The sequence below is a fragment of the Falco peregrinus genome, chromosome 11 (assembly GCF_023634155.1).
Source record: "Falco peregrinus isolate bFalPer1 chromosome 11, bFalPer1.pri, whole genome shotgun sequence".
Classification (NCBI taxonomy): domain Eukaryota; kingdom Metazoa; phylum Chordata; class Aves; order Falconiformes; family Falconidae; genus Falco; species Falco peregrinus.
This window is the reverse complement of record NC_073731.1, coordinates 18409829-18916030: the sequence shown is the minus strand read 5'-3', so window position 1 is coordinate 18916030 and position 506202 is coordinate 18409829. Positions and strand designations below refer to the sequence as shown.

The 506202-nt window shown below is 39.1% G+C and overlaps 8 protein-coding genes across 24 annotated transcripts; 3 read left to right on the top strand and 5 right to left on the bottom strand.

Annotated features, from left to right (window-relative positions):
• Window positions 1-48817: 48817 nt before the first annotated feature.
• ZFP36L2 (ZFP36 ring finger protein like 2) lies at window positions 48818-51947 on the bottom strand. Its single transcript, XM_055815971.1, has 2 exons — window positions 51813-51947; window positions 48818-51240 (listed from the first exon to the last, which is right to left on the bottom strand). Exons 1-2 carry the CDS (start codon window positions 51861-51863, stop codon window positions 49840-49842), a joined length of 1452 nt encoding a protein of 483 aa, XP_055671946.1. The 5' UTR covers window positions 51864-51947; the 3' UTR covers window positions 48818-49839.
• LOC129785326 (translation initiation factor IF-2-like) lies at window positions 51943-53151 on the bottom strand (the record flags this gene model as incomplete). The annotated part of the gene is made up of 1 exon (XM_055816475.1): window positions 51943-53151. A coding segment is annotated over one exon (1209 nt), but the record flags the coding sequence as incomplete, so codon positions are not given.
• A 3062-nt stretch (window positions 53152-56213) lies between these two features.
• Window positions 56214-217910, bottom strand: THADA (THADA armadillo repeat containing). 7 transcript variants are annotated; one of them, XM_055815966.1, is made up of 38 exons: window positions 217884-217910; window positions 216532-216626; window positions 215016-215110; window positions 214463-214593; window positions 213604-213752; window positions 213417-213449; window positions 212544-212596; window positions 211391-211577; window positions 210632-210726; window positions 210109-210329; window positions 208451-209142; window positions 207926-208077; window positions 207634-207789; window positions 206373-206495; window positions 205320-205443; window positions 203737-203885; window positions 202656-202866; window positions 201151-201286; window positions 200629-200765; window positions 200065-200223; window positions 198726-198883; window positions 193275-193384; window positions 184916-185048; window positions 181934-182044; window positions 180644-180766; window positions 179874-179965; window positions 160529-160618; window positions 159044-159175; window positions 143692-143860; window positions 117288-117403; window positions 102964-103049; window positions 92511-92923; window positions 92060-92181; window positions 90597-90669; window positions 87586-87730; window positions 84323-84454; window positions 57881-58047; window positions 56214-56707 (listed from the first exon to the last, which is right to left on the bottom strand). In XM_055815966.1, exons 2-38 carry the CDS (start codon window positions 216605-216607, stop codon window positions 56369-56371), a joined length of 5790 nt encoding a protein of 1929 aa, XP_055671941.1. In that variant the 5' UTR covers window positions 216608-216626; window positions 217884-217910; the 3' UTR covers window positions 56214-56368. The 7 variants fall into 7 exon arrangements, 6 of the variants coding, with proteins under 6 accessions (XP_055671941.1, XP_055671940.1, XP_055671942.1 ...); XM_055815965.1 differs by having other exon boundaries at window positions 217868-217901; XM_055815967.1 differs by having other exon boundaries at window positions 216532-216623; window positions 217868-217890.
• A 5047-nt stretch (window positions 217911-222957) lies between these two features.
• Window positions 222958-279987, top strand: PLEKHH2 (pleckstrin homology, MyTH4 and FERM domain containing H2). Of its 3 annotated transcripts, XM_055816383.1 has the most exons (31): window positions 222958-223097; window positions 223443-225555; window positions 227602-227731; window positions 243317-243379; window positions 244414-244563; window positions 245018-245101; window positions 246587-246668; window positions 248444-248626; window positions 250342-251330; window positions 252316-252391; window positions 252872-252966; window positions 253598-253742; window positions 255960-256096; window positions 257187-257297; window positions 257558-257644; window positions 258149-258307; window positions 258985-259065; window positions 262180-262359; window positions 263181-263289; window positions 263389-263501; window positions 265729-265908; window positions 267704-267801; window positions 268263-268440; window positions 270245-270400; window positions 271778-271875; window positions 272287-272428; window positions 273167-273312; window positions 274874-275003; window positions 275885-275971; window positions 277715-277852; window positions 278921-279987. In XM_055816383.1, the coding sequence occupies exons 3-31, from the start codon at window positions 227609-227611 to the stop codon at window positions 279101-279103; spliced, it is 4503 nt and encodes a 1500-aa protein (XP_055672358.1). In that variant the 5' UTR covers window positions 222958-223097; window positions 223443-225555; window positions 227602-227608; the 3' UTR covers window positions 279104-279987. The 3 variants fall into 3 exon arrangements, with proteins under 3 accessions (XP_055672358.1, XP_055672359.1, XP_027644393.2); XM_055816384.1 differs by lacking the exon at window positions 223443-225555 and having other exon boundaries at window positions 222965-223097; XM_027788592.2 differs by lacking the exons at window positions 222958-223097; window positions 272287-272428; window positions 274874-275003; ... (1 more) ...; window positions 277715-277852; window positions 278921-279987 and having other exon boundaries at window positions 223330-225555; window positions 273167-273277.
• Window positions 279988-284851: 4864 nt separating this feature from the next.
• DYNC2LI1 (dynein cytoplasmic 2 light intermediate chain 1) lies at window positions 284852-306740 on the top strand. 5 transcript variants are annotated; one of them, XR_008749147.1, is made up of 14 exons: window positions 284852-284956; window positions 285682-285799; window positions 286318-286352; window positions 286761-286830; window positions 287845-287933; window positions 290110-290296; window positions 292716-292784; window positions 294142-294219; window positions 295711-295787; window positions 296138-296208; window positions 296681-296778; window positions 298472-298564; window positions 301875-302024; window positions 305038-306740. XR_008749147.1 is itself a non-coding variant. In XM_055815995.1 (13 exons), the coding sequence occupies exons 1-13, from the start codon at window positions 284943-284945 to the stop codon at window positions 301616-301618; spliced, it is 1125 nt and encodes a 374-aa protein (XP_055671970.1). In that variant the 5' UTR covers window positions 284852-284942; the 3' UTR covers window positions 301619-301868. The 5 variants fall into 5 exon arrangements, 4 of the variants coding, with proteins under 4 accessions (XP_055671970.1, XP_055671969.1, XP_055671971.1 ...); XM_055815995.1 differs by lacking the exons at window positions 301875-302024; window positions 305038-306740 and adding an exon at window positions 301445-301868 and having other exon boundaries at window positions 285682-285751; XM_055815994.1 differs by lacking the exons at window positions 301875-302024; window positions 305038-306740 and adding an exon at window positions 301445-301868.
• On the bottom strand, window positions 296424-324814 carry ABCG5 (ATP binding cassette subfamily G member 5). Of its 3 annotated transcripts, none has more exons than XM_027788499.2 (13): window positions 324366-324623; window positions 323584-323705; window positions 323025-323161; window positions 322708-322806; window positions 321614-321746; window positions 320114-320253; window positions 318849-318978; window positions 315360-315573; window positions 314875-315080; window positions 313884-314022; window positions 310224-310409; window positions 308540-308652; window positions 296424-296569 (listed from the first exon to the last, which is right to left on the bottom strand). In XM_027788499.2, the coding sequence occupies exons 1-13, from the start codon at window positions 324485-324487 to the stop codon at window positions 296559-296561; spliced, it is 1752 nt and encodes a 583-aa protein (XP_027644300.1). In that variant the 5' UTR covers window positions 324488-324623; the 3' UTR covers window positions 296424-296558. The 3 variants fall into 3 exon arrangements, with proteins under 3 accessions (XP_027644300.1, XP_027644301.1, XP_027644299.1); XM_027788500.2 differs by lacking the exons at window positions 296424-296569; window positions 324366-324623 and adding exons at window positions 307205-307426; window positions 324727-324814; XM_027788498.2 differs by lacking the exon at window positions 296424-296569 and adding an exon at window positions 307205-307426 and having other exon boundaries at window positions 324366-324624.
• A 108-nt stretch (window positions 324815-324922) lies between these two features.
• Window positions 324923-339687, top strand: ABCG8 (ATP binding cassette subfamily G member 8). 2 transcript variants are annotated; one of them, XR_008749146.1, is made up of 13 exons: window positions 324923-325007; window positions 326397-326501; window positions 327254-327410; window positions 329385-329623; window positions 330036-330168; window positions 331833-332102; window positions 333950-334115; window positions 334203-334295; window positions 335192-335391; window positions 335512-335588; window positions 336954-337221; window positions 337796-337889; window positions 338375-338492. XR_008749146.1 is itself a non-coding variant. In XM_027788496.2 (13 exons), exons 1-13 carry the CDS (start codon window positions 324936-324938, stop codon window positions 338510-338512), a joined length of 2046 nt encoding a protein of 681 aa, XP_027644297.1. In that variant the 5' UTR covers window positions 324923-324935; the 3' UTR covers window positions 338513-339687. The 2 variants fall into 2 exon arrangements, 1 of the variants encoding a protein (XP_027644297.1); XM_027788496.2 differs by having other exon boundaries at window positions 337762-337889; window positions 338375-339687.
• A 10695-nt stretch (window positions 339688-350382) lies between these two features.
• On the bottom strand, window positions 350383-442939 carry LRPPRC (leucine rich pentatricopeptide repeat containing). 2 transcript variants are annotated; one of them, XM_055816207.1, is made up of 38 exons: window positions 442126-442939; window positions 431109-431314; window positions 427880-428002; window positions 427108-427229; window positions 426961-427019; window positions 426141-426227; window positions 425552-425678; window positions 424489-424633; window positions 423589-423731; window positions 423207-423312; window positions 423020-423127; window positions 417049-417167; window positions 416325-416418; window positions 413039-413108; window positions 409963-409990; window positions 407659-407716; window positions 406434-406540; window positions 406144-406221; window positions 405754-405807; window positions 404928-405041; window positions 403584-403714; window positions 402069-402154; window positions 400233-400437; window positions 391975-392099; window positions 391255-391361; window positions 378755-378823; window positions 378400-378490; window positions 375848-375990; window positions 375648-375735; window positions 370892-371015; window positions 367099-367187; window positions 363561-363765; window positions 361230-361369; window positions 360952-361067; window positions 357956-358027; window positions 356403-356487; window positions 352198-352340; window positions 350383-350889 (listed from the first exon to the last, which is right to left on the bottom strand). In XM_055816207.1, exons 1-38 carry the CDS (start codon window positions 442242-442244, stop codon window positions 350833-350835), a joined length of 4143 nt encoding a protein of 1380 aa, XP_055672182.1. In that variant the 5' UTR covers window positions 442245-442939; the 3' UTR covers window positions 350383-350832. The 2 variants fall into 2 exon arrangements, with proteins under 2 accessions (XP_055672182.1, XP_055672184.1); XM_055816209.1 differs by having other exon boundaries at window positions 431109-431311.
• Between the last annotated feature and the right edge of the window lie 63263 nt (window positions 442940-506202).

Here is a 506202-nt window from a genome sequence, read left to right as displayed (position 1 = left end):
AAAAGGCTTGAGGACAGTCAGCAAAACCAGTATGAATTTATGAAATATCCTGTATTTAATATTCTCCATGATGATTTAATTAAAATATGTAAAACAAGAAAGATCGTTCAGGAAAAAAACCCCAACTCTCATTTAACTGTAGCCAATACTTCAGAGCTCAGAAGCACTTTCTCGATTGTCGTTATCTGGTTAGAAAATAGTTTCCTAACTATAGCTTATTTCACATTTCACTGAAGTCCTTTGATTGCTAAATAACTTTTCTGGATTTCAGAAGGGAAAATGAGGGGTGATTGACCAAGATTAAAGTTCTGAAGCTTTTTGCTCATTGAAATCGGCCTCTCATTTTCCCAGGAGTAAGTGAACTCAGAGTTAAATTTCCAATGACCGGTCCTTCCTGCCAGCAAAATGAAGCCGTTTGCCAGCCTGTCTTTGGAACATCAGCAACACCACCACGATCAAACATTTCGGAAGGAAATTGGCCCATCTATAAAGGATTTGGCCAGGACACAGCAAGCTCGACTTTGCAAATGGACGTGCTCCTCCTCTTTACGATAGCAGCAAGGTGTGAAGCAGATACAGAGGAGTTCACAGCTCCATGAAGCGTAATGGTTCTCACACTACCAGATCTGATGCTAACGCTACGTGCATCTATTAGCAGATTTTTGACTGCATAGTAGTAACACGGAAGTCACAATGCTATGACAGAAGGGAAACAGTCCTTACATTTTCTGAAGATGTTTGGAATACAAGCCCTGTCATACTGTTACAGAAAAATACCGCACTGAATAATTCCACCACAGTGTGGTGAAAACTGCATTCTCTAGTGTAGTATTGGCCAAATGTCTTCTATCAGAGTAGCAATTAGGCAACTTTTATACTGGTTTAACAGTAGTATTAAGCCTGGGGCTCCCATGATACCAAAAATGTGACTTTTTGAAATAGAGTTGTTAAATTTTCCCCTAAAAGATGCAAAGAGACAGATTTTCATCTGCCACTAAGCATGTAGCTCCTGCACAAAGCCACACCAATTTATACCATGGAAGAATGTATCCCAGTGTCTTCAGGTTAGCAAGGTACACCTTTTTTCAAAAGGAATTAAATTATATCACCACAAAAGTGAGAAAACCCTCTCACAGTGTAACCAACAACTTCCCTAACAATTAAAACACTGCAAGCTTTCCCCTTTCTTCCTTTTCAAACCAAAAATATCCCTTGACGTTTTTGCTGTCACAAACATCTTCAGATCTGTTTTACTGCACTGCCATTCTGCCTTTTTACTGCCTTTTTGTTTGAAGGGATGAGCCCTGTGCTGATGGATGCCCACGATCAGATTACCATTGACTGCAGCAGAATTTAGGCCAGATCTCTCTCAGCCTAGATTACCCACTAGCCTCTTGGAAGTCTTCAGATCTTGTACCCAAAAAAAAAAATAAAAAAAAAATCACATAAATTGGAAGAAATTGCAGATGTCTTAGGTAAGTATGAAGGTAGGTTACATAGAGACTATCGATGCCCATGTATGAATTTAATTGTGATACTCAAGTCTAGCATGCGTAAAAGCTTTAAAATAAGACAACAGTGATGGTAACTTCAATCCAGTATACCACGAGTTATGTTGCTTAATTTCACCATAGTCTGGCCCTCTCTTTCTGTTGAACTTCCACAAGAGCGCCTTTGGTGAAGTGGCCACTGGCTGTGGCAGTTAAACTGATGGGTGCAACCACCATCTCCCATTCAGGGACAGTGTTAAAAGTAGTATTGAAGCTGCTCCATAAGATAGATAAGCAAAACTAGAGAAGTCACCACCCAAAACATAGGCCACGTGCAGGGCTGAAGTGAGTGCAGAGCTGTGTTGTGGTGTTCTCAGGGGTTTCTGGAGGGCTTGAGAGTTATTGCTTGGGGCTGCGTGCGTGTAAGAGATAAGCAGCAAAAAACACCACACGAGCACGGAAAGAAGGCAGCAAGGACACATCAGATACAGCCAGAAAGGCACTTGCCCAGGAATACGGAGATGGAAGCAATGTTTCTGCTAGAAAGTGGGCAGGAACTGTGAGAAAAGTCACTTTCCCTGAACACAGTGGGGCTCACACAGCAGGAGAAACTGGACTTCATGTACATCCTCTACAAAAATAAACAGACCTCAAAGATACTTAAGTCATCGACAGACACAACCCACAGAAGACCTAATACTAGTTAAACAGAAAGTGTGACTAATTTTTTTTTTCTTTCTTTCTTTTTTTTTTTTTTTTTTAAATCAGGTTTGTTGCTCCAATAAACATGAACCTTGGCTGGGAAAGAGCAGAGTCCAGGCTGGCAGGGACAGTTGGGGTTAGATTGTGGTTGGCAGCCTCACAGCTATCTTTGTTCTCCAGCCTCCTGAAAAGCACTTCCAAAAGTCTACGTGGTTACATTTGTCCATCACCACAGCCACAGGTCATACTGGCATGCACAGTTCTGGGCACGAGTGCCTAATTCCTCTGTAGATCAAGTTGTTAGAAGAAACCTTCCTCGTGGAAAGACACTTGTAATGAGATTCCCTCATACAAGCCAGTACCTACAGGGAAACAGGAGCCAAGGCACCACGTTAGGACCATCACCCAGAAATGTATTTCACTAAGAGTCTTTGCTTAGGCAATGGGATAACAGTGACAGGCCAGAAAGTTGCCAGATTTAGGGCAAAGTGTCTTTTACGAGGAACTGTTGCTCCCACAAAAGGAAAGCAGTTCCTTTCAGCAGCACCCAGAATAACAATTTGGAAGTTCAGGGCACCTTCATCATCACAGGGACCCAGAGAAAGTGAGAAACCACAGGCAGGAGCCAGGCTTACCTAGAGCCTGACATGTTGTCTGGTGCACCCTTTGCCCACCTGCACCCCCGAGCTGCCTTTCAACTTCTCCTCTTCACATCTTGCTGCTTCAGCTCCCGTTTTATAAAATCGAAAGCTTAGTTGTACTATTTAGGCTCCCCATCGCAGATCACAGCCGTAGCCTGCCTTTGCTCCAAGGCACGCTCTCCCTTTCTCTGTAAAAGGGGACACTACTTGAAGCAGGAGGACAAGTTACTTCTGAGAATGAAAAGCAGTTATCCTGCTGTACTGTAATACCAACAACAAATTCCAGTAACTCCAGTCAGCCTGTGCTAGTGTTAAAGTTGGTAACAAAGCAAAGCCTGGATCAGCAGACTCTCTGAGCACATTTATTAAACATGTATTTAAGCATTCAGCTAAAACAGGGACAGAGGAGCCATAGTATCATCTAAGGAAGCTGGGTTTTTTCCCCTCTTTTTGGCCTTTGGAAAAAGCATAGTCATAGCTAGATCTCATATGTTGCACAATATTTGAAATTTTCATAGAGAATTCCAGAGTAAATTGTTAGCAGACTGTACCGCCACAAGCTTGTCAGCATTTTTTTTTCCTAAATTCGATTTAAATTTGTGTCCCATCATTTTCTTGTTTCATAATTTTTGTTCACAGACTCTGGTCATCTTGTGACCCTCTGATTTGAGAAAATTAAAAAAAAAAAAAAAAAAAAAAGAAGTTATTTCTGAAGTAAACAGGATTTTCCTCCTTCACTATTCCAGGAAACAGAAATTCTTCCCAAACCCATAATTAAGGAAAAGTCAGAAAGAGTTCAGATTTTATGAGTGAAGCAAATAAGCTGTTACACTATTAAAAACATTGTGGAATTCAGCTTACGAAGTTCTAGATCTAGATCTTTCTAGAATAGAAAACTGACTGACAGTGTTTCCTTCTCATGCAAATATATTGCACTCAAAGCACGTCAAATAGCTTTTAAGTAGATTTACGGTTCAAGGTATGGAATATAAGTGTTTAGTGCTTGACTTTGCTCTTCCATCTGCTATCTAGAATCATCTTATCTGAAGGCAGATGCCTGTCTCGACAGTTTTGGTTCTTGCCCACTCAAAGCAGAGCCATAATCTCCCCACCTTTTGGCTCTACTGACCCTTCACATTGCCATGGTTCATTTGCTTATTTTGTTTGTGGATTGATGCTCAGGCGAGGTCTTCTAAGGAAAATTTGGAGGAGGATTGAGAGCCAGCAGAGGGAGCATCACAATAGCTCCCATGTGGGATCATTTCTTGCAGAAGAATCCAGAGACTTCAGCTAGTCTCAGGACCCTATTGTGTTAAGAAATATACATGCCTACAGTAAGCACGCTTACATTGTTTTACTACATTTTCCATGCAGGCAATGGATTTTTTTGCAAAGGTCATTGGATCCAAGCCAGTCACCACTGGGAATATAAATCGTGTATTCTTCACGTTGAATCACGGGGCGGGGAGGGGGAGTGGAAGAGACAGATTGGCAACTGTCGTCTTTTTCTTATTTACAAATAATACGGCTATTTTTCTTTACAACATCAATACTCCTGGCTATTCTATAATAATATGTTTTGAGATTGCTGGATGTCAAGTAGAACAGAGTACTACTGTCCTAGAAGAAATCCAAGCCCAGAAAAGTAAAACAACGTGCATGTGCCCCAACACATCAAATATATACCAGGAAGAAGAAAAATTATTTCAAGAACAAGTGCTTGATATACCCCCAAACACCTGAAAACAGCTTTTGCCCTCCAATACAACTTAGGATGCCCTAGTGAGAATTCCAGACCTCCACCACTGGGAACCTGACTTCAGCAGAGTCACCGTTTCATAACGGAGGGGACTACTTTTCCCGTCTGCCTCAGTAACAAGCTTTTTTTCAGTAGTCCCATCTATTTTTTTTGAGTTTCACCTGCCCACAGAGGTTTACAGGCACTAACTCCCATTCGATTTCCCTCCCGCTGCAGCGAGTTAACAGCTCTAACTCCAAGACCAAGTCTGCCACTGAGAGGAATTTGTCCCCAAGAAGCGTTGCCACGAAGGAGCCCAGCCTGCAACAGGACGCATAATGGCGATGCCACTGCCCATTCAACAAGCTGAAAGCCCAGCTCTTATACATCCATCAAAGTCCATTTTAATTGGGAGCCTAAAGCTATTTTACTCATCAGTAATAAAGGAGCAATTAAGTTCATAGCCAAAAATGAATTAATGAGATACTGCAAACAAGCTAATTAACTCCTTCATGGGTATTCAGATAGAAACCACACAAAAAAGCCACAGGGTGTGCTAATTACTTCAGGGGTCTGACTAAAATGAAACAAAAAATAGAAAACCACAACATTTGGAGCAAAGGCTAGAAGTCTGTCATTAAGCAGTCTTCCCTCATGTACAGTAAGCATAGGAAGCCGTATATGACACGTGACACTGCACATGGAAATGCCTGCTGTCCCCACGTACAATGGATCAAGTACAGCATCAAATTTAGTAATGCCGAAATTGGACCCATTTGCTCCATCTCCCTTGGCAGATGCTCTGGGTGGCACTCTCCTCGCTGCAAGCAGAAGAGCTTGGCAAAACAGTTGGTCTGTTTAAACACATTCCGAGGGAAAGTAGAGGTTTTGCAGGGAGAGCTGGCAAAAGCTGGCGTGAGGTATGTGCCGTCGGACCATGCCTGACGGAGGCTGGCTTATGTGGCACAGTTTGAGGAAGAACAAGAGGGTCTCTCTGTATATGTTAAGGAGGTTTAAACTGTCATCCTTGACAATTTACATTAACTGCACAATATTTCATTGCCACTAGCTTAGAGATCCGTAAAACCATTGGGCCCAATTTGCTCATCCCCATGCTTTGGTCATTTATGGCCATGCAAAGGATGGGTAAAATCCTACTGTTTGGATGGAGAGGAGTTTTACTGAGGTTTTTCAGTTTGGGTTTGTTTTTTTCTCTTCTCCGATACAAACATTACATTTCAAATTTAGAGAAGCAGAGAAACAAACCCTTTCCACAAAGTTGTGTGGTGGCAAAATACAGCTGCTTTTCAAATCTCCAAACCTGTGCTATTTTTAAGGGAAAAGCCAGAGGTTCCCAGTGCTCACAGTGGAGTCTCAGCCTGCAGAATTCAACAACCAATCCAGGAAACCCATTTCAACATCGAGTTTCAAAGAGGTTATTGTAAACAAAGAGTCAGTCCACGGAACAATATGATTCTTGATCCCCATTTAAGTAGTAGGAACACAGAAAAGCCTCAGAAGTGGAGACATCTGTATTTATGTAGACTGTTTTCCCTGCCTGTTTGTACTCCATTAAACTGCAAATGGTGAAATGGAATTTCTTTTTTGTGTAGATTAGCCCTTACGTCTTGAACCACCCCAGCTACAACACCACCACTAAAATATGAGCAGGATACTTTCTAAAAGCTGCAGAAGCATTACAGTATTTGCTTATAATTAATATCATGGTAATTAAGCCTGACCTCATGGCAGTTCACAGCAGCCACCACCAGCTTTATTGGAGTTTGTCTGAAGTTACAGAGGAATGAGATCAGAATCAGGCCCTGAGGACAGCATTTATATTTGACAGCTTGTCCGGAACCTGACCTTGTGAGTAGTTTTCTCTATTTGGATTCAGTCTGCAGCAAGACTTTTGCTTCTCATTCATATACACATACAATTTTTACTTTTTCCTGTTAAGGCAAGCTAGGGCTAGAGGCCATCGCACAAAGCCGGGCATAATAAGCAATCGGACAATGAGTTCTTATTGACAGGATTACAAAAAAAATGTTTTCTTTTTTCTCTCTGTACATGCTTAGCTAAACAAAGGTTACCAAGCCTATAAAAGATTATGTTGCAAGAAACAGCTTGGGATTCATCTTGTCAAGATGATGGCTAAGTCTTCTATCTGCCTGTCAGCACAAGTATTACCCATAGACTGACAGAAAGCATTTTTTAATTAACCTGGTTTAGTATAACCAAAATATTTATCGCATGCAACGTGCTTTTCTGCAGTAAATATGTTAATGCTTATTGTGGCCACTAAACCAATCTAACTCCAAGTAGGTTGCACTTAGGAACAAAGATACACGATATTTAATGCTGAAATCACCTTCATTCCTAGCTCAAAGTTATTCTGCTTGCATCCACTTATTTTTCTTTCTAGTTTATTCTGGCTGATTTAAGAGGGAGGCTCATGAAGTCACCAGCACACCCAAAGCTTATATGTGTTTTGAATACCAGACTGTGACCCTACTGTTTGCACATGTGCGTTATTTGCAGTGTCCCAATGAGTAGTTTGCTGCAGTTTGCCCAGGGAAAGATAAGCCAGAGCATAATCTATGCATCCCACAGGTCTTGAGATTGTTGAAATGCATATGCTGTCTTGGGGAAAAAAACCCAAGAACAAAACCCACCAAACCCCAAAACACCCCAAAACCACAGGGCTCCAAACTGACCTTCAGCTATATCAAAACACAAGTGAGACAAAATAACTATTGACTTCTGGTTTTATTATTCTCAGTTTCTTATTCAGTGTTGCAAGAGAAAAAAAAAAAAAGGTGTGTCTTCCTGGCTCATATCAAAAGAACACGGATTATTATTCATTTATTTATCAAGACAAAAGCCCATCTAATGAGAGTATCAAACTTATTACTATTTTCCTTTGAAGCAGGACAGAGGAGTAAGAAGTCTTCCCATCTGCTGAGATAAATATCCATGTGGCTTCCATCTCTGCCACTCAAGGAGATGCAGTTATAAAAATATAACATCACAGTCATACTAAATACAGCTCACTGGAAAAACTGGAAGTGGAAGAACCAGATTCAGGGACACCTGGATTTTATTCCGGTTTGGTCACTGACTTTAGCAGGATGAACTGACTGCCTCTTTGTCTGCTCCCCTCCTCCTCCCTCTGGTAAATAAATTATAGTCATAACTTATTATAAATAGCATTTATACTGCAAGAATATTACACTAACCTGCAAGCTTACTGTCAGGTCTAACTAATATTTAAAGTGCACACTGAGCAGGGAAAAGTACTATTAAGAGTTGTAAAGTGCTGCGTTTTGAGCTGTACTGATACAAAACTGAGATCGAAGCACTGCTGTATTTTACAGCCGCACTCTCCTGCTCTTATCAAAACGTGGTAACTAACTGCCAGCCTGGAGGAGTTCCTGCACCCAAGCTTATGCCACATTCCCCACACAGCATTTTCTCCTGGGCTTTGGCTCTGTACGCAGTAGATGGTGTTGACCTTGACAAAGGAAATGTTAAGGATTATTAAGTCTGCAAAAACACTTTCTTGGCAGCTCCTTTGGGCCAAATGTCACTTGCTTTACCTAAAAGCAGCAAAGACATTTTTCTGAAATTAGCTCCTCCTACTTCTCTAATAAATATGTGTATTTTCAGATGAGTTTGTGTTTTTCTTAAGAAAAGGAATCTAAAATCTACACAGGAGGTATAGAGTGTGCTTATCAGTTGTCAGGGAGAACAGGTCTGCTTTCCTCTTGAAGATGTAGTATGTCAATATTAACAAAACATAATTACTGGAGCAGACCTTCCCCGCATAAGGGTGAAAAAACCCCCAGACTTAAAAAATTAGTAACAGAGGCCAAAGCCCAAGAAATCTGCATTTTTCAGTGCCAAACAAAGCTTAAAAAAAAACAACCACAACCCACACACATAATTCTGGATTTTTCACTCCTATGGAAGAACTGAAGATTTTTAAACAAAACTGTTGTTCCAATGTATCAACATTAAATATCCTCTTAATTTTCACTGCTATACGTGCTGATCTTAGGCCAGGAGAATTAGGACCTGCACCTACTGGTATTTCAGTTGTTTCTGGGGGCAAGCATCTGGACAGACAGAGAACAAAACAGTTATGTGAAAACTTAGTTAAGCTGGCTTATTCAGCATTTTGTTTTCCTGCATCATCTCACTTTATCTGTTGCAAAAAAAAAAAAAATCCATTTCAGCACCATCCGAGTGTGACCTGTTACTGCGCAGGACGCTGGGGTCTGACAGCTCCTCGGAGTATTTCTCACGCTGCAGCAGAGATGCCGTAAATCGATGATCCCCGCGCTCCCCCAGCCCTCTCTTGCTTAGAGCAGCCTCAGCAAGGCCAATCTTTCCTTGCCTCCCCTACAGTAAAGGTTTGTTTACATTGACTGTCTGACACTATTTAGACTGGATTACACCACTGTACAACCACATCTCAAATTGACTTACACCCCTACGCACTCCCACTCCTTCCACGGCTGGCACGCTCCTGACCATACATAGAGCTGCATCAGGCAGCCTCGCCAGCAGAAAGGTAATGCTCGAAATAAAAAAAAAGCAGACAGCTTTCAGCTGGCTGAGCAAGCTAAATCAGCTCCACACGAGGTCCTGGGGCAAGGAAGGAGTAACTGGGGAAGAGGCCATGTCAGCCCGGAGTCAGACCAGCTCGAACTGAGATGGCTCTGTATCCCTAGATTATTTTGAAAATGGGACTATGGATTCAAGTGCCATTGCCAGGAGTGGCCAGGGGCACAGACACAAGCCAGGTGCTTCCACCTAATGAATTATGCTGCTGGATCATTCACTGAGGCCTCTGCCTGTGTGCTTTTAGCCCACAGCAAGCACAGAGTAACCAGAGCCATCCTAACCTTTGGGTTCAGGCTTAACCCTGAGGTCTACATGGCATGAGTTTAACCCTTCAGCCCCTGTAACTTAACTGGAGATACCTCCCATTTGCTAATGCCATGAAAAGAGACCAGCTGACATGGTGGCCCATCACGTAACATCTCAGATTTAAGGAATACCAATTATTAAGTTTTTTCTCAATAGGCAACTGAGACTCATTCCTTGGAGCCTCCCTAGCGGGGCCGCAGAGACACCGTACTGGTATAGCAGAAGCAAGTTGTCAGGTGAGACACATACCCAGAGACAAAGCAGTCTGGTTAATTATATTTTTTAAGCTGAATTCAAACCTTAGTAAGTATAGAAATTTACTTAGAATTATTCCCTTAAAAAAATTATTTAATTTTGAGCCATTTGACACAATTCCGCATGAAAGTTTATAAAAACCTTGGTCTAAATGTTCCCAAACACAGCATTATAAGCAGGAGCTGAACTATTTTAATCATTGAAAGCAGCAGTAGAAAAAGTAACAGAGGAATAACAGGTTCCACTTGTCATTCCAGAACGAGCCTCTCTGCAGTTTAATAAACTAAACCTGAAATACTTTTTTTTTTTTCAAAACCATTTTGTGATCTCACTAAAGAAACAGACAGTTGAAATTCAACATGTCACTAAAAAAACAGACATGTATTGCTCTCATGCACTATCAGAGTTACATGTGAAATTCACTTATATCCTCCAGAGAAGAAAGGAAAAAAACTTAAGATTATACAAGCTGGTACATTGCACCACCCTGTAATTTTAAAGACTTAAAAAAAAAAAAAAAAAATAGATCCATCCTTGAGCTCAAGGTGTCAGAGCTGCCCTTTTCAACAGTTCCCTCACAGTGGTTTGCAGCAAGAAAAAAAATACATCTTAAACAAAACAAAAATCCATATAGCAGCCAACAGATGGAAGGAAGAAAAAGATGGAGAAATGTGGAAAGAAAAAAACACATATCCCAGAGAGCATTACATCAGTTCTCCTCCTAGTTTTATTTAAAACACACGTGCCATCACTCACAGCTCTGTGGTTAGTGGAAAATATGACTGTAACTTCCATGGTGTGTGGGTTGTATTAAAAAAAAAAAAACAACAAAAAAAAAAAAACAAAAAAAAGGACCTTTCTTTGGCACAGCTGAGTTTGGCTACTGATGGGAGGAAAAAGGGTGGCATCCTTGTATAAAATCCTTGTGTTTTGGCAGGAAGGATAGTCCTGGGTGAGCCATCTAGCTGTGTTTTGTTCTTTAGCAGAAGCATACTCACCATTTCACTTCAGCATAGAGGATAATACAGAAAGAGCACAGGGTAAAGCACAACACGGTATGTTTCCACCCCTATGCAAACGCTAATTCAATCTGATTAATCAATGAAAAAGCAGCCCTTATAAAATAAGTTATTTAGGTCAACAAGTATTTCAGTTTGACTACCAAAGCAAGGATGGTAGCGTAAAACATTCATCCTGAAAGGAAAATACTACCTGGGTTTATGATTTAAAGGTAAGTCAGCAAACACCCCTCAGACTGCTATGGTACAGACAAGTTGTTCAAAATCAGAGCCAAAAAACAAAGCAGCATTCAGAACTCCAGCAAGGCTTAAGTGTTACCCATTCATCAAGGACTGGATTTTGCGTGTGCATGTGCAAGAGGAGCAAAAATAGAAATTGAAAGACATCTAGATGATTTTCTGAGTTTCTGAATAGCTCTGTGCTATCTGACACTGAGCAGTCACCACGTCAGTTGAAGTTTGACTTACAGAGAAGTTTCAGAAGGGCCCAGTTATCATTCAAGTCATTAGCCAGCTATGTTGAGAACTCAAAAATATCATCTTAATACTTCAAAAATAGGATACAGTGATATTCTTTTGTCTGTCTGGTAGGTGTTTAGGGCTTGCATTTCCAACTTCTTCTCCAAAGTAATGGCTTTTAATCAAAAGGTGAATTTTTCCAAGTTTCCAGGGGATCTTCTTAAGAAAAGCACCGGACAGTAAGAAAAAGCAGTAAACTTGGCAGCTCTGGGACTCCCAGACTCCGGCTTGGAAGCCCAGTACGCTATCACTGCCCGCGCAGGTTCCCAGGCACCCTCTGCATCAGCTCTAGGCCAGCTCCGACACATGGATAAAATCACACCCACCAACAGCAGCAGCACTTCTGGCCTCTGCTCACTGCAGGCTGAGTCACTGTGGCCCACGGAGCATCCCGCGTTTGCGTTCCCAACACCGGGACTGCATGACACACAGAACAAGGACAAGAAGCATCTGACTGATGCAGCAGGGCATGAGGGTGGACTTTTTTTCCCCAAAGGTTGCTCCCTCCTGGGGGCCCACGGCCAACATGGGGGGCTACCTAGATGCACCACTGGGGAGAATGGTGGGGCAGGTCTCAACTGGCCATCTTCCAGTAACGACCCTCCATCTCTGCAGCCGTGCTTTGTTCTTTTTCATTCTTTTTGCAGGCCACAAATTAGGTGTTGTAAGCATGCAGCAAGAGCTGCAGCCTGTGATTATCATTTTTCCTCAGTGAATGGGTAGCAATGAAGTCTAATTAAAAGAACAGCAACAGCAATGAAGAGCAAGGCATAGTGAAGCCACCCCTCAACCTCCAACCTCATAACGCTCTGCACGCTCAAAAAAACCCCCAATGGAGAGATCACACCAAAGTGACCTTGGCAAAAGGTGCCTCAAGACAAGTCAACAGTTGTGACTGTGAAAGCTAGGTGCAGGTGTTATCTTCAGTCCAAGCCAACTCCTAAATAACTCACCTAGACACCAATTGCTGGATGAGAAATCAAACCTGTACATTAAATCTGCAAACATCACGTTAAGCATCAGCAAAGCATCAGTAATAAAATGCTGCAGCTGCTTGGAAACTGCCTGTCTACACCAGAGGCCATAAAAATATTTAACTACATTAGACCTATGAGTGAAGTTGTCCTGGTGACGAACTCTGGATCTGAAAAAAAACAACAGTGGTGCAGGAAAGCCTCATTTGGTTTTTATTTTGTATAGATCTAGCATGTCAATTGATGTCACTCAACTCTATTGCCACTTCCTTTATTATTATGCAAGGACATCATATAACAACAGACAAGACACATGCATGTTTACAATTTTTTTTTAAATGTGGTTGTAAAAGCCCCTAAAAACTTACCAAGATGTAAAGACACATGAAGTACCAGATCACACACAGCTTTTAGTGTTTGTAAATAAGATCAGATTTCAAGTCAAGACGACCCATTAATTACAACTGAGCACATAATCTGAGTTTTAAAACAACTAATGAAAAATATAAAGTTCCAAGATGCAAGGAGGTTTTCCTGGTTTGGGTTTGTTTTTTGGTTGTGGTTTTTGGTTGTGGTTTTTGTTTTTTTTTTTTTTTTGTAACTTCCCCCCCCCCAAAAAAATAAGCCTGTTCACTTGAGGCATTCACAATCAGACACTAAACCTTTGATGAGCGTCAAGAGGGCAATTATCTCTAAAAAAGACTTTTGTATATCATGGATCCCACATTCTAAATTCAGTCTGAGAAGCAGGAGGAAAAAACGATTCAGACGTCAACAGTGAATCGGCCAAAGGTTCCTGCGTTACAGATATACCACTGTTACATTTTACATGGCATTAGGAAGCGTGGCAGTCATTTGACCTACCGAACAGCAAGCACTTTTGATGCAAAGCCTAATTGTCACTTATACTTTGTCACGCCATTTAGTTTCAATGATTTCCTGAACTCTTCAAGGAACTATGCTAATGTTCCAATTTTACTTTTGTCAGTATCAATGTGATCCTCATTAAAACGAAGCTGTGAAAATTGTTTTGATGCCACTTTCCTTGACAACATCTGCTCAGTTTCCCCTGTTGTCACCTTGACTGTGGGAAATAAGATTAAAAAAAAATCCTCACAAAAACATCACAACTACATTTTATCTATAAGAGACATTATGCAGTGGTGGGAACTGAGGTTTAAAGTCTGTTCTCCAAGAGCACAGTTTTTTAATGAGGATGAATGTTATTCCATAAAAAGCCCTACTAGCTCTAAACTAGATTTCCTCCATCTCCATGCCAGTCATAAGAATGGGAGATAATTATCAGGGTAAGAGTTTATAAATCATATCCTTATTCACCTTGCTTTAGGGACCCAGAGTACTGTACTTTATGTTGTTCTTCCCACTTTCCCCAAGCAGTTCTGGGAAACGGAAAATTGACCACACAAACTACTGCCAAATGCAGTAGAAGTTAACATGCGTGGAAGGAAATTGTTGAGGACTGGCAGCACGTCTCAGTCAGCATACCATGGACACAGCAACCTCAATGACAGAGACACAGCCCATTGGGAGGGATAACAGCTTCAGCTGCTCCGGCTAAATCCACTAGCAAACATGAGTTGAGCTCCTAAGAATGTGCAACTAGGAATAAGGTTTTAGGTATAGTTTGCTTTTCTGGTAATGACACTCACCACTACTTGTAAGCTTCTACCATCTCTTAACATTGTCTTAAGCTGGGTAAATTTAAGAACAATACTAAATTTCTCTATATCTCTCAAATGAAACCAGAAATAATTTTTTTTACAATATTTGACTAATAGAACTGAAAAAAATTAAGTCCATACAGCAGGAAAGCTTGTACAGGATCACCGCAACCTTTCCTTATTGTAACACCCATGAACTCCAAAACTTGGAGGTGGGAAGATTACGAAATTTGGTGTATGCCAAGTCCCAAGTTTCTGTATGAAGTGTCAAACAAAATTCTGTGCTAAATTGAAGGAGAAAAAAAAAAAAAATATTTACTGCTCAGCCAACAGAATTTTAAGCAAGGTTCAGTCACTCATGGATTCAATTTGAAGTCACTTTGTCTAACTGTGAAACAATATCGGCTCCAAGACGACATCCTGTTCTGCAAGTATTTGGCAGATTTACAACAGAGGGGAGCCTAAACAGTGCAGCTCTAATAAATTTGGTAGAAAGTTTGGATTAAATGGTTAAGTCACCGGGGGGGGGGGGGGGTGGGGGGGGTGGGGGCCACACACTGCAACTGCCTTTTGTTAAAATCTATTCGCATAAGTGTTACCGGAAAGGTTTTCTGGTTTCGAGGGTGTTCTCTAGTGCCAGGTACACCAGTGCCCAGCCTGACACATCGCCTAGTTTTTGGTTCTGGGTTTCTTTTCTAATGGACCTGGAGCTGCTGGTACTTTTCTATTCAAGTTCCAGCTTCTGTATTTTTGTTATTTGAGAATCTCAGCTTTCATTTAAGATGTAGGCAACGTGAGCATACTAATGTATTTAAGACTTCCAGATAAAACCCAGAAAATTCCAAACAGGCCAGACATCAATACCACAATGTCAAACTACTGAATTTTATAATACAGCATCACGATGTCTGAATGGATGAAATGAGCAATACCAACTACTACAGTCAGAAGTCAATCCTAGTCCTCAACCTGATGATACTGCAATGCCAAGCATTTGTGAATCACAAGCCAGCACCAGCAGAAGTTTTTTCTCCATATTTTACAACTCCCTTAATTCTTAATTTATATTGTATAAGACTAATACACTTATGGCTCCAAACTTACCGCTTTCTACACTATTTTTTGCCAAACACAATTCAATTTCTATGCAAGTTGAACAAATAGTTCTTGAATAAAACTAAAAAGGGCTCTCATAATGGCAATGCACCGTTACATCCAGGCATACGTCTTCAATCATCTCACCAGCAGCCTCCAGAGGCTGAGGGGTAACACGGGTACAGTCCAGGGAGAGGGTGAGCCAGTGTGTGGGAGATGACCGAGGGCAGATTTAAGATACAGCAGCTTCTGAGCTGGGCTCACACAGCGATGCGGAACAGCCCCGAGACTCACAGCAGTACGTGTTACGAGGATACCAGTCAGGACAAGTCTTACAGGGAGCAGCACGGGGCTGCTAGTGACAGTGCTAGTGTCACGTTTACACTGTGGAAATCCACCTGATCGTAGGGCTTTTATGGTCCCAGTATGCTGTTGCATTGGTATGTGGATTACACCAGAGGAAGGTTTCCTCCTGCTGAATGTGAACAAACTATTATTACACTTAAAACCTTAGGGCTTTGCTACCTACCTATGCACAGTCCCAGGTGAAATAATTCTGCCTTGAGGTGGCCTTAAGGGTGAACGCTTTTGGAAGAACAGACTACTATTAAAATAAAAAGGGAGATGAATACATATCTACATGTCACCCGGTCACACAAACATTTCACACACTTCGCAGACAGAATGGCCTATAATTAAAGTCACTCAAGGCTCGGCATCATGAAACTCTGCCGATAAACAACTTTGTTAAATTCATATTGTTTAGGCAGAAATGCTCCATACCAGGTATCTACCTTTGGTTGATATTTCTCTTTTTAACAGAAAACTTAAACTATAACAGCTTAGCCCTTTCTGCAAATGGGATTAACAGAAAATTCATTATTTCTTTCTTCAGCCTGTCATAATTCCTATAGCTTCCTTCTTCAAATAGTCTTAGACATCTACCAGCTCTGAAGAAATGAAACCTGCCATTGCCTCTTAACTGACTTAACTTGAGCAGTTAAATCAGCTCAAGAAAACAGAACAAACTATATTCACAAAAAACAAACCAAACTACCCTGCAGTCATTAAAGGCATATCCTGATGTCCTGGGTGAACAATTTGACACCACCATGAGCTTTGCAAAACTGCTGAGCATTCACAGTAACAACTAACATCAACAGGTAACAGGCTTTGACAATAGCCTAGGCTTACAAAACACCAACACAGCACAACTTCAGTCCGTACATTTGATCTACCCAACCAGTACAATTTATCCTTCTCTTTGCTTTCCCCACGTTAATCTCTTTTCTAAGCAGGCTACCATGGCCCCTTGTGACAGATGCATCTAATCCAGCAGCAGACATGAGGCCGAGACGTAGCAATAGCCTCACCGGGGTCAAGTTCTGTTACCAGTTATGCATTGGCATGGCCAGTTCTAGCAAACAGATAGCACAGACCTAAGGCAGCAAACCCCCTGCTGCAGGTGTTATCATCTCAGGTAAGAGAAAGAGCAGGTAGACAAGTCACCCAACTTAGAGGGGCTACAACATCCATCTATTCACTTTACCCTCTGCTTCATCTTGTCACCCATAGCAGAAGCAAAGAACAAGACCTTGCTTCCACTACACAATTGAGGCAACTTACCTGCTCTGGTACAATTCACTGCCTCCATCTACCTACACCACCTTGCCACCCAACATTTCTGCTACCATGCAGCTAGGGGAGCATATTCACCTTCTACCATTGAATAAAGATGGTAATCTGTGACCTGCAAACTGCTGGAGGCAGCTAAAATTTGGCCACATGCCACCTTCTTGCCACCTTTACTAGAGGGCAGCAAGCCATGGCAAAGGATCAGTTCAGACTGCCAGCAGCGATGCTGGTGGTGCCCTCTCTTATCTAGGCAGCAATTTTGTACCTGCCTGGGGCAGTGGAAGAACCTTGCTCTGGCCCTGTAAATATGCACTGTAACAAGGTGATATACTGTGGTGGTGACATCAATTATTTTCGCTGCTCTGAGCGGAAGCGTAAACTTTTGCCATGGCCTCTAGTGACAAGGGGATTATTTTGCTACAAAAAAACAGCGGCAGTCAGAACTAACTGCAAAATGTAGCCATCCTACTCCCTATGAAAGGGAGCATGCCACTGAAAGTGTACCTATATTGGGTATATAGAGAGGTTATAGACACAGTCCCATTAGTATCTCCCCCTGGCATTTCTAAATTCTTTCTTCTCAGTACCATCCTGCTGATTAGAAAATATTTATCATAAGAAGCTAAGAAAGAGATAAATAGGCCCTTTGAAAACACTCTCAGGATTAATTTATCTGCACCTTTTTAAAAATTAGTAAAGCTGTACTTTTGCCCATATTGGAAGCGCTTACATCAGGGATAGGTCAGACACTAAGTCAGTACTTGCTCCCTCCGCAATAATAATAATAATAAAAAAAATAATAAATGAACCCTGGTTGAAGGTAACAGCCCCACAGAAAGGAAAGCACCTTCTGCAAAGAGGACTATGCACACATATAGCCAGTATCGTTCACAGTCAAGACAGGAACGAGGGCTGGCCAAGAGAGCACACAGGGACAGTAAGCAACGTACCACCTACATACTTGCACCCAAGGCTTTCCTGCAGACTGGCACAGATGAAATGCAAATGCATGCACTGTTATGTACACATTATACACCACAACATCAAGGTGCCCCTGCTCAGGCAAGTTTAAAAAAAAAAAAAAAAAAAACACACACCACAAAACTCACTATATTATTTGCCTGAAAACACTTGCCTGGCCATTGAGAGGAAGAAGGCAAGGTTTATGCTCAGCATTTCCCAGCTGCACCATATTGCATGGGAGCCCCCCCTGTGAGGGGAACACAAAAACAGGACTTCTTGCACCATCACACTGTACGGTGCCTGCTTATGCACCACAGCAGGGGAGCCACGCTGGGGGCAAGGGGAAGGTACGGTGTTAGTCCATGTGCAGACAAGTACTCAGAATACACAGGGCAAAAGAACCACGCAAGAGTACACTTGCTTTGCAGCTTTCATTGGTGATGAGACACTTGTGATAGGAGGGACACCCAATACTCCCTTATAGTCTTGCAGGAGGACATAGAGAAAGAACCCTTGGAGGGGAAAAAAAAAAAAAAAAAAGAAAAAAAAAAGAAAAAGAATCAGTATCCAGGTAAAAGTCTATTCTGCCTGACACATTCAGTATCTTTAATACAAATTGCTTTCTGGTGGAAGAGACTGATTGATGAGGAAACAAAGGGAGAAGTTTTAGGCACATAAAAAGAGATAGACACAGAAAGCCTCGCTTTCCATTTTCCTATTTACTTGAAGATTTACAGTGGGGGCCAGTGTATAAATACCATATTTTGAATGTTTTGGCTGATCTAGTTCTAATCTTCACTCCTATATGAAATGCACTTGCAAGCAAATGACGTTTGATTTCTAGAGGGAATATAGACCTCCCTAATGGTTCAATTTTCTAAACATTTCTCATCGGATAATGCAGGCTGGAAAGGACCCCAATAAGGTTCCTTGTCTAACCCCCCTGCTCCAAACAAGCTCAGCTGTTAGGTCAGACCAAGCTGCTCAGAGTTTTATCTAGTCTAGCCTTTACAGCCTCCAAGGACAGAGAGTGCACAGCCACGCAGGGCACCTGCTCTGCTGCCCGACTGCCTTCACGGGGGAAAAGGCTTCTCCTTAAGCCCAGTCTGAACCTCTCATTTCAATTTACGCCCACTGTGGCTCACCCTCTCGCCTGCGGTGCTGTGCACAGCCTGACTCCCTCCCCCCAGGCACTGAGGGGCTGCTGTTTCATCACCCTACAAAGCCACCTCTTCTCCAGGCTGAGCAAGCCCAAATCCCTCACCCCATCCTCATAGGGCAAGTAGCAGCCTCTGCTGAAATCACTCTGGTTTCTCATACCAGGGAGCCCAAGGCAGAATGTAGTTCTTGGGTGTGCCCTAGCAAGCCCTGAATAGCAGCCAGCCCCTTGATCTACTGATGATGTGCCCGGTGATACAGCGCAGGATGCTGCTGGCCTCCTTTGCTGCCAGGGTGCCCTTCTGGCTCACATGCCCCCTCAGACCCCCAAGGCCCTTCCCACAGAGCTGCTTCCCCCAGCCCCTCCATCCCCCAGCCTGCATCCCTGCCAGGGGCTTTTCCTTCTCACAAATAGGACTTTGCATTTGTCCCTGCTGAACTCTGTAAGGTTCCGGTAGGGCCATCCCTTCAGCCTGCCCATGTCCTGCCCTCAAGTGCACTGTCTGGTCCTCCCAGTCTAGAGTCATCCACAGAGCTGATAAGAGCGTACTTTGTCACTTGCTCCAGGTCACTAATAAGAATGTTAAACAGAACCAGAGCAGACCCTTACTGTGTAGCGCTTATCACTGGCATCCTGGCAGAGTACGACCCATTAACCATGACCTTCTGAGCCTGATCATCCAGACAGTTACCCATCCAGACATCCACCCTTGCTTGGATACAACACTGCAAGACAGGGCTGTAAGCCTTGCTAGAGTTGATATTATTGACTGCTCTCCTCTCATCCACAAATCCAGCCATTTCCAAGAAATTGAGTTGATCAGTCATGATTTACCACAGGTACATCCAGACAGACTGGTCCCAGCTGCCTTCTCTGTATACCCAGAAGCTTGCCCCAAGAGCTGGAGGACCACTGCAGCCTCACCTGGATGGGAGCCCCTGCAGTGTCAGGGCAGGTGCCCTGGCCAGCGCCGGGTGCAAAGCCCAGGGGAACCGCTGATGAGCCTCACGCAGTCTTTGGCAGTATCCTGCATCCCTTCCCTGTATGCAAACATCTACGTAAACTCCTGCTTCCGAGAGCTACACCCACGCTCTGGGCCAAGCACTAGTGAAACAGGTACATGACCCTCCCTAACCAGAGGCCAGCCTTCCCCAGCAGTACCTGCACCCAGAGATACCAGACGACCTCAAAGCAGAGCTGGGCACTGCAAGACCAACAGGGAAGGGCAGCATCCCAGCCCCATGCACAGCCCTTGCCCTGCTTGCCACCCAGCCTCTCTTTGCTGCAATCTTAAGGAGCACTCGGTACCAAAAGTTTACTCAGTTCTAAAACCTTATCATCTGCTGGGGACACAGTGCTGCAACCTGCACTGGGACCCGCTTCCACCAGAGTGGAGGACATGGACCTGCAGGGGACAGCTCTGCACCACACCGCTGTCTGAGCAAGGGGGACACACTGACCCCCACAGCTATAGCAGCCACCAGCTGTTGCAGGGACAGCCTATCCCAAGTGGCATTTTGACTCTTTTCGGGGCTTTTTTGTGATCCTGGGACCATCTCAGGTGGTGCTGCAACCACCAGTCTGCCCAAACCAAGCCTAAATCTTCTGTTCCCAGTCCCACACTGCATTATGGGAGACCTGTTCCCACTATGACTATTGCCATTCTTAAGAAGTTTCTGGGTCATCACCAAGACCTCACTAAAACCAAGACCCTTAGTGGAAGGACCACCAGTTTTCTCTTTGTGGAACACCTCTCAGAGCACTGGTTGAGGACGGGGCTGCCAACACCCTGCTGTAAGGCAAGCAAACACCTGGGACTCAGGGAGAAGTCTCATCAGACATGATCCATTCAAGCAGCAGGCAGGAAGACACAGTGAAAAGGGAGAGGGGGAAACCGTTCATCACCTGGCTGTGCCAAGTTGAATAAAAACAATAAAAGGAGGGGAAAAAAAGCTTTAATTGCCCTAGAACTTTGTAAACAAGCAGTTGAATCTGGGAGTTAATGCCAACACAACAGCTGGCTCTCAGAAGGGATTTACTAATACTGCAACTTGTAATTAACGCAAGGTCATCACTAAAAATTACTAGGCCAATTTGCTGTTAAATACCTTCCTCCAGGGGACGTATCCCTGTTGAAGTATGAGCTACTGCGTTGTGTCCATGAAGACAGACAGCCCGGGCAAAAGCATTTCCCTGGGGAGACAGGGTCACCATGCAGGGTTCCCTGTGACCCCACATCTATTCATGCCCAGGTCCCACTCTCCCCTCACTGCCCTGCAGATCAAAGCAGCCTGTTCCCTTGCAGGCAACACGCTACAATACCCACAGCATCCAAGCCTGCCAGAGGTATGTGTTGAGGTTGACAGCAATGAGCCACACTTGTAGAATAAAGTTGTGCAACAGTCTTTGGGCTGGCTCCACCTGCATACACTTACCCAGGCATCACAGCATATAAAGTGATGGAGACCATAACAGCTGTATCCCTCAAAGTTCCCTCTGCAAGGCACTTCTTGCTGGAGACCGAGGTCTTGCCAAACAATCTGGTCCATAAGTCACTGTCCTGGAAACCTTCCTCTGGGATGAAGTCTACGTAAATGGAAGTTTCAAGTAGACTGTGGAGGGAAGCATTTAATTTCTTAGGCAGCAGTTTCTCCGCTTCCTTCAAATAAACAAATTTCTGCACCTAATTTTATGCAGAGAGCTGGGATGGCATGTCTAGGTGAGTGCTACCACTTACCACACTTGCCCCTGCTCTTCTTTTGGTTGGGAGAACATGCTTCGCTGCCTACATCCTGGCTGCCTGCTTAAACCCCCCCAGCCTCACCCCTGGTTTCAATCCACAGATTAAAACACCTGATTTGTCACTTATTTTCCAGAATTTAGAAGAACCCTCTCATGGAGTGAACCAGCAAAACCACTGCTTCATCTGCCCCAAGGACAGAGGCAGGTTGTGCTGGTAAGTGCCCTTTGTCTTTCACTGTCATGCTTCCATGCTTTGCCCGGTGAGATTCCCAGCCCTCACTGCAGTGGTAGGCAGCCTTCATACGAAGGCAATTGCAGAGGCTGTCCTAGTACCAAGAGTTAGGTGGATGCTGAGATACCTGATCGCCATTCCCTTTGTGCTGCATCAGTATGGAAGCAGGGTAAAAAAGCTTGCACAGGTAGTTGCTAGATGACTTCTGCTCCTGCTGGAAGACGCGGCAAGACTAGTCCACGCTGCTCCGCCTGACCAAGCAATCTGCCCGATGGCAGGGTGGCAACAGAGGGAAGGCAGGGAGAGAGACAGGGCACTGTGGAGACAACTGGAGGGGTTTCATCCCACCATTTGGGAGTAACTCCTACCTCCGCAGTCCTACCAAGACCTTCACAATAGGAATGAACACATTAACACAGCTATATAGCTAAACAAAACCAAGAGGAGAAATACCAGATGAGAGGAAATCCAGAGTCCACCTATTAGTGCCATATGCCAGCAGTAACTGGCCTAGTAACCTTCTTCTCAGCCTTGCCCCACCATCTACCAGTACAGCCACATATCAAAGTACAGGCTCATTACCTCCATACCCCCTTATGCACAACAGAACAAATAACAGATAATTTCACACAACTTAAACACCAGCTTCACTCTTATCTAACTTCTTTCCCTGCGCTTCACTTAAAGGTATTCAAAAAAGGAACAGGATTAACAGTTCAAAAGATAAAGTTTAAAGACTTTTATGGTAAAATAATTAATATATAAACTGGGGGTAGGCATGAGGAACTAGGCTACTCAAGTCCAAATCCTGCCTTGTACCTTTTCTTAGGCAATTTAGCAGACTTGCCAAGGCCTTTGACTAGGGCAGCAGTTATGTATTTTCCAGTTTTACAACATACTTCACTTCAGGGGTAAATAAGCTCCTTTTCAGTCTTCATTCAACATGCAAAACACCTCACAGTGATCTTGCTAAACAGTTCTTCATAGGGCAAGCAAATAAGTGATTCTTTTTATCCTTTCTGAAAATTTCATATTCTTGAAGCTCTTACAAGTCTGAGGAAGGTGGAACTCGTTCGTAAATAAGGTCCTGGGAAACACACATGGCCACGGCTTGGCAGGACTGCAGCCCTGAATGAGCTCTTTCATTTTCAGTGTGTTTGGTAACTTGGGTTAAAGAGCAAATAGTGGTTTTGATAGAATATTTCAAGCACAGAGCAACTAGAGTGCTACAGTTACCTTTACCTAAAAGAAACTCATAAAATAATAGTAATTTTTCAAAGCATTCCTCTGCAATACCTCCTAAAGTAAGCAACGGTGCTTCAAAAACCACTAGGAGCAGTGGTGTAATTTAGTCTGGCTAAGCACAAAGTTGAAAACAAGTTTTGGGGAGCACCGAGAAAGAAAAAGGTTTGCAGCAGTTAAGCAGAACAAAATTCACACAGGCAGCTGCAAGTGGAAAGGTGCATTCATAGCTGCTGTGCCCAAACCGATGCACCTACTCATGATCTGCACCAGACCTACACAAGGCCATAGATTTATGACCTTTATATTGAGCCCCCTGTATGTTCAGAGATAAAAAGCAGCCTGATCTCATCCTGTGAGTGTGCTGACAGCAAGCCCACAGAAGGAAGCAACAGATTCAGGGCAGTTTAGGACATAACATACTCATCGCCACCTACAAGTGTCAAAGGCCCAATGAAAGATTTGCAGATGCAAACTGGTGACTGATCCTTCAAGGAACATCTTGGAACACTGTTTGGAGAACTGAGTCTCATTAATTTAATGATGGACAAAATAAAATCTGACCTTAAAGAATGTGGAAGTGAAGCACTCACACTCTGAGCTGCAAGCCAACCCACCTGTCCTGTAATTTAACAGAAAGAAATAGTATTTTTCGAATCTGAAAATTCTTAGCACAAGCTGCAGCAAGAAGTTGTTAAAAATATCATCATTAAGTTAGTGGCTGGTTTGCAGATTCTGTTCCTTGTAGGATCATGTTATATACTCCTCTTCAGGAAATACTGTTATCCTAGCCTCAACTGTATTTCCACCTTTTTTTTTTAAATTATGATTATTATTATTGCATAGTGTATTTCAGGTCAGCTGTTTAAACTGCCATATATCTAACTGAAGATTAAAAATGAAGGGGGATGGGGGGAGAAAAACATTGAGGTGAATGTAACTTTTCCTGGCTATCTCAGGTAGTTTTTCCCAGAATGTCAAAGCTAGAGAAGACAACTAATAAATTTACCACCAATATCCTGTCATAACTGTTTATTCTGGCCAGATAAAACCACATTCGGTGGAAAAACATTGATTTCCTTTCAGCATCGTAGTCTGGAACAGCAAAGGCTTTGTTTATAAAAAAACCAAATAGCTTTTTCTCTCCAACCTGCCCAGCTGGCTTACGTATAACAGCTCTTGCTGTAGAGGACAGAATGACCATTTACACTCCGAATTGCAGACCATCCAATTTTTACAACCAAGCTACACCCCAAAAAGCTTGACTTATGCTGGATAAACGTTATCAAGGCTTCTGTGTCCTTCTTCCTTCTAACATGAACTCAGTAGATTGACTTTTAAAAAAATATTTACTGTATTTATGGGAAGATGCTTTCATGAGATAGAGCAGAAAAACATTATTTATTTTTTTCATTCAAAAGGCAATCTATATACAAGAGAGCCATTGGAGTTGGGGCAAGACCAGCTGCCAGGCATCTGGCGGGTTTGTCAGCATTGGCACACATGCTGGATATCTGGCAGTTAGCTTTTGCATCTGTTAGTTTCAGCAACAGCCATAGCTACATCAAAAGCCACAGTTACATCAAAAGCCACAAAGGCATGTCCTGGTTATTTTTCACGGTGTCTGCATTGATCTAACACATTCTAGGTTCACTGCCCAGGTTTTTTTTTATTGTTGTTGGTTTTGGGGGTTGTCCCTCCCTCCTCCACACACAAAAAACAAGTGTGAAATAAGAGGGCAAGTGCTGGGTGACAACCGAAGAGACACACCATTAATATCCACAGCTTTGTATGCATATACATCTATAGGCATATACATCTATACGTTTATCAAGGTCCTCTAGACACTAGAATGGCTTTCTCACACAGGCAGCGTGCCATACCACCTTTTCTTGCTGCATTGTCCACCAACAATATATAATCCATATTAAAAACCAAGAGGATCAATTTCTTTTAATGTAATCCCACGTGTTTTAGCTTGTTGGCTTTTTAATTGATTTTGGGCAATGTTACCCTCTATTGGTGTTTAATAAACCTGTAGGCTCAGTGCTGCAGTGAACATTGCTGGCTAGCCTAGGGCCAGCCACTCATGTTTTTCCCTGAAAACTGAAGAAGGAAGCGAACGCTTCACTAAAACAGGAAGCCACACTTTAGCAAATCCAAGGTCTAGTTTCGTGGGTATCTCGAGGGCAGGATAAGGCTATATTGATCCTGAATGCACAGTCTGACCTCGTCCGCCTGCTCACCCCACATTGAGACCAGCACAACCATGAGGCCACACAGCAAACCAGAATTGGGAAGCTAATTTCAGGAGAAGCTATGTATTTGGAGTGTATTTGCTGAGCTGGTTTCATTTGGATGAGTTTCCCATGCTGGCTTCCAGGTACACCTGTGCGGGCACACACCGGGCATGTGTTTGGGGCAGGGAGAGGCTGGCGCAGCATCTGGCAGTGGGTGCAGCAGACACAGAACAGAACAACCCGATGCTGCAAGGGGGACATTTAGCCCTGTGGGCTTTTCAGAGGTGCCAGGGACCCCAGCCCTGCCAGTACCTCCCCACTAGCACTGGCCGTTAGCTTTAAGTTGTGCAGCACCCCTACTTGCATCTCAGTCCAACAGGAAAGTAGTGCAATGGCTGAAGCCACGCCAGCTGCACCTCTCGGCAACTGGTGGCTGTCCAGTTTCACCAGTGCAAATCCCAAATTCACCACTTGTCTGCTGTTTGTGCTTGGGCACTCTCAGACTGGACAGTCCTCACACTGCAAAGGGTGCCGCAGCTCAAGCGGACCAGGTGAAATCAGGTAGGCTGCAGATTAGCCAAGGCTGAGATTTACCTTCATGCCAAGGCAAAGTTTTGCACTGTTTATCTCATGCACAAGTCTTGCCTGCAGAAGAGAGGCTGCCAGGAGATCTGAGCAGAAATTGTCCCTCCATCCATACCAGGCATTTAAAATGCATGCAAATTTTACCTTCCAGTTAAAGGCTGCTTTCAGAAATACAGACCTTGTTAACAATACTGCCTCAGCATATGTCATCTGTTGAAGTGATGTTCTGGGAATTTTTAAATCTCTATCAATGTAGCCTCGCCACTTATTTTACAAGTTCTGCAGTCTTTTACATTTACCCATTACAGGCAACTATCTTTGGTATCTAAATATTTGATTATCATAATACTGCAAGGAAGTACTCATGGTCAAATGTACGCTAAGAGAAGTTTTCTTTGCTGTTGCACCAGTAGGAAAAATAACACATTTAATATTTATGTAGAACATGGAAGTCATTTGGGAGGGAAAAGCAGAAGTATACCATCCTTGGTAACACCACAGGATGAATATAGGTAGGGGGGAAAGAGCTAGGTAGTTCTTTCTCTTAAAAAGAAAAACAACAAAAAACCCACACGCACACCAAAAAGCAAACATGTACACACACAAAAAACCAACCATCCATCCACACCAAAACACAAACTCACTGCAAAGTAAGCCAAGAGATCCAGAGGAACAGTAGATATTCTATATATTTCTCACCTGCTCTGTCTTTTTTTAGCACACTTCACACAGCTCCTTACTCAGTGATCTCTGCCACTTCACTCTTGGTGGGACACTAAGAAACCCATTTTCTACTTCTCTCCGCTGGGAATCTGAGGCCCTTCAGTCTATGGATGCCTCGCCCATTTCTCCCTCTTTACAACCACCTGCCTGAGAGTTTGGATCATGGTGATACTCTCTCCAACGGCCTCAACCTACTAACGTGCCTGAGCAAGAAGGGATGTTTTTGTCTCATCCTGGTGGTTCTGCCATACATCTTCACCACCCCCCAACTTTGGCAGCCTGGGAACTGGGGAAAAGAAGCCGAAACCTTAAGTCAGACAACAGATAGCATTCAGGGATAGCTGTTTGTACTAGCTAGAGCCTTACAGCTGCAAGGGAACAAGACTCGGGCAAGAAAATAAGGCTTTTAACACCAAACCACAGTAAGATCACGCTCAGCAGCTAGCGTTTCAAAACCTGCTCCTGCAAAATTGTGTGCACAGGCATCCACTGCAGGTGTCCCACCATGTAGCACCCAAAGCAGTGCTGCTGGTATCCCCTCAAAGACAACCACCACGTTCATTTTACGCTCAAGCCTGGGGGGGGGATTTTCTCTATTCCTTAAGACATATCTCCAAAATCCTAGGTATACCTCCACAGTCCACCAATGAAAGCTTACACAACATGAGTTTTCCAGAAACTGTGGGTTTGGTGTCATGGGCCATTGTACACAAGCGGTGGCAAACAACAAAAGTAGCTGAGAGAGAGTTCATTTACATTTTGCCACTTTTCATCTGTCTCTTCAGTGGTCTATAGTTAATCAAACCAACACCCCTTCTTTCTGTGTCACAGGCACAAGAAAGAAGTCGGACGCTGTACATCCTTCCTGCTATTCTCTTGCAAATGGAGCCACAGCAGAATTCAAAAGTAGCGCACAGAGGCAGACTGAATTATGCATTTGGCTCCTCTCAAAAGCCAAGGAACAGCTCAAATGCCAGATTTTCTTAAAAGCAAAGCATCCCATCACAAAATGACACTGACTGTCTGTACTGGGGGCAGTGGGCTTTTTCTTTTCAGAAAGAGCATCCATTCATCCGTTTTGTTTTGGTTTTTTTTTTTTTTAATTAGAAAAACTGATAAACACAAAACCAATGAGGGAAAACAAATACAAAAATAATGAAGACACATTTATCTGCCAAAAGGAATTGGCAAAGAGCAGCTGTCCTTTAATGATCATCAGGCACGTGAAATTAATCCATACCTTTATTACAAATTTAAACCAACAAAATAAATTAAAACTCAAGTCAAACCAGGAACCCAGGTGGGGAAGGAATAAGCAAAGCACAGTTTACCCTCAGCCTGGCCAGTCATCTCTGCAAAAATAAATACCTTTGTCTGCTCCCACCACAATTATTATCTCATCACCATTGCTGAAGATGAGATAGGAAACCCACTGCCCCGTTCCGAACAACAGGCGCTTTACGCCACTGCAGTAAATGAATAGCTCCAATTATTCATAGGGGCTATGGATACATGTGGTGTAGAAGTTTAATTTTTAAACTTCCATGAAATGCACACGTTTAAATATAGCATAGGGAACAATAGTGCATTGATCTAGTCCTTCCCCCAAGTAAGCCTTTTCCATTAGTGGGATCCAATCTTGCATTGGCAAAATTCCCATCGAGTCCAGGGAGCTTTGCACAAGGGAATATCGCATTGTTTGGCTACTTGTCCCTCCGCTAGAGCCGCAGGCTGAGGAGCCAGCAAGGGGACAAGGCGTTAAACATGGTTGAAAGCAAAGGAGTCGCTGCTGGGATTGAGTGAAGGAAGGGAGGAATAACCTCCTCCTTGCTCCTAGTAGCCCCATCCTGCAGATGGGGATCCCCCCCCCAATACTGGTTTAGGGCTAGAGCTGCTTCCACAATTTGTTCTCCAGGCTGTATTTATGATCCAGCCTCCCCTCCCGCAAGCACTCATACATCTAGGATCAGTATTTTTTCCCACTGACCAATGACACATTGAATTCATGCTTAGCAAGAGTATGGGCTGTTTGAACACCATCCTGTGAAGGCTACCACATGATTTTATTACTTATCAGTTCCTTAGTTTTCAGACATTGCCAAAAGAAGCTTACCAGAGTTTTTACTCCAGATTCCACCTGTGCATAGAAATCAGCAGAACATTTAAAAATGCACAATATATACATCAATTCAGAATCAGCTGTGGTGGGGAAAGGAACAGGATTAGCTTTATTTTGTGAAAAATTCTAGCAGAGATTCATGCACCCAGATGCTTTCGTTCTTTGCAAAAAAATAGTACGGTCACTTGTTCCTGTAAAATGGCCTTTATTAAAACACAAAATGTAACAGGCACAAGGGTCAGTTCTATAGATGAGTGATTTTAATACTTTACCAAAGAAAACACAACCAAGCAGTAGAAAACTCCTAAAGGCTTTTCTTTTTTTAATTTTCTCAAGACTTAAGAATCAAGCTCAGGAATTCATTCCATTACAAAAGCCTTGAATTTTGTTGCAGTACAAGCGGTATTTGTAACTTCCATGTCATTTTTTGCATAAGCACAGTTCAAGGCAGAGGGACATGTTTGCATATGTAGAGTGAATGAGGCAATGAGAGGTAGTAGTTAGCATCAACGAAGACTGAGACAGAATAGCATATGGTCCATGTGAATGGAAAATATCCACTCCCCACAGTGTACATTTTTTTTTTTTTTCCCCTGTAGTGGTGCCCCCAGCTCCTAATCAAAATCAGGGCATTTTATGCTCAGCACAGTAGAAGCACAAAAGAAGAAGAAAACAACAATTAGAAGCTAATCCCTGTTCTGGTGGGGTTGCAATCTTAACTGAAGTTAGAACATAATGCCATTACTTCATTTTACAGAAGCAGAGCTGAAAAACAGAGAGATTAAGTGTTTGTATTCGCCAAGACATTTCACAGTTTTGCTTTCTTCCATGCTTTGTGTAGCTTGTTTATTTAGATTGCAACTCATCAAAACAGGATTCTCTCTCATTTGTTTATACACTAACACAAAGCAGCCGTGAATAACTACAGAAGAATTGCTTTTCAGATGGTAATAGGTACAGGTGATTAATAATGGTGCAGCTCCAAGCATGTAGCTGGCAATACTGTGTTTTCTTTCCTGGATTACAGAGATTAGTACTTCAAGCGATGATCCACTGATACTTATGTAAACAACCTGCACAGAGGAGGAAGAGAAATGGTACATCTCTGCTCCTGGGAGCGGTGGGAGAACTCAACTACCTGGCATACCTTTTTTTGAGAAAATAAAGTAATAACTCAGATAAAATCCCTTCCCAGAAAGATGTGTCCACCAACCCTTGTTTCTAGACCGATTCATCGGAGATATTAGAAAAGGAAAGAGAGAGGAGAAACAGAAAGCAAGCTAATACCAAGTTGACTAGCACAGATTAGCCAAGAAGCAGAGAAGACTGCTGATACCACAACACATACTTATATTGCCATCACCAGGGGCTCTTAGCCCCTGGCTGCTACAGATATCACACATTACCTACACAAATGCCAAAATGTAGGCACTTGCTGTCAGTCAAGCTGCCCTGACAAGCTTCAGGACGTTTGCACAGGGATGGCAGACACACCATGAGAGCAGCAGAAGACCCCAGCCCTTCCAGAGCAGCAGCTGTAGACCAGCCTTGCTAGGTCCGGCTGTCCTTACCCCAAGACAGGTAAGTGGCATAAAATGTCTGCATTTAGGAAGCTGTGTTGTTTTAGCTGTGCAGCGTGTGCCAAGAGATGCAGTCTCGGGAAGCAAGTCCATGGAAAAAGAAAGAGCCAACTGCCAGGATGGTCCACCCAGCCTCAGCCCTGTCCACCCGGTGGGGGTCCCGAGGATGGGGTCTGTAGCAAGCAGGGAGCACGCTGGGGCAATGCTTCTGCCAGCCTGGACCCAGCCCACAGGCCATACAGTCCCCACCACAACTGCTGCTCGCGAGCCCTGCAATGATTCAAAAGCCTTTGTCCCACTGAAAATGCACAAAGTGAAGCCTTAGAATGAGAGGGATCCCTTCTGCGAAGCTCCTGGAGTGCAAGGAAGGGGGAGCTTAATGGGGGAAGTTGTATGAAATGCAGATATTGATCAGATTTGAATGGGTATCTACTCAGGGCACAGAAACACATATTACACTCCCTTATGTAGCTGAACTTGAAAACACTGTAGCATCATCTCTGTTAAGATTTGTGGCTCAAACTCCCAGTCTTTCCATGCAGAACACTTTCAGAGGAGTGATTTATATAAGAATTGAGATTACAGACAAAGGGAATATATTAAAGAAAGCTATTTCTTATTTATGACTGAGAGATCATTTACTTTGAAATCAGGACTCGGGGCAGACACTTCACCATGAGCACAGCCCTGAGGAATGTGAAAAGAGTTATTGATGGCTGATTTCAGCAAGACAAGCTCCCTGAGGGCAGGAGGATAATACCAAGCTGGGTGGTAGTTTTTAAGCAGCTGGACACAAATTGGGACTTGTCGGTTGTTGTTCCCAGGCACTGCATGTCAAATTGGAATAACCTGTTGTGCTCTCTCATTTTTTTTCCATGACTGGCTGCAGAATGTAGAAGAGGCACCTGTTGACTCCTGGATTAGCTTCTCTGTGATGAACAGCCCTTATCAATCATCACTCAACAAGAGATTTCAAAATAATAGTTTCTTCTCATTTTCCCCACAGCGAGAGCCATTCAGTGCAAATGGCAACCAAGCTGCAACCTGCTTTTCTGACATCTGAGATCTCCTGAGAAAGTTTCTTTGCCAGCTGGTTTTGGAGGCTTCTTGCCATTCCAGGAACCAAGCTCAAGAGACTTCCTAGAAGGAGCACAGCAGCCCAAGGCACACTGACATTGGAAACATCCATGGCACGCCTAGCCTCCCAGTAGCATTCGGCTGCATAGGGGGGCCAGTACTTGAGCTAGCTTTATGGTAGCTCATAACCTGTAGCAGAGAAGATGCATCTGCCCGGAAAAGCAGTGGGAAGCTCAGAACACCACTAAAGCAGTCTATGGAGAGTTCTGTGCTCCACCTTGTGTGACAGGGCATAGGCTGCCTTAGCCAAAAGCTCAGTCGACTCACCATATATTCAGTGACACCTTCCATCCAGCCTTTTTGTAGCTAAAAGCTCCTTAGGACAGATGGGGAGTAGACAACACCTTGAGCTCCAGCGCTGTCGACGTGAGCTAAACTAAAGCTACCCAAAACACACTCCAGCAGTCATGTTTCTAGTTGATCTGTGTACCCATCAGCAACGTAACCACTAAAAGGCAGCAGAAACCAAGCCTAGCATCTTCCTCTGCTTAACACATTGAGGGTCTTTTATCTAGGAACGAAGAATGGATGTTTCCTTCCCTCTTTGCAACCCAGATCTGCTTTCAACTTGATCCGTCTCTTGGCAAGCACCTCCAGAACTCCTTCACTGAGAACAGGCTCACCACCTTCTCCATCTGCTTGGATCTCCCAGCTGTCTCTGTGGAGATCCAAGATGGATCAATAGACAACTGCCAAGATGATTTTCTCATGTCCACAGTTAGCAGTTTCTCACTGCTGTGTCATACATTTGGCGAGATAAACATCTTAAGAAATCTTACAGAGTAAGTTTCCACAGTAATTTGTGAAGTTGCTTTTAACAACCACCTTACAAGCAAGGGGAGCTTTTGCAGTAGACAACCCTCCTTTGCTTCAGCCCCGGGTTGTTAGAAGCAGCTTCGGCTGTACAATTTTCTCATTTGAAAACATTATTTTTGTTATTCTGGTTGCTGGCTGCTAAGCAATATTGACTGTAGACTGGCTTCAATGGGAGGCAAATCAGATTATTGCTGGTCTTCCAAGTTTAGTAAACAACTATTGTCAAGACAGCAAGAAATAGCAGAAAATGCGACGCAGGTTTTAACATTCTATCCATCCCAAAGTATATTATAGAATACATCTCCAAAAGGCCAGAAGAAAACTCTCCATTGAAAGTGAAATTTAAAAAGATCCACTCTCGACCGCAAAACACCCCTAAGAACGTGGATCCCTCATATTTACACATCTACTAAGCAGATGTTTCTCCTAAGCTGAAAACTTCTCTCTAGTGACAAATTAGGAAGCTCTGCACAATCACATAACTCCAGCTCAAAGACAGTAAAGTCGTTGTATGAGGAGCCAACATGTAGTTTGGCAGATAGTTTTTTCAGAGTCAGTTTAAGCAGCCTCCTCCCACAACCACCCTCCACTGCAACCCCTCATATGCAGGGCTGTGCACCACGTCACATAACCCCCTGCGGGCCAAAGGGGTTCATGTGGTTTACTACTTTTTTCTTTTTTTTTCTTTTGTAGGGGATGGGGAAGCTGTTGCAAAAATGATGGGGGAAACTGGTATTTCTCTTAGCAGATCTTCCCCAAACATCCCAAGAGCTCCTGTACCTCTGGACAAGTTTAGGTGGAAGAGCTGTGCCAGGGACATGTGGCTGTTGAGCAGGAGGTCTCCAGCATCGTGGGTTCCCACTCCAGGTTTGGCTTGGTCTGACATGTCACTGCCTGCTGCACCTCACCTCTACTTCCTCGAGATGCAGGCATGGCAACTTATTCCAGTATTACATACTTTAAAACTGAATTTACACTCCTTTGAAAGCAAAGCTGGAGAAACTCTTAGAGTATTCAAAGGAAAAGTTTTGCTGCAGAAACAACCCACAGACAGAAACTGCCCAGCAAGATGGAGAACATGTACTGCCAACTACTGATGGATCCCACTAATCAATCTCTTAGCATGAGCAAATACACCTATTATTTGCAGAGGTGCAATCTATACCTCCCTGACATTAGAGTAAGCCCTGTCAGACAAATGTGAGCTCAAATGAGATCAGGCTAAACAGCCCCTGTGGGTTTAGCAAATAGGAGGAGAACAGCCACTCCCTTTCTTAAGCCTCCAAAATATCACATAAAAAATATAAGCTTTAATTTAAAAAAAAAAAAAAGCAAGGAAGACAAAATATTATTTGCAGCTTTAAAAAGGCCCAATCACTAAATGCAGCTTGCAGTTTAAGTACAGTTATTCTGGGTGGTCTGCAAAGCACCAAGCTTGCTGTGCAGAAAGGAGTATTTTAAGAACAAATCAGTGGGGTACCAGAGTGTTAAAAAAGACAGATTCATGTTAGAAAAACACTTTGCGAAGTCATACACAGAATGCAAATGTTGAAAAAATAAATAACAGCTTCCCGTACCTGTTTATTTTCATTTCTTATGCCAAGGTCATAATTCCTTTTTATGTATTTTGAGGATAAATATTAAGATTAATAGATTATCAACATTACGAAGGCTTAGTCTCTGGGACACGAGGTCATTGGGAAGCAGTGATCTACAGTCACTAAAACACACTGGTAACAAAAGCCAAGAACTCAACAAGTCACTTTCATTTCAGACACAAACAAAATGGTTTTGCATCCCAAATGTGCATGACACAGCTTGATCCCTGCCCTAGAGTCCCCAGAGGTTTGAAAGACTCTTGCCAAGGTTTTGCAGAGTAGACCAGCCTTACTTTCTGCATTGGCTGGCACACAAGCAGACCAATTTAGCAAAGCTGAGTGCAAAAAAATAAATTAAAAAACCCAACAACCGTTTAAAGGGAATTTTCTACATCGTTGCCAAGGGAGTGCAGTCGCTGCAGGTCTAGGTAAGGCGCTCTCTCCCAAAACTACACTACATGCCCTTTCTCTCTCTCTCAGAGTTGTGGCACAGCCCCCAGTAGCAGCAGCTGGCTCCTGCTACCTGGGAATGCTGTCCACAAGGCTCAGTCAGGTAAAACGCTGCTGGGGACATAGGCCTTTCAGAGCTGTGCAAGTGAACATGCCAAACACAGAAGAGTGATTTCCCATGCCAAAACTGTTCCTTTTGTCTGTAGCTTTCCGAATGCTTGGCAAAGCAGGTATGCATCGGTCCATCTATGCTGAAGGGAAATAAACACAAGGAAGGGCAAGTCCGTGCAAGGTGACAAAAAAAATATATAAAAAAAATCAGGAGCCTAGAGTCAGGCAACCTGGGTTTTAGCACCACTATCCTCTGAACTAGACAGAGTATAAATTCTGAGAAAGCACAAATTCTCATCAGAAATACTGAGGCAACAAATGAAAACATAAGCTATTGTTTTCCCTAATCTCACATTAAATGACATCCGCTGCTTTTTAAAACAAGGCCCATTTCTAATGCAGCCCATCTCAGGCGATGCCCCTCATAACTACAAACCAAAGGCAACTCCTGGTGCAATTCTAACGTGGAAATACACCTTGCCTATGCTACGGCCCAATTTACATCCATGAGAGCTCAAAGCACCCTGCATACACTAATTGCCTCTGGAAGCAGTAAGGCGAGATGCAAATTGTTGGAGGTGGGGGGAACAACCAAAAAAACCCACACAACAAAGATTCTTCCTTCAGGTCACCAGAACAAAGTTCTGCACCCAACACAAGTCAAGTCATCCAGCTCAGCCCAAGACACTGACCCACAGACTGCAGATGGGATGGAAACAGAAAGCCAGGCTCCCTCTTGCAGCAGGTTCCAAGTTCCCAATAGCTGCAGAGAAGAGGCAGGTATAATGGTCTTCTGGTTCCTCCCGACATCTGTCGATCCTAATAAAAGGCTGCTCTCCCAAAACATATACCAACTGAATGACCCCTTATTAGAACTGGTATCGATAATTACATCTGTAAGTCACTCCGTAACCAAGTAAATAATCGTTGACAAACCATGCACCAATTACAACCACCGAGTGTTACGTATATAAGAGACACTAACCATCCTCAGAGGCCAGAGATGAGTCATTTTGGGTGGACTGAAGGGGAAGGAAAGAGGGGAAACAGCGTAATGTTTTCTTAAAAACTAACCTTGTTTTCCATATAGCACTTCTGACCAATAGGTCAGTATTGTAACCCCGCCGTGGATACTGGATCCTCACATCCATCTAGGAACTGCCATACAAGAGGCGCTACAATGTCACCTCATCTCAATATACACAGGAGTGATTGAATATTAACCACATCAACCACCGCAGCTTGTCCAAATACAAACACAACAAAATCTAAGCCTACACCCAGTCTTTCCATTTCCTTCAGTACAGGTCAGTGAAAAACAGAGATATAGCCTACCTGGGCTCTAATAGGAAGAAAACCTGCTGTTAAAACTGCCCTAATATAAACCGATATAGGAAGCAGCCTTCTTCTCCAGGAAGCCCCCCTGTTTGTACAGGGTAGTTTTCAGCTTCCTGTACTGATGGAGGAAAGAAGAAAGTCAGGACCAAAACCCTTGGACTGTGCTGACCCCAGCCAGAACAGCAAGACAGAAAACCAATTCCTTGAGAGCTGTACGACGCCAAGCAAAACCCAACACCCCAGGTTAAGTAATTAGGAGGTCAGGAAATTAATCATTTTGGGGCACGGCATACATAAGTTGAACTAGCCTAGGAATAAATTACCTCAAGTATGCCAGAGCTGCCACTCTAAATGACATCTAGACAGACAGATACAGTTCTATGGAGCAGAATCAGATGCCTGGTGATTCCCACATGATTAATATATATTCCCTTCTGTATGCAAATCCAGAACAGACAAGGCAGGTACACACTATAACGCTTTTCAGTTGTGGAAACTTTGCCTTGGAACTGCAGAAACTCTTCACAATTGATACAAGTTCACCTCAAACAGTGCCCCAGCAACTGCTGGAAATTCTGTCAGCAGAATAGGATAGAATACAGTCAAGTGCTGAACATCACTCGCTGTATTGGTGACAACTTTAAAGAGGGTGCATTTGTAGACCTGCCACATGTTGCATGTCACTTGTCAGCAACATACACAGCATGATAGAAGATCATCACACAGCAAAAGTAAAATGCTCTATTAGAAAAAACCCAATGATTTTACATTAATTTTTTCAGGAAACAGAGCCAAGGGCTCAGGTAAATGAAACAGCCTCCACAATTAACTGACTTGTGTAAGTATTCATAGAATGGTTTGGGTTGGAAGGGACCTTCAAGATCATCTAGTTCCAACCCCCCTGCCATGGGCAGGGACACCTTCCACTAAACCAGGTTGCTCAAAGCCCCATCCAGCCTGGCCCTGAACGCTTCAAGGTATTATTAAACAGCATCACGAGTGACCAATCAATCTATCCTCACACAAGAAATTTTACCTCCATAAGCATCTTGCACATCATGACCAACCAAGATATTTTCCCAGACTGAAGCCAAACGGATGGCAGGATTCCCATGTTGCTATTATTAAATCCATATGTATTATAAATACACATTAAATAAATATGCACCTATATTTATTTAAATATATAAACTATAAATAAAACACACATGCATGTGTAAATGTATACAGCCACACATACCACACACCAGCCCAGCTAACACACAGGCAACTCCTTCATTTCTACAATCTCAAGATCAATAACCAGCTTTGCACAACTTGACACAGGGCGCAGCTCGCCCACAACCAAAACCTGCTGTTCCCATGACTGACACCAGGCTGCATGTTTTCCATGGGGGAATACGCAGACAGACAAAAGGTAAGGTTAACGCTAAGAATAACATGTTGAGGAAGTTGATAAATTTTAAATGGGAGGCCAGACCAATAACCCTACAAACTGCAGCAACTGCACTGGTTTTTAGCAATGAAATCCAAGTCTGGCATGGGAAAGTTCAGTCAATATGTGCAAAAACATACAGCAAGTAAGTATCAGTGCTCTTACACATCTCTTTGGTCAAATAAAGAGGGGGGGGGGGGGGGGGGGGCGGGGAAGAAATACACTCCTGCCTTGGTCCTTCAGACATCAGAAAATCATTTTTGACTAGCTACACAAGCAGGCCTCTGCTATAGCCATTAGCCACCTAAAAATCATTAAAGCAGTTTCACTGTAATGCAGAGTGATTTATAAGGTCCTTTGGAGACCACGTATTTGGAAATATGAAGGTCACAGTTCAACGTAGCCAGTGATAGTTTAGAAATGACCACTGAAGTTGCAGAACACCCAGTTGAAGATACAATTAATCTGTTCCCATGACCATGCCTAAATCAGAGCTGGCAAGACAACAACACTAGGCAGGAACAGAGCATACTGGCACACACAAACGAAGGGAACCAGCCGGCACGCAATGCCGTTAGGGTGTGGGACCCGAGGACACCGGCAGGCTGTGCACTTGGTTGGAAGACCACCACGTGGGACTGCTGGCAAGCCATGAGAAGCAGCAGCCGGAGACTGTACTCCCTACTGGGAGATGGGCTGCACGAGAGAGAGGGGGAGATTCACGTTTCTCCATATTGCTTTCTTCTTTGGTGCTACCAGCTTGACACAACCCCTGCAGAACAGGGGGTTTCTTCCCAGGCCCACCAGAATGTACAGCCTCCTGAGCTACCACCAGCACAGGCATGTGACGATGGCTTAGGTAGGCCTGGAATTTTCCCTGGATTGACAATCTCTGAGCACAGGTAGCGTCACAGGGATGTTACCAATAACCGGGGTGGGCGAGGACAGCAAATGCAACTAAGGAGTTTGCCTGCTCAAGGGAATTTACTACTTGAAATTACAAATCACCCTTCCCCTCCACTTCATATTCAGAAAGAGAGGTTCTTTAAATAGTCCAGTGATGCTAGAGAGAAATAGGAGCCCCAACACATGTGGAGAAAATGGTACCTCTGCCAACAGAGCAGGATCTAGCACAACCGAACACACGGAGACAGCAAGCGGCGTGCGCAGGGACAGACGGCACGGGCAGCACCCGCAGCCCGAGGCGGGCAGGGAGAGGCGAGCTGCACGGAATCAGGGGGTCCCCTTAGGCAGAAGTTGACTCCTTACCCAGCCTTTCCCATTTGCTTTGACTAGGGAGGGAGGGTGGGGGGCACAGGATGACACACAACACAAAAAAACCCAAAACCTCACAAGGATCACATTTCTCCAAGATTTCCAGAATCTTCCAGTTCCCAAATCACCACAGCCCACCCAGGTCCCTCCCATACAGGTACATGGCAAATGAGAAACTAATTTCATTTTAGAAAAGCTAACCAGATTTGGAGGGAGGGGTGGAAAAGGCTGAACTTCAAAGGTCTGGGCTCTCCCAGGGCCAGGTCCAAGTCCCCGTCAGCGCTCCCAAGGCAGTGCCAGCAGCATGCCTGGGACTCCAACACAGCTCCTAGCTCTCCCCTCAAGAGCTCACCCTTCGAAAGCAGTTTTTCCTCTTGTTTTACTGAAGCACTTATATTTATCAGGTGTCATGATATTTACCAAATAAATTAAGACTTCTCTTTCTTACTTTTCTCAGCCCTTTCCAAATACCAGCCGCATACCTTTCATGCTGAGTGAAGGCAGAGAGCCCTTCACAAGAGAACTGCAGGCTGAAGGAGAAAGCATTCCTGTAAACTCAAATCCACCACTGCAGCATGGCTTTGGCCACCCTCCATCTTACACACCAGAATTCAAACACTAGCTCAAGAAGCCAGCTATACAGGTAGCATTATGAAACAATAACGGTGGGATAAGAGAACTCCATCATCACAGGTACCAGCATTCCCCTAAACTCCCCATTCCTCTCAATTACTACAAATAAGCACTAAAAAAACCCCCCACAATTTCCATTCCTCAAAATTCATAAAATTACTTAGAAAGAAATACCAAGAAACCACACACTTACGTACTTTGTTGAAAATCACAGCATGGCAGCACCTGGGGCTCACAGACACAGGGGTTACGGAATGGGCTTCAGGAAGAACCTGACCTTCCTTTCACCCAGAGCTCACTCGAGCTGCTGGGGCTCTGCGAGTCATTTTGAAGCACAAGCATTTCCACCTGGACTTAATTGGGCTTATCAAGAGAACTGAGAACAAACAAATTCAACGAGATTGGGTTCTGCTGGAACATTTTACTCCCTGGGAATTGTCCAAGTCATAAAATGATGGAGCATTTGCATCATAAAAGTTAACTATACTAAGCGGTTGTGGGATATTGAATGCTTTAGTGAATTATTTCTTTTATGTTGGCTGCAGTACCAGGGGAAGGGGAAGTTGCATACAACAGTATTTACAATTTCTTTTGCTTTTCTCCCTGCAGCTAAGGCAACAAGGCTGCTTACATGCTGTGGTTTCTAACTTACAAGATACTGTCCTTTGCTTGCATAATACCAGTACAATCACGAGATATTAACTTCTGCCTCTTTCTATGTCACTGTAATCCTAACTGGCTGATTTTCACACTCCTTCTTTTTCCTTTCCTACTACTAATTCTGGAGTTACAGAAAGTACATTTCCTGTAATGTCAAGGAAAATTTTCCAAGGTGCTTGGCATTTGCTTTGCCGTCTGGATAACGCTATCTGCTCAATTTCCATGAATTCCACACCACTTGAACAATTGCTCTTTCCAATCAGTTTTTGGAGTTGTAAGGGGAAAACACTCCATGTTATAAAGTGCCAGTTAACAAAAACGCAAAGAAACCCAGACAGGTCCTTGCCCCTTCATGTCTCCTGCATTAGTAGAGGACCAAGAGCTTCACCTCATTGAGGTTTTTGCTTGTTTTGTCAATACACATGCCCCTGCTTAGGTACCAAATTGCAGCCCCAGGAAACAGCTTGACACAAGGGGAGCATCACACCTGGAACCAATGATCCCCTGTTTCAGGGCAGAGGGGTAAAGACAGCCACCTGCACCTGGCAGGGTACCAGCTGTTCCAGGCTTTAAGACACTCACTGGGGACTCCTGCTGTGTATCATGGTAAAAACTATGGCCAGCTGGGCTCCTGGAGCCCCTGCTAAACAGCTGAGGCGTTTTATAACAAAATATTAAGTATGGCATTAAGATCCCTACATCAATGACTGCAGAAGCACTCTCTGCAAGGCTAAATAGTATTTCTGAATAAAACAATTAAAATCAGTGAAACCAGGAGCAGGTATGTCTCTGATATGCTAGAGTAACACTCACATGTCTCCTGCAAAGGACTGAACAGGATCATGCCCCTTTTAGCTTTACTGTCCCAAAAGAGGTTTCCTCCAGATTAAATCCTAGCTATATTCTTGAGTCAAACTTTTCCCAGTGTCGGGTGGCGAAAGCAAGCTGGGAGCACAGACCCATCCTCCTGCCTACCACAGCTCTTCAGCAAGGGCCGTGGTCTCTGACAGGCTGTACCTCTGTGCAAGCAAGGGCTTCCTGAGCGCACACTGACACACACCTAAACACTGGGTTTTGGGGTGTAAAACATATGCAGATATTTCCATGTTCTGGAAAGTTTTGGTAACACGCATTTTGAGAAATAAATCTGTAAATCTCCTCTAAACTGACCATCTTTACAATTATTAACCACGAATCCATTTTTTAATAATTCATTATCACATTTTATTTGTTCCTATCAGCCTAACAGTGCCTATTTTATATTAAACTACAAGTGACTGCTCCTTAGATCAGAAGTTTAGTATTGTGTAATGTATATACCATCGTATACACATTATATATACCATTGTCTATGGTATTGATGTTACCTCTTTGAGAGCTGGTATTTGCCAGTGGTTTGAAAAAACGCTTTCTAAATCTCATGCCATCAGTCTTGCAACAGTAGACTGTACCCACCAGCCAGGCTGCATTTCTGTAATTACTTTAGGTGCTGAACTTTTGGGACATAGTTCTTTTAGTCATACTAATCCAATCCACTGTTGTCCCTGGTTGTGTGTCTGCATCTACTACTAGATGGGAAAATGGAGAGAAAGTTTTATCTTCTTTGTGTCATATTCTTTGGTAGAGCTGGAGATTTCAGGTGTGTCATCGCTTCGGTTTCCTATGATTGGTCCTTTGTGAAAGTCAGAGTTGTGTTATCGGAAACACTTCACTGGCCCCACACTTTGTTCACAGTCATCAAAAAGCACCTGTTGCAAATGTGACAGCCATTAAATGACAGCCTTACATTTTGGCTTGCCTTGTATTTGTAATGGAGATAGACTCCATAAAATGAGATGCTTATTACTTGCTTTGCAATGCTCTTCCAGCAAACAGTTTAGGATTAGCCTTTGTGCTATGAATTCTAAACTCCATCTTGGATTCCATTTTAAGATGCAGGTTACCATAGGAAATATTTTGAGTAGACAGGAGAGGTCATGACTTGGTGTTCATGTCGACACTAGCCCGGAGCTGTGTGCCACTTCCAGGGAAAACAGCTTTTCCAGGCTTCCAGGCTTCCCCTTCCCTGACATCAACTCCCCAGCCTCCCCAGCTGCACTTCCCCAAGCGCAAAACAGTCAAACTGAAGCAAAATGTCCAGGTTCAGCTCTAGAAAGCTGAACACAGTTTGCTTCATGAGCCTTTGCCTCCCCCTGTCCCCTAGACATCATTTAATACATCCTAGAATTTCAACTGCTTATGCAAAGAAAAACCCACAGAACATAACTGAGGCTGCGGTTTCACAGGCAGCTCAAGTCAATATAAAGTTGCACTGATGCTGAAAGCAGAGGTCCGAGCCTTACGTTACTCACATACTCCTGCTCTTGCTCGTGCTTTTGTTCTACAGCCACGAGGCCATGGGATGAGTCCAGATCAGAGCACTAATCTAGCAGAAAACAAATTCCTGTCTTTTTTAGAGTTAGTGTTCATTTGGGTTGGCAAATCGCTGCATTCCTCATCTAATCTGACCTTTAAAAAAGTATTTGTTAACACTGAATTCATCTCCTAAGATTTACGGCATGCTGCCTAGCCCTCTTAACATGGCAGCAGCGCTCTGCATCAAACCCTCCTCATCCATTCTGCTGTGCCACTTCTGCAACACAGCCAAATGGTGTCCCACATGAGAAACAGTTCGCCCTCATCCCAGTGCAGGTGCCCGACAGGCACAGGCTGACCCAGGGCTCAGGGGCCCTAGAAGGGGATATCCAGGCCTCCCCTTCGACACACGTCCCTGTTTCCACCGCACTGCCCGGCGGCAGCAAGGCATCAGCCCGGTGCACAGACCCTCCCAGGGCAGGCAGCCGGAGGGGCCAGATCCCCCTTCTCCCTTCCCCATCCTCGCTCACCCATGGGAGGAGTAAACCACCACCCAATGCCATTAGCCAGATTATGGCTTCTACTAAGAAGTCCAGCTTCACACTTGACATTATTTAGGAAATTCAGAGCTGCATGTGCACCCCCCCAGCCAGCAAAGAGCCAGCTCCGAGACCACTTTGGAGCCAGAGCTACCTACCATCCACAGCCAGCAAAGCTGGAATTCTAAAGCAATTAATAATAAGGGTGAAAAATGTTCGTCCGTGGCAGAGTTAGAAGGTTCACATATATATACGTGGATACAAGAAAGCCTTAATAATCACAAAAGCCAGTTGTTAGTCGTCCTCTGCAATGAGAGAACAGTTTCACACTGCTATTCAGCTCCCTTTGCATACAGTACAGGGAATCCTTTTCCAACATTTAGGCACAGTTGAAGGCTAATCAAGATCTCATAAGTTACCAGGCCCCTTACTGTTATTGAATTTCCCTCCATTTCTTATCTTGAGTAGCTATTACGATTCCAGGTATTCAAGTGAACGTCATTCAGAAAAGATAAGGTAATAATCCATTGATATAGGACCCTCGTATTTAGATTTCAGCATGTCCAGCTCCCTGTTTATGTTATTAACCATGGCAGAAAAAAGGGGGCTTAAATTACCCTGTATTTCCTTCTCAGATGGTGTACAGAATAGAAATTGCTTAGCAGATGTCATCTATCCTTCTTCAGCAATAGAGAGGAGGTTTGTCAGGGTAATTTTGCCTGCTTTCTTCAGGAATGCAAATCTGGGGGGAGTGGGGGGGTTCACCCCAAGATGCCTCCATTAACACATCTATTATACCCCTTTGAAAGGAGAGACGAAATGACTTATAGCTGCTTGACTAAGCTTTGAGATACAAAATTCTCTTTAGAGACAAGGTCCTCTAGACCTGAAGGGAGGAATCTTATTCCTCCACCCTCCTCTCCAATATTCAATGCTTAATATTAATAAAGGAATTTGACCTACAAATCAAGGTACTTCAGTACATGTGCTGCAAAAATTACACAACCTGCTAAACAAGTGTTTCTTTCCACATTCAGAACTTCTCAGAAGATGCAGAACTTTGCCACATAACCATTATTTGATTTCCAGCGAACCAGACAAAATAACTGTTCAGGGATACGTTCACATTAATTAAGCCCTATCTTGATGTGAGCCTTTCCTTAAATGTCATTATCTTTTCATAGAGTACAAGAAATACTCAAGGTCCATGTGAGTCATTTGTAACCACCAATACAGAAAAGCACTTTTTAAATGGGCAAACCAAGCGTTTCCCATAGAACTGTGGAGGAGACGATGTTTTTTCAAGCTGAGCAAAACCCACACAGGAGGGATGAGCCAATCTAGCAGCTTGGTGGGGAGACTGTCCTCCATCCCGTCACTCCTGCCTCCTCTCTGGGCTGCGGAGCTCCACCTCCTCCCTTGCACCCTGAAACTCATCAGGCTCCTTACTGACCCACTTCAATTCTACCCCAGCAGAAAACACCATTTTTCCTGGTCAGTAAAATGCAAAACCCCCAGGCAGATGCGGCAAGCACCAGGGTAAGCTGGGGGCGAGTGGACCGTTTGGTGGCAGCGGACCAAGCGCCCACCCAGGCCACGTGGCACACGGCGAGCAGGGTGCCAGGGTGCTCTGCCCGACCGGTGACTTGAACCGGCTCCAGGAGCGGGTTAGAGCACCAGGGAGGAGCAAGAGTGGAGAAACTGCTCTCTTCTGGCAGAGGCAACCTGCAACATCACCTGGAGTATATCATTTTCATCCCAACCCTCCACTTACTTCTTTTGCAGATGAGCACTTACAGGTCTGGCTGTGGTCGTTCAGGACATTCCTGTCCCTCCCTGGGCAGGCTCCAGCCAGCTGCAGGGCTGGCAGAAGGGGCCGTGTAACTGTACTTCAGATGCAATGAAGTGGTAAGCCCTGTACCTTCCCCTTTAACCACTGAGGAACTGAGTTTAAACTGAAGAGTCAGAAAGTGAAGTTTTGGTTTCCAGAGCTAACGTGTGCCAAGGTCTGTAGGCTCAGCACACAAAACCTGAAATGTCCTACCTTATCAATGACAGAGCATCACCGCCTGGAGCTCTGTCAAGTAAGATTCACGCTCAAGGGCAGCAAGGAAAGACAGAGCACACAATTAAAAATATATAGTACAAGCTCTTTAGCTTTAATGCTATACTAGCAAAATGAAAAAATAAAAGTCTCGGTCATAAACAAAAATAAAATCATGTGCCTTCTTTGAAAATGAGGTTGTCAGATGCATCCTTTTTTAAAAAAGAAATCCAAGCTGCCCACCTAACGATGGATGGAATGGGATGGGATGGGATGGGATGGGATGGGATGGGATGAGGGCAGAAACCAGGAAGAGGGAAATAATTTCTTTTTCAAAGCAGCGGTAAGAGCTGCATTGGACATTTAAACATTGGACATTAAAAAAAATATTCTGGCAAAGGGCTCAATCCCTGCCTATGTATTTAACCACCGAGGTATGGGTTTGCTGCGTTCTGCATTCAGCAATACAGCAGAGAGAGGAGCCAGCAGCCTACCAGCTCCTCTGGTGGCCATGTGCCCTCTTCCCCAAGCGACACAGGCTGTGCTGTAATTCTACGTTCTACACTTGAACCGGGGGTAAATCTGGGGGTACAGCAAAACCAGCTCGTGCTTCAGCCACGATGCTCTAAATGAAAAGCAGCATTGCTGTGCTTGGTGGCACACTGCTGGCAGTATTTTCGGTGGTGCACAACCCATCCAGCTGTGTGCTGGGTTAATTTTTGTAGTAACTTGGGGTCAGGCAGCAAACCCCACAGCCCACAGAAAGCAAAAGCACCGGACTTACAGCACACTCACACCACCTGAGGAAGGCAAACTGAGAAACACCAAACAAATAAAAAGCCCCCGAGAAACTGAGAGGACTAGGGAGTAAAAATCAAAACTGCTGATTCAATACATTTGAACCCCCCCCCATGATCATACCCAGCCACATTAAATCAATTCCTATTTGAAGATCTATACCATTACACCTATTTCTACAAATGTCTTTGCTGCCATTTCTTTCAAATTATCAACTGAAGCAAGCACGCAAGACTCAGTCATAACCAATGATTAGTAAAACCCCCATTCTCCAGATCCTCAAAGTCATTTTAAGTACCCCAACTATGAAGAGAAATACCACATCTCTAATGGACAACAGCAGAGACCTTAAGAGTTCCTTCTCAACCCAAAGCTCTTGAAGAAAAGGTTTATTTTTATGCAGAGTTTACAGATTTATTGCAAGGTATCAGGAAATTTCTGAATGGTCTGACCAGCTTACATGGCTTCGCTGAATTTTGAAATGAAAGCAAGAGAACATTTGCTTAAATCAACAACCATAAGTCACCAGTTTAAAGGTTAACACTTGATTGTGCAGCGCAAGAAACAGACACTTATCTTCCCAGTTCAAGGACTTCTGGTTTGCTGAGCAGCAGCACATAATGCTGCAACAGACAGTTTTTGCAGCACACTTTTGCAGAGATACAACCACCACTGGGTGCAGGACGGGTGGCCTCGGAGCATCGCTGGCTCGGGGCAGGGCTCAGGGCCTGCTCTCCCCACATACTGGCATGCCACTAGCCCACTGGGAGACACTCGTGGGCCATCACCCATGCTGCTCTGGCAGCCTTTTCAACAAAACGCTGGCGTTGGCACTGGCGCAGTTGTGTTTCACGTGGGGCAGCTGCTGTAAAGCTTCCAGAGCTCTTCTTCCAGCCAGGAGACACCAAAGCCAACCCCAAACACCCTCACCCAGATCCTGCTCAACCAACAGAAAACCGCAGGGAAGATGAAAGCCCTGCGCTGATGGAGTACAGCTGTCCTAGATAAGCAAAATATAGCAATAAATAAGGTCCTTATCTACTGTGGCAAGAAAAAGGCAGGCTCAGGGGAAACGGCGGGCAAGGGAGAGAAGTGAAAAACGTACCTAGGAAAGAAAGAAAACCTGGAACTGCGACACTCACTCCTAATTAATGCACTTTGACAATTAGTTTCAAAATCCTCAAAGTCAGTCAAGACATCAGCTTGGACACCAGCCAAACCGACAGCTACCCGCTGCTCCTGCAAAATACTGGTGGATGCCGCCTCCTTGCAGCCATGGTACCTGTACCAGGGATGCCCGGGGAAGGACCCAGCGCCGCTCGGTGCTGCTGTGCAGGCAACACTAGGAAGTTTCTTCAGCAATTAGCCTGGGAATAGAAGGGAGCAATTCCGAGCTGAAACATCAGACCCACCCATTAAAAACAAAAAGAAAAAAAATAAGGGCAATTGCTGTAGCTGGGCTGTGTTGTCATATGTTGCTTATGTTTGTTTTAATTTTAAACTGAGAGTCAGTCCAGGGTTTGTTACACAAACATATGGCACTGGTATTACATTCTACCTTGTATTTATAGAAAGTACTGTGGCGGTCCAGGCAGCGCACAGATGCCATAATGTTAACAACATTTATTATTAGTATGACAAAAGACCAAAAATAAGCCAGTAGAAATTGTGATTTAAAAGTTTAAGGGACTGACTGCAAAGAGGGATTCAACTGTGAAGTTATTAACTGAAATTCCTCCAGTGGCAACGAACACACAGCCCCCAGGCCGCCAAGTATTATGTGATATAAATACACCCTCAGAAAGGTAATTTGTTTAAAACCGGAGCGCTGAAAACTGATTTAACACGTCTAATGCTAGCCCGATTAACACCAGCGTGCCCTCGGCTGGTGATGGGAGCACTGAGGCAGAAGTCCGCATTCCTGCAAGTGAAGAGGAACAAAGCTTTTGGGACAAAGGGGAAACCTTAATTGTGCCCTTTTATGACCCAAACTGTGATTTCCTCCTCACCCCAAAGGACTGGGAAGGCTAACGGCACGCTCATGTATCCCCATAAGCGAGGCTATTGATAAATGCCATTACTAGAGTTTTCCACTCCAGCTGTTGAGCTACAAGCAGCAAAGGTTTGATCCTTCACCCCTTAAAAAAATTTTCAAACAACAAAAAAAAAATAAATAAAAAACCAACAACCACCACCCAGGCTACAGTACACCACTAACGCTATACTCCTGAACCTTCTGGAAGCATTTATTAGCTTTGGCCGCCGACCAGTGATTGCTGTAGGAGTGGACTAGAGCTGCAGTGCAAACTGGTTAATCTGTAGCTAGACATTATTTGTGACTGGGGCGGGGGGGGGGGGGGGGTGGCGGTGTTCAGCAAGAAATAGTCACTGCCTGGCAGACCGGGCTCCAAGAGTGTAAAGGGTTGTTTGGGTTGTTTGGTTGGTTTTGTTTGTTTGTTTTTTTTTCCAAAAAAATTTTATTGGGAGAACTACAAAACATTTACAGTACAAAGTTTACAGTCTCACACAATTTGTAGTGAACTGACTCCCGAAAAATATATTACAACTCAAGTTGACTTATCCTTTAGTTACATTCAAAACATACTTCTGTTAAAGTAGTCCAAAAGAGTACATAGTGCTCAATCTGTACCTATGTACAAACAAAACTAAGCTACTGCTCATTCATCCACCGTCCAGGAAAGTTTTGGAAAACTCCCGACTTTCTACATAAGGAAAAAAAGTACAAGTTTTGGAATTCAATTAAACAAGATATGTTCATGTACTGTATAAAGTTTTCAGATCCAAACACAGCCTCCATTCTTATAAAAGAGTGGCAAAAAATTTTGCTGTAGTTAAAACCCATCCCTACATTCAAATTATCTCAAGCATTAAGAAAAATACTTATTTGGTTTGAGAGATATTTAAGGCAAGCATGGACCCTCAAGAAGGCACTGTGAGACATAATACTGGGACCCCCAATTATTGCTACATACTTTTGAGACTATATCACAGTGTGATTGGTGGAGTTAGGCAACAAAAAATACTTTTTGGTTACTTTAAACAAGTCTGAATTAGATTTGCCACTGTGAAGTCTGATTGCTAAGTCAAGTCTTTTTTTTGTGTTGGGTTTTTTTTTTTTTTGGTTTTTTTGGGGTTTTTTTTGTTTTTCTCTCATTTGTTTTTCAACTCGGACGGGCTACAACCATTTACATTCTAAAAAAAAAAAAAAAACCAACCCATAGAAATTCCTCAAACTACTTCCACAGCATCGAGACCGATTTCTATAAAGAAACCATGCAATCTTTCAGATTTACGTAAACAAGGAAAGAAATTAATGAAATAAATATTACATACAATCTCTTAAATTAAGAATTTTACTCATTTACAATAAAATAACCAAGTGAAGTTACAAAAAGGCATATATTACTGTGAAAAGAACACACTCCACATTTCGCCGATTAATAATGGCAATCATAATTTAAACATAATAAAAGAATATATATCTATTGCTTTTCATCATACCCGATAAATACAGTATGAACAAATTACCAATGTATACTTTTCACAAGATAATAAATAAGTTAAATAGTTTCATATTGAGTTGTGTGCAGTGACTCATTCACGCAATCAACTCAAACAGCTAAAAAAAATTAAAAAAAAAATCAGCAGTTATTCTCCAACAATTACAAACTAAACTCAGTTGAGTGCTTCCAAATAAAGCAACAACAACCAAAAAAATTGTTCTAAGCCAAACATCCACTAAGTGGTGGCAATGGAACCAATATTAAAACTTTGGAATGAAGGTTTTAGCATTTGTTATAATAATAATATATAGATATATAAAAAAAGTTGTTATCAAGGCATATTCTTGGCAGGATGTTGGATTTTTCTTTTTTTTAAAAAAAGCTTATAGGTTTAGTACGTTCTGTGTTTTTATTTGAACTGGATTGAGAGACAAAGTAGTTTGTAACTTTTTTGTGTGTGTCTGAAGGTTTGGAGGAGCTGGACAGGCAGGATGCGCGCTCCCCGGATTGTTTGTTGCTTTCTGGTGGTGCCTTTGCTAATGCTTTTTTTTTTTTCTGAACACAGATGGAATGGCTGCTGCTGGTGCATATCATAACTTGTCTCCAAAGAACAACAAAAAAAAAAACCCCAAAACGAAAATCCCCTTCTTCCAAGGTCTCTCTATAAAAATAGGTTTGTTCATGTCATTTGCCCTTTTGCAAAATGCTTTTTTTTTTTTGTTTTGTTCAGCTCTCGGTGTATATATAGATAGATAAGTATATATAAAAAAAAAAAAAAGAAAAGGATTCACTTTCTTCGCTCGGTAACTTACTTGGTGGGCAGCCGCGGGGCCGGGCGCGGCAGCCCGCCCCCCCCCTAGTCGTCGGAGATGGAGAGGCGGCTGAAGATGGGCAGGCGGCGGCCCGAGTCCAGGCTGGGCGACTCGGAGCCGCTGAGGGAGCCGGAGCTGAGCGAGCCGCTCAGGTAGCTCTCCCGGTCGGAGAGGGAGTCCGGGGGGCTGGGCGGCGCGTCGAAGACGGGCGACTCGGAGAGGCGGCGGAGGGGCTGGAAGCTGAAGGGCGGCGAGGCGGGGGGCGGCGGGCAGCCCCCTCCGGGCGGCGGCGGCTGCTGCTGGCAGCGGTAGTAGGCGGCGGCGGCGGCGGCTGCGGCGGCGGCCGCGGCGAAGTTCTGGGTGTGCAGGGCGAGCGGGGCGATGAGGCTGCCCAGCTCCTGCCCCGAGAAGGCGAAGGCGTTGTTGGCGCAGGGCGGCGAGAGCAGCTCCTCGCAGTACGAGGCGGAGGCGGGCGGCGGCGGCGTGCGCGACCCGCCGGGGCTCTCCAGCAGCGCGGCGTCCAGGCGGCCGCCGGGCGGCGGCGGGGCGGCGCCGTGGGGGTGCGGGTGGTGGTGGTGGTGGTGGGCGGAGAAGCCGGAGAAGCTCAGGCTGTGGTGCAGCTTGGGCCGCTCGCCGCCGCCGCCGCGCGGGTGCCCGAAGCCGCCGCCGCCCAGCGGGTGGTCGCGGGGGGCGAAGGCGCGGAGGTCGCCGGTGCTGCCGGCGGGGTGCGGGGGCGGGTGGTGCGGGTGGTGGTGCGGCCCCGCGGCGGCGGCGGCGGGGGGGGCGGCCGTGCCCCCGCCGGGCGCCGGGCGGCGCTCGTCGGCGTTGTGGATGAAGTGGCAGCGCGGCCCGTAGGGGCAGAAGCCGATGGTGTGGAAGGTGCGGCAGAGCTCGGTCTTGTACTTGGGGTGGCGGGTGAGGCTGCGCAGCTCGTGGAAGCCGTGGGCGAACTGGCACTTCTCGCCGTACTTGCAGGCGCCGCTCTCCTCGAAGGGGCGGCACAGCTCCGTCTTGTAGCGCGTCGAGTTGATGGGGGCCCCGCCGCCGCCGCCGGAGCCGCCCCCCTTGCCGGCCGCCGCCTGCTGCTGCTGCTGCAGCTGCTGCATGAGGTGCTGGCTGCGCTCGCCGTTCTCGCTGAAGGAGCGGTCCCGGAACTTGTTCTCCTTGTTGAGCAAGGCCGTGGGGCTGCTGCTGCCGCCGCCTCCGCCGGAGCTCGTCTCCTTCAGGCTGCCGAACGAGGAGGAGGAGGAGGACGAGGAGGAGGTGGAGGAAGAGCTGGAGCCGGTGGGACTGGGGAACTTGGAGCCGCCGGCCAGCGCCGGCAGGTTGCTGGTGGAGTGCCGCCGCAGGAAGCCCGGTGCGAAGCTGGAGCTGGGGGGGGTCACCGGGGTCCCCACGGCCTTCTTGTCCAGCATGCTGCTGAGGTTGGTCAGGGACTTCTCCGTCTGCCGGGGCGGGGGGGGGGGGAGGGGAGGAAGGGGGCGGGGGAGACACGGGGAGAGAGAGAGGGTGTTGCAGGGTGACCGCCAGCCCACCGCCACGGCTCCCCGAGCGCCCGGCGCCCCCTCCGCGGCACCGCGGGGGTCGGGGCGGGGGTCCCGCCGCCCAGCTGCTCCCGACTGCGTGTCTGCTGCGGGCGCGGGCGGGCGGGGGCGAACCCCGCGCAGGCTTTGCTGCGTGCGCAACTTTTGAAAAGTTCCTCGCGGCAGCAGCGCAACACTTGCGGGCGAGCGGCTGCGGGGCGGCTTCAGCGGGTGAACCCCGCAGCCAGCCTGCGACGCGCCTCTCCCGCAGCCTGGCGCCAGCCGCCCCGCAGCCGCTCCGCGCTGCTCGAGCACAGCCGGCCGTCAGGCGGCCCCCGCCCGCGCAGCCGCCGCACCGCTCCGCACGGCGCAGTCCGGCGGGCACCGGCCTCCCGCCCCGCCGGGTCCGTGCCCCGGCCCGAGCGGCCCCGCAGCGCCGTCGTGCAGAGCGCGGTCCCGGCCCGGCGCTGGCAGCGCAGCGCGCTCCTTCCTACCTTGCACAAGAAGTCAATGTCGTAGAAGGCAGATAAAAGCGTCGTCGACATTTCTAGATCCTGTAATGGTCGGAAATACAGGAAGGACCGAAAGATCCCGCTCTCCTCGGAGGGTTTGGAAAAGCCACGACTAGATAGGAGGGGGCCGTTTGCTTGAGATCCGAAATGGTCCCGTCTCCTTCCCGGCGGGACGGCGGGTGCCGGGCCGAGGCGGCGACGGCGGCTGCACAGCAGCGGGCGAACTGCGGGAACTCCGCGGCGCCCCGCGCCGCCCCCATATAAACGCCGCCGACCGCGGCCCGGGGGCGGTGCCCCGCTCGGCCCGCCCCGCCCCCACCGGCCGGGCCGCCCCGCCCTCCGCTGGGGCCGGGAGGCGGCGGCGCTCGGGGCGGGCGGGGGAGCGGGGCCCCGCCGTGCCGACCGCCATCAGCCCCCGGTGCACCCGCGGCGCGGGCGGGACGGAGCGGGGCGGGGGCCGCGGGGCCGGCGGCGGGAGCAGCGCGGGGCCCTGCGAAGTGCCTCCGCGCCCCTCCCCGGGCCCCGCCGCTGCTGCGGCCCCGGCCCCGGCCCGGGGAGTGCCCGCGGTGCCTCGGCGGGCGGGCGGCGGGTGCCGGGGGAGAGGCGGCAGCGCCGGGGACACCGTTTCCTCCCGCCACCGAAAAGAAACTTTTGCCACGCAATTGGTTTGGAACAAAGGTCGGGCCCGCGCTGCCCCGGTGCGACCGGCGGGACGGCGGCTGAGCGCGGGCTGCGCCGCTCCCCTGCTCGGGGGGGCGGGGGGGGGGGTCGGTCGGGTTTCCTGCTGGTCCGTGTTCGGGAGCGGCGGGCGGGGAGCCGGGGGGCGCCGCCGCTGCACCGGCCGGGCTGACACGCGGCCCGCCCCGCCACGACGCACCCCTGGCCCCGCACCCCGTCCCACGCCCGCCCCCCGCACACCCCGCCCCCGCCGCGGCCCGGCACCCGCCAAGGTCGCGCCAGCCCCTCGCCGAGCCCCGCCGCGCCCCTCCCCCCCTTCCCCTTCCCGCCGCCCCGGGGCCCTCCCGCCGGGCTGCCCCCCGCCGGAGGCACGGTCCCCCGGCGGCGTGGAGCGGGCAGCCGCCCAAGGTGGGCCGGGAGCCGTCGTGCAAAACACCCCCGCCCGCCCCGCGCCGATAAGGCTGCGCAAACACGTCGTGGGAAAGGCGGCAGCGGCCCCGCGGCCCCGTCCCCTCCGCCTTCGCTGGGCTGCGGGACAAATGGGAAGGGGAAGACGGACGGACGGACGGACGGACGTGTGAAGTTTTATTGCTGCTAAAGCCAGCAGAGGCGTTTGATCCTCTTCGGCTTCCGAGCCGCGCGGTCAGGCCCTGGGGATCCAAGGGTGCAAATCTGACCACGTCAGCAGGAACCCTGCACTTTGAAAACACATTTGCAAAGGAAAGCAACTTGGGGGAGGGGGGGAGATACGATTACTAGAGCGCCTCACGTCGGGTTTTCACAGTCGCCCCCCGCCGCCTTGCGGCTCACGGGTCCATTTGGTTCTCTCCTCCCCCCCGCCCCCCCCCCCCCCAAGGCTGGGGGGGCGCAGCAGGGACCCGCCAGGCGCACCCCCGGCACCCGCGGGGGGAACGAGCCCAGCCTGCGACGCCAGGGCTGAGCTTAGTAACAGAAACCGAAAAAACACCCGGGGAAGGCGAGAGCTGGGGGACAAAAGCCCAAACCTCGGTTCCCCCCTCTGCCGGCGCTTCCCAGCCGCAAGCGCCCCCCCCGGCGGCGCCGCTTCCCGCCCGTCCCTGCGCCCCGGCGCGGCTGCGCGGGGATGTGCCACCCCCTAGTGCCCGCACCCGCCGGCCCTGCTCCTCTGGGGGGTCCCAAACCGAAATTCAGGTTCCTCCTGCCTTCCCCTGCAGCGGGAGGGCTGCAGCTCCCGTTCGAGCAGCGAGGCGCTGCCCTCCGACAGCGGGACTAACGCGGCCGCGCAGCACAGCGCGCACCGGTGCCCGCTGCCCCGTACCTTCCCCAGTGCCTCCTCCCCGGCCCGCTGAACCCCCGGCCCACTCGGATTCCCGACCCGAGTTCAAACCTCCTCCTCCCAACCGTCTCTGTGATGAAAACATCACCTTCAGAGCGGGTCCTGCCCGCTGGCGAGCACTTTATGATGGTGACGGTGCAAGGAGCAATGTACCACCGCCATGTGGGGGAACGCGTTGATCAGTTTGATCAAACGCATAGCAGATAACTACGGCGGTGGAAGATTTTGCTAACCCTCTCCGGCAACTGCTGCTTATGGTTTAAAGGTTCTTGATTAAGTAGTTACAGAGTAACTCAAGTCACCAGCAGTGTGTGGTGAAACGTAGGGCTGCTGATACCATTTTTTTTATTTGCTCTCTATAAACTCGGGTGGGAGGACAGCAGTTTCAGTTGCATTTTAAAACCATGATAAGGAAGACCGAGTTTTCTAGTTACCTGGTTTACCGATTAACCAAGTCCTCAAGGTTCCGCAAAGTTACTTAAGTTTGATGGTGGTCACTGTGGATCTGCTACTATGCTGTCTGCATTCATCCAGTTGTTGATATTGTTGATAAAATCCATATATGCCTATCCATCTTAAATTTTATCCAATTAAAAAAAAAAAGCCAATGTAACTAGATAGCGTTATGCTAACCACTGACGTGAGCAAGGTCGCACAACTGCACTGTGATTTTGATACTATACAAAGTTCTGTTTGTTTTCTGCTGTAAAAGCTGTTGCTACACTGGTTCAAAAACGTTGGAGAGGTGTGGCAAAACCAGCAGCTGTTAATTAATTGTACAGGTCTTGTCTATTTTTAAGAGTGGCTTCCAGACATAATCTGGGCTGTTCTTTCCCCAGGAGTTCAGAACAGATGCAAATTATTATTTTTTTTTTTTTTTTTAGCACAACTCACAGCGTGGCTCCTTAACTTGGGTAGTGTGCGTTCTGTGGAACATCTTTTCATCTCAGATTATTCCCACATTTCGGTTTTGCCTACCGAAGCCTCAAATTTCACTGTAAATTACTTTTATGTCAGCATCCCCGAATCCTGGAAACGTACAGAAAGTATTTAAACTGTTGTTCCTAATTTTTTTTTTTTTTCCAAAGCAGCGACCTCACCTTGCTCAGTTTTCAGATGTCCCCTAAACCTGATGCAGAAGCGTATCCGGATTCCGTTTAACCCGGGAAGCGCTGGGCGCTCGGGCACGGCAGCGCCCCCCGGCCCCTGCGCGTACGGCGGTGCTACAGCGCCACCTGCTGGCCGCGCCCCGCAACACGCCGCGGTACCGGCCGCGAGAGGCACTGCCAACGGCCTGCATCACCATCACCATCATCATCATCCTCCTCAAGATTTACTGCTAAACTGTACTGATACCCAGCTACGTGAAGGGCCTGAACGCAAACAGTGGTCTACGGGGCACGTTTTTCTCCCAAGGGGACTAAACCAACAACATACACCGACGTCCGTCGCCATTCTGGCTGTGCCCAGCCATGTGGCTGCCAAATGTAACGTCACCCCGGCTAAAGGAACCTAACATCCTTCTAAAATAAGTGTTTCTTTTCCAGGTTTCATTTTCATATGGAAATCCAATTTCAGTTGCCAGAAAAAGACATCTGCAACGCACAACAGACACTGCTGCGTTGCGGGCAGCGGCACCCCCACACCGCTCACAGCATCCCCACCGGTACGCTCCTGGGGGGCTCGCTCCTGGGGGGGCTCGCTCCACCGAGCAGGGCCTTACTTTCCAAGACTGCCTGCAGAACAAGGTGTTTGGAAGTAAAACCAAAACCTGTTTTGTTCGCAATGGAACAGCTGCTCTGTTTTGAATACAGCAGACTTTATTTCACAGCAATTTTACAAAAGTAGTTAATTTGATTTACAGGAAAATGAGAGGTGTGCAGAAGTCTAACTAATGTTGTTTCCATGCACAAAACAAGGCTACTACCAAAGTGAGAATCCTTGCCTTTCTCCAGAGGAAAATGCATTAAAATTGAAAATGTAGTCTAAAAGTTGTCATTGACAAAAAAAGCTAAGGTTTGTTTCTTTTCTTTTTGAAACACTTAAAAATAAAATGAAGAAAATACCATATTAATTTAATAATTACCATTCTACATCTTGAAAGGAGACAAAAAGAAAAATCAACTTTTTCTTGGTATAAAAATACAGGAGATAAAAATGTGGGATGAAACGTCACACAACTACAGGTGGCCTGCACCTGGATGAATGGAAAATAGTAGGTTTAGCTGCTTTACTTCCTACAGTAGCTATAATAAACCATGCTTAAGTGAATGAAATTAGCAAATGCATTTAAAAGGAACAGGCTCCTACAGCACACCTGACAAAAAAACCCCAACCAAACAACATCCCTCCGCCCCAAAACCAAAAAACACCCCAAAACCAACCAATTGACTCATATATAAAAAATACGTGTTTGTGACTAGTTTGTTGCAGGTTTACCGGTGTCATCACAGCAATCCCTTATTCCTCGAACATTGTTGGAATTAAGTCCCCCTGCCCAACCAGTAACATGTGTGCAGCTCCCTGAGGATGAATGTTTAGCAATTTACTTTTCCAGATTTTCATTTTTGCAAGTATCATCAGACCTCAGCAGGTTTAGTATTTTAAGGCAGACCGATATTCTCTCATTTTGAATAGCCAATCTTGTGAATTCTGCAGTTTTGGAAAATTCTGGAGTCAGAGGCAGTGCTCTAAGAAGGTGTCCAATGAGCTGGGCTTGGTCCAGTGCTATTCTTGACAGGCGACTCAGTTCTCCATGATTTGGTAAAGTTAGATGAGTCATTGATATAAGCTGTAAAAGGTGCTTACTAAGCTGTCTGACATGAGTCAACTTCTCTGCCCAAAAATTCACTTCCCCTTTATCAAACAGGTAATCATCTTCTTCCTTAAAAAAACAAAACCAGCAATGATTAGAAAATTACTTGAAGTCTTGTTAACAATGAGAAAATTATAAAAGATATGAAAGAAGATACAGAGAAATAATGACAACAGAGGCCATTACAAAAGTTTCTTAATGTTAAAAAAAAAAAGGTAGAAATTCATATGCATCATTTTTGAAATGTTTGATAAAATGCAGTAAAAAGGTTCCTACTTTGCCAAAGATATTTTACCTTTAAAAATCAGGCAGTTATGGTATAAGTCTTGGGAAACAGTGGAAGTAAATAGTAGTCCTAATCCTTAACATGTGCTTGCCTTCCCCTGTGAAACTGTGTTGTATTTCACAGAGACCTCTCTGTAACCAGTATGTTAATTTGCTATATACCATGGAGCTTTTTGACTGGATTAAATAAAAAAGGAAAACTCTATCAGTCAGTGAAACATCAGAAAGGCATACCTAAACCACAGGCTTAAGAAAAGATTCATAATATATTTCATGGGTCATATTGTCAACAAACTTCTCAAAAATGTAGCCACTCCTGCTCCTTCCGGTTTTACCATCCAGCATTATTTTGATTTTTACAGTCTTTTCAAGACAAAGAGAGCACAGTGTATTATACAGCATTAGGTTTTGCAGAACCAGTGTGGCAAAGTTTTTCTTTACATCAGTGATCCTTCTGAAGACAATGACTGATGTGACCATGTGCTGTGCAGAACCAGTCATATGGAAGATAGCACAAATTTACCAAATATCTAAATGACATCTCTGGTAAAGCCAGCAGAGCACTGTTCTTTAATGCCAGATGTGCCTGGCACCCATGGCATCAGTTTAAATTCAAGGCAAGCCATCATCCGCAATGATACTGAATGCACTTAGTTACAGCCTCAAAAATGTTTCAGGCAGCAATGACTTGTTAAGTAACTCTTGATTTATTTCAGTGTTTGCTTATTGGTGTCTCTAATTTTATGCTGATATTGCCAGGAAGCAGACACCAAACTCTTATTTTTATTCTACTGTCCGTGTGATTTTTTTTTTTTTTTTTTTAAAGTTGTACATCAGTTAATACTGGAATAGCGAGTATCAGGCTTCTTCAGATGACATTTCCCATTCTATTCCTACCACAAGACTGCAGAAACTTAGTGATCCCAACATGAGATAACAACTGGTTGTTAAAATTACCGGGGCTGAAGTCTCTGAGTCTCTTTTCAGATCACCATCTCCCAGCAGCCACTCCAGCAGGATCGGTACACCGGCACGGACGGCTCCCCACCGCCGGAGCAGCTCACACAGCATGCCAAACGCTAAATCCAAGGACATCGGAGCATTCACTATCCTGAGTGCAAACTCTGTTGAGAGAAAGTATGTCGGACAACGTATAGCAGGACCACAAACATTTTCAAATACAATCAGCACAAAAATAATTTCTTGAAAACAGATGCTGAATTTACACAAACACATTTAGAATGATGAATTATACTGAAAATAAGTAGTTAGATGAATAATTACTTCTGTGCCACTTGGGAGCTTTTCTCAATTCCAAAATAATACATGAAGCAACTGAAAATGCTGACGCTTAATATTTTTTTCCTGCCCACGTAGCGACATTAATTTGGGTTTAGATATACAAAGATGTCTGTCAGAAATGTCTCCGGAGACAGTCCTGACACTATGACATGGTCACTATTTCTGCAAATCTGCAGTTACGCCTTAGATCTGATTTAATTTTTTGCTGGAATTCAAAACCTACAGCACACTATATGTTTTTAAAGGGCTGGGATGTAAAATGAGTCATTATTTGGTGTGTAATCTCGTTATATATAGTAAGAAATATCTATATACATACACATATACACACACATATAAGAGATCAAGCATGCAAGACAGGCTCAGAGAAGATGTTGAAGGGAAAGGCAGACACCGTTTACAGTACCATCACAGAGCTGTATTTATACAGGTTTTGCTATCATGCCAGCGCCGTACACAAAAGCCATCGCCCACACCATATTCACACTTCCCTACACCTCCCCAGCGCTGTCATTCGGGCAGATGCTGTTTTAACTGTGTGGTTCCTAGGGCTGCCCTCAGTAATGGAGTACAGAAAATGCCAGAAGCCCCATTTGCATGAGAACTCCAACAACTGCATTCACAGGCACGAGTCTCACTGCTGGTAGCATTAAGGCTTTTTTTTTTTTTTTTTTTTTTTTTAAGGGGATATGGGAAGAAGACCGGAGGAGGAGATCTAATAAACAAGCCCCTGTAAAATCCCTATTACTTTAAAATGGATTTTGGCAGAATTCATCCTTGTTCATAGTCACGAGCAAATTAACAGCCTGTCTTCTAAGTAGTGATATCATAAAGACACGTCATTCTAAAAGGCTTTTGCGAGCAGACAACAGCGCAGAGTCACAATTACTTGGTGAAAATCCAGACACACCTGGAAGCCAGACCTTACTTTTTGTGTTTGAGTGTATCTAAGCATTTCTCGTGAAGGAAACAACTGACATGAAAGGGGCACAGCAGTGCAGCCAAGACCTGTCCTTCACAACTCACACTCACAGAGCTGCAGCACGTGCCAGCTGCAGGTTTTCCTAGAGTTCGCTGGCACAGCAGCGTAACGCACGCTGACACACCGGGACTAAGCAAATATGCGTGCCTATGAACAGGGAAGCACGGGAAACAACTTCAGGGCAAAACAGACCGAAGGGAAGATGGGTACGTGGTATTTGACAGACCAGGCAATGTACCGAGGACACTGGGGAGGATGAATTAGTATTTGAGACCATGAGAACAAAGGACCATAATAAGGAAGGGAGTGAAGGAGAAAGAACAGATGGTCCCTTCTTTATCTTGGAGTTAGATGAGGGTAAATGGAAATCTTCTTGAACAAGCAACAGGAAGGCAGGCAGTCAATCTCTTGGGGACACTAATAATGTTACGTAGGCAGTTTGTCTCTGCTAGACGGTAAAATCAAATGTTCAAATCTGTCTTCTTGGTGTCAGGACTTACCGCTGTACCAGGACATTCCTCAGCTTTGCCCATGAGGGAGAGCTTGCAGGGGTGCAGTGCCACATCCCGACACCATGTATTTTAGGTATTGAGGGGTTTAGATACTGGTTTTGCTGACATTTCTTTCCAAGACTTCATTATTATTATTACTATTTTTGCAATATGCTTTCTCTGTTGCTGTGCCCTACTTGGTACCAGTCTGATACCCTGAAGAATAGGTACAATGGTTGACCTCTGTTTTGATTTGCTTAGGCTCAGGCAGAAAACACATTTCATTCCAGTGCCATGGGGACCTCAGAAATACTGGCAATCCTTAGAGCTGGAAAAATAGACATGAAAATGGAGTGTGGGGTTCTGAGCCTGAAACAAACATCCCAATTACAAACACTTAAAAAACACAACATTTTAATTGTCAGTATTTATATAATGTCTCTTGCTTGTGTCACTTCATTTGTATTTGAATATTTAGCGAATTAAGTGATGCTGCGAGCTAAACCCACAACTTGTTATTTCCCACTGCTGCCTTCCTGAAGTTAGCTGTTGCTTTGGAGGACTGATTATAGATACAACTGCAGATACTTAAAATACCTGCCATTTTCTGGGGCCTTTTTTCCCTCCTAAGATTTAGATTCCTTAAGTACAAATATGGTGATGCTCTCTTTGTGAATGAAAACACTGTACTACTGAGAAAAGCACCAAAACATTTATTGGGGCCTCTAATTCTGTTGTTATGTGAACATGCTGAAAACTACCAAGGGGTAGCAAAACAAGTAATGCTGAGGTACTGCTTACACTGAACTTGCTTACTAGCAGTTTTTCCAACAGTGTAACACAGAAGAAAAGGCAGTTTTGTGCTCACACAGAATGGCAATCTTGCAGGGAATCCTTGTGTCACAACAAAGGAAATGGTAAGTTGTTTTTGGTTTTGGTGTGGGTTTTTTTTTTTTTTTCCGAAGAGAAGAGAAAAACATTACAAGAAAAACATATAAAGGAGGTCTCACACACAGGAAAAACATGAAGACCCTGGACACAGCACCGACCCAAAAGATGCTGAGCACCCTTCTGTGAACCGCAGACACCATTTAACTGATCAACCAAACTCATGCATCAGTTCTGACGTCGTGACCAGAGAAAAACAAAGCAACATCACTTTGATAATGCTGAAACTCAGGCTTCAAAAATTTGGGTAGAAGCCTGCCTGCCTTGGGTTTTGCGCTAGGGAAGCTAGTGCAGCAGCCTCCTGGTATTTCAGGTGTTGACACAGATTCAACAACAGATCAGACTCTAGCAGATGAAGGATTTTCGCTTCCACCTGCCCATCTCACCCTGTCCCATCCTGTCCCACCCCTCTACTGCAGAGCATTAGGAATGGCTCCATTGTTTCAGCAATGTTTCCTCAGCTCCTGTTACACACAGAGTGCACTGACGTTAACGTCTTTGATACCAGTTCACACAAATTTGATGCTAGAATAGTTCAAGATCAGATTTGTGGGCTACCACTGCCACAAGGACAACAAAGAGATGGACCAAGTATCAAAAAAAGGTATAGCAACTCCCTAAGCTTGGAGTGCTGAAGTAATGCAGGTAAGTAGCAGCAAGCAAAGTTACAGGCATACCCATGATTTAGTAGGTCAAAAACACTTTCAGAGGGAAAAACGTTCTATCGCTTTGATAACCCCCAGCTCTAAAAGTAACAGCAATGCATGCTGTAAGCATGTTCAGAATCCTTTAAGATACCCACAAAAGGTGTATGCCTTCTAAAAATAAAAGTACGTGTCTTCACTGACATGTGAACTGCTCCTCACATCACCATTTGCCTGCAAAACAAGGCTATTTTCAAGACGCCACATATTACACCCGATGCTGTGTTCATGACTCACGCTATGACTTCAGAAAGTAGCCTGAGCAAGCTGGAAGTTCACCAGGGGCAAAAGAGGCAGGTGGCTCTCCTCTCCCTGCAGCCCCCTCAGGCCATGGGCTCCTGATGCTTACCTCTAGCCAGCTCAGGTACTCTGCTGATCACCTGGTAAATTAAAACTCAGAACAGCAGAATATGCATTTGGCACGCAACTTGGCATGTGGATTCTTCTGCTCAGCTGGCGAGCAGAGCTGGTTACCCTGCAGTCAGAATTGGTGCAGCTGGGAGCCAGGGAAGGGAAGATCACAGGGAAGTGGAGGGAAGGGAAGAGGCCAAAGGGAGAGCAAGACCTCCTGGTTCAGCCAGCTGTTAGCTCAGGTCAGCTACAATCCAAAACTTCCCCATCACAGCCATGTAAATAAAATACTAGCAAAGATAATTCAAATGGCTGAGTTATTAATAGCCTTTCATAATGTAAACATTTAAAGTAACAATAAAAAATTTCAAATGACAGATTTCTAGAAGCCGCTCACAGCTGAGTACTGCCACAGGAACTAAACCAGCAGAAATCAAACCTGGAGCCGCAGCTGTAACCCAACACTGAAAATACAGTAATGCTCCTAGACGCTGTAGAACTGTTGTTGTACAGACTATAGAAACTGTGTTAAAATTACCAGTTTTTAAAATTCTAAACCATGTGTATGTTCTAACATGCAAAAACATCACAAGCAAGATAAGCATCTTACTAAATAAGCCACTACAGGGGCTGAAATACAAAAAATTCTCTATGCCTTAAAACAAGTAGTTACAAGCAGAAAAATTAATATTACTCCTTGAAATGAAAAACAAAAGATAAGAATCAGGTACTACATGCTTTTTTCATTTTGAGGAATTGAATTTTCATAAAGGGAAAGGAGTTAAGTACTGCAGTGTTTTCGTCTTTGTGAATCCACCCACATAAAAATCAGACCTCCCACATACACATTCATATACTCCAAAAGCTTTGATCATGCCAGATGTAAATATTTCTTCTAGTAGCCTATTACGTGTCCTCCAACTGTACAATTGTTCTCTTTTAAAGCCTCGGTGGTATTATGGGGAACTGAGAGGACATATTAAGAGCATATATACACAGATTTTAAGGACAACCACAGGCAAAACAGAAAAGCAGCACATATTCCTTGCCTAACAAAGCATTTCCTAATTGGTTTTATACTGGAAATTGTTAACTGAAGTGAATTTTAAATCAAAGAGTAATGCAATTTTTGTAACTGTACACTGTGTTTGGAAGAACCGTAAAGAGAAGTAAAACTGCAAGGAAGCTTAGTGTAACCCTGAGAGAAGTCTCACAAAGAACAGTGTACCAACACCGAGGATGTTTTCAAGGAAAACATATAGGGTAAGTTCTTCAAGTGAAATTACAGAAAGTATTTTAGGTAGAGCAGGTATACTCTAAATCAGTAAAATATTTTCTAATTTTTTGCACAAAGTGCTGCCTACCTAGCCATAAACATGATTACATCACTACCAATAAAGTACCTCGTAACACCCTGGCAAAACAAGGTAGTATTCTTGCTTCACAGACAAGAGCAGACATTTAAATAAACAAAGCTCACTGAATGATTGCTTGACAAAACCGGAGATTTATCACAGGTTTTCTGATACATCACCTTAACAAGATGATGAATATCAGCCAAGAGATCAGATTCCCATCCAAATGATGGCAGATCCAGCATCACAGTCACTAATACCTGTAATATTAGATTTGCAAGTGGAACTCTTCACCTATTGAATCACTAAGCACTTTTTGTTGCACTGAAGGTTTTCTTTTTGATCTTGAATAATAATCAAGTTTGTTCCTATTCTCTACATATGAAATATAGGAGAACAGAGTGCGGCATTGCTGCAGATATATTTGTTACTTGAAATACTGTGTTTCTGTACGCACAGGCTTCACAAAGCTTAAAGCACCTTCAAATTTAAAAAAGAAAAAATCCCACTGGCCCAGCCTTAGAGTTACATAAGCTGTCAACAAAGTGAGGTTAGAAACTGAATTTCTCATGTTGAAATAACCTTCTTATAGGTTCCACTTTGAGCTAGACAGGAATTGTGCAACTCTGCAGCAAGGTGACACACAGGTGTCTTGCCACCAGAGGAATAACGAGACAGTCAATAAGCAGTAGCAGTAGATAGAGGATAAAGGGGTGTTCGTACCCACTCAGTCTCCACAAATGATGTTACACTGCTATTGTCCTGGGCACTAAGATTAAAAGAGGACAACAGAGAAGTAAAACAAGAAAAAAAAAAAGAAAATAAAAAAAGAAAATGCAGAAATGGTAACTTGCATCCAGATACTTGGCAGATGGCTCTTGAAAGGGTGCCTGTTCATCGCACTGTGTCAATTTTGGTTACAAACATCAAACTTTCCACTTTTTAAAATGACCATTTATGTAAAACCTAATATATAAGCAGATGCCTTTTTACAGTGTTTCATAAAATCAAAGGCGATTAGATCATTTCTATCCTCCTGAGAGATATCACTCCCTAGGTGACGTACAACTACGTCATCTGTTTTCCATTTCTCTGCCTGAGCCTTTTTTATAAGTGTGCTTTTTCAGGATGACTTTTAAAAAGAGGCCCTTCCTGACATCATGCAACACGATGTCAAAACACAACACTATTACAAAACAAACCAATCAAAACTAATTTCTTAATAGTTGCAGTCTCCAAGTAGAGTGGCAGTGACGCTGCTCTCAGCTTTGACTTTGATTATAAACAGATCTGAGTTAATAACATGCCTGATTATGACGGAAACATACAGCTCAGGACTGAGCAGAAAATTAAAGCTCCTGCTTGAACAAAAAAGCACACACATATTCATCATCTTTTCAAGCCCTTTTTGGGAATGTGAACAGAACGGTATTTTCAACTCAGTCACTAGCTGTTTTTTCCCCCTTTTAAAATAGATATATGTATACTTAAGTTTTTCCCATGCAAGCCGTGACTCCTGTACACGGAGGGGTTTATTACAAAACAGCCACAGCTCACAGATCTGTCAGAGGAAATGAGCATTTGCACTTTACCACTTGCATTACCACTTTTGTAGAACTTCCCCCCCACAAGCCATGTTCTAATTTAAAACAGCAAAAAACCCAATACCCCCTGCATAAACATACCGAACTCATGCTTTTCCTTTCAAAAAGGTAAAAAAAAAAAAATCACCTAATTGTTTAGAACACTACCAATGAGAATGCAAGTATGTTTTTTAACTCAAATTACATATTTATTGGAAGAATACTCGCAGTTTCAAAATCAGTATCGCTAGAACTAAATATATGACTGAAGACAGTTGTTATTGGCATGTTCCAACTACAGAACTTTTTGCTTAGCAGTGATGAAGATTACTGAGTGTGAACGAGATGTATGTTCCAGCTGTGTAGGAACACAGGAGACAATCTCTACCATTTTACAATTTTAGAATAGTATCTGGAGAATGGTGGTGTAAAAGTTTGTTATTTAAGGGATAAAGGAATAAGGAAAAGGTGGGTAATCAATAGAGAAGACCGTACATAAAATTCTTCTTCTGCAGTACTTGAAAACAAATATAATTTGGGCAGAACACTTAAATATGTAAAAGCTATTTTAAAAGCCATAATATAAAGGCAGGCTTTCCCTCATTGCTATGGAGTCATGGCCACAACTACCACCACTTGCCTAAGGAGCCTATCAAGATCTGTAAGCTGCCATCCTGTTTACTCGCAATTAAAACACCGATAAGAAAAAAAACTTCAGTAGATACTCGCATGAACACTCCATTTACCATTTACCACTTTCAGACTCTAGCGCTGAGCACATACCATTATTTTCATGTGTTCTTTCTTAATTTTCAAGGGTATAACAACTCATAACCTTTACATAGCAGTGCCACTGTGTAATTAATACAGCTAAATGAAGCACTGTCAGTAAATAACAAGTAGCCAGTGTTTGATGGATGAGCTGATTCTAATTCAGTCCATTCACTTTCAACTTTAATTAGTGGCATTGTATTCTACAAAGCAAATGGTTCCTTTATCCATGTGATAATCTAATGATGTATAAGTGGGCTGAGAACAACTTGTAAGGTGTTGAAATAAATTTGGTAGTACAAAGTTAAGAAGTCACAATGATTACACATTCTTATATAATGTAATTCTTTAAAAAGGAGTAAGTAATACAAAGTTCCCACTGCAAAAGCCAATGATTGTAACAAGTACCATACACACCAATAAATCTTGCTAAAACAATTACAAGTTTCAGTGCAGTAGTCCTCTCTCCTTTTTCTTTAATTAAACCAATTAATCTGAATTACTACGTGTTTGTTGATGGAATTTTTTGAAAGACACAAATACAGGCATAAAAATGCTATGTGTTTCTACATGAGTACTGATGCAACACTAAATTTTTAGGTACTATAACTCTTGTTCTAGATGCATGCTTGTTACAGCTGGTGACAACTGCTAAGCAAACTTCACTTTTGAATTACTGGAATTTAGAGTAATTTTAGATTATTGGAAAATTTTCTAATAAACATATAGAAATTTGAACTATTCAAGGCCACTTACGTTACAATATGTTTTGATCTTGTTCTACATTTTCTCCTCAATGTTGGTTTACATTGGTACGTCTCATCCTTCTTACAGCAGCTCGGCTCTAAAGGGTGGAACAACGCTGAGTTGCAGACTTGCAGACTGTGGCTTTTGAGCACATCTGAGTAGAGAAGGCACTTGCTGATTTACTACAAAACCTCTGATTCATGTGTATGTGTGACTTACTGAATGCAGGTATTTTTGAGCAGAATAGGAAAAAGCGACTTGGGAACCTCAGCAACTCAGTCTTCCTGTTTGTTCTGATCCTTACAATGACATAGTATGGGGAGAGACTGTTTTTAAGATGATTTATATTTGATTTCTATCTTTGTTTCATAATACTTATTAAAAAAGGGTGACATCAAATGAAGCGACTATAAAACTGTTCTTATGGAAAGTGCTATAAATCTGTTGTATAATAATTTATGTCAAAAAGGTTCATAATAAATTCTCAGCTTCTTTACTGGTCGATTACCTAAACCCATTTCCTCAGCATGTAAGAGCATATACTTACAAAGCCAGACCCCACAGAAACCGTTCACTATATGAATACTTGATGAAAAAATCCCCTTACATCTAAAGCTTCCAATACAGTCCAGATTGTCCGTTTTATTCAGATGTTGTCTAAGAGATGAAACTTGCGTCTAAAGCATGACTCACATTATTTTTGTCTTTTTGCTGACACACATGTATACAGATACACAATGCTGTACATGTATCATTAAGTTTGCAAACACACTGTAATGTTAAAAACTACCAGAACAAAACATCCACACTGCAAGTGCATCAGTAACAAGTGACCCAGAGGATGTTCACCCCTTTTTTTTTTTTCTTTCCCTGCCAAGATCCAAAAGGCTTCCAATGCCTGTTAAAAATTGCTAAGTTGCTTTCAATGTGATGTAGCATGATCTGTTCTTTGCATTGAAAAACAGCAGCCTACTCTCAAGCTGCGGTCTACAGGCAGGCTGGTGCTGCCAGGGACCTCCTGTTCAACAGTTCAGTGATCCTAGATCACTTTGGGGCAGTTTTCCTGCAGATGCCTAACAGATAAATAAAGTACAGCCACAAGTCTTGATCCTGAATGGAACGTATCCATGTTAGAAATATTTTTCAAGAGCATTTTCAGTCCATGAGAGAACCATTTGCTCTTCACAATGGAAAGATGATGCACAAATTATTTCACTTGAGAGTGAGTCAGTTTCTGGACTTCCTTTCAGAAACGCTCTGAAATGAGATTAAGCATACATACTCCTCACTCTACTACTATGTTTTGGTCAACATAAAGGCTTGCTGATCCTCATCTCTCTAGTGTGGCTGAGGCTTTTCCAGTATCAGGACTCAACGTTTCTTCCCAAGATTATATTCACATTCCATACTAAAGCAAGGAACACACCTGTTTTTTTCTTTCACACAGTTCTTGTCTCCTAGATGACTTCTGGATTTTGCACCTTTAGTGACCCAAGACATTTCCCTTTACGTGGGCAGGTCCACACCTCTTTGGAAATCCTCCGGCTCATTTACTCCTCTTACTAAAATACCAAAGGCTTTGGCATTCCCATAAACTAATTTTATCTAAATGTGTTAACAGCTGGGTCAAGACTTGCTAGGAAACTTCTAGCTGTCATCAGGGCATCTTCTAGCAGGGTCCAAGTGACTCGGAGGGCATGTCTCTATCCCAGACATCTGTGGGGTGGCTGCCTGCAACTTCATCTGCATCTTCATCAGGCACAACACCATTTTGGAGACTTTGGCATGGTCAGGTGGATCAGTAAATCATAATACGATTTGTAAGAATTACTTTTGAGGAGAGACTGGCTGGAAGAGAAGCCAGGAGAAGAGACACAGCAGAGGCAAGAAGCAGGGTGAACTGGCCTGAAGAGGATGAAGAACCAGCACGGACAGTAGATGAACTGTTGCAGCCTTGTGGGGGATTGGTGGCTGTGCTGGAACAAGGCGTGAGAACTACGTATTAAAGTTAACCTGGTATGGGATGGTGAAAGCCTTGTTGCAGCCAGCTGGTTTTGAGAGTGCTGTGACATACTTTGAGGCCTTCTTCCAAGTTAATTTATGTGAGGAGTAGGAGCTGCTTAGTCTTGCATATAATGTGACTCTTTGACTGATAAATAGTATTTAATCAGTAATCGGAGTTTGCAATAGAAAGTCTAACACAGATAAGATACACTCATCCAATAGAGATTTTACATTTGTCTTTTCCATTTCCTTCACAGTCCTTTGAGGAACTCAGAGGGAACTAAGATAGTGCTGTGAGTGCTCTCCCCAATATACTGATGTGCTGAATGCAAGTGCTCATTGCACAAGATACCACAAAAATGAACACATTTGTGTCTCAGACATTAATGCAGACATGAACCATGCAGCACCAGCAGCTTCCCGGTCACTGGGAAGAAACCACTCTTTCTATTCTCTCCGCATCTAATACGTGGCTTTGAAGTTTTCCTATTCCAAATACTCCAAAATATTCTAAATAGGCAAGGAAGACAGAATGGCTAAGCAACCTATGCCTCTCAGTTGTTCATCATGATATGAAGTGCTTTACAAATCACTTGTATTTATAACCATGTCCACAGAAAGAAGAAATGGCACTATCTGTAGCGCAGGCAGAGCTGACAGCCATGAAGATTAAATAATCTTGACTGATTTTAGATGTCTGATCTGACACATTATGACCTCTTTCACTGAGGAGTCAGCACCCTGTAATGCTTTAATATTCAAAATGCATTCCCCTCTGGCTTCAGCTGTATGTGCTCTGAACTCCTGCAAATCGTGCCTCCAAGGTACCTAGCTAGGCACTCGGCAAACTAGTGACCTCCTTTTCAAACTCTGGTTGGAGTGACTTGCTTACCTGCACAAAACAGCTCTCTGGGAGAGGCAGGGATAAATGCAAATCACAAAAGCAACACTAAATGGCTTTGGCATGTCCCTTCTTATGATCTTGGCCTTACTTCACCACTTTCAATTTTGTAACTGAGGTAGCAGTACTGTTGGAGATGATAGTTTCCTATACTGTATGTTCCTGTTCCATCATCAGAGCAAATCTGCCCTGTCTATTGAAGAACAACTGTAAAAAACCCCAAACAGTGATAGCATGGTTTATCTTTGCTTCTTAACACATGCAGCACAAGCCTGAATTAAAGTTGCACTTCCTACGTTTTGGACACTTGGTCTTGCCATCTTACAAATACTCTTAGTGTGGGGAAAGGGTGGAGGGCAAAGATGGCAATGTCTATATGTAATTTTTCAAGTTCCAAAAAAGAAGAAGAACCTCTACCTCATCCAAAGTAGGTGACATTATATTGGAGCTCATGAGTCAGAGAAACAGTGGAGCCACAAGGCTGACCGCTCAGGCATCTGCTGCTTGAAACTAATGGAGCACTAGGAAACAGTAGCAACACTGGAGATCGGAGGTGTACCCATAGCACTGCTCCAGTGTCTTCTACCTAGCCCCAGCCACCGGAGTCCACAGTATCACAATACAGGTCTAATTACCTTGACAAGTTAAGCCATGGGTTTGACACTCAGCCTCACAACTACCTCCAGTCACACTGTGTCCCAAAATGCAGGAAAGTGTTCCCTGTTTATCTGCTTTGTCCGTTCTACTTCTTTCAGACTCAGTTCATTCTCCGTCTTGCCGTGACTTTCACCAAAGGTCTTTCTGCTCCTGTATGCCCTCCTCTCACATTGGCAAGAGCAAGTCTTCTCCCCTAAACAGACTGAGCATCACCTCCCCTTCCCACATTCTCACTGGTTCAGCTTGACTCTTTCAGCAGTCAACTGAATTTTTCTGATTACTTTTTTCCCCCATCTCTAACCAGAAGTGATGGCTCGTTCCTCCCCATTTTGCTGACCACCTGCAGGTATTGAAAAACACAAGAGTTTTCATTTCAAGTGCCTAAACACAGCCTGGCCCAGAGCTACACATGGCCACAGAGTCCTTCTGAGGCACAGTGTTCCTGGCACAGAGCATCCTCAGAGCCCTGCTGGGAACGCAGGTAAGCATTTCAGGAGCAGAGAAATTTAAGCTGCTTAGTGAACACAAAAATCTGTGGAGGTTTTAGCTTTTAGGCTCTACTAAATATATATCAAGTAAAGCGTTTTATAGTCCTATTTCTCAGCCAAATTTGTACATATTTTACCAAAAATTTCTTGCTCCAAAGCATACATGTGTAAGAGCATTTGAAGAAAAGGCCTTCAATTTTTTTCATAGCTTGAATAAAGATAACATTTCCCTCTAATTTCTTATGCAGAATCATGTCTGCTCTAATAAAGCCAAATAATTAAAGTAAAAAACCCCTAATATTCACGGTATGGAAAAATCTCAGTACCAACTAGTAAGGGTAAGTGTGAGGCAACCCTAACAACAGAACATCAACCCTCCTCAGAAAGATATACAGTTCACACCATTGATCTAATTTACAAAACAAATTATAAAGACAAGAAGGAGACAGAAAAGCAGAAGGCAGTAAGTTCACACCAGTCAATTCAAGGTCTGTTGAAAATGTGCAAGAAACAGAAGATGACGTGGGAGGGGAGGTAGAGATGAAGGGAGCACTTAGTGCACAGAAAAGAATAACAGCTCTGATGTATTTTATTCAATTGGACTGGCAAGCTACAAGAATAAGCAACATCAAAGGGATTTTTTCCCCCGTTTTTTAACAAAATAAGGAAATCAGCAGGCGTGCTTCTGTGTACGTGTTTCCCACCACAACTTCTGAACCAGCTGTACAATTTCAATCCAGTCTGACAAAAAGGATAAGGGAATTCATAATATGAAGTGTTGTTTCTACGAAACTAGCCAGCTGGGTAAAGAAAAGAGACCCTGTTGCTGTCCTGCCTAGTGAAGGGCTGAAACTTCAGGCATTAGACATGAGAAGATCCACTTACCTGCAAAACGAATCCACAAAAAAAACAAACGACAAACCAAGCTCCCTTCATTTCACTGCTCAAGGAACCTTTTTCCATTCCTTTTTCTTTTGTTTCAAATAATACCATTTGAAATTACAGTCAGCATTGGCATACGTCTTCATCATAGACATACGTCTTTAACATACTCTTTCTGTCTTTAAAATCTTATTTTTCCACCTGCATGCTTCAAATGAGTTTGCTTCAGAAAAGGCCATATTCTACTTCACCTTGACATGGACCGTACTAATTGAGCCTTCACCACTAACTGTGAGATTCGTAATTTGGAGAATTTACCTTTACTCTGTGACAGCCTTCCACAGTGCTGCCCAGATGATCATGCCAAAAACGAAAACACATTGCAGAAGGCAGCTGACAAGCAAGGGCTGCCTGTATTGCCTCTGGTACTTCCATGAATCTGAAATTAAACCACTGATGTGTTCTACAGACCAGCACAGAAAACAATTCAGTTCACCTCTATAAGTACTATTTCACCCTAGGAACCCTTTAACCCTAGGTTCTCCTTACAGCCCATCGTATTTGCCCTCCAAAGACTGTGCCAACCTTGCGTCAGGGGAGCATGAAGTCGCTGGCTCCAAAGAATCCAGTCCTCTGTACTTTGGCATATAACCTGAGAGGCTATTTCACACCTCAGTATGACCTTGCCTAATCAAACTAATCTACGCAACACACATTGCTTTAGGAGAAGGAAACCAATGTTGGGAACATCTTTTCTGAAAGACCCTTGACTTGTTCATTAACACAGTTTATGAGATCCTAATGCTACTAGGCTTCAGCGAACATGGCACGTGCCTGTTTTCCTGACGTTTCTGAGAGGTGGTGGTAATGGGATACGGGATGCTAGTATACTATATTGCAATATGGTGATTTACTGGAATAATTTACATTTGGGGAATTTGAATTAATGAGGAAAGATCTTCTGGAAATTTAATTCTTAGTTGTGCTTCTTAATGCCTTTCAGTATGAAAGGAAAAAAATAATCTATCTACTGCTGTTTATAGCAAAAGTAGGTTGAGTTGAGCACCTACATGTAATGATCTACATTCTTGAAGTTCTAGTAGTACAATATACAAATTCTGGAATTAGGGAAGGTTGGTTTGTTTGGGTATGAACTTGAAAGTACAGCAAGGAGAAATCTACAAAGTGTAAGTGGTCTTCAACAGAAACATGAAATCAGCTTGTGTGTGTCTGCACATGAGGGAAAGTAAAAGGATAATTAACACAGTACACAAAAAAACAAATGGGTTTTATTAGTCCTGGTAACAAGATATGGTAAGTCTAACCTCCACTGTGATCAAGCCAAGTGTATAAGTTAATCAAGACCTTCACTGAAGTATTTCTGTTAACACTTTCATCTTACCAGTGGGAATTATTTATAAAACCATTTTCCACTGCTAGCATGACAAGGTGATCATTAACACAGCACAGACCATGTGAAGGAAGAAAATTAAAAACATGCGAAAGTGGCATTACACTGGTACTGTAAGCAACTGCCATAAATAATTCTGCTCCTCAAGGTGATTTCAACAGTCTTGCTCTAAATCTAACAAATCAAAAGCCCTTTATAAAAAGTCTAATTCTTAAAATTTAAATTTCTAGGCTTCCCACAGATGCTTAACTTGACTTTCTCATGCATGAGAAATCAATTTGTTCAACCAAGCCAGTTCCGAGTTCCCCTTGTAAGAGCTCATTTGGAACTGATTATAGGAAAAAAAAGACATTGAGATTTACACATTTAGGTTTTGAAGTAAGAGTCCACGGTGTCCCACAGCTGCTCCCCAACCCCCATCAACACAACAGGAATTAAAGCAACCAAATCAGTGGGAAGGCTATGACTCAGGGAATCAGTAATACAATAAAAGCACCTTTCATTCTAGGGTGCCACTTTGATTCTGGCACAGGTAAGTACTATCTTGGTCATTAAAAATGCTGAATGCTGACTTTCGTGAAAACAAGCTGGTGGTTTTGGTTAGTTTGCAAAGGTATTTATATTCCCTACCTCACTTCTACCCACACATACAGAGATGAAATTCTGTGTGCAAAAATCTGCTCGCAGAAATGCATCATCTCCTCATTCTTGGTGAAATACCTCTCAGTGCAAAATGACATTACAAATAACAATATCCTACATGGACGCCTTGAACTGGGGCAAGGGCCTTGCATGGGACAAATACTTTGCATAGGGCTCTGCACAGGTTTTCAGTATGATTCTTGCAGATGTGATATCTTATGAGGAAATTTGCACCACAGATAATCTGTCCAGTCTCTGCTGCTGAAAGAAGAGAACTTCATTCTCCACAGCTGTTGATCAGAGTTTTCCATAAGCAAAACATTTACAGAAAATAAATATATTGTTTCCCACAGCATTATACATGCAATTGTTAGCATACATTTCTGTATTCTATGTATAATATTGGTATTTAAATTAGCATTTCATATATTTACCTGAAATATGAACAGTTTACAAACTAGATGCCTACAGTACTGAGACAGACTTCTAGAGTTTTGAGCATTTAGGGCTATGAGGTAATAAGGGTATGGAAATAATTCATTGAAAACTTCTAAAATTTAGCAAGCTCTCCAGCCCATCACAGGATTTCAGCAGGTATCCCATCTCAGCCTTTATAAAGAATGCTATGTGTATATGGGTGTGCCTACCCAGGGCTCTCCCAAATCTTTCAGATCAGAACTTCTAGAATATGGTTCTCAACTGCACCATACGTGAAGTTGATATTCAGGATACCGAGAAACATCAGAGATGCTGGGCCATATTCACTTGGACCTCTGCATCTTAAGCAGTAAGAGGAGGAGGAGGGCGGCTGCAGGTAACTAAAGCCTTTTTGTGCACAGTCCCCATTAGAATAGTACCCTACTTGTTCCAGCTTTCACCTGTGCTGGGTAACAAGAATGAAAAGTTACCACCAACTTCCATATCCTGATTTTCAACTGTGTCTGACACCTGGTTGGATGCACTGAGAAAATGAGATCCCCATAAAGGGAAATTATTTTCTTTGAAATTGTAGGTAACTGTCTTTCATTCCTCCAATGTTGTTCTTTCCCTTATTCCCTTTTCCCAATTCCTAATCATTAAACATTTTTTCTTGAAGTAACAGGATTTTTTTTCCTCTTGTTGTTTGGCTATTTTATAACACAGTCTATCTTAAAAACTCGGGGGGTTTAGTAACTGTCTTCTCTATCAAATTGCTTAGGTCTGTAGCCATTGGTCTTTCAAAAAGAAATCTCCTGGGACAGCTTTACCCTCCAATAGCAGCAGCAACACAGAAGGAGCAGTATTAAAAAAATCAGAGAACTGCAGCAAGTGGTCAGCAAAACAATGCCATTTGTACCCAGACTTCATTTTTACAGATGGGTGACAAGCTACAACATTGTTATTGCAACTTTCACTTCAGTTTTTCAAACCAATAAAATTGAAATCCATTTATTCAAATACTACATTTGAACCTTGGCCTAACAAGAGCTGAATATGGTAGCAAAATGTTATATAGATTGTAAGCCAGGTCCTGCAATCTTCACACATCATGGAACCTCTATTATGTCTCTAAATAAATCTATTAAAATTGTATTTCAGAGGTCTAGATATGATTAAAAAGCCGAACATTTTTGCTGAATCTTACCATGCCCACAATTACAAACACAGAATGCCAAATACAAAAAGCAAACAAGAAACCAAACCAACAAAAATCCACAATAACTCTTGTTGACCTACCTGTAAAAACTAGTCAATGTAGGTGGACAATACAATTTATCTTCACCTGGCGTTCCTTAACATTCTTTCACACTCTTGGGAACAGAGTACTTCTGTTCCAGAGCACTAGCTCTTCTGCACTTCCAGCTCACTCAGAGAAAGCAGAAAATAGCTCTGTTCAGAAGAACGTGATCAGTCCTTCCATTTTTTTGTTTACTCCTGGTGAGGCTGATTTTGCATAGTTGACTGGCCTGGCTTGCAAAACTATTTTTTCAGTGAAGATAATTAACATCACTACTTACTCTTTCTACAGTTAATCAGGGAACAAAAAGCAAACTAACAAAAGAAGTGCATGCAGATTATTTTTTAAAACACTAATATACCATCGATATCTCTCAGAACCGAAGTGCCATGTCTTAAAAGCAGAGCATGATCAACCATGGCGCTATTTCGCTTATATCAAAAGGACACACACTTGCTAAGCTAACAGGGACAATACTTTCACAGCATATATCAGAAAACCCGGTTTCATAAGCATAGGAAGTTTCATAAAAAACTGCAGGAGGGTGTGAATTTACTTTGGCTTCACGTAAATGGTTCTTCATTAATATTTTACTCAAACACAAAGACTCCAAGTTTATTATGTAAGCTGTGGATAGCAAACAGCCTTCCTTTACACTGGCTCTGTGACTAAAGAGAAAAGAACTGCATTAGAAAGAAAAAAAAAAGAAGGCAGTCGACATAGTGATGGGTCCCTGAGCGCAAAGGTAATTACCAAAAAGCTTTCTGAACAAAAATATTTAAGCCCATTTTCTGTCTTTTTCAGCCAACTTTTCCTCTGTTTCTAAGGGCAACAGCTAAACATTATTCAATAGTCAGCATTAAACCAGGAAACAATCATATTAAAAATGCAATCTAAGAGACTTCAATTATTTCCCAATTGGATCTTCCAAAAGTTTTCCTAACAACAGGAGGTATTTTTAGGGTATAAAACTAGAATGTCAGGTAAAAGAAATATTATTACAAAGGCCAAAAATATACCTATTAGCATAAAAATATGATGCAACGAGGCTACAGGTCAAATCTGCTCCTGAAACAGCCCTAAATTTATTCTAGCAGAGGCCAGATGAATTCATTTATGCTGCTAGACCTCAATTCTTTCATCCTTGCAACTGACCTGTAATTGTTACCTTCTTAGAACTATTATAGCAGATGTAAAAAAACCCCAAATTATAGCTTGTAGCCGCAGCAAGTATTTCATAATCTCTACCACGTGTCATTTTGCTTTCTGGAACAAACTCTTAAACATAAGGTCCCCACAGTCATCAGGTAGTCACCAACTAGCACAGCTATTAACCATTTATTTAGTTTGCCAGAATTTAAATGGTCATCGTTACACATTTTGTCTCCATGCATAAATCCTACTCTATGAGCATGCATAAGGAAGTATTTGCCATTAAAAGCCCAGAAAAGAAAAAAACTATGCAGCCAGAGGTATGGTCCCTTAAGCAGAAGGCTGAAAACTCAGCATTTTAAGGAATATGTTGTCCTTTTTCTCTGTGAACCCTATTCTATTTACGATCCTACAATTACAGAGCACAGAAGCACATTATCAGCGATGTTACCTTCCACGGTTTACAGTGCTTTTCAGTAACATCTAGTACACTTCACCATGTAGAGTGTTCTAGTAATTCTCAGCAGCACACCCGCTGCCTCCCTCGCTAGGACCCGCTCCAGAGGATTCCCAGAATACATACACAGCTGTTTGACCTTTCCTCCTGTCCTCAACACACCTTATCTAATACAACCTAAGAGATGTCATCACCTTACAGTGTTTCTGAATACAAAGTTCTATACTTCCAGTTTGAATATAATACTGCAAACTGCTGCCACAACTCTGTATGTATCTCTCCAGGGGCTGCAAGAAGTATTGCTTTTAACGTAGGACATTACATAGACTCCATGCACAATCTTTTGAAAATAAATTTCATTTGTAGAAAATCACCTCGTTCTGCAACAGGAGTAGCTCTGCTTTACTGTGATTTTTTTTCTGCTTTTGACTGTATCACATCTTTATCATACTCTCTTCTGCTTCTGCCTGGATGAGTCTTGTCTACTGCTTAAAGGCCATTTGGATAAATGCCACCTCCCATATAAATCCTAACATCGAGCTCAAAAGACTCCTCTTTGATAGCAGGCTTAGAAATCCAGTTCTGTTTAGCGAGCTGTGCATCTAGTTAACAGAATGTAGTTATCAAGACGACTGTCAAAGCAGAAGAAATTCTGGAGCTGATCCCAGAAAAAAATTTCATTAACCTTCCTTCCACTTGTCCCTAATACAAGGAACACATACGTATTGTGGCTAACATGATTAGCAGTTTTTCATTAGTAACCCAGACGAGGCTGTGAGAACTTCTGGACCATTCCCAAGTACCCGAGGCATATCACAAGATCTGACTGGGAGATTTTTCTGACCAAAAGATGCCAAAATTATAAGAGACTTTCAAGGTAGCTTGAAAATCATGGATGACAAGAAGGACTTTTTATATGCTTTTCCCAATTTGCTGTTTTTTCCTAACAGGGGCAGTAGGAAGGACCTGAAATTGATTCTGTTGTGGGAACCTCTTAACTTTCTACACCATAGCAGTTGATGTCATGTATCTAGAATGAAGATGTTCAATCTTCTCTATGCAGCTTATAACCACCCACAGCACTACCAACCAAGCTCCACTTTCAGGCTGTCTAGTGGTAGAGCTCCAGACAGCAGCTTCAACACAGCTCAGAACAGACAAGTTCTGACTTTGTGCTTTTTGCAAGCCCTCCATCAACCTCTACATCGAGAAGAAATCCAAACCTCAGAATAGAGAAGAAAATGCACAAGTTTGACTTAAATCAAGACAAGGAAATCTACCACCTACAATCCTGCCACAGACTCCTGTTAATGCGTCCCCAAACCAGTTTGCATGCATGCAGTTCCCAAGTGTATGTTCAGGTAATTACCACTTATTCCTCAAAGCCAGGCAGCTGCCAGAACTGGTTTTAAGAGCCACAGCTAAAGGAGCTGGCTGGGGCCTCAGAGGTCTATTAGCCTAACCTGAACATCAGGGCAAGTCATCCAGTGCACGAGAAAGGTTGAGCCCTACACATTATTCTTTGTTCAGGATCAGAGTAACCCAACACTTGTTTTATTCACCACAGACCTCCCATTTGCCTCACTGGAAGGCTACACCAGCACAGAAGTAGAGCAAAAAGTGGTGAATCTGTCCGCGAATTTGGCGAGAGGATGAAACCATTAGTCATATGAAAAGGAGAGTTCTGTAACATCTCTCTTCTGTATGCTTCATCAAGACACAGAGACTTAAAACGTGCATACTGCACACAGCAATGGCACACAGGTTCTGACCCCCAGTTATTTTCCATCTCCAATCCCACAGCACAGACTTAGCACTTTGCAAGTAAAGAGGTATGAGGAAAGGAGGGTTAACTCCACATGCTGATGAACTAAAGCTGTAAGAAATCTATTTTGCACATTTTACCCAATGCTAAGCATGTGGAAGAAAAGCTCCATTCGCTATGGCCAAAGTTTGCACTTTAAGGAATAGTTTGAAAACACAAGCAGCTGAGGCAACAGTTAAATTTATCTCTCTTAACTGTTTCCCATGCACTATGTGGGATGTTCTTATCACGCAGCTCAGCACTACCAATGACAATGGTATTTTTAGCATTTTAGGTTTGCCCAGCATTTAACGTTAGCTGTTTCACTAGCAACTGGAGCAGATTAAATCTGAGTCGCTTGTCCTGAAATACTTCATGGATCAGTTGTAAAGGCCATTTGGGGTACAAGTTTTGGGAACATGCCAGTCACCCATGATTTGCCGATAATCACCTGTGGTGCTGCTGAAGAATGCCAGACCACTGTGCTGTATTAACATCACACAGACTGTGTTATCTTTTATCTTTTGCTCAAGTGATTTAGTAGATCTTAGGGCAGATATGTATGAAAACTTCTGCGCAGCTTTAGGTTCATCGAGGTACCTAATTCTCATTTTTAGAGAACAGGAACAAGAAACATAAATCTGAGTAGGATTTATTCTCTCCTCGTCTCTTTCAAATGTCAATATAGTTAGCCCGATCTTCTCTTACCTTCTCCTTTCCTACCTCTGCTAAGGCTTATTTACACCACCCCCACCCCACCCCCATACAAATAAGCCTTCTTACACACACCTTCATGATAGACACACCTACTCTAGATTCATGAATAAGTTTATTTTGAATTTACATTCTATATTCACAATGTGTGAAAAAAATAGAGGTGCAAGAAACATGCAGCTTTGTTTTCCTTCATGCCAAGGGAGACAGCACAGGTCACTGTGAGAAAGGTTCTACTCAATCAAATGCTAAAGTCTAGAAAAGTCACCTTGAAAATGTTTTAATTCTTTAATCTAATTAAATTATATTCCCCCACACCACCCCGCAGCACATTGTAACTTCTTTCTTTACTCACATTTATACTCTCTAGTCAATAAGTAAAATAAAAGTTGCCCAAAAGCTCCCTCATGCATGTAGTCTGATATAGTAAGCCAGGGCTGAGATACTATGGGCCACTAAACCGCAGGTCAGTAGCCAGCAATGAAGACTTCCACAACAATTGTAGAACCAAGCTGCTCTTAGAACAGTGCCACCCCCTCCCCGAGACGATGTCCCTCAGAAAGGGGGAGTCAGCATCTTTAAGCCAATACTGGTGAATTAGAAAATAAGACTTTTTTTTTTTCACTGATTATTTTTTCTGAAGCTAAAAAAGTAGAATCTATGAGGAAGGGAACAACCATCAAGAGAAGAAAAAGAGTTTTGCTTTGCCTTCTGTTCAGAAACTCCCGGCACAAGTCTCATCTACTGCCTATTTCTTAAGCAAGTGAAATGGGAACAGAAGGAAAAAAATTCATACACCTGAATTTTTGTCCAATGGATTAAATCAGCAATATGTTCAAAACTGGCTAGATCATCTATGGCCCCAATCTTATTCTCAGAATTACTCAAGAAGTAAGCAACAACACTGGACTAAGATCCTACAACACACCCAGTGATGGTGGTGCTCAGCGTGGGCCACCTACCCAGCCTGTGCTGAACTCCCCTCTGCCACAGCCACGCAGCCTCCAGCCCCTGCGCCAACTTGCTCACCTCTATGCAATACTGCTATTTCACTCTAAATGTGGCAGAAGGTTTCTGAAGGCCTGAATTATATTTGAGAAAAATATTTAGGCTGCTAAATCACTCGGGCACTTTCAAAAGATTTACTCAAATTCCCGAATCTAACTGCTCATCTAAGCTTGATTCAGCAAAATTTTAAAATTCTAATTCTAAAATTCTAGCTAAATTGGTGCTAATGCTGACAACACTAAAAATGCTCTTAAACTCATTTAAGGTTAATTTGGTAAGTCACCAACATAAAGGTTTAGCTGACTAAATGTCTTTTATTATATACAGAATTTTACAGAATGGCACTGGCTTAGCTATAATAGTAAAACCCAGTTTATTCAAACTTCTCTAATACTGACAAGCTCGTAACTTTACTTAAGGTAACACTTCTCTAGATAAAAAAAAAGACACAGAGGAAAATGACACTGAGGAATACAGTTTTTGTTCTAGCACTGAGTTACTTGAATTTTTGAGGATATTCAGAAAAGCGATCATCAGCAGAGAAAGAAAACTCCTATTTCCCTGACTTAATGATCTTCTTTCTTGTAAGGAGTAAACCCTCTTGGATAAGAAATGCTGCTGTGAATAGGTCTAGACTTTACACAGCCATGGGTCACTAATTTAATTAGATTTCAAAGCAGCTATTCTACATTTACGCTGAACACAATACTTCCTGTACCCTCCCTCATACTAAAAGGAATAAAACAATCCCCCAGAAGTTTACACCTCAATGCATGAGGAAACAACAACAAAGTGTGTATATATAATACCTTGAGTTACAGATGGGGTTTATATTGTTCAAGATACTAGGAAAACCTTAACTACCTGCTAAGTTGGTGTTTTTAGCAAGGAAAACAAAAGGTTTTCTCCTTTCTAGTGAGACAGGATTCTGTTTGACCTGCTCTGCTCAGAAAATGACTGCCGTCAGCCAACCTCACTAACTTCCCCTCCTAATTATGAGCTTTTACACGTATTAGAAAAGTAAATCAAGCTTCTCTGTGTGAACAAAAGAAATTTAAAAAAATGGACTCTACTGGTAACAGTGGAAGTCGTTGCCTTCTACAAAAAATAGTAGGTTTTGTAGGGGTTTTCTTGGGGGGTGAAGGGCAGGGTAGAGCGAGCATAGGAGCCCTGCTGTGTATCAGTGTTGGGTCTTGTGAGCTTTTTTCCTCTCAAACAAAAATGGGAGCTGCAGTTTTCACAGGGTTCTTGTATCACATTTGTAACCCTGCATTTCAGATTCTGCAAGGTTACTGATCTCATAATCAGAGCGATCCAAAGCTGCATGGATTAGTTACTTGAGGAAATTGGGGGGTTTGCCCTCACTAAAGGCCATGAGGGAATAACAAGAAACCAAGTTCCTACTCTGTTCCAGCAGCTCATGTAACATTTCAAAGCGTTACAAAAGAGAGGAGCTGTTACTGAAAGTGAAACTATGCTAACAGGATCATTTGCCTCCAGTTTCACCATCTATAAATGACCTGAAAGTACCTATTATTTGACACTATCATACTGCTACACATTTGCACTGTTATTCAGCAACATGTACCTGAAGGAAAAATGCCCTATAACAACTATATGAACAATCTATGCAAATAACTTTGTTTTTATTAACAACAGTCCAACTTCACCCATCTTACTCTGCTGAAGCAGAATACAAATTCAGCCTCGGTCCGGCTGTTACACACAAGCGTACACCCTTTCAAACCCCGTTCCACAGGAAAACCAGATGCCAGCTTGTATCATGCATGAAGGTCAGGGGCAGCTGTCAGGCTACAATCAGGGATTCCTTTGGATCCCACCTATAAATGAAACACTTAAGGTGTTGATTCCCTAAACCCACAATACAGTTCCTCTATAGGCAGCCTTACAGGCTGTCTGCACAGCGAGAGAGAGGATTTTGTGGAGCGGATATAATGATGCCAGTGCCAAAATTTCTGGCAAGTCCAGTGTTTGGATTTTGTGAGCAGTGTTCCAGTTACAGCAGTAAAAGGTGAAACACACCATGATCTATTTCTACAGTGCAGTATTTCTAGAAATGTAAAGGCTACTAGGACATAAAAAATTTTGATGCACAAGTGAAGCTGAAATTATAATAGTCTCTTTACTCTCTCATGTTAGCTAGTGGTAATGGCAATGAAATAAAACTGAAACAACTACAGAATGCATAAAAACATCCATTCCTCTTCCTGATCTCGAGTCGTATTTTTTTCTGATCTTATGATAAAACTGCTGGATCACAGTACTTATTTGTCATCCTATAATGGACATGAAAAGTCAGTGTAAGATATCCAGCAATTTGTCATCAAATAAAATGTTTAAATAGAGCTGGTTTATAGCTTCTGATGAATTTCAGTGTATCAGCTTAGATATTTTAAAATCAGTGCAGTAATGAAAAAGCAGACTTTCATGATATGAAAACAGAAAAAAAGTAGTAGATATTTGAATATAATTTAAAAATTGTCAGGACAGAGAGCACTCATGATGCCCAAAATGTCTAAACTCCAGACCCAAACACATTGCACACTCTCTTGTACACACTAGAAGAAAGGGGATAAATGGAAGTAACAACATTCAAAGGTAAGCTTATTTTAATCTGGTTGTAAACGAAAGCCACAGGGGCAAAATTCCTTGCCCTGCTCCCCCAAAAGCTAGAAATCAAAGCACAGAAAGCGAAAGGAGTTTAGTGGGGAAAAAAGAGATCACAGGAGGGAACAATAGTAATGTAAAATGGAGGTGGAAAGAAACTAGATTCCATCTTTCCAAAATCAGAGTTTTTGCTAGTCACAGATGAAAGACACTGATGTCATTAAAAGCCATTTAAGTGAAAGAACAGGAAGGCACAGCTAAGTATAACTAAGGGGTTGACGTAAGTTTGGGGATGGGGTCCCTATCCTATTAGGAACATAGCAAATAAAAAACAATCATGATGTTATTTCCTCAATTATGGCCACTTCTACTGTACAAACTGGTAAGTTGTATGCAACAGCAAGCACCGATGTAACCTTAGTATTAATTAGTAGGACAGAGCCTTCATCCAGTTAACAGGGCAGTATCCCTTGGTACAGGGATATGGCAAGGAAGAAGGGAAAAGATACAAGAAGCCAGAGAAAAAACCCAGCATTGTATTATTTCCAAAGAAAGTACCATCTTGAGACATTTGAGGAAGCCCCCCAAAAGAGCAGCACTGGGGACCTGAAGCACACACATGCAGAGCCTCTTGATACTCAAGTGAGCTGTAGCTGGGACTAGATAAATTGCCAGAGCTGTGATGACAGTGCTGGAGTCAGAGCTGTGGGATTTAACAGGCAGATGAAAGCCATCCATAACACATCCCTCCTTTTACCTACCCCTATCCCACAGCACTGTGCCTGAACAGTGCCAGCTCAAAAACACATCCACCACATGAGCGCATTCCTGGCTACTTCTATCTACAGTAGTGGCAAACACATATTTTTACTGCCTTTTCTGACTTTTTTTTTTTAACCACAGAGCTGCGTTATCTCCAGTCTAGCAAAATTCACATGGAGGTGGCTAACTAATTTGAACTGACTGCAGACAAATCGGTACAGGCATTACTGAGTAGCATGGACCAATAGGGACCACCAGAGAGAGGTGAATTTGGTAGCAAATTCTAGTTTGTTCACAACGTATGGAAGGATGCATCAGCAAAGACTCTCAAAATGAAGCAAGTTAATTAATTAAGCCTACTCAAGTTTTGTGGCTATTTTAAAAATTAATAGGGTTGAGTAAATTAGGGCATGCAGACAAAAAGGCCCACATCCTCGAAAGCACATTGTGGGTATGCTGAGGATTGTCTTTGTTGATCCGGATCTAAATGGATTTCAAAGTCTAATAATGAATCAATGAGCTGAATCCTGTTTTCCAGATTCCTATCTCTCTCTGGGATCTGGCAATTATAATGACCGGGATTCAAAGAGCGTCTTCCACTGCATTATATTAGACCACAGCTCATATTAAAGAACTTCCAACATGTGAAATTATGAGATAGTTGACTCATCACAGCAAGAACCATAAAGCTGAATACTGCTGTTGTCTTTTTTACATACCTATGTTAACAATATGCAAATTACAGCATGAACAGAAAAAGCAAAATAATAAAGCATGGTGGGTGTCAAACTTCATAACCTGCTGTTACCTTCCATCGTATGTCTTTATAAGAGATGCATGGATCACTTTACAGTCAGCAAGAAGTTTGTGATGAACAGAGAAATACTTCTGTCTCCCAAATATCCAATATACTTAAAAGTAAAAAAAAGCTCACACACCTGTTCCTTTACTGCTCCATTCTTCAGACTGTGCCACTTGTATAACCTCAGCTGCAGCATCCCGTACTACCGAATCTTCATTCTGCAGCAGCAGAACCACACATTTCCACATAGCAAGGGTATCAGACAGTCCTATGTTTTTTTATGGAGAAAAATTAGAATTCTATTTCTTACATGCATTCACAGAGCTCTGTTTCCACACCTAAACGCAACAAATGCAGTGAAGCACTGAAACATGGGGCAGGAGAAATGCATTGGCAAGCCACTGGGAAGACAGCTGGCAATATGGTCAAAACATTTTCAACATGTGTGAACTTTATCTAGGTAGTTGACTCAGCTTGGTTTAAACAGTGGGCAACATACAAAAGAACAGATCTCTCTTCATCCAGGTTCAACTTTAAGTCATAGGTGTTCAGAATTTTCTACCATTTCTAAGAATGCAGAATTCCTGTTTGGCAACTGCAAAAGTTTTGCCCCTGGAGATCAACCAACACACTGTGATCATGGATTTGCTGTTGCAATCTGCCTGGAGCTGGGGCTGCCAAACCAAGGTTTGTACAGATACTGCCAGTAGTGCTGGCCACATATGCTACTCCCTGCAGAAATGGCAAACAATCCCACCTCCCAGGGACCTACCCATCATCTACTTCTCCCATATCCACCTCACCCCACCACTCACCCACATGCCCTGCCACGCTTATACCCACTCTCTGTTGGAAGTAAGTCAGGTTTAATTCATGGCATAACTATCTGCACACAGGTAAGGCTAATCAGAGATAACTGCCAAGAGGGAGGTGTTCATCTGGTAAACCCCAAACAGGCAGAATCCACGTACCACCCCAGTGGCACTTCACATCTCACAAGCCATACTCCACTTGCAAACCCTTGTGCCATTTAGTGGTGGCACACTCGGGATGACTAGCTGAAGGCCCAAGGCTGTACTCATAGGTTTGCTGCAGTACTTTTCAGCTCTTAGACACCTTCATTAAAGCAATTCACTGGAAGGTCTCTTTTAGAGGCAGCCAGCTGTTAAGATATTACTTTCTGCTGATTACAGAGAACAACGGAGTCAGTGCTTCATTGCTGTGCTGGTTTTCTTCAAGCATGTTATCAACAGGTCTATCAGAGGTTGCACTACAAGGCTAGCCAGACAATTAATTGTATTTCACTGCTTGGCCAAAATTAGTTGCTTGAGGCTTTACTACACAGGCAGAAGAAGCATTCCTGTATTTCATATAATTTCCCTATGTGGGAAAACCATGGACTATAATCATTTCAGAAAGAAGTTGCTTTTTTCTAGCATGACACACACAATAATGTTATACTGGCACAGCTTTGGCAGAATTATTCCCTTCTAGACACAACGGCCAGCTTTCCCACCTAGACAAGTTTCTGCTGTACCTATGAGAGAGATGGAAGTCTTCCAATGGATTTTCCAGAGAGATTTTTTCTGAACCCTCAAACAATATGATGGAGAGATAATGGGGTCATCCAGAATGTACTGGATGGCATTTACCTTCTTCCTCTTAAGAACGTACTTAATGGAAGCTTATGGGAATAACTACAACTCCATTTCATACAACCACAATTTTCTTTAACCTCTACTTGCCACTGTATGTGGTTAAGCAAACTGATGCAGAACAAGGCATGAAAGTCAAAACTGTTTATATGTGCATAATCCCTTTAACTTTAAGGGAATGATTCTGGGTTTATATCACCACAGCTACACACCAGCTCACACCCTTGACTTGCTGAACTTCTCACTGCAATACTGACAGTTTCACAGTTGTGAAGAACCCCACATTGACAATTCTAGGTAGTATGGAGAGTTGGCTCTGCATCTTTCCTCCCTGGTGCAATTTCCAGAGCAAAGAGCTAATTCAGATGGTTTGCCCAGTGAGGCCTTGGGACTTTCATTTCTGGGCTGTTTGGGGAGGATTTGGGTTTTGTTTGTTAGTTTTTCTTTGCTTTGTTAAGATTTTATGCAGGATGCAAACTGCTGTATTTTATTTCAGACCTCCACATCTGCCCAATTGGAAAGCATGGAAACCAGCAACTGTCCTGACAAGATCAAAGAGTTTCCTCTGCTCTCCATCAGCTATGGACCAGATCCAAACCAGGGATGGATGAGAAGCACAGCGTTTGGGAGTTTTTCACTCAAATACCTCTACTGTTTTCATTGGATATAAAACTGTAATGTCTGTCCTATGAAGAGCTTTAACTACGTGGTAGAACTCAAGATTCCCAGAGTTGATACTATGAACATTTAATAGTACTATGTCGACTTCATATAATAGATTTAGCATTGATAAATGTTGCCAACATCTCTTAAAAGACACATCTCAAAATAAATGGCTGACTTTTTAAAAACACCACTATCTACAGTTTAAGAAATACACCATTCTTCTCATCTAAAAAAAATCTGTATCTAGTCCATATATATGGACTTAAGCTACTCAAACTAAAAACATGTGAATAACTATATTGGAATAAAATACAGAAACTAGAAGTATTTAGAGCTGCCTGTCTTTTTCAGGATGCAAAATATTTTATCGTCTATCACTACCTACTTTTGCATATCTCTTGGCCCTTTAGTCACAAAATCCCCTTATTCTCTGTACACAGAAGGCAAGGAAAAAAAATCTAAAAGAAAAAAACCCAATGTCTCCTGCACAACAGACCACAGAATTTCATTTAGCTTTTCCTCTCAGTCAGTAACGTATTGTTAAATAAGGCTGTGTGGGGTTTTGTTTGTTTGTTTTCTAAAGAGACAGTTTAATGTTAAAAAAATATTATATCTGGGAGGTACAATGTGATCCAATTATTAATTATTCTCATAGTAGAATGTGTCCCTCATTTCTAGACTGAACCCTTTAATGTCAACATTCAGCCACCACAGCTTATTTACACTCACAATGTTAAACTATAAGTATGTCCACATCACCAATAGAGTATTTTAGAAAAGTTCAAGTCAGAGAGCAATGGCAAGCCAGTAAATCAGCAATGTATAGTGGCCTGGAGACATAACAGCATCTCATGTCCCCCTTCTGCAGAGTTATTGCAAGAGGCTCTGCACATGTACTTTTTGTACGAGAGTTTAAGTAAGTCTGTTTTGTAATTAATTCCTATTAAAATTTTTACAAAATCCTGTTTGATGTAATTACATGTTTTGACTGTGGGTACATATATATGTACATGATACATTTTAAGTCATGTATTAATGGGTTTCATCTAAAAAAATCCAGAAAATTCAAACTACTCACCAAGAATGAGCTTCTCGTTGATCAGAAGGAATGACGTTATACTTCTTAGAACTTCAGCTGCTGCTAACAGCATCTCTGTCTGTTGCTCGTCTCCACAAAAATAAACTACCAGCTGAACCCATTTTTTCAGGACTACTGCTGAAATCTGAAGGAACAGAACCTGTGAGAAGTATGCTGTACAATCTGGTGTTACCACTTACCATCACATCAAACTATGGGCTGCCAAAGGGATACTACACATCAGTAATTGCAGGTTATTTTTAAAAGGCAGCAAACTCCACGTGTCCATGCAAAAGTTGGCTTACTATGTCACAGATAGTTAAGATGGGAGATTTTCTTTTAGTCAGAGCAGTACTCATAGGCAATTCTCTTGTTCTGTCCCTTCACACCAGGCTCACCAATGATCACACAAGTCAAAGCATATCTTTGTGTCCTCAGTCATTCTAAACACGCAAGCCAAAGACAAATATACTGGACTATAACAAAAAGAAGCATTTATCAGAAGCATCCTACACGTAGACACATACACGTATCTGGAAAAGAGCATATGAACTGTAGTTCAGTCTTAGGTTTTTGTAATGATACAATGCTTGGTAAAGGGGTGAATGCAGCTCCATCTGTCTCTTCTGCAGACACTGGGGATGGAAATTTTTTTTAATAAGACTGCTGAGGTACCTTGGGTTCTGATAGCACATGCATGCAGAGCATGGAAGGAACCTCCATGTTAGCTGATAAACAGAAAAGCTCACTGTCCTAAACCATGAAGAATTAGAAAAAAGAACAGCCAAGAGAAATTTCCTGGTTCAAATAAAATCTTTTGGATTTTAGATGCCATCTTTTGGAAAATATTTAGTCCTCAGATGTATGCTATGAAAACTATTACTTAGTGATAATGGGACAAAGCTTCGACTGTTTCTAATGTGTAGTGACAGCTACTAGATTTTTTTGTGTGGAAAAAAGTAATGTGCATTTTATCCATAACTCAAGTAACAATTCCAAGACGTCTGTTGGGAAAGCTGGGCCATAACTGGAAAAAGTCCTAACTTCCATAAGTGACCAAGAAAGACCTGAGATCCCCTGCAAATACCACACTCAGGAGGGTGGCTGGTCAGTCAAGGTGCAGGAACCCCATGCGCGGATTTGATAACAGAAGATGCAAATTGCAGGAGGTGGCACCCAGGCACAGCCAAAAGCAAGTGTGTGCTACAGCTATAAGAAGGAAGCTCCAGAGGAAAAAACAACAAAATAACCCACCAACAAACAGACTGGGACCTCATGCACAGGTCAACAGGAAAAGCAGCACCAGCTCGACCTGGAGATGCTTGAGGTATGTGCAACTGATTTATTTTTTTCTCTCCTTTCTTTCCTTTTTTACTTATTTTTAATTAAATTACTAAATTAATTAAAGGAAGTGAAAAGCAGAACAACAAATAAGGTAAAGAAGAGAACCAATGAAAAAGTGGGTTGAGCTAAAGGGCAGAGAAGCGCAGGAGGACTCACCGAGGGATAAATGAAACCTCGGTCACACTCTGCCTCATTCTGCATGGTACGTGGCCATGTACCTGCACTGCACAAAGGGACAGCACCAGAACATGTCCTACAGATTCTGTAATGGGTTAAAAAAATACGTATCTCCCAAGATATTACAAATTACTCAAAATTTTAACAGACACACGGACAGTCTAGCAAGACAGAACTGGACTTTTACCTTATGGAAAAGAAACAATCCCTTCTACAGAGGCAAATACTGATTGCAAACCCAAATAAAGAATTTAGAAAGAAAACTGATGTACTTGCTCTTTTACAAAGCAGAAAGCACTCTCTGTACTGTTGTCTTAGATCTCCCATGACTTACATGATTAGAGAAAGCTGGTTTAGCATTACTGCAGTTAAGATTATTACAGCATTTTTCATTAATTCCTCTTTGTAAATTAATACAAAACTTCAGAACAATAACATGTTTCACATCTATTTGCGAAACCAGGTTTATATGGTTATTTCAGTGTTTAAAGCTTGAAGTCTTTGCATTTTGCCTTTTTAAATAAAAAGTTAACATCATATTTCATGTTCCCAAGTCTTGTGTGTGAATCTGTAGCTTCCTTTTTTATAATGATACAAGATTATTAGTATACAATACACATAAATTCTGCTGCATATTCTAAAAAACATAACAGCTACATAAGTAAAAAAATCTTCATTTTAAAACATGTCAAGAGAATTTAGTCTATTGTAAAATAACCATTAAGTGCTTTTTGTCTGAAAATGTAAAAAGAAGTAAAATTGTCTAGGACTAAAAGCTGCCTTAACACTGCTCTACACATGCATATGTGACATGACAGACTGACAGTTTCAAATCAAAAGAAACCTGACCCAGTAATTTGTGCTGCTATAAATCTAAATTAAATAGTCTATAAACAGGAATGGAGAACACAGAACCTTGAATTTTACAAGGGTTATTATATTTACACTAGCGTTTGAAAAACAAATTTCAAGAGGAAATTCAATGAGAAACTCCACGCAGAGAACAGGCTGGTGTGCTTAGGCAGTGATTTCAGGCTGAGACTTGGCAAGGTCACACTGTGAGGAAGGGAACTGCACCCAACCACTGCTTCAGCTTCGTGCCTCCCCCTCGGACCCGCTCCCCTGCTGGCTGCCCAGCAATCACAAACCACAACAAAGCTGCGCCGCAGTAAATGGACCGGATTCAGTACATGTGTTAATCACTGTAGGCACTTCTCTTCCTGCATTACAGTGACTGTTCTGGATGCTCTCAGAAGTTGAAATTACTTAGGTATTTAACTTGAAATGACTTTGAGAGGGATATACTGAGATGATATTCATGGCCATTGCATCGCAGAATGTGGCAGCGTATTCAGCCAGGAAGATATAATGCCAGAAAAGGTGCAATGACACAAGAAAACAGAAGCTTGGGGCTTCCATCTAAAAGAAGCAACGTTACTCAATCACCAAAACTCTGTAATTACAAACTGTTAAGCAGCTGCTTCCCTTACCTGTTGATGCTTCTGCAAAAGGTGGATAACCAACTTGGAGCCAAATTTCAGAGCTATGCTTTGAACTTCAGAGCTGAGAAAACAAGGTAAAGGACATATAAAAAAAAGCAGCTATTTCTGCCATCATTCCCCTTTTAGAAAAAAGAACAGCTAGGTCTTAATTTCCAATTATTACCAATGGGTATTTTGCAAGCTGAGCAGTCAGTCTTTACATTAGAGATCTTGATGTTAGTTAAGCTTTTAGTTGATACACAAATGAAATATGCTCTTCCACCTCTCGTGGTTTTTTTCCATCTACATACTTCCCATAGAAAAACATATTTGAAAATGAAACCCAAGTCAACCCAGACAGATATTACTTTAAATGATAAACAAAGGCATCTCTTCAAGCTGGTGTTAAGCTCCCGGAACATCTCTTCTGCAGCTGCTAGAAAACTTACTAGTGCAGAATATGCCAACTGCTGGCTCCTGAGCCTCCATGCTACCCAGCAGGGTCTAAGGACACAGAGCTAGGCACTGTGGCTCCTGAAGGGCTGGTCTTACCGGCAGGAATGGCAACACCTGAGCAGTAAGGTCTGCTATTTCAGCTATTTCCCTCTAACAGCACTAGTCAGTGTTACTTTAATACTAGTATCTCATTTCATTCCAGAAATAAACACTCCACATCATCATTTAAACTTGGAAAATTTAGTGCAAATCAGCAGCAAATATGCACAGCTATAAAACACTGTTCTACACTCTATACCCTAAATATTCTGCATTAGTAACTCTGGGGTGCAATGTTTATATAGCTTAAAAAAAAAAAAAAAAAAAAGAGACTATTAGAAACAGGATGGTCTTGCCCTTAGAGACTGGACACTTCAAACCTGTTTGTCCATTCCATTACGAATGGATGGACACAGTTTCTAATTCAGTTCAAACTACAGACTGGCTCCAAATTTTCAGCACTTTCTGCTGACTTTACAGTCTGATTAAGGAGCACAAACTGTAAGGATTAGGGTTAACCATTTCTGCCAAACCAATGAGGGAAATCAGATCTGTCATTCTTACTAGAGATCGTCTGCAGATAAACCAGGATAGGACGGATGACAGATTCACAGTGAATGACCTATGTCTGGATCATCAATTCTATATGTTAAGGTGTTTCCCAATTACCATTCAGGAAGAGCTACGCTCGCTGGCTATCATCTGACAGCCAGAGTATCTTCTTATTCAGGGACTGTATTACTGGACATTTACAGGGTGCTTGCCAGTACGACTTGTGGGCCTTTTCAGTAATTCAGATGCATGCCTAACTGCTCTGAAAAATTCTCATCAAGACCTCTCTTTACTCAAATCAGCCATACTCACTTTTCTGAAACATGGATTTTTACATCAAAACATAGTCCAAACGCAATAAATTAATGCTTCAACATTTAAAGTTTTTAACATGTAAGCATTTTAACGTGCATGATGGACCATACCTGTCGGAGGTATCTACAATGTTTAAACTCCAGGTTAAGAGCTCATTTGGATTCATTTTTATAGAGTGTTCAGTCTCAGGAAGCACATTTCTGAGGTCCATATTATAAAGAATTTCCAGCACCTGCACACACAATTCACAAACAAAGAACTTACAAACAATCTCAACATGAATGTGTACATTTGAGATCAATAAAACAGTGACTCAAACCCCAGTTCAAGAACACAAAGGTCCTCTACTGACAGTGCTCAGAAAGGAAAGAGGAAGTTCTTGCTTTTACACAAGAACATCTGTTACAGAATTATAGCACCGCTCCTATTCAGTGTGAAAAAAACCAAACCACTCATGTACTATTTGAAAAACATCATGCATGTTCAAAATATATTTTCAAAAAATAAGAATATCATTTACTGAAAACATACCAAATGTCAATAAAAAAAGCACCCTCCTACCTTGCAAAAACACTGGAGATTCTTTTCCTCCAGAGCCATTGTAAGCAGAGTACCTTCCAAATCAATGAGTAAACACATTACACCTCCTCCTCCTTCTGCGATCTGCTTGGAATTTATTTGTTTCAGCCACAGCAGTATTGCTTCCAATGCAAGCAGACGTACTTCATGAAACTCACAGTGAAGGAGATGAACTATTGACAGTGATGGTTTGACTGTTTTCTTTGCAACAGGCGAACTGCTGCTCTGGACATCAGGACCTGCAGTTACTGACAGCACTGATATTACAAGTTTGGTGATGCTCTGAAGATACTGTATCAGTCCTGGTACTGCAGATGAGTAGGGGATACCAGATACCAATTCAGAATCTGAAATAATTCCATTCATCTCCGCCCAAAATCCAAACATTTGCATGCCTGAAATGAGAATAAAACTAAGTAGTGACAAACAGATGATGTTATCATCTGCTCCAGACGATGAAGTGATTCTGAAGTTGAAAAACATCAGGTATGCAAAAGGTATCACAAGGTAAAATCAGGCATGAAATGAAAACATAGTTCTCCTCCATTTTAAAGTGATTCTGAATTATAAAACAGCTTTCCTATATATCACGTGTATTCATATTTCCATAGAACGAAATAAGGACACAAACTTTACAAAAACTATAAACTGCTCAACACACAGGATGGAAGCTTCAAACAATTTAAAAAATGCTGCACTACTTTGTAGATTGCCTGTCATCTCTTCCAATTACAGCTGTTTGATAAGTATTTCTTTTAATCAAGCTACTAATACAGTCTTGCAAATTGTAATGCTTTGCACTACCATTGTAGAAAGTGATTAACACAAATAAACTATATTGTATTAAATATATTTTGAAAAAAAAAAAAAAAGCAAGTGGTTTGGAAACCTCAAAAAGTACCAAAGACAATCATGCAATCATATTATCCTTGACAGAATAGCTCTAAAATCAGAGGTCAGACTGAAGAAAGTGCTGTCTGTCAGACTACCCAGCTGCAATTGAAACCAGGAGAAATGTTACTATTACGCCCCTCCTACATAAATAGATCTGTCATGTGTGTATCAATCTAAAGAATTTACTGATTAAGAAATCCAGTATGCTTTTCCTATGCCTATTACCTTTGGACAGTTAACACAGCTAAGACAAAAAGAAGCTGCACTTTAATTCCTCTTACGTATCAGCACAGGAACATTTCAGCCCTTTACAATGGTGCAACCTGCCCACATGGCACAGCAGAGCCCAAGAATCTTCTTTAGTGCTTGGCTACCTCCTGGAGTGAACAAAAAGGTCACTGCTATCTGTGATGCCAGAGGATTTCAGGCTTTAGCAAAATTGGCAATGTTAACACAAAGTGAAAGGAAAAAAAAAAAAATCAATAGTCCTCACACACACACAGACATTCTCCTCACAAGCCCCCAGCTCAACCTTGTCCTCCATTGTCAGTTGGAATGAATTGTTTTATAATATGGAAACAAAGATTTTTGCCCAGTTCAGATGTTTGTATAGCTTGTACTGCAAGGAAATTAATATGCTATATCCCACAAAATTCAAATACAAGTAAGGGAAAAATCATGAAGAAGCACAGAACAGAAGAACACTGCCACTGGTGTTAAGGGATGCTGAAAGTTTAGGGAGTTTAAAATGTCAGAATGCATTAAAAGTAAATACAAAGATCAAAGGAAGCTTCCTCAGATTTCTTCAGTATCTGCAAGAAGACAATTCACTGCCGTGTAACTTTGCAATTTATAATTAAATAAGCACTAAGTACTACTAAAAGCCTGTCCAAATATTACTATTAAGTTGCTGAATTTGACATGAAACTGCAACAGAAACATGGATTCATTCTGTTGCCCATTAAGACATTCCCCCAAGCTTTCTATTTACAGTTAAACATCCTGCCCTTTCATATTCAAATTCTTCCAAAGCCACCTTAATTTGTTTGACATTTACACAGAAACTTGACATGGTTGTACACTGTCTAGCATGTAAGACAGAAGCGTGCTCTCAGTAATGCTGGAAAAGCTTCAAAGAAATTTGGTATTTTTAAAAGATTGTCAGACATATTACCTAACCATTAGTTCTGTCATTCATATTTTCACTCCAGTTTCTTTTCTGAACGGGCTTGTTGTAGTCAAAGAAACTGCAATATCACTGCAAACCTATGTAACATCATAACCCTCTAGATGACAGAGATGGCTTACATCTCGTAACGTGCAAACTTGTATATTTTATTTGCTACGTTTTCTAAAACCCCTCCAAACAGACTGGCATTACATACCGGCGTCATAGCATAAACTAGCATTAATGCCTATGTCACACGACAAGTATCCAACTGCCAGAATTCCTTAAGTTCTGAACCATTTGGTTGCCTTGGAGAGGGATTAGGCCTTTGTCCCAGTTACTACACAGCCTGACTCCATAGACACCAGTTTAACAACAGAAATAATCCCAAGCAGTTGAAAGAAAAAGGTTCAAGTTCAAGCACCTCAGTTCGACAAGAGAAAGAGCTTCAGTCTGGGAGCCCTGCACCCTCTCAGATTTCCACGCACCCCCGTCAGCTGCACTGCAGCAATACGGGAGGTGACTGGCTCAGCTGTTCAAACCAAGTATATTTTTCTAAAGTATATGGCAAGAGAAGTGCGTTGCCTTCCTATCAGCATTTCTTTACGTCGGGGTATACCTATCATATGTGCAAGCAGTAACATGATAACCATCAGGATGGAAGGGTTAAAGCTCTGGGGCAAGGCAAGGGAGAGCAGTATTAGGCAAACAGAAAGAGACAGGGATAAATATTACGGGAAGAGGGGGAAGGTGTCTTCCATTTCGTTGGTGTCAACACTGCCAACTTTGTTAGAGCAACCTAACGTTGGAGAGAGGGGTGACCCCTCTGTTGACCCCAGGAGCTGGCAGCTTCAGATCCACTTCAGCAAACCTTCATTTGAATTTTGCAAGGCCACCATAACTTCACTCCGTGTCTTCATCTTTGAAGGGGAAAATTATTTTCATATAAAAAAATCATGGCAGAGCTACTCCTAGAATTACTAGTTTGCAGAGACTGCAATACAAGAGTCCTCTGCCACAGATCCTCTTTTTTCTGTATTTATCAGATACTTCTGCTGGTTTGGAAGCCTTCTGGATGACTTTTGTTTTTCCCAAGTAATTGTGAAAGACTGGACACCGTGGCTCATCTATTTTACAGAAAGTCTCTCTAAAACTGGATGTCTCAACAGCAAGGCTGTCAGCAAAACAAGACTGTCTGCATATTTGCTTAGCCTCAGCACACCATAGAGCAAATCCTTCCGCATTCATCTTGTGCTCCACATGCTCTCCGACACTCTTTTTCACACAAATATGTACAGAAGGAAAGAAAGCCCCCGTCTTATTACAATGCAGTGGAAATATTCCTGCTTTCAGCTTCATCACTAAGAAATCTTTCTTGCGTTTCATGTAAATGTTTTCTCTTCTGCTTAACTTTAAGTAAACTTTTCTTTGGCTTACATCAAAATACCTGACTAAACAAAAAACTACACTGGTTCCCAAAGTAAATGTCTGCCTCTGTTGTTAAGATACAGTAAAGACATACTTTTATTTACAAACAAAAATCACCATACAGTTTGAATGACCAGCTGCTGTGAGAAGGAAAAACAAATTTTGGTTGACCAAACAAGCAAACTGGCGAACAGCAGTCTTGTCCAGGATGCTGACAGATGCAAAAGGCCCCCCAAGAATTAAGTGGATTAACTCCCCCCCTCCCAAGGATTGCTTCATTTGTGGGATAGGAAGAATTTTGGTTCTCTTCTAGGAAGGGATCATCTACCTGGACTTGTGCAAAGCATTTGACACTGTCCCACGTGACATCTTTGTCCCTAGACTGAAGAGACATGGATTTGACAGATGGACCACTCAGTGGATAAAGATCTGGCTGGATGGTCACATTCAAAGAGTTGCAGTCAATGGCTTGATGTCCAAGCGGAGACCAGCGATGATGGTATTCCTCAGGGGCTGGGACTGCCACCATTTAGCATCTTTGCCTGTGACATGGACACTGGGATCGAGTGCACGCTCAGCAAGTTTGCCGACACCACCAAGCTGGGTGGTGCGGTCGACACGCAGAAGGGAAGGGATGCCATCCAGGGGGGCCTCGACAGGTGTGAGAAGTGGGCCCATGCGAACCTCAAGAAGTTCAACAAGGCCAAGTGCAAGGTCCTGCATGTGGGTCATGGCAATCCCAAGCACAGATACATGCTGGGTGGAGAATTGCTTGAGAGGCAGCCCTGAGGAGAAGGACTTGGGGGTGTTGGTGGGTGAGAAGCTCAACACAACCCAACTGTGTCCTGGGCTGCATCAAAAGAAGCATGGCCAGCAGGTGGAGGGAGCCGATTCTGCCACTCTACTCCATTCCCATGAGACCCTACTAGAGTACTGCATTCAGCTCTGGGGACCCCAGCATAAGAAGGACACAGACCTGTTGGAGCAAGCCCAGAGGAGGCCATGAAGATGCTCAGAGGGCTGGAGCACCTCTCCTCTGAAGACAGGCTGAGAGAGTTGGGGTTGTTCAGCCTGGAGAAGAGAAGGCTCCGGGGACACCTTACTGCAGCCTTCCAGTGCCTAAAGGGGCCTGCAGGAAAGTGGGGAGGGACTTTGTACAAGGGCATGTGGTGACAGGACAAGGGGTGATGGCTTTGAACTGGAAGAGGGCAGATTTGCGTTAGGTATTAGGAAGACATTCTTTACCCTGAGGGTGGTGAGGCACTGGCACAGGCTGCCCAGAGAAGCTGTGGATGCCCCATCCCTGGAAGCGTTCCTGGCCAGGTTGGATGGGGCTTTGAGCAACCTGGTCTGGTGGAAGGTGTCCCCAACCATACTTCCTTCTGACTTGCCTACTTTAATGTCAGTAGGCATAGGCCATTTAGATGATTCTATAAACACGTTTTAAATCTTTACCTTCCTTGAGTCAAAACACCACCACAGTCAATATACTGGCACACAAAGTTTATATAATTTCTGACATAACAAACAAAAATTGCTTTCAATTTGTTCAGATGGAATTTCTTCTGTTTCAGCTAATTAGACCAAATAATCAAAACATGCATTAACAAGCTGCCAGTCACAGTTTGGCCACAGGTCTTAGGGATTTAGGAAAAGAAAGTTAAAGTATGGCTAAAATAACCAACCTGGTTATTCCTGGTTGGTTTTGTTTTGGTTTTTTATTTACTGTTTAAACATTATCAGTTTTTATGTTAGCCTGCAGAAAAACTTGAGCTAACATTCTTTGCAAAATAAGAAAAAGAAAGAAGTACAATATTGAAAAAAAAGTGGGCAAAGCCTTCAAACACTATTTAAAAGTCCTATATATTGAATCATTTGGGCAAAATGTTTAAGAGTTTCCTACTTGAAAAACCATTTGTGCTTTCATTGCAAAGCATCTAGAAGTTTGATAATGCATACCATTTCTACCAATACATTTTATAACTTCTCATTAAGAAGGACAAATATAACTAAGAGAACGGTATTTGCAATACATGTAAGTTAAAACACAGTATTTTGTCATATTTGAGGGCACAAAAAAGGACTAAACCAGCAAACAGTTGAACACAGTTGCTCATGTTTCTGATCTCAAACACACATGTGCAAAGCACAGTATTTTTTGCAATTGTTTCTTTTCGTTCATGAGCAGAATTTAAGAATCTTAACTCAGCTACATCTACAAAAAGTTTAGCTGTTTGGAAGATAGTAAGAAAATGAAAGTCTTGTTGCAAAACTCAAGGAAAGAATATATTAGTGACAGTAGAATGCTGGCTGCTCCATTTTGATATCAAAACAATCTAATTATGAACAGAATCAGTTATGTAAATACAGAGTAACTGTTTCCACTGATGACAACAACAGTAGAATATGGTTAATCTCCAGAACTTTTATAAATTCTTCCACCTCAAATGTAGAAAGGAAGAATGCTTAGTTAAACTTCAAGTGGCAGTTTCTCCTAAACCACAGGTTCACCCTATTTGACATCCTGTTTAAATGTTTTCTCTTTCTCAGCGAACTTGATTTTTAAGACACTATACTTGATAATAGGCCAAACCAGACAGGAGACTGACAGCAAATATGCAGGATAAAAGAACGACTTGGAAGGCTTATCTTTAGCAAATTTTTCTTTCACCTTTTCCCTGACTTCCGTTCTCATCCTATTTCACATACGTTGATGGACTCAATACAATACTTTATCAACAAGTACCTTTCTTTGAACACACCATAACATATGCTTTTATTAGTCAAGTGCATTTTAGCGAGTTGCATCCATTTTTTCCTTAACAAATTGACAAAATACTATCAAAAAAATGTTCTGAGATGTGAGCAAGAAAGAAAGTGTGACCACTTTGCTTTGTGGCATTCTTCATCTGTTACAGAGAGACAGAGCATCCCAGATCCGAGCTTTCACTGGAAGACACTGCTCTGACTCCTGTGTTACCAGCACTGCAGGGTTGCGGTAATACTCTCATCTTATTGTTTAGCTTCCACCAACTTCCAGGAGAAGATCTGAAAGCAGGAATGTCTAACGACAGGCCCTGTCAGAAGTCCACATATGCAACAAAGGAATCTTATCTACTGAAACGCTACATCACAGCATAGCCTGTCCATAGTCTGGTTTTCTCTCCCTCCAAAAGCCCATCCGAGTGCAGAGAAAAGTGCATAACCTCAGACACACACATGGATCCGTGGCACCAAAGCTTGACAGACCTCTCCTCCCAACGCCTGCTGATAAAGACTTGTGAATTACAAATTATTATAACCACAGCTAAGGTTGGACACGTTGCCACCCAGACCTGGGGCCATTTTTAACTTCCAAAAATGCCTGCAAGTGTCACCGGCTTCCTCCAGTAGGAACTTCCCCCTATTCCTACATCACCCACTCTGGTGCTGGTTTACTTCTAGAGGAGTAACTTGACTGGATTTTAGCAGGGTACGAGGGCCAGAAAATCCTGAAATTGTTCTCCCCATTAAGACTGCAAAGGCCCTGGACATCTGGTGCTTCCAAGTCTATAAAACAGTTACTGTGGAGACAATATATCAGAGATCTGCAAGAAAAAACTCACTGGATATTATTAATAACTACTGGATATTATTAAGAATTATTAATACTGACAATAGACATTAGCTCATCAAATAATTAATACCTAGATCTGGTAAAAACTTTTTTTTGCTCTCAATGAAGACAAAAATAGTATTTTTATTTATATATTTAACTTACTTTTTTTTAAAAAGGCTTGCTTCAGATTTTTTTCTGAGTTCCAACCACAATTCACAACTGAACACAAAAAATATGTAAGTTTACATAGTCTTGGCATTATGTATTGTCTCTGCACATCAGAAGACACTCAGGCGTATCAGGAGCTGGAAAAAATGCTCTAAATTTTGCCTATCGACTCAAGAGAGCTGTATTTTCCCAATGACATGAATCCGGCAACATTTCCATCCAAACCAGCAGATCAGAATAACTACAGGGAGGGTTTTTTGTTTGTTTTAAGATAAATAATCATCATTTGGCCAGCAATAAATTTTTAGCTGGACAAGATGCTTTTGGTATCCATTACTCCCTGCCTTCCTTATCCGACATTTTAAATTGTTTTGAATTTGTGAAGTAAATTCCCTAAGGGCTGTCCTGCACTTTAAGAGACAGATTTTATTAATTGAAGACAACAAATCACTTACAGAAAATAATCGTAATGTAGGAAAGGCCTAGGCAGGGTTGTACTCTGAAAATCTCTTTGTAATTGTAGCCCCTTTAGACAGGCATAATCAATTAGAAGTGGTCTGACTTTAACCAGTTGCAGGCTCATTACATTGCATTCCCATTTCTGTTGATGAAAATCAGTTTCAGCCCATGGCCTGGAACTCATACACAGCACTTCCTGGGGCCTCTTAGATAAACACATCAAGAAACAGTTTTATTTGGATTTGTCCTTCACCCTTTATTCATTGAAACAACTTTACAAATCAAGATTAAAACAGAGAAAAATTGGCTCATAACCAGAGATACACATATATGAGTAAGATATTTAATCTCAGAAAAGCATAAAGCTTCAGCTAATAATTATTCCTTACAGAACATTTAAATGCAAGACTCAAAACATTCATTTCTAACTGCTGAGTTTAGTCTTTCTCTTACTGTGTCATGGGACACTCTGGTTCTATTTAATATAAACATGTTACTCCTTCATTTCAGAAGGGCTTCTGCCTGTGATATATAAAATTGTCCCTAACGTATCTTCAAGTTTTCAAAACCGTATTTCCAGTCTAAGTTTCTACTCTCTGTAGATACTGCCTGCAATATATAATTTTAAACCTATATTGGAATGAAGCGTTTAAGCAAGACAATACTAATGAACTCTCCCTGAGCAGAGTCCACAAAAATAATTGCTTTCCTTCTACAGAAATTGTACCTTACAACACCCAGGTTTGGAACAGTCCACACGAGCTTTGAAAAATAAATGAATCCACCACAATCAGTAATCCAGCCACAGCACGGAGCAGTCCCTCATGCTCAAAGGGCTATTCACAAGTCAGGGGCATTAAAAAAAAAATAAAAAAAAAAAATAAAAAAGAGCATTTCCTGGTGTGGAGAAGTCAATAAAAGCTTTTGCAAATGTGCAGCAATTGTTTAAAAAACAAAACAGAGGAAAAACCCAAAGATAACCGAAATAGGAAAGATACTGATAAAGGAAATGTAATGCCCACTAAGCAAATGAGGAGCCCTCACCTGCAATACTGGCTGCTCTTTCATAAAAGAAAATAGAAAAATAACAGTTGAAGGGTGAATAATGAGAACAGTCATAAACAGAGGAAAAATAATTCATATGAACAGAATACAGAAAGGCTAGGATGATGACTCCTACAAAGAAGATGAACAGAGATAGCGGATCATGATTAAAAAGTGTAACAATTAATATTCCAAAGAGGATCTATCTTTAAGAAAGGAGTACACAAATTAAAAAAAGGGTGATGAGGCCAAATATGGTAGATGTAACTTACCTAAAACAAACATTAAAGAGCCAGGAAAAAACTTATCCCTAGAGACATGGTATATTGGAACTGCTTTATATAGGGTGGTGCATTCCTCCCTATAAAGCATGCAGGCCTAGTCACAAACAGGGCTCAGTACCCCACAGAATGAGACCTACAGTGCAACGTCATCTGGAAATTCCCTTTATTGAATTTTGACATCTGGGACCCATGAGAGAGTAATGACTTTTCAGAGGACATGAAAGATCAGACCCATGTCCTAGAGTCCCAGATAACCCTAACTGTCTTCCTCCAGTATAGTGGAACCCACTTGTCATATATTTTCTGTATGTCTATGCTTCTGCTATAACGACTAGATTCTGCATCAACCTGTCCGAAGAAGTTAATTTCAGATACGTTCATCACCAACTCCTTTTCCTGACAACTATCACTATTTTAACTGTGTATTCACAAGAAATCACAGAAACAGCACTTAGGGAATTAAAATAGAACTACTTCTGCCAAAGGTCTAAGCAACAAAGCAAAAGGAATTGGTTTTAAAAATTAAGGACAGCCCCCAAAACAAGACTATCTGAAATAAGGAACAGTTCCAATGACTTAAACGCAGTGTTCAGATCAGTCATTAAGAGCTTTAATAAAATGAAAGAACTACTCTTTAATTGCCTTCCTGGACTGACAAGGTAATTTATTATTCACTTGATCATAAGGAATGAACAAAACAGGCCCACAAAGAAGCTAGTTACAGCTGACCAAACGTGGCCTATACACAGGCACACCTGAAAGGCTATCCCTTCCTCTATACCTTTGTTTTCCTTATTGTTTACAGTATGTTTTGTGTTGTAGCAAACACCACCCTGCATCACTAAAACCACTGACAGTTCTGACAGGTCCCTCAAAGACTTCACAGTGATAAAGAATGAATATAAAAAAAAAAGAGATTTAAAGAAGCTCTCAGAGTTGTTTCTTACAAAATGTCTAAACATGAGAAAACAGTTTCTCTGAAATGCTTTCAGGTGTCTCACGAAGGAACATCTCTGTGGCTTTCAGGAAAGGTTAAAGTAGCAATATTCAGGGGTTTGGATTTTGTTTGTATTTACAATCTTGGACCAGAAAACCATTTTGGAACACTGGAGGGGATCTTTTTTGTTATACCATTCTAGAATTAGGAATACCGCAACATCATTGCTCAAGCTTTGACATGGAGCTGTAGCTCATTCTTCCCAACAGTCCCCAGCACTGGCTCTACAGGAGGCAGAGCAAAGGGCCCTTTTACGCAAAGCAGCGAAGGGACTCCAGCATTCAGCAGATACCACGACTACAATTAATATATTATTGTTTCTCTGGATTCAAGAGAGCTCAGGAATTTCCTCACAGATATTCCATTTGATTTATAGAACAGTATATTTGACTTACCTTGCTTTTGAAACTTCCCCAAGTGAGTACTCAGCATCACAAGGACATCAAGATAGGCAGCTCTGGTCACCAAACAAGGATTTGGCCTAGAAAAATCAGATTACTGAAAATTAAAACCTTATAACATCCACACTCAGAAACAGCAGTGAAACACACGAGCTTGCTGTGTTTATTTTACTTGTGTCTATTTTACTTAATTAATGAAGATCAACTACTGATCAAATGAGACTGCGTTTACAAAATAATTAAGCCAAGTTATGTAAACTTCATTTCCCGTCCACTCTGAATAACGGTCTCCCTAGCAGAATGGCAACACCCTTCCTCCATCCATTCCACCAAATCACAGTTTATATATTTTATCATTATTGGATGAAGCAGCTTGCCATGGCAACTAGCATGTCTTTGTTTTGTTTACAGATAATATAACTAAATGCATTAACAAAATTAAGTTTTTAGGTTGTATTGTTACAGCTCATAAAAGAAAATTCCCCGTGAATGGTTACCTAATACACCTTTTTAAAGGCCACAGCACACACTGTTCTGACAAAGACCACAGAGGCATGCATGTTTTTAAGATTAGATTTTTTACTTCCAGGCAAGAATATTGGGGATTTTGTATGTACAATGCAAATTTGTAATAAGTTACTTTCTGCTCTACCTCTTCAAGTCACTAGTGATAGGCATTTTCTTTCCAATTAGAAAAGTAAAATTTGGTTAACATCTTTATTTTTCATTATAATGTTATCACAGTATGTTTTATCCAGGAAAACTTTTCTTAAAATATAACTTAATATGTGAACAAACAGGACATCCAGTTCAAAACATAGACATTATTCTGATGAGTCCAATGTGACTTGCACCAAAACAAAAACTTTTAGAATCAAGCAGCACAAGCCTCAAGTATGACTAATTCTGTTCAGTATTTCATTTTTATTTTATCTGGCACTTTCTTTGTATGCTTATCTTGATGACCGAAACTCTTTAAAAATACTGTGAATTAAAAATGTTCCAACAAACATTTTCAACTCCATAACATCTTTAAAATTCAACAAAAAAAAACCTTTTTTAAATAAGATATGTGATCATGACATTAAAATGAAAGGTCTGAGCTTCTTCCGTAGACATTTGGCAGCTGTATTTGCCTATGGAGAATTAGCCTTATGATCCTGTTAAGAGACAACTTTTACCAGAAATGCTGCTCTCACCCTTCAGTCAAACTAATAAGCCTAAATTACTTATGCCTTCTTTTATCACCTACAATAATAGACATCCGTGTAACATATAGCAGACTGTATGCTACCAGGACTCCTCTTTTGAAAAAGTTTCTTCGCCTTTTGCACAAACAGACTTTTTAGATACTAACTAGTGAAGGAGTCACAAATCTCTGGAGACTCCATGCTTGCCTCTTACCTCTTGCCTTAAAGCACAAGAGCTAAAAGCCTGCCTGCAGAGAAGATGCACATCAGAGTGGATACCACAAGAAGCCAAAGCAATTTTAATATGGCCTATTTTTGAAAAGCTGTATTAGGAAGGCTTAATTTTTACCCACTCTAACTAAGCAAATGTCTCTCCCGTATCTTGGGCATCCAGTTGTTGCCCAAGCTGGTCTTCACAAGTCTGTGCAAAAACACCACCAAGGAACACCGACAGGGTTAGAAGCTCAACCCACAACAAAACAGAGCCAAAGGCTTAGAAGAAAAGAAACCAAGAGGTCTTTCACATGTACTCATAAAATGGACGAAAGCAGCCTTGACAGATTTCAGTTAAGATGATGAACGTAACGGGCCTACTGCACTTCAGCTCCTTTGAAAAATGGAAGACTCGCTTATTATTCAGTCATTTCACTGGAAAGAAAGTTTCCAATGTACAAATTGTGCTTTGGGAAAAACATGGCTGACGCAACCTTTACTGAAGAAGTGACAACAGCAATACTGACATGTTTTTTTATTCTGGTCCAGTTTTTAAGCATTTACCACTTCATTTTGAGTATGCACATATGCATGTTTTGATTTTGAAATGAGGCTTTTCTACGATAAAACATGCCAAACGTTTGTTCTTGGCTGACTCCATTGCTCTGGTGATGCTAGTGAATTCTCAGCCATATGTGCCAGACGGACACAACAGGAAATTCAGTTTTCCAAAACCAAGAAATTTCAGTGTTGTTCAGACTGTAGCTGAAAGCTCAGTCTTGAACACAATCAAACTGTGATTTGCATAACAGACCTGACAGCCAAGAATCGCATGCTGAACATTTCAAATGATGCACGGCACAGTATTTAAGATGACCTGTGCGTGCCGAGCTTCAACAACCAGAGTGGGAAGAGTACAAGATGTTTCTTTTTTAAGACAGATACCCAAATAAAGTGGTGTTCTCATAAACAAGCTTTGAGGAAATCTGTCTCCAACAAGAAAGTCACAGCAGTAGCAAGGGTGGGAGCTCCAGGCATCTGGAACAGCATTCTCTTTTTTGTCCAAAACCCAAAAATTAGTTCATTTCCCTTCCAACCTGGATATTAATGGAAAAAAATACATCGTGTGCTAACTCCAGATGATAAACTGTATGTGACTCTGAATAGGATAGAGCTAGAGATTGTTAGGACTCTTATATCTAAGGGTATGCCCTCACAGAAACACAAAGTCGATACTGAAACAATATTGATGCTACTACACAAATATACTAATAGCAGGCTGGTGATGTCAGTGCAGCGATCCAGACCTCAGTAACATAACGCTTGGTCTACATTAGCAACTACGTTGGTTTAACAACAGTTGGTGTAACGGTGAAGTTAAACAGCTGGTATCAAAGACCCAATGACCAACCTACTTACTGTGCCCAGATGCATTAAAACAATTTTGAGGAGTTCGTCTTGTGGCTTTTTGTTTTCCTTTGGATACAGAGTTTATAGCCAGCCTGCTCCAGATATCTCATTGCACTTGGAAGCTTATCCCACAGCTTCTAGCACTACTTCATGATGATGTACTTCGAGGCGGACTGTCCAGGGGGAAGTAAAAATCATCTCACAGACAACCACAGAGTTAAATTTCACCGACAGCCAATATTGCAAAATCTTTCAGCACATCTGACAGAAGAGAGGTCAAAGGCTGTCTCCCACAAGTAACATGTAAAAGGCAAGCATCATCACAGACTTGACCTGCCAGGCAGATGGGAAGAAGACACCTGCAACCTTCAGAAGCACAGGCAGGGATGGAAAGGATTACTGCTCAGAAAGAACATGGCCCAGAAGAAACTAATTTTAATTTATTCAAGAATGAAATAATGACAGGAGGAGCTGCTGTGTCCCTAGCAGATCATCACAAAACTCCATACAAGATAAGATGACTGAAAGAACGCAAGTCAAAAAAGTTAAAGGGACCAAAGGTTTTAGTGGGTCTACAGATACTTGTTTTAACTGCCTAAAGCTCCAGCCTAACAATATTTTTAGTATGGGGGAGGAAATGTGCCTTTTTTCATGGCTGAAGAGTAGACAAATCTGAACACACAGGTGTCAGTTTCCATACTATTAATCTTGATACATTATAGCAGATTTCTGGATTAGATCCTGAAAATGAAGTCTTCCAAACATACTCAATTTCTTATCATTAATGCTGAACAAGTAATTGGGGATGGGGTAGTCCAACTTTGTAATTTCATTCTCAATTCTGGTATGTGAATATAAAATTAGAAAAGAGTTGAAGTCACTGGCAGGAGGAAACCTTCTGTAGCCATTAAAAGAGTGCGGGTTTTTTTTTTAAGAGAAGAAGGTTAATGAAACTAAATAGTGCTTTTAAATTCACAGGCTCCTGTTCAAACGCCTTTGAAGAGGTCCAGGTTAAGCACTTACCAAATATTATATGCCCAGAGTAACAATAAGCTATTTGTTTTCAACCAGGAACTGCCTGGTAGGTGAATCAGGAAGCATACCCTTCCGGAGATATTCCCGCTCTGCAGATGTAAATGACTGGGCAGGTTCAGAAGCTCCACATGCAATACTGCATTTTGCTCCAGCTGGCTTCAGCTACCTACAGTAGCACTGGGACCGCTTTGATTTCTGTTCTTCCTTTAACTGCCTTTAAGTACCACTGCCTGCAGCTTAGGTCTAGGTAACGTGAAACCAATCCTAGACTCCCACAGTTTGGAGCTCTGCAAATATTTTTTTTTAAAAGTTTGATTCACCTTTTATAGCTAAGTCATGCTGAATTTAAGGTAGTCATCAGTTTGCTTATTTTGGATGGCAGATCTGATGCAAACCAAACTGGCATCTATTGAAGAAATAAGCAATATGTGGTCACAGACCTCCTGCTCACACACACAGTTTCAACTCTATCAGGAACACATGGCTTAACTTCTGAAATTCAGCTTCTCTTGTATTACTGTTTATTTTAAAGAAGATCAACATTAATGAATTATGGAGCAAACCACCTCCTCTTCCAAGGGAAATAACAAGGAGCAAAGAACATGGAAAGCTCACACATTTGGCCTCGATTCTGTCAGAACACTGGGAAAAAGATTTAAATAAACTAAATATATAACCTCTTGCTCCTCTAACCACTAAGGTCTGCAGAGGCCCTTAAACATCATTTCTACTCATTACAGGACACCATTTATAACCATTCAGACTTCTATATATAAACAAGGATGCCAACCACACCTTTATGTAGAGCAAATACCAAAGAATTTTGATGCACATATTCTCATTCTCTTCTCAAACCCCCAATTTCCAATGACACAGTCAGATGACTTAAAAAGATGACAACTATTTTCTCCTAGATCATTCTTCTTTTTCCAAAGGCGCACCATCTCATTTAGAGATGAACAACAGTAACATTAATATATTGTGCTTGTTACATAAATCAGAGATACAACTCACTGATTATGAAATCAAAGCTATTTGTGTTAATGTTTATAACACCAGGTTTTGGTTACTCTAGTCAACAGAAATTCAATATCTTCCAAAGAGGTAGTTTATTTTGCTCATATTTTTCCTCATTAGGAAACAGATGTTGCAAAACTATTAGCAGAACACGATATTTACTAGCTGTTTAACAACATAAAAATCAAAGCATATTTGCTCAAACTTGCAATAAGCACTTAACAAATTTGAAATGCAATCTGCCAATCAATGTCTACCAAATAAAACCCCACACCATCTCTCTCATGAATCAATTAGGTACAGATATCTTAGTGCCGTTAGCTATCTTAGGGATATCTAAAACAAAACTTTTGTAAAAGGTCCTAGAAAAGCTCTGTGTTTCGCAGTATCCAAACTCTTAGAAGAGAGAGTCTGAAAGACTTCAAATCTTTCATCCTGTGCTCCTTTATGAATACAAGCTTATCTTGTTTGTCAAACTGGAATATAACTTCATTAAATAACTAACAGAATTTTTTCCTAATAATACGCACCATGTACATCACAGTTTTGGTCACAGTAAAACAATACATAACTACACAGAGTGTCAGCCAACATTTTCTTCAAAGTACAGTTTTTAAATGACTGTTAGCTACTTCTAATCTACACACTCAAATTGGTCACTTTCAGCCCCAGTCTTTAAAAACTGATGACAAGAGTTGGCTCATGAATCAAGCTAATGTAGAAATCCAGTCAAAATTATACAACTTACAAAGCTGCCTACAAATCCCTGTATTTTGTCCAAAATGTTCACAGCACACTCTTACGTGTCAGGGTAAAGAAACCAGCACTGGCAAGATTGCAAGGGCAACTCTTTCAAAGGCCAATTCATAGTTGCCTTGCGAACAAGAAGAGAACCATCCTTATGACTTGCGTGACTGCTTTCATTTCAATTTCCAAAGTGATCAATTAATTAAATGAATAGCCTATTCCTTCTCAGGTCCTTAATGGAAAAGTCACTCTTACTGTAATGCTGTATGTTTCTGGAAAGGCTGAAAAAAGCCTAAAATTCCTGGAAGATCTTTTCACAGGATTAAATTTATTGGTAGTATTTTAGGAAAAGCCCCATATTAAAAGAAAAAGAAAACTGTAATTTCTAAACACCACCCCATTCTTCTGTTTAAATAACATATTATTGTCAAAAAAATCCCTCAGCAACACCTATTGAATTTTGTATTTTAGCTGGCAGAAAATAAATCAGCTTGCTGGTATTGAATTTAAACACTGAATTCTCCTACTTTCCAACCACCAATATATGTACAGGTTTTGCTTCCAACAGATGTATCAAATTGGTTTCCTAAACATCATATTCCAACTAACACAGGATGCTATCGCAAAAGCCTTTGTACAAATCCTTATATTTCTGAACTTTAAAAACATTTCTTATGAGTCAACATTTTACACAAAATTGAGGCTAGAATTTGACCTCTATCTCTAGCATAAATGCAGGGAAGAATGTGGATTAAATCCAACATGTCCTAATGCCAGCTGGTGCTTGGGGACAGGATCTATGCAACCTCCTGTTCTGAGTTTCCCAGTCTGCCTTTGTCTTCCATAACCTCAGCTCTTCAGGTGGGCGCACCGGCAACTAAATTTTAGGTTTACAGCGTATCTTTCCCTCCCTATCAACTTCCAGCTTATTCCTTCCTGAAGTATGGCAAATCCCTGCAAAGTAGTCTTTCTTCTGGTGGACAGATTCTTCTGATACATGACCTGTAATTGTATCAGCTAAACAATCTTCTAAATGCACCCAGAAATGCATTTTCTGTGATGTTTGAGTCTTGATACAGTTAACTCTACATAATCCTTAGGGGGCTATCCATAGGGAGTTTTATCCTTGGAGGGATGATGATGACCCAGGCCAAGCTGGCCTTGTACTGACCACATTTTACCTGCAGAGAGATCTGGAAAATGACTATTTGTCACTCATGGAGGCAACAAAGCTTATGGAAATCACACCTACACATACAATGAACAGCTGATTAAATCTCCCATTTTGGTTATTAGCTTTCAAATCCTGCAGTGTTCGAAAGACTGAGGGGTTTTTGGGGGTGTATTTGTTTTGAAGGCAGACTTCATATTTTAATCTATTTTCTCTCAGAGTGCACATCTGTAGCGCTAATCAACGTGCACAGCCTTCCTCTTCTCTTCTTAAGACATTAATAATGGATTTAATTACTAAACTTTGTCCGTAGCATTTTTAACTATGTAATACAAAACCAGCACATCAGTGAACATCATACCCAACAGACCTACATTTAATGGAAAGTATTAAAAAAAAAATAAAAAAAATGAAGCCTACACTATCAAGTAATCCTTGCTGAGTTCCTGGAAGCACAGGAACACCCGCACAGAAATACAAACATCTAGTAAGAGTGCATCTGCTTGCCTACTTGGTGCTGTTGAGATCTTCTTGGAGTAATTACCATGTGCACAGCCTTTTTGACTTGCCTATTCTATAAGACCAGCTCATCCTGCACTATAGCAGGCATTTTCTCCCAAAGTAAAGTTGCTGGCCTGGTGATTTAAGTTTTTCTAACACCACAAAAGCCAGACTATTATATTGCTATTAGCTTCCCTGGTAAAGGCAGAGAGTTTATTGCTTTAAAAAGAAGCTACACTACTTATTTTTTCATTGTGATACCACCAAGAATATCCTGAGTTTCAGCTATTAAGAAAAAGCAATTTGTGCTCCAGCTGTCCTTGGTGAATGATACTGAAAGGTTGTGTTTGGTTGGTGTTGTTTTTAGCATACCTGATTGATAAAATAATCCCGTCTGTTCACTTTTTTGTTCTCTTAATGAGAACCGCATGTGATCCCTTAGCAGCATCCTATAAAACTTAGAGGTCAAAGTAATCCCATGTGTAAATTTAATGAATTTTACACTATTAACAGCAGGGTTTTGCCTATTAAGAGGAAAGCTACTAAAACGCTTTTATTTATTTACTGGAAAGCATTTTCAGATATGAGTGAGGATTTCTGTCCAAAACTTGTAATGCTACATGGTTTGTGCCTACTCTGAATGTTGCACTGGTGGAGAGAACACATCTTAAACAACCTTATTCAATTCTTAATATTCCCTGAACATTCATATTTAAGTTAAGAGTATACCTATGAACCAGAGTCAAAGAATTTTTTATCTGTGCAAAGTGCACGTTAAACTTCAGTCTGAAGTTTAAACATTTCTACTGATACCCAAAGCAAGCGTTCCAAAACAAGCAATCACCAACTGCCTAAACAAACAATTTGTAGCTGTGTTAAGGATACTCTTATAAAACCTGATGAAAGGGTGGACTTGGAGCAGCACAGAAACCTGAAATAGCCTGCTAAAAGCACGTAAGGTTTAAATGAGTGCCTCCATTGACACGTTCATGAACAATGACATAACAGTTATGAGACTGCTCTCAAAAGCAAAACCAAACCAGGCTAAATTAGGTTCCTGGGTCAGAAAGTGTAGATTAATAAATTACCACTGTGCACCTGATGTGTAGTCACTGTTCATACTGGTACACTTTGCTCTCAACTGGAACAGGACAACAAAAATTTCCCTTGATGTTTTGTGCACGTAGGAGCGCACACGTGAATTACTGCTCCAGCCCAGCTGACAGAAGGTTAACTAGGCTTCCATCGAGCCAGACTCAGTCATTAAAAGTATTTTCAATTTTTGAACACAGCTGTTTACAGCATACAGACCACTAACGAACAAAGGTAATTAACTGCACTTCTCAACGTGTAGGATTTAAAGACAGAAATGGAAAAGTTGGAAAACAGGAAGATACCAAAGGCAGACATGGCCTTGGAAGGACAAGAAGGTTCGTCTTGATGCAGCGAAGGAGGAAGAGGCAAGGGAATTACCTGAAGATAATCACCCTCTGCCAAGGACGATGACCTTACATTCTCCTTAGCTGTTGCCTTCTTGTTGTTCTGGAAGTACAAAAAGCCCCCCCCCCCCTCCAGCTCCAAATAATGCCGCCCTTCCAAAAATCACACAGAGGCTGCTTGAAATCCTGCAGAGTGCCATGGATATCTTGCACCTGCATCTCCATAGGCCTGTATGTGCCACTGTCTTGTCTTTAATAGCTTGCTCACTACAAATTAACGCTGTCTCTCCTAAGGGGCAATGAGAAAAATAAGGTCATATTTAGGTTACACTCTCTGAGCCACAAAGTCCTGAAACCCCAGCGAAGCCATGTTCCTGCTTTCCACGCAGATGGCCTAAACACACCTCAGATGAAGCTCCTTCTAGGAAGGACCTAAGACTGGTTGTCTGCCTGTTTTCACTCACATGGCACTGCCAAAAGCAGAGGGGGGAAAGGGGATGGATGAAACTACAAGCCTGATGGAGTGCCACGGGCATCCACATGCCAAGTTACCATACTCCGTAGCACTAGGAAGTACCTGTGAGATTTCCCTCATTCAAAGCAGTTACAGATGGCACATCCTAGAGTCAGCCTGGGAAAAACCGAGCAGCAAGCATCTCAGTGGACAGCGAACCTGGTTTTGAGCACAAGCATGAAGTAACTTTTGCATTTATTTGTCGTGTGAGCTTGAACATCGTTTCCCTACATCAGGACCCTTTTTTAACTGCCCCATCCATAAAGCAGAGAGCTAAGCAGCAGCACCACAGAGCACGGGATATTTGGGTTATAAAGCTAAGTGTACACACCACAGGTGGGCCATTCCAGATGAACTAGTGACTCTTTGCAAAATGCCAAGCCAGTTGGTTTCAGACAAGGCTGTTCCACACAAGTTAGTTTCAAGAAAGCAGCCTTCTTAGAAGTGAAATTTCCCAGTGCAGACAAGCTCTCAGCTAAGAAATGGCATATGGCTAGATGTTAGTAGAATATGTTATTTGACTTCTGGCAGAACCTCAAAGTCTTTTCACCCTCCTGCAGTCTCCAGTAAGGAGGAAAAAAAATAATAATCAAACTAAAAGCACTGGAAGGCAGCATCCTACAGCAAAGCTGTGCAACGACATGATTTCACAAATTTTCCAATACCAATACTTTGCTATGCCAAAGGCTACAAATGAAACAAGACAGATATTTCCGGGACTTCTGTACAACAAATTACCAGCTCCAAGGCTGCTCTTTTAACTTTCTGTATTTACAAAGCAGAAGGCATCTAGAGTTAGCCTTGTAACTTCTTGGTATGCAGTTGAGCTAAAAACTACCCCCCCCCCCCTTTTTTTTTTTAATTCATATGAAAGAGCTTTGAACTCTTTCAAAGGCTTAGCTTGATGTATTGATTATTTTTTTAAGCTTTCACCAGACTAATTTCAATCACTTCATTCCATCACCTCAGTTCTCCAACAAAGCAGGTTTTATGTACTTTTAAAATTTCTATTCTTCTCAAACAGCCTGCATCTCCCATATGCAAAAAATGGTGTGGGAGGAAACAATAACGTGACTAAACCACTTTAGACTAACAAGCTATTCTAAAACAAAATACAAAAACACCAAATGAAGTATAAACCTGCAAGTAAAGTGAAAAGTTTCAAAAATCACCTTGAGAAGTGATGGAAGGCAGGTCTCATTCGCCAAAACATCAAAAAAGGAAATAATACTTTTGAATACTCAAAAAGTAAGTATTTTGAAGGTGTAAAAAAATACACCAAACAAGGAAGGTGGAAGAAATTATTTTTTTCTTCTAATATTCTAATATATGCTACAAAGGAGAAAAAGCAACCCTGTCCAAGCATTTAACATGAGAAGCCTGCTTTCACAGAAAATATCAGTTGAAAATGTGAATGTTTTATGCAATTCATTTTGGAGAATGTGAGTCATTATTTTGTTCTCTAGAGTAAAGTCAGGTTGAGGGGTGGAGGAAGAAGAGATTAGTATGTTACAGGGAATGTGCAGTAACTTCTTGAGCTATTCTACACCAATACATTCTGATGAAAGAAAATTACATTCTGGCCCTGAAAAGGTAAAAGAAAAAAAAAAGCAAACCAAAACCCAAACAAAAAACACCACCCAGTTCAAACAACAGCTGAAGAATGATCATCTTTTCTTCAAATATATATATGCATGACAACTGGGCCTCATTTTTAAGAGCTAATGTAATTTAATGCAATCCAAAATTTCCTAATTTAGGTTTTCTCAGAGAAGTTTGTTCCACAGTACAAAGCAAGTACGTAGTTGAAAGAACACCAGTAAGAACTTTACAGAACTAGCACAGAAACGTGAATGAAGACTGGTATTTGGAAACAATTCCCCATTTTCACAAATTCGCAAACACTTTCTCCTGTTATTTTAACTTTTTTTACCTGTTTAAGATTCATAATGAGTGTCTCTAGTGCCCTCTTTTCAAACAATTGCTGCACTACAGTATCCACGACATGGTAAGTTACCTCCTTATGAAAAAGGGACAAGAAGCAGATGGAGATTCATTAACTTTTCTCTCTCTGTGGTACTTAGTCTCTTTGCCTGAACAGAGAGAAGTTAAGAATGATTGTACATGGACCAAGGGTCCAGCCAGCCACCAACCCCTCTGACAGTGACCAGCAGCAGATGCACACCAAGTCGTCTAACAACAGGGCACAAAGTGCTGGTTCCCTGACCTGCTTTCCCAACATCCAGAAAACTGCACAGAGGGACTTCCGAGTTTGACATCTCCGCTGCCAAGCAACCTCCCAAAACTGAAAAAACAAGAAAAAAAGAGAAAACAACAAAACCCCCCAAACCAACTGTTCATCACAGAACAGTTGTTCACTTCCACACAGCCAAATATAAACAGCAGAACTGCACACTGAATGTGGGAGACAAACTACCACAAAATACCATCTATTTCAATATCTTTGTTTGCGTTGTTTGTTGGGGTTTTTTTGTCTATTTTGTTTTTTAATCACACCACACTGAACACATCTATCTCAAGCAGAAATCAAGAGGCAAGCAAATCTTTTCACCTTTATCATTTATTGTAGGCTTATATTTAAAGACATATTTGGAAGCAAATTAGGTTAGCAAACATTTAATGGATATTTTACTTGCTTTTTTTAGTTTAAAAAAAAAAAACAAAAACAAAAAAAAAACCAGAAGAAAGTAAAAAGAAAACACATCTTAGCTCAATGTGCCTAAGGATGTATGGCTGTTCGGAACCAGAGAAAATTATAAAGTACATTAGAAACCTGCAAAAAGAGTTTCTGTCTGTAAAAACCCCAATACCTTAACTTAGTGTTGTGAACCTGTATGCTCATAATATAAAATTTTACTATCTTGGGAGAAAGGCATTTAAAAAACTATGCACAGCATTAACTGCCTAACTGAGAATACAAGAACATGAAAAGGAGGCTACAACAAACTGACAAAATGGAAACATGCTTCTGACAGGGTGTTAATATTAGCACAAAAAGCTATAGATCTCTTCAGGCAAATACCTATACTATGTACCAGGATTTCTTAGAGATAGCCTGAAAATATTTCCTTTCTGGAGATAATAATGATAATAAAAAAAAGTCAGCACTGATGTATTAAATAGGCCAGTTCTGAAAAAATACTTTGAAAGCATAGAATTTATTTAAAATCTGTAATCAACAGAGCCCGGCCCTTACATATCTGCTGCAAGAAAAAGAGGGTTTAATTATTTAGCACCAGTATCTTTCTACTGAATTTAGTCTCCAGTGTTTGGGGCTTTCTTTCTTTATAACAATATCAATGGATTTGGACTTAATTTAATTACATGAATTACCATCCTCATTTAAAGACTTAAGAATGCTTACACTGAGTCAAGCCAAAAGGTCCACCAAATCCACCATGGTGTCTCCAACTGGGGCAGAGAGCAGGTGCACAGGTAAGGGAAGTATAAGAACAGTGACACCTGCCAAAACCTTCAAGGTTGCTGAACAATTTTTTCGGCCAACTGTGACTTCTACATGCTCAATAACCTCACTGGGCTGTCTTTCCTCAACACTATTCAATCATGTTACAACTTCATATACGTTTAAACCCAATACTATCTTGTATCATGGAGTTCCATAGCTAAACTGAAATTACATTAAAAACTTCATTATTTTGTTTCTTTTAAATCTGCCACTGATTGGAAGGGATGCTAATTACCCATCCTCTTTTCATATGACTCATAACAGTTAATTTTTTTTATTGTGTCATCCCTCAATTGTCCCTTCTCCAGGCTAAAACAATCTCAGCCTATTTAGTCATTCCCCATCTAGAAGCTATTCTATACTTGCTTTCAGTCTCTTTACTGCTTGTCATTTCTACCACATCTTCTTTGGGATTTACACAATACTCAAATATACAACACAAATTAATGTGCAAACAAACATGTGACTTCTTTTTTTTTGTTTTGTTCTGCATTATTTTTATGATATTTGCCCCCTCCCCTCTTTGGCTCTACCAAGAATCAGAGTGATTTTTTTTCAAACAAAAAATGTGCTTGGGCAACCACTCTTTCCCCAAGTGAAGTCCAAACTACTTTACTCATGTACATAATTTCACAATTATTTACACCAAGTTTTACCTTCATTATTATCACTCTCACACTCTCAGGAGACACTTCTGTAACTCTCAAAGATCAACTGTATCTTGATTACCCCAACTCAGTTAACACTGGCAGAAGAATTCCTCAACCCACTAGTCCCATCCTTCAAATCCTTACAATTTTGCTTTTGATGATCGCAAAGCAACATAGGTTTTATCAAACATCCACTCTAGACTGCATTGTGACCTCCCTCAACTGTGCAAACTGTACTACGGAATATTTCACCCAGTTATTTATTTACACAAGGACTTGTGCTCTCTCTCCACAACTGAGACCTTTAAGGTTTTTGGTGGGAGTTTTCAAAAGCAATTGATGAGATCAAGTTAAAGAAGAGAAAAAAAGTGTTTCTTGATTGCCTTATGTAGGTCATCTGAAGTTCCTTTACAGAAACCTAAGGAAAATATTTCCAAAATTGTCTTGGATTGTTTGTGGGCAGGAAAATACTTTTGACAGTTTCAACAATTGTCATGACATTTTGTTACTACTTTTTGTAAATGTGAAAGTCAAAGAAAATAGTAATATAAAACCCTCATATATGTAGCATATTTTTCTTAGACCAGAAGCAACAGTGATCCTCAAACAGGCTGCTTCTGTAGGCATTCTCATTCACGCTTTTTTTTTTTTTTTTTAAATGACTGGACTATAAAATTAGCTGAGAAGAACTAAGGTGACTGAAAAACATAAATACACACAGGTAAAGCATACTTATGTTTCTTCATCTTTGCTTTTTTTAGGGGAAAAAAGATCACCTTGACTAAAAAACAGTAAGCCAATAAGGTATCCAAATTTTACACGTTTCTAGAGAAATAAATCTCTCCACCTTGCCAAAATAAAAAATTATTATAAAAAATGAGTCAAGTCTTCCATACGTTAGTAACCTATGCGTGTAAACATAGATACCTTGTGGTTCACCTTACCTTTTAGCCAACCATAACTTGGTTCCTACACAGGTAATGATCTCACCCAGTCCCTGCTGAAAGTCCGAACTAATGAGCGGTTTTGATTCTAAGTACGACTGCAGCAAGTAAAAAACCTAAAAAAAAAATTAAAAAAAAAAATAAAATTAAAGAATTGAAGCTAGAGTTTCTAGCCACTACTTTTCCTTCAAGTAGCTCCAAGATGAAACAGCCACCTACAAAATGAACAATTACTGCTCAAGGAAAAATGTGTATTCATTTGGCATAACAAAAGATAGAATCCCAAAACTGCCTGCTTTGTAAAATTCACTTTTTGCAGTAATTGAACAACAAAACACAGAAAGTGCTGGAAGATGTTAACCTCCATGAAGTGAGTAGAGGACAGTCAGATGAACAGCACTCCTACTGATCCTTGCCAAATTAAGCATCCCTCCACTTTCAGCCTTCTTGCAGTGCCATCGGCCCACCAGTGCCAGCACAACTGTCTCTTAAGCACACTGGCAGCTTGGCCCACTGGATAAAGCAGGCTGGCTGCATCATACAAGTGCAACCAAGGAGGCAGGAAAGGGTCTTTAAAATCCATACACTGAGCAAAAAGCTTTTTAAAGGCAATAGGGTTATCATCTATAACTACTCTGAAATGCTGACAGAAAAGTACCTTTATTCCTGCTCCTGAGATCCTTCACTCGGGTTCCAAGCAAACACAGTGGGCAGCTGAGTTTGACAGAGGAGGGAGATGCTCACACCTTTCCCTTCCAAGGACAGAGAAGACTGAGCTCCTGCACTGGGGCTGCGCACTGACTGTGCTATCTCCCCCCGACCTTCAGAGAAAAGCCTAGCAGACGTGTCCTAGCTACCATGAAGGAAAGAATTCAAGACACCAAAATAGAAAGCGTATTAACAAAGCAAATAATTCCTGTTCTTAGAGACCTTCCTTTGCTATTTAGAAACAGATTTTCCAAGTAGTATTGACTATATAGAAAAGTATTAAGAAAAAATGGAGTTAATAAGATGTACAGTCATCTAGATTGTAAGCATGAAAAGGAAACACTGGATAACATATGAAAGCTGACACCAACTGCACAGGGAAGAGAGACCCTCCAAGCCCAGCCCCTGTAGTACCCACCCTCCCTGCGTGTGGGAGAGGGTGCCTGACACATTGACACCAGCGACAATGCCCATATCATCCCACTTAGTTTTCACATTTCTCATTCACACACAAGTGAACAGGCAACACCTGGGTGAGTTAATTTCTAAATAGAAAAACACGGAGATACATAGCGCAGGACTAAAGCCTAATGGGAAAGCTCTTGCTCAGGTTAAGGAGTTTTAAACATATACACAATCTGGAAGCTGGAATAGGAGGAACATGGTGCTAAGCCTCCCCGTGTCTTTAACTTGCATTACAGCCTCCAAATTTGAAAGTCCATTTGCCTACACAGGTAAGTTACATTGACTGACATGACAGGGTTTCCATGCAAATTGAAGAAGTACATTCCCCATTATTTGTTGAGACTACCAACGTGCAGAATTTTGGAAGCTTTAGAGGTCTTATCAGACCATTTCTGAAAATGCATACATGAGCATTTTATATGAAAACACTCTTTATGTGTGAAAGTATTAGCACTTCATACTTGCAAAGGGACAATTTTATGACTAACAGATCAAGCTGGGGCCTTCACCTCACTTTGGGAAAAGAAAAACCTTTATATCCAGATTTTTACATCTCAGATCTTGGCTTCCCACATTCCAGCTGTCACTTGCTCCCGGGGTTATATTTTTTTTTGTTTGTTTGCTTGTTTTGGAAACACAAGCAATGCCGCATAGCATTAACTTGACACAATTTCATCTGGGTTATTTTTTGTGAAATTATTCAAGTGGAAAAACAGCTGCAGCGGTTTCAAATAAGCACAGAAACATAACAGATGTCAAAAGACTATCTAATCCATACAAACACTGAGGCAGGGTCTAAACATTCTCTGATGAAACAAACGCCTGACCGTCCTAAACCTGAAAACAGCCAAGAAAGCAGATTCTAAAATACTTGTATGCAACCTCTTCTAGTGTTTCACCCTCAAAATCCAAGCTCTTGAGGTAAGGTGTTCCTCTCCACTCCCACACCCTCCCTCACCATAAACAACTGTTCTCTGGACTCCAGTCAGTCAGTCCAGATTTTTTCCTGGTGAGGTACTTATTAAACACAGAGATCCCACTGGGGCCCCTTTGACAGGAACAATGAAATAAACTCTCATCTCCTTGTGTTAGCAGGTGCTCCGTAGGCAAGAGACACCCTGGGAAGATAGTTATCATCTTGTCTTTCTTTTTTTAAAATCTTCTGAAGTCCTCTGTACTGAACACCATTTTGTTGACAGCAAACCATATTTCTAAGATGGTTTTCCCAAGCTCTCTTTGAATTTTGATCTTTTTCTACAAAGTGCAGAAATGCAAGCTTGCGAACATTTAAGAGTGTCACCACAGATCTCTACCTTGATTCCTCTTCTTTAGCCTGCTCTTGCCCATGCAGCTGCCTGCTTATTAAAACGGTTTACATAAGTATCTAGTCAAACTAACTTCTTCATGAAAACCAATGCACAAAGTTGCCACTGCTAGTAGTTTCTCTGTATCTTCTGTGACTTGCCCTTAATCTCTGTTAAGTAACGGACACTACAGAAGAAAAGCGATGAAAAAGGAAAATAACATATACCCAGAAGCTTTTCTTACTGCCTTTTATATCCTTTGTTAATTGAAAACCATCTTGTGCTTTAACCTTTCTGATTTTACTCTTCTGTGTTTGCGTTCATTTCCAGGAATGAGAAGGGATTTACCTCTAAGCAGTAATATAAAAATCTGTTTCACAATTATGAAACTACTATCATATTTTTTCCTAGAAGCTTAAATTAATCTCTTCAGCTTCGAAAACAACTTTCAGAATGCCTCCCTCCTAAATACACAGGACACCTAAGTAGTTTGATAGTTCAAGAAAAAGGTCTTCAGAGCAGGAGAACTGTGCATGCTAAGTAGGTCAAATGTGTGGATTTAAATTAGTCCAGGCAGGAAACTGAACGCTGAAAACACAATCAAAACTCCTCTGCAGTTCAGTTTCTAGAGGAAACATAACCTTTCAATGCTATTCAGATGGTAAAAATCAGAGTACATGAGCTATATTTAAGCAGTTGAATTAGAAGGTGCAACTCATGGAAGAGTTCGATTCACTTTTGAAAAATGTTGGCATTCATCAAAGGCAATGTTCCACTACTACAGTTTACCCTCTTGTGACTTTTGACCTATGCAAAATCCTGTTTTTCTCATTAATTTAGTGCAAGCCCTCTATCATTTATTCAGATCCCCTCACCAAATTTTAGAGACCTAGAAAGCTTTCCCCACAAAGAAAATATTTTTTTCAGCATAAGATTTTATAATGCCTAAACTAAATCTGAAATTGTAATTAATGTTGGCATGTTCTGTTCAAAACCTTATTTTATGTAAGCTAAAACTGGAGGCAACCAAACAAGCAATCTGTGAAAGTTAACCTCAACAGCTCTTCACTTCCATCACGTGTGACATGTCACTTTCTTTGGCTTATAGTAATACTGCAGTAGCTTCCACGATCTAAGACTACAAGCCAGGCAATGTGCTGCCTAGCAAGTTTCATGATACTGCTAGAAATAGATAATAAAATAGACACACTCGTGCACATGGCTCTCCTCAAGTCCACAATACTACTCAATTGAAGATCCTCTGCTAATTTCATCACACATAAATACAATGAGGTCACGGTGTTCCCTTTGTATGTGGGATTGGATTTTTATTACACTAAGACAATATATTAATGATTTTTTTCTTTAAAAAAAGGTAGTTTTACAAAAAAATTTGCACTGCCTATAGAGGAAGGTTTATGAAGACCCACAGGATGACATCAATTATCTTTAAATATGACATGAATAAACACCAAAGAAAGCAGTCTGAAAGCATCTTTGCTATGTTGGGAGTCTTTTTAATAGGACTGAAGAGACAGCACCCAAGGGCGTGTGGAACCTTGCATTAAAGATGGTGACTTGCTGGATGCTCAAATGCCTTTTCTTTCCCTGAGCAGGCTGTTCAGGGGTCAGACTAATACACCAGCAGGACAGTACAAACTGCTTGTCAACCTGGGCAAGAGTTGTTAAAACAGTGCAAGCCATGGGAAGTCCAGATACTTGGATACATACCGGGCAACAGTGTCCAGTGACTGACCATTCTGAGACCCTCTGGCCTACGAGGTTATACTTACTCTGAGCCAGCATGTCCTAACCTGCTGCATGTAAAACCACCAGCATGGGAGGACTTCTTAGTGCAGAGTAACACAGCAAAAAAAAGGTACCAAGCCAGCCCAGGTGTGACACTACAGTCTAATTAGCTAAAGCCAAGGATCTAGCATGCCAACGAATGGAAGCCGTGTTCTGCTATCTAGCCATTCCCAACTTCCAGTACCTTCCCTTTCTTCCTTGGCACCGTTGATGCTTTATCCTTATTCCCCAGCTCTAGGAGCCTCGAGAAAAGAGGAAAAAGCAGGGCAGGGCAGGGAAGGGAAGAGGCAAAAAATGAAAGAGCCAGCTTGGATCCCTGCTCCTCAATCAGCACACACATCCTTCTATCCTGTTCACATCCATCCCCCACCAAACAGCATGCTTTCAGATGCAACACAGAGATTTCTGTCTCCCTGTCGTGGCATGAGAAAGTTGGGTGTTTTCTTTGTACCCAAGCAGACCTTAAGACATAACATCTGCTGTTTTCCAAGTGTTCATTTTGGATCATTGAGGGTGGGGGTGGGTGGGGGGGGAGCACGTTACTTTTTAAAAAAATTAATACTTAAACGATTAAACATCAGCTAAGTCAAAAATATAAATCATAAGAAGCACGAAGAGACATTTTTCACCCCTAGATCAACCTTGATATGATAGGAAGTTGATCATAATCTTTAGCAGCTTTCATATCAGCGCAAATTGCTGTATTAACGTTGTGAAATACACTATTAGAATAATAAAGCAATGCAACAGTGGATGAATACTTGTATAAACCACAAAATTTAGCAAGTGCCTTTAAAGTTTTTTTGATGCCAAGAGTTCTCCTGTGTATAGAGACACTGCAACTATAATACAACCTTTTAATAGCCACAAAGTTGATGTACTGTAACACACTTTGTCTAACAATGAAAATTAACATTTTGTAGCATTAGAATTGATTTTTATAGGAGGAACTAAAGTTTCTGAAATTTACAATGAACTCAACTTCAGACATGAAATAATGATTAGGGGATAGTTGGCGTGGGCACGCACATGTTCATATTTAAAAGAAAACAGTTTTCAACATGTTGCTGCACTAAGTGCCTTTTTTAAACAATCAGATTTTCCAAAACCATGTTGAAGGTTGTATAATTGCACGCTTCTCAGTGAAGTAGCAAAGTTAAAGTTCTCTCCCCTTAAGCTGATCTAAAGCAATAAAAACTTCTGCATGCATGCCCTCAGCTATGTTTGGATGAAATTAAGTATACAGTACAAATATCCACATTCCTAAGTGCAAGACTGAAACAATGCTCCCAGTGTTCATTTCATTCATTGCTTATTGGAAAAAAAAAAAAAAAAAAGGCAAACTGACATCACCCTAAACTGTACATTCTCAGCATAGATCATTTAACTCTCTAAAAAGAACACAAAGAATACAGATGTTTCACCAGCTGAAAAAAACCTACTGTGTAAATACTAAGCTTGGAAAAAAATGCCACTCACCAAGCTATGGAGGTTGAAGGAACAAGGAAAGCCAAAAAAGGGTGTTTGCAAAATAGCAGCAGTAAGGAGATTACTACACTAAGCTAAATGTGGTTTTTTCAGAATTGTTCCATCAAAAGCTTTTGCCCGAGTATTAACAGGCTAGTGAGAAAACCTCAAACATGATTTTTCTTTTTTCTCTCATTTAAAGGCAGATAAAATTATATTCTTCTTCTATGATAAATATGACTGCCAAGATATCTCTGTATTCTGAAAGTGGGGCCAAATTTTTCTTTTTTTATTTTATTACAACCATGTAGATAAAAACTGGCAAGCTGCTGTGACAGGTGAAGACATTTTTATTAGAATAATAAAAAGTTCAAAGTTACAATAATTATCTCTAGGGAAAAACAAGCCCTAAAAATCCCTTTTTTCTAAAAGATGAAAAGTGGCAGTGTGGTAATTACAACAAGACTAAAAACCTCAACTACCTTCCCCCAGTTTTCTAAGAAGATATCTGTACAAAAATAAATGGGAGAGTTCATAACTATCTGGTTAGCTTCTGATATCATCCTGGTCTATAAAAAAATTACATTTGTGGAAAACAAATGTAATACTTTATCGCCAGCAAGTACAGTATGAACACAGTTCCTGCAGCTCATGCTACTCCTGCAAACACAAGCTAGAAAAGTTGCAGGGTAATTGTTTAAAATAAGTACAGAACCACAGCGCACAGACACGCTGCACCAGACAGTGCTGGTGGCACCCCTCTCCCCCGTGTTCCCATGGCATGTGGTCCATCCTCTGCCACACTGATGTTTAGCAACTGTGTGGATAGATCAATTCTATTACAACCATCAAGGCTTTCCTTCATCTGAAGTATTTAATTACAAGGAAAAACAGAGAGAGGGTGATATCTGGGGAGGGGCAGAGTAAGTTCCCTGAATTTCTTTCCACATTTAAATGACAATATATTGAAAAGTAATTTCAAATATTTATTAGTTCTTCTACCCCCAACCAATGTGTTTGAAAAGCCATCATTTATTATATTGTTCTTAGTTCTGGATCATTTATATATTCCAGATTATTACAGGAATCACCCTTTGTTTCTACCACCTCCTTTTTTTGAAGTCTTTAATTTGATGATTGTAATTTCACATCTAACAGATCAGATTATTATCTCTACCAAACATAAACTGTATGATTGTCATATGATTACTACATATAAATATTGCTTCCTCAAATGTGTTTTTGTAGGAATTAATAAATTCAGTCTGAAGTTGAAATATTTCCCTTTGCAAATATTTCTATGAACACTGTATAAAATTTCTTTTCTTCCTTTAAACCAACAGCTGGTTCACAATTCAAATTTTCCATAATTTCCGCTGTGTTTTGTCAGCACATTTCATCACCTAATTACACAATTTTGGTTTATTATTCATGAGAGTGTAGAGCTTTTAAATCCTTCTTCCAAATATATCCATCAAAATTCATAAAGCCAGGTTTATAAAAGAATCAAGTTGTTTTAATTAAAATGCAGGCAAGCATGTTTTGATTGAATTAAGAAGTTGTAAAATAAGGTATGAAAGCATCTAAATTTATGAACAAAAATACAATACTAGTTAACTCCATATAACTGAGCAAGAATAACACAGCTGTTTAATAATGTGAGAATTATGGATGTGTCATAACTAATGAAACGTACAAAATACTGAAAAATAGCAAAGTAGCTTTCTTCTCAGTGATAGATCTATATCACAAAGCATCCATTACTAAAAACGTGTCCTTAAAATTGAAGATAAACTGCTTTTGTCCAAAACAAGCCAACAAATGTGAAATTCACAGACCAAAGGTCTTGCAATACCATTTGCAATACCATTTTTATTAGGTTTTTCTTCCCATTTTAGTCAAGGTGAAATTGAATTCCAGCTTAAAATTTGCATATGCAACTCAAATGCTGTATTAGGCGGAAACAAAACAATGAGAAGTTTGCTGTCAGCTATCACATTCATCAATATTATTTATTTGAAAGTCCTAGCTGAATTTTCTTTTAAAATTACACGGTTTGCCTGTTTGCACAGAAACCTGATAATACCAGGGCTGACTTCATAACTATTAGGACTGTTTTACCATTAGGATTTAAGGTATTTTTTAAGATATCATTCATCTTGTAGTTAAAGGTACATGTGCTGGGCAGAGAAGCCAAACCAAAAGACTACAGACAGACTGGCTGATGAGCAAACAGAAAACCCCACTAAGTCGATGGCACTAAGAAAAGGCAAAGCTGACCGATGAGTTAAGGGTGTCTCACACATCCTCCTAACCAGCCACCTTAGCTGGCGGCACTTCCACTCTCTGGAAGTGTATCTATTATCTTCCCAGCAGAATGCCACCAAAACCTGGAAGTCTAGAGAAATGAACACACCAGACTGTGTTGGAAGCAGTTAAAAATTGTGCTCAGCCTGTATTTCTGATCAGAACAAACAACAGTAAGGGTGCAGTGAAGTCTCCTCTTCCAAGCCCATACCCTACTATCATAAAAATCCACCCACCACTGTTTTAGTCGAAGCACCTCAAAGGACATAAAGCTTTCCCCTCTTTTAAACAGCGTTTTTTTCTTTTTTTGTGTGTGTTGGGTTTTTTGTTTTTGTTTTTTTTTTTTTTTTTTTGGGGGGGGGGGGCAGTAGTGAAAAAATTTGAAATTATTCTTCCCCAGACCATGTCCTCACAACAGTTCATCTGCACACATCCACATAAAGGAGACAAAATGCAAATAAAAGACCAAGGTACACACACTTATTTACTGAGGGTTATTTACAATTAGGAAGAATATTAAAGGCTACAGCTACCCCACTGACACTAAGGAGCGGACATGTAAGGGAAACATGTTTCTAGAGTGCTCAGAAGTGCTCTGCTACTTGACCCTGCAGCTTTGCTTGTTTCAGCAGAGGCGACCTTCTGTCTCAGGAATGTCTGCATGAACACACAAGCTGAGAAAATAATCAGAAGTACGCTATATTGATTTGATGCTTTTACTTCCTAGATTCACACTATAGAATAAAGTGAAGTAAAATTTGCAGCTGTAGAAAACAAATTTCTTCTCTCAGCTAATGACTTTAAACATACAGAGGTGTCTCAAACAAAAGAAAAGCATTCAGTATTTTTAAAGTCTGAGGAACAATTTTCCACATTAGATGTCCAAGTGAAGGTAGCTATAACCATGAATTAAAAAAAAACAAACACAGTGCTTTTACTGTGACTTTTTTCAAGGTCGTATTACATCTTCCTAAAGCTTTTTCCCATTTATATACTGTCAAGTCATAACCTGTTGCTGTACATGCCTGTGTGTATGAGGATCAACTTCCCCTTCGATTGCTGCGTGCTTACAAGCACACTGTGACTTTTAATGGCTCCATTTACATCTGAGGAACTAAATATTACCCATTGCACTCATGTCTGAAATCTTAAGCCAACTTTGTAAAGCCTGCTGAACTTAGTGTAAGATAGCTCTGTCTTGGATCGAAAGCTGTGATTGCTGCACCTCTCTTGAAGCGCAAATAATGTCCCTCCATTAAGGAAAATTTTTACACAATTACTGGTAACAACAGGGTCATTAGGGAGTACAGCTATACAGATACATCAAACACCATCCATATTGGCGCCTGGACCTTGACCTCAAATGCCATACTCCTGGGCGAGAGAGTAACACTGAACTCAGAAAAATTTTCCTTTGTCAAAATTATCCCTATAAAAAGGAACATGCAACTGAAACACGCTATAAAAGCAACCTTTTGTCTGGACAAGATAGCTAATGCGTGGGCTTAACTTGTACATAAATCAAACTGAATTCCAAGTGTAAACATTAATAAGTAGTTCAGCTTTACAAAGGCAGTATATAGGACAACAGCTCAAAGGAAGGTACATGTAATGCAAACTTTTTTTTTGTTTAATTACAGTAACGTCTCGAAAATAATTCATGTAAGAGGATCCCACTGAGCTGTACCATGAGAGGGAAAAGACCATTCTCAGCCGAACAGCCCTCCTGTATTTTTAGTCTCATTGTGCTACAAGGCAGCAATAGTATTCAGCACAGGAGGATGTGGATACAGCCACTTTCCAACAAGGAAGATCACCTGAGAAAAAGAGAGGAGAGGACTGTCTTCTTGAAACAGACATCATCCTTTTACTTCTTTCCCATGAATGATGAAGAAATGAAGCTTTCACTTATGTAATGGCACACCGCTGCTTAATTTTTGTGGTCTCCCTCACCCCCAATATTCCAAAAGGATTATTACAGAAGTCTTGCAGGCAAGGAAACAGAGCAATTAAGTGATTTATTTTAAATCTACAGGGGATGCATCCCAGAGACAGACTTAGCTCAGATCCTTTAAGTTCCAGTTCACAGATAGCAGGCATGTGCATGAGAACTTATATGGGGAGAAAATCTGACTAAATTATGGTTTAGGTATACTTTTTCGAAAGCACTCTGCTCTCTAGAGAAAACAGTGAGAAGGATACATATGTGCCAGTAAGAAGTAGACTGCAACATGAAAAATACACAGAAAATACAGACAGTATTTCCCCAGAGCTCATCAGGTTTTGGCCCACTGATCTTCCTGAAGTTTTCTACTGGTATTATATATTTTTTTGAAACTACTAAGTTCATAGAAACATAGATAACTTATGATGAAACTTCAGCTACAGCAAATACATGAATCATGCTACTGCTGAAACTCAGCAGATTTTTGCCTTATGTATATGGACAAGTTATTTATAGATTTTTACTGCCCATCAGGCTCAACATGATGTCAGCTTACAATAACAAGTTAATGTTAATGTTTTCCAGTAATTTTCACAGTGCCATTTAACTGCAAGTGCCCTAGCCAAGGTAAACTTAAGGGCAAGGAGAGAGCTAACTGCATAATCAGAGAACAACGTTAATGAATTTTGCATCTCCACTTTGAACACTTGGAATTCTATCTGCAATACATTTGTCTTTTGTTCCCAGAATTTAAGCTCACTAGCCAGCTGATTACGTCTCCCCGAAACAGCTCAAATATTCCTTCTGATTTTAATTAGCCACAAAGCTTCATCACCTTGTGGATTTCTTTTTTCCCCCCCAGACAAACAAGCATCCTACGCTATCACAGAAAGTGCCAAACTCAAAGCCATCACACATTTCTTGAACTCTAGTAAGCCCACGCACTTTGTTTTACAATCAGCAGCATCATGGCAGATGAGCACTGTCTCTGCAAAATCATCAGTTGACAAACAATGTTCCAAAGAAAAATGATGAAATTTGCTGGGGCTCTTCAGAGGCATTACAAACTGTTCAGGAAGATCTGTTCCTTATTATTATCTTTCCCCTTCTCTCTTCCACTTACATGCAATGGGTAAGATGCATTTTTGACAACAGGGAATGTCAACAACCACAGTTCTTACAGCAGAAAGGTTTTTTTGAAAAGCAAGTTCTTCCAACACGTTTCCTTACTCAAGACCACCTTCTCCAACATTTGCACATACTTACATTTGATCTTTTTATCCCAGAGGAGTACTGCTGTCTCACTGTCTGTAAAAACAGTTCTAAGAACATTTTTTTAAAGCTGCTGTATCTTAACCCTCCACTTGCTTTGGATATTGAACTGCATAGAGGTTGCCTTCTGCACACAGCAGTGCCGATGGTAGATGATACTATGCCCACACTTGTTCAACGCTGCATCCTGCTGAACTTTGACAACTTTACAGTTCCCAGCCAGGCTTCTAACGAAAGCACACTCTCCATCCCCTTCCGTCACAAGACTTAGGTTAGCAGAGGCCTGCTATGTACATTGAGGAAATCTTACTCCTTTTTATTGAAACAGCTCAGGGAGGACCACCAGCTGATCTGTGGCAGCTGCAACACCCACCAGATGGCTAGTGATGGTCAGCTGGATGTGGGCTGCTGCGCACAAGCTGTTTGCAGAGCACAAGCCTACAGAAATCCTCTGGCATTAAAGCCTCAAAACTGGCAACAAGAGCAACAACTAGGCAACGCACCCATTTCACTGCATGCCAATTTGCTCAAGGCAGTTGAAAACCATTCTGCATCAGTGATGCCGGGAACTATCAGGATGCTTCATATCCTTTTTCTTGCAAATAAACAACAAACACAAGGTGGTCAGAGTATCTCAATGGGTTCTTCAGTGTCTTTCCCCTTCACAATCAGTACCAATGTGGTCTTGCCCGTAATCACCTCCACCCACCACTCCACAGGCAGGATCCTGTTACTTTTGTATTCTACCAGTGCCGCAATTGCAACAGCACCTACTGAAATAGTTTCTTTAGTAAACAGATTAAACACTTTCTGTTCACTACCTTTAGATAAACTAAACCAGAACCCAGGGAAACCTTGCAGTTTGAAGTCACTTCACAGTCTGAATTCAGCAGAATAGAAATGAGTGGAACCCACCACTACCCTCCCTCCTATGTTCCCATTACTCTGTTCGTAACTGCTGATAAACCATAAACGAAAAAATGCACCACACAGAATGTCTCTTCATCACATAGATCTTAAGTGTATCTCCATTATCAGTGTTGCAACCTTCTACAGCCCTAGAGGAGCCTGTGCCACACACTGTCCTAAATCCTGATCACAAAGTATCCATGATCTTGGTCATCAGCAGATTTTTCTGGGGATTGATGGTTTATGTTGAAGGATCATCACATAACACAGCATATATATATTTTTAAGCAGTAAAATTTACCATAGAAATAGAACTACAATAAAGCACATGCAACAGTATGAAGCATGGTTTCTTCAAACTCAAATGCTAAAAATACTTCCATTTAGCAAAAACGACAACAAAATGAATTAGCAAGATGATGTTGTCAGAAGTTACTGAATCCATGGAGGTAGCTTAGGAGTTTACTTAAATTCCACAGAATTCCACAAGTTACATGCACTTGGAAAAACAAGAGAACTTTATGTGAAACCAAGTTCCCTTTTTCCCTCTCCAAACACTGTTAAGCCTTTTCTGCGCACCTTATCAGTCCTGTTGGCTTCACAATATATTAAAAATTACCAACTAGCTGCAAAAGGGGCGTCCACCTATTTATTTATTTACTTAACGTTAAGGAGGATGAGTTCTCTCCTAGTAAGCTACTTACAACATTATAGTAAAAGCTTCTTTTTGAAAGGGTTAAAAGGTCAAAACAAAATACTTGAAAAAGACCCAAATCAAGCTTCTCCAGGAATTCAGTTAAGAGACTGTGAAAATAAATGCCTCCTGCCCATGACATAACACCAAAATTAGGTGGTATCATCCATGACCCAGGAACACCTCTGTAGTGTTTTATGCTTGTATAATTGCAACACTGCAATTGTTTTGAGGGTTTTCATGGCTAATCATGGTACTCTAATTCTATTCAACAAAGTTGCCTCTGTAAAACCCCAGGGATCATCCAGGTAGATAAAGCCATTATAAGCCTCATTCGTATACTGACTGAATAAAAAAAAAAAATAAATAAATGACTGACTCCCAACCTCTGAGCCTTTCTTCCTGTTCTATGTAGTTTTTATAAATATCACTGAAATAAAACTGAATTAAAAGATAAAACTCAGAACATAAATTCCTCTGAAAGGAAAAGGCTACTGGGAAAACATTAGCAAAACTGAACTAGTCCAAACAGTTGATGGGAAGTGTCAAAGGTTGCAGTGGTTTATCAATACCTTTCTCTCTGAAGAAATCTGTTAATATCAAATCTTATCCCACTCAGAGTAAAAAACTCAAGAAGTCACTGCAGTAAGAATTTGAGAGCTGGATATGACAGATTTAACAACCACCACAACTTAACTTAGGAAATATTTAGGATGAGATCATTTATTTGGACCATGTGATCATGGAAGTTCATAAATTAAAGTTCATATGAAATTAACTTCTTGTTCAACTGTTCAAAAGTACCACATTATACAATACTGAAAATAACTTTGTGTCATTAGAACTATTAATTCTTATGCCAGATTAGATTAAAATTACAATGCTGTATATTCAATGTATCTGTCTGAAAGGTCTTTAACTTAAAAATAATCTTTTACCTACCTAGAAGTGCACTATGGCTTTTCAGAAAAATGAAGAATAAAGAACATGAAACAACTCCCTAAGGGATACATTACTTTGCAATTCTATTTCTTTCTTTAATACCACATATCTACCACTGTTACCAACAGTTCATATTTTTTTAGGGAAAAGTATTATGCTTTTATTGCTAAAGGCAGCATGAGGTTACAAAGATAGCTTTTTTTTCCTCCCCAGTGATCACTGAGTGCCAAGATGCCATATTTTATACATTTTAAAACTAGTTAAACATAAAATGCTCATTTTGGCTTATATAACCTCTTTTTTTCACTTCTGACAACAGAAGATGCCTGATGCTGTAATCAAATTATTACATGTCTCAGAGTACAGCCATCCAAGATAAATAACTACAGTCATAGGAGTATTACCTCATCGGTTCCTAATATCTACAGAATCTACTTTAGTTTGAGTAATTTTGAAGTAATTTCTTATAACATGATAATTCAGAAGTATAAATAATTGACTCAAAACAGCAAACAAAAGAAAGCATTTCTATTGCTGGAAGCACTTCATGCACTTCTTTCTTTTCAAGGTCACTTTTAATTAATACAAACAACACCAGTACCACCACAGAGGTTTGAAATCCTGCCTGCTCAACAAGTGTCCTATGAGAGAGTAGTACCCCAAGGTGATTACACCACGTCCTGCCCTTTTGAAATGCTTCCGGACTATCTGCGGGCTGCAGTTTTATGCTGCAACACAAGATACACACAGCGTATGTTTCTCATTAGATGTTACATCAGGGAAATAACTATTAACAACAACTATCTGGCAACAACATGCATATGTAAAGTCTTTTACAGTGTTACTATGTCCATCTCCACATCTTCCTTAGGCTTCTTTGGAAGCGGGCAGTATTTACTAGATGGGACAACAGCAGCATCACCATGGCACACATATTTCCATGATGGTATTAATTAATTTTGTATTACCTTAATGATCTAAGAAGTATGAGGTATGTAGGATGCTTCACATAAGATACTGACATTATGATTTAAAATTTATTTTTCTTGAGTTGGTCAGGGTTCAAAAGTGACTATTCCAAAGAGCAAAGGCTCTAACTGGTATTTCTTACAGCACAAAATGATTCAATAGGTAAAAAAATTAGAATGAAAAGAAACAAGCCAAAACCACACTCAATAACTGTTCCATTTATATTTTCTTTGCAAAAAAAAGTCATCATTGGTGTGTCTATGGTTTCCTGTTTAAGTGCCAGTGGTGTCTGTTTCACAAATGAAACAAGACTGTTAGAAAATCAGAAGAATAAATGAAAGAATTCTTGCAATTTACAAATGTGAGACAAGTACATAATAGGTATTTTTGTTTGCTATAAAAGTGTTTTGTGGGTAACGAGAAGTTTTAAGTTGGCTTTTCCAACATTAAGCTATTTTTTTCCTTAAAGAATAGCAACTTAATATTATAAAGCTAAACAAATGCACGCATGTGGACTGTGGAAAGGAAGAAATGGTGCTAAGCAACTTCAACTATACTGAAGTACTGAATTCCTAAGGGATTTCTCATAGTAAAACCCGAAGTTTTCATCTCATTGTTTGGTGCATTTGCACCAAAAAAGGACACAACTGATTGCCAAGGTTTAAAGCTTTCCCAACACCCACTTCTGACACAATGACCTTTTTGCATCTATGGAAATACCTGTGTATATTTGAGGAAAAAAATCTGTAACCATTGCTTATTTTCCACAATAAAAGCTGCCCAGATTGAACTAGTACAATCTGGAGAGGTCTCCTACCAAAATCAGCTCAAGACATTCATTATAGATGTGAAGACATACTGAATCTGAAGTGTATACTTTTGAATAAAAGGAATATAGAGATACATTTGACATGCACTTCTGACAGCAAGGTAATAACCCTACTGCAATAAACAACAACATACTAAGACAGCGGCTACTCTTTAAGAGATGATGTGGTCCAAACCAGAGATAAGGAGGAGTAAGCACTTGAAACAAGAGCTGGCAGGAGGGAGCTGACAGTGAGGATGCCAGGGGAAACATGGAGAGATAACCGAGGTGCAAGCCAGTGAAGGCATGAGGGAGTACAGACTAGAAGCACCTGCTGCTTATCATGCCTTCAGAAGCCTCATTCATTCTTCACTTGCATGAAGCTGTGGGGGAGGTTTCCACACTCCCCAACACCAAGCAGACTCTGATGATCCAGAGACGGCTGGCACCTTTTATGACCTGTCAAGACCATAAATTTATAAGCATCCCCATCACCCTCTCTGCATCCCACTTGCCCTCTTCTGCAGTTAGGCCGCACCTAGGCTGTTCCCAGGATCTGACGAAAGGTTTGCAGGGTACTTCAAGTCTAAGAGCTGCCCATAGCTCCAGTGGAAGCCACATTTTTGATGATCCAACTCAGAATCCACACTATTTATTCAGGGGTTTAGCAGCAGTGCCCCAGAAATAGGAGCATGTCACACTATACCGTTGAAAACATTCTCTTTCAGTGCAGCATCACTCCCCACATACCCCCTGACCAAAAAAACAAAACACAAAAACCCACAGTTAGGCCGTTGTAGTAAGACATCACCCCTACCTCTCCAAAAAATACCCCTTCAGCACTAGATCCAAGTATAATACAGCTTCTAGTTAGTCCTGTCTCCACACAAGCTTCCTGTCCTGTATAGGTTTTTTGTATCAGTTAAATTTCTGTACAATCCTTCCTCAGCCTGGATATCCATTTCCCATTCTCTTCTGGCCCATGAATAAACAGCATCAGAGGGACACATTTCCAGAGTATGCCATCAGTTCAGATTCAGAGTTGCTTAGAGCCCGAGTAAAAAAGCCAAACACTAAGTCAAACAGCCATGTGGAGACCATTCCTAGAAAATTGTAGCGCCATAGCAATAACTACCTTCAGAAATGCAGATATTCTAAAATAATTAAAACCCAAGAAAGAATAGTGGTAAAAAAAACACTAATGGAAGAAATGCCTACGACATATAAACAGAAAAAAAAAAAAGTGAAGCAAGTAACATGTTTTAAACTCATGAACGCTCTGAAAATGATTTTAACACCTTGGAAAAGTGTCTTATTCTTGTTTTGTGTTTACTTTGTTTCATTTTCTTCGCTTTCCAGGTTTTTCCTCCTCTCCACCTTTCAATTTTTTGTTCCACTATTTGAGATACCTATGTTGAAGGCCAGCATGCAAGTAAGTCTTTACTGAGTAGCTATCCACTTAAACCTACTCATTCCTTTTCATTCACTTCTCCCATCCAGCATTCTTTTAAATGCCAGTTTTTCCAGCATTCTCCTCCTTTCATGAAGGGTATTCTTCTCCTTTGTAAACAGCCTGAAAAAGCTTCCAAAGACGGCACCTTCCCACATTTCTCACTATAGCCTTAACCTCTGAAAACACAGAGCACTGTAAAAAACCCTCACTGTTCATAAATATTTTTCATACATCCTTAAGCAGTCAGAACTTATCATGGACGGGTATTTTAAAAAGTATATCCAGGAATTGTATCCAGGATTATCTTTTTTTTGGCTCTGAAAGTTTTAAAGACATGGTTTCTAGATAAAAAGGAAGACGGAAAAGAAAATCCTATGCGGGTGGGATTTAAAACATGTTTTTGGAGATGAAAAATGAACTCTGTAGAGTACTAAATTAATCCACTCCACCACCTAGGAGAATATTGTATCTTCGGCACCCTTTACAAGTTTCAACTTTTCCCTTACCAACTGTAAAAACATCCTCTGCCTGCGACAGTGATAGGATTGCTTTCCTGACTAATCATGAGGGATAGTTAAAGATTCATAATACAAAACAGGTGCAAGAAATATGCGTAGAATTGAACATTTTAAAAATTTAGACTTCACAAGAGTTCAACTGCTGTTCTGGGAGGTCTAAATCAAGTTAACCAGCCAGTGCCTAAAACAGTTCAACTCTCTTCAGAAAGATGTAAGTAGTAAAAAGTAGAAAACTGTGCCAACAGTATTTGTTTCTAGTATCTCCATAATCTAAAAAGAAAATAATCTATCCATCGTGAAAACTGTACCTACAGGAGGATTTCTCTTTCCTTAGTTTAATCTTAACACCTAATAAAAGTTGTTGTATATAACCACATCCGTACATAGTGTTTTCAATCACTGCCCATTTATCCAAGACGTAGCTAGAGAAGCTAGCTGAACACTAGTGAAGCTTTATGGCTGTAACTGAACACCAGGCAGGGTACCTTAAAGGGCCACACACACAGCCACCTCAAAATCTCTGCTGGCAACATGGGTTGCAGGAGCTTTTATTCATTAAGGAGTGGTACCTGGTGCACCGGATTGGGGCGGCCAAAATATCTGCACAGCAACTGCTTGCCATACCCCACAGTAATAAGCTCCAAAATCTAGGGCGTGGGAGAGAAGGAAGCAGTGCATCCAGCAGGTCATCCATTCCACTTTACAGAGGGGGCAACTGGCACACCATCCCCTGTACAACCTAGAGTAGTCCTTATTATAGTTACCTCTCAATTAAAAACAGCAGTAGCCTTGTTTTCACTAATTGATGAATATTGCTTATTCTCTACCAAAAACACACTTTTTTTTTTTTTTAAACTTCAAAGATGTGAACACAAGGTTTACAACAATAACATCTCTGCATATCCTTAGTTGCTATAGAAAGGAATTCAATAACGATGCAGAAACTGAATAAAAAGACCTAATAGAGTTGTAAGAGCTGTCTAAATCTAAGCCCTTTTGAAAACTAGTGACACGTCTTAGGAAGTCAGAGACACAATATTTGTGAGCATTACTAATTGCAGTTAAAGCAACTTCAAAGTGATGTCCAACTATCAGATCTGCCCAGTCAATTAGCAGTACCACAAGAGGGTTGTGTGTGTTTGCTTGTTTGTTTTTTTTAAAAAAAAACAAAACCACACACCAAAAAGCAGCTAGAAGAAAACGTCTGGCAAAATCTCATCAATGACTTTCTTTCAGAGACTGCCTCCTCCCATTCTTGGAACTCAGCTGCATTTCTGTTGTATTCATAAATATAAATCTTGTTCTCAAATGCTCACTGCCTCCTTCTATCAGTGCACCCCTATGTAACAGTTAATATGAATTTACAACATGAAGAAATGAGACAACTGTTCTGTTATTGCAGCTACATATAAGTGAATGCGTTTTCAACTTGACATCAGTATTTCTTTTTTCTTTGTGCTAATCTTAAAAGCAAGGCTTATCTGGAATGCTAAAAACTGAGCTTAGAAAAGAAACAGCTGGAAGGAAGTTTCATTGGAAAACATTTAATTATAGCAGGTTTATTTCTTTGATCTGTAGATAATGTAACATTGTTTACTATATTGAGGTTTTATAAGCCAACGTTGAACTGCTACACTTCAAACTTTCCTGCCAAGACAAATAAAATGTAATTTACCATAGTCAATGTTTCTGTGCTACTGAATAAAGCCAAATAAACAATATGCTACTTCCCCATTCATTCCCTCAGACCCTGGAGATCCTTTGTCTTCAAAACAAAACAGGGGAAAAAAAATTAATCATCACTGACACCCCTGCTGGTAATTCACATTAAGAATTTTTAGGTCAAGCTAATGAGTAGTATACCTCTCTCTTCCAATCAGCCACAAAGACCAACATCCAAAAATGACCTTCAAAATATATTTGCCTAATTTGTCTCCTGTTATATTCTCACACCCTAGCCACTGGAGTCTGTGGGTTTTTACTACCTACACAGTCCTGTAATAAAGAAGATCCCATGACTGCTTGCTAGCTCTTCTTCATGCATCATTCCTCTTTGCTTTATTTTCAAATGCTCATATTTATTTAAATTGTTTTATTCCTCTGAGCAAGTGCCCAAGTAGTAAACTCATAAAACATGGGAGTGATTATAATCTCAAATACCTGAAGCTTGATCTTCCTTTGTAGCAACTTAAGGTAAAATTCTCCTCTCAAAAGAAGGAAAAAGGCATCTACAGCCATTAGGCAGGCTCCACTTTCATCTGCAACGTCTTAACACAACTCTCTCAGATAATTAACTACCTAACATATTGATGTTTTCATCATAAACTGCTTTTTTCATCAGTACAACTAAGTACTTAATTTTTATCTTCAACAAAGTCACATGCATACATTTCTGGCTCAGGAGTACGCTAAGCTAAGACAGTACACGCAGATGTTTCTCCAGCTGCTTGGTCAGCCTTACTCTTCTTCCTAGGCTTGTGCTATCAGTCCTTGCTGGAAGCAGCACACTGACTCACTGACTCATTATGGCTATTTTCAGGTTATGATCTTGTCCTGGTCTTCTTGCTGCTTTAATGAAGCCTCTAACCATCATTTAAATCAATTCTTCCACCTTTAAATCACATTCCCCAGCTCTCCATTAATATTTAAAACATCAGCATATCCAAAGAGTAGATACAGATAATCTGAAGTTCTACCATCGTGCAAACCTTGCCATATTCAATAATTCAATAAACTTTACAAAGAAGAAAGGGAAACAGTAGATCACTTTCATAAAAGCCCTGTGCACATGGCAAAAAAATCTGCCATGCAACCATGCTGGATTTTTAATTGTATTATTATTTTTTAATATAAGGATCCTAGATTCTTTTATGGTAAATATTTTCAGAAAGATGAGTCTAGTTCTACAGGATCCTGCCATTCCCTGAAAAATGGTAACTGTTAATTTCTTGTCCCACTAAAGTCAGTGGGAAATTTAACCTTTAATATAATGTTAATTAATGTAAAGAGTTATGAAGCCCTCTATCTTCTATTAAGTCTAATTTTTGTCACATGCAACTGACTAAGTTGATGTGACTCAGTCTGTTCTTTAGATTTGAGAGAGATGTAACAGTGCTCCTGGTTTCAAATGCAAAAAAGAAAAAAGTTTCAAAAACTCAAAGCAACATTCCTTTGAAGCACAAGACTTCACATTCATATGCCAAACAGAACAGTTTGAATTAGTGAGCATAAAAATCCAAGCAAAAAAAAACCAACAAAAACCCAAGACACTTCTCTGAACTAGCCTACTGTTATAACATCAATTTGATGAATTGAAACTACAGAATTTTGTGGGAAAACTCAAAGTGTAGAGAAAATTTGAACATTAAGAGTAACAATTTGTAAGAGTAACTGGCTGCTGATTGATAACACTCCAAGCAACATTAAATAAGTGTATTTCCATTTTTATCTTTCTGAAGTTCTAACCCTGCATCAAAGCATAACAAATTCTCTATTTCATCTGTCTCTTGCAATTTAGTTTGTATTCTTTTAAGAACAGGTCATGTGCACCCCCCAGATATGAGATATGGTTCTTCTCTTGTGATGCAAAACACTGCCACATGCTCAGGGGACAAATTTCAGGGTAAATCAGTAGGAATGACAAAGCAATAGCAGTAACTAGTGGGAAGACTACAGTGAGGAGAAGAGAAGCTACCACCCAGACTTCAGCTGAGAAGATGGTAGAACGGAGAGAAGTCTTCCTAGGGACCACAGCAGACCAGGCAGAATTTCTGTGACTGAGTTACAGCAGTGACCAAAACCAGTCATGACAGGAAGGATCTACCTGCAGGGACATGACGGGCCAGCAATAATTTTTTTTATTTTATTCTGTGCAGTTGTCTCATTGCTTGTACAAATTACCACCAAAAAATGTGAATGATCCTCACAAACAAAGCAGCTTCCAGCCAGAAATTACTCATCAATATTAGGTGCAGCTAGGAATTTCTGCATGCACACTTAAAGTCACGTAGCTCCCTCTCTTCATATACAAGCAGCAAACAACGAGGGAGAAGTCACTGAAACCTTCTTTCTTCTAATCTGTGCCCAAGAGATGCCAAAGGGAATGCAAAATGCTCTCCAAAAAGAAGGGATGAAGTGAACAGGACAGATAAGAGAAGCAATGTTTTTATACTGTTCTGTATCCAAGTCTCAAGCTAGACACTGTCAGTGTTTAGTTATAAATCCACGCAAGACCTCTAGGAAGTAGGTTAGCATTTCCAACACTGCAGAAGTGTCCAAAACAAGGCACAGAAAAGTTAAATGAGAACAACACTTCTTTTGATAAGTTTCATTTATCTGATTACATATGTTCTAAAAATACAGAATTGTAGGCTGAACAAAGTGAGCGGTGAGGAAGATCAAACTGATAACGTACAAGATAATGACCCAGTTGATGTGCAGATTCTTTCATTTGAAAAAGAAATAAACCCTGTGACTGAAAGCTCCAGCCATACTGCTGCTATTCTACCGTACTAACAACAACTAGATTCTATAGGTTTATGCACATCACACAGCCTTGGAAATCCAGCATCAATCATGTTAACCGATTCACACAAGATAAAACCAAAAGTCCAACATCTGCTTTCCTTGGCAAACCAATCTGGAAGTTAATGCATTTGGGAGTTCCTTTTAATCATCATAAATAATCTACAACCAGATGAATTAAAGGTGCTGCTTTGTTTTCTGGGCAAACCATGCTTGGGGTCCCTGTTAAAGCACCCAAAGAGGCTCAAGTGAGGAATTGAGTCCGGGTGCAGATGCAGGGCTGTGATCTTGTTGGGATCATGGAGACAGGATAGGATAGCTGACATGTTTGGAGTGCTGCAATGGAGGGGTATAGGCTCTTTAGGAAAGACAGGTGGGGAAGACAACAAGATGGAGTTGCCCTTTATGTGAGAGAACAGCTGGAATGCATGGAGCTCTGCCTGGGATGGATGATAAGCCAGCTGGGAGCTTGTGGGTAATAACTGAAGAGCAGACCAGTATGGGTGACAACATAGTGGGTGTCTGCTATAGGCCAACAAACCAGGAAGAAGAGGATGAGGCCTTCTACAGCAGCTGCAAGCAGCCTTGTGTTTTTCAGGCCCTGGTCCTCACAGAGGACAGACTTCAACTACCCTGGTGTGTGCTGGAGGACCAACACAGCACAGCATAAGCAATCCAGAGGGTTCCTGGAGAGCACTGTTGACAAGTACTGGACAAAAGCAATAGAGGAGACAACAAAGAAAGGTGCTCTGCTGGACCTCACACTTATGAAAAAGAATGACTCATTGAGGATGAGAAGGTCAAAGGCAGCCTTGGCTGCAGCAACAACGAGACAGCAGAGCTCAGGATCCTGAGAGGAGGGAGCAGGGCAAAAAGCAAGATCACAACCCTGGACTTCACGAGAGCAGATTTTGGCTGTTTCCTGGATCTGTCTGGTAGAGTCCTGTAGGATAAGGCACTGGAGGGAGTGGGGTCTAAGAAAGCTGGTTGATATTCAATGACCACTTTCTCCAAGCTCAAGAGCAGTCCACCCCAACAAGCTACCAGTTCATCAAATGTGCCAGGAGGTCTGTATGGATGAACAAGGAGCTCATGGCAAAACTCAAACACAGAAAGGGAGTATACAGAAGGTAGAAGCAGGGATAAGTAACCTGGGAGGAAAAGAGAGAAAGAGTGTCCAAGCATGCAGAGATGCATTCAGGGAAGCAAGAGCCCACCTGGAGATTAATCTGGCCAAGGTAAGGCTGAGGTACTGAATGTTGTCTTCATCTCAGTCTTTACTAGTAAGGCCCATGGTCAGGAACAACCCAGGACCAAACTTTCTTTCCCTAGTATACCCAGAAAGTTACCTTCTTGGACTTTGTTCAGTATAAAGAATAAGTTCCTTATCAATTGCAAAAAATCAAGAGTTTCACAAACATAAAGGCTTCCCTAGTCATAAATTTGGATACACTTCCAGAAGTGTCTACATAAAGCTCTGGACAAGCTCTTCCCTTCATCTGATCAACTAAAAGTGCTAGATCTTAAAACAAAAGAAGCCATAAAGATTTCATCATTCAAGAAGGCCTGTAGAAAATTTCCACATTTTCTTGTGGGCTACAAACTTGACTCCCTCCCCCCTGCCATCCTCATGCCAGTTTGGATTATGGAGCAAGTAGAAACTGCAGTCATAAAGCAAGCACTAAGTCACAGAAAAGACTTTTGTCTTACTCAAGTCAATGCATTTACTTATGATGCAGAACTACTCCTTGAAGAGTATCATCAGTTCTGTACAAGTACAGAACAGCAGTATTCCTTCTAGACAATTCCTGAAAAGAATTCTTATGTAAAACATGTAAACCGGAAGATTATTTTATCTTCATGCACATTCAGATCCCTATGTAAATTGAGCCACAGTTACCACACTCGTAAGGAAAAGCCATGTTTCACGTAATGCAAAGGTCTAAAGTTAAACACAGCACGTTTGTAACCACTGTCAAAAAACACTCCTTGTCAATCTCAGCGTTTGGAAAACCAGGCCATGTTTGGACAAACACTCCATGCTGAACTCTTTCTGAAAGATCTTTCTATAAATTAACATTTGGCTTGCAACAGATGAAATGATTACATAACTCTGAAACATAACTGAAATATACCGTCAAGATTCCTGCATTTGGCACTGCCACATAAGCTTTAAAGTCTTGAGTAATTCCAACTTTCCTGTTCAAGGCCTGACAACATATGAACACTGAAATAAAAATTCAGGCAATGAATTCAGCCAGCAACTGACTAATGCGATTCAACAAAAGAAACAGATTTATTAAATCCATTTTCATAAGCTACTGGTCTTTTATTGCTGGCAAAATCTAAACTTTATTGAGTTTTGTATGAAAGAGGAAGTTAAATTCTCTACTGTGTCATAGAAGTGCAGTGCAAACAGTTTCAAAAACTGCCAGATCACTGTCTCTTCAGGTAAGCCTTCAGAGAGACAGTGCTTTAACAAACAGTCCCATAACATAATTTTCTGCAGTTTAATAAGCTCTAGCAGCAGCTTTGCAAGTCCCATATTACCTTGATAAAAAGGAAACTGAAACCATGTGTCCAACAACCCCTGAAAGTCACAGTACTTTGCTCTTAGTACTATTTACAGGAGGTACATGCTAACTTTGTGTTGAACTACCTGGCATTAGTGGTTTAGAGGTACAACATCAAACACCACCGCCTCCCCTCTTGCACATCTTTATCAACCCACAGTATTTCTTCTGAATGTTTTGTTATTTTTAACTAGCAACAGATAGCTCAGTTTCAGTCATACACTAAATCTGATTAAGTGCTAAATGAAGACTTTGCATAACTGATTCAGATGTCCTTTTTTTTTTTTTTTTTTTTTTAAAGAATGTCATTCCCTGAACAGAACTTGTCTCTCCCTGCTACAGTACCAATTGCAGTAGTAGTTCCTAGTAGCTGACCAAAACTGATCAAAAATTACATTAAAGCCCTGAGAATATCTCCTGCCTTACAGGTATGGAAAAGAAAACTCCCTACACCTATGCATAAGATTGTCTTAACATGAACGAATTAAAGACAAAGAATTCAGAACAACCCACCATTACTTTTTCCAGATCACTAAAAAGAAGGCAGTAGCGTTATAACACTACAGCCAGTCCCTATTCTCACAACCAGGTTTATAACAACTTTGGACCAAGAAAGTACTTAATTCTCTTTGTTGGAACAACCCTCTCTTTCTAACATTTCAGGAGGTTCAGGAGTTTTGTGACACACTGGCAATCTCCACCTTCCCATGCAGATGCAACAGCTCACAGGTCTAAGACAGGTGCACCAGCTGCTTTTCAGAGCAGATCATCCCACACCCCATGAAAACCTTCACTGTAATGATGAACAACCAAATCCAGATTCACTTGGCTGAAACCCTTTACAGGTAAAGTGGACGGTTACGGCTCTAGAGGGACTTCACTCATTTCCCTGTCCCAGGTCTCCTGCAAGGTCATAATTTTAAAGGGAAATAATATGCTGGAAAAGATACACTAACAAACCCAAACAAACCCATACAAACCCCACCACACAGTTTACAGTGGCAATGTGTACCTAGATAGCTTGCCAACTACGGCAAACTAACAGAGCTGATCACGTACAATATGGCTTTGTTGAAAGGTTGCTCATGAAAAACAGGCAATAAAAATGGGTAACTTATTACCATGATAGCTTAAAAATCAAACACAGTGAACCGACTGCCATAAACCAAAGGAACGATATATGGGGAATGAAGAAATTTCTGATTCCAAACCGACAGCAAGCCGTTCTCCAGAGTGTTTTCAGAATACAGTATAAAGCTTATCACAACTTGTACAGCAAACTGACAGGAAGCTGCCGGTATAGCAGGAAAAGTAAATGAAGCAATATATAAATATGTAGGTAAGTAGCAAGTCTCAGTATCTGCAATACTATTGGTGCTTGGAGTTCAGCTTTGTCTCACATTTGCTCTGTGATTTTGGGCTACTCACATAGATCTCTCTGTAGATAAGTTTACATAAATATATTTGCTCTCAAAGCATTTCAGTCTCCAGAGATGAAGCATTATATGAAAGCTAAATGTTGGTATTTACAGCCTACAGCTGTTTAATGATGGTTGAAATGTGAATTCCACATTTATCATCTGATAGAATTAATTCAAAAGCAGTCCTCATACATGTTTTGACAATGTGTGAACGTTCAGCACAACTCACTGCATGTTATCTGGCTGTGAAGTATGACCAAAAAAGTCCAACAAAACCTAAAACAAACAAAACGACAAATCACCCCCAAGAACTTACTTGCAGAAGTGTTCCATGAATAGTATTCTGTCGTAGGCAAGGACTGGTAGACTCTGGAAGCCCCTCCAACAAGGACAGCACTGTATGTGGTACTTCATTTACCATAATAAATGGAACAAGGGCCCGACCTGACATCTCACGTAAACGGTACACAGGAGAGTGCCCACACCTAGAAAAAGAAGAAATACCTATTTTTTGTTACCCAGCTGCAATCCACTGCTGTAGCTAAAACAAAACAAAGGATAATGCAATGAAAAATAGAACACATTTCTTAGAAATCAAATAGACAGTTCTTCTTCTCAGTAGCAAGAGTATTTGCCTAGAAACATAAGTCATACTAGAGCCATGCTGGAGGCTTCAGAAACGCATACAGTTTAAAAAAAAAAAAGACCTAAGAAAACAAAAAGACGCAGTTATTCCATGAAGCAAGTAAGTATATGGTCTCATTCCATCTTACTTGATGTTTCTCTTACATTTGAATATGATTGCTGTAGAGTAAGTATTCTGAGTTTCACTTAACTGAAATATTGAAATATGTCCTTAATCAGATGTTTCCATAGAACACAACATGGTGTCTACTGGAATTTTAGGCCATAACTCCCACTGTATTTTAAAACATATTTAAAGGCAGGAAATAAGACACATTGGAAAATATTTTTCTATTATTTATAATTAGTATCTCAAAAATAAGTATTTTTTGTTTATTAAAAATTAACTGACAAGACTCAAGACTGCATATAAAACGGGCCAAAAAGAACCTTTTTTCTTTTAATATTATTATAGTTTTAACTGGCTGTAGATTTATGAATATACATAGAATTAACTGTTCAGCTATATTAACACATTAACCAGCTATATACTACTTGAGTAGCACGTATACTGAGTTGCAGTGAATAAAAATTTTTTTTTTTGGTTCTTGGGTTAGGCTAAGCCTTTCAAAGCCAGGAATTCTTGCATGTGTTAATTTCTGGAAGGCAGGTACAACTCAGCCACCCGCAGTCCCAGACAACTGAGAAAGCTACCCCAGGGTTTAGAAATGAATGGCCAAATGACTTGGATGATGTCAAATGCAGTATGGCAGAAGATACGCTCTGATACCTGATTGTGATGACCCAGAGAGATGGCCTTCCCTCCTCCTACCCTCTCATCCTTTTCCTGAATCGCTTCTTACATATTTTCAGCTTACAAAATCACATGTAGTTGAGATTCTCCCCTGCCAAAATGGGTGAACCACTTTTGAGTTCTCCCAAACAAGCCCTGCAGCACCATGCGTATGTATTTAAAAAATGAAGTGAAATTAAAAGGCATTCTAAGGTTTCAAATATCTCTAGCAAATTTAAATCAATCTCAAAATAGTAGTTTACTTTAGCTCACATCAAAGAAAAACAGAAAGTAATTTCCACCTTGAACCAGCAACTGAATTAATTGGGTTTTGAACACAAGACAGTAAATAGACTTAATTGAAATAGCATAAGAGTTCTGACATTTTAGTCATGTTAGGCCACGGTATGCCTGAAATACACAGACCTTGTTTAGAGAAAGTAGAGAGCTATGCTGCCCTTGAATGACAAGCTTTTGTGGGAATTCTCATCCTTGCAGTATGGCAAAATGTTCTATCCTCCACCTCCCCATGTCTACCCTTGTAGGGAATGATTTTTTGAAGAATCATCTTTGCATTTCCTTTTCAAAGATTGGCTTGTCCTTCACAACAGAATGCAAAAGCAGAGCAGTCACAACTGGAGGCTCTTCCATATGGAAAAGTTTTAATTCTGTATTGATAGGGTGCAAAAAGTCACCTTAGCTCTTAATAAAAAACTAGCATGTTTTTTTTTTTAAACAAAACATTTTTTTTAAATGTTTTTAAACAAAACAAAACAAACAAAAACATTTTAATTCTACTGCACAGTAAACAAACCTGGGAAGCGATTTGTTTGCAACGTTTTCTTTATTTCTGCTAAACCATGTTTTCTTAACCAAGAGATTCTCACATGTAGATGTCCTTTCCAAACACAAGCAACACTGATACTGTAATGAATGCCTAGTTTTTAATTAGCTATAACTGTATATTCAGGAATGTTCTTTATTTTGTTCATGACCTTTTACAAATTCCAAGGAATCTGACATCCTTAACAGGAAGCGTGGAAAAATGGGTAAAATGCCAGGGTTTCCTCTAACTTGTGCAAGGGTACTTTCCATCACTACATGCTTCAGAGGGGGTTTTCTCCTCAAGCACAATGCAATGAGTTAGAGTGGAATTTTGTGGGGGATTTCCTAGTAACAAAAAAAGGAGTTGAGAACAATTATTAGATAACCTGACTTTAAACTTGGCTGTCCTACAAAAAATGACAGTAAAGACTTGTAACACATGCACATATCTATAAGGAGATACAGGATTTTACATATCAAACTTTGTTCCACGCTGTTATCTTATCAAATTTATTATGGAAATAGAAATGACAGTTCTACAATTAAAAAGAAGAAAATAATTTCATGTAATGGGCAAAATTGTCTCAGCTGCCAAAAGTCTGGGTCCTCAACAAAGACTGCCACCTCAGCATTTATACTGAATGTGTAAGGCAAAACTGCAATTCTCAAAACTAGAGGTGACTCTGATCTTCACCTCTCCTCATGCCCCAAAATTTTTTGTTCTCTGTAAGAACCTCAGAAGCCAAGGGCTTCAAGAAGCCTAACTGGGACCCTCAGATTCAGTTCTGTGTTGCACTTTGAGGATCTTAAATCAGGAGGCAATAACTTTGTCCTCCTCCTCCTGCTGAGCAAACACACAGGTGTGCCCAGTGCCTGAGGAACTTGCCCAGGACACAGGGGACCCAGTTCTGCAACTTTCTGTGCCTAAGGGAAATGCACACCCACAGCTACTACTTGCCCAGAGGGCAACCTAGCCACCAACCTGCCACTGTACATTAGTGCTAACTTCACATACTACAGATTGCTACACAGGGTGCAGTGTAGTCACAGCAACTGACATCTTGGTGGAAATCCCCGTAAGAGCACTCCTGCAAAGTCACTACTAAGGAACAAAAGCATCACAAAGCTGAAGAACAATAAAGCATTTGCTTTATAGGAAAACATATGGGAACATAAGGAAGGTATTTCACACGGGCAAATAGCTTCCCAAATCTGAGAGGGGTTAACATTCCTACTGTTTCTTCTTCTTCTTTTTTTTTTTTTTTTAATAGTTTTATTTTTTTAAATCTAATACTCAAAGAAAATTGGCAAGAAACTGGCTGATAACATTTCAAAAACACTCCATTCACATACCCGTGCAAGGTATCATGCCAAGTCACCACTAGTGACCTATCCCTGAACTTCTGCATACCCTGAAGGCACTTATATGTGCATCTCTCATGTTTTGAAGGCATTTGGCTTCATTCCTGAATCATGCAAAGAGTTTGCCAGAAGAATGTCAAAATATACAATACTTTTTCCATAACCTGTAACAGCACCCTAAATTAAGAACAGGCAGTTTTGATTTTTCCTGGATCCCACTTAGATATAGTCTCTTACCTGTTAATAAAACTAAACAGAATCAATTCTCAAAAAGTGAAAGGAGTGAATGCAGATACAACTGAGTAACAAAACCCAACAATCTAACCTAATGTAGCAATTTTCTGTTTATTGTTATACCAGCCTCTAAGATCAGCTACACACCTTAACACTGAGTCTACCACCTGTGTTCTTAAATATTCATTTTATCTAGGATTTAGCAATAACTACGTGAATCAATCTCTTAAGCTGTATCAAGACAAACCGTTACACAATTACGGTAATCACTGTAACTCAGTTTGTACCTGCAGCAAAACCCAGCAGCTTAAAGAAAGAAATATTTTAAGTCTATTAAACTATTCCGGTTGCTCCTCTTGCAGCAGCTTAACACACTACCATCCCCGAGATCAGTGGTGGCAGTTGCCTTGCCAGGACATTGCAGAAAGGAACAGGACCTCCAACCTTGGCCCCTTCACCATCCAGACTCTGAGCTTCACCTGCCAACAACATGACTAAAATCCGTTGCAGGCTGCCTCTTCTCATCATCTCTGCAGGCAAGTACAAGCAAAGGAGTCTGGCATCTGTTAGGGCATATGTGTGTGCAAACCTGTATTTAAAACTGTTTCATTGTCTTTGATTTGAAAACTACTTGGGGGGGGGGGTGGGGGGGAAGTGTTTTCAGTATGCGACACTTACTTTACATGCACATCATGTACAGACTTTAAAAACTAAGAAATATCAAAAATGTCATTATGTAAAAACATCCAGTATGCTAACTGGATTTTATTGTATCTCAAGGTAGCAACAAGCAATGAAACGTTCAAAATCCTCATGTGATACATTCCTATTAAATCCTGAGGGCTGTTAACAACTATTGAAGCTGTACTCCACGCTGAACTCAGTACTGTTTATCTAGGTGCACGAGGTACTGGATGTAAACATGTTTACTTCAAACAGGCCATGATCAAGAACAAAAAGTCAATAAATCTGAGAAGGTTTCACTTTGTTTAACTGTGGATTCAATGCATTTCCACTCCTCCGCTCCGGCTTTAACACTTAGATCCTGAACAATCTTCCTAACTGACAAGATTTATGACCAACTCTTATAAAGCACAAAGATTCCATACTCCTCTGCACACATCAAAGTATCTAATTTATTACTCTGGCTACAAACAACAGAACACTAGCTGTAAATAAATATATCTTAAACTTTTTTGGGGGAAGAAAATCCCCCAAAACCAAAAAACTGCAGGTGTTTCCTATGTGCTTATTTTTCTTCCTTTCTTATTACTCCCCCTCAACAGACCTTCTGTTACCCAACTCAACAAACCAAGTAAGGATTACCTTTTATATGAAGGTTACAGAAACAAATGAATAGATCTAATTTGAACATAATCACATCTGTACCTGAAAATATGTCCATTATATTAATACCTACAGTTGTTAGAAGGATTAACAAGGAGAAAATATCTCCAAGTTTACTTGATGTTGTCACAGTGATCTCTGCATCACTAATTATGTCACTGCTTATTAACAGTACTTTATGCAGTCCTACAGATAGTATCGCAGCATCACCATTTTGTTCTCAGCTGAAATACATTCACATCCATTGCCTCCACAAAGTGTTGGAAGAGGGAACAGCAGCCATGAAAACAGAACTGAAACAATGGGAGAACAGCCTGAACAACAAGGAATGGAATTTCTGCAGAAGGAGCCTCTAATCTTGTAAGTCAAATCAAGTATCCCACCACCATCACAAAAAGAGTTTGGGAGAAGAGGGCAGCATGAGGCATGAAAGGCAGACTGGCAGTTCAAACAAACCAACTCTGCCTGCTAGTTAAAGCATTTTAACAGCCTCTAGGTTTTTAAAAGATAAAACTGATTAAAAAAATTGAATAAATAAAATTCAAATAGATAGTATCCTTTAAACCCTGGAGCTAATTATTCCACCAGGTCCTAACATATGCACTGGAAAGAAAAAATTGTAATAAAGCTTCTGCCTGATTCTATGTAGACACAGTAAGTTGTATGAGAAACAGGTTTCCTCTTTCTTGCACCATGCAGCTATACAGTTATTTTATCAGCTCTAAAGCAAGAATTAAAACCATGACGTTACATTAGGGGAAAACATGGATGGGGATCACAAAGACAAGTATTTAGCAACCGATTCAGTTCCTATTAGAAAGAGTTTGGTTATTAAGATTCAAGAGCATTGTGCTGTCTGTATTAAGTGAAATAACTCAAAAAAATACACTTTTTTTAGACAACAATTCCTCATGATTACATACTGGTTCACTTTCTTCCCTTCAGGTTCTCTCCTTAAAGACTAATTTTAGCAACTTTCAAATTCAATATTACAAGTTTCCAAGCAAACAGAGGTCCAAAAATAGCATTTAAAAAATACTCATTCTTCCACACAATTAACATAAATTGGACTCCTATACTGGGGACAAATCACCAGGATAGTACTTATTCATTAATGCAAGAGTAAGGTTTTCTAGAATCTGAACAATAATTTGCTATACATGTACCTATTTTTTTCATTCATTTATTGATTTCCTTGGTTTGTATTTACTTCTAAAGAAACACAACTCTCTCCCATTTTGTTAGAGTTCTGTGTCCCTTAGCAATTAAAGTATCCAGAGAATTTAGTTTTTAAAATTTATTCCACTGTGGATACCTGTATTGTAATTGACCTGAACACAATTTTTTGTTCTTTAATCTGAAATTAAGAACCAAAAAGAACCCAGAACAATCTGGGTTTTGATATAGCATCTCAATATTTACCTGAGAAGCAGAAAAACATTACAAAAGTATCAACAGTTTGCCGGAGGTTTTAGATCTACAATCAACACATGAATGTCTGAATGTATCCAGGGACAGAAACAGATCAAGTTTAATTTTAGGTTATTTATGCAGTACTAAACCTCTACATTACTAAACCTCTACATTCTTATCTATTTTCTTTAAAGTGAAGTTAATGGTTGCCCAAACATAATGTATATAGAGGCTAGAAGTATTTTATTCTTCCAACTTGGGCAATTAAGATAAAACTTTATGTTTTTGTAAGGGCAATGTTTTCCACACAAGCACTCTAATGAATCAAGAGTAGCTGTAAATACTGCAGGAACTATGCAGGCAAAGTACACAGCCTTTTATTTGTGAAAGCTGTCCACAGGCTATGCCAGGAGCTGTTTCTCCATATGTTTCCAAGGGCTTTCTAGGAAGAAACTACAGACACTTCTCTCTTCTAGTCACCAAGACCTAGGTTATTGTAAGAAGTGGCCAACTGATACCAAGCAGAACCAACAACAGAAACTTGAATTGCTCTGGTTCAGCCAGCCAACAAACTAAGATCTCTGAGGTATAAGCCTATGAAAACTGGTTTGATTTTTTTCAACTATTAAGTTTACTTATGTATAAACTATAGACCAACTGAAATATGTTATCTTCAAATGGAGATTTGCTATAGAACATGCTGACACAATTTAAAATAACATCTCTTTTCTTGCATTATTATCATCAAGAAATCTTAAACATTATCTCCAGGTAGCTAACCTCTACATTTACTTAACTATTTGTTTAGAGCTCCTTCCATTAGTTTTTCATGCACAGCATTCTAGAGAAAATACAATTGCTCTTAACTCAAGGTCATGTAAAAGAAAAATATTAATTCACAACCATATTTCAACTTTGTTATTTGTGAATTGTTATTATGATGTTTCACAACTACAGAATAACTAAAACAAACACATACCACTTACTACCAAAACAGGAAAAAAGACAACAAAAACGTAGACAAATTATCTTCTGTCTTTGCAACTGTATCATTATTTTTAACTCTGTGAAAGGGAAGCTGAATGTATAAATCAAATCTCAGCACACCATGATAATTTGGAAAGCTTCAGGTAACTGTAAACAGGAATGTAACAAGAGCAATTTTCAAAACTTACTATCAGACCCATGAAAACAACCAAAGGATCTTGGTTTTCAAAGACGCTTTTCTTCCAGCCATACCACCAAAAGCAGCTAGCCCACTGCCAGAAAGCTCTCCCGATATTGACTCCTCTTAGGCTGGTTTTCGTTAAAAATACTGGCTTTTCAAAATATCATTGTACTTGGTTTTCCTTGACACACCTACCATCCTCTGCACAGTTAATGCATTATTTGTCTCCATTTTCATGTTCCTTCCCGCAAACACATTTGCAGAACAAGCTAAATGTTAATATTTGGCTACTTATCCTGACCAGCAAAGTACTTACTGACTGGGTAATTTTAAGTATGTAAATTAATAATACAACAACTTTGCCAATCATGTGTTGACAGTTGAGCAACCCATACATTTTACTGAATCATATTTCAAAAGAGAAGTAGTATACACCAAATTTCAACTTAGGATCCCAGCCATCGGCCCTCTTCTTCAGGAATCTGCAACACTGGAGAAAGACAGTTCCTCTCAGTGGTCATGAACACTTCTCTGCTAGACATCACTTTCTACTTCCCGTGAATCTGACAGGTCCCTACAGTTTGTGAATATTTCCTAAATTGCTTCAGATGATAATCTGCCAATGAAAAATAAACAGATGAACACAGTGAAATCTGGAATATATAAGGAATCAGTAATATATAAAGGAATATATACATAAGGAATCAATGATGAGTATCTAGGGGTTGTAATATTCCCCATCAGCATCACTTGAGCATGAAAGGAATAACTGCCCACAGTTTAAGAGAAAAGGCTGAGGAATACAGCAAAGAACATAAAAAATGTACAATGATTTTTTCACTTGATCAGAAGGTCTTGAACAGCCTACTGCCAATCAAGCACATTGTAGTACTAGAGAGGACTGCAATTTGAACTTAATCAAAACCGAGAAAGCGACACACTCTTTACCATTTCTTATTTAAATATGCTAAAAAAAAGCCTAAAGCCTTCTTATTAATAAATACTTACAGTGACCCATAAATACTTTTACAGATCAGTGCTATTCACTATGCAATCACGATTGCACAGAAAATAGACTAAGTAGAAATGGAAGAGTTCCAAGCCAGTTCCAGCTAACAAGAGGAGTTATGCTCAAAGGGTAAATGCATTCCTCTCCCTCCCCTGTCCCCCAGCCATGCAAAACTTCCATCTCAGATGTCAAACAAGAGATTAACACTGCAAAATACAGAAAGAATCTAAAAACAATGTATGTTTTAGAGGTGTACATTGCTCTTTTTTCCAATGCCTATGCCAGTTCATGTACTTTGAGAACCTTGCCTATAATCAAAAGGCTATCTGTCTTCATCTTGCAATGATTGGTCAGCCCCACAAGCTTCCCCAGCAAGGACAGGGAATTCCAATGGGTCAGAGCCTGCTCCTAGTAGTATCACAGGGATTCCAAAAAATAAGTTATTGCAGACAGTTATAATACTAAGAAGTTATACTGATCAGACACTAGATTAAGGAAGAAAAAAAACCAGAAACCAAAGACTGAGAAGATATGCATATGATACAGAAAGCCAGAAATGCTTTTATAAACAACTGTAATCAAGAGCAACCATTTTAATACAACAATGCTGCAATAAACATATATAGTTCTTTTAATCTAATATGAAAAGGCATTCCCACAAGATGTCTTTGCTTATCAGATCCCTGATAAGACTCCAAGTCTTACAGAAATGACAGTTGAAAATGGGCAAGTGTTAATATTAATTCTCCTGCTGGTGCAATAAAGGAAATAGAGGAGAAAGGCAGACGAAGCACAGTGAGCACAACTGTTCAGCTATCTTGCTTGGCCACTTACCAAAGGATAGCAGTGTTTAGCCTACAGAAAGTCAGATGGCTGCTTTCAAGTCAGATACAGGATAATATACTAGACCTACATATGCAATTGTACATGTGTGAAACAAAACAAAAATCAGGGAAATTGAATTCAAACAACTTACAAACAGCAATTTTAATGAGGTATACATGACTGACTTCAATCAAGCTCTTCCAAAACAAACTGAAGAGATCTTTTATCAGAAGTACCTCACTCCCCCATCTTGTGCTCTTTATTCAGTGTAAGGTTTTAAACTTATTTCAAAGTCTCACAGACACTCTTGGTTTTACATTTGAATTTTGTTTCTTTATTACTCCATCTTAGCCCAGACCCAATTCCTGTGAAGCCTACACAAGCTTTGTCACAGGGATACAATGGAACTGAACTGGGCACATGACAGATACAACTTAACATAATTAAACACAACACAGAGCAATAAAACTAATAGGTACAGGTTAACAAAGAATATTCTTTTCAAAACAGCAACCCACATGCAAGTAACATTATTAATCAGTGAATATTTAAATTCACACCACCTTCTAAAATATTAATACTACTATACTTGGGTCCTTTTCCTTAAAACATTTCTTTAAAAAGCAAGCTCTCTCAGATTTGTAAGATAATAAGACAAATCTGTGACTCCTAGAGAGCCCCAGAATTCACGGTCAAGTGCTCCGCTTCCTAAGAAGCTAAAATAAACCTGGATCAATCTCAATTATTTAATACACATTTTTCACACTGCCTAAAACACAGAACTCTGTGATTTGCAACGTTGGTATACACAGGTTACAATAGTAAGATCATAATTTTATGTATGCCTCTCTATATAAGTGGGTTTATTGTTCAAAAGCAAAAGATGTGAACTATGGCAATAATATTGCCCCCCTTATCTGAAGTAAACTGAGCAATGAAGACTGAAAGGAATATGCAAGGAATTTGTAAACGTAAGTAGAAAATAATGGGGAGAGAAAAAAAACAGGCAAGGCTGCATCAGAACGACATTTTGCATCTTAGTAGGAAAGCATCAAAGAACAAGATATAAATCAGTCAATGGCAAAACACAGCACAATAACATAAATATATTAAATGTATCAGGCAATTGAAAACCGTATTTGGGTGATACAGTACTATGCAACATCATGAGGTTGCTTCATTACAAGGGAAAGATCATTGAGCTGTTAAAAACTTGTCCTTTGTACTAGGCTCAGGCAGAGTGCAACTGAAGGCCTATTTTTAAATTTCCAACAAACATTTTTAAAAGATGGACCGTGATCCACTTGGGCCAATAAAAACTGCAGAACAAAATTAATTGTAAGAAATCAAAACTTAAGTTCCTACTTCTATTAGAAATCTGTATTTCAGGTAACAGCATTTTTAAAATAGCTTTCTAAGCTTGTTGGTATCTGACAAAAGCTCTGAATAGCATTTCGTACAGAACAATTTATGGAATAATCTCAGTGTTATTAACTAAACCTCTTGGACTTCAATAAAGGAGTCTGATCTCACATTTCACTCTTAAATTTTAAGAAAAATCTTCTGTAACCTGCACATTATCTGGATTGATTTTAAAAAGATTTAACTGTAAGTCAACAAAACTTAAGTGTATTTATCCACTCAATAAAACCAAGAGTACTGCATTACACGCATGGGCTAAAGACTCAGGTGGAATTGTGGCCCCTAGGATTTTTCTTTGCTCCCGCCACCCCCCTCCCCGCAACTTCAAAAGAAATTGGGGCCAACAGTCCGCATCACTTCTTGCGGAGGGCAGACTCACAGCTGTAAATCTCCACTAAAAAACATAATAAGTGAGACTCACTTAATGCATCCAGAAACAGTACACCAAATCCCTAGGGTAACAGATTTTTAGAGTTGAAGACTTTGGCCTAACCCCTTCAAAAAGCCCAAGAAAATAGAGTTTACTGAAGGAGCGCCATCTTGGCCCCACAGCAGGCAACCAGCATGGCTGGACGCAGGCTCTGCAAGCACTGCACAAGGACATGCTTCACAGGAACCCCTTGGGACACTGCATTGGTACTTGTGGGGGGCTCCCATGCAGCAGGTGGGCACCACCAGCACCACAGCAGTGCACAGGGGGCACTCCTGACAGCTCCCACCATGTTAGCCAAGTCATCTTTTAAGAAATTTAGAGTTGACTTTGCCAACAGCCTATATAGGGGGTTTCAAAGAGTCTGTTCTGACAAGCAAGCTGTGAATGTTGTAGCTTCAGCCCCCGCCCCCCCCCCCCAAAAAAAAAAGGCAAACAGAAGAAAAAGTGTACCAATAAGAGAAATCATACCATCTTCAGCTGTTTCCTCTGCCTTTCCAAGGCATGGGATAATTAGACCAATGTAAATCCACATTCCCTCCAGCAGATGCATCCAGCCCACTTAAGTAACAGATTTATTTGAGCTTTCCTATCATAGCCACTATGGCAGCAACTGAGCTGCCAGTTTGCTCACAGCTGACATGGACTTCCCCTCTTCTTCTCCAAGCGCTTTTAGGAATGACTTACAGTAACTGAGCAGCTGACAACACTCCATCCTACAGAAAATTTTTCCTCGCCACACACAATTATTTTCCTTGCATCTTTGTGTCCGTCATTAACTAACAGTCACAGTAATTATCCTTGTATATTAACTCCAAGCCCACTTGAATGCAAAACCAAAACAGCACTATACCAGTTCGGGGTGGTGGATGGAGGGGGGCAGGAGGGGGAAAAGAACAGCTGTAAAGGACTAGTGCTTCCCACTGCCACCTACCCCAATCCCAGACTAAAAACAGCATCAGGGGATTTTGTATTTTAGCTCCTCCATTTTACATAAAGATGCAAGTTATAAAATTCTACACAAGAAAACAGCATCTATTTCATAGCTGTGTTAATTTTATGGAAAGATGTTCACATTTCTATTTAAATTGCTCTCAGACTGAATTTCTTCAATGACTTGCAACACAACCTACCTAGAAGCAATGCTGTTTTGAAATCTGTCCATCTGACAAAATTTTGAAGTGGAAATTGCACTGGGAATTAAAAACAGTTTTGTCAAGTGGAAAACAAGGCACATACACCCAAAGATTTTACAAAATTTTACATTGTTTATCCTTTTAAGACTAATTTTTTAAAAGCTTCGCAAAGGATTAAACACTCACACTCCTAAATAGGGCTAGACTTCAATTATTGAAAAGTATCCAAGTCAATACAGCGATACCCATTTTACTCCTTCAGAGCATTCAGCACAGAACATTTAACACTAAACAAACACTCTGTCAATGCCATGGTACAAGAGGACATAAGGTAACTCAAATTTAGATCAGTCTAAAGAGATTACAGGTCTTTGGAAGGGGGAGGCGAAAGGGAGGTTATGTTTTTGTTTCATACTTAAAACATTACCTCCCGATTACCTCCCTTGTTAATCGAAAACATTCTGTACATTCCTTCATCTCAGAAAGTAACCATTAAAGCAGACCTATCTAGCTATTAAAAAAAAAAAGATGAGGTCATAAGTTGTGAATCAAAGTGTTCCCTTCCAAATAAAACATCTGCAAAAGGAAAGGGGAAAAAATAACTTTTAACAGAACTGCAGATAGGTAATCAAATGCCCTAGTTCAACAGGGAGTAACGAGTATGCATGCATACAGAGATTGAGATTTGTCCTTGTAGCATTTAATCCTACTCATATTGTGCAATTCGTCTCAGCACGGTCAGAGCAACCACAGCAATACTCCCACTAGATGGAAAATTCCACTCAGACGTAAGTGAAACTCTTCAGAAGCCCAATTTGAATTCTTCCTGCTAAACCCAGTTTTGTTCACAGAACTGCTCATTTGCTTGCAAACACAGAAAGTACTCTGTCCAGAGCCACAAATGAATGCCTCTTCATTGCGCGCCGAGCCTCGGAAAGAGCCTGAAGATCCGTTATGGGTTATATTCACCCCTCCTCTCTCCCTACCACATAAGCAGTATCTTTCCTTGACAGTGACACAAATATAAAAATCTCACAGTAAAAATATGGCAATTAAATGTTGTAATTGCACTGGGCTACATGTAATTATATTTATATGTAGAAATTATGTAATGCAGTACTATATTGAGCAATTCAAAGGGACAGTCAATATATACAATTTAATGTCCTGATGCATAAGGCCTTCAGCAGCAGGCTTCCTCTTTGATTCCAAGTGGTTACTTCACAACAATCTTCATTGCTACCTTCTAAAGAACAACTAAACTAATAGGAAAGATTTTTAATTTCGTTTATCTACTCCTGTAGAACAGAAAATAGGAAGGGAAACAGAAGGGAAAACAGCAGCATATTTATCTTACCCAGGTAATCACCCATATGTATTTCAACTAATGCAGTCAAGAGTGAACTGAAAACAATCGTGGTATTCACAGAACAAGGGTGTTAAGAGCTGTTCACAGAAACAGAGCCAGAAACAGCACACTGAGCTATATTATAAACTCACACATTTCCCCCTGCAGAATCCTTGGTATTGTCCCCTGGCAACCATAAAAAATGCTAATGCTTTGCTAAGTAACCTGACAGAAAACGCATGTCTACACACCCAGATAAAATTTTCTGTCTGAAATACGCAAGAATTTTACTGTAGTCTTAAACCTGTATTCACAACACTTACTGCTAAATTCAATGGAAAGGAAATGCAGAAAGCATCATCTTTATCTGCCGCACCACTCTCTTTAGGAGCATAGTTAAAGGAAGGTAGATGCAATGATATAGGTCTCTTAAATGCTTCAGGGTCTTCTTTTACAGATTTTTATTGGGTTTTTCTCCCCACATCTTCTGAATGGATTTAAATGACCTCAAGAGAATAAGCTAATTAAGTGTGAAGAGTTATTTTGCGGGTATATGCACCTTGCCAAAAGCAGCAGTCATAATATAAAGACAAAACTCAAAAGCTGTAATCAGAAGCTTATCAAAAGTTAATCTATTACAGATATCAGAAAATATGCTGAAACATTATATTAAAAAAAATAATATAAATAAGCAAGCATTCTCTGGTGTATTGGCATAAAAACAGAGCTAATCAATGATGTAACTAACAAATCCAGTTTTAAACATTTCCCCTAAATGCATTTAATATTCAAACACAGAAGAAAACCAATAATTTTTAATTGTTAAACACATTGCATTTAAAACCTTTTTTTAACTACAAGGGGTTTTCCTCTTAAGAAAAAATGGTAGGTTGTTATTTATTCTTGAAAATTCAAAAACTTTTTAAGAAGCAAGAGTTACATCACACTTGCTGTGAAGAATAAGCAGAGCTATTATTATTTTTTAACATAAAGAGTAGTTTAAAATAAAAATTGGAAGATCTTAGGATAACAACTTTATCTTGTTTCACTACTAAAGGAGCAACATTAAGTACAGAACTTTCTCCTCCTATTGCTCCGAAGCTTTCACACGGACAGCAAGATTCCTCTCAAATACAGATTATGCTTATTTCTCTTCACTTGCCACAGCCCTGTTCCTTTTTCTACCCATCTCACACCAGGGGCATAGAGAATAGCAGTAATATCTGCTGAATATCTTGATGTAACCACCATAAGTGAAATTTACACTGTATAAAAACTTAAAGATATGGATATATCCTTTGAGATGACTTTTCATCTAGCTATATATACATGGATCGAAATGGATATATAACACACACACATCTACAAATCTATGTATTAGTCATTACATTTATGTAATGTTACAAACAATCACTCCGCAGGACTGAAAAACCCATCAGATGTTTGCATAGCAAATTGCATTGCCAAAGTCAGTCAAGGTCATCAGTTTTCCTTTACTCTCCCTCTCTGTGGCCACAGCCATGCTGTACAGCGTTTACAGATGGAAGGTTTAAAAACAAGTCATACAATGGCTTGGATGAGCTGAAAAGCTGTCTCACCCCTCAAAACAAGCATTAATAATAATTTAATAATAATTAACACTGAAGAGAGCTTAAAAGGGCATTTTAGAAAAAAGTTCAAAGATGTAAGAAAGAGCGCACATCACATAAAAACCACCACAAAATCACCTTACCTTATAATAAATGGGACAAATGGTGCCATGCTGAGTGCTGAGTAAGTACCATCCATTGGAGATGGATAAAGCCTTCCGAGGATTAAAAGCAAAAGGAACAGGCTTGGATGGATTTTCAGCTCTTCAGCTTCACTAAATAAAAAAATGGTAAGAAGCATTTGGTGAAAAAAGCATCCTCCTCCATGCTAGTCTTGAGACCTTTCCACACACAATACCTTCTGTGTTTCTGGTTCAAGGAGGTACACTAGGCTGATCATTACAAGAATGTGCAAACCCTGCTGGGATCAAACATGGCATCCAGTTCTCCTACAGCACCACTGGGGACCCCTGTATGAAGGCACGTAAGGCTGTGCCGCCTTTGCTTTCCTACATTAACCCAGGCCTCCTTTATTCCTAATACAGTGACCTGTCTTCGCTTTTAAGTAATATTAAAAACCATCGTAGATAACGTCACTCTAGAAACTCAGAAACTGAGAAAGCTGAATTAGAAAAAGATGGTTTTAAAAAAGTGTCTCTTTTTTAGTCTGGAAGGGAATGCGTATTTATTAAATAGCAGGCTTTATTAAAGAATAGTTCTTGTCATTGACACCAAGTGGCTACTAGTCATACTGTAAAAACAATCAGAAATCCAAGTCAAAATCAACACTTCTTGATTTAGTTAATGATTAATGGTAACATACAAGCCTTAATATGCATGGAAAAAAGCATTCAAGGCCAGTATCTCAGGCAGCAGCTTTCCATCTTTTTCAGTTAAAAGAATTCCCAAAATTTTCCAGTGACGACACTGGCACCTTTCAAAATGTCAAGTAAAGCAGACTGCTGTGTGGAATATATACACCCTCTTTTCTCAGAGCAGCAACTGCAAAACATGCAACAACTGGTGAAACTTCTGCTCCCAAGTATCCACCTCAGGCCCGCTGCCCATAAATCAGCTGCTGAACTTCCGCTGTTTATACCACAGCATTTTAAGAAGAAACAAAGCCAGCACTGGTTTACTTTACAAGTTCATGAACCTGGGGGTAACAGCATCAGTGTCATCCCAAACGATATCATCTGCATTGATCAAATTGGAGTTCTAAGCCACCATTTGTGGAGTCCTTAAGAAGAGCTCAAGGACCTTCCTCAGAGTCAGTGTTCATTTAGGTTTATATTAGGCCTACGACCCCGTTATCACTTTAAAATGTTAGGAAGTCTCATTGTTAAACATGAGACAGTCAAACACCCGGTTTCTGTCTTTCCCTGAAAAAATACACATTCTTTAACATATGATCCTAGGAATGTGGCAACTACTAATTACTCAACAGTAGCTCATACTCCACAGACTTACTGTAATGTGCAAAAGTTATAGGAAAAATAACTCAGCAGCAGACACTAGTAGAACTGTATTGTTTCAAGAAGCACTGATGAAAAGAACAGCATTAGGGTGTATGTGACAAGTCAGTTTAACCTTTTCACTGCACTTTATATTTCTAAGCTTTCTCTTACCTGTTCAAAGTATTGGTTACAGCCTCCAACTGCTTGAGAAGGAAAGGATAAAGACTTGGAAACCAAGAGAAAAACTCCCTTCCTGTCATTCTGCAGAAGGGAACGAAGAAGAGTTACAATTCACATTCTACAGTAATTAGTTGCACTCAAATTACCAGTTTACTTGTTGGATATCTGATGCTACAGTGATGTCAGAGAGCTGGAAAAACCATCACACATGATGCATTCCTTTTAAAGAAGGCACAATGTTTTCATCAAAAAAGATGATACAGAGTCATTTACACAAGTAACTCTGTACGTGTGCATACTAACACTTTGTCAGCTAAACTGGTCAGGCCTTTTTGGGGAAAAAGGATTGTAGCCCTTTAATCACACACACAAAAGAGATACAGCAGCTTAAATTCTGGCACCATTTTAACAACATTCTGCTTTAACAAGGGAAGACTACACTTGCTTTAGTATGGCTTGTACTAAATAGCTAATAAAGTATATTTAATAGGCATGTACTAACAGATGCTCATATTTTACTGACACTGCAAAGCATCTCAGAATAGTAATTCACAGACCTGTAAAACAGAGTGACGGAAGCATTTGACCTTCTGTTAGCCCTCTACACAGTGCTGCCTCCAGCACATGGCAGTGGTGGCACTTCCAGGCCATGTTTTCAATTGTGTAGATGGAGCAACCACATTTAAAACAGAGCAATCTACCAATACCTACTGAACTCATCCCTAGCCAGAGTTAATAAGGCAGCATAGTTCAAACCACAAGAGAAAATCAATCCAAGCTAAAAAGAGGTAAGTAGAAATCTTCTGTATTTGTTTGTTTTATAATCTTCTGATCAGATAAAGGATGGCTTCCTGGTTTATAGGAAACCATTTAGCATTGTCTAATCAAGAACCACTTAAATGTTACAGTGGAGAGGTTCTAATTAGACATACGTGGTATGCAGATAAAACAGACTTCCTTCAAAAAAAAAAAAAAAAACAAACAAAAAAACAGGCTACCCATTTAGAAGAAGAAAGCCAACTGAACAATTTGCTTGCCACATGATCAACCAAGATAAATAAGTACATATTAGCACGACTCCAATGCAGAGCTTCCAACAAGCAGACAGATCCAGGTCTAGAAACATAACAATGAGACTGCAAGTTTGAAAGCATGTAAAAATAAGCATACAAAACCCCCAAATCATGCAAGAGTAAATCAGCACATGGGAAGCATCAGCAGAGCTTCTTCCAGCACTCAGCTAACATAACATGCTTTAGCCACAGGCCACAGAATAAACACAGCAAAACCAGATTGCTAGATGGAAACAAATGTTCCAAGAGGTAGGGCAAGCTTCCCTTAGGCACATAAGAACAGTACAGTGAACTGCTGTAACTAAGGGCATGACCAAGGACTTTGCAGTAGCTGTTCTATCTGCAAAAAAAATTTCAGTTAAAAAAAGCATTCAAACTGTGAGTGAATATAAATTGAAGCACAAACGAGGATGGTTTAAAAACATCAGTGCTGATAACCACTGGTTATTTAAGCAGAAAACACCCATGTAATTTCTTTTAACAGCTTCTTCAAAACAACTTCAATTTTTTTTCCACATACATTATACAGCAAACTGAAGATGCAAAGCCAGAGACAGCACAAAACGTAAGCTCTAAGTGTATCAAATGAAATAGCCTGTCTTGCTGTTGAGTTTTCATACATAAACATCAAGAACTCTATATTAAAAAAAAAAAAAAATCAATGAAAAATGCTGTGACACCATCACCTCTCGTGCCACACTGTGCATCAAGCAAAAGCAGAATTGAGGTTAAGTATCCTATGGAATGGACAGCCATTGGTTAGAGGCTTGAAAGGACCATATGCAACTAGCGTTTCACACAAGTATTTTTAAGACGCCCATTTTTAATGTATTAAAAATTCAGTGGCCAAGTTTGAATCGGTATTAAATAATGGAAATTAACATCCTTACAATGCCTAGAAATTCTTTGAAATTAGTGTGGTTTTAGGAATCTTTTTGATAGGGAAACAAAATGCTAACTACCAAAGTGGGTAACTTACACAATCTCCCACTTGGTTTACTGCTCCATAAGCTACATGAGGTGAAAGAGCAGTCTAATCAAAACCATTAATCAGCAGTACCTGCAGAAAAGATGTCCAAAGGCACTTTCAGGGAAGAAAAAAGAAAGAAAAGAAAAAAAAAAAAAAAAAAAGGTGACACAACGGTCTGAGCTGACTGGTTGTCAAGGGATGATTTTCTTCCAGTTCAGAGAGGAAACAAGAAACAGTACAAATTAGCACAAGTGCTGCAAAATGAAAAGGTGTTCTCAAAAACACAGAGCACAGACTTAACTGTGAATCCGCTACCTGGGGATGTCAAGGCAGGGAGATGTGCAACTGCAGAACGAGCAGAAAGCAAAACAGCCAGATTGAGTACAACAGAGGTATTTAGTTATTTTGTTTTTGATTACTGACCATGCTTGTTGCTCCTGGAAACATGTATGTACTATTAGGCACACACAAGTATTTGTGTACAGGAACTGTGACTGGAACACCAAAAAAATGCAATGGTTCTGCTTTTCAAAAATGTTCATGACACTAAGCCACATATTTTCTATGAATTTCATCAAAAACTACACTGCTTTGAAAAATAGATTTTAAGATTTGGCTAATGCATGTTAGTGATAGAAACACACTTACGCACGTGCACACACACACAAATGTGAGTTAGGCTTTGTAAGTAATAAACTATCCATATCTTTAAAAGAAGATAAGTCCTTAACATACCTATAAAGGAACAGATCAACTAAGTGTGAGCTAAAACAATCAAAAAAATACTGCTGACACTTTCGTGGAACAAACTTCTCCCTGCTTTTCTAAAACATCTGACATGGAATTATAGGTTTAAATTAAAAATATAAATAACTGTCTTCTCATTAGTCACTGACACATTCAAACAGAGGCTTTTCACTATGTAGCTACCATAATTAAATCCTTAAAACCAACATTTTTCAGATCACAGGATTTTACATCTACTCACCCTAAAACAAGTTTATAAGAGAAGTAACTGGGAAGAGCCTTAAGACACCAGTATTTTTCCCCACATCCTGCTGAAATTATTTTTATATTGTTTCAGAGCTCATCGTTGACAGTACATTCAAGCACAGGCTCTATAACAGTATTTTCTTTTTTCCTGTTAGTAACCCAAAGTAGGAGAATTTCACAATCCAGAATTTCAAATGGGATTACTGAGACCTAAACAATGGACTAGTGGAAGGTTATTTACTGAAATAGGGAGCATGGTAATGAAATACAAAAGTTATCAGTGGGCTTGTGATGCTTACAATAAAATCCCTCTCCCCAGTGTAAAATGACATTTAAGTATATCATTTAAATGATGTTTGATATCAAAAAGTTGAGAGATAAACCAACAGAAGTACTTACATCCTCCTAAATTAACTTGTAAAAATAGTTTGCAAAACTGTATACACACAGAATGCTGTGGTACATAAAAAGGAAGACACAATATTTACAACTCACTCTACAGTTTAACAATGTTCATGCGTTGTCATAGGTAAGTAACTCTGCAGAAAAGCCAGACTAAATTTGAGTACAACCCATTCCCAAAAGGTTCCATTTTGATGGCTAGAGACTGCAGTCATGTTTAGCATTTTTCAGAAGACAGACTGACAAAGAGTGTTTACATAGAAGGGGAGACACACGTGAGTTTCTTTCCCATTTTAACTCAGGTTTCCTACCTGAAGAGATGTTCCATTAACAAAACACAGACATACAGAGGTATGTATGTACCATGCTATACAGAATCAAGCTACACCCAGCACTCCTAACTATTCTCTGCATGACCTTGAATCAAACAAACTCTTTCCTATTTTTGTCTGCCCCAGACAGGGGGAAGAAGGTTGGGATGACAGCAAGAAAGATACTTCACAGAATAAAGAGTTCATATAAATAGACAAGAAGTTATTCTGAAGGCATGTGATGCTACAAAGGATAGAATTTAATTCTTAGCAGTAAGCATTTGGAAGACAACAGTGAATCACAGCTAAGTTACCAAAAAAAAAAATAATCAGCAACTGTAGTAGTAAAACTTAATTTAAAAAAAAAAAGACATAACAAAAGAGGACTGTAAATCTATAAAACTAAGGGAAGCAAACTGCAAATCTCTATAAAATTTAAGGAAATGTCTAATTTAATTTATTTTAAGCATGAACAGCAATCTAGTTTGTAATGCTTCTTTCAGAAAAAAGCAAAAACCAGTTTTACTTTCCTCTGAAATTACCTAAATCTGCCTAAATAACCTAAATAACCACCCTTATTATACTCTTGATTGTCAGTAGTTCTACCATTCATTTAGCACTGCTTTTTGGCTTTATCACTTTTCTGAGTAGAACTTGGGGTTGAAGACATTCAGTATCATCAAACTTCTAAAACCAAATTCATAAATGCCACTGAAATCTGTGACACCTCTGGTCACGATACATTATGTTTGTCTGAGTAGCAACTTGATGCTACATAATGCAAGGGTAAGTATCTATGTTTAAACAGCTAGCATCTTTATAAATAACTATTCCACCTTTATGCATAATGAGTGTGAATTATTCAACTTCATTTAAAGAAATACATTTAAGAATAAAACTATGGATGTTACAGTGTTCTTTTTTTAAGCTGTGTTGTGCACTTAAGAGAATATTGTAGATTAAAACCATGCTGTGACACTAGGGCGTATGTATCATTTTACTGCAACATGTGTCAAAGATTACCTGTTTCTGTTCTTTCATTTATTTTTCAGAACTGAAGGCTTTATAACCTTGTATGCTGCTTTTAGTAACTGACAAGTTAAAGAACATTTGCAGTAAACATGCTCATATTTGAGTATAGCATAGGTGGGATATAGAAACAATGAATCTGAGGGCACTAAGGGTATCTAGTGCTTTTTTTGAACATAAATACTGCTAACAGATCATCTGACAAATAAATGTCAGACTGGTGACAGGAGAAATAAGAATACTATTTTAAAAATGGAAAAACAGATTTGGAATGTGAAAAAAAACCAATATAGACTGATGTATTTTGAAAGACCAAGACCAAGAATGTAGTTTTTCATGAAGCCCTCTTCATTTAAAACATTTAAAAACCAGGACTGAATTTGGCAAGACTGTCACTCAAAATGACAGACATATAAAGATAATCCACATTTTACATATTTGTTTCTTTTGCCTTCATTAAACTATGAAAAAACCCCACCGTGCAGCTCAACTAACCTAACTTGACTAGGTTTTAACTGCCCATTTTGACATTCATATTCTTTCCCCAGCCCTTATCACCTGTTAAGTGGTTAGATTCTGTATCAAAACATATGAAATTTATTTCCCTATTAACAAAGATAAACTTCAGAAGCATAAACTTAAAATAAGTAGAAAATATTTTTTTCAACTATACGAAAAAGACCAAGGAAAAAAAATGTATGACATGCTTTTATACTGAGGTTATGATAAAGACCAAAACTAATTCAGAAATGCTTTAAGAATTAAATGATTTCTTTTTTTCCCTTAAACAGCACTAAAGATTATGAGTCAACTGCATTTCATGCAGGACGGCTAACAACAATAAAGGTACAAAATCCAGAAATTTTACTAACTAAAGGGGAATCAAAACTCAAAAGAATTTAACACATTCAACTCAAAGGATAATTTCTTATCTTGGATTTTCGAACATAGCAAGACAGCATAATATACAACTAGGGAAACAAATATTTAACAATTTAAATTATACAAAAGTGCTGGTAGGGAGAACAATTCAGAAAACTACAGACCTTTATTCTGGCCTCAAGAATATATAGAAACTTAGGGAAAAAAAAAACTTGTAAAAGACAACAGTTACAGATAAAGGTGTAAGATAAAATGGAACGAAGTGCAATGTGCAAAACTATTAGAAACTACATCATGCCAACCTAACCCCTACCTCATCCAAGAATGGTAAAGGTATTTCTAGACAAAGGAAATAACATTCAAGAGATCTGTTTGACTAGAACTTATCTCAACAAACAAAATGTTTGAAATCTACACTTTTTTTACTCAAAATTTACTTCAAAGTAAAAAGCAGGGCAGCGGCTCTGAGGAAAAAGCTCAGAGCAGAGATAAACCCCATGGGCTTCCTGTGAGACACAGAAAACAGCAGGAAGCAGACAACATCCCGCATGGTAGTCTGAGGAAACACCTACACGAGGTCCACAGCGAAACTACAGTTTCAGTTAAACAGACGAAACCCTACTGTAATCTCCATGAGCGACAGTAAAATACTTGATACACTGCAACGAGGGTATGCTATTACATAAAATGGGTAAGCTAGAGAAGGAACAGGACTTCACAAAGACCCAGAAAGAACACGTCAAGTCAGTTATTGGTGGACCGATATTGTTGGGACCAATATTATTATTATTATTAGTTTAATTGAAGACCACAGTAAAAGAAGTTATGAGTGTGACAATGAAAATCCATCTATGAAACAAAAGTTACAAGATGCTGTCTGTAGGGAGGGAAGATTCAAACACTATGGAACAAAACTGGGTATCTTGAAGACCCGAATACTAGAAGAAAATCAAATTAATAGCAGATAAAAAAACTGCATATATGAGGACTAATGAAAAAATGTGTTACAGCTTAGAAGGTCTCCAGCTGGAAACTGCAAAAGGATCCAAGCATATGAGTTGGTACTTTGGATCCCTCATCAAGAGGACAAAGTGCAGATGTGGTTCTGTCACACATCAGCCCTGATACAGTCAGTACGGACAAGGAAGTACTAAAGCCACCCTCCAACAATCAAGACAGACATAAACTGGAATAACTCACAGCTAGCTCCCAGTTAAAAGAGACACTTAAAAAAAGCTGCTCGTATGACTAAGGGAATAGAAAGCAAATTTGCTGAGAGGAGATTTAAAACCTCAACTTGTTTTGTCTGGCAAAATTAACACAGAGGGGACATATGACTGGCATCCACAACTACCTCAAGGGAAGAATCAGGAGGGAAAATAATTATTTAAAATAAAGGACAATGCTGGCATAAGAACAAATGAGCATTAAATGGCCATAAACAAATACACATTGCAAGTTCAGTTTCTAATGATCAAAGCAGCAAGATTCTTGAGAAGTTTTACTTGAGAAGGTGGCATTCAGGGAGTCTTCCTGCAGAAATAATGGGGAAAAGCAAACTTTTTAAGATGCACCAGCAGGACCACTACTACCATGTGCTCCCGTGATTCTGTGACAGGCTGATCTGCATGGAAAATCCAACCCTTTCTTCAACACATGCAGTTCAACTGGTGCTTAACTGTTGCTGATAAGAATTATATAAAGATTAGCGACCTGTAATTTTCAAATCTCACCCCTGACATCAACCAGACTAAGACTATGTGCTAGCAGATTCCAAAATGCATGCTAGATTAGTATGAAAAACTTTCTAGAACTTCCTTTCTGAAGTTCCAGGCACTCAGTGATCACCCTTAAGAACTTGCCTGTATTTTTAAACAAAACTGAAGTCTGCAGTGTGTTTCTGAAAGGGTGAACAGGTGGCTCACACCTTCTTAAAAAAAAAAAAAAAACAACTCCAAAAAAATTGCAGTTTTCACTTGACTTGAAGTTAGAGGAGGAGAACCTTAAATTTATCCTAAAGTGACCCCATTATGGTCAGGTCAAGGAGGTAATCTGCAAATTCCAAGGCAAGCACCATAACTGGCATTTGGGAAGAGAGTGTACATGCTACTTGAAAGGCTCCAAACTTGCCAGGTTTCAGTTTCACATCCATAAAGAAGTAATTGACAGCAAAACCAACATAAAGGAACTTGTCCCTAAATGCACAAAGAATCCAAAAATGGCGAACATTCCAATAGACGAAACTCAAACAGATTTTTGACGATTGATAAAACAATTCTCACAGTTCTAAAACTATTCTTGGAATCTGCTCGTTCTTATTTTTTAGGGAAAGCAGTTAAGCTACATTTCTATTAAGGCAAACAACTTTAAAATGGACTAGAAAAATGCTGTACTCAAACAGGTTCAGCTTCACTCGGCTTTCAAAGCTGGGAAGCTGAGAGAGTACAACTTGGATAAAGGAAGCATTTGGGCTGGACCACCAGGCCCAAAGGGTATCAGTGGTGCCGCATTTGGTTGTTGGCTGGTAACCAGTGGAATCCTCCACATCCCCTGACATCCCTCAACATTTTTATCAACTAGGTTGACGAGATAGAAAGCAACCTCTGCAGATCTGCAGGCATCACTGAATTAGGGGGAGTAGCTGAAACACCAGACAGCAGAAGTTCAGTCCAGACAAACCTTGAGAAACTTGAGTCTTGGGCCAACAGAAACCTCATGCTGTTCAACAAAGAGAATGCAAAAGTTTGCACCTGGGCTGAATAACCCTGAGCATCAGTACAGGCTGAAAGCCATCTGGCTCAGTCACAGCCCCATGGGATAGGACCTGGGGGTTGCAGTGGATGCCAAGCTCTGTTTGGGCCAACGGCACATCCTCACTGTAAACCAGGCAAACGACATACAGGACTATGTCCATTAGGATAAATGCGGCAGCAGATCAAGGGAAGTTCCTAGCCTCCTCTACCTCGCACAGTGAATCCTCGATCCAGTTTTGGGTTACCAGGTTCAGAAGAGGTTAGAAGAACCAGGAGAGGGTCCAGCAAACCGCTGCTCAGATGGACATGGCCTAGAGTACATGCACTGTGAGAACAAACTGAAGGAGCCAGGTTTGTTGTGTTTGACAAAGAGGAGGTCCAGGGAAGATCCAACTGCAGCCTACAACGACTTGAAGGAATCAAAGATTAGAGAGCTAAACTTCTTGTAGTAGTTGCAGATGGTACAAATCATAGCTTGGGAGTTTTAAATTGGCCAATAGGAAAAAAGGGAATGAAGCACTGAAACATGTTACTCAGAGGCTCCATCTCTGGAGGATTTTAACTCATCCAAAGTCACTGCTGACCTGATCAAGTGTTGCTAACGATCATGCTTTGAAAAAGAATCAAGGAAACAGGATCAAGAAATCCTTTTACAGTTTCTATGATTCCATTTAGCTACCTCCCACTCCATCACCATGGTTCTAACCTTGTCTTCTTAACAGATCAGTGGTTTTCTGGTCTTCCTGTATTTGTTTGCCATTACTACCTACTGCAATTACACTAAGCAATAGCTGCTACTAAGAACAACAAAATTCTTGAGATTTACCTGGTCTTTGATCATGAAATAAAAATAACTGCTTACATATATTTTTTAAAAATTCAGAAATAGTATATATTTATAAAAGCTCTTGATTAGCAGTCCCTCTGGACGTCAACCAGAGAATCATCTCCATTCTGACTAAGAGATAGAGACAACAGCAACAGAAAAGGTTTTTTAGAAATGTAAATATATATAAATTTTAAGAGTTTGCTTCAGATAATTTTGTTTTAAAGAACATACCTAAAAAATTCCTGAATCCTGTCCCAGCACTCACGATAAGCTCCTTTCAAACATTTCACATGCAGAAGAGAATTTTGGTGCTCCCACAAAAGAAAAAGAAATGGCCATGTAATTTTGGGGCGAGGCTTGAAAAACCACAATGAAACCTGGAAAAAACAATTAGAAAACAACTGGTGCAATACATCAGCTAATGAGCCCAAGAGCAAGGGTATAAAAGATGATTGCATACTTGTTTTTCTAACATGATACAGGACACCTCTTCAGTGACAAGGGACAACTTTTCTATAACCACATCAAGTTAGTTACAAAAAACAATTCAGATTTCTTTTTTACCCCAAATGAAATGCAAAGCACTATGAAGGGGAAAGAAGAATCATTATAAAGTGGTGGGATCTGCACCTTCAATAAAGAGGTGGTGACTCTGCATCTTCAATAAATCTAACATTTGTTTTGTTAAGAATTAGAAAATACTTAAATCCTAGAACAGTAAGCAAAATAGTTTAAGTTCACTGACTTGAAAAAACATTCTTTTATGCTACACAGCCCTAAAACAAATACTTAAAAGGAACTAAGAATATGCCACTCTATCTTGGTTATCATTTTCTTTCGGATAGAAGTGCTAGAATAAACATTCTTACTAGTTTACATTGCTGTGTTTTTATGAGGTTAATAACTGAACTGTCAATCAAGGCCTGTATAAATACAGTAGTTAAATACCTTCTGCTTTAGAAGCACTTTTATTTACAAGAAAGCTAGCCAAGATTTCCAAAGGACTGCATGGTCTGGTTTGCTTTGATCTCTTTTAAGTACAAGTCTCTTTATACCTCTTGTTTTGCTATTTATTATACCCTTTGTATAATCAGGTACGGAAAGAGCACCTGTGTAGAACAAATACTTCAGGAAAAGTGTGACTTAGAGGAAAAATTATGCAACACACAGTTCACTAAAATAACTTGTGAAGTCCTCTTCCAAGAGTACTTTTGTTGCTATACTAGCAAGAAAAGTAAGTGTACAAGGGGCTCAGAATAAAAACAGGGGAATATCACTTAAACCCAACATCACAGATACAACCTGATAGCTGTATCAACACATTAATCAACACTCAACTTCTATATACATGCACAAACATGTTAGTATATATGCATGTATATAAAAGTATATATAAAACAAGTATTTTTACCTTTTTTAGAAAGTTAACTGTGTATATGCATGAGTGTGCATATGCGCATACACATGCATGTATACACACACATATAAAGAGATATGTATGTATCTCTAGAGAGCCACCAAGAACTCTGTTTAACCACTACCTATATAACTAGTATCTGTAATCTCTTGCCACAAAAAAAAAAAAAAAAAAAAAAATAATCTTGCCCCAAACAACCCACATACTTTCTGTCTGGAATCATTCTGTGAAAAGTAACTGCTTTTTTACTTAGTATGGTGAAGCTAATGAATAAGGGATGTGTACATTATGCATGGAATTGCATGCCAGAAAAAAATTACATCAAAAAAACCCCAGAAAAATTACATCAATTCATTTTAATGAAAACTTTTATAACTACAACAGCAACTAAATTATCTGCTCATATGGTTAGGTTTACAGTAATTTTTCTTTTATTGAACGTATTTCACTCACTCAATAGAAACAAACATTAACATTATGCCCCTAATTTATTTAAAACAAAGGAATGGACTGAAGTCACCTCAGGCCAGCACATACAATGTTAGGATGTTTCACTTTGGGTCAACTTTCATTCAGGTCAGTTTACCACGTTCATCTTCCTATTTTCTAGCTTTGACTTAAGACAGCAGGTTATGAAGATCCTCCCTGTCCAGGAGAGCACAGATACACATTTGCACACAAGGGCTTCAAATATGTGTTTAGGCCCCAGAGATTTAACTGGGATTTCTGTGAGTTAATATTTTTCTGACTCTGTACATACAAGATAGAATCTTGAAGTAAAAATGGTGCTGTAGATTTTTTAGCAGAAATCATATAGACATAAAGCATCCTCAACCTCAAGAACAGTCCACATTTTCTGCTACAGAGGATTTTAGATAGTTTTACATTACACATGTAAAACAAACAGAATAACTAAAGTAGTTAACACAGAGGGAGACTTGTTTTCAATTTGTCTGTTTGTCAAGGAGCTTGTTTTCAATTTGTCTGTTTCTGCACAAAGCTTTCATAAATTTTACCTTCAATTTACAAGTTAATAGAACCTTATCATCATTATTCCTATTATAAAGGCACTTAGAAGCAGGAAGCCTGTTCAAAATTATGTTTAAACAAGCATACTGTTATTGAACTATTAATCAGTAAAAGCCGTAACAGTTATCTGAGTCAGCCTGAACTTTTGCATGTTTTCTTGAGACAGTTCTGAGATTAAGTCTTCTAAATCTGTCAAAGTTAAAAAAAAAAAAAAAAAAAAAAAAAAAAGAGCCAGAGCACTAAAAACAAGAAGTTGAGCAAAATACACGTGGCCCATTTTTGGCAGATAGAACGAGGAGGAATTTCTTTTTAACAAAAACAACCCCCTCACAAGACAATGCACTGCACTAAAAGCTTAATAACTACTTTGCAAGCATTCACTGGAACTAAGGTGGCACAGACGGAACAGCTTGCAAAACGTGGCACAGAAGAAGCTGGAGAAAAAGGACCAGAGGCATTCAAACGGCTCAGTCACCGCGTGAAACCTCACTGTCACTGACCCAGTATTTCAGCTGAAAAGCTGCAACATACCAAGGTTGCCAGAGAAAATCCACTAGGGAATCACCAATAAGAACCAGAATAAAGCGATCCCAATCTTTCCCTCCACAGCATGCGGTCCAAGAGGTACAAAGCTCAGAGGACAGCTTTGTGAATCAAGCCATACTTGCATTTCCCTGCTGGAGCAACACATGAGGCTCAGCACTCTGCTGCCTCACCATGCCCTTCTTGAGGACCCATTGCTGCAGTCAGCATCCTCTCACGTGCAGCTATACCTCAGGTGGCACACAGGACTTCTGCCAGCGGTGTGCCTCCAAATCAGCACGGAGTGTTCATAGGCTACAGTCAATCCGAGTATCACCTCTAGTGAAACCCTCCTAAGGGCTATCCAATTTTATGACACTGATGTGCCATTACAGCTTGACCATATTAGTGCCACCAAAGTTTCTTTCAGCTTATCCCAAAACAGTACTGGCCACTCCTCTGCAGGCAATGCAGACCCATCTCATAAGTCCTACCAGAGTCCAATATGATGCACTGCAAATGTCTAAAACAGTTGCTGTTAAGACTGACAAAAACATCATTGATGTAAGACAGATTTTTCAGCTGTTAAGAAATATTGGAAGTGTGAACCTGCCAGATGTGGAACATTCAACAGGAATTGTGTGCTTACAAAGTATTTTATGTACTTAAACCTACACCTCTAGAGTGGCTTAGTGAAAAGGAAGATATTTCAGATTCATTTAATTTAAGGTTAATATTATGAGAAGAGAGGTTTGCATTAGAACATTCAATTTGTTTTCCTCTAACCCATTGTAGTGTAAAACACAATTTTTTACCAAAAAACTTAGTATTTATACAAAACCTTAATGTTAAGAAAAACTACATACCAATTTAGGAGAAACAAAATCCAACTCAGTGTTACTGAAAGTTGAATATGAACTTTTTCATTTGGTTTTACTCAGTGACTTTGAAGTGTGCAAGCGACCACTTACTGAGAAGTGCTGAACAATCAACCTGCAATAGAACAAAGCAAGCAAAGGGTCGCTGTGCAAGTTGACTGTCTCACAGCCACTAGTGCACCATCAAAACCTGTTCATATCTACATAGTTTTCATCTTAATATAAGTTTCTCCTTTTCAAGTGCTTGACATTGTTGATAGTCATCAACATTTACTGACAGCTACAAATGAAAATAAAAATTTCAAGTAGTACCATCTAGCTCACAATTAAAGTTTCTTTCTTTCCAAATATGTTTAACCAACACTAAGAACATGGCAGCGTTCATATTCAATTTTCTAGCAGCATGAATATTTACTCCACAGAAAATGTGTGTTAAGTTGACAGCTAAGTATTTTCTGCATATGCATTTTCCCTTCACTACTGTAAATAGGAGCTTCCGCCCTCCCTAAATGCAAATATACATACACACCAGTTACTTCATGTAAAAATCACCAGGTTACACTGTACCATTTCAGTCTTGCTTAAGAAACTGCTTGTTAATCAACGAGTTGAAGCTTTTCCTTCCTGGAACCTCCTCCACCAAGTGAGAAGCCAAGGGAATTCTCCCCACTCCCTATTCTTTCATTTAACCCCAGCCTGTACCTGAGGCCAATGGCTGTTCTTTCTGAGGACTTTGCAACATTTATATTCCAACTAAAAAACCTCCATTTTCAGAGAAGTCAGGGCAATCCTTTTTTATTATTCTAAAGACTAAAGCCTGTTCCAAGTCAAATGGCAAACTGCCTCAAAGGCAATTTCTGATCATGCTCATCCTTTAAAAAAAAAAAAAAAAAAAAAAAAAAAAGATAAAAGCCAGAAATGCCAGGTATTTGATGAGAAGAGTCTTGCCCAGTAACAAGCAATAGCAGCTTTTAATTAGCATTGGACTACAGACCAGAAAGGTCTCTGATATATATGCACATGTGTGTGTACAGCACTGGACTAGACCACTGGTCCAGCCTCCAGTATTATATATACACATATACATAGCCCATATATAGACAAGATATATATATAGATATTTGTGTGTGTGTGTAAGAATGTAGGTGAAAGTGTCACTATTGCCACTGTAACTCATTTGGGCAGAAGAGAATTTCTCTATGATGAGAAATGTAATTACATTTCAAAATTAATTTCAGTTAACTTTATATGTAAGTTATTTTGACTTTCATATACAGATCTGCATTAACTATCACAATATATATTCCATTTTATTTTTAGAATCTCTTTACCTCAAGACATCCTAATTTTTTCACGTGATGAATACTGGAGCCTACAATCAACTAGAGCAAACATTTACTTTAGATGATTTGCAATCTGTAGCAACACTAACAGGAAAAAAATATCCATGAAAAAAACAGAATTATTAAGCATACGCCAGACCCCAGCTTCTTCAAAAGTGCATGGAATCAGCAAATCTACATTGTAAACGGACTGCACAAGAGGATGGGAAACAGCTATGTAATGAAAACATGAGAGACCATTTAATCAAAACACGAGAGACTAAACTCGTTGCCCTACAGAACTCACTGCATTCAAAGCCCTGCTTCGATTAATTTACTTTAAACCAAGCGTAGTACTCGGGTCTGCAGCATGCCCCTGAGTGGTGCTCCCAGAGCAGCCCGAGGGAGGCTGTGCCTGGTGGCCAGGGCCATGGCAGCCCCCTCCAGAGCCACTGCTCGGGCTGAGGGCAGCCCCCAGCGCAGCCCCACACCCACAGCACAGGAGTGGGCACGGAAGGGCAGCGGGACTGGGGCACAGGCCGCAGCCGCCAGCATGGTAGCTAGGCAAACTGGGATACAGACCCCGCATCCACCCAGTGTGAAGTGACTGGCTAAACTAACATAAATACCACCTGTGCTGTGAAGGGCTTGCAGAAGGGGCAATTATTTGCTCTAAAACACGTGGTGACGTATCTTTGCAGAGCACGCTTTCTGTCACCAGATTTAAATGGAGTAACTGCAAAGACTCTTTTCCAACCCTTCCTCATTACTTTGTATTTATGCGGCTAGAATTTCATTACAAGTCTTTTAGATCTGAAATCATCGTAACATTTAAGATTATAGTCCCAAATCAAGTATATAAAAACTAAACTAACCCTCCCCTACAGGTAAGAGTTAACAGGACCATTTTAAAAACCCGTTATCTGGATTTCAAAGTATCATTTAGCCAAACACACCCACACATATATATACAAAAGCACACACAGCAGCATTGGAAGTTTTGATACAGAAAGAGAGAACCCAGAGAAAATGTTTTTGTTTCTAGCTTTCTTTTCACTAGAAAGAGAAAGCTCAACCTGTATAGTTGCATGGACCACTGTAAACAATCTGCACACAACTTCTATCTATTCTACTTGCAAGAGTTGTTATTCTTCAAGTATTAATTTTCCAATTCATTATTTCCTTGTCCATGCTATAAATTAAAGACACATCCATATTTAACGAAAACAGAACATGACTGCATCTTCTGAAAAGCATGATGTACAAGTAGTCCCTTCAAGTTTCCAGTGAACCCTTAAGAGCAAAGTTTGGCATGAGCCCAGAGTTCTGCTCAAGAAATCCTCCTCCTTCACAGCCCCAGTTCCCCACTCCCCAGTTGTACCAATCCGGCTTTGACGTAAACACTCTGCAGATGACCCACTGCAGAGCCCCAATGACAACTGAACCAACACAACTGAGCAGCGGGAACCATGGTACATAGCTGGTAGTTTCTTCAACCCTCAAACTGCAGACCAAGTTTTCAGAGAATGGACCTTCTCTAGCATAATATAGTATTGCCTCAGACAGAGTTTTGGCTGACCTTTCAAATGCCCTTTCAATGATCACAAAGCCCAGTTCAACATGCCTTCTTGCCTCTGCTCTCCAGCAGGGATGCCCACTGCAGATGTAATTTAAAATGTCTGTCAGCAGAGTTAGGCATCCCCCCACTGTCTTTGTCACTGAGGAGGCCCTTTCACACAGCTGTTCTACTGGAAACACCCAAAATGACACAGGAATGTTTGGAGGTAAAAAAATAACAAACAAAAAAAAGAACCTAAGAACCACAGAAATCAAAACAAAACCCAAACCCATCATTCTTTTACATATGCCTGGGGAAAAAAACAAAAACAAAAACAAAACAAAAAAACCAAACAAATTAAATGCAGTTACTGATCAGACATAGGTTATAGTTCATTCGGTCGTTCAGTCCAATGCTTCACAACTGATCCAAGACCATCAAATAACAGACCCCTGCTGTGTTGTCACTATGCAAACATCCTAGCTGCATAGAAATTATAATGTACAAAATTAACATAAATAGGGAATGTAACATAACATCAGCAGATTAAAAGCAGTAAGAGGCACGATAGACCTATAACTTTTGTATAAAAGATGATATATGTGATTTTTTAGTGCCAATAGGAGAAAAAAAAAAGGGAAAAGTTACACTAAGTAAGTTAAAGAAACATGGCAGTGGAGTTAAGTTGCCAGTACTGTTTCAACAAAGCTTTCTTCTGGAAGTCTACACAAACTCTCCACCACCCCAATTGTACCAATTTCACAGGAGCTCTTCTTGAGAAAACAACCAGAAAATCCATCGTTTTTTAGACAGATGCTGAGAACATCTGATGTTTTAGACAGATGCTGAGATTTGAGAACAACAAAGTAATGCTCCCTGGCACAGAAAAGAGATTTAAACCCCTAATCTAAAATCAGGCAAACTGGAAACCTATGCAAGGTCCTAACGGTGGCATCAGAAAGTTGGTGTCTTTCTCTGCCCACAAATAGACTGCCCCTTAATGCAAACAGGCCATCCTGCAGGCAACAGAACAAGCAGCTCAAAAAGAGATGACTTTCACACAAGTTCATATAGACGCAAGTTGCTAGAATGCTAGTGCTTTTGCAGTAAACCGACAGATTTAAAATCGGTGGGGGAGGAGAACAAATTATTCTTAATATACGAATTCTGTTCTGGCAAAACACTACACAAAACAAGTTTAGCGCTCCCAAAGAGAAGTGCTCAAGCACAGCTGCTCTCCACCGGTGTGGCTGCAGGGAGCTGTGCAGCAACGGTGACACCTCGTGGTGCCAAACCACTGCAACACAGCCCTCTTCCCAAACACAACCTACCTTAAACTCACCGGCTGGGTTCGGAAGAAGAAGCTTTACAAAAAAAACAGCCAACAACCTCTGCATCATTCTTCTAAACCTGCATCTTCTGTAGACACACTTTCAAGTCACAAACCTGAAAAATCTCTGCTTCTGTTTTCATATCTCCTGTCCCTCCCTGACCAGTCTTTAGTAGTTTTTCCCATTCCCCATTTCATGGTATTGACTCTACATGGGGGCAACAATAAGACTGATGTATACATACAATGTTTAACACAAAACTGTTAAATAAATAAAGGAAGAAAAAGAAGCCAGCCCTGCCTTAACCTCTTTTAGTCAAAATGACTACAAAGAAAAAAAGTCAACGGTGCCAGTTACATAAAAATTAACATAGTTTTTAATGAATTCAATTTAACCATATAAAAGTTTACTTTCCTTCATTCTGGTATCTCCCACCCCCAACAGACGCTCAGATGCACTACTTTCTATACCTTCACAAACAGAAATCTCAGATTACACATATCTCATCACACTGTACGTATTTGAGAAGTCAGTTTGCCTTCCCACTGTAGAAGTTCATGTCAAAGTTTTTCCCTAGGATGGATACAAGCTTAAAAAAAGCTGAGGTATACCTCTCTTCCAGTAAGCAAACAATATCAACATTTAAAAACCCAACTATAAATGCTGCTACAAAACCAAAGTAAGAAGTCAAGAAATAAGAAACCTTTTTATTGCCCTGCTTGGCTGAAACCCAGTGGTATGGGAATGAAATCCATGTTTGGGTGAGAAGTGATTTGGGTTTATGACAAAGCAGGGATAATTTCATGCAGTAGGGGAAATGACATTTCAAATCTGTTTTGGGGGAAGAGTAATGTTCTAAAGGTAATTTCTCTCCAATTTCCCACCTGTATTTCTTCCTCACATTCATACATGCATAATAACTAATTTTTTCAAGTGACACCTGAAATTAATTGTTTCTAACAGCTAAAATGGCACCTACTGTCTATAAGATGAAAGACTAGTATCATCCAAGGACATTTAGCTTCTCGTAACGTGCATGAAAGTTTTATTAGCTACATAGATCAACAGTAAGGAACCACTGTATAATGAGTAAAAGAGAGTGGAATTTTTGAAGGTAAATTGTAACAATTGCCTCCTTTCAGAAACTGCATACCTTGTCCATGATCTGAAAATCCATTAGGAATTTCTGAAATGGTTACCATAATATCCATAGTGTGACCACTCTACGGCCCTGCAGGCTCACCCAGGAGTATTTTTTAATGAGTTTATTCTGTGTTCAAGATTATTTCCACATCCCTACTAGAGCAGCAACCTCAGCTACAGAGCACAGGGCATAGACATCCTTCATTCGCTGCAGAAGGAAGGGGCTGAAGGCCAACAAAAACATTGGGGTGCTTATGTGCTAACTGGAGGGCCTAGAGAAACAGGAATGCTCAGGACTGGAGAGTTTTAAGAGTCCGAGAATAGGTTTTAGATTAATAAGGCCAAACAGTAGAAGATTTGGAGCAGGACTAGAGTTCAAAGGCAGAACCCCTTGGAAGAGAAGCAGCTTCACAAGCTGCAATTTTTGGACCTTGGAGGAAAGAGACACATAAGAAGAAGAGGGTGTTCTAGAGTAGGAAGGCTAGAGGGAAAAATCTCCAATTAGTAAGGGTGAGTTTACCTCCAGGCATGCTCTAGAGGTAAGGGAACACACGTGACCATTGCTCCTCTTCTCCTTCACTGCCTGCTCTCTGCTGTCAAGAGCAACAGGGCTAGTTTGTGACCACGAGAGAGACTGGGCATTTGGAAGAGCCACTGGTACCAAAACCTCTCAGCAACACTCCCCTTCTGTGAAATCGCACGAGTAAAATTTACTCTCAGTGCTTAACAGCAGATATTTTTGGCCACTTATTTCTTGGCAGCACAATTTAAGCAAGGCTACGTGTTTTTGTAACATTATGATTCAATATATCCATAAAAAAAGCAACATTTTCAAATTGTTGTTGGCTAAGGTCATGTTTTGCAAACTTACAGTTGATACCAAGTGATGCTTACCTATTTTTTTTTGAATTTTCATCTTTCCCTCTTTTAACCCCAAAAATTCTTGTAATCAGAGCACTAAAAAGAAGTGTAGATGAATTTCTTACCTAAAGGAAAAAGAAAAGAACATGAACTATGTTTTAAAAACTCCTTTAAATGTACTAATGTTTCTTTAAATACAGCCACTAATGTACAGTCAAAAAGAAAAACAGCTGAGTGAAGGACAGAGCATGCCTACTGTTCAGAGGTCAGCACGTGGAAGCAATTAATTCAGAGCATTTTTCCTCTTAAAACGGTACTAATAGAAAGCTCAGAGGTTTTGGAGATGTCCATCTTTAATATAAGGGGATACATCCAGATTTCTAGTAGTTCAAAGCATTCACCCTTATGCATGGCAGATGATGAAATGTTCTACCTTAATGTACCATATGGAATGTCATTTTTTACTGAAAAGCAAAGTAACAGTGAGAATGACTGTAAATGCACTCCTTACTAGCTAGCTGCACTGACTCAAAATTTAACAGCTAGATATATTGTTATCATGAGGTAAGCTTTGCCCTACTTTTTGTCAGCACTTCACATTACAGAAAAAAACAAACCAAAAAATGTGACCAAAACTATGACTTTTTTGCAAGTCTACATTATTCTTTGCTGTACACTGAAATACTGCACTACATAACATTCCAGAAACCGCACTGTCATTTATAAACATGACCAAAGCTTCACTGAACAGCACTACTCTATATCCTGTTAAATTAGAGAAGCAAAATTAAGAATTAACTTACTGCCCAGACAGGTGACATAAAACCTAGAACTGCTGCTTGTATTCCATCAGCAACATAAGGCATGATGTTTTCACCTAAACGTGTATCCCTAAACAGTGCCCGAAGGATATTTAAAGCATGAACCTATGGGGGTAGAAGAAAAATAGATATTCATTGGAAAATATCTTGAATTTAAAGTATGTTAATTACGGCAGTGAACATGCAAAACAAAAACAATCCATACGCACATTTATAGGACTTCATTTCCATAATAAATACAAGAACACTGCTATTAAAAAATACATTAAAACGGTGCTGCAGTGAACATTGTTAAAAATAATTAGTTTCAAAATATATTCTTCCAACAACTACAGTCCAAGCATTGCAAGTAAAGGCCAACATTCTTTCTTCCTTAGCTTATCATGGCTGTAAAAATAACTTTCGAAGTTTAGAATCATCTTTTCCAACATTCTTGACGTGCTGTAGATACTGTGAGAAAAAATAAACTACAACTCACAGGAGGACAATATTAAGCTAAAACTGACAGCCAGGCTTGCTTCACCATATGGAACATTTTCTGATATTTCTCTACCCTCTGTAAAGGAAGGTGGTAATCTATGTAGCTTCATAGACTTTGACAAAGCTACATAAATTCATATCGACAGAAGATCTGGCAGATCCATTAGAACATCATTCTATGTATTGTCAACAAATTACGGCTTGCACTTAAAACCAGAAATACTAAGTATTTGATAACATTTTGAAGATAAAGATCTAAATGATAATATGATCTTTAAAATAAACATAAAAAAAAGAAAAAACATAATAAAATTAAGATAAAGATTTTAAATATTTTTTATGCATTCTGAATGTATATATTTACATTTTAGAAGTTACTAAGGTTGCATAAAATCACTTTTCATCTAATATTTTACTGCATACAGTATGATTTATGAAACTCATTTATTTACTCTAAATGTAAACAAATGCTTGCTTGTTAATTTCCTTGTAAAAAGGAAATTACTCATCTATGTTTAGAAACGTACCAATCAGTAAACCGATCACATAAATTCAAAATGAATGTGACTGCATTCGATGTACTAGAAAAAAAAACATGAAATTATGTCCAATCCATTTTCCACTATTTTATGCACTTGCAAATTCCAGTGAACTTCGTAACCTCTGCACCCCTAGCTATAGATAATAAACCCAAAATATCTTTATTAAAAACACACACAAATTTCCTTAACTGTCTGAAGTAACACAAACATTTTTTTGACATTTGCCTTCTGATGAGAAGCTGTATTTTACCTGTGGAATTACACTTGATTCATTCAAAGGTGCAGCCAAAGGTATCAGCTCTTTCATTGTCATTTTCAGCAAATCTGTTTTGCTCTTCTTGGGTTCTGAAGCTAACAAAGCCTACAGACAGTCAAAAAAAAAAATCAGCTGTTCTTAGCCATTTTTCTTTACTACCAGTTCTGCTCCACATTCCTGTATTTATCATATTATAGCCTAGCTTCTGATCATATACAAGGACTAAAGAAAGATTTGCAAAAAGTAAGTTTCAGTTCTAATTCTTAGTTTTGTTCAAAGCCTCTTAGCATGCCATGTTTCAGTATGAAAACTTTACTAATGCACTACCCATCTGCCTAAGAAAAAGCTGCTTGCATGTAACCGCTAGTAATTTATCACACCCAAAAAAATCATAGTATTTATTACAGTGAAAGTATCTGCCATGTAATAGATACTTACATTTTCTAGTATGGATTTTTTTTTTAGTTTAATAACATACATATTAGATTACACAGGCTGACCAAAGAATGAATCCTGGTTTGCGAAACAGGATAAAAAAGGCAGCACATTTTTAAAAGGAGGGAAGAGATACATCCATCTCCAAATAGTAGTTCAATGCGTAGGACATCCAGCTGAGATGAAAACACTCCTTTAAAATTCAGGACTGGAGTTAAAACAGTCTTTCTCCATCTAGTAGCTCTTGTTGAATTTGTCCAACTTAGTACAAATGGACAATCATAAATCACTTATTTCTAATAAAAAATTATTATGCATTTGTGTTTTGGGTCCCAGAGTCTGTTCAGCATCAGTTCAAATGATATTTAATAGTACTTTACATCATACAAGAACAATCAAATGGATCAACTGCAAGCCAAATGAAGTATAGATATTAGGCAGAAACCCAGAAGTAGCCATCGTCAGTTTATCATTATCTCCAACAATGGGAGAAACAGAAGGATAGGGAAAAAAGTATTAGTGAAGTATGAAATAAAAGAGAATGAACTGGAGACTAAAATTTCATACCCTAAAAATGTTAAAGCCGTAATATTTTCCCACCATTTCCTCATCCACTAATAGGAGCTGCACCTTTGTACTATTAGATAATATTTTTTTTAAATAGGTCATATAAAATGTTCGTAACCTAAAAAGTACACATTATCATTAAAACAGATGTGTTTTACTAAAACAAGAATAAATGTCACAGGAAGTAGATAGCAAAGAGACCACACTGAGCCTCAATTTCATGCATTAATAAAATAACCTTGTTACAGTACTGTTAGGCTATGCATTACAACTTGTATATTTATTATTTAAATGCAACATGCTATTTAAGGCTTAATCCATTTTATTGAGGGCTACGGGCACATTCAGTAGTTGAACCCTATCACCTCTTTTTACAATAAAGTTACAATTTGAAAATAGATTATTTCAGGATAAGCCAAATGTTCATTTCAAACCTTCTCATTGATGTACTAGAGTAACTTCGTACTCTTCCAGAGCTGTCAAAATAGAAGCATCTGACTTTTTTATCCAAACAGCTATGGCACAGCACAAGCTTTGCCATGTGGACTCAGTAATGTAGGCCAACTGCAGACTACGCACGTTTTCTGCAAAGGGGTACCCTTGGGTCCACGTAGTCCTTACATTAGACAGTGTAAATTTTACGTGAACAATTGATTCAAACATGTTTGTTTTTTCACATTCTCAGGATTAATGCTAGCTAATGCCCAGGGGATTCAAACTCTGTGGTGTGAATGGGGAAACCAGAAGACATGAAATCACCAAATTCATTTTGCAGACAACTTACAGACATAAAACGGAAAGATCTTTTAACTGCTGAAATTGAAAAAGAAAAATGTCTTTAAAACCAATGCCCTCCTTCTGATCTCTGCTGCCTAGCACACACATACCTAGCAAAGCCAGGAGCAGGCTGTGACTGACATAAGAGAGGTCAGACAGAAGCAGGCTGCCTCAACCTTCTCAGGGCAAACTCGGAGTGAAAAACAAGCAAGATGAATTATTCTGGCAGGAGGAACTTGCTCCCAGCAGTCCCTCAGATTCTTGGAATGTGCTTGAAACTAACTTCAGCAAGCGGAGAAAGTTACAAATCATGTAGTTAATCTTGGACTCCTATCTTAGAAAACTGGTTGAAAATTAAAACAATGCAGATTAACTTAGGAGAAAGCAATCATGGCCACTTTAAGGAGGAAAGGAATGGAAACAGGTGAAGTGTAATCTGCAGGACCAACTCTGCAGTGACTGAACCCACAAGAATCAGATGAGCTGCATACTACTGCAAGGCACTCAGCAGGAGGTGGTGCTTTGAGCAGAGACAAAACACTGCCCACAAGCTGATCAGCCATCAGTTCTGAACTTGGCAGAAGCTAGAGGGTGGAATGTGTGGAGCTGATGATAACATGGGGAGCGGGAAGACTGCAGGAGCATGGCCCCACACTCACGGATATGTCTTCAGTAACCTACTCATTCATCACACTCAAGACTGTCAGTCCACGCCAGTCAGCGTGACCGTTACTTGATTCCGCCTTATTACTGTTGAGTGGACTACCCAAATTCTTTGTGGTATTTTCTGGGCCACCATTTTACAATTCTACGATGGTCTGTTCAGATTTTACCACCCTCCCACTTCACATGGAAGCAGCACAGTTATACAGTTAACAGAGTCTCACTTAATCTGTGAATTAAATTATGGATTTGCTAGGATTATTACAGTGGTCACACAGAGCCTAAGATCAGTCTTTTTAAGCACTATTTAAATCTACCTCAAGCATCAACAGAACTGCAGTGCTAAACAGCATCAAACACGGTTTAATTACATGCGGCTTCTTGGTTGCACAAAGGCAATCAAGGCCTGTATAAAAAAAAGTAACACTTTCACTAAAAGGGGTTGACATAAGAAAAACAAATATGTAAGTGTATTCACCAGAAAGGACATGAAAAAAATAAAATTAAAGCGATTGTAATTACATTAGTTGGTACCTGTATGTAGAATGGAATTCCTGCACTACGTCTGGTTGCACATAGCGTAGATGAAGGATCACAAGATTTGATTTCTTCTAACACATAGCTTAGCCACTGCTCCGGCATCTTGCGCAGACTCTCGCTGTCACATCTACATGAAACAAATACATAAAAAACTAGGACAGTCTCAAAGAAGGTCATTTAGTGACCCTGCAGAAATACTTCTTATTATATGTGAACATCTCCAAGCATATAAAGATTTTGCTAAGGAACAGGACAGAAATTAGAAAAGGAATTGTATGTTTTTCCAATATTGGTACAAATTGTATTAACCCTAATTATTAAATGCCACTAGGAAAAGATATCTCACTGAACAGAAACCAGGATTCTGTGCTTCAGCACTGCAACTGTTCGTTTCTGCCAGGAACTTTGTTCTGGAGAAGAAAACAAAGACATACACACATCAGTTACTGTGTAGGAAGTGACAGTCACAAATTTACATCTTTGTTGTCACACACAGTAGCTGATGCTTGATCCTTACATTAGCTAACATATACAATTAAGTTTATAACCATACAAAAAACAAAACTGAAGCCCCTCACAGTAAATGCCTATTATATAAATACCCCTGCAAACCTCAGAGCAGCAGAAGGAATGACATACAAGACATACTGCTCTTTCCAAAATACTGTTAGTCAAACTTCTGGTAAGGCTCCTAAATTGCTCTCCTATCACCAAACACTCCCCCCTCTGCAGGTAAAAATCTCAGCATTGCCTGAAAGCAAAGGACTTCCAAGGACAAGGAGAACTGAATTCTACTTCAATTGCTGGTGCTGATCAGTTCAATGCAATTCATACTCAGGGTGCAAGACCAGTCCATTAGTCTTATGTCAATGTTCCAAAAGGATCATTTATTGTTACAAAAATTTCTATTAATGGGACACTGTTTCTAAAACCTGTCATACTGGTTTGACATGTGATTCAGAGTAGAAAAAAAGAATTAATCACTGTGGGCAATAAAATTGCAATTAGCTCAATCATGCAGGACTTGTCTTACCTAAAAATATAAACTATAATTAAATCCATCATTAAGTAGTGACACCTTACAGTAAGACTACAATCAAGTTTTCTACGTAAGTGACTCAAAGAATTTAAAAGAAAAGCTAAAAGGTAGGAGGTACTGATGTGAAAACCAAAATCTAATGGAAGATCTAAATCTACTCTCTCCTTCTTTACCTTCCTCTTATTAAAGCAAGAATTTAGGTAGGCTAAAAATGTGATACTCAACAACAAATTAAGTTTTAATCTGTAGTGAAACCCTCCTTACCCTCTTTTACAAAATAAACAGAAAATCAGTAAGAGAACATAGGTCACAGGAAGTGCAAGACAGGTCTGCAGAAGACACAGCACACTTCTCACTCTTCAGTAATTCCCCTACAATTTCTACCACAGGTTTCCTACACAGCTGCCAGGCCTTCTACCCATTTTTTAAGGGCAGCATCTCTTCAACACAGTGGCCAGCACACAAACCATCCATCCAGAATGCAAGAAAAACATGGCTTCGCAAAGGGTATGTCACCTCACACCACAGCATAAAAGAAAGGCACTTCCTGGCCCATGCCTGTGATGGAAGCAATCAAAACAATCTGCAAACTAACAGTGAGTTCTCTTTTCTTTGACTTTCTCTTTCTGTTGCTGATAATTAGCTTCCCCTGCTTACTTTCAGGACATGTTCCTTCGCTCACTTGTGGGTACACAAGGAGGATGCAATTTTAGGGTTGAGACCACGCAAAACTTCTCATGGATCTCCTCCATGGGTCCCTGCAGCTAAACTCCACTTTGCAGTTCTCTTCATCCAATGCGTCAACGCATACTGCAAAAGCTACTACTTCCAATCGTGTCTGCGGCTGGTCTTAACCTCCCTAGCTAAGCAGAATTTAAATGTCTTAGTTTAGTCATGCAAAGAACAGTGCTCATCTCTCTTCAGTATGTTATCTTAGCATTGAACCAGACATCCCATGAGGTGTTCACATCTGCTGTGATGCAGAAGAACACAAAAGTAAAGCATTAAGGAAAAATCTAAAAGTTGCTACACAGCATACTGAATATTTTATTCTTAAGTACACTGAGGGTTTTTTTCCCCTTTCAGTAGTAATACAGAAATGTACTGAAACCCAGTAAACCTCAGACTCCCTTAAAACTGTATTGCTTTGATCTCGCCACAAGTAATTCTACCTAGTTCAGTCACCCACCAAAGCACTTTTTTTTTTTTTTTTTTTAAAAAAAAAAAAAAGGTGAAGGAGTTATTGCATTAAAGTTAGAAACCCTAGAGGCTATTGACTTTGCAATGGAGATGACTACTCCCTTAAATCTGGCAGCTCCATCTCCTTATGGTCTGGCAAGAAGAATATTGTCTTAAGAAACAGGTGGCCCTACATTTTAAGAATAATGAAGCTTTACAATGTAAAAAATGGTGGTCTGAAGCTCAAATGTCATTTTTGAGAATGAAATAGTAATTATTTTCACCAGATCAAACAAATAGTATTGATAATTAAAATGTAAACATAGCAACTTGATACACAAATTACATAAGATGAAGTACAGTAAATGTTATTCCACAAACTTCTGTCTGTCCATCTGCCAGTTACAATTTCATACATGCCCAGAACCCTTTCTGTGGTCAGTATCAACGACTACAAAAAGCCTAGCAATCCAAAGTTAAAGCTAAACCCCTCACCCTAACTCATATGGCTGGATTTGCTCCTGTCCAAAATTAATGGTGTGTTAAGAACGAAAGACTGATCTTGGGGCTTTGGCCTTCCTGGATATCAGTGGTTTGTGGCATCAATTTCACATGACCAGAAGCATTTTTTCACATGAGTATATCCAGAATTCAGTGTTTCCAATTGCTGTAATCAGTCCCTATCTGGGGAAAAAGGGGGTTTCTTTCACCATCTCCCCTCTCTCAATAGACCTGTAGTACTACTACTCCTTTTCACGTAAGTAATGTGATTCCTATTCTTTATAAAGTTAAGTCTCCATACTGCCCCAGCACTTCTCAGACAAATAAGGAGACAAGAATCTATAGCCTCAGAAACACACTACTATTCAAGGCACAAGTCAAGCTAGAAAACGTCTACTTTTAAGTACAGCTCCTCTGAAACCATTAAGTCCTTTCACTTGCAGCCTTCGTTTCACAGCATCTGCTCTAAATGAAGCAACATTTTCCATATTTTATAGGTGCATTGAGAAAGGTGCTATTTTGAGGTTTCCTTAGCAGTAAAGCAGAGCAGAACAAACTTTGGGTGGCCTCAACATTTCAGAGAGACAACAGTATTACCCCTATCTCTCTCTTTCACCAGGCAGGAAAAGAAATGAGGGGAAATATGAACAGTTAAAATTATCAACATGTCTTCACACTGAGCAGTGCCTTAACATTGTATCTTTTATTTCATTATATAGTGTACTTCCCCACCTTACAAGCACCACAATACATAAAAACAGGTTTTTCCCGCTAATTTATTTCTCTCCATTTTAGACTTTCGTTCACATCTGTGATTAAACTTTTGCTGAAAAGTTAGTGACAATTCTAGCACATTTCACTAGAAAGTCCATTAACGATGTTTACATTTTACAAGTCTTCCTAACAGACCACAGAGGCCTGAGAAGGCAAAGCATTACAGTCACTTCAGAGCAACAAAATGAGTCAGAAGCAGCATTTACTGCAAAGGGTCCTGCCAAGAATCCCGGTTCCCCAACAGAAGAAAGATCAGACACTGACTAGGTACAGATGAATGATTTCCACTGGTACTGGATTAAACATCTATAAAATCAAAGCAGGGTTTTTCTTTACCATTACAGTTTTCCAGAAAACTGTAATGGATATGGTCCTAACATGTTGCATATACATAAAATTGTGTTCACCAAGTTTAATTTAAGCTCCAAATTCAACATTTAAAAGTGCTCAAAATACATTCTTCCTAAATAACAACATTGCACTGCATGACATAACTTCCCAAACCTTCCCCTTGCGTTCTGCAACTCTGAGGCAAAGCACTAGTGCCATAACTATGCAACACCATGATTCTGAGATTTCTGGAAATGTTTATGTTCTCCACTTGGTCTCTCAGAAAAGCTCCACTAAATAAAAGTGAAACAGGCAAACGACCATTTGGAACAAAGAAATTGTTTGGGTATTTGTAAGGATTACAGGATACTCAAGTTTAAGACCAATGCTGCCCAGAGGCTTCCAGGTACTTTCTCTAAACCAGCACATTATCAGACCAAAGGGGCATTTGTAATTTCTCAGGGCCTATGAAAAGAAAATATTTTTTTTAAAAAAACATTACTTAGTTCATTGATATGAACATCTCTTGTAACTAACTGTATGGTTATACCTGCAGCTGCAGACAATATTAAGCAGGCACAACAAAGTGAGCATTACACCCCCAGAAGGAGTATGAACAGGGAAAAGGAAGAATGGTAACTTGCCTACTTAATAGCACACTCAGCAATTTATATCCAAATGTCAAGACAGAGATCAAATTTCACCAGGTTCATAAGAAATCTCCATGGAAGAAAGATTTTTCTTTCACCACTAACTCAGACAGTTCTGAATACCATTGCTCTGTCTCGAAAGAAGCCTACCCTTGGTTCTTATAAAGACTGGTATTTAAGAGCTGTACAGCTAAAAGCGAGATCAGATGGTAAATATTCCAGCATATAGTTTATAGGCAAACATTTTCTTAAAAAGAGAAGGATGTTCAACTGGAGTCATTCATAAAAGCATGGGAAAGGGATTTGGCACAGCCTTGGTGACAGATTTTTTTACTGGGTCTTAGAGAAAGATTGCGTTAAAGTGGCAAGGATGCTTTTGTAGGTCTTGAGTTCAATTCTGTTCAACAAAGTATTGTCTTATTATTATACATATACATTATTATAAGCTGCCCCAGATACAGCTGTAATAATATATTATTATTACAGCTGGTAATCTCCTCTGGTATTTGTGGAGGCAGCAGTAAATTAACATAGATTCTGGTACACATATTTCAAGACTGTCTGTGAGACTAGCAGTTATGGAGAGTGCTAGGCCAGTTTGGATTTACCTGCAGAACGGAGCCCTTCAGCTGCAGCCAGATAAATGGAAAAACTCCGGGACACTCAGACCTGCAGCACGACTGCATTTGCTGAGAGACTCAACTGGCCCATTTTGCATAAGAGTCCCAAGACACTCCTCTTACCCCAGGAGTACCAGACCAAAGAGTCACTGGGTATTCTGTTATCAGTCTCCTTCCTCCTTCATTTTAAATACAAATATTAGCATTGAGACCCGTACCTCCTGGCAAATACCTTCCTTCACTGAAACAAATCTATTTCCACAGAGCTGCTCTCTTGTTCTTGTAAACTGTTTTTTTGCAAAGGAATACTTGCAACACCTTCACTTTAAATATGCATCGTCAAAAAACTGTTTTGGAGAACTGTTAATTCAGAAGAGGAAAATTACTTATACTCAAGTGCACTTTTTTTCTCTCTAAATGATACATACATACTTCCTAATTTTTTTAGTAACTTCCAGAAAAGCAGAGTTCTCTTAAGCTTGGCTCTTCATTTGTAAAATGAATATAAAGATGCTCTTAAGTAGGTTGTGCTCCATTAAATACAATAGCAGAAAAAGGGAGAGGGAACAAACATACGAGGAACTTCTCTGAAGTCTGGGTAGATTTTTTTGCCTCAGCTTTTAAAAGAAATTTAAAAACTGAAAATCAAAGAAAAACAGCTTGTCTGCCATGTAGAAGGTCCACTATAAGCTGACAGAGTGTTTTATATGTTTTCCAGTATTTCACGCTTTTTAGTTTGCCTTTCCTACGAAGTTTTTTCTAGATAGTCCTACATATTGACTGAGATCAGATTAGTGGGGCTGTAACTGTTTGGATCACCTCCATTCTCCTCTCAAAAAGGTGGATGGAAATAAAAGATCTTTTGACTTTTTTGGGGGGGGGGGGGGGGTGTGTGTTGTTTTTTTAAACAGTATTACTCTGCTGGCCAGACTCTTCAATCTGATGGGAGGAATAAACCTTTTGAAACTGAAGTAGATCATACAACTCAACCATGGAATTTTTAATTTTTTTTTTTACATCAACACATTTATCTTCACACCCAAAGTACTCAGGGATATTATCCTTCAATATTTAGCAATTGTTTCTATACATTCTATACTGTTAACAGCTTATTTTATTTTGAATACTGTATTAATTTAATGAACATTCAAAGAAATGCTGCTGACATTAAAATATACTAGCTATTGGCACAACATTTTTTAACTTGTCACTGTTTGTCTCAAAAGAGCACCAGTGCCTTAACTTGTTAATACTTTGTTATTTGCCTTTGAAAAAAACCCAGTTTCACATACAAAACTAAGTTTAGATAACAATACAGAAAGTCTGAAGTTATGATGTCAGAGATCTGCAAGAGAAGCACTAAAAAGAATGAAGGATTTTGCTGCTGGAGTAGGGGTTACTTTTTTTTTTTTTAATTAAAACCCCCCAGTATTACAAGTGCAACATCAAATTCAGGAGACTAAATGAAAGTGCACACTGTGCTAAAGCATCTATAAATAGCAGCCATAAGTATGCAGCAGACAGCAGAATAATGTTTTGTACTTGACTTGGAAAAAATCAAAAGTATAAAATGACTGCTCTGTAATCCATTCAAATTAGATCACTAACTGAAGTGACAGTATAACCACTTCTCTAGAAAGCTGCCTAAATAAGTGAGATCACTTCAACTCCTATCCATGATAGTATGTTTCCAGTCATTAATCTTGGCAAGCTTTTTCTCACTCACTGCAGGAGCTGCTCTGCCGATACAGCACTGGAAACAGAAAAGATCTAGCCCAGCAGGGAACTTAAAAAGCCAGCATAAAGGGTGCCACTGGGCGATCATCTGATAGATCACCTTAAAACGTCCTGAACCAAGTTTTCATAATACAGAAAAAGAACACAACATTTACACAAATGTATATAACTTATATAGACAAGCAAAAAGATAAGCAAGAACAGTACCACACATCAGCGTCTTTTTCCTTTTAAAGTAAATAATCAAGTGTAAAGTAAGGTCATGCAAGCTCCCAACAAACTACTCAAGGCAATTTAAAATGCCTCAGATTGCCAGCACATAAAAGGAAATAACGTACCTTCTACAGATACATCACCAACAGAATCGTGGCTTTATAGCTTAGCATCTCACTGGCATACAGAATGAAGGTTGTAATGTGCCGAGTACCAATTTCTGTAGCAGTGCTGGTACCTACCCCACCAACATCCCATACCAGAGACCAGCCCCTCAGGTCTGCTAGGAAAATTGTCTGAGGGGACACTCAGTAAACCTGGTTAGCAGCTGGTCTGTACTTAGAGCAACAAAAGTGTTTCCATCACCGGATTTATTTTTACTTTAAGAAAACGCAGCATCGCTACCGCCACCACCACAAACAAAACTAACCCCTCTTCCTTCCTCCACAACCCCCAAAATAAACAAGAAACAGAGCAGTGCCTCAGACAGGCCCACACGGAGCAAAAGGGGAACACTGGTTACTTAACCTGGCATTGGTGTGAAAATACATGTACTTCAAATTGAAAATTGGACTGGTCTTTCAAGAAACCATATTAAAAAAAAAAACAGCAAAAGCCACAAAGTCAGTAGATGTTTTGATTTGTCTTATTAAAAACTGGGTAAGATATAATTACTATATATCACAAAGAAACATTAACAACACTTTAAATAGGTAACTAAGCATGTAATGGAAATTCTAATGCTCTGGCCCAGACCTCAGGATAATTCTGCTCATTTAATTCTTCTAGGAAAGTATAAACTTATAAGAGGAAAGAAAAAAAAAAATCAAAAAGATTGCATATCACATCTTGTGATGCACTGCCAGGTAGTCTTCCAAATGTCAGAATACACAACTCTGTGACAAGTAATGAAAGTTTCCAGGAAAACATCCTGGCTGAAACAAAAAGTCTGGCATTCATTCTCATGAAACGCCAGAGAACAGGGGGGTGGAGGGAAGAATTCTACACTCTTACTTTGCCCAAGCACTTTTAAGAGCTGTTCAGTAAACTAATACACCAGAAATGGAGAAAAATGCAGCAAACATTAAATGTCTGTATTGTCTTTTGATGCCCAAGCACCATCTCTAACCATAAAGTGTTACAGTCCAATGCACAGATGTCATGTAACTAATGTCATAATCATGCCTACACCAAACTAGAAATAAAATCCACAGGAAATCAAGGATCTGCTTGTACAGCCAGTTTCAGGATCAGTGCCACAGTTTGGTAAAAGTATATTAAAAACACAGTAAGTTGCCCATCTTCTCTACCTGGAAAGCATTTCCGTAAGTTGCACAAAGCCAGCGTATGCCAATTCAAATGCACCCCTGTGCCTTGATTGTAGCAGATGGTGTTTAAAGTAATCCCCAATATTTTTAACCTAAAAAAAAAAAAAAAAGAGAAAAAGAAAAAAGCTATTTGAAATTATATGTAGACAATTAATTTATATGTAGACAATTAATTTATATATGCAAGATACTTCTGCTACTAAAAGCAGCAATCCTACTCCTGGCTGGAAAGGCCACTGGCAAAAGCAAAAAGCAACTAGAAGTACTATCTTTAAAAAAGCCCCGAACACATTTACCTTAAGGATAACAAATAATACACTCTACTTTTTGAACTAAAAGGATAGGGCTATGTTTTTTCTTAAAAAGAAAAAAAAATAATAAAAGGACATAAAAATTAGCTATTTGTCTAAGAGGAACACACATTTTAAGAGAAGAAAGGGACAACTCTGATTTTCAGAGGAAACAAACTTAATCCTTCCTGTTTGCCTTCACTCTTACCTAAAAACCCAAGGAAAGTATCTACTAAATCATATCAGCAGAAACAAAAACCTACAGAATTATTTGAGAAAGATTAAAAAAAAAAAAATAATCAAACTTCAAAAAATGTCCCATAGAAAAACAAACCTACTTTAGCTATTTTAAGACTCTAGGTTTCTGCATAACTGCCTTTGATTACTAGAAACAAATATAAATATGAATACATTTTTTTAAAAAGTTGTATTTATGTAGTGCTGAAAGCTACATTTGTCTCAAAAAGTTAAATGCTATGATTTTTTTAATATATATTAAATATATATATATATATAAAACTTTCACTAATAGTTACTTTCTAGACTTCAACCAGGATACTAAGTTTTTAAAGTGTTTGGAAGTTTTGATTTCCACACAATATCATTCTACAGAAAGATACATTATTTTTTTTCTCTAATTCACATCAACTTTCAAGGTCTACATCAAACTTCCAATATAGTTTGCTTAAAACACATAGCACATAGTTAGTTCATGCAAAATGTTCTTCAGGACTATTCCCTAACAGTTCTTCAGCAAAATGTTCTTCAAAGCTTTCATATAAAACCAAGGATAAAATCATGTCAAGCTGCTTATAGAATTCTGCTTATTCTGTTATTTATAAAATAATTAATAGTAATAGGCTGACAAGTAATTAAGATGTCAGAGAAGTTAATGTTGCATCTAACTATATGGTTTTCAACCCTACCATTAAGTAATTCATATTACCCAAGCAATGAGATTGCAGTAATTGAAAAGAAAAGGAGACAGTCTACCACTTACTTCCTGCAGCTAAAACCCACCTAATGTGAAACAAACAGTAACTGGAGATATTTGAGCTAAAACAGTTATTTCTCTGCGTGGGTTTTTAAGATACCTACACTGTTTCAGGTTTTTTAGCCCAAAAGCAGGAGTAAGTGTCCTTTTTTCAGCATGAACTGACCCACAGACAGACCAGCTCTCCAGGTGTGTAAACAAAACCAAACCAAGAAAACCATACACATGCAAATCAAATTACTGTCTTGTTCCACCACCACCCTTCTGTTTTTAGAATCATTCCTATGGAGATTTTTTTTGGGGGGTCACTTAACTTTCAACTTTACTATTTATATTTCTGAGTTTTTTGCAACAGCCACGTTGACTAGAACCTTACTTCAAACTGAACTGTGATATATCCATTTCCACTCATAAGCTACAGTTTGAAGAAAAAGCACTGCCATAACTCAGTTCTCGTAAATGACATAGGTCTGATCCTGAGGCAAGTGGATAAGCATGGATTCTTATCTAACAGCATCACGCCACCCATGTCCATCCAGCTTCCCTGTGTCATAAAAAACAGCGCTTCATATATCAGGATGGAGAATAAGTCAAGGAATTCACATTTTCTACAACATCACAAAGATCCACAGCAACCGTAAAAAAAGGCGATCCAACTAACTTTGCTTGCACAGGAAAGAACACCGTTGTTCAAGCTAAAATATTCAAATACGGAGTAGGGAGCAAATATCTTGAATACATTTGATAATCTTGGTCAAAAACCTAGAGTACAACAGGTTAGTCTTAGTAATGCAACACCCAACAATTTATAGGGCCATGCTTGCTGCCAAGATCAAGAATCTCAGTATTCAATACACAAAAATCTGTACAAAAGGTTCTGAAAGTGCTCTGAGAAAGTGTTGGTACATTTATGCCTCCGTATCTCATTTTCCTGGCAATAAGATGCCACCAAAGTAGGGTCCCACATTCTAGAGAGTATTGTTCCAAACCATAAGGAGAAGATGGCTTTAAACCCACAAAGGACTGCAAAAGCACCTGTTAGAAACAACTAATAGCCAGTGAACTATTGCCAACGTTACTGAACTCCAGAGGAGATAGACTGATTACATTAAGAACCAGGGAAAGGTGTTTTTTTGGTGGGTTTGGGGGTTTTCTTTGTTTTACATTCTTCCATGAATAGAACAAAGTCCAAAGCAGCAAGGGGAGCCACACTTTTGCACTGATGGCACAGATAAGCAACAAGTACTGAGGGCTGTCAGGACTTTAAAGTCTTCTGCGTACTTCAAAGCTCCACCACAAGGGCTCAGATCAGCTCTCTCCAGTTAACGTTAAGTTAAGTGTCCAGTTAACGCAAGCAGAACCCCTGGCATCAGGACAGTACCAAGTCTTCTACTGCCTGTTTCTTTTCACTTTAGTACACAGTTCTGGCAAGCTAATCTCCCAAAATTGTCTTCAGACTTCACAGGTGAGACAAAAAGGAGTTTGAGGAAGAGTTACAAGTTACTCCAGGCTTGGAGTACTGTCTTACGATTTGCAGGTCATATGACAAAATTGAAACAATCTTCATTAGGTATCATGTTGTTGATTACATGGTGGTTACTAGGACATGACACTGATTGTATTGATTGTCTTAACAGGCAAAGCTCTTGGCCTGCCACCTCTGGACTTTAAGGGTCAGATGGAGAACGAAAGATAGAATATATATTTGAATATTCTTCCAGATATACTAGGCACTTCCTATGTGTATTTTTAAAGGCAAAGCAGTCATTGCAAACGGCTTAGGCTTTGAAGACTGACAATTCAAATACAGTATTCTAAGGCTCCTCAATACATGCATCTCTAAAGCAAGGAGATGAAGATGTGTATAATGGCATTTGAATGCCATGGAGACCCAATCTCTTACTCAAAAAACAAGGAAAGTGCAAATCTGATATTGTCCCAACTTCCTAGTAACAAAAAAAGCTTCAAACCAAAACAAAAATCAAACAAGACATGCCTCTCTGTAAACTTCTCCTATATAGGTACATATCACAACAGACAGCATTTAGAGCTACAAAAAGAAATGAGAATTAGTGCCACAAGAAGCTGGCTACCACCACACTGCCTACCAAGAAGCACAGTTCTGTTGTGTCATTTCTTACTGTGGACAGAAAGACACTGTCTTTTCGTTTGGATGCTCAACTAAAAAGGGGGGCAAAAAAATAATCAAAAGACTATGCACAAATTCAACACTCAGTATCGTTCTTTTGTGTGAATGAATTGCAATATTAACACTGATCCAGTAAGATACAATTTAACAGTTACTGACCTAGACACCAATCAGGTACCAAACAAGGAAGGCTTTGCAACAGGATGACAGAATGGCCAAATGGTGCTACCAGATTTTTCTCAACTATTACATAGCCCTGACTTGAGGCAGTATGATCAAGGTTTCTCTCAAGTTTTCTCCCTCTGTATTCTTAAATCTTTTTTAATACTTACAGAATAAAAGAAAAAAACGGACAATTTTAAGGGAAAGCTCTACACGCGTAAGATAGCAAAATCCAATTCTCTTATTCAACAACACTGAAAAATGTTTAATAAAAGCCTGAAGCCACAGCAGTTCTGGTATTGATGCTTTAGTTCATTTATGATCAAATCCCCCGCAGCCTCTTTCTCTGTTTTGTTTTTTTTTAACAACAGATTAAGTCAGTTACAAAAAATGCAGAGAAAATGCCCACGCTTTTTCCTATTAATATTTGTTACACATTCAGTCAAATTGGATTTCCTTGTGTGGTCCCCCACAATCCTGAGGAAAATTAGGATTTCAAACTGATTTCTTATCAATTAGCATCCTTCATATTAGAATGCAGACATTCTGTTTTACAGGAAGACATCAGAAGTATGAAGAACTTAATGAGACATCTATAGGAAAAGAAGGTATGTTGCTTAACAACATAGTGTTTCTGAAAGGGCAGCTACTAATGTCTGCTTTCTAAATAAAGACAGAGATGCTACAGCTCGAGCTGACTCATTCTAAAATACCAATTCATTTTTCACTCGGAGCAGATTAAGGAACATAATGGTGGAAACACATATCTGTTCTCTCATCTACCCTCCAGATCTCTGCAACAATACAAGCACAGCTGTTAACCAGATGAAAATGTGAAGGCTAGAGACAATGCAATAATAAAGATATTAACATTATTTCCATGGTACCACAACATTAGATAACATAAGAACTAAGATCTGCAGTACATTATACTATGATTTATTTTAAGATGGAAAGTTCTAACACCTTAGGAAAAACTAAATCAGTATTTTCTGTTGGAAAGAGATTAAAAAGTAGTATGTCTTGCATACTTCAACATTCCATGTAGAGATTGGTTGTGTTGAAGCCATATGGAAATGAAAAGGTCATCAATTAAGAACAGAAATTTAATAAACACAAAATATTTCCCAAATAAATGCCTGTGGTAATCTAATTTATTGTAAACACTGCATTCAACATCCTACAGGAGACCCAGATGGCTTATTAACATTTCTGATCTCTTAAGTCAAAAAAATTGGAGGAAAAAGCAAGTCACATTACATACAAATTATTCATAATTCAGCCTCCTGCGGAGGACAAGAGTACAACTAGTCAGCATGTTTGTTTGACTTTCAGAATTATTGATCATGAAGTTCAGTTAATGAAGAGTTTCAAGCCAAATTCCAACATCTCGAGTTCAAAATGGAACAAACCACACTTAGAAGAGGAAGTCAGTACAGAGGATTTTTAGCAACTCTGTTAACGCCTAATATATACCAAGAGACACAGAGGGCAAGGGAGGAGGGCAGGCAGGCATTGGTACCCCTAAACACAGCATATATCTTATAAATAACCAAATACAATTAGAATTAAGATTCCCTGAGTTTGTTAGCTATGTAATAATTTCTGTTACTACTACAGTTATGCCTTCCAAATACCACTTTATCAAAAAGTAGACTGTTAACCAAGTATTAAAAAAAAAAAAAGAAAACTATAAGAACATGGCAATAAATAAAACCACACCAAACTTTTCCCATACATAAAGTACATTTAAGAAAAAAGTTTTCTGAAAATTGCCTTTCCCCTGCCCACCACCCCAAAATAAAGCAAAGGTTTTATAATAAAAATTACATCCCTACCTGTTCTACAGTAATCAACCCATCTGAAGGTTCAGAAGTAGCCTGTGAAGGCAGAAGTTTACACAGTGTCCCTAAGAGCAGAGATACTTCCTTCATGCTTCTCCAGCAACATACAAGAACCATTTGAGCTGTGACGTCACACGTTTGCCTTTCTTCACCTTAAAAATAAAAATCAACAAATGTAATAGTATCACTCAAGGTTCTCAGATGTAGACTTGTAATTTAAACTTCATTTAGCTTGATCTTCTTACAAAACACAATTAACTACGAAAAAAATGTCTAGACTAGCTAACCCAAAAGATAATTTGGTTTTGCTGACCCTAATTGCTTCCACTCCTGAACATTCCACTTGGGAAAGGCACCAATATACCACTTCACAAGGAAACTGCTATTTTTAAAGAGTAGAAGAGGTCTTCTGGTCACAGTTGCTATTCACCTGCACACTGAACTACACAAACACAAAACTATACAAACTTTAGAGCCAGGCTCCAACAAACTCCACGTCAATCACCAACCCAGCCTCACTGGAGGTGACCAGAGTTTTAAGCCAGGAGCCCGCACAGGAAGAGGCCTGGCAACGGCCTCCCGTGTCTAACGCAACAGCCCCACCTGGCGGCCACGGGGCCACCAGAACAGAGCGGCAGACCCGCCCTCATGAAACAAACCCTCCGGCCCAACCAGAACGATTTTAAACACAGGAAAAAAGCCAGGTAAGGAAAAAAAGTTCAAATATTTAAGACTTGAAAAGCTTGGAAAAAACAATTAAATTTAAAGATTTACAGATACTCTATTAATTTCTTCTGACATACACTAAATACACTGACGTTTACAATTTCTTTATCACTGTAAGGCTCGATTTCATAGCTGTTATTCATTGAAGTAGACAAATACTAACATTTTACTACTGGAATCTTTCAAACAGAAGCTTCTGCTTATGTAATTTCATGCAACAAGTTTTACTGCATTAACGTATTCCCCCCACTAGCCTTGTGTACACTGGAGAGGGAAATCACACCAACACCTTTCAACAAGAAATCAAAAGCACTGCGCGACAGAAAAGGTGTTAAAGATTACCTGGCCAGGGCAGTTAAGGCAATAGAGGCTAGGCCAGTATCAAAACAACTCATTTTCACTTGCGCTCTAAGAGAGATTAACCACAATCTTCCAGAAACACAGTGAATAGTCTTTAAAACCATGCCCATGAATGAGCTTCTGACAGATTTATTGAAGAAATGAAACATTATACAATGCAACTAAGTTCCAATTTTGATCACCCACTTAAAATGCCTGCTGTATAAAGAATATCTTGATTTAATTAGTAATACAGCATTGGATTTACCTCTTATTTCTGTGGAAATACTTTCCATTGGCCTGCAGTCAGCCAGCTTTTCAGACTGTACTTTGCAGTGTTCTTTCAAAATTTTTGCTTGCATAAAATAATCATTCGTGTCCTGTGGTTGTATCTCATGCAGAATCATCTGCAGGCGACCTGCACTTTCTACACATTAAACAAGAGGAATATTTAGGATAATTTTGTTTTTCACTTCCAGCTCTTTATACAAATGTAATTCCTTTTGGGTATCTAAATACAAAAGAAAGCTATTAGCACTAAAAAAAAATAAATATGAAACTATGGTGATTACAAGGATTAAGGAAGAAAGAAAACTGGACTTAGCAGTCATCTGTTTTGAAAGAGATGCAACATAATCTGCAATTTTATTTTATTTTTAGTGCAGAAGTTAAGACAACCTCTATCAGAAGTTAAGAGTGGCTTAAGATTATGACACAGAATGAGAAATTGAAAGGGAGGGGCGCTAGCTCTAGTTCTGAATTGCTGTAAGACAAACAGAACTTCAGAAGGTTCAGATTTTAACAGAATTCTTTTGGGGTTTTGTTTGTTTACCTGAATCACTATCCATTGGAATAAGACCCTCTGGTGATGAGCTCTGCACTACTGGTGATACTACAGCAGAAAGTCTGTATGACATCAGAATGAGCCTGGCCACCATTTCCTTCCATTCAGCTACCAACACCAAGTTACTTTAAAAAAAAAACCAAAACCAAACAACAAAATCACAAACAAAAAGCAATACAACGTGAATTAAAAATAACTTTACATTTAAAAGAAAGAACTGACATTACAAACAATTCCTCAACACTATTTATGAAAACTATAAAAAGGGTACAGTTTTAGAAGTCCTAAGACTTTTTATACTCATATATATATATATATGAGTTTAATACACACAAAGGAAGTATCCAACAGCTGGCTAAACAGTGCAACAGCCAGTAAGAGTTCTGAGACACACAGATACTGGATTTCATTACAAATACTACAGTGTATTTTTGTGCTCTCCTGAGTAGCTTTTCCACTGTGCTTAAATACAGAGTTACAACTTACTATTCAGCACTATGTTTTACTTACTTAAAAGGCAATTGCCGCAAAGCTCCAGTTATACAGTGCACTCTGCCATACATTGGGAATGATGCTGCTGCTTGAAGCAGAGACTTCCTAGCTCGGAATATTTCTTCTTCAACATTTGCCAACAAAAGCTTGATCACTAAAATTTTTAAAAATACAGATTTACATTACATATACGTATACTGTATCTTCTAGGAAACAAGTCTGTGTTAAAGAAACAGGAATAAAGGCTGTTTACACAACAACTCAATAGAAAATACACAGTAATTTCGTTGCACTCTTTACACTTCTGTCATTTAAATAAAAGTTATTGATTTTGTGTTACGTAAACTCCAGCAATACTTGGTATAGCCAATTTAGTCTGTCCAAATCGAAACAGTAGATGTGAAAAGCACAGCCCAGATCCTATGGTCAGGGACAATTCCACAGCTCATCAAGTCAAAAGTAGTCACCTGCCATATACTGAAAGTCAAACCTCACCCTTAGAGCCAGGTTAATACAACCAACAGTTCAGCACAATATTAAAGATAGGAAGTTTACTGTTAAGTATTTGAATCTTACATTAGCCACTAAAGAACCTGCTATTTTTCAAAGATACATGTGCCTATTATTTTTATATTTATACCACGTGGCATCTCAAGGTCAGAATCAGAATGAATTGCAGACTCAGGTAATGAACTACAGATAACCAACAACAGGAAATGATCTGTAACAATGAGACATGAGGTTACCCATGCATTTGCTTCATTTAGGGCAACCACTACTATGCCTCAAAATCATGATTTCACTGCATATGAAGAGTATTAATAGGCACCTGTAGAGAAGACAATAATGGCACAAAAAAGTATACAATAGTGAGTCTACTAAAAATTACATCCAATGCTTTATTACAAATAATGAATTTAAATATTTTAGTTTTATTGCAAGTTACAAAAGGTGGAGGAAGTCTGTTTAACAAATTTGCCAAATCTGCCATCTCTAAAGCCTCTCACCTTTCAATCCAGAGGCACTAAACCAAAGAAAAATATTCCACATGTGAACAAAGCCTAATTACCGCAGAAACATTTGTGTAGGACTGCAAACCACTCAGAAAAATGGTTCCAAGTGAACAGAGCTCCAAGGGGCAGCACTGCAAACATCAAGTACTGGAACACGACACATACCAACTATGGCTGCCTTCACTCTGGGTGAGCAAGCTCTTAAGAGGAAGCAGAGGTACCCTTCCTGCACCTTATGTGCACAGTTTTATCAGGCTAGCTACCAGGGCCTCAATGTTACTTTTCCTCTGATCAAAATAATAATAAAACCCATGTTCTAAGAACATTAAGATAGCCTCAACATCAACAGAAGGCACCTGGCTTCTTAACAGCAAAACAAACTATACTTAAAATCCTATCAGAAATAAGCATGTCTTACTCATTATACCTCCTACCACAAGCCTTAAGGAAAAGCAGTAAAGTTTCAAACAAATATAAAAAACATGGGGGTTCATTTCCCCAAAAGCTTACCTGCTAGAGTGTTCACCTCCACTGTACTTACTGATGTGTTTTCATCCATCTGGGCATTATGCTCAACCCATTGTTCTAAACAAATATGCTGTAGTCCTTTATGATGTACTAAGAAGTTCAACAGATATGAGGCAGTGACACAGTCGTATGGCTTCGTACTTGTGCTAAGATCCACTGCTGCTTGGAACAGGAGACCTAGATTTTCAGAATCCTGAAAAAATCCAGTATTGCTTATTTTACTGAGCTTCCATATTGATTTAATTACGCTACTTAGCACCCTGGAATCTGCTGCTTTTCAGTAAGTTTGCTGCTACCTATTTAAGAAACACTTTGTACACTGATCACCTTACACTCAAAACATGCCTATGGGTGTATCTAGCAAAGATACAATTACATACTGAGGATGGGGATAGTCATTAATAAAGCAGCATTCAAACACACCACACTTCACAGGAGGATGGGTTTTGGTGGTTTGCTTTGGTTTGGTTTTTTTTGGGGGGGTGGGGGGGGGTGTCCCCCCCAAAAAATACTGTGTTTTATCTGCTAACAGATATCACAGAGAAGCACGGTTTATCAGGAAGCAGTATTTGTCCACCAGTAGTTATTAATTTATAATTAGTTTTTTATGAAGTCATAAACAGAAAAATCAGTATCAAGTCAAAGGGCAAAAACTGGCAGACATCAAAAAAGACAATTCGATAATGAAATCTAAGTCCAATCAGAAAAGAAAAGAAACACAGAGCTGAACTGCTTAAAATACAAAAGTAACCAAGTCAAAATGCCTCAATCATTTACAAATGGAAGTCACAGCTAAGCAAGGAGCTTGCAGTAATTAATTATCTGATAGTTCACAGCTATACCCAATGAACTTCCCAAACTCATTCGTCCATTAGTGAAACAAGCCTCCTTAGGTAAGGGCAGAAGCTGTGTAAAAATATATAGAAGATGCTACTGATTAACCCTACTGCAGGCAACTTGGAATGACTTCTAATTTTCAGGAATTACACTTTATACCTAACCCAAATATGGAACATTCATCTTTCATGAAATTACTCTCTTTAAACCATTTTTAATTACATACCTGTAATTTAAATGCAACATCACGTAGTTTCATCAAAAGCTTGAATGCCAGAGCTTTTACTTCCTCAAAAGTACTGGCAAAACACTGGATCAAAGTTTGGACACGAGTAGAATCAATCTCCTGATCCAAGTGAAAAATTCTTACCTGGCCTGTTCAAAGAAATCAATGTCTTACACATTTTTTTCTGTAACTTTCTCCACAATGTGCACTGTATTCACATTTTCCTTAGCTATACTAAAAAAAGCATTAAAATAAAATTTTAGCTAAAGCATTATGATAATACAGTTTACTTCTCTTATAGGTCTTAAAATGCCATGTTTACTGTTGAAAAAAACCACAGTTACCATATAAAAAAAAGTTACTCTCAGTAACACAGAAAGTAACTTGTCGCCAAAACCAGAATCCCAGTTATTCACATTAAATTTAGCATTGAAAATAACCTTTACTTTAGCTTTAATTATTTTCCTGGAAGTATGTAATTTTAGAAAATATTTCCCCTCAAAGAAGGTTTATAAATTCAGTGTTTTGGGATTTGGTTTTTGGGGTTCATTCTTTCACAGGAATAATCCTCTAAAATGGAAGCCATGACAATTTTTTGCTTTTAATTTTGATTCAAAGGAGTCATGACTTCATGCAACTGACTTGTGCTGTAATGAAGCCAGAAATTTTAACATGTAAACAAGCACACCACATTCCAGCACAGAACACAACATCAGCTAAATCTCCTTTACAGAAGTTATGTCAGGCTTCTGAAATCCTAAAGCTGCTATTACAAACAACTCTCAATACAACTTTATTTTGTTTAAAAAAAGGCAGTAACATACTACAAACTCAAAACAACAACATTAATGTGTTCATGATTTATCAAGATTTTTGAGAAAATGTCTACCAAGACGACACTTTTTTCTTCCCTCTTAAAAATCAACTTTTATCTTAACTGTATAATTTCTCTAAAAAAAAAAAAAATAGTTACAATTTAAGACTGAAAACACTTACATCAGCCATGTGATACAGAGACAAGATTTTGCAAGACCATCAATACTCCAGGGCTCTAACTCATACTTCGGGAATTGGAGTTGCCATAACATTGTGAAGAAAATTTAAAATAACCACAGCACATCATCATAAACTGTCTAAGTTGTTCCTTATTTAGTATAATAATATTACAAGGATATGCAAGCCTTTTCAGTCAGGAGTTTTTATGGTCTCAATGTTTTAAATTACATGTTACCAAGATGTCCGCACAGGAAAAGGGGGTAAAGTTATCAAACATATTGAAACCTGTCCAAAAGGGGTTTTTTACAATAACAAAAATTAATCGAAACACCTTGCTAAAAAAAAAAAGACTATGCAAGAAAATCCCAATTTATGGAAGATATTCAACAGGTCACAAATATTTGCGTTTACTTCAATATTCCATTTTCCAATAAAGCTTACTATCCTTCTTTAGGTAAAATGAAAGCGATAAAAGAAATGCCACAGAAATTAAGGACCATAAAAACCATTTTACTTTGGCTTGACTAGCTGGCATAAAAGAAACTTCTTCAATACCTCCCATTCCAACAGCCTTATAGGCTTCTCACCTTCTGGAACAGAAAATATTTCTGCTACTGATCCTAAAACAGTTAGTGAAGAAAATCTGGTTGGGTGTGATGAACCAGGAAACAGTGCCTCAAAAAGTCTGTCACACACAGATGACATGAATTCCTGAAAAATCACAAGAAAAGAAGTTTAAGACAGCTCACTTGCTGCCCTACAAACAAAAGTAATTGAATTCAGGACATCCTGCTTTACATGTTACCCCAAAAATTATGATCTTACAGTTAATTCTGGAAGAATGGAAGGCCTACATTTATAGTACTGACAAATTTCTTGTTTCTTGGAGTACTGTGAAGGTTGGACAATCTTTTTTTTCTTAAAAAAAACCCAAAAAACAACTTTCCCTTCTTCACTCCCACAAAAAGATGGCCCTTGTATCAAAACCTTGAAAATTAGTTGAACAAGAAAAGCAGAACTCAAGACAAGAAACAGTTTAACACAAAGAAACTGATTACATGAGGCTTCAAATAGGAAAAAGGACAAAGATAAAAAAGCCTTCATACTGAAGTCTTCGTGCTGAAGCTGTCATTCATTCTCTCACTGATCATTCTGGAGAGCTAGACAAAGGCTGAAGCTCAACAGGTATCTATTTCAAGCCCAAGTAATGCACATCATTTAAAATTTGCTAGTAAACTGCCAGCAGCTGACAGCACATTTACCTGAAATTTTTTGTTTGGACTGGGGGTACATCTCCAGTCATCCCCACTTACTGCTCTTTCAGTCCACATCACGAAGCAATCCCTCAGAAAATAACCTTTTTTGCTTTCAGAAAAAACTAACCCTAAAGATATCCTCTAAATATTAATGGGCACACAGTTCATGATCTAACAGCACATTTACCAGTCAAAATCAACTTGTGTAAGTGCATACAGAGTGAACAAGGTCCTCAGCACTTTTTCGCTTTACAGGTTTCTTCCTCCTGCACGGCACTATTTCCTAACAGACACAGCCTAACTCCCCCAGAAGTGCTCAAGAACAATGACCTTTCAGAAATGTTATCCACCTCTTACATCTGTATCTCTAGCAGTCTAACTTACTTTGTACTGCTGCAAAATCCCCAAAGGATGCCTTTTAGTTGAGTTTTCAAGTAATTCTTCCTTGGTTTTATTTTGCTCCAATTTATAAAGCACCTGGGAACTTTCCTGTATCCTACAAAATAACTTTTAAAACAAAAGCAAAACATAGGTAAGGCAAGTATCACTGACAGTTAAATAAGGGAAAGGGGGATTTTCAGCTTATTTTCCAGATCATATTGCTTGTAATTTTTAAGAAGTATGCATAGTCTAACACAGAACAGATCCTTCTCTCTCCACTCCAAAGCCAAGTTTTGTTTGCTCCCCATCTCTCTTGTGACCAGCTTTTTTCCTCCTTCATCTGTAGGTCCCAACACCTTCTTCCATCTTTCTCAAATTCATGCTCACTCTTCTTCTCCCACCTCCCCATTTTCTGTGGAATATACATTCCTCTGTAAAAGAAGCTTCAGTATCTCTTACAAGGGAGTTTGACTCGGCTCAGGAGTGCTTCCCCCACCCCTTTTATGACCTACTAGTATTATTTTCCTTTTTTATTACTCCCTCTAACACAATTTTCCCATCTCATATTCCTCAGTCTGCACCAGGCAAGAATGGAAAGAGATGGACTTCTCTTGTTTCCACCAAGTCTATTCTCTCATTTTTCTCCCATGTCAAATGAACTATTTTCTCTTTCACACTGCTTTCTTTTGCCATTAACATCTTCCAAAAACATTCTTTATACATACATGGTTTCCTCATTTCATCCATATCCTTTTACCGTGACCTACATGTGACTTCAGCAACTTCCACACTCAGTCCCTGCAGACTGTAACAGCAGAGCCACATGTCTTGCTGTTCCCTTAATCTTCCTCTACCTTGCCTTCCAAGTCAGGTTGCTGAGGCTGATCAAGTGACTGAATTTGCCTGAGGGCTGGCAAGTCAACATAACTACACTCAGCCTACAACAATGGCACCACAATGTTCATTGCTTACTCTATGGCACGCTGCTTTGCTCTTGGTAAAGTATGCAAACGCTGACAGGATAAGTAACGCTCCCTATCATTCATGATCAAGTTACTGTGCCTATCGCTTAAATTTTTGTTTAAGCCATCCTTGCTTGCAATGACTTATCACCATTCAGTTAATAATACATATGACATAGTCCTGGTCTTAGAGCTTCTACTCTTTCAGATGAGCAACTTAAAAAAAAAAATCTACTGTGTTATTAAATTCTATAGAACTAACATAATAGGTACATAACACATTATTTATAGCTTGAAATTACCTTCCTCAGTAAAGAGCATATCTGTTGCCTTACTGAAGGAGACTGGCTGTTCAAGTTGTACATCATGAAAAACTGAATTAGTTGCATTTCTTCCATAGACACAATTTCCGTGCTACGATGGGTTTCACAAAGTAAACCTAAAGCATCAATGCAAACCTGAAAGATATTTAGATGTTAACCATAAGAGTTACAAGCACCTATGACGATATTTTTGTTTTAAAACAATGTGACAGTATTTAGGATCTAAGCAATTCTTCTAATTTAAAGACACAAAAAAAAGTTGTCCTTTTACCTGATTGTGCTGATGAACTAGACCCTGTTTTATACATTCAGTGGATATAAGACCATTGCTCATGATATTCGAAAGTTCCAGGTGTCCGTGAGCCCTGGCTGTTCTTAGGCATGCCATTAATGCTCCAAGAGCTCCTCTAGCACTGCAAGAGCCTGACAAAAATGAAAGCCAGTAATAATTACAGGTTGATTAACACAATGTACTAATTGCAATGCTTGTTAGAAACCCCCAATACTTCCAACACATGTCCCCTATCCCTTTTATTTTTTTTACCCTATAAACACCAAAAGACAGTGTCTGTCATAGATTAAACGAACTCTAAATCACTTGGTTCCCAAAATGCTTTGTCTTGGTCATACAGAAACCCTGTGAGGTCTGACAAGGCCTTATTTCAGAATTAGACTAAGTTATATCAAAAACTACAAAAGAGTTACTTTCAATAACAGTAACAATTCAGAATTCACATTTCTGAGATATATTTTTTTTAAAAAATCATAATTACGTATATAAGATTTATTTTCTTACCTAGATTAGCATCTGCAGAAGCCTGAAGAATTCTAATCATGTAGCCCAGACTGTCAGGGTTACATTTGAGCAGTTTTGGTAAATAGTAATCTATAATATAAGTAGTTTGGTCATGGTTCCCTTCACACAGTATTACTAGAAGAGGAGAAACCCAGATGTCATGCCACTGGTCAATCCAGGTGCTTTCTTGAAAACTCAAAGTAAAATGGGCTTTGTGATTTGTAAACATGGTTTCCAACAGATCACTAGCATAGGGTGCAAGAGACTGATCACTCATCACATCCAAGATTTGTATTGGAATTGTTCTGTCCAATTGTAGTATATTTTCAGTGCCCACACACTCTACTAGACAGCCAAGACAACCGTATTTCCCTTTTATGTGCCATTCCAAGCTTAGCAAACGCTTTACCAGCCTTGCAAAGAATGGGTCTGATTTTTCATTGGATCCAGTAATGGTGGTTCGGTGTATCTGAAGAAGATTCTTGAATATCAGTTTGGTTTGGTGTCTAACAGCATCCAGAGGGTGTTCCCAGTGTGTATAAATGTATTCCAGCAGCTTCCCAATTAAGTCAGAGTTCCCATTAAGTTTGATTTTTAGATTTGGGGAACCCGAAATGAGGGCGGCCAGTGCTGAATTAGTCCAAATAGCAAGGATTCTAGACAAAGATGCTGCCATACTGGATTCTTTTAACCTTTAAAATAAAAAACCAAACAAAAAAGTTTGTTATTTGTATTTGCCAATGTTTTCAAAAAATATTTCTTTTAGTTTCAAAATAATTACTCATCACATTACTTTAACTTGCACTAAAACAGGTAAAAGGAACTAACACAAAAAGGAGGTGATGAATTGGATGTTGTGACGTGTATGCTTTGTTACCTGACAAGCTGTTAAGTGGTCACCACTAAAACCCCTAAATATGGATAAAAGAAACCTGACAATCCACTCCACTTACTATTTTAAAAACAAAAATTAAAATTAATATCCACATGCTAATATTTGAGCTGCAATATGTTATTGCATGCTTCTTGAAAATATAAGGAAAACCTTTTCATTGGCATATAAAAACACAAAAACTGAGTACCTTAATTGCAAAAACAAAATCACAAAACTGACCTCCAAGGCAGGAACAAAGGTTGAACTGAATACACATTTTTATCTCCTATCCAATAGCACTGGTGGTCCATTAGACGCAAGCAGTCAATGCTTGCAAAAGAAAAATAAATTTTAAACTCATCTTACTTCAAGCATTCCACTCATTGGCACACTTTGTTTTCTTCTGTACTTTTAAAAGTATAGGAAGTGATATCCTGAAACTAAGCTTTATCTGTCTATATAACAACTGATTCTGCCACACCTTACCATCAAGTAGTTGGTAAACTAAACCCACTTACATTGGAAAAACAAGATTTCATTTTAGCATACAAGAGAAAATTGTAACTTAGAACTATCTATGCAACATCAAGACGTATTTTCAAACTTACAGAGTTATTCTGAATATATTAAAAAGATGACACAATCTGTGGCAGAAACTGGTATCATTACACAGAAAACTTCAGAGATATTCCACCAGGACCGTAGGAGCCATGCAAAAATACAAGTGAAAAAATCAGCCCCCGCGCCCAAACATGAAACAATATAAATTGAAACACAGGCTTACTCTGAACTCAAAGACAACAAGACTGATGCAATATCTAGTAACAGTTTCTCTCCATTTTCACCCATGCTGCCATTCTTCCACTCCAGCATAGCCAGTGCACCATGGCAGAGAAAGAGAAGGACTGAGTCGGGGAGTTCTTCCATACACAGAGTCCCACAGTTACTCACAAACCACGCTGGCACGTCCGTGTGTTTCACTGACCCAAGGAGCAAATCACTGACCTGCAACAGCAAAATAACACCCATTAGAAGTATCTTAGCACAGGAGAAAAGCAATTTTGTGCATAACTGAGAATCTTAGAAGATATGATGAGACTTCTTGTACACTGTTTTTCTCAAATTCAAAACCCTAACCTTATTACGTCACATGGCAAGGACAGAATAAAGGATTTACACTCCAGCAAAAGACTGATACAAAGTTTGGCAAGCCCTGCTATCCACATCAGCAAAGCCCCTGAACAACACTGGTAGCACTGATTAATGACACTATGAAATTTCAGTCTTTAGCGAAGAAATACACTTACCAAGGAAGGCAATCCTTCAACTGGCTCATACATAGCTTTAGTAAAGAGAATAACAGCCAGTCCTGAGGTAGTCTGAACAGTTTGCAGGAGAGTTGCTACACGGCAAAAAAAGATATTTTACATTAGAGTGCAGCAAACATCGAGTGCTACAGCTGTGTATCAAAATTATAAAGACGGTATTGAATTCTTCTAGACCGTCTGGACTTGTATAATCACAAATCTGTAGTGTCCATCTGAATAGCAAGTATTAATGAATTTGTACTCTAGTGTAATAGGAATCTATTAATACCTTTAAACACACAGAAAATATAAACTGTCCAGTAAGACAAGGAGGACTGTGGCAGAACTTACTGACGTTTATATAAAATTCTACTGTACAAAAAAATCTGTAAACACTAGTAAACTATTAGTTATAGTGCACCAATAAATGGTTCTGACAGCATAATTCATAGAGATACAAAATTTTTGGTAGGCACAGACATTCAGTCAGTCTCAAAAGTATTTCTGTTAGTTCTAAATTATTAGTAATATTACCTTGATTTTTTTGTAGTAGGACAAGTTAAACTGTACACTCCAAAATTACTATCTATAGATTACAGCTCGCTGAAAGACCTACTACTGCTCCCAGTCCCATTAATCTTAGCAGTTCAATTTTCATTCAAGCTAAATCAAGTTTTTATAAGTACAGGCTTTGTTTACTACAAAACCAACAAGACTGGTTTAATAAAAATATTTAGGTTTGAATGTTACTAAACTTACCATCCATTAGGAAGTCTGTGGAGCTTTTCAGTAAGCTACACATGCTTTGCCAAACAAAAGACTCATGGTGTTTCCAAAGACTGCCCTGGATATTTTCTTGTAATTTCTGTACAAGCATCATTGAAACTTTAATGGCTACCAGTAAATCATGCATCAACTGAGTCTGAACAATACGATTTCCATGATTCTTTCTGTGGAAGGAAAAAAAAAAAAAAAAAGGTCACGCACACAAAAAGGAAATAAAAACCATTCTTCCCATCCCCAGAAAACTACACTCTGCCAACTTCAGATAGAATTAATGGTAAAAACTGGTTTACTGAGTTAACCAGATACACAACTACAGGAAAACAAGAAGTAGATTCAAGGGCAGTGTTTTAAAATGAAGTTAACAAACATAATGACAATTCTACTACAGTTTCTGCAGGTTCCTGTGATAAACTTTCACTCATTTGATCCTGTCTGAGCAGAGCTGAACTTCTCCAGCAGCTTTCCAAAAAGAACCATTGAACACAGTGCTGCTCCTTTGTCATTTTTCAAGGAGTTCCTGCACATGCAAAGTATGTTTCTATGATTTAACTTTCTTATAACATGAAGACAGACAACATGCAAACTTTTAATGTACAAAACACTCCATTAAGCACCCTTATTCTCTGGGTATACAATGAAAGACCACAGTGAAAAGGCTTCACTTTATGCAATGCTTGAAAATATCAAGATATTAAATGATGATTGCTGTGACAGACTAAAAGGAATATCAATACTGAATTAAACACTCACACAGAGTATTACTCTACCTGAATTTTAATAAGTGTACCTATTACTTACAGGGTTCAGTCACGATTCAGATACCAAAACCACAACTCAAATGCCTCCCTTAAGAGTAGTAGCTCTAACACAGCATCAGTGCCTTAAATGTCATGACTTTTAATTTTCTTCCTTTTCTCTCTTATTTTATATCATTGTATTGCCACAAAAAAAAAACAAAAACCCAAACAGAAAACTCATCAGCTGCTTTTTTAAAAAGCGGGTATTATTGTAAAATGACATTCCCCTCTTTCGTCAATGTATGGCTACCAAATATTCCAAACCATACCAGACTATCTTGCAAGAGTGAAATAAAAACAGATAAAAAAAGAGCTTATATTGAGTTCACTTGCCTGTTTTCTTCCTGTATGTCAAGCAGTGACTTCACCAGAAACTGAAGAACTAGTGAAAACAATTATGGTAAGAATTTATTTAAAAGAGAAATAAAACAGGAAAAGTTCCAGCAAAGCAATCACACATACACCTCACACCCAGACACAACGAACAGCTATCAATGTAGTGGTGTTTCTTCTACCTCATAAACAAATTAAGCTGACATTTCAGTGCAAACCCAAAGAAGTAACGCTAAAGCAAAATCTCCAGCTGGCTTGCAACAACCTGGTACAAAACAAGAGTTTCCAACCCAGTTGGCCTAATCCTAATCCATTTTCTTCAATGAAAAGCTGAAATTATCAAGAGCTAAAGGCAAAGCAGCAATAACAGGTCCACAGGAAGCTGTGAACATTATCTGCATGCTGAGGGCACAGGATATCAAGTTATGCCATATTACCAGCAGATCAGACTACTGCCAAATTATTGGCAAACAAAATTTTTGGCGCAGCAGGCCTGGGCTTGCTATAGTCAAGACTGGCTGTTAACAGCTCACTGTTACCACATTCAACTCCATCACGAGGCGCAAGACAGAGAATACTTCACTTAAAGTGGCATCAACTCCCCCAGCCCTTTATGAATCATTCACTGGTACTTTTCAGGTTTATATCTAGGACTGCTCAATAAAGCAAGACTGACCCCTGCAAACTGTTGGTACAAATCAAGGGAAAGCCTTTGACAAAGCACCACCATGTGAGGTTAGCTATCAAAAACCAACAGGAGGAAATCAGAACTGATAGATCTTTATGCCTACCTCATGCTACTTCTTCACACACAACCCTCCCCCCAATAACCTACAGTGAAACTTATTTTAGTACAAATATAGCTTTACCTTCTTCAAACAGGTTCTTCATACTTGCTCTACCTAAAAGAAAGAAAATACATTTTAACTACTGAATACTAGCCAATATATTCCATTTTACATAGATAAAGTGTAAGCATTACTACTAGGTGCAGTACCAAGATGCAAACCAATGCTGAGCAAGATAAAACAGAAAACAATATATTCAATATCATACCTAAGTTGAAGTCCTCCATACAGGAAGCAAGGTTGTCCAGTACTTTTCTGTACAGATATATGTCTGTGGTTTTCAGTTCTTCCCTAAGGCAGCATACAAAGCTTTGTACAGCTAATGTCATAAACTGTTCAGGAAGACCGTTTAGCAAACTGCAACAGTACGAAACAGCATAATCAGTTAGCTCATGCTGAGGAGTTAAATATCCACATGACCAAAGTCAATGTCACCTAAAACTCCAATAATAGATAGATGTTTCCTCCTGCATGAAAACGTAATTCTGTTTTAAAATAAACACACATGTTCCAATTTTGCAGCTACAAAACGTGTCAAAGGGGTATAAAACTCCGGCATGTGACCAAATACAGTACAGAAACCCTGCACCTCTCAGCGGCAAAAAATGTTTTCAGACATAGAAATGAAACAAGCTAAGCACTGGCTCTTAAAAACGGTAAGTCTGTAATAAATATACTGAAGAAATACAGTAATTTTACAACAAAAAATTTAATTGCCATAAAAACAGGCACATGAAACCACAGTTTAGTTACGATTCCTCTGAACAACCTTCTCTTGACACTGTCAAAGTTGAGATATTTCTTTTAAAATATCTACTCTAATATGGTATTTTAAAATTCGAAGTGCTAATTACACACTATGTTGTCTTTCCAGTAATGAAAGTAGTACTTCACTTTGCAGTTATTTATCCAATGATATAAGAAAGGAAAACAGTACATATTCACATATTAGTACCACAGATTTTCAGTAATTAAACTACAGCAATTTGTAGTGCATGATAAATTACTGACTCCTAGGTAAGGAGAGCATTTTTACAAAAATAAAGGTTTACTATTCAATTTTTTACCTTGCTAACACTTTTTTCAAGGGATTCTTTATACTCAGTGAAAAATACGTCTCTCCCAAAATATCCAAACAAGTTTTAACCATGGGATCACATGCAGAGTTTGGATCCATCTTCTTCATCAATGGCATAATCTATAAACAGAACATATGATCAACAAAACCCCAGGATATACCCTGATCATTAACAGAGGCAGAATTTCCTGTTATCCAAGTATATGGTGCAAAACTGCCCCCTCTTTACCATACCCTGTTGAGCTTCAGGTATTGAACAAGGTTCCAAGAACACCTCTAATACCAAAGATACATACATACAAAATAGGAAACTTGGTATCACTTGCCTTCCACCATTTTCAGTAACTGTAGCCCTTGATAATTTACATACTAGAACTACATTTCTACCTCATGCACATACAGCAGTAACAACTGCTTTTCACCGGTTCCCAGGAATGTTAAAAATATTACAAAGTTTATTTCAGAATTGTTGTTTCCCATTACCAATGCACATGACACACCATCAGTTACCAAGAACCACACCAATAATGGTGAAGTCTTACTTGTTTAATACACTGGATCTGCTGGATGCCATTGCTCAACTGTGCGCAGTGCAGAAGCAGAGATGCCAAGTTTTGCTCTTCAGCCTTTGAAAACCCTACATTTAGAAAAAAAGTCTCTATTTAGAAAGGAACTACAGTAAGCATTATAAACACCACATAATTTATAGTAAGAAATCACTGCTTAATTCTTGGGCTTTTTTCCTGTTCCAGTAAACCTACTGGCGCTACATTCTCTTAAGCCACAACACTTTAACACCAATTTTTTTTCTAACAAAAACAAAAGATAAATACAAGTTTCACTGTAACATACAGTAGGCCTCATCTGGTATGAAGACCAGTTTCACAAAATCACAGTATGGTTGAAGTTGGAAGGAACCTCCAGAGGTTACCTGGTCCAACCACACCGTTCAAAGCCGGGTCTCCTGGAGCAGGCTGCCCGGGACAACGGCCAGATGGCTTCTGAATACCTCCATGGATAACGACTCCCCAGATTCCCTGGGAAACCTGTGCCCGTGCTCAGTCACCCTCACATTAAAGAAGTGTTTCCTGATGCTCAGAGGGAACCTCCTGTGTTTCAGTTTGCGCTCATGCTTGCTGTCCCATCACTGTTCAATACAGGAAAAAGCCTTTTTTATGCTCTCCCTTCAGATATATTTTACACATCGGAACACACCAGGACCCTCATGAGCCTTCTCTTCTGCAGGCTGAAGAGTCCCAGCTCTCTCAGTCTTTCTGCACAGGAGGGATGTTCCAGGCCCTTCATTATCTTAGTGTCCCTTCACTGGACTGTCTCTAGTATGTCCATACCTCTCTTGTACTGAGGAGCCTGGAAACAGATGCAGCACTCCAAGTGTCACCACTGCTAAAAGGCAAGGAGCACCTCATAGCAACTTCAGTGTACAAATCTTGATTTACTTGGGTTTGGGTTTGTTTTTATTTGAAGAAAAGATCAATGGAAGATTCTCTCATCAAAGAAACAAAAAAAACACACCACAAAATAAAACAGCATTTGAACAGTATCTTTAAATCAAGTTAACTACAGAAAATACAAAGGCTGGGAAAATACTCTCAAGATGACCTCCAGAGATCCCTTCCAACCTCAACCATTCTGTGATTCTTTGAAATTTGGTGTTATCCTACATATTAAAGCTCGTACTTCAGGCAGCACTGAATTACAGGCCTGCAAGTGGGATGACAAGTAGGCCGTTCTACCAACTTCACACCAATGATAAAAAAAGCAAAGAGCTTTCCAACCAAAGAAAGAGTGTTCTAGAGGATTCTTTTTAACTTTGCCAAGGTAAGAAGTCATTGTCATTAAAAAATAAAAACAAACCTAAAAAAAGCAAACATACCTAAAATTTACAAAACAAAACTGACCAAGTAAAACATAACAATAAACAAACCCCACCAAAACAAATCAATTTCAGTTTTGAAACTGAAGTTTTCAATACTCAAACGCATTCTACTACTAGGAAAAAAAATTCCGCGTAAACTCAGGAAAAAACACCTCACTTACTCTGAAGTTTTTCAAGCTTCTGATGATCAAGAAGGAATGCATCTACCTGAACTTCTTTCTTCTTCTTTAAAACCATTTTAACTGATAGATACCTGCTAAAAAAAAACCTACAAACATTTTTTAAAATTACAGGTCACATTATTTTAAAAGTGTAATTACAAACACTTCCTGTGATAATGGTCTTTTCACTTCCTGACGCAATTTTTACTGTATTATCTGTGCAAATTATTTTTCCAAGATCTATTACAACTATTTCAAGCATTTTGTCCAAAATTCATACAGACTTTATGCAACAAAAGTAATAGAAAACAGGATTTGCTGAATGAATGACAAACTGTCTCACCAGTGTTTTTACTGCACTCGTTATGTAGTCTGTGGCATGCCCCTGGATCACAGTTCAAAAATATCATGCAGAAGTAGGGGAATAACACCACAAAACTTCTGTTGCTCCGTTTTACTGTTTCACTGGCTTACAAGCTTGTTACCACTGAACAGCTGAGGATGGAAAGGACCTCTGGGGAGCACCTGGTCCTACCCCCTGCTCAAGCAGGGCCACCTGGGGCCATTACCCAGCACCATGTTCAGGTGGCTTTCAAATGTTTCTAAGGATGGAGACTCCCCAGCCTTACTGGACAACCTGTGCCGGTGCTCCAGCAGCCTCACACCACATCTGGATGCTTCCTGATGCCCTGAGGGACCCTTCTGTGTTTCAGTCCGTGCCCACGGCCTGGCACTGGGCACCACTGAAAAGCACCTCGCTCCATCTTTGTACCCTCCCTCCACGCATTTATATACATTGAAAAGATCCCCCGACCTATTATCTAGTGCCAGCTGATAGCGGTCAGGAAAGCGTAACTCCTTTTATTTTCTTTCAGGATCAGGTAGCCGGCACGGCAACAGCGGGCACACCGGCGGGGCTGGGGGCACACCGGCGGGGCTGGGGGCACACCGGCGGGGCTGGGGGCACACCGGCGGGGCTGGGGGCACACCGGCGGGGCGGCGGCGGCCACCCCCCGGGCAACCGGCGCCACAGCCCCGGAGCCCGCCATAACGCCTCACAGGAAGGCGCCGCCGCGCCCCGCCGCCGTGCGATCGCCACACGCTCTCCCTGACCGACCGAAACGGCCCCAGCAGCCCCGCGCCCCACAGCGGCTCCCAGCGCGCTGCCGGGCCAGGCCGCACCGGCCGAGAGCCCAGCAGAGCCGGCGGTGGGCCGTAACCGGGCCCGGCTCGCAGCGGTACCCGCCACGGGAAGCGACAGCGCCGCGGAGCCGCCGCCATGGAAGCGGCGGAGCGCCGTAGCAAAGGAGAAAGGAGCCGCAGAAAAAAACCCGACCTGAGGGGAGACTCACCCGCCGGCGCCGCTTCCCTTCCCGGTACCGCCGCCCCGCCCGCCGCCAACCAGGACGCGAGGGCCGCCCCCGGCCCGCCCCGCCGCCCGCCCCGGGCAGGTGCTCCCCCCCCGGGGCCCGCCCGGGCTCCTGCAGCGCCACGGCCGTGGCGCTGCAGGAGCCCGGGCGGGCCCCGGGGGGGGGGAGCACCTGCCTGGGACCCAGCTGTAGGTGGCGGGGCTGCTTTGTAAAAGACTTCCCTCATTTTAAATGTAGTCTCGGGGAAATGCACTGCGGGAAAATTTGTCCTCTTCCTACAGGTTCCCCAGCTTCAGGGGAACCGTTTTCAGGGTTCCAGCTCTATGTATTCCAGCTCGTTTTCTGTAACATTAGGGATTATCTTCCCAGCAACTTTCTGCTTTCCAAAAGAGCTTTACTCTCCACGAGTTTTAACAAGTAGAGGAAGCATCCATGCCAGGGAGCTGTCAGGTAACACCAGAAGAATCCACGCTTCGTAGTGCAATGCATAGCGAAGAGGCATCTTGAGAAATGAAATGCCAACATGCAAGACCCACACGCTTCAATTGCTCTGTTCCCCAAGAGCACCAAGTTTATGGTATTCACAATAACTTATTTAGAAGTAGCTCGCATAATACCTCTGAGCAGCTCACCAGGCATGGGCTCTTCAAGGCTTAACCACCTTGGAAAGGTAAGCCATTCTGTTTTCGTAATTTCTGTTCTGCTCATAAGGAGCACAGATGCTTGAAATACTGGTGTCATGGCTATGTTGTGCCCTGCCATGAGCCGGAGATCCTGCAGGGACCAAAAAAGCGACCACAGTGTTAGAAATTGCTACGGAGAGAATTAAAAAACTAGAAAACATCCCTATGGCACTGTATAAATACACCTACACCTTGAGCGCTGCGTGCAGTGTTCATCCCTACCCAAAAAGAAGGTAGTAGCACTGCCAGAGGTGTAAGGTAGGGTAAGAAGGATGGCCAAAGGTAGATGGGGGCTTCCCTCTATGAAACCATTAAGAGGTAACTTCAGTCTCAAAGAAACTACTGAAATGGAATATGACAGAAACTTCTAAAATCATTTTTCACCGTCTCTACAAAAATTAAGGGGCATCAAATGAAACAAACAGATGGCACGTCCGAAACTAAATAAATTATTTACACCACAGAGCTCATAATCCTAGGACATTTACATTTGTTCAAAAGCAGCTGGACTAACTCATGGAAGAAAAAAACCCCAAACAGACACACACCCCCAAAAAAAAAAAACAAAACCCAAACCAAAAAACCAAAACCACCCACCAAAACCAAAACCAAAATCAGACAAAGCTTCAAAACACAAAACTTCTGTCTCACAAAGTCCCTGAACCTCAAGGCAACTGGAAACTGGGACGATATTGTGGGGTATTCTGGACATTTAACTTCCTGGGAACTGGCTGAGGATGACAGTCGAGTGACTGGATACCAGGCTCGATGGTCCCCTGCTCTGGCCAAGTACAGTGACTTTTACTGCAATGTTTCTGCAGTTCATCAGAAGGTGGTGTTTGGTTTGGTTTTTTTTTCTAAGCACTGGATTTATGTTCACAAACTTTACAGTTTTGACAAATCAACATCCACCAGTGGAAAGCCCTCTCAAAGGAAATATTCTAATCCACACTGTTGGGAGCTGTAAATTCTAGTCTTCTTGAGTAATGCCTATAGCCAGAAAGTAGAATATTTTACATTTTAAGTTTCTTTCACTGGGAGATGGTATCATTTGAAAACTCTCAGAAATTGATTATTTAGAGCAATATATAATTTTACCACTCCGTGGCGCCAAACAATTAAAAAGAGGTTGTGCTCTTACAGGGAAGCCATGGACCTACTCATAGGCTGTATTTCTCTTACACAGGAAAAGCCTTCATTAGTAACTGAATTAACCACAGGTTGTTCCATTCAAAGGTACTGAAGCACAAATACTACAGGCTATTTAGATAAGATGCCGTTTTTCCATCACTGAAAGACAAGCCATAGCCTTGAAAGAGCAACATTTTAAGATATGTCATGGTAACAGCATGAATTGAACAGGAATGATCTTTCTTCCTTCCCCTTCTCCACTTAAATAAAACCTTTAAAGCTGTTTTTTTGTCAAGAAAAATCAATATACTTTTTAATTAATTTGAACAGCCCCTGAAGATGATCTATCTATGTACATCACAGTTTTGTAATTGCAACTTGTATAATCAATATCAGGGGAACTTTTTCTCTATTGCAAGTCTCAAATATATACATTATCCTTCCAAAGAATCCACATAGAAATGAATGTACAGGAGACATTGTATAATCTAAGATTTTGGAATCACAAGATGTTTTCTGGAATATATTTTCCAGTTGTAGACACACATACTGGTCTGAAATACCTAAACTTAAATGGTTGCAATGCTTATCTTTGTGAAAGAGGACCAGAAAAATCTCTGTTTGTCATGATGGGGGTAAGGTTGTGTCCCAGCATGTCAGAATGATGTTCTACATTCTCAGGAAAGTCTCATAAACCCCAAATTTTACATTCGAGTTGCAGGCTTGATAACCACTTGATAATCTCTGAAATGGTGGGGTTTTTTTATTATTAGCTTCCACACTCTGGAGTAGATGTTTTGCAATACAGTGTTCATAATATTCAAAATGAATGAGGTTACTGTTTAATAAGATAACCAGAAACTTAGCACTTACTTTCTTGCATCACAGTCAATTACGGACAGTAAAAGCCACACAACACACACACCTTCAGCCACATCTAGAGGCTAGTATTTAGAGCCCACATTAGAGAGGCAAGTATTTAATGGTATTTTGACTTTGGTTTACTTCTGTAGTGAGCCAGCTAACAGATGATCGTTCCAAGATCCAAATACCTGGTCTTGCAGGTTGCTCCTGCAGCATACTATGTACCAGTTCTTTGCATTCTTCTGCACACATTTGCAAGACTCCACTTCAGATTTATTACTGCTTGTACGTAACTTCCATCAGCGACAAGGGAAAGGAGAAACTCTCTTCCTGAGACCACAATTATGTGTACAATAGTTTTCTATCTTTGCCTGGAAGATACATGGCTTTCCCCCTTACATGCTAATTATAAAACAAAGTTGTATTTTGTTCTGTGTGTCCCAGTTGTTCTACTGGTAATTTTATTCCCTTCAGTACCTGAACACAGATTCTAGGTACCTCTACATACTTTACAGATAAGGACAATTGAAAGAAAATCCTGAATATCCCTACTTCTTCCAGAATATTTTCTCATGCCTCTTTACGTATGAGTATTGAGACCTCTGTGGCTGCAAAGCATTTTTATTACCTGAGGCCAGAGAAAATGTCAATCCACAGAATAAACTGTAAGAAAGAGTCATTTAGTGACCAGGCTTTGCTCTCCCTTCTGCTGTCTGAGCGTGCCATTCATGTCACCTTTGTTTTTCCTTGCCTCACTGCGCTCTGAACTCAAATGCTCTCCACGCTCCTGGTGTATCTAAAGAGAACATGTCGCTATTTGAGGAAATGATACGGCCAAAGTTTTCATTAAACATCAATGATAGATTATTTTGTACAGTGTTTGCTAGGAACCCAATGACAATTTTTAGTCTTTGGCTAAATCTTTTAATCTAAACCCCCCTTTTTTTCAGTTAATTTGTTTTTAGTGTAGGTTGAAGACGCTAGACAGAAGGTATCAGGTAGAAAACAATTCACATCTTGCTATACCAGCAAGCATGTTTTTAGTATGTTTTTCAGTAATGAGTGCTTAAAAAATACATGAGGCACTTAGAAAAGTACCAACAAATGAAGCAGTTTCAGCAAATTGTTTGGATACTTTAAGGTCACTGCAAGGGAGTGGAAAATTGGAGGCTGTACCAAACTGAACAGGAAAAAATGAAATTGTGTGTATAACCAGATGGGGAATACTTGAGCTTTTAAGACTGCTCTTTTTTTTTTTTTCTTCAGACCAAAAAATTGCACTTTCACTGAGTCACCAATGATTGTGAAAGAGCATTTTACACAACACAACGCTGCACATCTACATTAGAAATAAACACCAGAAGGGTAAAGCAGGGTTTGTTTGTGCACCAGAAGAACCTGCAAAACATTTTGCCTCCCTAAACCATAATCCCAATGAAATACAATCCCTAAATCTCAGTCCCAATCAACATGTGGATGAGGAAGATCCCTGTACATGGCAGACAAGCAACACAGCAATCACTTTTTCCAAATTATTTTTAATGCTTCAGGCACTCAAGTCTTCCAGAGGAGACTGTGGCAGCTGGTTGCCCGAGACGTACTGCAGCTCCTGCCAGCCGGTGGGGACACGAAGACCCCGCTGCCAGCATGACGCATCCGCACGTGCACCTGCCGCTCTACTGCGGTGCAAAGCGTGCCTCACCTGTTGGACACGGCAGCTCTGCAAGGCCCATTCATCCCATAATATCCCCACCATTGCCCCGGTGACTGCACAGTTCCAACCCTCCGGTTTACACTTGGCAAATGACCTTCCACAGAAGGTGGAATGTGAATTACTGTAAACTCCAGTGTTGGAGCTGACGGACTTCAGGGCAGGTGGATGCTGGTTCCTAACACAGTCTCCCCTTCAGGAATTCGCGCAAGGTCAGAGCAAAAAACCCCAATTCACAGGGACTAGAAGCAGCGGGACGGGGCAGGGGCGCTGGCTGCCCGGCCCATCTGCCGGGGGCGGCGTGCGGCCCGCTGCCTGCAGCGCCCTCCCGGCTGCTCCCGCCGCCCATCCCCGCACCGACCAGGCCGCGCCGCGCCCCGGGCGGGCAGCCCGGCGGCTCCGGCCAGCGCCCCCTCCGCGCTCCGACGGGCGCTCCCTGCCCGCCGCGCCGTCGGGGCCGCAGCGCCCGGGCGAGGCCGTCTGGGTTAGAAGCGGCGCGGCAGAGGCCCCCCGAGCGCGCCCCCCGCCCCAACACCCGGGCCAGGCCGGGCGTCCCGGCACGGGCCCCCCGGCGCCGACCGGCCCCCGCCGCGGCCGCCGCCGAGCCGCGCAGGCCCCGCCCGGACGCCCCGCCGGGGGCGGCCCCCCGCTCCTCAGTGGCCGTGGCGGCCGTCGCTCAGGCGCCCGCGCCGCTCGCCGCGGGGATGGTGGGGCGGGCGCCGAGGGGCGCGGGCGGGCGCGGGCAGCTGCGGCCCCGCAGCGCCCACAGCCCGGACGGCGCCCGGCGCGGCGAGCCACGGCCGCCAGGTTTGACCTCCCTTTCGTTGCCCCCTTCCCTCCCTTCGCGAGCGGGGCCGCGCCGGGCGGGCGGCAGCGCCCGGGCCGGCCCCCGGCTGCTCCCCGGCGGGGCGGCCCCGGGGGTGCCGCCGCGGGGTGTCGCGCCCCGGCGGCGGGGCGGGGCGGGCGCGGCGGGACAGCCGGCGCGGGCTCCCGGGGGGCTCCGTCGGGCGGTGCCAGGCGGCGCCGGCACGGTGGAGGGTGACGTTGTGTCAGGTCACGGCGGTGGCGTTGAGGGCAGCGCTCCGCGGGTGCGCCGAGCCGTGTCCCCGCGGCACGAGGCTGAGGAGCTTGAGGTCCCGTTCGGTCCCGTAGGGTCCGGGCTCCTCTCCTCGTGCTGGCGGTGCCACTGCTGTATCCCTGCCGTCCCCCGGAAAAGAAGAGCGAGAAGAACACAACCGCCAAGCAACCACGCAGAATTAAGATACTTTTTTACATATCCGTGCCGTCAGCTTTTGGAATTTCACTTAAAAATTCAACGTCCGCCCCTAGTGCGATGCCACACTGCAGCCTTTAAAGTTGCGGTCGCCAGGACAAGGATGTAAAATGGTCTTGTGTGCTTTAAGGCTTTGCTCCAGGCGTGTGACAGCGCCCTGTGGTGCGAAGCAGCTGGGCCACGGCCCTGCGGAGCCCGGAGCCCGGCAGGCAGCGGCTGGGTCATGGGCTGGGAGGGGGCAGCCTGGCCCCTGGAACCAGGGGGTCTGCACCCAGTGCTGCCGTGGGGGACCCCAGGCTGATGTGTTGGGAAGCAACACCCTCATTGCAGCTAGGAAGCAGCAGAAAAACCATTCATAAATCAGATTTTGAAGGAGGTTTTCAATAGCTTAGGCTACAGTTTGTCTGAGCGCAGAATTATGCAAAATGAGTCAAGTGGAAAATAAAGTTACCAGTGTTCCAGCATAAGGAAGGGCCCTGGCGGGCAACAAACCTGAGAATGACTTCCTTGATTCCTAAACAGGTCCACATTGTGTCTCATCATTTCCCTTCTCCAGTCCAACCTTTATGGCTCCAAAAATATTTGCAAGTGCCGAGTTTGGGCAAAATGGGTGGGAGAAAGGGGCCTGAAATTAAAGAGGTATGGTCCAAATGCATTTGGGCTGGTGAACATTTTAGGATGGTGTAGGGAGCCCACCATGTACTGTGCAGACCCACTCCTATGGAAACAGAAGGACTGATCAAGCTTTCTCCAGCAGAGAAAGGACATACGGAACATATGGACAGAGTGTGAAGTGTTTAGTTAAACACAGCGTTTTGTTAAAAACAGAAGAAAACACTGACAATGTGATAAGGAATATGTAAATTTTTTAACATGCTTCAAAAAGCTAGAACATTGTTCCCTCCTTCCCCCTGAAATGTATTTTGATAATTTCCAAGCAGACAGCAAAGAAAAGGAAATTGTATCAATCCCTTTGGGGAGAATATGACATTCTGACTTCTTGAAGCCTATGAAGAGATTTATAAACTTAAAAAATGAAAAAGATGAATTTAATCTTTCCAGACTTGTCAGACTTGTCTCAATTAATTTTTGATGACATAATTAGAACTTACCGCTTTAATGTGCGCTTTTTTAGTTTACTTTTCAAAAGATTTAATTTGTAAAGACTGAGGGAAAACGGAGGGCTTTGCAGTGGGAATTGGAGCAGGAAGAAGGGGCGGACTCTGCGTAGGTTTGAGTGCTGATTCAGAGGACTCTATAAGCCAAGAGAGATGAACTCATTTTTTTCCTCCCTTGGGGAATCAAACAAGAAACAGGAAGTCATTGATTCAAAATAAGATCATTCACTCCGCAATTGTAAACAGTGTATTATGTGCCTGTAAATATTTCCAGAACCCATTGGCTTGTTGGAAAATATGAAGTAAATTATTATAATCTCTAACAAACAAACCACAATAAAAAGAGTTATTTTCAAACTTTTTATCTGTAATGTTTATGCAGTGGAATATTAATTAGCTTGGACATTGAGAAACTACTTGTCTGGAGGCATTATTCAGTGCCAGAAATCCCATCTACTCAAATGTTTTGTCTGTTGAAAGATGGAACATTTTTAACTCCACCCTGTAATATTGTGCCCTACCAAAAAGCGAAAATTCTTTCACTACTTGATCTGTTTGTGTTTTCACTACCACAAACACTGAAAGATCCTACTGTTAACCAGATGTTAGCTGAGTTCATCTCTGTCTTATGTAGCTGTGATTAGTCAAAAGGAAGACATTATTAAAAATCCTAAATAGACAGTCTAATAGGAAATTGCCATTCCTCGTTACTTAGGAGAGCAGAATCCAGGCTGTCTGTCCAGATTAATCTGGATGGAACTTCTGCTTCCTCTGCAAAGTAGGAGAAGCTGCTGCTTGGAAGTGCCACCTTCCCTCCTTGATCGTGGGGACTCTGCACACGGAGAGAGGAGCGAGGATTAGGGACAGGACATCGGTGAGCAACCTGGTTCTCTGACAGCCAGGGGAGTTTTCTGCCAAGCTTAAAAGACAGGAGAAGTGGTAAAGAAGTGGTAAAAGACACCACTCACCTACGAGTGTTGCAGTTGAAATGCTTGTGTGCTTAAAGTTTAGAATTCAGCTATTGTAGGCTCGGCTCAGGAAACTGTTTTAATCATGTGCTTAAATCCTGGCAATTCCATGGGGATTCCTGAGTAGGGGATTCCTGAATAGGGATGGTTGTAACCTCAGGCTTAACAGCTTGAATGATAGCCTGCTAGGACCAAGAGGAAGAGGGAATCAAGAATGGAGCAGTTTCTTTCAGACGAGTGCTTGTGGTGAAAAACTGGCAAACCTTAGTCAGTTCTTTCCTTGTTTTCCTTCTAACGTAAGATACGGAATGGAGGAGACAAGGAAATTAGGATATGTGAAAGGAAAGAAAGTTTTGAGACAGAGTTTTTTACCTGTTTGGCTATGATGAACTTCAGAATAATCTGAGACACGGGAAATTTAGAAGATAACTGGAAAATATTAATGTATCGGAAAAGTTAAGCACTTTTTGGAATCCTGCTCGTGACTTTGATCTGTCTTGTGATGCTTTGCCTTTTCCTTTTTTCTTCCTGGTGCCAGGAACAGTGGAAAAGATAAATCCATAGGTTCTTTGCCACCAGCTGAGGAGTTCCCCCCTCTTTGGGGAAGGAGGGAAACTGGGGCTGCCTCCTCTGACTTTGGGAGGAAGGGGAGTGCTGGAACAAAGGCTTCTGGAGAACTGGAGTAGTCATGGGGAGAGGGACTCTCAAAGACATTGCTTATTAATCCATGCTGCGTCAGGACTTGCGGTAGAGAGTTCTATATTACGCACAATTGTCCAGTGCCAGCCTCTTTCATTATACTGAAAAGAGTGGCTACTTGCCTGCCCTTGTCAGTGTCCCGTTCTCCATGACATAGGTGACAAGCATGCAGCAGATCCCTTTGACTGGTATTTTTTTGGTTTCTGTGATCTTCCAGCTGCCTTTCACTGAATGGTGTTTTGACGTTTGTCTGTTATTTCAGAGATAAATTGAATACTCTGAGGGTATTCAAGCTTTATTTCCCAAGCCCATCATAGGTGTTCAGAGCTCTGCAAAGGCCAGGACCTTGGCTCTCAAGGGAACTTCCTGGCCTGAATGGTTACATTCAGCATCCACTTACTCTTTATTAAGCTGTCTACAAATAGTTGGAATATAACAAAGCCCAGTCCTTCTGCTTACACACAGATGATTTTCTTGGCTTCTCAGACTCAAACCATGATGAGCCAGCTCTCATCCTGAATAATTTTTCCAGCAGTGCTTGTCCAAAAGGGCACTGAGATTAGTTTCAATGAGCCGTTACATGTAGATAAAAGCACAGATTTGAACCTGAAACATGCATGGACCAGGATGTCCTGAGATCTGCCACAGCTAATGTAAAGGGGTTGTTTTTCACATGGGGTATCCATTAGGGACCATTTGCTCACCTGCCTTTGCATTTGGAACCATAAACTCCCCCTTGCATCTCATTAAAGATATTAAATTGTGAAGGCAATTTGATTAAGCATAAGGATTTTAGAACACTTTTTAAAGACTCATCTGCCAAACATTAAGCTTACATAAAACCAAATGTGCTACTCACAAATAGTTACACCTATAGAAGGCATTTTCTTAGCAAAAGCTCAGTTCTTCACAAGCGTCTTCTATGTAAGCAAGGATATATACAGAAACTGAAGATTAAAATGCGTGATGTATCTCTGCTTATCAAGGAAAACATATTGCAGCTCCAAAGTGATTGAAGAAATTAAATTATGATAAACCTAAATATTATCAACACAGATTTCAGAAATCTCCCAGTTATGATAGGGGCCTTGATAGACTGATGCACTTTTACTAAGTTTTATGAAGCTGTACATGTACAAAATTGGGGAGCATTGTTGACATTTGTCTAAAATAAGTTAGCATGTATATTAAAAAACTCGGGCATTAAATACAGACTCACTTTGACATGGGGATTTTCCCCTTTCTTTTTCCAGCATAAATATGGCTGAACTTTCAGAGCCAGAGGATACTGTAAACTGGAAGGAAAGATGTTTAACTCTGGAGTCACAGTTAATGAAATTTCGTCTCCAGGCAAGCAAGATCAGAGAATTGTTAGCAGAAAAGGTAGGTCTCGTGGTATTAATTTTAATGCCATCTAAATTATTTTATTTGATGATGGGGCCTGATCACGTCATGTTTTGAGATTACAAGTACTGGGATTTTTTCAGGAGGGGGGAAAAAAAGAATTTTAAAACAAAATATGTGGAAAACAGGTATGTTTTAATGCTGTGAAAGAAATTCACACATTAGATTGCCAGCAAGAAATGTTCATTTTCAAATAAGAACACACTGGCAGCTCTCCTGCAGAGAAAAATATATATCCAGTAATCACTTTTACAACATTGAAGTTAATATTTAACACATTTTCCTAAGTATTTAAGATCTGATTTAAGACACAGAAATCATTGGGGAGAAAATCCAGAAGTATTATTTTCCCCAGTATTCCTTACCAAATCATGTAATTTACCAGACTTGCTTTTCCTGTAATAAGACATCTCCAACTATGGCTCATCATCTGAGTCTAGGGAAGTTGAAAAGTATTATATAATTTAATTTGAAGAATATTGTTTAAATATATACTTTATTTTGCAATAGAGAAACATTTGCCTTGGCATGTTCAAATATGTGAATCCCAACAGTCACTCGTAATTGAGCCCATATCTGAAATACCAGAAAAACACCATTGTATTTACCTGGTAACTTTTTGAGAGAGTAAGGCAATTAAAAGAGTGCAAGTGACAAAACATTTTAGAGAATCACTGGAACTATGTCATCATTAATATTCACCTCAATGAATTTCTAGTTAAAATGTTATTTTGTCAAAATGTCTCTATTCTTCTTAGAGCTAAATTTTCCATCAGTTGCTCCCCCTCAAAAAAACAAAATCATATCATTTTGTAGCATGTTAGAGTGGCAATACTTTTATTTTAGACATTTATATTGATGCTTCTCTTTTGTCAATTTATCCATTCTCCTTTTGGAAACATAAATACATCTAACATCCACATTTAACCCTCTCCCAGTCGTTCCCATTTTATTGTATTTTGGTGGGAACAAGAACTAGTTATTAAAGTTGGAAGAAGCACATATCTATGCATTTGTGAAGAACCATGGGTGATGTACAAAGTTATGTGCCCTGGTCCTTTTCTAATAATGCTTAATATTTTGTTTTCTTTGACAGCCAAATTAACATCAAGTTATGTTTTCTTGGCAATATCTATCTTAATTCCAGGATCTTACTCAAAGTCCTTTAGATTTCTATGTTATGTGTCATTTGTTATTTTTAGTGAGTGGTCACTAGATCTTGTAAGGACCTTCTTGTAGATCTTGTGAGAAGGCTTCTGTTATCCTGGATAACAAAGTACCATCAAAAACCTTTGTTGCTTCACTGCCCAGCGCCTGTTACCAAAAGGCTGCATTGAACAGCATGCACCCTGAACAAATCTCTGCAGATCTCCACTGGTAGCTGCCAGTCACTGTGTAGTCAATAACCTACTATTTTATTGAGCCAATTTTTTAATTCATGCAGGGACACTCCCTTTTACCCTGTGGCTGATTGTTTCTTTAAACATTAAAATTTCCACAATCCAAATAACTATATAAAACAGATCCCCTCTGTCTGCAGCCTTGGTGATCCCTTCAAAGATCTTCAGTAGCTTTGTGAGCCAACACCCTTCTTTATAAAGGCCACTTTGACTCTTCCCTTGTCTGTCATACTATCCACATGCCTCCTAGTTCTGCGCTTACGGTTCCCACTAATTTCCTTACTACAGACATCGGTCTTACAGATCAATAATTGGTTCAACTATATCATCTGGTTCTTGACTGAATATCAGTTGCCAATGTGTTACTATTCATTTTATCCATTTGTGCCCTTATCTCTTCTACGAAGGTGCAAAGTGTTGATTTGAGATGGAAAAAGAAATGGAATAAAGAAATCTAGTGTTTTCTGGATTAGGCTTTTTTCATTATCGGCATTTTTTACTAAAGTGAACATGAAAATTTACAACAATATAAAACCATTGTTTAATAATACTGAGTTCTGCTGGAATTGTGTCTTTACATTTAGTACTCCAAATAGCTCTTCTTTGACATGACTAAAAATATTGCTGTTAGAAAGCAGTACACTTGAAAACTCTTAATTGTTTACACAATCCTGCAATTCTTCTGTATGGCAAACTCTCAGTGAACAGGTATTGCAGATTATTGGGTTTTGAAAGAGCAACCAGCTGTACAAATGTCATCCTTTGACACGTCATTTAACATTTAAAGAAAAGTAGAACAACTTGTGTCCTTCATTCCAGTTAGCAAGGCCCACAGATGAGTTAATAAATCATTATGATCAGTCTTGGAGGAGAATATCCATCAGAGGGTACAATACTGTCTGCTGTAACACTCAACAGATTATTGGATGCTTACACAGTTGGAGCTGTTAGATGTCATGTATTTCTTGTCTCTTTACCCCATTTGGATCACTACATGGATGGAAGTCAAGTGGCTGAACACGGGACATGACTTTTGTAGGGACTTTCCAGCAGCTGTTACAACCATGCTTTATGCAGCTGCTGCTGATTATAGTTTTGGCAACCAAAAAGTTAAGATTCATGAACAGCACTTCGCGAAACTGAGTTTAAAAGAAAAAAAAGAATTTAGAAGCTTGAATTCTTTCTGTGTGACTTTTCACTTTGTTCCTTTACAGTTTGTATTTACAGGCTCTTAAGTGCTAGAAATAGCCTCTTAAATTAATAGAAATGTATGCATAATCGTATAATTTCAGAAATTGACATTTAAAAAAAAACCAAGAGGGATAAAATCACAAATCTTTAGCACTGTGCCTGAAACAAAGCAATCAAAGGAAAATTATTCTTCCTTATCTGTGGGAAACATGACTCCAAAATAAATTAAAAAATCTTAAGAACATGTCATATTATGTCCTCTTCTTTTAATTTGCCTTAGCTTTCTCAGAAACTTTAGAAAAAGAGAAGTATTTACAGGAGGTAAATGTGGGCAAATATTTTATATTGAAGACCACAGGCTCAACAAGTGTTCAGTTGGGATAATTTGATGTATTACTCTACAGAGCAGAGCATTAGCAGACAATGAAAAATAATCTTTCTCCTCACTTTGTCACTTTTGACTTTTTAATATGAACCTTTCATTCATAAACTGGAATATAGTTAGGACAGGTATCAAAGACTGGTCAGAGCTCAACAAAGTTAGACCATATGCATGTGCAAATTTATCAGTCTTGCACAGGTCAAACCCTATAATTTTAAAAATGGGCACTAACGTTTTAGCTGTATTTATTTCTATGTTGGTTTCATTTGTAAAAATCCAGTGGTTATTTTTCACATATTTGTAAAATTTTAATGATACAAACAGTTCTCAGTTTTTGTAAAAGGAAAGATGCACTCGTACTAGTTTGAAATTAAACTGCATGGGATTGTTACTCAAAAATATGTTTGAGAAATAGTAAAGTGAATAATGAAGACCTAATTGGTCTGTACTTGGTGGGCATCCTGATACTAATGATGAGAGGAGAATACAGCTGATGTCAGCTGTTATAGGTGCTTTCTAGATTGGTCACCTGTTATAGAACGAAACAAATTCTCACTCTTACTTTAATTAGCACAGGCCTTATTTGTGGTTTTGTTCACAATCATCTCTGTGTTGTGAAATGTGTGCTAAAACTTTGAACAATAGCACTGGAGAGTGTTCTACTTCAAAATAGCAACAGAAATCACAGTACTATGGCATGACAGATGTAGAACCCCCATGGGTGTTGAACTGTGTAATTGTTGTAGAAAACAGAGTGATACTGTGACAAAGCAGGTGGTCTCTACAGGAAAGTTAGAGAAATAACTTGGTGGTAATTCTCCATCCTTCCTCCTCTGTGTATTTGAGAGGTATCTCTTCAAGACAGTGAATTAGGAAAAGGAGTTTATAACCTATCACACTATGTGTATGACTTCTCAGAAAAAGCCATTGGGTTTTTCCCCTTACATTTGTTCCATAACTTAGTCTAAAACGAGATTTTAATAAGGTTTTGCTTGAATCTACCCTTTTTCAATATTCGTGTCTGTGACCTATGTGCTTCTGTCAATATATTTGGGCAGTGGATTGATTGAAATACTTTTCTTATACACTGGAAGTCAAGTAACTTTGCAAAGTGATTTCATTTACTGTTGTCCCTGTAAATAAATGAATGATCCACATGGGAAGTCGTCAGTATATTCTTCTAATGGAAGTGTTCTAGTTAAGAAAAACAAGCTATTTACTGGGTTTTTTTAAGTATAGCAAGTAGTCCTCCTTGAACCTCAGTGGTTGAGGAGTTTGAGAAATTTGCATTGGAAGTGTGTTTCAGTTGTATGACTACCAGAATTTAAAGTTTTTAGTGAACCTGGGGAGAAGAAGAGAGAGGAGCAAAGGTACATACGATGTTTTAAAAAAACTAATCCATTCACTGTTTATTTTTTTATTTGTTTTCATTTTGCCAAGTAAAAAGTCTATATTTATAAATCCAACATGCAAAGAAAGAGACCTTGTTGGAGTTTCAAGCAGAAGCTGCTGCTGTAAGTGGGAGAGGTCTTTACAGGAATTTAAGGAATGATGTAGAAAGTATCCCTAGTCTGCCAAATTTAGGATGGCTGTGGAACTGAGTTTGAAGTAGAAGCCTTTAAATGCAGCTTGAGTCTTATGTATGTGAAGGGTTTACTAAAAAAATCTTTGCTGAATGAAAGATTACAGTATCCCACTGCGAGTTTGGCTCCTAGCTAAAATGTCATAGGAAAAGTTGGTGACCCTCATTCTTTTTGTAGTACATTTTTCACCTAAAATATGTGTGCAACATCAGGTATAAAGTAGAGGAACTACATAGCTGTATTAAATTTCCACTTGGGCAGCCTCCACTGAGTTCCTTTTCCATCAGACCCCATAAGGACTGAATATGGCACTATCCCAACTGTTGCATTATGGGCTGTGCAGGAATACTCAGCATTCACAAGAACATCTCCAAGTTTGTTTCCTGCAGTGTTGATGGTCATTATTTTATGCTTTGAGTGATTTTTAACAAATATAAGTGATTAAGAGGGAGGATTATTTTCATGTATGTATTGATTTGTTTGCTTTTAACCTTCCATTTGAATATTCTCTGTACACATGCTCAGCTGGCAACCGAGTGTGTAAATGACAAATGCAATAATATTTATGCTTTCTGTACGGATTATGAATGTTGAATGATAACTGATTTTTTGACCAAATACTATTTCCAATATATTCCAAAGCATAACACATTCCTGACTTTGTCTGACAAACCAATAGTTAAATCCATGTCCCACTGTATTTTTATTAATTTTGCAGTCATATTTATGGTATGTCATTTGACATTTCAGAATGAAGCAGATGCAGTGTGTTTTGTTGTCTGTGGCATGAAAATCTCAAGATTAATGTTTTTGGAGGAAAAGTCCATAATACATTTGACTTGTGCAGTGATTGCCAATATAAAAAATGTGACAAAGCACAATGAGTATTTCCATTTGCATTCAAAAGATTATGAAGGATAAAGTAAAAGGAAGAAAAGTACCATAGTACTAAAATTATTCAAATGAAGGTTATTTTTCAGTATTTCAGTTGCTTTTAAAAAATCTCTTATAATGGAAAATAATTCAGGTGCAATTAGGAAGATACAAATATGAGAAAGCAAGAAAAGTTAAAAGTTTATATGGTTAGAGTGTTAGGTTTGTTTACACCTTTTTAATACCTATACCTTTTTTCCTGTAGCTGCATTTTTATTGCTTGTCTGTTACCAAGTATATGCCATGCCTTTTTGTAACAGTGGTGGTGGGTGGGGGGGTTGTTTCATTGTTTTTGTATATTTTAAATCGACATTCTTTCTAAATAGGCTGAAGATGGGGGGCGGAGTGGGAAAAAGAGAACTCAGGAAGCAATAAATTAGCTATTCTTGTAGAGGCCAGGCTGGGTAGTGGCAGGAAGAGCACAGCCCTTGCGGTGAGGCTGGAGGATGAGTATCGTCCCTCTGGTGGTACAGAGAAGAGGGCATCAGCTCTGTTCCAGCCCACCTGAGATGGGGAAGTTGATGGAGGCTGTGGAAGCTGTGATAGTGGGCAGCCACCTGTGCACATCCTTAGCCGATCTAATATTTGCTTAGCATTTCACTTGTAGGAGCTACAAGATGTTTTTTCTCCATTTTTCGTGGAGGGAACTCTTTTTGCTCTTAGAAATTACGCATTTTAATTTTCATTCCCTCAGAGAGTATTTTTCAGGCTTTAAATATTTGTTGTCATGTCCTCAAACTCCATCATGCTGCCTTACATATATTTCTGGAATCTCTTGCTCCCTTACCATCTGTGTTTCCTAGGTGTCCTGTACCCTTTTAATTTCATGAGTAAATTCAGTTTCAGTCAAGTTTTCAATTTTTTAAGCTTTGGCAGTGCCTTTGATTCTTAAGCCAGCACCTCTCAGGCAGTGGCAGGGAAAAAAGGCTTCCTATTCCAGATGTTCATGTTGTGATTCTAATCAGAATTCACAATTCAGCGAGACAGAAGTAGCAGAATTTCCCCAATCACAGTACAATGATAAAAACAAAACAAAGCAGGCAGCTGCCTTTTAATACAGATGAGCAACCAATACATTCCACTTTTAATTTCAAGCACTGTGTGAGACTTCTTTTTCCTTACCTGCCAAAGTGCTTTGGTACATTCTTTCATCTTGCTAACAGTATTTTCACTTTTTTTCAAGATTTTGAATGTTATTATCATGCCTGTTTGTGCTGGAGTGGCGGTCTACCTAATTTGTATTTGATTGTATCTGTGCAATTTAACAATCAAGACAAGATCTGAGTTGGAAAAGACGACAGCCAGAAAGAGGGAATGGTCCTAATATTTTACCAGGTTCAAGAAAATCCTATGACTGATGTTGGGAAAAGCACAGATATTCAGCTAACATTACATGCTGCTCATTTGTCCTTCAGTACGCTGCCTCTCTAAATCCCACTGCTGAATTTAGCTTTTTAAAATCTGTATATTTACTGGCAGTTGTCCTAGGCTACTAATTCTGGAAGAGTTCCCTCCCTGGGCTTTTCTGCTCTATATTTTTAATTTATATAGTTTCCAGAAGAAATCACTAATTTTACTACAATGAGCTCAGCTGAAATGTGAAAGATTGTTTTTTCATATGGACTCTCACTCATTTAATGAGCACTAGGAAAACCTTTTGAGCTAAATAGTTATTCTTAATATGTTGTTTAAATATTGAAAAGACCTTGAAAGAAGTAAAAAAACTCAGCGGTAAGACTGGTTTCAGTCATGGAGACTGATAAAAATGTTGAGCCTCGTCGTTTTTACTTTACTGTGAGGGTCATGAGACACTGGGTGCCCCATCCCTGGAAGTGTTCCTGGCCAGGTTGGATGGGGGTTTGAGCAACCTGGGCTAGTGGAAGGTTCCCTGGCCATGGCAGGGGGAGTGGAACTAGGTGATGTATAAGGTCCCTTCCAACCCAAACCATTCTATGATTCTGTGATTTTGGAAACTGATCAAATGGAGACTCATATTTTTTGTTGGTTTCATTTTGTTCCAAGGAAAGGCTTTTGTGCTAAACATAGTTCATGTGAATGAGCAGAAGTACTAAAAAGGACAGTTAAGAGAGACTTGCAATTAAGAAGTTCCTTTTACCTAACTAGGAGAGCAGGGCCTGAAGTTGCTGTAGGTAGAAGCAGACAGGATTGTGATTCTGCACATCAAGACTGCAGAACTACTAGCCATCTTCAGAAGAAGCTGGAGTTTATATACATGTGCATGTGTGTGTGTGTGTATACCTACATACATAGGTATATAAAGTTGGCATCAAAGGCCCAAATTGCTTTCACACTTCATATTTCTGACCACAGTTGAGGTAGAGAAAAGAGAGAATCCCTGTGGTGAAGTCTGACTAGAGAAAGAGGTGAAATAGGAGGAGTTGGTTAGATGGCACATTTGCAGAGGAACAGTTGACACTGCTTTGTTCATGAGAATTGTAGCCCTTTACCTTTTGATTGGTATTGAAAATGGAGAAGACAGGAGAAGGAAAAAATGGGAGTGCACTGAAAAGTGGCAGCTTGCGGGCTGCCATGTTGTGAGCACTAAGCTAATTTTTGCAGTAGTCATAACCTAGGTGGGCATTCAGGTGGGATTTGAAGGAAAAATAAGGCTGTAGCTGTTGGGGTTTAAGCCAGATAACAAATTCTTTCATCTAAAGATTTTTCTTTTAATATAGGAAATAATAACAAACAGTAAAATTCAATATACTCTGAACCAGTAAAATAGTGAAGAAAATTCACCATGCTTGATCTGTGAGTAGCCAAAGGAACACTTGAGCCCCATTAAGACATAGCCTTTAGCATTAGCCCTTTTGGGGAGATCTGTGACAAAAGGAAGACTGGGTTCAGAAAGCAGTTCTTCATTTTGATGACTAAATCCACACCACTGAGAAATATTTTTACAGGTTTCATCCTGCTCTAGTGAAAAGCTTTTGTGCCAAAGAATTCAATTTCATTTCTTATTGAAGGCGTATTTAATTTTATAAATACAGGTAGGTCTGAAGTATCACTTCTACATTTATGAGATGAGATGGATTTCTATTAATTAGTTTAAATGCAAAGCTGCTCTATAAAAGATAAGTCTTTCTAATTATTGTGTTGCCTATGGGATAAAAATTCGTCCAGTAAAGAGCAAAGTATATCTTAGGCAAGGCATGTGCTAATTCCTTCTTTACAAATTATCTTCTTTATTATTCTTCCTGTAAAATATTATTATCTTGATTTTACATCTCTATTCTTTAGGTGTTATGTCTATGTGGCTTAAATGGTGAGGTCATATTTTAAAGTTTGTTGTAGCTTATAAAGATTTAGCACTGTCCCTATGGAAGATAGATAATACAGAAAAGAGAAATCAGTTTCAAGACAGAAGGAATAATGCTTGAAAATAAGGATGGAACATACCCAGTCAGCTTTTTAATAAATGAGTTACAGAAGTAGGAGGAATATTACTGTTTTTTCCTAAGCTAAACCACCAGAAGAGAGACCTTTTTTGTAAAGAGTAAGTCATGCTTCTAAAACAGTTTTACCATTGCCTTTAACTAACAAATGCATGTAAGGCTTTATACATGTATAGATTGGGCATAGCCTATTTTAAAACATGAAAACTGGTGGTCGTCAAAGCCACTGACAAACAGATGACTTGCTTTTAAGCAGTACAGGCTTGTTTTAAGAAAATGCAAGTATTTGTTTAAATATTTGGGTTTAAATATAGGAATATAGAACCCAAAGGGAAATCGGGGTCACATGCAGTGCTCTGGAATAGCTGGCAGGCATATTCTTCAAACCATTTATTAACTTATCAGGCACCACATAAAAAGTCAGATCTTTTGCCTTTCTAGCTTCTATTAGGAGGGAGTTCCAAAATCTTTTTCAGTCAATGTGGAAAATGAGAGTCTTCTAATTTCCAGGCTACATTTATTAATCACCTGTTCATATCTGCTTGCACCTTTGAAAGAGAGTTGTAGGTGTGTGTATCCCTCACTTGCTTCTCCTATTTGTTTATTTATAGAAGCAACCATGTATGCATGTTTCTTTGGTTTTGGCAAGTCCCGTGTGGTGTGAGGACTGATAGTTCACTAAATCTAAAAATGGACAGATTTACTACTTTTCTTTTTATGTGGAACATTATTTTTCAACTGCAGATGGTTTAGGCCTTTTTTCAGATGAGGAAGAATTGAAAAATTGAAATGCAAGGAAGAAAGCAGACTCTAAACATATCATCCTCAAGTCACTGGAAGTTCTGCACTTAATCAATAGACAGACTGTATTTCTGCTTGAGAAACATCAGGTTTTAACTCATTGTTCGTTTTTGAAAACTCAGACCTATTATCAGCATGCTTTGAAAGGCTTACAGAGAAGTGGTGCTTTTTATTCATTAATGGTTATATTTTTTCCTGTATTGATTTCAAAATTATTTCCAAAGTCTACATGATACAACTGTGTTGTTTATAATATTAAAAATGAAAAGACTTCATTTGAAGTCTTCATTAAAAATGAAGAGACACAAGAGAAGTATAATGTACTGATTATAATGTAAATTTTAAGTGGGAATAGGACAAGTTACTATGTTGAAAACTGACTTGGCTAAAAAATTAGGGGTTTGTTCTTATAAATAACATACATTTTCAGATCTCAAAAAGGAAAGGATTCCAACATATTTTTTTGAAATTAAAATATTTCCTTTAACATTAATAACTATTAACTATTTCAAATACCAGGAAAATTATCAATTTGTTGCATTAACTTCTTTCTAACGCACATTACAGGAACTATGATCTGTGTGTATATGTGTATGTGAATGAAAGAATATACATATACATACGTGCATAGAAAAGGAGTATTTTTGAAATCTATGAGTGATGACTTTTGAGTTCATACCTTCTGATGTTTTCCTGCAATACATGTTTTAATGACATGAAAATTTCTTTACTTGCACAAAAATGTATTGTGAACATTGCTAAATACAGTCAAGATTAACTTCTAGGTGACCTTCGAAGAAGAATCACTTTATGATTTGCTTTTGTATTGCAAAAAATTTCCAGTGACTGTGTGTTGTGCTTCAGTGTCGACCTCCAAGGCAGTACACGTCTTTGTTTTTATTGCTGCCATGTTTCTTCAAAGCATTCAGTATTTATTCACATGTGGCATTTCTCTGTTCATTGTTTGAACAAAAATAGCTCAGTTTGATGAGTGTCATATGTAGAGTGGTTATTTCCTTACTAAGTTTAAAACCGAATCTGTTTCTAACAATAGATGCCATTTTCCATAAATGAGATAATTGATGCAGTGTGCACAAACACATTTTCTGAAAATTGTAAGAGGATTTGTACACTTAAAAACAGAAGAAGAAAGTGCAGCTGAAAGTAGCAGTCTGTTCTTTGGTACTGGTGTTGATATTGTTCTTTAGTTAGTATGCATGTATTTTTTTGTCCATGGGTCTAAAACATTTATTCTTTGTATTTAAGACTGTAAAATCAAAACCAGTATTGATTATGACAGGATAATTCTGAATCCTTAATGAATTTTGGAAAGAGCCTGCACTAGTCAGATGTGTGTGGCAAGAGTATTTCTTACAAGAGGGCTGTTGAAATGGGATGTTATTTCAAGTTATCTCATTCAGGACATGATAGAAAATTAAGCTTAAATATACGTCACATGCCAGCTGTTATCAGTGACATGCTGGCCCTTCATGTTTCTCCTGGGAAGCCAACTTTATGTCTGTTGATACTTTACAGACACTAATTCATTCAAGGAGTGTCTAAGCCTAACAGCTGATATACACCATTTAATTCCAGTAATACTGGCAATTTGCATAGATGTATATAGAAAGAAGCTGGTGGGACGGAGGTCTAATTCAACAGAATTTTCTGTTTTTCAAATAACTTTTCTGTATAAAGTCGGAGTTGGTCATCAGTATTCAAGTTGCAGTCATAGGTAAGAATCATAGAGTCATAGAATCACTTAGGTTGGAAAAGACCTTTAAGACCATCAAGTCCAACTGTTAACCCAGGACTGCCAAGTCCACCACTAAGCCATGTACCTAAGTGCCACATCTATGCCCTTTTTAAACACTTCCAGGGGTGCTTAATCCAACCACATCCCTGGGCAGCCTGTTCCAATGCTTGACAACCCTTTCAGTGTAGAAATTTTTCCTAATATCCCCTCTAAACCTCCCCTGGCATAACTTGAGGCCGTTTTCTCTTGTCCTGTTGCTTGTTATCTGGGAAAAGAGACCGACCCCCACCCATCTACAGCCTCCTTTCAGGGAGCTGTAGAGAGCGATAAGGTCCCCCCTGCACCTCTTTCTTCTCCAGCCTAAACACCCCCAGTTCCCTCAGCTGCTCCTCACAGGACTTGTTCTCCAGCCCCTTCCCCAGCCCCTGCCCGGCTCTGGACACGCTCCAGCCCCTCCTTGTCTGTCTTGCAGTGAGGGGCCCAAAACTGAACCCAGCCCCAGCCTGTAGCTGCGTGGGGCTGGTGTGACCCAGGGGCAGGACCCGGCACTGAGCCGCGCTGAGCCTCATACGACCGGCCTGGGCCCATCGGCCCGGCCTGCCCAGACCCTCTGCAGAGCCTCCTGCCCTCAGGCAGATCAACGCTCCCCACTGCTTGGTGTCACCTGCACACTGACCGAGGGTGCGCTCGATCCCCTCATCCAGATCATCAAGTTCTTCTGCATCTGTAAAGCACACTGACCTTTTCCTCCAAAGCTCGACATCACTACAGTTACCTGCCTCTTCCATCATGAGGTTAAGATCCATCATGAGGATCTTAAGCTATCTGCGTGTGGTCTGAAATTGTCTTCATAGTCACTGGGTAAAGAGAATTTACCACTGCATTTTATTCTGGACAAGTTCAAAGCATGACTTGATTTAAACAATTAGCTATTAGTCCAGTCACATATTTTCACCTCTCTCCTCTCCCTCTCTCAGTAATGATGTGATCATTGTTATGAAACTTCTTACTAACTTAAGGTTTAAGGTTATGTTTTCTTTGTGAAGAGACATCGTTCCCTTGGAACTAGTTCCAATCTTCTGCCCAACAAGTTTGATAACCTTCAGAGTATCCTAAAGCAATCATTTTTTCTCTTTAATTTTACAGGCCTAAAAGGTAGCAAAGCAGTCAGAGTATAGATGGAAATCTCATTTTTCAGGCAAAACTATTATGTGGATTTGTTAGAGATTATTTATGCAAATGGGAAAAATACATATGTTTAAAGTTACATTATTGTTACAATAGACAGTGCAAAACAAACCTCTATAAACTGTAAATAAAGAGAAAATCGGGACTTAATAAATGTTATGTAGCATCAAATTATTGAAATGCTGGCCCATTTAACCGTAATAGAAGTGGTCATGTTTGTTAACTATGGTATTTCATTCTTGCTGAATATTACAGATTGCTTGGGGTTTTTTTTAACAGGAGCCTTCTAAAATAAATTGAAGACCTTTAGAAATTTTCCAAATAAAATGTCACATTTAGTTGTTGCCAGGAAGCTGATTGACGTATCCATATTGTGAGACTGTGCAAAGCTTCTTAGCGTACCTTTTTGAAATTGTTAACTCTTAATGAAGCAAAAATAAACCTTGTTCTTCCATTTTTAATCTCTGAATGCTATTTTTCTTGGTAATTACTCTCTCAGCTTCTTTACATTCATCTTGGCAACAGCTTTATTCAAATCATATTCTTTGTTCCAGTAGTCTACAGTAATATATTACTATGTTCCTGGTCCTGTGCAACAGCATGTATTCCTAGCAAGGGGTGCATTGTGCAGTTTCAGTGCAGAAACGTGGAAAGAATTTAGGTCTTTAGTGCACTGTATTATCCAGAACTCAAATAGTGTAGAATACCAGCACTACTGCTTAATCCTTGTGCAGTGGTTCAGTGATGATTAGATACTGCTGAAGAGACTAGCTGTTTTCAGGTTTAAGCTGAGTCAGAGCCAGTTCAGCTGCAGTGGCAGCTGGGTGGACCTGGCAAGCAACATTTTTAGGGGTTTTTCCATTTATTGAATCTTCCATGTTTCTGATATGACTCTACAGCTGAAATGAATTTTACTTACGGGACGTAAATAAATTGCCAATTACTGCCGTGGCAATCAGGTGCATTTACAAATTGTTTGACTGTGAAGATTGATGAACAACTTGCTACTCATCAACAATGAATTTCACATTATAAATATCTGAAGGAGTTTTCTGTCATAATATTATAGGGTATTAACTATGTTCATTATTGATATAGTAGCTGCACTTTGATTTAGCATAGTGCTTTTACTACAGTGGAATGTTAGCTGACCGTATATATTCAGAAATAACCTCAATTTCTGAATCCTCAGCTCACTAAACAAGAAATGTCTTAAAAACAGTATTAAAGTGAGTATTGTAAAACTAACTTCTATTTGAACATAAACCCCAAAAGACCTTAGAAAAACACTTAAAATTCAAAATTCTAAAAATTAAACTCAAAATCTCAATATGAAGTCATATAGATACAAAATTAAATACGTGTGACCAGAGAGGAGCAAAGAAGGCTCATCTCCCTGTTGTCTGGCCGGACTGTTAGTACATGAATGACTGGGACAATCATATCCTTAGAAGTGTTCTTGCGAAAGAACTCGCTGGGGACCAGACCATAACCACGCATGTTGTGCAATGTTTGTTGCTCTTGTATCAATGGTGTGTTGAGGTACTAAGATGTAGACTTTGGAGGTTTGTGTTTATGAGAAAGTACTAAAAGGTCAGTCACAGGTTTTTTTTTTATGTTAGTGAAGACTCATTTTCTCCACTTTCAGTTTCTGATTGATAGAAAATGATGACTCTCTGTCCTTGTCTGGATGAGGTGCTAAAAGTACACAACACTATTTCATGCAGTTGACAACATAATTGGGAAGAGAAAAAAACAGACGAAAAGTGAAAAAGAAACTGCAAGATGCCAGAAATCACATACAAACAGGACAGAATGAAACTGATTATTTTATAACCAAGCAGTAAACTGGAGAAGGAATAAATGGTTTTAATTTGCATTATATGTGTCATATGCTTTTCTATGAACAATTTGAAGCTGAATACCGAGTATCACAATTTTAATTATTTGGTGTTTTATCCTCTTCAGATGAACTGGGGTCTTAGCTAGGTATTTCCTGAAAACGTGAAAAAAAAAGTCATTAAGTCATGGAATACCTTACGTACTTCCTAGTGTTATTTCATAAAATCGTAAGAAGTCATAATTGTTTTGTTCACCAAACTCAGGCGAGAGAGCTCTTAACAAAATGTAACAAAATGTAAATATTTTTTTTTTGCCTCTTCTGTTCCATATTGTTGGAAAAGCCTTCAAAATAATCCCTGTAAAACGCATTTCCAAGGCCCAGGGCAAAGCTTGAGCCTATGGTTTATCATGCATCGTTATAAAGTAATGGATCAGGGTCTCTCACTGCTCAAAACGGGCCAGCACTCCTCCGTGTTGTGATGGTCTCTGTCTTCGTCCATCTCTACTGTGGCTTTTCACATTTTTGTCTGTGGAGAACCTGAATCCACCGTGTCCCTTCTGCCACATTCTTTCATGCAGGGGGTGGAGGAGTGTGGGACAGGCCTCATAGCATGATTCTTCCCAAAAGCTAAATTTGTTGACTTCAGAAGAATTAGTGGCCAAATGGTATATGCCAGGTACCCTTTACTGTTGCCAGTTTTGGAAGGAGATGAAGGAGCTTAGCACTTTCTAAGACTATGAACCTGCATGAGGAAAGCTTCAGGGCTATTGTCAAAGGAATTTCTGCTCCTGGTAGCAGGGAAAAAAAAGCAGTATGTCATATAGCAGCCACAGAATCATACTATGAAGAACAGTATGTAGAAGAATGTTAACAATGTTTTAATACAATCGTAATGATGAATTTCCTTCCCAGTGTGACACACTCTTTATCCTTTTATTTATTTTTATGCTTTTGTGCACAACCTGTCTTTTCCTTTTTGGAAAGTGACCATGGAAATATGTTTCACTATGGTGTTTCTGGCAATGGGCAGAAGGCATGGCAATTTTACTGTATATTTTCATATATCTACAGATGCAGCAGCTTGAGAAACAAGTTATAGATGCTGATCGTCAAGCGGAGAGAGCTTTTCAGCAGGTATATATATAAATTGAAAAATACCTCCCTTAGATATGTGCATGTTACTGTAATGAAGGGAAATTCAGAAAAAGGTCTGTTTTTCCTAAGTATTGCTCAAAAGTGAGAAGACAGTTTCTTTTTACATCTGCTGATTTGTCTTACCAGAGATGTTCTAACACCTTTCTCTGCTCGCTATCCAGTTCTGTTCAGTAAAGTCAAAGCTAACAGCACAAATAAAAAATAGATACATATAATGAGCTTCTTTGTTGATGCATCATGAGTCTTGAATATATGATGCACCTGGAAACAAAAGGGAGAGGAAATGGTGACCTATTTTAGTAAATCTGCAAGAAGATAAAATGAGGCTCTCCAATACAGTCTCTAAATAGGATTGGTTTATGTTGTTAGTTTTTGTAGAAGTTATATATCATCTAAAGAATGAGATCGTGGCTAAGTATTTAACCAAAGTTGCCTTTTGATTCCAAATGGCACATACAGCTACTTGCAAACATTTTATGAACATATCTCTGGTATTCCTTAAAAATTCTTCATATCTTACTGTGAGACAGATAGAAACTGAAAATTGTAAGATAAAAATGTTCATGTACTAATTTGGAGTTAGAAAACATTCCTGACTACAAGCCAAGTACTTTTAAGCCATTTTTCAGAATGCTTCTGAGAATTTGTTGGGGTTTTTTACACTGTGCAATTGTTTATTAAAACGTTTATTTAGCCTAACAACAGCTCCCTATACATAAATTGCATTCTTCCCTTATTGGCATTTCAGCTTGTGTGTTACAGGCCTAGAAGCCTCACGGATACTAACAAAATCTGTACAAGGTCTTTCAGTGTTTTGCCAGTCCTATTGGTATTAGATGCATAGGGAGACATAACAAACTGTGGAACTTCTTCTCAAATAGGCTTCAGAATTTTACAGGGTTATCTTGAATCTTAAATGTGGGAGCAATTTTAACAGTCCATTTTGTGATTAAATTACTACCTTTAACTTAGAGTGTTATGTTTCTTAACATCTTATGTGACCTTCCAAATAGGTGCAGGTCATGGAAGAAAAATTAAAAGCAGCTAATGTTCAAACGAGCGAATCAGAAGCCAGGTTGTATAAGAGATGTCAAGATCTGGAAATCCTGGTACAAGATAAAAATGACTTAATACAAAAATTGGAGCAACAACTTGAAGAACAGGTTAGAAATAATGGTGTTATAAAAGATGAGCATCAGTTCAGTTCTTAATTATACAAAAGGAAAATAAAAATTAAGATCAATAGAGAACAGAAAAGTTTAGCACTATTTCTGTTGTTTAGATTAAAGAGGTTCCCATTAGAAGTATGTAATCTAAATAAGGTTTAATCACTTGCAAATTATGCTCTGGCTTTCTTTGAAAGGCATCTGACTTCTAATAGGGGAAAGGTGTTCTTCCTTTTCACTGTGTCCTCTGAAGAGTTTTCATTTTTCGTGGAGGAAAGAGGAACAGCAGCCTCTGTGAAGGGTCTATTCATAATTTTTTTTTAAAAAACACCATGTATTGCCCAAGAGACTGAATTACTTAAAGCAGTATTAGGATTTGTGTCTGAAAGATACTAGGCAGGCAGACTATAACGCTCAGTGAAAAATACACTTATGTCAATTTTTTTTCCAGAAGCAAATAAGACTGCAAGAAGCGAAAATCATAGAAGAAAAAGCAGCTAAAATAAAAGAATGGGTGACAGTCAAGCTCCATGAGGTATAACTCTTGCTACGATACTTACGAAGAAAATCGAGTGGTGTGACTGGATATCCCTTAGGCTTTTTGGCTGTTAAAGGGCTTTGTGCCATAGTAAAAAAAAATGCTTCCCAGTGTCATTGATGTGTATAGTTATTTGCTTGAAAGAGAAAAAATGAAAGCAGCACAGAGGGCAGAGTATCCATATCACTTAAATTCTGATGTTTAATTTGGTCAGCTAATATATCAGGGTTGTTTTTACGGAGAAAGGGCCCAGAACTGCTCTCTGGAAGGTCTGCTTGTCTCCACTAAGATTAGCTGGCAAACAGCTTGCTCAACCAGATGCCTGAAGTGTGAATAATCCCCAGAAAGCTGACCAAGTCTGCTGGGGCCTGGCACAAAAAAGGACTTGATCATTTTTATTTTCCAGTGCCCACAGTACTCTTAGTCGTGAATAGCTTCAGAGGCACCAACTCTGTTCTCAAAAGAGACCAGGTGTCTCCATTATTTCTCTGCTGTGGTGAGATAACCATGTCTTTGCCCTGCCTAAAGGTGCCAGTTTCTGGTGTGCAGCTGTGCTTTCTCCTCCTTGTGTGTATAGAATTTAAAGTTACCTGTAAAAAAAAAACACTCTGTTGTGGTTAACTGGAAATTATACTCACTCCAGTTGAAAAATAATTAAATTATTATTTTTAAAATGGGAAACTAGAAGTAACATTTACCGTTAGTCTGTGAGCGAGTGTTTGAAATCAATTAATAAAAATGCAATTAAGTTTAGCTAAAATTATCTTGAAAAACTTGGGACAAAATCAAATGACTCAAATTATTTACTTAGTTTGAAACATAGAGATTCTCAAGCTAGTTTCACAGAGGTCGTTAGGTGTCACCCAGTGGGAAGCTGAGTTGCTGGCTCTCCTGCGTGTGATGTGGGAGAGTCAGATTCCAGCGTTCTCTTTGCCTGATTTGGAGCAGGAGTTTGAACCAACATCTTTCACCTCCTGGTAGTGGGCTACAGCAATGGGTTGTTGAGTATTTTTCTTCCTGTAGAAGGTCTTCTGCTCTCTGTAAAGTTTTTAGGTACCTGTTTTTTTAACTTTTGCTGTGGGATGGTAAGAGGCATTAGCACCATCACTCCCTCCAATTCCTCTGCTTGCTTTTGGGTTTGCCAGGTGGCACAGAAATTTGTAATTCTGCCCTCTGCTTTTATTAAAAAACCCAATGCAGATTTCTTTTTTCTCTAATAGTAAGGCTTTTTAGAGCAGTCTTGGGTTTGCTTGGTTGGAGGAATGGTTTTAACAGAAGCTGAGCAAATAATCATTGCAAGGAATTTTGTTCTTCAGAATAAACAAATGCCTAGACTTGGCATTAAGAGAAGTAGCAGAGAGAAGCTTACCGTTTGAACTAGCTTTATCTTTAGATAGGCAGAAGTTCTGAGAAAATCTAAATGATGTAACGATTTTAAAAATTATTTCACCAGTGGATGAGATTACATTTATATGCTTTTAGTTAGAGGTGGAAAATCAGAACCTTCGCTTGATCAACCAAAAGCAAACCAAAGAGATGAAAACGGTACAGTCTAAACTGCAAGGTAAAGTACAGATCTTTTAAGTTAAAACTTCTATATATATGGCATACTTCTTTCTGTTCCCTATGAATTTGTGCATCCACAGATTTCAGTTAGTATGAATTGACATCAGAGTGACTGTGCATAAGGTGTTAGGCAAGCAATAATTAAATTTTTATTTAAAAGACGCACAGACAAACCACAGCTGTTTTTTGTTGGGTGAATGGTTATCTCTGTTATTTAAGAGTTCTGCAAGTAGTAAGATTTGACTGGATTTATGTCAGATCTTTGCCTTCACTTCTTTATAGAATAGGTGGTCCTAGCACTGTTAAGGAATAGATGAGTGTCAGTCTGCACCTGCTTCTTCTAGCAAATGGTCAGCTGGGAATCAGAATTCTGATAAGATTTTTTTAATTAATACATTGACTACAATAATCCAAAATGTCAATTCAGCCACAGTACCATCAAGTTCCTCTCCAAGTAGAGATAGTTAATTTAAAATTCATAAAATGTAAATATGGGAAAGAGGAATATTCCTTCTAAAGAGCATTATTTTGCATTAATCAAAGTTGCATTTTACTTGCCACCGTGTGCCTGCTCATCAACTTTCTTAAGTCTTTCTGAAGGTTCCCACAACCCTCTCCATACATAGTTGACCTGACAATGTACTATCGTCTGAAGTTAGTATGCTACCTTGCCCTCATTTCTTGATAATCTCTCTCATGTATATATATACTTACACAGACATTTAGAAATGTGTATATATCTGTATGTACACATGTAATACGCATAATATGTGAAAAATATAAATAGCTTTTAAACTAAGATGTACCTCTCTGTTAATGAGGGAACTGCATTGTTTGTTTCTTTGCTGGTTTTTGATCAGTAGCAATTCGATATACTTTGGCACTTAACAGCTTTAGTCATCCTATTCTGAGAGATCTATTCAAAGGCTTTTTGAGACACTTAAGCATTTGTCAGCTGGTTTTCAACACACATTTACTGATATGCTTAAAAATATTAAGAAATTTATTACTATTTGCAGTGTCCGTGCTGGTAACAGGCTAAAAATTATGATCATGCGGTACTGTTAAAACAGTTTACAGGTATGGATAAGGGCCTCTTCTTCCTTGATTTGCCACAGAATTTCTTATAAACAGGGATGAACAGCATTGTTTCGTATCAGTTTCTGGCAGAATAGCTGTCCCTAAGGACAGATGTCATTTTCTGGAAGCACTTAATCATTTTATGCTTTCGTCTTCTCTTGAAGTCCTCCATATATACCCTTCTAAGCCTGGTAACTTCTTTATGTTTGCTGTAGCACCTATTACAGATTTTCTTAATATTTTTATCTGAAGGGAAGTCCACTACATATTTTAATACTATTGTTCTACAGTCTTTCCCATTATATATCCTAGACCAATCCATAAGATTTTGCTTCAGTCACAGCAGAATAAAATCTGGTATTTCCACTAGGTTTTCATTCTGTCTTAAGTACATGTTTTGTATCTTACTGCTGTTAAATTGTTAAAAGAGATTACAGGTTTTGTTTCTATACTAAAAAAAATAATAATCAATCTTTAAGAACCAGAAGTGTAGCTCTGGGTTTATTTTGATATGGGGAGATACCAGATAGATTTTTACTCCTATAATAATTTTTTAATTGTCTTTTTGCTAGATTTTAGTTGTCTTAAAAAACAAGTTTACACTGCAGAGGGAGAGAGAGAGAGATACTAGAGACCAGTAGGGTAATGTGCTGTATCTTTTTAACACAGTATTTCTGAATTACTGTTCTTCAGAAGCTACGGGTAAGAAGTCTGCTACTTCAACACAAAAGCCTGGGGAGTGTCAGCGACTAAGCAGTTTGACTTTCGGATGCTTTTCAAATCGAGCAAGAAGTCCTCAACCATCTCCTAAGTTTGAAGAAATAAGCAAGTCTTCATCTAAAGTGTCAGACTACACTGAAGGCAAAAACATGCCAGGTACTTAGTCACCAATATTGCCATTTTATTCTGACACAGATTGAAAACTAAGATCGGCAACTATGTCAGTGTATCCGAACCAGCTGTTTTCAAAGTACATAGCAGGACTCTCTCCCTCTGTAATGCTCGTCTCTGTTACTAGGAGGAAAACCTGTTGAGCAGTAGTCTCCATAATACCGCTAATACACTGTCTGGCAGCATGCAGCGGCTGATGGGTGCTTTGGCTGCAAAGGAAACAATTTGTTGTGGCCCAGGTTTGCTCCACAGTAGCATAAAGAGCTTATGGCTGCCAGTCCCTCAGGGAAGGCTGTTATGTTTTTATGCCTGTGTAGTCTCACCTGAGTCCAGTTTCTGTGTTTTATCTATGCTATCACTGGTATCCCAGTGTTACTTTTATGCCTAACTCAACAAGATCAACTCAGTAACCTTTCATTAGTATGATCAGGGTCAGAAAAAACAGAAGAGAGTCTTAGGCATGTTTTCACATCTTTTCCTATCTGAAGAAGGAGAATGCTCCTTGATCAGGTCATTGATCAAGCCTTGAAGTCTTGTAGTGCCAGCAGATTGGCCTGGCATGCTGTTAGGCTCTTATAAGCATAAGCAAGTCCATTGCAGTTTGCTACTTCCCTTAAGCAATGAAAAGCTCAGGAAGGAGACTTGCTCTGGTCCTTCGTTTGAGTCCCACAGTACTGTTCATGACCTTAGCGTTTTCACCACAGTTAGTCATGGTACCCAAAATTGCAAGTTGAGGTCTGTAGAAAATCAGAAACCGAAATAGGTCCTATTAATATTTTGTATATTTGTATTACACCAAGTTCATTATAAAGGTGGGTATGTATTATTATTTCTGTTTTTATAGATGAGGGAATTGAAATGAGAATCCTTTTTCAAGGGAAAGGATAAGAAACAGACCCTTAGGCTTGCCTAGACAGAAGCAGATCAACTTTTGTTATATCATTACATGGAGTAAATTAAAATCTTTGGCTTATCCAATCCACTTCATACAGCTATTAAACATCAACTTTACCAAGTGTCTGTGTAGAAAAGCCCTAGTTCTTGGATCTGTTTTTACTTGAGGGGAGCACATAGGCATCACTGACACACTGCGACCTATAGTGCTCTTTTGCAAAACCAGGTAAAAGGGAACAGCAGAAGCGAAGTTGTTTTTAATACAGCATTTCCTAGGCATTTTCCATGAGCCTGTCTTGTATATCTTAAGCATTCACCACTAGGAATACAATAATAGCTTACAGAAGAAATTTCTGTGTATAAACACTGTAGAAATTCTCAGAATATTTAATTTGTTAATGTAAATACTTTCTGATGATCTGTTATTTAACTTTAATTTTCCTTAGATTTAATAAAGCAGCTAAATTTATATGCCCTCTTACATCTTTGGGTTTTTTTGGTGGTTTGTTTGTTTGTCTTCATACATATGTGGTTTACTTTCAGATATGGCTCCACTCTGCTTTTCTTTACATTTACTGCCATTTTTAGTTGGGCTAAAACTTGGAGTGATGTCTGTTACCATTGTTTGGCAAACATCATTGCAACTTCAGTTGCATTCATAAATTACAGTATTTTTCTTAAGTTTTATTATTTACAACAGTGAAAAACTTAAATGTGCTTACACATTTGCAGACATGATGACAAAATCCTTTAGCAGTCAGGTTTGCTAAAGTAATACTGTCATGTTCATTGTATTTCTCCTCTAGAGAAGGATATCCTGGAAACTACCTTTGCAGTTCCTGCACACCAGACCAGTAAAGGTCAGAAGTCATTGCAACAAAGTTCCTCTGGATCAGAGCAGAACAAAAATGTGCGAACTAGCTGTTCATCCAAAGATATAGACAGTGACATGTCAAAGAACTCCTGCACTACCGGGAGTGACTGGAGCTCAGACGAGGATGGAGGAGACACTAAAGGACTGAAATCCAGGTGTGCATCGACTCTTTCAAGCCACACATCTGAAGAGAATGCAAGGTACGGTAGAGTGGGAAGTGAAATGTATTTGACAGCATCTGATGACAGTAGTTCTTTATTTGAAGAAGAGACTTTTGGTGTTCAGAGGGCTCAGGACAAGAAGTTATACTCCTGGCAGCAAGGGTCCCAAAGAAAAGGTCAGAACAATCCAGGTAGAAAGTGCAACTCTGACTTCACAAGTAAAAAGAAAGACCAAGACAGTTCTTCAGATGAACTGAATAAGAAATTTCAGTCTCAGAGGCTAGATTATTCATCCTCATCCAGTGAGGCAAATACCCCAAGTCCAATTTTAACACCTGCTCTGACACCCAAACATCAAATTCTAGCAACTTCTGCTGGTTCCCAATGCACAACACAATCAGATTCTCCCTCAAATTTGCCACCGCCAAAGCTACGGACTCCTAATGTGTTTAATATAAATTCAGCGTTAGCAAAGAAACATCTAAGCCAGCCCCAGCTGAGTTCTGACAGAATGTTTGGTAAAAATAGAAATGCCATAAGCATGATACGTCCGTGGAGACCTCAGGAAACAGACATTGATCTGGTGGATGGAGAAGATACAGATATCTTAGAGAAAATGGAGATTGGCTGTGATGAAGGAGTGTTTACCTATGACTGCACTGAAGCACAAAATGCTGAAGCCCAAGAACCCTGTGATATGACAAAGAAGGGTGCTAGCAACAAACCTCCAACCCCTCCATTACATCGATTTCCTTCTTGGGTAATTATAGATATTTTTCTGTTTGGTGAAACTAACTCATTTTCATGCCTCTCTTCTATGATATTTGTTGCCTCTACCTTTCTTATTTTCTGTTTGATGACAGGGTGTTACTTTAATTGGAACTAAGACAGCACACTCCGAAGCAAGTTTGATTTGAAGCAGAGTATTTCTGCCACTTAAAAACATTGTCACTACTTTTGTAGATAAGACCAATATTTTTCATGACACATCTAAGTTACATATATCCTTTTGAGTGTATCAAAGGAGGTAATGCTTGTGAAAATGCATTTTTTTATTTATCTTAACACCAACAGAGCTTAAGAGGGCTAGTGTCAATGCCTTTGCTATAATCATTGTACCGCTCACAGTCTAGGCAATGAAGTCAATAGAAGACAACTACAGATTACAGAAGTTATTGATCACATTTCCAAGTAAAATTTTAAACCCATCAACCAGGGAATTAAAATAGATATTAATATGTCTTACACAAAATCCAAAATTAACTGTGTCAAGACTGATTCTTCAGTTCCAAAGTCACGAGATCTATTAATGATTCAGAGATGAATAATGCATTAATGTAACACCTTCTCTCTGTATGTATTTTAGTGCATATTTTTTCACTATAGATTTTCTTATGGTGGCCTTTTAACAGAAAACAGTTAAAAAGTTGCCTCCTAATGGCATTTCTCTGTTCTTAACATACAGTCTTCCATTAAAAAATACCTTCTTTGGCCCCTGATAATAGCTTTTAAAAATGTTGCCTACAGGGCAAGCATTGTGTGAAAAAAGGGTTCAGACTGGTCATGGATATGATGGGTATGGCATATAAAACAAGGATGCATTTTTCAGCTGCTATTGATGATGCCATTTTATAAACCATTTTATCATATTGTTCCACTAACACAAAGACTAGGAGGCTATGGGGAGATAAACTGAAATTGCTGTGTTTTAATTATCTACCATCAAATCCATTCTGCTTGTATAGGAAAGCAGAATTTATGCCGTAGCCAAATCTGGTTTAAGGATGTCTGAAGCTTTCACCACGGACTCTCTTAACAAAAGTAAGTGCTTTAGCTGTTCATTGTTTCATCCACAAAAATTATATTCTTACGGTGATCTGTGAGCAAGGACGAAATGTCCCTGTTCCTCTCAGATATACTTATGAAGATTCAGTTACCTGCTATTTAAAACCTAGAAGATCATTGATTATCTTTCCATTGTCTTCTGTTACATTGCTTTATGACTTTGTGCTGAATTTGTACTTTATTCACTCCAGTTTTCTTTGCAATTCATTTTGAAGATTCTATACCAAGTACCAAGGTAGATTATACATCCAATTTAGAAAGTGGTAGTGGTCATGACTACAATTTATTTATACTCCTTAAAACCATTGTAAATTTCAAAAAGCTATAAATCTCACATCCAAAACAGTTCTGGAGTTATTTTTTTATAGCAGCTATACAATGAAACAAATTATGTTTGAATTTGGTTAATTGAGGCATAATTAGGAAGGTAATTTATAAAATATGTTGCTTTTTTAGGTGCTGTTTCACTAACTTCATACTCCGTATCCGGATTATATACATCTCTGATATATAAGAACATGACCACTCCTGTCTACACCACTTTGAAAGGGGTAACTGTATTACTGGTTAAAGGAAATTTTTAAACACCCTTAGGCTTCACATCCAGGAACGTACTGTTGCACATTTGATGCTACCATGCCAAATATGTCCTAAGATGATGTTTAGAGATCATAGAACCCCAGAAGTAATGGAAATGTCAAATAGCTGGAAAAAAATTATTGCTGCTTATAAAATGTTAGTATCCTAGGTCAGTTCTTCTTAGGTTCCTTGCTGATTTTTTCCAAAGGCTTGTTAATTATTAAACAGATCCACATGGTGTTCAGTGCCATAATTAAAAGTGTGTGTATATGCAGAAATGTTTTTGTGTTAGTGGCAAAGCTGTTCATAGTCAGATAGCCAGCAGGAACTAAACACAATGTTGTTTGTCTTCTGGCAGCCTTTTGCGATTTGGAAAGACCTATGCCTTGAGCTAGCTCAGGTTTCTGTTTTAAAGTGTGGGCATGGTTGAGTATACAGAGGGCAGAAGGAATCCAGTTTTATGTTAATATTTGTGTGCCAAAACTCACAACCCAAGCAAGAACAGCTTTGAATGTTATGAAGCCAGCAGAGCTCTGCCACAGCATGAAGGAAATGACTGATACCCTTTATGCAAGGTATCAAAGAATGTGTTAATTTCTGCAGAAAGCAACTCAAATAAGCAACAGCCCATTTATAGATGAGTTGTCAGGATCTGAGGAAGAAGACAGCTCTTGCTCCAGCTCAAGGACTTCTGAGTCTGATTCTCGAAGCAGAAGTGGTCCGGGTAGTCCTCGGGCTATGAAACGAGGTAGGCAAAAACCCTAAGAACAAGTAACTTCTGGGAAGTTTGGACAGCTACGCAGTTTACACGATCTTCTTAGAAATGGATTTCTTCCTTAAACAGCACGGACATCTTAATCTAGGCTTTTATGTTAGCTACCAAAGCCTAGATCTATTATTCAAGCAGGAGAAAGGACTGTTACACATGGCTTTCTTTTTATTGCTGTTATTATAGATGTCTTTTTAAGGCATTCATCTAGTAGCTGGCTGTTGTCAGGAGGGAAAAGTGACTTGTGCATTTAAAGCAAGAAGCTCCAATCTATCTGTACTCTGTCATGCCAAGGACTTCCTATGACCTTTAGCTGTAGGTATGTAAAAAGTAGAAAAAAGTAATTGTCATAAGAAAAAAAACCCCCACATATATTCAAGTTTATAAAACACAGTAGCAGGTGCATGTGATTAGAAAGCAGGTGGAAAAGTTCCCTCAAGAGAGTATTTGATTCTGTCATGTCATGGAGTAAAGGACATCATTCAGTTTTACAGTGATTGTCTCAAGGTCCTGTGCAAAGATTTAATTAAAACACTTGAACATAGTAATGTTCTGTCTTTTGTGGAAGACAAATCTCACAGCTGTAGGCAATTGTGTGTCTTCCATCTGCAGAATGAAAATAATATGCTTCTTAACACTAAAAGTTACAATGTTTCCTTATGGAGTCACAGTATCAGTATTACATCCCTGTGAGTATTTCTTCACTGGGTAAACCAAGGGAGACTAAAATCTAAGATCCCATTGAGGCCAAGGGTTAAGATCCTTCATTATACATTGCTGTAGAAAAGCAAAATAGCATTATTCAGTACTCTTTGTTATGTATGTTAAAATCCCAGTTAGCAGAAGCTCTACTCAGTCACCCTTGAGCAGCTGGATAGAGCCATAGTTTTCCAGTGCCAGTCCCACATGGCTTTGTGTCCTGTTGCGAGTGATGTACAGTTGCTACATTAGTGTGGAAAGGACCCATAGTTCCTGCTTCCCAGCAGCTGCATTTTGCTGAGCAAAAACCAGTGCAATGGCTGCAGACAAATCTCATGTTACATGCTTGCACAACAGGAAAGGTAAATTAGCTAATTTAGTAGCTGGTTTCACCTACGATTTATATCCATGTCTGTAAAATGGAACCATTCCTTTTGTTTGTGCTTTCTTCTCATAAAGTAGTCCTTGCATTGTTTTATGAATGGAAACCTTTCTTAACCAGAAAACACATACGTACATATCTTTGTTGAGATCATGTTGTTTAAAAATCTGGGCAGTCACAAATTTCCCTAGGTGCATAATTAGCTTGCGGCATTATTTGTTATTCAGGGTCCTACACGAGAAGAGAAAAACCCACTCTGAAAGCCCAGGTGGGTTACCAAAGCAATAAATGAGAAAAGCTTTTTTTTCAAAATAAAATTGGGAAATGAGTTTGGAAATTAATGAAACAAAGGAAATAAGGCATCTTTCTTTCAATCTTTTCAAACCTTTCAGAGTAGAACACCAGTCCTTACAGAAGGATGTGTTCACATATTTGAGAATAATTATTTCTGTGATGAATAAGGGAGGAGTTTGAATTTTAATTGATGATTCACTACAGTTGAATACAGGGTACATTTTTTTGGTGAGGGGGATTAAAGCTAATAAACACTAAAAAAAATCCTGAATCTGGAATTCAGATTTTTAGAAAACCTCAGTATAAAAATTCATACTAATTGCAAAATACAGACAGTCACCTCCAGCTTCAACATATGGCAGATCTCGGGCCTCGCTTCTTAGTACACAAGCAGTCCAATGAGAAATACAGACTAGAGTGAATGAGAGAAAGGGGAAGGGGAGAGGTTGCTTAGTTTAATTAAAGATCCTGTATTCATTTTCTAGAGAATGAATATGATGCATGTCACTAACTCCTTCCTTAAAAAAGCTGTTGTGATAAACCAGAAGGTGATAATACGTAGAAGACATCTATTAATTCCATTCACAAGTGACTTAAACTCGGTTTAATTCTGAAGAAAATGGGATTTGGGTATTAGCACTCTGCTAATAGTTTGATAAGCTGATACTTAAAAAAAAGCTTGGTTCCTGCTGCATTTATGCTCATACTTGTGTTTGCCTGCAGATCCTGTTCAGATACTCTTTCTGCATGAATATTCTGATCTCATTTGTTTGTAATGGGATAAAAAAAAATGAAGAAATGTTCCTCTTCATTTAACACAGGTGTGTCTCTATCTTCTGTGACCTCAGAAAGTGACTATGCTATTCCTCCGGATGCATATTCAGTAGATGCAGACTATTCAGAGCCAGAGCAGAAACTTCCTAAGACCTCTTCCTCACCTAGTGATAATGGCAAAAATGTGAGTACAAAATTTCTGTGAAGAAGTGTACCTGTGGTTCTGTGTGTATACTTATGTTCAAAGGCTGCTACCAAATCTCTGTCTTGGAGACTCACAGAATGCCTTATGAGTAAAAATAGCAAAATATACCAACAGTGTGTTAGCCATGTAAGGCTATAATGATTGAAGGGAAGTGGAGGATAATTCTGAGCTTTCTATATAATGATTGAAAATATGTAGACAACTCCAGAAGACAACTCAAAGCACTTAAGGTTTTCCTTTCTTGGAACCAGATCTGGTATCAGATTGCACGTGAAATACTGAAATCAGCTTAAAATTAATATTTGAATATTCAGGGACATAGAAAGGCATTCCACTGAAGGAGCTGAAGGCATCAGTAGAAATCTGTGTGCAGTAATATGTTTCTATAGTTTTCCTCATACAGGGAAAACTTTACGCATCAGAGAAATCAGAAGTAGAGCAACATGCAAGGAAGGTCAAAGAAACCATTATGGAGTATTGGTCTGTCTCCAGAAGTTTTTTAATGGCCTGTGTTAGTAGTTAGTGTTTTAACATACAAGTGTATTGACTGCCTGGTGATGAAGATAATGTATTTTAAGCTTTCTTCATGGAGCAAAATGGTGAACTCTCTTCTACAGGTGTACACACTAAAAGTATGGCTGTGTCGAGCTCTGAATTACAGTGCTCTTTACCTGGTCCATAGGTTAGGCCCTGAAGTTGGGGGAAGATGTATATTTACATGGTATTCATTTTGTTCCTTGTTTAATATAAATAATTAGAAAATAAAATCAGGAATCATCATATTCTTCATTCTTTTGTGTGGTTCTGGACAAATCACTTACTCTCCTTTATGTACTATAACTGTAAGTAGGGATATTAATCAGTTCTCCCACATGCATGGCATTTGTCTTAACTGATGATTGTAAAAAATTTGTTGTTGGACTGAAAGACTCATCAAATACTGAAATTATTCTTTAGCATGCTTTTAAGTCATTAAAGTATGTGTGTGCATATGTATTTATACATATCTCTGAGGGGTATTTTATATGTGTACCTAACTACATTTTATAAATATATACTTCTAAATCAGGAACCTTTGGAAAAATCTGGATATCTGTTAAAAATGGGCGGTAAAGTAAAGACCTGGAAACGACGGTGGTTTGTGCTTAAAGGAGGTGAATTACTATACTACAAATCTCCAGTAAGTACATGTAACTTACCTGCTACTTAATGTTAGATTGTTTTCAGTGAGAATCAAATGCTGCTAGAAGGAAAAGAAATGCGGTCCTGGTGTCTGAGCTGTTAGAGAATGATTCAGAACTCAGTTCCTCAAGAGGTTTACAAGGTACTCAATGTCTAACTAGGAAATATTTATCAAGATTAATGTTTAAATGAGTTCTATAATTATTTATCGCTATTTGTTGATAGATTTCAAATACTCTTTTCCCGTTCTTTCTATAGAGTGATGTCATTCGAAAACCTCAAGGTCAAATTGAGCTAAATGCATCTAGCCATATTGAAAGGGGTGATGGAAAACAAACAATTCAGGTGTGTGCTTTTCTCATCTGTGTTTCAGTGGGGTTTTGTTCCATCCATCCCCAAAACCAACCCCTTGTTCCAGTCCTGTTGGACTGGAAGTCCAGGTGTGGACTTGGAATGAATCACTGCCCTTCATTCGTAATCAAAGAATCATTTCAGTTACAGAAACTAAAAAGTCCTACATGTAGTCTTGTTTGTATTGTTGCAAAGGTCAGATTGTCACGTATGAGACAGAAATAGAGTCGTCTTGGGCCCAGCCGTTAGGGCTAGGATAAATTGTTCGTCTGAAAGGAAACAAATTGAGTTTTCTCAGTTCTGCTGTCCTGAAACTGTTCAGATGAAGCCTTAGAAAAGGTCTGTCTGCTCTGCCTGGCCACAGAATGTTTTGTTAATGAAAAGTACTTTGGGGAAAATGAACCCCCCAAAGTTCTGAAACTACATTGTTCAGCCCCCACACTGTGGGGTCAAATGTATAATGTTCCTAATGCTCAAGACTCTTCTGTTACTATGTAGCTGACCACAGAAAAACGAACATACTACCTGACTGCTGATTCTCCCAACATCTTAGAAGAATGGATAAAAGTACTGCAGAATGTTCTTAAAATACAGGCTGCCAGCCCACTTTTCATACAGCCTGAAATCAAGCCAACCATGAAAGGATTGCTTACAAAGGTAAGAATACTCTTGTTTCCCCAATCTGCTTTATTCCATATATCTTAAGAGTAATATCTAGATGAAAATGGCCCCAAAATAAAATAAACACAAGCACAACAGACATGTATTTGCTTTCCCAGTACTTTACAATGTGAACAGTCCAGGAGGACTACCAGCTTGCCTACTTTGGGCAGTATTTTTCTTCTGGTTGGTTGATTTGATTTTTCTTTCTGTCTTTTTTAATTCATTAGTTCCTGTGTTCAGTTCTCCGTTTGCAATTCAGTGGTATCCTAGTTCAGCCTATGTTTCAGTAGCTAATTGACCTACCTTACTTCAGTGGAGTGCTCTCTTTTTCTGTGTTATTCACCGGGACAGATTATTTAATGATAATAAAATTAGGTATAAAAGGAATTTATCTCTCTTAATTCTTCCATTTCCTTTGCTTCCACTAATTTAGGCCTGATCCAAAGCCAAATGAAAACTCATATTGGCCTTTGGTTTGAGACAAGCATCTAATGCTTTCTTATGCCCTTAATAGAGTTAGGCAGTTTTAATTATTTGTCTAGTGATGTGGAAGAAATTGGAAAGAAATTTGAACCAAGGCATTTACTCCCAACATCACCAAACTTCAGAGATGGGGAAATGTAGTCTGTATTTCTCTTGCTGTGCTTGTTCGTAATGTTCTGTAATTTCAGGTGAAACACGGATATTCCAAAAGAGTTTGGTGTACCCTGGTTGGAAAAATTCTCTATTATTTCCGTAATCAAGAAGACAAGGTAGGTCCCTTAATTGTTTCCTCAGTGAATGGAAGATAACATACTGAAGTAAACTTTAAACAGTTACAGCTTTATTAAGGTACAGTTGGCCTGGGCAGTATATGCCCATTTTACCTTGATTGCCAAACATTCAGGCTTCACAGATTATCAAATTGGAAGGTTCCTGTCTAACAGACAGTAATGCAGGGCATGCCCATTGGTCTCCTTCCCCTGCAGGACATGATACATATTCTGCATCTTCTTATCCCTAGCTGAAGAGGGACACTGATCTGCTGACAGTTCAGGTCTGCCTTTCTGAGCAGCGTGAGACTTATCAGAAAAGACCTGCCTGTCATTTACTTCTGGAAGCTGACCCTTTCCAATGTGTTTGCAGTGGGCAGTGACTGCAAGTTTCAAGAAATTAAATGTTCTTTGTATCCCTCAATTGACTTCCAAATCCTGTTCTTTTGTATGTCACTGTACCTCCAACAGGGCTGCAAGAAAGGCCAAAAAAAAAAAGCTTAGCAGGATGTAGTTTGCTGCTTTGCAGATGTGTGTCTGTGGAGGGGATCTTTTTCCATTCCCCATCAGGATTACAGAAGAGGAGCTCACCGTCTACAACCGGTGTGGTGGACAGAAATGGAGATGGAGAACAGCAAAAGAAAGGGATGAGAAAATTATTTCTAAAACCTAGGGAAAATACTGTTTGAGGAAGAAAAGGAAGGAATGGGGATCCAGTCAGCTTTTAAGTTAACCTTCCAACATCCCATATCATGTAGGACACAAGGAGCTAAGGAAAGCCAAGACCTCCGTCTTCCACATTGGGCCTGATGTTTAGTTCTCTACCCACACCTCTGAATATTTCCAGTCATATATACCTACAGAAACAAGACAAAGGACACTTCCTAGTTACACTTTTCACCTGTCCTTTTGTTCCAAGGCATTGTATTTTGTCATCAAGAAACATCTTTTTAATGGAGGTGGGTCAGGCACAAGATTTTGGAAACTTGTACAAGAATTCTTGTTAATACTGCTGAGGTTATGAGTATTTGATTCATATCCTTATTATCTAGCTCTACCAAAAAGACGACTGATGCTTGACAAAATGGTAACAGTCCACTGAGCCATTATAACCACCAGTTAAAAAAAATAGAGAAAATCTCATTTGTAACTTCTAATCTAACCAGATAATCACACTGGGGCCAGTAATTTCTAGATTTTTTCATAAATCTAGTTATACCTTCTCTTACCCTTCCCTTTTTTTAGTCATCTCTAAATACTCAACTAAACCTTATTTCTAGAATTATGTAAGATAGCAGTAACCATCCATCAAAACATTCTATTTTAATTACTGTCTAAAAAAGAGTAATACAGGGCCGGGGAATCAAATGCCTAGAGCATTAAACTCTAGCTCACCTTACAGGGACATTAAAATTAACTTGCATTTTTTCCTACAAAGAAATGTCTATATCTGAATTTACACATTTTTACATTGAAGATTTGGGGGTTTTAGCATGCCCTTTAGAAGCATCTAAGAATTTTGCTGGCTTTTTGTGAACATTTCCTTCACATTTGGAACAAGTTTTACTGCCCTTTTAAAGAAAAATTGAAACTAATTTGCTAGCTTGTAAATAGAATAAGAACTTAGCTTTTGTAAGCAGAATTTGTATGAAAAATTTTCCAAAGCTAGTTAATTTCTAATGTTCAACAATTTGCTAATTAAAAACATGTTTGCTGTAGCTGAATGTGCCTGTACTGAAACAAATTACACAATCTGCAGTGGTTAATACAATAATAGAGTCCATTTAAGTGGCCTCCTTTCAAAATCGAATTCTAATTAAAGAATCAGACAACTGTGTTATAGCTTAACATAGTGAATAAATCAGTCTTGACTATTTGTATGTGAAATGGCATTTCTTGGTTCTCAGAATCTTATCTTGTTCCAAAAGTTGAATGCTTCAGAAGCACCACAGAAAATACAAAGCACTGGAATAAAGAGCGACCACTATGTGGTGTTTTCTTCAAAATTATTATATATTAATAGCTGACTTTATCAAATCACTATACAAGAAGTCCATCCTAGATGAGTCAAACTTGCCAGTACTCTCCAGTATGTTATTTTCAATTTGTAAACAGTATTATTGAGAAGCCTCATCTGCTTTTCACTGGTGTTGGTATTTCAAGACAACTTACTTTAGGCTTACACTTGAATGTGGCACAAATAAGATGATAGTTACTGTAGTGCCCGACTATCTTTTTACCAAAGGGAAACAAAACTTCCCTCTCTTTCTGCTGAATCACTAAACATTGCTAGACAACAACACAGAAACAGCAGCCAAAGCTTCTTCACTATACCATTAAATAACACTCTTGAACATCCTGATGTCTGAACAGCTAGAAAAAGAGCAGTGGTGCTGTGGGAAGGGAGGGAGCTTTGTATAAAATAGTCAGTAAGGACTGTGATCCTCTGCTAGTTCTATCACCAGTTGTGAAGATTGCAGGCTGTGTTTGTGTTCGTTGTGGCTTCCTCTTGATAATGACTATGAAATAGTTACTTCTGTGAAAAGTTCCTTTTGAATGGCTTTTTATATAAAGTATTTCCTCATAAAACAATCATAGCTACATATACAGCTTAAGACTCAAGTACTGTGGTCTATCAGGCTGGAGAATTAAAACCAACTGACATGATCTACCACACAAAAAATGTACCTTTTGAATTTATAGCATGGGTGAAATAGGTATGTCAACAATACACTGCTGTCCTCTGAAATAACAAGATCATAATTAAAGTTCTAGGCTTGACACAGGGAATTTTTGCTTGGAAACAGGTCTGGAAACTCTGAATAATTATTTCTCTCACCCTAACAGGCATTTATTGCACTAACTAGATGCAGAAGCAGACCTGGAAAATAATTTTTTTAAATCTCATTTTCAGACTTTGGCACATATCATTCTTCTGCTGTCTGCAATAGCTGGCTTATCTGACATTCCTTGGCAGGAGTGAAAATTAATAAATACAAACGGGTTTTGATGGTAGTTCATGTTTTTCTTTCTATTTGTAGAATAAGAAATACAAAATCACTGTGCACTGAAGCAAATACTTGCTCTCTCACCACTTCTGATATTTACTTTTAGTTTCCTCTTGGTCAAATCAAGCTTTTTGAGGCAAAGGTTGAAGAAGTTGATAGATCATGTGATTCTGATGAAGATTATGAGGCTAGTGGCCGCAGTTTATTATCAACACATTACACTGTTGTTATCCACCCCAAAGATCAAGGACCCACTTATCTTCTTATAGGATCCAAACATGAGAAGGTAATAAAAAGAGTTTTATAAAGTTTCAGTAACACATCTGTGAGTATTGTGCTGTGATATGGATATTTCTTTGAGAGGAGGAGGCAGGGGACCTGCAAGTCATCCAGCTTGTAGTTTGATATAATAAGCAAGGAGAAGGTCCTGCTTCATTAACATCGATCAGAGTTTGTCTGTGAACCAGTACTATTGTAGGTAATCTTTTTTAAAATAGACAAAAATAAGCAGGGTTGCCTACATAAGGAGATAGTGCAGAATATCAAGTGTGTTGTAATTGGAGAATTTTGCTCACATTACACTAACCTGTAGACAGACCTGTAGCAGATCTTCCTGAGAGGTTTTAGAATACTATTACCCATTTTCATTGATAAGATTTACGATAGGCAAGACTGCCCTAATGAAGTGAAGGAGAAATGAGACTAATGGTTAACAACTTTATTATTATTATTATTATTATTATTACTTCATTGTTCTCAAGTAATCTTACAGATCTGGTTTTGCTTCCTGACCTTATCTCCAGGTCAGCAGGATCTAGCAGTGATTAAAAGGCACTTATGTTAGCTTTCTGAAGAGGAAAGGAAGAATGCCCTGATAATTGGCCATGATTTCTGAGGGTAAAAAACTTCTGAAGAGAGCGCTGTCCAATCTTCTTCGCTTAATATTTGTAACATAGAGACCATGAATACACGTGTATTCAAACAAGGGGAAACTCATTTGAGTTTCAACAGGAGTGCATGGTAGTGTTTCAGGTCAAGAGAAAAATCCTGATGAAGCAGTTCCTTCCAACACAGATTGAGTGAGCTGATGTTTTTTTTCTGCTTTAGGACACGTGGCTTTATCATCTCACAGTTGCAGCTGGAAGTACCAGTGTAAATGTTGGATCTGAGTTTGAACAACTTATTTGCAAATTATTAAATATGGAAGGTGATACCAGTAAGTTAGTTTCTTAATCTTCTAATCTTCTAATACTTATTTATTGAATGTATTTATGAACTGAATTAATTGCAAAACCTATATATTTTACCCATTTAGCATCTCAGATTTGGAGACATCCTACCCTTTGCCATAGCAAAGAAGGAATATCTTCTCCTCTTACAACATTGCCATCAGAAGCCTTGCAAACCGAAGCAATTAAATTATTTAAGGTAAAACCATAGCAGATGCCTTTTTTATTAACTGACTTACTATTTTAACTCCTAGCTAAAGAATGGGTATTAGTTGGCTTACTAGAGATGCTCAGCAGGTAAGAAAAAAGAAAAATTAAGTTTATTCTTGCCTTTAGCGGAGGTAATGAATGGACAGTAGCAGAATATTCCTGTATTATTTCACCGAAGACTAGCACTTCCAATGTAAAGAGATTGCTTTTAGTTGTGAGGGAGCAGTTCAGGCTTCAACTTTTGGGCTTTCTACTGAGATTTGATAAAGTGCAAGTTAGTAGAAAAATCCACAGCCATCATGGATGAGAATAATTTTATCCTGCAGTTCTTAAGTCCCAGACAACCTAACAGCATGGATGGATCTTTGTCTTCAGAGAACTGTATCCAAATACTATTTTTTCAATTGGATTTTAGGAAGAACAAATGGTAGGCAAAAGTTTTGTTGTAGATATATTTAAATCAGCTAGAATACATATTAAAAATTGGGGGGGAAAATGAAGCAAAGTTTTAAGTTTAACCAAGTCACGGATTATTTCAAATTGAGATAGAAGGCAGAGATTATATCTTTTTAATAAAATCTTTTTTTCATATGAAGTAGCTATTCTTAAAAGACTGATTAGGTATTCTAATAATATAAATAGAGAAAATATTGCAGAGTAGAATTATTGAAAGTATTTCACAACAGGTTTTTTTAATTCACTTTTAAAGATTTTCATACACCTTCAGTGAAAAGGCTTTACGAGAGACACATAATGGTTCATAACTGCTGTGCTGCAGCTAGTTTCTTGGGAATTTTTGTATGCCAGTAAGACCTTCTATCTTTCCCAGTTAAAGGCCAGATAGATGGTTGATATCTATGGCAAGCAGTACACTGCGATGCCATTAACCTTCTTTCTCCTCTCTCGTGCCCTCACCCAGGTAAAAAACTACTCCTGAACAGTAAGTAATAGCCAGGCTATACAGTCTGTTTCAGAGACAAAATCCAATCTTGCTGTTCCTTTTTTTGTAAATGGTGAAGTAAATTGCAAGTTGGAAAGCACGGAGCTTGGATAAATGAACTTTCTCCACAAAACATAGACAAGTCTAAAGACCGAATTCCCTGAACCATCAGCTTTCTGGAGAATTCTGATGTAATGGTTCAGATCTGGAAGGGAATCAAGACAAGTGCCCTGTGTTCAGTCGCAGCCACTTGTAGACAAAATTTCCAGCTTGTTTTTTTGAAATGTTTGGACTTTAAAGGAGTATATCCATCTTATTTTCTGTAATCCTGCAGCATGAACATTTAAAAGGGAATGTACTCTGATAAAAATACATTTATATCTATTTGGAAATCACTTTCTGAAATATGTTTCAGACCTAATTCAAATCACAGACACTTGCCTAAAATAAATAAATAAGAGATTACTTGTATGACCTTTATTGAAACTTTGTGTAAATCAGTTTAAAAGTCAGGTCGGGAATTGATTTAGAAACAGACCGAGTCATGTGTCAGTTATTCCATTGCTGATAAAAATTAGTCCTGTGCATCCACATATTTTCATATAGATTAGAAATAGACTGGGCTTCCATCCATTTCTTCTATTTTGCTAAAATACGTTGAAAATTCATCAGCTATTTCACAGAGTAAAGCCAATGAGTGATGCCTAAGTTTTCTTCTAATACAGCACAACAAATGCTTAACACCTGGCTTTCTTAAGACAGTACTGGGGATAGGAAAGGTTAGACTTAGAGTTAAAATACCAGTGAAAGCCAAGATGTAAAACAAATGGGTCCAAGTTATGGTTTTCTTACCTGTGTGTATTCTGCCTTGTTGTGCTCACTACTTGCACAATTACTTTACACTGGCTGTCACTGAGAGTTGTACGTTTTGCATTTTAAAGTCCTGTAGAGGGGTAAGCTATGTTCAGCATGTCCTTAAACCTGCCTACCACTACAACTGCTGCAGTTCCTGCTAGAGCTCACTCCACTGGATACAGAATGAAAAGCCTGTTTTTTACGAGGTATTTTTATCATAAGTCTCTCTGTATAGCTTTTCATCCATTGGGGCCGCTTTCACTATTTTTTGCAGGGCCAGTAGGGTTTCCTTAGTCTACTGGTAAACTGACTTAATTGTGGCTTCAGTTACAGCATTTAGATGTTTTGTTATACAGAACGTCTGAAAGATCTGTTGGGGCTTTTTGTGTGTAAACTCACTTGCTTATTATTTTGCATCTAGACCTGCCAGTTGTTTATAAATGCTGCAGTTGACTCTCCTGCCATTGATTACCATGTATCTTTGGCCCAAAGTGCTTTGCAGATCTGCCTCACACATCCTGAACTTCAAAATGAGATCTGTTGTCAGCTTATTAAACAGACTAGACGTCGACATCCACAAAACCAGGCAGGACCAGTACAGGTAACCCAGTATTTATTTTAATGGTACCTATTTCAACAGCAGTGAAGGAACTACACAGACTGTTTAGAACAGCAAAGGGGCTTTGCTCTTCTGTAGCATCTGCTTACTTAAAATCAAATAAAACCCTGAACATCTTATTATTGCTGTGTCTTCCTGAAATGAAGCTGATGCTATCCTCCTTCAAAGTATGTGAATCTGGTGATAAGAGTATATCTTTTCCTGTGCTGGTTTTAAAGGCTGGACATACAATGGTTTATCTTCAAGTTAAGTGTTGAGTAAGACAAGATGTATGGAACCCAATTCTTTTTTACTGCACCTCTCCTAAGGGAGTTGCTGCATCAGGAAGCTTGGTGGGCTAAACCACGTGGCAGATATCTCTGTAGCATAAGTGTGAAGGAAAGCTGTAGTGCCATGTTGTGGAAACTCCTCTTGTATATCATACTGTTCTGCATGTACCTTGCATGCTAGGTTGTAAATACATACCTAAAATTCTTCACTTTGTCCACTGCCAGCTATTCATTGGTATCCAAATACGTAACAGTTATATGAACTGAAATTGAAAGGAGAGCCAATACTTACAGAGTATTTTGATATAATTGAGTAGAATTAAGTAGAACACTTAGGCTTATGATGGAGCAATAGTTACAGAACTAGGAAATGGATCAGAAAATTAGAAAGGAAATTACCATATTAAGGCCTTTGTAAATAAGCACATTTTTCTCTTGCCACAGCAAGCAGAACATGACTAGCAGATGTACCTATTATCTAGAAACAGCCCTTACCTGAGATATGGCTCGTATGTGTGCATGGCTAAAACATCCTCAAAGCTTTTACAACAGACATAGCACATTCATGTCAGTCAGCACACACTGAAGTTACATATGGTGATGGTATTTAAACTAACCATAATCCGTATTTGGTACTTTTTGTACCACTACCAAGGCCTTCTCTTTGATACAGATAAATATATTGTTGCCATCATAATCCACTGGCATGATTTTTAAGAGTTAAAACAGTCTGTAAAATGTTTGCAGCCTCACGCTAATTTTTTGAAGTCCTAACTCCCACCCCTGCTTCTACTGCAGTGTCTTCCTGAAACAGAGCTGATGCTATCCTCCATCAAAGTACAGGTATTTGATGAAAGGGAATGTCTCTGTCTGTGCTGTCAAATTTGTGTTTAATACTAGGCAAATCAGATAAATCATGACAGAGAAACCCCATTTTTTATATTACAATGTGATGCACTGATACAATTGTGAGAAAAGTAGTTGCAATGTTAGGAAGTATATCCGGAGTACAGAGCAGTCTGTATAAAGTGAAGCCTAATGGATACATACTGAGCAATGAAAATATACCAAAATACTGAATAATTGTTTTTCAATAGTTACTGTCTACTTTGTAGAAAAATGTCTTATGGGTTGCTTCATAATATATGTAACAGGAGAGCTGAATTAAAATTGCACAGGCTTTTCCTCGCTTCTTAGTGCTTGGCCTTGCAGCCTTAGTATTTTCCTATATATTAACTGCTTTTTATACAAACTGATCTGCTTTCCCATTTCCAGCCCTGAAGGAAACTTACTGTACACAAGTAAATAGAAAGAGGGCATTTTTGCCTTCCAATGAGGTGACATGCTTATTTACTCAGCTTTTTCTGTGTGTTTTGGTTTTTTATTCCCATTTACAGTGGTCTGTTATTTGACCTGGCACAGTTAAGCTGTACTGCTGGCCAGCAGCCAGAGCAGGAAGTTTTATTTTGTAATATGTTTAAACCAGTGAATGTCTTCCCTTTGTCCAGGGCTTGCAGCTCTTGGCTCTCTGCGTTGGACTCTTTCTGCCCCAGCACCCATTCCTTTGGCTTCTTAAACTTCATTTAAAGAAGAATGCAGATTCCAGGTGTGCCTGAATATTATTACCCAGCTAGCTGACTAGTCTTTCTGAAGTACCGTATTTTCAATCCTTCATTTAATATTTCAGATCTTTTGACATATATTTTAAAATAAATTTGAGTAGAATTGTGCTCCAGTGCTACTAAAATGTAGTATGTTACTTCTATGCGTAACTTTTATCCTTTGCTTTGAAAAATACTCTGCAGTGAAACTCTGTATGTTGCAAAACCGTGAAAACCAAAATATGGCAGTTACACAGAACACTCTGAGCCATGTTCATCTTCGGCACTATTCTGTTGGTCTCGGTAGACTAATTCTCTTTATAATTCCACATGGAAAAATGTGTTGGAAATCTCAGAGTGAAATCTGAGTGCTCCTCCTATCTGGCATCCCCAGAGAGATTTACTCACAGTTTACTATCATTTCAATCAGTCCCCAAGAATTGTTTTATTTCTTTTTTTGTCACAGGACAGAATTTGGGAAATATGCAATATATTGTCAGCGATGTGTAGAGCGTACCCAGCAGAACGGAGACCGAGAAGCCAGACCTTCCAGAATGGAAATCCTTTCCACTCTTCTAAGAAACCCCTACCACCATTCGCTGCCCTTTAGTATTCCAGTTCATTTCATGAACGGCATATATCAGGTAACAAGTAGACCATGAAATGTGAGGTGTCCCAACCCCTTGCTATTAGCATACACATGAAGTAGGATATTAGAAACAGAATTGTAAGTGTTAAGGTAAACATGGTTCAAGTTTCATCCTGTGTCAGTGCTCTCAATGGCAGGCACAAGGTCCTTGTGATCTGATTTGATCAACAAAGAGTAAAGGTTTTGGGAAAAATCTTTAAAAGAAAGAAAAAAAAACCCGAAGCTTCTTTAAAAGTCAGAAATACTAAAGTTCTGTTTCTTATTTAACTTGACCATCAAATGAATGAATTAGACTGAAGAAAAGGGAAAGGTATTAAATTCCACTTCCTTTCATCAGGCATCTTGAAAGTTAAATATCTCAGTGAAAGCCTGGAAGCACAGCTGTAGCTCCCATTATCAGTCATGAAGGATAACCATATTCCTTACAGAACAAACACAGCTTCATTCTTAACTCTTTTGGGACTTCATCAGTCAAAGCCTGTAGGAAACTTTCCATGGGCTTCACAACCTGGTTTGTGTTTCTAACTGTGAGAGCTGACTGAAAAAAACCAAGTTTTTAATAATTCACAGTATTCCTAGACAGAAAGCACATTTTTATATGAAATCAAAGCTATATCGAATACACTTTTCATTTCAGGTCACAGAATAACTCTCCTTCTCTCCTTCCGCCCGTGCCCCCGCCCCCCCCCCCCCCCGCCTCCCCGAGCTTCTTAATTGTTTACTTCTTGCCCAGTAAAACAGGAAAAACATGTATTTAAACCATCCTAAAAGGTTTCAAAATTCAGTTTTAACAAAAAAAAGGAAAAACTGCCCAGCTGCTCATTGTTGAAAAATGTATACTTCCAAATGCTATGAAAATTACAATTGAATATGTAAATTACTTCAGTGGGATCAGCAATTAAACAATTATAGTGGTATTGAAAACTTTTGTATTCATCTATGAAGCTAGATTAAGCAGATTTTTTTTTAATGCCAACCAGTGAGAAACCCAAAACAGAAGTCCAAGATTCATTTTCAAGTCATTTCTTTACCAAAAGGGTAAAACATCTTCATCATGTCAAATACAGAACACCCTCAAAACAGATTTAAGTGAATATCAGCAACTAATACCTGTACAAAAGACATTTGCCATCTCTTGCTAAAAGGCTGTAATACTAGTAACAACAGACACAAATTCAGATTTGGTGAAATAAAACTTACAAGGTTTTATATATTACTGACCTATGTAGTACTAACAGAGCAACATTGGTAAAATATTTCAGATCTGCCAATGTAGATCTGCCATCTAATATCCATCTGAAGTTGCACGTGATGAAAAAGGATTAATTGATCTCACTTGTTTCACTACCATATTGTGGGTAGTTATACTTTGCATTTTTCAAGTAGTATTTGTCACAAAAAGCTCAGATACTAGACTGCTTTCTGTTGCATAAATTCTGTAGCAGAAATTCAAGTGCAGCAAGTGCAAAGAAACGACTGTAAAGAAAATAAAAATAGTACATTTGAAAGCATTTTGGTAGTGACTTTGATTTTATAAACAAAATGCAATAAGGTACAATCTGCTGGGAAGTTAATCATTTTTTGGATAGAGAAAAACTCCATGAAATGGACTTCCTATGTGGAAATCTTGAATCTTCTCCAGACCCTTTGTAGAAAATAATTTCCAACAGTGATAAGTTATTCACAGAGGATATAATGGGTCTTACATTCTCACTGTTATTCTAGAGGTATTATTTTTCAAAAATTTAGATTTAAGGGGGGCTGTTTATAAGCAAAATATATTTTGGCTGCTTTTTTAGGTTGTTGGGTTTGATGCCTCTACCACAGTGGAGGAATTTCTCAACACCCTGAATCAGGATACAGGAATGAGGAAACCAGCTCAGTCAGGATTTGCACTATTTTCTGATGATCCCTCTGGCAAGGATATAGAGCACTGTCTTCAAGGAAATATCAAGGTAAACAAAGCCTTGAATGAGTCTTGCATGTAAAACAACAATGTATCTTCATTATACACAGCTCTCTTCAGACAATGTAAAGGAAAACGTTTTTCAGGCTAAAAACTGTCTTTAGGGTTTTTTCTTCATAACATAAAAGGAAAGATTTGAAAAAAAAATCACTTTTTCAACTGCTCAAATTCATTCAGCGAACTATATTTAAAAGCTTTGTTTAAGAGACTGATATTATTCAGAGAAGTAACAGCTGGGTTAAAAAAGAAAAAGTATGCTGTTACTATTCACAGTTCCTTAAAAGTAAAAAGCCATTGGAGTCCAACATGCATTTAGAGATTTCAGTTAACATTTCTGGTATAGCTCCAAAATATGACCATTTGAGGTCCAAAAAGTCATTGACACTGGGGTGGAGATCCTGGGGAAGAAAAAAATATCTAAATACAGAATAATTAGGGCTCAGTTCAGGAAATTTCCAGTGTTTGGTTTATCATTGTTCTGAAGTTTAGTTCCCTGTATTGCTAGAATTAAATTTTTTGCAGCAAAGAGTGGCAAAACGCAATATAATCATTCTTCAGTAAAATATATATTTTTTTAAGCCTTTTAGCAACTAATGAATAATGAAATTTTTGTGCTTCTACCAAGTAGTCTTTTGCAACTTTTGGCCAATGTTGACAGCTGCACTTTGAGTTACAAGTTCTGGTACAACCAGGCCTTAGTGACAAACAAATAGGGTCATCATGATCAGCTCTCTCCCTTTACCAGAATAATTACCATATGGAAAGCAAAATGTTTAAAAATGGTAACATTGCAATGTAAAGGTAAATGTAACTGTAGAAGCTGTTCACATTACTGCTTCCAGGAGGGCTCTTTTATGAAGGAACAGCGACATGCAGCCCAGCAGGGCTCCCGGGACCTCTGTTCTACCTCCTCCCCATCTGCCCACCTACCCCACTTGTTGTGAATAAACTTCATGCAAACTTCATAGCAGTTACTAGAAAGGGCCTGAAAAACTCCAGCATCCAATAGAAAGAGAAGGCAGTTATCAAAAGCATTTGATTAATTATGTAACAACTCACTCTGTAATTACACATTCATTGGCTGCTACTAAATCAAATACCTGGCCTTTCCATATAAGCATGTTATGGATCGTTTCCAAAGGTGGTATGTGTGTTGCAGGATAAACAAACAGCGAAAATGTTAATTATTAAATGCTCCAACTAAGAAATGCAAGTAAAGTTATCTTCCAGTAGCTTTAAAAATTCAAGCTATTTATGTTTCTGATATGTAATAGGTAAAAGATATTTTAAGTTGACAATTTCTATTCAGAGGTGTTTTCAAAGAGGAATACATGGCAAAGTCAGTTTTGTATTGCTTTCCTTCTAGATTTGTGACATAATTTCAAAATGGGAGCAAGCCTCCAAAGAACAACACCCTGGGAAATGTGAAGGCACAAGGACTGTCCGCCTTACTTACAAAAACAGGTTTGTTTAGCAAATATAACATCTCTGCCGTGTCCCAAGATATTTTTATTTTATTTTTGCAGTTTCTTAATCTGAAAAATATTGGCTGACTCAAAGCTTGCAACAAAAAAAGTAAATGGGTGTAACTGGATAATTTGGGTTTTTTTAAATATAGTTTATTTTTCCTAGTTCTTAAGAGGACAGCAGGGCTGTCCCCCCACCTACCCCCCACCCCCCCAAAAAAAAAGGGCAACACTGAACGCAGAAGACTGAAATTAAATATTTGCCCACTGGTTCAAGTACAAGTGTTGCTCTGGTAATGTGTTTTGATGCTGACATAAACTTGTCACATTTGGAGCAGATACTGCTAATCCTCAGGGCTAATGCATTTCCCTATCTTCTTTATTTAATAACTTTCTGTCTTTTCTGTAGGCTTTATTTTTCAGTTCAAGTCCATGGGGAGACAGACAGAGAGAAGCTGCTGCTAGTATATCAGACAAATGATCAAATAGTCAATGGACTTTTCCCTGTAAACAAAGAACTAGCAATGGAATTGACAGCTCTTTTAGCTCAGGTAATCCTTGTGCATTAAGGACTCACACAGCAGTTTTACAGATGAAAAACTTGAATAAAGAAACTGGTCCAGGATTGCTTGACAGTCAAGTGACCTCCACGTTTTACGCATGATAGTGCAGGAAATACACTGGGCTGGAATCTTTGTGTAAGGCTAACTCTGTACTTCAGTGACTATGCTTTACAGTGTACGCTGCTGTTGGCACCAGTACAGACAAAATTTGCTTTACCTCCTATGCAGTCAGGCCCTCTGCGATGAAATACTATGTAATCAAGTACCATTTCTTCACAGTTCCTTATATGATTTCTGCAAGTTAACACACCAAAATAACTGCTGCTTAATGAAAGCCTAAGACTCCTTTTCTAGACATGGTCTCCATAAGATCTGTTTTATTTTAAAATTAAAGGCTCAAGGGAAGGTTATTGAGAAAGTTGTTTGATGGTGTTATCAATAAATCTAAACTGGTTTGTGTCAGCTGGAGATCTAGCAGTCTCAGAACAGAACTAGTAAGTATTATATTTGTACAATTTATACTTGATATTTATCCTCTTTTATGGTAAATATAAAATAAGAAAAATAAAATTACTCGCATGACTTTTATATCTGTGAAAAATATACATTAATTGACAAACTTTTTCATTTTATACTTCATAAGAAAGAGAAGAAGACAGCTCCTAACATCCAGCTGGAAAATTGCTCTGGAGTAACACATAATGTTCTTCATGATTTTCCCCTCAGGTAGAGATTGGAGATTTTGAACGGCCTTTTTCAACTCCAGCAGGGCAAGTCACTTCCCAGTCCAAGTCCAATCAAACTTTAAAACAAGTTTTGGAGAGATTCTACCCTAAGAGGTACAGGCATGGTTGTTCAGAGGAACAGTTAAGGTGAGATGTATATTCTGATTCATACTCTAAAAATCTAGGAGTGACATGAGGAAGTTTCAAAGTGTCATTAGGTACAACTTACTGTTATGCCATATTTGCCTAAACCTGTGTTTGAAACTTATTTTCTTACTAAATTGAAGAACCCATTTCCTCTGTGTATTTCTAAACAGAGGACCACCAATAAGCATGCATTCCAGCAAAAGCTGTACAAGTTACTACATAGTGTTACAAAACCCAGCGATTTTGAGATTCTTATTTTTCTTATTCAGCAAATCTAAATTAAGTCTTTGCACAGACTAAAAAAACTACTGAAAGTAAAGGACACAGGGATCTGATCTGAATGTTTGCTCTTCATAGGTGCAATCTCTTGCAGCCAGTCAAATTGGCAATATGTTGACTTAATGGACTTGCTAGTAAGGTATCAGTTAATATAAAATGGATAACCTGCAAGTGATTTCAATCAACACCTACTAACATGAGAAAGAGCAGAACAGTGTAATAAATTATCCAAAGCCAATGAGACAGCAATTTTGAAGTCCAGTAAACATCATAGAAATGTTTTCCTCATTCTTCACTACAGGTTTGAGAAAGTTTAAAGCTATTGTATGCACAAAGTAACATTATTACATACGCAGAAGGTAACAGTATTCATTCAAAAGTATATGCACAACAAATAGTTAGGCAATTAATTTCAAAGGACAAAGTATAAGAATAGACTAACTCATGGAGGATAAGTCAAACATCTGTTGAACTGTTCAGGTAATCCCTAAACTACCAATGGCCAGAGATGGAAGTCTGTGGAGGGAAAAGAATCACTCTATACCCCCTTGTGTGTATTCTTTTGCTAAGGGTGCAGTTTGACTTCATAAACTTCCAGAAAGAGTAAGCTGCAAGTGCAAGGTCTCCCTTTACCACACATTCCCTCTCCCTTTTCTTGGGCTGCGTCTAATAATCTTGTGGCTGCTGGGTGAGTCATTCCTGCAGGTGAATGTGCTAGAAAGGTATTCCGGGGTGGGTTTTTTGGAGGATTAGTTTTCCATAGGATCGTTTTATTGAACCAACTCACCATGGTGCCAAAAAAGAAAAGAGGCAGTGTGAATGCATCATGCATCAGAAGCACCCTTTTTGGTAACAGTGCCTAGATACACTAAAAAAGAGTAGCGTTAAGCCGTATCTTGCACATCTATTACTAGCTACAGGTAAAGATATGTGCTAAGCTGGATGGATTTTTGGAATGACAACTGGTATAGCTGTTGAGTACTGATAAAGGTAGATTGATTATCTGTAGAAACACATTAAAAGCTGTCCTAGACTTTTTCCCTTTATGCTGCAACTGCTGTATCAATATTTAATCATAATGTTGCAGAAATTATAAGGTAGTTTGTAATTTTCATGTGCATAAACATACTAAATGATGTTTGAGGTTTATTTAATACTGTATAAATGATAGTTGTATTAAATTATGATTTTAACAAATGGATTCTTTTTTGCACATTAAACTCACTATGGGTAAGAATTTAAATTCTTTTCAATAACTAAATCACATACTTCATTTCAACAGACAGCTTTGTCAGCGATTGTCTACGAGATGGATGGCTCTCCGAGGGCACAGTGCTGCAGACTGTGTGCGCATTTATCTCACTGTAGCCAGGAAATGGTCTTTCTTTGGTGCTAAATTGTTTGCAGCAAAAGTAAGAAACTTTAATGAGTTTGAGTGGTGGGTTTTTTTCAATATAAATATGATTTTGAAAACAGTAGTACCTTTTTGTTGAAGACAAGTGTGCTATACATTTTCTGGTTGAATCTCTTGTCAAATTATTAACTTAAGCCATATACTGGTAAAATGTAATAACCATGGTACTAAGTATACCATAATAGTAACTTTCCAATACATGTACTGCTTGTTTTACATTATTAATTTAGATGGTATCTTTTCATTTTCTTGTATCTGAGTTTGAGATAGCCTTTCTGTTTCAGACTTTTTTTTCCCTGATAACTAGTAGAATATTGAAAAGGCATCATTAACCAGCTATGGAAGCTGAACCTTGCAGAAACACTACATGTTGTTAAGGGTACTTAGAGCACTCCCTTCTGTGCTGGCCTCTCTCAGTTTCTGTTAAATCACTAGTATCTTAATTCTCTTGATTCAAATAACAGCTATGTTAAACAGAACTGTCACCTGACCCCTTATATTTTATTAGGTAATCCCAGTGTGTATATATATATATATAAAATTGCTTATCAGCACTCTGTTCTTTGCATATGTAGACATACGTGCTAGTGAACAAACTTTAAAACACCTGATTTTTTTATTTTATTAATCAGAGTATACATTTTATTGGACTAAGCACCAGGGGAGGCTTCAAGAGTATTAGATAAGAGTTCACCTTTCTGGCACTGGCCACCTACATGGCTTTGGGCAGCTGCTTCAATTCCTTTACTTCAGTTCCCTCCCAGTGTAAATGTCAGTAACATCTGTGGATGGAGAGAGCTCTATAACAGCTGAGAATTAATAATTATTTACATATTGCCTCATTTTGAAGTAGTAATTGAAGAACATTTCTCCTTGCAGCCTCTAGCAACATCCTCAGTTGAGAAGTCCTTCATATGGTTTGCTGTACATGAAGATGGCATAAGCATCCTAGATTACAGCTCTATGGTAAGTGAAATTTCTTTTTTAGTTTTGGTCAAAGTAGATTTTAATACTGAGTATATGGAGAGATTCACTACCGTAGTACATAAAAGATGGCATTAGCCTTCCATGCTGAGTTATCTAGTCTTTCTTATAAAGCAAAAATTCAAGCCTTTCAAAATGCTTTAATGTTATCATCATTATCGTAGTACTAATAATAGAAATAATTAATGAATTCTTTGCACAGAATTTATTTTTGTTTATCAGATACAGGTTTTATATCTTTTAATGAAATGTTAGTGTTTTAATCATTCAGATGTCAGGAGATCCACAGTTACAGTTCTTACAATAACATTAATTTTCTTTTCCTGGAGACTTCATTTTCCATTATTATTCATAATACATACACTCTGCAAAGAGCAGTTACTTTAAAAGATTGTTATTTTCATTGTATTATTTTTGTTTAATAGTAGGTAATATAACCCAGTGTTATTTAATTATGTCATTTTAGGCTCTGATTTTTCTTTGATTTGCAATAAAAGTTTTCACAGAAAACGACTCATGGTAATCAGTGTAAAAAAGCAGTCCTTGAGAAGATCCCTGCTTTAATTTATATCCTGCAAAGAAGCAGAATGGCATGGCGCTATTAGCAAGTGCTAATATTGAATATCAGAAAATTAAAATCTCAACTTTATAATAGTACTGATACGGGCCTTTTCATTACGTTTCTTTGCAGTTAAAGAAATAATAAAACAAAGAATATGAGGAGAGCAAACAGCAGCTCTGTTCATGAAACAGGAGAGAACAGGAAAAATGAGCTTGCATTTGACTGCAGAAAACTCTATAACAGCATCTACTCGTAGAGCTCACTGTGGCATTTCTGCAGAGCACTGCCTGTTTACAACATCAGCAGGCCATACTTGCTATTCAAGAAATGCTCCAGGGAATATTCCAGGGAATATTCCGATTTTCTGCAGGAAGGATCAGGGGTATCATAAATGATGTTGCAAGGGGTAGAGAAAAACTCTTTCAAAATAAGGGCAAAAAGAGCTTTAGTAACCAAAGGAGTTTAAGTCACAGTGTACAAATACTGTCTTGCGATGAATTTTAAATGTGAACATCTGCAGCAAATTAGTATGAGTCGTAACAATAAATTAAATGCTAATCATAGACTCAAAGGCCACTAGTGTGGTGTTGAACACTGAGCAGTAAGAGCTGAGGCATGGAAAGCAGAGGAGCCTTCAAGAGCATTTATGCTTCATCTAGATGTGAAAAAAAGAGAACAGAGTTTAATTTCATTTGTGTGTATGCAAACTATATGACTGCACAAAAAGAAGTCCTGGAGTTAAAGTCCTTTAGATGCCTTATACTCTGCCATTTAATTTATTTAGACACTGCTTTGATTTCATATGGAATTCCTAAGATCAGCTTCTCTAAAAGTCAGTCAAGGCTTGTGTAAAGTGAATTACACACTTGAGTTGAAACCTGCTTCTAATATCTTTGATCTAATTAATTTTGAATAGAAACAGAGGTCAAACCTGTAAGAGTTATCATCTGCAATGGAAGTTCCTCCTAGTGCAGGTCTGAACGAAGCTATCTCAAAATTTACAATTAAATTCAAGATTCGTAAGAGGATAACAACATTTTGAAAATTTTGAAAAATCACATGTTCAATTGTATTTTTAAAGAAGTATTTGTCTTATCTGTCGTAATTCCTGCATTGTCTTGCTTATAGCTTTGCATTTGGGTTTTTTGGTTTCCTTTGTTTAGCGGTTAACAGTTACATATACATATAAGAGTCTGATGACTTTCGGAGGCTATCAAGATGATTTTATGTTGGTTGTTAACAATGCTCAGACAAAGGACAAATCAACTGAAAAACACCTTTTTGCCATGACAAAACCAAAGGTTAGTATATTACCTGAAACAGCTTCCTACCATCTGCTACTTTTCAACTTTTTCTAGTGGTTAATCTTTAACAGATGTGAAAGATGAAACACCTTCTTTATTCCTAACATTCTCAGATTATTGACTTTTGCCAGATGGTTTTAGAGAGCGAAACAATTAGTAATATAAGAGCTAGCAGTGACAATACTGATATGTTCCTTTTCTTTTCATGTCCCTGTCTATAACATTCCAAATTTTTCATAGGAAAACAAAGAAGGCTATTAAGGACAGGAATTATATGCAGTACCTAAAAACTAGTCTATTTTCTTAATCAGCACCAGAGGTAATTTTTAAGAAGATACAGTGGAATTGCAGAACACAAGATCTGAAGGATCAGTCACTTAAAAATCCTAGGATATTTTTACCTTTGGTAAAGAAACTGTTCATGCTTTTTAAGTTTAGATTCTCTCCTTCACTGGTAAGATTGACTATATTTTTTAAAAAAGCAAATTGTAGTCAGAACAATTTATGAAACAGAATACAGAATTCCACATAGAAGTTTGGGTCAAAACATGACTCTTCATAGAAATAAGTATAGTAAAATAGATCTGTTCAAGTTTCCTTCAGTTTGGGCCCTTTTAGGCAAGGTTGTGTGGATTGTAAAGAGAAGCTACGGTAAAAAGCTCCCAGAAGTCTTTATTCCTTTTATCTACCCTGTGTCTTTAGTTCTCTGAGCAGTAGATATTTTCTAGCAAAACTGAGGGAACACATCATAAAAGCTTTTTCTAAGAGCATCCTCTTTCGGACTTCAAAATATCCAAGTGAAAGAAGCCATCTGTTTGAATCATTTAAGACTGTGGAAGACAAAGTATCTAGTATACAGATGGGAAAAATATGACATTATTTGCAAGGAGCAATAGAAAAAATCTCTATTAAGCATCTCTTCTCTCCCCATAATTAATATGTTTGATAAAGTACAAGTACTTTTCCAGTTGATGGTGATTGTCACTTGCTAAAAAGTTAGCTATTTTTTCAGCAGTCAAAACACATCACTGTGTTTTTCAAAGAGTTTTGTATTTCCTGTTACAGATTCTGGAGATCACTCTTCTGATTGCCAGCTATATTAACAACTTTCATCAGCTGAAAGGAGCTGTTCATCACCTCTCTGCACCAGCATTACTGACACCGCAAAGTGGACAGAAACTCAAGGAAATGGGGAGTCAGCCACTTCTTGCAAACAACAGACCAACTAAATGTCCCACTTTGTTATGAAAAGGTTATGTATCATGGTAACGCATCATTGTCACAGGGTTTCTACACTGACTGAAAAATTTTTGATGTACATGACGTAGAGCATAAGTAGGTCCATAAATTTCAATGTTTATATAACAGGAGGAGCCCTTTAATCAAAGACCTGGCCTGAACTGGAATGATGATGAGCCAATTTAAGGATTATGCTGTACTGGTGGTGGCTTGTGCCTACAGCTCAGAAATAAATGTCTGTCGATAGGGGTGGGGAAAGGTGGCTGTGAGAACAATTGCACAGGTTTTAGTACCCAGATATTTACTCAGGGACCAAACTGTCTTCAACTCTTCATCTCTGTTTTTCAAAATCACACAAGCTGTATAACCTTCATTTTGAAAAGGAATTTTTGTTTAAAAAAAACAGTCAAATACAAAATATTTTCCACTTCCAGCACCCGTCCTTATTTGCAATACAAGCACCACGAGACTAGAAAGAACAAATTGATATGTATAATTTTTTCTTTTTTAAAAAAAAGCCATAAGCACATCATGTAAATTTAAAGAACATTCTCATGATTCACTGTAGCCTTTGTTACACTTGGCAAGTCTTCAGCCTTGGTCTGGTAAATTTCTAAATAATCCCACTCTGACCCAGCCTTTTGGAAAAATCTAAATTGGACAGGCACTGTATCTAGTATAGTTTTGTTGAACAAGATTCTGTACCTAATTTCTTCTTTAATCCAGAATAATAATATAATACAGGTGCAAGAATGACTCACAATTCAAAACACAAGCATAACACAGAAAGCCATTGCTTGACCTGTTGTGAGTAAACTTAGAGATGTATGTGCCATATAAAAACCGCGTGTAATGTATATACATTGATTCAGAATAATATTTTGTAAAACTTGTACTTCTTGTTTTTCATTTGTATCTATACATTTCATATTATAATACTAATATAATATTTTTGCACACTGAAGACCTAATGCTGCATCTGAACTATGGGAATAGGAGTACTTTCTAGTTACCTTTTTCAGGTGCAAGCCTCAGTGCTACATAGGGTCAAGTATATGGAAGTTACACCCATTTTTTCTTCCAACCCTCACATTATCTTATCAATATATACAAATATCTTAAGGGTGAGCATCAAGAGGACAGGGCCAGGCTCTTTTCAGTAGTGCCAAGCAATAGGACAAGGGGCAACGGGCACAAACTGTGACACAGGAAGTTCCATCTGAATATGAGGAAAAACTTCTTTACTTTGAGGGTGACAGAGCACTGGACAGGCTGCCAAGAGAGGCTGTGGAGTCCCTTTTCTGGAGACAATCTAACCCCACCTGGACGTAACTCTCTGCAACCTGCTCTAGGAGAACCTGCTTTAGCAGGGGCCCAGAGGTCCCTTCCAACCCTGGCCATTCTGTGATTTTAATTTCTGTGCAAATAAACCACTTCTGCAGGCTCTGAAATGGATCAGCAGCATACTCTTAATAGATAATTTATATACAACCATAGAAAACGTAGTCAAACATAAATCACTGGTTTATATGCATTTCAGTTTCCACTTCTACTCATTAATCCCTTACTGCTAGCCCTCATCAGGGTTTTTATTTTTGTTTTGTTTTTTTAATTACTTAAAACTGAATTTCACAATGATGAATTTGAATATTGGTTGATGGTTGAAAATCTTTGTTTTATGACATTTAAACATTTTAGATACATACTCATACTAGAGAAAAGGAATTTTCAGCTGTTAGCCCTCTATGAAAGGTACGGAGTATGCCCCTGAAGAATTAAAATGGGTTGGAAGGGATATACAGGTTGTGAAGGAAAATGCTTTTAAAAAGTGGAAGGACAAACTGGCAGGCTGACTTAATAAATACATCTCTTCTGGAAGCTCTCAAAGTCCTGCCACAGCTACTTAAGTCTGCAGGACTCAAGCACCATTTTATGAGTGGTACTATGGGCCAATGCTTTGTCTTGAAAATTACAAGCAAATAACAAACATATTGTATCTAGATGTTTTCACATGTGCAATGCAGAAAGAGCTTCCTGGCAAATATCACCCTTTGTTGGTGGTTGTGGCACTAAATCCTTCTCTTTCAACAAGGCAGGGCCAGCAGCAGGAGGTTTCCTTCCTAGAGGGTGGCTGATCTGCCATCATCAAGGAAAGCATACTGGAAGCTACAACCGACCTTGGCACCAGCTGCAGCATCGTTTTGTGCAGCACACCACATGAAGTGATGTAGATATAGTGGTGAAATTCAGTTAGGAAGTAACATCCCTTTGCAATCAGCAGAACAGTTAACTTTCAGAGATTTGAGGGCACCAGGGCGTTTGCAAATTCAAACAGATGCTGCTGCATCAGTTGTATTCAGGTCATAGTCTAAATGTTCTCAAATATGATTAGAAACTTTGATTTACAAATACAAAAATCTTCACGTCATCGTGAAATTATGGTAACTGTCAACCTAGAATATTCCAGCTAGTAATTCTTTCATAATTGTCCAGTTTTAAATGAATGTGGCAGATGGGGTTCTATTAGCAGGCAAAAAAAGTGGAGCATTTTGCTAGCAAGCTTGTTCATGTAGTTTGTAAACTCTTTGTTGAATTCGGAGACAGTATGATACACAATATACACAGCTGATGTGCAGCATTCTGAGTCTTTTAAACAGTTTTCATTAACATTTACAGCCTTACAAACAGTTGTTTTATAAAGCAGTATACAATCTATGAAGCTGAGTATGACCTTCTTGCCTGCCTTTGGGTAGATACTCTAGACATTGTTTTGCTTTTTAGTGTTAAGCTCTTGCTGCTGCAATATATCCCTACATCAGAGTGCCAGAAGCAATCCATGCGTTAGTTTCTCTTTTTTTTGGCAGCACTTTCCAGACTTGCTACTACTAGCTGTTCATTATGGGTCACTGTTAATTCCATATAGTCACATTACCAGAAATGCTGTTAATTTTTATGAAATAAATGCACTCAGAATCATAGTTACCATGACAACAGAACGTTAAACACTGAAATTTCTTCCAGGATTTTGATTAGTGAGAGAGGTTTTCATAGTGATGGTAACCTCCTCAAGCAGACACTTGCCTTCGAGTTAAGTCAGCAAGGAAAGTCTCTTACGTATGCAAATGAACTTAAAAACACAGCTATGCAAGTCTCAAGAGGGACTTCCTCCATGTTAATCTGGCTGCAGAGCTACTTAAAAGGATTCCACACAACAAAAAACAGCAAAGCTGAAATTTTCAGAGTCCAAGCAGATAATCTGTCCTGCCTTCCCCACCCAGCCTGAGCCTCATTAGTGATCAACAATTCAGTCTTCACCTTGAGTCATCCACCCCAAAACAATTCACACCATGCGACCTAATCCATGACTAAAGCCCCAGTAGAAACTAGACCTTTCTCACCTTCTGATCTTCAGCAGCAACGGTACAATGGAGCAGGTGAAGTGACCTCTGGGACTGATGCTGAAGAACTTCTCATGCTCAAGGCTTGCAGAACCTAAGTTGTAAAAATATTCTTAGGGTGAGATTCATGTGTTAGCGCATGCAAGGAGACTTTACCTTCTGTCATGCATTTCAGAACATCTTTTGTGCTTGCTTTGAGCTAGTGGTCAGTATCAACAATCAGTAAATGGCCACTTACTAAGTGAGTATTAACACTGAGCTTGATGATGACTGCAAGATCACTGTTAACTCTGTATAAACAAATCGCATTGATTTAAATAATACTTTAAATGCAGTGCAAATTAATATATTACTTGAACTTCACTTCGCCTTGTCAATTTTTGTGCAGCCGTATTAGCAAGAAAATTGTTCATTTCTAAAACATGCAAGACATTTACTTCTGTAGTACAGCAAGCACATGATAAAGCTTAGAGGTTTTAATACAAGCCACAAAATTAGTATTTTCTGTTGGTTTAGATTTAAATTTTACTTACATTTAAATTTAAAACAGAGGCATATATTTCCTGATAAAGGAAGGCTGGTAGGTATTTGGTGTTGGAGTTGTCAAAATAACAGTTTTTATAGGTTTTGGGGTTTTTTTCCTGAAGGAAAAAAACCATCCTTGCATAAAGGAATGCATCACTTAAAGCTTTAGGTACAGCTTTAATAGTCCATACAGCTTACTGCAATCCATTAGTTTGAGTTAATTTTAACAAAGGTGATTAGTAACTCAGTAATAATGAATTCAGAAGAAGAAAAGCATCTTTTTACAGTTTCTTAGGGCCAAGGAAAAGAAACTGAGTAAGGTGAAACTTAAAATACTGAAAATTCGATTTCATTTCCAGCTTGGACTTCAGTACTATTTACTAACTGTACAGCCTTATACTGTGCTTCCCAGCTCAGGTCTGTACTGCAGCACATGCCAGTGAGTAAGTCACTATAAAAAATACTTCGCATTTTAGTCTTGCGCTCCTAACTCCATAGTTAATATATGCCAATGTCACAGTGCCAGGAGCAATTCCTACCTTAGTTTTGGTTTCTTTGGCAGAGCAAGAGCAACTTTGTCCAGGGTTTTTACCGTCCCTAACTGCTGCTGATAAATCAGCACTGGCTTTGTATACCAAGATAACAGGAACTGTTGAAATGAAATTGATGAAAGAAATACACTTAGAAAGGCACCAGCATGACCTGCCACTGCACAACACTAAGCAAAGAAATTTATTTCTGGCTTTTAATTACCAGGATCATGATATCTATAGGGGGTTAGCAAATGCTTTAAAGATCCATATAAAAACCTGGAAGTAAATAAAGACAGGCAAAAATAACCATATGAAGGCCTCTGGCACTGAAACTGAGTGATTAGGAAAGTTAAAATTGGAAAAACCTTTTCTTTAAAGAAAATTATTACTGAGAGTCTGTGGAAGGCTACATAAGCCTTCTCCGGGGAATGACAAAGGAATAGCTAAAATTAATTCAGAGTTAATCATTATGAATGAGGCCACTTTCCTGCTGTTGATCAAACAGATAAGAGGATTTTACTTAGATTTTTCCATCTTTAGTCTCTCGAAGTAGATGCAAAGCAGCTACTTGGCTACAGAAGGTCAGCTGTGATTGCTGTCCTGGACTTCACGTCACTTCCCTGGCACTTTGGACCTGTCCAGTTCACCTACATCCCATATCCCTTTCATACACTGGGTCATCCCGGCATTTTACCGCACCCTTTAAATCCCACTCTCTAACCCTAACATGGTATTTGGATTTATTTGGATTTACCAGTAGTGTGCGCCAGTAACTACAAAATAGTTATTTTCTTATGCAGTAGTTCACTTTAGAGGGCAGGAACTACCACACAGCTACCTGGGGGGACCACGAGCTCACAGGGAGCCGATGCTTAAGGCTGAGGTAAAGCAAGGGCCTCCCGCCATTTACGCCCTTTCCCCACGGCTCAAGTGCTTTGTCCCTTCACGACAAGGGCTACAGCCGAGGTCCCGCCCGGACCCCGAGGCTCCGGCACGGCTCACGGGCGGCACGGCGGGGCACCACATTCAACACCCGACCGACAGAGGCGGCTGCCGCTCCCGCGAACAACTCCGGGCCCCGGGGGCGGGCGGGACCCTGGGTGGAACCAGCGCGGCCCTTCACCCACCTCACGGGGCCTGCAGCTGAGCCCGCCACAGCGCGGGCAACCAGCAGAGAGGCCCTGCCCGCCCCGCTGCTGCCCGCCACAGCGGCGCCCGCTCGCCGCGCCCGGGGCCGACCGACAGCGCCGCCGAGGGGCTGAGGCGGGCGCTGCGCCACCAGCGCCGGGCCGGAAGGCGCCCCCCCACTTCCGCCCCGCGGAACTACACCTCCCAGCGTGCCCTGCGCGGTTCCCATGGCGATGGGGAGCCGGGCCCGGGTCCTGAGGAGCGATGCCCAAGGCCAGGTAACGGGGAGTCCTGCCTGGGTTCGACGGAGGTTCGCTTCTGCAGCCGTACGGGGAAGGAACCGGCGGCCGGGGGGGACAGCCTGAAGGCGGAAGGGAGGCGTAAAAAGGCCTGTTTCGGCCTCTGCCCCCGAGAGCGAGTAGGGCCGGGGTTGGATGGGGGCATGCCGGCCCCTTGGCGCCAGCAGCCGGTGCTCCTGCGAGGGACCCCATGGAAAAGGGGGAGGCCTAACCCACCCCAGCGCCCCGCTGGTGGCCGTGCGGGAGCCTGAGGGGAAGGAGGCCTTCCCCGGGGCACCGGGGGCAGGGCCTGAGCCCTCCCGCGCCCGCTGGCTCGTGACCGGCGCCTCCGGTGCCGCGGCCGGGAGCTCCCGGCTCAACAGGCTTCCAGCCTGACCCGCAAGGGGCGGTCAAAAGCCTTAATCGTTAGAAAACCTTTTAAAAGTGTTTTTACACGTACTCAAAACAAAGCCTGCCATCACACAGCTGGTATTTACTCAGCGTGTGCCACAAATGGATATGGGGGTTACCAGAGGCTTTTTACTTAACCTGGTATTATTAGAAGTACTTCCACAAGCAGAGGGCCTGTGGTCTGAAATAGTAATACTTATAAATAATAATAATAATTAACTGCAATACTGTTGATTTAACAGTTTAGATGTTTTAATGAATTATGGTCTGGACTCCACTGTTTGCTCTAATGACACTTTATTTTTTCCATCTAGTGATACTTTATGGGATCTTGCTATAGCTGAAGTAGAGAAGAGAGAAAACCCCGATGACGATGGCAAGCATGTGGGAGTTTGGGAAAAGTCAATATTATTTATGGGAAACAAAAATGGGGTAATGCTAAATAGTGTACAGTTCTGTGCTTTTTGAACATAGTTTGTGTCGGAAAATATCTGGTATTTTCATATATTAGGTTCACTTAATTCTTCTGAAGACAAAATATGTCATGTTCTCATTCTGAGGAGGGTGGGCATTCCACTGAGTACTCAGTGGTATGGTACTCCATGTCTGAATTCCAACAGTGTAAAGACTTACTTTTCTGTATGTTTATTTGTATTTTAAGCATTCTTTTTATCTCATCAGTAATACTTAATTCCAGTGGAAGCCAAACATTACATAAATGTATTAATAATGATAAAAACCTGATAAACAATTTAACAGAGTTGGCCAGGTTGATCACGAATGTCTAATTTTAAGCATACTGTTCCTATTACTGTATTTGTCATCTCTATTAGTGTATAATTATAATAATGGTAGTGTAACTTGATTCTGATGGAAGGCTGGCAGTTAAGTTTCCATAATAAGGCTTTAATGAGAGTACAGTACACTTCTTCTTTGGTTTTAATTTCCAGGGAAAGACCACTATTATACTGAGGTGTCTTGAGAGGTATGTGTCAACTTTTTAAAAGTAGTTTTCAGCTGTGAGTTAGAATTTTACATAAAGAGTTATATTGTGTGATAATTCATAATGCATGTATACAGATGTTGTATTCTGATGTTGTATTCTGTGACTGGTTGATCGCTAATGGATAAAGTTATTTCCCCTCATTACTACCTGTCATCTGACCCTTTCAGTCCTTCTCCAGTACTGGAGAGCTTAAATGGCCACCTCTTCAGGTTGGTGCTGCTACTTCTCCTGTCTTCAGCAATGGGGACCTCTTGTCTTAAAAGTGTCCTCTCTGTACTGCTGTTTCTAAGCCAAATTCTGAACTGACTGATAAATCTAATTTAGTAACTGTAGAATTAACTTTATGTAGAGGATCTTGACAAAACAAAGTTATTTTTCGTTGCATAGGGAAGAGATTCCAAAGCCAACATTAGCCTTGGAATATACTTTTGGAAGAAAGGCAAGGAGACACAATACAGTGAGTATCCAGAAAGTATAGTTGACCATATCTTTATATATATATATACACATACACACACACACAAGATATGTGGGGTTTTATGTATAAGAACCTTAGGGATTTTAGCCTATTTTTTGTGAAACATAAAGGGTTTTTTAATACAATTTTATTTAAATCGGCTAGCTTAATTTTGTATTTTAATCTATGTTTTTCCCTCTTACTGAAACACAGTAGATCAGAGAGCAAAGTACAACACAAAGCAATCAGATTCATCTATAAAAACTACTTTGTTTTTTGTGTTTCAGTGTTTTTATTTTCCCATTGTAATATAGTATGCATGCCTTTAATTTTGTCTTTAAAATGCAAAATGAGTACAAACCAATGAAGATACTTTACAGCCAGTTTTGTGAGAGAAGCAGTCATCCTAGAGGATGTTGAATCATAATTAAATTTTTGGGTTATGTGTCCATAGCACTAAATTTTGCACTGCAGATTATGTTAACAGAAATATTGAACCCATTCCCATCACAGCACAGCACTGCCCAGCAGCAGTAACTATTGCTGCAGGTAATTGCTGCTTCCGTTACTAAAGCTGGAGGTGGAAAATCTGACTCTGAAAGATAAAAATCACTTAAAACTTTTCCCAGGGATGAAATGCAAAGGTAGAGTTTCCTTACTTTTCCAGCTGTGAATTTCTCAAAAATCATTAGTCTTGAGCTGCAGTAAAGAGACAGAAAGGGAAGAGAATGTGTTTTTTTTAATGTTTATTATTCATCATGCTGTTTCCTGACTTTTTTACTTTACCATAGTCATTTATCAAGATAGTCATAGGCATGCCTGGAGTCCCTATAGAGTGTTGTATGGGGTTTCCTGAACATGGGGAGGTTTTTGTTTGGTTTTGTTTTTTGGAAAATACTAGTGAAACAGTATATGTTCTTGTTCTGAGTCACTTGCATGAAAAGCCAATTTATTAGATGATCTTCTCTTGGTGTTGCACAGAAGCACACGTTTCTAACATAACCTGTTTTACAGCCTAAAGATGTAGCTCATTTTTGGGAGCTAGGTGGTGGAACCTCGTTACTGGAACTGATTCGAATACCAATCACTAGCAACAACATAAGGTAAGGGATTAATATTACAATTCCAAAGTTGATTTTGGCTTTCCTTCAAACATAAGTAAATCTCTAGACCTTTTATTGTAGAAAACTCTTTCAAAAATGTAAGATGAAACGTTTACGATTTTTTCTAAAAATCATTGTAATACCACTGATACTTTGCTTTGACCTTCCTTTTCACAGTTCTCTCCTAATAAGCCAAGTTCTTAGCAATCTCCAACAAAAGAAAGCAATAACATGAAGGCAATAAGTTGGCCTTAAGTATATAGAACAAGAAATACAGAAAAAAAGACATGGGAACTTTATGCTCAGTGAAAGAGTAGAAAAAGCAACTTGGAGACATAGAAAAATAAAATCTTGCCCCTACTTCTGTATGCAAAGTTAGATGCTTCCTCTATGAGGGGCAGTATTTTATGGTGAAAAACAAGGCAAAAAGTTATGACAAGAAAAAAAAATCTGGATTTTTGGGAAGTGAAGGGATCATCTGATGAGAAGAGCGTACAAGAGAGCTGATGTTTCTGAGAGGACCTAAAACTATTAAAATTATTAGAAGACAAAAGGACACAGGAATTTTGAGATAATTAAGAGAACATAGTGAGAAAAGTCCATAAAAGTGATGGAATAGTATAGGAAGAAAAATGCCTGAAGAGCTGTATGAAGAAATGAGAAGGTGATAGGGGATGCGTTTTGCATTTTTTCTGCTTAGGGAAAATGAAGCTAAAAGTGGAAGGGGAGAAAAGGATCACAAGATACTTTTTGTGTTATGATGCATTGCTTTATTTCTTTGGTAGTGAGCTTTAATTTCTGTGGGGCTGGGGGGGGGGGGAGAAAAAGGAGGGATAAAAATTTTATCATGTACCTTTGCTGCTGTTTTGGCTATTGAGATAATGCCATTAATTAGTAAGAGACTAAGAAGGAATGAAAAAAAACCCCACCACTTCAAAAGCATGTGAAGCTTTCAGCTTCTAGAAAAGGTTGGGGGGGGGAGTGGAACTCAATTGTAATTTTTCAGCTGTTGTCTGAACGAACTAAACTGAGCTCCATCTCCATCAGTCTTTTCTTCCCTTTTTACTGATAAGGAATCTTCTGATGTAGATGATCTTTGATGGGATAGCAACACTGTTCTGTAAGACCACTTCTGTTCATAAGGTGGTATTTCCACATGCTAGTCAAAAATTCTACCATTTCGATTTACATGCTTTTCACTGGTTTTCTCATCTGTCTGTAGTCAAGCCATTTGCTTATTTAAAAGTTCCATGAACTATATCTAGTTTCATCAAGAGACTTTTCACCAGATTTATTCCCCACAGCATTTTAAAGTGAAATTGGACATTCATTTTGTTTTGTAGTCTTTATAATACCAGTCTGATCTGCAATCCCCTTTTTCAAGTCAGGATGGAATGTAAAAGAATGATTTCACCCATTTAAATAGCTGCTCTTGCGATGTTCTTCTTTACAGTTAGTTGCACTTTAATGCAGTTAGAGTGTTGGGAGGCAGGATTTTGGAAGGAGAGGAGTTTATATGTGAAACATTCTTTATCGTAATCCACCTTTAAGAGCCTTGTAACTGCCAAGTATGTCTTGAGTGCTCAGACTTCTTCTATTTATCTTTCCAAAGATTTTCTCATACACTCATTTGAGGTTCCAGGTAACTGGCACTGACCATGGCACAGAATATTGCCCTTAACCATTTTTTTCCATTTCATATTACAAAAGAATAACTATATAACTTTCTAATACATCAATGGTTAGGAAAGATCCTATCCATTTGCTAACATTGCTTCATCTGGTATTGTAGACTTAACGAGATGGCAGGGATACATGATGGTAGAAGTGCCCAGTCATACAGGAAGAAGGAGCTAAATGGGCTCAGAATATTTGCATATTTTACTGCTTTGAAACAAAGTCTGCAGAAACAAAGCTTGATATATACAAGCTCCCCTGCAAATTTGTGATGGGAAGTTGCCAGAGTAATAGTTCTGAACAAGAGACAAAGGAAAGTTTTTTCTTCAGAGCTCAGAGTATCCTTAAAAGCCATCTTCCTTTGCTGAGACATTTAATTCAGTCTTAGCATTTGTATTTTCACATTTGTTGCTTTCAGCATTTGTACTACAGGTATGGTTGTTTATGAAAATGTTGTCTCATGCACTAAAGATTTGATTAAATAATGCCTCTTTAATAGGTCATTTGCAGTAGTTCTTGTATTGGATTTGTCCAAACCTAGCGAACTCTGGACTACTATGGAGAAACTTCTGCAGGTCACCAGGAACCATGTGAACAAAATTTTAACCAAACTAGAAAAGACAAATCCTGAAGTAGCTACTGAAATTAAACAGAGGATGCAGAACAATCTGCAGAGGGATCACCCAGTAAGTTACTTCTAATATTTTCTCCAGATGTCACAGGCCTTTATACAGTTAAAGATAATGCTTTTGAAAATCATAAACAACTCTTTTAGATTTTTATGCATGACTGAAAATCCATTTGATGTAGATGAACCTGTTCACTGGAAAATTATAGCAATTTAATAAAAATTCAATAAGAGCAGAAACAAGGAAAGAAGGTTTCTTATATCTTTTTGTTAGATATCTAATGTGATTGTTATGGCATGTTACACCAATCAAAAGTTTTAGAGTAGCAGTTTGCTGTTCCCCCCCCTCATCTTTTTAAAATGAAGATGAAAACTAGAATGTACAAAAGTCATCTAGCAAGAGACTAGCTGAAGGTACAAATTTAAGCAAAGAATATAGTTATAACAGCCATCAACATGACTATATACTTTGCATTTATTTAAATGTCTATCACAAACTCAATGCCTTTTGATAATCTGACAACTAATTAAATTATAAAGTTTCAGAAATGTTAACATCAGTCCTTTAAACATAATTGCTAACTAAATCTCTGGAAAAGCTAAACTAGATTATGCACAATAGAAATGAAAAGTCATTGTGCATTAAACCTCTGCAAGTGTTGTGTGTATATAATGCATCAATAAGTATTCAACTATTCAAAGAATTGGCCCATAAATCTAGTTACTGCTGCAGTACAGCAAATGCTTATATCGCTCAAAAATTTAAAGTAACTTAAAATTTATGAGAAAGTAACATGTGCAACACAGTATATTTAGAGTATAGGGTTTGACATCTGCTGGATGATGATTTTGTTTTTTACTTTTAGAGAAGGTAATTCACAAAAACTAAAAGCCTACAAGCACACATGGCAATAAATCATGACCACAGTGTCAAGTTTACATATAGGGGCTTACGTACCAGAAAACTGCAAGCATTTTTTAATAAGTGGAAAGAATAAGGCCATTAATTTTAAGAAGACTTCTTATACTTGCTCTGTAGGGAACACAATTATACCTTCTAAACTAGAATTTCTATTCAGCCTTCATTATCAAAACCAGAAAGAATGCAAACAAAACATTGTGTTACTCCTTGGTTCTCTTTTTACTTTCATCATTGTTCAAGAACAAATTATGTCAATTTTGTGGGAGAAAGTACTATCTTTTATAGTCAATGACAGCTTACACAGATTTTTATTTGCCTTTTTATAGCTAAACATGTTTGTATAACAAACAGGAATTGATGAGGTTCTTAGAAGTGTTTTTTTAAGTATTAGATATATTCCATTGGCCTGGATAAAGAATTATTTGCTGTGATGATAAAGCATATCAGTTGCAGACCTTGTTTACAAAGGCTGGATGCACCTAAAGTAGTCCACAGTCAAAAAAATAATACCATACTCCAGAGATGCATAGGGTTCAGTATGCCAGTTTTAATGTTTTTGATGTTATCCCAAATTAATTTTTTCTTAGTTCAGAAACTAAAACTAATTATTTCAGTTCTGTATTCTGTACATGCAGTTTTAAGTTATGATAATTTTGCTTAAAGCTTGTCTTGACGATGTATGAGTGAAGCCATTATTTTTCCTCTCAAAGTAGAGGATTTGCAATATGTGCAGCGTCTTGCTAATATACTCTCATTCAACCTGTATGTGAAATAACCAGTTTTAGAAGGGAACAATTAGGTCAACCTCTGCTACAACACATCTCTTTTCCACTCTGCTGCAACCAAAGCAGCTTGACTAATTACGTGAACACATGGGGGGATTGTCTCATTTCATATGGACTACAGGAAAACCTTCCAGGTAACTTGAGAATTATTGTAATTAATTATTAAAACTTTTTATCAGAAGTTAGCTATTTAACAGTTAACTACACCCCCAGTGCTGTTTTCATCCATTGGTGTTGGTTTGCATTTTCTTGGTTGGTGGGTGACATTCCCTTTTTCTGCTGATATCAAACATTTAAAAAACATTTAATATGATTTTCAAGAGTTTGGAAAATGTGATGTGGGGAGGACAAATGTGTGACATGAACTAATCATTCAGCTTAATTTTCTTGAGCTTCTGTCTGTATGACTTTGGATATGATGCAAGGAGAGGGAATGTGTCAAAAAGCCAGTTCTACTAATCCAATCTGGCAGTTGTTCTGTGAATATATGACTTTTTCCCCTCACTTCCCATCTAATTTTGGAGCTGGAATACATGGTGTAAAAGCCCTTTTATGCCAGAGGGATTATTTCCTGACCATCTATGAAAAAAATGAGAAAATTGTAGAACATGGTATGGATATTGCATTGAAGTTTATTCACTTGATTTAAAATTTTGAAAAAATAGAGGATGTCTGCTTTGAATTGATTTGAACCTCTTTTAGCTGTTTTAATGGTTGCAATCTTCTACAGTTTGTTTACATGTCTTAACTGTTGGATTTCTGTTTAATAGGATTATGAGTTAGTTGACCCTTTTCCAATACCCTTGGTGATAATTGGAAGCAAATACGACATTTTTCATGTAAGTAATATTTTTTTTCATAACTAAAAGATTCTGTATACTAAAATCTTGGTACTATAATAGTAATCATTTGAACAAAGGTACAGCCAGTCAGCCTTCTACCACAAAAAAGTCTTTCCATACAACAGTGTTATGGAGGGCATGCTGTCATTCCTTCAGAAAACATTCCCAAACTGATGTACTTCAAAATTGTTGATACATATGTTGCTGCAGCGCAAAGAGGGAAACAAAAAACCATCATGTTGATGACTTTCTTTTACAATGAGAGAAATCCAGCTCCATGTGTCCCTTCTGGCAGCAGCTGCAAGTTTATGGCAGTGAAAGAGGGGCATCTCTCATGTCAGCTGGTCAGATTTTTTGGTAGTTGTGGCAGCATGAACAGTAAACGGTCATTTCAGTCTAGAAGATTTTTTAAGTGCTTCTTAAGTGACAAGTTAGTCACTTTAGTGACTTCTTTAGTGACAAGTGAGTAGTTGCATCTTTTATGGAGGAGAGGAAAGAAATGTCATAGTACTTCTGGATTCTCTCCCAGAACATTAACAATCCAAACAAATGCATACCCAATTTTGAAGCAGCACTAGACCATGAGAAACTGGAACAGAATACTTGATTTTTAGCTGCTGTATTGGCAGTCTGTGCTTCTCTGGATGACTACATAGTGCATTGGTACTTGGCTGACCCTCTAAGTTACTTAGTTCTTTATGAGTAAGATACTGTGTCTTCTTTCATACTGAGGCTTTATGCTGAGCCATGTCCTCTTCAAAAATCACGTAATAAGCACAGAATAACAGCCTAATTCCTTTGGGGTCTACGGATAGACTCCTGCAGGCTTCATTGCAGCCAGGTTTTCACCCATTTTATCTGAGGAGGGCCATCTGTATGATGTTATATTAAAGAAACATTGATGAAAAGATATTTGCATGCACCTTTCAAATCTTGCAGGTATTAGAATTTACAGAGCATATACCTGAAGTCTACTGAAAGTTACAATATTGTAACAAAAAGAAAAAATCCTTATTATTCTAGTAGGCAGTATTTCTGCTTCTAAAAATTTAAAACAAAATGAAACAAATTAATTGAAAATTGAATACGCATTCCCAATTAAGAAACTTCTTCTGGACTAACATATTGCCTGACCCGGGCTCCCTCTGTAAAAAAAGAAACAAAGGGAAATTGTGACATTTCTTTTCGGAGTAGGCTGTTACTGATTCTGTCTTAAGATATAATTATGCTGACAGCTGAAAGCGTCATGTATTGTAGCCTAAGAGCATTGCAGTTTATACAAAAAATGAAAAGTTCTAGCTGTAATATTTTGGGTTTTGTTTCTTATGTATATGTTCAATATCAACTTTTTCAGGAATTTGACTCTGAAATGAGGAAAATAATAAGCAAGACACTTCGATTTGTTTCGCATTATTATGGAGCATCATTAGTGGTGTGTATATTCACTTTCTAACGAAGGACAGAGAAGATGAGCAATATTTGTGTTATAAAACAATATTTTAAAAAATAGAAATTTAAAACTGTAGAGCGAATGGGATGCAATTAGTTTTAAAGTATCTTTCTTCATGATTTAATCTGTTGGGCGGGTTACAGGTATTGGGAGGGGATGGCTGGATATGTGTTGTGAACAAACCACATAATTCCCAGTATCAGCAAAAACTAAGTAAAAGTAGTTATGTTAGCCAACTGAGTTCCCAGATTGAGTTTACTGCTTGTCTGGCAAAATTTTTTTGGTACGAGGAAGGAGGGCAGGCACAAGTAATCGCTGTAGATAGAGAACTGGCATTTTTGGTAGAAGTGTGATCTTAGGTCTAGTGACCTGGCTTCAGTAGATTTAAAAATGTAGATCCAAGGGCACATTTTCACAGCACTTGAAACATAACCAGATTACCACACTTATGGTGTTGAAGAATAAAAGCAGGGTTTTTTTTTACAGTAATGAGTAGGAACTGCCAACCATGAGGACAGTGCAGTATTTATGTGGGTATATAAATTGATTTTGAGTTTGGCAGATCATCTTTTGAGTAAAGGCAGAAACATGCATGTTCACGTTCACAGTCCAAAAAAGCTGCCTCTTCAGTTTTCTACATCAGAAGATGGTTCTAATTATATCAACCATGTTGTTTTTTATAAATAATATTTCATAATGGCTTATTTTGATTACCAAACTACTTATGTTTGCTTTCAGTTGTTATTACAGCATGTCCTTTTGCATCCATGTAACATTGTACAACTTTTGTACTTTGACGTGTGTATTCATCTTTTGTTAACTGAGAATACAACTGTTTTGCTTCATTTTTTTTTTAAAGAAAGTATTTAAGTGTTATTGTAATTAAAAACAAAAAACCGAGGAGCCTAAAACTCTTCGGCTGCTAAATCCTGATTCACATTAAAATGAGTGGGAGAAACTTCGCACAGTAGGGAGCTGACTTCTTTCTCAAAGACATGAATCTGTTAGGATACAAAAGCCCTTATACAGGAATAAGCATGCTCTTTGAGAAGATACTCTGGGAGCTGCTTTCTGGTAAATTTGTACCAGTTCTGCCACTGTCAAAGTGCTTTTACAATGTGTGAACAATTTTATAGTTATTCATTACATTTTCATGTGTTTATGGTATTCTGCATAATTTCTAATGTAGCTTAAAATCTTAATAACTCGTTAGTCTTGGGCAAAAGACTTGTGTCTCTTAATGTGCATACTTTAGAAGTTTGGAATCTATGTTAAAATTTATTCTTTAATCTTTATACTATTTTAAATTTAATCTTTCTTGATCTATACATTCAGTGACAAATACATTCATGTTTTGGAAAGTTCAGTGAACATATACCAAATTTATGCCTGAAATCTTCTGTGTAGATGACATAATGTAATATTTCTATGATGGAAGATCATAATGTCTATTTTGTTTTCTGATTTGTTTAGTTTACCAGTAAATCTGAGGCTCTCCTGCTGAAAGCCCGTGTTCTTATTAATCACTTGGCATTTGGTTATGACAAAAGGTAACATAATTATTATCCGATTATTACATGTCTTTCCCACATGTAATAAAGTACTTAATAAAAAACATTTTGATCGCCAAAAAATTTTTTTTTCTAAAATACGATCTCTGAAAGATTCTTGTTGGTGGGCTTTGACTCCTGTGCCTCAGCTGCCTATCTCTGCACAGGACAGTGATAAGTCCTTTGTTTTGATCCCAAAACTGATAGATTAGAAACATGGTCATCACTAGAACCGAGTATGTTTTTATTTACATATGTTTGTGTGCAAAACCCAGTAAGAATCACATTTTATCTGGAATAATGTAATTTTCCATTGATTGCTAAATGCAAATTTTCTTTTTTCTGTTTAGCAAGTCTGTATCGGTGGATCACAGCAAACCTCTATTTATACCAGCAGGCCTGGATTCGCTAAGCCAAATAGGTTAGCACGTTTCCTGTTCATTGTCTGTGTTGCTTAGTTGCTTTTGAAAACAAGAAAAAAATTTTAAGCAAATTAAAAATTTATAGCACATCAGTGTCAGTTTTAACAGATTATTGAAGGAAATGGCCTAGAAAGTTTAAAATTATGATTCAATATTTAAATTGTTGAGCACTTATTTATTTATTTATTATTGAGAATTAGGTAGTTTTTGGAGTAGTCCCAATACTTTATTGAAATAAAATACTTTATTAAATTAAAGTACCAACAAGCTTAGATCTGAAAGAAAATGTAATATGCGATACCACTGAGTGCATTTCATGGTAAGAGATCAGTGCTTCTTCAAAGTTGTTTCAGCTTGTCTCTGTAGAATATAAAATGCTAAATTAGATGGTTCATTATCCAAAATGATTTGATAATTTATGTTGTTATGACAACATACTTGTATCACTTTGCATTGTGCTGTAATCCTTAGGACCACCACCTGCCTCTGATAGTGATATTGGAAAGATGCGTGCAAACACACCTCTGGAACTGTGGAAAAAAGTGTTTGAGAAAACATTTCCTCCCAAGGTAGGTATTTGCATGTCTGCTGTACAGCTTCTTTCACCATAGAATAGAAGTAATATCACTACTAATTTTTGTCTTTCAAATCCAGCGACTGGAATTTCAGTCTCACTTAGCAGTTCTGTTTCTTCCAACTGCTTTTAAGCAGTTTCATGCAATTTAAAAATACAGATTTGTATGTGGTGGGGCTTTGATTCTTAGCTTCTACATCTTCAGTCACCTTTCTACATTTAGTAATAATGAAAATACTGATGTAATCCTCTGGTTTTTTCCAAAGTTATAACGTTTCATTTCAGTATATTGAGAGACAAGATGTACACAATGGAGTTGGAATTTTATAAGGTGACATATCCCCTAATACCTAAACCCATTGACTGTGGTATTCCAAGAGGGAGTGTGTTAGAGTTCCTTGCAAAATCTGCCATTTTCCTATGGGAAGTGTTTGGACTTGCAAGGCAATTAGAATCCCTTGGCACCTATGTAGTGATAAATCTTGTACATATTTCAGAAGTTTCTGGTCCCAAGAGGCAAACCCCCAAATACTACTTTTCATTAAAAGTAACTGTGGCTGTTAGGAAATCAAAATTCTTTTCTCTTTGACCTGAGCAAATACACACTGCTGCTGTCTCCTTGTGTAATAGACCGTATCGCAGTTCTTATCCCTGTTTATTTCCTGCCCTACAGCTTTCCTGGGCAGGCAAGGAAGTCAGTCAGGGCTATGGAACTGTGCCTCAAATTGTGGTGTGCAAATGGGTTCTTCTAGTTTTCTGTCTATAAATCTCCATTCTTGGTGAGAAGGAGTTTGAATTCACCCTTTCCCACTCACCTGACTGCTACATATCAAAGCCTACAAATTATTTCAGGTGGTTTGTGACGAGAATAAATTATCACTAAGTTGCCATTCTCACTACAGTATGCCCCAACATGATAAAGACTCAACTGTACTTTTCAGAAACTATACAGAACTGTTTATTTTTCATGTTATTTTTCCTTCATAGTGTTTTACAACACAATAAACAAACATTCCTCTGCCACCACCCACCCGATAACTCCTGAACTCCTCCCGAAATAGCTGGAGAAATTAATACATTTCTCATCTTGCAAGCTCTGTCAGTATTCTGAGGTATCAGTCTAATTACAGATTTAAAGATTTGCCAAGTAGATTCCCAGTCTTCTGTTTTGGTTCCAAAATATGCTTTAAACTTTAAAGCTCTTTTTATGCATTGAAATTTTCTTTTTCTGTCGCCTTGTCTAATAATAAATATAATTCTGCTTTATTTTATTCCATCATGTGTATGATTGCTGCCTTGCTACTTTCCATTTATTATGAGTGAGGAGAAATGACAGGACAACATGAAAAAAACCCAGGCTTTAGTAAGAGCAACCTTAACTATGCCCAGATGTCATGGGCCAGAAAGGATATTTTCATTCTGAGAATAATAAACAACTACCAAATAAGAGTATTTTCTTTCCTTTAAGCTCTAACTGTACTGTTACTTTCTCATTATTTTACCAATCTAACGTGTTTTTTTTAAATATAATCTGTGTTCTGTAGCACAAAATTCTTCGATAAATGCAAGACTGTAACACGTTTGTATTAAAAGCAAATACTTACATTAGCTCTACAGCATGGCATTTTCTTGTTAGAAGAACGGAAGATAAATTTTATTTTTTGGACTTTTGTCATTTCTTCTTTTAGAGTTCCTGTGATTTACAAGATACCAAGGACCCTGCGCAGGATTTACAATATGCTGAGTATGATGTTGATGTTATGAGAGCTCAGAAAAACCAGGTGTGTGGTAGTTCTCCAATTGCTGTTCGCAGTTAGGTATTCCAGAACCACCAGCATTGCTGAATTAATTGTAGTCCCTTTTTTGCCTTTAAGTAACTTCAACTTTAGTTTTCAGCGTAGCAGTTGCTTGGGGTTTTTTTCCATTGGTAGGCATTAAGCTGGTAGAGCATTGTTAGATCTCAAACTTTTGTCTCTGCAGTTTCTTTAGAAATTAATAATTCAGATTTTCCTCTAACTCTCTTCCAGAATTGTTTCACTAAAATACTGAGGCAAAGCTGTGACGCTTTCTTGGCAGTAATTTCTTCATTTCTGTACCTTGTACTCTCATTCGGGTGTTGACTGGCAGAAAGTCTAGGAAGCAGTAGCAAGGTTTGGGGTGGGGGCTGTTTACTTTTTAATTTTTGTCTTTCTGTTTCAAAACTTTTTATTTAAAGTGGAAAGGTACTGAGATAATAACGTTTCTGACTCAAGTTTGCAGGCTATGTACATTTTAGCTGAAACAGAGTGAATAGAATTGTTCTACATAGTGATACTTAGTTTAACCCCTGAATTCCAGGAAAGACCTTTAGTGGTGAAAGGGTCTTGTGTTTTTTTCTTACTAATTTTGAAGTGTTTCTGCATTTCCCTGCATTTGTGGTGAGTTAATTGCATATAAAAATTCAGTGGCAAACTAAACGAAAGTTAGAACATTGCGTTATAGATTACCAGTGTATAACATCACATGAGTAGAAACACTTCATATAGTTTTTATCAATGTCATAGGTGTGGGTCTGTTAAAATCAATCAAGTTTTGTGTACTTTTCTTTGTTTGGAAGAAGTATCACATACTGAGTGTATATTTTATGTAGGTTCATATCTTTCACACACAAAATTCTTTGCTGGAATGACTGAGAAACATTCTACTCTGTTCTCACAGTTTATGCGTGGGCTTATTTGTACACCGTTTAACTTCTTTGTGGGCCAAGTTAATGGAGATTTTTCTAACGGTGTTTTAAGATGCTGGATTGTACCAATCTAGATTGCATGTGCTTTTACAGACTCCCAATCTTAGGATGAAAGGCAGTTTTATTGAATCGCACTGCAGTTAATCTTGGGTAACCCTAAAAACCCTGGCAAATTTCATCTTTTTGCATGCTTGTAAAAGAAAGCCAAAGGATTAGATTATTACTGCCATCACTTTTTGCAGAGTTTAGTTGGATTGCATAAGGCAGTAAACCCATAGTTACCTGATCCAAAGAAATACGTTAATAATATAAAAGAATAAAGCATTTCAAGAATCTCTTGCAGTCTTTGAACTTGCACGTTACCTGTAATATCCTGTTAATGTAGGCATCGGTTCTGAATTTCTGTTACATCAAGAACAGTCTTAGAAATCATTAAAATTTGTAAAGCGCATTGCTTTTGGACTTTATAATGTAATCTCAGAGTATCTGTATATCTCAAAATAACTATATGGTGTACTAGGTTTGTTATTTTTAGATAATACTTAATGTCTTGCAAAAGAAGATACTGGTATGCGTTGATTAAATCATACAGGAAATTATTAATTTTCTGTTTTTAAACAAAAGAGACAGGCTTTTAGAATCTTAATCTGTTCAAGGGCATTGCAAACCAGTGTAGCTTCTTTCAGTTGGACTACTACAAGTAATTTGAGCATTAAAGAGAAAATTACTTTTGTTATCTGAAGCTATTTCCTAAACTTCTGTATTGTGAAGTTCAATTTTTACAAGATTATTTGCACATTATTAAAATGTTTTATACTCCGAGAACTTAATTCAATTTGAAATGCAGCAAGATAGCAATATACATCTGAAAGAAAAGAACTCTGTAGTTGCAATGATTCTTTAAGTGTCTTTGAATTTCCCAGTTATATGAAAAGTGGCATGAAAATCCTGTTTTTAAAGCAACATTTTAAATGCATCACACATCTGATGTTCTTAATATATTGTTCCTCCTGCACAATAGATATCAAGGGACTCTATAAAGATGTTTAATATGCAACATGTTGCTAATGAAATCATGGGACATAACGCAAAGTTAAAGTTACATAGGACAGCGTATATTTTAAAATCTTTTAAGTGCATGTTACCATTTTTCTCAGTTACTTTGGGTTAATTAATATGCCACTTTGGACTCTAGGTGATAACCATTTTGCTTGTTTACCTCAAAGATAAGCTTTAAAGGAAAAAATAAACAGGAAAACATAGCAGCAGAAACAAAATACAGCCCCTGTCACTGAATCTGATAGATGAACTAGCACACCTGACTGACTCGGACTTGGTCAGGACTGCTCAATAATAATGTAATAGATTTACAGCTAACTGAGGCAATACAGTTTAATTAAATCAATTCCAACTTTGTAACCTTGGTTGAAGGGTTTGTCTGCAGCTAGAGTTTGTACACTCTAGCACGGTAAAAGGTTAAGTTCTTGAGATTAAAGTACCTGGCTCACTCCAATGTGCTGGCTGTCAGCTAGTATTTATCTGAGTCGGTTTTTGGCTGTAGAAGTTAAGAGAGTCCAGCTCATCAGCATTCTGCCACAAGAGTGTTTTCTTTTAGACCAGATTATTTTGCCTCCTTAATATTTTCAGAGTTAAGTATGAGATGCACCACTCTGTTTCTGGACCATTTTGCTCTGGAAAGCCCTCTGAGGCTACCTTTTCCTCACTGTGCCTTTGTTCAACTATCTTTTTCAGCTATGTCTTTTCAGAATTTTTCCTAGTACTTACCCCACAGACATGCAATGTGCAGGTTTATATCGACTAGTGCTGTTGCAATTGTTTACTGCTTATTCATTCTCTGGAGTTAAGCTTTTTTGTAATGTATTTTTTAACTAGCAGATTCTTGCCAGGAATTACTGGAATTTTGTGGTCTTTGCAGGGTTCTCAAGATTCAAGAAGAACATTCATTTTGGCATGCTTATTAGGCCTTAAACATGTAGCTTGCTGTTGGCGCTTCGTACAGTCCATGTACAACAAACACGGCAAACTTATCATCCGTTTCTCTCCGTTGTCTGCTAGCTTTTTGGCTTTTGATGCTTTAAGGTCACTTTAATTTCATTTTAGGTACACATGTAACTTGAATATGAGTGAGATCTTTTAAAAGAATATGTCAAGTAGAGCTGCACATATACCACCTGCATCTGTGAGCATCTATGAGTGCATGAAAGTCTTGTTCCTTAGTTCCTTCTAAATGTTTGTGGCAGTGAGATGGTACATGGGGGGTGTCTGCTCTGTTTCCTTTAGAAATGCTGGCTACCACAGACGTAAGTACTCCAAGATGTGTTTTCGAAGGTTTTTGTTTGTTTCAGGTCTTAGCTATCCTGTTATGCCTTGTACTGCTAAACCTCAAAATAGGTGCTTGGACCTTTTTCATCTGGACATTTGACTGCAGCGTCATTAGTTGAAGCAAACGATAAAGCTAACCTTGAGCCCAAAGAATTGGATAGCCTCCCAACCAGGTACTTAAGAAGTCAGTGTCACGCAATGCCAAAGTTCACACTGACTGGTCTTTGTTGCACAAAAGTATTACTTCAGGGATTGGTGCCAGTTTTAGTTGAAGCCTAATGCCATAAAACATACTTTAAAAAAAAATGAAGTAGATGCCTGGTGCCAGTTGGTGTCAGCTAACAAAAAGTAACGGAAGCAGATCTCAACAAACAGGGCTGTAACTGTTAAGACTTTAACAAGTCATAAACAGAAGGGGAGGTTCTGTAACATCTCACAAGGAAGCATAGTCCTGTTTCCTCCTAAAATAGGAGTGACCTAATTAACTGTGTCATCCGCAGCTAAAAGTTTGGGTGTCAGACCTGCAGCTGTTTGAGATATGGGGACTGTGTTGGCCAACAGAACAGGAGCCATATTTTTTCAGTATACTTCGCTGACGTGACCATATTGCAGAATTTCAGGAGACAATTTCAGTCTCACCAAAAAAATAGAGGATTGCATATTGTGTGATGAACCTCCTTGGTCAGACCAGTGTTGCTGGGCAGAGGAGTGTGACAGGCATCTTAACGTGGGTAACAGATTAGTAGCATCTTTCATTTTCTCCACAGGAGAAGTGCTAGTCTTCATATTGTGGAGAAAAAGTTACTTAGAATGTTTACTCAGCTGCCAAGAATAAGCTTTCTTGTTTTCACATGAAAGCATGTCCAAATGGGTACAAAAGATTATTTAAAAAAAAAAAAACCAAACAACTAACTTAAAGAGCATTATTAGAGCACTGTTATTAAATTTCCTACTGAAGTTTGGGTGCTTAAGATTTTTAATCCTTGTTTTAGTACTTGGCTATTTTCACCGTGTTCCAGATTGAGGGCACTTTCAGTAAGAAACTGCATGAAAAGGAAAGTTAAGGTCATATCAGTCCCTCAGAACTGAGGAAAGGCAACAACAATTAAACCTGTTCCTACAATCTTAATTTTTCCTCTTTGTTTGTAGACATTATAGTATTGTCTTTAATTACATGATCATATACTGTTTTGCTGATGTCTCCATTCAATTGTTCAGTATTTCTTTTCATCATCCTTATTCTTTGTGTACTTTATTTCTCAACCTGCCATTCAGACACTTCAATGAACACAAAAGTATTAATTTTTTTTCTCTGAGAATGTGTGGTAATGTTATCTTATCCGAGTGCCTCGCAAACATCAGTTAAGTCTTTCTTCCCAATCCCTTTATGAGATTAGGTGTGATCTTCTGCATTTGACAGATGAAGAATTTATAGAAACACTGAAGTACAGAAGCATTGAGGTTAAAAAAATTTTTAGAAATCCACTTTATGACACTGTTGAGACATCTATGACAAGTTGCTAGCATTAGTAATGTTTAAAGCGCTCACAGCATGTTGAAAGTGTATTTACATTGCAGTTGTTAATTTTTTGTAAATCTGATCTGTGTCACCTAAACTTGGTACCCGGAAAACAGAGGAAGCATAATGCTAGCATGAACGTTTTGGCATACTCTAGAGAGATATTCTTTCATAGGATCTTTCAGTTTGGAGAAAGGATCTCTTAGCTGATTGAATAATTGCAGTATATTCTAGAATTCTGCTTATGTTTTATAGGACTTTATGAGCAGGAAGGTACCCTTTTTCCAAAGGGTCTCTGGAGTAATCTTTGAGCTGTATTGGAAAGATCTTTCCATTAAATATCTGACTTCAGGGGAATTATTTTACTTTCTATTTTACATGAAAACTAAGGAAGTATACTTTCCTGACAGCATTTTTCCTCCTGAATCAGTGAATTTGGTAAAGATTCTTTTTTTTTAATATCCTCCTATTTAATCTCTTTTTTTTTCTTTCATGTGCCTTTGTTTAAATGGTAATCCTCCCTAGATACGTCTCCAAAATAAGTATTTAGCATTTTGTTCTGTACTTCTGTGTGTAGTGATATAGATACAGAGTTTTAATATATGCTGTGGTTTTGATACTTTGCATTTCTGATTCAGTTGTTTCAAATGGTCTTTATACTGAACCGACTTCTAGCTAAAATTACAACAAAATAAATTCTGCTGAACTGTCTGCCTCTTTCTTGAAACAGTTCACCTGGGTGATAAATCTGTAAGGCTAATTATTTAGGCAGCACTTGTAGACATGACCTCCAGACAGCGTTGTTGTTACATGTAAAACTTCATTGTCTACTTTTACCCTTTCTTGTAGCCTTTGAGTAAGTTTTTAGAATCGGAATTATTTACTTAGCATAAATGAGGTTACATGTGCTCCTTAAAATGTCACAGTATTCTTTCTATTCCTAACTGTTGGCAAGTTTCCAACAGTTCAGTATGTTCTGAGATCATAATTACTTCATATTAATAATGAGGGAGTGAAAATACTGAGTAAAGACTGGCTTAGAGATAGAACAGTACTAGAGTTCTAGTTAATAATGCAACTTCCTAGATTTAGATTAGACACAGTATGTTCTGTGTCAGTCATCTATGAGTTGCTTAACTGCTAAACTAGACTCCTGCAAGCACCATGAAGAAAATGCACTAATTACAGATCCTCTTACTGCTCATAAATCTGTGGCACTTCATGAAAATTTTGCATTGCTGACAAAGCTGCTGGAGTTTTTTCCCCAAGAGAGAGAAAATTCCATTTATTATTTCCATACAATTTTTAGATGACAATTTCTTTGTTGCTCTGCTCTTTATTTTCTTCTTCCTCCCTCTGTGCTCTGTATTGAGAATTAATACTTCTGTTAAATTAATCTGGTGCTGTTTTTGTTCAGTTCTGGTATCTGTATACCTACAGTGAAGCCTCCCTTGCTCTGTGAAGTGCATTCTATTAAAATCAGAATAGCAATCATGTAAAACACATGCCTACTTTTGAGGCTTTTATGTCCACCTGTTGCCCTGATCTAAGCAAGATAATGATGAAAAATGTTTGTATATGCCTTAATCATTCAAGTAGCAAATGTATGTATCATAACTTTTAGTAATGAGATTAGATTAATATATAGATATATGTTTCTGTTTTAGGAACTTGAACAATACAAAAGAAATGCCTCTAAATCCTGGAAAGAAATGGATTTTGACTCTGATGAACTGCTATAGGTGTCTCCAGTTTAACATTTACAAATTACTTCAATAATTCTAACGTTACATTAGCAATTTAATCTGATGCACTAGAAAATATACAATATCAAACTAAAAAATCAGTATTATTAAAGCATTTCTGTTATTGTATTTAATGAAGAGAGATGTTTATTCATTCAGTCCAAATTTAACTATAGCTTGGTACAGACAGTTTTAAAAAGTGGAGAGGAAGGAATTCTAGATTGTTCAGAGATAGATTTGAGTACGAAAATGGGCACTAGTCAGTTCTACCTATTTTATAACACATTATTTGGTTTATTTTTGGATGCTTCTGCCCTAAACTTATCTAAACAACTTTTCACACCCAAAATATTATTAGTAAGTGTGCTAGGCATCTTTTCCTAGTTCTTTGCATATATCACTCAAAAGCAAAGCCTAAGAATATATTTGCATCGTTGTGTGATGTATTTGAGTAGGATAGGTCCACAAAAACTGGCAGAATCAAGTTAGAACCGTAAATTAAAACCATGGTTGACCTGAATTCAGAAGTTTGCTTTATCTCTGTTTCAGTATCATATAGTTTAATACAGGAATTATTTCTTGCAATGTATAATGTTGCAATAACTTTGCCCAGAATTTAGAAGACGGACATTTCTGTCAAATATTCAAATGCTAGGAAGTCAGTCTAATCAATTTGACAGGTACTTGGTTAGTGGTGGAAGTATAATTGACTCACATTCAGCCTAAGCTGGTGAAATGCTAGCCTGAACTAGATACAGCTTTTCATCCATGGACGTGTCTCTTGAGAGCTAAGACTTGTTTAAGAGTAAATATCAGAACTGTCACCTGGCAGCCCAGGTCTTAAGGTTAAGTTCCCCGATGAACCACCCTACATGTGCATAAAAATGGGAAAGGCAAACTAACGTAGTGTCTTTCCAGCTCTTTAGAGTTATTTGTTACTTTTAACATTTGTTCACCAAATGTTTTTCCTGATACAACACTTGTACCTCAGAATACTTTACATAAAAGGTAGTAGAAAAAATATCTTGGCCTCACACGTAAGTGGAGAACGTGCATTAACTCAAGGATTTGAAATTCTTTGTTACAAAGGGCATAATCTCAAAACCATCAAATTAAACTAATTATATTTTTATGGAATTTTGATACAAATATACTTCTCAAAAAAAATCTCTAGCTATCCCTCTGTAACAAATAATTTCTTTACTGAACATGAAAAGTTAGTTATAAAATTTAGGAATTCTGTGTCTGTTGCGCTTTCAATTTTGAGAGGTACTTATAGTTACTAAATGGATAAATTAGACTCTTTGGAATGTGAATGAGCCTGTGAGAATAATTTCCAGAGATGTGAACTGCATTGCTTCCAAGAAGTGGCAAACAACTTTTATATTTTTTTTCCTAGTTAAATTGACATTTTATTAACAGACAAAAATTTATTCTAGTAATTCACAAACTGCTTTAGAACTTGATAATGGAAAGAAGGAACAGATATAAATAACATAACTGTCTTCTCTGATTTGCCATCATTTACAAGAAACAAACATGTTAGGTAACTTTTGTATAGCTTGAAGATCCTGTACTCCTTGGTTGTATAGCATGCATAAGATTAAAGTGGAGTGATCTCTTGATTCTGTGTTTATTTACCCATATTTGGTTTGTTCCATTTCTACAGATCCCCAAAATGGTATAAAAACAAAGCACAGGACTTAAAAAACAACTCTAGAAATGAGATTTACTAGCAGTTGTACCCCTCTGCTTATTGGTAATAGTTAAAAAACAAAATAGTGGGGGAAAAAATCAGAGCACTATTGCTACATTGTTAAAATTTGACAGCAACAGCTGACTAAATGAAATTCAAAATGTCCTTTAAAACATGTAATACTGTTGATTATGGCTGATTTGGGAGTGGGGTGGGAATGCCAGTGGTAGGGAGCCATTCACACTCTTAAGAGAACATTGTTTTTCAAGATGGAAAATGTCCAGTTAGAAACAAACAGGAGAAGGTGAATGTGCTTCTGTATATATAATCAGATAATTCTATCTAAAAATCCAACAATTTAAGCCTTCAACCATAATAAAGTTAAAAGTGCAGTATTAGACATTGTTTGTTTATTTTTTTATTGCCTGTCAATAATTCTCTCTCTTATTTTGAAGCTCAGAATAGCTATAAGGGCAAGTCCTGGTAGAAAAGCATAGAGTATTAGGAAATCAATTGCGAACCGGGACAATGCACCAGGAAAGTTTTTCTCAATGAACTGAATGCCATGAGAGAAAATACACGCAGCATTAATTGCAGTGGAACTGTTGGCTCCACCTGTCAAAAGAAAAAATTAATCTCTTTAGTAGGTGAATTGGTAAAATTAAAACTCAGGTTTCAGTATCTAGTGCGTACATTTAATATACCTAGGCCTAATGTTATTTTAATGATCTATACCCACAGCAGTATTTCTCATCATTTTGGAATAAGAACAGACAAGCCATATGTTTCTGGAGTTAATCTGTGCCATATCTTTTGAAGGGAAGAATAAAGCGTCAGTAGGAGCTTTCTGTTTTGTTCATGCCAAACAAAAAAATTATGGCTTTTCAGACAGATGATCTTCAGGAGCCTCAAGAAGCAAGTTGCCCAATGTTGTAGACTTACAGTGTTTGTATTTGCTGAGGGCTTCCAAAATTCAAGAAATGAAAAGTGTCTGAAGGGCGCATTAAAATTCAGCTGTTTATTACTACCAATGGATTCATGGATTCGTTTTCTAAGCCTGCCATCTATGTTCTTGTAGCGAGGAGGGACAGGAGATAATGGATGAAGAATATATAGCCTTGGAGAGGAGCACAGACACCTGGCTACAAAGCCCAAAACATCATAGGGTAGGTACCCCCATTGATGGATGTTAGCTACTGACCCTGCCACCCTGATGGATTTTCATGATTTGCTGATTAACTTGCTCACAACTGCAAAGCACAGCCTGGCAGATCCAAGCTGCTCACTATATGCCACGGTAACGTATTTGAACTGAAGCCTCGCTAGTATTAGGGGAAACGGGTATTACCTGTCAGTGCTCACTGCACTTACGTTTGATCTTATATTGTGCGATTCTGTTGATCTTCCATTTGTGTAACCCTGCCCCAATAAGGTCATAACTGGCTGCAAAGTTTACCTTCCAAAATGCCCCCCGAGGGAGGGTAAAAGAACAGGTGAAGATGAAAAACTGATAGAATGGGAAATGGTCAGGGAAAAAAAAAATGAATCAAACTTTAGTCTAGCCTGCTGATACAGCATTACAGTCTTTACTAATTAATAGGCTTTTTTAACAGCTCACAAAATTACCTTTATTTTGTCAGGATACTTGTATGTAGAAGGAAAATAAGCTTCGACATCTCATGAAAAGTATTTCTGATTAAAGGCTACTTTTTTTTTTTTAACACTTACCACATGTGAAGTTTAAGCCGTAAAATTCATTGACTATAAGAACTTCACTGCTGTATTTTTGAAAGGTGAGATAACTGAGTATTTTAAAAGGTGTCGGCATTTCTTCAATGGTCCTTAAAGAAACAGAGACATTAAACGGCCTTTCGCTACATTCCAAGAGCCAATTCTACCCCATCTACCCTCATCTTCGGTTGTAGCCTGTTACAGAAACAGTTCTTGGCTGTACCTGTAGCACTTCCAAACCTAAAGTCTATTTTAGTGGTAAATGAGGAGACAACCATGAAGGCTGTCTCTGACTTTGGTTCAGTGTCATAACATTCAGCCCTGACTTGTTTATGGACAGTCACAAATAATTCTGTGAAGTTTTGCGCTCTTCACGTTGCAATGGTAAACTGAAAATGACAAGACCCAATATAAACCTTCATTGCAAAAGTGTGTTGCTTCCAAAGGAAGAAAACACCACCCCCTCACTTGTCTTCAAAAACAGAGTACGAAAACTTTGAAATAACATTATTCAACAAGATTGGGTGATTTCTGCACCTAAAATACTGCAAGACTTTAAACAAACAAATGAACAGAAAAAGAACCCCAGCAACCCAAGTCTCAATGCTATTTTTAACATACTTCATTACCTATGAAGATTAATCAAAGAGATTCACAATATTAATTAACACTGTCTCTACTGTAAAATAAGATTAGAAACCACCTAATGCTTTAAAAAAGTTATTGTTAAGGCATTAGACTACAGTAGTGGGAATAACTATCTTGTCGCTATAAACATGCATCTTTCTGAAATTAGGCAGGAACCAAGTAATTAGATATTAACCTACTTCTATTTGATAAGCAAGTATTAGCTGAGATCTACTTTGAAGGGATAAAACATCATCAGCTTTCTGAAGACTCGTATGCTTGATGCCAGCTATTGTTAGGCTTCCTTCATTTTCACTGGAAAGCTCTCAGGTGAGATACCCTGTTTGCTCAGCATCTCACGAAAGCTTCAACAGTAATACACCTATTCTGGTATGTTTCTTGAAAAAACAGTAATTTCAGCATTGACAAATGCAAGGGGAAAACTATTCAAAGTTTGTGCAATTATAATGCAAAAACATTTATTTGCACAGTAACAGAGCAAGTGGATCACAATTTTCCCACATCTTTACTACACTAATTTTTTATTTATGATTTTTATATAGTTCATTCTTGCACAGGTAGAAAAAACGTCTAAATAGTTTAATGGCTAAACTGGAGAGTAACACTAGTAAGATAGCTGAGAACAACTTTTTTTTAAACGGTCATTCCCAGTGTTTAATGTCTGATAAGTTCCAGCAGTTAGTAAGAGCTGTAAGAACTTTTTTTTCGTAGGTTCCTTTAACGAGGACAGGAATTCACATCATAATGTAAAAAGTAGAAGAATTCAGCTGAACTGATAGTGGCTGAGTTTTATCTTCAATATATTTGCAAATGTGACAAGTTAATATCTTTGTTGATATCTGAAGTTATCAAGTTTCTCATTTGTGTGTTTAGTACTAGGCCTAACATGATTAGCTGAAGGGTAACATAATGCACTTTCTTTCCATTGCTACCTGTGCATTATTGTGCTTCCGCAATACCGACAGTTCATTAAACTCTTCGTTAGGTAGATATTTTAACATTAACACCATGATGAAATAAAACTTTTCCCTACCTTACTAGTCCGGTTCCCACTATCACACCTGCTGAATTAAGTAGTACCACTCCGCTTTGGACTATATTTGGGTTTTGAACCATGCCAAGTATAACAAGTGTTAGTAGTTCACCAATTATATGAGACGCTAAGACAACAGCAAAGAAGATTCCAAATCTGGAAGCATCAGGATACAACCCTGCAGTCCTGTACAAAAATGAGCAAAAGAACATTTTAAAAACATTGTTTGGGTACTAAACTTGGAAAGTAACAGTTATTTTTGATTTTATTGATTTTTTGCAATTACAGCTCATTAAGTGAACAGTTTATGCCTTGACCCTTACTGTGGTGTTTGGAGTCTTAACAGAAAGGGCATGCACTTAATATCATGACATGAATGCAGGTAGTTATTAAGGTTTCTCCATTGACATTAAAGAAGGTTATGTAAAGATGTAATTGTAGCAGAAATCTGTTATTTCCAAATAACCAGCATGGCTCTTACAATCCCTTCAACTAACATCCTCCTCCTTTTAGAGTCTATGCAGTGGGAGTTATTTAAAGTAAGCCACATATTAAGAGTATGTCTTTATGCAGATAATTAACAGATGGAATTTTGCATTTCTGATACTGTGCATGCAAATGTAAAACTGGATCTACTCAGTTAAATGGAAGGCTAATTGAATTTACTACCCATGTAATTCATTCAAATGCAATTTCCTCCATACTCCTGCACTCTTTAATACAACAGTTAATACAACAATTTAATACAAATTGTTCCCAGCTTCTCCACAGCTAACTGAAGGAAAAAAATCCTCCCAATCTGTACTAAAGATTAAAAAGTTAAGACAGGCCAGCAATTGCTTAGCAAACTTAATTCAGCCTTATGGTGTATCCAAGAGGTGACAAAACCTTTTATTACGTGGTGACATATTATTCATTTTCCAAAATACCTCACAGCAAAATTGCTTCATGCTAGGTACAGACTGCATCCTTTGCTTAGCTAACAAGCGGCTATTCAACATTTTATTTGCTTTTTCATTGCTCAGTGCAAGGCCCTATGTCTTTTTTTTTTTTTTTTAATCCACCATGTTTGAACATGGTCTTAAAAGGGAAGTATTATTTTCGCACAGGCTTTCCTGTAGCATTTTTCGTAACTCCAAAACAATCTCTATTATAAATAGATGGCTGAACATTGACTCTTCAACTATTAAACATTCAACAAGCTAGCAGGTATTCAATAAGCTTTAATCACAGATTGGTACAGAAGAAACAGCTTTCCATAGTTGTAGTATAAAGTATCACCTTCTCTGAGGTCTCTAATACTTTACACAGAGCGATGTAGATACAGTCTAGTAAATCTGGGGTAGGAATAGCAAGAGAAGAAAGCATAAAAGAGAAAAAAAACCCTAAACAACTCAGAAGAAAGGATATTGCAGCAATAGAATGGTAGGGTGATATAAACTGTTAGACCATTTCCCAGAGGGATCTTTAGCTAGGAAAATGTGCATAACTGGAGTACGTTTTAGCAAGAGATTGCAAAAATGGCTGTTCTGGGTCAGACCTGCCTTGTGTCTGGTCAGGTAAGAGTTTGGGTCTGTCTGACCCAAACTGTCTGACCTGCAAACAAATTCTGAGAGAAATAGCTTGTAAGAACACATAACAGATGCTGTTAAAGCCTCTCAAAAAGTTAGTCCATCCAGGAAAATTTGGTCCTGTGCAGCTACAATCTTCAACATTTAATAGAGAAACTGCTTGCCCTAAGAGGTCTAAGAGCACTATGAAATTACTCCAACACATCACTGGTGACATCCAAACAACCACAAGATAGCAAAGATATGCAGAAGGTAATATCTGTAGATATTGTCCATTAACTGGAACCACACTATTTATTGCTGGTTGTGTTTGAAGGTACCAAAGCACAAGGGCAAAGTCTCTGCCCATGTGAATTTCCTGATCGTTAAGGAGTCAGCATGACCAAGAGTGGCTCTTGATCTTCAGGAGCTCCACAAACCTTCCCTCAGTGAGCCTGCAAAGGTGCTTTCCAAATGGCTGCCTTCTCAGCGACCCGCTCACGAGCCGGCAGAAGTGGAAGGGCTCTGGTGCGTGCAGCACATCCTCTAAACAATTAGTGAGAGGACAAGTTTATTTCTGCTTGCCTGTGAAAAAGGTCTTCTCCTGGAGCACTGCCGAAGTGGGCAGCACTGACAGCTTGCAGAAATGAAAGCCCAGGTAGCTAAGGGGACAAGGAGAAAGATGACCTTACTTGAACAAAACTGCTACTTTTAATATCAGCACCAATCTAAAAAAAAAAAAAAAAACAACCAAAAAAAACCCCATGCATGCAAGTCCTCACATCTGGAAGAGCAGAAATCTCCCTCTCAAGAGCTTTTGTCTTTTCATCTAGGACCTGACAGTTACTGAGATCCCATGCAGAAAGAATTAGGTAAATGCTAAGCATATCCCCTCATTACCTATTACAGACCAGGAGGAAGAAGAAAACAGTGACCTTTTTTCCTGAGTTTTTCTAGATGGGAAAACAACTATTTCAAAATTCTCATGGCAGATTAGCTCCTTGTGCTGAAGTTCTTATTCAGTAGTCCAAGCGATTCGGTGCAGTTTTACTTCATCCGTTTTCAAACTGCCCATGGGCATCTTACTGCAGAGTAAAAGCACTGACATGCACAGCTACAGCATAATAGCTCCTGCAGTTTTTCTCTTTTACAATGACCTGTCCACTTACCATTTCTCAACAGCAAACCAGAGAACATGCATCCAGGACACAAACCAAGCCTGTGATTTATTGGTACACATTTTACTACAGACTACCATCTGATTGCAACTTCAGTGTTACTATCGACTGTCAAACAAAACCAAAACTTAACTATAGCAGACTACATGCCTCTCATTTCATAATTAGGAAAATAAAAGAAAACCAAACCAAACCAGAAAAAGACTGAAGGACAGAAATTGGTCCTTATTACTTTGCTATTAGCCTGCATAAGCAGCCATAGACTCTATTTTCAGAATAAGCAAGTGGAAGGTGAAAAATCAATGGAACAGAAATGAAGAAGAGCAGACCTATATGACAGATAAGGCAATGAACAGATGAAACATTTCATCACCCCAGTCTGAGGTACTACTTCACAATGATACAAGGAGATTAATGTACTGCGGGGGAAAAAAGCCAGCTTTACTATCAAACCCTTTCTCCCACTTTCACAAATCCACTTTAATGCCTTTCTCTGGAGACTGGAAGAGAGGGGTGCAGATCCCATCACTTCCACATGCTGTAGCTAAACCCCAAATGTCCCGGGAAATATGAAGCTTTGGTACTGTCACATACCTACTGCTGTCTTCCTCGCTTTCTTTTTTCTCTTTTTTTCCTCTCTTTCTAAATGTCATGTAAAATAACACCTCCTGGTTTTGGTGTGACATAAAAATGATAAATGTTCCAGGCCCATTAAAACTTCCCAAGCTACCTAGAGGACTGGTAATGTGCTTACTCTGAAGGTGTTTTAACACTGCCTGGAAAAGAAGGACTAAAAATTTCCTTATGCTCTCTCTGTAATCATTCTGAGAGACAATAGCAGAAAGCCATGCCAGCGGGCCTGTTGCTGACATGGGAATTGCAGCTGCTAAGGAAAAGAAACTAACAATCCAATAGATGGTACAAGTGCTTACCAGTATATAAAAGTGCTGAAAATTGCCACGCTGATGACACTGAAGGGCAGGAAATGTACTATGTAAGCCAAAAGCATTTGCCACTTCTTATACAAGCCATCTTTACTTTCTTGGTCGCTGATAGCACGTAGAGGTGGGACTGGATTAAAAGTATAAGAAAGAAATTAAATCACTATTGAATAAAAAGGACCAAGACTTGTTGCTAGCAAAAATGACCCGAAGCACACAGACAACCTTGAGAATATATCAGAAACACTGTCTAAACCAGTCTGATCACTTTTCCCCCCCACTATAAATGCAAAACATGCTCCCTGCAGGTTGCAGAAGTTGGTAAATTTGACGAAAGAGGCCCATTAAAGACATGAAAAACCTGCCATCACTGGATAATTTCTTGAAGTGCTCTGATCTCAAGGTGATGACAGCAGTGTATGTTCCCTGCATGAGCAGAACAGTTTTTAGGGCTGTAAATAGAAACTACTGTTTGTCTTGGTATGGCAGGTTTAAGAGAAATACCCTCTAAGAAAAATGTAATCACCACATAGTACTCTTAAATCTAATCATGCTTCATTGATGTCAAGCTGGTTTGTAGTTCTGTCCTTCACATGTCTTTGGTTTTGATCTCAAATTGTTAACTACAGACCTAGACTTTCTCCTGCCTTTATAATGCTACACACAGGCAAGTTAAGGGCTCTTGCACAGCTAAAAATGAAGCCTCTGTACACAGGCCAGCTGTAAAATGGAGAGGCAGGGATCAGGGCTCATTCCTTAAGTGGAGTAAACCTGGAGCCCCTCCGATGTGCTAATCTTTTTCTGTGGTGTGACGCTTCCTGTTGCTTTGCCTTTGAATTTCATGCTTCTCTATCAAGTGTGACATTACTTAAAACTGTTAAGATCCTTTAAATTACTATCTTCAATAAATTCTTTTTCCTATATATAAAATAGGGCCAGCAATAACTGCTGCTGCTGCACATAATACCGGACAGAAACTCACAAAGGGCAACACCATTGAGCATCCCTGTGTAGGGGGGGGCACTCACGCACTGGTAGACAAGCCCCACACGGTCCTGCACAGCTCCTTTTACCAGGTCATTCTTTAGTCTCAGAAGGAAAAATGCTACAAACAAGCCAAATAACAGATTCTGGAGGAGACGCATGATGATGCCTATCTTATCTCTGGAGAAGTTCCTTGTTGTCCTCCTGATAATGAAACAAAACAGTAACAGTGTACTTGTTAGCTATGACTGACCTACATGTTGGGAGGGTATTTAGCTTTGAACAAATCTTACACACACAGTGTCCACAGAAAGGTACAATATTAAAAAAGACACAAGTACAGTGGTAGACTAAAATAACCAAGAAAGTGCATTGGGGGGGGGGGGGGGCGGGGGTGGGTTGAGGGGTGAAGCCAAAAGATTAGTGGATAAGAAAAACAATTTTTCTTTAAAAAAAAAAAGGGGGGGGAAAAAAAAGGCTTACCGCAAAAGAATCCATAATTTGTAAGAGGCACTGGGTGAATCTCTGTTTTTGAATGGTATTGGTGGTAGCTCTTTCATATGCTTTGTTCTTTCAATGGCTGACAGTACTTTGCTAAAGATCTCTGAGTTTTTGTAGGCTGATACAATTATCTGAACCCTACTGTATGTTTCAAGTTCACGTTCCTTGCTTCGGGTGTCCACAGATGTCAGATCCACTGTAAATTTACAAACTGTTTACTACATATACACATCACTTTCTCTTTACATCTCTTCCCCCCCCTTGCAACTAACACTTCCTTGTCTCTATCCCAAAATCTTCTATCCCAAAAAATGCACCATTAAAAGTATTCAAGGTGTCTTTTACTCCTCCTTTCCGTTAGAAGCAGCATGAATGAATAATTGTGCAGCCACAACAAATCTCTTGCGTTTTGTGGCCTCTGTAGGACCCTGAAATTCGAGTCCTTTATGTGGAAACACAAGGAGTGAGCAGCGTGCTGGTCAGACCTTTAGCGTTCTCCTTGCACAGCAAAGCGCTGTGTAGGTGAAGCAGTACTGCTGCCGAGAGCAAGGCAGAGCACCAGCTGAGGGTGGACGTTGATGAGGATGAAGAGAAGTATTTCTCATTCTCATGTATTTCTCAGGTTTTCAGGCAAATGCTCAGACACGGCTCCCCTGTTCCCCTGTCCTCTGCCTGCTCCTCCATAACCACGGAGCTTTATTTTTTAGTTAGTCTGAGCTCATGCTGCAGAGACACTGCTCTTCTCTACTTGAGCCGTTACAGCATTGTTGCACTGGGTTTCATCCACCTCCTTCTCAGACATACTTCTCCTTTAATGTGAAGTCAGAGGGTGTTCAGCAGGCCAAATTCCCCTTGCAGGCTCAGCCCCAGCTGAAGAAAATACTACTTACTGCCATGGAACTTATGAAAGGCAAATACTTCACAGACTTAATGTTCCTTTCTAATGAATGTACCTATACCTATCCCCGACACCAGCAGTTCTTTTATTGGCAGATGGGAACTTTGTGTGTGCTATTGGCCCAAGTCATGTGGATTCAGCGATAGTGCTAAAATGCATTAGAAATTTCCCTTTTCCCTGATAGCAATGAATTATCTAACATTTCAAAAACTAGACTGTCATTCTCAGGAATAGCTGTACTTCCAGATTTTTTAATTACTCTTCTACATCTGATGTCTATCCTGGTTTCGGCTGGGATAGAGTTAATTTTCTTCTCAGTATCTGGTATGATGCTGTGCTTTGGACTTAGGATGAGAATAACGTTGACAACACACTGAAGTTTTTAGTTCTTGCTGGGTGGTGTTTATACCAAGTCAAGGACTCTGCAGCTTTTCCTGCCCTGCCAGCAAGAAGGCTGGAGGGGTACGGGAAACTGGGAAGGGACACAGCCAGGACAGCTGACCCGAACTGGGCAAAGGGATATTCCATACCACAGAGCGTCGTGCTCAGTATATAAACTGGGGGGAGCTGGCTGGGGGCCGCCGATCGCTGCTTGGGGACTGACCCGTCATCGGTCAGTGGGTGATGGGCAATTGCATTGTGCATCACTTATTTTCTTTTCCTTTTGGATTTTATTCCTCTCTCCCTCTCCTTTTCATTACAATTGTTATTGTTGTAGTTGTTATTATTATTTTATTTCAATTATTAAATTGTACTTAGCCCATGAGCTTTACCTTTTCCCTGAATCTCCTTGCCATCCCGGGGCGGGGGTGTGTGTCTCTGTGTGTGTCTCCAGTGACTAAACGGCTATGTGATAATTACTTGCCAGCTGAGGTTAAACCGCAACACCTTCATCACGTATTTATTCCTAAGGTTTCTGTCATCCTTCGATTTCAGTCTTACAGTGTTATGTTCAACTTCAAAATACAATTTGAACAAGAAAAAAGGAGGCCTTGTCCAAGAAGACTCTCGATTTGTCCTTAAAACCTGAATTACACTTATGAATACTTCCCTGGTGTTCTGAGAGCTCAAATTCAGCAGATTTTTCTTTAATAGTAAACATATCCAAAATGAAGTCTTCATATAAATATGTATATCTGAAATGCAGACATGCTGCTTAAAACTTGGCCACTGTGATTTGCTAGAAGCCAAACAGGAAATAAATGACAACCAGGTGTGTTTGAAAAAAAATAACAACACCAACTAGTCACTAGACCAAGCAGCTATTGCCTACCATGCATTAGTACTTTTTTTAATAAACAGAACATGTGACATTTCAATAATATAGTCCACACTCAATACATAGGATCTATTTTCCTCTGCTGTTGGTGTAAATTATATCAGAATCTGTCCTTCATTCACATCATTAAATCATACAAAAAATATAAACTACCAATTTTCCAAAGACTAAATATTCTGATGATTCTTTGCTCTAAACTGTATTTTTTCCTTTTCTTGTCACATTCAAAGGTTGACATTTGAAGAATGCAGTACTCTCTTTACCAAGCTTTTTTAAAAGTGGGTCTAAATCTCAAATTATCTACGCTATTCAAGACTATTCAAATTCATGAAGGCAAAATTATCCTCACTGTCACAGCAGTATTTTCAGCTTCATCCCATTCCAGCTTCATGTCAACAACCATCCTCTCTTCTCTCTGAGTTTAGGATGCCATCTAGACAATAGGAAAACGCTGCCTCCTCTGAATGCAGCTTTTTGGATTGGTCAAACTCCCTGGTTAACGCTCAGCTAGTATCGTCAGCAGTCAGTGTACATACTAGATTTAAAAAAAATACGTACATGTATGTATATGTGTACACGTACATGCACACATACAAACACGTACACATTCTCTTCAAATGTGTATCTGCATGGACAGGTACACGGATGCCCTGCAGCAAAACCAAACCCCATTTCCAAATCTCATGCTCACGCTTTTTTTACATCCTGAGTTGGTAAAACAGTACTCCAGCTTTTGCCAGCAGCTTGTTGTCGTTGTCTCCTGAAGCACTGGTATGTTCTGCTCCAGTAGCTCATCCTGGTGAGTACTCCCTAAACTTTCAGAAACCTCAGACTCAGAATCTCTGGAATTTGATGCCTCAAGTCATCCCATATTTATTCTACCTCCTTCCCTCCAGGCAGCAGCTGTTTTCAGTTGCTTAGCACCACAGTCCGTAAGGGCATGGGACTTTCTGCAGTTTGGAGATCAAATTGATTTTCCAGCATCCAGGGGACACCCACAGGGAGATGCTATCAGCAATCCACAGGTTTCACTAAGCTGGGATTCCGTTTTTAATTTGTAGTTTACTCCTTTCTGCTGTGTTTCAGACCTACCGCAAACTTTTGCTGTTTCATGGAGTCAGCGGAGGTTACATAAGCCCAGTCCTCTCTCTTCGCTGACCTGAGAATAGTTACAAACTTGGGGAATAATTCAAACACATGTTTATCTCTGGGAAAACTTTGATCTGGGGAAGAAAACAACATTTTTGCCTAAAGGAAACACATATTTTAATCAAAACAACTTAGACAAACTTACCATAGAAGTCAAAAGGATTTGATTGTTCAGGGCAAGAATAGCCACAGTCACCAAAAAACGTGATCATTTCCATTGGGTTCCCACAGAAAACCATTTCTCCGAAGCTCATGATGGCTATTTTGTCAAATAACTGTGGGAGGCAAATTTAATATATTAGCAATGTGTACTGAGAAGTGCATTAATTCTTGAGTACAGCTACTGTCTTGGTAATAAAAATGCTTTGACAGGATGTGTTTTGACAGCTTCAAACTTCCTCAGTATATTTCTCTCAAAGTTAGTTTGTCCTTTCTTTCACTTCTCTCAGTGGTTATGCAAGATGACACATCTTTAAGCACTTAAAACTGGTGGTTCTCAAAACTGTCAGTGACAGCAGCATACAGAGGTAATTCACAAACAAAAAGGGAGCTGTGGCCTCTTGACGTCACTTCTAATGCACCTTCCCTTACTGACTGCCCTCCTTTGGTGCTTAATAGCCCCAGTCCATAAAGTCCCCAAATTGTTGGGAAGATTAACCCGAAGTGCTTAAGGACTTTAACAGCACTGCTCTTCGGGTGAACATGTGCCAGGGCAGGGTTCACACCAGCTGTGATCAATCCATGTCCCCAAGGCACCAAGACTGCTTTCAGTCCAGAAGAGCACAGTCACTCGCCTCTGGCTTCATGACCACTTAGACTCAATTCAGTCTGCCACTGAAGATGTGCCTTGCAGTCACGTGGTGGGTGGTGGATGTGTCAGAAGAGCAAAGTGTGAAACAGTGATGGGAAGGCACAAATGCTTTCCCTAGCACAAGCCCTCCAAGGCAGGCCTGCCTCACCACGTGACCAAGGTATACTCACATCGCTTGACACAAAAAAGAAAAAAAGATGATTTTTTTTTTCCTTTCCATTCTAAATCATGGCTTTATCTGTCTCAAATGGCAAGTGTTAGTGAAATATAAATATGTAAAGATAAATAAAGTGCTCGTATTTACAGTGCCTGCGCACATGGGAGATTTACACATCTTCTCCCAGTGTTTCTGAATTGGGAAGCTGCATAACGCAAACATTAGGCACACAGGCAGTGTACGTACTGTTTTCACAGGACAGTATGTGTCCCAAAGTGTCCTGTGACTGGCAGAAGGCCAGAGCTATGAAGTTCAAGACAAGCCTCTATATATGCAGGGTGGAAGGAAGGGAGCCTTTGAAGGCAACTATACTGGATCTTGCACTTTTATCCTACTAGAAAGCCTGGGAAAGAAAATCAAATAGTGATTAGACATCACTCACCCTGAAGAGTTCTGAGCGAGGCTGATGAATTGTAATAATCACAATCCTGTCTCTGTGTGCAAGCTCTGAGAGAAGCGAGACAATCTGGTTTGCAGTCAGGCAGTCCAGCCCTGTCGTTGGTTCATCTAGTAACATGACCTCTGTGAAATGACAAGGAATAACATTAAAACGCAGGTAATGGGGGAGCAAATGTTATAGATTCTGCCTTTCCAGCTAATTTGGCAAATAGTGTAGAAATTTCTTTACATTTGAAGTTCCACATGTAAAGCAGAACATGCATTGATATTGCCATGATGTGATCTTTCGGGTTTAGTTACCTTTAGTGGTTCAGTTTCAATGACTAGAATACGAACATAAAACACAACTACAAGATCAGAGTATAATAATTTTTTTCTAAGTTCAGGTGAAATCTGAAAATTACCAATATACATTTCATGTATACATCTGCTTCTAAGAACAATAATGATAATTACAAATGTAAATATAACTGACATAATTAGCTAGAAGTTGTAACTTGAATTAAATCTATATGTACACACAGAATTTGTTATGAACAACTAAGTCTTATTAAAATACAGCATATGTAATTCCACAGATTTGTGTGTGTGTACACTACATTTTCTTCGTTATTTTATTGCACATGGAAGGGTAAAAGTTAGTAAAATCCATTATTTTTACATAGATAAGTCACAGCATGGAAGAGGGCAGTTAAACCTTAACCAGGACCAAGGGGGCGGAAAACTTTCTCTATAGGTTTATCTACACAGAATTACTACAGTGTTTACTATAGAGTTTAGTGAACTTAATGAGCAACAGCTACACCCAATGAACTCTCCAGGAGTCACAGTAGCAGTGATACACTTCACTTATTTAAATGCTCCTTCCTGCCTGGTAACCAGGTCTAGCACATCTGCACTACCATGAGGACTCCAGAATCCAACAAATGCATGCCATACATTCGCTCCATACGATTCTGGCACCTTGAAGAAACTATCTCAAAACGGACAGAATTTAAGTGCTGTTTCCCATGGCTAATTGTTCTAGTTAGTCTGCTTTGGTTTACCAAAATTCTGTGGAATATTTTTGGCTCTAGAAGGTACGTGGCGCTCACACATACATGGCTAAATGACAGCTACTTCACTACAAGGCTCAATGCTTTATATGAATGGCTCTAATACACTCAAAAAATACGAACAGGCCACAATCAACATTTCATACACAGGAAGGGCAAGCCCACAAAGATTTAAAATGGATAAATGCAAGTCTAAACCTATGTTCACTCCCTGAGATTTTAAAATTGTCTACTTTCTGAGATCAAGTAGTAGATTAGTGGCAATCCTGAGTTACTGTTAGTGCTTTTCTGTCATTACTAGACTAGCTTTTGCTGAATTACAGAATATAGATGTTTTTGTATTTTAAAGTGGTTTATGGAGGCCCATGGTAGGAGCACAAAGTGACATTGCTTTGTTTTATTTTGAAAATCCATGCAGTGGTACTTACTGGGATTTTGTAATAGCTGGGCTGCAATTGAAACACGACGCCTCTCACCCCCAGATATTCCTACAAAATTACGACTTCCAATGACTTTGTCAGCAATGTGGCTGAGACTCAGCTCAGCCATAACCGCATCTACCTAAAAGATAATTACAATTTAGAAAGACTAAACACAGTCCATTTCAGACATCTGTGTGCAAAATGAAAAAATGAAAGAAAAAAAGACATAATTTTAAGCTATGGCTTTTCCAATATGCCACTTGCATCCACTGAAAGCTATCTGGCCTCATTTCTATTTTATTATTTTTAATATATTATAATTGCTATTATATATTATAATTACTATTTTTAAATTTTTATTTTCATGTATTCTGAAATGAGTAGACTTTCAGCTTCAGTTGATGTTAAGAGATGAACAGTTCAGAGGTGGGACTAGAAGTTAAGATATGAAGCATAATGTACTGGTCTGGCTTCCAAAATAAAGAAGCAGAAACGTACGTCAATTCTGCAGAATTGTAAAATACCGAGTGGAAGACAGGTGAGGAGAGAAGACAGAGAGCAAGAGCCTTAGGTCAGGAATATCCAATCTTTACTCTCAACAGCGGGCAAAACCAGATCTGAAACACACCTATTTTATCAAGAAAGTAGCTTGGTAGGGTACTTATTAGACCAGTATTTTTTGGAGCTGTTCTGGTTACTGAGAGATGTCCTACAGGAGACAGTGTCAAAGTCATTTCTGCTGTCCAAGAGACTTGCCAGCACACATGGCCCCAAACACCCCAGAGAACTGGGTTTCCCAGCTGGCAAAGGGGAACTGATATCAAGGAGTACCAAGAGCAGCATCTCCTGCAGGAGTAACTGCTGCAGCTTCGGGTGGGAGAGTTTTGTCCCTGGGGCATCAGCACAAGCCCCTTGAAGAGGCGGGGCACATCAGAGACCTTGTGTCCTACTCCTCAGCAGGAAGATTTCTCCCCATCTGCAGAATGAGGATTACAAAACCTTATAAAAGTAAAACACAACCAGGGATGGAAAGTGCTGCTGGTGAAAGCATTACATGACATCATGTCTGCCTTTCTGGTGGAAGATGATAAAATACAGACCTTCTTGTTGATTAAGTTGTTGGAGCATTTCTGAAGAGTTAGTAAAGCGGTGTATGTCAGAGACTCTTGTATGGTGAGGAAGCTTAACAAAGTGTCACTCTGAAAAAAAAAGTGACAAGGAAGGAGGAGTTAGCCCTGTAGTAATTAAGATCTTGCTCACACAACTTCCATCCATTCATTCATAGGATTTATTAACTGCTTCGTACCAATTTTATTAGTAAATTCATAGTCAGATTACATTACCCCATTACACTAGCAACTTTACTTTCTTTACATGAGAGGAAGCACAGTACACAAAAATAAGTGTAGAGATCAACCTGGGGCACATAAGAGAAGCAGTCTCTAAACTGTTCCTTCTTCAGCTGACGTCCATTCACATACACTTCACCAAAGAAGTTGTCTTTATGTCCCAGTCTTCCGGATATTGCATCCAGAAGTGTGGTTTTCCCAGATCCTTTCAAACAAAATAAATTAATCATGTGATGAGATGAATTCTAGGATTTCAAGAGTAGTACCCTCACTTTGATGGAGACATATGAAAAGAAGAAAGTATTATTTTTCTTAGTAACAATAGGTCCTGAAAATGCAGTTAAGGGGAATTAAATGGGAAACTTAGAATGTGCGTAAATAAGCATTTAATTCATACAAATTCACACTTCATACTGAAACATTTTGGTTTAGAAGCAACCTTATCTTTTATTGAAGTTGTAATTGTTAGTTAGATGACAGAAGATTGAACTCTGAAAACCAAGCAAAGGTTAAAATCAGCTGCAATTTCATTATTTAAAACACAGACCTCAGTCACATTCATACCACTGTGGAAGTCACTGGTATTAACTCTGATCTTATGTCTTTTAAAGTATTGGAATAACTTACCAGAATTTCCTAAAATCCCCATAATCTGGCCACTCTCTATGTGAAATGAAACATCCTTAAGTATTTGCCGGGTCCATTTTTTATGATACAAAGAAAAGTTCCACCATGGGCCAACACGCTCTCTTGGAACACAAACATCAAAAAAGATTAAATAGAGAAGACTTAAAACTTTTGTATAGAGCAAGCGAATGGTTTGTAGCGACTTGCATCATGTGGGATGAGAGCCTGCAAAGATTTTAAAATATGGGGCGGGGGGGAGGGGGGGGGGGAAATCAATCAGCCTTCACCCCCTCATCCCTTAGCATAATCTGGAAGATAAAATGAATTCTGAATGGATTTTTCAGAATGACTGCTACGAGGCTTTCGGACTACAACCAAAAGTGGAAACAAACGGACCTTTGCTCGTTGTTGACGTTTGCCAGCCATTAACCCCCCTGACCATTTCCTTAGGGCCTCCCATCGCCCTTCTGGCAGCAGCAAGCGAGGCGGTGGGAAAGGGCACAATCTTTGGGAATCTCCCCTAAAGCATTTCCTTCAGAGATGTGTGAAGAACCGTTGGACCCTCTGAGGGCCAGACTGGCCCCGACCCCCTCAAGCCGTGTACCCTACCCCTGCGGTGGGCAGCCCAGCACCATGAGGCGGGTGGCTTGGCAACGTCCCTCCTGCTTTCCTGGGCTGAAGCCAACCCACAGCCCACTGCCCCGGCCCCTCTGCCCTCGGTCCCTGGGCTCAGAGCAGCTCCTGCCGGGCAGGGCTCACCGCGCCGCCCTCCCCAGCCCTACCTGATGGTGTAGGAGACACCCCGGACACTGATGCTGTCGGGGGGCTGCGCCGCGGCCCTCGCCTGGCCTGCCTGCCCACCGCCGCCGCTGCCCTCCGGGGTGGCAGACACTCTGCCCGCCATCCTCCGGTGCTGGGACCCACAGGCTCCCTCCCTCACGCTGCTGGCCAGGGGCCTGGTGCCGCCACCACCACCATGCCTCCCCCGGCAGCCAGCAGGGCCCGGGTCGGAGCAGGTCGCTGGCCCTGGCACTCACCACCCAGCTGGGCAAGTGCCTAAAAGAAAACAGAGGGACTCCTCTTCCTTTTTTCCCCCCCGAGAACAACTGACAGGCAATTAGCTGAAGCCACTATCTGATGTACCTTTAGCCCGAGCTGTTGCAGTCCCAGAGGAGGGGAGTATTTCCCTGTCCGCGGGGTCACACCAGCTGCAGAGGCACAGCACACCGGGGGAAACGGGGCTGCAGCGAAGGCACCTGGAGGGCCCTGAACTCAAAACCAAGAGGATTCCCGCAGCTTTCAAAGAGCCAAGAGTCAAACCACCGCAGAGAACGAGACCTTGCGCCACCAGCATGAAGGAAGCCACTGAAAACCTCTCTCTGGACGGTGCCGGCTGGAGCCAGGTGGCACACGAGGGCTTGCCGGTGAGTGAGACCTGTGGGGAGCAGGGGGGGACCCGCCGGGCTCAGCCACCCGCAGCCGCAGAGCTGCCCGGAGCTGGCGGAGGAGCTGGTGGAGGCGGGCGACCAGCCTGCCAACTGCGCGTTCGCAGGCAGCGAGCCCTGCTCCTCGTTCCAGCCCTCCTCCCGCTCCGCAATGGGGACCCGAGGCACCCTCACCCCCAGGGACCCTGGTGCCACACAAACTGTGCTCAGATGCCGCGGCAGCGGAGCTGAGGGAGGGCACCCTCAAAGACATGCACGGAGCAGAAAGTCCCTGAGCACTGGGACGGGCTTTCCCAAAATGTGCCTTTGGGCTGTAAAACTGGCTGCCCCTGTTTGCTGCGGAGCACCTGCTTTTTTAAAAATTAAGCTCAAATTAAGCAAGAGCATAGAGTGCTTTGGCAGTGGGGGGAGTTTGGAAGGCTTTAACATGGCTTTTCAGGCTGCTTAGCGTCAAGTTGCTTTCTGGGGTGTATCTAGGCTGAAAAGGTTAATCAGCCTCGTTTGCTGTGAGGGTGGGAGGTGTACACAAGAACTGTGGTCACCATCTGCCAAAGATACCACAGGCATGGGTAGAGTCTGCTACACAGGGAACAGGTACGTTTGCCTTGGCTAGGGTATGAGCCTGACTCGTAGGAAAAGCACAAGGCTGTGTGAGAGATGTGGCTGTCTGGAGTAAAAGCTACAGATGTACGCACAGAATTAAACCCAAAGCCAGAAAGCTGCCTCAACAAAGACTTCGTAATCGCAGCTATATGCAGAAGATTAACCAAGCCAAGTAGAGAGTCTGTTATTTTAACTGGTATCTCAGAACACAAAGTTCCAGTTGACAGCACTGTGAATTTAAAAAAAGAGAAAAAAAGACTGTGCTTGTGGTTGCACACCTACTTGTTCGCAAAGCCTCCAAGTTAACGAGTCCCTGTGGAATTCAATAATGAACTTACTTTCAGTGAACCTTAAGTTTTAGCTGCCATAACTTATAAATTTAAATATGTGCCATTTTGATCCAGTAGACCAACATTGTTGAGACAGTACTTTTTTTCCTCAAAAACAGAAAGAGACCAACCTCTTTCTAGTGGCATGACATGTATCTCCATTTTGAAAGTGATTTCATTTAAACTGAAAGCAAACAGAGCATAGCACAGCATGTTTGGCCCTCGTATATGCTGCTAGAACAAAGTACATTTCACGCTGATTAACAGATAACTCATTTCAACCCTTCAGGCTTTTGCACTACTGTAACTCATCAACAATACTGTTATATCCCATAGAATATCTTTCCCTTTGTGGTTCACCTTTTCTGAACGCAAATTTTAACAGCACTTCAGGTATTGTAATTAACTATGGTAATTAACCTAATAACTTTTCCAGACCAATGCCCAGGATACTATTTTTTGCTCTGAAGAAGATAACAGCCTGTATTTCACATACAGTGGAAAATCAAATGTTCTCGAGGTCAAAGAACTCAACTACCAGGTAAAAGTTGTAATTTATATACCTCCTTCAGCAGGGAGCATACCCAGCAACTCCTGTTTCTATATGCAAGCTATTTTAAAAGCCGAACAAAGCTGAAGTTCACAACCAGAGTTCACACAGTGAAATACACAGTTTTGTGAGCAGAATCATGATTTTGGCTGCAATACTGACAACAGGCTAAGCCTTCCGTTGTAAATATATCTAGTAAAGCTGGGGGATAAGACAGGGAAAGGCATCTGTTTCTAGGCTCTGTTTTTTCTTAGTCTTGAGCCAAATTATTCCTCTGAGAGCTGGGGCAGAGGGACTTTCTGTCCAGCTAGGGATGGTGGGAGCCCTTGCTGACAAGAATGAGTATGTGGAAGGAGACAACGAAAGGATGACTAAGAAGGAGGATTTCAGGGAACCAGTGAAATTTTTCATCTTGCTTTGTGCCACCACGGCATCTGAAGTAGATTTCACAATTTTCAGTTTTGTCTAATTTCAAATTATATTACAAAATTTAAACATTTAAAAACTACAATAGCAATAAATTACTAAAGTAACAGAGGACAGAGATGGCTTTAGTGATTAATAGAAAAAGCAGCAAAGCATGGAAACCATACTTGGCTGCAAAAGAACTTTTTTCCCCATGTATTTCTGGACATTAACAATATTTTAATATATACTCTGCTTCTAACATCATAACTTTGAAGGTATTTATCGCTAAATAGTTTATTCTTTGAATCGAAGGGACTTGTTTCTTTCTTTGTTAGGTTAACACAGCATCCCAGATTCCCTGGTATGAAAACCTTGCGCACATGAAAATGCCCTGGACATGGAAATCAGATCCCCATTCTCATGTGTCAATAATCCAGAATCTGAATTTAAAAGTTCAAAGTGGTCAGATGCTAGCTATTATAGGAAGCACTGGTAAGAACAAAAAAATTTCATTATTTGAGCAACTTTCAGATAAAACATACACAGCCAAGAGCAATAACCTGCAGTCTTTTGAATGGTAAAATCTGGTTAAGAAGCAACTATTGGAAATGTGTCACTTACATACACTCTTTAAAATGTATGAGGAAACAAAGAATGAGACTGGGGAGAAAAAAATAACATTTACTTTCAAAACCAATTTTGTTATGACTGGTACACATTTGGTAGTTGTTTCCTGAGTTGTAGTGGGGTATGGTTATAACTGTGACCTGCAGTCCCAGTTCTGCTGTGCATGAATCAGCTTCATGGCTCAGATTCAAACCAGGCCAATGCAGACCTTATGCAGTAACACAGCAGACAAATGAGGCCAGACCCTGTAAGAAAGTCAGCAGTAACTTGCATAAGCATAACCAGAAATTCCCTTCAGACTGAAACAATTTTAATAGGATAAACCACTGCATTGGGATTTAATTAAAAGAAACTTACGGAGAAGAAGAGATAGTTCCTCTTCTGTTTGGCTTTATGCCAAATGGGTCTCTGCTTTCTTACCTCTCTCTCTTTTTTTTTTTTCTTTTTTTTTTTGGCATTTTCTGGTAGGACTGCATTAATTTTCTCCAGGGTGAGGCTGACTAATGGAGAAAGAGCTTACCCCATGTGGTTAGCTCAGTCTAAGCTCATCTAGGGGGGGGAAGAAGTAGACACATGACCTGTTAAACTGCAGCAAAAAGTACTCATACTTTGGACGTAAACACCCCCATGCTGCGTCCCCACTTACATCAGGTTAGCTCCATGATTCAGTGAAGAAGCTCTCTCTCAAAGGCAAGGCATATTTGCCAAAGAAGTTTTTAACTTTATTTCTACAAAAGACATTTTTTTTCCCCCATTGCCATGGGAATTTTTTCTTAGTGCATATCCTTAATGTAATTGAAGTTGTACCTTAGAAATTCTCTCAATAATAAAAGGAAAATCTTGTGATGAAATAACATATTGAGTTATAGATATAGCACCTTTGTAAGGTAACATACACTGAGCACAAACCCCTTTCAGCAAACTAGTCAAACTATTTCTAAAAGCTGTTTATCATCTTTTTCATCAAATGCCTTAGGAAAATGGATTAAACTGCTGATGGGTTTCACATTGTCAATGGCAATCAATATGTCACTCTTAAATAGAGCAATACGTGGTTTACAGATGGATGGGTTTCTTTTTTAAAATGTATATATTAAGAAACAGGTGTGGAGTTAATCTTTCAACAGGGAGACTAGAAATAAATGACATCTAATCATAATAAGAGAGCTCTGTGTGTTTACATACAGTATCACACAGCAAAAAAGAAAAATTCATTTGCTATTTAATTCCAAAGCAGGTGTTGTTTTCATTGTTTTACTTTTCTTACCTCTGAGTATGAGCCAGCTTTTCCTAATTATTTAAATTACTTTTTTTCTTATTTCAGTCATAATAATTTTTATTTCAGTCATTGTTAAGATTCTTATTGCTTGTATAATCACTCAGCACCTTAGTCACTCAGCTGTTCCAGCTGCTGTTTCTGAATTCACAATTCCCTCTACAAAGCAAGCTCTTGCCGAGCATTTAGGCACCAGCCCTGCAGCCAGCACAGGACACCACCTTCCACCTGTGTTTCCAAAGGGAAAGACAGATAACAGGAGGACAAAGAGATCTCGTTTCTTGAGTTCATGGTGCTATCTGCAATGCTCAACTACCCAATTCTGTTGAGAAATGACAAAGGTTAAAGCCACATATTCCATTCCAGAGGAGATTTCCTGAACATGAGCTTATAGTTGGTGTTTTCTTTCAAGACCATTCTGTCTCTGTGGTTTGGAAAAGGTTCAGGAAGCATTGGGGAAAAGGTGTTAAAGAACAAAAACTTCTATCCTCTGTCTGTAACTAAATCACTTTTCAAAATGATTCCTTGGAAATTAATCTAATTTTCAATTTCAATTTTTCTAGCTGGTGGAAAGACATCCTTGCTTGATGTAATAACCTGCCGGGACCATGGAGGCAAAATCAAGTCCGGTCAAATCAAGATCAATAACAAACCCAGCACTCCCCAGCTTGTTAGGAAATGCATAGCACATGTGCGGCAGGATGACCGACTGCTCCCTCACCTGACTGTCAGAGAAACATTATTGTTCGTTGCCAAACTGCGCCTTCCAAAGTTTTTTTCAGACTCGCAAAGGAAAAAAAGGGTAATTAAGCTGTTGCAAAAAAATAAAGTTGTCAAAAATGTGTCTGACAGGAATTATCCAAGAGATCCTGTGTGTTTGGAGTCAGAACAGCTAATCTGGCATTTTTTAATGTAGATTATGAATTATAACGCTTTTTCTTCTTTCACGACAGAAACCAGCAATTGTTCAAAAGCTCATAAAAAATGACAATCTAGAGAAAGCATGAGAGGCTGAAAGAAGAACTAAATTGCTGATCACTGAGTCTTTTTCAACGTTATCTCTAAAATGAAGATTTGTTTTTAAGTGTCTCATTCAGTTACCACTGATGTATCAGATGAATTTTAACCACATCAATCGTATTTTCAGCTTTATCTATGGATGAATGTGCAAATAAACTCTTGCTTTATCTTTGTTACCCTTCGGATCCCCTCAGGTAGAAGACGTCATAGCAGAACTACGATTGCGTCAGTGTGCAAACACCAGGGTAGGGAACGAGTATCTCCGTGGTGTTTCAGGAGGTGAGAGGCGGAGGGTGAGCATCGGTGTGCAGCTCCTCTGGAACCCAGGTAGGCAAAGCCCTGACACTTTCCTTGTGCCAGCCACAGACCACTGGGGGAAATGGGTCAGTACACGAAGACACGAGCTTTCAGGTAAGATTCATATAGACGGTTGCCCCTGGAGCAGCTCGAGGTGTTCATACTCGGGACACTTAACAGGTTTTGCACCAGTTAGACACAGTAACCACATGCTGGTCCATTTGCTTAAATTGAAATCAGTGCTGATCACAGATAACACTGTAATTATTACAGTAATAATTTCTTAAATGGAGTGCTTCAGCAGCCAACCTACTTTCACTTTTGTCACCTTTGCTAATGAAAGAGCAGTGACAGAGCCAGGCAGAGCCCACCTGGGAGCCTTCACCCATTGCTCTCCAAAACCACCATCACTCAGACCACTGAATGTTGCCTGAAGTCACCCTCACAGCAGTGCTCTGCTTTGTACATATAAGCATGAGGTTTGTTTTTCATCTGACCGCATGCCACAAGTTATTTTGGAAGGCTGCTGGCCTATTATAACATCAAAATTGCTTTCCTCTCCAACACAGCCTGTTTACATGTGAAATTTTAACAGGGAAGGTCATTTCCTTGGCTGTATAGTCAGTTGTGCTCTTGTGCAACTCACTGACATAGCTGGTTCATGCCACAGATGAACTACAAACTTCCATTGTCTGCAGTAGAAGCAAAATGTGAGGCTAGATCCGTAGCTGATTTTGCAGGACCAAATCCCCTATATGCTCTTATATATATCAAAACCACTACTAATCTTGGCTGAGCCGGTTGTTGAGCAAGATTTCGCATCAACTCTTCCACTGGGAAATGGATCTGAGAATTTTTTGTTTGTATGAAGTTATGTTTTTGTAATTATGGGGAAAGCAGAAGTCTTTTTTTGTAAGAAGTGGTGCTCAGGAATAGATGTGCTGGTACTAAAGTGAAAAATAATTAGTTCTAGGAAATATAAGTAAATCTTTATTTACGTTTCAAACGTGTTATGCCTCTCAACACAGAAACCATGTCTGTATACAGACATTACCTTGTGCTGATTGAGGCCACTGAGTTCTATAATAACACAAGCACTGCAAAGTAATAAAACACTTTCGCGTTTATAACAAACAACTGCAAGGCAAACAAAAAAATGCAGACGTGCATATCTCATATATATGTGCAAACAGGTGCAAAATAGAGCACAGGCTGGGAGGAGGAGGAACTATCTAAATCAATACCATGTGAGTATTTACACAGGAACAATGCAAGAGGTTTAAATATCAATCATTTAGATTAAAACATTTTGGTAGGCAGGATACAAATTGAGTACTACTGTATTAATTAATATTCATGTACATGATACTGGTACAGGCAGTGCAAAACTGCAGAGAAGAATGTACATTTAATAAGGAACCTTAATCTGCATCCCAATGAAAAATAAAGAAAATTCTTGTTTCCAGTGGGAGCAAGATAAGGTTTAAAATAATTACTCTTGGTCATCATGTTCAGTAAGATAGTGGAAGCAACTGCCATTGTGGAATACTGTGTGATGCTGGTATGAAATATACTTTGGACTTTAAAAAAAAGCAATATATCAGTGAGATTTCATGCACCAGATATCTCACTTAGAATATATTTTCCAAATCAAACATTCTGCTTTCCGCAGCTAAACTTATTGTCTTTGGCAGGAATACTCATACTTGATGAACCCACATCTGGACTGGACAGTTTTACTGCACATAACCTTGTGATAACGTTATCCAGACTGGCCAGAGGAAACAGATTAGTTCTTCTTTCACTTCATCAGCCCCGGTCAGATATCTTCCAACTGTTTGATTTAGTTCTTCTGATGACTTCTGGAGTCACTGTCTATTGTGGAACAGCTAGAGACATGGTACAATATTTCACAGAACTAGGCTATCCCTGCCCAAGGTACAGCAATCCTGCGGATTTCTATGGTTAGTATCAAGCACTGACATAAAAAAAGGTGCTGGAAATCATTTGCTTTCATAAGTGTATCAGCTAAGATTGATTTTTATTGACCATAACTCTTAGAAATGCCTTATAACTGACTCGAATCAATACTGCAGCAGCTTCAGTTTTTAGTAAGATCCTTATTTGTCAGTACAGGAAACATAACAAAAACAAGAGGTATGAACAAAAATCAAGTTTAAATAATCTTCCTTCTAACCCTGCCAGGTGTAGCAACTCTTCCCCATGTTTAGCAAGCTTATTCCCATATTCTGGCCAGTTGAAACTTTTACCCTCACTGGGAAAGACATGGGTGAACTGATCAATTGTAGCCCATTCTCTGACTTCTGAGTCAAGAAACGTAGGAAGCTAGTTTCCCAGGACAAAGAATAACACACACCTGGAACACTAAACAGGAAAGAGGAGTGCTGCCCAATGGAGCACGTTGGAAAGGAGAAAACCAAAACCAGAACGGCAATTCTTTTATTCCTTTTCTCAAAGAACATTAACTACAAGGTTTCAAATCCATTCTCCTTCTGGTTTTCCCAACATGCAAAGGGAACCTGGCCCTGTTAAACTAATGACAGTAGTCTCTTGCCACAGAGACTGGTTCACGTCCAGCCCTTAGGTCTTTGCACTCAAGTTGGCTAGGAAACCTTGTACAGACACCAACCTCAGTGCTCTGGAGTAACCTCTTTGGCTGCACCTATGTGGCAAGCAGTGTCAGCTCATATCAGCTGTGCAGAGATAAACAGAAGTTAACCTCAGTGTCAAGCCCTGCAAAAAGACCTTTGTCACCACCACGGTTCAGAGCAGTCCTCAGCCAAGTGCAGCCTTGAGGAAGGCTTGCAGCACCCCAGTAAGGGAATGGAGAATATGAGGCAGTTCTGGGGAAACTTGTAGCTACAGCCTGTGGTTACAGAGACAAACCCCTAGGACATGAAGATGGGGAGGAATGAGAAAGGGAGGTCATTCAGCAGTATGCATGGAGTCAGTACCCACAGGAAGAGAAGAGAAATATGGGAGCAAGAAGGTGGAAGTGGTAGAGGACGCCACAGCAAGAAGCAGCACCTGATGGAAACACACCAATGCTGGCTGTGTGTCTGACAGAGAAACAGGAGAGCGTGGCAGAAGGGAAGAGGTAGCACAGATTGCAACTCATTTCTCATGAGTCCTGCTGAGTGGCTGAACAGAGGTGATCAGCCCAATGTAAGGAGTTATGAAATGTGCAGCGGTAGTTCTCTCAGAAAGCATCTGCAAAATGTCAGGTACTGTCACTCTACGCTGAAGGTCAGCATTGGAAAATACTATTTTTGTTTTGATTTTTAAAAAAAGTTCATTTTGTGAAGTACATAAAATAATGCTAAGTCAATTATTGTTGTTGCTACTATGTTGCCCTTAGATAATATTATTGTTGGGCTTTCTCAGTATCAGGTAAAGTTTATGGCACTTCTGTAAGATACAAAAGAAGATGGTAACTACCATTTTGCAGATGGAGAAAAAACCCATATGATTTAAGTTAAAGTCACAAAACAGATTGTAAATGCCTACATGCCAGGAAGGGAATTCAAAGTGTTTATTGTCAGCACCCCTCCCAAGCCAATATTAAATTTAGATAAATTGGAAATAGTGTTTTACAATACTATAATAAGCACTGACGAAATCTCTCAGTGATTCATTGAATGACTAGGTAAGAAACATCTCCCAAGACAAAATACACATTAACAATCTGTTCTTCACTAATGACCTAAAGTAACCTCTGATTCTAAATGCTCTGATTCACAAAGTTCTCACATCTGTAGCATGTGGCCTCATGTCAAATAATGTCTTACAGTTGACTTGACCACTATCGATAAACAGACTGCAGAAAAGGAGATGGAAAGCCAAGAAAGAGCAAATACTCTTGCCAACTTGTTCCTAGAAAAAGTCAAAGATTTTGATGATTTCTTATGGAAAGTTACTGAAGGAGACAATGTTGCAACTAGATTCAGCAAAGAAAGGTAAAGAAAAGCGCCACACAGCAGATCTGGAATAACCGCTACAGCCTGTGCTGATTTCAGAGTTTTTTTCTGTTTTCTTTTGGGCAGGTCCCATTTAAATTCAGAAGAGGCCATCAACATGCCTCACCATTCAAGTGATCAGTTACCAGGAGTCTTAAAGCAGTTCACTATATTATTAAGGTAACCTTATTTTTAACATAAACAGTTATGTAGCATGCCCATTTGTATTTTAAAGCATAAGAAAAAAGCACAAAATGAGAACTGACTGCATGCTGAAAGTGCAGAGCTAGTTTCAGGCCTGAGCAAGCCGTAGATCGGAGATGGGGCTGTACCAGCTCACCCCAGCCCCCTGAGCAGGACAGCAGCCAGCCAGATGTACAGCCCCACCTTCCTGCCCCAGGGCTCCTTCCAGACACAGTCAGCTCCAGCTCGCATCACTGGGAGCTCGTGGCTTTCAGGAGCAGCAGAAGCCTCCAGAATCAGGAACACATGTCACAGATTTGGGTACTGCCATTCCGATACCCACACTGAAGTGAAGCGTGGTGATTCAACCCTCAGCAAGCCCAGGCAGCCGCCCGGTAGGTTCAGGCATTGCCATCTTCACACCTCTGCCTCACATTTGAAGCCAGGAGGCTTCACTGATTATGGCCAGCATAAATGAGTATTGCAGTTGGGTCTCACGCATGTGTACTCAAAAGAAACACGATCAACTAGTTTAATACATGTAGAACACCCCTACTGGTATCAGCTGTTGTTAGTGTACGCTACAGGTCCTTACCAGAGAGACTTCTGTTACTGATGTAATTGCTTCTGTGTCTCTGAAATCAAACTGTCCCACCCCTGCTGCCTTTCTTCAAGCTTTCAGCATTTCAGACCTGAAATACTAGGCGGCTACAGATGCTCAATAGCTTCGATTAGGCAAAATCCTTTACAGAAACAGACAGCCCACCTCCCGTCCTACTTAAAGTCAGCAAGTTCCACAAACTGATTTTAGCAGAGCATTTGGGACAACGCATCTGAATATTACCAGCATTAGTAAGTACTGTACCTTATGGTCAATGTCGCTGTTTTCCTAGTCGTCAAGTTTCCAATGACTTCAGAGATCTTTCAACGTTATTAATCCATGGATTTGAGGCCCTTCTCATGTCATTATTAATCGGATTTTTGTACTATGGCCATGAGAAAACCAGACTCTCTATTCGTGACACAACAGCCCTGTTGTACATGATAGGTGCACTAATCCCATTCACAGTGATTTTGGATGTTATTGCCAAATGTAAGTGTCAGTTTTCTTGTAAATGTTACAAGCAATCAAAATCAGAAAATTCCTAAATCAGTGAAAAAATTATTAATGCAACCCTAGGACGAAACAAACCTGTTTCTTCGCACCCTGCAGGTCATTCAGAGAGAGCTATGCTTTATCATGACTTGGAAGGTGGAATGTACTCTGTTAGCCCGTACTTCTTTGCTAAGGTAATTGGTTTTGTTGCCAGGGAATACCAACAGCTGGCTTTAACGTTATAAAACACAAACAAACCAAAGCCTTGTTGTAAAAACGTTCACATTCGTATCAGACTTTGTTCTTTTGTGTCTGCCAGCTAAGGCTATCATTCTTGCTTTCTTGGCATTAATGGATTAAACCTCACACTACTTTAGCTCCATTGCCATGAGCCATGGCTGACACCCCACCCCAGGAAAGCCAAAGAAGAATCTTTCACTGGGTTGTTTGGCCAAAATTTGAGAAATCTCAACTCAAATTTGAGGGTTTCGAAAGTTTTACATGCATATTTCATTCACTGAAGCATCTTTGAAAGTTTGATTACATCTTGATCTTTAAAGCAAAATACTCATATTAAAATACTAAAGCAAAGGTAAAACAGAAATAATAAAATGCTAACTGTGACATTTCCAGTAGTTGTTTAGGCCTGTACTGGTCAGAGACAAACAATTGTATTAAATGCATAAAAAGCCAGAGTTTCTGGAAATAAATGTAGGACTTTGAAAAAATTACATTCTCTTTTTTTGAAAAGGTTTAGAATAATCCCTTCTTTGTGATGTTGCCACTGTTAGATGAGTTCTGCCTGCCATGGCATCTGTAATTTAGGTTTCCATTTCTGCACAAGATTTTAAATGCTTATTAGTGGTTGCCAGAGAAAAATATTCTTTGCCTTGTGTCACAAAACTTGCACGTTATTCATAGAGAAATCGATGTAATTTGTTACAGCCTTAGTGGTAGAGGATAGTAGCAACCTCTTTGGGGAAAATAATACTCTCTATAGGTATCTTTAGATATTTGAGAAAATCCTAAGCATGTTTTAGTTTTACAATGACTTAAATAGTTACTAACCCGACTGCCCTTGGGACAAAGTGGGGAAGTGACCAATGGCCAAAATTGTCTCAAATTTGATCTCACACTAGGTTCAACCAAGTTTGGACAAAACATGCAGTTGCCATGAGTCAGTAACTGTATCACTGCTATCAAGCACACCAGTTCTGAGGAAAAGTGAAGAAAATTCTTAGAAGCTACCAAAACTGTAACAAAACAAGACATCTCACCTGTAACAAGAATCCTCTCAAATTAACAATTAGTCATAGGAATTGTCACCACTGGAGAAAAAACTAGTGAGGATTTCGATTTCTGTTGTGAATTGGTTTCCACTGACAACACCTGACAGGGAGATGATTGCATTCTAAAGAAGCATCTCCTGTAGTTTCCATAAACAGTCCATAAGTCCATTAAGCTGTATCTCAGGTGGTTTTGTAATTATTATTCAACTTACTTCCTTCCTTCTCTTTTTTTTTTTTTTCCCGTTCTGTTTGTTTTTTCTTCCTGAACAGATTTTAGGGGAGCTCCCAGAACACTGTGCTTTTGTTATAATTTATGGGTTTCCTATCTACTGGCTAGCAAACCTTGTTCCTGAACCAGAACATTTTCTGCTGAACTTACTCTCGGTGTGGCTGGCTGTGTACAGTGCCCGCGCGATGGCACTTTGGGTGGCAGCACTGCTGCCAACATTACAGCTCTCAGCCTTCTTTGGCAACGTCCTTTTCACATCATTCTACCTGAGCGGTGGTTTTGTGATAAGCCTGGAAAGCCTCTGGACAGGTGAGACAAATGTCCCACCATCCCTCTGAACTGAAACATCGATGGCTTTCATCAGCAACCGGTGGTTGTGAGGCTGAGCATGTCCTGTACGGGAAAACTCAGCTTGATTCCTACCTTTGCGATTACCTTTTGGGTGGTGATGGTGGAGTCAGAGCGTTCCTTTCCCATCAGTTTCTCCATCTGAGAATGAGGTAACAAGAAGTTTGGTCAAAAAAGCACTAGTGAAAGGCTCGATTCTTACATGGTTGCTAAAATTTTCAACAAAGATAACTATATTCAGTAGATCAAGACTGAGTTCAGTGAGAGTTGACACTGGGAGTTTGAAAGGTACAGATACTAGCGCTCTCCTAATTTTTGATCTCCATGTAACAATATAAAGTATATCTTGCCCAATAATGAACTGTTATATATTTTTAGTCTCTGGTTGTCAAGAAATTAGACAAACCTGCTGTGTTTGGCAGCAACACAGCAGTTTTTGAGGTCTCAAGTCTTGTGTATGTGTATCAATGTCTGTCTGTCTTTCTGCCATTTTTTCCCCAGTTCCATTTTGGGTTTCCAAAATCTCTTTTCTCAGATGGAATTTTCAAAGCATGATGCAAATCCAGTTCAATGACTTCACATATGAAATGACTGTTGGAAATACTACTTTTCAAATACCAGGGGAACTTGTAAGTCACTAATAAAAATTCTTACAAACATTTGATAACCAATTAGAGCGCTAGTTATATGCCTGTAGATTTAGGTAGATGTTGTAGGCCTCAAATTTAGCAACCAATACGTGACATCATGTTACACTCTGTATATTTTACATTTGTCCCTATAGCAGTTACTCCTGTTATGCCTTTATTTTTAGTGGAAAGAAAAAAAAAAAAAAAGAAAAGAATAAAGGGCAACCATTTTCTACACAAGCCCCAGCTACAGTTGTTCAGAAGCTGAACCGAATTCCTCTGAAATACTGCAGCCACTAGACACGGCATCGCTGTCGCCAGCTATCGAACCACTCTGAAAGCAAGAAACCCAGTAAACGCAGTAAAAAAAAGAAACGCAGCTGGAAACCCAGTAGCAGGGGCCAGGGGAGCTCACACGTGAAACACACTTCACAGATGCAGCAGGATACTTTTGGGTCCATTTTTTGCATTTTCTGCGGTTACAGGTCACCGAGGCTCTGGACCTGAACTCCCACCCTCTCTACGTCAGCTACCTGGTCCTCGCTGGCATCGTTTGCAGCTTCCTGCTTCTGTACTACTTATCTCTGAGATTCATCAAGCAGAAATCAAGCCAAGACTGGTAACAGCAGACCAGGCAGAGGGGGCAGCAGGTTGCGGCGGCCCCCGGCAGCCCCCAGGGACACCCCCCGGGTGCTTCTGTCCCCCGGCAGGCGGGCGGGGCGCAGGCGGGCGGCCGCCACAGGGTGGCAGCAGAACTCCAGCACTGGGACTGACTGCAGCCCTGGGGGGGGGGGAGGTTTGGGGGGCTGGTTGGTTGGTTGGACACTGGGATTTTACAGGTGACAAGACACTTATGAGTTCTTCACACCCTGAAACATTCTGAGATTTGGGCCACCGATTTGTAAGGACCCAGCCCACACTGTAGGAGCTGATGTTTTCGCCTGGCACGTTCGAACACAGGGCGATCACATACCGAATTCGGAGCAGGGCTGGCACGCACAGAACGCTACTTTCCGTCGCATGTATAACATGCAGCACTCGTAAGAACAGTGTAGAGGAAAGCAGCACTGAAGGTTTCACTGATGCGCCAGGACAACACACAAAGATGGAAAACCCAACTGTTAACTATTCTGTGTCATTTCTAATTGCTTATCTGTTTAAAGCTCTGCCTTTGTGTTCCAGTTAGATGCTGTTCATGCCCTAAACGGGTATTTACTCACCAGGTAATAAAGAAAAACATCGCACCTTCTTGGATTTATTTTTAAAGTATAACTAGAATAGTATCAGAAAACAGTTTCAGTTGGAAGGGACCTTTAAAGGTCGTCTAATCCATAATCACGTATTTCTCCGTGGCAATACAAATCACAGCAACGAGCCAAGTTTGGTTCCTAAGATTCTCAGGTAGAAGATACCAAACAGACCCTTTGATAATTAAAAATCTAATGATGCAATCTGTGAAAAGCTTGTAATTGTGCACCTAGTTATGCTCAGCCATAAGACACAAATGCCTAGAAAACGAGTAACAGTAAATGAATGGCTGTTAATTCACACACAGACATGGTAAGTGCATGTGCAAATTAGGTGTACAGGCATTGTGAGCATAGGATTAGCTTGCTTCATTTTAACTGTTTGGATGCGTACCTCTGTGCTTATACCCACAGACCCAAAGTACATCAGAGTCTACTTACATGTTGCATGCAGTGGAAAAATCCTAGTGTAATCGGCTATAATGCCCCAGATACTGTTATGTAAATCCCTCTTCCTTTATTATTATTTTTAATAAATAAGCATGAAAGTACATCAATGTTTTATTATTCTATCTGGCAATTGAGACTGCCACATTACTTTCCGCAATTGCCATGTGGTAAATAAATTCCCAGGAAGACCCTAGTCTGAAGATGTTAAGCCAGTCTGATAAAATAACAGCTTCAGCCCCAGGCAGCAGAAGGAATCCAAAACACTCCAAGGTTCTTCTGAGGTGAATTCTACAATTTCGTTCTGGTTCTGCTGCATTTGATTTTGAAGAAAAAAAAACCCCACTTGATCTGATCCTAGTGCCATTTTGAAATGATCAGATTTTCATTGCCTTTTAATGGCAAAACCAATTCTTTCAGTCCAATTCAGCATCATTAAACTGTCAGAACAGCAGCTTCCTGTTTGAGTCTTAATTATTCCTTTTTATTATATTTAAGACACTTAATTTTTTTAAAGTGGTTTACTCTTCTTTGTAATGATCTGTTGTGATTAGAATCTCTTTTATATCACGCTGAAGTTTTAAGGGTATATATTGGTACTTCTAGTCTAAACCTCTATTTTCAAGGTATTTAGAGGATTAAATTCTAGGCTGACTCTCTGTTGTGAATTCACTTTGATGTTTAATAAAAAAAGGAAGAGACACAATGGGAGAAATTAAAAGACATAAGGGACAGCTCTGAATTTTAGGGGCATATTGTCACGCACAAAAATCTTCAGGCATCTAGATAAGAATATACCATAGCCTTAACTTTGAATTTCCTTCCTTTTGTGAAATTAGTCAGGCTGCTGACATTACTTAAACAGCCTTTTTCAATTTAAAATTCCACCCTCTTAACATTATGCAGCAGGACCAAACGGTGTGAGTGTTTCAGAGGTGGTGTTATGACAAGGGTAGATGTATACATAATGGGGACTTGAGCGGTGAGCCTAGGAACAGCCATCGTATGGAGTGTAGGAAGAGCTATCATAGGATGTGGCCGGGCCTGTGTTTACACAGAAAAAGCTCATATTCTATATACTACAATTACATTAGCACGCTGCCTATGATCATATCTTGTTTCCTTGATGCCTAGAGATGGGGAATATAGGCTGTGATTATTGTTACAGGCTTTAGCAATAAGAAGATAGGAGCCTTGAAATACCAGCAATTAGCGTTCATGCCTAACAATAGCATGCCGTGGGGCTGTGTACAGAGAAGAGCACAGGGAAGAGTGGGTGGATGACACACAACCTGCCCCACTTGCACTACCAGGAGTTGAAAAATAGTACAAGTTTAGGGGGGGATTATGTACCTCTCAGCCAGCGAAGGTCATGTCCTGTATGTTCTGGCCTCTGCCTTCGTGTCCTGCTTCATGTTAGTTTGGCACAGAAAAGGTTTCACACTTCCACAGCGGAGCTGCTGCTGCAAAATCAAGGGGTTAGTGACGGAACAGAAATCTTCCCGTGAGTTCTAATCAAGGCTAGATGTCATCATTTCATTTCAGCACAGCTTTGCTTTCCAAGTTTCAGAGTAGCTGTTCCCTTCCCTCGCACTCCCCAGTGTCGGCAGCAGCTCGGTGTGCCCTCCTGCCTGCGCTCCCCGTATCAGGGCAACCGAGGTTATCGCAGGCCACAACAATCTCAACAGGGAAACTAAAGATCATAAGCAAGACACTGCGCAAAACACGTCGTACCGGACATTCCCACGCACGACAACGTTTAGTTTGTTACGGATTTAAGCGCTGTGGTAAGGCAGATCTACCACTGCCCGACAGCGCCGCTGTCCTGAGGATTTACCCACTGCTGTCTTTGCTCTCCTGCATCCTCCCTGGACAGGTTCAGAAAAGATCTCGTCAGCTGTAAGCCACGATCCCTGCGACTGCAGGCAACCAAGTCACTACTTCAAAGCCAGTTTTGCATGAGCACCGCGTCTCACTGGTTGCAGAGCCTCCACGCTGTTTCGCCCAGCTGCCGCATGAACTGCCCATTGCACGAGCTCCCTGCAACAGGCCTCGGGGTTTCTGTCTGCAGACACATTGTGTTTGGGAATGGGAACATCAAATAGAAGCAACAACTATTTGTAAGGAAAATTCACCAAACTCAGAATCAGAAAAATCTGCGTTGGTGACATGGATACTATGAAGGACAAGACGACTGTGTGTTGTTTCACCTCTGTGTACTAGAGGTGGTATCTTACCTGTAAAGAAACAGGCAAGAAGAATTTATGTTTATTAAAGTATTTAATACAGGGAAAGCTGCAAAGTTCTCCCCCAGCCTCTACTCCAAGTTTATGCAGTCTCTCCACTCGGCAAAAGGGACAAATTTTTTTAGCACTGGAAAATGGATTCTAGAAACGCTGCTTTGCATATTGGCTCAGCAGTAGTGGCAGTCCTCCAAAATACTTTTAACTCGTCGTTTGGAAAGGACTAGCTTTCACTACAACTAAGCTAAATTAATAAGTAGCTGTTGGAAGTTTCATCCGATATTTGTTCATTGCAAAATGCATTCAAAAGTGCTAAATAAGTAACAAGTATCAATACCCATCCCTTTTATTTAACAGAAATCCATGAAATTCCTTAAAAAAACATAAAAATCACAGACAATATGCTACACAAGGAGACTCAATGGGTAAGAAATTGCGGGTGTTGGTATGTCCACTTGTACCAGAAATAACAAACCTTTCAGGTTTTAGCCACAATGATTAATTTTAATGGCAGTAGACAAGAAACAGTGTACATAGAGCTCTGTGACACACTGCTAGGTTTTTTTTTTATACACTGAGAGCCAAGACAAGCCCTTCATATGTTAGCAGCTATTAATTAAGGCAACAATGTTTAAGCAGTGGGTTGAGGTAATTTTAAAACCGCTTAACCCTTTTAAGAACTGACAAGCTTTAAAAAGCATATATATGTGCATGTGTTCCTATTAATATGCGTATGTAGAGATATCTGCATGAATAGATTACTTACATATGTATATACACACACATCTAATGCCTATGATAGCACATAATTTTTTCCAGAGAATATTTAAAAAGCAATTCAGATCCACAATTTATAAAAAGTGATGTTGCTAATTTATATAACTAATTATAAAACTGTTTGTTGATGTTTATTTTGTCATTAAATCAAACTTTCGGTTATTTTGAATTGCAAATTTTGTTGGCATTATTTTGCTTTCATGGACACAATTAGATACTTTTAATGCTTCCAGTGCTAAGAAACTGCAACAAACCATCACATCACGGCTCCAGAACCAGCACCTCCTACAAACAACACATTTGGATCTTTTGGTCCTTTGAAAGCATTTGATCAGATTTTGCTAAGATTCCTAGTGTATCTCAGTACTGTTTCTGCCTCACCTCACTGTTTCATGTTTAACAAGTGGGTTTAGAAGCATAAATGTTAAACTACTGGCCAGAACCCATACGGTGAGTCAACTAAGAATGCCACTTGTTTCAAAAATAATTTCTATTTTGTACACAAGCAAATTAGCCCACAAGACAGTCATCTACTACTTCAGTACTGCATTTTCAAGCAAATGCACAGCACTTGGAAATCTATGGACACTGACAAATAGTCAAAAGCAAAATGCACAGAGCACGTAATTTTCAATAAATTCCCAGTGTCTTACAACAATATACAACATTACTAGTTAGCAGTAAACATCATCATTCTTCAATACAGTACCTTTGGTCACTTTCACTTACTGGGGGCTGAGGGAAGAGTTCAGAAAAGAACAGAAACATTTTTTTAATAAAAAAGACTTAATGTTTCACCAAGAAAGTCACAAGAAAAAAATAAAAGGTAGCCCCACCACTATGCCCATCTAGTCTCCACCAGCAGCTCCTCCCTGACACAAGTGATCTTCCTTCTCATGATTGAAATCACAACACTGAGTGCCCTGAAAGAACGGAGTACTATATTAATGCCTGCTTTACAAAAACCAACCCAAATCTTCTACTACTCCTAGTTAAGAACAGCTGATCAACTTGCAGCAGTGCTTCAACTAATTGTAGAAAGGCACAAAGCCAAAAAATGGAGTTCCAAACCAGGCAACAGCAAAGTGTGCTACACAAACTGAAAACTTTTTGAAGAGTCATCCATGTGCTGCCCTGGTTAGCTGCTCCCAGGTGCAGGATATTTACTCACATGAGGCAGCTGCTGCATTTCCAGGTGGGTAAGTCAGAGGGCAAGCCTGTGGTAGCCATCACCCCAAGAGACTGATCTCAGCTGAGAAAGGCACAGCACCCAACAATTGTTTCCCCTCTTTTAGCACCCCCTTAATACAATCAATTGAAGAAACTTTTTGGCTTCCCATTCCTAGCAATAGGGGTACGTGTCGCCACCCCCCATGGAGCCGCAGGGGCATTTTCAGGCCAGTGGGAACAGTCAAAGTGCCATCCCTGTCCCACCAGTCCTGCAGAACTTCTGTGGTCAGTGGCTCTGGGCGCTCACATCACATGCTGTACCTGCTTCCCTGTCTTCCTCCTGTACTGTACCCACAACTCGTACTAGTGTGAGTTCATGTGAAAAATCATGTGAAAAATCATGTGAAAAATCATGTGAAAAATCATGTGAAAAATCATGTGAAAAATCATGTGAAAAATCATGTGAAAAATCATGTGAAAAATCATGTGAAAAATCATGTGAAAGTGTTTTGGCCAGGAATTATTGTTACCTAGAAAAGCATGCTGATTACAGAAGGGCTCAGAACTGCTGAATACGTGGGACACACTAGCTTCAGGTTTGCCCCTTCAAAAAGCCAGACAAAAGAAAGGTGAATGAATATTTTTAGCTTTATATACTTCATAGGGAATTTCTCAGTGCTTATATATTAGAAATATGTCTTGCAGCTTTGTAGCACGTTCAGTGCCAGGCGCATGATAGATTTTCCACTGGAAAAAAATCTTGAACATGACTGACAATAGCAAAGCCACAAATTACTGTAATTTTATGCCCCCTGCAGCTAGTGGTATAAAACATAGTTTTCAACCTTGTTTTTACTTGCTGAATTTAGACAAATTTATAATGTTATTGATGACAGTGAGAAAGACACTCAAATGCAGAAATTGTATTCCTGGGCCTAAGAAACAATTAGAGCACAATATTTTATATGTACTATAGATGTTGGAAAATATAGCTGTCATAAAAAACTATAAAAAAAGATGGAATACTGAAGTTGGTTGGGGGTTTTTGTTTTTTTTTTGTTGTTTTTTTTTTAAATTAACTGTATATACATATTTATTTCTTTTCAACTATAACACTTGATCAGGGTTTTTTCCTCCTCCCTGGAATGCTGAACAGTTAACCAGGTATGACATGTGGTATTACCAGCTCTCTCACTCTGAACATTTATGTTTGAATACAGGCTGAGTCAACAAAATCATGAAGGAAAGCAAAACCCTTGTTTAAGCAAAGTCTACGGATATATGACTTCTAATGGATTTTCCAATAAGCATGCACTTTCTGTCATATTTCCAATTTTTAGAGTGTAATTTTATTTACAAAGGGTTCAGAGGGCCCTAAGAATTGACAATTGGTAGAGGTGGCCGAGATTTACAGTTCGGCTAACCTCCACCCATGAACTGTTCAGGCTATTAGCTGAACTAATCAAGTAGCAGGAGAACTGCTTGATTTATTTCTGGCTTAGGCAGAAAGTTTTTCATAGTATGGCTAGCTAGTGGGCTCAGCAACCCCACAGCTGCTTCGGTAACAGCCTCACCTCAGGCTGCAGCTGCAGTACCAGAGCAGGCAAAGGCACGGCAAACAGCCCCGGTGCTGGACACTTGGACACTGCCCCGTACTCAGACTCATCGCTAGAGCCACCGCAAATTACACTAGGAACGCACCGATTCCTACAGCTGCTTTGGAATTGGAGAAGTGTGAGGTTTTAAAAGGCTGCTGCTGGAACAAACTTTTTTTAGGATTTCTGGCACATGCCGATGCTCCCGTTTCTTCAGTTACCCAGGAGTAATTACAGAACTAGCACCACCGCAGCCCCCCGGGGTGGAAAGGCACGAGGGGCACAGGCTTGGCTCAGCAGCCCTGATAGTCCTTCACAGCCCCTTCCTTCACCGAGTTGGGCTTTGCAGCCTACTCACCCCTAGCAGCCCTTGCTGCTGCCACTGCTGCCTTCCCCGTGAGCCTCCAGGAGGAGGAGGAGACTGGGAGCCATCAGAAAGGCCAAGATCCGCGGTGGTGTGTCACTGGCCCTGCCTGCCAGCGAGCTGAGGGCTGCTCCTTCCCCTCACGCGCCCGCACTCCCCGTCCAGCCAGGCCCAAGGCATCGCGCTGAAGCTGCCGGCTTTGTCTTATCGCCACCCACGATATGAACTCTCATCCTTCCCACCTAGGTATTTTCCCCAGTACCTCCAATCCCTTCAGAACTCCTCTGTGGCAATCCCATGTTTTGAGAACCACTCTAGCCCCTCTCCCATAAATAAAAATCCAGAACCAAACAAAACAGCCCTTCAGAGCCGCCTTTGACAACCTCAAAGGTTGGCCAGGCCAAGCCCATCCTGTCCACACCCCTCTGCTTTCCCTCCAGCCCGAACTGTTTTCCACCTAAAAATCCATCCTCCTCTCCTCCCCTGAAGATTCACCTCTGCTATCAACAACTCTTCCCCTAACCCCACTTTTCAGACAGTCCATCGGACCAGGGCCAAGGCGATGAACAGCAGCTGCAAGCTACTTGCAAAATCAAGAATGATATTTGCTGCTGGTTTTGAAGACTCATCACTTGCTGTGAAACACCGAGGTCTGCTGCTTTCTGAGCCTTGAGTTCATTGGCACTGGATCTGACGGCAATTAACTACAAGAAACAGAGCTACCAAGAGGTTTGGAGCTGCAGACAGCAGCGGTTCTGTAGATACCATTGCTTTATCATGGTGTTGTAAGGGTAATCACATGGGAAATTGTGAAGCATTAGCCAGTTGTAATAGGTATTTAAGAGTATCAGAGAGAAACCTTGCATTAATAGTTTTATCTAAAAGTAGATCAATGTGGAACCCCCGTCTACTGCAGGCACTGCTTAAGACAGTTTCTATTATCTCATTTTCTTAATTACAGGAAACAGTAGAGAAAACTCAAACCTCAAACTTCCATATCTGCTTTTATTTCTATACCTAATGGGAAACCCAGAACTTTGCTCCTGTAGCTGAGGATCTGCACACTCATACTCAGAAAGATGCCCTTGGATTAAATTACACTCCCCGGCAGAGCTACTACCTTAAGAGAATATTGGGTTTCCTCTGCCTATTGATTCACAGGAGTACTGGCAAACCACCAGAGGCTGCAGCCATTCTGGAAGGGAAATAGCTTTTTGCAGTTGCCTTTACACAGGAATTCTAATAATAATTTCAGGAAATGCAAAGAAATCTTTGCTAAAAAAGGCTAAATTCAATGACAGTCTCCGCTTTTTCTTACACTCTTTTTCACCTTCACAGCAACAACATACTGGGTGCAGGAAATGGGACGTTCCTTCTAGATGCCAGCAGGCTTCTCATTGAAGAGCAAAACTTCCTGGTCGCATCCATCACTTCTACCACCTCCTCCTCTGCTGCATTCCTGGGAAGTCTGGAAACATCACACATTCAAGGAAAGCAATAAATACGGTAGTACTCTGGTGAACACGTTTCCAGTCTATTTCTCTGTCAGTATGTGCACTCGTGATCCTACCTTCACTGTTAACGATCCTCTCGTGTTACTGTAAACTGCAGCTGGAATCCTGCTGACTCAGGCATTCCATCTATAAAAACCTGAGCTGTCACTGCCAAAGACACTATCTGTTCAGCTACTCCATTTTCAGCAGTGGGTACGTATTAAGGAAGTCTAAAGGCAACTACAACCCAGCAAGCTACATTTCTTGTTAATAGAAAAGGGTCTCAGGAGACAGAGGTGAATGAACTGGTTTAGTAGATAAGGATAGAAGTACAGCATGTAATTATCATGCTGCAAAATGACTGTATTGGTAGTTAACACGGATACTTATCCCATGTTGAGCTCAACACCAAAAAGCAGCCTCCCCCTACCCCTACTTCCAGGGGAGTGGGGGAAAGAAAAGACTCTGTAATGTAGCGCAGGGCACAGAAGTGAGATTAAGTCATCTCAATTCAAGCAGCAAGCTTTCTCCAGTCCCCTCAACCCCAATCAAGATACAGTATTATGCAAACACATAGACGCTCCCACAATTTGCTTTTTACAGTAACGTGTCAGGTCATTTCATGTCATCAGACTCTCAGCTTCCCACGGAGGCCTCTGGAAAAGTGCGCTCCTATCTCACAGGCACTGCACCTGGTCTGGATCTTGCACAGCCAGTTATCCATTAGCCAGTGGCAAAGAATTCTTTTCTGCTTTGAAGGGGTGCATGCTATGGTCAGTATGACACAGTAACTTGGTATCTGGACTAAGAAAACACCATGACAAGTTTGCAAGACTGCCATTCTGCATTTTGTCATCTTGCAGGTTCCTTTCTTTGAATATGAAGAAATGAATAATGAAACCGCCTCCTTATTTGGCGAAGAAATGCTAACCTCCTAAACTGCATTTTATTTCATGCTTGAAATAGCTGAGTCGCAGCACACCAATGCACAAGACATATCATTTCAAGCGTATTCTAGAAGAGTCGGCACAAATGCCGATTCTGCAAAACCTTCTCAGCAGAGCCTTGTTTCAGACTGAGATGACTGTGTCCCAGCGTGGCACAAATCCCTCACTGTCCCACATTGTAAAGACAGGAGAGGCTGCACTCCTCTGTGTGATCATTCCTTAATTGCACATGAAACATTACTGGAACAGAAAACAAGAAATATTATCACACAAAGGCAGCCTTCGCCCACCCTTTGAATGATCTCTGCCACCAGACTCCACCAACCTGGGCTATTGCAAGGGGATCCCAAACGATCAGCATGTACCTCCGCCCACTCCCCTGCCACTGCTGCCACAAAACCCTGGCACTGTTTGGTCTCATGCTCCTGTTGTGCCTCACTGATGTTTCATCAGCTCAGCGGCCGGCTCAACGGACCGTAACTTTTCATGAGGTCACTCAAAATGCAATTTCAGGGCTGTATACAATTTAGTTTACATTCTTCAGTTACAGGCTATCAAATTTATTTTCCACTTCCATGACTGCAACTATTCAGTTATAGGGCATTATTCTGAGTTCAAGTCAAACCAGTTAGAAGAAAAAACTTATAGATGCTAACCAGTACTAATCCTGCGTGGTCAGCCCTCACACACGGGCACCAGCAACACACAGCCACGCATCTGTGGCTACGCTGTTGTGTGCTGCTTTTCTGCCTCGGAAGGCAGCAGCCATCAAACAACCTGCCAGTCCCACAGCACAGCAACCACTAATGCAGCACCTGACAATCAATTGCACCCAAGATTGCTCCTCCTTGTCAAGAAGGTAACGAAGACCTACAGATCTGCTGTTACCTTCCTCCTCTCTGATGACCTGGAGTTTGCTTCAAGTACTACTCTTCTTTATCCGATGTGCTAGCTTAGCTCAAAAAGCATACAAGCCCACGGCTGCCAGTTATGCTCCGCTGATGTGGCTCCGCTGGCTGGAACACAGCTACCGCTGTGAAACAGAGATTCACAAGATGACCTCTAAAAAAAAGAGCTGTGGTGCTAGAGAAAGGGTTGCCAACTAGGTGACAGAGTCTTCAATTATGCTGCTATTACACTGAAACACATGTAATGTAGCTGTAGCTTTAGAAAAAAGAAACATCTCCATTTGTGAAATGAAATAAACCGACTACTGCCTAGGCTTGCTTTCAGATAGGGCACACAACCATTAGGCTATGAATGAAATTTCAGATGTTAATGCCTCATCTTGACAACCCAGGAACAAAGGGTGCCAAGAGGGTTAGAGCCAAGTAGGTGTGGTATGTTGTGAAGTAACGAAGGCCATTGTAAACCCACACCAACAGAGCAGACACAGCTAGGATACATCCAGTTTGTTTGGAAAACGGAATTTACCACTCCCCTCAGCCCCCGATTAGTTATGCCTCATTTTTAAAGTACAGCAGGATTTCTCTGTGTATTTGTAAATATATTAGTTAATGAATTGGAAATTTTACTCTAAAAAATTAGGTCCCACTTCGACACATTCAGATTACTGTACAAGTCTTCCAAAATTTTGCCAAAACCTTGTGTGCGCACATGAATTTAATTACCACAGTGATGTCTATACAGGAAAAACTAAGAAAGGTAAGGTTAACTAGCTTAAAAAGTGAAGATTAATAAATTAAACACACAGAAACAAACTTTCATTTCATTAAAACCTGTTTAACTGCATAGACACTTATTCCACCTGTTATATCAATATGTACTTATGTGAGTTTCCATTATTACTCACAGAGATAATGGAGATATTTATTCTCTATCTGTTCTTTTATCTTCGTAATTTATAAGTATCTTATTTTCATGATCCCAAAATTCTGGACCGTAAAATGTCACAGAGTAGCTTAACTACCACACTTATACAAATAAATCATGCCCACCCGTCTCCCACCCAGTAAAACCTGCTACCCCTGCAAATAATGGGCACTGCTTTGTTTAAAAGGCATGTTTTCATGGGTATGCAGTCCTCGTATCCATAAGATTAAATGAACTATATCAAGTTATAAAAATGAATTAAAGATGCTATAAAACTACAACACGCAACCCAGTGTAAAAGGTAGAACTATTTGGTCTTTACCTGTAATATCAAACACCCTGATGAGATGCTTAACAGAAGAGAAGTACATTCAGGAGAAATCTAAAAAAGGTGTGTTTATTCTCTGTGTACATACAGATGAACCCTGAAGATGGTGTTCTTTACCCTTCTACTTTCACCCCGAAGTGCACTGTCCAGGCAAAGAACAACAAAGGATAAGACAGTTTGCTTACTGTTATGGTTACATACCCCTCTAGCAACTTTCTTGATATACATATATTTGGTTATTCAACAGGAGCCAAAACACAGTTCAGGTTAAAACAGATCATGTATCAGAACAGAAATAATCTAGAAAGCTGCATCTTGGTATTTCATTAGCAATTTTAACAGTGTTTCTATTTGTTTCTATCAATTACAGCTATGGAGAGTGCTGTTTAAACACAGATTTATATTGAAAATTACACAGAATAACATGCTTTTTAATTTTTTTATTGAATGTAATATTTAAACAATTTCATAAACAACTAAAGCATAAAAGACTATGTATTCATGATGCTTCCAATCTTGCTTTCCTCGTTTTCTCCACATAGAACTTGAATGTCTCCTATAAACAAGAGTGGAATAAACAAGTTCAGCATTGTTTCAACTGCAAAGTTACTAATTCTGAACAAAGTCTTATGTCCTGACAAAAGCAAAATGTATTCTCTGTCAAGCAAAACTAGATCTGTATTGAAGTCTGTATAATTAAGAGAAATGCCAGAGAGAGAGAATAAAAGGAAAAGGAAAACCTTGCCAAAAACGCATAATGAAGCTTCTATTACAAAATGCAATAATATAATCAATTTCATTTTAAAAATGAAAATACTTCTTAACTGCAATCTGCAATTGTGTCAAAAAAATTGAGACACTTTTAAAGATCAAACTGCATTAAAGAAGCTGAACAAGGAAATCAGAAAGTGAGTAATTTCAGTGACTTCGAAATAACACTTATTTTCACTAGCTACCAAGAAACAGACGTTTTAGGTTTTAAATTTACACAATTCAAATAAAAATTCCCATTATAAATTATGTCAGGGTTGTGGAAAAAACTCCACAGCTGTTAAAAGGCTAAGCCAAGTAGTTTATGGCAAATTTTCTCCAGTTCTTTACAAAATGAGAAAAGAAAATCACACTTATGAAGCAATATGGAGAAACAGCATGTAATCAGGTCTTTACAGAGCTATAGAAAACCACTTATTTCTAAACATAAAAAGTGGCTAGAAAATCGCAATAAAAAGTTTGCTTGAAGGGGGAAAATATAGTAAGTCTTCAAAGTCTGCTTTGCTAACATGGCACTAGTAGACCATTAGTTAAAGTAATGATGTGAAAGAAGTGTTTACAGTCTTGACAGGTTTAGTCTCACACCATTTGTCACCCTCAAATAAGATATATTTGCACAGTTGCATATAGCTATTGGCAAGGCAGGTAAAAGCAAAGCTGCAATAGAAAAATAATTCCCCCAGTTCTAAAATCCCATCCTGCTAAAGCAGCAACTTGTACTAGATACAAAACAGGTAATTAATGAAAATTAAAACCTATTAATTGTTAATGAAATACACATTCTATAAGCCTTTTAAAGTTCAATTCCTTAGATGAATGCCCCAAGGACATTGAATAAAGGTATACCTGTAGATGAGTGCCTGATAAGGATCAGGTAGTTTAAATATTGTAAGCCCCAAGAAGTTTTATTTCCTCAAGTTGAACCCAACGCAAAATTACCACAGCTCCTACAACACTCAGTACTTCACACATTACCTCCTTTGAGGAGTCTCTGCAGAGATCTAATCCCTATGTAATTATTCATGCAATTTGTTTTATTAACACTAAACATACACAGTTCTGCAGATCTGTTTCTTAATTAGGAAATACTCACAGGGGGTTCAGTGAAAGGGACAGGCTCTCCTACTTTCTTCAGAAAAGTTGCTAAAGACTTCAGAGATAGCTCGTTCAGCTGTATATTCTTCTCTTTTGTTTTCTCATACACAGCTTTCACAGAAGCAACATCCTCATCCAATTCTGAGGAAAAAAATATAAAACAAAAAAAAAACCCCAATGATTAAGTATTTCTTCTTTTCATCTGTTTCCATGATGTCACACATTCCTTCTATCTGCCAGAATATATGCTGAATATTTTCATATACAATATTCCAAACACTTTGGATACTCTTCATATCCTACTGACAATTCACATAAGACAACAGAACATACAGCCATTCTAGCTCTCCTTATATGAGGCTAAATAGTAAATTCCTTCAAGCCTGTGCTGGAACCAGAAAGGAGTAGGAGCCGCACAACACCTGGGTCACCACAACCCCACACAACATCTGCAGGCTGGGGCAGGGGGCTGGGAACTGCCCAGCGGGGAAGGGCCTGGGGGGCTGGTTGATGGGCGGCTGAACATGAGCCAGCCGTGTGCCCAGGTGGCCAAGGCAGCCAACAGCTCCTGGCTTGTGTTAGAAACAGCGTGGCCAGCAGGGCCAGGGCAGTGACCGTCCCCGTGCTCGGCCCTGGTGAGGCCGCACCTCGCACCCTGGGCTGGGTTTGGGCCCCTCACTGCAGGGGGGACGCTGAGGGGCTGGAGCGTGTCCAGAGCCGGGCAGGGGCTGGGGACGGGGCTGGAGAACAAGTCCTGTGAGGAGCAGCTGAGGGAACTGGGGCTGTTTAGCCTGGAGACAAGGAAATTCAAGGGAGAGATTATGGCTCTCTGCAGCTCCCTGAAAGGAGGCTGCAAATGGGTGGGTGTCATTCTCTTCTCCCAAGAAACAAGTTGTGCCAGGGGAGGTTTCGGTTGGTTATTAGGAAAGATATCTTCACTGAAGGGGTTGTCAAGCACTGGAACAGGCTGCCCAGGGAGGTGGTTGAGTCACCATGCCTGGAGGTATGTAGAAAACATGCAGATGTGGTACTTAGGGACACAGTTTAGTGGTGGACTTGGCAGTGCTGGACTTGGTAGTGCTGGGTTAATGGTTGGACTCCATGATTTTAAAGGTCTTTCCCAATCTAATTGATTCTATGACTCTAACACACCACTCCAGGATGAGGCAGAGAGCCATATGCCTCTTTCTGAAGCAAATGATAAAAAACAAAAAGAAAAGCTAAAATGAAAGCCATTCAACTTCAGCATGTGAGAACTCTAGAACAGAATTTAATTCCCTTAAGTAAGGGCAGAGTGTTGTCATGATTCCAGGTGCTGGCTACCTCTAAACTATAACCTAAAGAAGCAAAGGAAAAAAAAGGTCAGTGCTCATTTTAGAGCACAAAGAAAAATCCATTTCAACCTTTAGAGCAGGAGAAAATTTTTGCTAACCCACTGCTTAGGTAACCAATAACATTTTTCTGGATATTCCATAAATGCACCAACCCTGCAACAGGTCCTAACTAATCCATTCTTCATTTATTTGAAGCACTATGCACTTCTAGCTGTAGAAGAGCGGAGTATATTTCTCGCTTTAAAGTGGGAGAGGGAAGAAATCCCTCCCTCTACATTGACTCATGCTTAACCATAGACTTTGCTGCTGCTCAGACATTTGCTTGAGAAGCATCACAGTGAAGTTACCCCCAACAGTTTCACTGTTGTCCTCAGTGTCCTAGATGCAGCACAACAGTTCCTAGCACCTTGTGAACAAGCAAGCCATAATTTCCAGTTAAACTAATTTTGTTGCCCGTGAAAAAGCAAACACCTGCAGTACGGGAGCTGCCTCAGGTCTTGTTCACATTTAGAAACACCACCTTCACAACCATAGGGCTACAAAAAAAAAATTCTTAAAGAAAAACACTTTAATTATGCAGAAATGGGTAACTTGTGTCCCTTTCTCATGAGAAAAAGCTTCCCACTCACATCTGGCAAGTGGCTAAGCTACTTTTTGAATGTGGGAGGTTACTGCAGAAACTGCTTGAAGCGATGGTTTAATGAAAGCCTACTAGAAATCGTTAATTTTCTATTTCTTTAAAATAGATGCGATGTATGGAAAACAACAACAACAAAAAAAGAGCTAATACTTAGATTGCATTTAATGGATGATGCAAATGTGATTTTATGTATTTCCTTTTTCTAGAAGATATACAGTGACGGATTATGCATCTCACCAGATGAAGGAAATCTAGCCTTTGCAGTGGCTCATACCTCAGGACAAGGAAAGGAATAAATGTCCCTTTACTTGTCCAGTTGCGGGTGTCTGATATATGATCAGACTTCTTTCAGATGTGATGTATATTCTACTACATCTTTGCTAATTAACACAAATAATTATAATTTGTCCATTTATTTTGATAACTACCAACAGAAACCAGCTGTAGTAATAGTACTCTGCTATCCTTCAGTACCCTTTCTAAACAATTAAAAATAAAAATGGACCTGACAGGAGAATCATTTGTTCTCTAAAAAATGATACTACTATGAAGTTGGATTTGGCCTAAAATGAGAAATCAAGTTTTAAAGCTTACTAACTGTAAAATAAAAAAAAATAAAAATTGGGACAACACCGTCTCTCCCTAAAACAGAAAGATGCAATAGAAAATGCAAAGATGCCCTCGTACAACTCATCCAGCTCAGCCCTGGTAAAGCAGATCAAGTTAACTGATGCACACTCTTCTACCCGATACAGGAGTGGAATCAATGTCTCATACAGGTGAGATCTGGGAATAGCTTTTAGAAGTCTTCATGCTGGTACTGAGTGTCTCCTCTAGAACGTGCTACAAGCCAGATATATCTCTGCCTAAAGAAACTACAGCAACCATCTGTTCAGTTCACATACAGTGTGGCTTCACGTGACCAATACACTGTAATCACTGTTTTAGGTATAATAGAATAAGTGACTGATTCTCTGCAATCTCTTTATGAAATTATACTATAATGAGCTGGAACGGATATTGAAAAAATTAATTAGTTCACTTACGGAATATTTACTGAGGTAAAAGCAGTAAAGGGCTAATGATAGTGTAAAGGAACAAGTACAGTGGTGGTGACAAAAGGGCATTTTTTTTGTTTTTAAAAACATGCTGGAAATGTTACCTTGCTGTGAATGAAACTATGAGGTTAAACAATTTTGGTAGTGATTGCTGTTTTGAATGTTACTGTGCAAGTAAATTTTGTAAGTCGCATACTACAACTTGATTCAAATACAGGGAAGTTTGTACTCCCTTAACACCATACCTTGGATTTGGGTTTGAAGTCGTTTACTTAATTGTTCCTGTTTATCTCCTCTGTGATAGACTGGAGCACAAGGGCTTTGTCATTATATTTTTTTGCTTGTAATACACAAGTGTGAAGAGTATTTACTTCCTGTAATATAACTAAAGGACCATATCAGAGTACACAAGGAAAGGACACCACAGCACAGAGGTGCAAACTTCCAGCTGAGTGTTGCCACAGGAGCTGTATGTCCTGATTTTTCAAAATTGTCTGCTGCAAACACACACATTTAAAAAAGCAACCTGATTTTTTAGAGCTCTTCCTCTCTGACTTCAACTATAAAAAGAACTGATTAACCCTTCAACTACTCAGGTAAGTCCAAATGAAGGCATCTGGAATATTAACTTCGGCTAAATTGAAAAGGGTATAAAGAATCTACACTAGTAACAGTAAGATCCTTGCACATTACTGACAAAACTAATCACTTATGATTTTGAAACACACACATAAAAAGAACCAATATACTTACTACATGTTTCAGGAGGAAAAAAACTGGACTCATTTTAAAAGCAATTCATTTCTACAGTAATGAATGCCATTCATTTCTACAGTTCCATGGGTTAGGGTGGATTCTTTTTTATTCCACGAAGCCCCAACCTAGCCACTATTGTAGCAGTATCCTTAATGTAAATACAGCTCCTTTTGTAACGGATTCAAGGCTTGGGTCAGTTGGTTTGCTTTTCGAACCCAATAGCTAGGATAGTACACAGATCCAACAGAATTAAACAACAAAAATCCCAGACAAACTCCCCACCTCTTTGTGGCTCAAACTGTAAAGCAAGTTACACAGAGTAGATCCTGTTCCCCCTGTTTCTAAGGGTTTCCATGACCTTTCTGAATGTCTCAAGAGTTCTTACTAAGAAACTATTCCAAGGAGAATCAATTACCATAACATCTCATGAGGTAATGGTAGGCAATTTCTGCATTCAGTTGCTCAGGAATCAGTTCTAGAAGTGTCTCGATCTTCTTTGCCTATGAAATTTAATGTGCAGACAAAAAGAGCATTAACCTCAGATCTTAAACCACAAAATAAAACTGCGGAAATTAGAATAAGTACTTCAGATTTAAGAGAAATGAACTGTACTGATAGCAAGAAACAGACTGCAACTGAAGGTAGACATAACTTCCTTCCCAAAATTTAATATGCAGATACAAAACAGTCAAAGAAATCAGACACAAAATAAAAACAAACAAAATACAGGACTAAAAAACATACTGAAGAAGCATAAATATTAGTTTTTCTCTTTTTTTTTTTTTTTGAAGGAAGCAATTAATATGTTAATAAGAATATGTCAGGATTTCAACCATTTTACAAAAAAAAAAAAAAAAAAAAAAAAAAAAGCAAACCCCTAGGCAGCCTTCACTGACACTGCTTAAAAGAAGCTGGGTCACTAATGTGCTTAGATTTGGAACCTCCCTCCCCCAACCTCTGAATCCAGTTTCAAAAACTCTCAGGTCTTGAATTAAATAAAGTTTATAGAAATTAACAGCATCTTTATCATGTTCTATTAACTTCTATGTGCTATTAAAATTTCAGCTTGAAAAGGTGGAAAAATTCAAGTTTTTAAATTTCTTCTAAAGACACCAAAATATGGTGTTTATCACCATATTTATCAGCATCTCTTCAACATAAGAACTTCTAATCTATGAGTATTTACTGGCAATTTCCACAAAACATAAATGCATTATCCCTCATTTGAAAAAGTATTTACTCTAGTTTGTGTATTACCTGTCTCCTGATGCTGCTCCTCTATGAAAAAAGGAATCAGTGTGGATATGCATATGTGTGTTTTGATTTTTTTGTTGGTTTTGTTCTGTGTTGGGTTTGGGGCAGGGGGGGGTTGAGTGTGTATTGGGTTTTTTTGTTGCCTTTTTTTTTTTTTTTTTTTTTTTACTTTGAGGAGGGATGGACAGGAGCAGAGCAGGCATATGAATGAGAGCATTTCCAATTACAGGGAATGAGCACAAAGCCAGGAATCTAAGCAGATGCTCAAGCCAGATATATGCCCAAACCATTGTAACAACTAATATGAAATGTGTCTTTTAATGTAAACATAGAGGCATTTTATCAATATAGAGAGGCTGAGGTTTTAAACTTGGATTTGTATGCATACAAAGTAGCCAACAAAATAAGTACTTTCAGGTTACAATACTGAACTGGATAGTGCAGTAAGATGTTTAAAGCGCAATGTCGGTAGGATATGAAGTATAAAAGGCAGGAAATTACTGAAACAATAGAAAAATATTAACTACACCCTCCTTTCCATCATGCTCCGTAAACTGTTCCTTTAAATGTAACCAGCTCTGCAAATTAACCTTCCCTCTCCCCAAGAAAGCTGATCAAGCTGTCAACCACGAAGTTCAAGATCCAAAACACTTAAAGGTTGATGAAATTGCATTTTGTTACAAATACAATGACGTACATGAAGAAATACCGTACCTGTCCAGGTTTAGATGCTGATCTAGCCATAAAACTCACAAAAGTTCTCTTCTCAATTAATGCACCATACCTCTAAAGAAAAAGAATAATTAATGTAGCAGTCATCAGTATGTTAGTGATAAACAAAATTACTAAGGTGAAAATTTCCAACTACAGATATTTAAAATAATATACGAATATTACCTATATAGAAGGTAAATAACTGACCATTAGTTTGAAACACAAACAAAAAAACCCAAACAACAAACCAACCACTGAACATAGGAAGCAAGTTCATTTCACACGCCATTTTGGTAAACATTGTTTTTAAAATGGTAGGTATAAAGTTTGTTTAAAACAAAAGGGGAAAGAATTAAACTAATACTTCCACATACCACAAAAATGAGGTTTAGGACTGCAAAGAATGAAAAAGAGAAACACTATTCCTCTCCAATTATACTGCCAAGCATTCACAAGTGAGCTAGGGATCATAAGGTTAATTATACATTTAATAAGGTGTCAGGGAGATAACTGCTCGTTTCTTTATAAAAATTAAAATGTACAAAGCAAGTTCTCTTTAAAGTATAATTACCTACACTTATGCATACAAAGGACTGATTTCAATCTCTCTATTTTATAAAAGGCTTTCATTGCAACAGACAGTGTTTGAGAGAGAGAGAGAAGTTGAACTTTTCTAAGTTTGAGACAGACCAGATAAAAATCAAAAATCTATCTTACTTTAGAAACAAGGGCAAAATAAAATGAACAAGACAATATTTTAGGGTATGTTCCTCAAAGGTGTCAGTCTTAAAATTCTTACAAAGCACACTGCTTTTTACCAGCTCTAAGATATTTAATCAGTACCAGAATGCACAGGAAGAAGAGAATATTGTGCATATAAAAATAGAGATACCATGGATTTACTACATTCAATAACAAGAAATTTTGGGTTATGACACTATGAATTTATTGTATGTGTAATATGGTTTGACAAGCTCTTTAAGGTCCAGGTGAAAAGGTGTGAGGCCTCATTCCATCAGTCAAACGGAGACAAAAATGTACCCATAGTGTTTGGACAAAGAAACTGCTTTACAGTGATAAACAGAGGCAAAATATTCATGGGAGAAACTTGCAACATTTTATTACTGATTCTAGTCATTCTCACCTACTGTCAGTAGGTGCTCTGAGAGGAAAGACACCATCTAGTTGGAGACATGTTTTCTACAGCCCCCTTTCATGCTAAAATATCAAACTACTTTTGACCTTCATCAGTCAAAGCATTCTCCCTCCACCATACAAAAGAAACTGTAGCTGTTTCTTGAACTTTTAAACAGACTTTTAGATGTATTGTTGAAAGCGAGGATTCTCCACGTGTATACTAATATTTCAGATTATTACAAGTGAAACAATTCATTTGGATTGTGGCTTACTTTTCAAGAAAGTAACAAACAATGGACAGTGATTATTATTATCTTCTAGTTACCTATCAGTAGAATACTTGTTCCACAATAGAAGTCAAGAACATTTAACACAACTGAAAGTTTTTCCTGCACCATATAAACCCCAAATTTTCTCATAATACACAGAATTTTCGACTCATGCTTATCTGTGAATGTCCAGTTAACATGAAATATTTTGCCATTCTCCCTAAAAATACAGTGTATACAACTATCTCAAGTATGCTACAGAGCCATGAATTTAATTCCAACAGTTGGATGCTGTTGTAGCACGTTTTAGGAATACACAAAAAGAAATTATTCCATGTTTTGAAAAATTTTAAGAACATGCCGATTTTACTTAAAATTGAACTCCCTATCGTCACAAAAGCATGAAATTGTAACCAATTTTCATTCACTCTTTCAATTTCACTCATTTCAACCAAAGAGCAATCAAAAAATCAGGAAGAGTAAAATAACTTTATTTATTTTGCATTTTGGTGTTTCATGCTATATAGCAACAGGGTTCTGTATCAAAATTATAGTTTCCTTTTAATTTAATACTCAGATGACCAGTTAGGCAAAGCAATAAACCAAGTAATATCCTAGAGCAAGGACTATACAAATAATCCTCCTCACACTGTAGCAGAAATAACTGAACACATTTGTTGGTATGTATTCTTCTTGGAAGATCACAAAACATCCAATGGATGAAGCACAGCTTTTTCTTTCTAACAGCTTAAAATACTTAGGAACTGGTAAATTAGTAGCATGTACTACCAGGAGATGGGATGAGGCAGGAGCCTATGCACACATGAACAAATTGCGGATTTGGGCATGCCTGCTGGACTGTCACCTGCCTGGATGAGCTTCCCTGATGGAGCCTGTCTGTGCACACTGCCAGCAGCAGCTCCCGTCACCCACAGGTCATCCCACCTCTGGCTCGACTTTGTCCTTAGGTCTGTACAAATGGCATGAATGCAGCTGTTTCATTCCTTGAAGATCACTAACTCAGTTGAGACTGTGCACCAGAGGACCAGCATTTGTCTTTTAAAGCATGTAACACTCAAGTAAACAGGAAGCAAATTCAGCTCTTAATAAACCTTTAATACAGCATACCCAATATTATAGCAACCAAGTGAAATAAGGTCCATGAAAAGCAAACATTGCCTGCCTTTGGTTTGCAAACCAGACAGCTGTAAGGTATTATGTTTACAGCATTTAAGAAATTATGTGAAAAGTTGCAAGGAAATGGTTTGCAAGAAGCAAGTGCTGTCTAGCAGAAAACTTACAAAAATATTTGCTTTGTATAGAATTTCAAGCAATATACAAGTCTTCCTTTATTTCCTTCAGGTTGTTAGAAGACAAAAAACCTTCTGACTCTGGCACCCACTACTACTATTGGTATGAGATTACTAGTTCATGGTTTGCAATAGTCTAAACTGTGTTACTGCTACTCACACTGTAATTCAAAAGCCTACTACTACTAGCCTATGCTATACAACACCTCTTTTTGACAATTTCTCAGTTAACCTTTGAAGAGCTCTAAGCATTTCTGTACCTCTCTTGTTGTGTCATTACCTGTATCAGCGATCTGGCATCATCCACTCTGTCTGCACTGACATATTGAAGGAAAAGATCTGTGACAGGTCTGTAAATTCCAAACTGACTGGCCAGTCGTTCTGCCATCACACCAACTGCAAAATGATGGGTACATAAGGAAAATCTTTGATTGAAAAGCCACTTTTGTAAACTTCACAGGCATGATTTATGCTGACTGAGCAGGTTTTACATGTAATAGCTCTTTCATAACACCTCTGTCTAGTCAGAATATTTAAATATCATTGCAATTAACTTACATGTTTCCAAAGCTTGTTCTAATCCTTCCTCAGACACCTTTCTTAACAAATAGGAAATACTTTTGACAGCTTGATCAGGATTCTGTGCACCAGCGATAAGCAAAGGCTCAAGGTATTCCACAGCAGCATCAAGGTCATTGCTAGGAAAAGAGATTGAACTGGCTTAGTTTCTGAAATCAAGATTTCCAAACCTAGAGAGGCGATTATATTAAAGTTTTTGTTTTCTACATTAAGATTATATTCTCCAGGAATGGTTGAGTGCCTATGACTTCATTCCGATATTGTAAAAGTAAAACCACTTATGACTGGACGAATAAATTAACCTAGAAATAAAAAATTTCAAATGACCTTTGACCTGTACAAAGCCTAAATAATTTTGACGTTTTTTCCTCATTAAGGACGAACAGTTCTGTTAGCTGCTTTAGGAAAATGTGTTCTGCAAATCTACAAGGCAAAATCAAAAGTGCTAACAGAAGGTATCTGAATAATTAATGCATACAACTCGAGTATTTTTTTTAATGCTATTCAATTAATTATTTACCCCATTTTTCCCACGCCCACCTTTTTTGGATGCAAAAGACAACACTAAATGTCATTTGGTCAGTACCTTTGTCTAAACATTTCTAATCTTATGGCTTAAGTACAGCAAATGCAAATAACACAGGAAGTATTCACCAAAGTGTAAATTCTACTTATGACATTCAAAAAAGTTCAAATGGCAACATCTCTTATCAGTCCACTCTCAAAACTAATTTAATTGAAAAAGAAATCTGAACATGATGAATGCTTTTAGGTGAAGCAGAAATGCACCACGCTTGAAAGCTATGAAAAATGCTTTGAAAACTATTATCAGAAACATGAATCTACCAATAAATGAACAGGTATCAAAAATATCTGTAAGAATCTGTTTTTCACAGTTCTCAAGGTACAGCTTGCAAGATGTTTAAGAATATATAAGGTGCATACTATTTACGCTGCTGCTAAGTCTTTTCACACATCCAAGCTAGTTTTGGTATGGGAAAAGTCAATGCTGCTTAAAAAACACTGGTGCCTGCATACAGCAATTTAATTGTTTATTTATTCTTGTCACCAATCTACACTTTAAGAATGTAACATGTCATTGTAAGAATGTAGCATGTCGCTGTAACACTTATGACATGGAAACATAGGAAAATACGGATCTTATAGGACAAGTCCTGAAATCTCTGTTTGGGCTGTTTCATTTAGGCAAAAGTCAATGCACTAGAACTTGTGCCAAGGACCACTCAGATCTGTGCATTTACAAGATCAGTCCTTTACAGACAGATTGTTTTTCAGTGGCTGAAAATACAGCGAGCTCACTACTGAAACTGGCCTGCATGGTTCCCCTTCAATTCAAGTCCTCTTGCTGTTCCAAACACTTCAGTGACTGTTCACTCTGGCCTGAGGTGATCAGGTACGTGTGACGTACTACACAGCTCTGCAGCTTTCCTGCAGAGTTAGACACAGGCGCTCCGCCTGATCAAACCGATTTGAAAATAAAATAATAGAATACGTAGGATTGCTGAAGACTGGTTCCAGCAAAGCACATTGAGAAGTTCATGGTATGCCCTTTCTCTCAGAAGTGCTTCCCCCATGCAGTTTTATACAAAGGATAAACTAGCACAGTACCAATGTATCAGCTGAAACAACAATGTTAGGTAGAACATGATACTGAATTAAACAGCTGAATACTCAGTGCAGGGATAATTATCATGATCAAAACTGTGGCGCAAAACAGCACAGCAACCAACTTTTCTGTAATTCTGACCGCAAAGAAATATAAAACCACTCCACAGATATATGTCTGGCTTTCACATTTTGAGGGTAAACACAGTAGTATTTTGTCATTTCAACTACTGGAACAGGCAGCAGATTTTTGTTTCCAAACAAGTATTATATGCATAATCTGTGGGTGCTAAGTTCAAAGATTTTTTTTACATTTATATTGATGAAGTAATTAAATTTTACATTCAGATTTCACAGGGCTCTTGAACTAACATGAAGGAGAACGCTTTACATGAGGTGCAATACATCAGAACAAAGGTATCAAAGCTAAATTACACCACCAGAAAAGACCTTATGCTCTCCCAAATGCTTCATAGCTATCCCTGCATTTCATTAAATGATTTTCAACCCCAAATGTGTTTGGGAAACAATACCATAACAGAACTGCCCTGCACACTCCTCAACTTGACCAAAGTTTTAATCTAGGACACTGTAAGACTGGAAACAGAATGAAAAGGATAATGCAAGTGATTTCCCACCACTCTGCATAAAATAATTGCATGTAACAGTCCCAGAAATACTTACTTCTTAGTATGAGCCAATGCAATAGCATTAGCAAGTAGTGTGGTAGATACATTGACTGATTTTGGGATGTCTTCCCACATGTTTTTAAGCACTTGTAGGTTCTTTAGATCTCCTTTTTCTGCCAGAGCCTGAGTGAGTGCAATAACTGCTCGTCTAGTAGGCAACAAGCCACTGTCAAGCATCCCTTTTAAAACAGCCATGGCATCTAACGATGGTAAAGAAACAAGAGAAGAGGAAATCAGATTTTAGTTCAGAAGGCAACCGTGCTGCTGGTATCATCAACCCTACCCTTTTAAAAACATGTTCAGAAAATAATTCTCTTGCTGAACTTAAGCCCCAAAATTGCTATAACAAATTATAACTTGAATACATACATATACAAAAACTTTCAACAGTAATTCAGCTTAAAATGCTTTTAATATTTGCTCAGTAAAAGTATTAAGATACTTAACATTTAATTAATTCATTTTAGTATCCAGCTCAAAGAAAGCAGCTGTCATAAATGTCCTCACTTGACCTTCAAGTCACGACCTTTTAATCTTATTTTTCTCCGAACTATTACCAATTTTCTTTGCTAAAATACAAAAATGTTGCACGTTTCAGAATAAATATAGTTTTAAAACGTCATTTACTATTGCAACTGCTGAAGTCTAGTAATCAGATCTGTCTTTTCAAGTGTGCACCAAACTCTTTAATTTTTCAATAAAAGCATGGAACACAAGTCTCCACAGGAGAACAAACTCAAAACTGGACACTTACCTCAAGAACTCCTAAAATTATAGGAGTTACCTATGTTAAAAACATACATGCATACAACAAATCTCCTGTCTGTCTGTCACAAATTCCCCAAACCCACTGCAGATTAAGTCACCCTCATTGCCCTAACCAGAATTCTTGTCAATTTATGTTATACAAGAGCAGACACACGCAGAAAGACATGCCCCTCTGGTAAAAATCTCTTACTCCTTACCAGCACAGGCAGGATTAATCACAGATAATAATTATAATACCAAGGGATAACACTTCTAACATAATATACACCCACTTGAACTCCACAGCATTAACATTCCAATTCAATATGCAAGTACTGCAGAAATCAAATATTACCTTTTATAAGACACGAAGAAAAAACATCCTTCCTGTATGCCTAACCTTCCTTCACAGCAAATTTTCTTTCTGCACCCCTCACCTTTCCACCCCCCCTTTTAGTGAAAAAAGGAGCAACACAGAGGCAAGATTCCTGAAAATTAAAAAGCAAACTTAAAACACATGCTAAGTTCAAGTTCTCTCCTTATTACTTAGTGTGGGCCTCCCTTTAGCATGGAGCATGACCAGCCCTCTCAAGAATGAGGACAGAGAAATACCTGACAGTTGCATGAGTGCAGCAAAACTGCAAGAAGTTATGTGCTAGCAGCATACTGCATAATTCCGTTGGTATCTTTTTTCTTTATGCACTCATTACTACTAATCTGAATTCAGAATTTAATCCCTTGATTTTTCAGTAAAAGCAGATAACTGTGCTTATGAAAACCAACCACTTGTCTTTTAATTCCTATAAAAGCTCTGCAAATTCCCTACCGTGACACTCAAGTTCTGACTTTTAAAAGTAACCTGGGTTTTACAGAGTTCTTGCTTCAAGACGTTAGAGCTCTTACGAGTATACTTAGGGACCTACACAAACACTTTTAACCATACCACATTACACAGCAAAGATGGATGGCAAACTATATGAGGAGGTAATAAAGCAAGCAAGTTTTATGTAAGTGAAAGCCATCACACGATGTAGGTCAAACGGAGCTCACCAACAAAAGGTTACGAAAAGACTGTGCCCAAAAAATTTTTGGGTAATCTATGAGCCTCAGAAAATGGCCACTATGGTTGAAATATTTAGTAGCTTGCATTTTCAAGGCTTCACTTACAAAAAGAGAAGTGGTATCTTGCAAATTAAAATAGAAGCAAGGATCAAGTCTGACTATTCATTTAAATTACCAAAGTAAAGCTTGTTTAATGCACAAGATAAAGAAAATATAATTTTCTAAAGCAATATAATTCCACAGCCTTCTTAAGAAACTTTGTACTGTGCAAAAAGAAATATTTTTAGGGTACAGCAAGGGAGAAGGTTGATGTGGCAGAGAATTTAGTATGCTAGCTAAAAAGAAATTATGTAGTTGGCCCAAGAGATTGGCAGAATATAGTGACATCAGTGATGTTCTGAAAAAAGGGAGATTTTTACTGGGTAATACATAGGAAGAACTGGCAAAACTTCACACTGGAGAAGAAAAAGCAGAAAATGTATTAGAATAAAATCAGACAGGGAAGTCAAGCGAAGGCCTCGAAAGCTGCAAAAACTTAAGATTTGCCAAGAGCAAGAGAAGCAATTGCATTCACCACAAACACTTCAGTCAGTCAACGGCACCTGGCAGTGATGTCAGGCTGGAGACTGAATGGGGAAAGAATGTGAAAGAAGAGAAGTTTATCAGCTGCAGGGAAGTGCACAGGTGAGAAGATGTGTTAATGTAGCTGGTGTTACATGGGTATGGGCTACTACAGCTACACATAATAGAATGGAATAAAATTAACTGCTGGCAGAAATCATAAATGGATTTTCTGGTATGCCTTCTGGTATGAAAGTAAAACAATTCAGTGTAATACATTTTCTTCGTATGCAGCTGCTTCAATGCTTAAAGGTACTGACAAAAATACATGTCAACACTGTACTTACGCTTGCACAGGGAAAAAAGACACAGCACTGCATGTAAAACTACGCGCTTGCAGAATTTTCATCTCTTGTAAGAGTTCCACAGCACAACTAAATAACTAAAATCTAATGCTGTGGAGCTGAACTCCAGGCTGCAAAACAACCAGTGCCGAGAACTGAAATAACACAACTATGAACTTTATCCACCATCTTGCTGGGTGCCCTTACATACTCTTCAGCCACCATTTTCTTTTCTACCATCATTGTTACATTTAAAAGAAACCCAAACTGAATATTTTGTTACTGTTGGTATTGAGAACTATTAAAAAGTATTTGATTAAGTTTTTAAATCAATATTATAATCATTTAGTGCACAATCATGCACATTTAACAGTCAATTTAACTCATCTGGTATCTCACACAACCAACACAATATGCAAGAAACAACTGCTGGGAATTGTTTCAGATGCTCTAAAGTATGTTAATTTCCAAAGCAAAATGACTTGTGCTGTGAATTTTAACGCACTTGAAAGCCTGTACTTTCTCTCTTTCTGGAGCACAAATTTTGCATGTCTGAAGAGCTGTGATTCATCTTAAGAAAACCCATCTTGTGTTAAATGGAATGGAAACTGGACTAAGTGGTCAAATGACAAGTACATTCATATTCAAGCTGTATTATAAATGCATGTACAGTAATTTACGTCTCTCAGCTACCACAAAAGGCTCTTGATAAGCAGGTAATTTGCTAAATGGACTCCTTTATCCAAGTATTCGAAGGGCGTTACAAGAAAAATCTGCAGAGGCATTAATGTGACGTAAAGGTCAAGCATTGTGACATACCTTTCAAATAATCCCGCCTAACTTGCGATATGATGAGGAGGCTGCTGGCAGCACTGTTCAGTGTGAAGCCCTTGATGTGGGTCTCAGCACTAAAAGAAGCAGACATTTAGAAAGGAATTACTGACATGCTTCTGATACGATAATAAATGGTTGAGCACCAAGGTGAAATTATAAAAACTACTGTTCGTATGTTAAAAATATTGCTGCAAAATATCGACCTGGAGACAGCTTTTGTGTTATCCTGTCAATGGTTATAGAAGGATAATTTTTTTTTGCATTCTGACAGATGACAAAGTTGGAAGTGAGCAACAAAAGAAACAAAGTACAAGATTTTTTTTAAACAATCGGTTCAGATTCTTGAATGCTGACATATTAGATGACTAAAATAACTGCATGCCCTGCATTGTTCTGTTGTATCCTAAGCTGGATACTTTTTCTTCTTTTTTCAATAGTCACCATAATTATAAAATATAAAACTATTCTTTCAGCAATAAAAATGAAACATTTATTTTCAGCACTGTAGATTTTAAACATAAACTAAAGCATATTATGAACTAACACCATATCATTTGGTTGATTAATTTTCAAATTTCTGTCATCTAGATGTATACAGGTTTTTAAAGTGAACATACTGCATTTGCTGCCTTAGCCATGTTAAAATTGTATTTCGCTTATCAATTCTTTATCTCCTGTAATACAAAACTTAACATATCTATAGCAAAGAGAATCTTTAATAACACTGCTAAAGCTTTTTTAACACTCTGGAAATTAGACGAGAGAGACTAATCAGCCATCGCCTTGATCTTATACTACAAAATGTTCCCGTTCCTAAATGACATAGCCACATTTTTAATATATAAGGATAACTTTACAAATGTTCATTTCTAGATTACAAAATCTCTACACAGAAAAGGGGGGCATTGCCATTTACCATATCAGCAATCAAGATAAACCTCACTGATCATCTTGTGGCAAACAACTGAGCAGCCTACCTACTTGAACTTAGAGGCTGAGCGGATTGGGAGGTAAGCAGGGTCATTGCTAAATTATTCTCCTCAATCCCAAGAAAATCCTTCACATTGCACACAATATGACTATCCTCTCAGTCACTTTCAGCCTCCCAGGCTCACAAATGCAGTCACTGGACTCGGGATTTCTTACTCTCCCAACCAATCCTCTTAATCCCTGCCTAAGCACCTACTGCTCAGTTCTGCCTTTTTTTTTTTTTTCTCCTTTGTCCCATCTGTCAAAGCCCTTAAGTCAACAATTCATGCATGAGACTGTAAATTACATATAACAAAGGATTTACTTCTCCAATCTTCCAATCTTTAGTGTGATTAAATAGATGTTAGCTACTATTACAGAACTAATCCATCATTCCAATACTCCTAAATTTCTATTTAAAACTTCTTGGACTGAACACAGTAAATATTCCTCAAAACAGTACTAGAATGTGAAAGCAACTAGACTTGGGTTGACCAACAGATCAGTAACCTTCTGGAGATTGTTTGCGTTGGTTGCCTTTTTTTTTTTTTTTTTAATGCAGAGTAGGACTGCATTTTCCTTTTACCACATCCCTTGCTCACAGAAGTTTCTCAGTTCTGATAACACAAGGGAAATTCTAAAATTATCTGACCTTTTTAAATTAAAAAATCACTTATTTTGTGCCTATATTAGTGTTCATAGTAGGGCGCTCCAAGTATTATTTAAATTTCAAATTTGGCTTCAAGCAGAGTAAAAAGAAAAATATGTTAGCTTATATAAATAAAGGTAGCTTTCCTGTATTTTATGAAAATATTAGGAGTTGCACAAGTTTCAGGCCACTGCACACATTTAGGCTTTGCAGGAGTAATCTATAATATGAGGTTGGAAAAATTGTCAAGCATGCAGAAATGTGTGCGAAACACACAGATTTGCTATTCCTCAGCCATGGGTACACACACAATCACTATTTCAGCGAATAATTTAAAACTTACAGACTTTTGAAAATGCTTAATGTAAGCATCATTTTGCTACTAGAAAAAAAGATACACAGATAAACAACATGAACACTGCCAATATGAAGCATTTTCTGTCTTGGTGCAACAATGAGCTGTTACAGGCTTCTTGGAATGTAATTATCTGGTATTTCTATGCTACAAGATGGAATATGAGAGTTCTGAAAAGCACAAGGGTTATTATGATAGTTGGTTTTGACCAGTGACCAAGAATAGAACATTTTATTAAATCCTATTTTCTTTTTTCCTAAATACCTCAAGATTCAGAGGTTTAGTCCTTTAAAACATCTCCAACCTTTTTAGTATTTAAAATTTTTTGTTCATTTTTTCCCTGCATTTTGAGTTTACATTCTAAAACACTTATGTAAAGAGGGAATTCTGAATCATCGAAATACTAGGAACAAAGTCACCACCTTCTTACTGCTCCTCCAATCTGCAAATTACTGCTGATAACATGCAATACTTTGTCCTTCTTCCTTAAAAGTGGGTTTGAGCCATGGAGCAGGGAAGCAGTCAACGCATGTAAAAATCTTCAGCAAAGTTTCAAACTTCTTCCCTGAAGAATCTTTCAATTAGTCTTTTGATATGTGAATGTTTTATGCAAATGTTTAACAAACTACCTAAATTTTATCAACATTCTTTGTACTCCAAAAACATCTCCTTTCCATCTTTTGTTTACAAAGATTTACCAGTTACTACCATTTCATGGAGCTTAATTTGATAAACTGTTTTAGTTTTTCCCTGATAAAAGCCATATATCCATCAAGCACAAACATTCCTTATCATAAAGCCCAGTTACTGAGAGCTATTTGAAAAAACATTACTTGTTCTTCTGAATGCAGAGCTCAAGTACTTTTTCAATGAAAGACATTTCTACAGCCTAAACACTTTTAAAGAAACCATGAAAATAATAAACCCATGGAAATAATATAGTCAGGAACTATACTGTTGCCAGACATCAAAAACTAAGGTGATTTTAAAAATTATTAAATTTTTACAGTGTCTATGCATCACAGAAGTTACCTACAGGCACTTTCAAATTCACTGTATTCAGATAACACATTGATGACAACCACTGGTTCTTGTTTTAGCTGAAGAAACTGAAAGACTTAAAATACTTGATTTTTTGTTGTTCTTACCTCTACATTGATGAGTAGTTACACTTCTACTTTGAAGCCTACAACCTGACTAGAATACACATTGCAGGCAATAATTAAAGCAAGTGGGGTACCATACAACTCACTAAAGGTTAATTCAATTCTGGTGATTCTAACGATACATGACAGCAGGTTGGATTTATTTCAGACGTGTGAGAGTTGGATCTAAGGTTTCTGGTCATCTCCTAGCCACTGGCATCACAGTCAAATGTACCATTTTGCATTTGGCAGGCAGCCAGCTGCCAGGGAGCGTGGGTAGGGCAGGACAGCAGCAGGGATGGGCACTGAGGGGAAGGCTCATGGGCAGTTAAGTGAAGGAATCTTGTCTGTTTGGATGTTGCTCTAAAGAGGAGAAGGCAGACTGCCAGAAGGGTAGACTTTCAGTTCTGATGCCAAATACATTTGTTGATACTGTTAGTTGAAATGAGTTATTAGCAATACACTGTCACTCTAGTACCTTTTTAATATATGGCATATCGCCCTACGAAACACCGGTGTATTTCTTACGATAGCTCCTAATTACCAGTCATGACCTATTTTTCCATTGAAAGATACGGATTTACCTGAAAATGATCCAGAAACTATTTTAAAACATCCTTCCCGAACAATTAAAATCCCCCAAATGCAGAAAAGCCTTACATGTGTTTCACTTCCATGGCTTCTTCAAGACAATCCTGTGTTAACAGTGCATTTATAAGGATGCTGTAAGAATGATGATGAAACTCATTCTTCCCTTGCATATTCAGGAAAATACTGTAGGCCGCTAAGAGTTTAAAAAAAAAAAAAAAAAGACCAAAATGAAATGTCATATTGTGATGATGTTGATCATAGAAGTCACCTATTCATCAAAGAGGTCCATCTTAAACCTATTTATCCTCTGCTTACATCTTTGAGCCCAAAGCTATTGGTCACAGCTTGTTCAAACGTGCTTGTATACAACAATCAATTGACGCATACCTCCACAGAACAAAATGCTTGCTATTACTCTTTTTCTATATGTGGCTGTTGCTTAAATACCAATGCAGCTGGTTAGAAGGGGAAGACTCAGGATTTTTAAAGCAACACCTAATTCTGGGGTATACGGTTACAGTGTCTGGTGCATGATCACAACAGCGTTTAACAAATAATATAGGAGGTGATTCCAATATGGGGAGATCAAATTATTTGGTTACGACAAGATTTATACAAAACATACAATTTACAAATATACAGATATTTAGCAAGTAAACTACACTGCATTTGTTTGACTGATTAACAGTTTTATTTCATGCATTCACAATAACTGTCAGTGTATGAAAAGATGTTACCAAAAAGGGGGAAAAAATGATAAGCACACTTTTCAGTCATTTATTTTTCTGAAACAAGATTATGCATCTATAAACATGCAGCTAAAACTGCCATCCAGGCTGTAACATATGCTAGAAAGCTATGCTATGAACCACAAATGATATTCTACGCCTAAACTGTGACTGCATGTTTCATTTAATGAAACTGAAAAAATAATCCCTTTGCTAATTCAAATCATAGCCACAATAACCTTTAAAACTTTTCAGAAATACTTGGACTATCACTACAAATTTCACAGCTAAGTGTTTTTTTTTTTTCCTTATACTTTGAAAGTAAAGACGATGACAATTGTTTTGAATCTCACTGTCACATGAAATGTCATACTAACAGCACTTACTACGGTGTGCTGCAGAGGCATTCCCTAAACCAAAACTTTTGGTGCGCCTTTTGGATTGACTCTTAAACTTCTTCAACCAAAGAGTATACATAAAATCCTCCTGAAATGTATGCAAAAATGACTATGCATAGAATTTATTTTTTACACACCAGAAACTCTTACACTGAGTTAATACTTAGAATTAACATTGCTATCCATAATCTACTTTGGATGCTTGCAGCTACGAGCAGAGGTAAATGATAAGAATATCACAGTGAAAATTAAGTCTACTTCTGTGTAGGTGAGTTTCACATATACAAAAGAGACAGACACACACAAGAGAGAAAACAACTGATGCCTGACATTACAGTAGTGATTGCATTGTCACCCAAAAGACCAATGACACAACAACAGGACGATACAGGAAAGATCTTGAAATCCTCCACTATGTTTACTTGAAACTCTAAGGTTAAAGCTTGGCCTATTGCAATGTGCTGAAATCTCTTGCCTGCTCATATACTGTACACCAATATTCATAGAGTATTTAGTGGAAAAGACATTTTCTCTTCCAGTTTTCTAAAATCTGAGGTACCAGTAGACTAGCAATCACATTCAATAACAACCAAACCCCTTTTGCTGATATAATTTATTACTAGTGTAACTAATTATTTACAAAAATAGAGCTGACTGGTGATAGCTTTGTTCTTTCTGCTCATGAAAGCCCCCTTATATTCTATTTTTTAAAGCCAAAACCTCTTTATGTTTGGAGACCCCTACAAAAGCTTTGCTGTCTTCAAAACGCACTAGGATTTCACCCTGTGTTCTAATATTGCTTTCCATTGGTGGGGCACAGAAATGGACCTGGCCACCAGTGGATATGATGTCAAGCACGTTACCATCAATTATTACAATCCGCCAAATATAAAATCCATTTCTACAAGGAAACATAGATTCTTTTTTTGTAATGACTACTCCAATGAAGAACTAAAAATCCTTGTGCGTTTTGTTTTCATGTTCTAGGATGTTTTGTTGTATATGTCAGTACTGACCTCAGAATGATTATCCTGTTCAGATTATTTGCTTAACTATGTTTTGCATCAGTGCTAGTAGCATGTTTGAAGCATACCTAGATGAGACTCAAATCGAGACATACGCCTGATCAGGTATTATCAGCTTATTACTTCTTCATATGGCATCTAAAATTACTAAAGTATATTAGCATTCAAAAGAGAAAGTTCTTGGTTTCAAAATCATATTGTGTTATACTAGCTATTTCAAGTAGAAAGATTTGTTAGAAAACTGACAATTTGCCAACAAAGTCTCAGTTCTCAAGACAGTCAGATTTGTTTCAGCAATTGCAGCTCTCTGGGCTATGTGTAACATGATCCCCCAGGGGCAAGTTCTCACACCAAGGAATCCAGATAAAAATAAAAATAAGATTTTGCAGAAATCAAGCACTTCAAAGAACAGATTTTCACAATTCCATGTCAGAGTTAAGTTCATTAAATTAGTTACATAACTAGATTAAGTTAATCTTTTTCCTATCAAAAAGCTGATGTTGACGAAAAGTTGTATTCTGCCCTATTTACATAGATATCAAAATTGCATCATACTGTTATATAAAAGCAACAACTTAGTTTGTATAGTTTAAGACAAAGAGAACGGTTTCCCAACAATTGTCTTTTTTCCCTTAATTCCCAATAGCTCTAGACCACCTCCTCTCAAATACTGCACCTTTAAATAAAAGAATACACAGAAATGATTTACTGATAAATTCACAGTATCAAATGTCATCATAGTCTCTTAGCAGTTAAGTTTTATATTTTTGTTTTTAACTAGTCTCCCTGCAAGGTCCAGGGCATGTTTAGTTTCCTCCTGCTCTCCGGATCATTTATGATATCAAAGGCAAAGGACACTTTTCTAGGAATAATGTTATAAAATGCATTCCATTGATTTTGGCTGGTTTTCAGCTAAAACATTTCTATATTTCTCATTTTCTTTTGATTCCTAAAATTTACCAGTATTAAGAACTTCCTGAAAACATTAACTTTATGACTGACATAATGTACAAGATTCTTAAATTCATACACATAACATGAGATTGCATTCCCTATATACAGAATATCTAGGCTTCACTTCAGGTTTTTAATCATTGCTCCTGCAACTGAATAACTGTACAGGGTCGTTTCACTAACAACAGAAGTTAATTGTGTGAATGACTGACAGATTCTTCTTTTAAAAACTCAAATCTTAAAAATCTGTACATCCAACCTGTAAAATACACTGATAACAGAAAAAAATAACCAGGTATCTTTTTCTATTTATGTATTTTCCTCATTCAGCAAAATTATTTTTTTAAATTCTGTTTTCTAATCTGCTTTCAAGTGACATAGCTAATTATTTGCCATACTATAGGCAAAGAAAATCAGGATTTCTGGAATACTCAAATGCCCTGCACCTTAGCAAATGCTAGAAATGGACTGATTTCCTCCTCCCTTTGAATGGTTCACTAATGCCACTTCTGACTCTGTGACCCTGCTTTGGGATGAGATGGATAGGAATGGATTTCCAATGATTTAAACACAGACCAAGCCAAATGACCTGCACTGACGTACACTCCTCCTTCCTATATACCAAAGCAAACACCCATGTATAAGTTAATTCTGTGTTTATCTGAGGCAGGGAAGTTTGCACAGACAAGCTATTACTTTTCCATTGCAGAATGGATCTGAAGTGATCTCTCAATAAGACTGTTTCATCTGTGGGGTGGCACCCACAGGCACAGGGATTTGGAAACAACGAGCTGTGGGGACACATTTTTATCTTTTGTTTATAATATGTGTATTTCTTTCAGGGAGGAACAACAGGAGGAAAAGTTTGTGAATTCACAGGGAAGGAAGGACAACTTCAGATGTTAGCTGTAGAGAAGCTAAAGACACTATGCAACAACACATGGAATCCTCCCTTCAAACAAATGAACAGCCTTGTCACGTCAACAAATAGATGTAGAAAACAGAGTAACAGATAAAAGACAGGTAGGAAGACAACAATGACTATCTCCATAACATAGTCCCATCTCATTTTATCTCAACTATTTAATTTTTTTGCCAAATCTATAGCTTAAATAAGGTACCTGAAGTATACTTTGGAATCATCTAATCTTTTTTCAACAGCTGGAGCCAAATACAAAATCTCTGAACAACTACTTTTAATAGGTGATTGTCTTCCCATAAACCTCTCCCAGCTATTTCACTTGCTATTAATGTTTCTTCTTACTACACTTCTCATGTCTTACAACATAGAACTTGTGACTGAACAGCTAGATTTTCTGGAAAGCATAAAACTGGTATTTTAGCATCAATCCTGTAAATATAATTTCTACTGTTTAATGGATACATTTTGAAAGTTTAGAATATAGTGTTAACAGCATAAAGTGAACTACAGACTAGCAAAACTTCAGTAATTTTTAAATTGGCAACTTCACTGCAGACTGGCTTTCAAACATGCCTTTAGAAGTCAGCATTTCCAATGACACTTTAAATATTTTAGCACATCCTTCTCTTATCAGCTTCTGAACCATAATATTGCCAGGTAACATTAACATGTACCTTTCCTCCCTAACACATTAGCAAACCAACAAAAAGCAGCACCAAGCACCTGTTACTCTGTAGTTAATCGAAATCTTAAAATTAATGCTGAAGGGGAAAAAAAACTCAGTGATTTTCAGGTTACCTTTTGCATTGTTTTTTCTGCAAAGCATCCTTATTTTTCTTTCTTCCACATTAGAAACACTTAAACTTCGGGTATCTTCGTGTCTAACCTTTAAAACAACCAAACTATTTCAGAAACTATAATATTATCTGTTAATATTTTTCAATAGAAAAAAATATATTGAAATGTGTTGTCAGTTGGTAAATTTAAACTCCAATTACCTTAGGTACCTCAAATGGAACAACCTGACCATTTTTCTCAAGTATATCAGCCAGTAACAGTAGCGTTTTCTCACGAGGAACAACATTTTCTTCTTGAATTTTAGTCCAAACACCGTCAGCCTTCTTCCAGTCACTGTTCTTTTCTGAAATAAGATTCAAATCTTCAGATAAAACACACTTAGAGTACACATACATACATATTGAAAGCTATTCAGAAAAGTTATCTTTGGAAAATAATGTATTAATCATGTCCTTCTGCTTCATATTATCATCAACCTGAAAAGTTCAAAAGTTCTAAATTATTACAAAACATTAACACTCTGAGGTAGCATGCCTAAGTTCCACTCTGAAACTCTTGAATTGAAATCCCCTGATTATGTTGCTACCGTATTAGAGCAACTACATCCCAGAAATTTGCCACTTTCAAGTCAAAGAAGTGTTCTAGACCCTCAGGCTCTCATTTTGCTAATGAAAAAACGCATCTCTGGCAACTGTAAACGGTAAGCTTTCTGAAAGAGAAAACCTTAATAAATTGCTACCAAATTCACAGAATAATTCAACTGTTTTCAACAAGAACAGCAATTTACATACGCATCACTGTATATAACTGTAAATAAATAGAAAGCTGGACTTTGTGAAAGAAAAGTTAATTACTATTTAACTACATACAGCAGGTGGCTTCCTGTGCCTCCTATCATAAGTTACCAGAATAGCATTGCCTTCTGGTTGTAGATACTATTCACAGCTACTTAACCACAACTGCTAGCTGTTATCTGTCCTTTCTGTGGTTTCATTCAGAATCCCAGAAATGAAGAGATGCAAGGCAAGAAGGCAGATGATGGAATGAATCATTTACACTGCAACATCTCAGCCTATTAACAGCACTTTAGCTCTTCAGCTATTCTTCCACTGTTCCACAGTTAAGGAACTTCAGCTGGTCTGTAGCTCAAGCTCCACTGGACTAAATCACAACACAAGGAAAAGCTGGAGCAGCCACCTGGAAGCAGCATGGCAACATTTCTGATCACGGCTGGGACTAGACCGTAGATTATTTTTTTTTTGTAAGCCTAAAACAGATCTGAAATGATGGCTTAGGTGCACAATGACAACTCTCTACTGTACCTGTGCATGGGGCAGCTTTGACAGATAATATAAAATGTTTGAAAGCCAGTATGTGCATGGTTTTTGTCTTTTACAGTGACAGAAACCCACAAACGTTTTCCACTTCTTTGAATAGACGGAATTGGTTTTGTCTTTTGAAAGAAAACTGAACATTTTGCATGACAGAATTTGATAAATTGTATCTTCTTAGATTCCCTTCCTAGCAGGCACACTGTCAGCCTTAGTCACTGCCAGAGGTGAACAGGATGAGTGGAGAAATAGGAAGGCTCCCCCCGGTAGAGACAAGCTTGCTCTTCAGGCCTACTTGATTTTTGATGGTGAACCAGTATGTGCAAAGGCAGAACTGGGTAACGCTACAGTGTGGTTCTGAGGCTCTCTGAAGTATGCTGAGGAAATGAAAAGCAACAAGGTTCTCAAGCTGTCTCTGGTCTTTTTTTTTTTTTTGGTGGAAGTACTCATCTCTTCGGCTTGGGGTGAGTGCAGTGGGGAAGAAGGAAGTCTCTTTCATTACCATTATGAAAAAGACAGTTCAAATAGTACTTTATTTAGCATTAAAAGATTACTAGTTCTAGTCAATGAAAAATATACATGGGGAATGGCCTAAAATTACTTAATGCTCAAATGTAATTTTCACATAACCAAACTATCAAATTTCTTTAATGGCTCATTAATACGTATCTATCTACACATTACCAAAGTACACAGCAATCCCTGTAATGCCTTTTTTTCGTCCCAATGTACTATTTAGTGCTCCATAGCCAATCTTCAGACAAGATGTTTTTTTCAAGGTAACTCGAACTAGAGTTTCCAAAATTTTTATTATGATACAGTATGGTACACTGAATAACAAAACCAGCAGAGAATGAAAAATACAGGAGGAACGAAAAACACTGCAGATACATCCTACACTAAGCCTGTAGCATAGAAATTAACATTTTAAGAACTGTTCCATTCCTATAAATGATGCAAAAATTAAGCTGTGGCTGGTGAAGAATTGGCAGATTTTTTTTTTTTTTAAATGCACCTTTCAGAAGCAGACCCAATTACAGGAGACTCCAGCTCTTTATCAGTTATGAAGATACAACAAACAAGCAGTTTTTCTTCTTTAAGCATCTTAAAAACCAAAATGGGGTAAACTTTTAAATTAGCACATAAGACATAGCATGGACTGGAAGACTTGTACTTACATAAATTCTATGGGAGCATTCAGGTCTGCAGGTAAAAAAAAAAAAAAAAAAAAAAAACACACCAAAAAAATCCTCACCCCAAAATCCCAAACTGTACTCCTCCCTACCCCCCAATGCTTCAGAAACAGTACCCAGGCTAGTTTCATATCAGGGCAAAACTACCCTCCAATTCAGGGTTATTTCCTATCTCCAACCACAAAAGAAAACCGATTACAACATGAAAGAGACCACAAGCTCACTCACCACACAGCTGAAGCAGGTAATAGTACATCTCATCTCTATCACATTCAAATAGATTTTGAGTTAATTCTACAAAGTGTTCCAAAGCCTCCATCTTTAAAAAGAATGAAGAACATAGTTATAACTCAGCCAAACAATTACTTCTGTATATATGTGCACTTACATGCTCTGTGCATTCAGCTAAAAGAATATTTCTGTTAAGAGTATACACCAGGATTTACACAGAGCAGTAGGTTCACCTCATCAGCCTGTCGCATGTCCTTTCAAAAACATAAAAATCAAGCAATGAAATATTTCAAAACAATTTTTCTTGGAATATAATGACAGTTACATAGGAGACATCATACAAGCCACATACCTTATTATTTGATATACACTTTTTTGCAAACCACTGCAGCCTTGCAGAGTGTGCTCTCAAGCCAGGAGTCTGTAAAATATTTCCACAACAACACACACATTACTTCACACAGAACATTACATGAGGAAAAGTAAACATAGTACATGTATTCATAATAAAAGTTCATAGTTTTTGAAATTTGAATGAGACTACAAGCTCACAAATAATCAGGTTAGGTTGCCTTTATGAGAGAATTGAAAATTGCAATAATTTTGTTCAAGACGTTTTCCTTTTTGGTTGAACACTGCCAAGAGAATTAATTTAAAATACACTTCAGATGAACAGAAATGTTAAATAATTTTTATCACCACTGTAACAGAGTATTATTGTTATTACCCACAGTAATCCTTTGTATTACTCATAGCAAAAAATTACACCAAATGTTTCCAAACTGTCTTCACAATGAAATGTTCCTATTCAAACCACTGCAATGTCTTAGCAAGTAGAAAACCATGCCTGTGAACCTCAACATCACCATTTGGTACCCCTCCTATGCTAACATTAGCCATTTTCTTACAACTATTAACACTTAAAAACAATAGTGTTTTATATGTTGACTTCTCTTGCTACTGCTCCGTAAGAAAAATATGAATTTACAGAGCAGTAACTGTCAAAACTGAAATGCACTGCCAATGCAGACGCCAGGTATACAAACCCTAAGGCAATTCCTACCCCAGAAGAGAGAAAAAGCTTACTCTTAAGCATGTGTACATGGAGGAATTGATGCACAATAGTCAATATGCCATAGTTATTAATTTTCCCGGGTTTGAATGCTTTTGATCACTTATTCCTTTGTTGTTCCGAGCAGGCTACAACCTGCAGAATACACATCCTCAAAAAGATATCAATCTTTGGGAATAGACTGTATAGACTACCACACTGCCTTCTCAGCACCGCATACCACAATCAAAATATGGGTTTCTCCACTTGAATAAATTCTTAAACATAAGAACATGTTACAGGCTTGCTAGTACTTAAGTCTGACATATCTCAAAAAATGATTAAAAAAAGAAAGCCTGTGTGCAAAGCATCTGTCATTTTCACCTCCTACCCTTCCTTCTCACAGAGTACTTGGATTTACTTTGTTTATACTCTCTTGTTTTAGCACAGGGATCATTTACAGAGAGGATTCTGCTTTCATTGCAGGTGTCCAGATTCACATTAAAATACCTCAAAGTGATTCCGAGGAAATGTCTGTTCATTCTTACAGAAAAACATGTTTTGACTCTTGAAGGCTTTTAGCTGTTAATATTATAAGAAATCTACTGTGTAAACGTGAAGTACAACTTCAAGAATTTGAACACTACTTTGCATAAAAGAGGCAGTCTGAACAAAAAGCAGTGAGAAATACTGAGTCTCAGCTCCAAAACAGTGGAAACAATTACCATTGAAAATGTCCATTTACCTTCTGTCTTTTTAACACTGATTATTTTCTTTTCCCACATTATCCAAGCACAGAATTATCACCATTACATCTTTCTGAAATAATTCAGCATACACTAGAAAACCAGCATGCAAAACTTCAGTCAAAACTGTTAAAATTTACTAAATACATAAGAAACAGTGTTCTGCAGAGTAAATGTTAGGCCATATAATCCTACCAATCATCCAAACCATTTTACGCAATCATTTTAAGGTTTTCAAAAAATAGGGCCTTAACCCCACAGCTCTTCAACATGGAGCATCTTCTCTATGTATTTAACTGTATTATAAAAATAGTCTCAACCTAAAAGGTTACAGAAAAATAGTGGCTTCTCAACCATTCAAAAGTGGTATATGTAAACACAGGTTTGCTTTCCAGGTACTTGCTTTTTTTCATTAGTTTTTCTTTTTTCTTTTTTTTTTTTTTTAAAAAAAAGAAGTTATTTATGTTTATAGGTACCTGTTCAGTGCTTTTTTTAAGAGCTACCAAGCAGTTTCACATAAAATATGCCGAAAACTAAGTCAAGAATTAAGATCTTACACAACAGGCTCTTGAAAATGAAAAAGAAAAAAGTATGTTGCCTGCATTTGTAGCTAATCCTCTTTAGGAAATGGTAAAATTCAAATGCTGAATTCACTTACAACTTCCAATATCATTGTTGATCCGAATGCCAATGAACTCAACAGCTCCAAAGCTACAAACTTTTTATAGTAAATCCTTTCCTGTTCAGAAATGATTGATGTGTCTGTCACTACAAGGACAGCTGAGTTATACAACAGATATCCTTGTGTTTCATTTTGAAATTGAGAAGTGTTTTCACATACTGCAGGTCTCAATCATCAAAAGAACATCTAGGTCAGATTAACTAAATCTCCAGGGCTTGCCTGATAGTCCATATTTGTAGCTTATCCCTTACCATCTTAGGGAATTTTAAACATTGCATTAGCAGGAAGCAGACTTTCTACAACACAGCAGACTAAAATACAGAATAAAAACCTGCAACGAATAAAATTTAAAAAACTGTTATTCTAATTACTCTTCCAAATTCCAATTTACAATTTTGATCTTGCTTGCTTCAATAGACACACAAAAATCATTATTGAGTCTTAAGTGTTTTGTTGTTTCTGGTTTTTTTGTGTGGTTGGTTGTGACTTTTTTGGTTGGTTTTGGTTGTTGTTTCTTTTTTTCATTTCTAAAGACAATCACTCCTTTAAAGAATGAAGCAACCATTGAAAGTCTCAAGCAATTCATGCAGCATATAAACTAAACATGGAGATCTTCTGGCTTTTACATTCCCTTGGAATACAAAAGCAATGCTGTAACAAACCCAAAGGTTCACGTAGCTTGTTAACCTCTCCCTAATAGTGCCTACAGGAGAATATAATATGACAGAAACCCCAGAAATATTCCCCCCTTTAATGCTCTGTGACTCTCCAACTACTAGAGGTTCAGTGGGTCACAGTTTCTAGCAAGTGGTTTCTCTTCCATGAGCTTTTCCGGTTACCCTGGGAATCCCTTAAGATTTAGCATTCTTAAGATCTTTTGGCAAAGGGTTGCCTCAGCTACCTTCTGCACAACCAAAATACTACCATTTTTTGTTTGTTTCCAGCCTAGCTTCTACTGGCTTCGTTTGATTTTGTACTGGAAGACAATGCACAAGTGATTTTTCTTTAGCATCTCTATTTCACGTTAATTTCATGAGTGGTACATATAATAATTCATTGTTTCTTCTCCAGACTAAGTAGAACACAGCTCCTTAGCTGTGTCTTCTATAGAAACCATTCCATATTTTGAACACCTTTGTTGCTGTCTTTCTGAGGCTCAACTTACAACCCTACACTAATTTACTCATTGATTCTAAACCTTCACACACAGGTAAACTAACCAGAAGGGGAAAAAGTATGCTGCATCTTTAGAAGAACTCTTGCCAAGGAGCACTCAAAAATCACGTGAATGCAGCACTCCTAACATACTGAAAGCATTCGACTTGTTCTCCTCCTTCCTAGAACCAGTCACTTCAGGCAGGTGATTGAAAGGGTCCAGTCACCAGAAAAAATCTTTTCTGTACTGAAGAATTTTATTTGAGCTAATTTCTCCTTATTACAGCTGAAAAAACACTGTCCGGGAAAATACTGACCTGTCAGATGGGAATCTATTCAAATTTTTTTCCAGATTTTTAGATAACTATAAAAATATTCAAGCTTTTTTTATATTAGTGTTCTGTAACAGCTACTAGACCAATACTCTTTTTTTTACTTCTAAAAATACTTTTATTAGAAGTAATTTACAAAAGACATATGGAAAAAATTTACTTACTTCTCTCTACTTGCCTGAAGCAACCTTTTTCTCTTTAAACACAAAACTTACTTACAGAGAAAAACCACAACATACAGACCAGAAACCTTATGGTATTATTCAAAAAGAAGAGTTTCAGAAAACTAAGAGTTGAGAATGTCCCAAAACACTACCACTTTTGCTACAGCTGGCTTAGAATGCCTAATTATTTGAAAGCAAGCAGAAGTATTCTTCATTTGGTGTATCATGAGAAGATGGATGACTCTTGTTTTAACCTTCCAGCACTGCACTTCCACACACTACTCGTGTAAGCTGGCAAAATAACTTTACATATCCCAGACAATTTGTTCTAGCCTTTCATGGTGTAACTTCACTATGAATAATACGTTAATTCTACCCATTCAAGTTTAACTCTGCCCTCCATACATGTTGTATGTTTTCTTCTAAATTCTATTTTCCTCCCAAAGTTTGTTCTTTGCTGAAGGAAACAGTTCTATTTTCATCACCAATCCAAACATAGCGGAAAGAAACAGCTAAATTTTATGAACATCATCTGTGCTGCACTTTCTGATGCTGTTTTTTCGACAGGTAGATCCATTCATTCCTCTCTTTGCAGCTGAAAAAGCCAGTAATAATAAGAGACAGCTAACGCTGCTAAAGGAAGAAGAATGTTTCATGATGAGTTACATCAACAGCCACTACAGACTTATGTTACCAGTACCAGAACCAGTTACTGAGATTTAGATGCCAAAGCAATATCTTGCAAGAAAGTGCGTTACTCCTCCAAACAGACAGCCTTGAACAGACAGCTATAAGAACTGATGTATGTCATTTCTAACAGCTCTCTCTAACATAAGCACCAGTGAAAACAGAACATTTGATGGCAAGTTCTTAATTTAAAGACAGATTTTTCCCTGATTCCACAAAAACGTCTACGAAAATCACAAATTCCAGGCAGCTTCAATGAAGCCTGGGTATTTTTGCATGGCAGCTTACTTGAACAAGTTTTTTTACAATATAAACACTGTATGCTATGGTTGAATCTTCCCCTATGTTAAAACTCTTGGCAGAAGTCCTCACTTCTACTAAGCAGTAGGTGTACTACTTAATCAGAAAGTTGAAAAAAATACGCAGATATAAAGTTTCTGTACCTTAGGTAGCCATCCAAGTCTAGTCAATAGATGAGATGAATATAATTCTTCCATTTCTGTTATATTTTTGCCTCTTATTAAATAAGCAATCTGTGTCAAAAAGCATCTTTCTGTTACAATTATATCAGTTATCTAATAAAATACATTACTTCTCTAGCTTGGCTTTTCTTTAAGTCATTGTATTACCAGGATGACACTAGAGCTACATCTGTCTATGGCAGGCAATGCAAGTAATACTCCTCCTACAAATTAATTTCCCACCTCAAAAAAAGTTTAGCTCTTCTGGATTTCCAAAAGGGTTTCTTTGGTGATGACATGGAAAGATCCTCATTCACTTTATTTTTTCTACACAAAAGAAAACTTTGTGAACAGCTCATACCCAACATGGGACTTCTCTAAAAAAAAAGAGTAATTGTTTTTGTTCTTTATAAGCAATTTTACCCTAAAATAAACACGACTAAACAGACTCCAACTCCCACAACACTGATTTATTTAATGAGAAGCTCATCTGAAACATCCAAACACTTGCACAACTTTCTGGGCAAGGGACAACTGTACGAAAGCTTGAATACAATTAAATCTGTACCTTCAATATGCGTACTTTTTATGTTTGATAGCAAAGGCAAGTACTCTAATGCAGCAGCAGAGTTTTGAAAATCATTAATTGTTCTGCTGCAAGTTATAACTTCAAACCCTACTCACTGAAGTGTATATGATATTTTATTTGCTCTACCAGATACTTAATGAAAGACATAAAGGGGCACCCATCTGCATATATATCCTCCCTAACTCTCTTGTTGGGAGTGATTAGAATTCAAGCTCATGCTTTCCTTTCTGCCTATCCTACAATCACCCAAGGTATCAACTAGCCTACTTCTGCTAGGTTAATTTTTACATAAAAAGCAGCAGTAGTTCATAATAAGAAAATAAAAAGCTTACAGTCTCCACTGGGAAAGCTTTTACTGTCCGTCTGTGTTTTTTTTCCTGAAGTATGTATTTGCTGCAAAGCTTCTGTCAGTTACATAGTTCACTGACTTTACCGACACGATTATTATCTGTTGAGTAACTATTCCTGATTTTATTATTTCACTTGAAACAGGAATATATGCTTCTTTATGTTAGGCAGATACTGAGAAAAATGTAAGGAAACCTGAATATTTTCCAAAAATACGAAAATAGAAACAGAAAGAGCTTTACAACTTTAGCACTGCTCATGACAACTAGACTGATGTGTGTTTAAGCATTATTGGAACATTCTACATTTACCAGTAAGTTTCCCAAGATAAATTATGCAATATATATATATATGTGTGTGTGTGTGTGTGTGTATAATCATTAGACAGTAAGAGAACTTCACAACAATAATCATGCTGGAAGAAAAGATGACATCAAAGATAAGCAAAAAACTCGCTCAAAACAAGATTCTCAAGGATGTTCCAGACTCAAAATAGAGGAAAAAATTGTTCTTTGTATCCTAACGTGGTTTTATGTTGGATGATGAATGAAAAAAGCATTATAAAACTCAGCAGTATCCTCCCTCTAACACAAAGTTCTGAAGCCAAGAAAGGATGCACAGCTCTTGCCACGATTCCACATTCCAAACATATTACCCTCTCCCTTTCTGGAAAGAATTTCTTTAGTTGTCACGTCCTTTACCAGATCTACTTATTTGAAACATATTCCTCTGCTTTATTTTAAGAAAGCAGTACTTCAGAACTTCCAAATAATGTGGACTGAACTATCAAGCACCCTTTTTTTATTAAACCACACACACATGCATGGACACAAAATCCAACTTCACTAATAGTTGTATCACAGTCCAGTTTCATAAGGAGAAGCAATGCTTTTATTTGACTAACAGGACTCAATAGTAAGAAAAAACCCAAATCTTTTCTTGTAATTATAGGGCTTGCATGTGTAGGAGCTCTTCAACCTTTCCCCTCCCTCTCAGTTGTATACAGTTACTTTAATAAAAGCTATTACACCCCCTACAAACTACTGCTCAATCTCAGACCACCATTATCTAATACAATTTGCATTCAACATGCACAAATGTTTAAATTTTGTTCTAATTGCCTCCATTCTTTCCTTAACAGCACCAAAAACAAGCCTCTGTAGGTAAATTCAGACACTAGATACAACCATCATTAAATTACACATTGAAAAACACTAAATCCTGCTGTCGCAAATCAAGAAAGCATCTTCTCCCCATAGTTCATCTCCAACATAAAATCAGCAAGACTCAATTTTATGATGCAGACTCTTTAGGAAAAAAAAAACAAACCACAATCTGGATGAAAGAAGGTTGTAATCTCTCAATATCAAGTAGAAATATTCTCGTTGTTTTTATGGTAGATTAAATCCAATGGCAAATGGTATCTTGAGGTCTGCTGACAGTGGATGTCACAATTCTTTGCTTAAATCTATTTACCTCCTGAATTAACTTGACATCTGTTGATAGATATATTCCTGCACACTAAACTCACCCAAAACAGTTCTTTTGTCAGGTCTTGAATTTCCGCAGCAAATGTCTTCCATTTATTCACACTGGAACACATTTCATTAAAATATTTCACAACTGTTTGTCCCTCAATTCATCACATGAATGCCTTGAGATATGTGAAATATGGCATGATATATTTAACTATTAAATGTGAATGATAAATTTAGCATAAGAGCATAAGATGAGTAAAATATCACACTTAATTAAAATCTGCTTCAAACAATTCTGAAGCCATGCACTATGCATTGCTATTTTCAAAGGAGGTTCCCCTAGTGGTAGCAAAGCTCTACAGGCTGGTCTAATAAAAAATTTTGCCATGCAGTTCTGAGATCCTTCCCTATATTCCAAACACAGTCATCCTTTCCTAGCCTTCATCTCCAGTAAAACTACAAACACATGAGAAAGAAGAGCTTTTACTCTTTTCATTGAAAAAACAATTTTAACTTAATAGCTGACGTGATTTGATCCAGACTGATTTCAGGAAGTATCTGTTAAACAACAGAAGACAACTGAACATCTCTACCGTAAACTCCTAGTTCCTAACAAAGGAATCCATCAGCTCCTAACTAAAAATGCCAGTGACCCGATACCCTTTGTTAATGTGGTGCTTGTTTTGGTTTTTTTACAGAAGTATTTTGCTGTCCAATGAAATATAGCTTAAGGTGTAACGATTTTATCCATACAGCGCGCGCAGAAATGGATTTAACTTCAGTTTAAAACCTTGCATACTTTAGCCATAGGTGTAGAGCGCTCATTTCTACTTCATGAACACATGGTTTAGATCTTTGCTAAGCAGATTCATAGAAGGGCTTGCTTGAACCTCTGCTGCAGGACTGTTTACAGTACTTAAATATTTAAGTTTTGCAATTCTACCAGGAAGAGCCAAGCATGGACATGGGCTTAATTAAACATGGATTCAGAGAGTACTTTGATAATTGCATTCAGCATGAATAATAAACGAAGGAAAATGGGCAGGTCTACAAATATTCAACCACCATGCAGATAAGACAGCTGCAAGTACGAACGAGATCTCAGTATAAAATTCAGAGATGACCACATAATTACAATTGGACCAAAATGATGGACAACAACTATAAGTACTACAGGTAGTGAGATTTTTAAACCTCCATGCAGCATGCAAACAAAACAACAGAACAACAGATAAAGGGAAGAGGAAGTAGATTCCTCCAAGGTGGTGCAACATTCCCTTTTTCATTCCCACTCTCATGGATGACCTTCACATCAGTCCAGCTCTCAACCATCAGCCTGATCAGGTCAATAAAGTGGCGATCAACAACTGAGTAAACATAAGGGAATTCCAATTGTCCAGTTCTGGCAACAGGTAAGTAAGTACCTGTGGACTGGCAGGATTTGGGGGACTAGGCTCTAGAAAAATCTCCTACCATTTATATACCAGTCTTGCAAGAATATTAGGCCAAACAGCTCTTCCAGACTCTCTGATCTACTATCTGGAGCTCTGGAGCAACACATAAGAAGAATTACATAAAACCTCTCTCCAGGAGAAAATCTGATTAGATGTTTTCAAAGTAAGACAACATTTTACAAGATAGGTGAAGAAAATATTATTCTAGCAAAGTACTTTTAGCTTAATCCTAGATACTGAAAGTTCATATCACTTTCTTTTAGCCTACATTAGTTTTAATGTAGTTTATTTTACTCATAATGTCCCACCCCTGAAAGTGTTCAGGGCCAGGTTGGATGGGGCTTTGAGCAAACTGGTCTAGTGGAAGGCGTCCCTGCCCATGGCAGGGGGGGCTTAATTTTACATGAAAAACAAAATTGAAGGAAAAAAAGGCAATTAAACTGCCTTTCCAAGTAAGGGGAAAAAAATCTTAAGTAACTAGAGCTAGATTTGATGACATGCTGTGCCACTCCAAGGGAAAGCAAGCTAGTATGTGACTTTACGGTAAGGGCCAAGAAGAGAGATGTGCCAACTTAGTCTGAACATGATCAACTCTGAAGGACTCAAGACAAAAGAACTGAAGACTAAATCATGCTTTGATGTACTATAGCACCCAATAGTAGAACTTGTTTCCAGCGGAAAACAAAAGAGCATCTACCAGCATAACTTCAAGGGCTCAAGAATCTTCAGGTACAGCTAGAATAAAACAGGCTACCTCATTTGGAGGTATTGCCTCTGAGAGAGGTTTTCTCTAGCTACCTGCCACAGAACAAATGAGAAGAAACTTTCAAAAGCTTAACAAGGCAATCCAGCAATCCAGCAGGCTGTTCCTTTATCAACCAACCTCTGTGCAGCCTTAGAACTTAGCTGCATTTCTGCCCCCAGTCTTCTCCATCACAGCTTCTCTTCCACTTATCATTGCTTCAACAGACTCTCACACCACCGAACTTCCACGTGCTTCAGTTTACTTGTTCTAGCACCAGTCAGGGGCACTCTTTGCCTCATCTCCTTTCTATTCACCTTTTGCAGTCTTTTATACTATCATTCTCTGCTTAGTCTTGCTGTCCTTCCAGCAAGCAGATGAAGCCCCACAGCTTTCAGCTTTCTTGCTATGACAATATCCCACAACACAAGCTCATATACACACATATATGCATGCTCAGCATGTGTGACTGGATAATGTAGATATACAACTCTGATGTCATTTTTATAATCTCACTCAAATCTTACCCTTCTTCCTTTGCCACTACTGTCACCTAGTCATATTTTACCAAAGACTGAGATTTAAGACTTATTTTCTTATTCCTGGGGCTTTCAGTTTTAAGTTTTCAAAGCAGCAGCTGTCATGAAGTTTCACATAAGCATCTAGTGTACATGTGATCTCTAAAAATAGCAAAAGCCAGCAGAGGCAGTGGTCTCCAGCAAGTAACACCCCATTTAAATGGCCATATCCTCCATAACCTACAATTCCTTAGTTTCTAAGATTTTTTTTTCCAGCTTCATTACTGTGCTTTTAGATACTCTATTAACTTTGTATATTCTCTCAAAACAAATGGTATCACTGAAATCAATTGACCACCACAATCAGCAATATATGATAAAAGCACATGCTGAAACATAATCTATCTCTAATACGCAATAGCATCTGAAAAGAGAAAGCAGTACCAATTGATCACCTTCACTGAATAATATTTCACAAGAAAGGAAAATAGAAAAACAATCTGAGGTGACCAACAAGAGAAGTAAATTTACTCGTAAAAACCACTGGTCTAGAGAAAAGGATACACATACACCTCATAATCCATCATCCACATTATAATGACTAAGGCTTCAACTTCCCAACAAACAAAAAAAGCAAACAGTAACTTGTTTATGGTTCAAATCTATAAAAACTATTTTCTTCTTTAGTAAAAAAATCCATTTTAAGATTTCTCCCCCTCTACCCCTTGTCGAGTTCTTTTTACAAAAAATACTTAACCATCTTGTTACATAATAAAAGCATACTTGAAATATAACACACCATGTAGTAATTGATTTTGTGCCACTTCATCCACTAGTAAAAATACATGCATGCTAATCCTAGCTAAATTCCTGAACTCCTAAAACTTTTGGAAGTTAAAATCTCTTTTTCTCAACAGCATGCATATACAAAGCTCTAATTCATACCTGAGAGAAGTTAGGTAAAAGCAAGAAAACCTACTTCAAATAGCATAAAAAGCCAGAAAAACTTCCACTTAGTCTCCAGATACAGGTGTTCAGATTTATACCAAAGTGTGCGTCTGTGTTTGCTAATAATTTATGATCAATCACCAAATACTGACTATTTGCAGAGATCATTTAGCATCTATTATGAAATTGACAAGTTTCAAAGTCCCAACAATTTGATAATTGATTCACTATCCTATTCTGATAGTTCTGGCTGCTGAACTGTAGTCACCAACACAAGTTTTGAGAAATTAAATGCCAGTATCAAAGAAACAGCTGCTGAATCACATCAAGCACCAGTTTTACTCATTTAGCTTTAATTTTACTTCCAAATCAGATTTCATCCTTTTATCTCCTATATACTTTAATCACTATAAAAAGAACTCAACTCCTCAGTGTCGTCTTCTGTCAGATACTGTTATTTCTATTTTTCTGTATTATAAGACTCCGAGGTCCAAAACCGCTCTTAGAACGAAAATACCAGTGCTTCAACGTTGTGCTTAGCAATTTCCACACATCCTGCAGCAGGACAGTATTGTTCCACCACAGACAAGCAGATCTTCAGTTAAGTTTTTTTTTAAATGAAAGAATTCTATTAGATTCTTCAAGTAGGTATAACTGGTATTTCACATATTCTAGGGGGAACGAGGGAAAAAAGCATACTTTGTCTTAGGAAGAAAACCCCCATAATATTAGGTTACAGAGTTGTGTATGTATATAACACAAAAATGATGAAGACAAAGTATTACTTTTTTCTTCAAGACGCCTCCTCCCACACATTAACTGGGAAACTTATGCAGCATTTTAAAAACATACAACTGTGTTAAGAAGAAAAATAATCACAATCTGGGCAGACTCTGCAGCTGCCCCTTTGACTTATCAATTTCAGTAAGCACAATTTCAATCAAGTCTAGATAAAATATACTAATCCTAAATAGACCAAGTTTGTCACCTACCACTTCCTATAAGCTGCTTACTATCCTGAAAAAGAGAGAGAGAAGAAATGCTAAATTAAATGCCAAACAGTAGCAGACAGCGCTTGTTTGGCTGATTAACTTGTAGACAAGCATTACAAATAAATCTGAGCATGGTCTGCAGCAAATTAAATTCCAGTGCTTTTAAGAACAAAGAATTCCTTCGGAAAGAGGATTAGCAACTTTACACCCAGGAATGCCAGTTTAATTTAATTGTTCCACAATCCGATATTTAATATGCAAATATCATTTTGATATATAACAGCGAATTTGAAAAAGTGAGGAAACAATTTCAATATACAAGACTGTCTCTCTTCTGAACTGTAATTATACAAAATAAAGCTGGTCGAGGGTGGTTTTTTTATTATTGGATTGAATTCTATTAACATGAATCAGAACAAGTCTAATTAAAGGTTAAAAACTTTAAATGTTTCTAATTAAGAGTCTAAATAGCCGCATGATTAAAGTACTATAGTTAAAATCCCACCTCAATGACCCTCCTGGCCTCTTTGTATTTTCCTGTTTGCAAGAAGGCAAAGAAGAGATCATAAAGAGCCATCATGTCACCATATTCTCTGCTTATAAAATCTGAAACTAAAGAGAGTAAAACTCATTAATGTACTAAATATATTGAAGCATTTTTTAATATATATATACACACACATATATATATATTAGATATTCTTAACACTAATATTTTCCAAGCATCACAAAACTCCCAAGACTAAGCTATAGGGAGACAAATTTTGATACATACGGAATAATTACAACATATTATCTGCGGTTGAGAATATTTAAAATGTTTTTCTATTTATCTGCATTGTACTTTGCATCACATTCAAGAAAACAGACTATATATTGGCATTCTCTACTGCAGAGATTTCTTAACTGCACAACTATTTGAAAAGCAGATGTGTTGTTATACAATTCAGTTGTTTCTCAATAGCAGACATAACTAGAATACGTATCGGCACTAATCTGAGAGCTTGACACTGTATTACCCAAACATCAGGATTCTTCTACAGTTAAAATTTAAATTTTCAATCCAAAGAATGCAGGCATCATTTAAGTGCTTTGAAGTTACACATATAAACATAAAACATTTTTTTTTTCTTTCAGTTGAAAGAAATAATATACAACTCCTGGAAGAAAAGCCTCCAGAAAACACTCCATATAACTAGACAGGATCTGATTACATGCAACTAACCCTTCTGCAGAAGATCAGTGTCTCCTTTTTCTATCAGTCTACAGTAGACGTTATGAAGCTGAAGAACTTTACCATACTTCTTATAACAGTTGATTAAAGCTTCCAGAGCTGCAGGCATGTCATCCCTTGTGGAATGAAACAAAGCAAAAATAGAAATAATCAAACATTCCAAGCAGGAGCAGTGCATACTGAGCCCACTTCAGTCTTGAAAATTTCAAGGAAAATTCACTCAGCAATCTATAATTCAAGACTATATTTCGCTCCCCCTCCCCGCAATATGTTACGGTTATTTTTAAATAACCAGTGAAGTTTTCCCACAAACAAATGCCATGTATGCTTGACAGCCACAGACATGAAAACAGAACTACAGATTTATGCTTAAACCTCTTGGTTGTGTGATTTTAGATTGCATGACCACTGTTCACTACAAATTAACCAAAGGTGTGAATGCTCTCCATCATTAGATGCACTTTCTCTTTGAAGTAAAATTCTTAAGTTCTGCTATGTACTATTATTGTGACAAAATCCCAATAACAGATATCTCTGTTTGTATTTGAGTTCTATTTTTCTTGTTAGTAAGTAGTATTTATGAACATTACATTACCTCCAAATGTCTCTGTTTAGACATTTTCTATTTTTAAGCTCTTGAAACTTTTTCCACAGCACTTTTATTTCAATACAGATCTCCAGAGTTAATTAAGATAACCACAGTTCTTTAGATCACTTTATACTTGTTTTACACCTTAACAAACTAGCTATAAATCATCTCTTGATTTCCATTTCATCACAATTGAAGGGCTAGCATTTTTTCATTCTATATAAAGGTCAGAATCCAATGTATATTTTCTGCAATACAAATGTAATTTCTGCAACTAATTCAACAACATATTAAGGTACCAAAATGTATTGTATGCTGGTCTATGTCACATAGAGCCATGACACTAGAATGTATCCACGGTATTAGTAAATTAGTGGGTAAGATGCTAACTTCCTTGAAGTCACTTATTCAGAAGCCCTCGAGCAGTAAGTACTAGTAACAAGTACAGTATTTCCATTTTTGTTATCTCGGTCCTTTGCTGGATTTTTTCCTACATATACAGTATTGCACCTTCAGAAGTATACATAGTTTAAATGCAAAACTGAAAAGCCATAAAAACAATCAGATCTGAAACTTAAAATAACAAATATAAATTAACATCCTCTAGTGTGTAACTAACAGAACTAAATCGTCTGCTGCAGACCCTTTTTCAAAGGATTACAACCCAATTAAAAAGAAAACACAAAACAAAACCGAAAGCAAAAGAAGAGAACCGCTGAAACACTGGTAAAACAGTATGTGAAGGTATTCTTTGAAGGGGAAGGTTTAAACTAAAACTGAAACAAACGAAGATGACACACACAAAATGTACTAAGTAGCCAAGCAGTCAATAAGACTGCATTTTAGATTTCAAAAAGCTTATCAAATAAAGGGTGGTGGAAGTAGGCAAGGAGAAATAATAAAATAACATTTAAAACAACCAACCATCAGTTAACAGCAGCAGCTGAAGGCCATAATAAAAAGGACCTGAAATGGTTTTGCATTCCTGAAGCAACTGTATTATTGATCAATTAAACCTTAATAAATTAAGATATTACTGTTAAAACAAACTGAATTCAGGTGTCCTCTCCTCACACTGCATTTCTTGTGCAGCACAGATTTTGTTTTTTCAAAGAATGAACTGTCTAGACTACTGTATACTACTATCTTCATCTAGGCTAATATTTTAAAAATTTTAAGAGTAAAACACAGAAGAAGAATTAATTTTGTTCAGCAATACTGGCATTCTGAAAATGAACCTAAGATGATGGATTTCTACCTTATCCCCCTTACTGAGCCCTGTTTACAGTGCATCTTCTGGCACCCCATGGAGTCATTTGAATTTTTGTCATTTGGGGTGAAGACTAAATTACAGGTTAATTTCAAAACTGCAAGTAGATGTTGCAGGCTAGATTACTGTCATAAGAGAGAAATACTATGGTAGTTACCATAGACAGATATAAAGCTTTATATAATCAGTATTTTTCTCCTGCTTTAGATGCAAGTTCAGTTAACATCTAAAAAAAAAAATCCAGTTTTACAGAAAACTCCTCTAAGGAGGCACAACAACATTTATACATTCAAATTAAAGTTTTCAGTGATAAATCTAGCTTTTCAGTGATAAATCTAGATTGATGCTCAAACAACCATGCTATTGTCTCAGCTGTATTCCTAAAGGATTAAAGTGACTGTTTTTAGGTCAAAGCTATCAATAAATGAATGAATAATTGGAATGTCATTCAAACAGGAACATTACAGTTTGCTAGTCTCTAAAAGTATACTTCTGAAGGCATAAATACTGTATATGCAGAGAAAAAAAGTCAGCAAAGAACTAGAAATATCGTACTTGTTACTGGTACTTACTGCTCGAAGGCACCTAAATAAGTCTGCATTTAAGGAGGTCTGTATCTTACACACTAATTTACTAGACATTTGTTTTGAATCTATCAAAAACTGATATTTGTTCAGTTGCATTCAAGCAAACAACCAGTCATTCCCAGTTTACCAGAAAATGGGTTTTATAAAACAGATAAATGATAAAACTGGCAACAACCAACTATAAAACAATAAGTTATAGAAGTTCAGCCTCTACAAAGAAATTGTTTGTATTACTACTGCAAAGAAAAAACCACCAAGCCTTATGCTTGTACTTGAGTTAATATGTTTTATTCAGCAACCTGCAGTATTTTGTAATTGTCACAAACTGCAGTTAATTCCAGTAAGTACCAGCAATGACTTTTGTAAGCATTTTAACAATCCTGTTAGAAAATGAATGAAAATGAAAATTAAGAACTTACTGCAGGCTTCAAATTTTGAGTGTAGTTAACACTTCAGTATATTTATTATGATTTGCTAACTTAAAGAACTGTATGAAATATATTTTCCAGATTTTAAGAAAATACTATTTAGACAGGAGACTTTTAAGCTAATAATCAGCTGTACTTTTGAAAATATTTGGCAGGCTCTGAACAAACTTTGGCATGTCAAACATCCTTTTAATATCTTCCCAAAGGATACTTACTACACTATTACATTAAAAACCTGGTCCAAAAATTACTATTTAATTAATACAGATCAAGTCAAAAAGGAAATAAAGCCCACATACCCGTGTCGGGAAAATCTGATTTCCAGTGTCAGTCTGGATAAAATGCTATTTAAAATGTGAACGCAGGTGATCCATGCTTCATTTTGAGTTGGCCAGATACTACAGCTTTAAGTCACTCACAAATATTATCTGTTGAGGGCTAATACCCATTCCACTTACAGATTAGGTGTATTTTTCCCTCTCATTGAAACTTGTTCTTTTAAAAAAGAAGATACACTATTATTTTTGAATGACAGAAGGAGCTTCAGTCATCACTGCATTATGCTTGGCCCTACATCATCTCAGAAGAGTACTACTTTGGCATTATTTTTCAACTAAATCAATGCTAGGGTTAAGATATCAAAAGTTTTCAGATTCACTCGGTTTCTGTTTAGGACGCCTATGAAGTCCAAGATACTATGAGCACAATCTTCCAAAATACTTATGTGGGCAATTTTACTCACACAAAGCTATCTGAAGAGACAATATAACTCGGTATCAAAGGGTTTGCAGAACACACTGTGTAGCAGGACTGGCTCTAAGAGGCAAGGATGTAACAATCTCCCGTCAATTTCAACAAGCCACTCCCCTTTTGCTTCAAGAATGTAGCACTAAATCTAACCCTTTTACTTGTAATAAACAACTTTCCCAGCCAGAGAGTCTGCCTGATAAAAATAAGACTCCAAATATTGATTTTAATTGAAGTGCTGCAACATTATGCATAAAGCTTTAGTGAAGTGGCAATTTACCTAAGGGGTTTACTGATTGAAAAGCTCTCAAACCTGAAATCGCTAGAGAGGTAGAAAGAAAAAAGGGACTCTCTGGGGTGGGGGTGGAGGGTAGACTGGTAAAACAAAACCCTCTCTACAAATCTGAAGCAGATGTTAGTGTAGAGGGAAGTCAATTCAGCAAGGTACAATCAGCTTTACAAAAATTATTCTGTTAAAAGAGAATGGGCTCTTGAAAGAGCTAAATGTTTTTCTGTTCATTTGCTATACTAAGGAATCTTCAAGGAGACTGGTGTTGCAATTACAACTAATCCTCCCCAAAAAATTAACTGTGTTGAAGGCTTTGTAATTTCCCTAGGTACAATTTAGCTGTCACTTACTTTAAAATTTACTCAAACATGCGTTCCGAACAGCACTAACTTCACATGTCAAGTGCTTTCCAGCCAATTGAGTCTAAACTGGAAGTCGGTGTTAAACAACTGAATGATTAGACAAGATAGCTCATTTCCCTGCTCTTTTGTTCAGAATAAAATGCCACATTTACATTATCAGACTCAACAGGATTTTCTGACAGAGGGAGAAAAAACCCTAGTGAACACTGTCCGTACCAAGCACATGAAGCCTGTCATTTACCAATCATCCTTCAAAAAGCAATAGCCATGAATGTAACTTAATTACGACCCAATGATCCTTGACGAAAAATCATCTTATCACTGTCCTGTCCCCATAGGGCAAATGAGACACTTTTGTCCTCTGGCACTGATGATGCTAAATTCCTAATTGCAATAATGGAGTAAGAGAGCCAAACATCCCTAATTTCATTGCAATACATAAAGAGTTTTAATATAAATATTTGAAATAATGCCGCTAAAAATCAGAAAAAACTCTCCCCACTAGAGGCATTCTTTTTTCCGCCCCCTAAAAATATCACCTCATTTAAAAAGATACCTATTTTTTAAAGCAAATTTAAAGTCAATTAACTTGCATGTGCCACAGTATCATCTCAAACAAAACCACAGGTGAATTTAACTGTGTAAAAACAACAGTAGAAAAAATTGTCACAGCACTGCATTCACACTGTGCCTGCCACATCAGAAACTAAAGAAAGTGAGTTTATATAAGATTAATCACAGAGCAGAACACAATGCTTTACTGGACAATGCCGTACTAAAATACTCTGACCATTTTTAAAGAAGCACTATCCAGCTATAGCTTTGTGATCATTTAAAATGCAAGTATTAACTGCTTGCTTTCAAAATAACAGAATGTTATTCATACAGCCTGTAACATGTTTTCATAGTTTACCTGCAGATTTTCCTCCCTCTGCTTAAAAGCACTTCTGAAATAGGGCATTAGTAAATTTCAAACCTGAAGATGTTTTGGTTTGTTTCTTTTCTCAGAGGTGGTATTATTTAAGGAGAGCAGAAACAAACTGACATTAATGAAAAGGCAGGAGCTGTATCAAGTTCTTAAGGAAAGTTGGCTTGTGCAGCTTTTTTGGAGAAAGAAAATAAATCATCAGTAGTTACTGTATCTGCTAATTTATCATCCTGTAAACAGGTATTAGGAAAGTATCATATAGCACGGGAGCAGTTTAGCTTTACAAACCTCTTCAGTTTTGTAAAATGGCTCATATTGAAATAGGCTTTCCCTGACAGTTGGTAGAGAAGGTAAAAGCCAAAATTACGATTCTTAAAATCATAAGAAATTTTATATAGTGTATGTAACATAACCTTCTCCAATTATTTGCAGTTGGAAGAACCAGTACAGAAGACGTGCTTTAAGGAAAAGTACCAGCTCTTCACATCCTTGTATATTTTCGAAACTACGATTTTGTCATACTGTTCGAGGCACGTTTACCACCCTGAATGGCACAACAAGATTCCACATGTAGACTGTCTCAATTTCTAATGCAATTTCACAATCTTGCAAAACTGTTCAGAGTCATAAATGAAGAACGTGTAATTAAAAGGAGAAGTGTGGTTCCCCTTAAATTTACTCAGGGTAAATAAACCCAAGATAGTGTGAGTTCTCTCTCTCATTACTTCAGTTAAATATTTCTCAAAATATTGAAGGCAAAATGTCCATTCTAGCACAATATTGTATTTTGTTAGCTTTTGTCAAGTTGCACTGATCATCATCATCAATGTATTTTCCATGCTCTGCTGCAAAATATCACTTTTAACATGCACGGGGACTCAACAAGAATTCCAGAATATTCAAGGCTGAGTACAGAGAAAAGGGGTAGATAATAACCTTTTACAGCTACAATTGTTGAAATCTTCAAAAACAAACCACAGATCCCTTTATATGCAATCAAAAAGTTTGAAATAAATTAAGAACACAAAACACTAGCCATAACCACTGCTGCGGAACATTAAAAAATATCCCCAAGCTAATTTCAGAGGCATGATGACGACCTGCAGCTAAGTGACAGCATTTCAACATGATACCTGAGCTGCTGGATGTCAAACAGTAAGCACTACTCCTGAATGAAACGACTAGCAACTCCTAGCATCTCCAAGACAGGAGGCGAAAAAAACCAAAACCAAACCACTAAAGCTCAAGTTATTCCTCCCAAGCAAATTACGGGGAAAAAGTTTCTCCCTTCTGTTCTGTCTAACAATGAAAGAGGAAGCAAGTCTCTCCACCCATAAGGTGGCAAAAAAAACCCCACAGGAAATTAGCTTACTTTGTATTGTATTTATGTATATGAAATGTATTAAGACATTGGGACTCACCTGTATACAGGTGAGTCCCAATGACTTGTAGCCATATGGCTCCACAGTGTGGAATAACTTTCTCCTTTAAAAGTCTAGTCTCATCACAAGTCTCGTGACTTATAAAATAAACCCAACTTTTTAGAAAGTTTTACCAAGCATTTATAATCCAAAAGAATGTGCAAATCAAACTGAAATAACACTCCTTACTGTCCCCCTTTCCGCATCTGCACATGACCACATCTTTATTTACATCATCATACGCTACTTCTCAAGCGATAAGAACCCAAGTAGTGCCATATACAACTTGCATGTCAATGCTCATAAAGCAATTATGTAAAATGCAGCTGCTCTTACTGCACACTGCAAAGCATATCAGGTATTTTTCCGACACGTTACATAGGATTGCAGTTAAATTACTTTCATACACATCCGCCTTTTCATGTGACGTAACCAAGGCAGTGCTGCTGACCGAGATGTACACTGTATTCTTAACTGTTGACCACTGCACTAAAATACTATTTTTTAGAAGAGAATGTAGATGCATCTACCAAGAGTTACATCTTTTTTTACAAGAATTCTGTGCACAGAAAATGTTATACAGACCTTGCATACCCAGAATACTTACAAGAACTAAAAAGTTCTACATGTTAACAGAGATATTAGTATGCATCTTTGAGGCTGACTTTCACAATACTATGAAAGATTTATTTATTTCATAGGTGTTCTATTTAAGCCAAGAACATTTCATATACATGAACCAAACTGCAAGAAATTCATCAATCACTCTAGCTGCAAGGTATTAAAATCCAGCAACTACATAAATCACTTCAGAAAACAATAAAAGGATTGTGCATATGGTAAAAGAAGTGAAAGGAACTCTTGGCTCAGTTGTAACACATTTTAATATAGTTCATATGTACCTGAATTCAAATATCCTACAACTCATAATGAGAACTTATGCGAAGGAGTATGACACATGGAATTACAGATACGTCCTGCGAGAATGAATTAATGTATGGATGAATGAACTTCCTTTTCTCTATTGAGTGGTATTAAAAGTATATGGGGTGGGAGGGCAATCACCACAGACAAACTAGACATTTTCTTTGAATTTTAAATTCAGCAACATAGCAAACTATTGGCAATAACATTGAATTATTTCAATTAATGAATTAAAAATATTTCAGTGTTCAACAACTGCCCTTCAACTCACCTGAGATGGATTGGATGGCACAGCAAAATAATGCTGTTTTACTGGGAGAACATATACTACTTAACCACAAGAGCTGAGAAAGTATCTATCAGGCTCTGAACAGCTATCTTGTCAAACAGACTTTAGGAACAACTAATTCATAAGCATATTGCAATATATAGCCACTTTCATCTCTGATGTGTCCATAAAACACAGCTGTTGTTCCCAGAAAACATGGTGATGTACAACTGATGAAAACAGACTCACATAACTTAAGAAAATATGTTCGCTCACAACTATTCCTCGTTCACTTAAGTATTATGTATGTGCATGTTTATGTGCACAAGCACTTTTAAATATGAATGTGCAGCTGTGTATAGCACACACAGGTCATGTAACACAAGTAAATTATCGTATCGTAACTTGTTTCATCTGAAGCCCCAACATAGCTTACTTTTCAAGGTGAACTGTAATCAGAGGGGCATGAAGGACAGCAGCTTCTGCCAACCCCAGGTTCACAATGGTCTCATGTAATCGATTCACTGTTTCAACTTCACCTCGCATGGCAGCAGCATTAAGAATGCGGGAAAAAGATGCAACTGTTCTGTCTGAGATAGGAACATCCTTCTCTTTCATCTCTGTTAGAATGTTAATAGCATCTACAATGAAACAACACAAAAGACCCTTAGGTAATTTCATGTAGGGAAAACAAACTGCTATTAAAACAGCATTTCAAACCCAGCAGGAATGTAAATTCTGGTGTATAATGCCGATTTCAAGTTAATTACTACTTGCATTTCTAAACGAGACTACAATTATAAATCCACAATAGCATGGTTTTATCATTTTGCTGCAACTTTGACTACAAATTATAGATAGGAACTGTGTGCCCACTCTGCACCACATAACCCTGTATAGTCTGCCCTATAGCTGCAAGATTCTACTAAATGGATGCTTTTATCGTTCAGTGCTAACATCTGCTAAATCACTCCATTGTTTCTTCAGCAGATGGCTTGTCACGAGGCCAGATAATAAAGATATGTTTACACTGTATATACAGCCAGACTAATGGTCTGATACCGATAGGGCCTGTTTGCTGTGTCGATACTAATTAGCCAAGGAGAGCCAATGAAAGCTTCCTAACAGACTGCATGTTAAAACATTAGGTTCATTAAGCTTCATTAGTAAGGCAGAAACAAACATTTTAGTATATGGAATAAGTGCATTTTTATAATGTTCTTAATTATTGCATAGACAGAATGTTTTGACCACTCTACATTTGGCTATATTTATGAATTGGTTTATTTTCTGAGGGACATTCATGCTCTTAAAAGCAAGCTAATCTTTTCAAACTGCTTTAACGTAGAGGTGGTCATGATCCGATTCATTATGATTTGGAAAACATCAGCTTTGTTTATTATTTTTCTAACAGTAAGCTTAGCATACTAAGAGGCCAAGAAAATTTTTAAAGAAACCTAAGAAAAAAATTACATCAGCTTTTTTATTTTATTGTATAGTGTTTTATGTATAACCGTAACATTTTTTGTCTAGGCTTGGACCATGCTGTTATAGTGTTAAGACTTCTACAAAATCATAGATAGGTATTCAGAATCACCTTTTAAAGTTGATGACAGCCTAGAGATCTTTAGAAGATCAACCAAATCATGTAAATTACAGAATTGTGTTAGACTAAATTACAGAAATTAAAGAGCACACAGCTTAATGCAAACACCTAGAAACAGAAATAGAAAATAGGCAGTTTGCAGAACACTGATTAAAAGCCAAAATTTCTAGGCAGTTTGACAGATTGACTAAAATTCAGTAACAAACATAAAAATATATTAAGAGAAAAATATATACTTCATAAAAAGTTAAATGATTTTTTGCAGTAACTTGGCTCTTATGAGAAGGTTATGTTTATAGGTTTTATGTTCAGCCTTCAGACCTTCTTAAGCAAAAACAAAGCCATTAGTCTAGGCACATACGCAATTTGTGCCATAAGTCATGATCTTCAAACTCAATCCAAACAGCAATGCTAATAAAAACTAGCTGCAGAAATGCAAAAAGCACTGAGCTGTGCAAATGTAAATGACAAGCTTGCCAATCCATTAAAACTAATGGCCTGCACTGTCCAAGCATCTCTGGTTGAATTCACATGCAAATTTGTATGCAAAATGTTCAAGCACTTTTCAGGACATGATATACCATTAATATCAACTCACATTTTTATTCTTAAGGCAAGATACCTTTATTATATAGCAGAAACACACAATGAAAGCAAATGGATTACCTTCTAGTCTACCATGCTTTCCTAAAACTTCTACCAGTGCTAGGTACTTTCCAGTGTCAAGAGCAACAGGTGAATTCTTAGGGAAGCTAGAAAGTAAAACATTACAAATTGTATCAACAGAAGTTCACATTTTATGGATGCAGCTTAAAGATATATTTTTAAAACTACACAACAAAGCAACAGCATTAAGAACTAAAAGTTTTAAGTATTAAAAGAAACACCTGATGGACTTCGAAAGATGCACCATTAAAATGGGATTAAAAAATATTACCTACACACCCTTCACATCCCCAAAATCCCAGCTGTATTTTAAAGAGCCAAAAGGTTTAACTATTTAATTATTTGGTAGTTATTGCATAAAATAGGGTATTTCCCAGAAGCCTGGGAAAAAAACTCAGTCCATGTGGCTGGTGCAGGGCTATATTCCTTTCAATAAAAGGAAATGAAACTATTTGCCTATAGTAACAAGTCAAAAGCTACTGTTTTGAAGTTTCTGCTATGTATTTTGTTCTTTTTTCTGGAAGTTTTAAAATAAATTCTTTCTCTGTTCTTTTTTTTGGGGGGGGTAACAATTCAAAGAGTCACTTTTTAGCAATATTATGCTACACTTGAGGCAGATCAGTAAAACGTGCTAAAGCAGCTGAAACTCCACTAGAAGACTCTGGTTTACTTCACACAAGCTCACCATGAGGATTGTGAGAGTGGTAGTACAGCCAAACCAAATACACCACCATTATGTGCAGGGTAGCAAACTTCTTGATATTCACAGCTCAATCATTTCACGTAATTTCAAGCACTAACAAAGTATAATGAGCACCTGCCTGCAAACCTAGTGTAAAACTAAAGCAAATACTTTGTAGGTGCATCTGAGAGAGAAAACCTGAAAGTAACACATAACTTGTTCTATAATCACTGTAGCATCAGACTTAAAGGAGGCTTTCAAGGGAAAAAAGGGAAGGGACAAACAGAAAGATGATCTGTAAGAATCTGTTCCATCTTTTACCTGGGAGCTAATTCTCACAGCCAAGATACAAAGCTCTGAAAGTAAAAATTAAGTAGAATGCTTGTTGACAGTCTTAAAATAATGTTGCTCAGAAACACTGCTATTCTAAAGACAATATAGGTACAGCGTATCCTAAACACATTCTAAGGTGCTTTCTAATACAGAATACAAGTACTTTTTTTTTTCCCCCAAAATTAGGCCAAACTTCAATCTGGATGCTATATATGTTTAAAACAAAAACAAATCAGATCCTACATAGCAATTTGTCTTAAAAAAAGAAAACGAAAAAGATAATTATTGACCATACGAAGTAGCTGCTTCTGATGTTCCATTATACAAAGCAAATTTTTTGTTTCAAAAAACCACACCCGTGACTGTTTTAAATGCACATACATTGGTGGGGAAAACTAATTAAAAATGGATGAGGGGGTTAATACTCAACCTACTTAATTCAGTAAGGTCTGTGTATCAGCATAAATCTCTCTGACATGTTTCAGTGCCGGTGTACTTACACTTTTTCTTTCAGGTTCATTGCCTCTTCTACATTATCATGTCGACAGCACAAATTTATTAAGGCTGCATAGCCACCGACAACCATGTCCGGTTCGTATTTGGCTTTCACTTCAAGGGCTTTTTGCATATTCTAAAAAAGGAACAAAGAAACGATGTGAACTAGAGGAAAAGTCAATATGACACTAAGATTCTTCTATGTTCAGTGTGCAGTTACATGACTGCTTTAGTGCTTTTAGTAGTGTAAGATCACATTTGAAAACACAGTGCTGTAATGCTTTAGCAAATTTAAAGAGTGGAAGTTATTTTGCAGAAATTAACTATTTTTCTAAACAGCTTTTAGACTAGCTTGAGAGTAGATTTCTAAATATATTTATATTTTCTTGCTTAACATTTATATTTCTAGTATGTTTTAATGTAAGACTTTTTTTTATTCCAGACAAACACCATAAACATGATTAATCCAAATTCTAAAATAGTTCTTGTTTATTTGGAATTCATAACAATTTTCACCTGGTACACTGCCAAACACATAACAAAACTACTTTCTAAAGAATAAGAAACTACTTAATGATCCCATAGAAAGCTTATATTTTATACATTCCTATTCATACATTTGACCACTTTGAACTTACAATGGTGTTTGCTTCTAGTCTTATTTCACATGCAAAATTGTAGAGACAGACAGCTGAGAATCACTCTTTCTAAATTGTACTCTTCGCAACAGAGAATATTGTGCTATCATCTGCACAACTGTGACTGTTCCTATATATACAGCTTTATAGGCAGGATCATACTGAACAAGAAACTGAATAAAAGTGTGGTGATACCCCACAAATTACAGACACACACTAAATGAATGTAAACTACAGCTGGACGCCTGCCGAATGAAGGCAAGAGACCCTTTATCTCAGAAGAGCTTTCCTCCTGCAGGAAAATGGAATTTCAATCCCTGCATTAACAACCTAGTAATATTTGAATTGCAAATGACTAGTGCATGTATCAGTTGCTTGACAATCTAGATATAAGAGACCGGAGCCATGGCTTGAAAGGACATTTGGCATGTATGATAAACCTATCAAAGCTGTTACTATCATTCACTTTGCAGATTATTGTAAACAAACTTCAGCAACCCCAAAACATGCCATTCAAGGTGTTGCTGAAATTAGTTAACCTTTTGATTTAATTGCTTTTTGCACTTCCGTTTGATTTATAAGCATCAAACCATGAAACCTCAAGCACTGCACTTGTCTTTGCTTAACTATGTCTTTCCATAATACAGTCATTTATGTCCCTTTAAAAATATAGCTATGTGTTTCCAATTATCTCTGCATTGCTTAAGATACCTCTTCTTCACAAAGAGCATGTATGAGTTGTTTCAAGACATCTGTAATAGGCTGGTTTTCAGCTTTGCACTTTTCTAGCTTCTTCTCCAAAGCAGACACGTCAGATTTAGCACTCTAAATGGAGGTAACAGAAAGAATGTCAATTGCAAAAACACCCTTCCCTGAACAACTTGTCGGATCACTTTAATAAAAGACAGACAAAATAATCCTCTTCTTTCATACTCTAAGAAATTTTTTAATCATTTAAGGTGCTTTTATCTGTTTAAATAGTACATACTAATTGAAGATTTGAGTCAGAATACAGTAAAAAAAGCAGTAAGCAGTGTATCTATGAAGGTCAACGTTACTATTTCTCTCCTACTCAGTTCTTTGTGTTCAGGGAAGTAGGGAATAGAAGCCTGTTTCTTTTTCCATCTCCACTCTGCTCAGATCAGAGACGTAAAGACTTGACACTCCACCATTAGAAGCTGTGTGGATTTATATGGTTCCTGCCATTCAAGTGGATCACTGTAATTTACAAGCATGAATTAAGTCTCACACCACCACTGTTAACTAACTAGAACTTTCAAGAAAAAAATTTACCAGACAGGGAAACTGAGGCATGAAACCTTAGCCAACTCCAAGGTCAAGTATCAGGTCTATGTGAAAATCTGGACTGCCTTTACGCTTACTCTGGAAAGTAACCTCTGAACTTCAAATGGTAGATTTAAATAACATTAATATACTTCCATGATCTGAAAGCTAGTGATTACACTTCACCTAAAACCCATATCCAAACATTATTATTACAGTAAGAACAAGCACAGCTATCTGCGAATTTACTTACTTCTGGAATGTTGTCTGTAGACAGGATTTTTTTATGAGACAGTAACCTTGCATCCTAAAACACAGTAAGACAAAGATATCACTAATCCCCCCACAAAAGTTCCATCTCTAAGCAAGCATATCAAGCTAAAAATGTTCCAAGTTAATTATATAATTGCAATGTTAAAAAAAAGCTGTATTCTGCAGCATTATTACATTGACTTGAAAAAAGCACTTGTTAAATGTATCCCTTTCACATATGAAATGAAAACAGCTTCAACGGTGAAAAATCATGGAAAGTTTAAAAGGCTTACATAAAATCACTGCATAAAGGTATTTATGTTGCAAAGGAGAATATATTCACAGAGTACAGATTTTTTAGCTTCAAAGTAATTGCTATAGAACCACAGACCTTAATTAATTCAGGAACTTGAGAGGAGTCCAGCAGTCTGCAAATGCCGCTGCAGTGGGCTGTAGGGATAACTATATTCTGTACCAAGAGGTGGGGAAAAAATTATATGAGTTTTGAAACATAACCAAACTGAAATTTGTCTAACAGAAATTATCTCAGGCGTAATTCAAGTCTCCAGCTCTTGCATGTCATTGAGAAGTGGTCTGGTTGTACTTAAAAGCAGCAATTTTAAATCTAATAGATACATGTCAGGCAGGACAGGCATTATGTAGCAAAAAATGAAATGGTACCATCTTCTTCAGCTGATGGAAGTATTGTCTCAAACGCTCCTCCTTGGCCTGTACCTCTGAGTCACTCATGCTGTCAATCAAGTGATAAAGAAAATAGCCAACAGCTTCTGTGGAAAAAAAACAAGAGAAAGCATTCCACTAAAATTACTGAGACTGTCATGTTATCAAGATTAATTTATAAGAAATCATTTTGGTGTGAGATGTCACCCTGATGAGAGGCTCTGAAATGGCAACAATGATCACTGAGGCATAGAGATTATGTGGTTTGGGAGCACATATCTAACTGGTGAGTGAAAGGAATATTAATTATTTTCAGACCTAGTGACAGCTTTTCAGTACAGAATCTTACTTCAATCTATTTTTTCCACTACTGTGTGACAGAAGTGGTACTGCCCAAGGCCTTCCCCCCCTTTCCTGCCCACTACCCCAAATAGTTGCCACAAATATTTTGTCATTGCTCAGAAAAAAAAAACAGATTTCTAACACTTTGCATATTTATTCTGTACATTTTACCCATTATATTCCATTACCAAGCTACATTAAGTATCCTAATATTAATATAAAAATATTTTAACCATTAGATGAACTAATATTGAAGAAGCTGGCTATTACCTGAAGAAAATCAAGATTAAAAGACTTTAGCAGATAGCATTAAGTGTTTTATATATGAAAGTGTAAAAATATATGGAGTCCTGTAGCCACAAACAGGAAGAGCATCAATTTATTTTCTTCTCAAAGGTTATGCCTTCCCCATATCCCCTTGCCCCTCCAGCCCCACCAGGAGGAAAAAAAACTCTTATTTAAAAAAACAGATTATATAAAAAAGTATACTTATATCAAAGTAGAAGATTTGGGATGTTAAGTACCATTTTGCTTCACGAAATTGGAAGAGCTACTAAAGGTAAAACTGGGTTGAAAGACTGCATTTTTAAATATTTTATAAAAACTATTTAAACACTGATATTATGTTCATTCTAAATCTTTATTTCAGTCAATAAATTTAGAAAAATAAATCAGCAAGATTTGTTTATAATTCTAAAAAAAGACCTCATGGATCTCACAAAATATGCTCTGATTATTCAAATCAGGATTTTACCCAACATGTTTTCAAATTTCACTTTCAAAAAGAAGCAATCAGTGTTTACTGTTGTAATCCCTCAAACCCATCATTACACAGAAGAACGGATTTGTGGATAAGTTACAATCATAGAAATTGAAACTCTACCAGTTGGTCCTGGAGGCGTCAGGCAATAACGTTCATCCTTGTACAACAGTTCTGTTATCTGGTAAGACAGAATAATCGTACATTGCAGCCAAAAGAAGCAAGCAAGGACAAACAGTATCTGAAATTGAATTCTCAAAATAATAAAGCATTTCTCTGTTAGAGTATTATTCTTTACCACATCATAGTAATTCCCTAAGAAATACAAAGAAGTTTTTTTTTTTTTTTAAATAATAGGTTTTTCTTGGAAAAATATTGCAAAGAGAAATGCCTTCTGAGGTATGGCAGTAAGACAGATACTCTAGTATTCTGTTTATGTATCATTTCTATAGAAAGTTAGCTATCGTTAAGACATCGCTTAAAGCAAATATTAACTAGTGTCACTCCTGGAGATACTACAATTATGTTGCAATTTACTGAAAGGCTGAAATCGGCCCAAATATATAAAGAAAATAGAGGAACACAATCTATCATGCTTTGCTAGATTTAAGATAACTAGTAGAGCTGTTGTAAATAAGTGCAATTTGGAATGATAAAATATGCATCCATAAAAATTAATTGCGTTTAACTAAATTTAGCACACGTACCATCAGTCATACAAACTGAAGGAATACACAGATTTTACTTCATCATAGCAAAAGAAGCATTTACGATAAGTCCCCACATCCTACCTACCAATACTTTAACCTAAACTATATAACTTGAAAAAAACCATTTGACTATTCTTAAGGAAATACCATCATCTGTAGTTAAAAACTGAGATTTTAAGCATCTCAATAATCTTGCTTTATCTGCCATGATTCTAGAATGCAATCTCAAAGAAGTCAGAAGGAGATACATTCCCCCTGTTAAAGTGCTGTGTTTTAAGTAATGACAAATGAGAAGGAGCCCTCAGCTTTAATCGTTAGTGAAAATGGGAGAAATAAAGCCAGAAAATACCAAATGTGCAGTGGAATACAATATCTATCACTTCTCATTCTACAAACACCATGGACACTGTGCACAGTTAAACTACAGCTGTCTTCTGCCCTTTTGCCCTCACCCTCCTATGACAAATCAACACACGCTACAATAAAATCCAAGAAAGTCATAACTACACAATTCTCCTTCCGAATCGAATCTCAGAATAGCAAAAAGGATGGATTACAGGAAAAAAAACCCAAAACTGAATGTGTGGTATCATTTCTAATGCTAGATATCTATTTACTTCCCAAGTTAGCATTTCTTATTTTAAAAGGTTGATACACGTATTTACTCAAAAATTTAGTGAAGACAACAAAATGTGTCTTTCTTTCATTGTGGAAAACAGCAGAATTAACTCTAGACACCACTTCATGTGCAGACCACCATTACTTCAGTTCTCTGACTGTCCTTCAAAATTAATTTCTCAATGGGAGTAATAAGAGATCCCCTTTTTTCCTTTCCCTATCCCCCCTTGTCATTTTTTAAATGCAAAAAAGGAAAGATAGAGGCAGAGGACAAAAAACATCCTCTCACCACAGTCTTTACACAACAGAAAATGGTAGTGAAATAAAAAAAAAAACCCTGCACCTCACAAGCTGTACCCGATTTATATGTATCGTTAATCAGTGACTTTTCAAACTACAATTTTCATTTCATTCCAAGATTTCTCTGCAAAAATCTAAAATATACTGCAAACTATGTACTAGTTCATTAGTTCACCAGGTACAGTGTCAAAGAAAAAAGACAAAAAGCACAGTGCATCTCTTCCCAAATTCCACATCAGGCAGTATCTGCCAACAGCTCTATTCTAGTGCTCTGCAAAATTTATTGATCAAGTTATATCGTAGTGTCTTCCTAATGCAGCCCATACCAGAGAGGGCAAGATGATCCGTCACTTTCCCTTGACTTCATCCAGGTGATTTCTTTTATCTGGCACTGCCTTCAATGTTTTATGTTATATGACAAAAACTTTACAATTCTAATTGTACCTTATTATTTCATTAGCGCTAGCGTGGGGATGCAACAACTACAGATTGCAAAACCATGGCAGACTTTGTTCTGGAAGATATAACTATATACTACCTTCAGCTACAACATCAATCTAGAAATTGGAGTGGCTAACGTACACTCCATGGTAACACTACATTTGATTTTTCACAATTACACTTAACTATCCAATTTGAAAACTCAACTTTATACAGTTGTAAAATCTGCCACTGACAAAAGTCTTGCTCAAATTAATTGCTACAATTATGGGGCTTACAATTCAGATTTACAGTAACATATCATAACCATGTAGTGCCTAAAGAACTTTATTTTATTTACAGCATTATCTCCACTTACCTTGCTCCAAAGATGTACATCATCTGAGCTGAAGAGGGCAGCAAAGGATAACAAATTAAGAGCAAGACAATGATTTTACTGTTCTTTTAAAAAAATAAACCCATAAATCCTTTACACTGAGGAACTTATAAAATAAAAAAAATACAACATAATCTTTGTAGTCTTAATTATCTGTTTGGATTGCTGCATTATTTTAAGTTATTCAGCAGAAACTATGACCACATGCAGTATAGTAAAAATACAATACTTACTGTGTATGAAGTTGATTTAAACTGAAGTTGGCAATTATTGTATTTTAATTTTATTGAAATAATTTAATAAGTCACTATTTAGCATTTAAAGAAAATAAGCTTCATTTAAGTTGCACTTTACATAGCAAACACTTGATATGTGGAATTTGCTAGAGCAAAAATCTAGACCTCTCTGCATTAAAATTCCATTTTGAGTATAGAAAGACAACTACAGGCAGCTATAAATTCATTTATACCATACAGAAAAGCAAATAAGCAAATCTCTTAAGGTATTATGTTTCTTATGGAGAGATAAATAGATAATATTTACAAAAATAGAAAACAAAACACAGGAGAACTCTTAACTTCTCCTTTCCTAGAACAGGACAGAGCTCAATGGAGAGCACTTCTCTGTACATCGTCAGGTTATAACCAAACATCACATATTAACCAGTTCACTAACATATAAACCCCCAACATATTATGTTAACTACAAAAACTCCTGACATATTCCTGTAATTTACAGAACATCAAAAATCTTGCTAGAAGCTATAACTTTTCAACAACTATAATGCAGCATTAACCTAGACAAGGTTAAGAGAAGAAAAACTTATGACCTTATTTTATCTTCCTATGTCAATCTGAACAGCTGCATAGAAACTTGAAAGCATTCACAGAAGTTTAGGATTTTATGCAGGAGGTTTAAGCCTATGAAAGAGTTATTGTTTTTGTGGAGCTGCCACTTGTATTTGAAAACGAGTCAAATGTAGGTCCACACAGTGCAAGGGCAAAAAATAAATTGCTATCTGTGAGGTTAGTTAAGCTTTCCTGGGTGAACTTGCTCCACCACTGACAGCATGACAATGAACTGCAGATATCAAATGCATCAATTTCCTAAAGTACTTCACTCTGAAATAGTAATGGTACATCAGGCAGATAGAATGGGAATACTTCAAAGCAGTACTAGAGGAGAGCAGCTTCAAGAATAATCCATAAACTAGTCTGCCACAGACATTGTTCATGTGTCCCTGGTGTCCATACCCTGTACTTTTGTACGCTGGTCCTAAACTCCACTCACCTGAACATTCAAGACCTGCATTTAGTCATAAAATTTTGCTGGAGTCTTTACAGAAAGTACAAGTATTCTTTTCTTCTATCCTATCATACCCTCAAGCTTTATTTTCAGGCTGTTCTAGCCATTAAGTTTAAGATAGAAAAGGAAACATGAACGGACACACTTTCAGAAACAACGTAAAGGTTAAATTTGGGCACAGCCAACCTTGTACATCCTTTCTGAAATCAGGTAGCAATAAAAGCAAACAAGAGAGATTAAGATTAAAGAAATAAAAAAAATAATGTATTCCACATTTCCAAGTGGCAAGGAAAAGGGGGGAAACAGTAATCCTTAATTTCCCTCAGAATTCTACGGTTTTAGCCCAAATGTCTGATATCTATTGAAATCACAACAGTAACTGTTCCACCGCCGAGGAGAGTAACTGTTTTGATTCAGTACACTATGATTATTCAGCAGCTAGTTTTCCTAATACAAGTTGGTAATGTCTCAAAGATACTTTAAATCACCTTCTGAACACCTGTACAACTATCCAGTGGTAGGGCTATTTCGTGCCAGCATTTGTTGTGTGTGACATCGGTATGGTTTGCTTTCTAGTTTAAGTCTTTCTTCAACTGAATATTTATCTGTACTTACAGAGAGAAAATGTGTTCAAAAATCTGTTACTTAAATTAATATATCTGAAATGAATGATTCTGGGGCTGACTACTAAAAGCAATAGTAAAAGACTCCTCTTGGATCCAAGATGTTATTCCACTTATCCCTTGATGGTCAACTAAGGCCCAGTTACCAAACCCAGTTTGAACACTGGTTGTTTTTTTCTCATCTTTTTCCCATGGTAGAGCAGAATCAGCTAGATAGAACTTGCAATTTACTAGGAAATTATTTTAGTCATATTCACCTGGTATGTTTTACTAATATCCAACCTAAACATAGTTGTATCTCATATAGCCATTACAAAATTTTAGGAAAAAACTTAGTCCACAAAATCAGCCTTCCAACACTGACCCTGAGAGACATTAAGTGATTTCTCTGGTTCACAGCGGTGTAGGTATGTTGTAAAAATCCCTCATTCAGTCTTAAGTGCTTGACTGGGGCAAACAGTGAACAATAGAAATGCTTGCTAATGCACATATACTTGTATAAGTGTAAGACAACGCTCCAAGTTAGCAAGGTAGCAAGGAGCCCTCGCTGCAAAACAGGACCCACAGTGCTGTGAATACAAAGTCATGGTGATATAATACAACACCAGGTGTTACACATGAGCATTTGGGAGTCACATTAACCCAGAAGGCACAGAAAGCTATCAGATATAGTAGAATATGCCTGGCTCCTACTGGTACTTCATCTTCATTAAGCACCCATTTACTTTAATAGTTAATAGTGATAATCTTTAGGGAAATCTTACATTAGCATAGCAGCTTATAAACAAAAAAGTGAATCAAGATAACGCCTTGAACGTTTACTACACTGAAAAGTTTATACACTGTCAAATACCACAAAACAAACAAGAACAGTGAAGTTATTTTTGATCTGCTATATATAACAATTGTATGCTCATATACAAGCAGACACAAGAAAACCACGGAGAGCCAAGAGAAACAAAGATACACCTCAGATCTGCTACACCTGGAACCCTACTTTTAAGTTTTCAAACACAGAGTTGGGGGGTGGGGCAGGGGAAGACTTCACAGACTTGTACTCAACAAGGCAAAAAGAGAGGGAACTTTGCTACAGGGGCAGGGCGCGAGAGGTAATCATATAACTACCTTACCTTTTAAAACCCAAAATGAGGTTACTTCTAAACTGACGAATATCAATAGGAGGTGTGCTTGCTGAAGACACTGTAAATGAAAGAAATGTTTCTAAATAGTGATTTAAGAAAAATCCCTAAACTGCAACAACTCAGTAGGTCATGTAAATAGGGTGTCATTAGAAGAACTATTTTGTTAGTTCAGTAAACGCTGACAAACATTTGTCTAACAAAATTTCAAATACCAAAGTATTTGAAACAGTCTTGGGTTTATCAGCTCTAGATCTGCTCCATTTCAAAAGGCATCACATATTCTAAAAGACATATCTTTTCCCTCTTCATTGCCTTTAATCTCAATAGTTAATACATTAGTCTTTTATACAAATTAGTAATTGGAGTAAGCATCTTATCCGTAGAAAAGTTCAAGACCAAAAAAACCATTCTGTTCCAAAAAGCAGAACAAACCCCAAACAATCCTAATCAAGAAAACTTGATATTAGTGTTGCAACAAAGAAGATCCACCAGAGATAAATAGTTCGCTGATTGTTTCAGACTGAATACCTGCCTTAAAAGGCTTTACAATTTTGCCTTCTGTTTCTTTTTTTATTTAAACAAACAAACAAAACATATGACACTTCCTTAGGTGTTTGCTTCTGCTGGTGTAAACTGCCTGAACAAGAGAGAAAAAGTTCCATCTAAAGTACTATCCACTTAATTAAGTTCAACATATGGGGAGAAAGATATACCTTTATAAATGTTGATATTTAGAGTACTGGTTGAACATAAAGGAAACTGTAAAATTACTTGAAATTAAACGTTCCCGAGAGGTCATTTCCAGGTATGCCTTACATCCTCATCTTTACATAATTTCTTGGCTAAATATTTCAAATCATTCTACCTCCTTCCTCTAGAATTGCTGTCTCTCATTCCAGCACACCCAAAAAAAGCCCAAAACTAGTAGTACATGCATTGAAGTCCTGTATGAAGTTATTACCATCTGGCTTCACTATCACAACAGAACTAACCCCTCTAGAAACCTGAATGCACTGGGCCCTTTCAGCAAGGGCTGCAATACGGTACACGGTAGAAGAGGACTGAAATAAAAACACCAGCTCTTGTAGGAACCTGGGAAATAAAAGGCAGGAACAGCATACTAAAACTACTCCTTAGTCTAACTCCAGGCATTTAGAAAACTCAAAGTTTTAAATGTTAGAATGTTTATTTTAGTTTGAAAATCCCAGGTAAAGTTGTTTTCAAGAAACCCTCAATACAAATCCTCCTCCAGTAGTACATTAAACTTTTTGCTCATAAAAAGACAAGCAGAAAAGCATCTTAGTATGCTCAGCTGCTGCTGACAATTGGCAACCTGGTTTCCTTAGCAACAAACAAGTCTGAGAAAATCAAGGGGCTGACAATGAAGTGGAATGGAACGGCATGATAAAGGGAAAAAGCGGCTCTCGTGTACACCGCCTTATGTGCCCAGATTCCTCAGCTGATGCTTCGTAGTTTTCATCTTGTCAGTAGCAGAAATCTATACATTATAAGGCATGAGAAGCTGAATCAATACACCTAGATAGCAACCAGCATTAATAACCAACCTTCGCCTCCCCTGACTACACTGATGAGACAATCTTGAACTACTTTCCATATTGCATTTATTTTTTCCTTCTTTGTAATACTGCAAAAGGAGCCAAGTAAAAAAAAAATAAATCGGTTGTTTAATATCTGTGCCTTATCATTACATAGGTGCTAATTAGATTTACTAGCATTCATTTCAGCTTTGTAAACTATTTACAGGAGCACCTTCCTTTAAAGCGCAAGTTCAAAAGAAATTTTCTATGACTCCATGAATTATTAACCCTAGTCTTTGTAAACAGAAACACCACTACAAGATTTAAATTCAACACAGAGACAACAGCTAAATAGTGTGCTAGGTAAAACCGATTTAATGACAGGAAGACAGAATGCAGCCTACTATATGTGCCTGTATCATACTTTCAATATCATATATATTTACCATATATCAGGCACACATGTATTTGTGCCTTATAACACATTAAAATCTGACTATCTCAGTTAATCAAAATTAGTGTGCAGGGGTGGTTCTACTCTTTAATGCAGGCAAAAACCCCCGAACCAAAACTATTTCACCTTTCAGAAGAAATCTCATTGCTTCTAACTGTTATCCTTTCAAAAAAATTTCAAAGTTATTTTAGGTACTTCATTTTTCATGGTTAATGTGGGGGTTTTTGTAATAACAACAAACAAAACAATGGCAGAATGTAAGGTGAATCTTAATGATTCACTAATTGATCAATCTCCAATACACAAATTAAATCACTGATTAGTAACTACTCATTTAATTTTCTCATTTTCAACACAACAGTTTCCCAGGGTCATTGCCGATAGACTACATAATTCTATATTTGTTAAATAAAACAGTTAATGACAACTGCAGCAAAAGACTGCTTAAGCTTTTCCCTGAACCTTGGACACATAAAACTTGTCTGAAAAGAGATCCTTCTGTACCAGATTTAGTCCAAATTTAGGTGTTTTATTATTGTCTCAGTACACAAGACAAACAAAAGCTGTATTTGTTTTAAATTTTGAAGACAAACATTTATTCCTACTTAATCAGGCAAATCATCCCCTCTCATACACTCAGTCAATGAGGTATATGAACTTTTGCAAGCACTGAGCATCAGAAGAGTCTTTGGAGAAAACTCTTAGGAAATGATTAATTCATGCTGTTACAAGTTCACCACCTCATTAACCCATCAAATTTGTACACATAACTTCCATGACCAACAGATCAGCAATATACCCTCAGGTTAATGTCAGTGCCAATCAGTTCTTCAAAGTTGGTTCTTTCATTAATCATTCTGTAGTACTTCAGAGCTGCATTGTTAGACTAGCATCCTGTTGTAATTGATGCTGCAAACAAAAAAAAATCCCCACACCAACTTAACAGCCACTGTGCAAGGCAAATTGTTTCCTTAAGCCCTCTTCAGTACAAGAGGATCACAATCCTATCACAATCACAGCAAAGCTGTGATTTGTAAATATCTTATATGTAAATCTCACACCCAGGTTCAATACTAAAAAAGAATTTAACCATTTGTTATCCAGAATGGGTAGTTTCAAACAGTCCGACATCTCATCATAGAGGACCTCATATTATAAAAGCTTTGCTCAGCTTTCCCATGTATCTTTAAACCTCATACATTAATACACGTAAATCTCTTAGTCTCAACCAATCAACGCTACCGTCAAGTATGCAGTAACACACAACTTGAAAAATACTTACACAGAGAAAAGACATTGTTCAGTCTTCCATGTGCTGCTTCATATCTTATTTCTGCTACAGAGAGTCCAACAGTTTCAAACAGGCACCCATTTTTCTAGGATAAAGCAATCAATCATTGAAAGTACACACAGAGAAGACCTGATACTTGGTATCTGTAAAAGTTTCCTTCCCAAAGGACAGTGGTATTCTTGTATTGATAGCTGTTGCGAACATAGAAGATGCTCTACAGAAGTCTACATGGCTAGCTGGGTAAGTTGCTACTGATCAAAAATTATCCAGCTTTTGTACTGAAATCAATTGCAAGAGACAAAATTACTAGAGGCAGAAGAAGTGGGACAGTTAAACCTAGTTTGCAATAATGAATTCTTTAGCAGGTAAAAAACCAAAAAAACCAACCAGAAACAACTGTAATACTTCTAATCTCCAGTTTAAAAAAAATACATAATTCATTTTAGTTTTCCACTGCAGGAAACAGAAAGCTAGTAAGTCTTGAGCAAAATATTTTGGTTAGCTCTGGAGAAGAGACAGAAAAGCAGCAGGAGAAAGACAAAGTAAACAAACCATCAGTGCAACAACAGTTTCAAAAGTAGTCTAAATATTCTGAATAGGCTTCATCAAACCAACTTCATGTTCAGAGCACTACTGGGATCTAAAGCCTTCACAGACAACACAGAAAAATAAGCCATACTATAGTCATTTTTATGAATTCTAAATGTAAACTCACCTTCATCTGAGCACGGGCGGTTTCAATATCAGCAAAATTTTGAAAAACATAATCTGTGTATGTTTCTGCATTAAGTTCCACCCCCAACTCATGCATCACTTTGAGGACCTCAAAGATACCTATCAAGGCAGAAATGGTAAGGCTAAACATTTCAGAAAAATGAAAACCTGAGAGTCAACATTTAAAAATACATGGTGCTTTTAAACAACAAGGACTTGTTTCCTCAATGTCCCTCCTTGATATTGCCACACAAGATCCTATACTTTTATTTTAGGTGTTAATATTAAGCTCTTAACTGTGAAACTTACAGAGATTTACGAAACCTCCTGTTCCATGCTGTACTACCAAAACCATGAAACTCTTGGCTAGTTTGGAAATTGCTAGTACACAAACTAATCTTCTAACACAGTGAATATATGACAGTTACTCTTAGTCATGTTTGTAAAACAACTTTTAGAGCTGTATATCAAAACGTCCATATTATTGTGCATAAAAAACAGATCTGACATTTGGTGTAAAGTATATAACCAAATTCAAGATACAAATGCATTCCTCAATATGTAATACATTCTTAGCTTTGTTCCCAGTATCCAACCCTGATCAGCAAGGCACGTTTTCAAGATTTCTCTCTAGATTTGTTTAAAACAAAAAAAATTTTTGTAAGTAAATAGGTTTATTATCAACGCATCAGCTTCAAACTGGAAATCCAGAAAAAGCCTGGAGTCTCCCAAGCCCCAGTAAAGTGACATTATAACTTTTACAGGGTTCAGATCAATTCACACAACTAGACTGTGTATTACTACTGTAGATACACATTTGAAAACAATAGATACCAAATATTAATAGTTCAGCAATTACAGTGTAGAGTTTAAGAGTATATGTCACACTTTTTAACTGCTCGCACTCTTCTGATTTGCAGAAACTTCTGACAGTAACCCTAGCTTACAAACTCTGAACCCCTGTCAAAACCAATACAGGTATTACCATTTTTTGCTGGTCTAAAAACGATTTGTCAGTTGCTGCAGGACACCAGTACCAAACAGCATATGTTTTTTTCAACTTGCATTTCATACTTATTACTTTAAAAATGTCCAAAGTCCCTGTCTTTGCCCTGGAGTGCCACCTATGGAAAAGTGACACTTCCATGAATGTTTTATGCAGTGCACTATGGTGCAAATAATCAAATGTGAATTCCCTTTGAGCACTTGAAAATACATGCAGGCAAGTCACACAAGATTAAAGTCGCATCATCTGTTCGAGTTTGCCTTAAACAAAACCCTGATTTTGGCCCAGAATCTGCAAAAATATGAATAAAGAATTAATTACAGTTAAGTCTTTCCTGATACCTTTCAAATTTTGACAGCTAGTTTCTCTTTTGTATTTTCCGTTTCCCAGATAATACATTAAGTCCTCGTATGCTGAAACCTTTTCCAAAGTAACTCTATCACTAGGAACTAGTTTGAAGACCAAGAACAAATACCATAGTGAATAAAGTGTGGTGAATGCAGGAGATTTCAGTTCAAATTTGTATCTAGAACAGCGTAGCAAACAGGCTTGTTAAGCATCCCCTTTCCCTAGTAGACGTTTGTCACAAGTGTCTACTAGGGCACAGTTCCTGAGCAGAAGAGGGGCCATGCATGAAGATCAGAACACCAGAACAACAGTGAGATGCAGATTATGGAAGAATACCAGTACCAATACTGCACACACCCAAAATACCTGCAAACTTAAAAAAAATGCTACCACACACTTCTTCGCTTCCAAGATGGCTGATGTACAATTTTTTTAGGAGACAGAAGATTAATGAAAACTAACACAGAATCCTACAATTTTACATACATTTTCTATCTCACAAAGAGTAGAACTAATTTATTATCAGATATATCTTCTACAATACAGAGCCATGAAACATTACCACTTCAATCAAAATACTAGGAAATTGTCAAATACATCCTGAAATAGGATTTGAGCATTATGTGTGTGGACTTTGAGAAATACTTTGCTCCTCATATTGGAAAATACACTAAACTGTTCTCTCTCCCCAAACCAAAGAACAGAGACAAAAGTGCCGTCACATTTATCTAGTACACTGGTCTCCCACACTTTTTTGAGAACACTCGCAGTACATGTGTATTTATTTAGAAATTATATATATGTGCTACTATACTATTATGCCCATCATAAAACATACACAAAAATAGGAAGATTAATTAAATAATTTTTATTTTATCTACTAACAGCCCGCTCACACGCCAGTGTATTGCCTGGCACACTCCATTTTGGAGACCACTGATCCAAAAGACTGGATATGACTAAAACCCACAGCAAAGTCTCCTAGCCATTCCCTGCTGGATCAAGAACAGGTTTTTGAGACCCTGGGCTGAAATAGGTAAGCACTGCAGGAGTTTAGTATATAAAAATCAAATAATTGAGTGATTGGAAAGAGGACAGAAACAGGGAACAAAATACAGCCAAGCTTCTGTTCTCCCTTTTGTCAATACTGGAAACAGCACTCAAAACATCTCAACAGAACAGATTCCACCCTTGAATCAGTATATCCAAGAACAAATACAGAAGAGATTAATTATAAATAGTCACAGTATTTCTGTGGTAGAGCACAGCAACTTGCTGCTTTTGAAGAAGTGAGAAGTGAGGCCTGCATTTCAGTCCACCTTTCATTTCCCAAGTTTCTCAAAACAAATTGTGCCTTTTTCTAAAGCAGTCCCATCAGAACAGGGAGGATTTCTAAGGTGGTTACATACAGTTCCACATGTGCAAGGGCAGCAAAATTGGGCTTTAAGCAGTTTACTAAGAAAATAAGAAAAGAAACCTCCAGATCGAAAAGTGAGGTTGCATCCAGGGAAACAACACAATACTTGACATATTTTTGCTATGCTGTTAATTTCAGATGAACTCTGAAAGTTCTTTGCCTGAAAACTATGTCTACCTAACAGGATTTCAAGCAGCTTATTTGTGAAATTGCCACCCTTATTCCTGTCTAGACTAAGACTTCTATCTCCATTAATTCCCAAAGTAAAAATTTGATTCACTAACCATGCTTTGTGTATATAACAACAGTTTAGTAGAAACCAAAAGTGAAATATACAACCGACTTCGAAACTGTCTTTAAGAAAAAATATTACACAAAGATGAAGGGAAGCTATATAATATTCAGTTACAAGTGTAAGTCAAACATTTCTGCTCATTTATACTAGGCCCTCCTGTTTTTAGTGTATCATCTGACACAGTATGACTGTCCGTGCCACTAACAGTTTCAGATTCACTGCACATTGATCTTTTAAACTCTGCAAGCACTTTCCATTCTTAAAAGCCTAACAGCATTTACTCAGATAAATGGTACTTTTATACATATATATACACACACTTAGATACTATGGAAGTAAGTAATTATCAACTTATATAACAGATGCACATAAAAGCAAGAATGCCCCATCTGAAATTATTTACTTGTGTAAAATGACTGAAAAAAGCTGTTTGCTATTTCAGAGCAATTAACTTCTCTACAGTGTATTTAAAAATGGCCTCGTTTAGTTTCATTCCTCTCAGCCACCATTTCACTGCTACTTTTCTTTCAAACTCAATTCCCTAATACAGACATTAGGGAATTTCCTTTGATATCCAGTGTCAGCTTTAGTTATAATAAATGTTAACTAAACATATAATTTAATGTTGTTACTAGTTATATTTGGGTCACATTATCCATACTGATTCAGGCATTTTTACCCTGCAGTTCTAGATAGGTTGTTGCTTATATTTTGTATTCTTTAATGATTATTTAGTCCATTGTCTACATCCTATCAGATTTTTAATAGTTCTTCCTCAAAGTTCTCCATTTTCAGCTTTAACTACACCAAGATACAAAATTGCACACATTAGGCCAGGCATTACTACTTTGTAGAGAAAGGAACTACTACCTCATTTTTTGTATGAGATGTGCTGCAGTGTTTGTCTATAATTTTGTTCATACATCTCTGATATTTTTTGCTGTTAGAAAGCACCATTCTGTTCATTTACTGTCTGCTGTCACCTTGAGGTTCTCACTGCAGGATTATTTTTTGCTTTATTATTTCTATGAAACAATTTCAGGGTGGGTGGGGTGTCTGTCGTCCTCACCCCCCCCCCCAACTACTTTCCTTCAAGCATATTGGTTATATTTTTTGATACTGGATCTCATATATTCATTTTTTTATTATTAAATTTCAAAAAAATGAATGTGAGCTTACACATGGAAAAGAACAAGACAACTTGTTTCACTGCAGCAAGAATAATTCCACTGATTCTTCACTGCAGAAGAAATTACTTAGATAACTTCTTATGTATTTTAAAAACTGCAAAATCACCCACAAAAATGTGTTTGCAAATGCACAGTATTATCATACAGCTATATGGAAGTTTATGTATCCCATGTCTTTCCAGATAGAAAAATAAAGGCTCCCTAGAAAATGGCAAAGAAAGTCAGAACTGAGAGTTCCTTCATCAGTTTTCTTCTGATGACTTCCAGCAGGAACTACTAGCCAAAACACAGTTGATTTCTACACTAGAAGAATTAAGGCAACCTCTGATCTTGCCAAAGACCAACAGAGGTCTGAAAACTTAAATTTCTCTCAATGCTCAGATATTGCTTCAGTTTTGGGAGCAAAGTCTACACCTAAAAATACTTCCAACGTCTCTTATTGCGTCAGTGAGGTGAAACTTCCCATGGAATAACACAAAGCATGTCTTTTAGTAGGCAGCATCCATGTAGAGAAGTATGACACCAATTTCATTTTACTTATTTTTGGCAACATTGTACTTCAAGTAAGTCACAAAGGACCCAACTAAAACAATGTTGCCAGACTTTTAAAATATCATAGAACTTTCAGGCATTCGAAAACATGGGAAGATAAACTTGGGAAGTAGTCTAGCAGGAACAGAGCCTAAGGAGTTAATAAAAACTGAATATTGTTTTCACAAAGGCTTTTTGAAAAAGACTTGAGACATTTTTATAGCCAGAAACAATTAGGGAATACTTGTTTCAGCATTTCTTCCAAACTGGAATGTGACTGTATATTTAAGATAAAATTGCGATATGAAGAGTCTGCTAAAAGCACTTTTTTTTTGTTTGTGCATTTTGTTTGTCACCCAGTGTCACACTAACAACTCTGCATCTCATTCTAAAGCACATTATACTGTGAGATAAGATGAAAAAGACAGTTTTTTGTTTCCCCAAGGGGGAAGTACTTCTGTTAAAAGCATCTTTTTACAATACCATTCTTTCTGAATTACCAATAACGCAAACCAAAGAATTAGATACTGTACTCTAAAATTTAATATTTGTTCAATTCTTATTCATATCCTGTAGACATCCCCATGTGTAACAGGGGAAAGTAGGCTAAATGCTTAAACCTACTTAAGAATCCCAAAGATTGAGCATTTTTGTCCTTCAATCAGTATGCTGTCAGGTCAGGCTCACACACTCAGCAATGTAAGTTCTTCTGCAGTTTTTATTATTGTCACAAATCTCATATCTGGCTTATAAGGTAGATAGTAAGAAGCTGGCTTGAAAAAAATGATTGAGTTTGCAGTCCAGGAGAGCTATTATAACATAACCTTACTTTTAAATTCTTCTCTCACATTCAGATTCTTCAAGAGTAAACTCTGTAAAAGGTAATGAGCAACAAGAACCACCAGTGGAAGGCAGAAAGAATGTGAAGAGTTAAAAAGATAATTTAACACTCCTCACATCTTTCTATACAAGGGTAGACCTCAAATTTGTCGAAGTGTACTGTGACTAAGAAAGGAGTTTTAAAAAAAGTCTTTCTGAAGGAAAAATTGTTTGCAATGAAGTCAGACATGCAGCAAAGTTTTCATTTACTTTCAAGAGTCTGCTGAATCTCACAACAATGTTTTAACAAAGATTTGTGCACTAGTTTTGCAGTAAAGCTGGAGGAGCATTTATCAAATAACTAACCTTTAAGATTCTTCTCTTTCTGGAACCCAACTAGTAGCGGCCAGGAATAGTGAGGTCTGAGTGGCAAGCATTCCTCTTTCATCATCTTCATCACCTCAATGGCCAAGGCTGAAAATAATTACAAGATCATTAAAGCCACCAAGTACTTTAAAGAAGCATATGTAAAACAACTAAATAAGCAGACTACCTGATTTGTTGGTCTCCAAAGCGCAACGCAAAATAAACTGTAATGGTGCCGAGTGCATGTTTGCTTCTTTTAACTCACTACAAAATTGCTTCAGCTTGTTCACAGGCTGCAAATAATGTAAAAAAAATTAAATATTTTTCAATTTCTCAAATTTTTAACAGTGTCAGATTCTTTTAATGTTTAGGAAATGGATATTACACATGCCAACATGATTCCTTTGTGAATTTCAATTTACTATGCAAGTTGATATGAAATATTAAAATCCTTTTATTCTTTAAGAACAACACAAAAATCTACCATTTCCCATCTTCACAGTCGCATTCAACTAAATAAATACTTTGTTATTAGTATAATAAGAAAGAAGTATTACTCTTCTGCATACCATATCTCTATTTACACAATGTTGCAAGAAGAAGCTACCCTGGTCCACATTATCACGCGATAAATGATTAAAAGACTTCAAAATATGAAAACTTGTATCTTCGAAGCCATGAGTTATCAGAGTCAAACACAGGTTCATTGCATCTAGCAATTGAAAAACAGAGAAAAACAACATTTTAAAAGTGCCTGTAACTATTTTCGCATTAAACTACTAAAATTGGTGAAAGCTAGGAAAGTAAACGTTACCCAAGTATCATTAGCATACTTTTAATCAATCAAATCTGAGACTACGTTTTCCAGATTTAGCTTTTGAATGAAATTCAATTTTCCCATTAGAAGACCATGCAAAAAATTACAGAAGCATCACCACTGCAGCATGACAGAAGGATACCAAATAAGAGAAAAACATTTCTAGACATGCCAAAAAAACAAAATACGGATAAAGTACAATTAGCAGTTATCAATCAGATTACACATACTGGGATCCAACAGGGACTTTAACTGTAGATAAAGAACTGTATTACATGTTTAGTCTCTCTTTTTATGATATCCACAAAGAGCTGTCACAACAGGAATTACAACAGCATTGTTTGAGGAAAGGACTCCACATTGCTTTCCTATGAAATCTTAATTTTAGAAGTCTAAAAAATTGATAATTTTTGTATGTAAATGATTAAAATTGATTTATATTTAAATTTTATAAAACGTGATCTGAAGCAGCACAAATCCACAAACTAATGGCAAAAATATTATTTGCCCTAAGTATTCAAGAGAAAAGTATAGAACTGCCTATTTTGGGTAACATTTGTTATTGCTGCAAAGAAAAAAAAAAAAAGAAAAGAAAATGTTTTCCCTCTCCACTCTGAGTAGCAAAACACTGCTGCAGTAACCAAGGACATACCTGGAATTAATTCCCTTTCAAATCTTATGTGTTTTTTAATATCTTCAATGTACTGAGGATATCCAGCCTTGGCAAGGCTAAAAATCACCTGCATTAAAATTCTATCCATAAGGTACCCTTCAGTCTTCTCAACCTCTTGTAGAGTCTGTAAACCAGAATAAATTTAACTATAATAAATTTACATTAAAATAAAAAAAAGCAGCTAGGGTTTTTTTACTTTTTTAAAAACCATGGGGTTTGATACATGGAATATGGTAGAGAGAATACTCAAGATCTATAGAGAGAGCATCTAACACCTTTAGACTGTAAAAGGAAAAAGGGACAGAGAAAAAGGACATAATATCTAGTAGTATATGAAAACACCAGAGGTATTCCCATTGTGAGATGACTTTAAAGAGATTACTTTGAAAAGGGGAGAATGATTAATCAAACTTTTTGTTACTGTTTGGAAGAAGGTTGGTTGATGAAGATTCGTTTAATTTGTAAGTCACAGAACAGTACAGTACTGCTTCCCACATCCTTCTCCTTGATTTGATCCTCTCCATCTGATACTACTTATTAAACTCAATCTGACTTTTTTTCTCATTCCTTTCCAATCACTTATTTGATTTAAAAAAAAAAAAAAAAAGAAAGAAAGAATACTTGGAAAAAAAAAAAACCAGCTACACAAAGGCCTGTAAGGCAGCATTTGCTTATTTGCACTTCATGAAAACCTAAGTTGTTGGTATGAACTACCAAAAAAACCCTCACATGCATTATTTGCCCCTCTAACATCCCCACCAACCACCCCCCCCCCCCCCCCCAATTACCAAATCACTCACTGGCAAATCTGTTTACTCAGAGTTAAAAGTAACTATCAAAAGACAAGTATTTTTCATGAAGTATGAAACTGCTTGCAGTTAACCAGCTATTCAGATGGAAAAATAAGAATTTAACTGCTGCAGACAAGGAGAATGTAAGTTATAAATCTCAGTATTATTCCTCCTGCATGGATAGAAAGCATTCCAAAGCTGAACTGAACAAAAGATCAAATAAGCTGTACATAAACTCAAACTTGCAATACCTTTTTGATGCTATCAGCATCACCCTTTTCAGCATACATATTCAGCAGTGATAAATAGGTGTCTGGACCCGGCTCAACACCGGCCATCCTCATCACAGAAAGGATATTTTCTGCACTCTTCATATCTCTAAAAGAATTCAAAAGACCGACCTTCAGCAGATTTAATCATAATAATGTTTATTGTGAGTTCCACATTTCATCATTAAATTAATTCAAATTGGAAACAAAGAACACAGTAAGCATGCAGAAACTTATTTTAACTAAGCAAACCCTGAAAGGCAAAAGTGCAAATAATTTATTTTATTACTTAAAATCTTCTTTCAACTTTAAAAGTTGACAAAGTTCAAAACTAAATGCCGCAAGTTTCTTTTTCAAACAGTGTAAAAGTACAGTTAATTTATCTTGAAATTCAAGATTTTCAGATACAAAAATCTACTTTGTTAAATGGGCCTGTTTTGCTTCAAAAATGTATAAAAAGACAGTCTTTTAAACATCACACTATTCTGCAGTATGTAATTTTTCTGTACAGTATCACTTTATATTGTAGTAAAACTAAAAGAAAACATAAGAAAAAGGCATTGAACATTACCCTGATCTTGCGTGGCCTTTCACAAGGCTACTGAATACTGCCTCAGTGATTGGGAGATCTTTGTTCTTCATAAATCCAAGAATCTTACTGCAAAATACAAGGCAATGAATGATTAGGTATTTTTTTTTTCCTTTGAGAACAAACTACCAAGCTATCGCTGCTTTGCCAGACAAGTACTGTAACAAAACCAAATCCTGATGTCACTGAGCTATTAAATTTAGGGATGCTGCATAATATGCTCATAATTCAGTTATTTTCATTTTTTCAGATTAATTGTATTTGTTACTTTGAAATATGCTGACACAAGGCTAGGGATGAGATTTTTTATTTTTATCTTCCTTTACTTATTTCTCACGCCCAGCAATCACACTGTTGAAACTCAACCTTGCTAAAATTAAAACGTTATATAGATATCCAGCAAGCCCTGCATAACGATGACAAACAGAATTACTACTATTTGCTCCTTAGCCCATTTTGTTCTCAAATGCCTTTTCCAGTAGTCATTTTCTTACATAGCCACTAAGGCTTCATAACATACACTTTTTCAAACTGGCTCTAAAAATGACAACACAAGCTATTTTCTGAGCAGCTTGAATAGAATTTGATTTGAACACACTGGTCTATCGCTTGTTTTAATTTTGCCTGTGTAGGTTCCAGCTGTCTCTTAAAAAACTGCTCTTCAGTGCTTGGTTAAAATATACTTAAACCCCCTCTTTGCTCAATTTCTAAGAATTACACTGAAATAAATTTTAACATTAATGGTAGGGAATATGAGAACGATTTTGCATAAATCCCTTCAAACTTAAATACAAAAGAATACCTCGCTCCTTCAATGTCACCTTCATTGCAATAAGCAGCAATCAACCTTTGGTATGTAACCTACAAAAAACAAAAAAGGGGAAGTTAATGACTTCCATCCAATAAATGGATACTAGTATTAACACTGAAGATATAAAAAGGTACCTACTCGATTGGGCTGCACATTAGCTTCCTCCATTCTGGCCAAGAAATCTGTCGGAGAAAATTTGTGCTCGTTCTGAAGGTAGACTTTAAGTAAAGCATTATAATGGCTTGTATCATACACAGCACCTAAGGAAATATTTCAACCACAGTCAGTAAACATTGATTCTCTGAATTCAACGTGATTTTATAGCTTTCTCAGGTGATTAATTTTGCATAAATTTTATTCTGTATGAGCCTTACATATAATCAGACTGCTTCCTTTTATCCACCTTTGAAATATCAGACATTTTTATAAACGGCTAAAACATAACAAGAGTACAGAAACATCATGCACATGCTATTCCACAGTCTACATTACAGATTCAGCAATATTACCATCAAGAAGTAGTTCACCTATGCAACATCTATAAATGACTCAAAAAAAATCTGATAAAATAGCTGGTAGCACTCAGCCCACCAGATGTCAAGATAACATCTAACAGAAAAGTGAAATATATTCTTACAATAATCAAAATCAAGCCAGAGTCCAGCTTAAGCATCTTATAGGGGGAAAAAAAAAAGTCTTTATTATTAATACCCCTAGATGTCAGTATAACTCCCAGAATAGGAAATAGGTCTCACCTGAACAATAAAACTTGGCATTTCTTTGGCAATGCTTATTTGCTATTATAACCCAACATTTAAACACTACTAAAATATATTCAGTATTGTATTTACCAGGAGAGTAACTAAAGTACATAGCTGTTCCTGAAGACAGGCTAACAAAACCAACTTACCCAGTTCTTTCATCTTGTCCCATATCATATGGGCTAGTTCTGTTCTTTCAGGTGACAATACCTCTGGTAAAAGAGCACCACAACTTCGCAATAAAAGCAAGATCTGGTTACTCCCTGGACACCCTACAAGTGGAACACAATCACAACTTTCTTTATAAATAATTACACATTTAATATTAGAAAAAAAGATTTGAGACTGATCCACTGTGGTATTTATGCATATTGTATAGAATAGAATCTTTTCCAAGGTCAAAGTTTTTTACTGAACAGGATATCCAAATTATTAATCTATGACACTGTTACGCACTTTCATGAAAAAGGTTCATGATAAAACATGCTATTTATCATAGAATGGTTTGGGTTGGAAGGGACCTTAAAGCCCACCAAATTCCAACCCCCCGCCATGGCCAGGAACACCTTCCACAATAGCATAATAATGAGCCCAGCTGAGCAGAATTTTTAACAAGTACAACACAAAATACTAAACTCAGATGATCTAATACTTTAAATTTCCTAATCCAAGACCCATAAATGATTTTATCCTACAGGGACATAACTTCCTGGTAAATTTCTAAAATGGCAAAATAATTCATATCAATTCCATACTATTCTAAAACTGGTATTCAGAGACTCCACAGTGAAATTTCCATTTCCACTTCTGTCCATGCTCAATATAAAATCAATAAAACTTATATACAAAAAAATATTGAAGAAAACTGCGAGAATGCCAGCTTTTTCTGACTTCTGCACTAGCCCCAAAATGCTGAAAAAGAAACTATAAACTCATCTGCTTTTCTCAGACTTCATCACTACTCCTGAGGCTAAGTAAGGCAGAGCTGCAGAATTTATCACAGATTATCCAATAAAATGGAGACAGAATTTTTTTCTCAATTGCATCTTTATAAGCAAACCCAACAATTTCTAATAAAAAGAAGAGTTTATTTAGAAAGTGGGAAGGGGGGGGGGGGGGGGGGGGAGGAAGGCAAAAAAAGTTGTCTATTCCTTTCCTATTACAGAGAAAGGTGTACTTCAGAAGTAATTTCATCTAACAAGGAGCAAGGTAAATGTTCACATACAACACAAATGATGAAAAAAATCTGTAAGGTTTTTTGTATCTCAAACACACACATACATGCAGACTTGAAAGACTCAACACTTCCAACACAACCTGAAGTCTATAAGCATCACTTATGCTTTGTAATTTACTTCCAAATCATCATGCCAACACTCCAAAACTGTGTACAGCCCAGCATAGAGGCCAGAGCTGTTGCCAGTAACTGTATGTCCAGCTGCTGCTATTCACTGTAAATGTAATTTTTAATTATACAGCACTGCAGAAACAGCTATAAATTAATGGCAAAATCAAGTGAAAAACCTCAACTGCAGAAAGCTATATACTGCCTAGAATTAGATCTTTAGGTACTGAAAAGAGTCAGTAAATCTAGGATACCATGTAACTATTGCAAACTGTTTCAGGAGTACAATCTACAGCGGGAAAGTTAATATAGAGTATGCTCATCTAGAAAGAAACACAGGCAGTGCTGCGAAGAAATGAGTGACAATGAGAAAATGAGAAGTTAAAACATTGAGAGGGGCCAGGTAAAAATTGCAAATGGGGATTTGAACTTCTGAAGTCATAATGGAGTGGTGAGATAAGTCATACTTGACTAACTTTTAAATCCCTCCATACAATTAGTTCATGCAATAAAAATGCCATCACATCTACAGTACTCATGATGCCAGTTTTACACTAGCAACCAAGTACCTTGAAAGGCAAAAAAACCCCGCCCCAAAACAGCAACAATAATTAAAAAGACAACACACACCCCCACTCCCATCCAAAAAAACTCAACCAAACAACCCAAAATGGGAAAAGGTTCAGCAGTATGAGTGTAGAAAGATGCAGGGGAAGAGATCTACAGCGAACACCTTAATCGAGCATTTTTTGTTTTGTAATTAGAAATGTAAGAATAATATAAACAGGCAATTTTTTTAAGAAATCAACAGTAACTAACCTCCCACACTTTTGCTAAGTTAGTTTTTAACATTATTAGTAAAAAAGGACTGATTTTTTCATATGGAAATATTTTTCATTTATCTTAACAGCATCCTTGTTAAATCTCTTGTGACATTCTACACTTCTTTTAAATTTACTTACACAACCAAAGGAAACCACTACAAGTAATTAATCTTTTCATAATATGACTTCTTAAAAAATGTGTAACTAATCAAATGTCAAGAACTGATTTGCAAATAAGCTTAGAGACACAAAATTCTTGCCAACCCACACTTGCAAACTATGTTTATACCTAAAAAAGACAAAGCAGTCAGAATCAGGAAGGATAACACAAGCAACAAGAAAAAAACTAAGTTCAACAGAAAGAGAGCATGAATTGAAGACTCAGCTTTTAAACAGTGAAGTGCAAAACCTTTAAAAGCACAATCCCAGGTACACAAGCCATGAACAGTCCAGAGTAATACACAGCAAAATTTAAAACAAAACAATACATGCTGCCATTGATAAATATTGGCAGTAGAACTTAAGAGAGCATATTTAGCAAATATCTTCATTGACTCATGCTAACTAGTACCAAACCTTATCAATTGTGGCACCTGGTTTGTACAGTGTTAATATAGACCAGCTATTTTTAACCAAAGGGGTACGGAATCTGTCAGAATGAACAATGCCTCAACTGTTTCTTTTTGTTTTATTCAAAAAAAGGGAAAGCTTTCTTGTCCTGAATAACCACAGCTACCTGGCAGTGTAGAAGCTTGGGGATAACCTCCATATTTCCCCGTATAATTTCATTTTAAAAACAAATCACTTCTTAAGGACAGCATGGCTTATTGCACATATTTGAAAAACACGCTGTGTAAAGCAGACAGATTTGATCCCTGTTCAGAGTGCACAATGCAGTTTTATGAGAAAGGTGTAACATTACCAGAGTAAAGTCCGCAATAAGGCAGTATGATAAGCTTTCTTAAAAGCACACTGAATTTTCACAACTTACTAATTCCCAAAGAAAAAAAAAACCCCAACACAAAAGTAAACGTGCATTCAAAGCAAAGTAACACCTCTAAAGCATTTATAAAGTCTGTTCACCAACATATAAAGCAAATTAAACAATACTCAAAACATAAATCTTTCAATTAATTTGCTTGGTTTGATGATTTATTATATTGAGCTTTGAATTTAGCTTTTACTTTGTTTTAATTGGAAGCAGCTTACCTGTTTTACACATTTCACCGTAGATTTTTAGTAGAAGAGTTTTAGGGATGCGGCCAGTTTTTCTGACAGAGTTATCTAGTCTATTTAATGCCCAGTCAAACTGCCTGGTCTGTCTGGTTTGAATTTCTGAAACTGGTTCTTCTTTAACGCTTCCCTCCTGTTGAGGTGCAACTGTAAGGAACCTTATTTGATACACAATGTTGCTGCTGAAATAAAAACAAAAACAAACAAACAGAGATTACACTTCATTTTGCAACTAAACTAGCCACACAGTGACAGAGAGATAATGCACTTCTTTCTGATGAAGTTACTGAAACACTTTCCATATTGATAACAACAAATAAATACAGGTAATTCATTACAGTGTCTTTCTACTTAAAAATATATAGTCACGTATATCTTTTCACCATGACAGCTGTTTCTCTGAGATTTTCAGTTGGACTCATCTCATGAGTTAAAGGGTTCAAATGCTATTCCCAGAAAAGGAAAAATTTTGAAGCCGTTCAAATGCTACAGAAGTCTATTGCCCCATTACGACTTCTCACAAAAGCTCCTGCATGCTTTTGAAAAATCATACAAAAACTAATGCAGAGGTCAGTGTTTTAGACACCAATGGCTTAACAACGGGATCAGTCCCCATTCTGCAGAATTCACATTAATGAGGACAAAGCGGCCATCCTGTGATGTCAACCAATAAACATCAACAGTGGATTTGTTTAAACATTTATTTTCTCAAAATAAAAGTCTGACAACAAGAACTAACACAATGAGAGTCTTATTTCTACCACAACAGTAAGAGCTTGCCAAGTTTGTTTGGTTGTTGTTGGTTTTTTAAGAATAATTTGATACACAGAAAAATAAGGAAATAGTATTTGTGCCAAAACAGAATTGTGAACAGCCTGGTCAGGTAAAATTATGGTTGCACACATGCATTTTTGGAAGTCTGTTCTCAATTGTCCTTACATCCACTTCTATATACCTTTTTGAAAAAGCTTACTGAAAGCTTTTCAGAATACTTCCAAGTCAGGTTGCAAAAAATGCTTTGAAAGCCAACAGCAACACAGGACTTTCTGTCTTTATAACACAGAAGTTTATACTTTGATTTCCAATAACAATCAAAGCACAAGCGGACAAAACTCCTGTGCTGCATATTAAAAATTAAATGTATTTTTCTATAAAAAATCTGCTATTCTTTTATAGTATTCTGCAAATTACTGAATTATATCTTATGCCACACAGCACACTTGTAACAGTAAATGAATTTATATCTACAGTTCTTAAGTGCAGCACTGTTTTAAGAAAGCAATCTTTGTAAGATTCTCCATATGTCAAAACTCACAAACTTTTTGAAGCACTTGCATAGCTCCATAACATTAAGTATGAAGGTAAAAACAGTATGTGCATACTCCAAAATATGCTGGTTAACAGCATGAAAGGACTCAAGTTTCATTTGTTATTAAACTCTCCTTGCTTAGCATTTAGCATGATCACAGAATTGTAAGACTAATTTGGGTTGGAAGGAACCTTAAAGATCATCCAGTTCCAACCCTCCTGCCATGGGCAGGGACACCTTCCACCAGACCAGGTTGCTCAAAGCCCCATCCAACCTGGCCAGGAACGCTTCCAGGGATGGGGCATCCACAGCTTCTCTGGGCAGCCTGTGCCAGTGCCTCACCACCCTCAGGGTAAAGAATGTCTTCCTAATACCTAACCTAAATCTGCCCTCTTCCAGTTCAAAGCCATCACCCCTTGTCCTGTCACCACATGCCCTTGTACAAAGTCCCTCCCCACTTTCCTGCAGGCCCCTTTAGGCACTGGAAGGCTGCAGTAAGGTGTCCCCGGAGCCTTCTCTTCTCCAGGCTGAACAACCCCAACTCTCTCAGCCTGTCTTCAGACGAGAGGTGCTCCAGCCCTCTGGTCATCTTCATGGCCTCCTCTGGACTTGCTCCAACAAGCCTGTGTCCTTCTGATGTTGGGGGGCCCAGAGCCAAACACAGTACTGCAGGTGGGGTCTCACCAGAGCAAGGTAGAGGGGGAGAATCCCCACCCTCCACCAGCTGGCCACGCTTCTTGTGAAGCGGCCCAGGACATGGTGGGCCTTCTGGGCTGCAAGGGCACATTGCCAGCTCATGGTAAGCTTCCCGTCCACCAACACCCCCAAGTCCTTCTCCTCTGGGCTGGTCTCAATCCATTCACTGCCCAGACTGTATCTGTGTTGGGATTGCCATGACCCACATGCAGGACCTTGCACTTGGCCTTGTTGAACTTCATGAGGTTCGCATGGGGCCACCTCTCATACCTGTCAAGGTCCCCCTGAATGGCATCCCTTCCCTCCTGCGTGTCAACCACACCACCCAGCTTGGTGGTGTTGGCAAACTTGCTGAGGGTGCACTCGATCCCAGTGTCTGTGTCACAGACAAAGATACTGTTTACACAATGCTGTTTATAACAAGTTTAGAATATTATACTGTATCAATTGCTACAGCTGCACACTAAAATATTATACTCACACATGCAGCGTTTCTTTCATACACTAACTTACCCTTCTCAAAGATTAGTAGAATTGGGCATTTCTATTTAGACCCCACCCCCAGGTATTACCAAACATAGTACTGGTGTTTCTGTTAATTTATACTGATTGAAGATATTTAAAAAATGGCAACATAGGTGTCTGAGTTTCAGTTTTAGACAGATGGGAAAAGAGTATGAGAGTATAAAACAAACTGAGGGACTCTTAAAACTTCCACAGGCATCCACCTAAATTACCATTATCAATGTGAAATAGAATGTCTATCATAAGACTCATGAGTACCTTATCATATGTAGGCTTTCAGCATTTGAATAAATTAGACTTTAGCATTACGCAGTGCCTTAAATCATGTTAAAGCCAATCCCATAATAAGAGTTTGTTAAAAATAACTGTGGCTTCAAAAATTGGATGAAGGTGCAGGCATCTACTGTCTTACATTTGGTTCGTAGTACTACAACTAAGAACACAACATTTAGGAGAATATTTAAAACAAAAAAGCTAAAAGCTCACTGTGCTTAAAGATGAATGATTAAGCAGACCAGAAACATAGCTTCCAAAAAACCCTGTAAAGTTGACAAATTAAGGGACACAGTATTAGTTTTGATTTGGGGCAATCGATCGAAGGACAGAAGAATGCAGTAGACAACACACTTCCTGAAAATTGATACTAACGGCACAACCTCCCTGTGAAACAGAAAAAGAAGCTAACAAAATAAGGCAGTTATTCATGTGTCAGGAATCTTCAACCATCCTGTGTGATTCTTTTAATTCTCAGAAGTTGAGAAAGAACACATGATTAAGGGGAATTTAAAAAAAAAAAGCAAGGACAAACATCAAGAAGGCAGTGTTAAACATTTTAGTCAGGAAGTCACATAAAAACACAGCAAGGAAGGCTTCTAAATATAAGACAGGTGGTTTTTAAAAATATATGGTTACTCTTAAAATGGGAAAAAATTACAGATCATACACTGTTTAGCTTTCTAAAAATGTTATTTGCAATCATACTATGTAAATTTTAACCATTTTATCATGAGTAAATTTTAATAAGGAGATGGGGTTGTAGATGAGAACAGGGAAGAATGTGCTAAGTAATTTCTAGAAATATTAAGATATGTTATATTTAAGACACATTAACGGACCTTACTCAATCTCCACTCCTTTGGAATAACCTTAAAAAATTCATTAAAGTTTTGGGAAAAATAAAGATTGATATACAGACTTCTGGCATCACGTTACCTTACAATGTCTTAAGCAAAACAAAGAGATATGATCTACTTTCAGTTACAAAAATAGGGGTGCAGTAGTTGTTTAAAAAAAAATTAAAATATACATAACTTTAAAATGTGCTAATCAGGGTCTGTTGCAAAATTGGGAATATACATGTGGGATCCTAAGTTAAGCTATCTCTGGACCCAACTGGGAAAAGAGTGGTATGACCCACATCCATTCAATAATTTCATTAACAATTTGGATGACAGAAGAGTTAATAAACTTATAAAATTTGTAGACAGCACCATAACAGTGGCAAACTCTAAGGAGAGCCTCAGACTTCAGAGTCATCGTGATTACTTGATGTAATGGTCTGATATCAACAAAAAGGAAATTCAATACACACCAACAAAAGCTTTATGTTTTGGGCAAAAAACCAAATGCAGAAACATAAGATGGTATATGACTAGCTAGACAACAGTACAACAAAAAAAGTACTGAAAATGAGCCACTGCTAAACACAAAACATAACACAGAAAAAAAACCCCCCACACTTAAAATCTTCAACAAAAGCAAAATAGATAAAATACAGAATTATTCTACTTGTCATGGTGTGTTTACTCACAAAAACACAAAAACCAAGTTTAAAAACCTCAAAAAGAATCATCTATCCCATCTCACTCTCCAAGCAGAGAAGCAACTGTACCTAATCCATCAGGCATCACACTGGTAATAATAATTATTGTCATATTAATTGTAATGAAATACTAGAACAGGATACTTTGACAGTCAAACTTTCTCATTTGGAAGCTTATAAAGTATGACTGGGGGAGGGGAGGGAATCTATCATGACCCTGGCACTTCTGATCCAGCCTCAGTGCTAGACATTGGATTATATAGTCTTATGATGTAACTATATTTTTTCAATTATTTTAATTAACTTTGTTCAGAATTAAATGCTATGCTACACCACAAAATGCATGACACTTCTCCAAGGGCTGCAATGAATGTCAAGTTTTTACTTTCATCAATTACCTGTACATGGCATTTTAAGAATTTCTCCATATGAAACATTACAATTTGCAAGCACGTGAAGCTGCACAATAATCTTCAGATGTTTCAATTAGCAATCTGATTCTTCCCCCACATGTGTAATTTCTCTTTACTATGCTTCATAACTATGTTTCTTTGTACCTATCCAGAGAAGCTGAAATGGATATTAAGCCCTATAAAGTAATCTCTCTCCCATTCACACAACCAGAAATTACAAGTAGCCTTCTGATACTACTGTACCTTTACACCATTTTCAGCTTTGTCTCTACAACTGTGAAGATTAAAAGCACAGACCTTGCCTACACAGCAAAGTTTAACCAATTGTACGTTCGTAAACCCAACACACGACCACCCACTATTTAGTGGCAACTTTTCACCTCCAAAATAGCTTATTTTGGAACATTTGGAAAGTACTTGAAGATAAACTGAAAAAAAAAAAAAAAGTTATGCAGAGGTGAAGTGCACATGGGGAAATTCATACTGACTCAAGTAGTAAAATTGTTTGCAATGGTTCAGTGAGAAGCCCAGTACCATACTGATGTACTTACATGTTTTCCATATTTCTAGAGCACACTGAAGGCAGTGCCTTCAGTTTCCTAAAGGAACATATCCTACACATCAGACCAAGTAAAAAATGTCCCATCTTTCCCAAAATTCAAGAAGTAAATGGTTCCAATGCTCTCATTGGCAGCAGCAGCAGCTTTACTTTCTGTAAAACTTGACCCATTCCAGACATTCAAAAAAAAGAATCACAAAGCCACCATACAGATATTTGCCTGCCTTTATCAGAGGCACAATAAGGTAGCTGCTACGCTTTTTCTAAGAAAGTACTGAATGTTTTGTTCTTACTAAATAGGTGAAATGCGTATGAAATAGTTTTCAAAATACAAGCCATATTCAAAGTAGAATAATGGTAAACATAAGAGTTAAAATTCATTACTGTAAATACAAGCACTACAGACTTAGCATTAAATTTACTAAATATAAGACTAAATAAACCACCTGAGATCCCAGCATAATTCACAGGACTGCTAAACAGTATTTCCCCTGACTATAGTCACCTATACCAGGGTCACCTACAAAAAAAAAAGAGCCACAATGTTCAGGCCACTGTACCCTTGTTTCAGTGAGATCCAGAAGGATTCTACCTCAGACAAAATTTTGATATTTTATGCAGACTGAGAAATCTCCAGTTTTTTGGAGAACTGTGCCTAAGTGATTCACAAGAAGCAAAGCAGAAACACTTTGCTTTGTGCTATTTCTTAGGAAGTCTCTGGATGTTTTATGTCCATCACTACAACACATACAACAACTACAGCAGTGCAGCTTGTGAAACTTCACTACAACAGAGCATTGCTTCATCACTACCAAATACAAATCTATTGAACACTTCCTCTGCATTTAAAGCCCATGCATTCTACCACTTGTACCATTTTGCTTAAGTAATTAAGCATTCAATTCTAGATTTTTGTCTACTGGTGATGGATTGCCAAGTATGATAGTAAATAACCAAAAGCAACTTGTTTGCAGCTAATTAAAAACAAAAAACAAAAACCACACCATATCACACGTTAAGCCATGAATATTTGGGATTTTAACTTCTGGCTTACCCCAAGGCTCAAACCAAATCCCCCATAGATCTGACACAAGATTCTTTAAAAGGGTATTCTCACCAACATGTTTCACTGTTGTACAAACACACTACAATGTACCAAAAGGCAAAAGTCTTTATAAGGTCAACTTGAGAAGCATCGCACACGGTACCCTCTTACTAACTTCATAAACAATCACTCCTCTGAACGGAACACAGATCTTGCAAAAAGCAGGTTTCACTACAGTACAATCTGCTGTCTGGGGAAATGCTCTTTGCTCTGCATTCCTAAAAAGCTACATTTAATCTTACAGCCAAGAATCTCAAGGTGAAGAAGTGACAGTAAAGCCAAAGATGCCTCACAAGACTTGCACATGGATTCCACTTGATCTTCCTCCTCAGCTATACTTTCAAGATCTATGCCTTAGGAGCCCAATTGTTCTCCTTTTCTCTGAAGATACATAGGGTGTTGACTTCAGGATGAGTATCATAGCACTCACACATCCAAAAGTACAGTTCAACAATACAGCTGCAGTGATCTAACATCACACCATCATCACAGGGTTTGGTTCCCTCTTCTCCTTTTGCCTGTGGTTCCACTCTTCTGGAGTTCATCAGATCCTTAATTGATCCAATAAAACCTGTTGATCCGTCAGAAATGTTCTCCTTGCAGTCTAGCAAATGAAATGAACACAGTAATAGGTCCAAGGAGCACCATGACAGAGTAGGACAAGCTGTCCAGCAATGGGTGGGCGATCAGTGTGGGAAGAATGAAGCCAATACCCTTTCTCCCAACACTAACTTGCCACAGCAGCAAGCTGTAACATCAAAGCATAACATAATCACCGCAAGTATGCAGAATAAAGTTCCCAAAAGATATTCTGATGTTAATTCAAAATCTACTCTGAACACTCATTGACTGAGAGCTTGTAGCTAGTAGCTTGAGTCAGCTACTAGCAGCAAATTCAAGCATTTCTCTCCTTAGCAAAGCTTCTATGAACAAAGTTCCTACAGCTAGTTTGCTGTTGTAGATCTGAAGTTTGTTGTACATCCCATTTTAACTGCATGCCAGAGTCACAACATACAGCTCAGTATATTTCACATCTCATCCTAGAGGCAGTCAAATGAAATCATAAATTTGCCACAGATCTGATCTCATTTGCTATGAAATGCTTCTCAACCAATGCAACTGGATATTCCATCTACTGTCTTAACCCACTTTCTGAAGTTTAGATTAAAAATCAGACCGGTATGATGCTTTGATAAAATCTCTGCTGTAATGTGAATGACTGCTGTCTCACATTTCTAAATAAGTTAACGTATTTGCAACTTTTCTGTAACCATTACTGTAACGAAAGTCACAGACCAGCCTCTGAACTGACTTTATTATGTTCAATGCTAAAGCAACTATACCAAGAACATGTAAACTTAAAGTCATTTACCCCCTTCTCTTGCAAAATGCTAATTATTCCTTGTTATTCATTTACTCTTAAAACTGTGGGGGTTCTTCTCCACTATTCCAATCAGAACTTTATCAATATTCTCTGGAATTTACCGCAGCAGACTGCATTTCACTCTCAAAATACCATCTCAAGACCTGAGCAGTGACTATACCAAGTCTAAAAGTTGTCCATATGTCATTCTAGTTCTTTACAGAGAAAATTTCTTCCAGAAATTAAGGCTTAAGTAGAAAAACACAACAATAGTTATTTAGGGAAAAAAAAATAAAATGAAATTATATGCTTAGATGCGCAATTTCAGTTCATAAATGTTGACTTTATTTTAACAAACACTTTGGCCCCAGAGCATCGCTTGTGCACTAGGATGCCTAAATTCATACCTAGTACAGTGACAGTAAGACAAAGATTGTAGGTAAAAAATTATCTTGGGAATGAAATTACTGGACAGAACGTACAAATTCACATGTGCTGCTCAGTCTTACTCCAATATAATTCAGTTTAGACCAAAACCTAAAAACTATGAGCTAAATATTGCTGCTGTTTCCTGTGAATGTATTCTCTACCACGAACCTACTCGCATAGTTAACTAGATCTAGCCTGAGAACTGAAGAGTTTTAGGAACAATCACTGAACTATCCCACATATGACCCCATTTATACTTGAAAATACAGAAGAATATTGGTGCAAGAAAAAAGTATCAGGGGGGTGCGGGGGTAATAACTACAAACCACTAACCAAAAACCCAAAACTCAGCTATCAGAGCCAAGTTACCATCGCATAAAGCACTTTTCAAGTTTTTTTCCAGAAACAGGGTTCTAGGAGAAAAAAATACACTGTTAGTCCTTCATCAAGTCATATGTCAATTTCGGTGACTATTACTTCTCTGAACAAACTAATTTAGGAAACTAAGTTTCCAGCTGAGGAAAACAAAAATCAGCTGAATTACCACAAAGTAGAAAAGTTTATTACTGATTTGCCGCTAACCAAACATGTGGTTCTGCTGCCAACCATACAGCAGACATCTTCCCAGTTCCCTGGTCCCTCCTGCACAGGTCTACTTCATCCTTCCCACCAACTTTAGCACTCAACAACCTGTTACGTTTCCATCACTAAAACCAGCAGAAAACTGTTGGCTGATTTTTTTTTTTTTGTAAGATTTCTGTCAGACTACCAAATAAAATCGGCTCACGATCGGTTTGATAAGCACTAAAGTTAGTGCATGTAGCAACAGATTTATTTTGGTGGTGAGACTTGCCTGTAGGAGTTCTCTATTGCTGACTCTTGCCTGTTCCCGTCCCTTTTCCTGAACCAGCTCTGGAATTTGTGAATTGTGAAACCGGAAGAAGTTTTTGCCATTCTAGATTCTGTTCCCCAGAAGACTTTGTGAACAGAATCTAGAATGGCAGAAAACTGTTTTGGTTTTCTGCCAGGAATTGTTACATTGACTTAGAAGGACCACCAACACTATATTAAGGCACAAGCAAAACGGGACAGAAGAACTTTCTCCCCTTCATAGCACTAAGTTATTATGTCAGCTCATAAAACTCCGTGTATGTGTTTAATACTTTTATGTTCTTAATAGTTATGCAAAAATTTGTCTACAGCATCATTTGGACATCTAAGAAGAGATTAATTTCAAGCTCAGTCACTAATACTAACTAAAGCTACATGCTGATACTTTTTTTCAGATAACAACTCTGTGTTGCCATATTGAGAGCTAATGGCAACATTAGCTGCTATCTGAATAGTTTGTGACACTTCCACACGCCAGAAGCATCATATCCCCTTCCCACCTGCCTGCACTGAAATCTCAATAGGCTTTGCAAACACTGGAAAAAATACAGCAAACACTTACATCCTTGAAGGAAATGGATCTATACTTCTTTTTAGCTAGACATCTATATTTGCAAGTTATTTTTAATTATTACTTACTTTTATACAAAGTTTTATTGAACAACTGTAATTATAATCACAGCAAATCACTTGACATAAATGAAAAGTCAAGCATCTCAACTCATTGCCAACTCTCTTTTTTCAGACTTAAACCTGGACATGGTGGAAGCCAAGAATCTAACCCCATCACGGCTCAGAAGTCATAAACAGACCTTTCTCATTCAACAAGTCTGAGAACTTGCTGACAATTAAGTAACCCCTAACGTTAAAAAAGCTTGTGCAAGTCTTCATGTAGTTTTAACAGCATACTCGGTAGATGAAATACAAAACATAAATACCAACTCTTTGACACAGTCATCATCTGCACATGGTGCTTCCTTCTTAGAACGAGTAATTAAGGAAAAAGTTACAGAAGCAACCAGCTTGCCTCTACAACAACGGTAACAGCACCCTCATGATCTGTTAAAAACAAACAGTGCATTCAGAAAAACCTGAAATATTGTATGTTTCCTACAAACAGGGGCTCTGACATTTGCTCATGTATCCAAGGCCAAGCCTTATACACTTTGACATCCAAGACATATGTGATCAGGGCAAAAAACATCCCAAATGTGGAGCCACAGTGCACCACCACCAGAGAGAAAGCTTAGCTCTCCCAAAACAAAAATTTTGTTAATTAAAAAAGCAGACTCGTGTTAAGGCAGAGTTGTGTCTCCAAACGTGCTGCAGGGCCCCAACCATGCGTTAGTGGGGCAAGGGGGCAGTTTTCCACCCCACCTGCGCGATGGCAGAGGGGCCCACAGCGCAGGAATCAAGCCACCCCGGCCGGCTACTGCCACAGCGGAGCCCGGCTGCTGCCCAGACTGCGGCCGTACGGCTCCCCACGGCCGGGCACCGCTCCCCGACCGCGGGGGGACAGCGCTCTCCCCACGGCCGGGCACCGCTCAACCCCCGCTCCCTGACCCCCGAGGGTCAGCGCCCTTCCCAGAGCGGGGCGCACTCCGCCCGGCGACACACCGGTGGGAAGCGGCCCGCCCCCATCGGAGGGAAGCGGGGCTCCCCCGCGGCCTTCAACCCCTAGCCGGCCCCGCCGCGCACACGCAGCCGGAGACCGCCGGGCCGGGCCGGGCCAAGCCGCAGGGCTGCCGCCGGCAGCCACAGGGGCAGCGCAGCAAGGGAGCGGCGGCGGGCTCGCCAGTGCCCTTGGACACGGGGACCGCCGCCCCAGCGGCCGCCGGCCCACCGGCGAGCGGCTGGCAGCCCCGTGGCGCCGGGTCTCACCTGGCGGGGGCCGGAGGGCGGGCGGCGGCGGCGGCGGCGGCGGGCGGGCGGAGCAGGAGGGGCAGGAGGCGCGGGCAGAACGCCCGCAGGCGCCCGGCGGAGCTCAGCAGCGCAGCCATGGCCGCCGCGCGCGCCGGCCGCAGAGGAGCACGTGAGGCGGGATCCGCGCTACCGCGCACGCGCACCAGGGGGCGAGGGGGCGGCCGGCGCCGGCGCTCCGCCTCCGCCGCACCACGTGATGGGAGGAACCATTCCCCGCAGGAGGGACCGACGGCCCAGCCCTCGGAATGGACCCGTTCGGGCAACGGCGTGCTTCTAATTCCCTCCCCCGCGCCGCTGATGGGATGCTCCACGCAAGGTCGGCGGCGCAGCGCCGGCGCCGGGTTGGGTCGATCGGCAGCCAACCCGGAGTTGCTCCACCGGAAGGCGGCCGGGAGGGGGCCGCTCGCTGAGGGGAGAACAGGGTGAGCTCTGCGCGCCTCGCTCCTGCGCGCGGGGCGGGGGGGCGGCACCGACTTTCCCAGCGCGGCACGGCCCGGCAGCTGCGTACCGCTCTGCGCGCCCTTCTCCGCGGTTCCGCGGCTGGTGTCGGGCCCGCCCGCCCTTGCCCTAGGGAGGAAGTCACGTGGGCGACGGGGCGCGAGCGGCGCTATCCGCCCGGGGCTGAGCGCGGGCTCCCGGCGCCGCCCGCTCGCTCTGAGGGGAAGGCGGGAGCTGCCGCGCTCGGTAGGTCCGTCACACGGGGAGCCACTAAAAGCGTGGCAGGCGGCGGGCAAATGCCAAGAAAAATGCCTCAGCCTCGCCGATAATAAGAAAAACTAAGTCCTCGCGTTGCCCCGGAAGGGCGGCGCTGGCGGCGCTTGGGAATCCCGCTGGCCCGTTTCCTTCTGGGATCAAAATGGAAGTGAGGGGCAGATGGAAGAACCTTAATAAAAAAAGAAAAATTAAACTGTGTTTCTCTGCCTGAGCTTGGTTATGTTTACTAAGATGCTGCCTGCTTTGATGTTTCATTTTAGTGTGCAAGTTACGTGGGTTCCTATGATATAAACCACCAGCTTGCTTAGGTACTTGCAAGCCAAGTGAGTGTTTTCATAAAAAAGCATTTAATTATTCTTGACACAAATGGAAAACAATTACTCCAGGTGACAGATTGATTTTTATTCAAATCAACCACAAATCAGCCATCTGCAATCACAGTTTACTTGGAAAGACTTGCAAAGCCTCCTCATCAAGTGATGCAAAGAGCCCAATTTTTAAAAGTTATGAACACTCATTTTTGTTATTATAAGAAAAGCCCCAGATGTACGACATTTCTTAAGCCTGAAGGCAGGAGTCACAGCTAATAAGACAATATTTACAATATTACTGCTTATCACGGCTTCTGCTGTATCACAGTGTTAGGATATTTACTGGAATACAGAGCTCAGTCTTAATGAGGAGACCAAGATGAATTTTTTAAACCCAAATACAAACAGCACACATGCTAATAGGCCAGCCTAGCCTATGGACTAGAGGCCCTGGGAACTCGCTCTTAACAACCCAATACAAAAGTGTCTACAACACTTACAAATCAGGACCAAAAATGATAGAAGCAAATGACTGGAAGAGTAAGAGAAAATGATGAGATTACATTCATCAGCATAGTAAGAAGTTTCTTGTTGCTGAGACTTCCCTGCTACCGAATCAGGAAATAAGAAGTCTTTAGAAGGAGAATGGTGGCACACATGATGACCAGGAATGCCTCCAAAGGACAAAGGAAATGAAAAGGTGTTTATTTTACAATCTAGTGAGTGGATAACAGGATCTGAAATGATCTCAGAGAGGAGCTGTCTTTTCACTGCTGAGTGAGAGGTCATGGGTATGATTCAGCTTTAGAGGTAAGGACAGCTATTTGCTTGATGTGGAAAGGAAAGAAGGTCCTGAGGAATTAATTCAAAATGTGATATAGCTGAAGCAATAGACTTAGAGATAAGTTATTCATGGAGAAAAACTATTGGTGTTTGTATATGAGAATCTAGAGAAAGCACTGTCTGGTGGTAGTGTCACCCATAGTAGCTGGGAAACGGGAGTTATAAGGTGGAGAGCAAGCATTTTATTTTAGCCATGCCATGCTTGAGTCATACACAAGGTGTGAACGAAGCACTAGGATTTCAGTATGGACCAAAAGCTTGAGACAGATCTGTGGGTCCTCAGCACAGTAACTGTGCTCTATTTGTAGAAAATACAAACCCAGAAGTAAAAGATACAGATCCAGAGATATGAAAAACAAAAGGCCAAAGGCACAAACATACCCAAAGAGGGGGCTGAAGATACTCATCCAAGTAGGATGGTTGCAAAAGATGTGCTAGGGAAAGGAAAGAGTTTTAGAAGGAAAGGCTGTGGTCAGCTACATAAGGGACAAAAGAAGAGTCAGATGTAAATGAGTCCAGGCTAAGAGATGTGGGAGGGAAAGACACACGTGGCAGACAAGGGACAGGAAAAAGGAGCAGCCTATGGAAACCTGGTTAGCTGGTCTCGTCACCAAAGGAAAGAATCAATAAAAAGCTCCAGGCAAGCAAAATAAATCCTCTGCTGACTTCTTGGGTTTTTCTCTCTAAATAGACCACATTCTCCAGGGTTCTTGGCCTAATTCATTCTGCCCAGGGAATTTATTCCCATCACTAATAATTCTCAGGAGATTACCCCTGGGGATAATAATTAAGTAGTGATAGGTTATGTTCCTGGGCTCTGAAGCTGTGTCTCTAGTATTGTTCTTTACAACAGTTTCAGTGCATGCTAGACACTTGCCTGGCATAGTCTGAGGAATTAGCATCCATCAGCTTGGGGCTGTTGCCAGTAGGCAGTTTAGTGATAACCACACTATGCTGGAGAGCAGGAGGATTTAAAATCGAGGACCCTGGCGAAATTCTTCCAGTTGGCTTGAAGGCCATAGAATGGTTCTGGTTATTTAAGGGAATAGATGGACACTGCCTGCATGCATGCTACCTCTGCTGGAACTTGTACATTCTGATAAGTCTTCTGCTAATTTCTTTGAGAGTTTATCATAAACACTTCTTAATGATTTTTAAAACTTAATTGAATTGTGGCATGAAAATTTGCAAAGCAACACTTAACTTGTGGTAATTAGAGCTTTCTTTGCTCACTCTCCTGTCTTTCAAATAAACCCCCATATGTACAAAACTGCTTAAAAAACTAGCTTATGCCACAGTTGGCTTTGGAAAATCTGGAAATCCAAAGCTGAAATTACACTATAAACGCATCCCCAAATCTGAGCAGTAAAACTTCTGGAGTGACTGATCCAAGTAGTGTCAAAATGCCTTCATGACAGTGGAGGAGACAAGAAGACATGCAGAAGAGAATCGGTATTGGCCTAGGACTGTTGCCTTTAGGCGGTTTAGATGTGGCTGCTGTGTGTCAGGGGATAAGGTGGTAACAGGGATCACGGCTAATTGCCTTTCTCTCTTATAAGAGGTTTATGAGATATTAACCATTGAAAAAAGTCAAACGTGGCCTGTGCTTGCAAGCTGTGCGGTGGGGTTTGGGGGATCCATGGGGCCGTCAGGTGTCTCGGAGGTGCCCTCTAATGGCTTGAGCTCTGACAGAGCCATCAAATCCCCCGTTGGAAAGGCGAGCTTCGTTTCTAGAGTTGTCAAGGCAGGAGGATTTAAGGTGGGCACATAACATCTTGTGGTGTGCAGGGGGGATTGCCGGTTCTCCCTCATTCCCTAAATTAACATGGCCTCATCTAGAGGCAGCTCTGTGAGGATGACAGCAGCGCAGTCTCCTCCCACCAAGGTCATAATTCCATGTGGTGCATGGTCCGTGTTACACAATGGGGAAAGGGAACATAGTTCCCACCATTCATTTAGTGGCTGCATTCATCTTGGGAAATGAACTGTCAGGAAGGTTTGCCACAGAGAGAATAATCTGGGGCATTTACCTGAGACTGTGGGGGAAGGTAGGTCAGGGACTGGAGAAGATGGTGAGGTACATACATATTTGTATTGTATCAATATTTGTTTTATTTCTGATGGCTGAGTGAAGATAACCTTATATTTCAGACAATGTGGTACTTAGGAGATTCTGGTATGAAGAATAAGAATTCTTGATATATCTTGAGTGAACACGACAAAGAAACCAAGAAGTGACCTTTCCCTGTGGCTTATTCTCTAAACCTGGCTGAAAGTGTTGGCTTCAGCCTCTTGCATAATCTCAGGCATGCAATTCAGACTGAAGCAACAGCCCCTTTGAAAGAGCTGATGCTCAAGACAGTAAAAGACAAGGATAATAATGAATGTGGTTCCCTGTGGTTCTGTGTATGTTTATATAGATATAAATCTGGACAGATCTATATATAGAGATACTCTTCTGTGATAGTGAAGGAAAAGGAAATCTAAGTCTAAATTCACACTTGCTGAGGTTTTTTTTTAACACCTTTAATATCTCTTTTCCATTTTGTTCTGAGAGGAGAAAGTGGGATCAGCTGAAGTATTGCATAATTGTTATTGTAAACCCTCACATTTTTCTGTTGAATCTTTTAGTTAATGCTCGGATCTTGTGAAAATACGTATTTCAACTTCATTTGCAAAAACAAACTTAAAGCATAACCTGAGAACATCTGGTGAATTGAGAAAAAAAGTATGTTAAAAGAGTGTTTTTTTGAAATAAATGTGTGATTTTTAGAGCTTGAGTTGCTTAATGCTAGCAATAATGTGATTTCCTTGTTTGGAACATTTTCCAGGATCCCAAATTAGCTCCAGATTTTATTCCTTTAGTGTTTTTCAGGTCTTGTCATTTGGCCTGTATTACCTAACATACAGAAAAGCAGGTGCTCCAGAAAATATCTCTTGCAAATAAGATTGAAGTCAACAAGTTTTCTGAATTAGTTGTTTTATTTTAAGAGGATGAACATGAAGTAAGAAGTTCAAGAGCTATTGAATTAAGGCAGAGATGGTACAAACATCTACCTTGTTCAGAAGGGAAGGGGGGAAAGGTGACAACAGAATAGTTTGACAGAAAGGAGGGAGAAATCTGTGAAGTGAGAGTAACTGAGTAACTGGTAAGGCTGCTGTGGATGGAAAGGTATGCTGGTTTTGGCTGGGCTAGAGTTAATTTTCTTCATAGTAGCTACTATGGGGCTCTGTTTTGGATTTGTGCTGGAAACTCTTGGTAACACAGGTCTGTTTTCATTATGGCTGAGCAGCACTTACACAGAGCCAAGGCCTTTTCTGCTCATCACACCGCCCTGCTAGTGAGTAGACTGGAGGTGCACAAGAAGTTGGGAGGGGACACAGCCAGGACAGCTGACCCCAACTGGCCAAAGGGATATTCCATGCCGTATGTTCAGCAATGGAACTAGGGGGAAGGTTGGCCAGGAGGCCACTGCCTGGTGACTGGCTGGGAATCCATCAGCTGGTAGCAAGGAATTGTTTTCCTTTGTATCACTTAGCTTTCTTGGGGTTTATTTCTCTCTCTTTGTTATTTTCCTTTTAATGAAATTTTTACATTTTTTTATCTTATTGTTATTATATTTTATTTCAATTATTAAACTGTTCTTATCTCAACCCATAAGTTTTCTCACTTTCACCCTTCCAGTGCTCTTCCCCCCCATCCTGCTTGGGGGGACAATGGACAGATGGGATGGGACACAAGCGAGTGAGCAGCTGTGTGGTGCTTAGTTGCTGGCTGGGATTAAACAATGATAAAAAAGGATTGTTGTTCACCTCCCAGAAACAAGATGAAATTAAGTGCAGCTCACCTTCAGGAAGATACTGGGAAGATCCATGGGTTTTTTTCATGGAATTTTAAGATTAAATTTTGTTGCTCAGATGCCTTTGGGGGCTGTTTGTCTCTCAAGTGTCAACTGTTTCCCCTCTTACCGCTAACAAAAAAGCTCCCCATATTCACGTTGAAAGCTTAAGCCATTCTCAGAATCGGTGGAAGTCTGACTGCATAGCTTTGATGGTAACGTACATTGTTTTGCTGTGTTCTGGGTCTGTCAGAGTGATAAAATCCAGCTGAGGTACTGGAATGGGAACTAGCAGTAGCAAGTAAAAAATCAAAGAGCCAAGTCTTAGGATTTGTAGGCTAATATCTAAGTGGCTTGTTGAAATGACAAATAAGGCAAACCCCAGGAGACAGACTGATAACAGGCAATTTGAATTGTCTGCACAGGGAGATGGTGGAGTCTCCTCTGGAGACATTCAAAACCCACCTGGACACAACTCTGTGCAGCCTGCTCTAGGAGAACCTGCTTTAGCAGGAGGTTGGACTAGATGATCTCCAGAGGTCACTTCCAACCGCAACCATTCTGTGATTCTGTGAGTCTGTGAATGGAAAATTGCTGCTTGAGAGTTCTGTTGATTTCTATATAAAACATGCTCAGTTTTCATGTAAAACAAGTCCTTTCCAATGGCCAATGGTGACTTGATCCCTAACAAAATGTGAAATTTATTCCTTACTGTATTTATCTGTTAGTTAAAATGTTTCTGCAGGCAAAAGTGTGACTTTGCTGTTGTTTGATCCTGCTCAAAATCTTTGATGAGCTCTTTTAGAGCTGTATTACACTGCAAAAGTATTACTTCCATTGAAGATGCAAAAGAATTTAGCTCCCTGTTCTCCTGAGCTATGTTAGTTTTGCAAGGTTAGTAGAAATTTTAATAAGTAGTAAAGCCTTCATTTTTGTAACCAAGTCAGCAGATCTTATCCTGGCTATCTATGGGGAGTAGATCTGATGAGTAAGAAGGTGCGCTTTTTATATAGCTACTTTTCAGAGGATCACAATTTGAAAATGGTTGTGACATAACTGGGTCACATCTGAAATTTTTCTATAAGCTGTATAAAATGAGAAGTTGAGGTAGCTGCTTTTGTCAGAAGGTATATATTTAGAGCTGTAGTGAATCATATAGCTGAGAGATTTGCATATTGTACTGTTACTGAAAACTGCAAAATAGTCATAAAACAGTAACTGATTAGTAGTCCTTCAGTATCTTAAATCCGTTGCTTTTAAATAATAACAAAGGAAGAATGAAGATATCTATGCATAAGCATCCCATATTGTTTTTCTTCTGTCATTGTCTCTGTTTTACATGTTTAATTATGGGAATGCTGTACAGCAAAGAATATCACGTCCCAGGGTTTGGCTACTACGAGTATTGTAGAGGGGAAAACAGTAAGACAAGTTTCAGGACTGGTAGAACTGTGTTTCAGCTGCCTCTAGCTCCAGTATGTAATAAACCATTTTCAGGTTTTGATGCATGCTTTAACTTTTGGCTGGAAACAAGAGCGGAATGCTTCAGAGATCATGCAGATTGCTAGTTGGACTAGGAAATTATAACAAAACATGATTCATAAACTCACAGGGTTTACCTTAGATAAGAATCCTTATTCTGTTTTTGTATCAGTGGGCAGACTGGCTGAGTCTTTCGGCCAAATCTCCTCCTATCCCAAGCAATGAAAAAATTTTATAATTCTGGATATAAGACAGATTCAAGTGACAGCATTGAAGCATAAAGCAGGGGTCCTCAAACTTTTTAAACAGGGGGCTGGCATGCGGATGAAGTGGCAGGCAGTCATCTGCGGCCGCTTGGTTTCTCCCCCCAACCCCCGGCAGGGTGTGTGTGTGGGGGTTCTGTAAATACCGGGGGCCAGATTGAGGACCCTGGGGGTCCGTATCCAGCCCGCGGGCTGTAGTTTGAGGACCCCTGATCTAAAGCCTAGGCTTCTGCTTTAGTTCAAAGTATTAGAGGTTTTCTTACAGATGTTCTGATTTATCTTAATAGTTACTGAATATATTATAGGAATTGGGAAGTTAGTTGTATGTGAACTAGAAGGGTTAATCCAAAGGCCATTTGCAGTCCGCAAAGCATAAACCACTAAAGTTAAAACAAATGTTAAATCCCTTCATATACACATACACCATATCTGTACCTCACACGTGTCTGCCTCACTGGTATACATGCCAGGGACAGATACAGCATGCTGCTATACGTTTGTACAGCTCATTTGTCTGAATAACAATTTAGTTTCATTCGGGCCATTCAAATATGATATGGGTGTCTAAAATGGTAGTTGGATTGTTATCTCTGTGAACAATAATCAAATTAGCTTTTATTTGTTAAGAACTCCCATTTTTCTGTTTATTTCTCTTTCCTCAGAGTAGGTCCACAGACCTGACTGACCGAGAAGACAGAAATATCCAGAGAGGTGTAAACAAGCATTTTGAAGGGCAGAGACCAAGAATCTCTTAAAACAGATCGGTCACTGATGGAAAAAGTTTTTAATATTTTTGGCAGCTGATCTGCTTTGAGAGATTTTTCTTCTTTTGCCAATTTTTCCATCATCCCTGCTGGACATTTCTGCCCCACTGGTTAAGTCAAATGCTAAATAAAATGTTGCTATGGCTGTGCTCTAACTGAGGAGTAATATTTCCAATTGTGAAGGCAGGGAAGAAACAATTTTTTAACCTTTTTTTTAAAGTAAAAGTACTTTACTTGCACTTGCAAGTACAAGACAAAACTTACAACTCAAGAGTCAATTAGTCATGTAGAAAATGTGTATTGTTACTCTGGCTTTGTCTTCTGAAAGCATTTCCTCCTGAACTCCACAGCTGCCAAGTTTAAAAAACAAATAGATATGTTTACCGTAAGTAGGGTTCAGTACTGCTGAGTTTAAAAAACAAATAGATATGTTTACCGTAAGTAGGGTTCAGTAATGGCGTTTTCCATGTTACTTTAGGCCCTTGAATGAGTTTTATATGTTTTTTTAGGGGTTTTTTCCTCAAGAAGTGCAGAGTTATAGTAAGACAACTTTCTGGCTAGACCTGTGTGCACACACAGTGAGTTAGGGACAAAATGTCAGCCCAACTGAAATAAAATTTTCCTTTAATGGAAGTCAAATCCAAGGGTGAGTTCCAAATTTGCTTAACAAACAGCTTGAATTCTCTTTGTTTCCGAGTACTTTATATTTTCCTAACTACTTATCATTTATACTACTCAAAATAAACATTTAACATTAAATACTGCAGATGCTACCAGATTTTTTTTTCCATAAACTTCAGTTAAGATGACTGGAATGGGTATCATTTAACTGGAGAGAGTAACCTGTTTCAACAACATGGGTTGTGTTGCTGATATTTTCCCATTGCTGCAGTGTGTGAAGTCTGGGAAGTTCAAATATTTCTCATAGGGCAGATACTGTCTGGATAAATCAAGATAAAATAGCAGTTGAATATATTGGGCTATCCAAGGTGCATCAAGTGATCCCTGCAAAGGAAGAAAAAATTATTAACATTTTAAACATACCTTATGTGAAAAAAATCACTCTTACTTTTCCCTAATTTGTCGAATAAATTACTTTAAATACAGGCCTTTGTGTCATAAAAATACTTGTGGATTTCTGTAAACTCATGTTTTAAAAACATTAATCAAAAACATGCAAAAGAGATTGTATTTTTAGCAGCACAAAAAGAAATATTTCAAACATGGATTCACTCTGCAAAATCCTCTGCTTATTATTGGCAAATATATGTTTTGCTGAAGCCATGAAACACTTTTGATTATTTTACTAAATCAGTGACTCGGACAAGGATTTCATGCTCCACTAAGTCTGATTTAGTACACTGAATATTGGCCTTAAAATAAAATTTAAAGAAGAGCTTTGTCCTCATTCATTTTGTTTCTTGCTTGTTGCTGTTCTTTGGAAAGTACCAGTAAAAGTTGCTTATTTTCAGAGGGAAGAACATATTGCATCTTTCCCAGTGAGAATTTCTTCCCACATATTTGTAATATTTGACCTGAACAAATGTTAGAAAGGAAAAAAAATAAAATAACCAGTTTTTAAATGGTGTGGCTAGGTTTATAAATTTGCAGGACAAGCTGAGATTGAAGGATTTAAATCTCTTCTGCTTTATGCAAAGGAGCTTCTGGCTCCATCTGACTCTTGGAAAATTTCTCTTCCATCCAAGGCACCAGATGTCTCTCCAGCATGCACTGTACTAGAGTCTGCAGCTTCGGTGAGCTGCGCTATGTTACCTTGAATCCTGTTTGAAGGTTAGGCACTCTGTAATCTTCAGTTCTTCAGAAGTTCTCGGTGGCCCAGTACCTGATATAGTGCCTTATTGTTATGCAGGTACTCTGTAGTCAACATTTGCAAACAAGAAGCAAGAAAGAAATGTATGTTTACTGCTGTCTAATATTAACAACATAACTGTCAGGTTTAAACACAGACTTTGAAAAATATTCAACTATCTATCCTCAAAATGAAGACATTTCTCTGTTTTATCTAGCCAAAGGTTTCAGGTTGCCTATACAGTCTAATGGCTGGGATCTGGTTGTTTTATTAAAACTCTCATCCCAGAGACTGGTCTCATTAAGCACAAAAGTAGTGAAAAGGAATTTTTTCATGACATGAGAAAAGAGGAATTCTGTTAGTAAAAAGCCAGTTTCTCAGCAGAAAAGGCAGAATTTTCTACAGTGTGGAACATGTAAAGAAGTACTTAGTTGTGGCTGTATATTTCCAACAAACCTGGATACCTCCATACATATGAACAATAAAACTTTCTTGTGCCACAGTGAAACGGGTAAAAGGACTATTTTTTAGCATTAAATATTTTTATGTAAACAGGTTGAAACAAGTCATCCGGAGAGGGTCTTAACAAACCTGTCTGGACTAATGATGTCAATTTTAAATGACAATCTGAGAAGTTCCAGAGAATCAGGAGGATGATCTGCTACCATTTTAAGTGGTAAGACAGGTAATTCGGAAAATTAAATATAAAACAGCTATTTAGGCACAGAGCTGCAAGGAAGTAACAGGTCAGCTGATAATGGGCTTCAATAGAGAATTAAATGCTGAGAATATAGTTAATGTTAACCAGCGTGGCTTCATAGAAATTAGGTCTTGTCAAATGAAATTGATACTGTTCTGAAGGACTGTGAGTCTGGTTGATACAGGTGACAGCTGTGTTGGCACACCTTTGTAAGGCATTTGACTTAGTGACACCAATTCAAAAACATTTGCTCTTCAACAACAATAAATTCAGAATGGGTTACCTAGTAATACTCAAAATTTATTTCCTAGGAATAGCTAGCAAAATAAATTATAATATAGTGAGGTTATATAGAGATCATTCACAGCTTAGTACTTTAATTAAAACCTAAAGGAAAAGTCACCATCTGAATTAGTGTGAAAAATCTTGGAGCAGTAAGTGGTAGAAATGGTTCACTTGCACAAAATTATTTGGATCATGTTGTCAGCCAGTGCAGATGAACAATAACTGAGATATTTCAGCACATGTAAATTCAGGTGTGTTGAAATGAGTGGTCATTGCTCAAGAGGACTTTCTTGGGAAGGGAACCTCCCCAGAGATGCAGAGTTACCTCCGTGGGAGCTGCCTGTGAATATCCTCTGTGTGGGTCAGGGCAGCGCTAGGTGATGGGGAGGATGTTGCTGGCACTGAGAACACCATCGTGTACTGTGATCAGCTTGATGTGTGCATGTATTAGCTCCTTTATCTGCTTAGTGTGTCAGGATAATGCTATGCCATATCCATACCCACTTCTCCGTTTAAATCCTTCTTCCACATGCTTCTCATTTAATGAACATTAGCATCCAGTTTTACTGTGTAGCTCCAAAAACTCATGGAGGAAAGGAAAGGGCAGGAGTCAGGGAAATATGTAAAATTTGAAAGAATGTTGATTAATCAGGTAAATAAGCTTAGCCTGATCTTTATACATTTGTCCTTGTTTCAGCTGGGATAGAGTTAGTTTTCCTCTTAGTAGCTGGTGCAGTGCTGTGTTTTGGATTTGGTGTGAGAATAATGTTGATAATACACTGATGGATTTAGTTGTTGCTAGCTAATTTTTATACTAAGTCAAAGACTTTTCAGTTGCTTGGGCCCTGTCAGTGAAAGGGCTGGAGGGGCACAAGAAACTTGGAGGGGACACAGCCAGGACAGCTGACTCAATTGGCCAAAGGGATATTCCATACCATAGAATGTCATGCTGAGTATATAAACTGGGGGGAGTTGGACGGGGCTGGCCGATCACTGCTGGGAACTGGCTGGGCATCAGTCAGCAGGTGGTGAGTGATTGCACCATGCATCACTTGTTTTCTCCCTTCTCTCTGGATTTTATTCCTCTCCCCTTCTCCCTTCTTTTCATGGCAGTTGTTATTATTATTATTGGTTTTCATTTTATTTTATTTTCATTATTAAATTGTTCTTATCTCAACCCTCAAGTTTTACATTCCTTGCTGATTCTCCTCTCCATCCCTCTGGGGAGGGTGGTGGGGGGAGTAAGCAGGCAGCTGCGTAGTACTTTGTTACCAGCTGGGGTTAGACTACGACAACATTGAAAAGTGCTTGTTCTGTTTGAGGCAATGGACTATGTATCAAAGTGTGAGGCTGTTGGGTGAACACAGCCTGGTATCTGTGGGGAAATCAGTCTGTCACCAGGAGCTGAGAAACACTCTGGGATAGGTAGCAAGAAGGATATATTTCCCTCAACCTGTGTTTTGCTTCTGAGTCCTCATCTGCACCATCCTCTTGTGCTAGCACAAGTGTTTACATAGCCACTTGATGAACCAGATGAATACATCAGCCTGTTTTAGTTTTAAGCCAGATCACCTCCCCAGCCCTTTACACTGCACAGCCACACAAATAGAATCATACAGTGGTTTGGGTTGGAAGGGACCTTACGTATCATCCAGTTCCAACCCTCCTGCCATGGGCAGGGACACCTTCCACCAGACCAGGTTGCTCAAAGCCCCATCCAACCTGGCCAGGAACGCTTCCAGGGATGGGGCATCCACAGCTTCTCTGGGCAGCCTGTGCCAGTGCCTCACCACCCTCAGGGTAAAGAATGTCTTCCTAATACCTAACGTAAATCTGCCCTCTTCCAGTTCAAAGCCATCACCCCTTGTCCTGTCACCACGTGCCCTTGTACAAAGTCCCTCCCCACTTTCCTGCAGGCCCCTTTAGGCACTGGAAGGCTGCAGTAAGGTGTCCCCGGAGCCTTCTCTTCTCCAGGCTGAACAACCCCAACTCTCTCAGCCTGTCTTCAGAGGAGAGGTGCTCCAGCCCTCTGGTCATCTTTGTGGCCTCCTCCAGATGTTTGTGCTAATGCAAGGCAATGACAGAGAGTGGACCTTGGCAGAAATGGGAAGTTAGTGACTGATGGTGGCTAGATGTCTTTTTTTAGCATTGATGCTATTTTATCCTGTCTTGAAGTGCTCATGAAACTTAAGCTAGATATTAAATTCAATATTTAAAGAGATCTAGTGATCTTACTTGCACTTATTTAAGTGCAAATTGTAGTAGAATATTACCAAAATTGATGCTAATACTGCTGACGTGTTCCAGTGCTTTATAATGCTCTAACTGAAGTTAGGCCAAGAGAATATTTTCCTGACTTAGTTAGGGAGCAGAAGGGAACTGAAGAGAAGGATCCTGCTGCTGACTGTTAGCTATCCATACCCTGGGTTCCTGTGTTAGATTTTGCCTAGCTATGCAGCATGATCTTTATTAATAGTTCTTACTTTGCTTCTTTCAGCACTGAATGCAATTCTGGAGATAAGCTTGATATAATTTATTAACATGTTTAAACTTTTATTGAGGCATAAGAATTCCTTAAAGCTGAAGCTTCAAGCCATTCCTGAAGCCTAAACTGAGAGTGAAAACATACTTCATACAGAATAAGGGGGACTCCACAAAGATTTATTCAGTGATATATATGAGGCTTTAAATTTACATTCTGCACTGTGACAGGAAGTTAAACATACAGAGAAATCTGTACAGTCATGGCCCAAAGTTGTGTTTCTGGTCCTTGGAGAACTTCAGTGTAAGGCCTTCATTGATGGCATTTTAGTGTGTGCAAGGACTTACAGATCACCTCATTTATATTAGTTTAAATTGCTTTATTTGCTCCGATTCAGTACTACTGTACATTTTTCTGGCCAGGTTGTGTTTGAGCCTTGGATAATTTTCTCATTCCTAGCTTAAGACTGACTAGAATTACAGTCATGTTAAGAGTGCCCGCTTTTATGCAGGTTCATTTACAGTTAACTCTCGTTACTTGGTCAAGACTTTTCACCTTCCTAGAGCTTTTAGTAAAGGTTATCTGTACATGACAAAATTCAAGCTCAAGCATATAGAAAAGATTTTTACAAAAACAAATGAAATCAGCTTTTTACCTGGAAGACCACTTCCAACACTTTTAAATCTAAATCTGAATTTAGAAGATGCAAACTAAATTAGTTAGAATGTGTTAGGACTCCAGTAGGAAGAGGTTTTGCCTATTCACAAGGTTAGTCAAAAAAGAAAAGGAGCTAGTCCCATATACTGAGGATCTCAGCAAGTTCATATCTCCTCCCTGACCCTCCTTATTAGCCCTCAGAATTTAATTGTTTTCTTCTGCCTTTTAGTCATGTATATGTGTTATTTTTTTATCCCTGAACTACACTTTATTTCCTCATTTGGGGGAGGAATTTAATTGGTTTTTTCTGGGTTTTTTTGTTTTAATTTCTGCCTATAAACTTTCACAATTTCACATTTTACTTTAATCTTTTTAACTACTCATTTGACAGATCAGTCACTGGCTTAAATTTACCTAAGGTGTATCTTAACTAAGATGTATGTGAGGATAGAGATGTGCCTAAACATTTGTGGGGTGCAGACCCAGAATTTCATTGAGTAGGCATGTTTCCCTTACCAACACAAACTTCCATTATGAATATTTGATACATGGACAACCATGCAACATTTTCCTTCTATAACTTTTTGCATTTCCACCTCTTTTACAATACTTTCTTACTTGACTTTGACAGAACATCCTTTGTTCGAACTCATTCTATTATAAGACTTACTTCAAACATCATTTGAAAATAAAAGAAAGCCTTTTTACTTTAGTCTTTTGCTTTATCATAAAATTTATAAAAGGAGATATTTTGTTTAATTTTTGGAGGTAGCAGTAGGTCCCTAAGAAAAGACTGTAACATTAGTTAGTCACTATTTTTTGTCCTTAAGAAGATGTATTTGCAGTTAGGCAAGGTGTAAATTACTTTCTCAGTTACTCAGGTTTAATGCAATCCATATAGCACACAAGTCTTACCCTGCTAGTTGTTTAGCCATCCATGGAGTCTGTGAATAAAAAAGTACATGTGGCTTGCATTTCTAATGTAAGCAAATAAAAGTTGGATTTTTTTTCCTTTTGCATATTAAAAAGCATCAAAAAAGAAAGAAATATACTTTTGCCCAGTCCACTTAAAGTTTCTTGGGCTTGGTTCACCATTAGATTTATACTGAGGATGAATTTGGCCTCTGTATTTTTCCTATCCTATGCATATTTTCCACTCAAACCAGTCCTTTTTTTTTAACTTTTTATTCCAAATATTTGCTTCTAAGCCTTTTCCTAGCATTCTCTTTATTGTCAGCATCTGTTTTTCTTCCTTTCCTGTTACCTTTCTGTTGCTTGGAGTAGAGCTCTTTAAACATTTACAGTTTCAGAAAGTTTCCAATCTGCCATTACTAGTAAGCTCTTAAAAGAATTCCTCATCTAGAAACATCTAAGTAGGACATTGCTATTTCATCAAAAGATTAAAATATTTTTCTAATTATGTGTCAATTTAAATTGTAAAGCCCTTGTAGAAATCCTTGTGTTTGGTGGTTGTTTCCCTAAATACATTTCAGTGAGAAATACAAGGGTTTCAAGTGTCAGCAAGATATGCCTTCAGACTGTTTAGGTTTGATTGCATTGCATTATAGAATGCTTCATTACTAGTTTTAACTTCTCAGAGGTTTTCAGCTGCTGTTTTATTTAGCTATACCGACTACACTGCCTACAGCAACTCCAGGCAATGATTCCCCCAGTGGCATGCATGAGCTGCCCTGCTCTACTGCAAAAATACATTATGGCTGAATTTGCCCTCAGAGTTTGGAAAGATCTAAAGTCTTTGGAGACTAAAAATGTGTTTTTTTCTTTGTTTTAGCTGGCAGTATGAGCCTCTGGCATTTTAAAGTGCAAGTCATTAGCGTCCACAAGGGTGATGTTAATATGTCTGTGTTTCAATCTCAGGACATTTTCCAGTTGCTTCTGCCACAACAATCTCTGCCATCTCAGTGCTTTTTAAGCCCCTCGTGAATTCGAGCAAGCTTTGCAATGCCAGTAAGAATCACTGTAGACTTTGGCTGAAACCAGTTGCTACCTGATTTATTCTTTTTGCAGCAGTTGGCAGTGAGGTTCAAAGTCATTCAGAGCTACTTGATGGCAGTGGGTGGAAATTAAGAGAATGAGGGATGTAACATTTAGAAACATTAAACACAATCACAAGAAAAGCTAGAGGATTTTGGACAACCTTTTTTTTCCAATTATTTTTACTTATTTTTAAAATTGAGGAGCTATGATTTAGACTTAGAATAATACTCAGTTGCACATACAAAATCCCAGCAACAGCGATAACATGGCATCCAGAAATAAAAGCAAACTAAAGGATCAATTGAAGCAGTCAAGAGCATAGCCTGAGGGACCAGATGACAGTCCTCATTGATGAGAAGGATGGAATCTGTCTAACAAAGGTAAAGCCTTGTGGGAAATGCAATAAGGCAACACAGAGAGATCAAGGGCTGACCCTTTCACCCAGTGTGTAAGCGCTGAGTGTGGATGTACAACGTGTTTGGTCAATTGCTGCTTGCTTTCACTGGCAGGAATGTCAGAAATATTCCCCCTTCCCTTTTAGACTGCTTTACTATATTCCCTCCAGTTCCCAGCTCAGGCATAATCCCAGTTCCCGCAACTAAGAGGAACGTAATCTAATCAGACGGATAGGGCAGAAGAAGAAAAGAGGTCCCTGTGAAGACAACCGAGCGAACCTAAAAACATAAACATTTTGGCAAGCGTTGCTATTTTTAGGCATTTCATTTGGTCTTAGGGAAAACTAGATAGTATGGTGCCAAGTCAGTAGCGCCTGGGGTTAGATCACAAAGTTTCACCACCATCACTGCCTGTCCCCAATGTGTAAATATATCAAAGGTCTGGGGACTAAGAAATACGGTTTCTCTTTTAGTTTTCTTCTGATTCATTATTGGTTTCCCCCTAAATGTCTTTAAATTAAGAACTCTGCAGGGGATTAGTCTCTCCAGCTTAAAGCAGTGAGGGTCTCTCTGGCACAGGTTCCAGCCCACTCCTGCTGCCAGCATCAGACATGGGTCTTTCAGAAATGAGTGGGAAGGGTCATCTGGGCACATGTGCCTGTATGGACACATCTGCCATCTGGTACCCAGCCTGGTGATGGCCTGGTGTGAGGGCCTGAACAGAAGGGATAATCCTGGATCACATTATAATGACTACTGCCTGGCCCGTTTGGTGCTTTATAGAACCGAATCTCTTGCTCATAAAGTGTATGAAGAGTCCCAGAAGGGTTGTGGTTTGCATGAAGCTGATCCAGATCTGCAGACCTGCAGGTACTGAGATCATGGTGTATCAATTAAAAAACCGTCAGTCCTGTTGATCCATATATTTTTACATTAGTTATTAAATTTATGGATAAATATAAAGCTATTCAGGTATTTCTAGACAGGTCTCTTGAAAATGTCACAACTCCTTAATCTGGTCTTAAGTAACACATTTTCCTTTGGATCACTAACTTTGACTCATAATATCGGTAGTGTACATATTCATTCTGGCCATTTTCTTTTTGTTCACGTGTGTTACGGTAGCAACTAGTTCTGCTCCAGGTAAGACCTTGCAGAAACTCAAGTGTTACTCTGAATGTTGGTAATAGTTTATATTGTATGTTGGTCTGACCTGCTTACACATTGGCCTATAAGGAACTAAAAACTTCAATATAAATTTCAGTTCTGGTGAAACTGCACCATTCTGGGTCTGTGCAGAACTGAAAGTGGTAAGGATGGGTGGTGCAAGTGATTAAAAAGCAGAACCCAGATGTGAGCTAATTCACAGCACCCTAAATATCAACATCTAAGGAGAGGGAGGGACTCTTAATTTTGTATGGGAGGAAGTCAAGCTGTCTTACAAAAACTGTAGCAGTAAATTCATGTTAATTGGAATGAAAATTCAGAGGTTTGTGGCTAAAGTTGCAGAGCGAATGAATGACAGTGCTAAGCACAGACTTGGTTTGACTTCCAGGCCCATGTACCAGAGTACATCTTGCTTTTTTTTATTTGATTTGAACAGGATTGGAATGAGCAAGTGAGGGTCTCCTCATGCTCTGAAAACTATGTTAAGATGCTCCTTTTGAAGTGTGAATTTGACAGGATTCACAAACAAGTACCAGGAATACAAACGAGCAGGCAGTGCCTTGTATTTCCCCTTAGCTGAAAGTTGCGTATCAAAAGCAAACATACACTTGGTTTTTACTGACGAAAGGAGGCAAGGATGACTGTGGGCCTGTGTTCATGTAGCACATGTCAGTATGACGTAGATGTTCAGTGCATCTACATCTTAAGAGAGGCTGCGGGTATCTGATGTATTTTCAATTTAAATTATTACTGTTTATTTGAAAAAAATCTGAGAGCAACATACCATTTTGATGATTAATGGCCAAGTTTTCTTTATATTGTTAAAAAAATAGTATTTCATTTTATATAAATTCAACACAAATTGTTTGAGAATAGTTGTCTGAGAATAATCAGTATTCCTTTTATATAAATTCAACAGAAATTGTCTGAGAATAATAGCTACAAGAGGTTCTGTTTTGCATATCTATCATTCTTACAGTTGGATGCTCTAAAAGCATTTTACAAACAATAATAAATTTAGCTTTACAACACCCTGCTGGTGTGAGCGAATATTATGAACGTTTTTTAAAATAGGAAAACTGAGGCATAGAGATATTAAAGCAAAATGCCTCAAGGGTAGCCACTGGCATTACTTTGGGATGCTTCCATTTTCTTTCAGTGAAAGAAAATGACACTACATTATCAAACACTACATTATCAAACTGGTGAAAGTGTAAGGAAAAATTTTATGATGCTGTCATCACTTCTGCACTGTTTTTCCTTGCAAGATGAGTGGTAGTCTAGAAGGATGTTCAAGATTTCAATGAAAATCACTTTAGATTAGCTGGAGAGGACTGTTGTGAACATCATCAGATTTTTTGCATAATGTAGTGCATTATATACTATGACCCTTATAATTTGTAATAATGTACAATTGTATGTGAATGTAATTTTTAGATTACTTTCTAAAATAAATTATGAACATTTTATGTTTTGATGATAAATCCATTCCAAATTTTTGAGATATGCATTTAAAAACATTATCTTAAATGGGCAGAGACATATTTTTAAATATCAATATCCTTATACCTCCAACACGGTGTTACAAACAGAAAGGTATAGAAAAGTTCTCCCCATTGCTGCAGATACTCAGTTTTGCTAGTGCAAGAGGAAAAGTCTTATTTCATAAGTAAAAAGCCAAAGGAGAGACATTGCATGAGATGTTAAAGATTTTGCATTCTCAATTAATAATAAGCAATAAGTACCACACACTAGACTCCATTATAACTGTAGCCCATACGTGCAGCCAGAGTTTGATCTAAACTCTACTCCATGGGTATGAGAAAGCTAATCACAGCTGGTGGATCTTTACAATATCATGAAGTTCCTTTGGCTTTAAACCGGGTTGGTATATTTATGACTTGGTTATACTAGCTGTCTTGATTTTTTTGGCTTCTGCTTCAGCCAGCTGCGGAAGAAAGTCTTGGAATATATTGACAGTGCAATTCTTTGTACCAAAAGATCCGAGATGAGCTATAGAAGGTGTAAGAGTGGGTATTAAAAACAACTAGGGCTGAAGGCAGCTCTTAGTGAAAGTATCAGTGGCATATTTACATACCAGTGTAAAATTTACACCTCGTTTGTGAAAGGTACACTGCCTTATGTCCTTATTGTAGAAAAGTCCATTCAAGTTTCCCATACATGGCCTCATTTAGCGTTTATAGACTTGAGGCATTAGAGTTCTGCTTGTGCTCCACGGGACATCCTCTGCAGCAAAACAATGAAGGAAAACTTCATGTGTAAGTTATGCATAAATTACTTCAAACATGAAAAATTGTTCTTTACAAATATATCATTGCTGTGCATCGCATGCTTATTTTATCATCTAGTAATTAGTGTTGTTTCATGATATGCTCCTTATATGAGCTATTTAACAATTCATTCTAAATAAGTTAAATAAATTAGTTGGCAGTAGAATGATCGCACATCAAATTCCAAAATGGGACCATAGTTAATACCAGTTGCCATGTAGGTACTTCCAGATGTAATTACCTTGGAAATCCTGACACTAGGTAACAGAGTAACTTACAGTTCATTTTGCAGCCCTCTAGAGCACGTTGCTGCAAATGTAAGTCAGAATGCACTACCTGAAACTGAACATTTACTTTTGAGTTGAGCATTAGCACTGATGTGCTGTGTCTCAAGGAATGAGCAGAATTAAGTAAATGAATTTAAGAAAACAGAAAGCTGGTGCAGTGTCTGTGTACAACCAATTCTGATTTATTTGGATCTCATGTCTACCAGTGGTCTTAAAAATAGCTGTGTGGCAGTGCAATTTGTTGGTCTGTCAGCTTATTGGGGTGGGAAATCTTACTAACTTAAATAGTCTTCTGAGGACTATTTTATTCTTTTCATATTGTGACCATGTGCAAATGCTAGTGGGGCTTGCAGGACAGAGGTTACCGATGAAACAATGAAACCAGTTCCAGTGAATCCTGCTTCGGAACCTCAGGATGTTGAATAAGAGCTGGTTCATATGGCTTCACAGAGACCACCTCAGTCCCTGAAAAATCAGAATGTCTTTTTCCCTCCTTGTTCCTCTGATCGGAGAGTGATGTGATTTTCTCATGTTTTCCTACTTAACTAGAAAGCTGCTTGTGGGTTTCTTCCCTTAGCTTCCTAAGCAAAGTATTGTTAAGTATTCTCTGTTCTAGCTGGACAGGACTCAGTTCCATTGGGTTGATGGTCTAAGAAGAGGAAGGCATTAAAGTAAAAGCTGAGCAGCAGAGTTTGAGCCCTATAGTAAAGTTATTTAATCAAATTGTTTTTCAGGTGTTTGCAGGAGTGCTTGATAGAAGAGTTTTGGTGTGTTTTTTTAAAGGCTATTGGATTTCAGTATTTGTCCCTCATGACTCAGTGATGGGAAGGCTTTGAGTACGATGAAAACTTGATTGATTTTAATATAAATGCTTATTCTGAGAATAATGGTTTAAAGTTTTTGTAGGGCAGCTCCCTTCAAAAGATTAGCTGTGCTAATCTGATCATACTGCCTGGTGAATCTATGGAAATCTTGAAAGTGCTGTGAAAACCAGACATTTTTGCACACAAAGATGTAGAATTCCAAGATTTAAAGCTTGAGTATGAGTTTGTTGCAAAAGTTTTCAGTGTCACCTGCCCTGGAAGTATGTTTAGATCTTTAATCCATCTCTGCAGAGCAAGGTGGCTGAGGATCCCTCTTTCATGGATATATTCATGGACCACCATGGGGTCCATTAATATAAGATTATTAATGTATTTACTTGTATAGTACTTTGGGCTGAGGACACTTCTCAGATACAGGCCTAAATTGTACCTTTGAGCATACTACTGATAAAAATGGTGTTATAGTGCTCCATGCAGCCCAAGACAATATAAACCAAGGACCTCCTAGGTCTTCACATCAAACATGACCACATGTACTGCACCACGTAACTCTTTTCCTGACCTTGACAAAATTCATCATGCTGGGGAACAGCCCTTTTGCTTCTGCCGCTCAAGTGAGAAGCTGCATTCCAGAACTGGACTGCCATGGGAGCTTCCTCCAACAGCCCCTCAGCTCGCATACAGCCAGTCATTCATTTGCCTGTTGTGGCTGTTAAATGGAAATTCTTTTCCTTCTGCACCCGACTGAGATATTTCTTAAAAGAAAATTACATCTGTTATAAGCCTCGACAGATCACTCTCTTCATGTGTTATCTCATCAGATAGCCTCTTCTTGTTCCAGTTTGAGGAGTTCTTTCCTGAGCCAGGTGATCTGAAAGCTTCATAGTAAGGTGTCACCTAAATTTTCCAGGTAGGGTCTCACCAGCTGTGTTGCACAATGATAGTAGTAGTAGTAGTTCCTCAACAGAAAAATCTTACCTGATCCCAGCTTGGTATCATTTGCCTTTCTTATGCTGGCATCAGATTGTCATCTGCAACTCCCCCTGTGGTCTCTCATTACACTAGAATCTTTCTCCTTGTCCAGCTGATGGATTCCCAGCTTACAACAGAGATTTTGTTATTAGTCTCCAAATGCACAATTTTGCATTTTGTGATACACCATTTCTTCACAGTTCTATTATTCCAGTCATCAGGTTTTTCTCTGAGACATGCTGACTCTTTCTGTACTGCTGTACCTTTTAGCTGAGCTTTGTCAACCCATCTTGTCAGCACACTGTCATTTCTCGGTTAAGGTCAGAGAACTTTTGACAAAGCTTGTTTTTAAAATTATCCTGGAAGATACCCACTAATAACATCTCCAACTTGAAATGCTTATTTTTTACATTGTTTGCTATTATATCCTGTTTTATCGGTTCCTTCATGTATCATGTTTTCCTTTACCAATTTAATCTTCAATTTTCCCAGGAAGCAATTTGTCAGTTTTTTCACTGGAAACCTGGCAGAGATTTTCCTCATATCGTATAACCAGAAACCATTACTTACTTGAAGAAAAACAACCAGGTTAGGCAAACATGAATGGCCAGTGGAAAATTCATTTTTTCTCCCATTTTCCATTCTATTTATTGAGGAATTTCCATTCATTTCCAGTCTTCCTTGCTGATTTGCTGAAAGTTGGTCCTTGCATGCTATCATATTATTTATGTTTGATTAACAGGTTTTATCTCCTTAACCTGTACAATTTTCTTCCTGACTTTAAAGACTGTTATTCTTCATTTAGACAAGATGTCAAGGACTTCAGTACTAGAAGTTTGAATTGAATGACTTAACTAAAGGAATCACTATATAATCCCGAAGTGAGAAATAAACAGCTGAACAATGGATTTTATTGCTCGCCTGCCTCAGCTGTCAATTGGAATTTTTTGGCTCAGGAAAAACAGTTTAGCTGATAGCAACTAACACAAATTTTATATCTATTGCATTCCCCTATTTTTGTGCCTTTTACATGAGTTCTAATGAAGGCTTCACAAGGAAACCCAACTGGCAGCCACTTCCCTATACATTTTATCACATATCCCAATAGAGTGACATTTTTAGCATGCTTTTCCAAGTTGTTACATTAACAAATTTGCACTGATTTCTTTATCCTGTCATCTAAAGACCACCTTGTAGTAAGACAGTGAACTTTTACAGCGTTCCATAGTTGATGCACTGTCTAATGTCACAAATGTCTGCTCAAATTACTTCACTAGGACTTGAGAAGAGTCTACATTGTGCCTTCCATTTGAGCTTGATTTGACAGAATCAGTCCCTGCGCTAGCTCATGGCACTTATCAGTTAGTCAGCCTTCCTCAGGGAAGAGAATTTAGAGTGCACCATATTCAGTTTTCAGATCAAGCCCTGTCCCCTCAGGAAGCTATGTACTGCATTATTAAACAAGGTGCCATCAGCCGTAGCACCACGCTTAAACATTCAGTCAAATAAAAGACGACATCATTATGTTAACTCTTTTTTCACCAGCTTCATTTATCTTTCAGCGGTCTGAAATAAGATGCTAAGACAAAGAAAACTGCTACATTTTTCTTTTAATTTCTTTAGAAAGTGCATAAACGTGGGCAGGAAAACCTGTCTGATGTTATAAAATAATGATTAAACTTAATGCTATATGAAGAGGGTTTTGAAAATTTGATTTTTTTAAGTTATTTGAGACTGATGTATTGTTTATTTTGTCAGTTTTATATGTGATTCTTATATAGACTACTCATTTTGTGTGTTTTGATTTAACTGTTATAGCTATACACAACTGAATTCTCATGATTGCTGTAACTATATCTAAGACAGAAAAGTTACTTCAAGCTAATACATCTAAATGAGAGAAGAAATTGGTCATAAATGTAGAAGTCCCTTTATAAAATGTATTACCTGGTATGTCATCAGTGCACTGTGCAATAAGGTATAGTAGACTGTGATCAAATTATGCACACAGTGTCAAAAATTACGGATCCTTTGAAGTGTCTTATGTCATTTCAATCAAACTGAAAATCACACAGAAGGGAGACGTGCTCCCTCTTGCAAAGTGAGTAGATTCAGGATATACACTTTAAGATCTGAATTTTAAATCTCCTTGGGTCTTCTCCTTATATTCAAAGTGAATTTTGTACATCTTTATTTATTTGTCAGACCAGAAACTGTTGAGATTCTCTGAGAAAAGGAAAGATACCCTTTTTAAAGCTTCATGTTGATATAAATATGAAAATGGATTAAACTCTGCTTCCAATTTTCAAACATATGTACTTCAATGAATATTAAATGGTAGACCCATATCATCATCATGACTTATTTACTTCTTAGAGTTTTTATCAAAAAAGGACTGGAGTTTGCTGTGGAGCGTGAAACTCCACTGTAATTGAGTTTAGAGTGGTAAAACCACTAAAGAGGCCATGGCCCCAGAGAGTTCCCTGAAACCCACCTGTCAGCTGGTGTTACATCACTGATCCAACAAGCCGTGCCTTCCCCTTCCCACTAAAGACTTCTGTGGCAAAAAAAAAAAAAAAAAAAAAAAAAAAAAAAAAGACGAAAAAACACCCGAAGTTGCTCCTAGAAAAAAACCCCTCTGCAACAGCTGCACAGTGTCAGCAGAAATAATGATCTGAAACTCAGCCTCCAAGGGATACTAGTCTGGGTCCCAGTTCTGTAAGGTGTCATTTCTTTCATTTCAATGCCGTTAAGCATGAAAGTAATGGAGAGGACATGAAGTATTCTTTCACCAAAGTATAGCAGAAGAGAGAAAGGGTACTTCAGGATATTGACAGGAAAAGGTGTCTCGTTTTGCTAGAAGGATCATGTTGAAGGGTCCATGCATAAAAATGGCAAATTAATTCTTGCTATTTTACCATCAAACTTGCACATTTTAACATTGTAGCTTTTGAACATGCATGTTCACATGATAATTGAGTTTGTAAGCAGGTTTAGTTTTGTAATTTCTTTGGGTGAAAAGCAGTTTTTTGCAAGTGAACTGAATGACCTAGAAGACTGATACTAGACTACTTTAAAACCATTGATTAAATCAGTCCTCAGGTCAAACATTCTGCTTGCAGAACTCCATTTACTTCAGTGGAGTTACATCTGTGCAGGATCTGGTTATAAGCCGATAGTGACTGTTGATATTTAACAAATGGTTCACTAGCCTGTTTTCTGTCCAGCAGACAGTTAGATCTGAGGTGTGTGTGCACACACACAGCCCCTGCTATAATTTAAGCACCTGCACTAGGCTTTTTAGCAGAGATGAGGAGCTGAACAACACCACCAATAGCTTCTTTGTGAAACTCAGGGTGATTCCTGTGCCAAAATGTCAAGGTAAGCTGGCAGGGCCTTGTGAGCGGTTTTACAAAATGGCACATTTATTCTATTTTTGGCATGAAAAGAGGCTTTCGTCTTCAGACTGTCAAGTACGTCCCTTCACAAAAGCAAACACCTAGCTTCAAAGACAGTTAAATGCCCGAGCCTTCTTAAAGAGCTTACCTCCACTGAAATCACTGCCATTCTGACGTTGAATCAAAGTCTATAATAGAAAGGATCCAAATGTTTTCTTTTGAGAAGATGTAGCTGATCGTATTGAGTCCCTTTTTCAAGAAAGGGAAAGAAGCTGCTCTGTTAAGACTTGGATTTGTTTCAAAGATTGTGGCTGGCAGATGCATTGTTCTGAAAACTACTCCTGCCAGTTTCTTTATCTATTACACCTACATTAATATTCAGTGCAAATGAGTCCTCAGCTTGGTCTTTGAATTACTACTGTGATCATCGGTGATGAAATTGAGAAAGGATATGATATTTCTCCTATATCTTAGCTGCACATCAAAGTCTGAAATAGTGCTGCCTACAGGAGATGTGCTGCTCTCAGTTGTCCTGCTGTAACATGCTTCAAAAATAGTTGCTGGAAGGAAAATCACAAATTGCTGTGCATTGTCTACTTACCATGGCATGCGGGCTTACTACAACTAGTAACTCTGAACCTGATCACTGCTGGGGAAAGGATACACAGAAACTTCCAACCTACTCAGGGAGTGATTTGGGCTCCCAGCCTATTGCTGAAGGAGAGTAAGGCTGTTGTTAGTGTGGGTGCTCTCCTAGCTGTACAGAGATATGTCTCCTTTAAATCAGAGAAGATCACTGCAAATTCAGTGTCTCCCAATGTTTCCACTTGCTTTCAGCTTCACATTCAGAGTCCTGAGTGATTATTTATGAAAAACATTGAATTGAAGATAAGAAATCTGATGTCCCTTACTGAAGAAATCTTCTAATTGTCCATCTTTTCAATATTCTATGCATTTTTACAACCAAGGGAACTTTTAGGCACATAATGAAATTCGAAAATGTGTGTGCTGAGAAGAAACACACATTTTTGTCTTTTGATTTGATCTTAATGTAAAGCAGCATGCTTTTTTTCTTCAAAGGATGCAGTTTAAACATTAAAAAATGTCACTTTCTCTGTACTATAAATAATTCTAATTTTAGTATTCATATATCAAAATAAACTTTACTCCCCTACCTTGATATTTTACACTTCTCGAGGGGCTATAACTCACACCCATTGGTGCATACTCCGTAGCACTGCGGCCATGGGCATGGTTTCATTTGTTCTTAAACCAGTTGAACTGTGGGTTGCTGCTAAAAGTGCTGATTTTCTTTGAATGATCAGGCTGCTGTTCCTGCCCCAGGATCTGCTGCAGGGTGTCATTTTTGGGGGCTGTCTGACAGAGCTCACCACACCCAGTTAGTTTTCAGTTGGATCCATTCACTGACCTGGCAAAATCTCTTGCTCAGGATTACCGGACCTGACATGAGGAAAGTGGTGGGAGCACACCACAGAAGGGCAATCTGAATTTTTTGGCAACAGTCTTAAGTTACACAGGATAAGATGTATCATGAAGTCACTTTGCAGGTAGTAAGACTGCTGGTTTATTGCACAAAACAAACAGGGGAAATGTAACTCCGTATCTCTGAATGACCCTCCTTTTGCTCCCCTTATGCAGGACCACCAGTGTAGTGCCTGCATTTCACATCAGCCTTAATTTTAGCAATACATCAAGAAGATGGGAGATGCTTAAAATAACTCTTTCCATAGATTTCCGCAGACAGTCTTCTTACATCTCTCTGACTGTGATAAAACTTCTTGCCTCCAATCCTGCTCACCTACAATGTTTTCTGGCATCTCTATTTGAGGGGCCCAACATGGAATGACTGAAAAAACAATGCCACAAATTATTTACATTTTTATATTTGTAGGAATGCACCAAATTTCAGGTGTTCATACTTCACTGTACCATGAGAGGTTGTAGAAATTCATTAGGAGAACTTTATGTTAACATGTTAGAAGTTTATGCTCCTCAGTGACAACAGAGTATTTGTGCTAAAAGAATTGCCAGATTTTTTTTTCATGGTTTGACTGTCAGTATCTGTGCTGTTCTTGATACCTCATCGCTGAATATGGAATAACTGACAAGAATGAAAACAAAAAATGGCACCCTGCATGTCTGCAACTTTCATTACCTATTTTGCTATTGTGTGAGGGTGGTAATTGGCTCTGTTGCACAGCAAGCTGGGCTATCACTTCCAGCAGCTTACTGAAATAAGTGATCATCTGATCATCGCAATGTCCACAGTATATTCGAGGTATTTTATTGTGATGCTGGCCAGATCTGTTTCTGCAGAAGACTCATTACTCTTTAGATGTACTCGTTATTGGATGTTGATCAGCAGCTTTCAAACAAAGATGTTCACAAATTGTCCACACATACTGCCCAAACATCGTGGAGGCGAAAAATTGTTATTATTTTTGAGCCTTACATTTAACACCCAAGCATAGTGTCAGTAGCCTGTCCAGTAAATGATGAAGGATATATGTAACAAATAATGCAAATATTGTGAGAATAACGCTTTCCCTTTGACAAACAATACCCAACACTAGATGGCACGCTTGGCCTCAGGATCACAGCTCTGCATGTCCTTGCGTTGCCCACGTCCCCTACCGTTTCGGTCTTCCTTTTCTGCAGATTTTAAAAAAAGCAATGTAGGTGAAGTTACAGGGCACGGCTCAAAGACCCTCGCTGAGTAATTTTGCAACATCTGATATGTGATCCTCCCCAAGCTGCTTCTTTCTACAATTTTCAAAAATTTTCAAAAAATCCCTGAATATGGAAAGAAAATGTCGTTGAAATAGTAAAATTAGAGGAGAAACAGGAATGCAAACAATAGAGTACTAAAAATAGTAACATTTAAAAGCAAACATTAATAAATAAATAAAAGGAGAATGGGAATGCAAAACTATTGGGTTTTTTGTTATATTATATTGTTTAGAATATATATATTGTTTAAAAACAATATAACAGACATATTCTTCCTCCTCTATTCCATCTCCATCATCTATTATTCTTAAACTAGCAGATCAAAAATTGTTACATAAGGTAAAAATAAATTGCTTCCTGTCAGTTTGATCCAAATCAGAATTTTATTTTATGACAATTCTTGCTTTGATCATTGAACAAAAAATCCACAGTTTCAATAAATTTTCACTTAGCTTCTGCCTATGTCAGGAACTAGTGGGACATAATGGGATTGGGATTAAAGAGCAAAATGGATGGGGCTAAGGATCCTGTGTCCACACAAAATGAGTTTCAGGGAGGTTACTTTGGCTAGCTCTAATCTGGTCCTGTGGGCTGAATGCCCATGTATCAGGCAAAGTCTTGGGAGCTCAGCCTCTGGTTTAATTGCATTGGCCTCGATGATGGCCAAAGTCCACCTAGAACTTTCGGCCATTGCCATAAAAGATAAGTGTTTCTGTAAATCCATTTGCAACAAAAGAAGGGCTAAGGAGAATCTCCATCCTTTGTTGGATGCAGGGAGGAAACACAGTGACAAAGGGTGAGGAAAAGGCTGAGGTACTTAATCCCTTCTTTGCCTCAGTCTTTAATAGCAAGACCAGTTGTTCCATCCCCCAGCGCTGGAAGACAGGGATGGGACACAAAATGAAGCCCCCATAATCCGAGGGGAAATGGTCAGCCACCTGCTACACCACTTAGAGACACGCAAGTCTACAGGGCTGGATGGGATCCACCCAAGGGTGCTGAGGGAGCTGGTGGAAGTGCTCACCGGGACACTCTCAATCACTCATCAGCACTCCCGGCTAACTGGGGAGGTCCCAGCTGACGGGAAGTTACCAGACGTGATGCCCATCTACAAGAAGAGTCAGGAGGAGAATCTGGGGAACTACAGGCCTGTCAGTCTGACCTTGGTGCTGGGGAAGTTGATGGAGAGGATCATCCTGAGTGCCATCACCCAGCGTGTACAGGACAAGGCGATCAGGCCCAGCCAGCACGGGGTTATGAAAGGCAGGTCCTGCGTGGCAAACCGCATCTCCTTCCACAACAAGGTGACCCACTTCGTGGGTGAGGGAAAGGCTGTGGATGGTGTCTGCCCAGACTTCAGTAAAGCCTTATCAACTGGGATATCAGTGTATGATCTCCCCAGTGAGAGCTTAGATGTTTCTTCTTCCTGAAGGAGTGGAAGCAGAGCACAAAGCACAGCTTTCTGTTGGAAGCTTGGGGTCCTGTCTTGGCAAAGGCAGGCACTGAACAGAGTGCAGAGCTATTTTTTGCACTCTGGTACCACTCGGTACCAATATTTGCTCTAGGTGTTTTAAAATAGTTAGGTATGAAATCTTTCTAAATTTCTGCCTTTCCACCACTGTAATTTAAACAATTTTACTTGCATTGTTAGTGATTTACATCAACCAAAGTGAGAAGGAAATCAAAACACTGAAATCTTAGGAAGTGAAATGGACCTTATTGTACTGTCCACACTAATAACAGATGTATTGATTTTAGTAGTTCAGCATCCTAATTTTTAGAAGCACTAAAATATCTCCCAGCTGGATAAAAAAAATGTGGGAAAGGCAGCCCTGTCTAGCTGACACAAAGTCAGAAACCTAATAAAGGGAATGCAGCATTGGAAAGTACAAAAGTCAACATGTCAACATAAATCAACTTTGTCAGAATGAAACAGATGAGTCCATTTGTTGGTAGATCAGATTAATGTAAATCAAGGCAGTATAAAGGTTACACATTATAGGGATTTGTGACTGGTAAACTTTCATAGTGTGATCAGAGATAGTAATCATCTGGCAGTAGGAATAAAAAGTCAAAGTGAAGCTTGAACGCTGAATCAAAAATCAGTCCTGTTAATGTCTAACATGCTGGGGTCAAAAATTCATAAGAGTCCAGCTGTGAAAATAAGATGGGAGCTGTATTAGTTTTCTCCATTCTGTATCTCACGTTTAAGTGTTGTCAGTTGATGAGGGTTTGTCCCTTGGGAATTGTCATAAGGTAGTTTAGTCCATGTAAAGCAAAAATTTTGCATCATATCGAGGATCTTGTGAAATTCTGTAAGGCATGAGGACTACATGCTGAGATTCATAATGGCAAGGAAGGAACAGTAGAAACAGTAATCTGCCACATGCCCTTATCTAAAAGTGGTCCTTGACAAAAGAAGGCAGCATGTTTGCAGCATGGAAGCTATCAAAATCTGTGACACATTTTAACAGTCAGTGGTTATTAATGGGTAAAAACTGGTAACTTTAGACTGATGCTGACATATAGAACTGTTTAGAATAAATATAAATCCCCATGGACCCATTCTTTTCACACCTTTCAGTACTATTTCTGTTCGTGACATTGTGTAAAGTTCTATTACTGGGTCAAACGTTTGATGTAAACAATCAATAAGCTCTCTAGCAGGATTTATATACTGAGAAAACTTGATTTAAGAAAACAAATCACATGCAGCTTATTTAAGGCATATGTTGCATAATATCTGTGCAAATATTTTATAAAGGTTTTTTTACTTCGTGCATTTCCCCCCTTTGTTTTCAAATGATAGACTCACAATTCATTGTTTATAACTCCATACATTTCTAAATTTGTGTAACATTTTGATATCATGGGCTTACTGCATACTCTAGAGAAAGAATCTAAATCAAGCAAAGAATTAACTTTAAAAGAGATTAATGCAGTCCTGGTTCTTTCCTAAAAATTATTTGCAATCCTTGGCAAATTGTTTAACCTCTGTGATCCAAATTCAGACATGTTTAAGGTCTCTTTCCTTTGCATTTGACCCCACTCTCTTATTTTCAATCGGTTATGCTTTCCAAAGAGTAAGATGCTACTAAGAACATGAACATGTCACATCTATCCAGAAGGGATGTATTATGTACTTACAAACTACATTACACTGAATTGTTGATCAAAGGTATTTCAAAGGATTTTCCAATGTGTATTTGTTGAGTATGTTTAGCCTCATTTTATAGAAGTTTATAGAAGTTTATTATTTATAGAAGTTTAGCCCTTTATAGAAGGGGTATCGAGTGACATAAAACTGAGGGCAGATGATATCACTAACATAACTTCTCTTATGATGGTCTAAATGTAATCGAAGGAAGGCTGTCAGGATGTCGGCTGAGGCTGATGTGCCTAGGAGCACGGCCTATGAGCCCATATGTTTCTCTAACTCTATGACTACCCACTTGCAAGTAATCAAAGCTCTGGAAGCTGGAAGTCACAGTCTGAAATGGTGATCTGTTTGTCCAAGATAACAGTGACAGCTGTGGCAAAGTCAAGATAAAAATACCCAAGTATCCCAAATCTCGGTTTCCAGTTCTGGACACAAGATCATGTTGCCTCCTGCCTTTTAAGTATAGTGAAAGCAACACCAACAATAAAAATAAAGTTTTCAAGCATCCATTTATCCTTTGAAAATACAAATGGAGAATAGTGTATGTAACTAGCATCAGGTCATGGTATCAGAAGCAGAGATTCTATTACTCTTACTCAGTTAAGTATATTTTACTGAGTATTACCATGACTGCCATGTAGAAGACAGTATTGCCCTTTGTGAGTGAAGGTGCTGTATGCTTTCCAAACTGCCAACAATGGCTTTAACTTTTAAATGAATCACTAAAGGGCCAAATGTTTTATCCATGACATTAAGGGAAACACACTGTGTTGTACGAGCTTCCTCAGCAAGTTGTGAGGAGCTTGACTTATTGTTCCTGACTTACAGTTCTCATTTAGAAGGGAAAAAAATATCTTACATGATAGTAAGACAAACATTAGTGCTGATGAGGTGGAAAGGTCATAGCCAGGATCGTGAAATGTAGAGCTTAATATTCAGAGTGGCAATGAAAGATGATGAGTGGCACAAAAACTGAGGCCAGATGATCCCACTTCACACCTTCTCGTCTTGTGGTGATTCTACTGGCCATAGATTGTCATGGGATGGTGCCCTAACCTAATAAAACGTGGAACTGGTTAAAAAACTACTAATGATAAAAAGATTTACAATTAAACTAATAGCTAAAGTAATTTACTTCCATTCAGAGGAGTCTCAATTTAGTTTGACAATTACTTCTGTGGAAATTATTTTATTTGTCACATAAATCTAGCCAACTCAGAAATGGGACAGAAAGCTTTTAGCCATTCAGAGTAACAGAACACCAGTTAATGACATAAAATGAGAACCAAAAATGCTACTGTAATAAGAGTATGTGTAGTAAATGTAGTGAAATGCCAGTGTCCTGAGAGGGAGGCAGTCATCACTAGACTAATTGGAAGGCGAACCTGATCCTGCGGCATTAGGAGTTGTGGTAAACCTAGAGGAGAAGGAGGGATGATACTAGGTCAGAGCCAGGAGCTGTCAGTGAGCATTATCAGTGAAGGGAAAAATACAGTATTGGCAGAAAGATCTGCAGACAGGTAATGAAGGCAACCACAGACTTCCAGGGTAAGTGAAAAGTGAATTATCGCACTGAAATAATAGTTGTTGGTTTAGACTGAGTGTACTCAAGCTGGGTTTCACTCTAGACATGAGGTCTGTCAACACTGAAATTGTCTTGAAATCTTTTATTGTAACTTTCTAACTTCATTCCCTGGTGCTGATTCAGTACTTCTGGGTACTGACTGAGCTTGAAAAATACAGCACGGGTGGAAAAGTACTCCTTCCTGCAAACATTTGAGTTTTCTTGGAAGTTTCCCATCTGAGTACTGACCTGGCCTGACCCTATTTAGCTTGTGAGATCTGATGAGATCAGAGCCTGAGGTTATGGCACTAAACTAAGAAAAGTGATAACAAAACAAAAATGGCATGATTGACAGGTTAGTAGGCTGAACACAATAAACCTATGGAGAACTATGTGTATGTATTCCACTCCTTAATATCCTCTTTGTAGATAAGAAAAATAAGCCGTAGCCTGGAGCTGAAATAGTAATGGGATGAGGGCTGCCTGCCTTACTTGATGGCCATAAACAATATTATACAAAGTTGGATTACTGAAATGGAAAGTGGGTACTCATGAGGTGCTACCTTGAGGCAGGACTGAAGCAGGAGCCATCCCGGACCCTTATGCTGTCTACGGTGGCCCCATGTTTCTCAGTAAGCTGTGATACGACCCTGTGTAATCCACTTTAGTGCTTTTCACTGTCAGGTTCATTGAGGCTATAGAAGATTTATTTTGCTTGGAGAAAAAAAAGATATGTGAACAAGTCACTGAAAGCATTTACAAACAAAAGAAGTAGTCGGCAGAAAGCTGTCTAAAGAGGTTTCTTTTGTGGTGCACCAACGAAAAGCAGCTACTTATGACAATAGAAAAAATGGCAATAGAAGAGTTATGTAAAGAAGCCCAGGTTTCTTTTTTTGTGTCCGTGTTTTTCACTGATCTTGAAAATTATTGAGACACATGCTATTAAGGTTGTGACGTAATTATATTGAACTCATTTAAGAGAGCTGTAATGACAGATTTTTCTGTCTACAATGAGTACTGGAAGTAACTTCAGAAATCAGGCCAAGTTCTGATGTTACTTTGTAGTGTGATTAATAGGGAGAAACTCCATTACCTTCAAAGGACTTGTTCTAGATCATTACCAAATAGTTGTTCAGGGCTCAGACCCTCTATTTTTCAGGTTTTCAGAAAACTAGCATATTTTCTAAACATCTTTCATTTCTATAGACTATTTTATATGCAAGCTGAAGGCTCATATAGATCTTCTCCTTGCTTGGAACAAGCTGGAACAGATCGGATGTCCCCGAGGCTTTTTTCTGCAGTGTTCCAGTTCAAGATAGGAATGCAAATTCATCTGATTAGAAATTACACAAAATCTTCCTATTTTAGAGATTCAGAGCTGGTTTGCAATTTCTGAGTGTGAACTAGAGCTGGTGGGAATTTTTCTGCTGAAACAACTGATGCAGAATGGAATTTCTGAGGGAGCACAAAATTCCGTAAATGGGAGAATACATAGTTACAAAATTGTAAACGAATAAAAATCGCTGATTTAATATATTGTAGACTGATTCTGGTGAGGATCTCATAGATCTTCTAGCCCTGTTAAACTGAATGTAAATACGACAGATATTTGGCTTATCATCTTTAGTGCAACCTGGAATACAGGGATTTTCCTCTCTACTAAACAATCTGAAGTGATTGCCTTCTGTGCTTTCAGAGGACGTGAATTAATTTTGAAAGCAATAGATCATTTTCCTGGTGACTTTTCCAAATACAGTTTTATTTCTTTGTGTGGCATACTTGTGAGTGTTACTGTTTTACATTCTGTATAAAACTCAAATGCAATAAAATACAAAATTCTTTTAGTGCCGTCATCTCAGTTGTTGCAAAGTACTGGCTTCAGACAAATTTGTAGGCAGTTTTGCAAGTACTGAGAAGTCACTTGCTCCCTGAGAATAAAATCACTACAGCAGGGACACCTGAAAACTGGAATACAAATCATTTTATAAAGGTAAAGTGGTCCAAACTCAAGTCTTTGTGCCTAAATTCATGCATGTGCTTTTCAGGCACCTGAGGCTACTTCTTGGGAAGGATGATATTGGACAAATCCATGATTAGAGCATTTGTAATGCTAACCATCCCTACTGCGCTGGAATTGATTACACACATTTCATCAAAGGCAATTTGAATGGCAAGTCACTTAGTCATATTCTCGTTTTCACACACCATTCAGCTTCCTACTGTCCTTCTGCTCGTTTTTTTCTCTTTTCTCACAGCAGTACGCACTGCATGTCCCCACCATTGTTCAGCATAGTTTGAGATGGCATTGAGATAGAAAGATTGGTATAAACATGTGGAAAAAGTTCCCAGTGAAATGTCCAGGCTTCTCCAGTGTACGCACAGCAAAAGCTTCCTAACATCTCTGAAGAAAACAGAAATTAGCAGCATTTTACTAAGAGGTGAACTAATTACTGCGAACGGGTTAAAGCCCAGTCCTACAAGTGGCTGGGCATTCTTACTGTACCAGTGAAGTCTGAGGGAACGGAGCATACTCAGCAGCTATATCGCTTAAATTTGACCACTTACTTAACCAAAGAAACTCTGTTTCCTGCTATGTAGAATATTTGGGGTTGAAAATTAACCTGAAGATTAGAACTGGGCCAAAACAGAACCTATACCGCAACTCTAAAGCTATGTCAAATTTATCTTTTTAACCATTAGATTAAATTTCCATGTATAAACATGGTGAAGTATGAATTTTGCCAGATAGTGAAATATTTTGATTCCCTTTTTGCAAAGAGCAGCATTTGAATGGTAAGTCAGTTACTCACATAATTGTTTTCACGCAGAAAAAGGAAGACTGAAAAAAAAAAAAGAAAATAGGAAGACTCAGATCAAAACTAACTTTAATCCACTGTTTCAGGCTCCATGGTTTTGTCTTTCTTTTGGAGCTCTTACTGTTACATAGCATCACAACTGGCCTCTCATACTGACATTTATGCCACTCAGATATCAATCACGAGGATTGTTTGGTTTTATTTAAAATAAGATTGCTGAACGGCACAGCAGCACTTAGACATAGCTACCTAGAGCCATGGTTGTAACAGCTTTGAGGTCTTTTTGTGATGGCAACGCTGTACACTGAGAGCTGGGGAAAAACATCTGTAGCTGACAGCACAGTCTTGATTAGATGTCCTTAGTCAGAGTCTGAAGCTGCAAAGTGGTGTATTCCTCAATACACGTGAGGTGTATCAACATGGCACAATGCAGTTCTGAGGCAAGAAATGTGAGCTGCTAAAACAACTTAAGGACCAGCAGTATTGCTACATTAGCACAGAGCTTTGCTCACACTTCTAAACCTCATGTTTCTTGTAGAATCAATGTTTGACCATCTGAGCTACCTGCCCCCGTGCAAAAAGCACCTGAAGAAGGGCCAGTGTAGGTACCAAAATACAAAGTGGCAGGATGCAGCAAGATAGAGGGAAAGACAGGGCCACAGAAGTATTGTCTAAGAACACCATGGGCTAATAAATGTCAAATTGTGCTGTCAGGCCAGCACCTGCTCCTTGGAGCTGAAGACATCATTTACAACAGCATTGTGCAGTCCTGGTAGTCGCTTAGGTCTACGCATGCTCTCACTACAGCCAGCAATAAAATTTCAGTTGAACTAAGTCTGGGCAGTAGTGTCCCAACGTCTGGGAGCAGAGGCGTTATCAGAATCTCCAAAACACCTCAGAGAAGTAGTATCTTCAGAAACTGTATCCCTGCAGGAGCTAGAAGTGCTGAGCTCTCACAGGCTGCATGTCAGACATCTATAGAGGTAAGCTGAAGGGACCCTCTGGTTTGTCTTCTTGTACAACACAGAGCAGAATTTCTCCGGTTATCCTGGTTTTATTCCATATATCAAGTGGTCAACACATTAAATAAGAAGGAGAATTGTAAATAATGTGTTTCCTATGTCATGCCCGGCAAAGGCCAGATTTTCACAGTAGGTGGGGCTCTACATTTGCCATCTTTTATAGGCACATTAAAAAGGTCTGAACAATCATTTTGCATCCAATGAATCTACCTTTTAGAAATGCATTCCAGTCTTGGAAAGGTTCAATACATTTGCTGTGTGTACTGGAGGGCGCACATTGTAATTTCTTCCCTGCCTCTGTGTCAGGCAGTATAGCATTCCTGCTTTCCAGCAAATAAATCCATGCATAAATAAGACCCTAAAAATAATTTCTCTCTGATAAATATTTTAGTGAATATTCCTGCTTGCACAGGGCTCTCTTTGGTTCCCCTGAAGCCAGATCTGGCCCACATACAGTGAAAATGAGGCTGTCTGCTCAACATGCAAAACTCCTTATGTTCTAGCTAACAGTAAGCATCAAGGAAAAGGGAAAGCACTTTTTATTCCTTTGTCTTCCAGCAATGTTAGCTCAGACAGCCACCAGCACATGATCATTTACATAAGGAGGGAACTGCAGAGCTGCTGCCAACTGCCCATAGTGCCTGCCAAAAACAGATGTTAGATGTTACTGTTAGAATAATGTCTTCTTCAGTTTGACATGTGAGTGCTGCAATCTTTATTTAAAAGGAAGAGGAAAAAATATGGTTGAATTAATGAAATGAAGCACACAACATACGGTCTGGAAAAATTATAATGTAAGGGAAAGTGCTAGTTGTCCAATTGCCTAAAACTGCTAAACTCAGCTGGGTGGATTTGTTACAGAGAACTGTCCTGGTCTGTCATGTAGATGGATCTGGTGACCTAATAGGTCCGTTGTATTTTTACATCTTTACTCCCATACCTTCACATTGATTTTTAAATAGTTTCCAAAAGGCAGTGGGTAAAACTGTAAAGCTCTATATTGACCAGGATGGTGCTAAACCCAGTATTCTTTCTTTGTTACCAAAAATCTACATGTTAAGTATCAGACAGCCTTATCACAAAACCTGTGATTTATGCTTGGGTTTTGCTATAATTTTGTATGAATCCTGGGGGCTCTATAAAAACACAATTGAGATAAAACTTTTGTATTTTATCTGTGAGGTACTTTATATATCTTAAAGGAAAAGAAGGAACTTGTCTGTAAAGGTGAATAATATTATAATTGATTACTTTTTTGCCTATCTTGCTGTAAGCAGGGCACTAAACCTCTTGGTCTACAGAACTGGAAAGCTGACTTACGTTGCAGCCAGCCTTATATAGTCAGCCTCTGTTGAGACTTATATTGATGTTGGTTCTGTGTAGTCAGTATAACTAACGAACCCTAATTTTTGCATTTGTGTGCTGAGTTTGAGCTTTCACACAGCCTCTGCCATGTCTAACAATGGTTAGTTCACTCTTCAGCCCTTCCTTTCATTAACAGCCACATTGTCTTTTCTTGCTAGCCAGAGCCTGTGGGAACTTAACATCCCTGAGACCTCTGTGCCTAAATGTCATTGGAAGTGGTAAAAAAAACCAACCAAAAAAAAACCCCAACAACAAAAAAAACCCGGATAGATGTACAGGCACACATACTGCATGATCTCACAAGCATCATTTCTTCAAGACAACTGCCTAAAATGGGTTCAGGTCCTCAGCTTTCATGTGCTGTGATTTCCTTGCAGGTCCTGTAGTAAAAGCAATTTGTACCTATGAGGAGTCTGTCCCCAGATGACCAGGAGATAAGGCAGAGTATCCCTGTCTCCTGCTGCAAGAGTAGCCGATACAAACTGCCTCACAAAGGATACTCCCGCATTTTTTAGGACTTCAACTTGAAGTTGCTGTGCGGAAAAGGCAGCTGCCTAATTGCACAGCTGCCTTCTCTGTGAGGGTGTGCAAAGTGCTGCCATCTGCTTCTGAAGACAGATGGAACAAGAAAGCATGGGAGTGCTTTGTGAACTCTCTACACTCCTTTCCATCTTCTGGTCTGGGAAAGGAAGTTGTCAGGGTTTTCTGTGGCTATTAGACTCTGGTAGGCAGGTTTGGAGGAGGTGGGCTCAGTGGCCAGGTCATGGCTGGCAGGAGGGGAAGCCCTCGTCACCTTCTCCTCACACTCACCATGCCTGTGACAAACTATGGTGCTCCTTTGCTCCTGCAGTGGGCTGTTTGATTGACGTGGCATTTTAGGTGTTTTTTCTTACTTTTTTCAACTTTGGTGAACAAAGTCAGCTGAGTGAGAAGTCCAATGCATACTAGAGCTTCCTCCAGAGACGAAGAAAAGGGAATGGGATTGCACATTTTGGTAGCACTGGTGTATAGGGTTGGCTCAGCCATCTTGCTTAAACACCAGCAGACTGTGTCGAGATGTTATCACCACCAGACATTACACTTTGTGATACGGTTTCAAAACTGCAGTAGTCTTGGCTTTTGGTCATTCTGATTCTTTAAGCATTTTTAATCCCTTTCCTCTTTCAAACTACAGACTGTTTCTCCAGCCATTTGCAAAGGGACTAGGGGAGGACAGCACAGGGAAATGTGTCCTGATGCAGCTCTGCAACAGCACACAAATGTGGAGCTTTAGCTGGATGCAAAATATACCGTGTTTGGCAGTTAAGGTCTTTTTCTTTGCATCCTCCTGTCCAAAGAAGTATTTACATGAAATGTCAGTCACCCTGTAGAATTATATGAGAATTAATTATCTGTGGAGAATGATTTGGCCCTATTAATTATGGGTCTCACATAAGAAAAAGAATAGGCATAATGTGTCATGTGATGTTTTTTAGCCACTGAACTAGGAACTCATTGGCATCAAATATCAATAATGGTTTTGTTGAATACAGATTGATGACCTCTGACAAAAATTACAGGAGAAACTTGTATCATTTTGTCTTATTATAGCCTGCTAAGACCTTAGTCAAGATCAGGGTCTTATTTTCTTAGGCTTTCATGCAAGGGTTAAAGCTGATATTTATCAGATTATTGTTTGCAACCAGTCATGAATGAATAAGACTTTAATGTATGTAGAGTCAGAAATAACTGATGTTAAAATGCAATTGCAAATCAAATACAGTATTTCATGGAGACAGTTAAAACATTATGTCTAATTAAGTCTTCATTTAAACGTGTGTAATTTTGTTGTTCAGAATTATGTACAGCCTTGTAGAATGTTCCCTGCAGTGAATCATGGTGCCTGTTTATATCTTGCCATTTAGTAAAGGAAATTTTGAATTTTATGTTTTGCAGATATAGTTAGATATAAACAAAGTCCTAAGAAGTTTTCTGCGTTATTCAAAATCTGTGTATTTTACTGAGAAAAATGGAGTATTTGTCGTATTGTACTTCTAAAATATGCTCAAAGTATTTTCTTGTTCTTGTGCTTTCTCTCTCTCTTCTGACATTGATCAGCAACTTCTTTGAATGGTTGCAAAGCACAGCACTGGCACAGCTGGAATAGGATCCTTTCTAGGGGAAATAGCTTCTTGGCTGCAAGGGAAACTCATACTTAAATACCAACAAAATAGATATCACCACCACATATATGAATTTCTGACTGTAGCTTAAATATACTAGCAACCTGGGTTGTTTTTTTTTTTCTTTGGGGGGGAAAGTAAGTCCTGGAAATTAAAGTAGAATTGAAAGAAGGTTTGAATATCTTTTTAACTTTTGCAGATTATGAGTAATATCTAGCCATTATCTCTCTGTGTTGCCAAAAGTGTTTTAGGAGGTTGGTTGAAGTAAACCTGAAGACACCTCATGTTATCTGGCTGTTACAGAACTCCCGATGTGCTGAAGAACATCATGTCAATAACAGAGATGATCCTCCCCCAGCAGGACCACTTGAGATAAAGGCTGGTCTGGCAAGAGGATAAACTGATCTGTAGCTCCTTTTGGAAAAAAAGCAGTATGTGTACATGCTACTTCGTCCAGCATATGTACTCTGCTGTCTTGCCTGCATTTGTTGCGTTATTGAGTCCAAAAGTTATCTATGTCAGGCTGAGGAGAGATGATGCAAAGGAGTCTCATGGGCCATGCCCCAGGTTTCACAGGAATTCTGTAGAAGGGGAGTGCAAACCACACATTCAGTAGGACAAATCCATCAAATAATGTTTTTCATAAATTAATGCAATACTGCAGAATGCTTTTCTCACGAATAAAATCAGTGCAAGCTTATTTTTTCTTCAGATGTTTTCCTGATGCAACAGCACACCTACTGCTGCTTGAAAAAGTAAACCTGAAACAGAATCTGCTTTTGGAAAACAGTGCTTTGGTAGGAGCAATTGACATTGTAAAGCAGAACATTCTCAGTTTTCAGGCAGTGATATTGGACTGTAGGTCAAGAAAACATTGGCACGTTCACCCTTCACCCAGTTCCTTTGAGTGTGAACATTTAAAATCAAAAATAAATGGCAAGAGAAGCATAAAGAGAACTCCCTACAAACTGGGACTTTGTGTTTTATACTTTAGAAAAATCATTTCACCTACTAGCTTGTCTGGCAAGGTTAAGAACTGCAGTTAAATGAAACTGCCAAATTGCAAACCAGTTATTTGGAAATAGAAGAGAAAGAAAATTCTAAAGGAAACTCAGAAGATACAAATTCTTCCTTGATAGCAATTTTGTAGCAGTCTATTCAGATAGCATATAATGGGAAATGCAGCAAGGGATACCCATAAAGACACCTGACTGAAGAAAAGCTCCTTCTTTGTTCTGTGTATTTTTCTTAAAAGTATTTCTGTTGCATTTAGTGTCATCTCCGCAGCCCAAGCTTTGCTTTTTTTTGGGCATTTCTATGGAAAGGATAAATTGAAAATGTAAATTTTCACATATTTTTGCATGCAGATTGGGTTCACTCATGACCATTTAATCAGATGCAGACACATCTACATAGAAGTGCAAAACCACAAACAGGAAAAGGGAAACAACAGGAAAATGGCAAACAGCAAAAGCCTTTGGGAGGTTTCACTGTAAGTGTTTTCCACAGCTCTGCTGGAGATGAGTGGCCCCTGTCCTGTGATACTTTCTTGGCACCATCAGGTTTGGTAGGATCTGGGCTGTAGAACCAACCTGATTAAAGAGAAGAGAGCAAGTTAAAAGAAGAAATAAATACACACAGCTACTATTCACACCTGGACTTTAGGTCTTTGCTTTGCTTATACAAGAAAAAAAATAAACAACAGCAGAAGCAGTTTATTCATTAGTGGCAAATCATGGACTCTTTCCAGAGGTAAAGTAAAGCCTTACCCCCATGGGCACAGAAGGACAGAAGGCCAACTCCACTCTGCATATCACCACCCTATTCATCCTTCCAGACAGCTTTTTGTGGATGGGCTGGGCACATAAGGAGAGCTAGAAATCCTGCTGTAATCTGCGAACTCATTTCCCAAATATGCATAATAAACCACATTAATTTGCCATACCCTCTGCATCAGTAAATTTCCTTCTTCCAAGGGATGGGCCAGCAGTCCAGTCCAGCACAAAAGATCCTCTGAACAGTATTTTCAGTCTTCTGAAAGAATTAGGGAGGCTACAAACAAGTGCATGAATACAGAGCCTTCTCATTTATTGCCTCCTGCCACAAGTGTGTGTGTACAGGGAGGCAAGAAAAAGGTACAGACATACCGAGCCTTCCCATAGATTTCCTCCTTTCATGTGTGTGTCGGGGGGTATATGCACAACCTTCCCAGAGCACGATTAAGTAGAGTTTTTAATTGTAGTGAGGACCATGTGAAAGAGCAACACTGCATCATAATTTTGGTAAATTGTTTATCCGCATGCTGTATTGATGAAGAATTATATGATGGAAATAAATTTTAGTTCCACAAAGCAAACAGTAAAGCATTATTTCAATTCTAGCAAAAATGTTATTACCTTCTTAGTGTGTAATGATTTGATACATATACGTGATCATCACATACCAAGGACTTAGAAACATAGTCGTAGGTATTTTTCACAGCCACAGTCCTTTCATCTTTCCTGACAGATTCCCAGAGAAACAGCGAATAAAGAAAATTAGATTTATTAATAAATTCAGAAAATGTGAAGAATGTCTCTCAATGAAAAATGTATCTTCTTCTAATAAACACTAGCATTTTTCTTTCACTTAAGTTTCAGTTTCACACTGTCACAGTAATAGTGATTTGAAAATTTAACTTCAAACACTAGAATGATTAACAATGAGGTATAAAAGACAATGAAGACAGAAGGCAGGTCCTCACCTTCATAAACCGCTACAGTTCAGAGGCTACCGATGACATTTTATTCCCAAGGAGCTGACTCAGGGTGAATAGTGAAAAGGATGTAAGACAGGAGGAAGAAGCAAAAAAAGAGGAAGGCATGTACTGATACTGTGGGCACAGTCAATATATAGTTCCCGTTTCATAAAAACCCTTGCATTTTCTGTGTATCTTTCAAGCAAATTACACTTCAAAAGGACACATGCAAAGGTATTGCTCTTCAGCACTTTTTCAGGAATCGATTCAAGGAGACTTATTAACAGCTGTTTTCTATGTCTTTGTTATTTTTTTCAGCTGATTAGCCATTTGCTTAATGTGGGTAAAACGTTGTTGCATACGGTGTCATACAGGGACTGACTACTCTGCCAGCTCTGAAGAATGACAAGATACTAAAAAGTCACAGCAAGGCATACTGTCACTACAGTATGATGGCATTTACCTTGCCACAACTTTTATTCTTTATTCAAAGAGCCATTTTTGTGAAATGAATGTTACACTAGTATATCAGGATCTCAGTCTGCAATTGCTCTGATACTATCTGCACTTACATTTAAGGGGGTGTTCACTTCTCCATTGAATTTTTCTTTGAAAAGAAAGGTGTCCTTTCCTTCTCCCTTCCTGCTTCTTCCAAAGACAGTCTTAGGACTTGTCAGAGCCTCCTAAATGCACAATATACCTTAGATCTTGGTAAACTCAGCAAGAAATGAACGTGCTTGGATCTTGTGAAGAGATGAGTTGGATTTGTATATGTAGTTCCACCTGCAGGGCCCAGAGGAATTGTGCATGGCTGTAAGATCACACACTGCATGTGTTTGCACTAGGGTGATGGTGATATTTACAGAAGCATCAAAGTTCGCAGCTGTCTGTTCTTTCATAGATAATCAATAAATTATATGTCAGCTCCGATGATTGTGCATGTCAAGTAACAAGTCATCAACATCTAAGTTGTTAAGGATGGCATGCTATTTTTGTGGTGTTGTGAGTCAGTTCTCACTAAAAGAAGGAAACAGGAGTGGGGAAAAAAAAGAAACTCCATGTATGAACCATCACTTTCTGCATTTCTGATACTGGTCAGGAAATGCAGAAGTGTTTATGAATAAGGAGAGAGCCCTCACCAGTAAATTAAGTAAACCTGCATGATCTCTAAACTGCCCTACTTGTCACCAGCTGACAGATCTAAAACATGAAAACCCCTTTTGACATTTTCTGATCTTAGCCTACCAGATGGTGCATAGCACTTCTAGACCGATGTGGTGGGGAAGATAGGAATGGATGGAAAACAAAGCAGATCACAATCGTAAGCATCCTCTTTTATAATTCTGACCATTTGCCACTTCATAAATTAATCAATCTGATTTCCGATGTATGGTTATAATGCTACAGAACATCAGACTAAGATAAACGGATCCTGTTCTGCATCCCAGATGAAAATAAACAGGATTCTGTGAGACTCTGGCATCAGCTCTTTACCTCCACTGATTCCCCTCTAACACAAAGGTATTTATGGTCTAAATTAGTGTTAATGTTTTGCAGGGCTTAATTCATATTACTAAGTGGCTTTGTGATAAACAGCTAAAAGTGCAAAACATGACAATTCTGTTTCCCAGACTATAATTTTCTGCAGCGATAGAAATGCATTAGTGCTGGCTTTGACTTCTCTTCTGCTAATAAGGGCACATTTTAATGCATTTCTGAATCTACTGTACCTTATTCTTCTGGGATAGCTCATTGACTTATTTCCAACTAGTAAAACACAAGCAAATGCTGACGATCTGAAATCTGCATTTGTACATAACATCTAGGAGCTTCCCTCAAGATGGCACTACTGAACTGCTTCACATACCTCTGAACCCTTATGTAATCTTGTTTATACAGCATCAGGGTCATTTTAAAGCTAAGATCACACGATGCTAATTTGGCCAATGACTTTCATTTTCATTTTGGCAAAATGCCTTCTTTTTATCTGGGCTCAGACACTTAAAGGCAGTATATTTGTGCAGGCTCTGCCAATAGTCTTCTACTCAGGGTACACTTGTTAAAAAATAGCCAGGGTTATACTTTTCAGTTTGCCTTAGAAACCATGAACCTCTCTTTAATCTGCTCTACAGATTTGTGTGCAACAGATCTACAGGCCTCCCTTTTCCTGTTGGCTGAGACTCTAGATCCTTGCCTTAACATGTGAATTGAAAAGGATGATACGAAGCAGGGGGGAGAATGGGGAGAATTTATTTTTCCAGAATTTGTGAATAGATGGAACCCCTGCACGCAGCTGTCTCCGTTCATAAGTAGGAAAACTCTTGCCTTTCCACCATCCTGTTAGAGCCTCCTGAAACACTGCATAGAAATCAGAGGTCATACAGCATCTAGAGCGTGTCTGGAGCAACGTCATTGTTTCTTCTCACATCTCAAGCTTTGCAAGGGGTACACCCCAAACTTCCCCCAAGCTGTCCTGACCTTTGCACGCACACACACACAGCCTTCCAGACTGGGAGCTTCATTGCAAAAAAAATCTAGGCTATGATGCCTCAGCAGAGGCAGTCCTTAGAAAACAAATGCCTTTTTTCGTGTTTCTTTTTTGATTTTCCAGAGCTGTCCTCAGAATCCTGCTCTCTGAGAGGGCACCTCTTGACAATGTTATAAAGAAATATTTTTCTGCAGAGAACTATAGAGATTTTCTACATAGTTTGGCATAAGACATCAAAGAAAAGCTTGCTGATCTATATTGAACTGTAGGAGGAAACTGAGAATATCAATGAACTGTAGGAAGAAACTGAGATAGTATCATTTGCATTAGCAATCACCTTAAAAACCACTGGAAAGAATCTGGTTATACTTCATTCAAGTGTTGTAGGAGATTAAATTAAATTATTCTCATCACAGGACTGACGAACCTTGCTATGCTATGCTATGCCCTGAGTAACTGATTCATCATAGCAAAACCTCATCTTTTTGCCTATGAATAATGTGAAGCAACCTGAATGACACAGAACCAGGGAAAAGTTTTTACACTGTGAAAGATGGGTAGCAGCATAAGCACAGACTCTGTTCAAAATATCTAACATTTTGCAACTTTTCAATTCTCCTCCCTGTTTTAAGGGTTGTTGAAATTCTAGATTTTTACACTTAAGAAAGCTGATCAGATATTTTTCTTTGAAGCTGTAGCAATCTTCAATAAATGAATAGACTTGTGTGAGACCTCCCTGTTACGTGGCACTGACACAGCTCAGTCTATGCTTAGCACAAAATTTCTTTCGTCTGTATGAGACTTCTGGGGTCAAGCTCTGTGGGACCAAAAGCCAGTCTGTTTGTTTCTCGCAGCTCTGTCAGTTGGTTTGATAAGGTACATCACCTCTCCCTCAGAAATGTTGCCTTCCCACAGCTGCAATTACAGAATCTCAAATTACTATGAAAGGAGTTTCACAACTGTATGTGATGTTGCAACAAGTGATGGCCAAAACTGTTCACTGCAGGTGAACAGGGGCCAATTTTGCCTAGCATACCCTGAGCTGAAATGGTTGAATTAAATAAAGGTTACTTAGATGACGGTAGATGTATTTGCAAATGTTGTCACACTGAAAAACAATGATTTAGCACAAGCTCTGACGGAACAGTTGAAGGAAGTAATGCAAAGACGGCATATGGGACCTCTGCCTTGAACAGTGATATCTGAGGGAATCTGTCGCAAGGGACTGCTACCCAGGATGCTGGTGGGTTAAGTGCTGTACTCACTGAGAATCACTGATTATTGGTTCAGACCTCCAAATTAATATTGTGGTTTTCTCTCTCCCTCCACGTAATAAAAAGTTGTATTTTCAGAATTTGATAAAGTATTTGTGAACAAGTGGGTAATGATCCATTGTGTGTCCAACAGAAAGGTTGTTTGGTACAACTAACCAGCTTTTGGAGGATGGGAGGAGAAGTGCATATTGAGCTGCGTTTGCTTTAAAACAAAAGCCCGGACTCCCATCACAACATTAAAAATCCAAGTTGTAATTCCTGTGGTTTTTAGGGTAAAGGAAGTTACCTGAAGAAATCCTTTTTTCTTCTTCCTTGTGAGGAAAAACTCTGTATTTCTGAGCAACAGTGGTAAGAAACACTATGATCAAAAGGGCTAGCTGAAGTCAGTAAAAGCTTGGAATTTATTCAAAACACCAGGGGTTCACTCCTGAACTCTTGGAAGCTGCTGTGATGACAAAACCAAAGCAAAGTAAAATCATGGTGTCTTGCTACTTGCTGAATGCAATGAGCAAGCTTAAAATAAACAGTACCCTGTTGCTTACTGGGACTTAATCCCAAAAGCACATATGCATGTGCTGTACTTCACAACCCCGTACCTTCTGACTGATTTATGTAAGACAACTTTGTGGAAATGTTTTGAGAATTAAGACCCTACATCTACCACGGATGAGCTGCACAACATCCTTTTCTGATTAGCTGCTCCATGGTAAAATTTTTGATTGCTTATGTTATTGGTGTGCACACAATGTCCTAAATGCTGGCCTTAGAAAGCACAGCCACTCCTACAAAGTGTAGAAGTCTGAAAAGGTATGAAACAAAGGATGAAGTGCAAGTTAGGAAGGCAGATAAAACATGAAAATAAAGCTAGACATACTTCCAGTCTTCCAATACCTGCTGTTCATTTTGCTCTGGCAAACCAGGGAAAATATTGCAGAATGTTTCTGACTATGAACGAGTAACAATTTCAAGGTATGCAAGAAGAGACTCAGCTAAAAAAATTACTTTCTGAAGGCATCATTGCTATCTTAGAAAGAACAACAAAATTTCCACTCCCACTGTTCTGTATCTATTATACTTGTCTCCTTTTTTCCAGGTTTTCTACCCTTTCTCTTCCCACTCCTTAGACTTTACTGCATGGCTTTGATTTAGTAGCTTACTGAATGGTTCCTCTACTATCCATGCGTTTGGTAAATATTACCTAAAATTATTCGCAGGTTTAAGGACAACAAGAATAGAAAAACAGAGAAAAAAAAAGAAGTCTAAATAAATCTTTGCACCTCAGCCAAGTCAGGCCCTTGAGCATAGCCTCTAAAAATGACCCACTCTTGATATATTGAACAGTTACTTTTGCTTAGAATGTAATAGATGCCAGCAAAAGGTTCAAGAAAGGGAACTTCTAATTGCTAAATCTGTCATATCCATGCATGTATGGAATGCCTCTACTTTCATACTCTGCGGGAGTACAACGCGAACTAACATAGTAGGAATTTCCAGTGCATGGATGGACTTACAAGAATGGATGTGGGCAACTAATAGATGTATGAAATGTCAGTTTGATTCTGATGAGAAAGCAATATTTACATGTCCAAGCAGAAGTAAGAAAGGAACCACTAAGCTAGGCTTTCACAGAGAAGCAGCTACACTGCTAGATGGAATCTAATCAATGCAAGCCTGCTTACAGGAAGGTTGGCATCAAAACACAACAGCTGAAGTGTAGCAGATGGCTAGATCTGAAGGAGATGTAAACAGAGGCGGAATAACTAAGCATTGCATTCTGCAGATGTCAAAGTTTCCAGGCTGTAAAAAGTTTAATCTGAGCACTCTCCTGAAAGCTCTTTTTGGTTTTAGCTACCCAAGACCTGCACTCTACCCACACTCTCTCCATGTGATATCTTAAAGGCATCTGCTTTGTCCGGCTTCCCAGCATGAGGCTGATGAAGAGTTGTCCCTGAAAGGCCATAAGACGCAGAGGATTATCATTTCCCTGCTCCTTGTACATGGATCCTGCCAGTACTGGATGTTCTAGGATTTCATTCTCAGTAGCAAGGAGATATTGTAAAGGTGAGAACACTGCCATCAATATGGATAAAGGATAGAGAAGCACAAGGATGGAGTGGTTAATTTCAGTTTCCTGCAGAGCAGGGAAATAACAGAAGTCTCTTAATACCCTTCTCCTTCCTTGCACATTCCCAGCTTGTTTATAGGGCCTGCGTATGAGGAAGGAGGCCTATACCTAGAGAACAGCAGAGCACCAGAAAGCAAGGTTGTGTTTGTCCAGCAGGCCAATAGGTCTCTGTGTAGACCCCCAAAGAAATAAACAGGCTTGAAAGCCGTGTGAGTCAAACCTGATCTGTTCCATGCATTTTCTGCTGCCTACTTCTTTTTGTCATTGTCTTTTGTGACTTGCACTTCTTTCCATAGCGCACCTCTACTTAGAACAGGCCACTGCTTCGCAGATTATAAGCACCATTCGTCTCTTTCAATCTTCCCTTGAAACACTCTACCATCGAAAAGAAAAATTGTGAGATTTCTTCACTGAGAACTGGCCTGTGCATCACGTTCTACAAGTGAGACAGCAAGTTGTTCATTCTCAGTGTGCTGTGTAAAGGGTATGTTCGTACTTGATGCTGTACACACATCGATATCTTCCAGAGTTGGGTAATTGAAACTGTTAGGGCAGATGTTTTGGCTAGTCTTCAAGGAAAGGAAAGCAAATGGCAGCGCAGAGGGGAGTACTAACTCAGATGCTGAGTCACTACCTGGAAACTAAGACTAGGAAAAATCTATAGGGAAAACGTCACTTCCCAGTTTGTGAGTAGTGGAGAATGAAGTTCAATAGAAAAAATACTATGAGATAAATTAACTCAAATTTAAAAGATTATTTTTCAGCCCCATGCTCCCATCTTTAGTTACTTGCAAATGTTCTTGATGGGTGGGTATATCATAAAGGATTTTTTGCTTTATTTCTGTCTTGCTTTGCAAGAATTCCAACTTTATGCCCCCTTAACACTGGGCTGTTGCCAGTAGTGCAGCTTAATTAGCTTAATGTGCCTGTCTCCAACCACCAGCAATGCCATCTACAGCAATGCCTTCTACTGTTGACTTTGTAAAAGGTTATCAAACAACACCCTGCAGTTGTCTCTCCAGTTCCTGCTCTGCAGGAATCCTTCTCACCTCTGGAACAAGGATTTTTAGGTCTTCCTTTGGAATCTTTTGTCCCTCGCCATGGCATAAAGATGAAGTGTATTGAAGTTACAGTTGGATGCCCCCTGAAACTGACTGAATAAAGGATAATTTTAATAGTGGCTACAGCTGGTATAGGTGATCTCGGACCATGCTATAAGGATATTAATGGTACTGAAGGAGATAGGCTTTACTGAAAGAATAAAAAATGACCATGCTTCAGCTAGCATTCAGCTTGCAGCATTAGAGTGATTTGTTTTGCTTTGGCAATAAAGCTTTAGGTAATCAAATTCAATCTGAGACAGAATGTCACATTAGAAAGTAACCAGGAATCACATCGGCCAGTTTGATGACTTTGCTGGTGAATTTACTATTAAAGCTGACAATTGAGCTCTGGCATGTGGAAAACACTAAGTTGTAGCCTGGGCCATAGACCACGTGGGGAAATGAAAGTCTATATCCTTGAAAGTGTAATTGTATAGTGTATGAGTGGACTAGGGGTTCAAGTCAAGTATGGCTTTAAATTTAGATCCACATGTTAACATTGCCAGTTGTAAAGGTCTTTCTTCCAGCCATCTAAGAATTTTTAAATGCTGAAGGCAATCAGAAGTAAAATTCCGATACAAATTGTAATTAACGCTCTTCAGCAAAATGTGCATGTTCAAAATGAAGTCCAAGTCCACATTCATCTCTAGCTAAATACCCTACCTTCTCTTCCTGAAAGGAGGAAGATTAATTAATTATATAATTAAAGAGTTAATAGAGTTAAACAGAGAAAGCCAGTGACTGTAATCATCTTTGAAGTTCTGGCTGTTTTCAGGCAACATGATTGAAGCCTCTGGTCACACTGACAAACCCATTTCCCTCTCTTTCCCCAAACGTCCCATATCACTGAGACTTTTTCACTACCCAGAAAGCCCAGGTGCCACACTGATGGACATCAGCAGATCAGAGAGACCAGTTTCTCAGACATCTCTGGGCCTCCTTTTGTCGTCACTAACTCCTTGCTTCTCCAGCTACACCTTCCACTGCACACCTTTCACTGGAAGCTTTCTATGGCTTCTGGCTATGAATGAACATTTCAGTCTTTTGGTGCAAATTCAGCCTTGCTCAACTCCAAGGCACTCAGGAGTGCTGCTCTGTGGGGTGCCACGTGCTCTTATATAATAGATATATATTTACGTACATACACATCTGTATATGTTTAAATACATGTTACAGCTTGTTCAGATTCTTTTGGGGTAAATGCTGCTCGCATATTGTTTTCTAAGCATCAAGTGTGGCTATTTGCCATATGCAAGGAAAATGTTATGACTTTGTTTAATAAAACAAGGAAGAACTTCCAAGCTGGTCCAAAAAAATCTAGGATCTGACCCTGGCCAATGTCAGATGCTTCAAAGAAAAATGTAAGGGATGCTATGGTACATATTTCTGGAATAAACTCATTAATTATATAGAATAAACCAAACGTAGCTGCCACAGTTAGTGAGTGAATATTAACCATGCATTGTAAGAACATAAAACATGAGTGGAGTCAGCTGTTACCACCCTGAGCGATGTATGGAGTTTGAGGAGGTCAACACAAGTCTCCAGCTCGCTCCAGACTTCCTGCTTCTGCTTCACATTTGCCTCAGTACAGCAGCAGGGACTGCACATCCCTGTCAGTAATTAAACTGCAGGGTTGTTTATCTCTGCATAGTCGTGGTATAGAGAGCTGTTTACAACTGAAGCATTCATATGTATTCTCATCAATCTTGTTCTGCTGGTCACTTACCCAATCCTTCTCTGTGGTGTTTCTCAAACACACAAGTTACAGCCATTGCTTTCAGTTTCTGAAACTCTGCAGCAGGGAAGTTTCTGTGCACTGACAACCAGATACCAGTATGTACAGTGTACAGTGGACTCCCAGACATCCATGGGCTTATCCACTGTTGGACAGCTTTGTTTTTATATCCCTTAAAGAAAAAGTGATGCTATGGGGCTTAGCTCAGAAAACGGGGTTTCCTTCCTAGAGGTTCAGAAATGCCCTGGAGTCACGTCTTTTCCCCGGTGGTTCGTATGAGTCTGTGGGACTTTCTGTGAGCTTACAGTTTCACACCAGTGAGTGGGTGGTGCTGACCAAGCCTCGGTCTCTGACTGCTCGTCAGATGTGTCACTGCCTGACTGCCACTCAAAAGTGAACTGGCACATTTCTGCCAGGAATCCACTCGTAATGGCTACCTTGTTTGATTTCACACTGCCCACAGTTACAGCTCATTGTAACACAACCATATCATCAACTTCTCAGAAAGGCAGCTCAGAGACCAAGTGTGGGGTCAGTCTAAGCAGGTGGTGAGGCGTGACTGCAAACCTGCCTTCGCTGGACTCTTCCCACACCTCTTGCACCTTCAGGGAGGGGAGGATAGAGCGGAGATAACCCAGCTGGGTCCCTTGGATTTCCCTTAGGTCTGAAGTCACTCTCCTGATGAGTAGCTCTGGAGAAGAGACAATGCTGCCACAGCCATTTGTGCTTTGGGTTATATAGTGCTGAGCTGCAGAGTTTTTGTCACACGTGCTTCTCCCAGGGGCTACCAAAGGAGCAAACAAACCAGCTGCTCTGCACATTGCTCCTGCACCTAGGCACTCAGGCATCCGTGTTGCTGAGTGCATGCCATGCTAGGAAAGCACCTTTCAACTATTCAGAATTAGTATTTTTGAATGAATAACTATGAATAATAACTTATTTTTACTGAAGAAATAAAACAAGCCAAATTAAAAGCATGCGTCCAGTTTTAAGAACGAAACCCCACAAAAGCATCTTTGTGAGGTCTATTTAAATGTTTGGAGGCAATTCTGAGGCAAGCATCTAAATTTAGTCAAGTGATTCAAGAGTTACATTAGCCTTCATGATACCAGCACTAACTTGTCTGGCAGACAGTCAAAGATGCAGGGCCAGAGCTGCTAGAAAGACTTACTTGTCTTAAGGAAAGCAATGCTAGTTGCTTTTATTCTTTCAGATGTATACTATATGACTAAAATACATGGAGAAAAAACATAGCATATAACTAATACCAAATGTTCTTAATTTCTGACTCATTGGCACCCAACTATTTTAAATAGTTTGCAAACACTGGTGCGTTTAGTTGCAAACCTCATGCAAGGCAAGCAGGATGCTTTACAAATAAGTACTCTATAGCACAGCAAAATTAAGATACTTGCACAGTATTTCTGAATGAGTGAATGTATGTTCATTGAAACAGTGGAAGGGGATTCTAAGAACTTAAGTTTATTAGAAGTTAGTTAAAGATCTCTCCAGAAATATTGGGTCACAGCAAAAACTTCCTAGGTAACAATTTATTTATGCCTTTTCTGACCTATTCTTCCTCCTTATAAATCAGTATCTTGGGTGGAATTGCGGACTGCTGAAATAGGTCTTTCTGATCAACAGAACACTCCTGAAATTTGCAAGACTTTTTGAAATATTCCCCTGTTCACCTCAGCTGTAATCAGATTTTTAATCCTTTCTGAGACACTGGAAGTCTCAGGTCAAATGTCAGGTCTAGTCCTGAATCAACAAATAATTTCAAAAGCAGGCAGAAAACATTTTCCTTACCATCACAACCCTAGTCTTTTTGGTGAGATGCATCAGGACTATCAGCACTGGGAAATGGCTGCAGCAGTCCTGCTTCTGGCCACCTCCGTGAAAGTGCGTGACGCTGGGAAGACCTGGCCATGCAGCAGAGCTGGCTCCCAGGCTCCGGAGCAACTTAAGTGCAGAGTGGGCTTCGTGGCAGGCCACTGTGCTCACCGTTATTCCAACCCAGTTATCTGTGAGACAAGCCATTACCATTTCTAATTCCAGGACACTTTATCCAGACCCTAGGCACCTTACCCTATTACATTATTAATTTCTGTCCCAGCTTTGAACACTCACATACTGGAGACTACGCTGTTTTGTAATTGCTTTTCTAAAAGTGCAGATGAAAATCAGTTAGAGCTGCACTACTGGCAGCAAATGAATTTCACTTAGAAGCTATTACAGTTACCAACCCCAAATTATCCTCATCCCAGCCGGAGTGGTGCCTCAGTCAGCAATTCACCTTTTAAAGTGTTCTTTGTGTGAATAAGTCAAAGAAAAAGGAACCTAATTGGCCTTTGTTGTAATTTTTATTGTCGCCTTTCCAGTGGACCTTTTTGCTTAACATTATGACAGGGTAACTTAGAAACTCTATGTGAATCAAAGTAACCACTTGGATTAACATCACTGCTGTGAAAATGGAGGTAAACCCTCAGGGTAGAGATTCAGTGCCTGGCTCGTGCAGAATCCCATAACAACACTGAGAAAAGATGGCGTCTTTCCTAAATTTTTGACAGGTTTTCAACTTGGACTAGGGCAGCTGTGGGGATTCTGGATACCTTGGTCCAAAAGAGCACTGGTGAGTTCTGTGAGGTACCCCAAGCATGTGAACAGCATCCCAGAAAGACCTCACACTCCTTGTTCTGCTGGGATGTTTTCCCCATTGTTCCAGGGCTATCTGTTCCTGCCGTTCTTCGTGCACAGGTGAGTTATCCAGAAGCCGCACAATCCCTGTTCTGGACCGGCCATGGCCGCTCCTGGTACAGGGAAGGCCATTTGGGTCTGAGGAAGCAAAGAAATGCTGTCCTCAGCCACCAGCAGCGTAGAAGGCAGCTCCATTCCTCCCTCTTTCGCATGGGTACGGTGAGGTGCCGATCTCCGTTCTCTACGGTGCTCACCAGTGCCAGCTGCAGAGGGGCTTAAGTTTCCAGTGAGTGCTCAGGATACTCAGCACTTTAGGAGCTGTTAGAAACTTGAAGGTTTGGTCGCTAATACAAGATTTCTCAGGCATGTGTGCTTTTTTAGCTTGCACGGGTAAGGATAATTTAAACAGCAAGAAGGAGGAGGCTGAGATTCAGGGACACCTTATACTGCAACCTGCTAGAAGCCATGCTCTACCATCATCAGATTGAAAGGCTTCAGGAGTGCTTGGAGCTTGCAGGGTCTGTGTCACACAGAAATAGGGACTAGGTACAGGAAACACCACATTACCATTTTTATTACTTGCATGACTTCAGTGGCAAAATATCTCACAAAGCAGGACAGTTGTAGAAGGAACAAAAAGGGGTCCACAAGGCCTACTGACTGCCGTTTGACTGAGCAACCAACTAAGAAGTCTGCTTTCTTTGGAAGGAACCACGTATTCCCGGCCAGCCTCTCCCTGCCCAGGGTGAAGCAGGCCATCAGCAGCTCTGCTCCATGCAGCAGGGATGGGAGAGGGGCTTGCAACAGGGAGTGCATCTGTCTGAGGCATCCAAGAAAAAACACCCTTTGGGGAGATGTGGGGTATGAGGCACTGTCATAATTTGAGTCACTAGTCAGAGTTTGGGAACAGGTTTTCATTTCCCTGGAATGTGGTCATTTCAATATAATTTTATTCCTTTGTTAAATGTGTTCTGTTAAGTTGTTCCATGTGTTTTTCAGTTTAGATCAGCTTTTACAATAAGGTTACTCTCAAAATGATGGGTATGTGGCCCATGGCTACTAATTTCCATATCTAACTATTCATCTTGCAACTAAATAAATAGGCTTTCTTTCTGCATCATATTATATAAATTTCGTAATAATCAGCACTCCTGGCCTGTCTGATCTTCAGAGCCCTCTGAACTACAACAGTTAAGATATAGCAACTTCTGGCACGCCAAAGCACCGTGTATCTAACATCTAATTTATCTGCTTTTGACTCCTCAGCCCAACCATGTGTTTACAGTTTTGAGAGGAGACACTCTTTGGAACAATCTCAGTGTCATCCTTGTAACATCCTAGCAATCCATTTTAACCACTCCACCGCTGTACTCCTGTGCTTTCCTGTTATCACTTAGCTTAACGTGGCATTTCAAAACCGTGCTTATAAACCAATACATTCCTGTTGAAATATTTCACAAAATGCCAAAGCCACATGGTTGACAAGAACCTGAAACCGAGATGCTTATTTAGGTACTTAGCTTCAGGTATTGGCATTTGTCTTCATATACAAAGCTTTTGATGCCTTGACAGCAATTCTTCTCCACATATAATGAATCCAGAGAGCAGGGAGAGCGGCCCTGACCTTACTCTTATTAAAGTCCTGTTTCAAAGGTATTACCTGTATTTTTCTGTTGCCTGTGATAGGATTACATATTACCCTGCCTAGGTATTGATATTAGGAGAGAACAGGTGATGCTGGGTACTTTCAGCTCCTTTTCATCCTTTCAGCTATCCCAAAACTACTCTGACTTCAGGGAAGAAGGAGCAGATGTCCGTCTTCAGTAGCACTTTTGAATGGCTGCTTTACTCCGAGCCGCAGAATAACAGCTCAGGTAAGTGATGTAATGAGGTTTTGCACTGCAGAGAGCACAAATTGCAAGTGTTGGAACTCCTCCCTTTATGCAAAGAAGGGCAGGAACCAAAATCATAAGAGCAACATGGTTTCACCCCAATTTCATTAGCATGTACCTCTTCTGGCTCCACAAGATTCCATTCTCCTGAAGAGTGCTTGCTATCGTTGGAAAGGGGTTACTGCTGGACCCAGCTTTTTCTTTTGAAAACCCCACACATTTCAAGTGTAAGAGTTCAGGTTTTTTTTCAGAACCACTGGGGAAGTTAACAGAGGCACAAGACTTTAGGGAATTCCCATTTTTCTTACAACAGAAAGATCTATCAGTCCTCTCCTCCCAGGTCAGGACCATTCCTTGAGCACATGAAGACCTTGACTGGTAACAGCTAGCGCTAATGCTTCCCAAGGTGTCCAGGTAGGGGCAGGGTCTCACTGGGTTTCCTGTGTTGACTCATGGAGAAAGACAGAAACCTTCAGAAAATGCATCAGATCTTAGGTGGGCTGACTCAGTCTGTCACTCATGAGTAACCCTATGCAGACGTGAGGGTTACTGCTTACTCTTCTGATAGACTCAAACATTTGCCTACAGCTAGGTGAGATGAACCCAGACCTAAGATATCAATCAGTCTGTGACATGCAAATTCCGCCTGGATCTTAAACTCAAGATCTTTCCAATTCTTGTCCTGGCAGACAACAGAGGCTCTGTCAAATCATTCTTCAGCTGTGCCTGTGCATGGGTGGTTTCGGTGATTGGTGAAACCAATATAAATCCACTGACTCTACTGGCTAAATGAGGTTTAACAGAAGCATAACTGTATATGCTACATATAAATAAATATATGTAAGTAATAAAACCACAACAGTAATCCTCCTGGTGATAGATGAGACAAAGGAGAACCTGATTAATTTCTCTCCTAGTTGTGGCAGCTTTCCAGAGGTGCGTAAAAGTAACAAGTGGTTACTTCTCTAATGAAATGAAGTGTTTGTGACACAGAAGACACAAAGGAACAGATCTGTCCCCCAAAACAGCAGCTGTCTTACAAAATAAGTTTCATAACAGAGTTGCCTTTGTTAGTACAGTAGAAAATATTTTTTTTTCAGCACACTGTTCCACTTGACTTTCTGAGTCCAGCTGAGCTGGATTGTACTTGCCATTGTATCAAAGAAGATACATACAATTAAATGATGGGGAGCGAAAATAAAATTTGTTCTGTTTCCTTCTGATGTGCTAATATTTATATTAAAGGCTTCCAGTTCAGTGCTTAATGTATTTCCACAATCTGCACATCTGTATTTGAAAGAGTAACTGGAATGATGACATCCTGTTGTACTTAAAATAGACTGTACTACCAAGGAGAGGTGTCATGAAGTGACATTTAGTAAAAACTGTTCACTCTTCCACAGCCCTGTTCCCTGCAGTGTCCTTCATGCTAGTTATTGATCAGATCTTCACTCGATGCAAAAAGCCTCTCTTTGAGCCCATGCTTTAAATGTAATAATAAAGTAGGTCATTGATTAACTGGAAGTATGACAGACAGCTCCTCCAGTCAGGTCCTGACGTGCTGTAAATCTTGAGGGAGGAGAGCAAGCGATGAATCAGTGATGTGAAAAGAAATAAAGCCCACAGTTTTTAGTCTTTTGGGAGAACTTCTCTTGCCAGCATAGTTAGTGGCATTACCCTTAGCAAGTCAACAGCTATGCAAATTTACAAGAGAAGCTTTTTGGATTTCCAAAAAAAGAAAGAGAAATAAACGTATAAGATAAAATTCACTTACCCAGCTGCAGTACCTACAGAATTTTTTTACTTTGCAGGCAACTGACTTATATGGGCTACTCCTACTCATTGTTCTCTACATTTAGAAATAATATATATAATTAAGCACTGTATAATTAAGTAGTTTTACATGCACTGGTTTCTACTGCACTGTCTTCTGGCAGCGCTTCCTTAACAGTCCTTATCCCCAGGTCTGCTCCATGGCTGCCCACTCCACCCCAGCCTCCCATGGAGGCAGCTGGAGAACATGTACATCAGCACCCTCCAGGGAAGCCTCAGGCTTGCCCAGCTCCAGCAGCACGTGCAGGACAGTCCTGCCAGCCATTCTGCCACCCCACACACCTCGTTGTCCCCATCTGCCCATTATCCACAAACAGCACAAACATCCTCTTACTTGGTTTTCACATGCCCTTGTGCTTTCCAAGCAAAAATTGCAGTACACATAAGCCTTTCATTAGCTGGTTTGCACCACTAGTGACATCTAAGAAAGGACGGTGCTTACACCACAGGGCAAGTCCCTGTCAGGCACTCACTGGGAAAAGAACAGTGATGTGGCTTTGACTGAGCCAGAGCTAACCTTGTCCCAACCATGCCAAGTAGCCAGTACTCGCTCTTCGCCCTGCCCCCTCTGGAGATTTTCTGCTCCAGAATTGCTCACTGTGGGTCATGACTGGCATTACTAGATGTCAAATCTAGTCATCAATCAGTCCAGAGAGCAGAGCAATGTTGGCTTAGCGCTATGCACTGTGATACCCAGAAGCTTTTACATGCTCATGTTTAATGTGATTTTTTCCCCAAACATGTAAAACCTGCAATTTCTATCACTGCCTCCTCTCTGCCTCCCACTTTCCCACCCAGTAAAAGCTAGCTCATCCACTTGCATAATTTTTTTTCAGATGCTAGCACTGCCCACAGTCAGTCTACACAAACATAATGATGTACAAAAAGAGAACATGAAACAACTGGCATTTATTTAGCTATTTTTGATTTACAGCTATGCTCTACGGACCTCATTATCACCCACACATCTCTAGCCTTTCTGTCTCTCACGTCCACACCTCCAGTGCTCTGACAACCCCAGCCCTCCACTCTCTGCCTGTAGCTGCGGTAGCTGGAGCTAAGCAGCGCCTACCTTCATAGGTTTAAGGGGGAATATTATGCATGTGAGTCAACTTGGCGAATAGTTTTAAGTCAAACCTTTGATGTTTAATTTTCATGAGAATTAAAAAAATATATTTACGTACATACAGTCAACAAATATACATAGACCTGTAAAATACTGTCAGATTCCCCACTGCCCTGCATTTTGTACATTCATCACATCTGTGCAAAAAACCCTTGAAGTGATACTGAATATTGCCCAAGTATAAGGGTCACTATCAATAAGAAAGCCTCAATTGATTCTGTCATGCTTCATTTTTACTTTTGGAAATTTTATTTGACTTTTTCTCAAACAAATAAGAAAATTAAAGGATGCTGAAAAATCATATAATGGTTTGAGTTGGAAGGGTTCTTAAAGATCATCTAGTTCCAACCACCCTGCCATGGCCAGGGAACCTTCCACCAGACCAGGTTGCTCAAAGCCCCATCCAACGTGGCCTTGAACACTTCCAGGGATGGGGCATCCACAGCTTCTCTGGACAACATGCTCCAGTGCCTGAACACCCTCACAGTAAAGAATGTCTTCCTAATGTCTAACCTAAATCTACCCTCTTCCAGTTTAAAGCCATCACCCCTTGTCCTGTCCTTGTTGAGGCTGCTCCTATGTATCTATAGAGGGCCTCCTCAGCTCAGTCTTCCTGGCTGAGCAGCCTGTAGCAGATCCCCACTGTAATGTCGCCTGTCCCTGCCTTCCCTTTAACCCTGACTCATAAGCTCTTGGTGGGCTCCTCATCCATCCATCCAGGTGGAGCTCCACGCACTCCAGCTGGTCATTGACACAGAGGGTGACACCACCTCCTCATCTCCTCTGCCTGTCCTTCCTAAAGAGCCTGTATCCTTCCATCCCAACACTCCAGTCATAGGAGCCATCTCACCACATCTCCATGATGCTAAGTAAGATCATAGCCCTGCAGGCACGTGCAAGTCTTTAACTCCTATAATATTTTTAATGTTAAAAATAATTTAACATATTTGCTTAAGTTCTTTTGCATAACAAATCAATGAAAAACTTTAGCTCTTTTTCTCCAGAGCTTGCTTCCTTCATTCCTTCATTTCCTTCTGCTCATTCTCTCTCTCTCACTTTCTCTCTTTCTTCATTATTTGAAATATCAGCACTTGGACCTGATCTTGACATCCAGTTTATCAAAGCTGAAAACATAGCAGCAGGTCTGTGTGGCAGAGCTGAATGTTTGATACTATCAGCAACTCTTGGCTAACAATTACCTAAGTGGTACAGGCATGAAAACGATGCTCTAAATTACATTAAATGAAGCAGCGTACTGGAAAATGACCAAGATTACTCAGCAGTTTCATCTTGGAAAATCCGCCTGTTGCTAGAATAAAAAAAAAAAAAAAGCCTTTACTAGCCCCTTTCCAGCTAGGACACAAAATACAAAGATACAGAATGACCACATATTTCCTTAGCTGAATTTATCTACAGGCTATTTAAACAGAGAGTAAGTCATAAGCGCATCCAGGAATGACTTAAATCAGAAAAACATTACAGAGACTACACAGGATATTAAGAAAAAGCATTCCTACCTTTGAAGTAAGCCCTCTTGAAGACTTAAACTGTTATCCCACTACCCAGCCACAAGGGCTGGAACTGCCTCATTCAGAGTCCTACGTGAGGTCTGGAGGGAGCTGGGGTACCTCAACGCTTTTTCAGACACCCACTCAATGGCTGTGTAGCTGAAGTGAGGAGCAGCCCTAACCCCAGGTATACCAAAGACCTGCACATGAACCCATCTCACCCTCCCAAACAGCCCAAACTGGAGTGAGCAGAGACTACCAGAGTACTGGGGAGGCTCCACTGCCCAGGCAGTGGAGATACTAAGCAGAAACAGTGACTCACTCTCACATGACTCAGAGATTCACACTTAAATGCACCTGAAAGCATTTAAGGACAGAAGGGCAGTAGATACACCTGTGTTAATACACCAGTGTTTTTTCCCCCTCTTGCAGGCCTACTCATTAGAGTACTCGTAAGGTCTTCATTGGTGTAGGCGTGACTGGAATTTTTTAGCTGCAAGTCTGAACTTCAGCATTGGTGTTTCTCCTGGGAGAATTTCTGATGAAAGAAAAGGAAATTTCATGCATCTCCTTCAGGCTCTGATGGTCTTTGCTGGAAGAAAGATCCTCCCTGAAAGGTAACTCAAGAATTATTGTTTGGTATGTCATCTTCTGTAGCCAAGTATTAAATTGTATTTGACAGATCCTTTGTTCTGAACTGGTTGTATAGCTACCCAAGTGGATTTCCCCTTATCATAGCAAATTTAGAAATAAACTCCCCCAAAATTACAGCAAATGTTAATTTCAGTAGCTAATGGAAATCATAATGAATGGGGATTTTATCTCTTTTTTGATAATTTTAACCAGTGTTCATCAACCCACTTGGATTGTAAGGGATGCTGAAGAAAGAGCAATGTATCAGAAGACTGAGTGTTGCTTCCAAGCAACATTTGATAACAAGTTAACTAAAATAGATGCTACTTTACGTTTTTTTATGAAATACTGCTTAAAATATACAAAGTGTTTTGAATATTTACTTTCTGTGGAAAGACTACACGCTGAAGATATATTCTAAAAAGATAAGTGTGTGTATGTACATAAGCATATGTTGCACGTATATCTCTACAATGATGAGTTTTTCTGCAGAAAATGTTTTCTGCTCTCCATTTACAGTCAAAAAGCAGCAATGTCCTACAAGTAAAGTTATTGCTGAATAGTATAATTGAATGAACATGATTGAAGTATTTCTAATTTTCTTTGTGTGTATTTTCTGCAACCTGCTAGCTATTAACAGATACGTTTCCAACTGATCTTATTTACAACTTGGGTTAAGTGCTGAAATCATTGGGCTGTGTGTGAGGAGTTGGCAACCCTGATTGCCAAGTGAGTAAACAGCACTGATGTTTGGTAAATGTGGCTTTGAGTTTGTCCTTGCGGTTGTACTTGAAGGCTGGAAGCCCAAATCCAGCATTAAGGTGCCTTGACACTCGCAACACACTTTGCCCTTGGAGCTTCTTGCAAAACTTCTAAGGGGCTTATGCTCTTCCGCAAGGTGTGCCTAAGGTAACCTGTCCTAATGGCACTAGTTTGCTCCTCGGTTCAACAAGATTCACAAAACTGATGTTTCCTCATGCAGCCAAAGGGCTCGACCCAATAGACAAGTTCCAGCTGTGGTCGATGCCTTACAAAAATAAGTAGAGGCATCAGCACGGTCAAGTGTAGCCTCCTTTGCTCAGCATGTAGGAGTTAATATATCATGCACAGAATTAAAAAAATAAACAAGTTTTCACTGACTACTACCATATAGCAATAGCATATGAAGGGCAATATTAATTGCCTGAAATGCTAAGTAGGTGATATAGAGAAAACAACAATTCCAGGGAAAGGAATTAGTAAACCAAAACATAAGTTAAAAGTAAATCCAGGAAACATCCTCCCCTTGAGAATAATGAGAGAACAAATCGAGAATGCATTTGCCAAGCTATTAGGAGAGTGGGAAACAAGAGTCTGTGGCCTAAAATAAGAAGTTAAGCCATTTCTGTTTACACAGATTTTAATATATCTCATAGAACTAGGGCCTCTGTTTTGTAACTAGATTAGCTGATGTGAATCTGGCTGCATCTGTGTGGCATCACTGTAATAAGTGGGATGCGAGTGGATGACTAATCATGGCAGTAGACTTGGTTTCTAGACTGGGTTGTGGAGTGGTCAGTCAGCCAAATAGCTGTGTATGTATATGCCCAAGGGCCATCCTAATCCATTCACTAGATTGTAAGCACAGTTTACAATACTTGTGAATTTCCCTAATCTTTGGCAAAACTAAAGAAAAAGTAAATATTAGAGCTCCCAAAATTGATAAGAAAAATGCATTTCCTATGTAGCTGTGCAAATTGGGATACGCTGAGTACTTATATATTGTATATAGAATGACAGGTTGGAAGAAAATGAAATCTGTTTCAGTGGAAAATGAAATACAGAGTAAACAATTTAACTTTTCCATGGAAATTTAGAAAAGTGAAAGGAGAGAGGAAAGCAGGCATAGTTTCAGCCTTACAAATGCTAGTCTACTTTGCATTCGGAGTCTTTCAATAAACACACCACAACTAAAAACTCTTCCAGAACAAAACTGACACTATTTTGCTTAATACACAGTTGGTGACTTCAGCTAAATAACTTCATTTGTCATAGCATCTTATTACCCACTTAAAATTTTGAGTGATGGAAACAATTAAAATTGGAAGAGAGAAAAAGAAACTCCTTGGGTTTCAACCAAGTAATCAGAAATCCACCTGAAAAGTAGATGTTGCTCAGCTGTTTCGTCAGCGTAATGCAACTATGTAAACGATTTTATTTGCAACCTGAGGCTTTCCTAACAGCTTTTTATATTTGTGTTAGCTTTGCTTAATGAAAAAACCAAAATAGAGGGATTTGCTTCCCTTTAACCTTAGGTGTTGAGCTGAGAACACCTACAATATTTTAGGAGAGTTGGGGCTGTCATTAATAATATCTAGACAAAAAGCAGGAGGATGGCGTTATTTTGTTACTGTGAAATGTTTCTAAATGTACCTTGTGGATTCATATAACCGTAGGACGGTATGTCTGCTGATGACTCATGCTGACTCACCCACCAAGCCAGAATTTACTGAGCCTTCTTCTGTGCCCACACACAGTGATATGATTTCCAGTCTGAGTGAATTCTTTAAAATTTAATTT

Bases quoted from the DNA above. Each gene is read 5' to 3' on its own strand.
- LRPPRC (XM_055816207.1), bottom strand. From the start codon at position 442,244: ATGGCTGCGCTGCTGAGCTCCGCCGGGCGCCTGCGGGCGTTCTGCCCG. The intron at 375,991-378,399 runs GTGAGTGAGCTT...ATCTTATTTCAG, and splicing joins TTACCTGCTTCAGCTGTGTG to AAAAGAACAGTGACTGGAAG. The intron at 356,488-357,955 runs GTACGGTATTTC...TAAATTTCATAG, and splicing joins CAGCATCTAAACCTGGACAG to GCAAAGAAGATCGAGACACT.
- DYNC2LI1 (XM_055815994.1), top strand. The intron at 287,934-290,109 runs GTAAGGGATTAA...CCTCTTTAATAG, and splicing joins ATCACTAGCAACAACATAAG to GTCATTTGCAGTAGTTCTTG. The intron at 296,209-296,680 runs GTTAGCACGTTT...TGTAATCCTTAG, and splicing joins GGATTCGCTAAGCCAAATAG to GACCACCACCTGCCTCTGAT.
- ABCG8 (XM_027788496.2), top strand. From the start codon at position 324,936: ATGAAGGAAGCCACTGAAAACCTCTCTCTGGACGGTGCCGGCTGGAGC. The intron at 325,008-326,396 runs GTGAGTGAGACC...TAACTTTTCCAG, and splicing joins TGGCACACGAGGGCTTGCCG to ACCAATGCCCAGGATACTAT. The intron at 337,222-337,761 runs GTGAGACAAATG...TTTTTTCCCCAG, and splicing joins CCTGGAAAGCCTCTGGACAG to TTCCATTTTGGGTTTCCAAA.
- THADA (XM_055815966.1), bottom strand. From the start codon at position 216,607: ATGGTTTTAAAGAAGAAGAAAGAAGTTCAGGTAGATGCATTCCTTCTT. The intron at 193,385-198,725 runs GTAGGGATGTAA...TTTTTTTTTTAG, and splicing joins GGTTGATTACTGTAGAACAG to GTTAAAAATATTGGGGATTA. The intron at 56,708-57,880 runs GTAATTTTAACA...TGTTTTTTTAAG, and splicing joins ACTCAGAGACTTCAGCCCCG to GAAGAAGATGATTACCTGTT.
- ABCG5 (XM_027788498.2), bottom strand. From the start codon at position 324,487: ATGGCGGGCAGAGTGTCTGCCACCCCGGAGGGCAGCGGCGGCGGTGGG. The intron at 315,574-318,848 runs GTAAGTTTGTCT...GTAAATTTACAG, and splicing joins AAATCCTTTTGACTTCTATG to TGGATCTGACATCTGTGGAC. The intron at 315,081-315,359 runs GTAAGCCTTTTT...TTTCATTATCAG, and splicing joins AAATTATGGATTCTTTTGCG to GAGGACAACAAGGAACTTCT.
- PLEKHH2 (XM_055816383.1), top strand. From the start codon at position 227,609: ATGGCTGAACTTTCAGAGCCAGAGGATACTGTAAACTGGAAGGAAAGA. The intron at 244,564-245,017 runs GTTAGAAATAAT...TTTTTTTTCCAG, and splicing joins AGCAACAACTTGAAGAACAG to AAGCAAATAAGACTGCAAGA. The intron at 251,331-252,315 runs GTAATTATAGAT...CTGCTTGTATAG, and splicing joins TACATCGATTTCCTTCTTGG to GAAAGCAGAATTTATGCCGT.
- ZFP36L2 (XM_055815971.1), bottom strand. From the start codon at position 51,863: ATGTCGACGACGCTTTTATCTGCCTTCTACGACATTGACTTCTTGTGC. The intron at 51,241-51,812 runs GTAGGAAGGAGC...CCGCCCCGGCAG, and splicing joins ACATTGACTTCTTGTGCAAG to ACGGAGAAGTCCCTGACCAA.